The 518,652-nt window shown below is 33.2% G+C and overlaps 12 protein-coding genes and 2 long non-coding RNA genes across 14 annotated transcripts; 6 read left to right on the top strand and 8 right to left on the bottom strand.

Moving 5' to 3' along the window:
• Positions 1-17,275: 17,275 nt before the first annotated feature.
• On the bottom strand, positions 17,276-17,734 carry LOC115875710. The gene is made up of 2 exons (XR_004049045.1): positions 17,609-17,734; positions 17,276-17,553 (listed from the first exon to the last, which is right to left on the bottom strand). It is a non-coding gene; the product is annotated as an uncharacterized LOC115875710 (long non-coding RNA).
• A 24,627-nt stretch (positions 17,735-42,361) lies between these two features.
• Positions 42,362-91,990, bottom strand: LOC115875725 (teneurin-a-like). Its single transcript, XM_030891239.1, has 3 exons — positions 91,915-91,990; positions 91,079-91,130; positions 42,362-44,136 (listed from the first exon to the last, which is right to left on the bottom strand). Exons 1-3 carry the CDS (start codon positions 91,988-91,990, stop codon positions 43,788-43,790), a joined length of 477 nt encoding a protein of 158 aa, XP_030747099.1. The 3' UTR covers positions 42,362-43,787.
• A 695-nt stretch (positions 91,991-92,685) lies between these two features.
• On the bottom strand, positions 92,686-307,671 carry LOC115875724 (teneurin-a). The gene is made up of 31 exons (XM_030891237.1): positions 307,566-307,671; positions 290,490-290,717; positions 285,470-285,655; positions 271,383-271,529; positions 270,696-270,903; positions 250,644-250,670; positions 240,404-240,523; positions 237,300-237,464; positions 223,098-223,306; positions 215,716-215,954; positions 212,890-213,072; positions 211,988-212,199; positions 187,458-187,599; positions 172,556-172,807; positions 164,321-164,498; positions 141,355-141,693; positions 138,778-139,018; positions 138,341-138,503; positions 121,838-122,027; positions 121,153-121,600; positions 114,849-115,087; positions 113,964-114,112; positions 113,528-113,836; positions 110,906-111,057; positions 110,557-110,724; positions 110,280-110,480; positions 109,891-110,221; positions 109,610-109,787; positions 101,158-101,481; positions 92,881-92,969; positions 92,686-92,798 (listed from the first exon to the last, which is right to left on the bottom strand). Exons 1-31 carry the CDS (start codon positions 307,669-307,671, stop codon positions 92,763-92,765), a joined length of 6,159 nt encoding a protein of 2,052 aa, XP_030747097.1. The 3' UTR covers positions 92,686-92,762.
• LOC115875709 (piggyBac transposable element-derived protein 2-like) lies at positions 153,760-156,185 on the bottom strand. The gene is made up of 2 exons (XM_030891224.1): positions 155,974-156,185; positions 153,760-155,695 (listed from the first exon to the last, which is right to left on the bottom strand). Exons 1-2 carry the CDS (start codon positions 156,006-156,008, stop codon positions 153,931-153,933), a joined length of 1,800 nt encoding a protein of 599 aa, XP_030747084.1. The 5' UTR covers positions 156,009-156,185; the 3' UTR covers positions 153,760-153,930.
• A 10,626-nt stretch (positions 307,672-318,297) lies between the features above and the next one.
• LOC115875723 lies at positions 318,298-319,800 on the top strand. Its single transcript, XM_030891236.1, has one exon. The coding sequence runs from the start codon at positions 318,298-318,300 to the stop codon at positions 319,798-319,800; it is 1,503 nt and encodes a 500-aa protein (XP_030747096.1).
• Positions 319,801-340,598: 20,798 nt separating this feature from the next.
• LOC115875708 (endoglucanase-like) lies at positions 340,599-351,583 on the top strand. The gene is made up of 4 exons (XM_030891223.1): positions 340,599-340,709; positions 341,994-342,188; positions 345,723-345,956; positions 351,278-351,583. The coding sequence occupies exons 1-4, from the start codon at positions 340,670-340,672 to the stop codon at positions 351,514-351,516; spliced, it is 708 nt and encodes a 235-aa protein (XP_030747083.1). The 5' UTR covers positions 340,599-340,669; the 3' UTR covers positions 351,517-351,583.
• A 17,025-nt stretch (positions 351,584-368,608) lies between these two features.
• LOC115875721 (craniofacial development protein 2-like) lies at positions 368,609-369,670 on the top strand. Its single transcript, XM_030891235.1, has one exon. The coding sequence runs from the start codon at positions 368,609-368,611 to the stop codon at positions 369,668-369,670; it is 1,062 nt and encodes a 353-aa protein (XP_030747095.1).
• Positions 369,671-375,725: 6,055 nt separating this feature from the next.
• LOC115875720 lies at positions 375,726-376,250 on the top strand. The gene has a single exon (XM_030891234.1). The coding sequence runs from the start codon at positions 375,726-375,728 to the stop codon at positions 376,248-376,250; it is 525 nt and encodes a 174-aa protein (XP_030747094.1).
• A 37-nt stretch (positions 376,251-376,287) lies between these two features.
• Positions 376,288-376,821, top strand: LOC115875719. Its single transcript, XM_030891233.1, has one exon. The coding sequence runs from the start codon at positions 376,288-376,290 to the stop codon at positions 376,819-376,821; it is 534 nt and encodes a 177-aa protein (XP_030747093.1).
• A 4,278-nt stretch (positions 376,822-381,099) lies between these two features.
• Positions 381,100-387,935, bottom strand: LOC115875718. Its single transcript, XM_030891232.1, has 4 exons — positions 387,250-387,935; positions 387,106-387,157; positions 381,563-381,935; positions 381,100-381,498 (listed from the first exon to the last, which is right to left on the bottom strand). The coding sequence occupies exons 1-4, from the start codon at positions 387,395-387,397 to the stop codon at positions 381,100-381,102; spliced, it is 972 nt and encodes a 323-aa protein (XP_030747092.1). The 5' UTR covers positions 387,398-387,935.
• A 15,210-nt stretch (positions 387,936-403,145) lies between these two features.
• Positions 403,146-409,864, top strand: LOC115875707. Its single transcript, XR_004049044.1, has 3 exons — positions 403,146-404,753; positions 405,347-405,463; positions 409,608-409,864. It is a non-coding gene; the product is annotated as an uncharacterized LOC115875707 (long non-coding RNA).
• Positions 409,865-420,579: 10,715 nt separating this feature from the next.
• Positions 420,580-427,618, bottom strand: LOC115875706. Its single transcript, XM_030891222.1, has 2 exons — positions 427,250-427,618; positions 420,580-421,698 (listed from the first exon to the last, which is right to left on the bottom strand). Exons 1-2 carry the CDS (start codon positions 427,427-427,429, stop codon positions 420,580-420,582), a joined length of 1,299 nt encoding a protein of 432 aa, XP_030747082.1. The 5' UTR covers positions 427,430-427,618.
• A 7,457-nt stretch (positions 427,619-435,075) lies between these two features.
• Positions 435,076-437,976, bottom strand: LOC115875717 (uncharacterized protein K02A2.6-like). The gene has a single exon (XM_030891231.1). It carries the CDS (start codon positions 437,974-437,976, stop codon positions 435,076-435,078), a length of 2,901 nt encoding a protein of 966 aa, XP_030747091.1.
• A 42,937-nt stretch (positions 437,977-480,913) lies between these two features.
• Positions 480,914-481,705, bottom strand: LOC115875716 (craniofacial development protein 2-like). The gene has a single exon (XM_030891229.1). It carries the CDS (start codon positions 481,703-481,705, stop codon positions 480,914-480,916), a length of 792 nt encoding a protein of 263 aa, XP_030747089.1.
• Between the last annotated feature and the right edge of the window lie 36,947 nt (positions 481,706-518,652).

Below are 518,652 nucleotides of genomic sequence, written 5' to 3'. Positions count from 1 at the left end.
AATTTTCAAATGTAGTAAGCTCTAATTATATTATTATTTTCTTAAGATTTCCCCAAAGTATACGTATACAAAATTAAAAATAAACAAAGGCTTTGACAAATCTCCGGTAGACTTGGCAACATAACAAACAATAACAATAGGATGTTGGCATTCGCATAAAATGTAAACAGTTCCCCTGTGGTTCAAGCGTAAACGTATCTACGTGTATTATCTCGAATGGTCTAGACGCTGTGGGTGTTATATTCATTTTTATTTTTACAGGGTGTCTTTCGTATTTATTTTGTTGACATATATCGCATCTATTTATAAATGTTTGAATGGAATTACGTACGTTTGGCCAATAATATTTATCTTTTATTTTTAATAAGGTCTCTTCAATTCCGCGATGATTTGATTTACTAGTGTGGTAGTTTTCTATAATTTCGTCGATATCGTTTTTATCGGTTACATCGATCAATTTTTTCATGCAACGTTTAAATTTGATTGAGGGCCATCGAAAATATGTTTGTAAAGTTGTTGAAAACCGTTCATAGATATCGGGATTTTCAAATTAAACATAATATTGAACATCTGGTACAATATAGCTCTTAAGAAATGAAATTATATCTTGTTCAAAGTTATTATTTGAAATTTGGACTATAAGTCGTTTTTTCTTTCCGAATAAAATCTTTGTTTTTGTTTTTACAGGAGAATGTAAAACAGATGATATAAATATTTGATTTTGTCCGTAATTTACAGCATAATCCACTATTGGTATACCTACTACAGGGTGTTGCTCTGCGTTAGAATGAACAGTAGCGTCTTCGTCTTGGTTTTCTACATTATCTATGGTTTCGATTTGATTTTCGCGTTCGTCAAGCTGTACTTGCATTGATATATTATCAATATCACGATATTCGGGTTTATTTATTTCCTTTCTAATTAATTGATCTAAATCGATTGGGTCGTTAGGTATTTCTTCGATATTTGTGGGTTCAATAATTGATTGGTTTTCAGTTAAATCTTGATCTGTTTCTTTTACATGAATTTCGACACGAGATAGGGCGTCTGCGTTAGTGTTAAGCTTTCCTTTTTTATATACAATTTTATAGTCGTACTCTTCAAGTTTTATTATTTATATAGTCTGTTCAACGAGAAGATCCTTGACAGTGATAGATGTGTCTGTCATTTTAATTTCAAAGTAGTTTATTTTATTTTATAAATAAATAAGTTGATACAACTGGAACGCATAGCAGGAAATATTTAAAATTTGATTGACAAGATGACAAGTGATTACTTCAAAATATTGTGAATAAAACTATAAAACTGAAAAAATGTAATCGAGTTATTTTATTTAATAAAAACGGTATGTGTTAATACAAAACAAACAAGAACAAGACACTACATACCAAAAAAATATAAAAAAGAACTATTATTTACTTTCAAGCTTTATGAAACTACCCGCATTTATGATTATATTTATCAATATAACTTATGTATAAATACAAATTTGTAATATTCCACAGGAATAAATAAAACAACATAGGTAAATAAAACAAACTATTTTATTAATAATAACTCCTACCAAATTTTATACCTTAAAGGTTGATTAATTAACTTTAATCTTAATTTTTTTAAACCAGTACCTTATGACATTATTTTTCTGCAGTACTAAAATCCATTATTTACCTATCGTGTGATGTCGATATTTTACAGCTACTCCAGTTTTTAGTATGTGTTTAGTTTGATCCTTCTACCATATACGAGATGCACTTATCTACGACGAAATGGTATACAAACTTTATCGATGGCAACTTCATTGGTGTATAAGACTTTCTGCCTGGGCAGCAAGTATTAACCATAAACTGTGCTCTGGGTCTACAGTTAATTTTCACTCGATTTTTCCTCCACTTGACTTCAAAAGACACAAAACACACGTAATAATACGAATCAAAATGCATCATCTTCCAAAACGCAGGGTATTTAATAAAAGTTGACACAAAATTATAACCTATAATTTGGCAAGACTTTGACAAGCGTCAAAAATGACAAAAATCTAAAGGCGAGTTCATACGCATCGGCGTCCGTTTGTCGTTCATCGTTCCGTCAAACCAATAAAATTGAAATACAATCTGTCATTTTTTAAATAAACCAATAAAACTGGTTAAAAACAACAAGACACGACGTATGACGGATTTATATTTAAACCCATCCATAGATAACTTAAAAATTATTAGAAACTTTTTTTAGTAAAATAAATAGATTGGTATGGGACGTCATCTGCTTTTCTTCTGTCATCGTCTGTCGAAATCTTACCTGAGAAAAAAAAAACAGAGTATACGCCATCTGAGTAATTTAGAATTTGGATCTTTTAATGACATAAGCCACTACAAGGGTTTATGGTCAGTTATAATAGTAAATTGTCTACCGAAAAGGTATGGCCTAAAGTATTTGGTTGCCCATACGATAGCTAATAGTTCTTTTTCAATTAGAGAATAGTTTCTTTCGGAATCGTTTAATGTCCGAGATGCGTATGCTATTGGTAAATCTCGACCAATAGGGCCTTGAGATAAAATCGCGCCTATAGCTACATTACTCGCGTCTGTCGTGAGATTAAAGCTTTTAGAAAAGTCCGGGTATTGTAAAATGGGATCATTCATTAATAGATTTTTATATTGATCAAAACATGAAATAAATTCTTCATTATGTTCGATTCTGGCATCTTTATTTAAGCATTTGGTAAGAGGTTTAGTAATTTTGGTAAAGTTATTAATAAAACGTCTATACTATCCAAGGAGTCCAAGGAAACCTTTTATCTCTTTCGTAGTTTTTGGCAAAGGGACATTTTTAATGGCTTTAATTTTGTCTGGACTTGGTTTCACGCCGCTTGGGGTAACAATATGGCCTAAATATGCTACTTTCTTGCGTAAAAATTCCGATTTATCAAGTTGTATTTTAAAATTAGAATCTCGAAGTCTTTGAAATACTGTGCGTAACCTATCAATATGTTCTTGTAACGAAGTGGAAAAAACTATTATGTCGTCTAAGTATGTTAAGCATTTTTCATTCTGAATACCTCGTAGTATATTATCCATAATACGTTGAAAAGTTGCCGGAGCATTTTTTAGTCCGAATGGCATACGAAGATACTCATAATGACCGTTTTCTGTGTTAAACGCGGTTTTTTCTATATCTTTTTGGTCCATTTCAATTTGGTGGAATCCGCTAGCTAAGTCTAGTGTAGTGAAATACTGACACTTGCCTAATTTGTCTAAGAGATCGTTTATGTTAGGTAATGGATATTTGTGTCATTGTTAGTTTTTTCGTTCAATTTTCTATAATCTACAACAACACGCCACTTCTGTTTGCCTGAAGCGTCGCTCTTTTTTTTTGGGGGACTACCCAAATAGGGGATGACCATGGCGAATTGCTGGGTCGGATTATATTTTGATCTAACATTTTTTTTACTTGATTTGGAACTTCTTGACGGTGAACATAAGGATATTTATAGGATTTGGAATAGATAGGAATTTCATCATTAGTACGTATTTGGTGTTTGATTTTGCTAGTGAAAGTTAAAGGTAAATTTCGTCATAAAAAATATCGGAAAATTCGTTACATAATTTTAAAATACTATTTCTTTCTTCTTTATTTAAATGGTCAATACGAAATTTGGAGAAATTAAATTTTTGTTTTTGTTTTCTTTCGGCGTTAAAATTATTAAGATTAAATTGTTGTAGGTCATTAACATTAAATGTTTCGACATGTATCGACTGTGTAAGATCTAGAGTTACATTTTTCGTACTGCTATTAAGAATGGTAGTCATTGCTTCGCCGTTTTGCGCTGTTGCAAGACTTTCTGGTATTTCGCAGTTTTTAAGCTTTTGATACGGTATTATTATATCGCCGTTTTCGATATTAGTTTTTATTTTTATTATTTGTTCACGTATTGCTAAAATATTGCAGTGATCGTCAAATTCCGATGGTGTAAATTTTCTAAGCAAATTACGTAAGGCTATTTTTGTAAATATTTATATTGATATCTATTATGAATTCACGTACTTGTATGAATTATATTACTGATTAGGTAACTAGGTTACTACTATTTATATTTTATTATAATTTGTAAAACTGTGTACCACTCTAGAAATAAAGACTTTGAATATCTACTAGTGGGTAAATGAATTTGTAGATATAATACGACTTTTCTTGGAACTTTAGTTTCGGAGATATAAATTTAATCGGAACTATTTGAGAAAATTAATTTTATTTTTCAGAAACTATTTGAGACAGAGTTTAATAAAAATGCTTTTTATATCTACTAGTGGATAAATGAATTTGTAGATATATTACGACTTTTCTTGGAACTTTAGTTTCGGAGATATAAACTTAATCGAACCTTTTTAAAAAAAATATTTTATTTTTCAGAAACTATTTGAGACAGAGTTTAATAAAAATGCTTTTTATATCTACTAGTGGGTAAATGAATTTGTAGATATATTACGACTTTTCTTGGAACTTTAGTTTCGGAGATATACATTTAATCGGAACTATTTGAGACAGAGTTTACCAAAAATGCTTTTTATATCTACTAGTGGGTAAATGAATTTGTAGATATATTACGACTTTTCTTGGAACTTTAGTTTCGGAGATATAAACTTAATCGTACCTTTAAAAAAAAACATTTTTTTTCAGAAACTATTTGAGACAGAGTTTACCAAAAATATTTTTTTATACCTATTCCTGGGTAAATGTATTTGTAAATATAGTATGACTTTTTGAAACTTTTGTTTCGGTGATATAAATTTAATCGGACCTTATAATTTTTTTTTTTCAGAAACTATTTGAGACAAAGTTTACCACCGGTTCTGGAACCGGCTTTAAATATCTGTCGTGTTACGCGTGCGTAGTGAATATGCTGTCTTTCAAGTAAATATCTGGACTCCGTTATGTAGCCTGAAAGTCGACCGAAAGAATTTATCTCGTATATATTGAAGAGTACCTTAAAATCCTCCAGCCCATATCTTATGCCGTGCATATATTACATAGTGATAAAAACACATCACCACTTTTTAATAGACATGTATACGATGACATCTAAAATGTAATTGTAATAAGTACTACAAAACCGGTTTAATTTTATTAAAAAAACATATTTTTGTGCTAGTAGTTGTTCTGAAAATCAACCGTTTTATTTTATGTGGCTTTAGTCTCATATTTACCAACAATAAATTAATAGTATGATACTAGTAAGAAAATCGCCTAATTGGTAATGCAAGAAAATTAGTATTTACATTTATTTAAAAAAGGTACTTAAATTGGTTGTCTGACTTGAGGGTAATTATATTGATTTAAGTCATTTTACTAACTTAACTTGCAGATCATCATGAGTTAAGTTAAAAATATAGACTGAAGTCATAGAAACGACTTAAAAACTTTATATTGATTTAAGACTTTACAAAAATGACTTGACTTGAAATAAAATGATTAAGTCATAGAATTAAGACTTAAATAATTTGAACTTCATGTTGAATTTGACTTAAATCATTTTGATTTTAGAAATGACTTAAGACTTTGTAAAACTTGGAAAATAAGTTCGTCATAATAATGCTTTTATTTATTCACTATTCTAATAAACAATAGGCATTCCTGCGAAAACTCTCTATTTATTTATCTAGTAATGCTAAAACACCCTATTTTAAAGTCGATTAGAGAAAATAGTATGATTCATTGGCAAGCGATGTAAATATTTGCGATCAGGTAAAATTGTGATGTAAGAGGAGGCTTAGCTTGCCTGCGGCAGGTCAGTAGTAGACTGGCCAGCCGGCTGTTGTGTTGTGTTTTGTCATAGAGCTGAAATTTGGGGGTTGGGAGTCTTTTGACTATAAACGTTGCAAGTACTGTAAGGCAACGGGTCGTTTGACCAGAAGAAAACCTCTTGTGACGTCTTGCCTTCGAGGTTGGTCTTGAGAGTTTGAGGTATCCCTTGTCTTCTCGATTGACACGATGCGGCGTTGGGGTAGAGAGACTAGTGAGGTACCCCAATTAGCTTATTCGATTGGGATGCGAATCTGTTTAGCGGCAGAATTGCGTCCGGGGGAAGCCCCTATACTATTTTAGGTGACACTAGCTAGTTGTTGAAGATGATTAACCAATATATAACCGAATGATATTTGAATTAGATGGAAAATATGGAATGGGATATATTGAATAGAATATGTCAGTGGCTAGGGGGCGGAGTACCCCCGGGTGAGTCTTACTATTTAACTATCAATTTTATCCAGATCAGTAAATGTTTGTTCTGTTATTTTCATGTACAATGAGAGAGTGCTTGCCAATGACCAACTAAATGGATATTTGGGGTGAATTTGCATTGTGAGACCCGGTTGAGTAAGCCCCAGAAATAAGCGATTTTACATTCAGGTGTGGGGTCAAGCAATCGGTTCACTAAAAGTATCCTTCACATAAAAATATTATTTACTTACATTGAACATTATTATTGTTTTGTTGACTTTCATACATTTTTTAAATAATTTAGCATTACTAGAGTGTTCGTCAGATTAGTAGACGATTCATTAAATCCCCTGGTTCCGTCACTGATTAGCAGGTTTTACATTTATGCATTTTTTCAAATTTTGTTATCAAAATTATTTTTAGCACGTATATTCTAAAAGTGCTTTTCCGGTCTCGCAACAAGAGATCATCAAAATATAATTGCTAGGTTATTCTTAATTTCAAAAATTTGTCATTTCAATATTTTAATGTCCTGAGCAGTTTAAAAGGAGTGTTACTTATCACAATCCAAAATAACTCGCATGAATTTGTTTGTAACATTGTGTGTGTCTGTGTAATCTGTTACTCTATTACATCACATTTCTTAAAGTTTGTCCGTAATTTCAGTGTTCGAATATTTTGTTTTTTATGCCTAAATAAAACTCTGTGGCGATAATATTTATTCAAGGCAAAAGAAACGAAAACTTAACAATACAAAAACATAGGCGTTTTTGTCAACTTAAAGTAAACAAACCAGGGTCCGCAATAATCGATAAATTCTTAAAGAAAAGGTGGACACACACTAGGCCTATAAATACGTAGGTAGAATTTCTTTTTCAAAAAAAAAGGAAAAAAGCTTTCAGTTTATTCAAACGTCTATAGTATAAATTCTTATATAATTTTCACTGAGAACATCTACATTTTTTACGATTAAATCTTATTTATTCGGATTGACTTTCATAAATACTTTTATTTGTTTCAAAGATCAAGAAATTTTAATTCTGATTTCAATCAAAAAAAACACGTGGTGGCATATGAGAGTCTTTAATATTTTGTCAATATACAGGAAGAAATATATTGGTCTAAAGTCTTTGTATGGTCTTGCTTTCCAAGAAGTGGTATTAGTATACTAGTTTTCATTTTTTTTGAAATTTATCCGGTAGATAAAGGAGTGTCTATTAAATTCGATAGAGGATAGTCTACGTCAAACAAATTTCAAAAATTACGCAGGAAACTTTTTCAGATGTCGATTTATTTTTCAAGATAAACGCTAAGTAACTCTTTCAATTTTAGTAATTTAAACCTTTCTACTTTTAGCGTTGTGGTATGATTCCTATGACAAAATCAGCTCGTTTGAATTGATATACTCTTGGAAATATCTATAATGTTTTCAGCATAAGAAGTGTTAAAATTTTCTTGGATACTTGGACGTCAATTTTGGAAAGGGATTGTAAGGATATGACTTCATTACTGCCTACCAATTTTTTATTGTTTGCCTCATTTTCGTATGATTAGCACGATATCCATCGATGTTATTTTTCGTAGAACGCTTTTCTATCATTCTGATTTTATAGTATTCTGTTTATTTTTATAATCCTCCCAACTGAACATTTTTATACGTCTCTACTTTGAGTATCGTCTCCTAATTTAAAACTGTATTAAATAAAATAAAAAGCTGTTTAAACTAAAGTATTAATTTTGAATTAATTTTAAATTTTTCTTTAAAGTAAAATCTGATCAAAATGTTTTCTTTTGTATGAAAAACACTTATCACCGAGGACATAGGGTTAAGACATATGTAAATAAATTAATGTTTGGTTTGGAGGATTCTTGGTTGCGGAGGATTAAGGGCCTGATCCTCTTCGACTGGATTCTGATTGATGGTCTTTTTGAATCTGAACTTATAAAATTGACTGATCAATTGAACTCAACAAATTGAACAATAAAATTGGTAAAAAAAATGTGCTCTATTAATATTTATTCTTGTTAAGACAAATTAAAAGAATGATAGGCATTTTTAATTGATATTTCATGGCAATAAGGATTCATTTTTTTAATAATATCTATCCTTAAATAGATAAATAAACAGATAGTTTTAAGATCATAAAGAAACAAATTAGAGGAAAATAACACCGTAAATCAAAGACAAAACCAATTCTTACTCAGCTCGAAACATTCAGTTGTTTATATGTAACTATAGGCTGACTGAAAAATATCATTCGACATTATCGACACAAAAAAATATGCATTCACAGAGGTTGGCTATCAGACTGGTTGTTTTTATTTTATTTGTAGCTGTTTTAAATAATCCATCTCACGATATTGGGCACCACTCTCTGAAGTTCTTCGACCAGAATGTTCTTCTGCCTCGATTACGTCCTTCCTAGATTTTCCCCGCCACAGAATATTCTGCAGTAATTGAGACTTGGGATCTCTTAGGAATATATGCAAAATATTCTATTTTCCTTTTCTTAAGGGTTTTACATGTCTCTTCCTCTTTGTTCATACGGCGTAGCACCATGATATTTGTAAGTCTATCAGCCCAAGGAATTCGTAACATTCGTAACACCATCTTTTGGAAGCCAAAAATTTTGATTATTCTAATGGTTCATATTTCAGTGGCATATAATAGGTTAACATCATAAAGCATCGGAGCATTTTTGTTTTTAATTGGTTTAAGTTAATGTTTCTACTGCAAAGAAATTTCTTGAGTTTTAAGAAAGCTTCGGGCTATCTCGATCCTCCATATTACTTCTTATAACTGGTCGACAGTTTTATTTATTATTGTGTCCAAGTGCTTGTAGTATTGGACTTTTTCTATTGTCACATTGTCTATGGATATATTAAAAATTATATTTTGGTGTTTTGTCGTAACCACGAACTTTATTTAATGAAATTTGTATTCAGATCATATCGTTTGCAGGAGACATTGATTCTTCGAAATAGATTCTGCCGATCTTTGTTACTGTCTGTCATTACTACTGCATCATCAGCATATATAAGATTGTTGATTTGGCGACTATTCACTTTGATGTTCTATATGCCGCATCTCTCTGTTGTGAGGTTTTTGTGGTTTCGTAATCTATGTCGTTTTGGTGGTAACAATGTTTTTCAGTAGCTGTTGTAGGTAGTGCGTGTATGTGTTATTGATGTCTGAACAGGGTCCAGATATATTTTATTATTGCAGTTTGTTCTCAAACATTTATTGAAATATCCTGCAATTGTTGATTTGTGTGGTGTTATCAAGAGATAATTCATTATGTCCTCTCTAAGAATTGGTGGTGGTTCCACATTCCTATTTGGCGTTGTACGGCGCTGATAATGGTGTTTTTATTGTTGATTTTGCTGTGTAGCGATCGAGGACAGTGGTGTCCCATATTTTCTTTGTTTCTTAGTACAGTCACTGGGATTTAGCTCACCACCTGTATTGTTGCACCAACTGAGTGACGGTCATTCGATTGACAAACAGAATGCCTGTAACCAGCAACTGATATTTCACTATTTACAAAAGTATGTGCGTTTCTGTAAGAAATACAATAAGAGATTTTCTTGATTAAAATGGGTATCTTAACATTTACGGGTATTAAAACATTTTATTACTATACCAGCAGCATCTAAATACAAACATGGACCCTTCGTAAAACACAAAAAAAACTGCTATTCAATTCTCTGTTGTGTTTGTCATCTTTTATATATTTACAGTTCTTCAGTATGTATGTTGTAGTATATTTCATGTCAATATCTCTAATCTTCAACATCTCTTTTGTATATTCACAATTTGAACATGTTTGTGTAGGCTGTACAAACCTATGTATAATGCTCTCCGCTGCAGTTTGGACAAATTGGTCTGGAGCTACGGTAGTTGTTTGCTATATGGCTGTATCTGCACCATATACAGAAATAATACGTTTACATACTGGTAAACAGAGAAAGTGTCGCACTCAAGTGAAAATCTTTTAAGTTTTGTCTGACAATCGAAAGGCTTGAATGCACAGTGTCGATCCTAGATTTCATCTTAAAGGTAACAGATCCCTAAACAAAAGGTTGTTTAGAGCACTCCAATATAACATTAAAACAATTTTCGTACTTGTCTTGTACTCTTAGGGTTTTTTTCTTCTTGTCAAAGGCATTTTAATATCATAATATGTATCAGAGATTGTGTTTTTTACTGCTTGGTAAAGTTTTGCAGCGATTCTTCCGTATCGCCTTCTATTTGAACAAAATGGTGTGCAGCCGATTTACTTTTGTGTTAGTCGGCGGTTTGATATTTTCCACTATGCAGTTTTTAGTCAACTTACTAATTTTTTGTGTTAACTATAAATGACCGCTGTTTATTTTTAACCACATCACTAAAATAGGACATTTTATTGCCTATGTATTTGATTGAATCATTTCTAAACACTCTTTTGTTTTTAATAAGATTTCTTCATTTTTACTCTGGTATTTATGTAAAGATATAATAGGTTATAACCTAACCCAAACAGCAGATATTTTTGTCATTAACTACTGTTTTATACGCTGTGGTTTTTATTTAGTGGGTTGAATTAATTTTCTAGCTTTGTATGCATTCGCATGACATCTGTTCTAAGACTTGTGTGTCAGACAACAAGTGTGTAGGGCACTTTTATTTGAGGGTTTAATTTTGTGACGTTTGTGTAGTTGTCAATTGATGGTTTTATTTTATTTCACGGACTAGAGTTGTCAGAGACAAGATTTGGGTTGCTGGAGAGAGAAGACAGACACTGTCAGATTAGAGTTGCGTGGGCGCAACTAAGTTCAGGTTGGCCGAATGTAAAAAATAAGTTCGTCATAATAATGCTTTTCTTTATTCACTATTCTAATAAACAATATGCATTCCTTCGGAAACTCTCTATTTATTTATCTAGTAATGCTAAAATACTCTATTTTAAAGTCGATTAGAGAAAATAGTATGATTCATTGGCAAGCGATGTAAATATTTGTGATCAGGTAAAATTGTGATGTAAGAGGAGGCTTAGCTTGCCTGCGGCAGGTCAGTAGTAGACTGGCCAGCCGGCTGTTGTGTTGTGTTTTGTCATAGAGCTGATAATTGGGGGTTGAGAGTCTTTTGACTATAAACGTTGCAAGTACTGTAAGTAGTATATCTAACGGGGTTCTGGGCAGATTTGACCTTTTTCTGATATCCAGTTTGACCTTTGCTAAAAATAGTGATAGGATGATGTATATGAAGCGGCGCACTACTGCGCGTGTCTTAACTTGTTGAGCGAATAGGTGACGTAATTTTTCTTTTTGCCCTTTTTTGATAGAGTTTGACCTTTGCTAAAAATAGCGATAGGATGATGGATTTGAAGCGGCGGACTACTGCGCTTGTCTTAACTTGTTGAGTGAATAGGTGACGTAATTTTTCTTAATAGTTTTAATAGGTTGACATTGACGTAATTTACGTGTGGCTGTTGATGATGTGTTAAAAAAATGGTGATATGTAAATATTAGGTTAAATAAAGAAAAATTGTGACATTAATTTTTGTTTGTTCGTTAATGAGAGAAAGAGAGAGATAGATGAGCGTGGCGTAACTTAGGCCCAGCGTGGTGCCGTGCGGATCAATACGGAATAACTGATAATTATGTGTAGGTAGAAATAAAAATCAATTGTTAGTTAAAGTATAATGTATGTTTTTATTTAAATCTTTCTAGCATAAAGGTACCAATGGCCTATATTATATACATTTTTAACAGCACACTTCAAATTATTATCAAGATGTTTATTACAATGATATGATTTAAAAATAGCATCTACAATATAATCAGGAGGGTAATAGGTAAAGCCTGCTTCATCCTGGCTGATTCCAATTGGTTCATAAACATCAAGAATATCTGTGGTTTTTAAATATTTTTCCAAAAATTTTTTTGTTTGCCATCCTTTCACAACTACTGTTTGGTGTATATAACGACCAATGTGCTCTTCTAAAAAGGCAGGAATATCCTCTTGTTTTAAATCACCATATTGACACCACTCTATACCATGTACACGGTCTGTTTCCTCGGATATTGCTTTTGCTAGCCTTGCATTAAAGAAATTTGAAAATTCTAGAGCCATTGATACAAATGTATGTATTAGTTCTTGATTATGTCCTGGTTTGTAAATTGCAATTTCTTTACAATGGAATGGAAATGGAGCTAAAACATCATTATCACCTTCAAATCCTTGAACGTCAACAAATATGACCATGATTGTTATTTGTTACTTGTTTATCTGCTGGTATGAAAACTACTACTAATTTTAGCTAAGAGGATAACTCTCCTTTTATAAACATAGTTTGAAGTGGTGGTGGTGGTAATAAGAATTTAGGTTGGTTGTTATAATAATTATCTATACTTTAACAAAAATTTATTAATTTTCATATTTTTTCACAGTTTTCCTTGACTTTTTTCTTATTTTTTCTGCAAGTTGTTAATCTAACAACATATTTATCCTTTTGTTCTTGTAAGAGCTCCTCTCGCTCGAGACAAGCATTTAGATTGGTAAAGATTTTCTTATAGTTTTGTGTTTGTTTCTGTAACTCGTTTTTACATTGATTTAAATCATTGTCCACATTGTATAATTCATGTATTAAATCTGTCATGTTTTTTTGAAAATTCAATATTTCTTCTTTGTTGTCACTTACTAGTGCATAACAAATTTGAATTTTTTCCTCAAGGATTTCAACTTTTTTCTTGAATAACACTAGAGTAGATTCCAATTCAATATTATTTTTTATAAGTTTTACTTGATTAGTATAATTTGAGGATTGTGTTATATTTATCGTTTTACTTTCACACTCATTAAGTTTATCCATGCATATATCACTAACTTGCTGTTCGTTATCATACCACTCAATATAGTTATCAAGTCTGGAAGTGCATTCTCTATATAAATGTAGACTTGTGTTATATAAAACATCATAGTCGTCTTTCAAATAATTATAATTTTCATTACATGGTTCGCAAACATTACTGTTGGTACTATTGGAAGTCATTAGCATACCATCAACAAATATAAAAAGATAAGTTATTAATAGCAGCTTAATACCCATATTATTTGAAATGGAAAATTTAACTTTTAATGTTCAATTTGAACTATTAATTTTATTTTAATTTTAGACCTTTTATAGGACTTATTTTAATTAGGGAGGGGATTTTCTGAAAATGTAAATAAATTAATTTTTTTTTCATAAGTTAAGAATATTTTAAATCATGCATTCTAAAATCATAGACATTATAGTATTTTCAGTGTATATATAATTTATCAAACACGTTTTACAATATTTTTTTCCAAAACTGTTATGTAAAACTTGTGTAAATAGACAATGACATATTTTATACTGAAAAAGATTTTCCATTATAATTTTATCATCGATTAGATTTCTCTCGCTCGTTTCCTCTATCTTCGTTTCCATGGAAATAATGTGATGGCGTATGTTTTGCTTTGTTCTTGTCTTTGAAATACCTTTGAGCTACACAAGGTATACAATTTACGTGAGGCTGATCTGATTCTCCTTTGCACTTAGGACACTTAGATGTTGCTGGTACAGGCATTGTTTTATTACTAACTAAGGTTTACAGGATTTTGTGGTTTTATTGATAAAAAATAAAACAAAAAAAAACAATTATTTATATTTATTTATTTATTTATTTATTTATATACCAGTTATACAATAAGAGAGCATTTTCTCGAGAACATCTTTTAACAGCAAATAAATGTTTATTACAACGGAAATTAAAGTGTTTTTTATATAATCTTTTTAACTTGTCTATATTAGGACAATCTATAAAAAGAAATTCTTCAACATTATTTGATATAAGTTTTTTTAACCAAATTTTTTTATCAAAGCCTTTAACATAAATCGTTTCATTATTTACAATGTCTGAAATATATTTTGAAATCGTTTCATAAGAAATAAACTTAATATCATTTTCATCCCATTCAAGTCCGTGGATATTATGAGTCAACCATTTCATACGTTGTTGAATGTTGTCATTGAACCAGTTAAGTTCATAAGGATAATTCACTAAGGTATGATGTATTGTTCCATCGTTCAAGTTAATTATGGTTATTTCTTTACAAATAAAGTGACTGTTTTTGTACTGAAATCCCTGCACATCCAAGATAAACATTTTTAGGATACTGTTTTCACTAGGTTTGTTAAAGGATTATATTTTACCAAACGGTCGTGAATTATTAAACAATAAGCTGTAGTATTTGCAGGAATATTTTTTGTGGTTTCAAATTCCAATCTAATATCTATTGCTCCTGTTTTAAGCGTCTCGTTCTGATGTGAGCAATCAATTACAACGAAAGGACAAACTCCATGGAATTTAAGTGGTTCATAACACGGTTCGCCATGACGTCGATAATAATAGCTTTTTTGAAACTGCGCATACATTTCGTATAATACCGCCCATTGTTTGGTATCAAAATTAAGATTTAGGTTATCATATTCTCTTCTCTTCCTTCTCTTCTCAGCCATTACTCATCACTGCAGAATGTAGGCCTCTCAGTTTCTTCCACTCGTTTCGATTCTGTGCTCTCCTCATCCAGTTCTTACCGGCTACGGTTTGGATATTATCAGTCCATCTTTTAGGAGGTCGGCCGACTGGACGTTTTGCTAGGCGTGGCCTCAAGCAAAGAAGTCTTTTTGCCCATCTTTCCACGGACTATCTGGCCAAGTGTCCTGCTCAAGACCATTTAGAGTTAGCTATCCTCTCTACGATGTCTGTTATCCTCGTCTGTCGGCGAATGTCTTCATTTCTAATGTGGTCGCGAAGACTGATACCCATCATGGCTCTTTCCATAGCTCTTTGGCTCACTCGCAACCTGTTCACACTTTGTGCCGTCATAGTCATAGTCTCCAAACCATAGGTCATGACAGGCAAAACGCATTTGTTGTAAACGTCTCTTTTTAGGCTATTTGGGATTTTGCTTTTGAATATAAAGTTAAGTTTATCATTTTTATATTGAATATAAAGTTAAGTTTATATTTTTTTATATATTGCCCATCCGAGTTTGATCCTTCTAGAAATTTCGGTTGTTTGATTTTCCTTGCCGAGTTTTATGGCATGACCTATGTGAATTTATGTGTTTTTTATTACATTGGACATAATCAATCTCATTTCTTGTTGATCCATCGGGACTAGCCCAGGTCCATTTTCTGTTCGGGTTTTTGCATAGATGTTGTGTTGCTGAAGGAAGTTAATAAGTTTTTCGCCCCTTTCGTTTCTTTGTCCTAGGCCATATTTCCCTATATATGGGCCATCGTCTTTCTCCCATTTGCCTATCTTAGCATTATAGTCACCGATAAGGAGGGTAAAATATGTTTGAGGTGTATTTAAGGCTCTCCCTATATCATCATAAAAGTGATCCATTTCGTCCTCGTCAGAAGATGCAGTTGGTGCGTATACTTGAATTATTTTTAATGAATATTTTTTATTTAACTTCAAGACAGCGAAAATTACTCGATTTGATATGGATTTGAACTCTGCAATATTCTTCCGATGTTTAGTGAGATGAGTATAGCGACTCCACCCTGCGAGTCTATTTCAGAATTTCTTTGGAACAATGTGCAGCCGTTCCTTAGGAGAGTACACTTCTCGCCTTTCATCCTTGTCTCGCTGATGCCAAGTATATCCCATTTTATGTTCTCCAACTCTAGCTCCAGCTCTGAAAATTTCTCATCCGTTCTCAATGTCCGTGCATTGTACGTTGCTATGTTCAGTATATGTTGGCAGCCTGGTGATTCTTAGGGGACGCTCGGGAGAACCATAAACTCTCGAAAGCCCAAGTTATCGAAAACCCGAACGCAAGCGAACGGTAAACCGAATGGTCCCGATTAGAAGTTATCGAATCTCGGCTCCTCCCCTCGTTATTTGTATTTTAAATTGTAAACAAAAGTCAACGCAATTTGTTTTTGGTGGAAATATACACTTAAAATATTTTAAAATGTAAAGTTATCTTGCAAAATCAGAACCTGAAAGCCTAGAAATGCGGAATCGGTACAAACCAAAAATTTAACTCGTGAATAACATAGAAAATAGAAGCCCTTAGTTTTGATATTTATTTTAAATGCTAGCCCAGACTGCCCAGTGGAGTTTTCAAAGATATAAGAAACACGGAAATTATTAGTAGTGTTCACCATGAATTGTTACAAATTTCCAGAAATTAAAAGGAAATAGGAGGCGTGTGTTCAAATATTTTAAAGCAAGATTTTGTCAGTGATTATGGAAGCCTAAAGTTGCAGGCCATATCCTTATCAAAACAAAAAGTAAGGCTTATGATAAACACTTTTCCCCATAGTTTTTCTATATTTAGTGATTCTTTTAGGTCAAAAATCTACAGCGTATGAATAGTATGTAAACCTGAAGCCTGAAGCTGTGAGATTGTGTTAGAAAGGAATTCAACATCAAACTATACTGAACTCTAACCCTGAAAATGTTAATACAAATCCAAAGCAATTACCAGCATGGCAGGAAAATTAAAAGCAAAAGTTTCATTCAAATAATATTGTTTATAAATCAGGATCAAAATTACATTACTTCACTTTGAAAATAGGACCGGGTGAAGAATATTCATAATGCGGAGCTTAACCAGTTGATATAGTTAGTGTAGTTATTGTGATAGTAATGTGTTGAATTAAAATACTTATTTCTGCAGAAAAACGTGAGCCTAGCTTAAAGGATACTGTATAAATTTCTAATGTTTTTTTTATAACTGATGTTTACCTACTTTTTGTGTTACATCATGTGGCGTTAAAATATTTTTTTTGGAATACTTATATTAAATTCTTTTAAAAATCGGTTTTGCCTTTTATTTTTTCCCTCTAAGGTTTTGTTTTAATATTTTAAATACTTCTTAGCTGATTTCGTTGAAGGTGATACAATTCCTGCAATTCTATCATAAATCGACCAAATCAGATTATAAAATGGTCAGCGTGTGTTCGGCTAAAATTTAGATGTCTTTGTTATTACACTAGTGTAGGACCAGTATTTTGTTATTGAAATAAAACAGAAATGTAGAAAACAACGTTTATTTTAATAAATTCAGTACCACTTAAAGTAGACAACAAACACCAAGTCAAGATATTCACATGTTTATTTTGATGCCCAATGCCCAATTAAGTTATAACTTCTAACATAAAAAAATATCTACCTTTTTGGCAAAAAGAAAACGGTTACTAAGGTTCGAATTTTTTACTAAAGCCTTCCGCTGAAAACTAATTCATAAATATAAATTTCTTTTGACGGAAAACATTATGAAAACATCATAAATCTTAATCTGCCAAACCAGCACTAAATCAAAAATCAATGTTACATTCAAAATCATTCATTGTTAAAAAATATTTACATAAAAGGGTAATTACCCATAAAAGATATTAACTATTACATAATGCTATTAAAGATTAATTTAAATATTTGCATAAAATCTGCTCGTCACATGATAAATCTCTAGATCATATATAATTTATATACAAACACAGTATACAAATATCTTAAAAATGTATTTCTATATATATGATCTAGGGATTATATAATGATCTAGGATGATTTTTGTCTATTTGCCCAAAAATTTGAAAGAAGAACACGTTTTTATTCTGTTTCGGCCTAGACATATCCTAAACGAAGAAAGGAGGAGGAGCTTAGGCGGTTTACAATCGGCTCCGCACGACCGCCCCCGATACTACACGAAAGTTTCGAGAGTTTGAACTTTCGTCAGGATAAAGCCACCTCATTCTTAGCACTCGATTCCTTGTCCGTCCGCTGCCTTGATCGGGGATGTTCGAGCCGCCAGGGACTCGGGGCCTTTGTACTTTTTGTGAAGTCATGGAAGTATTGAAAGGGATATTAGGAGGGAAATATTTGGTTTGATTAGGAACTGAGGCTGGGACAGTGGTTTCCCCCTTTTTTTGGAAGTGGGAGATAAACCAAGGCTCACGTGGGCAGTGGCGCATCCCTGAAGTAGATCTGTCACCTATCGGGATCATAGGTGAGTATCTACCCGCTACCCCCGGGTGAGTCTTACTATTTAACTATCAATTTTATCCAGATCAGTAAATGTTGGTTTTGTTATTTTCATGTACAGTGAGAGAGTGCTTGTCTATGACCAACTAAATGGATATTTGAGGTGAATTTGCATTGTGACTCGGTTGAGTAAGCCCCAGAAATAAGCGATTTTACAACTTAAATCTTTTTAAAACTGACTTGTTGCAGCTCTGGTTTACTTTACTTCTCTGGTTAGGATGAAGGGTACTTTGGAGTAGCTTTTTGAGATATCTTTAGAGTGTAAAATAAAAAACTACAATTTTATAAAAAAACAATGTTTATTTGTAAACATTTATCATGACCAGGAGTAAATAAATATTACAAAATTGTTTTATTACTAAAAAGAGAAGTTTTTAAAGCAATATACAGGGTGTATAAGTAACATGTGCAACATATCGTGGGGAGAAAGCTCATGTAAAAATAAGGTTCATTATTTCATTCTTTTTCTGGTCTCATATGCAATCTTGCACGTTGGAGATCATTTGTACATTCTGTTCAATTAACGTAAGGGTATTGTCCTCTTCCCGAAGGTATACCGGGTGCATCTCAAAAGTGGCTAACCCCTATAACTTTTATATTTTTTTCAGATAAAAAAATGAGACTTGGTATGGTAGTATATGACCTAAATTACGATTGATTGACCTATTCAATTGTTTTTGGTCACTTCCTGTTTCACCGGAAAGGACTACAACTTTTGATTTTTAAATAGCACCTTCAGTATTTTTTTTTACTTTATTCGATAGAATGACATATCATATGTCAACTTTTGACATTCTCGCTTAATAAAAAATCGCATTTTAAATTTCAATTTAGGGTGCCATAGACAATGTTAAAAACACTAATATTTAATCAAGAGGCCTTGGAAAAATAGATTTGATCGTCTAATGTTTTTAGTGTCTTGTCCTGACCGATTAAAAGATGCTCAATTCTCAATTTTTTCAAATGAAACCAGGGTGGCTTATTAGCATATTTGGAACGAGCATTTTTTACGAATAATTTTATACCACACACTTGGTTTGATTAGGTTAGGTCAGTTAGGTTAATTTTCGTTCTGAACCGCATTATATAATTTCAAATAAACCATATGCGAAAATGTCAAAAGTTGACATATGATATGTCATTGTATTCAGAGTGACAATTTCTATTGAATAAAGTAAAAAAAATACCGAGGGTGCTATTTAAAAATCACAAGTTGTAGTCATTTCCGGTGAAACAGGAAGTCAACAAAAACAATTGAATACGTCCCCCCCCAATTAATATTTATTTATTTGATATACTAACGTACCAAATCTCGTTTTTGTATCAGAAAAAATAAAAAAGTTATAGGGGTGAGCCACTTTTCAGACGCACCCGGTATAGTTACCGCGTCCGGTATGCATATTTGTATGTTGTACACAGATTACGGTCGACGGTATTGTAAGTTGTATTCGCGGCAGCACTTTCTTTGATAAAGCGAGTGCAACATACAGAAACATTATTTATCGTGTATGCAACATTATATGTATCACATTGTAGCATGTGAAGGAAGTTATTTAAATATACTGTCGGCGATATTATGGGTCATTTTGTGTTCTATAATCTCGCAATCTTGGTAATCTTACAATTGTAACGGAAGAAGTTTCATCAACAATTCCAGTGACCTTCTCCAAAAGAGATAGGATGATTAGAAGTCATATTTAGGCAGATATCTTGAAAAATATCAACGATGATTCCAACGTTCTTGTTCCTACAATATCTCATTTCTTGGAAAACAAAAATAATTATGAAAATAACGTTAAACAGGCTACTTAATCATTTCCATACTGCCTTTAAGCCAAGGCATGCAGAACGGAAACCAAGCACGGGCACTTAAAAATTCAAAACAAAACGATGAGGACCAAATACCTATATCTCTACAGCTAACATTAATAGGCCGTAGTTATTTATAAGGTGATTTACGGCGATGACACGTTAGACGTTTATGAAGAACCGGTAATAGAATTTTTATGAAAATTTGGATTTATCCATGTTTCTAAAATATTTTCATCAGTACAGTGTTTCCGCATTATTTGAAAAGTGGTAGCAACTTTCTTATTTTAAATGGAACACCCAGTATATTATTACATTTTTAAAAACTACTTTCATATCTCACTTAATCTCTACTTAATCATTTCCATACTGCCTTTAAGCCAAGGCATGCAGAACGGAAACCAAGCACGGGCACTTAAAAATTCAAAACAAAACGATGAGGACCAAATACCTATATCTCTACAGCTAACATTAATAGGCCGTAGTTATTTATAAGGTGATTTACGGCGATGACACGTTAGACGTTTATGAAGAACCAGTAATAGAATTTTTATGAAAATTTGGATTTTTCCATGTTTCTAAAATATTTTCATCAGTACAGTGTTTCCGCATCATTTGAAAAGTGGTAGCAACTTTCTTATTTTAAATGGAACACCCAGTATATTATTACATTTTTAAAAACTACTTTCATATCTCATAATTTTTCTGTGATACTAACCTATACTTATCTCTAATAGTTTTTGAGATAAAAAATAAAACATGTGTAAAATTGACAAAAACATGATCGTGAATAATCATTTTTAGAATCATGAATTAAACATTTTTTAAGTTGAAATTTGGGGTATAAGTTATCGATAGTCGATATATTCGATCTGTTTAAATAAATAGATTGGATATTACACAGGGAGAGCAAATATATTAATTTATTTTTGTTTGTTATAAAATTGCTCAAATCTTTGTTATTTTAAATTCAACCCTATGTATATTATTTAAAAAATCAAAAGACTAATAAAATTGCTTTTCAACGATATATCATGTTACTATACCTAAACCTTCCCGTTTCTTAAGTAGAGCTATTTAAAAATTAATAATTCTGTGATTATATCAATAATTTAATTAGCTATATTAAATAACAATAATTTGAACGATTTTATAACAAACGGAAATAATTATTTTTTATGACCTCCCTGTTTGATATCCAATCAGCTGATTTAGGCAGATCGTGTATGTCGACTTTCCTTAACCTATAAACGAAATTTTAGCTTTCAATATGCCGAATTTATGATCAAAACCAATGTTAATTCAAGATCATGTTTTTTGTCAATGTTATACATGTTATACATGTCAATGTTATACATGTTATACTAAAAATTTGTGCGGAACAGCAATTTAATCTGGGAATCAACAGAAGACGTAGACATCGTACTTCCTTGCAAGGACAATTTTGAATCTGACGACAGGGAGGTTACAGATGCTCTTCGCAAATTTGGGGGGAAAAGCGGTCTCAAAAAGCAAGAGAAAGGTGTGGGTGGAGTAGCTCTAATGTTACACACATTAAGTTTTCCCGATAAAGAAGGTATTCTCTCAACTACAACGAGAAAACTTTGGTATCCTATAATTAAGGATAATAAATCGAGAGAGGTTGAAGAGACTACAATATTTAAGAGTGCGAGAGAACTGAAAGAATTAACCTTAAGAAATAAGACGCGTAAACTGGCATTACCAGAGATACAAAGTAGCGAAGGGGTATTATTCAATAGAATGGTTGACTATCTATTTGAGAAAACGGAAATACAAATAGTACGTTACAGTGTCCCAAACTATGCAAATGTGACACAAAAAGGAAATAGTGAAATTAAAAACAATGACAAAACTCTAATTGGGAAAAGCAGCATGAAAGGGAAACGTCAACAAGAAGCCATAGTCGTTAATATGGAAGAACGTTCTTAGGTAGATATGATAAGAACCCTAAAAGGAGCACTAAATCCCAATGAGCTCGGAGTTGAAATTAAAGAAATGAAAAAAACAAGGAAAGGAGGTCTGCTTCTGACGGTGAAAAATGGAACAGACAAGGCTGAAGTATTACTAAAAGAGATTAACGAAAGAATACCAGAAGCCAAAACATCTTTTATTAAAACGAAAAAGACTGTTTTCTTAAAAGGACTGGATGAGGCAACTACGGAAGATGAGGTACGCAAGTCCGTGGCCGAAACTCTAGCAGTTAAACCGGATAGTTTTGAAGTAAAATCGCTACGACCAGCATATGGAAATCAACAAAATGTTACTCTAGTGATGTATGAAGAGCAAGCCAACACTCTAATAACATTGGGAGAAATTAAAATAGGGTGGACCAAAAGTAAAATTAAGGAACGAGAGCCCAATCTGAAATGCTTCAGATGCTGGGAGCCAGCGCATACCAGGGACAAATGCGTAAATCCTAGTAGAGAGGCCCTTTGTTTAAAATGCGGCAAAACAGGACATAAGGCTGCCACTTGTAAAGAAAATCCGTTTTGCATATTTTGCAAAAAGGAAGGGCATCAGTCTGGAGGAACCAAATGTGTTTTTGCTAGGGAGAATAAGATGAGGAAGGATTCATATAGAGAACAAGATATGGAAGAGGCAGCTGTACAACATTAAGGTCTTACAAATAAACACAAACAGAAGCAGGCAAGCTCTCGATCTAGCTGTAGCCACAGCAAAACATATTAAAGCTGATATTTTAGCAGTAAGTGAGCCCAACAAATGTGCTATCTCTGGTAGGAATGATTGGGTGTACGACAAAGAGTTAAACTCCGCAGTTCTAGTGCTAGGACAGAGTACAAGTGTCATATTGCGAGGACAGGGTCCCGATTTCTGTTATATACGCACACCAGAATGTACACTGTACAGCTGCTACTCGTCCGGAAACAAAGATTTAAGACGTCTTGAAGATACTCTGCAAGAAATCCAACTTAGTATAAGGAGTAATAGAGAAAAAACAGTGATCGTTGGAGATTTCAATGCGAAGTCACCGCAATGGGGAATGCCAAATAATGATACCAGAGGAATGACTTTAACCGACTGGTTGGCGACAAACAACCTGAAGGTAGCGAACCACGGTAACGAACCAACTTTTCAATGTGGAAACTATGGGTCCATTCTAGATCTCTTTCATCGGAGGACGTAAATATAACACAATGGAAAGTCAGTAAAAAAGAAACTTTAAGCGACCACAAGTACATTATATTCGAAATACTAGAAACGCATCGGAAATTGCACAGGGATTCGAAGAGTAGAGGATGGCAAGTGGGTAAGCTAAACCTTCAAAAACTTGAAGAGGCCAGTAAAATGTGTAATTTGCGAGAGGAACATCCTACTGTGGTACACTTTGCAAAAGTACTCAATGACATTTGCGATTATTCAATGCCACGCAGAAGTTCTTCAAGAAGGTCTCCTGTGTACTGTTGGAACGAAGATATTGCTCGGCTGCGAAGAGAATGCTTTCAGAAAAGAAGGGCTTTTATTCGAGACCGACAGAGAAGTCTAATTATATCAAATCAATTAGAGAGTGAGTACAAAAATTCGAAAAAGAATTTGAGAGATACAATAAAAAAGTCAAAGAAAGACTGTTGGAAGCAAATCTGTGATAATATCGACTGTGATATTTTCGGAAAGGGCTATAAAATATTGATGAAAAAAATAAATGGATTTCCACCCAAACCTAATTTACCGATGGATGTTCTGCTAGAGATAGTAAAGCAGCTTTTTCCAAATCATGGGAGAACTGAAATATGCTCTACACTAAATAGTGATGAAAACATATGTGATATAAATGTTTGTGATATAAAAAGATGTGATATAAAGGTCTGTGATAAAAAAAGCTGTGATATAAATGTATGTGATGTTTTTCCGAATTTTACACCGTTTAGTTTAGAAGAACTAACCGATGCTTCCAAAAGGTTAAAAAACAAAAAGTCACCGGGACCAGGAAATATACCTCCGGAAGTGCTAAAACACTTAGTATTGATTAATCCAAAATATGTATTACGCGTATACAACCAATACGCCAGCAGAGGAATCTTTCAAAATGAATGGAAAACTGCTAAGCTTGTGTTACTCACAAAAAATACTAAAGCTCTAGGAGATCCTTCCTCATATCGTCCAGTAAGCCTGCTTGATGTGGAGGGAAAGCTTTATGAGCATCTAATATTGGGCAGATTAAACAGCGAGTTAGAAAAAAGCGGAGGCCTCTCTGAACGTCAATATGGTTTTAGGAAAGGAAGGCAAACAACTGACGCCATTAAAAATGTAATTCAGATTGCAAAAGATGCAGCGAATTTTGCACACCGGAATAGAAAATTTTGCGTTATGGTAACAGTCGATGTTAAAAACGCATTAAATTGCGCTTCCTGGGACAAAATTGTAGAAAAGTTACAAAGGCGAGGCATAAACACTCATTTACTAGCTACTATCCAATCTTACCTGAGTGGCAGGAACCTAATCCTAGAAGCAGACAGGCAGATACAAGAGTTTAGTATTAATGGAGGTGTCCCACAAGGATCGGTACTTGGACCAACCTTATTGAACGTTTTATATGACGATCTATTCCGGATTGATATGTCAATGGGCGTGACTTTAATTGGTTTCGCTGATGATGTCGCTATGGTTGTAACGGCACATAATGAGGAAACAATAATGAATTTGGGAAACGCCGCTCTAGCAAGAGTAAGACACTGGATGATGGAACATCAACTCCAGTTAGCACCACATAAAACAGAGGTGGTAATATTGACAACACGAAGGAAGATCACTCCCATATCTTTTCAAATTTTGGGGTCTGAAGTCGGCCCGAGTAAGCTATTGAAATATCTGGGGGTATGGCTAGACAGCAAGTTAACTTTTGAAGAGCATATAAGCAAAATTGCCGCTAAAGCAGAAAGAACGGTTACGGCGCTATCCTCGTTGATGCCAAATATCCAAGGTCCTAGGTCATCCAAAAGACGGATCCTGACAAGCGTTGTGCATTCACAAATTCTATATGCCGCACCGGTGTGGCACAAAATAGTTGAGAACCGCAAACGTTTGCAGAAGCTTGTTAGAGTGCAGAGAGCATTATGTATAAGGGTGAGTAGTGCATATAGAACCATATCAGGAGATGGAGTTGGCGTCATATCTGGAATTGCTCCTATAGATCTCCTAATCAAGGAGAGAGTAGAAGTGTACAGCGGTACAGCTAAGAGAATAGCCAAGGACTTACTGATAACCAGGTGGCAGGAAAAATGGACACAAGGAACCTATGAAAGATGGACGTTCAGACTGATTCCAAATGTGAAGAAGTGGTTGGATCGACCCTGTGGTGAGGTGGACTACTATCTCACCCAGGCATTATCGGGGCATGGTTTCTTTGGAAAGTATCTGTATATAAGAGGTAGAGCAAACACCCCTCTGTGCAACCAATGCCAGGAAGAAGAGGATGTGGAACATTCTTTGTTCAAGTGTCTCCGATGGAATGAAAGAAGAAGAGAATATTTTAGAACAACAGGCAGAATATTTGATATTGATGAGGTAGTAGAAAAACTGGTAGGAACTGAACAAGAATATCAGGATGTGACAAATATAATGAGGGACATAGTGAGAGAGAAAGAGACCAGCAACATGCTTTAACGAAATTTTTATACAGCCACTGTGATGAAGTAATGCGCGAGCGGTTCCGTTGCAGTTGGTGAAGTAAGAAGGAGGCGGTTTTTTAGTCGGTAAGAATCCGACACTACCTCGACAACTAAACACCAGTCGTGGTGTCTTATGCAAGATTTTTCCCCTCCAACAAAAAAAAAATATATATATATATATATATATATATATATATATATATATATATATATATATATATATATATATATATATATATATATATATATATATATATATATATATATATATATATATATATATATATATATATATATATATATATATATATATATATATATATATCTATATATATATATATATATATATATATATATATATATATCTATATATATATATATATATATATATATATATATATATATATATATATATATATATATATATATATATATATATATATATATATATATATATATATATATATATATATATATATATATATATATATATATTTTTAGATACGTATGTAGTTTCGAAAAATATAATAATATAACGGGTGTTCCATTTAAAATAACAAAGATGCTAACACTTTCAGAATGAAGCAAGCGGCAACACTGTAATACTAAAAATAATTTAGACAGATGGAGCAGGTGTTTGTATGCAAAAATCCAAATTTTAAAAAAAATCCTATCACTGGTTCTCCATAAACGTCTAACGTGCCATGGCCGTGAATCACCTTGTATATCGTGGAGCGTTAAATGACGTTGGAAGACCTTCGATGTAATTAAAAATAGTAAGAAGAAAGTACAACATAGTTTGAAGAAATGTGTTGAAATCAACATTGGTTTATGTGGCAATAAACAAAGAAAGTAAAAAAAATATTTTTCATGTTGAAGAAAAGAAAAGCAATGACTTCAGTCTATTGAGGTTACAGTGAGAAAAGACCACAGGATCTTTCGCCGAGCGACTTCTTCCTGTGGGGCACACTCAAAAACCGTCTTTATGGATATATTATATACATAAATAGATGAAATGAAAACGACATCTCTGAAAGAAGATTATCCCCTTAACATTTTTGTATTGTAAGGCGTGAATTTTACAATCATTTGTGGTATTGTTTGGCCATGAATGGCGGATTATGTAAACATTTTATTAAACAGTATAGTTTAATAATGTTTCATTAGTTACAAATATTTATTTTATTTGTTATATTGTGGATAGATGTGGTATGAGCGAATCCTCAAATGATCGAGTAATCCGCGAATACTATTCTCAGTTCAACTAATTCTTTAGTAGGTGATCATTCTAATTCAGAAAAAAATAACCATCCTTTCTAAACCACATAAATTCTTGTAAACAATAAAAATGTGATCGAGTTTGACAATGACAAAATCATATTTTTGCTGGTATTTTAATGTTAGCTTTCTCTGGGCCGTTTTATATAAAACGAAATTCTAGACGAAAGTACAACTTTAAACGCCTCTTCAGAAAAGTCTAATACAATTTTTGCATAAAATCATATGTGGAGATAATATTTTACCTTCTAAATTTACAAGGTCTACGTGTCTACTACGGTCTACTATGTCCCGTGTTCCGATGCACCACACTGTATATATATATTATACAGCGGGTTAAAATATTAATTTTTTGATTTATTATAATTTTGTTCCAAAATGAAGAGCATGCGAGAAAAATGATGGAAGTTCTTTTTTTTGCTAATTTGGCTTAATGCATATTACTTTCCATCTTAAAAGCTACACCTTTTGGTACCTAAATAAACGGAAACATCGATAGCGGTCACAAAGAAGTAGGCACATAAAAATAGGAAAAACGACAAAAGCAAATGCGTATTTTGAATTAAAATACGCTTTCTTGGACATTTATCGTTTCTGAACACTCTTCATTTTTCCCGTGTGCTCTTTAAATGCTTTTAGTGATTCGAATGAAATTTTGAAGGAAATATTTACTTTAACTGGTACATATTTTAAAGCTAAAAAGTGTCCACAGATCCAACAGGGATGTGCATATGGATTATCACTAGAATATTTTTCTAAAAATAAACATATACTTGTTGAGATGAACATAATTTTGTTAATTTTGCTTTTTTTTGTTAATTTTGCTTTAATTTAAATGCTGCCTTTAATTTAACTCATTGATTCCTCATCAAAAAATATGAACAAAAGTTCCTATAAACATATATACGGAAATGCAGCAGTTTTAAAGTTACAAGATGCTAAAATTTTAAAGAAATAGCTTTTTGTAGTAATTATCTTAAATACGATTTTTTTAATATACTAGAACAGGTAACATAAAATAGATTAGATAAATAATTTGCTTATTTTATTTTTATTTTAATTTTATTAATTGTGATTAATAAAATTACTTTTATCTCAAGAAGGAGATCGAAATCGACAAAACATTAAAATACAACATTTAATCGGGTTTAAACGTCTTACACAGTTTTAGAACTCTAACAAGATAAATACAAGTCAGAGGTATACAAGTTTTTTTAGAAAAATATTCCAGTTATAACCCATATGCACTTCCCTGATAAATCTGTCGACACTTTTTTAATGCTAAAATATGTTTCAATTATAGTAACTTTTCTCTAACTCAAAATTTAATTCCAGTAATTAAAAGCGTTTGAAAAAAAAATAATAAATCGAAAAAAAAATGAAAAATTTAACCTCCGGTAGCTACGAAACAAAGCAGAATCAGACCTATGTTATATAATAAAATAAATCTTATTCTTATGTGAGAAATGTCCCTACGAGAGATGGTACATATTTTTAGAAACACCTTGTGTATAATTCATAAATAAGATTTAAAAAACAGCAACACCAGTCAATAAACAGTTATCAGCAATTATTGGCTATTTAGAGCAGACTGTCGATATTCACTGAATTAAGACTTTCATATTCTCCGTATAGTTATGAATAAATTAGTGTTATATTGAAAACACGTGAGATGTATAGGGATAAAGTTTTTTTACACTAATACAGATATTTTTATCATTTAAATTTATATTTTCACAATTCTAAACTCTCTTGAAATTGTAAGTATTATATTATAAAATGATTAAAAGCTCAGTATAGTACTCGAAAAGAGCTAGCTACTTTTCAATCGTCAAACGACCTAGTTTTTGAACTAAGTTTAACAACAAGAATTTTAAACGTGAATTAAAAATTTGAATTAGCCCTGAACCGAGTATGGAGTACGACCGTGTTTAATATCTAGTAGACGTTAATTGATATTGGAAAAATTATCACTGATTCATATTACAAGTATACAGTAATTTAGCAGACGTATGAACCTCCAAATATTAGAGAAAGAAAAACCGTTGACGTTCTGTTAAAATGACATTATAAGTTAAACTTCAAAATTAACAATTACTTAACAATTAAAAATTACTTAATAAGGTAAAACCAAAAAGCCCCAAACTTTCTGTATGATTATTTTTAAATTTTACGTATGTTATGTTTATTTATGTTATGTTCTTTAAAATCAAAGAAGCGATTGCCATACATTAGTAACATCTACAGATGCATGAGTAATACATTTATTTTTATTAGATTGAATTAAAAAAGCCTCTTTTATTTTTATTTTAGAGGTTATCGCTGCTTTCATTATAATTTTGGCGTTATTAAAATCTATTCTGTGCCCTGTGTCCCATGAATGCTGACAAATCTTAGATTTGTAAAAATCTCCCTTTCTTAAATAATCCTTATGTTCTTTAATTCTAACATTTAAGGGTCTAGATGTTTCACCAATGTAAAATTTATCGCATTCACAGGGTATTTGGTATATTACATTTTTTGTTTGTTGTTCTGTATTCATTGGTTTAGTACTGTTTGACCAGCGGATCTGAAGCTACGGAAGGAATGCGAGAAAAAAAAATCGACATTGCCACGTTTATCTATAAAATTGCAAAATTGCTAGACATGAACTATAAATTTAATATATTTTTATTATATATAATGTGTTTAGCATATATTCTGACGTATATTACTAAGGAATTTTAACGTAGATCATATTGTTCGATATGTTTTATTTAATAACTTATTTCTTTCATTCTGTATAATCTGCTTATTATGAAAGTTGAAGATCTTTCAACGATATCTTTGGCAAACCGGCATCGCCGCGCATGGCCGCCTATTCATCGAACATGATTGGCGAGAGTACGTCACAGAATTTGTTACCACGCGGTGCCATGGCTTTTACGCCTTTCCTATTCGCTTGCTTTATCCCCAACTTCACGGTCTCTTCTGAAAAGAGTAGGAATATTGAATACTATTGAAATATCCAGTGGCGGTGTCATTTTTTTGATCATTATTACTTTATTTCATTATTTTATACCGGTTATCCTAAACTTTATTCCTATATTTTTAGTATATTTGATAGTTAAGTTGTGTTTTATTGTTTTGTTATCTTGTTATAATGTTTTTCGTTCGTAGTTTTTAATTATTAATATCAAGTTTGATCGTATATTTGTGTTTTAAAACGAATAAATTTGTTAAGGGTAAGACGCTACATAGTCAGACAAGAGAAATAATAGCTAATTTATATAGGTAAGTTAATAATAACGTGGATGAAATCTCATTTGGTGTATTTCCTTGTGTTCATAATAGGGTTTGCGATGAAGAAGCTACAGAGAGTTCGCTTGAGTTGCCGCTTAAACGTAAACTTGAGCGGATATTTCTTTATACCGGAGTTAGCGTATCGGCTATAAAAAAATTCACACAGAAGATAAAAAAAAGGCTGAAAACTAACCCCGATAAAATGATATCCTCTCTGGAAAGAAACGACCACGTGAGACTGCTGTCGAAAAGCTCAACGACTTTTTCGAAGTGGTCAGGAATTTGATAAATAGATTTTATCTCGAATTCAAACTCGTCCCCACAATTAGAAAGCTTTTGCAAAAATTGCAGGAAGAATCGAATTTTCCTTTTGCAGGGAAACGCTTAGGGGGTTATTAAAATCAAATGAATTTTTTTGGCGTAAATGTTAAAATAACAGATAAATATTAATGGAGCGGCCCATTATATTGCAGAGAGAGATATAAATATATATACGCGAAATTCGAAAATATAGCCAAGTATTATCTATTTGGATGTAACATATGGGTAGACAATGACCTAACCTTTAAAAACTGCTGGCGGAGCGATACCATATCTGGTGTAATAGGCAATATCAGATCTACTGATGAGTAAAATTATGTTTTGTTTGCGCTTCCAAAGTTAACTATTTTCAAGATTTTTTTTGCTGGAAATAGTTATATCTAAAATTATGTATTATAGAAAAAAATATAGTTAGTACAGGTATATAAATAAATATACCTCAAGACTCAGTCTTGATCATCTGCTGATGGCAGACATGGTTAGCGAAACGTGCGTCCAGTGTAAAATTAAAAGTGTTTTAGTGTATTGTACTGATTTAGTGTTTTATTTTGCTGTGTAACATCAAAGGTTCCAACCCCCAGCTGTAATTATTTCTTCTATTATATTAATAACACAATAATAAGATGATTCAAAATATTTAAGGGAGCTTTAATAAATGCTTTTAGTGTTTATCTGCTAACTCAACAGTAACGATTCAAACAGCATAAAGTTTTTTGAAAAAAATTATTAATCTGAGTATTATATTTATGATACACATTATTTTCATATAACACCGTACGCCCATGCCTATTTTATGAATGAAATTGGGCGTGTTTTGTTTACAACTGCGTTCCCCTGCCGATACCCCGTAGCTACAGATCCGTTGGTCACACTATATGTAATAAAATGGATCTAAGTGTATTTTGTGTTTTGACAGATGTTCGTATGTTATATTGTTTTCCTATCCTTCTTATTTTTCCGAAACGCCTCGTATGTATGGAATTGTAAGTTGTATATATTGTGTATTGTTAGCATTGTGTCTATGATTTGGTTGTATTTCGTTTAATGTTTTGTCAATAAAATATGGCGGATAGTGTTTTTTTATTAATGTATTATCATACATTCATCATCAATCTAATAAAAATAAATGTATTGCTCATGCATCTGTAGATGTTAGTAATGTATGGCAATCGCTTCTTTGATTTTAAAGAACATAACATACCTAAAATTTAAAAATAATCATACAGAAAGTTTGGGGCTATTTGGTTTTACCTTATTAAGTAATTGTTATCAGATAGTAATTGTTAATTTTGAAGTTTAACTTGATATAATGTCATTTTAACAGAACGTCAACGGTTTCTTGTAGACGTATCTGTTTAAAAAAAAAGTAAAGTGTTCTTGAATAGTTGAATTTAAATATTTTACATAGTTTTTTTCTTTATTCTTTGTATTTTTTTCTTTGTTAGGCAAATTTGTATTACTGTAAACATAACTTCTGACAAGCAGCGTCCGTTTAGGTTTAACGCAGAAGTGTTCACAAAAAATAACTATTTTATATATAATTAATTAATATGGATAGTGACGAAAAAACTGGTGGAGTTTATTGTATTTATAAAAACTGTAAGAATACTTTAATAATGTAATGTCAGGGCAGAGTGGAGTAAAAAATGTTCGAGTACCAAAGGACGAAGCAACGTAAGTACTTAACTACTTTTTTATGATTGGTAGACTTTGATTTTCTACAAATGTTCTGCCTGTTGACTACTATAAAAGGCAAAACATGTAAAGAATAATGAAAAAAGTTGGAAGTCTGTTTTTATTTGTAGTTTGCTAAGTTGTATGATGACATAGCTTACATTTATTTTGCTCCTATATCAGAAATTATTACTACAGGCTGATTAATTTACATTTTTTATCTCCTGTACTTTTCTCATAAAACTTCGGATTTAAATTAAAAAATAAAAATTTAAATCATATTGCGGTAAGGTCGACTGTACGGACAGTGGATTTTTAAGAAACAACATTCTAATATAGGTACTCAACTTTTTACAGTAAACATGTTATACTCATCTACTATTAAGACATAAAAACTCTGGCTTTTAATAATAAAAAGACTTATCTGATCAATTGATTGTTTTTTTAATATTCATAAAAAATCTTCATTCGTCAACCAATCTTACTTCTATAACTTTCAAACTAATACCTGTTTTGTCCCTTGATGTTTACGCTTTTACCAAGTGAAAATATAAGGAAATATTGCTCTCCAAATTGGTACTTCCTTGTAAGAACTTAAAATATGACAAAAATCTGAAAAAAAATGCATTATAAATTTCAATTAGGAATGCATATTTTACAAAAAGCAACAATGCATTCGAGAAAAAAAAAACGAAGTCTGACAACACCAATCCTCGTGTTAAAGGTCCGAGGCAGTCCGAGGTCACGGCGGCGTTTACGAGCAAGATGAAATAAACGCTACATCTGAAATACATAATCTGTATGCTTACCAGGATGGTATAACAAAGTATACTGTCCACAAAAAATATTTTATTTATATGTGTGGCTGAGAACAGTGAATGGGGAGAATCGTATACCTATTATAAAATAATATCTTTTGGCAAATCACACCAATGTCTTTTATTTCACTTCCTTTTTTAAATAGAACAAGAAATTGAAAAATTTAAGTTTGTTGTAGGCAAATAAAATAAAACTTAAAACAATAACTATAATAAAGTGTCTTAACGATTGCATTATAACTACAGGTTTAGAGTATGATTTTTAATATTAGTATTTAGAGGTATGGAAAAAGAAAATTTCTGTAGATCCAGTTTTTTTTTAGATTTCCGTTAGGTTCTTTCATTGCTAAAACTTAGTTATTCACAACCATTCAAAAGATTCAAAACTATTCAATCTGCTCTTAGCCTAATACCTTTTCAGATTTATAAATGACTGCATACTTATTAAATCTATATCTATATTTAAACCAAAAATCGACAGACTGCTCTGGAAATATCTTTGTGGCAACCATATATAACCACTTAAGTTAATCATTACATATACATCCTGGATAAATGTCCAGTATTATAATAAGGAGCACACTTATGTCCAATATACTATATGGCAGGCAGGGGTTTAGAGTGAAAAATATATATTTTTATAATTTTTTTTAAAGTCTCTAACAAAATAAAATTGTGAGGTTACAAAATCGCAAGGTACATAGCAGATAAAGACATTTTTATTTATTTCAGGTTAGTGGAATTTAAAATATTGAAATATAAGGAACCTTAAGTAACTCTACTATATGTTATTAAATTGACAGCAAATTTTAATGTTGTTTAATTGTATAAGTTAATAATTTCATAATAACTATACTGAGAACGACAGGTATAACATGGCAATATCCATATATATATATATGATATAATAAAATATTTTGATAATTTGTTTGCAGACGAATTAAGGTGCCGGCGTATGGAATGTCCGAGAGTGGCCGAGAGGCACACCAAGACATGCCGATGCGTATTTCGCCATCACAATCACACGACCGATCGGAAGACAGAGAAAAAAAATGCATTATATCACTTTTTTATATAGGCTACCGGTTCACACACATTAGAATAATATATCGAAGTCAAATTTTGGTTATTGTCTATTCCACCTTGTTTCTGTATGTGAAATTATGGTACAATTATGGTGCATTAAAAAAATCAATAACCCTGATTGAGTATTATCTAAAAATTGCCCAAGTTCTGTTTAGGTGCAATTTATTAAGATAACACGATGGAAAGCAAAATTATCTGGTTAAATTAAATTAAATAAGATAATAATATACTTTTAATCTAGGCTGATTTATGTTAAAAAGTAAGTAATGCGTTGTTGACCTTATTTATGAAAATAAGGCGTCCAACTAGCTTGGAAATGAACATCAGTGACATTACCCATATAATTTTACATATAAAATGACAGCATCTTCATTTCATAGGCATCGTTGACGCCGTTTCTTTTGCGACCATATTGTATTTTTGAAAAGCTTATAACAAGGCGAATAAAATTAAAAGGAAATACTGGGTGTTCCATTTAGAAAATATTAGTTTTAAGTGGATTTTAGCGTTGATTGAAAGAATTAGAAAAATACTGCAACCTAATGGGCAAATTCGTAATAAGGCTGATTTGATTTCACCATACGTCTCACGTGCTGTACGGTGGCGCCTCTACTCATTCTGCGGCCAACGCATAAAACACTCATTTTCACTAATTCGGCTAGCAAAGACATATCGAAGACGGTGTGGAACTCAAAGCGACAGTGTTGCCATATTAAAATATGTAATATCTGTAATACGTTTGACGAAAACATCTTTGGATGAAAAATCCGCGTTAATGTATTGAAAATATTCACCGTGTTGAACACAGAACAAACAACAAAAATAAAATGTCTTTTATAGATACTGAATATTCCGTATAATCGAAAAAGTCATTTAGTTGGCTTGGAAATGACGACTACGGACATTTACCATAATATTTTACATATAAAACAAGCCAACTCTGACGCCGTTCTTTTTTAATCATATAATATTATATTAAATTGTTTAATGATAGAAAATCCGTATTATTAAAGTGCTATACCTCAAATCCGTAAATCTACAGATTAATCTGTAGTTCTGGCAACACTGTCTCCGAAAACTGTCCACTCCGTCATCAGCGCATAGCTAAACTAAATTCTCTTACAGGTTGACTATCGACGACGCTGACTCTATCGCCAGCTACATCTCGGCCAAGTTTTGCCGCAAAATCGCCCATAAGTTTGCGCATCTTCTTATTTCTTCAATCAACGGTCTTAGTTAGGGTCTTAGGTTTTTTTCTTCTTCGAAATATGTCGTCGCCCGAGACTCGTCGCACCAACTCAATCGAATACCGTACCACAGTAGTGGGTTCAGATGTGACACTCCGCACCGGCGGCACCTTAAAAAATTATCAAAACAATAACATGTTTACTGCAAAAGGTAAACTTCTCTATTAATGTATACTTGTATTCATTTAAAACTTCCCAATATGGCGGACTTCAGTATGGGAGGCTGAAAAAACGAAAATCTCTAAACTGGAATCGACTGTACTTCAAATCGTTCAAATTGATAATCTGTGGTAAATCCAATTGAACTCTGACACTTGGCTGACATTGACGTTTACGGTTCCTTTTTCTAAATATTTTCATTATTTTTTGAGTTTTTATTCACAAATCTACTTGATTTTGTTCTTTTATTTAACCTGCAACCTGCAGTACTAATTATATAGTTATAAATAATCTTTTCACCGATCAAGAGTTGACGAATAGGCTGGAAGATATTCAAAATGTGTAAATCGCTTAAAAACGTATTAGAAAACATTGGCTCGTTCATAAATTCGTGAAAATAAATTAGTCCAGATGTTTGTAAAAGGTATTATTATAATTATTTTGAGAAGTTTCCTCGTATCAGTAATTTTCAGGTTTGTAATATCTACTATATGATAATAAATAGATTAAAACTTATATTTCAGGAAACAGCGCGGGCATTACAGATTGTTGTAAATCAGTTTTAAAATATAAAGAAGGTTTAAAACAGGTTTAAAAGTTGAGTTGGTAGAGAAGACCTAAATAAGGTAATGTTGGTAATGGGACCAAACATCAAATAACACTTGAAATATATAATTATGTACAATAATTGTAAGTAGTTTTTATGAATCTGTTTGATATCTATTGCATTGTTTTTATATTTCTTGAAATATTTTTTTACTTTACAGGATACACAAGGAATAATAAAAAATACAATTACTCACTAAAAGCACTTAAGGTTTGTAATAGATGTAGTTAGAATATCAAACACCAAACTAAACCAAAAATTATGTTTTATTTTACTGGTATTCCTCACATTTGAAGGGAAAGTCATTTCATAAATAAGCAGGACATTGTATAGTACACTCTATATTAATAATTGTTTTTTATCCTATACTTGTTAGTTAACGCATCACTTACTCGGTATAAAATTTAGTACAGATTAACCTATAGTTGTGGTTGTGATATATTCTGATGTGTTTCTGGCAATTTAAAATAAGTTAATATTTAAACAAACATTTCTGGATTTCCTGGCAGGAGTGTGGACACAAATTTAATAAAGGTATAATGTGGATAATGTTCTGATTATTACAGTTTGCATGGATGTTTTGGTATGTTGTTATTTTTAATAAAGTATATTTAATGAGTTTTTGAGTATTTCTTTTTCCTTCAGAGGATTGTGTTCTAATCTTTATATATTATAAATTTTCATAAATTATATATACAAAATTTATTACCTTATAATTTTTTGCTAAATACTTTGTAGTTGATACAGTTTAACAGTATATAAAAGAACTATTTAAATAAGATGTTTGAAAATATATAGCTGTTTTTGCACACATCAATTCAATTTGTGATTAACTGTACTGAAATAAAAACAAATTAAGAGAAATGGGGTGATCTATCAACTATAACATGAAAAGCATCATCCTATTTCCAAGTCTTCTATTAGTTTCACTTATTAAACAACTATAATTATTCAATAATCTTGATAATTCTAGGAACTCTCAGATATTGTCAAAACATGAAAACAAAAATTTACTTCCTATAGTTCTTACGTCCCTTTAACTAAAATATAAGAAACAGGGGAGTTAATATTCTCATTGAGAAAGTTTATAAAATACCTTTAAGTAAAATCTCTTCGGATCTGAGGTAAAATACCTTTATTCTTATTAAATAATTTCAATAATCTATGTTTTTATTTATGACAACCACCTAATAACCTAACTTTAACGAATTTCTGAATTCGCTAACGCCAACTTATTTTTCATTAAAAAAAATTACCAAGTTTCGTAACTAGGTCGGCCATATTGAGGAACTTTTAAAAGAATAGTACTATAGGCGCGTTTATATTATTTTCTATATATTTTATTCTCAATGTCGTTGGAAATTGGTGAAATCGACCCAGATGTAATATTAGTATGCAAGCAATACTCTGATAATTTAATGGAGCATACCACTTTGAAACAAAATATTGAAGCTGTTCCTATATGTGTTATCATGTTTTACCTCACTGTGTAATGAGAAACAAGTCTTATAATTTGAATTTTAGTTAAACGTTCTAGTGTAAATAAATACCTGGAAAGTATTCGTTCGCTAATTAATTCAGATACTAGTTTACGTATCTCGTCAGTAGTAGTGTGGAATGATAAATTCTATAAAAATAACTCATCTAAAAGAAAAATGGCCCTTATAAATTCCACTAACTCAGAAGGTTATTTGCTATTTATAAAAGTTTATTTGAAACGTACCGATCAGAATGATATTTATTTATAAATTAAAGCAATACAACATATTTTCATATATGATTAATACATTTTATTTTCTTCCTATCTAAGATAAATTCGTTCTTTAATTTTAAAATTATTAAAATGTTAATAACTGGACTATATTTACAATTTTTTTATAGCAATAAACACTGCATTTTAAAACTACTTAAAATATTTCTAAAACCATATAAATATATACACGTTTGATTTTTAATTAAAGATCATAGAGAAAAATATTATGAAGTTCGTTTAAAATTTTAGACACACAAGATCGGGATAAAAATAAAAATATCAAGTTCCGAACTTTTAAAATGATTACGTAAAAATCTAGTTCTAGAAATATTTTATACAAAAATCAATGCCGCGCTTGGCAGCTTATTAGATCCTCTTACTACCGTATATAATACAAATATTTTGATATAGTTTGTACGAATTTGTATATATGTTCAGTCAATTTATTAATATATAAAAATCTTACAACGATCGTACAACATATATCAAACAAAACCACATACATAGGTAACAAATTGTAAATAAATAATATACATTTTTGGCATCATGAAAATTACACAAATATACTTCTTTGGTATAAAAGACTTACGAAGATTAGAAAATATGGTGGCTACAAAAGTTTTAATAAAGAAGTGATTTATAGAAATACAAAAAATTAAAAAAAAAAATTGTTATTCTCTTTCAATAACAAATATGTCGATTGGATATAGGAAGTACCAAGTGTTTAATAACATAACAATAATTAATAACAAAAGTGTTACAAAGCCCCTATGTCATTTTGATTTAATTCAGTTAAAGCAAGCTACTCAATAGCACCCTTATATTTGATGAACTTAAAACGTGGCATTATAAAATAAAGATCGGTGTAACATTAACTTTGAATCAAAGTATTAAGGAAGGGTCCAAAAACTTTCAGCGTGAGGACGTCCTAGTATAGTCTTACATTAAAGCGGTTTTCGCTTTTTTAATGGATTTTTTTCTATACTCGAGATAGAATAGGTAAAATAGGTTATACCAAATTTGGTTTGGAGTGTTTTATAGAGACGAGCAAAAAGATATGTACAGATATTTCAGTAAGATGCTACAAGGGGTTCAAAATATATTTATGAATTTCTTCTATTCAAATTAAAAATTATTAATTTTTTTAAATAGCACACCCTATATATATATATATATATATATTATCATTTATTCTCATAGATTTTGCTAAATTCTTCAGCTATTATGAAGCAAACTATTTATAATAGTTTGTGACTTATTCTAAATTAATAGCAAAATAATAATTAAATGTTCGCTCTTTTTTTAATTCATTTATGCTAAATCATCATATTTGCCATGACAAAACAAAAATATTTATTATTAGCCATTAATAAGTAGAGGGAAATTAAAACAACTTTCGTTGCACGTCATCAATGACACCATGCGTCGTCTTATGGAGTTTGCTGGTGGTCGTATTATGATCATAGTTGTATGTGATTGTTTTAATATACAGGGCTGTTCACCACATACGACACGGAGTAGCTAAACGATTAGATTTTTACAAATTGTAAATTTTGGGTTCGTTGAAAGACTATTAGAGCTACAATTTGAAAATATTTTTACAAGATACAGAGTGTCCCAAATAAGTAAAAATTATTATGGTTGTATTTTTCTAAATAGATCACCCTGTATATTATTCAATTTTTGGATTCTATGATTGAAATAAAGGTAAATTTGATTAAGGTTTATCGCACTTAAACATTACCGTTTTTGAAATATTTTCAATTTTATGAAATTGCAGTAAAAATGTTAAGGCTTCATTTCTCCAAGGGTATCAAAGTTTTTATTCCTAAATATTTACTGAAGATTATTTATAGATTAGATATTGTGTTGCAATAATAAAAATTTTACTACCTTATACAGAGTGTCCAAAAATCTATATTAAATAATTACTAGCTTTAAACGGCAATAACTTGTTTAATTTAAATGGAACACCCTGTATATTTTACGTGAATCATATGCACAATTTAATTGTCTATCAAATTTTATTATACCATTTTTACCTATCTCTTCAAATTTTCATAAAAAATTCATTTTCTTATAATTTAGACCTCATTTATCACTATACCGATGGAATATTGACATTTCAGGTTTTTTTAAAACAACATATATGTACAAAATGTACAGGTGGTAAATATTGCAAGCCCATTGGTATACAAAAAAAAATATTTAAATCTTTGTAAAAGAGTATAACAATTAAATATCCCACCATTATTTCCGACCAAAAATTAGTTAATTACATACTTTTAAATTGTTTTAAATAATAAAGTATTCTAAATAAATGTGGATTTGACTCAGAAATCAATATAATAATAAGTTATGAAAATAAACGTCTCTGTTTTTATAAATAAGCATTCGTCAAAAAATTAAATAAAATTTATAAGGTGTTACTTTTTACCACACTGTCTAATACACACACAAAATTCAGTTTTTAGTATTTGGAGCAGTTATTATTAATCAACGTAAACAGTCAATTAATGTAGTTTAACTACTAATTTAACAAAAAATATTTAAACATTTTTTTTTTATTTTTTAATGAAATAAGCGAACTATATCGACAATATTAGTATCTGTACTCTTTGAAAATTTGTTACATCTTTAAAAATAATTTAAAATGTTAATATTCCATGGGTATAGTGATAAATTAGGTCTAAATTATAAGAAAATGAATTTTTTTGCGAAAACTTGAAGAGATCAGTAAAAAATGGTAAATACAATTTGATAGACAATGACATTGTGCATCTGATTCACGTAAAATATATAGGGTGTTCCATTTAAATTAAACACGTTATTGCCGTTTAAAGCTAGTAATTATTTAATATAAATTTTTAGACACTCTGTATAAGGTAGTAAAATGTTTATTATTATTAGCCACACAATATCTGATCAAGATAATCTTTAGTAAATATTTAGTATTAAAAACTTTTATACCCTTGGAGAAATGAAGCCTTAAAATTTTTACTGCAAATTCATAAAATTGAAAATATTTCAAAAATTGCAAGGTTTAAGTGTTATAAACCTTAATCAAATTTACCTTTATTTAAATCGTAGAATCTAAAAATAGAATAATATACAGGGAGTTCCATTTACACTACTATAATACTTTTTACTTATTTGAGACACTCTGCATCTTGTAAAAATAGTTTTAAATTGTAGCTCTAATAGTCCTTCAACGAACCCAAAACTTAGAATTTGTAAAAATCTAATCGTTTAGCTACAATACTCCGTGTCGTATGTGGTGAACAACCCTGTATAATTAGTAATTAGTTAAAAAGTGTTATTATTGGTCTATTTTATTAGCTTTACTCAAACTAAAAGCAAGCAGAGTCCTGAAGTTCTTGGTGTAGGTATTTCTATATTATAGGTTGACAGTTGGATTTCCGCTTTGTGCGAATAGACATAGATTAGGTAGACTAGATTACCTAGTTGACGACTATTGATAGGGAATTTTCTTCGACATGAAGTGAAATAATTGTTTTTTCACTTGTTGCAATCTGCCGCATTGCCCACTTATACGCACCTGAATCAACCAACTGAATTTTGTACGGGTGGAACTTGTGTTTTTTTAATATCCTTTTGACACTTGTACGATTCACGCCAGTCTCATTGGTTAAGTTTCTTGTACTCAGCGTACTATCCATGGCAACTTGGCCCAATGCGAATACCTCCATAGCTTCATTTACTACAGGATTTTTCCTCTGCCGCTTTTTATTCATAACGGAACCAATTTCGCGAAATTATACTATTAACTCGCGAACAATTTTGCCATAATGGTGTTTGTCAGGATAGCGTTCATTGAATATCTGCGCAACCCGATTGCCACATTCAATATTTTTAAAATAAAGTTCGATTATTTCCACTTTTTCTGTAAGTGAGTACACCATAATTGTTAAAAAGTTTAACGATATTGAGAAGAACTTCAACGCATAAGTCACAGAACAGCTATCTAGCAACTACCGCACCTGATGATTCAACCTTGTGGCAAGTGAAGAAATGCGTAAACATCTAGAAATAATAAGAAAAAATAGCAAATTGGTTGAAGGAATTTATCCTTATCATTTACTCTGATAAATGTTTAAATCAACTTTTTAAATTTCAATCTTTCATATTTTCTCAATGACTCGATCGATTTTCAAAAACGAAGCCGGAAGGTATAGAGAATAGAAAGCCCTTTTCATTGCGGTACCCCTTGACCCCCCTTCCCATTTAAAAAAAATTGGGGGATGACACCCCCGCTTAGAGTGTTGAAGATTTTGCAATCATTATTGGGACAAAAGTTGTCCCCCTCACAAACAAAATTGACGTGTTTTTGAATTTTCTGAAAAAAAAATTACCCTGGCCGTTATGCCTTGCGGAAAGTTTTCGATGGGCCACCCTGTATAGTATTATCATTTAGTTCCTCGTATCGTACTTATACCTATACTTAATATGTATAATATTGTATCGTAAATGTAATCAAAAATGAGAGTTCTATGAAAATATAATAGTAGATACGACTATAGTAAAGCCGTAAACTATTTCAAAAATCCGAAAGGCGCATATATTTGAGCTCACAAAACTGCAATTCTTTCCCCGTAACTCTCTAACTCCAGTAGACTCCAAAATACCCGTAGAAAACTCATCCTGAAAATTAATTTAAAGTGAATTTTATAAATTACCTTTTTTTTCGTTATTTTTCAGTGAAACGTTATTCCATTATTTCTCCCGATTTTTGACAGACCCCCCTACCGCCTCGCTTCACAACTATTTTACGGTAAATCGCAATAGTGTCACTATTAATTTACGTTCTGTTACCATTTCCATCTAGATTTACTACCTCTATACAAAACCGATTGTAGAATAAATAATAAATAATATAAAATATCCTCAGTAAAGAAAAATAAATACACAAAATATCAAATCAAATTTAAATGTTCCAATTGAAATGCTGAAACAGAACTGTAAGGGATAGGACCTATGATATCGATTCGGTCTACCATTCATGAATACATTAATAGCGCTATACTCCTTCCTTAATCTTTTTATTCAAAGATCATTGCCAAGGTGTTACTATTGTTATAATAACCTGTAATGTTAAAGATTAAAATCAAAAATACAGTAAAATTTATAATTATGATAATATAATACTGGTTTATACAAAAAAACAGAAACATTTCCGTCTTTTAGCATTCAAATTGATATGTTTCATGAACATTAATTATTGCTCGCTGTAAAAAAAACCTTTGTTGATGTATATGAATATATATAGCAGTTGAGATAATCATTTAGATGTACACTATTTCAAAAATGTTCAAGTTACTGCTCCTAATAGTGTGTATTCCGCAGTACATTTATTATATGTTACGGTTAAAGTCCGATATCCGGTTAACGTCGACATTAAAGTTAATGTTTGGCTTTGCTGTTGTATTTGTTTGTTTTGTTTTGTTATTCTCGAGATTAGCCCTGTAATATTGAGATTAACTTTATTTCGAACCTTAACCGTACATATACATAGACCAAAATAATTCGCATTATAACTATATTTCCTTATCTAAGTACCGCTACAGGACAATTTAAGGAAACTTTACTGTATATTTTGTAAGAATTAAATAGAATAGAAAATATCTTATATTTAAAATTTTTATTTCTTTAATCAATTTGTCAATTGACATAAACAGATTTATCGTTGGGTAGTTTCATTTATCAAAACTCTTTGCGCCACCAAGTAAGCTTTTTAATTCTTGGTACATCACACTTGGTAATTGAATACTTTTAATTCTCGTTAACTGTTTTTATATTATGGCACTAGCATTCGCTCCATGTAAGCCACCAACTATTTGGACAGGATTGTTGATTTGAGTCACGTTTTCGTCTACGTTTTTTCGTTGATTCTGTTTGTTTCTTTACAAATTTTATGTTATATGGGTCTTCGGCTAATTCAGGATACTCTTGGACATCGTGAACATACTGACCTTCGTAGTTTGCTACATAACCATTTTTTAAGAGTTCCTCAATTTCAGCAGCTGACCAGTCGAAGCTTCCGGTGAAACCGCTCTTGTACGTATCTTTTTCTCTGTGCCAGGCTTTTCTTATAGCAGAAATCTTGGCATGATGTAATAGTCTTTGTTTTTCTTTTTCTATTGTTGTACCGTATCTTAAATAAATCAAATTTATTATTATTGATAAAATAAATATTATTTAAATACTATTAGATGCCTTAGTTTATATATATATATATATATATATATATATATATATATATATATATATATATATATATATATATATATATATATATATATATATATATATATATATATATATATATATATATATATATATAAAAGTGCACTTAAAAACGTCAACATAGATTGTTTTTTTATTTATAAAATAATAAGTTTTATTTATCTTTTAATTCAAAGTAAATTTATCACCACATGAGTAGTCCGGCACGCGTCGGCGACGGTCGCGATGTCGGATGATCCGAAAGATCCTGATAAGTCTGACAAAATCAAGTGCAAAATTTGTCTAGAAAATGCTGATAAACGTAGTTTAAAGTGTAGTAATCAAAACTGTGCAGTTTACATTCATAAAAAATGTTTCGAAAATATCGCCAAGTGGTTTTCTATCGATTTAAAAAACTGGCGCTGCCGAGGCTGTTCTGAGGACGGAAAACGTTCCAGACTTGCATCTTCATCTGCTGATATACCGTGCGATAGTGTTGTGGTTTTGAAAAAGGAAATAGAGTGTTTAACGAGGGAAAGGAAGCTGATGAATAAATTGGGAAGTGAGAGAGAATACACTATCTCTATTCTACAAAAGGATTTGGCCGACGTGAATTCCAAGGTATGCAGAAACACGGCCGCTGATAATTTTTTATCTTGCGATGAGCAAAAAAGTGCTAATACGGCTACTTTATCTTATAGTGAAGCGACAAAAACGAAGAATATAGTCAAGTCAAAACCCTATTTACTAATAAAATCGACGGATAGAAATGTATTAAATTCATCTGTAGAAAAAATATTTAAATCTCGTTTTTCACCAGGCTCACTGAATGTCGAAATAAATAATACCAAGTGTACCAAAGACGGTTTCCAAATTTCTTGTAATAGTGAAACCGACATAACAAATCTGAAAGATCATCTAAAAGAAAAAATTGGAAATGAGTTTGAAGTGTGTGACCAAAAAAGATTGAATCCGAGAGTGGCAGTTTACGGAATTCCCGCAGATTTTAAAAAGGCCGGAACAAAACTTGAGCTCGTAGATGACTTTATCGAAAAAATAATATACGATAACAATCTCGATACGAATATCGGTGACATAAAACTTGTTTATGCGTTTCAAAAAAAATCTTTAATTAACGTAGTTTTAGAATTATCAAGTAGTTTTTATAAATTTCTTTCCAACAGGGGTTTTGTATATATAGGTTGGCAAAGATACAGGGTAAATGATTATTTTAATATTGTTCGTTGTTATAATTGCTGTAAATATGGACATTTAAGTAAAGATTGTAAAAATAATATAGTTTGTCAAAATTGCTCTGGTTCTCATAATGCTAAGGATTGCAGGGCAGATGTCAAATGTTGTCCTAACTGTGAATTTCACAACACTAAATTCAATACAAGTTGGTCTACCGAACACGATGCTGGAAATAGGTCTTGTAGCTTTTATATATCGAGACTAAATTATTTTAAAGCAAATATTAATTATGACTGACAATAGTTGCTACATATTTAAAGTAGGACATTTAAATGTAAGATCAATTTTCACAAATTTTAACAATTTCACAGATTTAATGGCCTCTGAGCGTTTTGACGTAATGTGTATTTCTGAGACATGGATTGCATCAAATTACGCAACCGATATGATACATCTTCCAAATTATTTGTTTTTTCATAAAGATAAGGTCGTGGAGGAGGAGTTGGAATGTATATCCATGAGGATATTTCTTGTAAGGTTGTGTTTTCTGATCTAGAGGAAATGGAGGGAGTGGATCAGCTCTTTCTTGAAGTTACAGTTCGTAATTTTAAAATTTTATTTTGTGTTTTATATAGAGCACCCTCTGGTAGTATCCCACATTTTGTGGAGCATGTAGATAATATTATGTCATTTGTTATACCGCAATATGACCATATATGTTTTACCGGAGATATAAATATAAATCACCTAACAGATAACAGTTTTCTGGACTGCATATCGCCTTTTGACATGATTTCTCTTATTAAAGAACCTACACGTACTGCAGTCTGTTCGCAATCTTGTATGGATGTTATTTGTTTAAGCTCGGTACTTTCAGATATGGTAACATCTTCTGGCCTTACTCCTGCAGATGACATTTCAGACCACAGTTTACTTTATTGTTCTTTGGATTTGAATTTGCCTAAAACTTTACCGCGTGAAATTGTGTTTAGAGACTTTAAGTATTTCTCTAGGGCAAGCTTTTTGAATGATTTACATGCTGTTAACTGGAATTCTATTTACTACATGAAAAACATCGACGAAAAAGTAAACTTTCTGTCAAATAAAATTATTGACCTATTTAATATGCATGCGCCTCTTTTGTCTAGGCGAGTGACGAAGCCATGTGCTCCGTGGTTGTCATGTAATACAAAATTGTTAATTAAGGAGAGAAATAACGCCTTGACAAAATACAAAAAATCTAAATCTACGTCAGATTTGGCCTATTATAAATCACTTCGTAATCTAGTTACCAACATAGTACGTCAGGAGAAAAGGGCTTTCTTAAATTTACATGACTCTAACACAAACAGCAAAATACTTTGGAAAGCTCTAAAAACTTTGAATATTAAATCTAAGCAAACAGAATCTATTATTTCATTCCATCAGTGAAATAAAACAAGAAATACTCAACCTATCATCCATTTTTATGGACTTTCAGGATGAGTCTGTTAGGGTCCAGGTTCATGACTCTTCAAAGGTAGATCTTTTGAAGGAAGTCAGTGAGCTGCGTAGGAGCGTAAATCAGATAACAACCACAATAGAAAAGTTTGCTGCCCAAGGCAAGCAAAATAATAGGAGTAGCCCACCAGCAATAAAAAAGTCAACTTCGACTCAGACAGATTGCCAAGCCTCAGTGGGTGTCACTTCTTCTAAAGTCAGTACTCCCCCACCTCACAAACCCTCCATTAGAAAAGCCTGGCATTATGTCGTTGTGTCCAATATCCCATCTCCCTTTACGGCAAACCAACTGGCTCACTATATCAAGGATAAACTTGGAACTTCGGACTTTATTCGTTGCTTTCCTATGCTTAATAGTGAGGACAGTTCACTCTCAAAATTCAAAGTTGGAGTGCAGAATATAAGGCACCTAGAGCGGCTGCTTGATATAAGTATGTGGCCCCCAGGAATTGAAGTAGTCAATAGCAATGTCCAACCATCTTTGACTCCCTCGGAGGTATCGCCGCAAAAATCAAGATCTTCTGCCATGGGATTTCAACAGCCTAAGATTTCCACTTTGGAGAAACGAAGCCTTCCACAATCTTCCAATTTACCTACAGATCTAGCCAAGGAGGTCAAATACGTTAAAATTGGTTCAGACAGGGAGGCTATAGCTGCGAGTAAGTCCTTTGGGCAGCAGGAGGCGAAAAATATTATCAATAAGCATCCAAGGGAAGGTGAGGTGCTGAGTTTGGACCCAATGACTCCACCTATTGTGCGGTTATCGCGTGAATCGGACACGGCCAATGGACGTTATTTGTTGGCGAGACTAAGGGACCCTTCGATATTGAAAGCTGTCAGGCTATTCCTTGCGTACCTCCATGACCAACCCCCCAGTGCGTGTTTTGAGGGACACACCAACACCAGCATCAAGTTGGCGCTAGCATCGGAAGGTCTCCCATGCGACATGGACTCCCTGCGCAAGTTGTTTTATCGCTTCCACGACGCGTATGGCATTGGCGTGGCTGAGGTTGAGGCAGATCTCTCCGCCTTCAGGACCTTTTTCTCATCAGAGAAGCTATTTCACCTTCAGAAGTCTAGGGAAAGCCACAGCAAGTATTTTTCCAGTGGCTCTCCATCTAAAAATAAAAATTTTTAATTCATTTGACGCGAACAGAGGATCAAGCACCCTCTGATAAATCGGACGATAGCAAGCTAGGTATTTTTCTTATCAATGTTCAGTCCTTAAGACACAAAACAGATGAATTATTTCTTTTATTGGAACAGCTCAAATTTCCTGAAATCATTGCCATAACGGAACATTGGTTAAATACCGATGAGCCCGTGTTTGTGAAAAATTACACAACAATAGCTAGATTTAATAGAAGTAATTTATCTCATGGAGGTACTATGATAATGTCTACCAACAAAAACCTTACGGCAATAACAAAATTTGATCACTTATTAGCCGAGAAAATGTTTGAATTTTCTATCATCTACCACATTGCTTATGACCTCTATATTGTTTGTATTTATAGAACACCTGACGCAGATATGCATATGTTCTTTCAGAAATTACTGAGTTTGCTAGAGTCCCTGCCTGTGAATAGCAGGTTGATCTTGTGTGGTGACCTAATATTGACTTCTCCAGTGTGTGTGATGCTCGGGTATCTCTCCAGTCTATCTTCGAGACTTTTGGTGTAGTAATGCATGTTAATGCACCAACAAGAATCACTAGAACTTGTTCTAGTACTATAGACTATGTCGTGTCATCCTTTGATCCAGAATTGGTTGACTGTACTGTGTTGAACTCAGGCTTCTCTGATCATGAAGGAGTATTAACAAAATTTTCCATAAAATCCGAGAGTAGAAACACTTTTCGTAAATTAGGACGTATTTTTTCGGAAAAAAACTTTATAAATTTTAAGCAGCTTTGTCTAACAACAGATTGGCATGTCATCTCTGGTGATGTAGACACTGAAGTTTCCAGATTTACACAAACATTATCTGGTCTGGCATCCAAAGCCTTTCCTCTCAGGCCTGTCAAAATTAAACATCATAAACCCTGGACTATTAAGGGCCTACGTACATCTGCAAAAAACATGCGCTCTTTATCTCACCTAAAAAAATTCTCGGATAGTGTCTTCTTTCACGAGTACGTGAAACTTTACAGGAAAATTTACCATAAGACTATAAAAGCCGCCAAGGACATCTATTACAATAGGAGGTTGACTGAGTCCGGTAATATTGCCAAAGAAACATGGTCGATTGTGAATGACTTGAGGAGTAAGGTTTCTTCGTCCAACATAACCTCAACTTCACCTGAGGACCTAAACAATTACTTTGTAAATGTGGCGAAAAATATAGTGAATACTATCTCACCCTCCCTTGATCCTCTATCATTTCTCTCTGACTATAATGTTAATTTGCACAGTTTCTTCCTTACGCCTGTGGGGTTGGCAGAGCTTCGCAATACATTAAATGATATTAAAAATAAATCTTCAGCAGGGACTGACGGACTTACTCTTAAAATGTTCTCTAGTATGCCGGAATGTACATTAAACCATCTTTCAGCCTTAATTAATATGTCATTTGAAGATGGTGCTTTTCCAAATTGCCTTAAGTCGGCGATAATTATTCCTTTGCATAAAGGAGGTGATAAAGAGCAAGCTTCCAACTATCGTCCAATTGCACTCCTTCCCACGTTATCGAAGATCATGGAAAGACTGGTTAAAAAGAGGCTTGTATCATTTCTTCTAAAATACAAAATACTCACCCCCTTTCAGTTTGGGTTCTTGAGTAACAAATGTACAAATGACGCTATGTTTTCGCTGTTTAATAATGTATACTCCAGTCTGAACAACCGTCTCGTTAGAGCAACAATCTTCTGTGATTTCTCGAAAGCTTTCGATTGTGTTAATCATAACATCCTAACTAACAAATTGCAGTACTATGGTATCAGGGGAACGCCTCTTGAATGGTTTAAGTCCTACCTTAACAACAGAAACCAGCGTGTGAGGGTTGATAAGACTGTGTCTTCTTGCAAGCCAATAGAATGCGGAGTACCTCAGGGCTCAGTGCTAGGTCCTATTTTGTTTCTGTTGTTTATCAACGATATTGCTAGTCTGGACATCAGTGGTAAAATCTGTCTCTTCGCGGATGATACTTGTTTCACATGGAGCAGCCCGGACACCACGGCACTTCATAGAACCATTTCCAGTGACTTAATCAACATAAAAACATGGTGCGATTCTAATTATCTGTGTCTCAACGTCTCTAAAACTAAAGTCTTATCATATAAAAGTACGTTGCTACCTTTTCAACTTGATAATACCACCATTGACGTCGTTGATTCTGTGAAATTTTTAGGCCTTGTTGTGGACAACTATTTAAAATGGGATTTGCAATCGATGCTTTAGCTAAAAAATTAAGTTCTGCCTGTTTCGCACTTAGATCAGTTGCTAATGTGCTTAATTTGTCAACATCTAGGACAGTCTATTATGCCCTTTATGAGTCGCATCTCCGATACGCACTTCCATTCTGGGGTGCGTGTTGTGCGACTCAATTTGAGCGTATCTTCAAATTACAAAAGAGAGCTGTGCGATATTCACTGAGGCTAACCAGTTGTGCTCACTGCCGGGACTTGTTTAGAAGATATAAAATATTAACTCTTCCTTCCCTATTCATACTCGAATCCGTCTGCCTAGTTCGCAAGCACGTATCGAGTATTTCTCTAGAGCCAGTTCATGGCTATCCAATTAGGAACGCAGAGCATAACATGTATCTGCCAACCCCTCACTCTGAGTTAGTAAAGAGTTCCCAATTGTACAATGCAAAAAAAAATGCACTATCATCTGCCATCTGAAATTAATTCCATTTCATCCTTTCCTGCATTTCGCAGAGCCTTGAGATCATACTTACTGGAGAAAGCCTTTTACGCGGTTAACGATTTTTTTATTAATATCTAGGGTTCTAAATTTAACACACATTCACTAAATTTAAGAAATGATTTTGTTTTCTATCCATTTAAATTTAGTATTGACATTATATACAGTTGTTTATTTACATGTATGTTTATATTTTATTTATATTTAATTAAATAAATTTGACAATGTACAATTTCTATAATTGTATAAAGTATTGTTTTAGTTTTGTATGTTTGCTGTTAGTTTTATATGTTTTTCTATTGTTAAGTGAAGTTTTGTATGTTTTTTATATTCTTTTTTTTAAGCTTTGTCAACAAAATTGTAAAATTTTTTATGACAATAAAGCAATTTCTTTCTATTCCCGATAAATTTAAAAATGTCAATAATCTTAATGATTACTTCGCTTCAGTCTACAGTCAATATAACAGCTGCAAACTAACTGCTGAATCTTTAAAATTAAAAAAATTTAATGACACTATTTGTTTTAAATTCAAATTGGCCGAGGAGTGGGAGATAATTAAAATTGTTACATCATTAAAATCCAATGCAGCTGGCTATGATGGTATCACTACTGTTATGTTACAATACTGTTTGCCCTGCGTTGCTTTACCTCTAACTCATATTGTTAATTTATGTCTTGAAACGGGATATTTTCCAACTGCTTGGAAACTTTCTTTGGTTAAACCACTCCCAAAATCAAATAAGCCGGCAGAACTTTCAGACTTCAGACCTATAGCTTTAATACCGGTCTTATCAAAAATACTTGAAATTTTTTTAAAACCTCTAATCTACCAGTATGCAGTTTTTAATAAAATAATACCAGCTCATCAATCTGGTTTCAAGCAAGGCCATAACACTGCAACTGTGCTATCGTATGTAATAGATAATATTTTGAATAGTATGGATGATGGCGAAGCTTTGGCTCTAATTTTACTGGATTTTTCTAAAGCGTTTGACACGCTGGACCACGAGTTATTGTGTAGCAAACTGGCGTTTTATGGATTTTCTGACATATCACTGAAGTTTTTTCGGTGCTATCTCTCGGATAGAAAACAAGTTGTTCAAATTGATGACAATTTTTCATCCTCAAATTGTGTTACTTCTGGAGTGCCTCAGGGCTCTGTCCTTGGTCCTATCTTATTTTAATTTACACGGCAGACTTACTTCAAAAGTCGTCTTATTGTAACATGATATCATATGCTGATGATACACATTTATTTATGTCATTTAATCCAAATGAAACAGAAACTGCTGTAACTAAGATTAATCATGATCTTCAACTGATATCTGAGTACTCTGCTGAAAATAACTTAAAGTTAAATATTAATAAACGTTCTTTGATGTGCTTTTGTTCTGCGCGTCGTTACGAATCTGTTTCATCACAGCTAAAGGTCAACTTGAATGGTACATCCCTAAATTGTGTTAAGCTATATAAAAATCTAGGCGTCGTCTTTGACGTGGACATGCTGTTTAAAAGTCATATAGCAAATATTCTGAAAAAATCTTATTGTGTCTTAAAATAGTTATATATGAATAAATATCTCCTAAATTTTAAAATCCCCAAAAAAAAATTATGTGAGTCTCTTATATTTCCTATAATTGCGTATTGCCTTATTTCATTTTATAACTGCTTAGATAAAAATTCCAAAAATCGACTGCAAAAACTACAAAATTCATGTTGTAGGTTTGTATTTGGCTTGCGGAAGTACGACCATATTTCTGAAAAAATAAATATACTACAATGGCTGAAAATAGATAACATGTATAAGTATGAGACAGAGTATTTGACAGATTTATATTTCGCAGTGATGTAAACAGAACCTTGCGATATCCAAATAAACTGGAGTTTTCTGTTTACAGCTCCTCTATCTTTCGCCGCTCCTATCTATATAATGCAATTTTATTGTTTAATAATATCGAAAATAATGTTAAGAAAATGTCTCTAAGCACTTTTCGGAAAAAGCTTAAAGATGTTTACATGAGCCAACAGATTTGACGTCTCCCTGATCCAGATCACTTTTTTTATCAGTTTTGTTTTTTTATTGTCATAATATATGATTTTTTTTTTGTTAAATTATTTTATTTTTTTATAAATATTTCTTTTTTTTTCTGGTTATTTTCTGTCTGATTCACTAATTGTTGTAGTGCAGGTGGTGCTAACTGTAATTGTATATTTAATTATTTTTTCTTTGAACAGGTTAAGTAGAGTAGCCATAGGCTAGACTTTGCCTGAAGGAGTATGATGTATTTTGTTACTTTTCCTTTAATAAAGCCATTTATTATTATTATTATTATTATCTGCACTTGTTTTATATCGAAATATTATTGCGATATATTATTGTAACACAAAAAACGTGTTTTGGCCAAAATTTCGAATTCCATAAATATGATATTTATGGTTCTATATGGCTTCAATAAGTTCCATTTGGCTTAAATTGCCAAATGGAACCATATGATTTTCATGGCGTATTTTGGCGCATAGGATAGGTAAATGCATTGAAGGGAATAATTATTTAAATCATTAAGTTCCAAAATATAATAACTCGGGTTTCATCGGATCTGCTGATACATTTTGTTAAAATTCAGGCTATCAGGACCTATATTTTTTATGATTATGTATTATTTTTTTAATTAAAAACTTAGGACAAAGAAAAAGCTTGCATGAAACCATGGTGGAAAACCGCCAACAGGCGTAAAAACAAATGAATCCAAGGCGTTGCCAAATATTTACTGGGATAAGTTTTTATCCTTTGAATATTGTTGTAAATAATAATTATCATTTAAGTAGTGTTAACTTATCAAAGTTCACAACATGACAAAATTTCAACACAATCGGTCAACGGATCTTTGAGATATTAATAAAAAAGGTCTATTAGAAAACACCTTGACACCCTGTATCTTTAAAATTATACATTTCCGGACACATGTTTGTATAAACTTTTTAACTTAAAACACTCAAAGAATCACCTCCTGAAGTTTAGCCAGATACTTAATTGACACCCAGTATTTAAAAATGGCTAGCTATTGATTTAGTAAGCTATGTTTATTTTAATGGGGAAAAATACATTTCATAAAAAATAAACAAACCCATAATACAAATAAACCTACACTAATTAATTCATTTAAAATGTGTCTAAATAGAGGCACTTTAATAATTGAAAAATGGACAGGAGCACTTAAAATCACTTCATAGAATATACCAAATATGTAAAAAAAATCCAATAAAAAAACCACAAATGGCACATTAAAATCTGCATTACCTGAAATTAAACTATACCTAAACGGCTAATAAAATAATAGTGACAAGACTAAATAAAAGTGACAAGACGCCGACATCGATAACGCGATGAGCAGTTTTAAATAATTATTCCGAGTTATTATTACATACGTGTTGTTATTAATTGTCGTTAATTATTGTAATACAGTAGCATTCCTTCAAATAAATTTTAATTTAAGTATGGTTAATATAGTCATATTAATGATTATAGCCCGTATGATTTCTAAAATAAAAAAATCAAGTGTCTTTTTATCAGAATTACTAAATTAAGTAGACATAGTTAATATTTATTAACTTCGTAAGTGTCATATTTTAATATAATTAGGGGATTATCTTAAGTTTAAATTATGGTAAACTTGTATGAGTTTCAATCATTTATATTTAAAATCTTAGGAAAGACAATATAGATTTGAGGCAAGAGAACTCAAGGAAAGGATTGTGTAACTAGTAATTAAGACTTAACAATTTTTTTTACTTGATATTTTTCTGGTCGTTCACTTTGCACTTTGACTCTTCGATGTGTCACACACAATCTAAATTTCGGATATGATGCAGAACTGATAAATTGGACCAAATATATTAATTGCAAGGTATGCAAAGAAATATTTTTGTTAACTTTGCAAATACTTAAGGCATGCAATAATTTTAAAACAATTTGACGTGAGATTACTTCATAATTCTTGGAAGTCTTGAATGATAAATATTTGAATTATTATGGGTCTGTTTTGTTTAAGAAGCTAACAAATACCTTCAAAAACTCAACTATCAAAATATATGGGTAGCAAATTTTTAAAAGTATGCATAGGTATAATGTTCTATATTAATTGGACATACTGAATATAAACTAGGTATAGTTGCTGCAATCGATAATATATTTTGCTGCTTATTTTCACCATAACAAAATCATCATAACAAGTTATGATGAAACCGTCAATACTGCTACTCATATTATGGGCATATATGTATTTTAAATCTCATAATGATGTTTAAAAATATATAGGTACATACTATGTGGTTGTGACGGTTTTTTATTAGGTATGATGAAAAGAAGCTGCAAACTAAATTATCGTTGGAGCCAATTATATTTTAATTTATTTTTATCTACAGTAACTATGCACGGTAGGGGTTCAAAATATGCCTATACTGTGAGGCAATTCAATTCGAGTATAAATTAACATTTACATTCCAAGTATCTTCTTGGTCTACCGGCATGGCACCTCGTTCGCCCTTATTCCACATTTCTATAAAAAAATATTATGATTTATAACTTTTACTTTTTATGGTAAAAATTGGTGAAAAGTAATTTTTTTTGTACGGTGAATTTAAATTTATGGGCAATCCATAAATTTACACCTTAAGTTCGAATATTGGTTAAACCTAGGAATACCAAGGTAATAGTCCGAAATATGCAAAAGAAGGAGTGAGTTTAAGTTAGAATTAGAATAGAATAAGTGGGAGGGGGGTTAATCTCTGCGACCTTAGAGATCTATTGTGTCCCCCTTTCTTGATTTATAACTCATCATACAGTCCCAGGACTTCCTACGGAGACCCGTGTCCCTCACAGTCGAGGAGCTACGACCCAGGCCGGGTAAGACGAAACGGTAGCTTGTGTCGCCTGTTGGGTTTAGAGGTAGGAGGTAGGCTCCCGACCCTTGGAGGAGGTGGTAGCTTGTATGCCACTTGCGGAGGATGGTCTCACGCAAGTGTCAGCCACCTCTCCTGTAGTTCTCTTTGGGTTTGGCTCCTTTGAAGTTTCATTGTTACTGTTCCCAGTGTCGCTAGGGGGTTTCCCCACAGCTTCATCGGTGATGATTTTATTACTATTATTATCAGATCTCATAGTGTTCCTATGAGTCGCTAGGGACAGTCGGTCCACTTCTACAGAGCCCCGCATGTAGAAGTAAGGGGTAAAATACAATGGGGCGCCCCCCGCTGCCCCAAGGTTGAGGCTGTCAGTAGCCCCGCCCGGTATCGTTATATGTCTTGGTGCAATTCCCTGGCCACGACACTACAGTCAGGGACAAGACGATGAGTGAGATGCTTTTTAGACCAAGCCAAGTGCTAGGGGGGATTCCCTCCAGCACCTGACCAGGAGCTTGCCCACCAACGACAAGGTCTTGCATCTCCTAGGGGAAGGAGTTTAGGTTAGATTAGAATTAGGTTTTAGCAAAGATATTTAAACTCAAGTTTTAGTTGGTTTTGCATTAATAAAAATATAGACCTAATCTAAACTTAAGCTAAACTGACCCCCTTTTTGCATATTTTAGGCTCCTATACGCGGGTAGGAGCCCGTCATAGTGTCGTGACAATTAACGAATCCGCACACGTTCATTTCCATCATTAATATTTGCTTCACTAAATTCTTCACTTTTACAAAAAGCCATCATGATAAAAATCAAATATCGAAATTATTTAACGTTGCGAACGTTAAACTTGTTCACTATACGTATCAGGAATATATTTGTGAATAGCGATCAGTGATACGTTTACGTTAGACTGCCGGAGTGCTGACGTCACAAATGTCAAATTTCTTTTCAACAAACAAGTTTTAGTTCTTTTATATTTCAATTGAGCTCTTCCAAATGACGCCACAAGTTAATATGAAATGTAAAAAAAACAGGTGATTGTCGACAACCTCCGACTTGTGTCTGGTATTTTCAATACGCCTATGATGGTTGCGCATGTTGCAAAATCTGTGAATTTTTTATTTTATTTGCCTTGTTATGATGTTTCTAAAATTTTAATATACTCTACTTATTTATTTAGGTACTGCTAAACTACTAAACGGCTCTTATTTTATTTTAACTTAATTTTACCAGATAATTTTGCTTTGCATCTTGATATTTTGATAAACTGTAGTTTATCAATTATACAATTATGTTATTATGTATAATAATGATGCTCTCAATCAGAGTTATATTATAACTATACATAAAAATTAGCGTGGAATAGGCAATAACCAACATTTTACGTCGAATACATTTGTTGATTGTTTTGATTACCTAATTTAAACCGGTCGACTATGTAATAAAGTTAGATAATGCATTTTTACCCCGTTTATGAAAATAAGTATTTTAGAAAGCCCGTAACAAGGAAAATAAAATAATATACAAAATATCGCATTTTAAAAAACATAAATTTTAGTCATATTTAAAAAAGACTGCTTCCAACGATGAATTAGTTACGTCACTGCATTCTACGTGAAAAACTGTACGGAACACCATTTTCACCTTTTCGATAAGTTATAAGATAACCGAGATACAAAGGGTATCGAAAAATGCAATAATTTCAGATTCGTCCTGTATTTTAGGAAGTAAGAGAGCTAGGACATATCTGTTTGTAGCATCTTTAGTTTCATAAAAAAGTAACATCGTAATGAATGTGAAAACCGCATCTTTGTATTTCGACGCATAAACGACAAACCCTGCAAAACACACGAAAATAGGACACCCTGTACAGACATACTGCCAAATCTACGAATGAAATCCAAGATCGATTTATATCTTTTAATATTTTATGTGTTCGTGATAATTCCTTTGATACTTCGTCCAAAAACCGACAGTACGGGGAAGGAGCGTTTTGAGGAAGTAAACGGACGAAGGAGCGTTTTGACGAAAGAACGAAGGAACACACAGTCGCATAAAATCGACAATTTCCCATAGTAAATATAGGATTTTTGGACGAAGGGACGCGACGAAGGAACGAAGTGAAGTAGCGAGGTATGAGTATGGGGCTTTACGCTGTTTCAGGTAGTAGAAAATAAGTGAAAAGGAATCCGAACTAGACGTCGCACAGTGCGGTGAATGGTAATTCTAGCGGGAAAAAACCTCAGGAGCGATATTTGGGACGAATTGAGTAAAACATTTTATTACATCATAATAAAATTATAATAATCCATATATGAACATAAATCTTCGGAAAATTATTAATACATTTTCCGATCATATATGAAAAAAACGTTTAAAAAGATCGAAAACCTAATTTACAAAGATCGATTGGTCAACCTTCAAGGCCGGTGTCACACGATCAGCTGACAAACAATTGAAACGTCAGTCTGTAAATCGTAATATAAACAAGATGAAATTTAGGGAAAAATCAACTATAATCAGGTAAAACCAATTGATTCCACACAGGAAAAATACATAATAAAATCCTTAACCCATTTGTATATTGCAGACCCAACATTCCCACTTGTTGCGTTGAAACAGACAAAAGATAATCACATCAAGTCTATGTTCAAGAATCCTTCGAAGAAATATGCCAAGAAAATATCCTAACACAAGCATAAGTCTAAATAAAGAATTAGTAACCACTGTAGAAAGAAAGGTAGGTTTTAAACAGACAAATTGATATTTTATTAATGAGGTTTTATATTACAGTTATCGGAGACAACTCCATCCCAAGAAATTGTTGTGGTGAAGAGACTTAATAGATAAGATATTATTAGAAGTTATATGTACAGTTAAGAAGTAAGCTAATTAAACGTTATTATTCAAGTTATTCAAGTAAGTTTTAGTTTTATTCCTAAAAATAAGCAAAATAAGTAAAATAAGTTACGGTGAAATTTTAAACCGTAACAAACCTCTTCATCAATAACTTGATTTTTTTAAAGAAAATTTTCTGAAGTAAAATAATCTGAGGTTTTTAAAAGCGTATGAAATATAATCTCCATGGATTTAATTCTCGATATCTTCCTAGTATGGTGATTTCTAAAAGAATTTACTTTTTTATGACGCGCCGATTCGACATCCTCCGATAGCTCACCAATTGCCAACAAAAAGTGCTCTATAACCTTACTCGAATGAATAAGAAGTTTATGTATTGAGGCATAGGAAACCATGGATAAAGTGTTTGGTTTGGTTTGGTTTAGACAAATAATTGAACTGTATCATGAGCGCAGGCCTTGAATTTCGCCAAATCCATTTGATAATCAGAATTTAGTGCTCTTAAGATCACACTAAATCTGTTTATTAAGTTTTTATCGACTCCTGTGATTTCACTTGACATTTAAGGGTCATAGAAAAATCTCCGTGCGGAACAAAACCCTTGTTTCGAAACATCTATTAGAAGTCCTGCTTGATTTCTGAACGCTGTAGTAATGGTCTGTTCTGTTCCACGAAAACTTAAAGGGGATTAACGTGCAGAATGAGTGGGAAGAAGCAGTTCACAATAGAACTCAATGGAGAAGAATTGTAAACTCAGTTAACAGCGACAAGCAAAAAGTAAAGAGGCAGCAAAGCAATGAAATTTTTGAATCTCCGGAGTGCGGTAGGCAAATAACATCACGTATCGGGCTTTTCAGTCACAGAAAATCTGATGAAGATTAGATTAGATTCTTAGAGGTGGCTGTCGGCCTGATCCACTGCGCCCTTCTCAGATCTATTGTGGTCCTCTTCTGACCCCTTAGATTACATTTTTCCAGTCCTATCCTTTTCACAAAGTTTAGCAACTTGCAGACTGAACCCTCCATGTAGTTCACTGGCAATGGCCTATCATTGCCTATTACCGAGAACGAACCTTTGCCAGGCTGTCACACCGACATTCTGTTCATTTTAATCAAGATTTAGACATAATGGAACAATGCAAGTTGTTAATATACATACTTCATACTCATAATTTTGCTTAAAAGAATTTTTACCACTACCACCATCAGCACCCCATTTAACATACTGGTTAATTTTGATAGGAGAATTATCGCGATGTGATGCAAAAGCAGATAAAATAACCTCATTTTATTGAATGAAGATTAGCCGCTGAAACCTTCTCTTAAATTGTCATGCCATTTTGATAACAATTTGTCTTAGCTACCAAAATAATATGCTTGTAACTGGGAAACACGACCTTTAATTTTAACGCATTTCTAAGAAGTTGGTTTTGGGCTTGTATTAATTTCAAATCCGTAGAGATTTTCAGTTAAGGTTTCAACGATTACAGCAGCATCCCTACTCCCACTAACTTTAAAACTCATAGTAGTTGCAAAACCCAGTTCCTCTTTTGAATGCTCCTCTAATAACCCTTTAACGAATCTTTGTTTCCTTTTTATGCCAGCCGACTGAAATGAAACTTGGGGCCCACCGGATAAGCTTGAGCTCCCCTGTGACTAATAAAATACCTTCTAGCCACGGTTTATTATATTTGTGAAACTTGTTTAAGGATAAGCAATTTTTTTTTTACTTTCGATATAAAACACCTTTCTTCTCATTGTCACTTAAACTCATTCAGAACATCACAATTAGTGGAATAAATTAGTGGTTTCAATTACACTTTATACTTTTTAGTTTACGATCATTCACAATGTTTAAAAACACAATTAAAATTAATAGAATATTCTAGCAACAGCTTGAGTCAGTTGTATCCATAGAAAAAGTCTAATATTTAGTGTAAGGTAGGCAACTTATTATATACTTATATTTCGAAGTTTCCGAAAGACGATATAAAAATGGCGTTTTTGGCCTCTATATATTAACCACCACGTTATTATTGTAATTAGTCTTTAGTTGAGAATCAATATACTTGATTAAGAAATAAGTAGTTTATTATTTCTATATAAGTATATTACATATTGGCGACGAGGAAAAACAGAGTTAAAAGGTTTTGAAGAAGAAATCTAAGTAAAAAGAATTAATCCAAGGTCGAAAGCTGAATAGACTAAAAGATGGCGACAATTGGAAATATTGCCGAATTCCAGCCCGAGGAGGATTGGAATATGTACCAAGAAAGGTTGAACAGTATTTTGATGCTAACTCTATAGAGCCGACTAAAAGGTTCCGGTTTTATTAACATTAATAGGGGTACAAGCATATAAAACCCTACGAGATTTGTGTGACCCTGAATTGACCAAAAACAAGTCGTATGAAGAGTTATGCAGGATTTTGTCTGTCCAATATTCGAAACGAATCTCTGTATTTAAAGAACGTTTAGATTTCTATAATTTACGACAACTAGAAAATGAATCAATTAGACAATGGTATGTAAAATTAAAAACAAATTTTTCTCAATGTGAATTTGGAACACATTTAGTAGAAATATTAAAGGATAGATTTATCTCTGGAATGAGAAGAGAACAGTATAAGAGATAGTATTTGTGAAATGGATAAAGTGTTTGGTTTGGTTTGGTTTAGACAAATAATTGAACTGTATCATGAGCGCAGGCCTGAATTTCTCCAAATCCATTTGATAATCAGAATTTAGTGCTCTTAAGATCAAACTAAATCTGTTTATTAAGTTTTTATCGACTCCTGTGATTTCACTTGACATTTAAGGGTCATAGAAAAATCTCCGTGCGGAACAAAACCCTTGTTTCGGAAACATCTATTAGAAGTCCTGCTTGATTTCTGAACGCTGTAGTAATGGTATGTTCTGTTCCACGAAAACTTAAAGGGGATTAACGTGCAGAATGAGTGGGAAGAAGCAGTTCAACAATAGAACTCAATGGAGAAGAATTGTAAACTCATTGACAGGTCATATGACCAAAGGCAATTAAGTGAACTCTATCGTCTATACTGAATGAAATTTGTTTTTATGGAAAGGAACCGCTACCTGTACTGAATGAAGTTTAACATCTAGCGAATAGATGGCGCCAGCAATATTAAAATTTGGAATTTTATAAAAAGAAAAATAAAACGCTACAGATTCTTAGAGGTGGCTGTCGGCCTGCTCCACTGCGCCCTTCTCAGATCTATTGTGGTCCTCTTCTGACCCTTAGATTACATTTTCCAGTCCTATCCTTTTCACAAAGTTTAGCAACTTGCAGACTGAACCCTCCATATAGTTCACTGGCAATGGCCTATCATTGCCTATTACCGAGAACCGAACCTTTGCCAGGCTGTCACACCGACATTCTGTTCATTTAACATACTGGTTAATTTTGATAGGAGAATCATTGCGATGTGATGCAAAAGCAGATAAAATACCTAATGAGGTATTTTATCTGCTTTTGCATCACATCGCGATGATTCTCCTATCAAAATTAATAAAATGTTATTGAATGAAGATTAGCCGCTGAAACCTTCTCTTAAATTGTCATGCCATTTTGTGACAATTGGCATGACAAATTGTCATGCCAATTTGTCTTAGCTACCAAAATAATATGCTTGTAACTGGGAAACACGACCTTTTAATTTTAACGCATTTCTAAGAAGTTGGTATTGGGCTTGTATTAATTTCAAATCCGTAGAGATTTTCAGTTAAGGTTTCAACGATTACAGCAGCATCCCTACTCCCACTAACTTTAAAACTCGTAGTAGTTGCAAAACCCAGTTCCTCTTTTGAATGCTCCTCTAATAACCCTTTAACGAATCTTTGTTTCCTTTTTATGCCAGCCGACTGAAATGAAACTTTTGGGGCCCACCGGATAAGCTTGAGCTCCCCTGTGACTAATAAAATACCTCCTAGCCACGGTTTATTATATTTGTGAAACTTGTTTAAGGATAAGCAACTTTTTTTTTACTTTCGATATAAAACACCTTTCTTCTCATTGTCACTAAAACTCATTCAGAACATCACAATTAGTGGAATAAATTAGTGGTTTCAATTACACTTTATACTTTTTAGTTTACGATCATTCACAATGTTTAAAAAACACAATTAAAATTAATAGAATATTCTCGCAACAGCTTGAGTCAGTTGTATCCATAGAAAAAGTCTAATATTTAGTGTAAGGTAGGCAACTTATTATATACTTATATTTCGGAGTTTCCGAAAGACGATATAAAAATGGCGTTTTTTGGTCTCTATCTATTAACCACCACGTTATTATTGTAATTAGTCTTTAGTTGAGAATCAATATACTTGATTAAGAAATAAGTAGTTTATTATTTCTATATAAATATATTACATATTGGCGACGAGGAAAAAGCAGAGTTAAAAGGTTTTGAAGAAGAAATCTAAGTAAAAAGAATTAATCCATCACAATTGGAAATATTGCCGAATTCCAGCCCGAGGAGGATTCCAATATGTACCGAGAAAGGTTGGAACAGTATTTTGATGCTAACTCTATAGAGCCGGCTATAAAGGTTCCGGTTTTATTAACATTAATAGGGGTATAAGCATATAAAACCCTACGAGATTTGTGTGACCCTGAATTGACCAAAAACAAGTCGTATGAAGAGTTATGCAGGATTTTGTCTGTCCAATATTCGAAACGAATCTCTGTATTTAAAGAACGTTTAGATTTCTATAATTTACGACAACTAGAAAATGAATCCATTAGACAATGGTATGAAAAAATTAAAAACAAATCTTCTCAATGTGAATTTGGAACACATTTAGTAGAAATATTAAAGGATAGATTTATCTCTGGGATGAGAAGAGGAACAGTATTAAGAGATAGAATTTGTGAAGAGGACCATAATAAAAGTTTAGACCAGATTCTGGAGATTGCCTTAAATAAGGAAGCAGCTTTAATGAATTCTGTCCAACAGCAGCAACAAATTAACCAAGTTATGGCTCGAAAGTCTCCGATGGATGGATATAATGGAAACAAAGGCAAAGTGTATTAGAAAAAAGAAGAAAGAACAAGAAAAGAAGAGACCGAGAAGAGAAGACCGAGCTAGTGAAGCAAAACGTAAATATTGTGATGGTGGTAACCATAATTTTGCAAGATGTAAATATAGAGACTATATATAATAATAATAATAATAATAGTAATCCGTGGGTGCTGCTGGATCTCCTATCGGACGCATCCCTGTGCGAATTGGAAAACGCTCGCCAGATATGGCTGGTACCGGGGAAATAAAATACACGGGGTGGACAAAAACCAGCACAACAGGACACGACGGGTTTCCGTGTCAGGAACGGTACTCCAACAGGGGGTATCCCCTGTTGGAGTACGACAGTTTTTTAGCGGTAATTTTTTATTGCATAGAGATCTGAGATATTTATGGGTATGACGACCCCACGGCCCCAGTCACGTGATAGGAAAGAAGTGGTTTCGAAGGCGGATGAGAGCAAAATTAGCTCCAACGGTAGTGAAGACACGATAATAACCTATCACACTAGAAAGTGTCTGTTCCTCATTGAGGCGACTTTCGAACAGCGTCTGTTCCTCATGTTAGAGGCGGCTGAACTAAAACCCGCCAGTAGGTAAAATGGAACCCCACCGTACGGGTCAAGTACGTAAAAATGGGAATGATAGGGAGAAAAAATTCTACTCAGGGTGGGCCGGATAATCCAGATCGGATCCCATCTCATCCAGGACTGATAAACCATGACGACCTTAGCAATGGAAACGGACATGAGATAGGGGAACATTGTAGAGTCGAGAATAACAACAAATCCCACGAAAATTTGCCAGAAGAGAACCTAAGGAGTGTAACTCAAGCAGGCCCTTCTGGATTACAAACTCAGTCATCTCAAGAAAAAGAAAAAAAGAATAGAGTGAAGTGGAGTATCGACGAATACACGGAAATAATGTGGTGCTCATATTATATTATTGAAAAAAACAGGAACGCACAGTATTAAGGAAACATTCAAAAAGTGGAGAGAACGTAATCCAAATATAGGATTAGGACTTAATCCAAATACACTAGCTATACAACGAAGATTTATCAACGATAAAAAAACTGAGCGACTACAACTAAACTCAATACATACAATAATAATAAAAATAACTACATCATCATACAAATACAACTACATCTGCAAACAGTCAATAACACTGAACACCAAGAAAACGACAATATATCCGCAATCATCAGACAAACAAACAAGGGAGATAACACAGTCAATAACACTGAATACCAAGAAAACGACAATATATCTGCAATCATCAGACAAACAAACACGGAAGATATGAATTTTACAGACCATGTGAACACGCACGAGGCACCAACAGTGAATGATAAATCAAATGAGGTTGATATAAGCGAAACTAACTCTACTATAGAAAATTTTAAAAAGAGAATTATCAACAAAATTGAAAGGACTTTAGCTAACTTTAAAACACTTCTATGCAGGACAAAACTTAAGAAAATCAACGAAAGGGGCTCAAAAACACATTACACATATAAACAAAGCAGTAGAAGAAATATTGGCAAGTAAACATCAAAACGAATTAAATTTAACTTATATAAATATGATAATATATTGTTACGGATTCCGTGGGTCCACTATTTAAACTCACGATAAAATACTTAACGAATTTATTTGTCTCACTCTGTACACACAACTTATACTATTTACAACACAATTTATGCAACTACTATTACTCTAACGGTATTTCGCGGTATAATCAAACTTCAGACTTCAGACTATCTTCAGACTGTCCAACTGTCGTAAGCGCTCCTTTTATATAGCTGTGGTGAGTGTTTCGCATACAATCCAAAATTATCGGGACGGGTCCGCCATCTACTAGTACATTCTATTGTCTGCTTCGCTTACTTGTCGACTTGATTAAGAGATGGCGCTACAACAAAAAAATGTCTTCAGATTTCTTGACACGTTGCGGTTTTAGTTGCTCGCTTCTCCGACAGATGGCGCCACATACACCTTGACATTGCCCCCTTCTCAAATTTGATCGTCCCGATCAAGGTTTCCTGTCTGGTATCTCTTCAATCGATCCAGATGAACTACTTTCATCTTAGTTCTAGGGCAGCGTTGAATCCGGTACACAACATCATTTATCCTCTTGATGACTGTATAAGGACCTTCCCATGCTGGAGTTAACTTTGGAAATCTTCCTTTCTTGCGCTGTGGGTATACCCTATCATTCTGTTGAAATCCCGTAGAATTAGTTCTGAGGTCGTAACGAGCTTTCATCCGGTCACTGGCTAGCACAATCTTACTTCTAACGTGCTTATGAACATCCAGTAATCTTCCCTTCCTAACGATTCTTTCGAACGACAGTCCAACGTTATCTTGTTTCATTTTTCCTCCAGATCGAGTACTTGGTCCTTGTCTAGCTGCGCAAATCTTACAACGTTGACACCATTTCTTAACATCTTCACAATAATCCACCCAGTAAAAACGGTCTCTTAGCCTGCTCAAGGTCTTGTTTACCCCAAGATGGGCTCCAGTTTTACCACCATGAATTTCTTCCAATACCTGGGTGACTTTCTTCCTTGGTACCAGTAACTGAGTTGTTACTGTCCTGCCATCCGCACTTTCCCACGTGCGCTTTAACAATCCATTCTCAATCACCAGTGAATTCCACTGAGCCCAGAGAGCTTTGAAAACGAGCCCTCTGTCCGCAATATCCTGCCACGGTGGTCTCTCGCCGTTACCTTCCTTGAGCCGTAGTATTGCGCCGATGTCTGGATCTTCCATTTGATCTTTCCTCAATTGTATCGTCGTCCATTGTTCATCAGTTCTCAGTTTAAAGTTCTTTACTCTGATAGTACTTTCGCGATGTTGCATTTTCTTGCCCAAGGTAGCTCGTCGTCGATCCGATTCGTTGTCGATAATTTGTACCCGTCCTACACGGCACTCAGAGGTTTTCTCCATTTTCCCGAACACAGTCTTCTTGGTATCACCAGGTATCATCACAATTTCCGCTGATCTTGCTTCCATATTTCCTGGTCTCTTCTCTTTAGATACAGCAAATTCCTCAGTTCCGATTTTCAGGATGTTTCTATGGTGATCGAACGAAAAACCATGTTAACTGATCACATCCATACCCATGATAAAATCATCTTCAATGTCTGCCACTAAAACGCTATGCCGAAACTTCAAATTCCCTAACTCCAGTTCCATGAAAGCCTCTCCCCGTACAACGGCAATTTCCCCCGTAACTGTACGTAAATACACTCTTTTTCTAAGAGGCATCATCTTCAATCCTTGCACTGAGTTAGTCCGTACCAACTATACCATAGCGCCTGTATCCACAGTCATTCGAATTCTTCTACCATTGACCTACCCGTTGATCACCAAATTGTCAGCGGTTTTTCCTAGACTCCTAATGGAAAACATCCTAGGGTCTCTGTTTTCTTCAGCCAATACTCGCCCGTTGGTATTAATTTCCTGGTGCCTATGTTCTCTGAAGGGTAAACGGAATCGCATTTCAACGCGGCAATCCCGTTTGATGTGGCCATTCCTGCCACATCTATAGCAACTTATTGTTACATTATTATATGTCCTGGGATCTTCCGATATGCCGATGTTCTCTTAATGATGAACGGAATGGCATTTGGATGCGACAATCCCGTTGGATATGGCCATTCCTGCCACATCTATAGCACCTAATATCCTTGGATCTTCTCTGGTTCTCTGTCTGGGTGTTGTTGACTCTCTTGCTCACTAGTAACTCACATAGTTTATTAAACATCTCCTCCAAACGTATGTGAGAACTCTTTGGCTATTCCTCAACCGTTACCGAGCCTATCTTCTTGCAGACCTCTGCAGGCGTGTCTTGATCTGGACCTGGTAAAGTTGACGTCGATATTGATCGCCATATCTTCTGTCCAATGCAGCAACCAAGGTTTAGTATTCCTGCTGTTGGGCTGCAGGAATAGTTTGCAGCAGTTCCAGGGCAGGGCCGCGCAGCGCGATGACAAGTGCCGCTGCTTTCTCCTGGTCGGTCCATCCGTTGGCAACGGCGGCTGTTTCAAACTGGCGCTGGTACATCGTCCAGGTCGTTTGTCCATCGTAGGTCGGTGCCTTGAGGTTCGCAGTTCCAGAAACGCCAGGTGTCCTTACTTGTACCTTGGTCTTCTGTAGGTCCATCTCTAATTTTTCCATTTTCTGCTGAAGGCGTTTTTCAAGATCTTCTACGGCTTCTTGAAGGTAGATGTCTTGCCTTTTTTTCAGTTCTTCAAAGTTCTTCTTAAAACAGTTTTGATCTTCTAATTTTTCTTTCTGGCGACGCACTTCTAAATTCACAACCGTTCTTGTCTAATTTTTTGATTTTCTAAAATTTTCTGAATATGGTCCTGTTCTTCTTGTCTTTCTTTTTGACGTCGCTCCTCCAAACGAATTTCCATATTTCCTAATATTTTCTCAAGCCGGTCCTGTTCTTCTTGACGGCGTAATTTTTCTTCTTCTTTCTCTTTTTCTAGTCGGGCTCGCTCTTCTTCTCGTTCTTTACGGAGACTTTCCTGCCTTCTCTCTTCTCATATTCTCCATAAAATAGCCCAATAATTTGCTTACTTCCTCCATTTTCTTCGCTTCTTCCCTTGTACCAACCACAAAAATACTCTAATCCGGTCTAAAAATCTTCCAATCCACTTAATTTCTTCTTAAAATCCTCTTGAATCCCACTTCTGACACCAATTGTTACGGATTCCGTGGGTGCACTATTTAAACTCACGATAAAATACTTAACGAATTTATTTGTCTCACTCTGTACACACAACTTATACTATTTACAACACAGTTTATGCAACTACTATTACTCTAACGGTATTTCACGGTATTATCAAACTTCAGACTTCAGACTATCTTCAGACTGTCCAACTGTCGTAAGCGCTCCTTTTATATAGCTGTGGTGAGTGTTTCGCGAACAATCCAAAATTATAGGGACGGGTCCGCCATCTACTAGTACATTCTATTGTCTGCTTCGCTTACTTGTCGACTTGATTAAGAGATGGCGCTACAACAAAAAAATGTCTTCAGATTTCTTAACACGTTGCGGTTTTATTTGCTCGCTTCTCCGACAGATGGCGCCACATACACCTTGACAATATGCTGCCGCAGAAGTAATCACTAAAGAGTTAGTTCCTGCCCGAAAACAAGTAAACCGAGGACAGTACAAAGGAGAAGACCCACCATGGAAAAAGAGATTGAATTCAACAATCGCTCTATTAAGAAAAGAAATATCACAGTTGACCGAAATTAGAAAAGGCATTAGTAATGACCGTATGGATATTATCAAAACATCTCTGTATCATAAATATAAAATTGGCATGGAAAACGATATATCAAAAACAATAGAAATTCTTAAGCAGAAACTACAGGCCAAATCATATAGAATACAACGATATCTGAAGAGGTCGAAAGGGTACCATCAAAACAACCTGTTTTTGCAAGATCCATCAAGATTATACAAAGGAATACAACAGAAAAGTAGGCAAATTCAGAAAGCACCACCAAAAGAAGAAATAGAAGCGTTTTGGAAAGGTATTTGGGAGGTTGAAAGTACGCATAACTCTAGAGCTGAATGGATTCAGGAAGAAATAAATAATCAAAGAGATACAACAGAGATGGATTGGAGAGACATAACAGATCTAGAAGTTAGAGGGTCGATTAATAAAACGTCAAACTGGAAGGCCCCCGGTCCTGACGGAATCCACAATTTTTGGATTAAGAGATTCACCTCCGTTCACAAGTATTTAGCAAAATGTTATAACGAAATCATGAACAACAATCAAAATATACCAAACTGGTTACTTAAAGGGACAACTCATTTACTTCCAAAAAGTGAAGACACAACTAAAGCTAAAAACTACCGGCCCATAACGTGTTTACCAACAATTTATAAAAACTTGACTAGTATAATTGCTAGTCGAATAAGTGTGCACCTATACAGAAACAAGTTATATCCAGAAGAACAGAAGGGAAATATCCAAAACACATACGGTACAAAAGAACACCTGTTGTTGAGTAACATCCTTAGTGAAGACTGCAAGCAAAATCGGAAAAATATGAGCATAGCTTGTATCGACTATTGTAAAGCTTTTGACAGCGTGCCTCACAGCTGGTTGTTGGACACATTGAAAATGTATAAAATGCCAAATGTAGTTATTCAGTTCTTGTCAAAAGCAATGAAAATATGGGCAGTAGATATAATACTAAACACAACAACAACTAAAGTAGAAATAAAAAATATAAACATAAAAAAAAGGATATTCCAGGGAGATTCCTTATCGCCACTACTCTTTTGCCTGTCACTCTTTCCCTTATCAAAACAACTTAATAATTCTAATACTGGATACCAACTCAGAAAATCTAAGGAAAAAATCAACCACATGTTATACATGGATGATCTTAAACTCATAGGGAAAAACGATGTCGAGCCGAGAAAACAACTAAACATTGTAAAACGATTCAGTGACGATATCTCCATGGAATTCGGATTAGAAAAATGTGCTAGAGTTAGCTTTGTCAAAGGTATGTTGCAATGTAAACAGAACATCGTACTAGATGGCAACACCTCAATACAAGAACTGGAACAGAACAACGTATACAAATACCTAGGAATAGACGAACAAGACGGAATACAACACGCAGAAATGAAAGACAAAATTAAAACAGAGTATTGCAGAAGGGTCAGAGCTATCTTAAAAACAGAACTAAGTTTGAGAAACAAATGCTTGGCAGTAACCAGTTTGGCAGTACCTATTATACAATATAGCATAGGGATAGTCAAATGGACAAAAGAGGAAGTGAGAAAATTAGATACTAAAACAAGAAAACTGATGACAATACATGGAATGTTACACCCCAGAGCGGACATAGACCGGATTTAGATCACTTATTTACCTAAAATCAGTGGGATTAGTGAACTACATATTGCTGAAGAAACAACAAAACGATAAATTCATGAAGATGGTATATCAGCATGAAGAACAAAGGATCGAAGAAATATTGAGAAAACTGCCAGAAGAAGAAAAAGTAGGGGCAACTGACCCACTAAAAACGGAAACTGAAAGAGTAAAAGACGCAAAAAAGAAAACGAAAAGCAGAATTGTTAGGGACACTTTAAACAAATGGCAAGATAAAAGAATGCATGGACAAATACTGAGGGAATCGAGAAAGGAACATGTCGACAAAGAAATGTCGTGGAACTGGCTGAAACGCGGAGATTTGAAACCCGAAACTGAAGCCATTATTACAGCTTGTCAAGATCAGGCATTAGCTACTAACTATTTTAAAACAAAAATAACTAAAACACTACAAGACCCTAAATGTAGGCTATGCAAAACTGAATTAGAAACCGTCCACCATATTGTTTCCTCATGTCTTATTCTTGCCAAGAAAGAATATCTCGAAAGGCATAATGCAGTAGCGAGTCACTTGCATTGGAATATTTGTAAATACTACAACCTCCCGACAGAGGAACAATGGTACCATCATAAGCCAAAACCAGTAGAGGACTCTCAAGATGTCACCGTGTTATGGGACATCCAAGTTCAGACGGATCAAACTATTCTAGCGAACAAACCAGATATTATTATAAAAGATAAGAAAACAAACGTGTGTTTCATCATAGATATAGCAATACCATCTGACTACAATCTCATTCAGAAAGAGGCAGAAAAAAGGATAAAGTACCGTGATCTTGAAATTCAGCGAAAATCATTCCTGTAATAATTGGAGCCACTGGATTGGTATCAAAGTCCATACAGAAGATCGTAGAAGAGTTACCTGGACAACACAATTTTTACCAACTACAGAAAACAGTATTGCTCAAAACAGCTCACATTGTAAGAAAGACCATCTATTAAAAAGACAAGTTTCGCCTTAGAAGTATGGTATACTTCCGGCGAAATTTAATTAGAATATAATTGGCCGTTTTTAAACGTGATATTGTAGATAATAATAATAATAATAATGTCTGGCCGGCAAGGGTACCGCAGCCAGCAGTATACTTACCGCTATCGTATGCGGAAAAGGTACAGCCAGTGCCGCCGGCTGTCCGCTGTCCCAAAAACCTATAGCCCTATAGCATTCCTATCCTTCCCATATCCTAGCCACCTTCAACCTTTCCCAATCCTACAAAATTAATTTTGTTTCCCACCCCTTCAAAATCATCAAGGTAAGTCCTGCCTGGTGCTAATACCACCAAAAAGGACACCACTTCGTTATGGAGAGAAAAACTAAAAATTGCCTCGGAAAAGAGCCGCTGCCTGGGGTGCGCCAGGGCATTTCCGGAGCCGGTGCTGGAAGAGACACAAGCGAAAACGCCGGTGGTGGGTTGCTGTGGATGCGGGAACCCATCTCACAAAAAGCCACAGCTTCCAGAAGTCAGCGAGCGCAATACGAAGAGAGCCGAAACAGCCAAACTGCAACGTCACCTGAGAGTTCGCGCCCAAATACGCGGGTTGCTACTACCAGGAACGTACTCTGTACGCGTATTAGATGGTCAAAAGAATTGAATTGTGACGTTATGCGTACCTTCTATTACGTAAATCAGTGCAGAGACGACGCGCTCCCAGGCTGGAGATATAAACTCCACAAAGAATTTCAGAAACTACATCCAGAAATGAATCTATCGGAGCAAAATATTGTAGACAGGAAAAACGTTATTGTTAAAAACGGATATCTGAATGACAGTGAACTAGCAAACCTCCGCCGTGAAGCTGGAAACCTACTTACAGAAAAAGATGTCAGCATCGAGATAATTGGTCAAGAAGTACACCAGGAAGTCAACGAGCGAAGTCAAGACACCAGGAAGTCAACGATCGAAGTCAACGACGGAAGTCAAGACACTACAAATGAAGACCAGAACATTATAGGGAATGAGGAAGCGTATAACAATTTTATTAGCTTTCTGAGATTATACGAAAATTTAGGTATATCGGAGCGTCCAAGACTCCCGCGAATCTTCAATAAGTTTAAAGCAAAAGTTATCATTAACAAAATAAACCCAGTACTGAAAACACATCTTGAAGCCGTTGAGAATATCGAGGAAATACAAGACGCAATTTATGCTGCAGCAATAACTGTTTTGGATTTTAATGGACAAAGGGTAATTTCTCCTGAAGCTTCCCAGACGAAACATTATCCTCCTGGGAAACCATCTTGGGCAATACGCCTACAACAACAGATAGACAATTTCCGCGCAGAAGCAGATATCATAGCAGAATATCTCAATAACAACACCTCCCCGAAAGTTAAGGCCAAAATTGAGAAGATTAGACACCACCTCAAAATTAGTCGCAACTCCCAAAGTATGCGTAGAAAATTAACGGAACACAGGGATACATTGAGACAAAAAACTAAAGCTAAGGGAGCACGTCTGCGTCGGTATAACGAGACAACAAAAAGAAAACAACAGAACCAAATGTTTATAAAAAATGAAAAGAAATTCTACAAAACCTTAACTTCAACCAACTCCCCTGAACAACCGAATTCTGTGCAGAAAAATATCTCGGACACTCATTTTCAAGAGTACTGGGAATCCATATGGGCTAGAAATGAAGATGCTGATTTTACTGCACCATGGCTGGCAAATGTTGAAAGAGCAGCGCAAAACTTAACAGATATGCCACAAACAACTTTTACTGAGATGGATGTTAGTCAGGCTCTAAAGAAAGCAAAAAATTGGAAGGCCCCCGGATACGATCAAATCCATAACTTCTGGCTCAAGAAATTCACAGCTTCTCATGAACCACTTGCACGTTGCTTTACAAAAGCGCTTAATGATCCCACTACGCTACCAAGACACATTTCTGAGGGTATTACCTACCTTATACATAAAAAAGGAGATCAGAATAATCCACATAACTATAGACCCATTACATGCCTCTCGGTATTCTACAAGCTACTAATAGCTATGGTAAATGATAAAATATACCAGCATTGTGAAAGCAACAACATTTTTGCATTCGAACAGAAAAGGCAATGGGGTGCAAAGAACAAGTGTTGATCGATTCTGTAATTATGAAAAAAGCGCAGGCTCAAAAGCGTAATCTACATACTTGCTACATTGACTTTGTCCAAAGCCTTTGACTCCATACCACATAACTGGCTCCTCAAAATACTTGACATCTACAAAATTTCCGACAATGTAAAAGTGATGCTTACATATATAAAGAAATCATGGAGAATCACCCTCAAACTTAATAACAAACACATTGGGAAAGCTGACATCAGCTGACTGGTGTGGAATATATCAAGGAGATTCGCTCAGTCCTACGTGGTTTTGTCTGGCATTGAACCCTCTGTCACAACTACTTAACAACGCTAATGCTGGTTTCAGGATAAAGATGAGAGACCGAACTAGATATAGTCACTTACTCTACGTGGATGACCTTAAACTATACGCCGAGTCTAAACAACAGCTTGAGTCTCTACTAACAGTGACACAACAATTTAGTGACGATATAAAAATGAATTTTGGTCTAGATAAATGTGCTACAATAGAAATAAAGAAAGGACACGTGGTCAAGACCGAGGAAAATTTTATGAATATACCTTGTCTCGAACCTGGGGATACCTACAAATACCTTGGCATACAACAAAATCTTGGAATCCCCCATACAAATCTTAAGAAAGAGGCCATGGAAAAGTATAAAAGCCGTCTCACTAAATTGCTAAACACAAAATTAAACTCCAAGAACCTGACAAGGGTCATTAATTGCTGGGCAATTCCAACACTCACATACTCCTTCAGAATTCTAAAATGGTCTGACACCGATCTAGACGAACTAGAGAGAACAACACGAAGAACGCTTACAAAATTCCGCTGCTTACATCCCAATTCATCCATCCAACGACTGTATGTACATACCACGCAGCGAGGGTGGACGTGGACTGCTCAACATTAAATCTCTTTGCAAATCACAAGAAGGTAAAATGAGAGAATACTTTTTACAACACACTCACCCAAATATCCAAACAGTAGTCGAACAACATGACCAAGCATATACACCTCTCAATCTAGCTTCCCCACAATTTGAATTTCAAATAGAATCACACTCAAATCGAATAAATAATTGGAAAGAGAAGATATTACATGAAAAATATCCCTTGCAACTAGCTGCAGCTCACATTGATAAGTGAATATCAATCTCTTTCTTAAAGTATGGTAATCTACACCCTGAGACAGAAGGTTTCATATTGGCAATCCAGGACAAGATCATGAGAACTAGAAATTATGAAAAGCACATCCTGAAGACGGACACCATTGATGTATGTCGAAAATGTGCTAAACCGGGTGAAACCATCGAACATATTACTGGTGCGTGCTCCGCCCTTGCAGACACCGATTACCTCTGTCGACATAACCAAGTGGCTAAGATTATATATTCGCGCTTAGCATTAAGGTGCAAACTAATAAAATTGTCGCTGCCATATTGTAAATATACACCTGATGCAGTTTTGGAATCCGACCAACATCTATTATACTGGGACCGACCAATCATAACTGATAAAACTGTGGATTACAAACGTCCGGACATTCTGTTTATCAATAAATCTGAAAAAGTAGCATGGATTATTGACATCGGAATTCCACTCACGCACAATATATTCAAAACAGAACAAGAGAAATGTAGAAAGTATACTAACCCAGCTATAGAGGTAAAACGCATTTGGAACCTAAACAAAGTCAGTATTGTGCCCCTCATAATCTCCACCGAAGGAGTTTGTACCACCAATCTTTCGCCTAACTTGGCTAAATTGGAACTACAAAAAGGTCTACGTTATCCTATGCAAAAGGCCGTAATTTTACAAACCTGCCATCTAGTTCGTAAGTTCCTATCAATATAGACAGGATGAAGTGAATTCTTCCTCTGCTTATATATCGCCCGACATGAAATGTTGAGATTAAATAGAAAAGAAAAGAAAATAAAAATAATATATTCAATAATATGTTCAGAAATAAAATCACACCTCTTCATCGAGCAATTCTAATAGCAGATAAGCAGTACACTCCGCTCAACGTAAGCAAATATAATACCGGTGATAATGCTGAGGAAAATAGATGCACAAATCCAAAACAAGAAAAGAAAGATACCTGGGCAGGTAAGGCACTTCACGGGACGCATTATGCCATAATGCAAAACTCACAAATATATGTAGGATTATCATACAAGTGGTTGTCGGTAGGGCAACTATTCCCTGAAACTGAAGGGTTTCTGTTAGCCATTCAGGACAGAGTCATAGCAACCAAAAATTATAAGAAATATATCCTGAAAGAGAGAATGGATACAGACAAATGTCGAAAATGTCAGCAGTATCCAGAAACAATCGAGCATATAACGGGGGGGTTGCAAAATACTAGCGGGGACAGATTATACTGATCGACATAACACGGTAGCAAAGAAATCCATCAAGAACTGGCACTCAAATACAGCTTAATGACAACAAGGTTGCAATATTATAAGTACACTCCCGAAAACGTAATGGAAAATGAAACACATAACTGTACTGGGACAGAACAATGCATACAGAGAAAACAATAATAAACAATAGGCCTGACATAACACTGACCAATAAAATAGATAAACAAACATTTATTATCGATATCGCTGTACCCAACGCCAGCAATGTAATACCACCACTTGCTATAGATATTCAGAAAATGTGGAAACAAAATAAAGTAACAATTATACCTATAGTTATATCAGTAACAGGTATAACTACAAAATCATTCTCTCAACATATACAATCAATAGATCTACCCCCATACATTCACACTAACATGCAGAAAGCTGTTATCCTAAAAACTACAACTATAGTAAGAAAATGTATTTTTTATGAATGCCTTGGTGTTAACCCGTCATATACACTAAAACCACAATAGTGAGTAACTAGAAACATAATATGTCTTTATTTTAATAATCCTCGGCGAAGTTCAGTAAATAACTGCTTAGTTAACCGAGTACCATTACAGTATAACAGTATATAAAATATCTACTACCTTATCTTAAATTAATATATCAAATGTATAAATATAATAACAAAAAAAAAACAATGAAAAATACAAAAAAATATAAAAAAATATAAAGTATTAACAAAACTATTAGTATAACACATAGAGCACACATAGAGACTAATTAATACTTATAAGTACATTACGCAATAACATAAGGCAACAGGCATGTATTGGTGTTGATGAAGAGAGAGCCAAGGAGAGGCATAGTTGGCTGGTTTCAAAAAGTATACTCAACTCACAGTATGGAACAATAAATCTCTGAACCCCGATCTAAATGAAAAGAGGGACTTAGCTATTAAAGCACTTGGCAGGGAATTATATAACGAGACCGCAAAATACGTAAATGATCGTCGATATAAAGAGGTTTTATATTGAGGTAGATATAACTGATTAATATTTCGACTGTCTCTGCTATGAACAGTTTGGCGCAGTTTTAATTTAGATTTTAAATATAATGGTGTCTGTAATTTAATTAGTTTTTGTACAAAGGTAGCCAAATGCAGTCTACGGCGTTCATACATATTAAGCCACTTCAATTCTTTAAGCCAAAGTGAGATATGCTCCCCTCTATCAAGAGAACAAATAAAACGTACACATGAATTTTGAATCTTCTGTATTCTGGAAGAGGAGTGCACGTCAAGACAAAATCCATAGACAATGTCAGCATAGAACCAAACTGTCACATAGGCTACGTTTCAATGCTTGACTCATAATATTTTTATTCCTATACAATCCCCTCAATGCTGTATAACTTTTCTGCACAATCGAATTGACATGATTTCGAAATCTCAAATCACAATCTAGAGCCAAACCCAAATTCTTGACAGTTTTTAATGGATGGATTATTTCGTTATTCAGTTTAACAGATAATCCCTTTGCTAAGGGTACCCTACCAAAACAAATCATTTGAGTTTTGCCAAGATTCAACTGAAGACCATGATTCAATGAGTATTTACTTATTTTCTCAAGAGCAGAATTAATATTATTGTAAACAGCTGCTGCATTTTCAGCAGTGTAAGTTGCATATATTTGCGTGTCATCGGCAAATTGATGCAGTTCGCAATCCACAACATTATTTTTCAAATCAGCGGTGTAAATAAGGAACAAGAGTGGTCCCAAAATGGAACCCTGAGGTACACCCCTAGAAAGCGGTAAAGCATCCGACTGAGCCTCATCGAGAACTACACACTGGCATCTATTAGACAAATAACTGCCAACCAATTCCACAACATTTTCCGAAAACCCGTAATAATGAAGCTTTGCCAGTAAAAGGTCATGCCCCAAGGTGTCAAATGCCTTAGTATAATCTAATAAAAGCAGACTTGCACCCTTACCTGTATCTAATTCTGTTAATATATCATCCAAAATTTTAGCTAAAACGGCAGAAGTACCATATTTACTGCTGAATCCTGACTGGCAATCAGGGATCAAATTATGTTTAGTTAAATGATTTAAAACTTGACTATATACCAACTTTTCCAATATCTTTGATAAAACTGGCAATTTACTTATAGGTCGAATGTCTTTTAAACTTGTAGGATTGGTAATTTTTGGCAAGGGCATGATCATTGCATTTCTCCAACTAATCGGAAAATAGCTATTATTTAAACAGCAATTGTAAATATGAGCAAGGTAGGGGGCAATATAAGGACAGCACAATTTAACCATTAATAGAGATATACCATCGCAGCCTGCTGCATTGGATTTAATGCTAGCAAGGGCATCAAGCAGGTCTGCTTCATTAGTGCTATTAAACTGAAATGTTTTTACGTGCACTAATGTGTTATTATTGTAAAAGTTAACAGTAACAGGATCAGTCACACATTTCAGAGCCTCTATAGAGTCTACAAAATGGTGATTTATTGTGTTCACATCTTTAAGATTGTCTGGAATTTTTTTAGTATTATTGCGCTTATGTACATTCAAGTTATTAAGTGCTTGCTATATTTCACGCTTACTGAAATTTTTTCGAGTATTTTAGAGATAATTTATATTTACTTCTTCGCACTTCTTGTGTAAACTTATTTTTAGCTCTCTTATAAACTGCATAATCCTCCAGACTTAATGTTTTATTATACCGACTAAAGGCACGGTTACGATCTTTTTTCAAAAGACGAAGTTCCATACTAAACCATGGTGCTCTTGGTTTTGTTAACCTTACTCGTCGAAAGGGAGCTTGTTTTTCAAAGAGACCCATCATATAATTAGTGAAAATATCAATTTTACTATCAATATCATTAGTATGAAATATTCTTTGCCAACTTAATCTACGTAAGTCATTATTAAACTCAGTCTCATCAAAATTCCGAAAATCCCTATAAGAATGAAATTTAATTTTTTCTTTTATGTTTATTCCTAGATTAAGGAATATCATTTGGTGATCTGTAATATCATGCATATTTACTTGGACAGGTGCGTCAGCAGACAAATTAATATTACTCATAGCTATTATATCAATAAGCGTACTACTTTTTTCGACTATTCTAGTTGGTGATACTATTAGATGTTTTAATTGAAACACATTGAGTATATCGTTAACCTGATTCTGGTATATACCTTCAGACAATATATCTTTCCTTTTTTTCGGATTTCGTTCGATGTATCTGAGCGAGTAGACGTGTCTTTTAGCACGCTCCCCATATTTTCTAAAATTTAGTTACTTTCAGTAAAAGGAAAACTGTGAAACAAGTGGTTTATAGTAAAAAATAAAACCTAAAAGACTCCGTTAATGAGTTTTTAGATTTAAAAACCAACGAGTTATAATATTTATTGGCTAATTAAAAATTGACCAATCAAAATTCTGTATACCATATTAGAAAAGTTCAGCAACATGGGACGGAATGAATCACCTCCTGTTCCTGCTCCCACCACCAGAAGTACAAGTAACTCACGAAAAAATGAGGACGATCTGGAAAAACTGATCAATAAGGTATGTGCTACTTTTATCAATCAACTAAAAGAAGAATTAAGTGATAAAACCAAGCAAATTGATGTTAAAATAACCCAGGTTTGTGAGATACTAAAGAACATTGAAACAAAAATTGATAGCAATAAAAAAGAAATTTCCGAACTGCAGCATCGTGTCGAAAATTTGGAACAAAGATCAAAGGCGAACTCTCTACGAATATGTGGAATTAAAAGAACTAAAGATGAAAACCTACCAGCCATCCTGACTGATATTCTTTCAGAAAAATTGAATATACAAGTGTCTTTAAAAGACATTGACTATGCTTTTCGATTAAAATCAAAAAATGATGAACGAGATGGACCGACGCCGATTATTGTAAACTTTGTAAGCAATATGACACGTAATAAGATTTACCAGGCGAAAAAAGAACTGAAGCATACCCCTATTTCGATATTTGAAGACTTAACTCGAGCCCGATACAATTTATTAATGAAACCCAAGGAAAAATTCGGAAAACACATGGCATGGACTGAAAATGGTAAAGTTTTCGCTTGGGATGCTCCAACAAAGAAGAAAATAGCTGTAAATATTAACAGCGACAACGCGGTATCTCTCTAATATTTTTTGTTTAAATATTTGGTTTTTGACAAAAAAAAGGAATAATGTATTTATTTTTGAGATAGCAAATACTTTTTTATTCTTAATCTTGGCAAATACCATGGAAAAGGGAATTTAAGTATTGTCCCGCAATAGTCTGATTTCATTTCGAATTTGTTTACTTTTTTAATACGAAATTTATAGCCTGTAATTTTTATTAAGTATATGAATATTGTGTAAATATTGTTTATCTCTCTATCGTTATTTTGGAACTGTCTAGTATATTTTGATTTCTTTACATTGAAGATCATCCTGGAAATTAAATTTATTTTTGTTATTATAATTTCTCAATATAATTAATTACTGCTATAATTATGAATTATGAATAATTTTCAATTGAGTTAACTATCAAATATATATTTTAATATTGTTATATTTTTGGAATTCATGTCCTATATTGGTGTTAGGTTGAAAGTATTATGCATTTGTTCTCATATTAAATTCCTTTTATTTAAGAGTAATGGGGAACTACAATTTTAATTTTAAGAGTGTTAATTGAACAATGTTTATTCCCAAAAGCATTTTTTTATTTGATAGTTTTTTGTTTTGTAATTTGAAGGGTATGAGCGGATATAAGAGGGGAGGCATTTTCTTTTGGATGGTTTATTTGTCTAGGGATGGCTAGCATCATGGACTCGGGCGGTCAGCAGAGCAATAGAACGAGTAATAAATTTTGTGTAGGACATTTAAATGTTCGTTCTCTTAATACCGGTTTTGACGAATTTGTACACTATTTGAATGATTACCGGTTGGATGTCTTGGGTCTATCTGAAACTTAGTTGTCATCTAACTATGGAAATGACACTTTCAATGTTACTGGATATTCTTTTGTTAGAAAGGATAGAGATGGTCAAGGAGGGGGTGTGGCAGTATATATAAAAAAACATTTATCATACGAAATTGCTCATTTGGGCATTGCTACTAATTCGTGTGAATTTATAGCCGTCCAATGTATATAGGCCTCCTTCGTCAAATATTGAAGATTTTATTAACTTCCTGGAAAACTTGTTGAGTTATACTGTGCCATTTTATGATAATGTGATATTTATGGGCGATTTTAATATTAACTTTTTAAAACAGTCTCCTGTGACATCGAAAATATCTAAAATTTTAGAGTCTTTTAATCTTGTACAAGTTATCAACGAACCTACTCGTGTTTCGGATGGTGCTTGCAGCCTAATTGATGTAATGATCACAAATAATAATTTTAATTATGATTTCAGTACTTCCGTCCCTGTATCTGAGTCAGTTTGTAATCATTGTTTGATATATGTTATATTTACTCTACAAATATCCCATAGCTCTACGAAATATATTAAATATGGAGATTATGATCATATTAACCAGGAAAATTTTAAAAAAGATGCAATTATGTTACCTTGGGAAAATATTTTTTATATAGCGGATATTAATATTAAAATAAAAACTCTATATAATTACATTTTTTATCTCCTCAATAAACATGCACCGTTGCAAAAGAAGAAAATCGCAGATAAACCATATTTACCCTGGATAACGGATAACATTAAATTATTAATCAAACTTAGAGACAAAGCACATCAAAAATATTTAAAACAACGATCTGAAGCCAAATTACAATATTATCGTCAACTCAGGAATTTTACAAAACATGCTATAGTTAGAGAAAAAATTAGTTATTTTAAGGGTTTATCGGAAAAGACTGGTAAAGACTTCTGGAAAGATGCTAAACGACTTAAGTTAACATTTAAATCAAGTCCGGAAGTTCCTGAAAACTTAGCGGATGTAGATAAGCTTAATATTTTTTTTTCGAACTGTCAGAATTGCATTAATAGTACATCAAATAAAAAAAATAGATTTTTATAGACAAAATAAGCATGAAAAAATAGGGAATAATGTTCTAACTTTCAAACTAATAGATGAGGTATCGTTACATCAAATATTAAATTCTATTCGATCTAATGCTGTCGGTGAAGATGATTTATTTTATCAATTAAAACACTAAAGCTGTTCATGCCTTACTGTGGTAATAAATATAATTAATACTTCTATTTTAGACAATGTCTATCCCGAAATATGGAAAAGAGCTATTATAACACCTCTCTGTAAAATTTCCAAACCTTTAAATAACAACGATCTAAGACCCGTGAGTATTTTGCCAGCAATTTCTTAAATTATAGAAAAACATTTACATAATCAAATTGTTCCATTTGTAGATTCAAATAAACTAATACCAGAATGCCAATCTGGTTTTCGTAAGAACTACAGCACTACCACTTGTTTACTGAAGCTGGTTAATGATATTAGAACAAATCAAGAAAATAAAAATATGACGTGTCTTAGCTTACTAGACTTTAGTAAAGCATTTGATATTCTAGACCATTCATTGCTCCTAGCAAAATTACAGTATTTTTGATTTTCAGACGGCTCTTTAGAATTGATAAAAAAACTTTTAAAAGATAAATCACATTGTGTTGTCATGAAACGGGGAAGTTTAAAACAAAAATCTAGTTATATTCCTATGGTATCTGGGGTTCCTCAGGGATCTATTCTGGGGCCACTTTTATTTTCGTTATATGTAGCTGATATGAATAAGGAATTACAGTTTTCTAAATTGCAGCAATATGCAGATGATTCTCAAATTTATTACAGAATAGATACTAATAATTTGGCACAATTTCAGTTAAATTTTAACAACGATCTTAATAAAATTAATAAATATGCTCTGGATCATAATTTGAAATTAAATGCCGGTAAATCTTGTGTTATAGTATTTGGTAGTGATATAAACAAAATTACAAATACGGCTGGTAACATGAATATCCAGCTATTATATAGATAATGTTGCGATATCAATTGTTACAGAGACTAAAAATCTAGAGTATAATAATATAGAGTCTATTTTGATGCGAAGCTTTCTTTTCAGGCACATATAACTACTAAATTAAAGGCTGCTTATATACGGTTGAAGAATTTTTCGTCTCTTAAGAAATATATACCATCAAAGACTAAGTATCAATTATGTGACACACTTATTTTATCTTTATTTGATTATGGCGATGTTGTTTATGGTACATCCATAAACGCTAGATTCTCTAGAAAAATCCAAATACTTCAAAACTCGTGTCTACGGTTTTCTTTTAACATTCCTTTTAGAGATCATATAACGCCACATCTTAAAAATTTATATATTTTATCCATGACTAACAGACGACAATTTTATTTAATGACATTCATTTATCGAATTTTAACTACAGAGCAGCCTCCCTATTTGTTCTCATTGTTTCACTACGTTGACCATGATCATTCGACTAGACAAGTGCATTATTTTAAAATTCCTCAACACCAAACAGCTAACTTCCAAAAATCTTTCAGTTTCATGGCGCCACATTTGTGGAATAATATTTCTAATAACTTTAAATTTCAATCATTTACAGATTATAAAAAACAAATTAAAAATGATTTACTAAATTCGTAAATATTATAATTTCTTCCACTGATTTGTGAGATCTTGTTCTTCTGATATGCCCGTCATTGGTTGCTGTTCCGGTTTTTACACTGTTTCATTGTGCCTCTCTGCTTATCTCCGCTCGTCCCTGATAAAATTATATTTTCACTTTTTTTATATAATTTTAATTTTGTTTATTTCTATAATTTAATTTATTTCTATTTTGTATTTGGGGTCGCACCACTCTGGCACTTTGTGCCATTGTATCGGTTTTTTAATCGCGGTGCGATCCCTTTAGACACACATTTATTAATACAAATATTATTCTATAAAACTTAATGGGGTCTAATAAAAAAATTTGAATTTGAATTTGAATTTGAATATCTATATTTATGTCGCCCATAAGCATCACTTCATCGCATTGAGGTAAAATGCTAAAAAGCGATGTTTCCAAATTATTAAGTGCATTAGAAACACTACCCTTAGGCGGCCGATAAATTATACCAACTATCATTTTAATTTTTGGTAATTGTAGCAAAACCCAGTACTGTTCTAAGTCAGCGTCACTATTACAATACTCTTGAACGATACGATGTTCCAAGCAATCCCTAATAAACACTCCAATACCACCTCCTCGCCGCCCAGAACCACGATCCTGCCTAAGAAATTTGTGAGTGGAAATATCTACCAGTTCACTATCCAATTTATGATTAAGCCAAGTTTCCGTTATTCCTAAAAAATTTATTTCATGTTCCATTAACAGTTTCTCAATATCATCTATACAAGGGTTCAGAGAACGAACATTTACGTGTCCAAATTTAATTTTTTGAGTGAATCCATTCTTAAATAAAAAGTACACAGCAAAAAACATAAATTGTTATATTAATTATTCATTAATTTATTAATGCACTCTAAATCCTTAATTTTAACTAAAGTTTCGCCCTCATCCCTTCTAGCAAATCTCCTTCCATTCTTACACCAAACATCACTCTCTGGCCTTTTTGATGGATTTCCGAAGTTCCAGTAGCTTCTTAGAGAGTTCTGGCTTAGTAAATTTCACAAGCTGAGTTTCAGTGCGAAGCGGCAAAATAGTATATTCTTCATCTTGAACAGCAAATCGAAGTTTATGGAACACTTTTCGTAAGTTATCAGTAGGGCTGTCTGGTAACCCAACAACGACCACATTACAACTTTTCTTCTGAAGTTCTTCATTATCTATTTTTTGTTGTAGCACATGAACCTGATCCTCGAGACCCTTAACTTTGCCTTTTAATACATTTTGCTCCTTCCTGAGTCGCTCGTTCTCCTGACCAACTGCCTTACTTGTTTTTTTTAAATCATCAAGTATATCGCTGGTAAACTGAATAGATTTCTCCAAGACAGAAAATTTTGCTGTCATAACATCTAATATATCTTTATTAGAGGGGTTCGCTTGATTTAATGATTCATGAATAGAATAACGCTGTTGTGAAGTGGAACTTGTCGTTTGGATTTCCTCATCCGATTCAGATTGTTCGTCTCCATCACCGTCTCCATCAGATGCTTCAACACATTTTGGACATTTCCATACATTCTTATAAGTTTTTGAACTGAATATTAAGTACTCCTCATTAGATAACTTCGTACACGCCTTATGAAACCATCCACTACACCCACCATGTCATCTCATAGATGCTTGCGATTTTGTAATGTTTGCTGAACAAGCATTGCACTTAATAACATTTTTCTTCTTATATTTCCCAACCATATCTACAACCGCAACTGTCTGGCAACCGCGCAACGTTAGTCGAAAGAGAAAAAAACTCGTCGATTTAGTTAGTTTTTACCGAAAAGATATCGTACGCTTTTTGCCATGGCGCCGAAATATTCAATTACGTTTTTATTTGAATTTTATTACTTTCAAATCTCAAAATTTGGTTTTCTTTTCTTAGTTTTTATCAAAAAACACTTGTGCTACGCGTGTATTTATTTACCAATATTTCTGTTATTCGGATCTATTCAATAAACTATATTAATTTACGGATATCAACACGTCCGGTACATCTGAATGTTCAACTTCTTATATATAATAAACTAATATGTAACGAATGCAAAAAGAAAGGACACTTAGCTAAGGTATGTAGGTTTAGGCAAGTGAAAGACAGTTCAACTAATTATGCTAAAAATGAACGTAATGAGAAAGAATTAGTTAAAATGTTTTTTATGAATAGTAAGAGTTAAGAACAACCAATTAAAGTAAAAGTTTTTATAAACAATATACCCGTTATTATGGAAGTAAATTCAGGTGCTGCAGTTTCAGTGTTGCCTGAGCAGCTTTATAGAGAAACATTTTCAGATTTAAAGTTAGGTGAAACAACAATTCGTTTAAAAACTTACAATGGTAATGTAATTATTCCAGAAGGTGAAATTTATGTAACTCTTAATTATAAAAATGTACAAAAAAAATAATAGTAGGTTAATTGTAGTTCGCAATGGCTCAACACCTTGATTAGGTAGAGATTTACTCATAGACTTAAACATTTGGTCAAATTTAAACGTAAATTTTGTAGATAAAGATAGTCAAATAAGTTCTTTGCTACATTTATGTTCAGATCTTTTTAAGGATGAGTTAGGGTGTTATAAACATGAGAAGGTGAGGCTTAAGGTGTGTTCCGATGTGAAACCAATATTTTGGAAACCAAGGCCGATACCATTTTCGTTTAAAGAAGCTGTAAACAAAGAATTAGACATGCTTGAGAAGAAAGGTGTAATAACTCTTGTACTAAATGCAGAGTGGGGAACTCCTCTATTACCTGTCATTAAAGAGAATGGGAAAATAAGGTTATGTGCAGACTACAAGATAACAGTAAATAAATCTATCGAAGATGTTAAACATCCATTACCTCCAATTGAATTATTTACAGCATTACAAGATGGAGAAACTTATACGAAACTAGATTTGTCATGTGCCTATAATTAGCTGGAAATTACGGAAGAACTTTTATGTTGGAGTACATACAGAGGTATTTATAAATTAAATCGTTTACCACTTGGAACTAAAGCAGCAAGTTCAATTTTTCAAAAAATATTAGAAAAAGTACTACTAGGTTGAATATATATATATATATATATATATATATATATATATATATATATATATATATATATATATATATATATATATATATATATATATATATATATATATAAAATGAACAAAATTCTTACAGCTATAGTGTATATTAATAAATAATATTTTCTTGCCTTTAGCTGTGTATTTTTTCTAATTTCGAAAAATCGAAAGTAGAGAAAAAATTAAAAAAAAAATAAAAAGTAAAAAGAAAATTGTTTTGCTTGTCGTAAAGGGGGGAACCAAGCTCCACTCCCACAACCCGTTTCTGGGCCTACCCTTCATCAGGTGGGCTGTCCAGGGGCTGGTTCTCACCGATACGGCAAGCAAAACTTCTTCTATATCTGCAGACGATGTCGTAAAGTGTCGGTGAGATATTAGTGCATCTCCCGTCAAAAGATGGTAAAGAGCGTTTTTCGGCCCGCTCAAATATATGAAATGAACAAAATTCTTACAGCTTTAGTGTATATTAATAAATAATATTTTCTTGCCTTTAGCTGTGTAGTTTTTCTAATTTCGAAAAATCGAAAGTAGAGAAAAAATTAAAAAAAATAAATAAGAAGTATAAAGAAAATTGTTTTGCTTGTCGTAAAGGTATATAGAAGAAGTTTGTTGATATAGAAGAAGTTTTGCTTGCCGTATCGGTGAGAACCAGCCCCTGGTCAGCCCACCTGATGAAGGGTAGGCCCAGAAACCGGTTGTGGGAGTGGAGCTTGGTTCCCCCCTTCATATAATTATTCCCCCCTTCTTATATATATATATATATATATATATATATATATATATATATATATATATATATATATATATATATATATATTCGTACAATCCTCTGTTCTATTCGTACAATCCTCTGTTGACAGGTTTCTTTCACTCATCGCTTTGTGTACGCTTTTTTGCCATTCCAGTTTCGGTCTTCCCTGTTTTCTTCTGCCCTTTGGTTGCCAATTGATTTTTTTCTTGGGCCATCTAGTGTCCTTCATTCGCTCTACATGTCTGTACCAGATCAGCTACTTTTTCTCTATATCCTGTGTTATCGTACCTTCTATACCCATTTGTTGTTTTATGGTATTATTTCTTATTCGTTGTTGTCTTGAAATTCCCATTATCTTCAAATGACATCCATTTCTACGGCCTCTATCCTCTTCTTGTATCTCTCAGTTATTCTCCATGATTAAAAACACTCATTAGATGCATATAAAAGCATCAGAATTAATAAATGTAAAGATGGTAAAGAACAGAGACAACGGTCCAATTCCATCAAGTTCTTTGTTCCTACTACTCTAGTGGCGGAAATCTAACTGTTACGCTCAGTGGGTTTTGACTCGGTTGGCTAGATTTTGCCACGCCCACTGGGTGCCCACTGGGGGTGCCCACTATATAGACGCTCAACTTGTAGATTGTACTTTAGTTTATAATCATCTGCTGATGATGCTAACATGGTTAGAGATAAGTTGAAGATAAAATGCCAGTCGGACGTGAACAGATAGTAAAAGAATTAAGAATTGATAACATTTTGAGTGAAGTTTTTAGATATATCAGAGATGAGTGGCTAAACAGTATTCCTGAGGAACTAAAACCATACAGTCGAAGAGCCACTGAAATATGTATTGACAATGGATTACTTATGTGGGGCTACAGAGTAATAATACCGAAGAAATTTAGACATCAGCTGTTAGAGGAAATACATGGAGCACATAATGGAATGGTTAAAATGAAATCATTAGCAAGACAATATTTTTGGTGGCCTAAACTAGACTCAGACATAGAAGAGTATGTAAAAAATTGTGAGGCATGCATGAAAAATTCAAGAAATCCAGAAAAGGCAGTTTTGCTGAAATATAGAGAGGGTAAACATGTATTTGATCGTATTCATTTGGATTTTTTAGGGCCATTTAAGGGGAAGACTTATCTTATTATCATTGACGCATTTTCAAAATGGCCAGAAATTTATGAAATGTCTAAAATTGACACAGAAACCACTTTAGAAAAATTACGAGACTGTTTTGCTAGATTCGGTTTACCAAATATGATAGTTACGGATAATGGAACTCAGTTTGTTTCACAAGAATTTGAACATTTTTGTAAGATGAATAATATAGAACATCACCACACCATACCATCAAGCTACCAATGGTGCCGCTGAAAATGGAGTTAAATCATTTAAAGCAGCTTTAAACAAGTTATTGATTGAAGAAAACAGGGGACTACGAAAATATCGACTCTGGTAAGCAGGTATTTGTTTTCATATCGAAATACACCACATTGCGTAACACAAGAGAAACCAGCAAAAATTATGTTTTCTCGCAATATTAAAACCAAATTAGATTGTTTAACAAAAAGTAAATCAGATATATACAGAAATAAGCAGATTGGATATCATAAGGGTAATAGAATAGTAGCTTTTGTTGAAGGGGAAGAAGTATATGTAAAAGATTATAGAAGAGATAGTTCTCATTGGGTAAAAGCTGTAATTTTAAAAAGGTTAGGATTAGAAAATTATGAATGTAAAATTATAGAAAATTCACAAATATGGCGCCGACATTTCAGATCAAATCAAATTTATTATTATGTTAATATACTCAGCAGCATTTACAATCGTCAATAAAATAATTAAAATACAAATAAGACAATCAAAGTTTACACGTGTACATAGACACACTTAAAACCTTAACTCTATACAATTAACATGATACAACAGTTTACACTTTAAAATTTCTTGTCTAAAATTATTTTCTATTGTCTAAAATCCATGTTTAATAAAATCATCATAACTACAGAAAGCATTTTCAATTAAAAGTTGTTTCACCCTATCCTTAAATTTACTTTCTGATAATTCTTTTATAGTCACAGGCAGTACATTAAAGAACCTAACACCTCAGTAATCCGGGCCACTCTGACACCTCCTCAGTCTGTAGTAAGCGGGTAAAATATTATTTTTGTTTCTCGTGTCATGGTCGTGGACTTCACTATGCACTTCGAAACTCTCTCTATGCTTTTTTATGCAGAGTAGGCTCTCGAGAATATACTGAGAGGGCAAAGTTATTATTTTAAGCTGTTTGAAAGCGTGCCGACAGTCCTCTCTGTAGCCCAACCCCGCCAACACCCTAACAGCCCTTCTCTGAATCCCAAAGATACGTGTGGTCTGAGGCGCATGTCCCCATGCCATTCCATTTCAATCAAATCATAAAGACTGGAAACTTTTATGAAGATAGTGTTAAAGAGTTAAATAACTCCAGTGACTATGCGTCTGATTGGAATGTCGTACGACCACAAAATGTTGAAATTAAAAAAGATAACTGTACAAATATGAAACTACCTGAGATTATAAGTGATAATGTTGTATTAGAAAATATAAATGACAGTGCTAATAGTGAAGTGATCAGTGACACTAGTGTTAAGACTATTGTTGGCGATAAACCTAAAATAGAATTAAGACAAGAAATTAGCAATGTCAATAGTAGGCCAAAGAGGCAAATTAAACCTCCAAATAGATTAAATTTGTAAAATTATTAATCTTAGGGGTGGAGAGATGTAAGGTAGGCAACTTATTATACCCTTATATTTCGGAGTTTCCGACAGACGATATAAAAATGGCGTTTTTTGGTCTCTATCTATTAACCACCACGTTATTATTGTAATTAGTGTTTAGTTGAGAATCAATATACTTGATTAAGAAATAAGTAGTTTATTATTTCTATATAAATATATTACATTTAGCTTATAAAACAATTAAATTTTGGTTTATAACCACAATTTCTCTTGACGGAAGATAATCAAATGCCAAAAGGACATTTCTGGCAAATTTTGAAGTATAATTAGTGGAAAAGTCAAAAGTTTAATAACTTTTTCTACTAATTGAAAATTTCTACCACTAATGTTGACGTTCTGAATGCTTACATTGAAATTAAAGGAACAAACTTTTACGCTAATTGAGACCACTAATTTATTCCACTAACTGCGAGGTTCTGAATGAAGCTTAAAGAGAGTTGGGATCCAAGAATTGCATCACAACATATTACAAAACGGTCAAACGGTCTTAGATGTTAGTTTTAAAACACCTTTTTTCTTGAGGGCTTCAAAAAATTGTTGGCGGCTGAACAGGTGCGAGACTATTCGCGAAAAATTATGTTTTTTCAACAGTCTGGTAGTAACGGCTGGTAAAAATAAATATGGGCATAGATACTACAAACATTCTGGCATCAAAATTGTTTATTACTTTTTGGTAACTATTGGTAAGTCACAAGATCTACATCATTCAATATATCGATATTTGAAAAAAAGTGAAAGTTTGATATCTGCACACTAAAGGCGCGAAGGATTTTAACGAACAATATTCGTACAGTATAAAAGCACATACCTTTGGTATTCTTCCACATAATTTGGTTTTGGAATAAAATGTATAAGCACTTGTAAATATTTTGTTTTCGTATGACCTCTACCTTGCTGACCAAAAAACGACTAAATTTGGTTGATAAAAATGTATCGAAATACAAAGAATATAGGTATACGACCATAAAATAATTGTTGCATTTTTAGATCAATTGGAATGTCTACTATTTATTCTTATCAGTACATATTTCTTGGCTTATTTCTAAAAAAATGGCTTTGTCTCGCTAGCATTACCATCCGCCGCACCGTGCGTCGTGTAACAATTTCAAATGTTAATAAAATAGCCGAAAAAAATGTCAACGCGTAAAGGAGAGCGTAATTAGGACGTTGTTGGGTGCAATAACATTCAGTAACTCAACTTTTCCGGATATTCAACTCTCCCGAAACAACATTTTCTAGCTTCATAGTTTCTCACACCGATTTAATCAAACTCAAAAATGGATTCAAGCAGTTCGGCGAAACAAGTGAGTAAACAAAGTTACATAATTAATTAAAAAATAAATTATGTACCTTCAAAAAATTTCGTTATAGCCGAAATAGCCCCAATTATTACTCCACTAGCAAAACCGGTGTAAAAACATACATTCTAGATTCAACGGGAAGGATAATGAAGGTAATCACTTCCATTACTCCCTCCCCCCCAAAAATAATTATTATAAATTTCTATAAGGTAAAATGCAGTACAAAATAAAGTTATAACAAAATAGATTATTAATAGCAATTAAAATTCAAAATTCAGAAAAATCCAAGAATACTTTTTGTTTCCGTAGTCATAAAACATTTCAACGCAAATTTAATTCAAACCTATAGGCTTGTTGCATTCTCCGTCGGTGCTTCCGCCATCGGAGAATATCCTAAACAATCGGTATAATCGGGTCATTTTAGAAATGTGGTCTGGATTTTAATGTGCAAGACAGTAATGTAGATAGCTTAATGGAAATCCAACGTTACTTGGAAATCCGGGTTACGTTGTGTTCTTTTTCACTTAATTTTCACTACCTGAATCAGCGTTACAGAAACCTAGCACACAAACCTAGTACCTGAATAAAAATACTAGAATACTTAAATATTATGACAAAGCCACGATTTCTATATTTTATTGCGATCATCATGAACTGTAACCGGGATCGTGTGAAATACATGGTAAAGACTTCGGATTTCTGCCGTATGCTGCGCTGCGGTCGAAATTTTTTGAAATCAACTGAAATGCACCAAGCCTATAGTATTTTATTTGAATATTGCCACAACATTTTCCAGACTCAATCTCTAGATGCCGCACTATCTTTTTGTTATTTTGCTACACTACTAAACCTTAAGAACATTTTGTCGGTTAGGCAAATTTCCTTTAGTAGGTAAAACCACCATAGTAAGATAGTTTCCGTTCGGATTCAATGTGCTGGAGTTTACTAAAAGTAACTTTTTTATTTAGTAGATTTCCTTCCAGTGGCGAAAAGCCAAGCATTTTATTTGAGAAATGAACCCGCCACAAAAATATAGACATTATTTGTTGGATAAAATCTTACATTATTTTTCTTACCTTAAATTAATTACAGCATTTGCACCATGAATTTTTACATCAAAATAATTATTTCCACTTCCATTTTCTTTAACATTCTCGTGGAAAGTCGTATTGACCTGACCTTGTAATCTTTTTAGTTGCGCTTTATCGTCGTTAATTTTCCATGTATCTTTTTTAACAAAGTAAAAAGCATCTTGTTGATTACTGTGAACTATAAAGGAGAATGGCAAAAAATATGAACGGTTGAATACCGATGTGTAGACATCGCTATAAATGGGATTAGCTGCTGGTACGCTCGATACTATAGCTTCACCGGAATCTGTTTTTGATACCAAAATTCCTGAAAAATATAGGATTTAGAACATTTTATAACATATATAATTACCACTAATTTTATTATCAATACAATAACTATTTTAGCTATTAGTAACATTCGAGTCATATAATTTGTAAAACTCTCAAATAATTACATTGAATATGAATAATAATTAATGTCAGAGATGACTATATTAGCTGAAAAATAATTCAATTTTATATACCGGGTGGTGCATTGTCGTTGGAAATATAGGAAACCCCACGCAAATTTTGAACTGTTCAAATATTGGCTCCCCTATTGATTTTATAGCGAGGTCGTAAATATATTTTATTAAGGTCTACGATTGGTAAACACATATGCCAAATTTAAGCCATTTTCGACAAGATGATTTTGAGTAATTTGAGAAAAACTGCATCTATTTTGAAATTAAAATTGAACAGGTAACCAGTCAAAAACCGACATACCTTAAGTTATCACCGTCATTTTCAAACAGATTAGTTTTAATATTCAGTACTAAAAAGTAGGCATGATAAAATGGCACTACGCGGGAAATAGCTTAGACAGTCTATCTGACATGACTTGGTTATTTTCCCCTGAATATTAAAATTTTATTAAAATTAAATTATTTTTGACAATGACAAAATCACCTAAGGTACGTCAGTTTTTGACTGGTGTTTGATTATTACCTGTTCGGTTTTAATATAAAAATATATGCAATATTTTTTAAATTACTCAAAATCGGCTGGTATAAAATTGTTCAAATTTAGCGTGTGGGTTTACCATACATAAACCTTTAAAAAATATATTTACGACTTTGCTGTAAAATCAACAGGGGAGCCAATATTTGAACCGTTCCAAATTTGCATGGGATTTCCTATGCTTCCAACGACGATGCACCACCCGGTATACAGGATCCGGCAATAGTGCGTCGGGAATTTGAAGCTCCTAGATAAAAAAAAAAACTTAGAATTCAGAGCAAACCTAAAGTATGTACGAGGATGTCAGGAAAATATTTAAACTTCTTTAAGATATCTCAAGAAAGTGTGAATGGATCGATATGATTTTTTTTAAATCATTGTATATTAACACACCTTGTATATTATTGCATTTTTGGGTTCCTTTCAGATCACTTTACATAATCCTAAGATATGAATAAATATATTTCGATAATTTCAGATATATTAATAAATAAATAAAAAAATATATATTTATCAACCTTGGAAAAAATTATTATACAAATATAAGAACTTCTGAAATCAAAATATTATTTTGGTATTTACTTTATATGGCCTGTACTTAACTTTGCTATAAATATCGTAGTCTTAAATCATACAGAGTGTTAAAAATTTTGCGCCAAGCTTTCTAAAATATAGAATAAATTTTCTTTGTTTTTTTTAATGGAACGCTCTGTATGTTATTTTTTTATAAGATGGAGAGTTAAAAAAATATTTTTTTTGCATTTAAAGTATTTCAAACTTTTTAATGGTTTGGTAATAATATTGCGTGTATATTTCTCTTTCAACTTTCAACGGTAAAATACGAGAGGAAAACCTGTGTGTGTGTCTGATTAAAATTTACTCTAAAAAATACCATATCAGATATAAAACGTTCATTTGTATTGTTTTTTGTATTTATGTGTATTGCTCTGTATATTATTTTCTCAGTAAATGGAGAATTAAAATGTTCATTTTTTTAATTCTCCATTTACTGAGAAAATAATATACAGAGCGTTCCATTAAAAAAACAAAGAAAAATTATTTTATATTTTTAGAAGCTTGGCGTAGAATTTTGAACACTGTATGATTTACGATTACCATGTTTACAATGTGAGGACAGTCTATCTAAAATAAATACCTAATATACCTTTAATTTCAGGACAGCTCTTGTATTTTTTATTATTTTTTTTAAGAAAGGCTAAAAAATATATATTTTTTATTTATTTATTAATATCTCTAAAAGTATCGAATTATACTTACTCATACCTTAGCAGTATGTAAAGTGATCTGAAAGGAAGCGAAAAATGCAATTTTATACAGGGTGTTCCATTTAAAAAATAATAATCCCGAGCCATTCACACTTTTTTGACCCACCCTATAGAAGTTAAAATATTTTCCTGAAATACATCATAAAACATACTTTAGGTACAACTTAAACAAAATTCCCAAATTTTTGTCCGTCGTTGCTCAAAAAGATGCCCGACGCACTATTACCGAATCCTGAATATCTATTTAATGACACATAAAACTTGATGATTGGATATGTGAACTAAATGCTAAACGTACAAACATGTGATACATTGTATCACGCTGGGCAAATGTTATTCGATCTCTGGTTATACGTATAGGAGCATTGATATTTGTTTGCAGTTTTGCGACTCAGTATTACTGGAAACCTACGATTAAATTTGTTATCGTTTATGAAAAATATTACCGAGGTTTGAAATGTGTAGACGACTCTCGTTTGCATCTTTGTTGATAAAAAAGTGGTTTTCTTACATGGATTCGATTTAAAGCATTGCAGTTTCGGTTTTATTTAGACAACCCATGCACCGTCGAGTCGTGGCAAATATTAAATAGGAAAATATAAAAGAAATCAGACGATAACTAATATACCGGGTGCGTCTTAAAAGTGGCTCACCCTTATAACTTTTTTATTTTTTCAAATAAAAATACCAGATTTGCACAATTAAAAATATCAGTATATGATACAAATTAGGATTTAGTGATGTATTCAATCCTTTTCGGCCACTTCCTGTTTCACCGGAAATGACTACAACTTTTGATTTTTAAAAGGTACCATCGGTAATATATTTTTTCGATAGAAAATGGTACTCTGAATAGAATGACATATCATATGTCAACTTTTGACATTTTCGCTTGAAACAAAATTGTATATTAAATTTCAATCTAGGGTACCATGGCTATGTTAAAAACACTAATTATTATTAATCAAGGAGCCTTGGAAAAATAGATTTGATCGTCTAATGTTTTAGTGTGATTTAATGGTGGGTTAAAAGATGCCCAAATCGCATTTTTAATCATATCTCAATTTTTTCAAATGGAACGAGGGTGGCTCATTAGCATATTTGGAAAAGGCATTTTTTTTACTAATAATTTGGTCCACACCCTTGGTATTTCCGAGTCAAATTGTCGTTATGAATCGTATGTTGCAATTTCAAATAAACCATATTCGAAAATGTCAAAAGTTGACATATGATATGTCATTCTATTCAGAGTGTTATTTTCAGTGAGCCACTTTTGAGACGCACCCGGTATATATAAAATACGTATAGCGTGGTGTGTTTAGTGTTATGGCAATTACCGATCTCCGATTTTGGATAACAACTGCCGTTGTAAACCAAAGTTGCCACCTAAGGCAGGGACTATTGCCGCCATCCTTTTATTGAGGATGTGTGCATTAATTTTCTAATTTAAAAGATGTGGTAATATGTATATAGTGTTGTGATGAGTGGGGTTACTACTCTGTGGAATTGGACAAGGACGCAACAGTGAGAGCGCGGGAAAGCAGTGGAGATTAGGTTAAGTTCACGTTAAGTTTAGTTTATGCTACCTGTACATTTACCTGTACATAAGTTAATAAATAAATATAAATAATAAATCAACGTGTAATTAATATCACAAATAATACATGGCGCAGTCGGAAAACCAATAAGAAAATAAATAATGGAATTGAAACCGCCAAATTTTGATGTTAGACAAGATAATGCGGCTCACCTGTGGCCTAAGTTCAAACAAAACTTCGAGATATTTGTAAACGCATCGGGGATTGCTGCAGACGAGAATAGAAAATACAATCTATTACTACACTGTATGGGAAGTGATGGAATAGAAATATATAATTCATTCGAGCTGAAGCAAAATGAGTTTACATACGACAATCTCATTACAAAGTTTAATGGATATTTTGTGCCTAAGACCAATCTAACGTTTGAAAGACATAAATTCTTTACAAGAAATCAAACAGCAGGTGAAAGTTTTGACGCATATGTAACTGATTTAAAAGCATTATCTGCAACTTGTGATTTTGGAAAACTAAGAAACTCCTTGATCAAAGACAGAATAGTATATGGTATTACAGACAATAAATTAAGAGAGAAGCTACTAGGAGAAGCTGATTTAAATTTAAATAAGTGTATTGATCTTTGCCACGCAGCATTAATTACTTTAAACCGAACCAAGGAAATTGAGTCCGATGCACCAGTACAAGTGGACAAGATACATAAGAAAGAAAAAGAGAGAGTAAAGAGAAATGATAAGAAGCCAAGCACTTCAAGCAAAAATGATGGAACAATCCACAAAAAAGACTTTATAAATCAGTGTACCAGATGTGGAAATTCGCACAAGATAAATGAATGTCCAGCGTATGGAAAAGTGTGCAACAAGTGTAACAAGAAGAATCATTATGCAAAAATGTGTAAAATGAAGAGAGTCAATGAAGTGAGGTCACAGAAACCAGAAAATAAAGATATGGATGAAGACGATTTGTACATTGGAACAGTGGGAAAAGCCAGTGAGAAGGAAGATTGGACAGAGGTGTTAGAGTTACAAAATAAAGACAAAAAGGTATTTATAAAGTTTAAACTAGACACAGGGGCGCAGGCAAATATTATTCCTAAGCGTAATTTAGATAAATTGTCTGATGTTAAATTAGAACCATCTAAAGTAAAATTATATAATTTTGATGGCCAAGAAATAAATAATCTAGGCAAAATTACGTTGTTAGGGAATGTAAAAAATAAATCAGGGAAAGTTAGTTTAGATTTTTACGTGGTAGATACGACAAAAGTATGTTCAGCTATTCTTGGTTTAGAAACATGTAAGACTTTAAAATTGATACAAAGAATTAATGAGGTTAAAGAAAATAATTTATTGAAAAAATATTCTGATATTTTTAGTGGAATAGGTTGTTTAAAAGATACACATAACATTAAAATTAATAAAGACGCAACACCAGTAGTATTTAATGCAAGAAAAATTCCAATGTCAATTAAAAATGAAGTTAAATCTGAATTAGATAGGTTAGTACGTCTTAAAATAATTGAACAAATAAATGATCCAACTGACTGGGTTCATCCCATGGTAGTTGTCAGGAAACCTAATGGCAAAATTCGTGTTTGTTTAGATCCGGTTAATTTAACAAAATAATTAAACGTGAGTTTTATCAAATACCAACAGTTGAAGAAATATTAACACAAGTAAATGACGCGAACGTTTTCAGTATTTTATATGCCAATAGTGGTTTCTATCAAATACCATTGGATGAGCCAAGCAAGAAATTATGCTGTTTTGCTACTCCATTTGGTAGATATATGTTCTCAAGGTTACCTTTTGGCATAGCATCAGCACCAGAGGTTTTTCATAAGAGATTTCATCAAATTTTTGAAGGTATTCCTGGTCAAATTTCATACATTGATGATATGCTTATATATGGAAAAGATCAAAAAGAGCATGACGAAAATTTAAGCAGGGTATTTAAAAGAGCACAAGAATCAAATATAAAATTTAGCAAAAATAAATGTAAGTTTAACTTAAAGGAGGTCAAGTTTTTAGGACATGTGATTGGTTCTTCAATAATCAGGCCAGATCCAGACAAGATTAAAAGCATAGTAGAAATGCCACCACCAAAATGTAAACAAGTTGTTGAACGTTTCCTGGGAATCAAAATTCATTCCACAGCTTTCAGAGTCAACAGCTGACTTAAGACAATTAATAAAGAAAGACACTGTTTTTGAATGGAACAAGATACATGCAAAAGCTTTTGAAAACTTAAAGAATATACTATCATCAGCACCTGTACTGCAAATTTATAATCCTAAATTACCGATTACTCTTTCAGCAGATGCTTCAAAGAATGGATTAGGAGCTGTATTACTGCAAAACAATTTACCAGTAATATATGCCTCCAGATCATTAACAAAATGTGAGAGTGGATATGCTCAGATCGAGAAAGAGATGGCAGCAATAGTATTTGTATGTTTAAGATTTCATCAATATATTTTTGGTAGAAAGATAAAGGTCGAAACAGATCACAAACCATTGGTTGGTTAGCATAGAGTTTTTAAGCATTGCTAAAAAACCTTTAATTAACTGTCTATTAAGACTTCAGAGAATGCTAATTAAGCTACAAAATTATGATCTGGATATTCAGTACAAACCAGGCAAAGAATTACTATTGGCTGATTGTTTATCTAGACAATTCATTAAAGGACAAATTAACGAAGATGGATTAAATTTGAAAGAAATTGAAGCACATATTAATTTAATTGATAAAATTTTGCCAATGTCTGATACAAAGTTCAAAAATTTTCAAGCTGAAACTAAAAAAGATTTGGTACTAAAAGAATTGCTAAAAACAGTCAAAGATGGATGGCCTGAGAAAAAAGAAAATTTAAAAGAGGAACTACAGGAATGGTGGAATTACAGAGATGAAATAATTGCAATAAATGATGTTCTGTTTAAAGGACAAAAAGTAATAGTACCAGAGAGTCTTAAACAAGAGATGTTAAAAATTATACATTATAATCATATGGGTATAACAAAATGTCAGTTAAGAGCAAGAACGTCTTTATATTGGCTTAATATCAATAGTGATATTGAGAAATATATTTTAAATTGTGATACATGTTTAAATTTTCGACATAGTAATGCAAAGGAACCTCTTATACCTTCAAATATTCCAGATAAGCCTTGGGTTACAGTAGGTACAGATATATTTAATTTTAAGGGAAAAAATTATATTATTGTAATTGATTTATTTTTCTAAATACATTGAAACATCACTTTTAGAAAAAATAGATAGTTTTCATACTATAAGATCGTTAAAGTAATTTTTCGCAAGACATGGAATTCCTAAAATCTTAAGATTAGATAATGGAACTAATTATAGTTCAGAACAATTTAAAGATTTTGTGAAAGCTTGGGGTATAAAACATATAACATCAAGCCCAACGCATGCACAGTCAAATGGTATGGTAGAGCGTTGCATACAGAGTTTTAAACATATGATGCAAAAAGCAGACTATGATAATAAAGATTTGTACTTATGTCTGTTATAGTACAGAACAACTCTTGTGGATAACGGACTACCATCACCATCAGAAATTTTATTTAATAGAGAAGTAACTAGTTTGATGCCAAAATTTTGTAATAATGTAAATTATAATAAGAATAATGTCATTAAACAAAATTTATTAAAGAGACAAAATAGACAAAAACAGAATTATGATAAACATGTTAAATTCAGAAATGTTTTATTTAAAAAGGGAGATAAGGTTAGAGTACAAAAGCAGGATAAATCAGAATGGGTGTCAGGGAAAATAATTAATAACCCGCATAAGCCTCGTACTTTTATTGTTAAGCTATGTAATGGTTCAGTTATAGAGCGCAACCAGATATATTTAATAAAAGACACTAATCAAAGAAAGCAACAAAAAATTAATAACAATCATAACTTTATAATTAATGATAAAAGATCTCATAGAATTAAGAAAACACCAATTAGGTTTAGTGACTATAATTGTACATTTGAATAGATTGTATTAACGTATTTGTTAACTAGTTTAAGAGGAGATATGTGGTAATATGTATATAGTGTTGTGATGAGTGCGGTTACTACTCTGTGGAATTGGACAAGGACGCAACAGTGAGAGCGCGGGAACGCAGTGGAGATTAGGTTAAGTTCACGTTAAGTTTAGTTTATGCTACCTGTACATTTACCTGTACAGAAGTTAATAAATAAATATAAATAATAAATCAACGTGTAATTAATATCACAAATAATACAAAAGACAACTTTAGCTCTTAAGAGTCGACCTGTACTCCTATATTATACAACAAATACATGAAACTACTCTTAGATTATCAAAAAGTGTGTTTAATTTTTCTTGTATTTCAAAGTACTCAATTTTTCGGGCCTTCGGGCCTGTCGAACGTGAGCACGAGAAACCGCAAACGCGACACCTGTGTGTGTTTATGTAAAATAATGCTGATTTACTACTATGTCATATGACATAATCGAGCTGATACACGATGTTGATACCGGAAAAGGTATCAATGTATCAACACGAAAATTTAGAGTGTTACCCATGACTAAATGTGAACCACAAATACAGTAATATGTTGGTTAATTAAATAGTAGTAGAAATATGAAAGTCAAAAAATCGATAACCATAAGTTGAACTAATTTTAATTACCTCTTCCAAATGGTGGATCAGAAGAAGCCCCAATCTTTTTCGGTTTTAGATTAATAGCATCGACTTTAAGCGCAGATTTTGAGAATACGCTTAGTTCATAAGCGTTCTGCATTCTTTTTGAGTTAATATGGGCCAAGAAACCAGATTCTGCTTCTGTAATTCTTCTGCTGCTGGTTAGTTGACTAGTAATAACGTTTTGAAGTTTCCATGATCTTTCTGTACTTATTTGGGGAGATAATTGTCCTCCAGAAAGTTTTTCCATAAACAACTGTGGTGATATGCTCTTTAGATCAACACCTATCTTTTGCAACCAGTCAATATGATCTGAAAGACACCAGAATAAGGATATACAGAGTGTTTAAATAAACATGTGTCATCTATGGTGGGGAGATTCCTCAGGTAAAAATAATATTCAATTTTCATATCAACATGGGTCCAATTCTGTTTTATTTCCTAGCCACAGGAGGTTGAAGTCAACTCCGCCTGTGGTGGATTGAGTAGCTCAGTGAGCCACTGCCGGTCCCAAGCCCGGATAAAGGAAGAGGGTTGATGGATGAGGCTAGCAACCTACTCATAGTAAAAACATCTCCTGCTCAGAGAACAGCTACATCAGTCTCGGAAATAGGACGGGACTTACGGACAATAGACACGGCGAGAAAAGGGAATAAACGATTTGGAAAAAAACACTAAGAATAGCATGTTGGAACATTGCTTCATGGAACAACAAAGACCAAGGGATTATCACAGAAATAAATACCCACAAAATAGACATATGTGCTTTAGCAGAAACAAAAAAGAAAGGCAAGTGCGACATAAGGTACAATAACTACAACCAGCGGTGTAGATAAAGACGAGAGAGCTCGTCTGTTATTCTGCTGAACCTGCCGAACAACAAATATAAATTGTATCCTGCTGAACAACAAAGATAAAGGTTGTATCGAAGATGTAAAACATACAGACTCGAGAATAATGTATATCACTAAATCTCAAGTATGACTCATTTCGTCAGTATCTACACACCTGACATGAATAAACCCAAAGTTAAAAGAGAAATGTTTTTCGAAAGACTCCAAGAAACACTAGATGAAATAGCACACGATCAAAAGGTATTTCTCATATGGGGTTTAACTCGAGAGTTGGCAACGACATAATAGGGGGTAGTGAACAAGTATAATGATGAAATAATAAATGAAAACGGAAACATGCTTATTGAATTCAGCGCACACAATGAACTACGCATAAACAGTACATTTTTTTGAACATAAATATGCGTATATAAAATACATTAACAATAGAACACAGGAAGAACATAAGCACTATAAGTTAGTAAGAAACAGAATGAACAACCAAATAAAACTACTGAAAGAAGGATACTGGGAAGACTTCTCAGTTGAAATGCAATATCATCTTTATGGAGGTCAAAGAAAAGTGTGGAAAAGTTGGGGAACAAAAAAACGCTTAACAAAGAAATAACTATTAAAGCTATCAAGTCGGGTGCATGGGTAAGCTACTTCCAGAACTTATACCATCCTGTACAGGAGAACATAATACAAAATGAAATACTACCCTATGAGGAAACAACATCAGTATCCGCTTTACTTTGTACTGTAATGCAGAAACAATTCAGATTTACTCGAAATTATCGTTAAGACATGGACACAGATAGAGCACTGTTACTAAGCACAATAAAATAGAGCCAACCACCTATTTGATCTATAAGATTTTTACGTTTATAAGAAGTTGTTCTCTAGTTCGAGGAAATAATAGACAGAAAAAGTTGCCTACAGATGCATACAACATCAACAGTTAACCTACCATTTTCGAATTGACCTTATTTATTTTCCTCAGTGAGGGACTCAGCCAGAGACTGAGGTCCAAAGTCGGCTCCTCCGGTACTGTGGTGGATTCGGGGAAATAAAGACATAATAGAGCAAGACGTTATACAGGGGATTAACAAATTAAAGAACAGAAAATCCGCTGGCATCGATGACATCTCTAATGAATTATCAAGTATGGAGGACCGGAAATTACGCGGCAGATCTAAATACTCTTCCAAAAGATCCTCATAGACAAAAAAGGAAAAAAAAATACAATTCTTCTAATTACATGGGAATAACACTGCTGTGCTCTGTGGCTAAGTTACTAACTAATATATTAACGCAAAAACTTAGTGAACACATAAACATAAACGAAGAACAACAAGACTTTATACCCAACAGACCAACGGTGACGGGATATTTATACTGAGTCAAATGGTGGAGAAATCCATAGAGTTCAGCAAGCCATTGTTTTTGCGCTTTGTTGGTCTGAAGCAGGCATTTGATAGAGTTCGTCTGACAGACGCCATAAGGATTCTAAGAGACAACATATACATCTGAAACTTACTGCTGATTAATAACGCAGCTAAACACTGGAAACTGTAACAAAATTAGAACAAAATACCCTTTAAAAGACTTTCAAGACGGCCTTTCTGAAAATGTACCAGTTTCTGTCGGCGTGAGGCAAGGGGACAGCCCAATCCTAGTTTCTTTAATATCATTATGGATCAGCTGATCAAAGATATTAAACTCTTGGACATTGGATACAGAATGGGTCAGAAATCCGTCGGAACGAGGGAAATCTACAGCGACTCCTCTACCGACTAACAAATAAAGCTGAATCTTTCAACATGCAGATATCCGTGGAAAAAACGCAATCAATGGTAATACCGAAAAAACCAGTCAGATGCAAACTCGTAATTAACAACCAAACAATTAACCAGGTGTTACAAAACAAAACAGCACGAATTTCTGGCTACTTAAGACATACCATGTGGAGAAATAAATTTATGTCAAGAGAAAGTAGAGTTATATACAAGACTTGTGTTAGACCAGTTAGAGAAACTTCAGCCGAAACATCAAAACAAAGACAATACTCAAAATAACAGAAATGAATGTATTAAGAAAAATACGCGGAGTCACTCTAAGAGATAGTCACTCTAAGAATGCAAAACCACGACATCAGAGAGGAATTGGGAGTGCAAGACATAGTGAGGTGGGGTAGATCAAGAAGGCGTCATTGGAAAGACCATATTGAAAGAATGGACCATGATAGAAAAGCAAAATAGGCACGAACACAAATACCTAACACACCCAGACTTGGCAGGCCACCAAAAAGATGGTACGAAAGTTGGACGGCCGGTTCACAAGAGGCCTAAATAGTTGTTTTATACATGGATAACCCTATTGCAAGAAGAAAAAGGTTTGGCTATCACTGGAATATTTTTTTTAAACTGATTTTTTCCGATTATTAGCAAAAGTGTGTAGGCCATTTAATGCCGACTAAAAGCTGTATCATGATATTTTGTATTTGTTTATGTATTTTGTGTTTTGTATATTATTCCTTGATTTTATCGAGGAGATAAACGCAATTTTATTAATCACAATTAATAAAATAAAAATAAAAAATTACATTAAAAAAATTAATTATTTTTTAATGTAATTTATTACTAAATTTTATTAAAATTTATATCACTGATGCACAGTGCTATCTACAGCAAATTTACCTAAAAAATGGTACCTAAGGGCGCAAACATAGTGAGGCATCTCGATGCGATGCTCGCCAAGATGCTGGCCGCGCTACTCGCCTGGATGGTAGCTGCGATGCATCCTACGCGCACTGTTTTAAAAAGGCGAATAGATGCGCGTAGGCATACTGAAGCATTTACCATCGCCGTTTTGTTAAACACCAGTTTATATAAAGTAGTTATTAATTAATTAATTAGTATAGGCCCTTGTTGCATTTCAGTTGATTTCAACAAATTCCGACCGCAGCGCTACAACGGCAAAAATCAGATATTATCCCTACCTATTTGACGTGGCCACGCCGCCGCCGTCATGTTGATCCCATACAATAATATTGAAATCATGGTTTTGTTATAATATTTAAGTATTTTAGTTTTTTGTTAGTGCAATTATTGAGACAAAAAAGAGATAAAACACTCAGGTACGAGGTTTGTGTGATGTAACGCTGTTTCGGGTAATAAAAAATAAATGAAAAAAATTCGAACTAGGCGTCGTGCTGTGTTGGGACAATTTCAAATGTTAATAAAATTGCCGAAAAAATGTCAACGTGTAAAGGAGAGCGTACTTAGGGCGTTCTTGGGTGCAATTACATACATTCAATAACTCAACTTTCCCGGATATTCAACTCTCCCGAAACAAAATTTTATCTTTATATATCTAGCTTCATAGATTTGATCAAAAGCAAAAATGGATTCAAGCATTTCGACGAAACAAGTGAGTAAACAAAGTGCTCGTTACATCATCAAAAAATTAAAAAGACATATACTATGAGAGGATAAAATATAATTTGCAATATTAATTGTATACTTTTTTTTTAATCAACTAGCGATTAAAGTACTTGCCATAAATAAATAAAGTCCATAAACTAATTTCGATTTTGAAAATAGCTACTGTCACTAGCAACTTGCCATGACGACATCAGCCCTCTTTGTTGCCATTTTATTGAAAAATTGCTCTTTATTCAAAATCTGAGCTAGATAGGTATAGGCTATCCTAATAATAGTTTGAAAGAGCATTTGAATCTGTTTAGATTTATTTTAAAAAATACAGGTTGTCGTAATGAAATAACAAGGTTTTTATGTAAAATAAATATTTAAAATAAATCATCAATTTTTGGTACCCCTGTATAAATTTAAGGGAGCAATACAATTTTTCAGTAAAGTTTATTTCTCTATCTTTAAACTCAGCACAATAATTAATTCTAAAAAGTAATGCACAGGGTGTTGATAATTTGTTCCTTTGTAGCATGCATATTTAAATATCTTTAAATATCTCAAAAACTAAAGCTTGTAAACATATTAATATATAATAACCCTTATAATAAAGGCCTTATTTTATATCCAAGGATCCAAATATGAAATAAAATACCGGGTGTTTCAGAAGAAAAAATATAACTTTGGTGTAAATCTTAGTTCTGACACACCCTGTACATTTCAAAATAATTTTAAATTATGCACATGGTCTTCCCACATATGCCCATAAAATATTTTGTTTCTACATATTTCCGTTTTCGTATAATCAACCAAGGCGAATGAGTTGCGCCACTCTGTATATAGGTGTTCCATTTAAAAAATATTCGCGATCCACTCACACTTTTTTGAGCCACAATTTAGAAGTTCAAATATTTTCCTCAAATACATCCTAATACATACTTTATGTCTGGACTACAAAATTCATAAGTTTTTTATTATAGGAGCTGCAGATGCCCGACGCACTATTGCCGGACCCTGTAGAATCAAGTTGATTACATTGTTGGTGATAAATTAAATACTAGTATTGTGAACATTTTATTCCACCCGACTCTAGTTCGACATATTTTCAACGAATTGTGATCCTAAACCGACCAATCAAATGTAAAGTTTCAGGCATCCGCGTCCGCTTCTCGAAAAAAAAAAAAAATTTTGTTTCCTAGGAAGCATCGCGCTGAACATGTAGGTGCGTGGCGAGGTGCGAGGCTCCAGTATGTTTTGACGCATAAATTTGTACATGTTTGATTCAGCATCGCCGGATGGCGAGGTGAATGGCGCGCATCGCGTCGAGGTGAAATGCCCCGCACTATGTTTGTACGATGCATCCTACGCGCACTTACTCGCCGTTTTAAAACAGTGCGCGTAGGATGCATCGCGGCTAGCATCCTGGCGAGCAGCGCGGCCAGCATCTTGGCGAGCATCGCATCGAGATGCCTCACTATGTTTGCGCCCTAAGATAATAGACATGTTCACTAATTTCTAATTTCAACGAATTTCGATAGCTGCATATGAGTAAAAAAATATGGCACTCAAAATTTTTCTTAAAAACTATAATTTTCTCACATAAACGCAAAACAGAATTGAGAAATACAGCAAGGCTAGAAAACGTACCCGGCTCGAGGCTACCTGTTTTTGACGTCACTGCTTTGATCGATCGATGGCGTCCGTACGATCGTGCACTTGTCGCATTGTTTTTGCAGACGTTCACGAAGGTGTATTGTTTATTTTCATTGTTTTGGTGTTTTGAAGAAGTAAAATGAGTTCAAATAAGTGGTGTTTTGTCCCTGGGCGTATTAATACTTCAAAAAATAATCCACAAAAGTTTAAATCGTTACTTTGCGCCCCTTGCTTTTAATTCTTATTTTCTACTTTTAAGTGCATTTAATTTTAAGCTTGTTTTAAGTTTTTTTTATCAATTTTTTCACTTGTAAATTTTTCGCTTAATATGGGTCCTATAGGGTGTCCAATTTAAAATGAGGTACATGGGGATCTCTCTCTTGGAAACCTTTGAAGATACAAAGTCGGTTAAATGGAAGCAAAGTTGCGTATTTGAGTGCCCAAAAATAATCTATGTCTATTTTATTTTAAATCCATACGTTACGTAGATACAAGGTGAAAAAGAAAAAATGAACATTTTCGAAAAACCACCATATTTTCTTTATTTTTGGAGCTAAGGTAATCAAAATTTCAATATATGGGCAAGACAACGTGGCAATTTTAAAAATGATATAAAAAAAAACCTAGACCTTCTATGTTGCGCACGGCCGAGGTCAGCTTTTATTTTTCTTATGAGCGCCATATTAAAATTTGGCATTTTAAAAATCCTTATTAAAAATGTTTTCAACCATATATATGGCGCCCATAGGAAAAGCAAAAGTACATTTCGGCCATGCGCAACGTAGTACGCCTAGAATTTTTTGGACATAATTTTTAAAATTTCCATATTGCCTTACCCCTATGTTAAAATGTTGATGACCTTAGTCCCAATAATAAAAAAATATGGTGGTGTTTAGAAAATGCAATTTTTTTTTCTCCCTGGATTTACGTAACGGTATATGAATATTAAATAAAATAGACCTAGATTAGTTTTGGACACACAAAAACGCAACTTTTCTTCTATTTAACCGATCTTGTAACTTTAACGGTCTTCAAGATCCCCATTATTCCCCATGTAGGTACCTCGTTTTAAACTGGACACCCTGTATACGTGTGTGAATTTTCAGGTCAATACAATTAAAATTTAACATTTGGCTCCTTCTCCTTAATACGGCCCTGTATCAGATCAACAATACGATAATTTTACATTGTCTTAGCTTCTGTATAGGCATGCAAATTTCAGTTTAATATGATAATTAAAATTTAAAATTTGGCCCCCTTCTCCTAAATACGGGCCTCTGACACTTCAAAAACTCAATAATTTTGTATTGTTAAAAACCAAGTGTTGTTTGTTATCGCTTTCAAGTAAACCCGTCCTCCATCTCACCAAGTAGCTTTGTTTTTAAACTACTAATAACCTCCAAATATTAATCACAATAAACCAAATTTAATATACAAACTACATCCGAGCACAACGCGATATGTCGTATTCTAGCTTGTTCTGTTAGAAATTCCACAGCGTGCAGACAGCACCGTTTACTCGCGCGAAAATACCGATCGAAGCAGTGACGTCAGGCCAATAGGTGAGCGTTTAGCGGATTCAAAGGATTACGAAAATTTCGCACGGATTTTTGAGGCATAAAGCTTGATTTTCATGCATCCGTTGTCCGACGATACGATGATACGATATTAATTTTATTGGTTGAATTTAAAGGCTTCGATTGGTAAACGGTTTCTAACCAATCAAAGTACCGTCGAATAACGGATGCATGAAAATTAAGCTTAAGCCTTTTACGGAATGTTATGAAACTTTGCATACTGAGTTTTAATGTCATAATGAATGATTTTATGAGAAGTAGGCACGTTTTCATTTTTTTTGTGAACATTTCTATTACACAAGGTTTTTTTTTAATTTTTGATATCCTGTAACTTTAAAACTAAGCATTTCCGCATACATGTTTATAGGAACTTTTTTTATACTTTTTTGATGAGGAATCAATGAGTACCTACTTATTTAACATTATGGCATGTTTATCAAGTTGTTTTTTTGTTGTTTATCAAGTTGTTTTCTATTAGAATTAAGGCAAATTAATTAAATTGCATTTATCTCATCAAGGAGACCGAAATCGACAAAATATATCAAGAGACCTTCTAATCAGCATTTAGCAATCTACACAACTTCGCTAACAAAAGGAATAAAAGCCAGAGGCGCACATATTTTTTTTAGAAAAATATTCCAGTGATAAGCCATATGCACGACCCTGGTCGACACTTTTTTATCATTAATATATGTCGCACTTAAAGTAATTCTTACCCTCAATATTACATTGGAATCGCTGTAGCAATTGGGAAGAAATTATAATAAATCGAAGAAAGATGACAATTTTAACCCCTTGTAGCTACGAAACAGACACTGAAACTGCAGCAAAACCGAACGGAGAGGAATCTCTTCACAAAAGATGGCACATGTTTTTTGAAAAACCCTGTTTTATATATAAAAAAATATATATATTTTTAAAACTTTGTAGTTTTTCGTGAATTTACCTTTTGGTTTCTCCCTGTCAACATCCATATTTATTGGATCATTACCGTTAAACCTATATAGATGCAGTTGTGTAGGTGTTGAAATACGATCCAAGACATCCTCCCATAGTGGTGACATCCATTGACCAATCAATGGATCATATACTTTACCATTTGGCATATGAACTAATGAAGTAACCTAAAAAGAATAAAAGAGCATGAAAGAAATGAATATGATTATATTACATTCTTTAATGCTTGGCTATAATAAGATTTATGACAAATATATATATTAAATTTACCTGATCTAAAATACCTCCACAAAAATCAATGGGGAGATACAGATATGGATTAGAGTCATATACGATATGCCCATACGGTGATCGCATAATTTCCCGAATACCTTCTCCATATTGGTTGAAAATCATCACAGGGGTTCCACACTGATCAGTGGCAACATAATATTTATGTCTATAAACTTGGGCAAAGATTAAGTGTCCCCTGTTATCATAAACCAACGACATTAATTTTCCATCTCTTGGAGAGTAGATTTGGCTAACTTCCCTAGGTTGTTTGTCATTATTATAGAAGAACTGGGTAACATTGCCAAAATTATCTTTACGAGCCAACAGTCTACAAAGCTTACCATTAGTCAAATATTTTTTAATTAGTAAATTTCCGTTTTGTATACCTATCCATGTGATCATAGAAATATCGAACATCAAATCTACCTCTTTTTGTAGCTCTCGTTAAAAGACCTTTAGCATTGTAATGAAATTTTTCTTCTCTAGCATTTTGTATTACTAAACCTCTGCTGTCATATTTATACTGACCTTCCCCAAACTTAATAATCCTATCCATACTATTGTATTCCATTGGTATAGTATTACCCCTATAGACAAATTGTTTTAAATTCTTTTAAATGATGTAAAAATGTGGGACGGATTGAACTGTGCAAGAAATATTACCTATATGTTAATGATAACATATTCCCATTATCATCATATCTGAATCCCCAAGGTTCTTGAGCTTCAACCCCCAAGAGTTGTCCATCACAATCCCATGTAAAATTTTTGACATTTGTATAAGTGTTTACACCAACATTTTTAGTATATGTCCGAGTTTGAGATATCCTCCTAGAATATTATTTTTAATAAATGTATGTGGATCACTTGTATGACGACTTTGAAAGTTCTTTGGGACGTATTATTTTTTTTATAAATATTAACATAGTATTTTTGCGATATTGTATGTTCACTGTTTATTGTATTGTTTCTACCTGTATGTTTTTAATATTAAGAAGAATAAATACTTTACCCATGCAAATCATGACTAAATTCCATTTTAAAAACTTCCATCCCGTGTATTGTAAGAGCAACTCTAGATTCCAAAAAGCGTGAGTTTTGCATGCTAGAGAATAGCGCTGTGCCATCATATACTTGAGTTTCATTGGCTTTAAGTTTAATAATCTGAAAATAAGTAGTACTTTTAAATCAATAAATAATAAGCATTTTTTTATATATTTTAAATTGTATATGTTGCAGGAAATATCCGATTTCAGGCTGTTTCAGTTTGGCCTAGAACATGACAAAAGTTCCTATCGTGATTAGAAACTTTGCAATTTTTCTAGGCCGTACTATTATAGCTTAATAGGTACTTTTAAAGACAAACTAGAATGGCTCGATATGTATTAGAAACTATCATATTTGACATACTTTATGAACTAAATTGTATGCAGAAGACCAAAAGTCAGTCTCTTTTGTAATTTAAATAATAAAAGTATGACGCCAGTGAATATTGAAAAATACGAGATTTAAACTTTCCAATTATTTTTATTATATTAGAAAGATTAATTTCTAAGCAGAGGAAATGAGATAGAAGATTATCGATACTCGATATATATATAATCTAAATTTCGATATTTTAATATTTTTACCTTAATAAAAGAACGCAGTATTATATTAACTGTAAATATGATTTAAATTATTAAACAAAAGATACACTTTTTCATTAAAGAGTAGTAAATAAACAACAAAAAGGTAACTAATTTGTGGCATTTTGAGTGGCAGAATACTCAAGTTCTCTTTTTACATAAACAGATATGTGTACCACCAGTGTCTTGTATATTGCCATCTTTTATTTTTTATCCCTGAATTTTGCTCGAAGAATTTGTTTTGTTTGCTGCAGACCCTAAAAAAATATTTTATCTTGAAGAACATCGTCTATTGAAAAACTTTTGTTTGCATAAGTCGAATTCTGATCGGGTATAAAGTGATTTCAAACAGCCATCCTTAGTATCCAGTTTGTATACATTATTATCAGTTATATCTATAACTATAGTCATATATTCGTACATTAATCGGTTTAAAACGTTCTACGTCTTCTGATGCCATCTCTCCATGCCTATCTGTCTCTCCAGGTTACCTCTCGGTCTACCCGGTTTTCTTCTTCCTGCAGGTTTCCAGTTTATGATTTGCTTTGGGATTCTTATTTCTGCCATTCTTTGGACATGCTTGTAATATATGAGTTGTCTGTTCTTTATTTCGTCCACTATTGTATGTATAACCTCCATAATCTCCCTTATGCGTTCATTAGTTATTCGCCCGAGTCTTGATTTGGCTGCTGCTCTCTTCCGAGAATCCATCTTTATAACTTCCAGCCTTCGTTTTGTTGTTTCTTTAATTGACCACACTTCACAGCTGTATGTGGTTATACTCTCGATGATGGTATTATATATTAATGTTTTGTTTCTGTTGTTTATGCTTCTGTCGCACAGTATCCCATTCAATACCGTGATAGCATTCCTTCCAAGTTGGTTTCGTTCTAATTGCTGTATCCAACAGTCCATCATTTGGGAAATTCATATTCAAATATTTGTATTTTGTGCAGCATTTATTTTTTTCCTACTAGTATTGGGTCTTGTTCTCCTCCGATACATACATATATACCTACATATCCTCCTCCTCCGATACACATATATTCTGTTTTGCTAGTGTTGATCTCGAGTCGCCATTTCTGATATTCTTCTATAAGCTTACGTATCTATAATTTATGTCGTTCGTAATCTTGTGCTATAAGCACCTGATCGTCCACGAAGCACAGTGTATAGAGTTTTGTCCCCTATGGGTACTCCCATATTTCGACGTTTTTGCTTCCCATCTTCGAGAACTTGTTCGAGATAGATCTTGAACAGTGTTGGTGAAATGCAGCACCCTTGTTTCAGACCTTTGGTTCAATTAAATCCTGTTATTAACTTTTTGCCGACTTTAATTCTAGTTTCTGTTTGTTTATATAATTTTTCCATAGCTTCCCAAAGTCTCTCAAGGGGAACGCTGTCGTATGCCTTCTACAGGTCCACGAACAGAAGATGTAGCTTTTAGTTTAGATTTTTTACTTACCAATGGTATTGCCGGTAGCTGTCGTGGAAATAGGCGACTAAAACACTATCATAATTTTTTTTGCAAATAGAATCTCAATTCTTTTATTTTACTAATAAAGAAGTTTTAAATTCGTTACTTTTTGGTGATATATATGTCCTTAAATCTAAAATAAATCGTTTTAGAGGTATTTAAAGGTTAGTTTTAAAGCGTATATTTTTCTTAATTTTATCTAGCTACCTTTGACATTAAGTGGCAAACAAAGTTTCACAACTCTAGAATATTATTAACCAGGTATAATATTTAAGGACTCTTTTGAAGGTGTACGAAAAGGATTGTTGCATAACACTGATTTCTAAGAGGTGAATTCTTCACGATACGTCAAATTATTGTGTAAAAAAATATTTTATCGTAAATACTATTTTATCTGAACTAGAGTATATCTAACACGATCCTGCACTTTGGAAATAAATTATTTTAAAACTTTTTAAGATCATAAAATCATAAAATGGTATTAACTTCATTTAGACGTTATCAAATTATAATTAATATATAAATTTACCTTAAATGGTCCTAATTGTTCCACGGTACCAGTCTTAAAGTTATATGCTATATTATACAGAGGTAAGTTTTGACCGCCGATTCTTCCTTGTAGATTAACTAGGCGATAATTATTGTCATAGTCGTAAGTAAACTTTGCATTGCTAAGACCTGTTTTGGCACCAAAATTTATGCGTTCTTCGGTTAAAAGCTCACCGACGAACTGATAGTCCCATTGATACTCTACATCCTTTTCTAAGTGGCTCACTTGACTTGGTAATCCTGAGGTCTCGGAGTAGGAATGGAGGGTCTTACCGTCACCATGAACAACCTTAAATAAAATAATAGGTATTATTTTTTTATGTCGTGGTATAAATTAAAATCTATAATATCGTAATTTTAAATCGCAGAGCTACGAATGGAATGTTTTTAGCTCTACGTCTTTTATAAAATCTTACCTCCTTGAGTTTACCACTATCGTAATATCGATATACGATTCGAGCCCCCTCTCCTGGAAATACAGTTTGCAACAACCTGCCGGAATTAGAGAAATGTTGTAGGTATGAGCGTGAACTTCCTGGCGATGTATACACCACCCTTATAATTCCTGGAATATCAGAGATAATAATTTAAAATAGGAGCTATTGGAAGCTACAGTACACAAAATAAAATGTTAATATTTCTAAAAAGCTCATTACACAGCAAATAAAAAAAATATACAGAGTATCCCATTAAAAAAAACATAAGTTTATGTCGTATCTCAAGAATAACAGCTACCAGCATAAATCTAGTTACGCAACTGAATTCTACGTGAAAAACCCTATGGGACTCCATATGAGGCTACCTATGCTCCAGCAGTAGTGTGTCGATCTGCTGTGCGAGATGTACTGTGATCAGTACCAAGCCAGTACGGTCGCTTTATTTATTTCAATAAAAATATTTATTTATTTAAATAGAGCGAGTAGCCACCTCAAAGAAAGTAGTGGCAAACAACCTTGAGTATATTTATCTAGTACAGCTTCTCAAATAGTGCCCTATCTACGGATTCGGCGATAAAAAAAATGTAGGTTCCTTGTACCTGTGAAACACATATCAAAGTACATGCGAGAGGCAGCCTATTCTGGCACTGTAAGAATAAGACAAGGGGAGTCGAAGGCTAGGGCAAAGCTATGTAGTATCTTTAATTTTATAAAAAAGTAGCACAATGATGTGAAAATCACCATCTTTGTATCTCTACTCATAAACGAGAAACCCTATAAAACTCAAAAATGGGACACCCTATACGTTAGAATTTATACATAAATAATTAATAAAAATAAGTAACCATGGGTTTTAATACTAACCTAGAGATGGCTGAAGGGCGAAGGAATGCCTTGTTCCGCTTGGTAAGGTAACGTGTCGCAGTCCTCCATTGTCGTCATACGTTAGCAAGAAGTTTCTTTGGCTGGCTAAAGTAATTTTTGTTAAAGTATTAGTTTCGTCATAGGTAAATATTTGAATTCCATCCTGTGGGCTCGTGATTTCCGACAATAAACCGTGTCGGTCGTAGCTGTATTTGAGTTGAGAGGCTCCCCATTTCCACCTGCAGACATATGGACTGTTAGTAAAAATTCTTTAGCATTTTGAAAGCCCCTGGTTTACACGTTATACAGGATATTAGTTGCAAAAAATCAACCAGTTTATAACAGATTTTGCTTTAAATGTAGGATTGCTGAGGTAACAAATCAGAGCAGAACTTTAAGTATCGAGTATCGATGTCCTTAAATACTTCTCGAAAGTATTAGAATAAATTAGTAGTTTCAAATACTTTATACCTAGTTATTATATAACGATCATTCACAATGGTTAAAAAATACAATTAAAATTAGAATATCCTGGCAAACAGCTTGCTGTAGTCAGTTGTATCATAGGTTATATACGTAGAAAAAGCCTAATAATTATAAAACAAACATTTTATTTTTCTAAACACAATTTCTCTTAATGCATGATAATCAAAGGCCAAAATGACATAACACGTAAATTTTTAAGCATACTTATTAAATGTTATAAATGTTTAGCATTAGTTGAAAAATATCATCGTTTGCTCTTTTTCGAAGGGTGAACACTTAGGGGATTTATGACATAAAGGATTTCCAAGGATTTATGACACATGAGAGGATTTCCAGGGGATGTACCGAGGATGTATTGGATGTACCGAGGATGTAGTGGATGTACCGAGGATGTACTAGAGGATGTAGGGGATGTACCGAGGATGTAGGGGATGTACCGAGGATGTACTAGAGGATGTAGGGGATGTACCGAGGATTTACCGGGGATGCATTTCGAATTATTTGGGGCGTAATTTGCCGAATGCGATGTTTCAAGTCATCCAAATTTGTCGGTTGTCTTTTGAATACATTTTCCATAAGGTATCCTCTTCGGTATCCTCTTAAAAAAGGTTTTTTTCTAATATTTTTTTTCACTTTTTAATTTTTAAATGAGAATAACTCCAAAAAGCTGGGATTTGGGTATAGCACTTACATGGAAAATATTCAGAATTTTAGGACAATTCAAAAATGCAGAAAAATAATAATTATGTTGCCACGAGGGTGGCCATTAAAAGAAATTGTTTTGGACAAAGCATTTTTGAGACACCCTGTATAATATTCATTTTTTGCATAATCTGACCCGGAAAAATTAAAATAATTGATGTGGCCGAGCGATTTCCAAAAAAATGTGGTTCTCGAGATGTTGATATTTATTCAATATTTTACAACCACCTTGTACGAAATCAAATAGGATCGAATATCGATATTGAGAATACAGATAGATATAGATATTTCCGATATGAAGTATTCATAAAGAGATATAGCGGTATCTGTTATATCGATAGCTATATCGATATTTGTGGACGAATATATCGTTACTTGGTTTTCACGTATGTGAATTAGCTTGTGCACATCCGTTTTTCTCAATGAATTTATTAAATAAAGTTTGCACAAGCAGATTTTCACAAGCCGATTTGCACAAATTTCATGGGAGTGAAAATGGACCTTTATTTTATATATCGATAAAAATATCGATACTCAAGGCCTTGTGGCTCACCCCTACTCATAACTTCAAAATATCTCGCAAAATGTATGTATAAGTCAGATATGTAGACTTTAATCCATATCTCTAGTATAAGTTTATGCAAAACTATGTTTGGCATGTGTGTTCATATCTTATTGCATAGTGCTGTAAGCGTTATGAATTAAAGGGAAGTGTGTGTAAATAATTATTATTGTACTCTCTATACGTCAAAAACGAAGTTCATAAATGCGAATGCCTTTAACGTTGCCTATTTTTAGGTCTGTTTTATAAAGTAGATCCTCGGTGCTACTAGATCTCATTTTATTTGGGGTTCAAAACACGAGATTGATAACTTTGCACATAATATAGGGTTTACGCATGACTAAGTTATTTTTCCGCCGACATAAACTGCATAAACCGAGGCATAAACTGCTGTTATACAGGGTAAGTCTTAAATAAGTGCAAATATTTTCAGGGGTGGTATATTTTGACCCCAGGAACACGTCTATGATGTTTTTTGCAAATAAAATATGTTGAAAATCGTGCATTTTCTTTTAAATTTTCCTGTATATTTTTCGAAAACTTTTTAGAACTGCCTGTTCACCGCTAATTTTCCCACGTTATAAATTCTTAATCTCTGATATTACCATAGTTACAGCTTTACTCTATGGTTACGGCACTAAAAGGTATGCAAATACAGAAAAAAATCAGGTGGCTATCAAAATTAAAAAAAAAATCATTTTTTTTTAAATTGTCAAACTTAAATAACTCGGTTATTTTGGATTTATTTGAAAAATGGTAAAGAAAAAATATGTTTCTTTTATCGAGATCTACCAGCCCTGAAAATATTTGCACTTATTTAAGACTCACTCTGTATAATAAAAGTAACGGCGAATTGTTGTAGGCACAATAATAGCCGAGATTGTTACAGCTCTGGCAAGATTTGATATGGGTTGGCGCGCCTTAGTTCGATTCTCGATGACCCCATATAATTTTTTTAAATGGTTTTCATTTTTTTTTATCCTTTTGAATTCAACAAAAATATTAGGTGTCAACTATATTACTAGCCAATAAATTGTAGAGGTTTGAGAAATTTTGTGTAGTTATACATATAATAAAGCTCGTAATAAATTGGGAGATCGCTCTAACATAAATAACAATTCCGGTTTCGTCGTAAGTAAAGTAACCTTAATTTTGTTATTTTAAATAAAAAAACACCCTGTAAATTTTTATATCCCTCTAGTAAATGTAAGTCGAAATGGTGCTTCATCTTTTTTTTTATATATTAATAGTTTCGGAGATAATAGCGTTCAAAATTTTAACTTTTTTTTACCATTCAAATAAAATTTAAAAAAATATATACAGTGTGTCCAAGATAAGTATATCTCGAAAAGTATTTTAGACACGTAAAACGGTTCATCACGAAAATTATTCTAAATGTATGGCGTACACATGAGAGAATTTCCAGGGGATGTACCGAGGATGTACTAGAGGATGTAGGGGATGTACCGGGGATGTACCGGGGATGTACCGAGGATGTAGTGGATGTACCGAGGATGTAGAGGATGTACTAGGGGATGTACGAGGATGTAGGGGATGTGATTGCCGAATGCGATGTTTCAAGTCATCCAAATTTGTGGGTTGTCTTTTGAATACATTTTCCATAAGGTATCCTCTTCGGTATCCTCTTAAAAAAGGTTTTTTTCTAATATTTTTTTTCACTTTTTAATTTTTAAATGAGAATAACTCCAAAAAGCTGGGATTTGGGTATAGCACTAACATGGAAAATATTCAGAATTTTAAGGGCAATTCAAAAATGCAGAAAAATAATAATTATGTTGCCACGAGGGTTGCCATTAAAAGAAATTGTTTTGGACAAAGCATTTTTGAGACACCCTGTATAATATTCATTTTTGGCATAATCTGCCCCGGAAAAATTAAAATAATTGATGTGGCCGAGCGATTTCCAAAAAATGTGGTTCTCGAGATGTTGATATTTATTCAATATTTTACAACCACCCTGTACGAAATCAAATAAGATCGAATATCGATATTGTGAATATAGATAGATATAGATATTTCCGATATGAAGTATTCATAAAGAGATATAGCGGTATCTGTTATATCGATAGCTATATCGATATTTATGGACCAATATATCGTTACTTGGTTTTCACGTATGTGAATTAGCTTGTGCACATCCGTTTTTCTCAATGAATTTATTAAATAAAGTTTGCACAAGCCGATTTTCACAAGCCGATTTGCACAAATTTCATGGGAGTGAAAATGGACCTTTATTTAATATATCGATAAAAATATCGATACTCAAGGCTTTGTGGCTCACCCCTACTCATAACCTCAAAATATCTCGCAAAATGTATGTATAAGTCAGATATATAGCCTTTAATCCATATCTCTGGTATAAGTTTATGCAAAAATGTGTTTGTGTGTGTTCATATCTTATTGCATAGTGCCGTAAGCGTTATGAATTAAAGGGAAGTGTGTGTAAATAATTATTATTGTACCCTCTATACGTCAAAAACGAAGTTCATAAATGCGAATGCCTTTAACGTTGCCTATTTTTAGGTCTGTTTTATAAAGTAGATCCCGGTAGCTACTAGATCTCATTTTATTTGGGGTTCAAAACACGAGATTGATAACTTTGCACATAATATAGGGTTTTACGCATGACTAAGTTATTTTTTCCGCCGACATAAACTGCATAAACCGAGGCATAAACTGCTGTTATACAGGGTAAGTCTTAAATAAGTGCAAATATTTTCAGGGGTGGTATATTTTGACCCCAAGAACACGTCTATGATGTTTTTTGCAAATAAAATATGTTGAAAATCGTGCATTTTCTTTTAAATTTTCCTGTATATTTTTCGAAAACTTTTTAGAACTGCCTGTTCACCGCTAATTTTCCCACGTTATTAATTCTTAATCTCTGATATTACCATAGTTACAGCTTTACTCTATGGTTACGGCACTAAAAGGGATGCAAATACAGAAAAAAATCAGGTGGCTATCAAAATTAAAAAAAAATCATTTTTTTTTAAATTGTCAAACTTAAATAACTCGGTTATTTTGGATTTATTTGAAAAATGGTAAAGAAAAAATATGTTTCTTTTATCGAGATCTACCAGCCCTGAAAATATTTGCACTTATTTAAGACACACTCTGTATAATGAAAGTAACGGCGAATTGTTGTAGGCACAATAATAGCCGAGATTGTTACAGCTCTGGCAAGATTTGATATGGGTTGGCGCGCCTTAGTTCGATTCTCGATGACCCCATATAATTTTTTTAAATGGTTTTCATTTTTTTTATCCTTTTGAATTCAACAAAATATTAGGTGTCAACTATATTACTAGCCAATAAATTGTAGAGGTTTGAGAAATTTTGTGTAGTTATACATATAATAAAGCTCGTAATAAATTGGGAGATCGCTCTAACATAAATAACAATTCCGGTTTCGTCGTAAGTAAAGTAACCTTAATTTTGTTATTTTAAATAAAAAAAACACCCTGTAAATTTTTATATCCCTCTAGTAAATGTAAGTCGAAATGGTGCTTCATCTTTTTTTTTATATATTAATAGTTTCGGAGATAATAGCGTTCAAAATTTTAACTTTTTTTTACCATTCAAATAAAATTTAAAAAAATATATACAGTGTGTCCAAGATAAGTATATCTCGAAAAGTATTTTAGACACGTAAAACGGTTCATCACGAAAATTATTCTAAATGTATGGCGTACACATGAGAGAATTTCCAGGGGATGTACCGAGGATGTACTAGAGGATGTAGGGGATGTACCGGGGATGTACCGGGGATGTACCGAGGATGTAGTGGATGTACCGAGGATGTAGGGGATGTACTAGGGGATGTACGAGGATGTAGGGGATGTACCGAGGATGTAGGGGATGTACCGAGGATATACTGGAGGATGTAGGGGATGTACTAAGGATAGAGGTTGTAGGTGTACACTTTTTGCCCTATGTGTTTACCCCTCGCTCTTTTTCTGTTAATTGCTAGTACTAATTTTGACTTTCTGAATGCTTACATTTATATTTGAGGTAAAAATATCTAGCTAATTGAAACTTCTAATTTATTCCACTAATTTTGATGTTCTGAATGAAGCTTAACTCTGTGTCTCTAAAAAAGTCATAGTCGAATTGCAATGATATTCCTTTAACATTGGCAGAAACATTGTTGTAGATTAAGGAAAATATATTACTATCAATAAAAAAAAGTAAAAGCTAACCAAGCTTAACCAGCTGTAAAATATATAAAATCTATGATTATTGCCCAAACCTTAAAAACAGAAATGCAATATTTACAAAAAAAATAAATTAGAGAAAATATTTGTAATTGCTGCTCTAATTTGATAAAGGTTGCTATTATAATTATTGTTTTTCCGCTAGTACTTACAAAAAAAAAACGGCAAAGGCCGGTAAACCGACAATGCAAATAAATTCGTTTTGAATCACCGTGAATTAATTCGGTAGATTTGCAATTCCTACGATAAAATTTCGACATGACATTTTTATTCAAAAAGTACTGTTGCTGACCACCTTTAAACAAATAAAACTCACCCGTCAATCCTGTTAAAACTGTCGTACGTTATATTTAGACTATCTGCGCCATTATATGGTATATACGATAGAGGAAGCCCCGCCGGATCATAAATAATTGTTAACAGAGGCAACTTGTCATAATCAAAGAAAGTCTCCTTGCTCGTGAATTGGTCGAATTCGATACCTAGCACTTTGGTGCCATTGACATATATCTCTCTGTAGAGAGTTTGCTGTAGATTGCGAACATCGCCGACTAAACTAAAAACTGTTGACATAGTGTTGGAAATTTCATTTCCAAATGTTGTTGTTTGATGGGACCACACAGGCAAGAGTTCTGCTTCCACAGGCAGAGAGGCTTCTAATAAGGGATGGCGCTCGATGGCGCATATTTCCAACTTGCTCTCAGATGGGCTCTTCACAACAACAGTAGAGTTTGTTAAGGTTACAGCCTTGGTTACTGCGGCACCTGAAATTTGTTATAATTCAAGAAATGTATAGTTCTAAATCATATTAGGTAAGTTGGAAATAACGGATTAATAACCGCAAACCATCAGTGCGATTGACATAATTTTGATGGATTTTGAATAATATAGTTCCACAAATATATAAATATACGAATATATATGTTCAAAATCGTTAATAATCCAACAAGATGTTGGAAGCAGCAGTATTTGTCGTGATTCAAAATATATAAAGAACTTACCGTCAATGAGAATGATTTGCTTGTTTGCTTTTCCATTAATGTTTAAAATTGTCGGCGGTTGACTGATGGATATTTCCAAACCCTCAGTATTGGACATTTTCGAATTTAATTGCAAAATTTCCCCGCTTGGCAGCGTTACACTAATTGCTCTACCCAACCAGTCGTATTGATAGATTACTGTATCACTTCCCTGTAATCAACAAATTACACCTCTAAAAAACAGTTGAATGAAAAAATATGGAATTGGTACATGATTTTACGAAAATAATTTCTTAGCCTTTCCTAATCTACAAGTTATAAAACCAGAACTTAATTATTCCACGGTATTATTATTGAAAATATTTGATTACATTTTGCTCTTTCGCAATATAAAGGAAACAGTGATATATTTTCTAAAAAGAAAACAAAAAAAATATAAGACAAGTATACTCTCATTTTTTTTTCATTAAAACTAATGACGTGTCCTTGTATATTCTTATATTTATTACAACTTATTGTACACTTTTTATATAAAATAAAATAAACACACTCAGGCTTTAAAAAAATAATAATGTTCATATGTGTGCTGTAGCACACATATATGAACATTATTAAAAAAATAATAATGTTCATATGTGTGCTGTAGCCCAAAAATGCTGTGTGCCCAAATTAACTTATACAGGGTCCAGCAATAGTGCGACGGGCTCATAGAATAAAAAACTTGGGGATTTTGTTTAAGTGTAAACATAAAGTATGTGGTACAAGGATGTATTTCAGGAAAATACTTTAGTTGTATTGTTAAGATCTGAAAAGAAGTCAAAAATTCAATAATATGCTGTTCCATTTAAAAATGCTATGCGCTCCATTTAAAAAACATCATCCCCATCCACTCACACTTTTTTGAGTCACCCAATAGAAGTTAAAATATTTTCCTGAAATACATACCTAGAACATACTTTAGATGCTTTAGATTTGCCAGCCAACATTTATCTAAAATAAAATCAACACTATTATAAAAATATCTCACTATTTTGGGCTCGATTTTGGGTACGATGAAGCTGTAAATTAGTCATGGCCGGAACAGCGATTTTTTAATAACAGGTAGAAGCTGTTCCAGTTGCTACAGATACCTCCAAAAAATCCAAGAAACCTGTTTCAGTTCCAAACTGTTCCAAAACGAAAATTAATACCGTACTTGCGTCATTCTGATTCGGTTGCTATTTTTTTTTTAAATTTATATAAAAGAATATTTTTTGTTGCTATATTGCCAAGATATAATGTTTTTTTTTAACTAAAAATTAAAAAAAAAACTATAAAATTTTCGAAAAATATAAACTTTTCAAAAACATGTTTTTCCGAAAAAAACTCATAAGAATCGAAATATACCACCCCTAAAAATATGTGCACTTATTTAAGACCCACCCTGTATAAGCACTAATGAATAAAATAAATATAGATTTATAATTTTGTTATATACTTAAAAAGTAAATTCTTGGAAGAGTTTATTTTTTTTAATATCTGCATCTATTTACATATAATACAAAACAATAACCGACTGTTCTTACACTGTAGTTTTCAAAAAAAACCTATGATGCGATAATTATATTGCATTTGGCAACATCGCCAGCATTTTTTTTATAGTAAAAAATGTTCCTTACCTATTCTGTTTCTGTTTACATTAAAAAAAATATTTAAAAACATTATTATAAATTTAAAATTAATAATAAAAATTTAGTTGAATTTTAATTAAATATTTTAAATACCGGCAACGGCCACACTTTTTTTACGCCCCTGTATCCCGATAACACCTGAACGGTCGCGTCCGCTAAACTTTGGCTAGACTAGCGAAACCGATATACGACCTCGATTATATCAACTCAAACCAGTTCTTTTTACTTAACTGTTTCAAACAGTTCCAAGTTCCTAACTGTTCCAAGCCCTAAACTGTTCCAAGTCCCAAACTGTTCCAAGTCTCAAACTGTTCCAAGTCCCACTGTTCCGGTTAGGACTTGAAACAGTTTAGGGCTTGGAACAGTTTAGCGCTTGGAACAGTTAGGGACTTGGAACTGTTTGGGACTTGGAACAGTTTCGGACTTGGAACAGTTTTGGACTTGGAACAGTTAAGTAAAAAGAACTAGTTTCAGGTTAAGAAACGAGGTAGTATATCGCTTTAGCGACGCGGTCGCTTGGCGTTATATTATCGAGAAGATTGAGTGCGAGTGCACTAATATAGTGCATAGACGTAAAAAAAACAAGGGTGACGGTTTTCGCAGCGTTGCCGATATTTGATATATTTAATGAAAATTCAAATACATTTTTGTTATAAATTTTAAATAGGAAATCAATATTTAAAAATAATATATATATATATATATATATATATATATATATATATATATATATATATATATATATATATATATATATATATATATATATATATATATATATATATATATATATATATATATATATATATATATATATATATATATATATATATATATATATATATATATATATATATATATATATATATATTTATTAAACCGCTTATACGAGCCCAAAAACTACGTTGCTTCATTGGCCTCAGACCCGATTTCGACATTTCAGGCCCGGACTCGGGTCTGAGTACGATTTCAGTGGTTATCCTCTAGAACGGTTTCCCCACTTCCCCTGACCAAATTTCAGCTGGGCCTGAAAAAATGGTTTTATGTTTTTTATATACGATTGGGGGTACACCGGTATTGTCACGAGCGGCGCCACCTTCGACATTAGTATAAGTGTATAAGCCGATTTACGTTGAATTGATGTATTCAGACCCAAGAACCGGCAACACAGTAAAGCAAACTATTAAAGGGAAACGAAGATATAGCCGTGTTATATTTGGTAAAAAACAAAATGCTCATACTCTAATTAGAATATTAAGAAATTCAGACGAAGAAAATGAAAATAAGTATTCTTTTAAAATTATTCCTACTAGTTTCATTTAAAAATATCAATAATTTACGGTCTAATCTTTTTTTTGAATTGCTGTCATCACCGGATTTGTAGAAGTAACTAAACTTTTATTGTCGAAACCGGTCGTTCGGCTAATAAATACTAGAAACAAAATTATTTCGATCGGCGGGTCAAAAATTGTACGAGTACCTACAAATTTACTTCGATGCTATGATTTCGTTGTAGAAGTACCTAATTTTTTTCATCTAAATCGGTCAGAATTCTAGGAGTAACTACAAAATTATTTCGATGCTGTGATTTCGCTGTAGAAGTACCTAAAATTTTTTCGTCTAAATCGATCGTCGTGTCAAAAAAATGTACGAGTACCTAGAAATTTATTTCGATACTATGACTTCGTTGTACAAGTATTTAAAAATAATTTTCATTTAAATCGATCGTCGTATACCGGGTGCGTCTCAAAAGTAGCTCACCCCTACAACTTTTTTTATTTTGTCAGATAAAAAATCGAATTTTGGTATGTTAGTATATAACATAAATTAGGATTGATTGACGTATTCAATTGTTTTTGGTCACTTCCTGTTTCACCGGAAATGACTACAACTTTTGATTGTTAAATGGCACGCCCGGTATATTTTTACATTATTCGATACAAAAACTCACACTGAATAGAATGGCATGTCATAAATATGTTAATTTTTGACATTTGACATATGATTTATTTGTAACATGCGGTTCATAATGAAAATTTGACTCGAGTACCAAATTGTGGTACCAAATTATTCGTAGAAAAATGCTTTTTCCAAATATGCTAACGAGCCACCTTTGTTCCGTTTGAAAAAATTGAGATATGAGTAAAAATTCGATTTTGATATCTTATAACGGGCCCGGACAAGACACGAAAATCATTAGACTATCAAATCTATTTTTCCAAAGCTCCTTGATTAAAAATTAGTGTTTGTAACACATCCATGGCACTCTATAATAGATAGAAATTTAAAATACTATTTTTTAAGCGAAAATGTCAAAAGTTGACATATGATATATTATTCTATTCAGAGTGTCATTTTCTATCGAATAATGTAAAAACATACCGGGGGTGTCATTTAATAATCAAAAGTTGTAGTAATTTCCGGTGAAACTGGAAGTGACCAAAAACAATTGAATACGTCAATCAATTCCAATTTATGTCATATACTAATATACCAAATCTCGTTTTTTTATCCAAAAAAAAAAATAAATAAAAAAGATATAGCGGTGGATCACTTTTGAGACGCATCCGCCACTAGAATTACTGGAAATCTATTCAAGGCCGTTACGCCGTTACGCCGATACGCCGTTTTTAGGATAGTGTGGATGCACCCTCAAGAGAATGTGGTTTATTTGAAATTGTAACATGCGGTTGATAATGACAATTTGACTCGAAATACCATGTGTGTGGTACCAAATTATTCGTAAAAAATGCTTTTTCCAAATATGCTAACGAGCCTCCCTTGTTCCGTTTGGAAAAATTGAGATATGATTAAAAATACGATTTGGGCATCTTATAAGAACGGGCCCGGACAAGACACGAAAATCATTAGATTATCAAATCTATTTTTCCAAGGCTCGGGGGGTGTCATTTAAAAATCAAAAGTTGTAGTCATTTCCGGTGAAACAGGAAGTGACCAAAAACAATTGAATACGTCAATAATTCCTAATTTATGTCATATACTTACATACCAAATCTCGTTTTTTTATCTAAAAAAAAATTAAAAAGTTATAGCGGTGAGCCACTTTTGAGACGCACCCGGTATAAAATGACAGCAATCTTCGTTTCATGCCACCGCTGACGCCGTTTTTTTTTCGATTATATGGTAGTTAATCAGTACAATAATTAATTTTGTTACATTACTACGTTCACTAAGATCTAAAATAGTAATTTTAGTGTAACAAAAATGTTGATTGCTACAGTAATACGTTGTATATTCAGTTTACGGTTGGATGCTATCTACCAACACCATATAAATATAACAAACACGTTCTATGGTTGCATGTTGCATCTCTATAATATGTTCTATCTTCTATCTATGTTTACTTACTATGTATTCGAAAACTTAATTTGAGTAATATATGGTAGTATAATATTATTAATATTAATATTCATTAATCGCAATATGAATGAGAATAGTGCTTTCCTTTAATCACAATTCTAATAAATTGAACTTGAAAGTATGTTTCCCAGAAAAGTAGGTGGTTCCCAGACTATATACAAATAGGGAATTCCCAAAAGATCATGCTTTTAAACCTACACTTTTTTTACTACTTTACTGCTATATGAATTTTATTTAAATTTAAATGATACATTACACTTTTAAACATTTTGTTTACAGTTTCATCCAAACTCAACTCGCCAGATTAGACTTTAAATTATTTATATTTTGTGACGGGGATTCGTTACAATTATTTTGTTGGATGTCGAACCATAAACTTTATGATAAAACTCGAAGAATTTCAACAAAACACTTTTATTAAACTTTAAGTTTCCGTGACAAATCAAATCATATGTTTTTTCTACCTACTGTCCCTCGATCTTTTTTATAATGGACTCGTCCAAGCGGTCCCAGAGGGGCCCTATAATAATAATAGTTCTCTGTTACAATTTGTAAATAAAACTTGTAGAAACAATCTTAACAAATACTTACTACCTATTTTGATTTTTTTCGTCTGAATCTCTTAATATTCTAAATGAAAACACTTTACTTATTAGATAAGTATACACATGGCATATATGTGATTCCAAAAAACGGCGTCAAATTACCTTTGAAATGACAATCGTCAGAATCGATCGTCGTGTCAAAAAATTGTACGAGTATCTAAAGTTTTTTTCATCTAAATCGATCGATGGGTCAAAAATTGTACGAGTACCTAGAAATTTACGTAGAAGTACCAAAAATGTTTTTCGCCTCAGAAAACAGATCGTCGTATCAAAGAATTGTACGAGTACCTAGAAATTTATTTCGGTACTATGATTTCGTTGTAGTAGTACCTAAACTTTTTTTCGTTTAAATCGGTCGTCGTATTTGTGTTTAGACATTATTCGATATAAAATTACACTCTGAGGGTGCATCCACACTATCCTAAAAACGGCGTAACGGCGTAACGACCTTGAATCGATTTCGAGTAATTCTATTGGCTGAAATTTTTGACAGATGTATTTGACAGATAAAATTTATGACAGATGAATTTTTCAGCCAACAGAATTACTGGAAATCTATTCAAGGTCGTTACGCCGTTACGCCGATACGCCGTTTTTAGGATAGTGTGGATGCACCCTCAATAGAATGACATATCATAATATGTCAATTTTTGATATTTTCGCATATGGTTATACATATACAGAAGTACCTAAAGTTTTTTTTCATCTAAATCGATCATCGTGTCGAAAAATTGTACGAGTACCTAAAAATTTATTTCGGTACTATGATTTCGTTGTAGTAGTACCTAAAGTTTTTTTTCGTCTAAATCGATCGTCGTGTCAAAGAATTGTACGAGTACCTAAAAATTTATTTCGTGCTATGATTACGTTATGGAAGTATCTAAATATTTTTTTTCGATGTTATGATTTCATCGCAGAAGTACCTAAAGTTTTTTTTTTCATCTAAATCGATCATCGTGTCGAAAAATTGTACGAGTAGGTACCCAGAAATTTATTTCGGTACTATTATAATACGTTACAGAAGTACCTAAAGTTTTTTTTCATCGAAATCGATCGATGGGTTAACAATTGTACGAGTACCTAGAAATTTACGTAGAAGTACCTAAAAATGTTTTTCGTCTCAGAAAACAGCCTTATTTTAAAACCTTATTTTAAAAGGAACATCCAGCATATTTTCCCGGTGTTCAGTTGGGAATTTGTATATCTTCAAAATATTATTAAGGTTGCCAACCCCTTAGACAAAGATTTTCTTAGATATTTTATTTTTTATGATTTTACGTCAGTAAATCTTTATTATTTGAAGAAATCTAGGGTGGCTGTGTGATGCTACCTTTTATTAATTTAACAAAAATTAAAGATTGTAGAGTAAAATACTCAACAGTAATAAAAAGATACACGTTTAAAACATATTTTAATTATGACAGAATTAAAACTAGACATAAACCTATAATTATGTGACAAAAATGAAATCAAATGCTCAAAATGCTTCCTTTCCTGTTTGCATACTACTAACTGCATAAAATAATTGTCTTTTCAAAGGATCTTTTCATTTAAAAAGGCATATGTGGAGTTCTGCCTAGAAGAGCAGCTACAATGATTTCTCTCATGTTGTCGACAATAGTTGGTCGAGTTTTGTAAACACTGTCTTTAACATATCCCCATAAAAAACCAGACTTGATAAAATCAGAAACATTTAAGTATTATATTAATTGGTGAATGCACACTGCAAATACAACCTAACTTAACAACACCAACTAATAGAATGATATCAATTCTCTCTGATGTAGGATAAGTTTGCATTTTCGGCAAATTTCTGAGAAATTTTTTTGTTTTAACTGACACAAAATGATAACTAGTTGTTAAAGTTTGATTAATTAGACAGCTATGTTGAAGTAATTGTAGACATATCAGAGCCACCTAGATTTTATCTAGGTGGCTATTTTACACCTAAATAATAAAGATCTTCTTAGATCAAATCATGTAAATGAAAATATCTAGGAAAATCTTTGTTTGAGGGGTAGGCAACCTTAATAGTCTTTTGAAGAGACATGAATTCTCCATTGAATATCTGAATAATACATTGGGTGTTCCATTTAAAATAAAAGAGTAACATTCTTTTAAAGGTGACCAGTGTTCAATATTAATTTTGTCTCACCCTGTATAACTTTTTGGATCAAGTTTTAATTTGATTTAAAGTACAATAGTTAATTTAACTATATATTAGGCTATACCAGGTAAATTCCAATTTAGGTAGCTTTTATTGTAATTTAAAAATTGTTCTTTATTTCTAGAAAATGTTAAATATGTCAAAAACCTTACATTTTAGTCATATACTCCTCTTATAAAACTCACCTTTATTTTTCTCCCAGAATCCGAAAATCGATTAATATATAGGGTACATACATATATAATACATTACAAAAAATACAACTTTGATATGTAACTTTTTTTGGGGACACCCTGTAGAAGTCTCTATATTTTTAAAAAGTGCTCTGAATTAAACTACATAAAATAAAATTTCATTTCAATACAAACTGTCGTTCTCCTTAGAGCCTCCGCGGCGTATGAGAGGCGCCACCCTGTACATTCCCAAATATTTCTTAAAAATTTGGAACGCAACAGAAAACATAAAAGAATAGAAATTAAATATGGTGTGTATTCTGAATCGGTACGTTTCGGGAATGTACGCATCTAAACGCCGGATTTACCACAAATATGAGTGTGTATAAAATGTAGATGGCGCTGCGATACAGCGAACTTTAGGTTACCACAATTCTGAAAGTGTGTGATACCAATAAATATTATGATTTGTGGAAACTTACACACGTAATTTTTCGGATCTAGCCGACCAGACTAATTTTGACCCGAGGATATCGAATTTGCTATCAGAAAATTGTGGTATACGCGTGTATGTATACCATAATTGAGACGTATGTCACAAATACTACTACTGCACACACAAGGTGTCACAAATATGGTCACACATACACAACCACACCTACACTAGTGCACACTGATGTAACTGCCTTCAGGCTTCATCAGTACGGTAAGGAATCAGGAAGCGAAGAAACCGATCCCAAAACACAAAAAAAACCAGGAAGCAAACGATGCAACGAGGCACCGTGTGCAACCCAGGAGATGGTAAAACAAAATTGATGAAGAAACGAAAATAAAAGATAGAAAATAAAAGGAGCAAACGGGAGCCTAAAGCCCCAATTTGCAGCCAAGAACCAGAGTCGCCCAGGATTGTGGGCTTCGTCCAGAACAGCCGCGGAGGTAGCCAACAGCAACCCGCCGCAATACCCTTAGCCGTGGTACCAATATGAAAAAGAAATAAATAGTGAGAGAAATGAACAAAAAAGGAGAAAAAAGATTAAACGGCTCAGCCCTCAACAACTCGTAACCGTATACACCGGTTACACTGGTGTATGTATATTTCTTCATCAATTTTGTTTTACCATCTCCTGGGTTGCACACGGTGCCTCGTTGCATCGTTTGCTTCCTGGTTTTTTTTGTGTTTTGGGATCGGTTTCTTCGCTTCCTGATTCCTTACCGTACTGATGAAGCCTGAAGGCAGTTACATCAGTGTGCACTAGTGTAGGTGTGGTTGTGTGAGTGTGAGTATGCATGTCTGCACTGGTGTACACTGGTGTATACGGTTACGAGTTGTTGAGGGCTGAGCCGTTTAATCTTTTTTCTCCTTTTTTGTTCATTTCTCTCACTATTTATTTCTTTTTCATATTGGTACCACGGCTAAGGGTATTGCGGCGGGTTGCTGTTGGCTAACTCCGTGGCTGTTCTGGACGAAGCCCACAATCCTGGGCGACTCTGGTTCTTGGCTGCAAATTGGGGCTTTAGGCTCCCGTTTGCTCCTTTTATTTTCTATCTTTTATTTTCGTTTCTTCATCAATTTTGTTTTACCATCTCCTGGGTTGCACACGGTGCCTAGTTGCATCGTTTGCTTCCTGGTTTTTTTTTGTGTTTTGGGATCGGTTTCTTCGCTTCCTGATTCCTTACCGTACTGATGAAGCCTGAAGGCAGTTACATCAGTGTGCACTAGTGTAGGTGTGGTTGTGTGAGTGTGAGTATGCATGTCTGCACTGGTGTACACTGGTGTATACGGTTACGAGTTGTTGAGGGCTGAGCCGTTTAATCTTTTTCTCCTATATATATATATATATATATATATATATATATATATATATATATATATATATATATATATATATATATATATATATATATATATATATATATATATATATATATATATATATATATATATATATATATATATATATATATATATATATATATATATATATATATATATATATATATATATATATATATATATATATATATATATATATATATATATAAAACCTCTATTTTTTATATAAATGGGACAAATTAAAGTCCAGCATCAGGGCCTGAAGGCATCGCTTGAACATTTTTCGTCCGATATACCCAGGGTTTGGTTTGGTTTGGTTTGGTTATTATATATATATATATATATATATATATATATATATATATATATATATATATATATATATATATATATATATATATATATATATATATATATATATATATTTAAAAATAATATATAATAAAAGAAAGAAAAGAATATCTAATATTTACTATTTTATATATGTAAAATAGTAAAATACATATTATATAAAATAAAAAGAACTTACATTCCTAGATATTAAACTTAAAGTCCTAGTCCTAGATAGTACACAAATCAAAATCTATTGTAATAATAAAAATTCAACAGACCTATAAATATTATACCCTAACTATACTAAACAAATAATAACAGAGATAGACTAAAATATTTTGGTTTGCTCAAAGAATACCGACAAGCAAAATAGTATTATAACGTCTAATTACAAATTAACACGAAGAATCTTGGAAGGAATTGTTAACGTTTATAAATAACAATTGTTTTAATTTGCTTGCACTAAGTCTTCTTCGACGATCGGTTAAAACAATTCCCGCTTAATTATGATGATTGTTGTGTATTGCACCAAGTAACTCTAGATCTAGTTAATAATTCGGTAGCACGAATTAGCCAAAACCAACAAATTTAAAGTGAATTCCGTATACCTATTACCTATTTCGAAAATTATCATGCCTATAAAAAAGGTCGTCGCCTTATCATAACAAGCGGTTCCTTTGTCGGTATGTATACATTTTTTACGCAGAGTTTATTTTAATGTAAACAGAATAGGTGAAGAGAATTTCTTGCCATCAAAAAAACGTACTGGCGATGTTGGCAAATGCAATATAATATATAATTATCTCATTTTGAAAAATACACTATTAAGAATCTAGTATCACAAATATAACAGATAACATAATTTAAACAATTCCAAGAATTTATTTTTTTAAGTATTTAAGTTGCAGTGTTTTGAAACAGCTGCAACAATTGGAACTCAAACTGGTATAGGATAGCAGATAAACCTGTTCCAAGCCAGTTCCAAAACAAACCTGTTTCGAAAATAACAGATCCTGTCCCAAAGCGTCATCACTACTGTAAATAAAGCTAATTTTTAAATATTAATTCATGTGTCCTTTTATATTAATACTACTAACACCGCAAGAACGAATGTGGTGATGGATATATCGTACATATAGATGAATTAATCGACTTGATAATTTCGCGTTATTGGAAATCAAATTGGGCCTAATGAAAAACTTTGTTAAAGTACTAGTAGAGAATATATAGTCAGCATCTGCGTCAGACATTACCAAGGCTAAGCGAAGAAAAAAATAAGGAAAGTATTTTTTTGGGCAACAAATCCGAAATATTATTACACTTTAACAGATATTGAAAAAAAATTAGGAATAATTTTCGGCCGGTCGGTGGTCATTAACTTCTTGGGAATTAAAAAAGTGATTACTACGATACTAAAAATGTGCTGTTATTGTATCAAAAATGAGTTGCATTATGTCTCTGAAGATTCATTTTCTACACTAACACCTGGACTTTTTCCTGATATCTGCGGAAATGTAAGCGATGAGCACGGCAAACGCTTTCATCAAGACATATTAACAATGGAGAAAAAGTACCGGGGAAAATGGATTACTTCTATGCTTCTGAATTACTGTTCTGGACTCTTATTAGAAATGCTCCAGAACAGACATCGCTCTCATATACCGCATTTAGTGACTCTAACAAGACTATCTATTTTTTTCTTATTTTTCAGAAAGTGAAATTAAAAAAAACTTGTTCTTGAAAACTACAATTATAATAGTTTTTTTAATTTGTTTTTTAATTGTATTGTTATTTTACGGGTGCAAGGGGTATTGAAGCGATACATATAGCTTAGCTTACAAAAAAGGCAACCTCACCTTCACGTGATGCACCCTGTTTACACAAACGAGGCTCTGACGTCCGAGTATAGGTGGTATAACCTTATACAACCCTCAGACCTACCAAGTTTCTAGGGAAGAGGAGTAGCAAACTACTCCTAGCCGGCCGAGAACGTAGCATAACGGACCTATTGTCGCGGTCCTCACTGTACCATAGCCATCCCATGCTACAGTTGCAGTCAAAACTATGCGGCAGCGTAACCGCCACAGTTAAACCTTTTCACGCAGCTAACACACATCAATGATGGAACATTCGAGAGGGACAAAATCATGATCCGGAAGTAAAATACCCCCTCAATCGGATCTCCGGGAGGAGATGCCTACTCGAGCGTATCTTCGGAGAAACAAAAAACATCAATGTTTCAGGTTTGAGGCGTGGAACGTTCGCACTCTACTGGACAAGGTAAATTCAAATCGACCAGAGAGAAGAACAACACTGGTCTCACAGGAACTCCACCGATTAAATTATAGATGTTGCCGCTCTTAGCAAAACCCGCTTTGCGGATGAAGGTAGTCTCACTGATGAGCATTACACCGTCTGTTGGAAGGGTCACCCCGCAATACTTCATTCATGGCGTAAGCATTGCAATCAAAAACGAAATCGCCACCAAATTAGCAGAAGTACCTATTGGTGTGTTCGAATGTCATATGACCCTAAGGTACCCCATATCAGACAAAACTTACGTCAACATCATTAGTGCCTCCGCTCCCACCCTAGACGCTAAAATTGAGAATAAGGATAAATTCTACCAACCTCTACAAAATGTTCTCCAACGAATTCCAAAGCACGAACGAATCATCTTCCTAGGTGACTTTAATGCCCGTGTCGGCAAACAACAGGAAATATGGCCTGACGTATTGGGAAAACATGGAATGGGAAACGTAAATAGCAATGGTGAACGCTTATTAACAGCATGCACAGAATACAATCTTTGCATCACCAATACGTGGTTTATGTTGAAAAACAAGTTTAAAGGTACCTGGAAACATCCCAGAAACATCCCAGGCCACTGGCATTAATTGGACTAAAAGATGTCAGACTCACAAAAGCCAGAATACATGCCGAATGCGGCACTAACCACCGACTTTTAATTTCAAAAATGAAAATTCAGTTAAAACCCAAGTATCCACACTGTAAAAAGCAAAACAACATGACCAGATTGAACGTACGGGGCCTAGAGAACCACAATACCGCCGACGCGATGCCCTCCGGGAAGTCATCAAAGAATCACTTCCATCGATAAATTCAATCTCAATCTTGGAAGCTGAACAAGGCTGGACACAATTAAGGGATGCGATTCGTAAAACTAGCAAAGCAGTACTGGGGAAGCAGTACTGGAGAAGTCCAACAAAAAGAAACAACCAGACTGGTTTAACGACATCAACCGCATATACAGGCTTTGTTGGAACAAAAGCATAGAGCAGATCAAGCAGTCACTGCAAATCCACACAATCCAAGGCTGGTAGACAACTTTAAAGCAGCCAATAACACGCTTCGAAGAGAACTGCGCCAACTAAAGGATAACTGGTGATCACAAAAAGCGAATCAGTTTCAAGAGTACCCTCGCATCACGATTATCGTAAATTCTTCGAGGCTGTAAAAGAAGTATACGGCCCAACTAAGAACGCAAGCTGCCCAAAAAGAGGAAGAGCAAATCAGAAATCTCTGGAAAGAGCATTACAGCCAAGCAAGACAATATCCCCAATATGCAAGCACTAAACACAATACCTCAGTATAACAGAATTGATGTATTAGATATCCCAATAACGGAACAGGAAATAAAGGCCTCCATAAAACAACTTAAAAACAACAAATCGGCTGGCTGTGACGCGATTCCAGCGGAAATCTACAAGTGTGCAAGCAAAGGACTTATTGGTCATCTTAAGGCTTTCTTCGATGTCATATGGGAAAGAGGAGATATACATCAGGACTTTCGCAACGCAAATATAGTAAATATATTTAAGAACAAAGGAAGTGCATCAGATTGTGGAAACTACCGAGGAATTTCACTACTGGTTATCGGAAGTAAAGTTCTCGCAAAAATTATGTCAAACTGCATTCACCCACATATAGAAAAAATCCTCCCAGAATCGCAAACGGGCTTTCGCACCAACCGCGATACCGTTGATTCCATATTCTCCGTCCGCCAACTACAGGAAAAAGTAAAGGAACAGCAGAGTAAACTTTATGTTGCATTCATCGACCTAACGAAAGCCTTAAACAGAGATGCACTTTGGGTAATTATACAAAAGTTCGGAGTGCCCAACAAATTTCTTAGTGTGTGTAAAAGCCTCCATAACAACAAAAAGTCGAGAGTGTCACATCATGGATTACTGAGCGATCCCTTCCTGACAAATACAGGAGTTAGGCAGGGATGTGTCCTAGCTCGCCTCCTATTCAACATATTCATGACGCGTGCTGATGGACGGCAAACTGCAGGAAAGAGGAATGGGTGTTAGATACAGGTATGACGGTGGTCTGTTCAACATAAAAAGACTCAGGGCAAAAATACGTATAAAATTCATCACAGAACTCCAATACGCTGGTGACTGCGCTCTAGTTGCTAATACGTTACAGCAATTACAGGAAATGCTGAACACATATACCTGGGCTTATGAGACTTTGGGCCTTAAACTGAACATCGATATAACAAAAATCATGTGCACTCCCTCAGAAAATCATAACAGCGCTATAAAAATCGAAGAAAAACTATTGGAATATGTATCGGAATTTAATTACCTCGGCAGTTTGATTCCGGAAAAGGCAAATATCGACTCTGACATTCAGCACAGAATCAGCAGCGCCTCAAGAGCATTCTGGAAATTAAAAGAGGGTTTTCTACAATCATGACTTGAGCACAAAAACGAAACTTGCAGTGTGTCGAGCAGCAATAATCCCCACCATGTTATATGGAAGCGAAACCTGGGTGCCGTAACGCCGGCATACGAGCGCATTAAACAAGTTGAAACAGAGACAACTTAGACAACTTTTAAGAATCAAATGGTACCACCATGTCTCAAACGTATCAGTCCTTAAAAAAGCAAGCTGCGAGAGCGCTGAAGTGATGATTACTAAATCTCGCTTAAGATGGGCTGGCCACGTATGCAGGATGCAAGAAAACCGCCTACCGAAATCTCTTCTTTACGGTGAACTTGTAGAGGGTAAGAGGAAACCGGGTGGACAACTCAAAAGATACAAGGATGTTGTTCATGAAAACTTAAAGAGGATAAGTATGCAGCATCAGTGGGAGGAAGCAGAGCACAATAGAACGCAATGGAGGAGAATTGTAAATTCAGTTAATAACGACAACCAAAAAGTAAAGAGGCAACAAAGTAATCAGATTTTTGAATGTCCGGAGTGCGGAAGAGAGATAACATCACGTATCGGGCCCTCCAGTCACAGAAGCTCATGACAGGAAACGCCTTGCGTAACCATCTTTTGATGCGTGTCAAATACTCGTCAGCGAGTAATGCATGGCATAGTAGTAGTAGTAGTAATCATTAAATTTGTCGTTTAGGCTATAGCAACTTTTTTGACAGGCAGATTTTTTCGTCCAAAAATTTTAATATTTTTTTTCTCAAAAAAGGTCAATGTTAGGTATAGAGTGTTTGATATCAAGTGTATCATAATTCATAAAATTTTGCAGAGAATTTAAGCATGTAATAAAAAATAGGGGTATCCATTTAAAATTAGAAAGTTGCTGTCAACTTCCGGTATTTCCGGAAGTGCCGCCATATTGAAAATATTTATAAACGATAGATCTCGTTGTGAAACAGTAATGTGCAAAATATCTCCGATCTAGATATTGTAGTTCTCTAGAAACTTCTAATGCACGCTGAGCCTGGGACTCTGTATACCTAAAGCACAGAGTACAGAATATAAAGAGGAGACAGCCAGACAAAGCAAGTAAATTAGACAAAGACAGAAAGAAACTCCGAGTTAAAGGGACACGATTTAATGCCATTTAAATAAGAAACACGAAATTGACAAGTTTATTCTAATGATATTGTTCTGATATTAAAACACCAAATATTTTGTAAAACAAATTTGAATCAACTGCTTAATTGTCGAATTTATTTCTTGAAATTACTGTTAAATGTTCCTTAAGTTATTTAAGAATAAAAATTAAATGGCTAATATATTTTCTATACTGCGAAATGACTAACAATGAATGTTAAACAAAGCTTTAATATATTCAATAATTGTTTTATTATGAATAAAATAGCCACAAACAGTAGTTAATAGTAAAGCGATTTATTAAGATATTGATGTTTTACGCATGAAATTTAAATATAATATTTTAAATTTTAAAAATGCGTTCTTAACATAAATTGTATTCCAGTGAAATTGGGTAACGTCTGGCAATGTCGGCAGCAATTCATAAGAAAGTTTTGTCGCCTGTCTTCTCTTTAAATTCTGTGCTCTGTGCTTAAAGGATAGAGATGAACTAGAATGAACGTCCTGCACTAAGTCGATCACTTACCCCGCTGCGACTAAGCAGAAGTCCCGTGTTCTGGTCGTAATCCAGTTCAATTTCCGACCTTCCTTTCTCACTTAGTTTCGACAAATACCCCATGCCCGACATCTTCAGTTCCGACTTATGGTCTTGGGTATTTTCGATCGAACTCACTGCGTTGCTGTAATCTCTAAAACAATTAATGTCGATAAATTTTGTATTCCGTCACAGAAAAATGCAATTTGGGGTTATGCACATTGGAATCATGGAAAAATGCGACTGTTTTCTTTTTGCTAGAAACTAAACGAAAGAAATTTTTTTTGGGAAAATCAAAGGTAGTAGATATTATTTATGAATGCGGAATAACGCAAAATCATTTAGTTCTACTTATTAAATCTACCTTTGACTTAAAAGTAAATGCTTTATTTTTATAAACATTATAATTTGAATGCCTAGGTACTTACCGTAAAAATTGGATTTTATTTCCTGAGCTATCCGTTACTGTCGATAGCTTTCCAAAACTAGTATTTTTAGAGTACAAGAAGGAATATCGAGTCTTGTCGCTAGACAAGTCTTTAGTTGCAACATGCTGTCCATATCTATTGAAAACGTAAACTTCGCCTGAAGATGGAAAAGGTATTCGAAATTCTCCGTTTTCATCATGGGTTGGCAAATAATGTTCTAAGGCAAGAATGTGCAATGAACCTGTAACAATTACGTCTTTTACTTCTTCCATTTATATTGCTTTCTATAAATGCGTATTGAAAATGTTTAAATTAATAATATTTACTTCATTTAATTCCATTTGTGATTAAATTACATTTTAATTAATCCACAAATTAAATATACAGTCTATTGCTTCGTAGATCTGAACAAAAAGAAATTAAAAATTATAAAAATCATAAATGGTTTTTTTATTTAACTCATCATTTTTATTATTCCTTGCAAATGCCTTTAGCGATTTTAATGACATTATGAGGGTTAAAGTGATTATAAGTGCTATATGTTCGAAATAGCAGATAATAAAAGATACAACGAATAAACAATGTGTCTTTATTATAAAATCGACTTAAATATATAATAATAATAATAATAATAGCTCCCGTATATAGCGCTTAACGCCTTGGGAGTAGCAAGGTACAGCTTGCTATACTAAAGCCGTTCGGTATACAAGGAAGGTAATGTGGCTAGCACTACGCTTCAACCGCCTATTATTACCTCAGGATTGTGAATCCCAAGTACTCATTTAAGGCTGAGTCGACCTAGATACCCAAACTATTTTTATTTTAATAAAAATAGTCGGCTGATGAAAGGCCGGGTGTGGGAATCGAACCCACACCTTGAGATTGGTAGACGAGAGCCTGTACCTCTACGCCACCGGGCACCTATGACTTAAATATTATAGAGAGAAATATTTCTGATCCACACTCTATGCTATAATCTTCCAGACTAACTTTTAAAACTTAAATCTATAGAGACCTATACAAGGGCTACACCACTTGACGGGAAAATATATCAAGCCGTTTCACATAAAGTGTCAAGTTTTCCGAAACGAACAAAAACTATAAATAATATTGAAACGCGCCATGTTGGGCGTGTCGAACGCAATGTCTGAGGAGCCTAAAGAGCCCGATAAAATGATAAGAATAAGGGTAAAATTTGTTTTGAAACTGTGGATAAACCTAGTTTAAAGTGTTGTGTATATATTCATAGAGGGTGCTTTAAAAACAGTGCTAAATGGTTTACGGTGGATTCAATTGAATTCTCGTATATGCTCTGAAAGGCATCGTAGAACAAAGACTAACGTCTAGTACTGTAGATATTAATTCTTAGTGTACCTTAGGGTGGGCCAAAAAGCTAACCTATGAAATTTATGGATTAAAATGAACGTAGTAACCGAGAAAAAATATCCCCGGAAGGGAGGATTTTTAGCTCAATTTAAAAAGGTGTCGATGAATATTCAAAGTTTTCCATTTAAATAAGACGTAAAAAAATCTTTTTCCATTAAAAGTACCATAACCTTGAAACGGTTTACGATAAAAAAATTTTACATAGCGGATTCTTGTAGAGCATAAAATTTCCTAAAAAATCTATCTAAGAGTAATTTTTTTCAAATCAATAATTCGTATATTTGAAAGCTTTGAAAAGTGAAAAAATGCAGTTTTAGTGTTTATTTGGTGATTTTTGTCACCTTTCAAAGCTTTCAAATATACGAATTATTGAATTGAAAAAAATTACTCTCAGATTTTTTTTTAGGAAATTTTCTACTCTACAAGAATCCGCGATGTAAATTTATACGTACGTAACCGTTTATCGTAGTATCGTAAACCGTTTCAAAAATATGGTATTTTTAATGGTAAAATATTTTTTACGTGTTATTTAAATGGAAAACTTTGAATGATCACCGACACCTTTTAAAATTGAGCTAAAAATCCTGCTTTCCGGGGATATTTTTTCTAGGTTATTAGGTTCATTTTAACCCATAAATTCGATAGGTTAATTTTTTTGCCTCACCCAAGTGTACCTACAATTTTACGAAAAGAAAGTGAATGCTTATCAAGAGAAAAAGAATTATTTAATACAATAGATAAAGGGAGAGAGTATACGACACAAGTGTTAAAGAAAAATATAGAAGATATAGAATCTAAGTACAGGAAGTGGATAAAAATTCGAACATTCCATCAGTTTCTTATAGTGATGTAGTAAAAACAAATAATTCACTCTATGTAATTATTAAACCTATAACACTCTACTGATAGTAATTCGTATAAATTATTCGAAATAAACAATTTCCTTTATTCTAAGAAGTTTTAAAAGAAAGTTTCAAATACATTTTTCTGTAAGTAAAATGGGGAAACTTTATTCATCATTTTTAAAATTTACATGAGATTTACTATGTTCAAGTCGACGATGCAACACACGCTCTACATTTTCAATTTGTGTAAGAAAACAAATGCCGGCTTTGATAGGTTAAATTGATAGAAATAATATTTGTGGTTAATGAGATGAGAAAAAGTTAAAATGACAACAGAACCACTCACCTTGATCTGCTATGTATACTGTTCCACCTGGCGAAACGCTAATGGCGGAAATGGTTTGGAAGCGAGCATTGGAGGACAGCAACGTTTCGGCATTGCTGGTGGTGTCGTCGCCAGACGAACATAAACAATCGGCAGGTAAATCTCGGCTGGTCCTAATGGGGCTTGTCGTTGTTACGTTCACGGGACATTGACACTTTTTGCTCTTCGATTGCAGTGTACCGGCAAAATACGTAATTTTGCCGGTGGTGTCTATGAGTCGGATGTAATACGTGTTGCGTGTGTCGGATTCGGCAATGTATAGATCGCCGGTGGGATTGAATGCTAGTGCAAGCACAGTTCCTGTAAATAAACAGGTCATATAAAGTGTTGAATTAGATGCAATAGTTTTAACTAGTATATTTACAATAACCTTATGTCCACTTTTTGAAAAAAATTGTTCTGTAGTTTCCGTCCTCAAATCGAAACGTATAACAACAGCTTACTCACAAGTCAGCTAGTCAACTCTACTAATTTTCGTGTACCCGCGATTGACATGCCGCGCCGGGCTCTCGGCAGCAGTTCAGATTGATCTTGAGCGAAGCCTCAATATTTCACATGGTCGGAATCAACCGGTACTACCGAAACTACAAAGCCATCCCGCTGTAACGTAAAATCTCGTGAAGTCATTTTCTGGAGATGTAACTTTCTTTAGCGGCGTTGATAATTAGCGGATAAAAGTTCAAATTGTGGATCTTTCTTCACTCAGTTGATATATTTCGGAGTTTTAAAATGCCTTTATCCCAATTTTTAAAAATACTCTAGTATAGAAAATTAGTTTTAATAGTATACGGAAAAAGTAAGCAGTCAATAAATGTTTATCTCTCAATTTTTATCAATCAAATTTAATAAAAGGATACTTTAAATTGACGATAGCGTATAATTGTGGTCCCGCCGCGCTGTTAATTGTGTCCCAACCGATGATGAAAATTTTAGGGAATTTTTTAAACTGAATTCACAATCAATTCGATTTTTTGTCGTCATTGATTGAAGGGGCACTGTCTATGAATTAAGGGACAGTGTTACCTTGAGGTCAATATTTATACTAAAATCTAATTAAGTAATTTAATTTTAATGAAAAATCAAATATCTGGCAACCGGCGAAACTCTTCGATTATTGGCTTTTGTCTTTCCCCATCACAGTTATATAAGTAGGGCTATAAAGAAGACCTTAGCAGTTTTAAAGAAGAAAATAATACCAATTTATATGCCAGACTAAAGTATGGAAAACATAGCCAAATTCGTTGTCCGCCAAATTGTCGGTATATTTCGGATTACTTAGTGAAAAACCGAATAGCTGGCGATGGCGTCTGCACTGCTGTCCAAGCACTAAGCAGTCAAGCTGCGGCTCAAATGGAGTCACAGGCAAGTGTCACCTGTTGGACATAAGGTACAAAAAAACACTATATTAACAGTGGAGCGACTAGCGACCGCGGCGGCTGTAGTCGCGCCTTGGACACTGTACCTTAAGCTATACGCACACTTGTGCGATCACGGCAGCGATCACGATCAACACGCGGGCGCGGCTGGAAGTTGCTGAAGAACACATATGAGCCGTTTCACATTGGTGCGATCAAGTTCTTGAGAAGATGCGGCCTGGCGGCGTACTATTCTGCTGTGGTGCCTTTCTTTTTATACATTTCACTTTTTAATATTTTAATAAATTGTTTAAATATTTTTAGTATTATTATTTGCAGTCTGGTCTCATAAGTTAAGTTAGAGTTACTAAAGTTAAAATAGTAGTTAGTAATATTTGAAGTTCATGGTAGTTGCACTCAACAGTTCGAGGTCAGTGTTGGAGTTTTGCTTAATATTTCTATCTTTGATTTGAGTGCATAGAGTAGTAATCTTGCGCGCCCTTTTATTAACATCTTCGAACGCTGATCACACGGCTGTAAAATTAAAAGCTAGTGGCCTCTGTATCTCATCCTGCCTTAAGTAAACTTTTGCGTTTAATTGAAATTTGAATTTAAAAAGACGCCGCACCATTCATTCCTATTATAAAGTAAAGTAAAGATTTCAGTTAACGTCTCCTTTTTGCTGCCAGGGCTAATCTGGACGGGACCTACTTTGTTTACGCGGAATCCGAACCGCGGTCCTTGGCCATATCATGGTCAATGGCCTACTGACTTGGCAAGTGTCTAAATCGACTCTTACTCACGAGATATCCGATCTCATCCGGCCTCAAACCGGCGTGAATGAGCAGTGTGTGTCAATAGATTTTACACTTTCGCCTTTTTTTTGGACAACAGCACGATACAGAGTTTTGAACCGGTCACCCGTCCATCCATATATATCGTCTTACGTCGCTTAACTTCGGTGTTCTAATCGGAACCGATGTTTCGACGTAGCTAGGCCGTTGCCTTCATGCCTATTATATTTATGGAAATATTACGAATTATGAAAATATGACGTGACTGAGGGTAAACAGGAACATCTATAGTCTGTACTAATGTCAAAGGTACAGCCTTGCCACAAAAAGTGTAATTTTTACTCCTAATAAGGCAATATACTATTATTCTACTACTACATACATATATACTGCCATTACTCGCTGACGATGGTCACGCAAGGCGTTTTCTTTCATGAGCTTTTCTGTGGCTGAAATGCCCGATACGTGATGTTATTTGCCTACCGCAATCCGGACATTCAAATGTCTCGTTGATTTGTTGCCTCTCTACTTTTTGGTTGTCGTTGTTAACTGAGTTTACAATTCTTCTCCATTGGGTTCTATTATGAACTGCTTTTTCCCATTCATTCTGCATGTTAATCCCCTTTAAGTTTTTGTGAAAAATGTCCTTGTACCTTTTGAGTTGTTCACCCGGCCTCCTCTTACCGTCTACAAGCTCACCGCAAAGAAGAGATTTTGGTATGCGGTTTTTTTTCATTCTGCACACGTGACCAGCCCATTTTAGGTGGGATTTTGTAACCATGACTTCACTACTCTCGCAGTTAGCTTTTTCAAGGATAGATACGTTTTAGACCTGATGGAACCACCGGATTCTCAAGAGTTGTCTAAGGTCTCTCTGTTACAACTTGTTTGAAGTGTTCATGTGTCGGCGGTACGGCATCGGCACTCAGGTTTCGCTCCCATATAACATGGTGGGGATTATAATTGCTCGGTACACTGCAAGTTTCGTGTTTGTACTCAAGTCATGATTGTAGAAAACCCTGTCATTTCCAATATGCTCTTGAGGCGCTGCTAGTCCTGTGCGGTATTTCAGAGTCGCTATTGGCCTTTTCCGAAATCAAACTGCCGAGATAATAATTGAATTCCGCTACATATTCCAATTGTTTTCCTCAGATTTCTATAGCATTGTTATGATCTTCCGGGGGAGTGCACATGATTTTAGTTTTGTCGATGTTTAACTTAAGGTAGTAAATCTAGAAAGAGAGTTTAGATACGAGATTCTGCTGTATATGGATTCGTTGAACATGGGTTTAATGTAAAACCTGCTATCAGAAATGCTCCACTAAAAACAGTAGCTCGGCGTTAGACTGTTCGTAAAATTTTGTCCCCCTTCCTGTATTCACAGGTTTCACCGGATGGTCGCCGAGTACCGACGATACCGAGGACCGGTTCAATTCAGTGCGCGTCGTTACATTTATTTCAATGCAAACTAAAAATTGTCGGTCGTTCGTAGTCAGTTCGACGGGCCAGTACCTATTCAGTGCGCGCTCAGCTTCACTCTACCTTGGTCATACGTAGCATACGTATGACGAAGGTTTTTAAACTTGCGTCGAGAACATTTTCGGAAACATCGCAAGGAAGAAGGGTATCCGATTTTAAGTATAAATCCGAATAGTTTCCTAGAGTTTTGCAATAGCCGCCAGACTTCTTGCGCTCTTTAGTATTCCACGTCGTTAATATGTTCATTGTTTAAATCATGGTAAAATTCGTTTTTGGTAGGATGTAAACAGGTATCCAATTTCTTCAAACTATCATAAAAGTAATCGGAAATACACCTTTTTGACGCATCAAGTCAATTTTTTTTTTGAAATTGTTTTTTGGTTTCCTTAAAATTTTCAAGAGGCAAACCATGTCCTAAATTTGCAAGAGATGTAGATACAAATTTAGAACTGTCCATAAATCTTAATTTTAAATATCTCTTTTTTACCTCGCCTCGAGCCTCGCCCTTACTACCTACATAATCTTGAACGTAGATTCTTTTGATAAACGAGACATATTTTTCTTTACTCTGGGCAATATATGATAATCGTAGCTACTTAAATTGTGAACTACAATAGGTTGATTAATTTATGTTACAGATTCCGTGAGCCGCTCCTCTGTATTTTCCGGTACGGTGGCAGTGGTCTCTAACTTCAAAGATCAAAATCTGTGATTTTATATATAAAACATGTTTTTGCATTAGTAAACTCAAGTTTTTGTTTTGCGCTTAATGGAATAAACCTTTCAAATATGCGTTATAAATATTTCTTAAATCATTTTCTATGCGGAAAACAATCGTTGTTAGTAAAAGAATCGATGAAAGAACATTTTATCGAATAAGCGAACGAATAGGGTTCGTACTTGACGCTTTTTAAAGTATAGGATTTAGTAGCAGTTGGTTCAACAGTTTTAATCGGTTTAAGGGTTGATTCAAAATCAGCACAATAAGTAAGGCCCATCCTAAAATTAAATCAAACATTATCCCACATAGCATATTTAATTTTAGTATCTTAACATACCTGAGTCTTTCTCTAGAAATTTAGATGCTGGTGTTATCAATTTATCAACAAACCAGTATTTCCAACAGTATTTCTCATCTAAGTCTGAAGACCCGATATTTAGATTAGCAGTATTAAATGATTTCATACTGCTATAATTTTCGGTAGTAGATAGTACTTCCACGTTTACTTTCATGCTGTTGTTATCCAAAATTATTTTTTTTTTCACTAGGTCTAACCCCTGACGATTTTATTTCATTAAAGAATATTTGGTAATCTATGTATATACAGGGTCCGGCAATAGTGCGCCGGGCATCTGTAGCTCCTAGATTCTAGGACCTAGAATAAAAAGCTTGGAAGTTTATAAGTGTAAACCTAAAGTACGTACGAAGATGTATGACAGAAAAATATTCTTCTATAGGATGGCTCAAAAAAGTGTGAGTGGATCGGGATGATTTTTTTAAATGGAACACCCTGTATATTATTGCATTTTTAGCTTCCTTTCAAATCACTTTACATAATCCTAAGATATGAGTAAATATTTGCTGATAGTTTCAGAAAAATGAATAAATAAATAAAAAATATACTTTTTTCTACCTTTCTTAAAAAAAATATTAAAAATACAAGAACTGTACTGAAATCAAAACTATATTAGGTATTTACTTTAGATGGTCTAAACTTACTTTCCTATAAATATCGCTATCCTAAATCATACAGGATGTTCAAAATTCTACGCCAAAATTTCTAAAACATAATATAATTTTTCTTTCTTCTTTTTTTCAAAAGAACGCCCTGTATAATATTTTTTTATTAGATTGAGGAATAAAAAAAATATTTGTTTTTTGTATTTAAAATATTTAAAAATCTTTAATCGTTTCGGACAACACGCAGTATTATTTCATATTGCTGTTCCAACGGTAAAATACGAGAGAAAAATTATTGGGTGGCTTTGATAAAAATTTTCTGTGGAAAATGCCATATGAAATATAAAACCGCAAATATCTGCAAAACCATTAAAAATTTTGAAATACTCTAAATGCAAAAAATGTTCATTTCTTAATTTTCCATCTATTGAAAAAATATATACAGGGTGTTCCATTAAAAAAAAACGAAGAAATAATATTTTGTATTTTAGACAGCTTGGCGTAGAATTTTGGACATACTATATTATTTACGATTACCATATTTATAGCAAAGTAAGTACAGACTATCTAAACTAAATACTTAATATAGTTTTGATTTCAGGACAGTTCTTGTATTTATTTTTTTAAGAAAGATTGAAAAATATATATCTTTATTTATTTATTAATATCTCCGAAACTTTTGAAACATGTTTTCTCATATCATAGGATTATGCAAAGTGGTCTGAAAAGAAGCCAAAAGTGCAATAATATACAGGGTGTTCCACTTAAAAAAATCATCCCGATTCACTTACACTTTTTTGAGCCACCCTATAGAAGTTAAAATATTTTCCTGAAATACATCCTAGAACATGTTTTAGATTTGCACTTAAACAAAATTCCCAAGTTTTTTAATCTACAGAGACCGACAGAGGAGCTACAGATTAAGCTACAGATGCCCGACGCACTATTGCCAGACCCCCTCCCTGTATTAGTTCCACATACTTGATAACTCATAATCCTACATTTAAATGCCTTTTGAATAATTTGCAACATTTTCTGAAAACTAAATTGCTGCATTATTTTTCTATGTTGTAATGTTTTCTCTACCGAGTTATCTGATTGTTAGGAATTGTGATGTTATATGAAGTACAAGTATGCGGAGTATTTAATGTTGAAGGATTCTGTAAACTTTGTATGAAGTCAACCTTGAGGTCGTTCATGGTCGCATAGTCATTTGAAGGTCAAACTAAAGATTCGTTAAGGTCATGTGAAGGTCATATCGCTGTGCTATAACCATTCTAGGACTTCTTAAAAAAAGAAATTTCGAGAAAATCGACTTTTAAGGTTTGAAATTGTTACTACCTTATTATTAAATATGTTAGGTTTTTGATACTTTGTAATTAGTTAGCTATTATGTAGAGAAACATGGTGTAATTATAATAATTGCGTCAAAATGTCATCAAAATATTATAAAAAAACATTTTGTAAGATGTCTTTGAATTGCGCTACAAAACACAATAATTTTCAAAATTGTTCTAATTTTATTTTAAGTAGTCTTAGTATTGAAATGTCTGATTACCTGTTTAATGATAGGTTATACTTATCTTTGTTGTACATGTCCGTGTATTGTTTTTTCTTTTTTTCGGGAAAAAGGAAAGTTTTCTTTTTTTGCAACCTTGCAAACTAACCTAGCATTTCACAGATATTAACATAGGCTGTTTCTGTTGTCTTTTTTGAAATTAAAGTTAAAGTTGTCATTTTAGTTAGAAAATAGTTATTTCTACAAACATGGTTTTTTATTATTTTTATTTTAAAACAAATAAAATAAACTGTGGATTTTACACATAAATAACACAAACGACCTTACTAAGAATTAAGATAATAAGATAAACATTAGTTATCACTATCCTCGGTTTCTTTTTCTTCCTTTTAGTTGCTTTTAATTTTTTTTATAAAATCATGGTAATCTAAAGGAATACGCTTAAGCAAACTTAAAAAGGTCTTCTTTTTTTTTAAAGCTAATTTTAGGCCTTTCAAGGTATGCTGAAGCAAGCCTGTTATTTTGATTTACTTTTTCAGTTACTTTAATTTCCTTGAAAGTTTCTGTGGCAAATGTATCTTTATAAAAAATTGTATCTGGATTGTCTTTGACAATTCGTAAAACTTTTATGTTGCTCCAATATACTTTCTCATCGTCGACATTGTTAATGAAATTGCCAAAATTATTACTGAATGATTTCCAGTCTATATCAGTATATTTTATGTTGTTTACGGTATAAGGTTTGCCTGCTTTTTTCTCTTATAATCGGACCGATCCATTTCTTAGCGATCAACAAAATTGAACTTGTCGTTGTTGCAATACACGGATATCTTTAATGAGCTTTTCATTTTTTTAAAAACAGTGAATGAAACCTTGGATCAATACAAAGTCAACTTAAAAAAAGAGATATTTTACAATATTTTTTCTATTTGTTGTGAAATACCAAGGTATGTCTACCATTGTAATACTAGGACAAGTTTAAAAAACAGGATATCTTTAAAATGATATTTCTATATGCGGTAAAAAAACTAGGACATCATTAAATATCTTACTATTTCACCCGCAAACAAGTTAAATAATGAGAATAATTCCAGTTCAGTATAAAGGACTTTTCATTATGTCCCACTATTTCCCTACAAATCATTTAAACTTTACATATTGTAATAGTGGTACATTGTATACTGGGCCCAAATTAAGAATTTCATAAATCTGACTATTGCAAGAGAAAGAGCTCGATTTTTACAATAAAATGACCAGGATAACTGAAAATCGACATTTTTAAAGTTATCCTAGTATTGTTCTAGGACAGCGATATAATAACTTTAATATTTCTACATAAAGTCCTATGGATATTTCACCACTGTAAGAAAATCTACAGAATAAAATAGTTATTATTTTTATAAACGCTGCTGCGTTAATCCAACGAAACACCCATAGGACTTTTATGGAGAGATGAATCCGACACATAGGTATAGACATTTTTTAACTACAAGGTTGTTCAAAGTCGACCGTCAATGTCATTTTGAGATCAAATTAAATAGTCGCCAAGGTCATTTAAGCTCATCCAATAATACCAAGGTCGTTCAAGGTTCAAAAGATCAAACTTAGAAGTAACTCAATGAAGTATAAAGGTCATGTGGGGTTCTCTAGGTCTCTTACATCTGGATTGGAGCGTAAACGGTGACCTTGGATAAGGGCAAGTGAATTGCGCATGTAGTGCAACTCGAACCGGGATAAGTCTTCCACTAAGGTATAACTTTAGAAAAGCAAATTATACTAAATTGTATAATTCTATTCTGGAAACAGATTGGATCTTTTTGGATATGTGTGAGGGCCTGGATGTGACTGTAGATCTATTTTATCAAAAAGTTTACAGTTCCAAAATCCATCTCCAACATCGTTATTTTTTCAATTGTATGGTACATATTTAATTGTATTGTTGAAACATTAAAGATGAGACATTAAATAAATTTCAAAATAAAACAATACAGGGTGTTTCATAAAACATGTGCCATTTCTCGTGGTGAGGTTCCTCTAAGATTTATCTTTCATATTAACAAAGGTTAGATTCTACTTTGCTTCGTTAATTCAGTTCAGTTTCAAGTTAACGTCTCCTTTTTGCTGCCATGGCTAAATCGGACCGGTATATTGGTACACTATTAAGTAACATCTTAAATTTTACCAATGCGATGTACATTTTTACGACATTCATGTACGTCACACTTTTTATCGGAATTTATTTGGGAACCGGTGCCGGGAGGTTCCGGTTTCTATTTAACACAGTGTATAACTAATACCATCAAAATCATAGAATGTAAAAAATATTAAGTTTCTCAACGCAATAATTCCACTACAAAAAGTTGTGAGATCTCATCGTGGCTTTCCACACAGTGTCGTAACTAGAGTATGTGAAAATTTTACAGTAGAAAAATTGAAAAAAAGCAACATTGTTGGACATTGATTTTTTTTGGATTTTTTAAGTATTTAAAATTTCATTTCCCATTAATTTTTATTTTATTTTTCAAAATATATGCTTTTTATAACTTTAAATAATCTTCCCTAAAAGGAACCGGAAACCATTTTTAAATTATGATTTTGAACTATATATAGTTCTAATTTCTTAATATCTGACAGTTACGGCACTAAAAGGGATGCAACATTGCCACTTCCTAAGTGTATTTTATATTTCTAATTACTCATCTGAGAAACTGCAATTAACAAGTAAAAATTGCTGAAAAGGGGTGAAAAATTCAGAAATGGAATAAACAAAATACCCTGTATTATAAAGTGCAGAAATACTAGTTGTGCTCTATTTCAGTATTCATATAATAAATAACTAACTAGAATAAAACACATCCCTTTAACCGGTTTTAAGCACACATAAACGTCTGTTGAGTGTAATTAATTGTTTTTAAGACTCTTACCTTGTCAGTACAAGCCAATCTCTATCCTATGTTTATTTCTCTGAGAGTTTACGTCTATTAAAACAATGTAGTTGGAAAATTTCCTACCTATATATCTCCTTGTGGTATTGTGTGTACTTCATGAGCAATGTATTGTAATTTTTCAGATAAGAAAATAATGAGCTTAACAAAATTAAAAACGATTTTTAATTTATTTTAAAATTAAAATAGACTTGACATTGTTTTGTCATTCTGTCAAGTGTTCACTGTTAAGTAAGGGCGTATTCCATTGCTTACCTTAGTTATGGTTTTATGTTCAGTTTCTCTCGGTTTCCTGAATGTTTTCTTATTATGGAACACGGTTCCTGAAAAAATCGGTTATAACCATAGATAAAAGAAAATAATCTTCTATTAAGTTATAACTGTCACCAAACTAACCAGCGAGAGAAGACTAGCTTTTCTGGTTTTGTTTGTCAATCAATGTCATTTATGTGACAGAAATCAAGCAAATATTGGAAGTTCGAGTGAAATTCTCATTTAAGTTCTAAAATTTGTAATAATATTTTGTATTTACATCCAAAAGCAATGGAGGTAGGCAGTAAAGGTAAATAAATTTCATTAACTAAAACTAAATAGAATTACTTTTTAGAACAATTTAAACTTATCATGCAGCCATTGTTTCTTAAAGTCAGGAACATTTTAATAAAAACACGAAAAACAAGACAACAAGTAATCGTGAATTTTTTGTAAGTTATAAAAATATAAATATTGTTTAGATTTGTTTATTTATTATTAATCTGTTTTAATATTGGACCTGCAAATCTTCATTTGAGCTGTCTAACGAGTTTAACAGTTTATTAATTAAGTACTTTTCAATATTAAACTCCATTGAACAGAAGAAGCAAACGTAATAGCAGAGAATAGGTACATTAAAAATGCATAAAAGATAAATTTTATAATAGAGTTATTGAAATTTAGAAAACGTCAACATTTGACGTTTCCAGTATTTTATCAAACCGTTCCGTATCAAACCGATGTTTTTCAGGAACCGCTCTTTATCGTAGTTTACCGGTCTGGTTCGTCTGGTTTTGCAACGGAATACAGCCGTCAGTTTTGACGTAAAATTATAAAGGGTTATCGACAAGAATTTTTAATTTAATAAATTCGGCCCGGCCCTACTGCCTACACCGCCCCTGCCGCAAAGCAAATAAAACAGCTGAAACCACAGAATGTTTTGAAATTGCTGTGTTTACTAGTTTCAAAGTATTTTTAAGTTGATACAATTAATATTTATTTATAGTTTAAAGAAAAAATCGCTTTAACCAAGATTGCCTTCCCATGTAGATATATCAGTCAAAAAAAACAATAAGCCAACATAAGCAAACTTTTACCGCATGTAAGGTTACAAAGATCAGTCTGACAAACGGATCTGAAACAACGGGGCAACGGTAAGGGGATCGCAATTTTGTGAAATCATGACCGATTTCATTCATAAAATATCCAGGAGCGTGCGGTGTTTCATAAAAATATATCAGGAATTTTTATAATATTTTCCAGTAAAGTTTATAATATTATTTTACTTTAAATGTACCTAGATTTTGTTTAGTCATTTGCCAAATATAGTAATATTTGTTAAAACGCGTGTACTAATTACAATAAGTAGAAATAAAGTTAAAGGCATAAAATACAATATAATACACCGCCAATGGATTTTTCAGTAATAGTGGCTGTTTCTACTATTCCTAGAGAATGGCATAAAGTTGGGGGTAATGGCGCCAAAACGTGCGAGAATCTCGACCAATCAGATTGGTTGAATCCGGGATTCCATGATAAATTTTGTCAGCGTTGCCAGCTTGCCCTAAGCGGACGTTATTTTTAAGAAATACTTTACCTTTTATAATAAGCAGAATGAGGGAGATCAGTTAATTAGATAAATATATATTAATACAATAAGAACAACGTCAAGATATATACCGATCGGGACAGGTCAACTCTGTGTATAGGATTTTAACGTGTAAGACAGTGATGTAGGCAGCTTAATGGCAAATCAAATGTATTAAAAAGAGAAAAAAGTTGGGTGGGTATGGGTGGGTACATTTCTTCTGAGCGGTATTGCCGGATTTTGCATCAAAATTTCAAACCGCAGAAGTAGACGTTTCAAAAAAATGTTGCATCAGGGTTGGATCTGGATTTTCGACAACTAGTTACTCATTTTACTACAACTGTAATATATTACATTTAGCTTAGATATATTATCTTCATTTCAGTAATATACATGAAAGTTTTTAACATAGTTTATTTTATTCTAATTTATTTAAGGCTAAGATAATAGATTTATACCGGATCGACAAGAGAAAGTCTTGGGCAGGGCCGCCTTAAGGTGATTTGGTACCCTAGGCACCATTTATTTTGCTGCCCCCTTCAACTAATAAAATTCAAGTAAATTTTGTTATTCGGCCTGCCGCCCTAGGCAGCTGCCTATCTTGCCTAATGGATAAAGCGGCACTGGTCAGCATTTACTGAGGGAGGGGTAAACCGCTGGTGTATTTTGGTGTACAAGATGTTGACATTACTTGGTATTAGTGGTATTAATCGTGGTATTAGTTGGCATTTTTTCCATTATAAGTGGTATTAGCCCATTAGTGTATGAAGTTTCCAACAAGGCATGGCGATGAAATTTTGGCTTGTATAAGGTGATAAGGAATAAAATAATTAAAAACTACCACTAAATTTACAAAAAAAACTTTTATTTGAAAAATATGAACCGTCCCCTAAAAGGGACATTGTACCTGCAGTGCAATAGGTTTTAACGAACATGGTAAACTTTAAAACATGTTTTGGGATGTAACCCAATATTACATTTTAAGCAAAGAAAATTTGATTTTTTCCCACACACTCTACATCTTCTATCTGTTACGCAATACTCTGGCCAATGATCCTTTCCATCGTATCTTACATCTTCTAAAGGAGTGGGAGCGATTTTTCCTCTGGATGAAGGTTTGCCATAATTTTGCAAAAAGCAATTCGCAAGATATCGTCGAAAATTTAATAAATTTACAGAATGTTCATTATTTGGGAAGATTTTTTTCATTAGAATCCATGAGTTAACAACAGTAACATCTAAAAAATATGAAAAAATAGGCCACCACCATTTTCGCTGACGCATCCTGGTTCTGTATACAGCGACCATTTGGTCCATCAGATCCACTCCGCCCATCGATTTGTTGTAGCTTGAAATGGCTTGGGGTTGTACTATACTTTCTTTTGCCTTTTTTGTTTTGTTCCAACGTGTGCATGTAGTTTCCCGTGCGCTATCAAAGTTTGTGGCAAGAGTAACCACTTGATTATCTTTCCAGCGTATCAAGAGAATATTTTTGTCATCGTTAGTACAAAAATCGTAATGCCCTCTCTTCGATTTTTGCATAATTTTTTTGTCTTTTAGTAACGCCTTTTCAGTCCTGCTTTCTCTTATTGTTCCCGTAGCACAGAATCCCTCTTGAGTAAGATGTAACATCAGCTGTACAGAGGTAAAATAATTGTCGAAGAATAATTTATGTCCTTGACTCGGTGGTAATTCGGCTTGCTTTATCAATCTGATGACAACATCACCACCCAATCCAAAGTCATACTCATTCACGGTGCCTTTACCTGTGTAAACGTCAAATGATATCATATAGCCAGAACTTGCACACAATGCCCAATTTTTGAATCCGAACCTGATTGGTTTACCCTTTATGTATTGCTTGGCATAATGTTTGCCATAATACGGAATCATACTTTCGTCTATGGACAAATTCTCTTCTAAGCTACCATGTGTTTTGAAAGATTCGTTCAAATGATTCAACAAGGGGCGAAGTTTATAAAGTCGATCGTTTTTATCAATAGCGTCATTATCGTTTAGATGAAAATTAGTTAGAATATTTTCAAATCGATGAAGTCTTATAGCATCGGATAAAATACGAGGAACATCGATTCTCTGCGACCAGTACATTCGTTTGTTTGGGTATTTTGCATACCCAGATAATAACATTCCACCAATAAAAACAAACATTTCGTCTTTTGTGACATTTAGAGTTTTGTTCTTTTGTAAAGCGTAACGATTTGTTTCTGTTACAAATAATTCAATCAGAGAATCGTTAAAAAAAAGTCTAAAAAAGTCTACAGGTGTTTTGCAGTCTTCTACTTCTTGGGACATGCTTACTTCCGATAAAAACGCGTTTTTTATACAATTAGTTGGAAGAGTTTTTTGCCAAGTCACTTTAGATTTTGTCTTTTTTGATTTGGTATGAGTTACATCTTGCAGCAATTTTTTTCGAAGCTCTGATAAACTCAAATCATCTTCGCTACTATATTCATCTTCGTCCATATCCTCTGATAATCTCTTTCTTACTTCACATGGCGCACTCAATAAATTTCGCGGAAGGTGGTCCAAATTAGCTTCATGTTCATCATCCGATAAGTCGCTATCTGCACCCGATTCTTTTCCATCATCAGGGGGTTGTACATATATATCCATTGGAACATTATCATCATCTTCCTCGAGACATTGCAATAGTTCATGCAGAGCTAACCTGAAAAACACATAAAAATACAATTATTAGCTACCAAGAAGACTTCTAAACGCCAACCTTTTTTTGCCGACGTATACCGCTTGTGTATTATATTTGAGCACTCTAGGTATAGTGTCCCTTTAAAGGGACGTCAACAAAAAACTGATGTAAACAATATACGTCGAATAAATCACTATGAAATATAGCATAGTCGCAAAAAGTAGTTCATAATTAAACTAAATTTGAGGTAGAAGCATTTTCATTAATATTATTTACTGAAATATGACACAAAAACTTACCCTCCGTTCCTAGATGAATATTGTGAGGCATCCATTACGAACAATATCACTCACTGCTTTGAAATAACGTAATATTAATAACTTCTTTCACTAAAATCGGTAATCCAAATAATATACCAACAACGTAAAATATTTAGGTTAGGTTTAAATCAGTTTGAATATTCATAACAGCTGATTTTCACGTGGTCCCTTTAAAGGGACGCTGTACACTAATGGGTTAATAAAAGATAAAATGATTTTCCATTAAATTTAACTTAATATCTTTGTGTCCTGAGCTCTAGGTAATTAAAATAGTATTGCTAAATACCTCAAAATGATAATGCCTCTTGTCACTCTTGCTTTCAAAACTCGAATTGGCACTAGAAGCGGATCCTGTGGTTAACAACAATCCACTATCGTCACTAAGAATGAATACTTGGGACCAGCTAGAGCTAGAAGGGGGAGAGTCCATTTCCACAAGCCAGAAACAAACCTACTGCATCCTAATTTCCTGTTTTCTAGAAATACTAAAAAAAAAGTTTTTGGTAGTTCTATGATGTTTTACCAAGCATTTAGCATATTTGCCAAGTTCAAAATAAACTTATGCTTTTGTTAATACATACCTAAAGAAAATAAATCATCTAAATCTATTTCAATTGAGTCATAAAGTTCAGAACTGTTCCGCGCCATATGGAGGCACGAGGCTATCGCGCACAGCTCCTTTCAGAACCGTTCTCGAGTAGCCTAGAGCGTAAAGCTCTGGAACTTGAAATTCGCGAATGGAGGACAGCCAATCGGCACCCAAAGCCGTGTGTACGTATAATTAAATAAACTAACCGTAAAACATGCTATTACTTAATCACGTACATCCGTAGTTACTTAATAAAATAGGTAATCAATTAATTACATAATGTATTAAATAGCGCAAATTCTATTATATTGTCGACCGATCCGAGTTAATAGTTAATAGCCGCATTCTTCTTCGCATTCAGCACTTCGCATTCTTCTCTCGTATTATAGAGTCTTTTCTTTCTCAGTATATCGTATTGTACTGAACATGTTGACTGTCCTCTTCATATACACGACAACTGGCACCCAAAGCCACGTATTATTAAATATAAACTAACCTTTTGGTTAGTTTATTTATTTGTTATTTTTTGCTTCTTTATTACGTTAGTGACGTACATCCGCAGATACCTAATATGGCAGATAATCAGTTAATTACATAACGTAGTAAATAGCGCAAATTCTATTAATTCTATTATTGACATGTCGACCATTGTAATCAGTATAATTACGTATCATTGTAATTATGTATTAAATAATTATAGAGGTGTATATGATACATTGATGACAGACAAATGATTGATTATATTGTTAAGTGCTATAAACTAGTACAAAATTAAAAAAGTAATTTTTAAATAAAGTTAAAGTAAGTTCTGAAAAATATATCCACATTACTATTATTAATGAGAACTCTTATCGATTTATAATTTGGGATAAACATTGACATGAGTCATATTTTTATTACTATAGTCAATTTTCTGCAGACGGCTTATAAAACACGGGCACATAAATTTATTATCAATTCAATTTGATAATTTGATTATAATATGTTCTTCAAATACCATTTCGGTATTATACAAAACGGCTTTTTATTACATATCTGCCGTACTTATCCATCAATAAATATTTCTTACATGTTAGAATAGAGCAGGCCCTAAAATTAATAAATTTAAATTTATTTATCTCTACTCATCCTTGACTCTGATGGACCCTGACATTATGGCCGCTGACTAGAAGGAGAAGGTGGGCGCTGCATTTCAGTCATAGGCGTACTTAAAACTAAAAGTTCTTATAGATATATTCAGAATTACTAATTACTCGTTGTCCATTATTATAGACATAGAGGGTTACAAACAGCATTAAAAAGGCTAAAGATAAGTAAAACTTTATACTGATAAGTTTTCTGTACCAATATTAGACAAAATAGGTAGTAGGTATATTTCATATTATAACATTATGATAATGTAATACCATACTCACAACCGTTGTAACACTAGTTACACCACCCCGCAGAAATTTAATATTATTATAAATAAATCATTTATTTTACACCCCTCAAAAGGTAGCACAACTAGAACCATAAATATATAAATGTATAGTTTTTATTTAAGTGTTACAGTAAACTATACAGCATTATAATAAAGACCAATACTTACCATGCACTGACACAGTTCGTAGATAGGTCGATTTGTTGCGCGAACTAGAGGTGGGACTTCTAGTTCCCTGGGAGGAACTAGTTCCTTAGTTCTAGTTCCTCCAGAGGAATAGTACCTTGAACTAGGTCTTTAGTTCACAATAGTTCCCGACTAACATTGACATCCCCCTTGCTTGCTAATGCGTTTAGTTGTCAGTCAAAACTATTCACAGTATGATCTGTATAATTTTTATAATGTACGGAGATATAACGAGACGTGTAATTGTGTATGTTAAAAACATATAGGTAAGTTTTATTGCAGATAAAAAAAAATAAAAAAGAAACTCAAATTAGAGTTTAAAAAACTATGTCACAAATCAATTGGAGCAAATATTACAAAAATTTTACGAAAATTGTCTAAAAATTCAGAATATCTACTTCGTTTTATAAGATATTTCTGAATTTTAGGGACCTGAAGTGAAACATTTCTATAAAATATTTAAAAGACAAGCTAAAAATCAAAAACAGTATTTACGACAATTTTCTGTGGTAATTACGCCGGCTGTGGCAATAGACAATGCCGAATCCATCGTCGTCGCCTTGTATTATATCTCGGATCTGCCGACTGAATAGATTCCCGTGAACTAGTCTTTTAATTAGTTCCTCTATGTCCGGATCCGATAACATACGGCTGGCACTCCCCACGCCTGCCTAGCATTAATCGTGCTGGCTGATCCATACGTAAACTAGTCTTTTATTTAGTTCCTCTAGTTCCTTTAGCTCCGGACCTAAAGGAACTATCGGATCCGGATCCGATAACATTATGCTGGCACTCCCCACTCCTGCCTAGCATCGATCGCGCTGGCCCGATCCGTACTTACGTAAACTAGTCTTTTATTTAGTTTTAGTTCCTCTAGGTCCGGATCCGATAACTTACAGCTGGCACTCCCCACTTCTGCCTAGCATCGGGCTACGCGCGCTGGCCGATCCCTCGCCGTCGCATATTATTATACATGTATATCGGTCACAGTCTCGATCCCGGAATAGGTCCTGAGGAACTAGTTCCTTTCATTCCGGGGTTGGAATAGTTCATTGGAACTAGTTCGTTCACGAACTACACACCTCTAGCGCGAACGGGTCCGTGCGATGGGTTGCGCGGCGATTTGACAGAATATCGATTTTTGGGTGAACCATTAAAAGAAATATAACGAACAAAATGGACAAATTTCCAGACGAACTAACGGATCGTATCCACGAACCGCATCGACGACGCCCCGCATCGATCATCTTCCGTCTTAAACTTTGTCAGCTATCATAAAACGATTCTTATAACAATTCTAGAAAATTAAATTTTACAGAATTCATAAGTAAAACTTTTAAACTATAATTGGCTGTAATACTAAATCTAAATGGAAATAAAATATTAGTACGCCTATGACTCAAGAGTTTCATGGGTGACACGTGGCGACAGAAATTCCAAATGGCTTCCAAATCTTCGAGTGGGGAGATGAGACCAATCAGGTATGACATATCAAGTGGTGGGGGAAAGAAGTAAGAAATCTCTTAACATGGAGACGGTCCTTTGACCGTCTTTGATTGTCTTGAATATTAGTCATAGTTGCCAGGTCTAGGAAATTTCCCTAAATCTAGTAAGAATTAAAATTTAAATCATAGAAGTAAATTTTCGGAAAACATATTTTTTAGACAAAATTTAATGTGTGTTTTAATTTTGTTCCCAAACTTGGCATTTCTAATAGTATCATCAGAAAATATATTTTAATAATTATACACTACTCAAAACAATTATCGCATATTTGAATAAAAGTAATTATTACATATTTCTAACTGAAGCATGCATTTTTCTGTCTTTCTCTTGTGAGTTTTTTAGGATAATTAGGGTATGCACTGACATGTCATTTTTAGTCGGCCGACTTTGGACTTGGTTGCAAAAGTGAAAACAATACATTCTTATGGAGCCGATCGGGCCAATATTTGATTACATTGCGTAGCCTTAGGTTATGCGCTGACAGGTAATTTTAATCGGCCGACTATTGAGTTGCATATTTGTAACCAAATTATTAATTTCAAAATGGGGGAATTCAAAATGTCTTGTTTTTCAAATTAATATTTTTTTAGAAAATACGCGATAATTGTTTTGAGTAGTTTATTTTTTTTTAATGTAATTTTTCTTTATTGAGATTTAAAACAAAAATTCTAACCAGAAAACGAAAACTATTCTAACTAATGATATTATTTGACAATATGCTATTAGTTATGCAGAGGTTATTAGAGGAAGTTTATCTGGCAACACTGAGTGCAGTCTCGAATTATCACCGGTATCGGAGTCGATTTGTGCTCCCACCATGCTCATTCTTAATCCCGCCTACACGTTTACGAACCGGCAATACTGTATCCCCCCTTTTATTTTGCGTCTCTCTCTGTCAACCGGTCAATTGTATTATTCTCTGTCGTATCCATTAAAATCCTATACACAGTAATTAAATGACCAGGACTGTATATAATTATGTATGCTGAAATGGACTAAAATATATTCAATTTATAGGTAATATTGAGCAACTTTGCTTTTCTATTATTAAACGTGACAACGTCGACTTTTTTTGCCCGCATTCCTCTTGCTGTTTTAGATCCGTTTGTCAGATAATAGATATATATATATATATATATATATATATATATATATATATATATATATATATATATATATATATATATATATATATATATATATATATATATATATATATATATATATATATATATATATATATAATATATATATATATATATATAGGAAATGGATATATATATATACATAACATTACAAAGATATATTTTGTTAGTAAATGCGTACGTTTCTGAGTGTTTAAGTGAAATGGAAAGATGTTGGTTGTTCTATTATTATATTATTGGTGAACCATTTTGTTGTCTACAAGTGTTGGTGGCTTAATGCAAGTGTACATAACATTACAAAGATATATTTTGTTAGTAAATGCGTACGTTTCTGAGTGTTTAAGGAAATGGAAAGATATTGGTTGTTCTATTATTATATTATTGGTGAACAAGTGTTTGTTGTCTACAAGTGTTAGTTGTGTACAAGTGTTTGTTGTTTCCAGTGTGTTGTGTACAGATAAGGCGGGACTTGCACATTAAGAATATAATAAATATTAACTTAATAGCATCTTATTTAAATATCATCCAAAGCAGAGCCAGGAGTATTGGACATACAGAATCATAAGAACTGACAAGCTTCGCTTACTACACGATGCCAGTATTAAATGGCTGTACCAATGAAGAATTCTATCAAAAATGAGTCTCAGACAGAACAGAGACTAACTGGGGTCATTACAAGCAAAAAAACAGAGAGGTACGAGCCGCTATTAAGGTAGGAAAAACGGATATGTGGGAAAGAAGATGTCAGCAAGTGGAAAGTCTACTAGGGGGCGCACGGAGTACTGATGTCTGGAGAACAATCCGACAAATAAAAACCAATCAAACGGACAAGCTCTTGAATAAAATTGATATAGAAAAATGGCGCAACTACTATGCAGAATTACTAATAGAAAACCGACCAGAATTCCAATCTGCAGAAGAGGAAGACAATATTGCAGGTACTTTAACGATCAGCGAAAGAGAAGTACATCGAAGTCTCAAAAAAATGAAAAATGGACGGTCACCAGGTCCTGGTAACATTGCAGTGGAATTGTTAAAGTGTGGGACCGAGAAATTGCGCTGGCGCTTGGCAGAGCTGTCCAACCAGTGCTGTGTGCAAAATAAACTACCCCAAGAATGGAGAGTGGCTCATATAGTGTCTATCTTTAAAAAGGAAAATCGCAACGACCCCGGTTGTTATAGAGGCCTGAGCATCAACAGTTTAGTTAGCAGGCTTTTTGGAAAAGTTCTGCAGGGTAAGCTCAGGGATAATATTGGTGACAGAATCTCATAAGATCAAAACGAATTCACACCGGGGAAATCTTGCACAGATAACCTCTTTGTCCTACAGCAGGTGATGGAAAAAAAGATAGCAGTAAATCTATCATCTACCATCTAGCGTTTATTGATTTGGAGAAAGCGTACGACTCTTATTCCTCGCAACAAGATATGGTAGCTATGAATATTTTAGAAGTAGATAGACCCCTACTTAAGATAATAAAAGAGCTCTATAAAGAAAATAAACCGTACGTTAAGATAGGACACAGGCTATCCAATCGAATAAATACCACAAAAGGGTTGCGACAAGGATGCAGCTTATCACATCTAATCTTCAATGCTTACGTTGAAGTAGCCCTTAAGGAATGGAAGAGGAAATGTCAAGGTATGCGAATACCCATTGGGGAAGATACACTGTTTACTCTGAGCTTTGCAGACGATCAGGTCGTGATTGCGCAGGACTCTTTCGATCTGGAGTTCATGACTAAGAGGCTTTGCCAAGAATATAACAAATGGGGACTTCAGGTTAGTCTAAAAAAGACAGAATACATAGCTGTCAATTTCAACGCTTGTTTTGAAGTCTTCATAGATGATAAGATCCAGATTCAACAAGTAGACAAATTTAAATACCTGGGTGCTACTAGCAACAACGAGGGTTTGGGCAAAAAAGAAATACAAACCCGAATTCAGAAGAGCAAACAAGTTATTGGTTGTCTTAATATCCTCTGGTGGGACCGAAACTTGTCTGCAACAACTAAAAAGAGACTTGGACGAACATTGGTGGAGTCAGTCCTTTGCTGTGGTTCAGAGCTATGGACTCTGAGTGCAGATACGAAGCGCAAAATTCAAGTTGTTGAAATCGACTTGGAATCTTAGAAGAAGCGCAGGTATATCTGGGATGGAAAAAAAAAGACAAACATCGAGGTCAGGCGTATCATGAATGCATCGGACGAAACAGTGCTAGATCGAATCGAAAAATCCAGCTTAAAGTGGTTTGGACATGTTCTGCGTATGCCGGAAAACAGGTGGCCAAGGAAAGTTTTCCAATGGACTTCCCAGGGTAGAAGAAAGAGAGGCTGACCTAGAAAATCCTGGAACGGAACGGTTAAGGAAGCAATGGAAGCTCGTACCCAGAAGCTGATGACGCACTATATCGAGACGTGTGGCGTAGGGTAACGGGAAGGCAGCAATAAGCTGTAGTTGGAAAAAAGTATCAAATACTTACACCAAATCCCGTTTATATATATTTAAATATCAGAGGTAAGCTTTTTCTATTTATTATGTGGAATAACAGTGCTACTGGCGAACACCATTAAACAAGAAACGCATTTTTCCAAAACCCTTTGGATGCCATGGCGTGTGATAAATACGATTAGAACTTAGGTAACTATTTTAAAATTTTCAGTTAAAAAATGTGGTATCTTAAAAGCGTGACAACATCGGTAGTAGATTAAAATTAGAGAAAAAAATTACAGAAAAAAATCCGGTGGCTCCCAAAATTTTTTCACAACAAAAAACAATTTTTTATTATGCTTGCTTCATCCACGTTACCGTAGATGGAGCTAAGAAGGCTTAGGTAGGGTATATATAATAAATTTTCAAACTTAAATAACTCAGTTATTTTGGACTTATTTGAAAAACGACAAAGAGAAAATATGTTTCTTTTATCGAGATCTACAGCCCTAAAAATATTTGCACTTATTTAAGACTTACCCTGTATAGTATTTAATAAACTAATAAAAGTAGAAAATTTATAAGTTTTAAATTTTGTATGATTTTGGAAAAAATCCTTTGTAAAGAAATCCTTACACGATAAAAAAAAGGTCAGACCAAAGGCCAACCAAATCGAAAGGAAAACCCCATTGTTCTGGAATAGACGAATATTATAACTAATATTCAGTTTTAACAGAGAATGGATTTTAAAGAATTTTCTTTGAGCCAAAATTTATTGCTTAAAGAACCTTTTTAATAACTGTTTGAGCAAATATTTTGATGTCATCCGGATGTAAAAATGTGTTTAGGGTCATGTAAATGATTACTCGATTGCTGCCATACTAATACTAATTTATTCTACCTTTGTATAATATAAATTTATAATGTTCGATTGATTATTCCTATGGTTGTAAAATATTAAAACTAGGGTACTTTAATACTAGATAAAAGTTTCTTCATAATCCCCCCCCCCCCCGTATTCTTTAAACACCTAATTTCAAATCTTACCTAAGACATTATCTTCGTTCACTGTTATATTTGCAGCCTTATGACAATGAAGTGGTGTTCCTGCTACAACTGACACTTTCATTTCTGCTGTGAGTTTCAATATCAGCCTGTCGTCTATAAAGTGAATAGCTCCATCCAAAGGACTTAAAGATAGACCGGTGGGCCATTGTAGTTGAGCCTGTAACATTATTGTAATATTTATTATTAACATTATTTTTAAAACATATATAATGTTGTAGAGTTATAGAAGATCAATTATAATGACATGATTTAAGTTGTAATCATACGCATTTAACCCTCCGGAGCTCACGCGCGGACTCACAGTCCGCAGGTACCTATTTTTCCCCATAATTCAAAAATCTGGAAACATCAGATGCTGCGCCGCTTTTATCTTCCTGTCTCTGCATATTTTATGAGAAGTGTACGTTTGCACATCGTTTCGGGTAGTTAGTATCTTTTTATACTCATTTGCGGAGTGTTAGTCCGCGCGCAACCGTTTGTGGTACTATTTTTACATCAATAATTTTATAATGGCGACCAGGTAAGTTATTTTACTGATTTGTTTTAATTGAAAATGAACAAATTCTGATTAAAAAAGTGAGTAATCGACTTTTTTATTAAAAATTATTATTTTTCAGATATACTCTGCAAGAAAGTGTGAAACAGTTCATACAAGTTTGTTTGAACGAATTTATAGAAACGTTTTTATAGAAAAGCAAGGGCCCAAAATAAATTCTGATACTGAAAAATAAATTTCAGATTCTGAAGCACTGAATACAGTATTACCAGAGTATCGGCACTACTGAATTGTGATAGGCGAAAAAACAGACCAACTCGTTACTCTTTGTACAGTATCACAATTTCGTATGTTTTGAGCACACACAAATATTCTGTAATCACTGTTATACGGATAGATTTTTTCATTTTTATTAATTATTTTTGTTTTTGATTTATATTTATTAATGTGTTTTTGCGTGTTTTATGTTTTATGTTTATGTCTGCTATTTGTAACGAAGTAAATCAATAAATAATTGTTATTTTGATTATCATATTATTTTATGTCTTTACACCACTAGCACCGCTTAAGGCCTTTTGAATTTAGCATGCGGAGAACAAATAACAATTTTAATAATTTGACCGTCTTTTAACCGTCTTTTAACCATCTTAGAAAAATCCTATGCAATATGCACCTGAATATTGCTATAAGAACACAGGTCCTAAAGTGCTACGTATTCTCCACGCTCCTATATGGAGTGGAAGCTTGGACCTTGACAGATGCTACATCTAAACGCTTGGAAGGCTTTGAAATATGGTGCTATCGCCGCATGCTCAGGATCTCATACACTTACCATGTCACAAACAACACCGTGATCCAGAGAATGCAAAAGGAACTTAAAGTCCGCGCGCGAACTTTCATGTAACAAATCAAGCGCGACCTACGAAAGGTTAACAAAAGAAAAAAAAACTGAATAGGAAACACTTCAGTGGTTTATTAACTCGAGTAGTCGGGTAACAGAGAATCTACTCAATTTAATAAAACTATTGGTTTATTTAAATAGATGCCTTGTAACGTTTTTAGTTCGTTACACATCTTTTTTATATATGATATATATGATGTCTGGCGTATCGTCATCGGATTCCGTATCGTTCAGGCCTGATAATTTATTTGGCACGCTTGGCGTAATTTTTACGTTCCCTAGTCGCCAACCCTGTTATCGTTTGACACAACCCTGTTATCGCTCTGAGGAGGCGCTGTCAACATCGCTTCTGTCAACTCTCTCCGTGCTTAACCTCACTTTGTTTTGCCGCTCTGTTGTATCCCGGCTTTTAGAAATGGTGCTATATTATTATCTATTGTTGGGACTTCCTTATACAGGGTGGTCAATACTTTTTTGTGATTTTGAAATTTTTTAAATTTCAAGGTGTTTGACATTTGATAAGGTTTGAAGCTTTGTATTTACAGACATTTTGGTTTGTATTTTCCCTATACAGGGAGGACAAGCATTAAATTTTCGACTTTGATTTTTTTTATATCTTGAGGTGTTTGAAATTTCATATAAATTTTGAACGTTATACTTAGTTGAGATTATTTTGATAATTTTCCTATACTGGGTGGTCACAACTTGACCATTTTGATTTTGTTTTTGTTGATTAATTGATTGCAATTAATTTTACAAGTCTTTGTGATTATCGATAACTGTTAGGGCGAGCTGCTAAACTGACATTTAGGGTTATTTTTTGCTTATAGAAGTACGTAAGAGTTAATCTCATCTCGTTTATTGTTTAGTTTACCTTCAGGTTTCTATGCCAATGTTTTTTATGCCAATTTTTTATTATTTAGTATCCAATTCACTATGTTTCATCATCTGAACCTTCAGTGTTGTCAGTTACTATCGACAGTTGTTAGACTGTCTTGTTTGGTACTGTAGGTACATTTTGAATTTTTTGATTGTTATGACAGTTACACTAGGATTGTTATGTTGATACAGGAATTGTATCCTTTGAGGTTTTTTGAGTGTATGACGAGGGTGACTTGTCATATTTGATACGTGAGGTATCGTTTTGTTTTCTTTTGACAGCTGTCTATGTACGTGTCAAAGGAATGTTTGGTACTTGTTCTGTTATGATAGTTGCCGAATAACTTTTCATAAACAGACATTTACCGTTTAGTGATTTAATGTCAGGAGAACATTAAATTTTTTGCAGTGTTGCAGACGACATATGCGGTGAGCATTTGTCGTATTTATGGTTTACAGTTAGCAGGATGCTAATGTGAACATTTTGGTTGTTAATGATTTTTTTTGGAGACGTCCAAGATCATTAACGTGTTGTCATCATTTGACATGATGATTGTTTTTGAGTTATTTGAGCGATTTAGCGCTCGTGACTCAAGTTTATGGAGGATTGACGTTTGATATTCCTGTTTTCGGATTCTGTTGCCTGGTATTAATAGTTTTACTAGATATGATAGCCAATGCAATGTTTCCGAAGAACTATATCTGTGTCAAAACGCGTCAGTAGGTTGAGTTTAGTTGGAGTTCTAGTTCTCTCTTTATTTGGAGAGATATTTTTTGATGACACTTGTGTCAGGTTTGAATCTTTTTGTATTGTCAGATATATTTGCCCTGGTGACATCTGTATCAAGTTTATTTTGTTTTTTTTGAGTGAATTTTGGCAGTGTCTGTATGGAATGTGCAGATGCATTGAGTTTCTTAGTGGCGTGCAAAGCGAGATGATGATGCTCTGTTTTATTAGTTTTTCTGGTTTTTTAGTCCAGGTGTATTGTTTCGCGAGCAATTACACCAATCTTTTGGTTTAGAATAGCTATCAGTGATATAGTTATCAGTTTGGTTTTGCCCGATGAGTTGTCATGGAGACAATTTCATTATTTTAGTCACTTATGTATAGTTTAGTTTAGCTCGTTAGTTTCATTTAGCCCTACAGTTTACTTGCGTTCAGCAATTGTATTTTTTTGAGTCTGGCTTTGAGCAATGCCGTGTATGACATTTTGTGATTTTTGACTTTACAGTTTGCTGTAAGTCTTTGAGTTTGTTTGATTGTCATTTTGTCATTCGTTTTTTTTACTTTGTTTCGATCTATGGCTATTACCTAGACTATGGTCGTGGTTTGTGACCTTGTGGCCTATATCCGCTCTACATGGTGGGCGAGTTGAGTGTGCTACTGGTCAGTTGCATGCTCAACAGTAAAGAATAGCCATGTACGGATTCCTCGTGACGGTAAGAGTCCGTCAAATGCCACCGTAGTATGTGATAAGTCTCAGAATATCGAGTGCCGGAAATTCTTTCCGTACACCTTATTCACATATTACGTATATAGTATTACTTTTATAGTAATATTTATATTCATTGATTTAATTATATTGATTTGATTGATTGATACCTGGTTGGGTTTCCGTCGCAATTTGCTCGACAGGGCGTTGACCTTCCGTCGACTACCCTAGGCGATGAGTAGGTTTTTTTTTACTTTCTGAGATAATGCTCAGAAGGTTTTTCATTGTATTTTTTTTGTATTTAGAGTCATTTTGGGGTATCTTTGTAGATATTCTCTATTTATCCCATTTTAGTTGATGTACACTACAGTGCATTCCCTCATGCTGACAGATGTAGGGTATGATTTTTCCACACTCATTTCTTTTTTAATCTTTCTTTACAGTTCTGTCTCTTGGTGATTATCTCTGGTTTTTGTTGTTGTTGGTTCCAGTCACTGCGTTGGAGAGAAGGGTTGAGCTAGTGTGAATTTTTTAGAGGTGTTTAGGTTCGGGTAATCATCTTCAGCCTCTGTTGCTCTAGTCTGTAATTCCTTGTCTGACGTTGTTAGTATGATACATTCCATCTGAGAGAAGGTTTGAGCTGGAACAGTATATTTGTCTGGTTGTTTTGGTCTTATAGTACCGACCGTCGTCAACCATTAACTGCTCTAGTTCCATATAATTCCTTGTCTGGCGTTGTTAGTGTTGTCCATTCCGTTTGAGAGAAGGTTTGTACTGGCACAGTAAATTTGTTTGGTTGTTTTGGTTTTAGGGTACCGGCCATCGTATACCTCTAGCTGCTCTAGTACTGTGGTGTTCCTTCTCTGGCGTAGTTGATCTGACATGAAGTAGAATGTTGGTTTTAAGAATTATCACCAAGATTATAAACCGAGACGTATCGATACCATGAATGGATCGACGTTCTCTTTAATTATTATAGAGTCGCGTTGTTTTAGAACATTGCGTAATTTTGAGTCTGCACTTGTCTAGCCTGAATTATCGATAATTTACACCTATATCGTTATAAAACACCTAACTATAGCAGTATTTATTAATCTTGCGTACCATATTAGCTGAGTTCCTCTAACTGTCCTAGTTCCTCTAACTCTCTAACTAGTTCCTCTGTATTATTTTATTTTAGCAGAACAATGGCTCGAGTATCTCTGTACTTTACGGCGTATCCAGTGACCAGTAACTTTAGTAATTTTACACCTTTAATTTTTTTTAAGATCTCCAGCGTCATAAATTCTGAAATTTACGAAGTAGTTTTCTTCTTTTGATTTTTTTTGCTATCCCCAGATTTGTGAAAAAGAAAGTGTACAGGGTGGGTCAAATTCGACGCTTTTAAATGGAAACACCCTTTTCTATAGGAGATAGACAAAAACTAATATCGGTGTCTGGAGCTCAATTTTTGTCAAAAGCATAAGACGAAAGTAATATTTGCTATGAGAGATGCAGAATTTTATAACAATTTAAAATATATTTAACCAACATCAACACATTTAAACTATATCTAATAACAATAAAAATAAATAGCAAACCAAGACATGAGATTTTGCTACAGGTGTTCGACATATCAACCGTCTTCTATTATGGACAGACGGGGCAGTTTTTGAACATTTCTCGCGGAATTCATTACCTCAGTGGGGGTGAAAGATACCCTCTCATAACTGCTAAGTATTTCTAATTATTGTCTAGATTATACGGAAGAATAAGGAACCTTTATTCTTCCGCAAATATATCCATAGGATTAGATCCATGGGCACTAAGTCAGGCGTTGGTTAAAAATGTTGTTGGTTAGCTATTCAATTATTCTTAAAATTGGCTGAAAAAATTTGCTGATAACTTCAGCGTTCAGAGGCGGTGTGTCGCGCGTCGTCTTGCTGGAAAAATATGTTTTCGAGTTCCATTAAGCAGCATATCATCAATAAGGCGTCCAAAGCCTACTAGTTAAAAGTGGCGAACTTTTCAAAATTCTTTATTTCGAAGGGGATTATAACAAAATATTAAGTGTGCTATGTTTTTGGAAAGGTAATTTTAAATTCTTTTCAGTTAATTAAAATATAGGGGGTGTCCCAAATAAAAAATCATTTTTTCTGTTGATAACTCTTAAATTATTAATTTTAAAAAAATTATACTTAAACCATTAAATTCTATGTAAAAAGGTGCTTTGGAAATGTTGTCATAGAAATACAAAATTTTCCATGGCAAAAAAGTTCCAGCGATTTGTTAAAAATGCACATTTTTGAAAAACACCCCGTAACTCCGAAACGGTAACAGATATTGAATTGCGGTTTTCACCATTATGTTTTTGATGAAAATTGAGCTCCAGACACCGATGTTAGTTTTCGTCTATCTCCTATAGAAATGGGTGTTTCCATTTAAAAGCGTCGAATTTGACCCACCCTGTACCTTACAGGTCCATTTCTTTTCTTTTCGGAGGAGGGCAGTGTAACGTTTTTAGTTCGTTACATGTCTTTTTTATATATGATGTCTGGCGTATCGTCATCGGATTCCGTATCGTTCAGGGGTGATAATTTATTTGGCACGCTTGGCGTAATTTTTACATTCCCTAGTCGCCAACCCTGTTATCGTTTGACACAACCCTGTTATCGCTCTGAGGAGGCGCTGTCAACATCGCTTCTGTCAACTCTCTCCGTGCTTAACCTCACTTTGTTTTGCCGCTCTGTTGTATCCCGGCTTTTAGAAATGGTGATTATTTAAATCTTGCTGTATAATTTGAATCAGCTGCTATTTCAAAGCAACAGGTAAAAATGAGATATTATCCTTTTAGATTCGATATTATTACTGCATATTTTTAGGGTAGAGTTTTGGATGTCCCAACTTAACTTGTATTTGTATTTTGCTGGCATGTTGGCGTCTCTTTTCTTTTGTCCTCCAGAATGTTACATGGAAGAAAGGACAGTTTCTTTGTTTATTATTGAGCCCTCGGAAGTAATTCGAGGGTCTTATGAACGTACCGTTATCTTATGGATGTACATTATCTTATGGACGTACATTATCTTATGGACGTACATTATCTTATGGACGTACATTGTCTTATGGACGGACTGTGTCCAAGGTACGGGTAGTGTTCCCCTGTACCGTTATCTTATGGACGGACTGTGTCCAAGGTTATGGTCCAAGTTACGGACATTATCCAAGGTCCTAGTAGTGTTCCAAGGTACGGGTAGTGTCCCCATATTGCCACAGTATGGGTACAGCGTAAGCCCCATGCTGCTTCGCTCCCATATCTAAGCCTAGCCAGTAGCTACGGCTGTATTGATTTGTGGTGTCCTCATTCTGGCCCCTTTTGTTGTTTTGGCCAACAGGATCGCAACCAAACCAAACTGTTACTGCTTGAAGCAAGATTACATAAAGAACAGCTAAGTGTAGATTTAAGTTCTAGTTTTACATTTAACATCTAAAACATTTTCAGTCTTAAACAATAACGTACATCTTAAGTAATATCGTACAGACTATGTTTAGTGGTTAGATTGTTAAGAACATTCATGTCGATTTAATATTTATAATATGATTTAGATCTTAGGTTTCATTACATTACGTCTTGTAAAGGTATTACTTTCATAGATATTTAGTACAACTCTTAACACCATTTTTTTTTGACATATAACCACTATATATTTATTAAAATTCTACAATGTCATGTACCAGCAAAGAACATCATGAAATATAATCATTAGTTTTAAGTAATATACAACTGTGTTTTCTTTCTCTGTACATGTCTGGCGCCCAATATCTGTATTTTTTTATTTATTGTTGTTGATTGGTTTTCTCTCTAGTGAAATACCTTATCCACGACAGCTCTCCGATGAAAAGCTGCCGTTCGCAGTAGTATTGTTTATAAAAAAACGTTACAGCCTTGCACTTAAAATCGAAAATCTATTTTATGGCGTTCAATTTTAATAGTCAATTTAAGTTTATATAGTGGGAAACGAATAGATTTCCTAGCTTTGTTGTACTTCCAATTTGAAACGTTTAATTTGGAAAACCATTCGTGATGGAGCCGCAGGTTTCGGTGACTGCAATATCAAGATTAGTGGCCTAATGGAAGTTACTGGTCTATAACATATTTTCGTTGGAATATATTGAAAATCTACTTAGACTATACTAACAGCAAAAGTTAAATTGCCTATTTCGTTCAGTGTCGCTGCTGTTATTAACTTCCTCCTGGTTATAAATTTGTCCTTTAATTCAATTAAAACGATCTAGTTTGAAGCAAAAAATTAATTAGGTTTCATTGTACGAGACGTCGCGTCGTTCTAGATAATAAAGAACATTTTAATAAATTTAAAATAAAAATTATTATTTGTATTACCTATTGTCGATCCAATTTCCGTTTCATTTTGAATTATATCTAATAATGGTTTACTCAATAGGGTTTACCATAAGTCCTATTATCTATAGAGAGGTTAAGTTAAGATAACTTATAATCTTACACATACCTGACTAGCAGAAATTGCTCCACTACAAGCAATAGGTATCCAGTGGTTATGATGCCCGTGATTACCAATTAATGTATGGATGATTCCTTTGTGATCGACAGCTCTAATATTGGTCCCGTCAGCGATGTACATAGTACCATCGACAGCAACTGCTATACCTTTAGGGTGAGCTAATCGTGCCTGTTTTGCTGGACCTTCATCTCCGCATGCAGTGTCATCTCCTGGAATGCAGCGCTCACCGTTACCAACCACCTGAAAACAAAAAAATCGTATTAAGATTATACAGGGTTGTTCACCTCATACGACACGGAGTATTGTAGCTAAACGATTAGACTTTTACAAATTGTAAGTTTTGGGTTCGTTGAAGGACTATTAGAGCTACCATTTAAAAATATTTTTACTAGATACAGAGTGTCCCAAATAAATAAAAAATATCAAAGTTGTATTTTTTTAAATGAAACACCCTGCATATTATTACATTTTTAGTTTCTATGATTAAAATAATGGTAAATTTGATTAAGGTTTATTACACTTAAACCTTACCGTTTTTGAAATATTACCAATTTTATGAATTTGCAGTAAAAATTTTAAGGCTTTATTTTTCCAAGAGTATCAAAGTTTTTTAATACGAAATATTTACTGAAGTTTACTTATTGATCAGTTATTGTGTTGCAATAATTAAAATAATATTACCTCATACAGGGTGTCTAAAAATTTATTTTAAATAATTTCTAGCTTTAAACGGCAATAACTTGTCAATAGGGTAGAACACCCTATATATTTTATGAGAATCAGATGCACAATTTAATTGTCTATCAAATTGTATTATACCATTTTTTACCTATCCCTTCAAGTTTTCGTAAAAAATGCATTCTCTTATAATTTAGACCGAATTTATCAATATACCCATGGAATATTGACATTTTAGATTATTTTTAAAGAACACACAAAATGTGCAAGTGCCAAAAACTATATTACTAGCCCATTTGTGTACAAAAAGAAAACTATTTAAATCTTTATAAAAGAGTAATACCATTAAAATTAAATATTCCACCATTATTTTCGCCCAAATATTAATTAATTACATACTTAATTGTGTTAGTTAATAAATTATTCTAAATAAATGTGCTTATGAATCAGAAATCAATTTAATAATAAGTTATGATAATGAACGTCTCTGGTGTTATAAATACGCCTTCGTCAAAAAATGAAATATCATTTTTAAGGTGTTACTTCTTACCATACTGTCTAATCACATACAAAATTCACTTTTTTAGTCTTTGGAGCAATTATTATTAATCAACACAAACAGTCAATTAAAGGTGTCTGAATACTGCAATCATATTCATTGATACTCTTTAACAAATATTTAAACAGTTTTTTTAATTGTTTAATGAAATAAACGAACTATATCGACAATATTAGTATCTGTACTCTTTAAAAATTTATTACATTTTTAAAAATAATAGATGTCAATATTTCATAGGTATATTGATAAATGAGGTCAAAATTATAAGAAAATGCATTTTCTACGAAAACTTGAGAGATAGGTAAAAAGTGGTTTAATCTGATTCTCCTAAATATACAGGGTGTTCCCGTTAATTTAAACAAGTTATTGCCATTTAAAACTAGTAATTATTTAAAATAATATTTTAGACACTCTGTATAAGGTAGTATAATTTTTACTATTGCAACACAAAATTTAGTAAATAGAAATACTTCAGTACAATATTTGTAATCCAGTAATATTACGATTTAAACACGACAAAATTCAGAAAGTTGTGAAAATTGGTAGGTATGTTGGGGATAGCATGAGGATTACTAAACCGAAAAGTTCCCACCCCTGAATAGTGTGCGTCATCCCACAGGATATCGTTTCTACCCCCATTTTGAGTTTTTTAGATAATCTCGGCAACGGTGCAATTCTTGACAAAAATACCTATATAGGAAATTGTTCTTCATAAAATTCTCTATCAAAAAGATAATCACACTTTTTTTCTAAAGTTAATAATAAAGTGGCAAATAGGACGCAAATATAAGGGTTGGTTATGAATAGCACTATCTGTAGTTCAATCTAATTTAAAGTTTAATGTTTAACGTTAACAAAAACCAGTAACCACTAAATTATACTTAGAATTTTAATATACGTTCCCCTACCCTTATAAAAAGGGTGATTTGTACTTATTTCCACATCACCCTAGAGGTAAAGTATAAAGGTATATATAATAAAGTTGCGGATTGTAAATCTTGAGAACTGTAAATCCTTTTGCAAGTATTACCCTGTTTTTCTTTTAAAAATATGATATCTTCGTGAGAGGGAGAAAGTGCAATAAGAAGAACTAGCAGGCCAATATCTTGCCCCACTATAACAGTTGTATCGCAATTATTAGATTTTTCTATAACAGTTTGAATTATTAATAAATCGGCGTCATCCGCAGCAACAAATACTTCTATACCTTCTTTCCTAAATTTGTTTACTAGTTCTGTGATTAAAGGTTAAGTTCTTTGTTAAACAAATTAATTAGGAAGTTCTGCTGAGTTTCAGAGACAAGAGTATTCTCGTCAAACATAATTTGAGGACAGCTTCTTTGAAGTAGCCGCCTCTGTCGTTCTAGACTCTTCATGCTGTTTGCGTTTTCCATATATCCATCGAACACAACAGTTACTCTATTTCCATAATGTTTTTTAATGTGACTAACGTAAGCGTTGTATACAATGTTAAATGTCCCTTTTTTCGCCATATTACGCGGCGAAGCAAATATCCTCCATCAATGACATACTCTCTGTTTTCAAAAATATGGTCTCGTTCTGGAACTTTATTGATAATGTAGCATTTTATTTAAAATACACATAATTTATATAAATGTACAGAATTATTTTATTTAAATAAATCAAGTTTAAGTCCTCGCATCGAGATGGCGTTCTAAGTACTGCTATTATCTTTTATTTTTTTCAAGTTTATTTCTGGCGAAATATTTCAGTCCGGTCGAAGTTTGTTGAGCACTTTATATCTGACGGTGTATAGTCACACTTCGTGCCTACCTTCCCTCGCCATATTGGTGGTAAAGGCTCAAACCGATAGAGCTATCGGAGTTTGTTGGCATTTTGCCAATTTGTTTGGGAAAACCCTCTGAGCAGAGGTAAGACTTTTATTTTAAACGTAACGTTTCCTAATATCTTTTTTTATTTGTACAGGGTTTTATTTTATGGTACGCATTTTGTTTTATGGTAGCATTTTCTGGTGCCATTTTGTTTTTGTACCTGACATTTGGGCCACGTTTTGTCCCTACATTTCACACCGGGAATAACGGAGGAATCTCCTGAATCCACACAAGTTTTCGATCCTGTCTGTGCAGAGACGTTTTTATCAGAATCCAGTTCCAGTAGCAGTTCACCACAACCAGCTTGTGACCAGAACGGATAAAAACAAGGCCAGATCATTTCATTTTATATCTATATAATTTAAGTTCATTTGAATGCATTAAGCCCTTCAGGCATATTATATATTTGATTGCTTTAGAGTCACTCTGAAATATTTTATTCATGTTATGCATATTTCTGATATCTACATAGTACGGTTTTTTTTATATAAAGAGTAATTATATTACTTATTATAATTATATATCCCTACATTTTGGTACCAAGATTGCCAGACTTTTTGCGGAATAATTAATAAAATATTAATATTCAGAAGCGTGCAGATTTAACTACTAGTGATCTATTTTAATACATACAATTTACCAACAAATATTTTCAAACATCAAATTTTTCATAGTGTTATTTTATTCTAATTAACATTTAATTATTAATTATACTTAGTTATTAGTTTGTCTCAGCGTTTCATTTGTGTAATTCCTAAAATAAGTAATACCTATATTCTGAGTTGATTTCTCAGTTCTCAACTTAGAAGTTTCCGAAAGTAAATGGAAAACTGAGTGGCGCCCAGTATATTATAAAGACTTAAGTATCACAATTTAATTTTCACTAGCTTACGACCCATTGCTCATCGGCGAACAGCTCCGTCGCATAGAATTAGTTGTTTTAACATTTTTTCCAAAAGAAAATTCTTATAAAAAAAACATTCCATCATTTTTTTATAACTTCTAATGCTACAACAATCTGGTATATAGCTGCTTTATTAGTTTTCCTCATTAGGCCTTTCGCATCAAAAAGAGAAAGAGGTACTGAAGCTAATTCGAAACTAAAGCACTTTTTAACTCCATGCTAGAATGAACGGTGCAAATAATTCTTTGAATTAGTAATGTTGAGTCAACTTGAACATTGCCATTAATTTTCATTGTATGGCTCAAACTAGATATCGGCTTTTCGCGATTTGCACGACGCACTTTTAAACTTTTAAATAAAATCCCATGTTTAACATTTGATAATTAATGGATTAGGCTACAGGGGATACCACTTTAAAAAAAAACGCATCAAATACTTTACCTCTAGGGTGATGTGGAAATAAGTACAAATCACCCATTTTATAGAAAGGAGTGTGAGAGAAAAACGTATATTAAAATTCTAAGTATAATTTAGTGGTTACTGCTTTTTGTTAGCATTAAACATTAAACTTTAAATTAGATTGAACTGCAGATAGTGCTAGTCATAACCAACCCTTATATTCGCGCCCTATTTGCCACTTTATTATTAACGTTAGAAAAAGGTGTAATTATCTTTTTGATAGAGAATTTTATGAAGAACAATTTTCTATGTAGGTATTTTTGTCGAGAATTGCACCGTTGCCGACATTATTTAAAAAACTCAAAATGGGGGTAGAAACGATGTCCTGGGGGATGACGCACTATTTAGGGGTGGGAACTTTACAGTTTATTAATATATATGATGTCTGGATTATTTCCACGAATTTTGAAAACTTTATGAATTTTGTCGGATATATCGCAATTTGAGCCATAATATTACTGAACTATTGGTTTTAAAAACTTAAATACTTCTAGAGAAATGAAGCATTAAAATTATTACTGTATTTTGACAAAAACCTAAATATTTCAAAAGCGGTAAGATAAAAATGCCGTAAATCTTAATCAAATTCATTCTCATTCATTTTAATCGTAAAAAATAAAAATGTAATAATATACAGTGTTTTCCATTTAAAAAAATACAACTTTTATATTTTTTATTTATTTAGGACACTCTGTATCGTGTAAAAATATTTTTAAATTGTAGCTTTATTAATCCTTCAACGAACCCAAAACTTACAATTTGTAAAAATCTGATCGTTTAGCTGCAATACTCCGTGTCGTATATGGTGAACAACCCTGTATTTATTATTATAAAGGTTTTTCTCTTTTTTTAAATAAATATTAGTATTTACATTTTCACAATCTGTCATTCAATTTCAAACATTTCAAATAAACTGTATATAGATGTAGGCTCGAGAGAAGATATCGCCGATATTCATTCCAAAAGCATTGTTAATAATGTAAAAAGCCTGGTATAACAAGTAGGTTACTAACACCTATTTGTATTTTGAAGGATTTTTAGATATCAAGAGAGAACTATAAATGACCCTTCTTGAGAGTGACTTCAGTAGGGTGTTAGAGAACGAGTATAACGCCTGCCGTTGCTTAAGGGAGTTCGTCGATTATCAGTTTAAATGTTGTAACGTTTTTAGTTCGTTACATGCATGTCTTTTATATATGATATATGATGTCTGACGTATCGTCACCCGATTCCGTATCGTTCAGGCCGGATAACTTACTTCAAACGCTTGGCGGAGTTCTAACGTTCTCAAGTCGACAATCCTGCTCTGCTCTGTAGGCATTTATCTTTTTGTTAAGGTTTTGCTCTCCGCGAGGTAACGTCACTTTTGGTTTGGCGGGTTTACCGCACCGTTGCCATCACCAACCCGGCTTTTAGAAATGGCTATTTAAAGGCATATTTTAGCGAGATCTCATCTTAAGACTTGTCTTTAAGCGCCTTAAAGAACTACGTCATTAATTTTCCAAACGCAAAAATGTACGTCTTTTAAGCGTGACGTTTTTATAAATCAGCTGTAAATATTCCCTCAATTTCCAAATTCATTTACAGATTTGACAGAATCTACCCCTCCACATTCCGCTTAAGACTTTATAAGCGCTCTCTTTAGAAGGCTGGTTACCGCTTAAAGACGTTTTAAGTGTGACGTCATTACTTATTCGCTCTAATGTGGAAATGTCACCAGCTTACAGCGTCTTATGCGCAAAAATTCGCCTTAAATCTTGCTGCATAATTTGAATCAGCTGCTATTTTGAAGCTACAGGTAAAGATGAGTTATTATCTTATATACATTCGATATTATTATTGAGTATTTTCAGGGTAGAGTTTTGGATTGGCCCCAACCTTAACTCGTATTTAGTGTTTGCTGGCACGTTAGATTTCTTTTGTCCTCCAGAATGTTAAATGGAAGAAAGGACAGTTTCTTTGTTTATTATTGAGCCCTCGGAAGTATTTCGAGTTATGTTGATTGTGTTTATTACACTTTGGTAGGTTTTAAACACGAGTTTCATATTTTTAGGGTCCAAGGTACGAGAATTATCCAAGGTCCTAGCAGTGTTCCAAGGTACGGGTAGTGTTCCAAGGTACAATAGTTCCATGCCCACTAAGGTACGGGTAGTAATCCTATGGCTGGATGCCCTATATAAGGGTAGTTTTCCTATGGACAGGTGTCCGATGGACGGATGTCCCATGTAGGGATAGTTTTGCCTATGTATAGAGTGCCCCAGTATGGATGTAGCGTAAGCCCCATGCTGCTTTGTTCCTGTTTTCAAGCCTAGTCAGTAGTTACGGCTATTTTGGTTCATGGTGTCCTCGTTCTGAGCCCTTTTATTGTATTGGTCAACAGTGACGTCGAGAGACAGTGCAGAGATACAAGCCCACCTCACGCTGATACTGTTTGAAGCAGGATTGCCTCAAGAACAAACAGCTAAGTTTAATTTTAAGTTCTGGTTTTATATTTACAACAACATTTTCAGTCTTAAAACAATAAAGTACATCTCGAATAATTAGCTGATAGTGGTTATTATAAGATCTATGTCAAATTATTGTTTACGAACTTGGTTATATCTTTAGGTTCATTACGAACATATTTTGTAATAGTATTACTTTCTATATATAAATAGCGTCATTTTGACAGATGAATAACCGAACAGATTCTGGAATCAACGGCTTGCAACATTTCTGATTTAACATTGTATAAAATATGGCAAATAAAGTAATGCTACTTTTTTATATTTTTAATAGCTTTATTTATATTGTATTTTTCCGTAGTCTTTTTCATAGAATATATTTAATACTATTTTTAACATAACTTTCATCGACATATAACCACTATAATAACTAGAGTTCAACAATGTCATCTACTATCAACAGAGTCCATGAATAAATATAGTCATTAGTTTTAAGTAATATACAACTGTGTTTTCTTTCTCTGTTCATGCCTGGCGCCCAATATCTATATTTTTGATTTGTTATTGTTAGTTAGTTTTTCTCCAGTGAAATACCTTATCCACGACTGCTCTACCAATGAAAAGCTGCCGTTCGCAGTGATAATGTTTAAAAAATACTATAATGGGCGTACTCCATTTGTCTCAGTTTAGGTCAAGCTGTATATATTTTAATTTATTATAAATATACATTCATACTATTGAAATTATATACAGAAAAGACCAGGCTACTAATAACATAGCAAGTTGCCGGACGAATTTACGTTTACCCGATTTGCGTTCGTACTCGAGATTCACTGCCGGCTAGTCGGTTAGTCAGGCAGTACGCAGTTGCAGTTGTGCTTGGACGCGTCGGTCGTGACACTAGGAATATGGCGAGGAGTGCCGAAGCCGAGTATTTATTATTTTCATTGTAAGTGTTTACCTTCACTTAAGGTAATATTTAAAATTAAAATACTTAAATATTTAACATTTGAGTGTGTTTACAAGCCAAAACTAAAAATAAATAAATTCTATAAACCCAAAATAATAAAATATTACTCTAAATAAAAAAAAAGTTATAACAGGTGTTCAAAAAGACCCCCTTCTTGTGCTAGACAGAAGGCTAGGCGGTCGTAAAATCCCCATCTGACATTGGCTAACATATTAGGGCTAATAGTTTGGAAAACCTCTCGTATTTTTACTTGAAGCTCATCCAGATTATTAGCCCTATTATGGCCATTTTTGATTTTACATAACCCGACAAAAAGAAATCATTGGGTGAAAGATCTGGTGATCTAGCGGGCCACAAAATAGTTCCATGCCCACTAATTAAACGGTTGGGAAAAGTATTGTTCAAATATTCTTGAACAATACAGGGCAACCATCTTGTTGAAACCAGACATTGTGGAATCTATCTCCCAATAACTCAAGAATTCTAGGGAAAATCTGCTGCTGTAACAAGTCCAAATACTTTGCAACTGTTAAATTATCCTCTATAAAAATTGGACCAATCATATGCTCCCCTACAAAACCACCCCAAACATTTAACTTTTGAGGATATTGCGTGTGTACCTCAAAATATCTGTGCAAATTCTCCCGAGACCAATATCGTACCTGTGTAGGGTTATGACGACTCAATAAAGGAAAACTTGATTCGCGGTGAAAACTATACGCCGAATAATGTTTTCATTTAAATTGGCCTTTTCCATTACAGATTTACAAAACGCTATACGCCGAAATTGATCTTCATGGAAAATTTCTTGACTTTTGCGCGCTTTATACGATAGGTATCCATTCTTTTTAAGGACTCTTTTAACCGTGCTAGGTGAAGAATCTGTTACTTCAGCAATTTGATTACTTGCAAAACGTGGGATTTTGATCCGCCGTAGAACAAATGAACACTTGCTTTAACTCCTGTTCTTCATTAATCAACACATCAGGCTTTTTGAGTTTTTGTGGGGACACGCACCCATGTGTTTCAAAATTATTAATAACTCTTGATATATTTAGTAGGTAAAGATAGAATTGGCTTGCCTGTTTACAAAAGTTTGTGGAAAAATTGTTTTTATATCCCGATAAGACCTATTTTGGAAATACCATTTTACAATTTGAATTTTCTCACGAACTTTGTAAACATCCTTTATTACCTAAAAAATTAATTTTACACGAGAACTGTCGCGAGAATCTATGTATTCGTTTTGGCTATTAAAACACGAATAAATACAAATTCTGAAATATTCTTATCACATATCTACCTATGTTTATTTTATCGCATTTTTTCGGCTGCTTTTTATCCGGCGGACGGGTATACGCTAATTCGTCCGGTTCTGCCTATGTTACTACTACGGTGGTCCTGTCTGTATACAGCTTTTAATATGTTCAAGCTGTATATATATATATATATATATATATATATATATATATATATATATATATATATATATATATATATATACAGCCGTAACCTATAAATATATATATATATATATATATATATATATATATATATATATATATATATATATATATATATATATATAATATATATATATATATATATATATATATATATATATATATATATATATATATATATATATATATATATATACATATATATATATATATATATATATATATATACATATAAATATAAATATATATATATATATATATATATATATATATATATATATATATATATATATATATATATATATATATATATAGATATATATATATATATATATATATATATATATATATATATATATATGATTATATATATATATATATATATATATATATGTCTTTATTTAAGCACCATGCTGTTTTGTTCCTGTTTCTCAAGCCTTTTCAGTAGTTACGGCTATTTTGGTTCATGGTGTCCTCAGTTCTGAGCCCTTTATTGTATTGGTCAACAGTGACGTCGAGAGACAGTGCAGAGATAAGCCCACCCCACGCTGATACTGTTTTATTTTTTATATATATATATATATATATATATATATATATATATATATATATATATATATATATATATATATATATAGTCGTAACTAAGTTTATAACAACTTGCCACCTCCAGCCCTTATGCAAGTTTTCATCCGCGCTGGCATGCTTCTTATTAAATTATCCACGTTATCTTGGGGTATGTTTTCCCATTCTGCTAATGCTGCATTAATAAGCTGTGCGAGATTTCCTGGATTGTTTCGACGAACTCTAACCCTTCTTTTGAGCTAGTCACACAAGTGTTCGAGTGTTTAGATCTGGTAAAATAGACAGGCCAGTCCAAAACTATGACACCTTCCGTTTCAAGACATTCTCTAGTCACTCTGCTGGTATGGAGAGGTGCACCATCGTGCATGAAGTTAAAATTATCTCCCTTGCAGCTCTCCAAAAGACTAACGATTGGTTCTAGCACCAAATCAACATATTTCCGACCCGTTAAAATTTGTTGAAGTTGTAACAATGGAGTTTTGCTCCCAGTATAATACCTCCTTACTCCTCCGAACACTACAGTTCCTCCTTTATATCTTGGTACATATGTGGCAGCCTGAAGTCTCGCTCGTCTTCCTAGAGCTCTGAGAACCCGAATTCGATGGTTATCTGATCTTAGGCCAATTCTGGTCTCATGCGAAAAAAGAACATTTTGCCAATTCTCAGTTGTCCAGTTTTGATGTTGAAGGCATCAATTTAGCCGGTCAATTTTATTTTGCAGAGAAATATATATATATATATATATATTTGAATGTGGTAGACAATGATTCAGTATAAAAGTTAAAAGAATTGCGCACTTTGAATGTCTTTATTTACACACAACCAAACTTATATGGTATCTTCTATTATTTCTCATAATTTTTCAGATGTACGAAAATGTTGTGTTTATGAATAAAACTCAGTCCTTACTAATGACTTTTAATAAAAAATAATCCATATAGCAATAAAAAAAATCATCAGTTCCCAAAATAAACAAAATGGTATTTTTTTGGTTTCTGAAACGAAATTAAGATTTAAATTTTTAATGGACAAAAAGTAGAAACAAAAAGAAAATTGATAATTTTAATATTCCTTGATGCCACCTCTAGCCCTTTAGCCCTTATGCAAGCTTCTATCCGCGCTGGCATGCTCCTTATTAAATTATCAACGTTGTCTTGTGGTATGTTTTCCCATTCAGCTAATGCTGCATCAATAAGCTGTGCAAGATTTCCTGGATTGTTTCGACGAGCTCTAACCCTTCTTTTGAGCTAGTTCCACAAGTGTTCGATTGGGTTTAGATCTGGTGAACAGGCAGGCCAGTCCAAAACTATGACATCTTCCGTTAAAAGACATTCTCTAGTCACTGTGCTGGTAGGGGGAGGTGCACCATCGTACAAGAAGTTAAAATTCTCCCCAATTGCAGCTCTCCAAAGACTAACGATTAGTTCTAGCACCAAATCAACATATCTCCGACCCGTTAAAGTTTATTGAAGTGATAACAATGGAGTTTTTGCTCTCAGTAAAATAACTCCCCAGAACATTACAGTTCCTCCTTTATATCTTGGTACAGATTTGACAGGCTGAAGTCTCGCTCGTCTTCCTGGAGCTCTGAGAACCCGAATTCGATGGTTATCTGATCTTAGGCCAATTCTGTTTACATCCGAAAAATGAACATTTTGCCAATTCTCAGTTGGCCAGTTTTGATAATGAAGGCATTAATTTAGCCGGTCAATTTTATTTTGCCCAGATAACTGTGGGATCCGTAACTCTCTCCTACTGTAAAACCCTCGAGCACAAAGCCTTTTTCTTATGGTTTCAACTAAAACGTTCACACTTGTAGCTGCTACAAGTTGTCTTTGTAGCTCTGGATGAGAAACATTGGGATTTATTCTAGCAATTTGGCACACAATGCGGTCTTACTGTTCAGTTGTGACTCTTTGACGTCTTTGTCTGGGCCCATCCTGTGTGTTCCTAATTCCAAGTACCTTGCATATGTATTCGGGTAAAGCCTACTATCAATGCTACGTCTCTTTTAGAGCAATAATTCGTTCGGTGAGAGCAATAATTCTTCCCCTCTATACAACTGTTAATCCAACATAAGGCATTTTTTAATTTTTTTGAATCGAATGAAAATTACCGGACCCAACCGTGATTTTACTGCTTAACACAAAATTCAAAAGAAAATAAAGCGCAGCAGTCGTTTATTCTTTATTATCATGCTTATTTAAAACAAAATGCCTTATCATAAAGTTGTATACCAATTTTTATCTTTGCAAGAAATTTAGTCAGAAATAAAGAGTGATTCCATATAAGTTTGGTTGTGTATACTTGCTGGTAGAAGTATTACTAACCGTTATCAAGTGTGAACTGATAAGGGTTATCAGTTCACATTAGATAACGGCCAGTCATACTTCTGACCGAAACGTTGTGTAAACAAAATCAATAAAAATTAATAATAAATTTGCTGTGAATTAAATCAAGGATAATAATACTCTCGCAACATGCGGCCTAGCATTGTCTTGCTGAAAGATGGGGTTTTGGATGGTGTGATGATATGGAATCACATGTTGCTGCTCCACCTTATGAATAAAGCTTACTGAATAAGTATAGTTAAAAAATATCATCTTTGGTTTGGTTGTACTTTGAATTTTAAACATTTAATTTGGGAAACCATGCGTGATGTCCTCGCAGGTTTCGGTGACTGCAAATTCAAGATTAGTGGCCTAATGAAAGTTACTGGTCTATAACATTTTCGTTGTAATACACACAACCAAACTTATATGGAATCAATACTTATTTCTGACTAAATTTCTTGCAAAGATAAAAATTGGTTTACAACTTCAAGCTAAGGCATTTTGTTTTAAATAAACATGATAATAAAGAACAAACGACTGCTGCGATTTATTTTCTTTTAATTTTGTGTTAAGCAGTAAAATCACGGTTGGGTCCGGTAATTTTCATTCGATTTAAAAAAATAAAAAAATGCCTTATGTTGGACTAACAGTTGTACAGAGGGGAAGAATTATTGCTCTCACCGAACAAGGAATGCTCCAGAGAGACGTAGCAGAGATAGTAGGCGTTACCCAGGGTGTTGTATCGAAAACATATGCAAGGTACTTGGAACTCACAAGGAACACACAAGGATAGGCCCAGACAAAGTCGTCAAAGAGTCACAACTGAACAACAAGACCGCCTTGTGTGCTAAATTGCTAGAATAAATCCCAATGTTTCTCATCCAGGGCTACAACGACAACTTCTGGCAGCTACAAGTGTGAACGTTTCAGTTAAAACTATAAGAAAAACGCTTCGTGCACGAAAGTTTTACAGTAGGAGAGAGTTACGGATCTCACAGTTATCTCTGCAAAATAAAATTGACCGGCTAAATTGATGCCTTCAACATCAAAACTGGACAACTGAGAATTGGCAAAATGTTCTTTTTTCGCATGAGACCAGAATTGGCCTAAGATCAGATAACCATCGAATTCGGGTTCTCAGAGCTCTAGGAAGACGAGCGAGACTTCAGGCTGCCACATATGTACCAAGATATAAAGGAGGAACTGTAGTGTTCGGAGGAGTAAGGAGGTATTATACTGGGAGCAAAAACTCCATTGTTACAACTTCAACAAATTTTAACGGGTCGGAAATATGTTGATTTGGTGCTAGAACCAATCGTTAGTCTTTGGAGAGCTGCAAGGGAGATAATTTTAACTTCATGCACGATAGTGCACCTCTCCATACCAGCAGAGTGACTAGAGAATGTCTTGAAACGGAAGGTGTCATAGTTTTGGACTGGCCTGTCTATTTACCAGATCTAAACACTATCGAACACTTGTGTGACTAGCTCAAAAGAAGGGTTAGAGTTCGTCGAAACAATCCAGGAAATCTCGCACAGCTTATTAATGCAGCATTAGCAGAATGGGAAAACATACCCCAAGATAACGTGGATAATTTAATAAGAAGCATGCCAGCGCGGATGAAAACTTGCATAAGGGCTGGAGGTGGCAACAAGGAATATTAAAATTATTAATTTTCTTTTTGTTTATGCTTTTTGGCCATTAAAAATTTAAATCTTAATTTCATTTCAGAAACTAGAGAAATACCATTATTTTGTTTATTTTGGGAACTGATGATTTTTTTATTGCTATATGGATTATTTTTCATTAAAAATCATTGGTAAGGACTGAGTTTTATTCATAAATACAACATTTTCATACATCTCAAAAATTATGAAAAATAATAGATGATTCCATATAAGTTTTATTGTGTGTATATTGAGAATCTACTTAGACTATACTAACAGCAAAAGTTAAGTAAATTGCCTATTTCGTTCAGTGTCGCTGCTGTTATTAGCTTGCTCCTAGTTATACATTTGTCCTTTAATTCAATTAAAACGATCTAGTTTGAAGCAAAAAATTAATTAGGTTTCATTGTACGAGGCGTTGCGCGTCGTCCTGGATAATATAGAACATTTTACAATCTCTAAATATCATATTGCATTTTAATAGGTTTAAAATAATTTTTTTTTATTGCCTATTGTCGATCCAATTTTGTGTCATTTTGAATTATATCTAATAGTGGTTTACCATACGAAGCCTATTGTCTATAGAGGGGTTAGAATATCATGTTTAAACATACTTTACCCGAAAAAGAAAATGCTTAACATTTTTAGAATAATTTGGTGTATAATATGTGCACTCGTTTCTGCCATAGAGGTCTCCCTACGATGTGTTACACACTAGATGTTCGAGAGATGAAAGAAAATATTTAATATTTATATACAGCTTGTCCTAATATTCCGTGGACATACATTTTTTTCAAGTGCTTATACAGAGACAAAAAATTTAGTAAATACTAGAGGGACCATTTTACGAAAGTAAAATCTCTAGCAAACAATTTGTAGATAAATTGTGTCCAATGAACTTATTTTGATTACAAAAATTCTATTTCCACGGAATATTGGGACACCCTGTAGTTATATTGAATGATGAGTTACTTACTGCTTCACTGTTAATACTAGGATCTTGTACCGGTTCTAAAGATAAGACTTTAAGAATCTGATGCTTTTCTGGATCCGAGACATAAAGATGTCCATCAGCTGGTGATATTGTAAGATAATATTGATATGCTACTTGAGTTGCTCTGTAACAAACACAAAGTTTTTTCACTGTTACTACACTATTCAAGTTAATATATTACCATATATTAACTTGAAGAGTGATTCATACTAAATTTAATTGTAGACGTAGAGGCAGAATATAACATTGCCAAATGCATATCATTTTGAAATGTCCAAATTTTCTAATACGTGTTTTTTTAGAAAAATATTCCAGTGATAACTCATATGGTGAATCTGCCTATACTTTTTTATCATTAAAATATATAGCACTTATAGTAATTTTATCGAATTGCTAAATATACTTGGAAGGAAATTATAATAAATCGAAAAAAAAAAGACTTTAAACCTCTATAGCTAGGAAACAAAGCAGAATCGGATTTATGTTGATATGAAAAATAAATCTTATTATGTGAGGAATCTCCCGGTGAAAGATGGCACATGTTTTTTAAACATCACGTATTTGCGTTATAACCGATATCGAATATAGGCTTGGTGCATTTTGCTCTATTTTTAAAATTTCGACAGCAGGGCTCGGTGCGGCAGAAATCAAAACTTTCCGGCTCTGTATTTCATGCAGTCCCGGTTGCATTTTTCCGTTTCCTAGTCGGCTAGCGCAATCGATTGCGTTAATCGCATAGGAAACGGACTCGAGACCTGCAACTCCGTTTACTAAGTGGTTAACGCAACCAATGCAAATGATATTATTATGAGTCATAATATTATTATTATGACAGGTGGACCTGCATAGGTGTTAAATTTAATAAATGTAAATTAATAATGAGGTATTTTTATTCTGGATTCCAAAAAAAGCAACATAATTGAGAGATAAATCTAATAGGTAACTTTTAACGTTTTATATGCTAATATTAGCAAGGCAGTTCGGCAATACAGCTTTAAGACGTGGTTGATATGTCAATCTGTTTTTCTTTTAATAAATAGTGCTGAGTCGGTGGTTGGTTCCTTGTGAAACATCGTTGAAATATAAGAATTTTAATAAAACACGGTTTTAGATATATAAAAAAAATTAAAAAGAGTAACTTAGTTAGGCATTTTTAAGAGTTCTTTAAAAACTAACCGTTTAACTACAATTTAAGGATATATAATATATTTGCTATGGTGGCGGATTTAAGGAGTTTACAATAGAGGTAATAAAAAATGTGTTTAGAAATCCTTGTCGTTTACATTATTGTAGTTTTTAGCTGATTTTAATATTTCTAACTGTTCTAGATAAGTTAAGCATCTGCCTTTTGTTTCTCTATCTAATAACTTAATTGAGTTTTCATTAACTGTGTGACTATTTAATATACAATGAGTTGCTAGACCGGAACTTTGCTGGAGATTATTAATATATTTTATATGTTCTTTAATACTTATATCTAAATGTCTACCTGTTTGACCTATACGTACATAACATTACAATTACCGCAATCCACCCTATATAAATCAATGAATGGAAATATTATGATTTTCGTTGCTGGAATAATATTTTTGTAACTTTATTTATTTGATTAATTGTCAAATTGAATTGTTTAAATCTTATTTCTTAGAGTTTTGTTATAGTGTAGTGGTTACAAGTAATATTGAGTATCCCATTTTCTGTGTCCTAAGTGACTATAAATAGAGCATACCTAGAAAGTTCATTGCAAGCGCTTCTTTGCATGGGTTGCGATGACCACTTAGTAAACGGAGTTGCAGGTATCAAGTCCGTTTCCTATGCGATTAACGCAATCGGTTGCGCTAGCCGTATAGGAAACGGAAAAATGCGTCCCGGTTGCCGTTCATGCTGATTGCATTGAAGTAATATTAAAATCGTGGTTTGTCATAATTATTTTTTGAGCTGCGACGAATGCAAAGCAAGTGTTTATATTAATATATATATATATATATATATATATATATATATATATATATATATATATATATATATATATATATATATATATATATATATATATATATATATATATATATATATATATATATATATATATATATATATATATATATATATATATATATATATATATATATTAGCAGTTATATAAACAAATTTCTTGCAGTAGGTATATAATAAAATTATATAAAAATTCTTGCCACTTAACTGCTAATATAGAAATTTAATTCTACGCTAGAAATTTAATTCTACGCTAGAAATTTAATTCTACGCAGGCCGCTATCTCCCGTTCGGGACTTAATATCTAACCGATACTTTCCGACAAGTCGGAATTAACTATCTCTGCCTGTGGTTTTCATTTTGTGGATCTCCCAAGCTCACTATATGTGTGTTAGATCATAAATGAGATTCACTTTTTAAAAAAATTTTATTTTCTTTAAACACATTTATAATATTTTATATTTTATTTTATTTATTAATTTAAATATATATATGTTAGATCACAAATGAGATTCACTTTTTAAAAAAAAATTATTTTCTTTAAACCCATTTATAATATTTTATATTTTATTTTATTTATTAATTTATTTTAATTTAATTATAAAAATTCAAACGGACATAGTCTCGTTTAGCAACTAAAACTACTCTTATTGATTTACAAAAATAATTGGATTTTATAATAAAAATAATGATTAGATTGACAATAATCGTGAGAACAATAGAATATTATTATGATACGTTCGCGATTTCGCAACGCGCGCCGGACGTGTCGCAATAGGATATGGCCTGCCGGGTGAACGTACTGGGTGGACCAATATAACAGCTCCCCCTTTAAGAGAAAAGTTGCTCTGTATAAATGCTCTGTATAACTCTTCTTCGGGATTCTGGATATCGTGTGGATGGATAGCGGTTCTTTGTCTAGGCAAGAAACTGATCAATCTTCTTCGGGTTGGTTTTGGATGTTCTAGCTTAGGTGGAGATGGTGGAACTTCATTGGACTGTCCCATGGTAAGGCAGAGAGGTCTTTTTCTACGACATTTGCAAAAGACATACAAAGTTATTAGTAAAATTATTATAATTATTGTTGATATGGTAAACCAGGATAGATGTTTCTCAATGAAGAGTTTGTTGATCATCTTGTCCAGTTCATCAGAATATTGATCTAGCTTGTGTTGGGCAATGTTCAGGTCATCTAAATCAATCTTGCTTAAGTTTAAAGGATTCAGATCAGGTAGATGAAACTTTTCTGGAATATGGTTACTGGTAAGAGATTTATAAGTCTTCAGGTCTTGAAGGGTAACGTATAACATTGAATCATCATCTCGTGCAATGTATGTTTTTATTGTTGGTATTATATGAAAAACCTTTGTTCGATTATCTAATATAGGAATTGGATATAACGATATACAATATAAGATTCTGGTTCAATTAAAGGTACTTTCAAAACAAATACTATTCTGAGGTCTGTCTGAAAAGCATCTAATTCAATTACGTCAATGTACTGAGAGACGTTTGAAGAATAAATTGGAAGAAGAATGTTCTAAGAAATAATTTTTTCTTAGTTATTGTGAGGCTTGTTGTAAAGCAGATATTAAATATTTAGATGTTACTATTGAGCTATGAAGTATATTTAATCGAGCAAAAGCAAGTGCGTTTAAAGCACCGTTTAGATAGTTTTCTACAAAAGCATAACTTTCCATAGAAATTCACATATTTCTAGTGTTTTGATTTGTGCTTGATAAAATGCGAGATCATCGGCAATGTTTGTTATTGATTGATTAATTTCAATTAAATCTCTATTAAAAGTTGTGACTGAAATTTAGTTCTTTAGTAATGTTTTATATGTCTTCCTTATAATTAAGTTTTACTTATAATTATTTTTTTTTATTAATTATTGCTAATTTCCTATAATTCATTATTATTATTTCCTATAATTAATTATTATTAATTTCCTATAATTATTATAAATTTCCTATAACTAAACTAAGCCTATTGTGAACGGCCTAAGAAGCTGTAAGAAATAATTCTTATTCAAAATACGGTTTTAGTCTGTCGAAATTTATTTTTGAATTTTGTTTAGTACGTGGGTTTAAAACTATAGCAGAGTTGTCAAAAACTTCGGTTATTTCAAAGGGACCATAGATTCTTTTACATAAACTTTGTCACCAATTTTATATTCAGGTTTTTCAGCTGATACTTTTAGATCGAATCGAACTTTAGACTTTTCCTTTTGTCTTTGAGTTTTTTCGCGTGCAATCTTATAATAATGTTCCATACGATTATTAAGGTCTCTTATGTACTTAGATATTAATTTTTCTTGGTTATAGAGAGTTTCTGGTGCTCTACTTCCTGTATGACCAAAAATAAGCTCATATGGAGTGAAACCGTGTGTTTTATTTCTAGTATTATTGTAACATATCACGGCATAAGGAAGGACTTTGAAAGGATGTTCATTGGGATTTTCTGCAGAGTTTGCACGTATCATTTCAGCTAAGGTCGCTATCGTTCACTATCGTTCTATAGATCCGTTGGACTGAGGGTGATTGACACTCGAAAAGGTTAATTTTATGTCGTACAATTCGCATAAATCCTTCATCAGAGTATTATCGAATTCACGGCCATAGTCGCAATGTATTCTGAGAGATGTTCCGTAATGCTGAAAAAATAATAAAAGTGTATTTACAACTGTTTCTGCCTTTTTGTCGCTTAAGGGATACGCTTGCGTAAATTTTGTTAATTCGTCTCTGATAGTAAAAGCGTAGTTTCTCGTAGGGTATTCAAATATGTCGATGTTAATTCTTTCGAATGGAGTTTTCGGTGTTTCTGTCACGACCAGTGGCGTACTAAGATTTTTCCTACATATTTTTACCTTTTGACATATCTCACAGCTTTTAATATATTTTTCTACATCTTTCGGTAAATTTGGCCAATTATATTTTGCTTTAAGTCGTCTGACTGTTTCATTTATGCCTCGGTGTAAATTGTTTTTTCCTGTGTGATACTGTTCCAATGTAATAGGTATCTCGTCTTCGCTTGGTGTCTTGACAGTGTTTTGGCATATTCTTAATTTTATGTCTTTGTCAGCAAAAATATAAGATAGTGTTTCTAAGATAGGCAAATCCAGATTATTTTCTACGCAGTAGATGTCGGTTGTGTTAAATTCCTCTTGTCCTTTTAAAAGTACGTAAAATAAGTGTGCTACTACAGTTCCTGGATCAAACGGTACTGGGATAATAAAATATTTTCGTCCTTTTACCTTTTTACTGGATACTATATTTAATTTTGATTGGCTAAAGTTGTAGTTTTCTTCAAAAATGTCGTCTATTATTTCTTCACGTAATTGTTCCAGTTTATTTTGGCGAAAGAATGTTATTATGTTTTTATTTGATTTATCCAGAAGCTGTGAATTGGAAAATTCCACTTTCGAGTAATCGATTATTGATCTTGTCTTCTATAATTCTACAAATTTATTGTATTGTCTAGTAGCTTCTTCATCGGTATCGCTATCATCTTCTTGGTGTTCCTCATCTTGATTTTCGGTGCCTTGGATCTCATCTTCATTGGATGCTAGAATATTTATTTTCTTTTGGAGCTTAGCACATTCTTGGAAATGGTTGATTTTAATTCTGGATATTGCATCGGCGTTCTTATTTATTTTTCCAGGCTTATATTCAATTTTGTAGTTATACTCTTCTAACTTTAATCTCCAGCGAGCTAGCCTACTTCCAGGGTCTTTGATTGAGAAGAGCCATGTTAAAGGTCGGTGGTCGGTAACTAAGATGAATTTTCTTCCAAACAGATATGGTCTGAAATGTTTTACAGCCCATACTATCGCTAAGAGTTCCCTCTCGATGGTAGAATATTTCGTCTCCGCAGGGCAAAGGGTTCGCGATGCGAAAGCTATAGGAAGATCTTTACCTACAGGGCCTTGTGATAATACGGCTCCAATGGCAAAAGCACTTGCGTCGGTGGTGAGTAGAAACGGTTCTTCAAAGTTAGGATATAAGAGTATTGGGCCTGAAATTAGCGTGTTTTTTAGTTCTTCGAACGCTAATTTACATTCAGTGTCAAAATTGAATGGTATATCTTTTTTTAACAGTTTAGTCAATAGTTTCGATATCTTCGCAAAATTCGAGATGAATCTGCGGTAGTAGCCTGCTAATCCGAGGAAGGATTTGATTTCCTTGGGATTCTTCGGTTCTGGAAACTTTTGGATGCATTCTATCTTAACTGAATCCAGTTCTGGTTTATCATCCATCATCATCATTCTATCTTAACTGAAACCAAATCTGGTTTGACTCCATCTTTCGTTACGATATGTCCAAGATAGGCAACTTCTTTTCTCAAGAATTCGCACTTATCGGGCTGGATCTTAAGATTCGCTTTCCTGAGTCGTTTAAAAACTTCTTTTAAGCGCTGCATATGTTCATGGATGGTCGGAGAATAGATGATAATATCGTCCATATATACTAGGCAACGTTCGTTTTGTATTCCTAGGAGAATGTTGTCCATAACCCTCTGGAATGTGGAGGGGGCATTTTTCAGGCCAAATGGCATACGAACAAATTCATAGTGGCCATTTTCCACGGAAAAAGCTGTCTTGTGTATATCTTCTGGCTTGATCTCGATTTGGTGGAAACCTGGCGCGAGGCCAAGTGTCGTGAAGTACTGACATCTTCCCAGCTGATCTAGTAAGTCAGAGATATTTGGTAGGGGATATCTGTCATCTACACTGACTTCATTTCGTTTCCTGTAGTCTATGACTACTCTCCATTTCTGCTTTCCAGAAGCATCAATCTTTTTGGGTACTACCCAAACAGGGGATGATCATGGGGATACAGATGGTCGAATTATTCCTTGGTCCAACATTCTTCCAATTTGGTGTTTTACTTCCTCCTTGTGAATTTGGGGATACCTATAGGAGTTTGTATAAATAGGTTTTGCGCCCTTTGTGTCTATGGTATGCTTGATTTCATTTGTGAAAGTTAAATTATCACCTTCGAGGTAAAATATGTCAGAGTATTCTAAACATAGATCTGTTATCATTTCGTGCTCTTCTTCGTTGAGATGTTCGGTTCTTAATTCATTTTTGATTGTTTGCGTTCGATCAATTATAGGTGGGTTTTGATTATCAAAGGTGTTTAAATTTAGGATTGGGTTAGGGTTATAAGGTTCTATAGAAATGTCTGAAAAATCTATTATTTTAGAAATACCATTAACATTAGCAACAGAAGTAAAAAATTCTCCGCTACTCTTAACATAAACAAGAGCATTTGGTAATCTGACCTTATCTTTTTCCTGTGAGTGTAAAATAGCATCAGTGTTAATTAAATTAGATTTTAATTTAACAATTTTCTCGGTACGACCGGCAATGGATATCTTATTACATTGTGTCTTATAGCTGTTATTTGTTTTATTAGAATTATTTTTTAAAATACGAGGGGTTTCCCGTAAGTTGTCATTTGCCTTAAATAAAGGAAGTGTTTTAAAATTAGTTATTAATTTTTTTGATTTAAGATCTATTATACATTGATAGTGTTCTAGAAAATCTGCGCCTAAAATACCATCAAATTCTATGTCTAAATTACAAATAAATACTTTATGTGGATCTTTACATGTAAATGGAATCATGGTTGATTCTGTTATCTGTATTTTTTGATCTGTAATGCCTTGTATAGTGAGGTTTTCGTAATTTCTGTTAAGATAATTTTTTACTGTGTGGTTTTTAAATATTGAAATACCTGCACCGGTATCTAGAAGTAATTTAAATTTATTAGTAGCGTCATTAATATAATATAGATTTTTCGAATTGACAGTATGGAGTGGAGTTAAAGATAATTGTGTTCTAGGACATCTAGGTTGGGATTCTACTGGTTTAAGTTGAGGGCTTGAATTTCTGTTTGTATTTTCGCTACTGGGTCCTCTATTTCTGTTGGTGGGTCGTTTTGGTGAGGCAGTGCTAGAAAATTTTCGTAATTTTCGGTTTCTTCGAAATAGTCTTCTTCTTGAGGAATATAATCTGTATTTTCATCTTAATAGTAATCGTCATAATATATAGGTTGGTCATAGAATTCCTGATCGTAGTTTACATGATGATTTCTTGGTTGATTAGGGTTCCTTTGGATAACAGATGGACGGAAGGGTTCATTTTGGTTTACGACAGGTCTTTGTAGGTTTTGAAAATAATTGGGTCTAGGTTGATATGAAGTAGAAAGTTGGTTATAAGCTGAAGGTTGAGCTTGAGAAGGGTTAGAATTATTTGGAGGGTGAGAAGCTTGGGGTGTTTGTCTGAAATGACATTGGCTAGACAAGTGTTCAAGTCGGCCACAAAAGTTATATTTCGTGCTTGTAGGTACAGGATTCCTACTAGGTTGGGGTTGTCTATGGATTGTTGATCTGATAGGGTTATTTTTATTGGATTCAAAATAGGATAATTGGAGTTCACGTTTAATTCTACTTTGTGCCTGTAATATATCTCGAGGATTTCCTGAACGAATTATTTGTCCTAAACGGGGTTCTAAACCAGTCAATAGGGTATTTAGGGACATGGTATCGATTAAACTACATTGAGCTAACTTTTGTTCGTTACTTAATTCTAAGGATTTATTAATATTAGCGATCATTTTTGCGTTAAGCGTTTGCAATCTACTAACAAAATTTAGAGGTGATTCATTAGGTAATTGTTTCATTCTTTGGAGATCTTGTATTAAAGATGACAAATCTCTAGAGTCGCCAAAATGCAAGTTTAATAAAGATTTAATCTCGTTGTAACTTAGAGGATTTCTAGAGTTTATTAATTGAGCGGCTTTTCCTCGTAACTTATTTTTTATATGAATTGATAGTAAAACCTTTTGTTCAATATTTGCCATACTGTTAGCACAATCACAAGCATAAAGAAAAGTATTTAAAAATATTTGATTCCCATCAAATTCGGGAATAATGGAAAATATTTCAGATAATTTATAAACTTCAGCGTCTTCATCTCTTTTGCTTTCCGCAGCTTGATTACGTGTTTCAGGCATTTTTATTTAGCTTAATAGACAAAATAAATGTATTTAAATAGTATTTATTTTTAGAAAATAAAGTAACTATGTAAGGTAGTTTATTCACCTTACGGAGAATTCACACTAGTACGGAAGATTTCTATTTAGAAATTTAGAGTTTTATTTTTAGTTTTATTTGAAACAAATAGTTTTAATTAATTCTTAATTAAAAAAAATGTTTTATACTAATACTTTTGTTTAGATAAAATTAAATATTCTTATATAGATTTTCTTTTTAGTTGCTTAGTTTTAAAAGATGTTGAGTGAAGAGTAGTAATTTTTATAATAATAAATAAAATATTTAATATTCCTTTTATAATAGAATATCGAACAATATGGTTCCAACACAAATAAAATAATACGTGATAATTCAATATTACTTACGTTTTTAGAAACATCGGTCTCGTCTGATTCTATCAATCAGGATGCTGCCAGGGGCGTCACTAGGTATTCCTTCCACGGTGTCGATAGTCAGGACTTAGGTTCTTTTTTCTTCTTAAGGGATTAGAATCCACCGTCAACAGTTGGTTTTTCCGCAGAAACGTGTTCTGTCGACGTTTCAGATCCTACCGACTGCGCCAATTGTTAGATCACAAATAATGAGATTCACTTTTTAAAAAAAAATTATTTTCTTTAAACACATTTATAATATTTTATATTTTATTTTATTTATTAATTTATTTTAATTTAATTATAAAAATTCAAACGGACATAGTCTCGTTTAGCAACTAAAACTACTCTTATTGATTTACAAAAATAATTGGGTTTTATAATAAAAATAATGATTAGATTGACAATAATCGTGAGAACAATAGAACATTATTATGATACGTTCGCGATTTCGCAACGCGCGCCGGACGTGTCGCAATAGGATGTGGCCTGCCGGGTGAACGTACTGGGTGGACCAATATAACATATATATATATATATATATATATATATATATATATATATATATATATATATATATATATATATATATATATATATATATATATATATATATATATATATATATATATATATATATATATATATATATATATATATATATGTATATATATATATATATATATATATATATATATATATATATATATATATATATATATATATATATATATATATATATATATATATATATATATATATATATATATATATATATATGCTATATATATATATTGTAATATATATATATATATATATAAGCAGAAAGTAGTCTCGACTGACTAGTGAAAGAAAATCTGGGATTTAGTGGGGGATTTGCAGTCGGAAGGGGTTTGACAAAATTAATACACTTTGTTAATTGTCAAGCTTTCGGAATTTATTTATTCCTTCCTCAGGACACAAAATGGAAATACAAGTTAGACAATTGCTGTTATAAAAGTTAAGAATAAGACTTACTTAACGTGGTACAGAAAATACCTTCATAAAAACTACATTAAACATGGTTTGTGTTGATAACTCCACCGTGAAAGCATCGCTGACCAGTCAACCACAAGGACTCTTATAAGGCGGTTAAGCCGCCAAATATAAGTTAGAACATTAGAATAATTAAGAGATGTTAGAAATTTTTAAATTAAAGAATTTTTTGCGTCTCAATCCGAAGCGTGGAGGCGCAAAACAATTGACAGGCGACAACCGCGACATCCAAACGTCAAAAGTCAATTGTCAGAAGTCAAGTTAGTAAAAGTGATCTATGGATGTCGAACAAGGCTGTGGCATGTCCATCATTGTATTCATGTAAAAAACCAATGGTGTGGGTGGTCATGTAGAAAAGTGGAGTGATCAAGGCACAACACTAAAAAAACACTAAAAAACATTAATAAAACACCCTTACTCGTGCAACGAGAGCAAAAAACAATTAGGTGGTAAAAATACAATTACATTTACAATTCAGAAAATGTCACCAAATATCTGCAACCAGAAAAACACCGAGCGCAATCAGAAAAAGAATTTTCTTATAAGCAATTGAATAAACATTAGGATGTGCTAAAAATTCTGAAAAAAGACAAGAGGTGCAATGCAAACACTTAGAAAAGGCCAAATGATTCAGTCATTTTTAATGGTATAGAAGAAGAAGCGATTTTGTTTGATTTTTGTACAGAAAATGATAAACTAGCTAATTTTCCTATAATTTCCTCTAATTCGGTCATGTATTTTTAAATAACTTTTTACCTACAACATTTACTAGTCCTCGTTTATTACGTATATGAGGATATAAATTTTTAATTTTATTTAAGGTGGTTTCTGTTAAAATTTCTGTTCTAGAAAGTATATTTTGTGAAAGTCCTTGATAGGATATCGGATTTTTAAATAACTTAATTTTAAAACTAAATATAAAGTAATTATTTATGTATTGATTATAAAAAATTTATTATATTGAATAATAATTTATTTTTTAAAATCGATAAATTATTTTTTCAATTATATTGATTTTTGATTTATTTTTTAAATCGATATATGATTTCTTAATTGATTAATTTTTTTAAATCGATAAATTAATGTTTTCTTTTTCGTTTTTCTTAAAATTACTGCTCCCAATGAGCTGCAAAATTGTGTGCGCTATGCACTGGCCCTAACTATCCCTACCGAAAAACCTTAACCAGAGGGTTCGGAGAGGCAAAAAAGAAAAGGCACTTACAGTTTTAATGCTGTCGTGTTTTCTTCTCCTTTCTCGATCCTTTTGCGACTCGTTGTGGGTGCTGCACTTTGCTGCCGTCGAGGTTCTTCTTCGATACGCGCTTAGGGGTTGAAACCACGAAACGACACAACTGGCCCGAAAAGATGCTCGAAAAACACAGAAATGCCGTCGCTCGTATCCTACCGACTGCGCCAATTATGTTGTTCGACGGAAGAAAAGTCTTTAAAACAATTATTTATTTAAAAGTATACAGCGTGAATGTTGTACGTACGAAATCAGACAAAAGAATGAATTTATAATGAACATTAACTTAAAAAGAAAACTTATCAATAAAAGCATGATCAGCAGGTCTCATGGGAACATCTTCGGTGCGGTTGCAGGTGTGGCGGAAATGGCCACATGTAACTCCTCCCTCCTTAAGACGAAAAGATAACAAAGTTTTCTTTTCATGGTGGGTCTTCGGGCATCTCTTCTTTGGATGGGCATATCTTCTTCCTTATGTAGCTCAGCATAGGGTAGAGCAACTTCTTTCTTGTTATGAAGAGTAGGCTCAGAGTGATGAGGATGAACAAAACCATGAATATGATGTCAGTGGAATTGTCCATGAAACTTCTCGTCGATGGCGTTAAGGGATGCAGTTGGTTAATCATTTGCCTTAGCTCGAACATTTTGTCAAAATTTAATTTTGTGATGTTGAAGGCCTCAAAAGATTTACTTCTTTTTACTTGATCAAAACTGATTGGTGGTAGTATTAAAGGCTTGCTGTCTTGTACTGAGACATCATTGGAATATATTTGATAATTTATATGAACCTCACAGCCCTTAGAAATTTTGATTAGGCTGAGCTCTTGAATTTCCAAATATCGATCAGTTTTACATTTTGAAAATATTCTTTGTGGGCTTGAAGGTAGTAAAAGTATTTCTCTTTGCGTTATTTGTTCGATGATAGGCTCGTGAACGTGGATGTCGATTATTTTACAGTCATCGGTAGATTGGTTTTCCATCAGCTGTAGCGTGCACTGGTCATCAGGGTGAAATTCTACGTGGCAATAGAAAGTTTCTTCTAAGAATGGGCAGATGGTTTCTTGAAACTTTATTTTGGAGTCTGCTCGTGCCATATATGGGTATTTGGGGATAATAACTTGGTGGTTTTGTGTTATAGGAAATAAATGATAAAAGGTAAAGGTATCAGGTTTTACGATCGGAATATGAATAGCGAAAATTAGTTTCGTATTCGAAAAAGTTATTTGTGTTCCTAAGAACTATTTGTAAGATAAAATGTTTTTAAATATAGGTATTTGATTTTTATCGTATAGAGTACCTAAATAGTTTATCATTTTTTGGAGCTCTGAGCTAGGAAGTATAGAATTATGTAGTGTATTTAATTTAGCAAACATAATCGCATCCTCTATATTATCTAGAAATGTAATGATATTCTGACAGTCTAAATTAATTTGAGAAAGTATTCCTTGTACGTTTAATGTATTCTTGAAGATTACCGATTTCTTTATTTACAGAGTGTTGGAAGGGTTTTAATCCGTTTTGAAGATTTTCTTGGTTTTTGCTTAGAGTAGTTATTGTTTTGTTATAGTTATCAATCAACCCTTTTGAAAAAGATTTTTGTAAATTGACTTCATTGATTAGTTTCTCTTGATCGTTATTTAATTGATTAATTATTGAATCGTATCTATTTCCACAAACCGGCATTTCATCAGCCGGCTATTTTTATTAAAATAAAAATAGTTTGGGTACCTAGGTCGACTCAGCCTTAAATGAGTACTTGGGATTTACAATCCTGAGATAATAATAGGCGGTTGAAGCGTAGTGCTAGCCACATTACCTTCCTTGTATACCGAACGGCTCTAGTATAGCAAGCTGTACCTTGCTACTCCCAAGGCGTTAAACGCTATATACGGGAGCTATTATTATATCTATTTCCATCGTCTGCGTCTAATGTTCCGAATAGCCATTTATTGACTTTACCTACAACATTTACTAGTCCTCGTTTATTACGTATATGAGGATATAAATTTTTAATTTTATTTTAGGTGGTTTCTGTTAAAATTTCTGTTCTAGAAAGTATATTTTGTGAAAGTCCTTGATAGGATATCGGATGCGTACTATTTTTATCGCGTACTATTTTTATCGCGTAAAAATCGCGTATAAATAATTTTTAATATTAAAAATTGATCTTCTATATTTCTAAATTCGTTAATTATAGTGCTTAAATCTAAATAGTGTATAAAAGTATGCTTAGTATACACTAGTTTGGAATTGCCTAAGTTTAAGGGTAAAATAAAATTATTTAAAGGGGTTATTTGGATATCATCGGCACTACATTTCATGAGAAGCAGGGTTGTCAACACTAGTGTTATCTTCATCCTTTTCCTGAAATGAGAGATTACGTTTAGTTTTTGGTTTCCTAGTGCAACTCTTATGATATGCACCCTTATTTGTTTCTAGTTTAATATCTGACTCTTTTATAATGGTAGTTTTCTGAAATTTCGCCAAGTCTTTAGAACGATTTTTTGTTTTTATGTAAGCGGTTTCTGTGTTAAGGAATTTTGGTGGGTCTTGTCGATTATCATTAAGTTTATTTATTATTGATTCCTTTTTATTTTTTATTGATTTCGTGACTTTTGTCATATCTACAACTTATTGATTCTTGATCTACCGTTAGAATAATTTGATTTTTATATGTATTTAAAGATTTTTCAATAAAAGGTAACTTAAATGTAAGGTCATTTAGTGACCTGTGAACTGTTTCCAAATCAGTATAGTCGTTAGATATTACGATTGGGGTTTTCATATTATCGAGGAGTCTTATTCTATCAGGTGGTCCTTTTTTATCGGGGGTCTTATACTATCAGGGGGTTTTATTCTCTCAGGGGGTCTTATTCTATCAAGGGGTCGCATTCGTATATCCGAAATTACTTTAATTGTCGGTTCTTTCAGAACGTCTAGCCCTAAGACTTCGGGTACTGTCGTATTGTCCAGTGGCGGGAGTTCGTCTATAGTTTCACGAAACTCTTCCATAGTATCATTAGTATCTCTTGTGTTGTTAACTAAGGATGTAGTTTCTAGAGCATTTAAATTGTTAATCATTCCTGGTTTAGATAAAATTTCAACTTCATAAACATTAACAGGCATATTTTTAATTAATTTTTCATTGGGGTTAACAAAACCAGAGAAATTTACATCTTTGGGTTGTCGATATTTAAAGGGAATTTCGATGTTATTTCCTGTCAACTTTTGCTGTACTAAATTAATATTAAAATTCATCTGAATAAGATCATTAAGGCCTATGACACCATCAAAAAAGTCATGAAAGTCAAAGAGAATAATGTCTATATTATTTTTAATGCCAAAATCTAAAAGAATAGGTACTGTAGCTTGATATTTAGTTAGTTTACTATCTATGGCAGTTTTAATTACATTAGATCTTTGATAGATAAAGTTTGGAAAATGTTGTTCTATTCTTGAAGGTTTAATAATTGATTTAATGCTGCCAGTATCGATTAGTAATTTTAGAGAAGGGTTTATTGTTTCAATATATGGTAAAGAATTGTTAGTAGCTATATTATTGATTTCGATCAAGTCAATTGATCGTCGAGGCTGGTGTCTCGAAAATTTTCATCCTGTTCGATATTTTTATTATTTATTGATTGTCGATAATATTGATCATAAATTGAATTATCGCACGTATAATTTTGAGTATTTTCGTCGTAATATACATTACTATTGTAGTTATCGTATGACGTTTCCTGTTCATATTCATTGGAGTATAATTCTTGGTAGTTAGAATTGGGATTCCTGTTAAATAGTTGTCCGTTAGAGATATTCTGTGAGAAACTTTTTCTACTATTTATACTAGGAATACGCGACGTCGTCGACATCGGCTCGGGTTTCGGTAGTTGACTCGGTGGTATAGGTCGTGGTTTAAATACATCCTGTGGCGGTCCAAATATTTCGCGATTTGTAGGAAATCGTCTAGGTGGTACATTTTGTGTTTGAATATTTATCGGTTGTGATGGCTACTCGAATTTTGATCGGAAGGGTTGTTGATTACCAAAATTGTTATTATGATTATTATTGTAAGGGTTACGAGTAGCAAAATTACTGGGTGGCTTAAATTTATTGAAATTATTTGAATGGTTAAAATGGTTATTTCTAGAATTAAATTGATTTTGTTGATTATTATTAAAAGAATTAGGTGGATTATTAAAATTTGGCTTTTGTGATTTATAAAAATCACTATTACATTTTCCATATAACCTTTCAAAATTTTCAAATTCGATCACATAGGCTATCGCGTCTTCTAAACTTGTTGGTTTTTTAATGTATATGTTATTCTTTAAGGTACCACTACAACCTGCGATAAACGTATTTAACGCGGTTTTGTCGATATAAGAAATATGGCAAAGTTTTTCTTGGCGTGTTAACGTATTAAACAGTCCAGATCTCTTCGATCTGAGAATGATTGAATCAAAGCGGTCTTAAGACTATTCCAATCGGTTAATTCGGCTCGATTACCGACCATATATCTCTGCCTTATCAATCAATTTTTCTTGAATTGATTCAAGAATGTGTTGATTAAGTTCGGCATCATTTAAATTTTTGTAACTATTAAAAATACTTTCACATCTGTTGATAAATTTATTGAGAGTACTACTGTCTCCATCGTACGGTTTAATATTATCCATTTTGGATTTAAATAATTCCCAGTTAAGCTTTGATTCAGTCATTTTTTTAGATGGTATAGAAGAAGAAGCGATTTTGTTTGATTTTTGTACAGAAAATGATAAACTAGCTAATTTTCCTATAATTTCCTCTAATTCGGTCATGTATTTTTAAATAACTTTTTACCTACAACATTTACTAGTCCTCGTTTATTACGTATATGAGGATATAAATTTTTAATTTTATTTAAGGTGGTTTCTGTTAAAATTTCTGTTCTAGAAAGTATATTTTGTGAAAGTCCTTGATAGGATATCGGATTTTTAAATAACTTAATTTTAAAACTAAATATAAAGTAATTATTTATGTATTGATTATAAAAAATTTATTATATTGAATAATAATTTATTTTTTAAAATCGATAAATTATTTTTTCAATTATATTGATTTTTGATTTATTTTTTAAATCGATATATGATTTCTTAATTGATTAATTTTTTTAAATCGATAAATTAATGTTTTCTTTTTCGTTTTTCTTAAAATTACTGCTCCCAATGAGCTGCAAAATTGTGTGCGCTATGCACTGGCCCTAACTATCCCTACCGAAAAACCTTAACCAGAGGGTTCGGAGAGGCAAAAAAGAAAAGGCACTTACAGTTTTAATGCTGTCGTGTTTTCTTCTCCTTTCTCGATCCTTTTGCGACTCGTTGTGGGTGCTGCACTTTGCTGCCGTCGAGGTTCTTCTTCGATACGCGCTTAGGGGTTGAAACCACGAAACGACACAACTGGCCCGAAAAGATGCTCGAAAAACACAGAAATGCCGTCGCTCGTATCCTACCGACTGCGCCATTATGTTGTTCGACGGAAGAAAAGTCTTTTTAAAAACAATTATTTATTTAAAAGTATACAGCGTGAATGTTGTACGTACGAAATCAGACAAAAGAATGAATTTATAATGAACATTAACTTAAAAAGAAAACTTATCAATAAAAGCATGATCAGCAGGTCTCATGGGAACATCTTCGGTGCGGTTGCAGGTGTGGCGGAAATGGCCACATGTAACTTGCTATTAAAGACCAAATAATATAATTACATTTTTTACAACCCATTTTTTATTTTTTACAGCCAATTTAATGTATACATAATTCAATTTTCTGAATTCAAAACATCACTTATATGTTTAGAAAACCACATTTAACAAAAATAATTTAAAAAAAATGTAGCAGTAAGTTGAGAAATAATTTTTTGCCACTTTTCGCGTTTTCGGCATCACTGTGCGTCGCGTCGCGTCGGTGTTTATGTGAAATCATATTTTTCTGCTCAAGCCTCTTCGGGTGTCAAGAAATACAGAGCCAGACCTTGAGCATATCTGGTTAAAAGTTGGCATACAAACTTTTAGTATGGTTATTATATCGACCACCTTCATAAGTTACTATAAATTAATATATAATTATTTAATAACAATAAATATTAATAATAATATTATTTAATAAAAGTAATATATTTTAATGCTAAAAAAGTGCCGATAAATTCATGAGGGACGTGCATATGGAATATTTTTCAATAAAAATATGTACGCCACTGACTTTTTTTTTGGATATTAAAATTGTGTAGTCCGTTTAATGCCAATTAAAAATTATCTCTTGATATTTGTCGAATACCATGTACCTCCTTGATGAGATGAACGCCATTTTCATCACAATTAATAAAATTAAAATAAAAAGAAAGTTAATAAATTATATATTTTACCTAATTTATTATTAAATATTATTACTATTGGTCCAACCTACAGCAATTTCAAATTAAAGAATAATGGTATTTAAGATAATTACAAATATTTAACATCCTGTAACTCTAAAACTATGCATTTTCATACCCATATTTATAGGGTATACTCTTTTTCATATTTTTTGATGAAGAATCAATGAGTACTTATTTAAAACTTTCGCAAAGTAATGATATTAAAATTTGTTAAAGGTTGCTATTCAAGGATATTAAAAGACGGATTTCATCACACATTGATTTCCGTAAATCAACGAGTGCGAGAGAGAATAGATAAAGAAGGAAATGGGTTATCTTCCCAATGACAACAATGAAAGTGTGTAAGGATGAGACGTTTAAGGTCATAAATTTCCAGTATATAATACTGTCGATTATAAGAATATTAAAAAAAACTTACATATTTGTCGCTTTGTAAAAAAATAAGTTGAGGGAGGATAGTGAAATAAATAAAAAACGGCATAAATTCCATTATGGCTTTTCACATCAGAGTAACAATAAAAAAAATCAATAAAAAATAAAAATCAAAGAATTTCAATATTTTAAAAACTAAAAAAATCATAAAATCTATGTAATGAGTACATTAATTTTTATAGAAAGATGTAACTATGTACTATGTATGTAAAAAAATGTCAATTTACATTATAGCAACCAAAATTGAAACAAAAAGTGTATAAAATTGTAACGGCAACAAAAAAAAGTAAGGCTGCAAAATTCCAATAAAATTTTCACAAAAGGTCGGTAATGGTTTGGCAAACCTAAGTAGGTACCTAGATTAGATTTATTCTTATAAGAAAGTACGTTTTTTTCGAAAATAGATGTTCGTAATTTTATAAATAACAGGCGGATTATAGAATTTAATTTTTAGCATGCAATAACCTTTCTTAAAAGTGAAACAGAAATTGTTATTATCTTATTGGTACTTAGTACGTACCATGTACCTTTTTCCTACAGTTAATTTAATTAAAAAATATATAATTTAAAAACAATATTATTAATAATTAATTATTATTAAAAGAAACACGATCATGATATTTTTATTCAATTATAACATTTTAAATAGTTAAACAGTTAAGCATTAAAGCATTAAATGAATAAATTCTAAGAACGGACGCCGGCTTTATCTCAGAAACTACTTATCGTATAACTTTGGGAGAAAAATTCTAATAAATAAATCGACCAAGAGAAATCGCTGGAAATTATTTTCAAGTTTGAAAAATGTCCGCTATGGGGCGTTTCTCTGATAACCAATCAGAAAACAGGGTTTTTCTCAAAAATATGCAGGTAAACAGGTATTTTAAATATTACTGTTGTAATCATCGAGAAATTTGTAATTTTTATGATATAGTAATAGATATAGTATATATAATAGTATATAATAAAATTGATATTGCTCTATCTCATAAAATAAAGTGGTGGGGGAAGGTTAAACTAGCTTTTATTAAAACAATGATAACTCTGGTTTGGGTTAACCGATTTAAACAAACTAGGGCTCGTTTACAAGAGCTTTTCTTCCTTAATGATATCGACGGCGCGGCGTCACGACAAAAGGGCGTAAGCGCCAAAATAACGAAATTGAGATTATTGTTCCAAAATGTAATACTAATAAATGCGCACCTATCTATGAAACGGCTTAACAGGCAAAAATTTTTAACGTGAAAAAAAAAGACAGTTTTAGTTTCAAACCGCCAATACCCCTCCAAACCAGTCTCGACGCGAAAATCAGTAACCGCCGTTCACACGTGTTGGAAGGTCGCTTACGTATGGGATGAAAAATACCATTTTCCATTCAAAGGTATGTAGTAAAAGTTATTAATAAGATAGGTCTTATTCATATTTTGTAGTCTAGATTCTTTTTTGTGCTTCAATCTAATTCAAATAGTTAACACCAACAATTATTTGTGATTGTCGGTTACGCTTGTTCGTATTAATTTATTTGTTTTGCCTAAGCGCCATCTGCCTATGTGATCATAATGGCATATTTTTTTGCTTTTAACAAAAGTACCGTTCAGCAGATTTCAAAAAATTGTCAAATATCTAAATTTTATACAATATTAATTTTCAAAAAAACCTTTGCTACAAGTCAAAAGACTTTTTCTTGATTTTAATAATTGTTTGAAATTTGGTTTTTTTGATGTCACTTAAGCCTTTTTTATATTTTTCCTTCAGAGTGTGATAATGAATTCCCGCGGGAAGAAAATCAGAGATTTGGCATTAAAATGTGGAAATCAAGAGGTTGAGGTTGAGAGCAATATCATCCATAATGGTCTTCTGGCATTGCAGCATGATGCGCTGTTGGAGTCAGAATTATTCATGTTAGAAGCACCACCTTTTGCCACCAACGAGGAATACGGATCAAATTTACCCGTGTTTTGCTCAGAATATTAGTTAAGTTTAATTTTCCAGTTATTATTTCAAGCCTAATGAGTTTGAAAATATTGAAAGTATCATTTGAGTATTTTGTACTGTGTTTCTATTAAAAAATTTAAAAATTCAAGCGACATTTTTAATTTCATTTGTAAAACTCAAAAGGCCTAAGTGCACCTAAACGACAAAAAATGACTAGAATAATAAGACACAAAAGTCTTAAACGCCTTTCAAAAAGAGGTAAACGCCAATCGAGTCTAGAAAGAAAGGCTTAAGCGCCAAATATTATAATAACTAATTAACAGTTTAATATTTTATAAGCAAAAAATTCTTGAGAAATGTGCCATATAATCTATAATACTGTACCAAAAAATAATTCCCAAAAAATAAAAAATATAGATTTTAGACGTTTTTTTCGTCTCCTGAAAAAATGACGAATGGCGCTTACTCCCTTTTGTCGTGACGCCGTCTATATCCAGTATAAATTTTGTTTCCATAATTTTTTTCGTGGTAGCTAGAGAGCGCAGTTTGACATCATAACAGATATTGCGCTTTTCCATAAGAAATTTAAATCGGAGACTATATTTCTCTTTGCACAGTTAAATAGAGCACAACATTTTCAAAATATCAGCGCAAACCGCAACTTTCTATCTTGTCTCTAACCGGAGATATTAAGAATCATGTTAGGCTGCCGCTTAGGATTATATGGTCTAAAAATTATAATAGTGGGCTAGGAAACAAAATGAGCCTAATAGGTAATGTCAAAATATCAAAACGTTTAAGTTCATTTTCATGCATTCGAATTTCGGACATTTTCTTAAAAAAAATGACGTCATAAATTTTAAAACGTGTTTATGTAACATTATCGTCCATCCACATAATTTTTACAAATTTCTTGGTTAATTATACGTAGGTAGTTCTCAGATTAAAATATCCAGACGTCGGACAATCAATAATTTTATTAAAATTTCTAGGAATTTTGTGCCGCCATATTGCTTTTAACAATAATAAATTTCGTATGGCCGAAAACTAGGGGTATATTTCATGTAACGTCATTTAGCTATTAATCCAAGTTCGTCATTGATTTCACTTGTTTTCGTGTTTTACCTGTTGTTTATGCTGTTTATTATTATATTATAAAGTTTATGTCGTTTGGGTCACTTTTCATATAAACCCGACGGTGCGAATCTTAATAATATGCACTACTGATACTGGTCCAATACTGATATGCAAGTAGTTCAGAACCAAGATCGTTGGTCGGTAAATGTTTAGGCAGGAATTCTAGGATGACGAACGATTGGACTTTTTTAATTACCGTAAAATGGGGTGAATAGAAACATAGTGGTGAATAGAAACAAAATTTCTGAAAAAAATCAAATCACGATTAAAAATATTCAAAGTAAAAAGAGTCGACATATCTAATTTTTCTATCATTGGTAATACACAATAAAATGTAAAAACTATATTTTTATCTGTGGCAGCACTGTTTCTGTCAATCAGCTGATCAATAAATGTGAGATCGATTTATCACCTATTTTGTATGGCGCGAAAACTTTATAAATAAAATATTTATTTTTAAAGTAATACATAAGCTGGTACATGTAAGTTGTCATATTATATGTATTGTTATTTATTGTTAAACCTACTTAAATATGTAATAATTTACTGTTTCTAATTACCTTGTTGGAAATAGAATAGATAAAAACCTAAACATCAATGTGTGTTTCTATTCTCCCCAATAGCAGGTGAATAGAAACACAAATGTTATTTTTATTTAATATTTATATGCATATTTTTCAAAAATCAAATTATATGTATACGCAAAGAACAAACAAAGACCCATGTTTTAAAATATTCGGGAAAATATTACCACATTTTTATCAACCGGTATATCGCTAATAGCCTACGAAACTGTTTCTATTCACCCCATTTTACGGTATCTGAATGAAATGAACTATTCATAATTTCTCAGAGATGAATTGCCAATTTTGTTAGGGGATTCATCATGATGAAATTGCATTTGTTGCAATTTCATCAGTATAAACGCAGTTGGTGTAGATGATGCAGTTGGTGCAGCTTGGTAGCTTTTTCTGCTATGAAGGTGTGGGGCTTCTTGGATACGACTTACTTTAGTAGATAGAGACGGTGGAGCGGCATATTTCCATGACCAGCTAGGTCATCGGATTCAATATGCCTGGCTTTTAATTTATGAGGTCGAATCAAGAACGAACATGGATAAAAACAATTAAATGGTATTAAAATGAAATTAATATATATGTTTTGATATTTTGACGTAACCAATTTAACTCTATTTGTTTCCTAGCCTACTACTCGAATTTTTGGATCATATAATCCTAAGCGGTAGCCTAACATGATTTTCTCTCTTAATATCTCCGGTTGGAGATAAGATAAGTTGCGTTTTGCGCTGATATTTTGGAAAGTTTGTGTGCTATTTAACTGTGCAAAGAGAAATATAGCCTCCTATTTAAATTTCTTATGGAAAAGCGCAATATCTGTTATGATGTCAAACACGAAAAAAATTATGGAACAAAATTTATACTGAGTATCATTAAGGAAGAAAAGCTCTTTTAAACGAGCCCTAGTTTATTTAAATCGGTTAACCCAAACCAGAGTTATCCTTATTTTAACAAAAGCTAGTTTAACCTTCCCCCACCACTTTATTTTATGAGATAGAGCAAAACACTCTATATCAAAAAAATTACAAATTTCTCGATGATTACAGTAGTAATATTTAAAATACCTGTTCACTTGCATATTTTTGAGAAAATCCTGTTTTCTGATTGGCTATCAGAGAAACGCCCCCTAGCGGACATTTTTCGAACTTAAAAATAATTTCCAGCGATTTCTCTTGGTCGATTTACTTTTTAATCGGCATTACACTATTTCGCTAACGAGATCAAAAAGTAAGTGGCGTACTTTCTTTTCTTAGAAAAATATTCTAGTGATAACCTATAAGCACGTCCCTGCTGAATATGTCGACACTTTTTTAGCTTTAAAATGTGTAGAATTTATAGTAACTTTTACCTTCAAAATTTAATTCGAAACGCAAAAGCACTTGAAAGAAAATTATAATAAATCGAAAAAATAGTAAAATTTAACTCCCTGTAGCTACAAAACAAAGCACAATCGGACATATGTTGATATGAAAAGTAAAAATCTTATTTTTACGTGAGGAATCTCCTTACGAGAGATGGCACATTTCTTTGGCACATTCATTAATATTGCAATGCTAGGTGACGTAAATGTGATCATAAGATAATCGAGATATTTTTTTTTATTTTTATGGCTTTGATGAGATGTAAAGCAGTGATCTAGAGTGACATAACTTCAACACTTATAGATCCAATCTTTACAAATAAATATAATCTTTTCCAGGATTATTTAACTCTAGATAATTTAAACATATCTGACCATAAATTAGTTTTGTGTGACATTAGGGTGACTTTTGATTAGTCAAAACAAATAATATCATCATCAATATACCTAATCATTTATCTCAAAATTGTTACTCGTTCATTTAGACAGTATATTTATTCTTAATGCAGTCAGTAAATCAGAAGGTCGATTATGTTACAGAAAATTTAATTAAACTATTTAATATGTATGCACCTATGAAGATGAAGACTGTCCGCATCAACAAACCAAAAGCGCCATGGTTATCCAATTAAATTAATAATTAAAGAAAAAAAAACGAGCTTTTATTCTAAATGCAAATGCATCTAAAATTTCAAAATATTTACATTTTTAATTTTTTTATATAATTTTCACAAATTGCTCTAATACTTTTGAAATAATACCATAACAATTCGTGTATTCGCTATATAAACTCGTGTATTTATTTAGTCGGCTGTTTACGTTATTCTCCGATGTTGGCAACATCGGCAGAGAATGCACCAAGCCTACAAATGTAACCCGTTATACAAGCACGTTGTGTTATGTCTGAATTATATTTAGTAAGGGGACGAATTAACACCAGACTCTACCTCAGCTGCAACACGGTGTAGACTTTTCCTTCGGGAGTGATTCTCCTGACCAGGTTGAAATCCCCAACGTAGATGCTGCCATCAGGGCCACTGGCTAATGACCCCGGTGTTAGAAGACGCGCGTCTTTGGCGGGGCCGTCACATTGGCCTGGACAGTCGACGCTGCGTTGCAGTCCCGTACCCATCACTACTTTAACCATTCTAGTATATTTCTAGAAGAAAAGGAAACTTTATTAATTACTATAGCTTTTTCCCGTGATACCATCCGCATTACAGAATATACGACTTGATGCGTTCAGTTCTCTTTTCAGTGGTATACTACTTTGTTGCTTTTTGTCCAGAGGTTTCCGAATAATCGAGTTTCAAAGTTGAAGCTAAACAATATAACATGCCAGCATTGAGATTTTGATTTTCAGGGTAGTGTTTACAAAAAAAAATATTGCAATGGATATCTAGTACAAATGATTAGTATAAATATTATGTTGTCGAAATAATGGTAGAAGCTCTATCAGTCTTGATGAAATGTCGAAGAAAACCGCGGAATGTTTTCCTACCTCCTACCATCAGCCGTTAATAGCCACCGGTTTTAAGTAGTTGTTAAAGCAAGTTTTTTAACACTTTTGTTGTATTTGTGAGTTAAGTGTTTAATTAAGTATTATGTGAAAAATTTTAAATAATATTTTGCCAGTGATAGATTTCTGACGTTCAGTTATTTGGGGTGTATATGTAATGGTATATGTTGGATAAAAATAATGATAAATTTTCATCAAAAGGATAAGCTCTAACTTAATATTTAAAGGTTATAATTGTTGATTGAAACGATTGAAAATGTTTCCTAATATGGTGAAAAAAGAAGCTTTGGAGAAGCTCTTGTTATAAAGTTGTCAATTTAAAATCCTTACCTTAAAGTGCAAGGTTGATCCGTCGCCTTTTTGAAGTATTCCCTCGTGAAAGTTATAATGATGGTGAATATCCAAGCCCCAGCCGCCTATATCTGAGATATCAACATCGAAACCTTTAATTTCCGAAGTTTGTGTAACCCAAACTAGGTCGGGACACGTTTCGTGCTGATAGCCAATAGATATCTGGAAATTACCAAATCCATATAATACAGCAAATTTTAAAATAGATACATAATTTCATTCATTCAGTTCATTTAGTTTGACCCCTAATCTGTTTTTCTATTTAATATTATAATTCTATTTATTATTTTTACTACTATTCTGTCTAAAAATACTTAGGTATTTTTTGTTTTGTTTTGAATATCGCCCTATTTATATTTTTTGTTTCAATTAATTTTGTTACACTGACATTCGGTATTTTCAGGTACAGTAGCAGGTTATAATCTGCCAGATATATTTTATTTGTCGGATAGCAGAAAAACGTGTATCTTCACCTATAGATAGCAATATCTATTAGATAAAATAATCTTATCCCACAGATATCCTATTTGGGATCTGAACTGCTAAATAGGGCTTTATTTTCGGATAAAAATTTGACGCATGAGGAGGTTTGCTTTATAACCTATATTATTTGACAAAAAAATAACAAAATTCATTAATATTATAACAGGAATCTAATAAAACATATCAATCAATTCACAATTACTTATATTTCTTTTGTGTTACACTTTTAGTTTAATTTCTTGTACTATGTACCTACTTTTAGATCTATTTCTAATCATCACTGCTGATATTGAATTATCTTTTCATGTTTTCCTTAAAGGTAAATTAAATAGCCTATATCATAATAGAACTGCTCGGAATTGAACACAAGATATTTTTTAATTGATTTTATTGTTTTTATATTCCTTTTTACGAACTTTTGACAAGTGAACAAAAACCTCACTTTATAATCTAACGATTTGAAATTCTTTTAATACAATAATTTTACTTAAGAAATTATTACACAAAGTATTTTAAAGTTAAGATATAATACAACCGTTCAATTAACCCTGTTTAATAAGAGATATATAGAAATGTTTATAGAAAACTGAATTTACGAATTAAAGTTGATATATTAATTAGTGATAGGATCACTCGAGTGAGAAATATTCGGTCACCCGAGTATTCATATCCTCGGTATATCTCGAGGATATTTCTTGATCCCCGAGGATTACTCGGCACGCAACTAACATCGGGTGTGGTGTACCGTCCTCGCTGCTCGAGGATACAGGCGATTTACGATTTATGCTGAAACCTTTTATATAAAGGATAGAGGACAACCGTTTAATCACTTGCTCGAGTAACATTAATAATCGGTTTTCAGAGTAGTAACCTGCATTTTTGAACAGAAATATATTATTTATTTTTGTTTTGTTTAGTTTGTTGAAGATGAAATGAATGAAGATTTTTTCTCCATACACTTTATATTAATATTTATAGATTTTTAAGTGATATGATATAATATAATGTTTTTTTCTGTACAATAATTCAAAATTAAAAATTCATAATACGTCAGTTTTCGACTTTCAAAATTCCATTTAACAAAACCACATTTGTTTATTTGTTGTTAAGGATTTGGAGTTTTTGCTTTGTTTATATTTTCAAGTTTCATTTTACTTTTTCTGTTGTAAAAAACCTTTGCTTGTAGTTGTACGTTGTGAGACTATATTCTAATGAAAGTAAAATCGAAATTTAGTGTGATGGAAAGTATAAAGTAAATGATTTGCGGAATTTGGCAACAAGAATAAAAACAATATTATTTTTAGATGTCCACATGTCTGTTATTGCTGTAACTTTATTTCATTTAAAACAGTTTTTAAAGCGACAGCTGACTCGTTGTAAGTTAGTTAATGTCATTACCTAATATTTTTTATTTCTATTAGCACTATATAGTGTATTCAAGGCTTTAGTATGCTCTAAAAATCTAGTACTTTTCACAATAGTAAGAGGTTAAAAATCCGAAACAATCATCATTAGCAATTTTTTCGATTATTAGTTAAACTGTCCCAAACAAGACTTTTTATTGCACATTATGTCGCACAAAAACTTAAAATATGCACAATAACACAATACTACCACAATTTATTAGGTACTATATTTTATTTTCGGTGAAAACACGCTACTAAAAAGTAAAACAAAATATATTTTTTATCTCAATGACCGACCGCCGACAGATAAATAATAAATAACGAGTCCCTTTAAAAAAGCCGCCCGTATTTCCTAGAATTATTTGCTTTCATTTGGCCTGAAAGGTTTCCAGATTAATTTCAAAGTCGCAGTCAATCGGAGTTAAAGAAACAAAACCAGCACAATTTAGAGCAAAATCTATGAAAATTTTATTTTCCATATGAAATTAGACACAAAAATATTAAAAATTATTAAAAAAGTGTTTAAAATAATTATTTACTTTTATTACAATATTATTCAAGTCATTCAGGTGCATTGTAACACCATATTAAAACAGAAAGCAAATAACACCCAGCGCCGAGCATTAATTCAGGTTTCGACCGAGATATTAAATAGACTAAATTTTATGACCGAGGATTCCTCGGGTGATCTTCCAATTATTTAAATCCTCGAGGATCACTACTCGAGGATTGAAGTCATTCGATTTTTCCCAACACTAATATTAATATACAGTTTGCTAAACAATTCATAAAAATGGAGTTCAAAATAAAAAAAAATATGACACTTTAAATTTGACGAAATATTTTTCGATATGTATTTTTTGCATCTAACTGTATAATAAAGATTATAATAGTTCAATTCTATTATAGTTCTAACCTTGGCCATGGCAATTCCGTAAACTTTTTGCTTGTAGATATTTCTCTTATTCCAGGCGAATGTGTGATAAATATTGGGATCGGCTTCGTACGTTCTCACATAGAGGCAGCCTTCAATTTCAACTCGAACATGGACATGGGTTAGGGTGCTTGGTATCTTGTCATTGGTTAGTTTCATGTGAATGGTACTCAAGTAACCTAAGGTTTGGGAGCTCTGGTAGAGAATATTTAATTCGGAACCTAAAAAGGGAATTAGTGGATGAAAATGATTGAAAATCTTTCTCTCAGAAATAACAACCGATCGTTAAATGGAGGGTCATTATGACGCCAATTTTTATTGATCGTAATATAGGTTCGTTTTAACGGATCATTATATAAGTTTAACAAGACAATGTACAAGAATACGTAAAATGACTTAAATCAAATCTCGTCATTGATTATTTTATTATCATAATATCATTTTAACAGAACGTCAACGGTGTTTATAGACGTATCTGTTGAAAAAAAAAAACTAAAGATTTCTTGAATAGTTGTATTTAGATATTTTAAATATATTTTTTTCTTTATTTCCGGGAAGAGATAGACTTCCCGAAGTGTTAAGCATTTTTGTTTCCACTAGGTAAATTTGTTTATTAGTAAATCACTGCTGACAAGCTGATTTCCGTTGGATTAATGCCAGCAGTGTTTATAAAAAATAACTATTTTATTTTGCAGATTTTCTTACAGTGGCGAAATACCCATTTGAAGAGATGAATCCACCAAAGAGGTAGAGACATTTTTAGGAAGTACTTCTTTGAAATAGTGCGTTATCCTGTATAATAAAGTTAAACTTTCAAGAAATATGATCGATTATTATTTCTTAATATAAGTAGATACGAGAGAGAGACAAAATCTCACCACTTTATCTTGTTACTAGAATAAATTATATCATTATAACTGTCAAATCTCTTAAAACTGTTATACATTTAATTCAAATATAAAAAAACTCTATAAATCTTAGGATATAATAGAAAATACGCCACACAGACTATGAATATATCTTATATATTTCTAGGACCTCTAGGGAGGAGCATTGTTTAAAATCGGTATTAGCTGGGTCCCAAAAGTACTTTACTAATTGACTTATAGCTGAGTAAAATTCAGCTTTTATGGTAATTCTGGGGATACTTCCAAGGATACCTAAAATTTTTAGTGGGCTACAAAACTGTCAGATATTAATAAATAGGTTTACTATCGCGGACCACTTCTGCAACTCCCAGTGGACGATATGCCAAGAACGTACAACTTTGACAAACATGTCAATGTAGTATTGAGCAATAAGAAGGATTGGAAGAGCGAAACGCTTGCCCAGCAGTTAAAAGACCATACAATAACTTGGTATACTGATGCTTCCAAAACCAATACGGGAACAGGGATCGGAGTGTTTGGGCCGAGAGCTAATTACTCCGATCCAATGGGCACTTACCCTAGTATCCTACAGGCAGAAATCTACGCTATCGAGAGATGCGTACAACTTATCTTAGATAGGAACTATCGGAAACAAGAAATAGCCATCTTATCTGATAGTCAAGCAGCATTAAAGGCGATCAACTCAGTATCAATCAATTCGAAATTGGTCAAAGAATGCATAGAGAAGCTGAATAAATTAGGCAAAGAAAACAAAGTCCTCCTACACTGGGTGCCTGCTCACCAAGGGATAGAAAGCAATGAAAAAGCAAATAATCTAGCTAGGAAAGGAGCGAACACTCCACTAACTGGACCAGAACCGTTCTGCTTTCCAAGTGGTAACCAACTCAAGGCGGAACTCAAGAACTTGGAAGATTCCATCCGCAACCTAGAATGGAAATCTTGCAATGGTCTAGGACACTCGAAGAAGTTTCTGAGGGCTTATGATCAAGAAAAATCACAGATCTTCCTGGGTCTGAGTAAGAACAATCTTCGGATTGTCACGAGGTTTAACAGGACACTGTCTCCTCAATGAACACCTCAGTAGATTGAAACTAAGAAGAAACGGCGAATGCAGATTCTGTGGGGGAAGATGGTGAAACACCAGTACACCTCATCACTGAGTGCGCCGAGACGACAACCATTCGTGCCATGAATTTTGGTACGACTGATATTGGAGATGGAGAACTACCCTCTATAAAACCGTCCCAGATACTGGCTTTTGTCAAAGCCCTGGGACTGTATGATGAGTTATGATTCAAGAAAGGGGGACACAATGGATCTGTAAGGTCGAAGTGATTAACCCCCCTCCCACTCATTCTAAATTCATTCTACTATCGCGGAAAAAGCGGATGTAGTAGGAGAAAAAAAACGAGAAAATAAATAAATTAAGTATATCAGACACAGATGTATGAAGTGTATTAAGAGTATTAAAATATGTAGTATTAAAATATGAATTACACAATAGCGACACTGCACAAAAAATTCTTTTAAATTTATTGTCCTCTGTTATGTAGTAGCGAAACTACCGCATCAAAATATCTGGTTTTGAGACAAACAATTTTATATATGTAAGGAGGCTTTTCTTGCTTAGCTTATAATCTATGTTACACGATTTTAGCCTCCGCAGCCGTTCTTCAACTATCTAGTATGGATGAATGAAACAAGTTTAGATTGGAAAGTGCTCTTTACTATGTAATGCTGATCTTGCAGCGGACGCGATCCTAAGTTTTTGATAATTTCGGAGCGGTTCGGCAGTTTCCGTAATTATATCGGAAAATAATTTTTATTCAAATTTATTATTACTTTTTTTTTGATAAAAATAAAATATCCAAACTATTATGATCCATATAAAAAACTTATTATTTTATACGATGTATTTCAAAAAATATGTGCCATCTTTCGTAGGATTCCTCTCGTAAAAATAAGATATATTTTTCATATTAACATAGATCCGATTCTGCTTTGTTCCGTAGCTACAGGAGGTTAAATTCTTCATCTTAGAGATTAGTTGTTCTTTCGATTTATTATAATTCTTTATCTTCCAAGTTCTTTTAGCAATTCGAATGAAATTCTGAAGGTAAAAATTAATATAGGTGCGACTTATTTTAATATTAAAATAGTATTGACATATTCACCAGGGACGTGCATATGGGTTATTCCTGGAATATCTTTCTGAAAAAAATATGTGCGCCACTGACTTTTTTGTTCTTGTTAGTTGTGTAGCCCATTAAATGCTGATTAAAAGTTGTTTCTTGAGATTTTGTCGATTTCGGTCCCCTTGATGACTTAGACGCAATTGATAGTACCCATTGATTACTCATCAAAAAATATAAAAAAATACCTATGAACATGGGTGAGGAAATGCATAATTTTAAAGTTACAGGATGTTAAAAATTTAAAAAATAGGCTTTTTATATAGACCATAGTATTTTTAGAGAATTTCCTATAGGTAGCACTGTAAGAGTGTTATAAATTTTAATAAAATTTAGTAATAAATTACATTAAATAAATTTATTAATTTTATTTGTATTTTAATTTTATTAATTGTGATTAATAAAATTATAATAAATTTTATTAATTGTCATTAAAATTAAATAATTTGGGAGGCTTCTTATCTTATGTTGGGACAGGGTTCATATTCCTTAACTTTAATATTAATAATTGCGTTTATCACATCGAGGAGATCGATATGGATACAACTTTTAATCAGCATTAAATGGCCTACACACATGGCTAATAAGAAGAAAGAAGTCAGTGGCGCACATGTTTTTTTTAGAAAAATATTCCGATGATAATCTATATGCATGTCCCTGGTGAATAGGTCGACACTTTTTTAGCATTAAAATATGTAGCACTCATTTACCCTCCAAATTTCATTCGAATCGCTAAAAGCACTGGAAGAAAATTACTAATGATAATAATAGCTTCCGCATATAGCGTTTAACGCCTTGGGAGTAGCAAGGTACAGCTTGCCATGCTAGAGCCATAGTATAATGAAACTAGTAGCTTTACTCCTTGTCAAATCCTTTGTTCTATTTCTGCCACTTTATATGACCTTTATATAACTTTATTAATACTTAGCTATGTTTTCTTAAACATCAAGGATACCAGAATAAATTCGTGTAGAAAAATGTACTTTATCGTATATCGTATATTTTTTATAGAGTCACCAAAATCGTAATATTTAAAATATTGTAGAGATACACGCCTTGGGAGTAGCAAGGTACAGCTTGCCATGCTAGAGCCATAGTATAATGAAACTAGTAGCTTTACTCCTTGTCAAATCCTTTGTTCTTTTTCTGCCACTTTATATGACCTTGTTCTCGTCTTCCGTGACCACTGACGTAGTTGTATAGTCGTGGTCTATTAACTAAGCAAAGTATAGTCGTGACACTCGGCATAGTTTCACAGATATGTATTTAGGAAAATATGAGTTCACAATAAAATAAAATAAAAAAAATTGATCATCGAGTAAAAACTTTCTTGAAAACAGAATATTTTCACATTTCGTGTAGGTAACAAAAAATGAGAATTTTTTTTAAAAGCAACACCTTTTATATTATTTTTCTTTCAGATGTAGAATTAAAAGGTGAACATTTCTTGTCTTTAAAGTGTTCTTAAATTTTTAGCCGTTTTGCAAATATTTTCTGTATTTCATTACATATGGGATTTTCAACGATAAAATATGAGACAAAGATCATATTAGGTGGCTTTCATAAAAAATTACTGTTGAAAAGCCATATTATGTAATATAATACTGCGAATATCTGCGAAACCGTTAAAATGTTCACTTTTTAATTGTGCATCTGACAGAAAAATAATATACAGAATGTTGCATTTAAGAAAAGTGAGATATACCATTTTAAATATTCCGATTTAAGTGACGCCATAAAAAATACCCTATATAGAATAATGTAAATTTTTCTACGCGGATTTGTTATTCTTGTTTAGGAAAATATAGCCTAACACTTGGCTATATTTTCTATTTTCTTTATTAATACTTGGCTATAATAAGGCCAAGTGTTAATAAAGTTATATTCACTCTAGTTTTTTACAAGTTTTTGGATATAATGTTTTTAACCAAAGTTTTAGTAAATAAGTCATAGAATGGCAACACTGTAGAAATGGACACCCCCCCATTTTTCTGTAGAGAATCGGAATCGGAAGTTGGTTAGGCAGTTAAAAAAATAAAACTAACTTTACCATACCTTATTTTGTGACCCCCTGTATATAACAAAATATTTTTGGATACACCTCTTTATAAACCTTCAAACATAGGAAAATAAAAACACTAAATCACCACATTACACCAAAACACTTTTACTTTTACGTATTATTAGCATCATCTATATGTTAGCATCATCAGCAGATGATTATAAACTGAAGTATTAAAAAACTATGAAGTAAGAAAAAACTATTAGTTTATAATCATCTGCTGATGATGCTAACATGGTTAGCGAAACGCGCGTCCAATGTAAAAGTAAAAGTGTTTTGGTGTATTGTGGTGATTTAGTGTTTTTATTTTGCTGTTTAACGCCAAAGGTTCCAACCCTCAACTGTAAACATAGGAATAAAACTTTTTTCACGTCTTCGACAACGACGACGATATTGGACTTCCCCGCACTAATGGGCCACCCTATATATTTACGGTGGTTTAAAGCTAGGTGTGGCACTTTTCTTCCCTCAAATATAAACTCAATATTTTGTTTATAATATTTTGTATATTATTATATTAGACCACTTACAATAAAAATAAATAAAATAAAAAAAAACATAAAAAATACAGTCCACTAAATTTATAAGAGATTATGCTATTATAAAATTCTTTTAATTAAAAAATATGAATAATTTGGTTTCAAAAACCAATCTATATAAATTATTTCGTAAATTATGATTGGAATAAAATTTTTATGACAAATACCCTGACCACAAAATATTTTCATGTGCATATTTGAGACAACCTGTATATCTAAAAACTATTTTTAAAATCTGCCCACATGCTAAAAAAGATAATAACATTTAATTAATTACATAATATCTCAGCTTCTAAAATAAACAAATATAATTAAATGTTTATTGATAATTACTATCAGCTTACCGATTTACATCCGATGGAAATCTAAAAAACGCAAAGAACAATTTTTTGAATTATTACTACAATTAATAGCAGCACACAGTAAGGCACTCATATTTTGACAATCCGTCTCTGTGCTGGGACGCAACGCTCGAACCTCGCAGCTCGACGGACGAAATTCAACTGAAACGCTTTGCAATCTGCCGATATTCGACAGATTGCATAAACTGGCAGAAAATATTTGCGAGAGTGAACTACTCTTTTCCTTAAACAATGCTAGAGTCGTTCGATATACAAGGAAGGTAATGTGGCTAGCACTACCCTTCAACCGCCTATTATTACCTCAGGATTGTGAATCTCAAGTACTCATTTAAGGCTGAGTCGACTTAGGTACCCAAACTATTTTTATTTAATAACAATAGTCGGCTGGTGAAATGCCGGGTGTTGGATTCAAACCCACTACCTTGAGATTGGTAGACGAGAGCCTGTACCTCTACGCCACCGGGCACTATTGTAGGATGAAAATTATAATAAATAAAAAAAATGAGGACTTTAACCTCCTGTAGCTACGAAACAGCAGAATCGGACCTATGTTGATATGAAAAGTAAATCTTAATTATTTGCTTATGCTTTTTGAAACACCCTGAATAAATACATGTATTAAATCCCCAAAAGATATTAAAAAACTGTAAAACAGCAGTGTGAAGCGTGAGACAAAAAAATTATGACCTTAATACCTATATTATTTATTATAATGTCAGATCACAGTTAAAAACTCATCTCCCAGGTTTAACAGTACTAATTTAATATTGAAAAATACTCGTGTGTGGATGTTTTATACTCGTGTGTGGACGTTTACCTACGTTGGTTTTAGCAGATCACACAGCAGTTTTTAAGTTTTTTAATGCCACTTTTCCACAAGAAGTGCTTTGCGTAAATACAGTTAAAATTACTCTCAAGATCACAATAACTTGAAAAGGAACATTTTATACACATTTTAATATTTTTTCAACAACAGCTTAAATATTTGAGATTTTTCTGGATTTTTTAATTTTTGAATATACTGACTTTGACAAAAGAAAATGTTTTCTGTCCTTGTTTACGGTTGTTCTTAGCAACTGCTCTAGCAGTGCCCTACAACGTACGCAATCCAAAACAATTGTTAAGCTTTGGGGGGAAGAATTCTAATCTAAATTTATTTCTTTTATCTATGCTGTATTGAGTAGAAAAATAAGAAGTATTTAACCTAGTGCTACAACTTTAGTAATATTCAGCTAATCATTTCGAATTTAATACGTTCGACCAGACCATGTCCGGAATACGATAAACCTTGCGACGTCATCTATACGATTTCAATTTACCTGGAATTGGAATAGATTCCTGGACAATTTGGGTCTCGGCGAATATGATGCTCTTTCCCTGCATTCCTCCAACGGCCTCCGGCATCCACGTGCCAGTTACGATCGGTCTGAGCAGTTCCGGATCGTGTTCCTCGCACACGTTGGGCAACGACCCGTCCGAATCGAAGAAGGATCTGGACACGCCAGGGAAGTAGAGGGCTGGATTCCGACTAAAGGATTGATTAATGAAAAATTAAATTATGTCTTAAAATTGAAATAATAAAAAAAATATTAGAACCGAAAAGCAACTTGTGTAAATGAAGCAGGGGCGTGCATATAATGTAGGCAAACAGGCGTTGACAAAATCATAAAATATTTTTTTCTAGATGATTACATTATAACTCATTACCAATCCAAAAAATATGCCCAATAAGCATTTTTATGTTATTTTTATTATAGAAATTACATAAGATACTTTAAATAATTCTCGACTACTGCGTCATCGGGTAATTCCCGATATATTTCCCCTAAAGACGCTTCCTGATTTGCGCGATGGTGGATTGATTTGCTTTAATTTGCTTTATGTATTCTCCAACTCCCAGTGGATAACATAACATGGATGTACAACTTTGAAAAACACCTCACTGTAGTATTGAGCAATAAAAAGAATTGGAAGAGAGAAACGTTTGCTCAGTAGGTAAAAGACCATACTATAACGTGTTAACAGGAACAGGGATATTTGGACTAGAAACTAAATACTGCAAACCAATGGGTACCTTCCTCAGCATCTTTCAGGCTGAAATCTACGCTATAGAGAAATGCGTACAACTAATCTTAGATAGGAGCTCGAACTTAGACGGACCGGGAACAAGAAATATCCATCTTATCGGATAGCGAAGCAGCATTAAAAGTGATCAACTCAGTAACCATCAATTCGAAGTTGGTCAAGGAATGCATAGAGGTGCAAGTCGACCAAGATGGTAGTGGAAAAGCAAACAATCTAGCTACAAAAATAGCGAAAACTCCACTAAAAGGACCAGAACCGTTCTGCTTCCCAAGTGGAATAAAACCAATTTAAAGCGGAACTCAAGAACCTGGGAGACTCCATCCGTAATCTGAAGTGGGAATCCTAGAATGGTCTAAGACACACGGATAAATTTCTCAGAACTTACGACTAAGAAAAATCAAAGATTTTCCTTGATTTAAGTAAGAACAATCTTCGGATTATCCATTAGGTTTTTAACAGGACACTGTCTGTTAATGAACACCTCAGTAGATTGGAGCTAAGAAACAACGGGAAGTGAATATTCTGTGTGGACAATATATTCAGTGGGGACAATCACTGAGTGCGCCGAGACGATAACAATTCGTGTCATAAACTCTGGTACGAGTGATATCGGAGATGGAGAACTAGTCTCTGTAAAACCCTCTCAGATACTGGCTTTTGTCAAAGCCCTGAGATTGTATGATGGGTTATAACTCAAGAAATTGTGTTTGGGACACAATAGATCTAGTTAAAATTTGGTCTAAAAGTATGCAAATTTTCACGGGGGCTGACGTAATTGAGTACTAAGGCGCGATCTTTGGAAATTCACATTTTAAAGGGGTGCATGAGGGGTGAATTTTGTATACAAAAAAAATAAAGTATGTGCTAGAAGTACGAAATTTTGCAAAGAGTACGTAGCGTAAATGAGCAGTTCGCAGCGAGATTCGTTCGGAAATTCTTGTCCAAACGGGGTTAGGTTAGGTTACAAATTGAAACTGAAAGTTCCCATCTGTCAATTTTACGCGGAGAAACAAAATGTTGATAGTTTGGTGAAAACACCCTGTTGAATATGTTAAGACAGCAAGGAATTTAAATATAATTTCTAAGCTTAAGGAAAACGCAAAAATAGTTGTAAGCATTCAAAATACAGCCACATGAGAAGATTTAAAAATTGTTTAAACCAGAAACTTCGCTGATCAGAGAGATCTCATCAAAGTCAGAGAGATCTCATCAATACTTTGGTTTCATCCTTATGTTTCTTTTTTCATTTTTGATGCCTAAATTACAGTATTCCGCCGTTGCACAACATTTATCTACCACGTTAAGCATACCGCCGCCGCCGTCAACGACAAATTAATTCAATTTTCCAACTGCATTTACAGATATAGAAATATCATGCCGCCGGATCACCATATGTTTTAGTCAATAAAAATACCACCGGCGCCGGCGGTTGTTTATCCAGTGTGATAAAAATAAGTTAAAAAATGCCTCTTGCTAATATTTGTTGGATTAGTAATAACTAGAGTTGGGCAAAAAATCACTGCCTGTGATTTTGTCGCCATGAAATAAAAGTCAGGGATCACAGATCACAGTCGCAAACTCAACCAGCGTGAGTCACGACTGTATCAAGATACGAAGTTGTTTGACCTGTTACTGCTACTGTAAGGTTGAAAATTGCAAATCACACCGCAAACACGCGTGATGTGCAGGGTGACCAGATTGGGCGTTTTCGCGCAAATTGGAAAGAATGTAGATAACATTTAGAAATACGAAATTTGGGACAGGTTTCTTGAGTGATGCAAATGGGCACTAAGAAGGGATTTTTGGAAATTCGACTTCCAATGGGTGAAATTAGGGATGAAATGTAGCATAAAAATTTGTTAAAATCTATTCTAGGAGTATGAAATTTTTCACATATGCTCCTGGGTTGACGTTATTGGGTACTAAGGGGCGATTTTTGAAAATTCGCTCTTGAAGGGGGTCTGAGGGGTGAAAGGGGGAACTGAGGGGTGAAATTTGTATACAAAAGAATTAAAACATGTCCCTGAAGTACGAAATTTTGCACAGAGGTGCCTTAAGTAGCGTAATTTAACAGTTAGAAGCGATTCTCGGAAATTCATCTCCTAAGGTTGGCTGGTAAAATGTATAATTTTTTTAAACGAGTCCTTGGAGTGTAAAATTTTGTACAGAGGTCTCTTACGTGATGAAAGTGAGTAATCAGAAGTGAATTTTGGACATTCATCCCATAAGAAATATGAAATTATGTGCAGACGTTCTTTATAGAATGTAATTTAGGACTATGAACCAATTTTTGGAAATTTATCCTCTGTGGACGTTCTGAAAAAAATATGTCATAGGATTATGAAAATTTGCACAGAGGTTCCTTGTGTAGCGTAATTAAATAGTTAGAGCGATTTTCGGAATTAATTTTAAGGGGGTGAAACTAGGAGTGGCTATTTTAGGTATGTTTTATGTAAAAACCGTTCTGGCAATATCTAATTTTACACGGAAGTGGTCCCTTGAGTATAAAAGTGGATACTCAGAAAAATTTTGTGGAAATTAATTTCCTAAGAGGGTGAAATTAGAGGTGAAAGTTTGTACAGAGAATTGTTCGAACGTTACTAGAAGTATGAAATTTTGCATTTTGCAGGGAGGCCTCTTAAGTAGCGAAACTGAACAGTTCGAAGCGATTTTTGGAAATTCATCTCCTATGGGGGAGAAACTGAGGGTGAAATGATGGCATAAAATTTTTTAAAATTCGTTAGGAGTTTGAAATTTTGTATCCAAAGATCGTTAGGCGCATAGAGAAGGTTTTCGAATGTTCTCGTATGTACGCGTCCATTCTAGTGGGTCTCGATTCTTCTCGAACGAATGAGTCATTGCGGTGTCTATGCGATGTTAAGGTCATCCGAGGGCGGGCCATATTGTGAGGTTAGGTCGAGTCCACACCGGCTCGCAACAGAAGCAATTTTTAGAAATTCGCCTCGTTCGAAGGAGTGAAATGTAGTATGAATGTACTGAAAAAAAAATGTTTCTTATTAATCGTATCTTATATATCGTATTTAACAATAAGTATTTTTTCAGAATATTCACCAACCAAATCCAACCCTCATTTCACCCCCTTAGAGGGCAACTTTTAAAAATTGCTTCTTAGTGCTAAATTACAATCAAGGACGTCTGCGCAGAATTTGATGCTTCTAAAATCGATTTTAACAAATTTTTATACCAACTTTTATTCCTTATTAAGAAATTATTTAAAAAACCTAAGAAGGGGATGAACGTCCAAAATTCGTTTCTGAGTACCTACTCACATTCGTCACTTAAAGATCCTCTACAAAATTCACACTCCTAGAACTAATTTGTGAACTTAAAAATTATACAGAATTTCACCCCCAGTTTCGGGTGAAATTTCTCTAAGGGGGTGAAATGGCCCGCTAAGGGGGTGAAATGAGGGTTGGATTTGGTTGGTGAATATTCTGAATTATGTAATAACTTACATAAAACATACCTAAAATTTTCACTCCTAGTTTCACCCCCTTAAAATTAATTCCGAAAATCGCTCTAACTATTTAATTACACTACACAAGGAACCTCTGTGCAAATTTTCATAATCCTATGACATATTTTTTTCAGAACGTCCACAGAGGATAGTAGTACCTTAGTACCCAATAACGTCAACCTAGGAGCATATGTGAAAAATTTTATACTCCTAGAATAGATTTTAACAAATTTTTATGCTACATTTCATCCCTAATTTCACCCATTAGAAGTCGAATTTCCAAAAATCCCTTCTTAGTGCCCATTTGCATCACTCAAGAAACCTGTCCCAAATTTCGTATTTCTAAATGTTACCTACTTTCTTTCCAATTTGCGCGAAAACGCCCAATCTGGTCACCCTGTACATCACGCGTTTGCGGTGTGATTTGCAATTTTCAACCTTACAGTAGCAGTAACAGGTCAAACAACCTCGTATCTTGATACAGTCGCGGCTCACGCTGGTTGCGTTTGCCGTAGCAGTCACCGTCACGTTTTAATTCCAATCACGTTTTATTTTTATCTTGGTAACGACTGTGATCCCTGACTTTTATTTCATGGCGACAAAATCACAGGTAGTAATTTTTTTCCCAACTCTAATTATTACTAATCCAACAAATATTAGCAAGAAGCATTTTTTAACTTATTTTTATCACACTGGATAAACAACCGCCGGCGTCGGTGGTATTTTTATTGTATACTAAAACATATGGTGACCCGGCGGCATGATATTTCTATATCTGTAAATGCAGTTGGAAAATTGAATTAATTTGTCGTCGACGGCGGCGGCGGTATGCTTAACGTGGTAGATAAATGTTGTGCAACGGCGGCATACTGTAATTTAGGCATCAAAAACGAAAAAAGAAACATAAGGATGAAACCAATGTAATCAAGCACTTTATGAGATCTCTCTGATCAGCGAAGTTTCTGGTTTAAACAATTTTTAAATCTTCTCATGTGGCTGTATTTTGAATGCTTACAACTATTTTTGCGTTTTCCTTAAGCTTAGAAATTATATTTAAATTCCTTGCTGTCTTAACACATTCAACAGGGTGTTTTCACCAAACTATCAACATTTTGTTTTCCCGCGTAAAATTGACAGATGGGAACTTTCCTGGAAATGGAAAATGTCATATTTTCTTGGGTTGAGGTTCGTTAATAAATAATAAATTTAGTTTTTTTAAAACATCTTCTTGACGTTTCGCCCTTAATTTCGGGGCATCTTCAAAAATTTTTTATTATCTAAAATTTTTTTTTTATAAATTACAATGTCAAATTAAACACTAAAAACATTCATACAACAAACTAAACTAATATACTATATAACTAAGTCAATTAGCTAACAAATACAATTAAAAAACAAGAAATGTAATTTAAAAAAGATATACACCTTGAGATTTTTATTTTTTCAGCACTTTCAATGTTCGTGCTATTCAAAAGGTCTTGCTTTAATAATTTACTGTATGTTAAGAATCTTATCAACAAATGGAATGCATTTTTTGGTGTTTTTTTTTTGTTGTTTTTTCTTTGGATAAATGCGTTTAGCTTTCTGCTGGTCACAAAATTAAGGGTCCTATATCGAATATTTACATTAAGAGTACCTACTATAATTCATTTATTTTTCTTATCAAGCCTTTATTTTTTTAGATCAAAATGTTATTGTATATATTGTAAAATTGGCCTATTTTGGGTCTTGTCATTAACGGTGTTCGAATGTTTTTTTTTATTTCTCTAAATTCTTTAATAGCCAACTTGTTATAATTTATGTCTCTATTAATTATTTCTGTATTATGGTAACCAAAAGAGTGGTTAGTACGAGGGGTAAACCGCAGGATAAAATGTGTACACTAATTCCTAAAATTTCTACTAATTCCCCACTAATTCTTCTAATTTCCAAATAATTGCTCTAATTTCCCAAACTAATTCCCCTAATTCCCAATTAATTCCTCTAATTGCCCAACTAATTCCTCTAATTCCCCAACCAATTCCCCTACTATTACTAATTTCCTCACCGAATAACTTGCCTAAACTGGGCCACACATGATGGTAAGCTATTTAACAAATGTCTATAGTGTTTGCTGTAGATATAACCTAGGATTTGAAATAAAAAACTCTAAACAATACACCATATTTTTTGTCAAAAAACACAAGAAAGTTAAAAAACTGAACATATTTTTTGTGGAATATTATGATATTATCGAACAAAAATAAACGGTTATTGTTTTTTAAATGCTTCATATCTTCTCTTGATATTTAGTTGATCTGTCCGCTTCAACAGGAATGGGCCAGCACCAATCAAATTTATAGGACCGTAAAGAATAAATTGTTCTTTCAGAAACTTGAATTTATAATTTGCATTTCCCCTATCTTCAATAATTCGACCAATAAACCACGACTGGTCATAGAAAACCGCGTAATAGATTTCTAAGTGTATATCAAGTCCATCGTGAACCCTGTAACTCTTAAAAGGTACCTATGAAAAAATGTATAACCTATGAAAAAATGTATTGAACAAGTTTTGTAGAGGATTCTGTCAGCTTTATTTTTATATAGTATAGAGCGTTTTTCGATAGATGTCATAGTTTCCGAGATATAAGCAAGAAAGTGGAAAAATTGACATTTAACTCCTGCCCACTCCTCGAGCTTATCGTTTATCTTCTGGGACTTTTAACACATATCAGCCCAAGTCTAGAGAAATCATTTAAAGCCATTTTCAAAACAGTGGTTTTTTTTCCACCGATTTTTCTAATTTGACTGGGCTAATTCGCGATTAGGGATCTCGTTAGAAATTAAGTCCGCAACCTTGTCCATAATTATACAATCTTCATTAATTCATTGACACAATTTGCTACGTCTTGGTCAATTTCATTTTGCTCGGAGTTTTCGTTAAGTTCAACATCATCTTCGTCAATATCTTCGTTGTCCTGTCCGTTTTTCTTCAGTCTTGTAAATAATGGTAACTGCATATATTTCCAGTCGATTTCCTTGGCATTGATTCCAAAACGATTCATATCTTTTACGACCATTTGGAGAGCTTCTTCAACTGTAGTTTTGATATCCAAATTGAGTTCTTCTTCCAGTGGAAATTTTTCCTCCTTCAGTCTGTTTTTAAATCCTGTGACTTCTCTTGGAAATGCAAAAGTTCCCCTTAGATCGTTTATGGTATCATTTATTGTGCTAATTCTTTCAATTCGGTTCAGCATATCCTTTATACTAAAATTGATTACTGATAATAAGCAGAGGTCATGGATCTTACAGAACGAAATATGGATTCACAGGCTTGGCTACCAAGAATGCCGATGCTTAACATTTCTGGTCTTAATTCGGAGTTTTTAATCTTCAGTATCAGTTTAATTAGAGCGTGGGCGTTCATTTCGATGCAAGGGTAACAATTACAGGTCAGAAAATTTACTGATGTTTTGTATTCTTTTTATTCTTTAATCCAAGCTCTCCAGATTCTAGTGAAGAATACTACATACCAAATGCGATATAGCCGAATACGCAAAACAGTGCTGGAATCGAGGAACGACGATTTAACGTAATTCATAAGTTTAAGATATGCCACACTACCTTCACTTTGTGGAATTTCCTTATTAAGTTGTTCAATTACCATCAGACTGCACATTTTTTCTGCGGAGGTAAAATTCATCTTGTCTTTATTTTTGAGATCAGAATCTGTAAGAAGGTGTTTATCTTTTGAAACCTTTAGGACTAATTCCCTGAGATGATCCGAGGTGGCAGTGTATTTTCCAATCGGTAGATTTATTTTCGGTTTTAGGAAACGCGTATGCATTTTTGTGAAAATATGAGTGGTGTCCTGTACAAAGCATTCTTCATTTTTGTCTATGCTACACTGATACCACTCCCAGTCTGGAAATGACGAAGAATGTAGGGGCTCTGCAGCTTGTGTGTGGAATATGTTTTTTTTCTGCTAAATGAGATACCAAATCACTATTTAAACGCATTGCTCTTAAAAGACGAGGGTCGCCATCTGAAGAAAATCCAACAATTGTGACTCCAAAATTTTTGGCTTCTTCCTTCATCCATTTCCATCTCAAAGTGACCTGTTCTGTAGTGAATGAATTATCAGTTCCGAATAAAGACAGGCAGTATGTCAATGCCCCAGCCTGTAACGGTTGAGCCATTATTACATAGGCATATGTGTGCTTTTATACCGGTTTTATATCAGTATGTGTGCTTTTATACCAGTTTCAAAAGATAGTTGAGGCAGGCCCTCCTTCAGTGGCAAAATAAATCCAATCATATTATTAGATCAGCTGTTTTTCAATTCAATTTTGCCTGTCACACGAGTGTCATCTTCGGATACCCATACCCTTTTTGGTAAGCCTCTATCAACTAGGAATTTTAGTAAGCCTTTGAAATCAAATTACCTTCTTGTAGGGAGTCGTTTTTAGCGTCCACGAATCTATTTAGAGTAGAAATTGAGGATACGCTATTTTTCAAATTTGATTGTAGTGTTTCGTAAAGTAACCTGCCTCCAGTATAAAAGAGATACACAGCGAATTTTGTAGCATCATCTTACCTATTTTGATTGTTTAAGCAAATATAATTTTTGGGTGGTACATCTTGCAATATTTTAAGAAGTCGCGGTATATCAGTCTTTTGGTCAGTTTCTAATTCAGTTATATTCTCTAAAAGTTCCTTCCTTAGTTCACTGTTTTTAATGACTATTTCGCTCACTTTTTCAGCGATGAAAATGTAATCCATGATTAAACTTTGATCATCTACCAATTTTTCTCTAGCTCGTCTCTCCCTCTCATACCTTTGATATTTTTTTCTATTCCATTTACATAGAACATTATCCTCATTCTGGATATCGATTTTGAGTAATTTTCTCAATGAGGTATTTGTATCGATGCAGTTACTATCATCTATAAGCGAACTAATTTCCCACTAAATTCCTCTAATTCCCCACTAAATTCCTCTAATTCCCCACTAATTCCCCACTAATTCCTCACTAATTCTTCACTAATTCCCCACTAATTCCTCTAATTCCCTGCTAATTCCCCACTAATTCCTCTAATTCCCTACTAATTCCTCTAATTCCCTACTAATTCCCCACTATTCCTAGAGGTTGTACACCAAAATTCCCCAGCGAAATACCCCTCGGGTTAGTATTTTCTTCGTGTAAGTGCAGTTTTTGCCGATTTTTGGTACTTATGACCATTTATTCTATTCTTGAGAAGTTGGGATGTCAATCCAATAAATATTTTAGGACAATCAGAACATAGAATTGAATATATAACGTTTGATCATTTCATAGTTGGTACTTTGCTTTTAAGTTTAGCAACAAAAAGTTGAGATTATTATACGTTTTATGACTTACAGTTATATTATATTTTTGTAGAGTATTTTTTATTTTCTCTGAAAGGTCGTGAACATATGGTAAGGCAACATAGGTGTTTTTTTCTGTATTACCACTTTCTTTTTTATTACTAATAGAAATTGAGTTATAAAACTTATAAGTCCTTTTTTTAAAAATTTGATTGATTTGCTTAATATTATAATTATTTCTAACTAAAGTCTATCAAATTTTTTTTCAATATGGTAGGTCTAAATTGCGGGGATGTTAGAGCAATTGCACGGTCCGTTAAACCTATGATGACACTAGTTTTAATATTGAAAATGTTTCTGTTATCCTATATAAGGGAGCCCAAATCGAATTAAAATGCTACATTTGCCACACCATGACGTCATATATACAAGGGTATAGGAAATCTCGGCGCAGCGGCGGCAGTCGGCCAGCGCGCGCAAAAACCATTACATTTCTAATTGTTTATTGATATATCTTTATTAGTTTAAAAGCAAAAAATATGGGGTTTGCTTTGATACCTTGTCAAAACATAAGCGAAACTTTTAAATTGTTTCTTTTTTTCATTTAGGCTTTCGTTTTTCGTTAAATGAAAGTTATATTAAAAAAATCTATTTTTAAACCAAATTTTCGCATGATTGAAATGATTATTCACGTTTAAAGTTTTTTTTGGTCATAAGCGCGAATGGAAATGTTTTTTCGTAAATAATTATAAAAAATTACTCCCTACGAAGACTTTATTGTGTACTGGATCAAAAAATAAGTATTTGTTGTCTCTATACGGTGGTATTAATATATCGATTTTTGATGATAGTGCTCTTTTACCCGGTCTAATTTTGTACTACTTTCGGAATAAGGATCTATCATATCATGTACTGTACTTCCATCCCTGAAAAATTCAGCTTGTGACACCGAAGTGAGAGGTAACGTCAAAATAAGCTTTTAATCTACCTACATCATAGGTAGGTGTAGGTACTCTAGGTATATTCTACCTAGACAGTAGCTGAACTAGCTGACAGTAGTAATTAATTTGTTATCCGATAAGTAGTTGTCATTATATAAGTTTAATCATCTTATACCTCCTATAACGGTAGGTTTTGGATTTTTCCTGATTGGTTTGTTAAACAAAAATATACTGGGCATATAAATGTCTGTTACAGGTTAATTCGTTAAAGAAATATGTTACACACATATTATTTTAATAATAATAGTATAATAGTAATGGCTATATTATGTTATAACACATACATATGTATTGAATGTACTTATTTTAACCAATGCATTGTTTTGTTTTTTTAATCTCACAAATAAGAAATGTTTTATAGTTTTTATTATAAAAAACAGTGATTATACAATTTATTTACACCCCTTACACTGTTTTCTGTAAGGGGTGTAACCAGGAGTATATTTCGTAACCTCTTACGATATAAGAGGGCACAAAGTGTTTTATTACTTAATGCTTAAAATTTAATAATATATTTGTACATAAAATAAAATAGACTAGAAAGTCAATTAATTAATATTGACGTAATTACTAAATAAGTACAAGATTTTTTTTCTAATTATTTTAGTGTATTTTTAGTCACCTAATTATAAAGGAGAGATATCCAACCATTGCATTATTTTACTCACAAATAAATGTTTTATGGTTTTTATTATAAAACAACGATTAATTTATTATACACCCCTTAACCCAAACACTCCAAGGAGGATATTTCGTGACCCCTTATTTAAAGTGGACAAGCTTTATTAGTCAATGTTTTAATTACCCAGCGTCTTTAATAAAAATCTAATGTAATTTTTCATAGAAATGATCTGACATAAAAAGCAAATTTTATCAAAAAACTTTTTGATTATCTACAAGGAGTAAACCGCTGACAAATGTCTGTATACTAATGCCAAAGTAATGCCAAAAATACAAATTAAATACCAAAATTTCTCATATAATGCCCCACTAATGCCAAGCTGATTCCAATATAATACCACTAATACCACGAATAATATGTAACACATTTGTTTCACGAATTAACCTGTAACAATACTGGTAGGTACGTGCACAGATTTTTTCCTAGGTAACTTAAAAGTCGTTAAAAAGTCTAATTATATTTAAAGAAGATATAATTCCAACAAATTACATTATAAGGCCAATAATGCACAAGTAATACCATTAAAATTTTAGCGTTTTTAACTTGTGTAACATATTTCTTTAACGAATTAACCTGTAACAATAGTGGTAGGTACGCGCACAGATTTTTTCGCTAGGTAACTTATTAAGTCGTTAAACAGGCCTATAAAAGCTATAACAACATAGGTAACTAATATTTATAATTTAATTCGAGTTTTAATCTCAAATAATAAATGTTTTTACTGGTGTATTTCTGAAGTGTTCATTATTAAAAGTAGATATTCTTCAAGTTATGCGAAGTAATAAGTAATGTTTCCGGTGAGACCGCGTATATGTCACCGGATTCTGGTTAGTATAAAGACTTTTTCTATAGAAAGAGTTTTTTCTATATTTTCCTTTCAAAATAAGACTAATTTCTTCTTATTCTTTTAAATATTACAGTGTTTCTTTTTCCTAAAATGTTATACTTAATTTTCGCTTAAAATTAAAAAATCACAAATGGAGGAAAATATACGTTATTGAATAAAGTTTATACAAATCACTTTACCATAACAAAAAAGTAAAAACATGTCATGGCGGAAGATTTTCAGGTGGCATTTCACACATTTATCTATTAAAATCGAGATTAAAATAATAAACTTGCGTAACATGTTATACACGAGATAGAATATATACGTTTGGCTAAACAGGCTGGACACGGTGGAGTACGATATTGGCGAGTCTGAATATTTATAAAAATTTGCAAAGTAAAATATGTTGGAAAAATAATTAATCCATACATATATAAAAGCTCAAAGGGTTTTTTTGTTGCATCCATCCCGCCGAAACCGCTTTACCAATCTTGATGATTCTTTTTTTAAATGAAAGGTATATATGTGTTATGAAGTATTTTTAATATTTATGAAGTATTTTTAATATTGTTATGAAGTATTTTTAATATCATTTTTTTAAGCGTTACGTTGACGATTGCTTAGTTGCCGGACCAGACGATAAAATAACTGATATCCAACAAGCGTTTAATAAGTTTCACAAAATTTTACAATTTACTTCAGAAATAGAAAAGAACAATGAAATAAACTTCCTTGATATGACTCTTATCCGAAAGGACAGCAAAATTTTAACTAAGTGGTACACAAAACCAATTTGATCAGGTAGATATCTCAACGGTTCCTCCAATCACTCCAAAACCCAAAAAACTAGTGTCATCATAGGTTTAGCGGACCGTGCAATTGCTCTAACATCCCCGCAATTTAGACCTACCATATTGAAAAAAATTAGGGAGACTTTAGTTAGGAATAATTACAATATTAAGCAAATCAATCAAATTTTTAAAAAAAGGACTTATAAGTTTTATAACTCAATTTCTATTTGTAATAAAAAAGAAAGTGGTAATACAGAAAAAAACACCTATGTCGCCTTACGATATGTTCACGACCTTTCAGGGAATATAAAAAATACTCTACAAAAACATAATATAACTGTCTGTCATAAAACTCTCAAGTATAATACTCTCAAGTTTTTGTTTACTAAACTTAAAAACAAAGTACCAACTATGAAAAGATCAAACGTTATATATTCAATTCCATGTTCTGATTGTCCTAAAATATATATTGGAATGACATCCCAACTTCTTAAGTATAGAATAAATGGTCATAAGTACCAAAATCGGCAAAAACTGCACTTCACAAACACGAAGAAAATACTAACCACTCTTTTGAATACCATAATACAGAAATAATTAATAGACATAAATTATAACAAGTTGGCTATTAAAGAAGTTATAGAAATAAAAAAAAAACATTCGAACGCCGTTAATGACAAGACCGAAATAGGCCAATTTTACAATATATACAACAACATTTTAATCTAAAAAAATAAACGCTTGATAAGAAAAATAAATGAATCATAGTAGGTACTCTTAATGTAAACCCTTAGTAGGTACTAAGGGTTTAATTTTTAACTAAAAGACCCTTAATTTTGTGACCAACAGAAAGATGCATTTATCCAAAGAAAAAACAACAAAAAAAACACCAAAAAATGCTTTCCATTTGTTGATAAGATTCTTAACATACAGTAAATTATTAAAGCAAGACCTTTTGAAAAGCACGAACATTGAAAGTGCTGAAAAAATAAAAATCTCAAGGTGTGTATCCTTTTTAAATTACATTTCTTGTTTTTTAATTGTATTTGTTAGCTAATTGACTTAATTATATAGTATATTAGTTTAATTTGTTGTATGAATGTTTTTGGTGTTTAATTTGACATTGTAATTTATATAAAAAAAAATTTTAGATAATAAAAACTTTTGAAGATGCCCCGATATTAAGGGCGAAACGTCAAGAAGATGTTTAAAAGAAAAAACTAAATTTATTATTTATTAACGAACCTCAACCCAAGAAAATATTACATTTTTATAGTTAAGAAATGGTTCAAGAAACTTACGCAAAAATATACATTTATACTCACTCGATTAAATGTTGACTATTTCCATCTTCTGTGAGTTGCATATGAATAGGTGGCAAAACAATAATCTGATTCCATGGAACATAAACTGTAATAGTTTTAGGTTTAAATGGCGATCTTTGAAACTGTAAGGTGACAGCTCCCCCGCCATTAACTAATACGTCAAACCTGAAAATGAAACAGGAGTTCTAGTAATTTGTTTAAAGATCAAAATTAATTATTTTTGATTTTAGCGGGTTGTTAAGAATCTTTTTTTGGATCCAAAGCAAAAGCTACAAACCCACTTCAATGAATTTGTCTTGTATGGGGTATGCCATTAAACGCCGAAACACAGTAAATGTGATGAGAGGTTTATGATCATTTATCATTTATAGTTAATTAATAAAGCATACCAGAACAGTACGATGGCACAGAAACTCTGTAATAAAAACTCGACAGTTTTCCCCTTCATAAAAAGATCAAAGAAGTCCCTATGTATAAAAATAAAATAACGAGCAAACTTATTGATGATAAAAATAAATTATTGAAAGATAAACAAAAAAATGGATATATGCAGAGCATGCATTACAGATTGTTTTAATAAGTATCTAGAGCCAAGAGGTCAATGGGATAATTTGATATTTATATAGACGGGGCAGGCATACTAAAGTAGGAACTACCTAGGCTACCTATTAGCCTTGAAAAAAACTAAAAATGGAAAAGCTGTCGGTCCTGACAGCATAAATAATGTTGATATCCCCAAACTATTGGAATTAACTCTAACTAGACTAACTCTAAAATACGCAATGAGTACTGTCTGATAAGCCTTATGTGTCATACGTCATACATTGAAGGTGGTTTTGCGTGTCCTGTACTTTAGAGTCCTTGGAGAAAGATTTACTAAATTATAAATGAAACCCAATTCGTCTCTAGAAGTGATCTGGGAATCAGAGATACTTTGTTGGCAACACAGGTGTTAATCCAAAAATGCTTCGATCACCAGACCGTGCTATATTATATATTATGAGAAGGCAAATGCCTTCTACATATACAATATACTATACAAATACACGACAAACTAATACATTTACTGAAACAGATTGGGTTAAATAACAAAAACATAAAAATTATCATCAGAAATTTATACTGGATTCAATCAATCAGCTCATATAAAAATTGGTAATATATCAAAATCGTCACAAGGCGTCAGGTAATATTATCACTACTTCTATTTAATTTATACTCTAAATTCCAGGAGGTGTTGGAAGACTTAGAAGTGGGAACAAATGTGAATGGTAAACTTATTAATAACGTCCGACACGCTGACGATACGGTGCTTCTACCTAGCAATGAGGAAGATTTACAATACCTGCTAAAAAGAACAATATTAGTCAAAATTAAAGTCTCAAAATTTATGATCATCAGCAAGTTAAATATTGAAAATGTCAGGATACAAGTAGAAGATCCGGACATAGAAAGGTAATAATATTTAAATAATTGGGATGTTGTCTAAATGATATAGGATTTTGATGAAGAAATTAAACATAGAATTGCAAACGTTTTTCAAATGAAAACATTACTCTGCAACCAGGGCCCGAATCTAAAAGAATAATTAACTTACTTTAAAACGGTATTTTTTTAAAATATTATACTGCAAAATAAAAAAAATAAGGAAAATAAAACGTTTTTCAGTTTTTAGCCTAAATTAACAAGTTTTTTAGCATTTTACTTTGAGTGTTCAGACAAGTTTTTTTTAAAATTAAAGAAAATATTTACTTTTAATTTGTAATTCTGTATAAAAAACCAAGATCATCACCGAGTATTTCAAAGGGCTTTCTACATGGTTTACATTTATTTTAATTAAGATTTTCCGTTGTTTCGTCAAATGAAACTGAATCTCTCGATGTTGGTGCGTCTCCACTTTGACATAACAAAGTAACCTCAGAACGTTTAGAGGAAAGATAAAGTACAGATTTTAATTATCATGAAATATTTATCTTAATATTTTACATTATCTATAGATCTGTAGAATATATATTTCTGTAAAATGCAAAAAGTGCCTCTGGTAGAGCTTGCATTAGAAGATTTTAATGAACTGCAATACCTAGATCGGAGCTATATTTCTACATCACAAACTTTTAATTTTGTTACCAAAAATGTTTTTCTATACGCTATTTCTCATATCATAATACCGATATGTATAATAACTCAATTTTACAGTTTATAATATACGTCTCTGCTAATATACCAGGTGCGTCTCAAAAACGAGAATTGGTATGTTAGTATATGACATAAATTAGGATTGATTGACGTATTCAATTGTTTTTGGTCACTTCCTGTTTCACCGGAAACGACTACAACTTTTGATTTTTAATTGGCACCCTTGGTATTTTTTTACTTTATTCGATAGAAAATGACATATGAATAGAGTGACATATGATATGTCAACTTTTGACATTCTCGCTTGATAAAAAATCGAATTTTAAAATTCAATCTAGAGTGCCCCATGGCTATGATAAAAACACTAATTCTTAATCAAGGAGCCTTGGAAAAATAGATTTGATCGTCTAACGTTTTTAGTGTCTTGTCCTGGCCAGTTAGAAAATGCTCAAATCGTATTTTTTAATCATTTCTCAATTTTTTCAAATAGAACGAGGGTGGCTCATTAGCATATTCGGAAAAAGTATTTTTTTTTAGGAATAATTTGATAGGTACTACACACTTGGTATTTCGAGTCAAATTTTCGTTACGAACCGCAAGTTATAATTTCAAATACCCCATATGCGAAAATATCAAAAGTGACATAAGATAAAATATGTCAATCTAGTCAGAGTGTTATTTTTAATCGAATAAAGTGACAAAATACCCAAGGTTTCATTTAAAAATCAAAAGTTGTAGTCATTTCCGGTGAAACAGGAAGTTTTTACCAGGAAGTAATACCAGGAAGCAAATAAATAAAATATATCAGATAATAATTAAAATCTTTTATGATTTAATTAATTTAGATTAAATTCGAACAGTATAATTAGAGGAGCATTGGCCTTCTGTTAAATCAGCAAGTCTATGAATATTTCATGCTGTTGCAATGGAGTGCGGCGCGCGGCGTCTTTAAATATAGATAAACTTACCAGCCTCCATTTCTCGTAAGCGTAAATCCAAACTTTGACTCCCTGTCCACGGAAACTCGTATGCCAACGATTCCCAAACCTTGAGGCGATACAACCTGTCCCCTCATCACTGCAACTCGACTATAGTAAATAAACAAATTATTAGTATATACATTGACAAGATCCAGTTCAGCACATATATGAATAGCCATAAAACTTAAAAGATTAATTAAATCAATTCTGAATAAAAACCCATTTCACTTTTATATTTACAAATTACTAAAATAAACATTGTTACAAAATTATGTGTATAATTATCAATATTTTTAACAAAAGTGAAAATAGATTTTTATGTGCGATTTAAGAAAATATACATTTTATTTGTACTTCAATGGATGATTTTCAAGAAAAAATTTTAGACCATGCAAATTCTGTAGCATTAAAGAAGCTATATAATTAAGTTGCACTTGTTTTTGCTACGATAACGTAAAAGCATAGTAAATTATTTTATTTTTAAATTATCGTAGCTAGGATATTGTGGTGGGCAGGCAATATTTTCTTATTGCTACAAAATAAAAGAATGTTTCTATACGAAAGGTTACACTGCGTATAAAAATACATTACTAGGACATTCATGATACCGCTTAATCACTATGATAATAAAAATATGTATAAGGTGAGTAATAAGTAGTAAGTTATATTAAATGCCGGACTAAAACTATTGCTACAATATAAAAGTGCTTACTTACCGTCCTGAGTTCTGTGACCATTATAAATGTTAAATAATATGCTATTCTGAGTCAATGCTGTTACTTTAAAAAGGAAATTTCTATTTTTCAGTATTGAGCAAAATTAAAACATCAAAATAACGGTCATTTCTCTATAGATATACTGAGTGTAAATTAATAAGTGCTAAAAATTAAGAGGTTATTGCGGTTCAAAAATTAATATGGGATTTTTAATTAATAAATTTTTGATTTAGTGTATGCCTACATGGTTATTTATTTATATGGCGTAAATAAAAAAATACAACATTTATCTCAACTGAACTACTGAAGTAGCTAGGCAAAGAGTGTAAAGGCATCCATACATTTCGGTTATTTTGTACGGGTTTAACGGAACGGGTAGAAGTGTACAATCGCGCAGTCTATTTAAGCCAGTGGCGAGAACAGTTCTTTATATATTTTTTCAGCGCATTGTACCATTTTTTTCTATAACTTTTTTGGATTTTCTTTTTGACCGCATTTACCATCGCCACTGTTAGCAAGTTGTTTCTTGAATACGTCGTTCCCAACTACGGCGCCGAGATAAAATAAACTGAACTGAGTGAGGCAGGGTGTGTAGGTTGTTTGGCCGTGCTTTCTATCCCTGTGGTGTATTTTAACGGTAGATACGGTTAAAACCGAGCAAATTATCCGAAGTGTATGGAGGTCTTAATATCTTATTACTAGGTTAATTTTAGACGAAAATATGGACAGATCACTACTAAATTTCTTTACGAATTTAATGTACAGTTCTAATAGGATTAATAGTACTAAATTAAATTTTATCCTTATTTATTTCTACATGGTATGTGGAATGTAGATAATAAAATGTTTACAGACAAAAACGTTTCAAAATTAATTATTATACACTAGAAAAAGTTTGCACTTATTTAGACATGTATAGTTCTACTCTATATAGCAAGCGATTTATTATTAGGACTCTATAGAGTACTTCCAAAGTTGGTAACATCTTTAGATCCGTCGATAATACGTACTTTAGAACTGAAAAAAATGCAGGATTTGCAGTAACGATCACATAAAGCAATCCACTCTTAATGCTAAACAAATGCAGCAGTAAACAGCGCACAATCATTAGACGGAACGATAGGACGTTATACACTTCCTAATTGCTTTTCACGTTTACGCCCTTATAAATACCCATTATCATAGTGACACAGCAGTTAAACTTAACAGTGTGTATGTGAATATTGAGCAAAATGCAACGATGCAGAATAAGGGTCTCTTTAGGAGATATAATTAATAAAGGTACGATAAAGGATACAGGGTCGTACAAAGGTTAAGGGTTTACTTATACGGGGATACTGAAGCATAGGTTAAATTAAATTAGAAACTCGGTTAAAACTTTTGATGGCAGTGGTAAAATTTATCTCTATACTCTTTTTATGAAGAAATTTAACCTTTGCTTTGCGTAAATGACCCCAGGATTGATAATGACACGTAGACAAAGGTAAGGGATCAGTTGAGCCGTCATTTTATAATTAATTTGTGTTTTGATGTTGTACTTGGTAATAATGATAGTTTTTAACAAAAATACTGTGTGATATAGGTAGAAGATGGTAGTTAGAACATCTAAAAAACTTGAATTAATTTTGTTGCACATAATTATATTGTTTTTTATATAAATACTCACAATTATTTTTAATTTTAGGCAGCATTTGTTAAATAATATTTTGTTGAGAGTCTGTTGATAGTTTTGAATGTCTACTTTAAATTGGAGGTGTAGAAATAAATGAAATACAATGCGTTTATTATTTGTTGGTAAAACACAGATATTTTCAAAATATAGAAAGGGTAGATTAATTAAAGTAGTAGAGTAATTCAGAGTAAAACTTGAGTAGATTATAATATTATAATTGTGACTGTAAACCTTCTGAGTGACCGATAATTAACGAAATAAAATATTGTTAATGTATACAGGGTGGTCTGAACTGTATTCCGGAAACTTCGGCAACATGTTCTTTAGATAAAAATAAGTAAAAAAGTTCGTATAAATGTATGTCTTAAACTGCTTACTTTCAGAGATACAGGCTGCAGAAATTTCACTTTTATTTCAATTTTTTCTAAATAATTTCTGAAGTAACATCAATATTTGGATGAAAATTGGTGTCAAAAATAGTTTTTTGACATGAGAAATTTGATTTTGGTGTCAACATGACTCCTACTAGTAGAGGGCGCCACCTACATGGGTTTTAACTGTTTTGAAGCGTAATAACTTTTTGTCCGTACCTGTATAAAACTACCGAGCGAAAAATATACATCTCTGTGACTTTTTACGTAAAAAATATCTCTTTGTAAATCGCTACGAGCAACCGTTCTTAAGATATTTAGAATGGAAATAGACAATACATGTCATTATTTACGGAAAATAAACCCGTGGATAGATAGTTTTATTTCACTGAAATAATAAATTTAGGAAATTTTTATTTTATTTAAATTAATTATACATTTTTCTGCAAAAAATGATGATAAAACAGTTTCTGTTGAACTTTTGGCACAAAAATATTTCAAATTTATGATTTCAGTCTAATATAACTTAGTTAACATGTTAATATATGTCAATGATGACCGGTATTTATAATTTCGATTCCAAATATCTCGAAAACCATGACTCGTAGCGATTTTTACCAAGAGACCTTTTTCACGTAAAAAATGTCGTGAATGTATATTTTTTACTTAGTAGTTTTATACAGGTACGGACGAAAAGTTATTACTCTTCAAACCAGTTAAAAAATATGTAGGTGGCGCCCTCTACTAGTAGGAGTCATATTGACATCAAAATCAAATTTCTCATGTCAAAAAAGTCCCAGATACCAATTTTCATCCAAATATTGACGTTACTTCAGAAATTATTTGGAAAAAATCGAATTAAAAATAAAATTTCCACACCCTGTATCTCCGAAACTAAGCGTTTTAGGACATACATTTATACAAACTTTTTTAATTATTTTTATCTGCAGAATATGCTGCCGAAGTTTCCGGAATACAGTTCGGACCACCCTGTATATTACACATTCTGTTTTTGGCAATGTCATAATTCCTATATATCGACTGTCCTAATGCCCTAAAATATCTGTAAGTTTTTAAATGCAACACTAAACATTCCTTTTGGAAACGTAAATTCGTCATGTTTTAGCTCCATCTTCAACCAAATTTAATGCTTTCCATTTTCTTACCTTCTTTCTATACTATGGAAAACATTTCACCTAAATGTATATATAGTATTATTTTTGTTGAGAAGACATCTAGGTAGATACAAATTTCTGCAATATCTGGAAGTACAATTCTCCCTTCCAAACATTACTGCTAAATTTTAATGTGTATCTTAATTTTATGTGTATCTTATACACCGATTATACACAGAACATCATATTTAAGGTGGTTAAGAACTAGTAATTAGGGTACATTTGTAATTTATATAATTTATAAAGTATAATACCATATTCAAAAAATCCTTTGATATTTTTCAAATATAACCCAATACTCAATTAAACTTCCATCTTAATAAACACCTTTCTTTAATACATAGCTTATGTATTTTTGTCTTCACTGTACAATAATAACTAATGATTAATGATGTATTTTACAGATGACGCAGCGACAGAGCATTCATGGCAACTGAACAAGAAGTATCTATTGCCGTTATTATCATTTTTTTAATTGGAAAAAAATAAATAAAGTTTTATTGATAAATTGATTCATTCTGATAAAATAAATTAAGTTGTTAATTATTTTATCTTTTGTTTTATTACTATTTAGAATAAAATCGAAATTCTAATGATACTGTGTTAGATTTTGGAAACATAAATGTTAATAATTTCTAAATGAATATATGAATTGTGATTTGTTAAATGGGCATCAGTCACTATTCAGCCAGTTTCGATCTTTTTCATTTTTTTTTCAATATTATATTCATCATACTGCAGTTTCTTAATAAAAGGGCCGCTGTCCTGAAATCCAGAATGTTACTATAGCGCGAAAAACATGTGTAGTTTCATAAAAGGCTTCAGTCAGTGACTGATACCAAGTAACTTTTCTGATAATAAATTACAATTATTTATATACGGAAATATTTGGCAAATTTTATTAAGGTCTTGGAAAGATTTTTTTAAGTATTTTCAATATCAATTTAAACTAGTTAAAAGAAACTAATAATTTTACATTATTTTATTAGAATTAAATTTTAATTCATAAATTTTGAAGTGTAATATTTTGTATATAATATATAACAGATATATTTCTTTAGAAAACAGGTATTAAAATATCATTTAATTATATGGTATATATTGCTTGTTTGCTATTTTATTTTCTTTCAAATACTGATTCACGGATTACTTACTTAAATTCAGCCACATATATTGTTTAAAAAATTAAGATATATTGTTTATTTTTGTGATATATGGTGATTTTAATGTATTAACAAAAATCTAAATTTGATAAGAACAGCAATAGATTTACAAAATGAAGGACATACTGTAAAAAGCACGAGAAACATATGTAATACACAGAGAACAAAACATGAAGTAGTGGATATACAAACAAACAAGGTAGGTATAGAATATACGGTTTCAGCTTTGCAGGCCACATGTTGAATGTCATTGCAAACGTGAGATAAAATATTTTTACGGATAATACAGACATATTCATACTAATTTTTATTGAATGCGTTAAATTAATAATTTTTTGATCAGATGTAGAAAAAAATATAGGATACTAGGTAGTATTGCAAATGTTTGTTATAATTCTGAAATTAATATATTTTATTTTGCAAAAGCTGATTTCTCCTTTTTATCATGATTTATTTTTATTTATATATTTTAACTGCTTACAGTTGGGTTAGAATTTTTGGTGTTACAACAGCAAAATAAAACATTAATTCGCCACAATACACCAAAATCTGTTTTTTAAACATTGGACGCGCGTTTCGGTCACCATAAGCATCTGCTGATGATTGTAATATGGTCATTCAATGTTTAAAAGAGTATTTTGGTGTATTGTAGTGAATTGTTGTTTAATTTTAACCGTCAAGTCTGACAGAAACATAAAAAATTCCATGTATGAATTTTAAAAAATAATCAACATTATAAAGTATTAGATTTGATTTTAAAAACCTGTTTCAAACTTTTTAAAATGAAGCGAATTGTCCATTTCGAACAGTTTTTTGCGAATTAATTATTTAGTTATGAAAAATAGAAGTCTACTATATGTAATTTTTTAATAATGACATGGTGTTACGGTGCGTTTTTTATAACTTTTTTTCAGATGCTTTTGGTATATTATATAGAAGAAGAAACAAATAATATGATACTTGTTATAATGTAATATGTGTGCATGTTTCACCAAGGCTTTTGTGGCACCAAGAATTGTTATTTTAATAATTCTTTAAAATGGGTCAAATAAGTTTCCTCTAAAATGAAATTTGGCCAAACATCTTTTTAATATTTACATGTGATCAAATGATCATGTCCGCCACGCAAGATAAGGCGAATTACAATTATATTATTCATTATTTTTTCACTGTTACCTCTTTATATTATTTCATAAATTAATATTTTTCTCTTGAAATTCATGATTTCTGATAACAAATATATATTAATTAAAAAATTATGTTTAATATAAATTACATTGTATTGCCATTTCTGATGATAAAGAGCTGTTAAGTACAATTTATTTTGTTTTGGACATTTGTGAATTTTCAGCTTGTATAACCAGCTGCACACTAATTTCAGATTATTATAAATAATATCAAATAGTTTTCTTTGTAACTTTTTGGCTGGTAATTAACAAATTGTTAATCTATTAATTTCTCCTATATTAAACAGACCTTAACTTTTTTTAATTTTTTGGAAACATTTATCGTAAAAAGATTGTAGAGTTTTAGTCAAGTTCTACTGCACGTATTACGTACCTGTAAATGCCAACTGCTCTGGAAGTTCACCGTTCTTGATACGAAATATATTTTTTTATATTGAACAGATAGCCACATTTTTCTAATTTCAAGAATGAATCCTTTCTTATTATTTGTTGCATATCAACTGGTTTAAAATATATAAAAACATTGTCCAATTAACTATAAGTCCAGCTACATGTCTATATTAAAACCAGTAAACCTATTAACATAAATATGTGTATACCGGGTGCGTCTCAAAAATTGCTCACCCCTATAACTTATTTATTTTTTTTTTCAGATAAAACAACGAGATTTGGTTTCTTAGTATACGACATAAATTAGGATTGAATGACATATTCAATTGTTTTCGGTCACTTCCGGTTTAACCGGAAATGACTACAACTTTTAATTTTTGAACGGCACAATGCCAAGTTGCGGTATCAAATTATTCGTAAAAAAATACTTTTTCCAAATATGCTAATGAGCCACCCTCGTTGTATTTGAAAAAATTGATATATGAATAAAAATACGATTTGGACATATTTTAGCCGGCCAGGGGCGCTATTCTGTACAATCGTCGGTATCGGTAAGTTACCGACAGCTATCGGTACGTATTTGTATATAGTAAACATGTGTTGATTGTTGTTGTCATAGTTACCGATCGGCCCTATGGCAGATATCGCAAATTTGTACCGACGAAAATCGGTATCTCTACCGTGCCCTTGTCAACCTCACGGTAGAGATACCGAGAGTCGTCGGTACAAATTTGAAATATCTGTCATAGGGCCGATCGGTAACTATGACAACAACAATCAACACGACGCTCATTGGCCGTACGTACTGATAGCTGTCGGTAACTTGCCGATACCGATGATTGTACAGAATAGCGCCCCAGGACAAGACACTAGAAACATTAGATGATCAAATCTATTTTCCAAGGCTCCTTGAATATACAGTGTGACCCACTCAAGACCGGGCACCCTCCATAAAATCTGTGTTTATAGTCCGATTTTGATGATTTTTTTTTCAAATATAAAGTTTCAAAAAATGTACTTTAGGGCTCAATGTCATGTTATTTCACAAAAAACAAGGCCTACTTAATAAAGTTTTTGTGGTGAAAAATTTGCAAAATCATATTAGCGATTTTTTTTCAAAAAATTTTAGTACACCCCTACATTCGGCATCCCCCAAAACAGTTCTGTACCAAATTTCGTTTAAAATTATTAATTATTAATAATTTTGCAGTTAAATTAAATAATTCCCTATTTTTGCCAATTTAACGATGAGTTATCAAGTAACCCTTGAAAAAACAATCCACGACAACGAGTTTTATTACAAACAATGATAAAAAATACTACAAGCAACATAATAACCGAATAATAAGTTAAACATATTCAAATAATTCTAGTTGCTTCTACCAGCCTCCATTCAGTTCAATACATTTGTCGCATCTTTTTCTTAGATTAACAGTTGCATTCCTAAGCTGCTGTGGTGTAATATTTGCAGAAGCCTCTGTAATTCTAATACGTAATTCATCTACAGATTGAGGTCTAGACTTGTAAACTTGTTGCTTTAAGAAACCCCAAAGAAAGAAATCAAGGGGTGTTAGGTCCGGGGATCTCGGTGCCCACTCAATTAGCGGGCTATTTCGACCTATCCACTTATTTTCAAAATTTTCATTTAACCATTCCCTGACAACTGCCATTAATCAGAAAATTCAAAAACGTTGGACTATTCAAATTTCTCTCAAAAAAATATGGACCAATGATTCTATCATCAAGTATGCCACACCACACATTTAATTTCTGAGAATACTGTCTTCTTGTATTGATCACCCATTCAGGGTTTTCGATTGCCCAGAATCGCGAATTTTGAGAGGATACTACTCCGTTTGTACTAAATGTTGCCTCATCACTAAATAAAATTTCTTTTAAGAAATTTCTACTATTTAAATACTCTGCTTGAGCCCATAAGCAGAATTCTAATCGTCTAACATCATCTCCGTTTTCCAAAGTGTGTAAAATCTTTGGTTTAAAGGGTTTAACTTTATTAGTTCGCAAACATCTCCTAATATTTTCCCTTGGTATATCCAAATCAACACTGGCGCCTCTAATGCTTGCACGAGGATTGTTACGAAAATATTCTAATATTTCCTCATTCCGCCTATTTATTCGATGTTCCGGCCTTCTGTTTTTTAGTAAGTATTTTGACACACAACCAGTTTCATTAAAAACTCTATTTATTCGTTGAACCGTGCTTCTACTTACTGCAGGTCTGTCGGGATGTCTGTTGTTAAATTCTCTGGCAGCTTCTCCTGCTTGAAGATAGTTATCACCCACTAAACGAATAATTTCAATTTTATCCCTAATATTTAATTGTTCCATAATGCAAATAATATTTCTTGATACAACACTTTTCTGCGTGCTATTAAATTAATATTCAATTCTACGCTGCAAGAATTGACAGCTAATAAAACCCATTGTTGTGGATTGTTTTTTTCAAGGGTTACGTGATAACTCATCGTTAAATTGGCAAAAATAGGGAATTATTTAATTTAACTGCAGAATTATTAATAATTAATATTTTTAAACGAAATTTGGTACAGAACTGTTTTGGGGATGCCGAATGTAGGGTGTACTCAAATTTTTGAAAAAAAAATCGCTAATATGATTTTGCAAATTTTTCACCACAAAAACTTTATTAAGTAGGCCTTGTTTTTTGTGAAATAACATGACATTGAGCCCTAAAGTACATTTTTTGAAACTTTATATTTGAAAAAAAAATCATCAAAATCGGACTATAAACACAGATTTTATGGAGGGTGCCCGGTCTTGAGTGGGTCACACTGTATGTGTGTGTGTGTGTGTGTACTATAAACCATATGTGAATATGTCAAAAGTTGACGTATGATATGTCATTCGATTCAGAGTGTCATTTTCTATCGAATAAAGTAAAAAAAATAACGAGTGTGCCATTTAAAAATCAAAAGTTGTAGTAATTTCCGGTAAGACCGGAAGTGATGGAAAACAATTATTGAATATGTCCATCAATCCTAATTTTTATCATATACTAACATACCAAATCTCATTGTATTATCTGAAAAAATAAAAAAGTTATAGGGGGTGAGCCACTTTTGAGACGCACCTGGTATTTTTATCAAATGTGTGATATATTTTAAAAATGACAAAAATTTGCTATACTATATACATACAATAATACAGTTAATTACCCAATATATAAGGTATATTTTTTTTAATAAACGTGTTAGTATAAAAATAAAAAGTCTGTTAATAGTGGGACAAAATAATATACCAGCATTGCAAGTATTTTGTATGAAAATTATTGATATATTATCATATACAAATATATTAACTACCACCTTATTATAGTAATTATATTATAAAAAAACAAATATCTGTATTCAATAATATTAAATTGAATATCTGTATTGTCCGTATAAATTGATCGAAGATTAATATGCGGTTATATTAACAAGCAAAACTGAAAAATGTATGTATTATGTAACAGGCGGTACATGGACGAACGGACAGACAGACAAAGAACGAACATGGGAGATGCTGCGACTTACCGCGGTGTAAAGGAGTTCCAGAACTCGCTACGGGTTGCAGCAGCGACACAGGGAACACAAGAGACAGGACAGTTACTAATCACTCAGTAATACCAAATGCATATTATGCACATTTTATTTTAATATAAGTAGTCAAATTTAGATTTTTATAGCTTTGACGAAGTTTACTTAAAATAAGTACTACACATCGCGTAAAAAATATTTGTACATATTGATTTATAACTCTGCAGAATATATAGCGTAATCCAGCAATAATATTTAAACAGGAATATTATTTCAACAGGAATAATACTAAATAATACTAATCTTAATGATTTAAAGGATTATATTATTATGCTAATTCTTTTTGTATTGATTTCATAACATTTGAATATCCGATACGCATATTCTTGTGTAAAAGTTTAATTTTGGATTTGACTTGTTTTTACCAAATTATGTAGTGACGTTTCACAGAGGCATATCTCTGATCGTCATCAAGCAAATAATATATTGCACTCATCTGTTATTTTAAAGTAAAACAGAGATTATATAATTAATAATCAACTAATAGTGTGAATTATTTCTTAATAAAAGCGGATAAGATAATAGAATAAAATAATACATGTACATATAAGAAAAATTTTGTAATTTATTACAATTTAAGTGATATAAAGAAAAAAAATAAGTAGTAATTTTTATATTTTTGTTATTCTTTATTTAAGACTCTACTTACTTTGTAGTTTAGTGAGAAACATTTTAGAGGAATAGATTCTATGCAAACTAACACTAAAATTTTCTAAATAACTTCCCTGAAATTTTTCTATTTTTAATATATCTTAGTATCTTCTAAATATATCTTCTTATATTGTAAACTTTTTGAAATATACTCTAAAATATATATCCTGCAGTGTCTTAGATATTTTACATTTGAGCAAACATGTTAAGTTTCTATATTTCTCCATGTGCATAAAACAAATGTACTACTTTATATTCAGAATATCAAGAGAACCATTATTTTTCAATAAGTTTTAAATGTAATTAGTATTAGGATATTGCTCCCCCTTGATAATCTAAGTAATTTACTATGTTCACATTCTCCAAATACGCCTTTCATTACAACCTTTCATTCAACCGATATGTGACGAGACAATATGACGGACACACAATTAAAATAAATATAAACAAAAATAAATAAAACTATTCACTACTGACAAATGACAGACACAAGTTAGGCAGATATAGGTATCATCTACTAGCAAATAAATCAATAAATTATATTAATCTTTAACTTTAATATATTAACAAAAATATAGAACTAGTAGTAATATGAAAAATATTAGGAATACTTACTTATATATACATAACCAGAAAAATGTAAAAGTAAACTCTTTCTTTTAGTACTTCATTAATTATTATAATAATTGATTTTATGTCTAATGAACATAAATCACAGTTTTATATTAAAAAATCAGTGAAACTATACATATTTAAAATTTGAACTAATAATATACGGACACTAAAAGTATTACTCCATATTTTCAGGTAAAAGAAACTTCTATTAATATGACAAATAATGAATAAACTTTTAGGAATCAAATTCCCATCTTACTATTAACAAACTTTTATAATGAATTGCTATTTTATTATTAGGTCTTCGGAAATATCGAATATTTATTTTTTTTTATTGTTCCAAATTTTATATTCCAAAAATTCAAAATAAATTTATAAACTTATTTGACAACTGCCCCGTTTCTTTTATTATATCTATTTTAAATATCTATTATATTGAATTTTGCATACATTACCAATATCGTATATGACCAAATACTAGGTTAATATAATTTTATAAACCTTTTTTTATTCACGAGTGTATAACAGACAATTTTAAATTTTAAAATAAAACTAATATCTGTGTTATTACTCGAATTCAAGGAAAAACAGAAAATTCATTTATAACAGAACTTTTTTTTCTTAAAACTCAATTCAATGAGATATTTAAACCTTGTATTTAAAAATTTATTAGAAGTTTATTGTTAATAAAAAAATATATATAAATTAAAAAAAGAAATATTAAATTAATAATAAATATTAAAGTTAATTTTATGTTATGTGTTAAAAATATTAAAATAAATATAAGAATCAAATGTAACTTGCTATTGATCGCGAGTTAAAATTAGTTAATAATAAGTTATACGCCGTATAATTTTACATACTATATTGCCATAGAGCAACATTACTAACATATCTCAAAAATCATTTTTCAGCGATACAGTACTTATATATTAGTAATTATTTAATAATTAATCTAATTAATTATTATCTGATGACTGATTGAAATTATTCTCTGCGTTAACTATTATATTTTTCTGTATTGTAAAACTATTATATTATTTATGTTTTTCTATGATGCTCAACTTTAGTAGAAAAAAAATCATTTCCTGAACCGTAAGATATCTTATTACCATAAACCTAACTATTTTTAATACCATTGGCTATATTATAGAATTGCAAAATCTTTAATCAAATATAGTTTAATGAACAGTTAAATCTTGTTCTATTTCGTAATATAGCCAAAAAAAGATTGAAAATAGATTTGAAAGATAAAACAAGTTTCAAAATTATAACTTGCCCATATACAACTACAATTTATTTTATACCTCATAAAAAACGATAAATATATCCTACGCCTATATGCGAGTCAGAAAGAGTATACAAATTTAAATAAAATTCTTATTATGTCCCTTATTATTTTTTTATCTAGACAGCAGAATTAAATCAAGGCTGACTTTTTAAATTAATTAAACAAGAAGCAAGGAAATACATTTTATCTGCTTCTAAAATATGTTCTGCTTAAATATTGAATTATAATTGGTTTATAAATTATAATTGGTTTATAAATTTGTGCCATTTAGTGATATATTGGGGTTTTGGACCTGGACCTCTCAGATTACTAAATATACTTTATAAAAAGATATAGAAATTATGCAGATAAATTCGTATAAAAATAAAATATATAATTATTGACATGCATGAAAGCAACAAACTATCAAAAGCAAATAAAGGTTAGACAAACAATTTCGACTAGATAGTTTACTTTGGATTTATAATGTATGAATAATAAAAGTAAATGTAACTTAGGAGGTAATTTAGGACGGTATTAACAGAATAATATATAGTATACAGGGTGTCCCAGGCTGAGCGTGCATTAGAAGTTTCTATAGAACTACAACATCTAGCTCGGAGATTTTTTGCACATCATAGTTTTACAACGAGATCTATCGATTAAAAATATTTTCAATATGGCAGCACTTCCGGAAATACCGGAAGTTGACAGCAATTTTCTTATATTAAATGGATGCCTCCATTTTTTATTATATACTTAAGTTCTCTGTAAAATTTTATGAATTTTGATAACACTCTGTATCTAATATTAACCGTTTTTGAGGAAAAAATTATTTAAAATTTTTGAACGAAAAAATCTGCCTATCAAAAACATGTGTCTAGCCTAAACGTCAAATTTAGAGATTACCACAGCCACTGTGCCATAAAGAGAAAACATGTGGCTATCTTTTTCAAATATTAAATTGTTCGAATGTCAATGGCCGCAGCTGTCATAGAATTGAGGGATTAAAAAATTATCATAAATCATTTTTTTCAAATGGAAACCCACTTTTTTTATTTCACTTGTTAAAAGGCCTTTCAATTTGTTACTTTTTAACTATACATGTTTCTATACCTAAAATAAATCGTTTTTGAGTTATTTAAGATTTAGTTTTAAGCGTATATTTTTATTGATTTTAACCAGTAGCCTATGATTTTAAACGTCAAGTGATGTAAAACAATACATTTGGCCATATCATATTGTGACGCTTTGTTCAAAAAGCAGCATCATTTTCGAGCCAACTTTGCGCTGTTTTTTTCGATCATACGGAATATTAATAATATCAGCTATCAGATATCACTAAAGAGCGAAAATACGAGATATATTTTTATAAATACACTTTTTAAACTCTTAAGGCAGACAGTATGATCGAATAAAAACGGCCTCAGCGATGGCCATGAAGTGACGATCGATGAGATTTCCCATATAATTTTACATATAAAATGACAGCGATCTTCATTTCATAGTCATCGCTAACGCCGTTATTATTCGATCATACGGTATTTGTACTACAGGAAATTCAAATAATTGGTTTTCTGACAGATCGAAATATATTGTCTCACCGTTTGACACTTAATGTCAAAGGAAGGTAGATAAAATCAAGAAAAATATACGTTTTCTAACTCAATCTTAAATAACTTAAAAACGATTTATTTTGGGTATAGGAACATGTATAGTTAAAAAGTAACAAATTGAAAAACAGTTTCAGTAATGGAATAAATAAACTGGGTTTCCATTTGAAAATAATGAATTATGATAATTTTTTAATCACTCAATTCCATGACAGCTACCGCCATTATTATATGACATTTGAACAAGTTAATTTTTGAAATAGATAGCTACATGTCTTCTCGTTATGTTACAGTGGTTGTGGTAATTACTAAATTTGACTTTTAGGCTATACAAATTTTCTTGACAGGTAGTTTTTTCGTCCAAAAATTTTAAATAATTTTTTTCTCATAAACGGTTAATGTTAGATATAGAGTGTTTAACATCAATATTCATAGAATTTTACAGAGAATTTAAGTACATAATAAAAAATAGGGGCACCCCTTTAAAATAAGAAAGTTGCTGTCAACTTCCGGTATTTCTGGAAGTGCCGCCATATTGAAAATATTTTTAATCGATAGATCTCGTTGTAAAACAATGATGTGCAAAAAATCTTCGATCTAAATATTGTGGTTCTCTAGAAACTTCTAATGCACGCTCAGCCTGGGACACCCTGTATATGCTACATATTTAGACCCTAAACTGTATATAGGTACATTTAAGTGTCCATATTCAGTTTCAAATATGCAAGCTCAAATAAAAACAAACATTACAACAATTATTCTAGATATTACGAGACATATTTTCATAAATAATTTGTAAATAGCTAAAATACTATAAATATTAGTACTTTATCAACTGGAGTTTTAATAAATAGGCTTACAATACAAAATATTCTGTATAGATGCAAATATTTTGCATTAGGCCCACATTACATTTGAGGGTCTTATATGCAAAAAACTGATTAGAATATTTATTATAGATAGTATATAGTTATATAAAATACAGGGTGTCCGAAAAATAAGTGCAAGTATTTTAACTGGTAGTATAGTAGTTCAACCCCAGAAACACGCCTATGAGGTTTTTTTCGCAAAAAAAATTGAAAATTCGAAATTTTTTGGATTTATTTTTAGTTTGTAGTTAAAAACATAATTTCTTGATAATATAGCAACATAAGTATTCGATTAAATTTACAAGAATGAAAATGCGGAAAAAATCCAGTGGATCTCAAAATTTTAGCAAGAACTTTTAAAAAGAAATTTTAGCTTTAACTTTTAAAAATATATTATTTAGTAAATCTAATAGATATTATAATAGAGGATTATGATTATTATTTGATTAATTTCTGGTAAATAAAATTTCTATTATTCAAATAGTCAGAATTGTATTCTGGCTATTTGAATAACAGAACAAAGTATTATATTAAAATAGCTATTATTTTTATGCAGTTACGGTAGCTTTGAGCTTAGTATTGATAGCAGTTATCAGCACGATCATAAAATACTTCTAATAAATTTTTGGATTAGATATCGTAAAAAAATATTTTGACTTATAATTTATGAAAATGTCATGTTATAAAACTATTTTTGTTAAGCTTGTTTGTTTTTTTAATATTTATAAGAAACATTATATTTTTCTATAATACCAATTGAGTATTATTGATAGTTTTGACCATTCTGGAATGCATCTTATAGATATTTTTTGTCCAAACTAAATATCCACACATATGGGCTGTTTTATAACCTAACCCATACAATGGACAATTAAATTATTTTATTTTCTTTGTCGTATTATTTTTACTTATTATTTATTAAAATCGATCTCAAATTAAAACAGCTCGTTTGAAAGAAGTATTAAAATATAATTCAAATTTAATCATTTACAACCATAAAGTTTACCTTTACACAATATAATTTATAATGTAAATAAAATGTCATTCGCCTTAGAAAGAGTTCCCTTTTAAACACCTTTCTTATGAATAGGAAGATTATTAGTATACAATAGCTATCATTTTTATTACTACTAGTTGTTAATTCATTAAATTTTATTTAGTAAAATATTGTTAAATACGAGATTTTTGCCAGAATTATATAAAATATACATAAGTTAATATTTTGTTTAAACTAGTATATTTTTTGTTGATTTTCGAAAAATAGATTAAAATTAATCTATTATTATTATAAATAGATTTAATATACATATATATATATATATATATATATATATATATATATATATATATATATAGATTATATTTATTTTTTTCTTTTTATTCTTGGCTTTAGGTAGTTGGGGTTGCAAAGATGTTACTAGATTTTGCTCATTATCTTATTTTTATGACAACGTTTCGACTGTATACATATGTCTTTTTCAACTCTCTTAAACGTAGATTTCTACAGAATTAAAATTGTTAAAAACTGAACAAAAGCACAATAACACAATATTAAAACTATTATTTTAATTGTTTAGGAGCATCACACTTTAGAGTAGTGTTTATGTAGTTATCACACCCTAAACAATTAAAATAATAGTTTTAATATGTGTTATTATGTTTTTGTCCAGTTTTTAACAATTTTAATTCTGTAGGTGATGGTTATTTTCATGTTCAAGAGACTTGAAAAAGACATAGGCTGTCGAAAAGTCGTCATAAAAATAAAATAATGAACAAAATCTAGTAACATTTTTGCAACCCCAACGACCTAAAGCAAAAAATAAAAAGAAAAAAATATATAGTATACCGGGTCAAAGAAATGAAACAAAAAAAAAGATTATAATTATTATATTATATTATAATATATATTGTAAAATTTGAGAATAAATAATCAAATACAGTAAATTCGGAAAAAAAAAACAATAAGATGGTGTAAATATCTGAACAACTGACGATTATTTTTTTTTTGTTGTATTATGATAAATGAGAGAAAACTGCATACTCTTAACATACATCTTAATCTGCTTACAAATTATAGATTGTTTTTGAAAAATTAAAATAAGATTTTTAAAGATGCATTTTATTATCTGCTGCTTAATAATAGTGATTATCTAAATAATAATAATTTGATTTTATTGGTTGAAAACTTTGAAGACTTATTGTTAGTTAATACAAAAGTATAATAAAGTTATATTTATGTATTTATTATAGTTGCCCTAATATAACACCATTACTATTAAAAATAAAGAAGCGCAAAATAAATGTACATTACAATGTGAATAAGCAAAATATCACATTTCTACCAAGCTAATAAATGTGACAATATGTGTCGTGCAAGCAATAAAAATTATACATTATGAGTGTTGAAATTCACAGCATCATTTAAGGTGTTTCCCTCTAAGGCGTTTACGTCCTAAACTTTGCATTTCATTACTTTTGTAAATTCGAAATATGCTTTCATTTTTCAAACTAATTTATTGATCAAACATTGAAACATTTACATATATGCAGAAACTATGCAATTGTAATAGTTAACCAATTATACATGCTCAACTTGTGTCCACCAATGTGTCATTTAGTACAAACCTAGAATGTTATTACAGGTTAATTTTTACATATTACTCCCTAGTACTAGTTATTCACGCTGGCATAACAAATAACACAGAATAAAGAATAAATTAGCTGTAATCATTATCCGAGTTCAGCTGTATTTTTCTGAGTACTAAATTTACTGACCTGAATTAACTATATACCATAGTTAAATATTAGGTTTTTAAAACGGCATTACATAGAATAATGAGATCCATTTGCCCTTCCTCTATGCCGAAAATATTTATTTAACGCACCATAAAGTGTATGAAGCATTTTTATTAAGTTATAATTTGAAACTTAGATATCTATTTAATTATATTTATAAATTTAAATACACCAAATCACTATAATGCGATCCTTTTCTTAGTTTATATAAAGTTGATGTTGCTGATTACACTTAAATCTACGGCTATTTATTACGTTTATGTGTCAAATTTATCATTTTTATATCTTAGAAAATTATAATACATTCTATATTATTATTATTACTATTGTCACTTCATTTCAAGTCCTTGCAAGGCTTTCCATTTTGTAAATATAAATATATTTGTAACTCATTAATTTGTTTTATTATTTAAGAGATTAAAAAGAGTAAAATAATGAAAATTATTTCTAATGAGTTTTATCATACATATTTTTTTGAAGGGTGATGGTTATTTTCATTTAAGAACTTTTTTATCGTAAGTTTTATTGTAAGTAAAACTCGTCCATCTTTTATAATGTCTAGGAATGTGATAGAATATCCGTCAAGGTAGCTTTGAAATGCATATCGATGGCACTCATCTTATAGTTTAAAAATATATAGAGGGTGTCCCAGGCTGAGCGTGCATTAGAAGTTTCTCAAGAATTACATCATTTTGCTCGGATATTTTTTGCACATCATATTTTCACAACGAGATCTATCGATTAAAAATATTCTCAATATGGCGACACTTCCGGAAATACCGGAAGTTGACAGCAACTTTCTTATTTTAAATGTGTGTCCCCATTTTTTATCACATACTTAAATTCTCTGTAAAATTTTATGAATTTTGATGTAAAACACTCTATATCTAGCATTGACCGTTTTTGAGAAAAAAATATTTAGAATTTTTGAACGAAAAAAACTGCCTGTCAAAAACATGTGTATAGACTAAACGTCAAATTTAGTGATTACCACAGCCACTGTGCCATAGAAACAAAACATGTAGCTCTCTATTTCAAACATTAGATTGTTCGAATGTCATATAATAATGGCCGCAGCTGTCATAGAATTGGCGATTAAAAATTATCATAAATCATTTTTTTTTCAAAGGAAAACCCACTTTTTGTATTTCACTAGTGAAAAGTCTTTTCAATTCGTTACTTTTTGACTATACATGTTCCTTCCTATACCTAAAATAAATCGTTTTTAAGTTATTTAAGATTTAGTTTTAAAGCGTATATTTTTCTTGATTTTAACCAGTAGCTTATGACTTTAAACGTCAAGTGATGTAAAACAATAGATTTGGCCATATCATATTGTGACGCTTTGTTCAAAAAGCAGCATTATTTCCGAGCCAACTGTTTGCACTTTTTTTTCGATCATACGGAATTTTATTAATATCAATTATTAGATATCACTAAAGAGCGAAAATATGAGATATATTTTTATAAATACACTTTTTAAACTCTTAAGGGGCAGGCAGTATTTATAATATAGGAAATTCAAATAATTCATTTTCTGACAGAAGGAAATAAATTGTCTGACCGTTTGACACTTAATGTCAAGGAAAGCTAGATACAATGAAGAAAAATATACGTTTTCAATTAAATCTTAAATACCTTAAAAACGATTTATTTTAGGTATAGGAACATGTATAGTTAAAAAGTAAAGAATTGAAAAACCTTTTCATTGGTGAAGTAAAAAAGTGGGTTTCCATTTGAAAAAAGTGATTTATGACATTTTTTTAATCACTCAATTCCATGACAGCTACCGCCACTATTATATAACATTTGAACAATTTAATTTTTGAAATAGATAGCTACATGTCTGCTCTTTATGTCACAGTGGCTGGGCTAATAACTAAATTTGACTTTTCGGCTATACAATTTTTTTTGACAGGTAACTTTTTTCGTCCAAAAATGTTCAATATTTTTTTTTCTCAAAAACGGTTAATGTTAGATATAGAGTATTTAACATCAATATTTATAGAATTTTACAGAGAATTTAAGTATGTAATAAAAAATGGGGACACCCATTTAAAATAAGAAAGTTGCTGTCAACTTCCGGTATTTCCGGAAGTGCCGTCATATTAAACTTTTTTTTAATCGATAGATCTCGATAGATCGATAGACATTGTGGTTCTCTATAAACTTCTAATGCACGCTCAGCCTGGGACACCCTGTATATAAAATGGTAGGGATCTTTAATTTCAAGCCAACTCTAACGAGGTTGTAATTCGATCGTATAGTACAATATGATCGAAAAAAAGCAGCCTCAGAGATGGCTGTAAAATGAAGATCGCTGTCATTTTATATTATGTAAAATTTTATATGATCATCTTGGGTGTCATTTCCCAGCCAACCCGACGCCGTTTTTTTTTTTCGATCATACAGTATCTCTACCATTCATTTTTATTTTCCTTCGCTTTTTAATTAGTATAATCAAAATTACATTTTTTAGCTAAATATGTGACTATATTTTTGTCAAATACAGATTTATTTTGATTTAAAATATAGATTAATAGGAATACTAATACATTATAACAGTGATATATTATCGGAAAGCGGTCTGTTCTAAATCAAACTCAATTTATTCTATAGCTCTATATTTCGACATGGTTTATGTCTTCCTCAGAAATGTAAACAATCAGAGTTATAAAGGTATAGACATCCACTACACGTCAAAAGATCCACAAAACAAACATGAGAAATCAATTTGACATCCGTACTGTAAACAGTAGATATCGATCAGTACGATATCTAATATTATGGAGGTACTAGATGAGGCTTAAGAACATATTATTTTACTTATTAGGTTATAAAGTAACGAAATATTTAATAATTTTTTAAAGGTTTTGTATTTAGTAATTATTTTATATTTATTTAAAAATGTATTAATTATATTCCGTTCATTTTACTTATGTATCTATCAATAACTGTAAAAAGTTACTACTAAGATTTTTTGAACAATATTTTATCTTCTCAAAAAAATCTGGTTTAAATAATTAGTTGCATATTTAATCATAGATTTGAAAGGATTAATACTATAGTAATAATATATTAGATCAGAGGGAAGGGCAAATGGTATTTCCTGCATAAACGCTTCACTTTAGATAAAAAAAAAACCCAAAAGGGTTCGTTCAGAGCGACAGCTCGGTAAGGTTGGACTGAAAAGGGTAAAAACGCACACAAAGGGATTCGAAGACGAAACACACGGGTATTGCCGAGGCGCCACTTTAAATTTTTTAAACGAATTATTAGGAAGCAGTGCGGACCCAGGCCGAGAGAAATTTTTATAGGGTTTTGTTCATCGCACCCGACAAAAATAAAAGATCGTGCATATCGCGCTTTTACATTTTGAACTATAGCAAATTCTAAATTTAAAAGTGAGTTTCTGTAACCTTATTTTTCTCCTCCACTTCTTTTAATTTATTGTAAATATAATGCATTAGGGTGTTAATATTGAATAAACAAATAAAATCTCTGAGTAAAAGGATTTGATATTTTTAATATAGAAAATTTTAACAGAAAATGTTTAAGAAATATTCAAAGAAATCTTACGATATAATCTTACAATATAAAAAATCCATAATAAAAAAAGTTATTATTTGAATTTATACAAAAACATTACGCTGATGTCGTGATGTCCTGATAAGCGTAATGTGCGTTCGGAATACGAGAACGTGTGATATACAGAAAAAATTTCGATATAGGAAAATAACATGTTAACGGCCATTGTTTTTCCTTTTTTTTTATTTTTTTTTTAGATTTTTTAGTTAATTTAAATATTTCATAGTATCTTGTTATTGTTAACCCAGTTGCGATCATTAACGTATCTATTATTACTTGACAAATCAAAGACTTTAAGAAAGTCAATAAAAATAGTTGATCGATCAATTGTGGATATTTAGAGATCATGCAATTTTTATTGTAGCTACTTTTGAAAACCAGTATTAAACTGTTTCTGATTTGTTTTAAATATTTATCTAGTCATCGCCTAGTGCCTTACCCCTGTATCATTATAATATAATCTCCATTACTGATTCAGTAACTAGCTATTATTTGAGATTTTACATGATCTACCAAGCAAATATATATTTGGCTAATAAATAATTATTTATTAATATCAAAGTTTTATATCTATACTAAATTTTGATATTAAAATAAAATAAATATATACACGAACAAATTTCCGAAAAAAATTAATAAATACATCTGTAGGATACAAATAAATTTCCGAAACAAAATATTTGTTTAGCCCATACCAAAGCAATATATATTTACGTGAATTCTATTTTTATTTAAGTAATTATTTCATTTTCCAGAGTATATATGAAATCAATTTGAACAAAAGAGAATTATAAACAACAAAAAAAATATATACGTACATTAATTTCAAAAATGATGTCTATAGTCAATAGACAATACAATACAACTTTACAAAAGTCAATAGTAAAAATTCATGTTTTGTCTACAATCATGATCGTAAATAGAGATGCAATTAATTGGAAGATGTGTAAAACGATAGTTTTACCACATCTTCCAAGTTTTTAACTAAGTTGCACCATGTTGGTATAATGCCACAAATGTATTAAAAATATATTAAGTTGAGATACTTAAAGCTACATAAGCTCACTTTACATTAGAAAAGTCAGAAAATAAAAGTAAATTACGTCTTTAATTTTTTCCTTCTGATTTGTATCCGATATCAAGAAAAACTCAACTTTATCTTTGTATCATTTCATAGTTTTATCCAGAATGCTTTTAAGTCGATCGAAATTTAAAACAAATAAAAAACGATTCTATCTATGAGTAATGGTTAATTTCGAGAAAAAAACCTACTTCCCTAATTACCTAAAACTTGTTACCGAATACAAGCTCTATGGCCTTCCCCCCACTTTTCGTATCCTACCACCCCACAGATTCTATACTCACAGTACAATTTACTTCCTATTTAATTAAAGCAGCGCCTCGGGAGGTTAGGGAGGTAAAAAGGGTCAGAGAGACGGAAAATACAGGCCAGTCAAGGACAATTTTTCACTCCACCGGCACCGCCGGGAGACCGTCCAGAAAGTTGAATTTTTCATGAACGTGGAATTGCCAAGTTCTCTCAATGTATAATACGTAATCATGCGGTCGATATAGTAAATTAATTCAATTAAAAGTACATCAATTTAACTAACCTGGTAATAGTACATATCTTAAAATAATTAAATATATTGTATTGAATTTTCTGTTAGTTACTGGTATGTTGTTGAAAAAAAAATATTAGTCGAATAATACATAATGTGCTTTTTAGAATTCTTGGATTTACATCGATTAAAACTATTTTTAAAATAATAATAATAATTTTCAAAGTGTGTTTTAAGTTTTAAGTTTAATCAGTTCACCTGTTTTAAAAATGTATAGGGTCATTAACTAACTAATAAATTTAGTAAATAGAAATATTTTTTTCAGAAATATATTCGAAAACCTCGATTAGTATTTTATATTAGGGATTTAATTGATGCCAGAAAATTTTATTCGGCGTATCGCCGACGCTCTTAAATATCACTTCTATCTCTTTATCGCCACAGAGTATGTCAAGTTAAACTTGTGTGCTAAATTTCAAATTTTTATACCATGTCATAAAACAATTTGATCAAACATTATAGTCCAGTAAATGAAGATTGACACCACGGCCTAATTCGTCGACCGGGACTTTTCAAGCGCATTGTGTACCTTTTGGAAGTAGTTTTAAAGAAAACATTGTTTTAAGGAAAACACCATGCTCGACCAGTTTTTGCCGAAAATGACCCAAATGGCCAAAAAATAAGTTTTTCGCAAATATCTGCCAAAATGTGCAATTTACAAAATTTTTCTGGGAATAAAAAATGAAGCATGGGTAACCTAACTTAACAACCTAACCTAGCCTAACAACCAACCTACAATAATGGTTCTTATCATTTTTTTTACGTCGAATTAGTAGTTTACGAGATATTCCGCCTCTAAGATCCCTAATTTTTTTCTTCAAGTCTTAAGGCTCTCGAGATAAATGTCATAAGCGTAAAATAGATTTATAGGACAAATTATTTAACAACTCGGTTAAAATTGTTGCATTGGATGCTATGTCGATATGTGGTGGTGTTAGTTGGTTTGCATGTTTTCCATGTACGGCTTTGGATTTCCATTTTTCAACTTTAGTATTTGTTGTTGTGATTGCATATTATTATTATTATTATTATTTTGATCGTTGTTTCTTTTATCGGTAAGTATCAAAAATTATTGAGGGATAATTCACTCCAACCGAACAATTCTACAGCGACAGAAACTTTCAAATTAGGAGGCATGTTTGTAAAATAATTTATAGATACAGGTATGATGGCGGTCTGTTCAACATAAAAAGATTCAGGGCAAAAACACTTATAAAATTGATCACAGAACTCCAATACGCTGATGACTGCGCTCTAGTTGCAAATACGTTACAGCAATTACAGGAAATGCTGAACACATATACCTGGGCATATGCTGAACACATACAGGGTGAATTTCTCACGATGTTCTCTATGGGTATCTCAGAAACTACTTGAGATAGAGAGTCGGTTAAATGGGGAAAGAATTGCAGTTTTGCGGGGTCATAAATATGCGCCTTTCAGATTTTTTAAAAAGTTCATGGCTTACTAGATATTTCGTAAAAAACAAATTTTGGCTATTTCAAAAATTGTCCCTAATTCCATTATAAGCTATTTTAGACAAAAAGTTTTCAGATAAAAGTTGTAGATAATCACGTCCTTAATGAGATCGTGTCATCCGTTTTTTTTCTAAAGCCTGTCATTTTTCACATATGACACAAACATATATTTTTTTAAATGGAAACCATAGTTGGCCATGACTTCATAAAAAGCGCCATTTTTAAGCTTTTTAGCGATATAAGCGATAATATGTTTTCTTCGAAAAATTACTGAGTTATAGCCAATTCTGATCATTTTTAAACAATTTCACTTAGTTAGCCATGGGAACAAGTTCAATCGCCGTTGCTCTCAGAAATGTGAAGCTGTCGCATCCAAACTTTGTAAATTAAAATAAACAAAAATTGTAAATATCAATTTTTCAAATGAAGAAAAGCGTGTAGATACTCGCGCATCAATAGAGTGTTTCCAACATGACTTTCATTATGACACCCCCCCCATAATGAAAGAAATGTTAAAAATTATTTACATCATAATAATATAAACTCAGGGATAGGAAGAGGTGGACTAATTGCATGGGCCTCCTCGATCACCTGACCTATCCATTTTAGACTTTTTTATGCGGTATGGTTAACAATAAGGTTTACAAAAGAACTTATGAATTAAGAGAGGCACTCGAAGTGGCGGTACGAGAGAAGTTTAATTAAGTCGACCGGTCCTTCTGTGAGAATAGGTAATAATTCAGTTTTAAAAAGATGTAACTGAAAACAATGCCGGATTTTTTGAACATTTTGTAAAATAACTTAAAGTGTATGCAGTGACTCAAGTGATATTATTTTTTTAAGTTTTAGTTTGTGTAATGTAAATTGTAAAGAACCGTTTACTAATATATTCTGACTTATTATAAGTTATAAATCACAACAGAATAAGAATGCCATGCAATCTAAGTGAAATTAGTCAAGAAAGATAAGAATTGGCTATAACTAAATTTAACTTTTCTAACAAGTCTTGAAAATCGTCCTCTAAAAAACATAACATTCACCAGTCAACGTATCCTCGAAAATGTATGGTCAAGAAAAGTTGAACCAATAATCTTACGCGCTTTTCATCATTTGGAAAGTACATATTTACAATTTTTGTTTATTTTAATTTACAAAGTTTGGATGTGGCAGCTTCACACTTATGAGAGCAAAGACGAGTAAACTTGTTTCCATGGCTAAGTAAGTGAAATTATTTAAAAATGATAAGAATTGGCTATAACTCGATAATTTTTCGAAGAAAACATATTATACCTTATATCGCTGAAAAGCTTAAAAAATGGCGCTTTTTATAAAGTCATGGCCAACTATGGTTTCCATTTAAAAAAAACATGTTTGTGTCATATGTCAAAAATGACAGGTTTTAGAAAAAAAAACGGAGGACACAATCTCATTAAGGATGTGATTATCTACAACTTCTATCTGAAAACTTTTTGTCTACAATAGCTTATAATGGAATTAGGGACAATTTTTAAAATAGCCGAAATTTGTTTTTTTTGGAAATATCTAGTAAGCCATGAACTTTTTCAAGAATCTGAAAGGCGCATATTTATGACCCCAAAAAACTGCAATTCTTTCGCCATTTAACCGACTCTCTATCTCCCGTAGTTTCCGAGATACCCATAGAGAACATCGTAGGAAACTCACCCTGTATACTTTGGGCCTGGAAATGTTGAACACATATACTTTGGGCCTGAAACTGGACATCGATAAAACTAAAATCATGTGCACTCTCCCGGAAAATCATTACAGCGCTATAAAACTAACTATTGGAATATGTATCGAAATTTAATTACCTCGGCAGTTTGATTTCGGAAAAGGCAAATATCGACTCTGAAATTCAGCACAGAATTAGCAGCGCCTTGATAGCATTCTGGAAATTAAAAGACAGGGTTTTCTACAATCATGACTTGAGCAGAAAAACGACTCTTGCAGTATATCGAGCAGTAATAATTCCCACCATGATATATGGAAGCGAAACCTGGGTGCCGTACGCATTAAACATGTTGCAACAGGGACACCTTAGACAACTGTTAAGAATCAAATGGTACCACCAGTCTCAAACGTATCAGTCCTAGGAAAAGCAAGCTGCGAGAGCGCTGAAGTCATGATTACTAAATATCGCTTAAGATGGGCTGGCTACTTATGCAGGATGCAACAAAACCGGCTACCGAAATCTCTTCTTTACGGTGAACTTGTAGAGGGTTAGAGGAAACCAGGTGGAGAACTGAAAAGATACAAGCATGTTTTCCATAAAAACTTAAAGGGGATAAGTATGCATCATCAGTGGGAGGAAGCAATGCACAATAGAATGCAATGGAGGAGAATTGTAAACTCAGTTAACAACGACAATCAAAAAGTACAGAGGCAATAAATTAATGAGATTTTTGAATGTCCGGAGTGCGAAAAGAGATAACATCACGTATCGGGCTTTTCAATCACAGAAAAACTCATGAAAGAAATCGCCTTGCCAAATACTCGTCAGCGAGTAATGGCAGTAAGTAAGTTTTGAATTAATATTCAGAGGCCTTTTAGAAAATATATCGCTTCTAAATTAGTTTTTAATATTTTCGTGGCAACACCTTCAACAGAAATTACTCCAGGCACAATCTTTGGAGAATTTAGATTCCATGTTTTATTATTCCAAGCGTTTTAGTTCGAAAGCAAGGTTTCGGTCTTTCAAAAATACCAAAACAGAGAAACAGATTTTTCCTGCTCTATTAATTTCAATTATAAACGCCATCTTATCGACTTTATCGATTAAGACTTTCTCTGGCCGATTATATTCCACCGTTCTGTCTGTAATTATTGGACGGTCGCAGTATAATACGGTGTCCGGTGATTCTAGAACTGCTGCATATGAGTATTTGTAATAGGGCTGCTCAGGATAATTAATAGGTCTATACTTTAGAGCCAACTGAATATGTAGAATTTGAATACCTGTTTATGTCTACTGAGATTTTTTATGTCTGCTTATGATGCTAACATAGTTAGCAAAACTCGTCCAGTGTAAATGTAAAAGTATTTTGGTGAACTAGTGTTTTATTTTGCTTTGCTGGGTGCCTAAATATTTATAAGTTTGGCCATCTTCAAGATGAGGGATGTTGGCAATGAGTTCATTGATGTGGATTAACACACCTTTGTTAATAGAAAATATGGCGCACTTTTCTAACTTAAAGTTCATTTTAATGACATGACTAAATATTTTGTTTTTCTCAAATAAGGATGTGATTTTATTATTTTATTTATTTTATTATTGATTATGGCTTTACCCTTATAAAGTGCAATTAAACCAAGGACTAAAGCATATGTAGTTTATAATAAAAATAAAAATTGATCACTATCATTCTCACAATTTGTTTTATTGCGTTTCAAAAATCGAGCGCTTCTAATGGAAAACCCTTATATCAAAAATGGGACACACTGTATAAAATTTCCTTACATCAAAAATATTGCGATATAAGAGAAGAAAATACTAATCGGCGTATCCAAGCATATCTCAGAAGAATATCTTTGATTTACTAAATTAAATTAGAAAATCCCCCTATCTGTATTGATAATTTTTGTTATAAACATTTAATTCTGTTTTGTTATGACTATTATGACTTATTTTTAAATAAGATTGGAAGTTAAAAGTTCATGTTTTATAAATAACTAATCCAATTAAATAAACTGGTCTAAAGGTTTATTAATAAAACCAGTTTGTAAATAAAACACGCTTTTTTTTCGGTCTATATGCGTTAATTCAATCTGACTGGACACAGGCGGAATTAAAAAGTGCACCTTGGCTGACCTAAACAGAGCTCCGCTAAGGTGGGTGCGATGCCCGAGCTAGGAGTAGCGATCACGGTTGTACTGGTGAGAGAAAAACACACACCCAAAATCTCCGCTCGAACGTGCAGAGCTGAAGTTGGACGACGACCGACCGAAAATATGTTGCAATTTTATTCTTTCTATTCTTGGATTTCGTTTATGTAAAATATGCTGAGCAAATACTAAATTGGCAACTATCGTTATAAATAAAATCTGAAAAACACTAAATAATTTTATGTTTTTATTATTTCTGGATGATCCAAAGACTGATTTACACGGTCAAAGTGTACTTGTTTCAAATATACTTAGACGCTATACGCGACTCACTTGGAACCCCCCTTGGATCGCATCAACCGATTTAAAATCAGTTGGTACGATCCAAACAGTGTCCAAGTGAGTGTCCAAGTGATATGGGCCTACATTTTGACAAAAGTAAATGTTTTTCGGAAGCTGACTTAAAAAAAGATTTTTGTGACGCATAAAATATAGTATTCGATAATAATATAGTTGGCAAAAATGTGGAATGCTATGTTATTATCACAAATGATTTTTGACAATAAGCTTCATAAATTTTGAATTAATTAACGTTTGGGATTATTTTTGATATCCTCTAACGGACAAACAAAGCACTTTCGTATAGAGGTTATGTGCAATTATTTTGATTCCAAAAATACGTAGTTGTTCGACGTCCATGGAATGGTGGGGCAGCCTGTATATTTTGCAGGTCCGCTTTGGGGAAAAATTCTGGAATTCTCGTTTTTTTTGCATGAGATAAAAAATGTAGTAAATACCAGAAGAACCATTTTACAAAAAAAAATCATTGGCGTTGGAAAATATTTCTACAAGAATTTATGTAGGGGTGGAGGTAGTTTTCACCCTTCACGTACCTCTTTTGGACTTTGATCTTATATAATATGTATATTTTTTAATGTTTGAGGCTCTCTAATGGACAAACGAAGAAATTTTGTAAAGAGGTAAATTGCGTTCAGTGCTCTTATTTTCATACCAAAAATACGTGGCAGTCCACGGAATATTGGTACACCCTATGTAATATAACTTATTTTTGGCTTAATTAAATAGTTACTAATTTAATAAGAACAACAATAATAAAAAGATATGGGTTAAAATCCATATATTCGTGTTTAAACAATAAATGTATTTAATTTTATAAAACAAGCTCTGTTATTTTTATGAAATAAACTATTATTTTCAAAGCATCGGCATTAACATTATGTTTTACAGAAATTAAATAATTTGTTTTTGCATACACATTTTACATAACCCATCTACCTGTTATTTAAACAATAAAACTGCAACATATTTTGGTCAAAAAATTTAATAATTTCTGTGAGCGGCATTATAACGCGTGTTTTTTGCCCTTTTAACTTTGTTAATTCTGACATAAATAAACTACATTTTTTATAAAAAAATGTAAACTATTTTAATATATAAATAATATAAATCAAATAATATATCTAAACCAACATTTTTAATATGACTGTTATTTTGTGCATTTCATAAAAAAAAAAATGTAGTATATTTAAAAGAAAGAATCGAATATTAAGGGCTATGCGTTTGTCGTAAAGATTTAAGCTATAGAAGTTATAGATTGGTAATCTTAAATCATAATAAACTTACCTCTCGGTATACTCGTCCATATGAGCGTACGACTGAACGGAATTTTCTTCGATTAAAAACTTTACTCGTTGATAGAAGGAAGCTGTAACTGAAGGTGGCTGTTTTCTTAAGAGAACTTCTACCGGATCGTTACTAGATATGCACATGATGTGATCTGAACAGCTTGGATGAGAGCAACATTCGCTGTCAGAGCAGTCCACCATACCATCTAGAAATAAATTAAAGTTAGTGCTTTAAATTAAAAAAAAAAGAAAACTGTCGTTAAGTACCTATAACCACAGCTTATTCCATACAGCAAGTTATCTCACGATAATTTACATGAAACACTGCGTACCTACCTCGATATTAAGCGCTTAAGGCAAGTTGACAGAGGCCAAGTGTACCTTGACTAAGTCCACTTGGATGCTGCCATATAACTGTACTATAATAAGTCTGTGCGTGTCTCACTTGCACGCTACTTGTATAGTATTAACTATTTTATCCAAGTTGACTTGGAAGGCTTTGTAATATTCAGGTAAGTCGGCTGGCTGCCAATTTATTTAGATGTTACAAAGCCTTCCAACTCCATTTGGATACTACAGTTGATACGATAGATGCAGCATACAAGTAGATGCTCACAGCATTCATGTACGTATACTTATATATGGATGTTGTGCGTGTCTTTCTTGTAAAGTGAAAGTATATTACCGTGATCATTATCTATGTCATCTTGGCATTCTGCTTCTAGGGCTATGCTGCAGTCGAAACCGGCCCAACCTTCAATGCAAACGCATTTATAATAACCTTCCTCCAGTGTACATTGACCATGTCCGGAACAGGCATTTTCACATCCAGCTAAAATAAAATAAATATCAAATATAGAAATTTAAATAAAATATTAAATTAATATTTCTACAATCAATGTAAGTATCGTCCCTTCTCTATGTTTTGTTAAATTGTAACCATATATTCGTTTGCTTGAAATTAAGATATGTCAAACTCTATATGTCAAAATTATTGATAAGGGAAAAGCAGAATGTCCACTGGAGAAACAGACAGGAGCGCAGGCAAGATCTTCATCCAAGAACCTAATTCTAAAACTACAAAGGGACTGCTAATGCCAAGCAGAAATAAAGTGCGGAATACAACCGGTCTCTGGATCATATATCATGACATATGTCTCTCAAGTGTTACCTGAACAGGCTCAACCCGTATTAAGGAATTTTTTGCTGCCGACTCGCGATGGAGATCCTAAAACGGCGGATAACAACATAATATGCTATTGCAAGGTTTTGAATCGCAAGCGACACTTTCTATTTGAGACAGCAAAGCTAGAACCGAGAGATTTATGCTCCCATTCTATCAAGGATCTGCGCAAGTTAGTGCAGGATACAGGGATAGGAGAGTGGGGAATATTGTTGCCGGCACAGAACGGCCCCTTAATAATGGGAAAATTTTCTACACTAGGGTGAAGAAGAAAAACGGAATTCATACTTCACCACTTACTTGAGTTTTTATTGTTGTATTTATTTTTTATTTTTCATCTTTTTTTTAGTTCTGTTAAACATATCTCAATTAACCTTAAAAACTACCTTCATTCCGTGGTACTTCTTCGGTGGGCTTGAAATAAGAAACTGATAAACCAACAACCGTCGTAACAAATATAAAGGTTTTATAACAGCTAAGTATAATCGGTAGAACAGACATTCCGCCAACTTGAAAACCGCTTATTCTAACTACTATCCCCTCGTTGTCTAATTACTAGCAAATTTCAAATGTATAAAAATCTAATAAGTACCTATATGAATACACAAAAATCGCTACATGAAATGTTCTTTATATATGTCAAAAAATAATATATACTTATTAAAATAGATTAATAATAAGGATATCCCATTATAATAGACGATAACATAATCCATAAGGTAATAATTGAGAATTTTATTATCGACGTTCTATCGAAAAGAAAGCTTGTCTAATTTTTTTTGACAATGACTTTTTGCCAAGTTGACTATTGTTTGCCATCAAAATAAGTTTTCCCATCTATTGTATAGCTAGCTTTCAAGATTCTGTTCATTCTTCGAGAAAGTTTTCCAAAATATTTAGCTCTACAGCTAATTAGTATTCTAATATCGTGTAAGGCATTATGAAATTCAGAACTTACTCCATCATAATTGGAAAGTTTTTAAGCTCGGAAAGAGCCTTTTTTCCAGAAATCTGATATAGCGTATGATATTTCATGCGCGTTGCCCGCGTTGGTGGAGATTGATTTTCTGAAACAAGTTTATTATGATATTGCTATGAGTAGTAATGAAAAATGCACTTGCCTGCTGGATTGCATTTCACTCTTAATCGATTTTTCTTCGCCAAGGTGTATCTTTACACTTTCAATTAGCGATTTTATTAATTGAAAACAATTAAAATATACATTTTTAGAATGATAAATTGATATAATTAAGAAGATATGTATAGTTAGTGAACTTTTTGTTCGGTTTAGAAGTTAACATTAACATGTTAAGATTGAGATGACTCGTCTATTTAAAAATAATCATATTTCTTTAAATCCAAAACATTCATAAATAATTATTGATTTTGAAAATATTATTTGCAAACTTGGGAGAGGGAGATCAGACAAGGTACAGATATGATAGGTTTTAGGTGATAGCTTTCGTTCAAGACGCATTAATGTTTTTTTGGTGGGCAAGTTTTGGTTATTGGGACAAATAATTGGAATAAAGATTGGTGGAGTTTCATTCCGTCCTATTGGCTTTACTACCAATTTTTCGATCTCTTCTGAAAAGAGTATGATTACTATTGATTACTATTGAAATATTTAGTGGCGGTGTCTTTTTTTGTATTTTATACCCGTTATCCAATTTTTTTTTATTCGTATATTTAATTGTTAAGTTGTGTTTTATTATTTTGTTATACTGTTTTTCGTTCGGAGTTCTTAATTCTTAATATTAAGTTAATATTTGTGTTTTCAAATGAACAAATTTGATATATTAACAAAAAAATATTTTTTGAACAAAGACGACAATTCTGCTAATTAGACTCGGTCGATAAGCGGTCTCATTCATAACCAACCAACGATATACTTTTCAATTTATATTAAAACTTCATTCAGAACCTCGAAATTAGTGGAATAAATTAGTGGTTTCAATTAAACTTTACACTTTTTAGTTTACGATCATTCACAATGTTTTAAAAACACAAATAAAATTAATAGAATATCCTATCAAGACTTGCGTTATTCAGTTGTGTCCATAGAAAAAGATTAATATTTAGCTTATAAAAAAATCAACTTTTTATTTCTAACCACAATTTCTCTTGGCGGAAGATAATCAAAGGCCAAAATGAAATTTGCAAATTTTGAAGTATGATTAGTAGAAAACTTAAAAGTTTTTCTACTAATTGAAAATGTCAACCACCAATTTTGACGTTCTGAATGCTTACACTGAAATTAAAGGAACAAACTTCTACACTAATTAAATCACTAATAATTTATTCCACTAATTGCGAGATTCCGAATAAAGCTTAATCATAAAATAATATTAGTAATTAATAATATTATTATATCGGTAATTGTAACTATTTAATTTTTAATAGCTAACTTAGAGATTCAAATGAACGTGAAATTTAATTTTATTTGTGCAAATATTTTAATTATTACACGTTTTCTAACAAATCTAACTATATTTGGCAAATCACTAATCAAAATGTGAATCCATTTAAAATAAATCCATATAATAAAGTTTTTTGGAAAAAAAATTAATCTTAATATTATTTATATTCATGATACACAATCATTTCATAAAACACCGTACGCCTCTTAATATTTTATAAACGAAATCGGGCTTGTTTTATGTTTTTACAACTGTGTGCCCCTTGCCGATGCCCCGCAGCTTTAGATCCGCCGGTCGAACTATACCCATTCGTACCGATGTTTTTGTTCCGTATGACTTAGTGAGACAATAAGAGCCTTGATGAGTGTTCTAATATTTTCCAACTGTGACTGGGCGAATATATTAGCAAACAAGTGAACAAACACGTCAACTTTAGCTCCGAGCCTAGCATCCACAGTACCTGCGGGTGGGAACCTACTTACTAACAGAAACCTCTTCAATTTTGAATGTAATAAATGTGGTCTGTTTTGAATGCATTAAATCTACAAACCTTAGTATAAGGACAGCATTCCTATTATTATTATTACTTTTTATAAGTTCAGAATAGCATAGTTGAATTTTTGGGAATAGTAACCAAAGTTTTCTCTGTCATGCTCTTTCCCCTTGCGAATTCCAGGCAAAATACGGGACTCTTCATTTTATTTAATAAAATAAGTAGGGCTATTTACAAATTTAGCGGTTGGTTTGCATAACCTATTCTCCCAAATTTCCATAATTTTGCTTAGTAGAGCGCATCGGAAGTAAGTCCGAATAAAAAACATATAATAACACAACCCAGGTTCTTCTATTTCCTTATTTTTGTTTAAGTTGTCTGTTATACAGTTGGTAAAAATCTTACCTCTTCAACTTTGTTGAACCACCCTGGGTATGTTATACTTATAAGGCATACTATAAAGAAAGCACTATATCTGAAGATATGGAAAAAATCTCGGAAAAAATATATTTTATGTAGGTACCATGATGGTACATGGCATAATAAATATATTGCATGATTGCAGCCAAAACTGTGCGGCAGCGTAACAGTTACAGTTAAACCTTTTCACGCAGCTAACACACATCAATGATGGAACATTGGAGTGGGACAAAATCATCATCCGGAGGTAAAATACCCCCTCAATCGGATCTCCGGGAGGGGGTGCCTATTCGAGCGTATTATCGGAGAAACAAAAAACATCAATGTTTCACGTTTGCGGCGTGGAATGTCCGCACTCTACTGGACAAGATAAATTCAAATCGATCAGAGAGAAGAACAGCACTGGTCTCTCAGGTCTCTCAACTCCACCGACTAAATATAGATGTTGCCGCTCTTAGCGAAACCCGCTTCGCGGATGAGGGTATCTCACTGGAGAGCATTACACCTTCTTTTGGAAAGGTCACCCCGCAACACACAGGAGAATTCATGGCGTAGGCATTGCAATCAAAAACGAAACCGCCACAAAATTAACATAAGTCCCTATTGGTGTCTCCGAACGTCTTATGACCCTAAGGTACCCCATATCAGACAAATCTTACGTCAACATCATTAGTGCATACGCTCCCATCCTAGACACTAAAATCGAGGATAAGAATAAATTTTACCAAGCCCTACAAAATGCTCTCCAACGAATTCCAAAGCACGAACGAATCATTTTGCTAGGTGACTTTAATGCTCGTGTCGGTAGACAACACGAAATATGGCCTGACGTATTGGGAAAACATGGAATGGGAAACGTAAATAGCAATGGCGAACGCTTATTAACAACATGCACAGAGTATAATCTATGCATCACCAATACGTGGTTCATGTTGAAGGACAAGTTTAAAGGTACCTTGAAATATCCCAGATCAGGTCACTGGCATCAATTGGACCACGTAATCGTTCGAAAAACGCATCTAAAAGATGTCAGACTCACAAAAGCCAGAATAGATTCAATTTCAAAAATGAAAATCCAGTTAAAACCCAAACATCGACACTGTAAAAAGCAAAACAATATGACCAGATTGAACGTACGCGGTCTAGAGACAAAAAATACCGCCGTCGCCCTCCGGGAAGCCATCAAAGAATCACTTCCACCGATAACTTCAATCTCAATCTTGGAAGCTAAACAAGGCTGGACACGATTAAGGGATGCCATTTATAAAACTAGCGAAGCAGTACTGGGAAAGTCCAACAAAAAGAGACAACCAGATTGGTTTAACGAAAATCAACCTCGTATACAGACCTCCTTGGAACAAAAGCACAAAGCACATCAAGCAGTCACTGCAAATCCACACAATCCAAGGCGGGTAGATAACTTTTAAGCAGCCAACAACACGCTTCGAAGAAATCTGCGCCAAGTAAAGAATGATTGGTGGTCACACAAGGCTAATCAGATTCAAGAGTACGCCACGCATCACGATTATGGTAAATTCTTTGAGGCTGTTAAAGAAGTATACGGCCCAGCCAAGAAGGTAAACTGCCCAATCATGGCACAAAATGGCGAACTTCTAAAAGAGGAAGAGCAAATTAGAAACCGCTGGAAAGAGTATCACAGCCATATCCTTAACCAAGAAAACAACCCCAATATAGAAGCACTAAACACAATACCTCAGTATAACAGCCTCGATGTATTAGATACCCCAATAACGGAACAGGAAATAATGGCATCCATAAAACAGCTTAAAAACAACAAATCAGCTAGCTGTGACGCGATCCCGGCGGAAATCTATAAGTGTGCAAGTAAAGAACTTATTGGTCATCTTAAGGCTCTCTTCGATGTCATATGGGAAAGCGGAGAGGTACCTCAGGATTTTTGCAACGCGAATATAGTGAATATATTTAAAAGTGCATCAGATTGCGGAAATTACCGGGGAATTTCACTATTGGCTATCGGAGGAAAAATTCTTACAAAAATTATATCAAATCGCCTTCACTCACATATAGAAAGAATCCTTCCAGAATCGCAAACGGGTTTTCGCACCAACCGTGGCACCGTCGATTCCATATTTTCCATCCGCCAACTACAGGAAAAAGTAAAAAAGCAGCAGTCTAAACTTTATGTTGCATTCATCGATCTAACAAAAGCCTTCGACTCTGTGAACAGAGATGCACTTTGGGCAATTATGAAAAAGTTCGGAGTACCCAACAAATTTCTTACAGTGTGTAAAAGCCTCCATAACAACAACCAGTCAAGAGTGTCACATCATGGATCACTGAGCGATCCCTTCCTGTCTAATACAGTAGTTAGGCAGGGATGTGTCTTAGCGCCTCTTCTATTCAACATATTCATGGCAGCGCTCTCCATTATAGTGGACAGCAAACTGCAGGAGAGAGGATTTGGCATTAGATACAGATATGACGGCGGTCTGTTCAACACAAAAAGACTGAGGGCAAAAACACGTACAAAATTCATCACAGAACGTCAATATGCTGATGACTGCGCTCTAGTTGCAAACACGTTACAACAATTACAAGAAATGTTGAAGACATATACCTGGGCATACGAGGCTTTGGGCCTTAAGCTAAACATCGACAAAACCAAAATCATGTGCACTCCCCCGGAAGATCATAACAATGCTATAAAAATAGGAGAGGAACTATTGAAATATGGAGCGGAATTTAATTACCTCGGCAGTTTGATTTAGAAAAAGGCCAATATCGACTCTTAAATTCAGCACATGATTATCAGCGCCTCAAGAGCATTCTGGAACTTAAAAGACAGGGTTTTCTACAATCATGACTTGAGTACAAAAACGAAACTGGCAGTGTACCGAGCAATTATAATCCCCAACATGTTATATGGGAGCGAAACCTGGGTGCCGTACCGCCCGCCAACACATGAAGGCATTAAACAAGTTGCAACAGAGACAGCTTAGACAACTCTTAAGAATCCGGTGGTTCCATCATGTCTCAAACGTATCGGTCCTAGAAAAAGCTAACTGCGAGATTATTGAAGTTATGGTTACAAAATCCCGCTTAAAATAGACTGGACACGTATGCAGAATGCAAGAAAACCGCATACCAAAATCTCTGCTTTACGGTGAGCTTGTAGACGGTAAGAGGAGGCCGGGTGGACAACTCAAAAGGTACAAGGACATTTTCCACGAAACTTAAAGGGGATTAACATGCAGAATCATTGGGAAGAAGCAGTTCACAATAGAACTCAATGGAGAAGAATTGTAAACTCAGTTAACAGCGACAACCAAAAAGTAAAGAGGCAGCAAAGCAATGAGATTTTTGAATGTCCGGAGTGCGGTAGGCAAATAACATCACGTATCGGGATTTTCAGTCACAGAAAACCTCATGAAAGAAAACGCCTTGCGTTACCATCTTTTGATGCGTATCGAATACTCGTCAGCGAGTAATGGCAGTATGTATGTATGTATATTGCATGATCCAAAAATTCTATATTTAATAGACATTACAATTTATTTTAAATAGTAAAATCTGTAACGAAAATATTTTCGTTACATTTCTTTTCTTTATATCGTTTATACGATTTTATATATTCATTATCGATTTTTTGCGGAACCTCGACAGTGGTACACATCACTAGCGATGGTTGTTAGTTTAAATTGTTTAAATATTTTATTTATTTTCTGGTTGCCTATCGGTAATCGATTATAATTTGTTTATTTGTAATGAAAACGAAGGTTTATTATTAATATTTTGTTTACTGTTGTATAATTAAGATGCCATTATTATACACATTTTTTTGAAGGTATGTAAGAAATTTTATCGTATGTATTATTTTTATTATTAAATATAGAATTTTTATATTGACATTTGGTACTTAACGCATGGCTAAATGAATGGGAGAATTCTATAAAAGGAACTGTTTTGCCGAAAATATCTCTCTCTCATCTCGATCTTCTTTGAATTAACATCTAGTTTTTTTTCCAGACACCGGCACGAGGTACGGCTTGGAATTTATTTATTGGTTTAATTTTAAAACATTTCTTATTATCTAATGTGATTATTTGATTTAATATTTTGATTTAATTATTTTATAACTTTAATTTCCTTTTTATATTCTATTTTTTTTATCTCTCAGTTCATTTTTTTTATCATCATTTCTTTGTCTTTTTATCTTGGTAGGACATGTATAGTAGTTTTATAAATTTTCTAATATCTTTAATTTATCTAGTATTAATTAGTTTTATCTTTTTTCCTTATGTACTGAGACGCAAGCTGTCGAACAGGAACCCGCAGAAGTGTTCGAGTTAGCAGTCTCAGGGGCCATGAATAGAACCAGCCACTGCAAGAGTATTCTCAGAGACGAACCTGGAGGGACTTTATTATACGACTATGTCACCTTTAACGAATCCTTGCTTCCCAGAATGCAACTCTTGTTTTACCTGGACCCTGTAGTGGTGGTGTCTATTGGCAGGCCTTTCGACAGATGGATTTTTTTTTGTTTTTGGGTCACTCTAGGGAACGTATCTTTATCTCGTATCTGCCAAATTTATCTTAACTTATCTTTATCTTTTCTTATCTTTATCTTATTTGGCGGATGCATTATCTTTGTTCCTGGAGTGAAATATCTTTTCTTTCAGTTTTTATCTGTCGAATTGTGGCACTTATCTTTTTCCGTATATCTTATCTCTATCTTTCTATTTACCTTTATCTTTCTATCTAGTTTTTTTATTTTATTTTATAATATCAAATTTTAGTATTAACATTTGTTCTAATTTAAATTTTCATATATTTCTAGTTTTATTATCTTATATATTTTTTTATTCTTTTTACACGTGTCTACAAATTAAATCAAATAATTTACTGTAACAAACAATTTTTTTTCAAGTCGTACCGAAGTGATTGTGGTGGTCTGGAGTTTAATTTTTAGAGAGAAAGAGAGAGAGCTATAGAGAGATATATATTATATATATTTTTTTTATCTTTACTTTTTTTTAAATAATTTGGATAACTGTTCAAGCATTTTTATCTAAACTGTCATTGCCTATTTTTTTAAAATTTTAATTTTATTTTTTATTATAATGAGTAGTTGGATTTAGATTGAATATTGTTTATTTCAATCACTATCTATACATGTCATTTAAATTTTAAGTATTGTAAGAATTATTTAAATATAGCGCCCAAAAATAGGTTGGCAGCTCTTGTAAGAATTATGGGTAGTTAGTTGTTATGGTGTTATCAGTTGTAATTATTGATAAATAAACAAAATTGGAGAAAAAAGAACGAAAATTATTTCAAGTCGTTTTTATTGAAAAGACAATAAAAATTGATGCTCCCCCTTTTATAGTATTATTATTGTACAAAACTGGATACTTATCAATTGTGCTGAGTAGAATCTACTAGGAAGATATGAGAATTTTCCCTCCCTATAAGTAGCTCACGCACTGAGACTGGTGGAGTCTCACAAGCTCTCCAACGTTAGCCGGACAATCACGCTGCCCACCAGCGGATGAGTGCAGCGAAGAGAGTGATGCCTTTCTCCCAACCAACCGAAGCGAAAAGTATTGCAGTTATTTGTTACTGATAAGACTGTCACAGCCATTTGTAGTAGAATTGTAAAATTTGTTAATAGAATATGAGTTATTAATGAAATTTTCTATTGTCTTATTTAATTCCAAAGCATACTTCCACAATCAAGTAACTTTTAGAATTTTGTGGGTTACAAATCAAAGCCTGCTTCATCATAACTATTCGTCTAACGAAACAATTAAAAACTTGCAGATAACCCCTTTTTATCAAAAGACTACTGATAAATAGTTATATTTCTAATTAGTGAAGGAGAATACGTCATACTATAGAAAACAGACTCGCCTACTTTATTTAGTGTGAAATTTGATATCGAGTGGGAGTCGGGTGACAGCAGCGGGCCTAAATTTATAAAATCGATATTTCTTATCGCTTGTCTGTAGGCGTGTGTCTAAGACTAGCGGCGTTAAAATTAAAAACAAGCTTATTAATTTCAAAGGAAATGAAGGGTTGGCTGGGGTAACGTTTTGATAGCAAAACGAACAATTGCAATGTAAACCAGGCCTCCATTTCCAGTTTGATAAACTTTTGTTCGTTTACATTGTGGAAATTATTAAAATTTAAATTATAAGTGTATTACATAAATTATATTTTGTGTCAACTTATTTGTTTTCTTGATTTCTACTGTAGTGGCTCGAAGTCGACGCTCATCATTGGGATTTCGGAAACCATAAGAGATACAGGATCGGTTAAAGGGAGGTAAAGCTGCGCAATTTGATGCTCAATAAAATGCCGTATTGCATTTTTATTTTTTATTTTTTTTTGCATAAAATATTTTGGTGATGGAATGTTCTCTCCGAAATGTCGGCAAATATCAATATATAGTGTTAATATTTAATTAAAAATGGATTGAAACAGTTAAAAACCTAAACTTCCAAATATCAAGTCGAAAAGCGTGGTCTCTACTGAGAAAACTTGGAGGTGGAAATTCTCTTCAAAAACTAAAAAATACGTAAGTTCAAATTTAGTGGCCTGTCACATTGTGGAGATATCCAAAGCACCTAGACTAGTTCACACATAAAGGGCAAAAGAACATCTAAAATCGTAAATTCCCAATCAGCAGAAAATGAACACTTCTTTCGCCATCGAGAATATAACAGTTGCCCTTAAGAATGTTACCCCTGGGAGAGCTCCAGGGTTTGACGAAATCCATCCTGAATTCCTTCTCAACTGCGAAAAATACACAAGAGTTTGGTTAGCACGTTTCTTTACAAATATAATGCAGACTGGTGAAATTTGTCGAAAATTAAAACGCTCAAATATAATAGCTGTCCAAAAACCTGATAAATTAGCTGATCAGCAAAGAAGTTATCGACCAATTGCGTTGCTGTCAATGATGTACAAATTACTAGAAAGAATAATCTATAATAGAATAAGCCCAGCTATACTCAAAGAGATTCCATTTGAACAAGCCGATTTCATATCAACAAGTAGCTGCACCGATCAAGTATTATCCCTCACTACATACACCGAAGCCGGTTTTTGAAGAAAAATAGAACACCCTGCAGTATTCATTGATCTGTCGGCAGATTATGATACTGTTCGGAGGGAGAGAATAATATACAAATTCCTATGTATAATATAAAATTCCTTGTAAACTCACAGCGAAATTAATAGAGAATATGCTTAAAGACAGAGTATTTCAGGTGATAATGGGATCAGAAATCAGTACCCCCAGAAAGCTTAAGAATTGTCTGCCGCAAGGATCGGTACTGGCGCCTAGTGTTTAGCCTAGATACTGCAGATATGCCAATATGGCCAAGAAGAAACTTAATGTCTACTTCGATAACACATTACTTAATCGTAATAAAAACCTATATTTAGACTTCACTCTCGACTGAACATTAACTTTTAAAGTGCACCTATAAAACTGCTAAAAAAGTTAAAAACCAGAAACAATATTATCAAGAAACTCTGTTGTTCGACATGGGGAGCATCAGTATCCACATTTAGATCGTCTGCTGCTGTAGAACTTGTTTACTCTGTAGCGAACTACTATGCTTCAGTATAGTTAGAACAGCTCTCATATAAAAAGATTGACGCACAGTTAAAAACCAGATTTCCCACCATGTCACCTCCGCCGAACCAAGAGGCTGATCAAAGAATATAGAAAGATACTTAAAAACAGAAAACTTCCACTAGATAATTGTATGGAAGATGCAAAAAAGAACCGACTACATTCCAGAATTCCAACTATAAAAACTAAAATACTAAACTACTATAGAAACTTAGTTTAATATTACACAGAGATGGGCTCACAACTGGTTGAAAGCTGAACAAAACAACATTATGACCCAGTGGCGGCTCGTCAGGTTAGGCAAGGTAGGCGGCGCCTACCCTAAAATTTTGGCAGAATTTAAGCGGTTTATTACATTACATTATTTACTATCCAATACATAAAAATATAGTTAATACACGGAAGTGTGTTTTAATAATCAATATTATTTTAATATTTGTGGTCTTGTATATTAAAATATTCACTATCGCTGGCGTACGCTGACTGTGCCGCTGCGTTAGAAAACAAAGTAATTTTGACCGTTGGACTGAGTTTGCTCGGTGATTTCTCCATCGCCTACTATCAAAGTCGATGCACGACGTACGGCAGTCTTTTGTCTCTGTTTAACTCATCGTGCGGTAGCGACGCGACGTAAGTCGGAGTTGTATCGTATTAAGGCGGGGCTTAGGCGAAATCACCGGTCGATTTTAATGTATCCGTTGTCCAACGATACGTTGATATGATATTAATTTTATTGGTAGAATTTAAAGACTTTCATTGGTTAGAAAATAACGCAGTTTTTAAATTTATTGCATTTTCATGCCTCCGTTTATCGGATATATGTTGGTGCCATTTTATATTTGCGTTTCCATAACGATTTTGCTATTTTACTTATATTTTTATTAAGGTTAGATTAAATTTGTCAAGAAAATGTCAAAACGTCCGTTATCGTATGAACGGGTCCGTTGATGGGCTGAAGTAAAATATTTACGGATGAAAAGTGGCACGAAAACACTATGACCAATCAGAGCACCGTCGGACCAACGTATCAACGTATAACGGATGTATGAAAATACGTTAAGGGGATATTCCCGATATTTCATAAGGGGATATATCACATTTCGTTAAGAAGATATTTCATATGATTCATTATACGTAGCATTTAAAGCTTTTATATGAAAATTCAAAAAACGTTTCAAGCAAATTGGGAACATTTTTCGGACTTGTCCGAGATTATTCAAAATGATATAACCGGTTGTATTTCAGAACACGCCACAGAAATAAAAGAATCCGAAATAAAAATGCGCGTTATTTTATTCGGTGCAAGAAGACGATACAGCAGATATTACAGAAATGTCTCAGTGTGCTATTTCAATTCGATATGTTAATAAAAGCGGCTAAGTCAAATATCTTTGCGAATTGTATTTTATGAAATATTAAATAACATTGTTATACATTTAGAAATAAGGTTTGCAGATAGGTACTCGTATGCCTCAATTATTTTTATTTATCCCTTGCGGATCCGAAAGTTAAAGAATCCTATAAAAAAATCCAACGCATTTAACATCTGATTGAACAAACTTGTTATTTTGATACATTTCCAACGCATTTAATAGTGATTTAACAAACAAAAAATTTTATTGACCAACGTAAATTAATGAATAAATTGCAGGCATTAATAATAGATTCGATAATACGATTATAAAATAATATAAGTAGAATAATCCTGGAAATATATTTCCAGAGGCTTTCAAATTGTTTCTTTTGTTTGTTACTACACCATTTACAAGTAATTGGGTTGAGAGACAATTTTCGTGTTTGAAATGCATTAAAATTTATAGTTGAGATTCCATGAAAAATAAACGTTTATCGTCACTTGCCTTACTTTCAATCTAAAAAGATCTTTTCACAGCTCTTCAACATCTGATGATTTTTTACTGATATAATATTATTATTAAAAAGAGTTATATAAATAACTCTTCTTTGTTAAGAGACAGACTCGTCAATTTATTATATAAAACATAATTATTTTTTCTCTCAATACTACCAATTTTTAAGTTTGCATAAATAAATAAAAATAAAATCAAATTCTATGATGTACTTTATAGCCACTCTATATAGTGACAATAGTAATAGATAAAAAAACATATACTTGTACATTATGTCATTACAATGAAAGCTGTGATTTTTGCTTTAGTTTTGTCCTATATATTCTTGAGTTATGTTTTTAACCTAGAGATAACATATATTTACAAACTGGGTTAGGGTATTATGTAAATGGGGGGGGCAAATAAACGCAACTAAGATTTTATCGCCTACACAGTCACAAGGGTCACGAGCCGACACTGCTATGACCTGCATAACTAACCCCCCACCCCTCCGGTTTTAACTTACCTCACAAACACTACTCGTTGCATACTAAATCATATCGGTTCCAACAAGGAAAATGTGAATATTTCTTAAACAAATGGGGAAAACTCTTATTTTCCTCATGTAAATGTGGGGGTCCAAATGATTAAACACATTTTAGAAGATTGCTACCAACGCCGGAAGCAATAGAATAGGTAAAATATTTATATGTTTGTTTTTCATATTTGTTTAAATACATTAGAAAAAGATATGACAGAAATTTGTTGCATACTACATTACTTACGTAATGTACAATGGCGACCATTCCATCCCTGTGAGCAAACACATGTTCCATTTTTACACTGCCCATGTTCCTGACATCGATTATCGCATGGCAATTGCTCGCATCTTGGGCCAGTCCAGCCTTGATCACAGTGACATTTTCCAAGCTCACAATGCCCATGATCTCCACAATCCAAGTTACAAAGTGCTGAAATAAGAAAATAAAATCTAGTGCATTTTAATTCTTAAAGTTCTTTAGATTAGAAGCTACAAAATAATTTATACATCAAAATAAATTAATATTTAGATACTACTCGTAGTCAATTAGACTATTAGTATTCAGATTGACAACACAATATTTTTTGTGTAACCTAACGAAAAACAGAAATGTAAACTAACGATCGAATAACAACGGCATGAAAGGTGGCTGGGGAATGACAATAAAATGATAATTTTGGCGAGGTGAATCTCTAGACGTAATTTACTAAAATTTGAAATAATGCTTGTCAAACACTAATTATAGAAAGATTGCAAAAGGAAAAGAACGTTTCTAGACATACAAATCTATTTTAAAAACAATATTTTTTCACGAATTTTAAATTATACCATTTAAAAATAATTTTTACTCAATATAGAAATAAATTACAACCTTCTTAAGGCCAACTAGCAGTAAGCGCCAATAAAACATAATGAAGAGTACGGGCGAAATAATGACGTCTAGAGCTTGACCTCGCCAATTATCATCGATTGTCATTCCCCAGCAGTCTTTAACATCGTTTTCTTGGCGATTGCATGGTTTATTGCATAATATAAAAATAATATTCAATTATTATTCAAACTAAATAGTATATGACATTATATAGAATGAAAAGGTAATAGTAATACGAAGTCCTAGTTCTAGAGTTCTGCTCGGATATAAAATTGACTTAAAAAAGTACATAAATTGTAATTTTAAAAACAATTTAACAATAATAATTTTTAAATATGCATAGCACCTATTAATACTTTTTAAAAATTGGCTATATGATCCATAGATATTTCAATTAACTGTTGTTGGGTTAGGTTAGGTACCAAGACAAATATACCCTTGACTGATTCAAATATCTAGGAATTTAGATTTTCGACTATAATATTATTCCATAAGATATAGTAGTTTGCATTGCTAAAGGAATTGTTTAGTTATGTACTATTAAATACTTTGGCCACCCGGTTTCCTCTTACCCTCTACAAGCTCACCGTAAAGAAGAGATTTCGGTAAGCGGCCTTCCTGAATCTTGCATACGTGACCAGCCCATCTTAAGCGGGATTTAGTCATTATGACTGCAGCGCTCTCGCAGCTAGCTTTTGCAAGGACTGATACGTTTGAGACATGGTGGTACCATTTGATTCTTAACAGTTCTCTAAGGTGTCTCTGTTGCAACTTGTTTAATGCGTTCGGGTGCCGGCAGTACGGCACCCATATTTCGCTTTCATATAACATGTTAGGGGTATTATTGCTCTGTACACTGCAAATTTCATTTTTGTGCTGAAGTATGATTATAGAAAACCCTGACTTTTAATTTCCATAATGCTCTTGAAGCGCTGCTATTTCTAGGCTGAATTTCAGGGTCGATATTTTCCTTTTCCGAAATCAAACTGTCGAGGTAATTGAACTCCGCTACATATTCCAGTAGTTCCAGTAGCAAGCTGAAAAAGAAATATGTACAGGGTGCTGCTTGTACATAGCTGTCATGGCTGGGACTTTGCGGTCACGCCATGGGCCTTGGATTGTATATGGCCAAAAGCTTGCTAACACACCTACTAACGGCTCTTAGCCCACACACGGCGCATAAACGTCGCATGTATCGTGGAGCCCCATTTGAGAACGCCATGGATGTAACTTGCCTTTAAAAGTTTTGTCAGCTCCAGATATTGAACAGTCCGCTCATTACACCGCGGCCAAATGCCGCGCACCCCGATCACAAGGGGACAGAAATGGAACTCCTTACCGGGCCATCTAGAGCGCGCCGCTTCGAGAAATTTCTCGTTAGCATATACGGCACGTTTGCGCTTCCACGACTCGATCAACCCACCCGTTCCTTCCCAAGACACCGTTACTTCACACATAACGACATTGCTGCCGTCTTTGTGAATCGCGATGTCCGGTTTGAACAAAGTTCCATCCTTGTGCCGAACATGCGGTTCCTCCTCTGTCTCCCACTTGGTCTTACAGTGGTTAACGATTTTACGTACCATGTCATTATGACGCGATGTTCTAGTATCGTGCACCCCATCGCACTTTTGCAAAATATGAGACATAGTCTCTACCGCGTTGCAGCCCGTGTGTCTGCAAACGCCGTTGTTCGGCCGGTACAGAGGGGAGTCCAGCACAAGGAAGAGCGTTCGCTCGGATCTGGATGGCTCTTACGAAATCACGCCCAGTCCAGCCCTTCGGCTTCCCGACAATCCAACTCCTGCTAGCCGCGTCCTCTGTGGCCGCTTCGACACCTCTACAAAGCTGGCCGTTCTTCATGGCCTCCCGCCATATCTGATCCACCACTACGCTGCCTGCCAAGGACTCCAGCCTCGTCATAATGCCCCCAACTCCAGTAGTTCTTCGATTTTTATAGCACTTTTAATTATTAGTTCCGCACATGATTTTATTTTTATCAATGTTCAGCTTAAGGCCCACAGCTTCGTATGCCCAGATATATGTATTCAGCATTTCTTGTAACTGCTGTAACATATTTGCGCAAGCGCAGCGTATTGAAAAAATCTGTGATTAAATTTATACGTGTTTTTGCCCTAAGTCATTTTATTTTGAATATACCTCTGTTATACCTGTATCTAACACCCATTCCTTTTCCTGCAACTTGCTGTCCACTATAATAGGGTGCGCTACTATGAAACTATTGAATAGGAGAGGAGCTAAGAGGCACCCCTGCCTAACTCCTGTATTTGTCAGGAAGGGATCACTCAGTGATCCATAATGTGACACTCTCGACTTGTTGTTATGGAGGCTTTTAAACACTGTAAGAAATTTGTTGGGTACTCCGAACTTGTTCATAATTGCCCAAAGTACAACTATGTTTACAGAGTCGAAGGCTTTTGTTAGGTCGATGAATGCAACATAAAGTTTACTCTGCTGCTCCTTTACTTTGTCTTGTAGTTGGCGGACGGAGAATATGGAATCAACGGTACCGCGGTTGGTGCGAAAGCCCGTTTGCGATTTTGGGAGGATATTTTTCTATTATATTATAATATAATACAATAACAATATATTATATAGCAATAAAACTATATAACAATATATTATATAGCAAATAACACATATATTATATATGTGGGTGCAGGCGGTTTGGCATAATTTTTATAAGAATTTTCTCCGCTTTCCATAACATCGAAGAGAGCCTTAAGGTGATCAATAAGTTCTTTACGTCTACACTTATAGATTTCCGCTGAAATCGTGTAGAGCTAGCCGATTTGTTGTCTTTAAGTTGTTTTATGGAGGCATTTATTTCCTCTTCCGTTATTGGAATGTCTAATACATACGCTGTTATACTGAGGGATTGTGTCTGGTGCTTCCATATTGGGGATGTTGTCTTGGTTAAGGATATGGCTGTAATGCACTTTCCAGCGATTTCTAATTTGCTCTTCCTCTTTTAGAAGTTCACCGATTTGTGCCTTGATTGGGCAGCTTACATTCTTAGTTGGGACGTATACTTCTTTTACAGGATCGAAAAGTTTACGATAGTCGTGCTGCGCGGCGTACTCTTGAATCTTATTGGCTTTTCTTATTTGGCAACAACCAGTTGTCCTTTATATGTCGAAGGTTTCTTCGAAGCGTGTTGTTGGCTACTGTAAAGTTGTCCACCAGCGTTTGATTGTGTGGATTTGCAGTGACTGCTTGATGTGCTCTATGTTTTTGTTCCAACAAAGCCTGTATATGCGGTCGATTTTCGTTAAACCAGTCTGGTTGTTTCTTTTTGTTGGATTTTCCCAGTACTGCTTCGCTGGTATTATAAATCACATTCCTCAATTGTGTCCAACCTTGTTTAGCTTCCGAGATTGAGGTTATGGGTGGAAATGCTTCTTTGATGGCCTCCCGGAGGGCGTTGGCGGTATCGCTGTTCTCTAGACTCCGTACGTTCAATCTGACCATGTTGTTTTGTTTCTGACAGTGTGGATGTTTGGGTCTTAATTGAATTTTCATTTCTGAAACAACAAGTCGATGTTTAGTACCACATTCGGCATCTACTCTGGATTTTGTAAGTCTGACATATTTTAGATGCGCACTTCGAACAATTACGTAGTCCAATTTATGCCAGTGGCCTGATCTGGGATGTTTCCAGGTTCCCTTAAACTTGTTGTTTAGCTTGAACCATATATTGGTGATGCAAAGATTGTGCTCTGTGCATGTTGTTAGTAAGCGTTCACCATTGTTGTTTGCGTTTTCCACTCCAAGTCCAAAACGTCAGGCCATATTTTTTGCTGATTGCCGGGCATTAAATTTACCTAGCCAGATGATTTGGTCCTGCTTTGGAATTCGTTGGAGAGCATTTTGTAGAGCTTGGTAAAATCTATCCTTATTATAAATCTTAGCGTCTAGGTTGAGAGCGTAGGCACTAATGTTGTTGACGTAAGTTTTGTCTAATATGGGGTACCTTAGGGTCATGAGGTGTCCGGAGACATCAATAGAGTACTTCTGTTAATCTGGTAGCGATTTCGTTTTTGACTGCAATGCCTACGCCATGAATTCTCCTATGTGTTGCGGGGTGACTCTTCCAAAAAAAGTTGTAGTGCTCCTCAGTTAGATTACCTTCATCTGCAAAGTGGGTTTCGCTAAAAGCGGCAACATTAAATACTATACTTTCTAATACAGACAATCTAACATACATTTTAGAAAGATAATATTACACGTATATATTTATTTTCATTATGTTATATATATTTTTTGTAAAAGAGTAAAATAACTAAGGGGTAAAAAAATATCGCTGTTTATTTAGGAAGTGGTTAATTTTCATTATCAAAATAGAAGCATAAAATGAGCTAAGTTTACTTACGCTGTGAACAATCTGGCCCAGTCCAGTGTCTGTTACAGATGCACTTAGCAGTTTCCAAATCATACATGCCATGTTCTGAGCAAGTGGGCAAACATTTGTGTACTTGCTCATCAATCACATCACAGTTTGGTCCTTTCCAACCTGCTTTACAATAACACTGGCCGTGTACACAAGCACCATGTTCTGAACAGTTAGGATCTTCACAATCTATTTCGTCACAAGCTTCACCTACAAAAACAAAATGACAAGTGATACTATATCAAGAACATTTTAAGTATAATAATTCCGCATTACATCAATAGCTGACTTTGAGATGCGCTTATTTTACATAAAAATCGTAAAATACATATTCATATAAATTACACTGGTCTGCATCAAAACCAATCCTGACAAAATCTTGCCGAGGTAAACCTTTCCGGGAGGAAACCCGTAGCTCTTCGATAGTTTGGTGGGATGTAAAGGATCATTTTCCCTTCTACATTATTATTTCTGGGACACTAGAAATGTTAAGCACATATTTTGAAAACGTGAACTTTTGTACGAAGACAGTAAGTTTTTCTTAGTGGTGTAGTCCCATTCAAATTTTAATAAAATGAGTTAACGCCGATTTTTCCGTTTTTTTTAATCGCAGTTTTTTTACTTATTTTTGAGATATTTCACCTTCCATCAGTTGGTATACAGGATGAGTCTTAAGTAAGTGCAATTTCGACAACAGAATGAGGTTCGACCCAATCTAATCGTCTGTGAGGTTCTTTTCGCGAAATTTTTTTTGAAAATTTGAAATTTTTTGAAAAAAATTTTGGATTTTTTTTTTAATTTTCTCAGAAAAAGGAAAATATCTCCATTATTTTGGACTTATTTGAAAAACGACAAAGAGAAAATATGTTTCTTTAATCGAGATCTACCAGCCCTGAAGGGATTTTGGGGATTTCGGATTTTGGACTCTACCAAGGAATTTAAAATAAATTTAGATTTGTAAATAAAGTTAGATCTTTACTAAAAGGCTAACTGTGACCCTCCATGGTCTTGAGTTGGTTGCTATAAAGTTAAAACAAAACTAAAATTAAATCGCTTAAATAATGCTATTGATATAGCCGCACTCCACTGCAAACACCTTAGCATTTAAGTCAGCAGCTTAGGAAAATAGTGTTAGTTTTAGCTTAATAACAATTGATTCGTGTATTGAACTTGTGACGAAATTTAAAAAATATAAAGTTTTAACAATATGTTTCATTGATATAGTTAGTATTCCAGTCCTTCCATTCCTACTCAACTTTCCTGAGTAGTTGAGTAGGAATGGAAGGACTGGAGAAACACCTCACTGTAGTATTGGGCAATAAAAATAATTGAAAGAGAGAACGTTTGCCGACACAGAACTTATCTTAGATAAGAACTACCAGAAACCGAAAATAGGTATCTTATTTGATAGTCAAGTAGCATTAAAAACAGTATCCATCAATTCGAAGTTTGTGAAGGTATGACTAAAGAAGCCGAACAAATTAGACAAAGAAAAAAAAGTTCTCCTACAATAGGTATCAGCCCACCAAAGGATAGAAGGTAATGGAAAAGCAAACGATCTAGATAGGAAAGAAGGGAAGACTCCACTAACAGGACCAGAACCGTTCTGCTTCCTAAGTGGACTCCAACATAAATCGGAACTCAAAAACCTGAAAGACTCAATGCCAAGAGCTGGTATATGGACCTTCCTACGGTCTAAGATACTCGAAGAAATTTCTCAAGACATTGACAACTAAAAATCAAAAATTTTCCTCAGAACTATATTCGGATTATCACGGGGTTTTTAACAGGACACTGCCTCCTCTATGAAAACTTGTACTAACCTCTGTAAAACCGTCTCAGATACTGGTTTTTATCAAAGCTCTGAGATTGTATGATGAGTTATAACTCAAGGAAGGTGGCACAATAGAAATATAAGGTCGCGGCGATTAATATCCCCCCTCCCATACAGCCCACACTCTAGGTTAGGTTAGGTTAGGTTACTGGGGTTTGGGATCATATTTGAGCACTCACTCGGAGCCCTTGGGCCCATTGCGATACCCCTGTATTGTTTTACCAAACCTTCCTCTCATTCTTTCTTTGCGTTAAAGCACTTCCAGCTCTTTGCAAAGTTCCCGATGTCGCTGATGTTCGCTTCTGCTGCTTCCTCTAGTCCCTCCAAAAATCTTGACCTAAAGTTTTAAAGTATGGGTATTCCAGTGCCGGACAGTTGCACAGCAGGTTCTCTATGGTTTCTTCTTCCTCTCTGCATTCTCTGCAGTAGTCGTCGTCGGAAACTTTCCATCTTACGAGGTTTACCCCCGTGGGACAGTTTCCAGTGACGACACCTACAATTATACGTACTAGGTCCTTTTTGTGCTCTAGTAGTTATTTTGTCTTTTTGCTATCTACCACTGGCCATAGTCTTCGTGCTGTAACGCAGTCCTCACGGTGTTGCCACGTCTCTTGCTGCTTGGTTTTGGCAGTTACTATAGCCTCCTTCAGTGTGTTGATCGTCACAAGTGGTGGGTCATTTGCCACGGCCGAGAGGCCAGGGGAGACTCTGGCAGGGGAGACCCTGGCCCCGTCTTTGCCCACCACATTGCTGTGGTCTGGCACCCAGCACAGAGTAGCCCCGCCCCAACGCAGCTAGGACAGTGTTACACTCTACTTCTTAAAAAATAATTAAATTGAATATTGTGTATAATAATATCAATATCAATAATCCAGAGAAAAAATTCACAGTCCTTTACAAAGATGCAACCGGGGGGGGCATTGAAAATGATGAATAAAAACGTAAAAATATGATTAGTGTTAATATGAGTGTATTACATATATATGTTTAAATAACGAACTTAACAAAAAACAAAGATTTAAAGATTCACTGAAAAAGTAGTAATGTTAACATTAAATAAAACATTATCAATAATAATTATGCGATCGCACCTATCCGTAAAACAAGCAAGCAAAAAAACAAAATAACATACAAAACATCAGGTTAACATGATGACAGATCATGATCGATGACAGATAAAGAATTCTTACGGAAAGTTACACTTTACGATATAATTTTTTAACTGTTAAAGGCAAACCCCATTTAAACACAAAACTTTTTAATACCTACTACTGTATCTAAAAGACATTTATTTTAAATTACTAAATTCTAAGCCACGCTTCTATTTTTCTTGGCTGTTGTGCGTCACGTCACAGATTAACAGGCCCACGTTTGCACCACAAGGCGATGCTGCAGACCACTAGGTAGACCGGTCTGCATTAGTCGTTTTACACAAAGAAATAGCCATTAAGCACTATAAAAATACTTCATAACAAATCTACACATATATACCTTTCATTTAAAAGAAGAATCATCAAGATTGGTGAAGCGGTTTCGGCAGCATGGATGCAACAAAAAAAACCTTTGAGGTTTTATATATGTATGGATTAATTATTTTTCCAACATATTTTACTTTGCAAATTTTTATAAGTATTCAGACTCGCCAATATCGTAGTCCACCGTGTCCAGCCTGTTTAGCCAAACGTAGGCCGATTACTCTTCGGCGGCGCGCTGCGTCGTGACCCTGGCCGTTGGAAGAGTCTTGAAGACGCTCATCCGCGCATAGGAATAAGTTGACTGCGTAGCGTGTTGCGTATTAATCGATTCTGAAACTTTCTATCTCATGTATAACATGTTACGCAAGTTTATTATTTTAATCTCGATTTTAATAGATAAATATGTAAAATGCCACATCTTCCGCCATGACATGTTTTTACTTTTTTGTTATGGTAAAGTGATTTGTATAAACTTTATTCAATAACGTATATTCTCCTCAATTTGTGATTTTTTAATTTTAAGCGAAAATTAAGTATAACATTTTAGGAAAAAGAAACACTGTAATATTTAAAAGAATAAGAAGAAATTAGTCCTATTTTGAAAGAAAAATATAGAAAAAACTCTTTCTATAGAAAAAAGCCTTTATACTAACCAGAATCCGGTGACATATACGCGGTCTCACCGGAAACATTACTTATTACTTCACATAACTTGAAGAATATCTACTTTTAATAATGAACACTTCAGAAATACACCAGTAAAAACATTTATTATTTCAGATTAAAACTCGAATAAAATTAAAAATATTAGTTACCTATGTTGTTATAGCTTTTATAGGCCTGTTTAACGACTTAATAAGTTACCTAGCGAAAAAATCTGTGCGCGTACCTACCACTATTGTTACATGTTAATTTTTTAAAGAAATATGTTACACAAATTAAAAACGCTAAAATTTTAATGGTATTGCAATTAGTTGGAATTCTTCCTTAAATATAATTAGACTTTTTAACGACTTTTAAGTTACCTAGGAAAAAATCTGTGCTCGTACCTACCACTATTGTTACAGGTTAATTCGTTAAACAAATGTGTTACATATTATTCGTGGTATTAGTGGTATTATATTGGAATCAGCTTGGCATTAGTGGGTCATTATATGAGAAATTTTGGTATTTAATTTGTATTTTTGGCATTACTTTGGTATTAGTATACAGACATTTGTCAGTAGTTTACTCCTTGTAGATAATCAAAAAGTTTTTAGATAAAATTTGCTTTTTATGTCAGATCATTTCTATGAAAAATTACATTAGATTTTTATTAAAGACGCTGGGTAATTAAAACATTGACTAATAAAGCTTGTCCACTTTAAATAAGGGGTCACGAAATATCCTCCTTGGAGCGTTTGGGTTAAGGGGTGTATAATAAATGAATCCTTGTTTTATAATAAAAACCATAAAACATTTATTTGTGAGTAAAATAATGCAATGGTTGGATATCTCTCCTTTATAATTAGGTGACTAAAAATACACTAAAATAATAAGAAAAAAATTCTGGTAGTTATTTAGTAATTACGTCAATATTAATTAATTGACTTTCTAGTCTATTTTATTTTATGTACAAATTTATTATTAAATCTTAATCTAAGCATTAAGTAATAAAACACTTTTTAGAATTTTAGATTATTTAGATTATCGTAAGAGGTTACGAAATATACTCCTGGTTACACCCCTTACAGAAAACAGTGTAAGGGGTGCAAATAAATTGTATAATCATTGTTTTTTATAATAAAAACTATAAAACATTTCTTACCTATTTGTGAGATTAAAAAAACAAAACAATGAATTGGTTAAAATAAGTACATTCAATACATGTATTGTGTTAGACCTTTATATGCCCAGTATATTTTTGTTTCACAAACCAATCAGGAAAAAATCCAAAACCTACCGTTATAGGAGGTATAAGATGATTAAACTTATATAATGACAATTACTTATCGGATAACAAATTAATTACTACTATCAGCTACTGTCTAGGTAGAATATACCTAAAGTACCTACACCACCTACACCTACCTATGATGTAGGTAGATTAAAGCTTATTTTGACTTTACGTCTCACTTCGGTGTCACAAGCTGAATTTTTCAGGGATGGAAGTACAGTACATGATATGGGGACCCTTATTCCGAAAGTAGTACAAAATTAGACCGGGTAAAAGGGCGCTATCATCAAAAATCGATATATTAATACCACCGTATAGAGAAAACAAATACTTATTTTTTGATCCAGTACACAATAAAGTCTTCGTAGGGAGTAATTTTTTATAATTATTTACAAAAAAACATTTCCATTAGCGCTTATGACCAAAAAAAACTTTAATCATGAATAACTCATTTCAATCATGCGAAAATTTGGTTTAAAAATTGTCTTTTTGTAATATAACTTTCATTTAACGAAAAACGAAGACCTAAATGAAAAAAAAGAAACAATTTAAAAGTTTCGCTTATGTCTTGACAAGGTACCAAAGCAAACCCCATATTTTTTGCTTTTAAACTAATAAAGATATATCAATAAACAATTAGCGATGTAATGGTTTTTGCGCGCGCTGGCCGACTGCCGCCGCTGCGCCGAGATTTCCTATACCCTGGTATAGGTATATGACGTCATGGTGTGGCAAATGTAGCATTTTAATTCGATTTGGGCTCCCTTATATAGGATAACAGAAACATTTTCAATGTTAAAAAAAATAGTGAATATCAGGAAGACTAATGTAAGAATAAGGGAACAATGTCAGAACTGGAGATATTCTAGGAGTAGTCTTGTATGACCTTAATTTGTTTAAATTTGTTTTTAGCACTTCTGTAATAATATTTCTATTAGCCTACTTACATACATACATACAGCTGTTACTTGCTGACGAGTATTCGACACACATAAAGAAGATGGTCACGCAAGGCGTTTTCTTTCATGAGCTTTTCTGTGACTGAAAAGCCCGATACGTAATGTTATCTGCCTACCGCACTCCGGACATTCAAAAATCTCATTGCTTTGTTGCCTCTTTACTTTTTGGTTACCGCTGTTAACTGAGTTTACAACCCTTCTCCATTGTGTTCTATCGTGAGCTGCTTTTTCCCACTCATTCTGCATGTAAATTCCCTTTAAATTTTCGTGGAAAATGTCCTTGTATCTTTTCAGTTGTCCACCCGGCCTCCTCTTACCGTCTACAAGCTCACCGTAAAGCAGAGATTTTGGTATGCGGTTTTCTTGCATTCTGCATACGTGACCAGCCAATCTTAAGCGGGACTTTGTGACCATGACTTCAATACTCTCGCAGTTAGCTTTTTCAAGGACCGATACGTTTGAGTCATGATGGAACCACCGGACTCTTAAGAGTTGTCTAAAGTGTCTCTGTTGCAACTTGTTTAATGCGTTCATGTGTCGGCGGTAAGGCACCCAGGTTTCGCTCCCATATAACATGGTGGGGATTATATTAGCCTACTTATGAGGACTATTAGCCTACTTAATAGCATTCTAATGGACCAAAATATATCCAAGAACAAACAAAATATATACATATACAGGGTGGTCCGAACTGTATTCCGGAAACTTCGGGAGCATATTCTGCAGATAAAAATAAGTAAAAAAGTTCTTATAAATGTATATCTGAAAATACTTTGTTTCGGAGATACAGGGTGTAGAAGATTCATTTTTATTTTGATTTTTTCTAAATAATTTCTGAAGTAACCTTAATATTTGGATAAAAATTGGTGTCTGGAACTTTTGTGACACGAGAAATTTGATTTTGATGTCAAAATGACTCCTAATTGTAGGGGGCGCCACCTACATGCGTTATGACTGATTTGAAGAGTAATAACTTTTCGTCCGTACCTGTATAAAACTAACGACTAAAAAAATATACATTTCCATAACTTTCTACGTAAAAAATGTCTCTTGGTAAAAATCGCTACGAGCAACCGTTTTCAAGATATTTAGAATGGAAATAGTCAATACATGTCATTATTGACAAAAAATAAGCACACGTTGAGTATAGTTATTTGACTGAAATATTTTTTTTTATTTTAACATTGAAAATGTTTCTGTTATCCTATATAAGGGAGCCCAAATCGAATTAAAATGCTACATTTGCCACACCATAACGTCATATATACAAGGGTATAGGAAATCTCGGCGCAGCGGCGGCAGTTGGCCAGTGCGCGCAAAAACCATTACATCGCTAATTGTTTATTGATATATCTTTATTAGTTTAAAAGCAAAAAATATGGGGTTTGCTTTGATATCTTGTCAAGACATAAGCGAAACTTTTAAATTGTTTCTTTTTTTCATTTACGCCTTCGTTTTTCGTTAAATGAAAGTTATATTAAAAAAAATCTATTTTTAAACCAAATTTTCGCGTGATTGAAATGATTATTCATGTTTAAAGTTTTTTTTGGTCATAAGGGCTAATGGAAATGTTTTTTCGTAAATAATTATAAAAAATTACTCCCTACGAAGACTTTATTGTGTACTGGATCAAAAAATAAGTATTTGTTTTCTCTATACGGTGGTATTAATATATCAATTTTGATGATAGTGCCCTTTTACCCGGTCTAATTTTGTACTACTTTCGGAATAAGGGTCCCCATATCATGTACTGTGATGTACTGTACTTCCATCCCTGAAAAATTCAGCTTGTGACACCGAAGTGAGAGGTAACGTCAAAATAAGCTTTAATCTACCTACATCATCATAGGTAGGTGTAGGTACTCTAGGTAAATTCTACCTAGACAGTAGCTGAACTAGCTGACAGTAGTAATTAATTTGTTATCCGATAAGTAGTTGTCATTATATAAGTTTAATCGTCTTATACCTCCTATAACGGTAGGTTTTGGATTTTTCCTGATTGGTTTGTTAAACAAAAATATACTGGGCATATAAATGTCTGTTACAGGTTAATTCGTTAAAGAAATATGTTACACACATATTATTTTAATAATAATAGTATAATAGTAATGGCTATATTATGTTATAACACATTATTGAATTAACAATTGAAAACAGTATTGAATGTACTTATTTTAACCAATGCATTGTTTTGTTTTTTTAATCTCACAAATAAGAAATATTTTATAGTTTTTATTATAAAAAACAGTGATTATACAATTTATTTACACCCCTTACACTGTTTTCTGTAAGGGGTGTAACCAGGAGTATATTTCGTAACCTTTTACGATATAAGAGGGCACAAAGTGTTTTATTACTTAATGCTTAAAATTTAATAATATATTTGTACATAAAATAAAATAGACTAGAAAGTCAATTAATTAATATTGACGTAATTACTAAATAAGTACAAGATTTTTTTTCTAATTATTTTAGTGTATTTTTAGTCACCGAATTATAAAGGAGAGATATCCAACCATTGCATTATTTTACTCACAAATAAATGTTTTATGGTTTTTATTATAAAACAACGATTAATTTATTATACACCCCTTAACCCAAACACTCCAAGGAGGATATTTCGTGACCCCGTATTTAAAGTGGACAAGGTTTATTAGTCAATGTTTTAATTACCCAGCGTCTTTAATAAAAATCTAATGTAATTTTTCATAGAAATGATCTGACATGAAAAGCAAATTTTATCAAAAAACTTTTTGATTATCTACAAGGAGTAAACCGCTGACAAATGTCTGTATACTAATGCCAAAGTAATGCCAAAAATACAAATTAAATACCAAATTTCTCATATAATGCCCCACTAATGCCAAGCTGATTCCAATATAATACCACTAATACCACGAATAATATGTAACACATTTGTTTCACGAATTAACCTGTAACAATACTGGTAGGTACGTGCACAGATTTTTTCCTAGGTAACTTAAAAGTCGTTAAAAAGTCTAATTATATTTAAAGAAGATATAATTCCAACAAATTACATTATAAGGCCAATAATGCACAAGTAATACCATTAAAATTTTAGCGTTTTTAACTTGTGTAACATATTTCTTTAACGAATTAACCTGTAACAATAGTGGTAGGTACGCGCACAGATTTTTTCGCTAGGTAACTTATTAAGTCGTTAAACAGGCCTATAAAAGCTATAACAACATAGGTAACTAATATTTATAATTTAATTCGAGTTTTAATCTCAAATAATAAATGTTTTTACTGGTGTATTTCTGAAGTGTTCATTATTAAAAGTAGATATTCTTCAAGTTATGCGAAGTAATAAGTAATGTTTCCGGTGAGACCGCGTATATGTCACCGGATTCTGGTTAGTATAAAGACTTTTTCTATAGAAAGAGTTTTTTCTATATTTTTCTTTCAAAATAAGACTAATTTCTTCTTATTCTTTTAAATATTACAGTGTTTCTTTTTCCTAAAATGTTATACTTAATTTTCGCTTAAAATTAAAAAATCACCAAATGGAGGAAAATATACTTTATTGAATAAAGTTTATAAAAATCATTTTACCATAACAAAAAAGTAAAAACATGTCATGGCGGAAGATACTCAGGTGGCATTTCACATATTTATCTATTAAAATCGAGATTAAGATAATAAACTTGCGTAATATGTTATAAATGAGATAAAAAGTTTCAGAATCGATTAATACGCAATACGCTACGCAGTCAACTTGCTCCTCTGCGCGGATGAGCGTCTTCAGACTCCTCCATCAGCCAGGGTCACGACGCGACGCCGCACGCCTCCGAAGAGGAATCGGCCTACGTTTGGCTAAACAGGCTGGACACTGTGGACTACGATATTGGCGAGTCTGAATATTTATAAAAATTTGCAAAGTAAAATATGTTGGAAAAATAATTAATCCATACATATATAAAACCTCAAAGGTTTTTTTTGTTGCATCCATCCCGCCGAAACCGCTTCACCAATCTTGATGATTCTTTTTTTGAATGAAATGTATATATGTGTAGATTTGTTATGAAGTATTTTTATAGTGCTTAATGGCTATTTCTTTGTGTAAAACGACTAAATACTAAAACATACCTGAAAACACCTACACACAATACCTCCAGAAATAAATTATTTGTCATTGTCAGTGGTGTGTCAGTTAGATTATATTTTAAGTTTTTAGATATTTTAGGAGTGAGTTCATACCGCCAGGTTTAGATACATAAATATTAGCACAAAGGTTCGTTTAAACGCCATTAGTGAATTAGCTACACAAAGCGATTTTAGGAAATTCATCCTCTTAGAGAGTAAAATTATGTCGGAACAGTTTGCTGTATGAAAATTCCTTACTATTTGGTCTAGAAAAATGAAATCCTACAAAAATAATTAGAAGAAATTTTTGAAATTCATCAACCAAATGGGTAAAGTTAGTAAAAATTTATATAAAACTTGGTGACCTCTGGATTATACACATAAAAATTGGCACAAAGATAAAGCAAATTTATGAAATTTATACCCTTAGGGAGTAGAATAGGGAATGAAAATTTGCTGTACGAAAATGCAATATTATAACATTATAAACCAGACAGTATAAAATTTTATACAAGGGTTTATTTAGTGACATCATAACGAAATATATCTTCCTCAATTATCCTTCAAAGAATAAAAAATAACCTATAAAGAGAGTACTAGTGCCCTTAATAAATAAAAAAAAAGATGAAAAATAAAAAACATCTATGCTCACTAGCTATAAAGAAGTAAAAAATCATTTAAATCAATGCATGAACGATTCGAGGTGTAACGCGAACGTAGTCGCGCGAAAAAGCTAGTAATTTATTAAATTATCTTATTTAACTCATTAATTTTCATTGAAAAGGAATTTTTGTAATTCGCCACTATATTAGTTAAAAACTAAGAAACTCATATCAAATTTAAGTTTTGCGATTTTGACTTATACTTTTTACAAAATCTGAACACGTTTTAAAAGAAAAAAAGTTTTTGATAATATTTGTGTAGATTGACTACAAGTTGTATAACATAAATTTCTACGACCGGTCTACCTAGTGGTCTGCAGCATCGCGTTGTGGTGCAAACGTTGGCCTGTTAATCTGTGACGTGACGCACAACAGCCAAGAAAAACAGAAGCGTGGCTAAGAATTTAATAATTTAAAAAAAAAGTCTTTTAGATACAGTAGTAGGTATTAAAAAGTTTTGTGTTTAAATGGGGTTTGCCTTTAACATTAAAACATTATATCGTAAAGTGTAACTTTCCGTAAGAATTCTTTTTTTTTTGCTTGCTTGTTTTACGGATAGGTGCAATCGCATAATTATTATGATAATGTTTTATTTAATTTTAACATTACTACTTTTTCAGTGAATCTTTAAATCTGTTGTTTTTTGTTAAGTTCGTTATTTAAACATATGTATGTAATACACTCATATTAACACTAATCATATTTTTACGTTTTTATTCATCATTTTCAATGCCCCCCCGGTTGCATCTTTGTAAAGGACTGTGAATTTTTTTAAATTAATCATAATTTTTTCTGCGAAAAAATGATGATTACAAATTTCTGTTCAACTTTTGGCACAAAAAAATTAAAATTTATGGTTTCAGTCTAATAACTATTTAGTCAACACATGTTTAATTATGTCAATGATGACACGTATTGATAATTTCAATTCCAAATATCTCGAGAACGATTTTTACCAAGAGACCTTTTTTATGTAAAAAAAAGTTGTAAATTTATATTTTTTTACTCAATAGTTTTATACAGGTATATACGAAAAGTTAAGTCTCCTTCAAACCAGTTAAAACATATGTAGGTGGCGTCCTCTACAAGTAGGAGTCATATTGACATGAAAATCCAAATTTCTCATGTCAAAAAACTCCCAGACACCAATTTTCATCCAAATATTGATGTTACTTCATAAATTATTTGGAAAAAATCGAAATAAAATGAAACTTCTACACCCTGTATCTCCGAAACTAAGAATTCTAGAACATACATTTATACGGACTTTCTTACTTATTTTAATCTGCAGAATATGCTGTCGAAGTTTCCGGAATACAGTTCGGACCACCCTGTATATAACAGTATTATAAAAAGCTTTATAACCTGTAGCAGTGGAGTATGGCAACTAAAGCAGAAAGCAGAAAAGATGCTGGAAGCAACAGAAATGGTCTTCGAGAAATCATCAGCCGGGAAATCAAGAAAAAAATTACAACCGAAAAGATCGCGGGAAATATGGGCGTCAATCATTCTATAGTGGAAGATAAAAAAGTAAATAAACTTAAATGGTACGGGCACGTCCAAAGAATGACCAACAATAGACTGCCAAAACAAATTCTGAATTGGACACCCACTGGTAGGTACAAAAAAGAAAGAACTCTTGGCAAAACAGGCCAGAATGGAGACTAGACATCGTAAAATATCGTAGAATAATAACCCCGATTCAAATGAATATATTTTATTATATTATTGTCTACTTCTTAATTTCCGTGACGTATTTTAAAGTCAATTTGTTGATATAAAGATTAATTTCAAAATGTACTTTCTGAATTGAATTTTATATAATGCGACAAACATTTCTCATTTGATTTTAATTTATTACCACCACTAATTACAAACGAATTCCTTAATATGTTGTAAACCAGATCGCTATAATCGATGACACAAATTCCAGAAAATGGGCTTTATAAAATAGTAATTTAATTCTAAAAACCTCTTCCTGTGCACTAATCAACGTGGTCAGTTAAACCGCAATTTCCAACTTGCTTAGTCCGCAATATTATAGTGCCTGACCTAACCAATTCTGCGGAATAAATTTACAGTAAACTTCTAATTCGCATTTGCAATCGCACCATATCATGTTCTAAAACTGAATTTGTAGAGCTTTATTCAATTTTAGGTACCGATTCATATTTAGGCTTACACGAAGATATAAAAATATACATATTATATAAAGCTTAAAACTACACTATAAGTAAAAATTCAAATCCAATTCATTTTGAATCATAAAGAGTTTTCTTAATAATGAATAGATATTTACTGATTTGTATACTGTACTATATTATTTGTATCCTACATTATTTTGTAGATGGTCAATACTACTGTCAGTCTACTGGTCAATACTAGTGTAGTCAGTCGATACTACTGTCTGCCTATATTATTTATGTACTGTATTTGATTAACCTGTTGTTGATTGACATTGTAATATTACGAAATATTTTTATATTTATTTCTTAATAAAAAATATATACATCAGCTGTCTTCGAAGAAAACATATACCACAAGACTGGAATAGCGCCAACATGAATAAATAAATAAATTTATAATTTATAAACATGTACAATTATTATAATGAACTATAAAACATATTTTCAAAATTATCCCATATAAGCTTGAGAACTTGTGCGTGGGAATAATAATAATTAAAAAAAAAGAAAATTTGTTGCGTAGACTAAACTCTAGCAGTTACATAATAAGTTCACTATGTATAATCAAAAATATAATAAAATAATATAATAAATAATAGGTGCCCGGTGGCGTAGAGGTACAGGCTCTCGTCTACCAATCTCAAGGTGTGGGTTCGATTCCCACACCCGGCATTTCATCAGCGGGCTATTTTTATTAAAATAAAAATAGTTTGGGTATCTAGGTCGACTCAGCCTTAAATGAGTACTTGGGATTCACAATCCTGAGATAATAATAGGCGGTTGAAGCGTAGTGCTAGCCACATTACCTTCCTTGTATACCGAACGGCTCTAGTATAGCAAGCTGTACCTTGCTACTCCCAAGGCGTTAAACGCTATATACGGGAGCTATTATTATTATATATAATCAAAAATAAGAAATAAAAAGAGTTACTTACATATTACAAGTCAAATAAATACTACCCATCTTTTCAGCACTACAAGGCACGGGTACCAGAGAGTCACTAATAGAATAGATATTTTGGTATTTAGATGATATTGCGATAGGAATGGTTTGATATTATCTATTTTTTTATTAAAGATTTAAACCGCATCATTATGGCATTTTATATCCACAGGTAAAAGTTTATATAGTTTGGACCAATATAAAGTAAACAATGTTGTGTTAATTTAAATTTCATAAACGGTATGCTTGAATCTTGTCTTGAATAGGCTCTAGTAAATATATTGTTACAATTATTATTACTTGTCGATTTTTTGTATTTATGCATGTATATTATTACACTTCTCACGTATAGTTGACGTATATCCAGTACTTGAAAACTTGCAAAGGTTTCCTTAGTGGAAAAGTGATATGGTTTAAATTGAGCTATTATTAAAATAATTTTTTGTGCTGTTTCGATTTTCTTTAGTAATGTTTTATAAGCAGAGCCCCACGCTGTAATGCCACACTGTCGTGAACTCTGGCCAAATGCAAAATATATCTTTTTTAAGGTTTCAAAATTCATATATAATCTTAATTGAGTGAATAAATAAAACAGAGAGCTTTCTGATATTGGAAGTTAAAATGTTAATATGATTATTCCATTTTAGATTGCCATCCAAATGTAAACCTAAATATTTTGTAGTATTCCGATATTGAACATAGCCACCCTCAATGTTTATATTATGTAAGTTAGAAAAAAAAAACTCTCCGGGACATTAAATGGAACTGCCACGGTTTTATTCGCATTCAGAGTCAGGCAATTCTCATCCAACCAACATTTAACTTCGTGCAGTCCTTGATTTGCCATTATTACTGTTTCTTGCCACGTTCTCCCTTCAAATAGGTTTACGGTATCGTCCGCATACGATATCATGTTTCCACTATTTAGCTTTATTTCCAAAAAATCATTTAAATATATTAAAAAGAGAACAGGGACCCAGAACAGTACCCTGAGGAATACCATAATTTACAAAATTTGAAGTACTAAGCACCCCGTTAACTTTTGTGATTTGCACTCTTTCTGTTAAAATACGATTGAAAAAGTGTGCTTGTATTCCCCAAAATTCCCACATTTTCCATTTTTTGTATAAGACGTTTGGTTTGACGTATCGCAAACAAAATTTAGATCTAAAAAAAGATCAAACGCTTTTTTTAGATCTAAAAACACTCCAATCGTCTTTTTGTTGTTATTAATATTATCATAAACATGCTATAGAAGCTTGTTGATGGAATCACTTGTACAAGTGTTTTTCAAAAAAACAAACTGTTTGGAAGATATTATTTTGTATTTTTCTAAATATGATACTAAACGCGTTTTAATCAGTTTTTCAAGTATTTTTGTGAAATGATTCAGTAATGTAATTGGCCGATAGTTCGAACATTCAGCTTTGTCTCCCGATTTATATATACTGGGACTACAAGAGATGCTTTTAATTTTGATGGGAATTTTCCGGATATAAAAACTTGATTGAAAATATGAGTTAGTGGGAGACATATGTATTCACTAGCAATTTTGATGTTTTTAACGTCTATATTATCAAATCCTGAAACAGTATTATTTTTTAGAGACTGTATAATGCTTTTTATCTCAGATGGATCAGTAGGATTTAAAAATAAAGTTTGTCCTTTCCGTACCGTATCAGCGTACTTGTTTGTTTTTACACTAATTTTTTTGTATAAACTCTCGCCCACATTAACAAAGTAATTATTAAAATGATTTGCCACTATCCAAGGTTCTGAGAGTAAAGTATTATTACTTTTGATAGAAATGTTTCTTTCATTATTATTACAATCCCTACCTTTAATTTCATTTATTATTTTCCATAAAGCCTTCATATCGTTACCCACTGATTCTACTTTATAAGTGTAATATTTTATTTTTTGCGCCTTAATTAACCCTGTCAATCGATTTCTATAGTTTTTGTATGATTCTTGGACAGTTACATTATTTGGATTTGAATGTGCGACCCTTGCTAATTTGTCTCTTTGTTTTATAGAATTCAATAAAGCTTGTGTCATCCATGATTTTAGTCTTTTATTTTTAGAGTTAATTTTTATTTTTGTTATCGTTGTTGAAGATGCTATTGCAATCTGAAATTCATTTAAGAAATTTTGGTAAGCAATTTCAGGATCATATTCCGCAATACCCAAATCCCAATTTTTATTTTTTAGTATTTCAAGAAACCGATCTGCATGGAACCTTTTATTTTCATAAAATTTAGAATAATTATAAATAGGCTGTCTTTGCTGTTTAAGACCTAAGCAAACAAATACACTATAATGATCGGTGACAGATGATTTTATTATACCAGCTGTTATATTTAAATAGCCCTCAATTTTACCAAAAATATGATCAATACAACTCCCACCTCTTTCATTCCATCTTGTGGGTTTGGTGATGAAATTCAAAAATCCTAGACTATTAAGCTTATTTAGATAGAGTTGTACTTCGTTACGGGTCTTAAGGATGTCTATGTTAACATCTCCTACCACAAATTGATTTTTGAAACTCTTATTTTGACATAGTATTTCGTAAAAATTATTGATAAACTGAACGCAATCTAACGAAGAAGACCTATAAATGGCCCATATGTTAATCAGATTTGAGTATTTGGCTAATCTAATTTGAGCTACGCAAGCCTGCTTAATATTTACTTGAAATATTTCAAATTCAACCGTATTTTTCACATATATAACTAAACCATCACTTCTGTTAGTCTGCGGGCCAATGACATTAATGGAATAATTAGGTAAATTAAACATTTCTGTACTTAAAGAATTCGAAAATAGCCATGATTCACTCAAAACAATTACGTCATATGAAATATTTAAACCCTGTAAAAAAGTGAAATATCATCGAAATTCTTTTTTATACTTCTTATGTTCATATGTAATATAGATATGTTTACATTCTCACCTCCATTAACAAAATCCATCTCAGCAGCATCCGTGACATCATAGTACTGACAAGGTCCAACATATTCAGTATCTTCAAGTAATTGCACAATATTAGGTTCATTCATCTTAATGCAACCGCATATAACTATTTATCGTGTTGAGAACAAGAAAATAAAATAAGCAAATATCTTGACTTTGAAAAAATGTGGTAAGATGACCACGATCTAAGCTATGAATTATAGTAAAAAGAAAAAGAAAACAAATATCAATTATCCCTACTACAATCAGAATATACGAACACACAATCGCGCACTCCCAAACACTAAATCTGTATTTAAATTAAGTTTCCAATAAAAAAAAACATGCACTAAACTAAAATTTTGATAGGTCCCGGCAGAAGCTTCACGGGGTCTCTTTTTTTTTGTTATCTCCTCTTCCACTATTTTCTTCGTTCGCCTTCCTTCTCAAATATTATTCGACGTCCGGTTAAGCAGTACCTTTTAGAATTTCATCTTCATTTCTTAGAACCATCTTTTGCCCATTATAATTTATAAAAAAATTTCCGTTGACTGACCAAGCCTTTTCTCTTCTAAGTTTATTCTTTGCTGCCATTAACAATGTATAATGATGTCGTGTGAGTTCTTCTACAATGACAAATTTGCTGTTTTTCAGATTTCTTTTATTTTCGAAAACTAATTTGCGTTGATTTAAAGACGCAAAATGAATAATGATGGGTCTTGGGTTAACTTTTTTACTGTTCATTAATTTTCCAATCCTGTAGCATTCCTCAATATTAATGTTTACAAGTCCCATTTGGTTTTCTAGAATATCCAAAACTCGATCCTTCCTTAATAGGGATAATATAATCCTTCATCCTCCTTAAGTCCATAAAGTCTTAGTTGGTTCATTTTTGATTTTTGCTCTAGGTCATCTAGTTTACTAAAAATTTCCTCCTTCTCACATTCTGCACTGCGTAGTCGTGTTTCCCACATGTTGACTTTATTTTCCAAATCCTTGAGATATGCTCACTAATTTTATCCACTACTATACCAGCCACTTTAGCAGCTAAACATTCCATAAAGTTTTTATCATTTAAGGTATCGGTCAACACTTTTTTTGATGCTTCCGTTGTTAATAACAATAATTCGTTTTTTTTTGTCGTTCAGTAAACACCATTTTAAATATTTTACTAAATACGATTACCAAGAATATAGCAAAAATAGTTAAAATTTAAATATTTAACTCTATTATTAATTTACACTGGACGGATCGAAACACGTCTATTCTCCTCGAGTGTACATAGTCTACTGAAATACCTTAATTGTCAAAAAAATTTTCAATTTGTAGACAAAGGTGAACTAAACAAACAAACAAAAGATAATACAAAACATTATACAAATAATATTGTCAGTCTTATTATTTAAAATAAACATTTATAAATGTTTACAATGTCAAAGAACAAAAAAATAAAAACAACATTCAAAAATATTTAGCTAGTTTATAGTAAATATCAATGACCTCTAAATAAATTTATTTCTAATAAATAAATTTCATGATTCTAATTCATAAGAAAGGCAGCAAACAAGACATCAGAAACTATAGACCAATAATCCTACTACCAGTAACATACAAGATATTTACAACAATAATAAACAACAGAATGAACACGCTAGAAACATTTTCGAGTGTCTTAGATCGTTGGAGGATTCCCATTCCAGGTTACGGATAGAGTCCTCCAGGTTCTTCAGTTCCGGTTTAAGCTGGTTTCCGCTTGGGAAGCAGAACTATTCTGGTCCAGTTAGTGGAGTGTTCGCTCCTATTCTAGCTAGATCGTTTGCATTTTCATTGCCTTCTATCCCTTGATGAACGGGCACCCAGAGTAGAAGGACTTTATTTCCTTTGCCTAGTTTGCTAAATCTTCTAAAAAACTGATTACTACTTATGAAACATTACACACATTGTGTTTCTGTGAAAATGCAACAATAATAAATATAAAAGTAAAGTAAAAAAGTAATAGAATTACATGTTGTAGTAATTCTTCCTTATGCAACCATATTACAATTTGAAACTTATATGGGTGCTACAATAGTATGTTTTTTTATAACCATCCTATAATTTCTTTTGTATTGTCACAAATCAATCTAGTTGACTGATGATCGTAGCACAAAAAGAAGAAGTGTGAGAGTAATCTAAACCTCTAGGGCCTCGAGAACAGCTGGCTTTCTCATTCGCACCCAGATTCCCGCCGTTCTAGCATTTTCTCGTCTCTCTCCACTCCCTCCTATATATACAAGGTGCTAAAAATTCGAGGTACGAGCATTAGTATCTCGGAAACCGTAAATACGAACGTGATAGAATTAGAGCAAATTTGCGCCTTTGGATATTCACCAAGATGCCATCAAAAAGTTTCAAGAATTATAGTATATAATATCCGATTATTTTTTGCGATTCTGAAGGTACTTGTTTTCTTAAAAGTGTTGGTTATTCCTTTCAATTTAATATGAAAATTGAGGATATCATGTTTTGCGTGCAAATTCTTCAGCCTCTGCACACTGTTCCGATATCCAAGCATTTTTCGCTTATCTAATTTTACGACAAATTCTCCTGTGAATTTCCTTGTAACTTTGTGTGTTTCTCTTTGCTATATTCGTCTTTCCCACATCATATCCAGGATCTCGTTGGTCATCCAACTTTCCTTAGCTTGTTTCTTTTTGTATCTCAGCACCTTTTCTGTATCCTGTTGTGGGTTCGTTGTGATATTGATCCAATGTTGTTCTATGTTTTCCTCTGCAGATGTGTTATTTTTCATCTTGTTTTTCGTCTTGTGTTGTTCTTCTAGTTCCTCTCTAAGCTTTACCCGTCGCACAGTACTACTGAGTGCATCAATGTTATACATGTTGATCTTGGGTCTGCAGGTAACCAGTTTCCCCCTAAACTTGCAAATGCCCATTAGGAGGCTATGGTTCGATCCAATGTCGGCTACAGGTTAAGCTGCCACTCTTTTGATGTTATTTTGGTATCTTTTATTAATCGATATTAAGATAATCTATTTGATTACGGATTATATGACGGTCGTTATCTCAAGGTGATTTCCATGTATAGAGTCTACATGGTGATAGGTTATAGAATATATTTTTGATAACAAATTCTTCTTCGGTAAAGAATTGTTGAGCATTTCTCATCTCTTATTTTGTTCTCCAAGATCCTACAGCACCATTACTTCATCAACGGAGCCATGTCCAATGTTTGCATTGAAGTCGCCTATTATTATGTTAATCTCATGCTTTTTGAGTGTTCTTATTATATCTCGCAGCTGTTTGAAGAAATGTGTGGCTTCATTATCAGACTTGTCCGCGATGGACGCGTAAACTTGTAAAACATTTATGTCTACTGGCTTTCCCGCTAGCTGCAATAAGATTATTCTCTGAGAGTATGGTGTGCAGTTTTTTACATGTTTTTTAAACGAGTCCTTTATTAAAATTCCTACCCCGTGTCAATGGTTACGGTCAGTTTCTTCGGTTCCTGAATAGTAAAACGTTATCCCGTTGTACTGGCACGACCCGTTGTTTGTCCACTTTGTTTCGCTGATTCCCAATATATCCATATCCAGTCTTTTCATCCTCTTATTTCAGATTTTTCTTATTCAATGTCAGTTGGCGCTCATCAATATTGTTATGATTGTACCCAAAACAAAAGAAATAATTAAGTGTGGCTTCTTCTATCTTTGTACTCGGGAGAGCAAATTATTTCGAAACTGAAAATAAAATATGCAGGTCCGTATTTAAAAGAAATAAGTTTACCTATAGTAATATACGAGTATCTCATAAATTTTTAGCTAATTTGAAAATTTAAAAATACGATCAGATAGCCATGATAACTTTCTTACTTACTTACTTACTTTACCTTAGCTAGTACTACTTAGTTAGCCTTACTTGGTGTTTTACTTAGTCTTACTTACTTAGCCCTAATAAAGTGGCTATGAGAATGTGCAATTAGTTTTTCGATTTTCTGAAAAATAATGACAGGAAAAAATATAATTGACTTTCCAAAAAATCCGTTTTTTTTGTCAAAAGACTCAGCAATCCTTGAAAATATTGAAAGTTTTTGATATTTATATTGGCGAACATCCCAAGGCGCAACATTGCCCCAATATAACCATGTTCCTATCTATTACATTCGTATCTATTTATTATTTTTATTCGTATCGAAATACATCGATTTCGGAGCGGAGAGTTGGAACCACAGCGAAAAAAAAATTGAGTTTAATCTCTATTTGTGATGCATTTTTTGACAGTCTATTAATTAGCGTCGTACAGTGTAGATGTGTGTTGAGTCATCAGTCTAGCAAGTACGTCAAACGCAGTGATCGATTTTTAAAAATTTATTTACGAAAAGTATAAATTATACAGAGTATCATATATTACATATACATTGATTTTATAATGGCATATGAAATACAGCAAGCATTGAAAGTCATTAAGCAAGAAATTGTGCAAAGCAAAATCGAAATTAAATCTACGATAGAAGCCCTAGAAACGAGGATATTGTTACAGATCGAAACGGCAAATAACAGAATTAAATATTTGGAAAAGGAAAATACAGGCCTGCAGAACCGAATAGAGATACTTGATCGTATTACGATGAAAAATAACATATTGGTTTTTGGATTGGAAAGCAGTGAAAAAAATACACCAGAAGAAACTTGCCAAAAACTTGGTGAGCTCTTAGATATAGATCTATAAGTCGCGGACCTAAGCAATTATTATAATTTAAATAATTCAAAGAGTGTAGTTAAAGTAGAATTTATATCTAATTTAAAAAAAGTTGAAGTTCTTAGGCAGTGTAGAAAATTAAAAAACACTGGTGTGTCAATCTCACAAGATCTTACTGTGATACAAAGAGAAGAAAACCAGATATTAAGAAGACATTTAAAAAAGGCAAGAGAGAACCCTATCAATAAATCCTACATTAAAGGGAATAAACTGTACATTGAAAATAGATCGTATACTGTTGAGGACTTGACACAAAATTCAGAGGAACTAAAAATAATAACTAAGAACAGTGCACCCTCAACTCCAGCTCCTATAAGTGAAAGAAAACTACTAGGGAAAGAATTATTAGGAGAAGAATACAAGAACGATAGGATCCAACAGCATAGTGAGGCACTCTCCAAGAAAACCAGCAACGAAAACAATAGTGTAATTCTTAGTGTCACCCCTATAAACAAATCTAAGACTACTCAAAAAGTTCCTGATCAGATAACAGCAAGACGTTTGAGATCAGGATCTCAGTCGGGTATTTATTAGAAGTTTTATTGGTTTGTAACTGGATTTGTATGATGAAATGATAATGTATATTCTTTTGGTATGTTGAACACATAATATGCTTTAAAAATAATTGATTAGTAACAAGACTCATTTATTATTAAGTATACATATCTTTATCAAATGGATGCGTACTTAAAAGATTTTGTAATATCGGAAAAAGAATGTATTGTAATCAATGACAGTGCCGAGTATTTCTATAATGTACAAGCTTTAAGTGTATTTTTTATTCTTATTTTTTTATGTTTTTTTCTATTATTCTAACACTTGTGCTATAGAAAATTTTTATTTATATTTTATGTATATCTGGTATAATATTAAGTTGATTATTTTGTGTTGAAAGATTATATTATTTATTACCTAATATCTCAAATTGTCATGTGACTTTGGTTGTATGCAATGCAATCGTTTTTTTTATTATTTTGACTTGTAAATTTATATGTAGTTTTTAATTTGACTTATTAACTAGTATTATATTTTTTATTTATAATTCAAGCACACATTTATTTAATTCGAACATTTAACTATTTCAAATAAAGCTACTTTGATAGACACCCCGTACAAGTTTTCGGACTTCTGGGGTCTTTTAATTTATTTCTTGAGTTGGAATTTGATTATTTTGTATTGATTTTAAATATAAATATTCTATATGATGAATATATTTATTATTTTTTAAATGATGTAAATTTAAAAAAAACTGTAAAAACAAATGAAAATATACACCGTTGCTTTTTTTATTATTAATTAACTACTTTATTTATGCTGTCCTAGAATTGAAAAAATGCAGTCACTGCAGAACTGAAACGGTGTACATTTATTAAACAAATTATGTCTGGCAGTTTGTAAATATTTGTATTAATTAGGTTACTATATTATTGTTATACATAAGGAATGTAAAATTTTTTGTATGACTTAGAGAAATAAAGATTATTATTATTATTATTATTATACTCTGTTATGTTTCTTCATTACCCACAAATATCTTTAATAAAAGGGCTACCAAAAGTAATTGTAGTAAAATAATATTTAATTAATAAATTTTGTAATTATTACAAAAAGGAAAGAATATAATTTATAAGTAATGTAATAAAATATACTAATCAGAGGACAATATGAATTTGGGAATGTTGCTTTCTTGCTTAAGACAGAATAATAACCCATCTTCGGCTTAAATTTTCATTTAAATTGTCTTTATATAGAAAAATATACAAATAATCTAAGCATATAATGTGAATTAAGCTCGTTTTGAAAGTTAAATCAGAAATATTCTACGCTACTATAAACTTCTCATCAAAACAACAGCGAAACGCCGATGGCTGCTTCTCAAAAGCTTATTTTTGGTTGCTCAGCGCTCAAGTAATTATTTCCCGTGGGGAGTTATTATTTTCTCTAAGGAAGCAATTTGCATTGGTTCCGTGAAACAGGTACAAGTTTTCGTTAAAGTATGGGTAATTATTATTCTCAAGAAACATCGCGGTCTCGAAAAAAAATAATATAAAGCTGATACATAAAATAAAGGCAGCCATGCATGCTTCCTTATAACGAGAATATATGAAAGTTTGTTTAAATCACCACACACAGTTTAGATAGCTACGGAACTAGTTCCACATAATTAATGTTTATGCTAATTTGTGTTGTCTTAGTTTTCGCAAATCTATTTGGAATATAGCATTGTGTAATTAATTTTTTCTTACTTTTTTTCTCACCGCATATTTACTTTTTCTTTGCGTTTTATATTAAATTAAAAAAAAACTATGGTTTAATTCAATATAAGATATTTTTTTGTAAATTTGTAAAATCATTTTTCTTTTCAAAAATGTATAGTGAGTGGCAAAAATGAGGAAACTTCTCTATTTATCAGAACTCCATATTTTTTTGTAGGCTGCCTTATTTGCCTTGAACGAAAAGTGATTAAATTTTCAGGCTTATCTCTTTAATATTTCAATACTTCATTAGTCGTTAACTGACACAGTACAATTCAGTTTTCGCGAATTTGCTATCACAATTTAACCATATAGTCCAAGAGCCGGGTGCAAAAACATGCAAGAGTTTTCTGAAGGTTCAAATCTTCAAATTCGATTGAATTTTAGTGTTAAAATGCAAAAGTACAGACAGCAGTTCCAGTTTCGGGTCACCTCGCCCTGAGAAGTGCGCAAAGGTGTAATTTTAATTAATCTTCAAACTGTTTTCGGAATGCTAAAAATTTGCAAATAACATTTGATAGCAATGTAAAATAAAAATATAACACTCAGACAGAGCAGTATGGGGACACAAAGCGTCACCGCTGCTATCTCAAAAGCGCTGTGAAAGAAATATTGTTACTTAAAGTGATTTCTGAAGAAACTTTGCAAGGTAATAGTGAAAACACTATATTTATTAATAAAAATAATCAGACTCGTCGATAATAGAACCCCGTCAGTCAGCAGCTGATGGAAGTGAGGATAGTGACAGGGCGCGTATATGCTAAAAGGAGGATTCAGTTGGAGTCCTATATTAAGATTATTTCAGAGATGAAACTATTTCACACATCACTGGAAACATTATTATTTAAAAGGAAAATAAACTTCCTCAGCAATCTACTGATTTTAAATTAAATACTCCCATAGAAATATCTTATAAAAATATACACGTACATATTTGGCATTCTATAAATTTTATAATACTTGGTCATTTAATATATTAAATAAAAGTTTAAATATACTAAGTTTAGTTTTAAAAATAATTGTTACATTTGGCTATCTTTTAAAATTGTTGCTTTATTATTCTTATATTTCTACAGTTTGTCGTTTAATCAGAAAAGTAAAGTGAGAAATAAAATAAGCACTAACTGTTTTTATAGAGCGGGTATACGGGATTGCTAGAATTTTAATCAGAGGGAGTAAAACAAGCTCTAGTTAGTAAACCGCTGTTTTTTATAGCATTATAAAGCACTAACTTGATTAAAAACACAAAGTTACATTGTAAGCATAAATTAACTAACTGATGGAAAGAAAATTGTGTAATTTTTTCTTTAATACTTTCATGTACTGACATTTTGAGTATCTGATTTTTTAGATTAATGTCCCTGATAGCCAATTCCTACCAGATCGACTATACAAGAAGTTATTGCTGTCTGAAGCGAAAGAACTCGTTATAAAGAACTGCTAAACACAGACAATCACGAGCGGACTGAAGAAAATTACGTTAATAATAATAATAATAGTAATAGTAATAATGGGGTGCATGTCGTCACCTCCTCGTGGTGCACCCTGGAAACGAGTAATACACGGCCAACGACGACGGCTTCGGCCACACCGGTTAGAAGGAATAGCATTCCTTATAGCTGAGATCAATTGCTTTCGACAAATCAAAAAAAGCCTCGGATGTCGCAGAAGTGAGGGCTTCTACTGCGACGGGTCACGATAGCCCTGCGCGAGTAATGGTGGAGCAAGCGGCACCATCTCGTTTAAGGATTCCGCAAGGCCCGCCTGGAACAAACCCAACGGAGTTAAGCTTGCAGATCGAACCAAGATCTGCCGCAGAACAACCCGGAACATCAACAGGGCGTATGCGATGGACAAAAGAAAAGAATATTCAACTAATGCGCGCATACTTCAAAGCAACTGATATGGAGAAGGACAAGACATTGTATCGTAAACGGCTATTCAGCATATGGAAAGAAATGGAACCAGATTCTAAAACGGAACAAAATTTGGCTAGCCAGGTGAATTCAATAATCAGAAGAAAAGCATTGTCCGAAGCAGAGATTGCGACTGTGAAGGAGAAAGTTCTACTTGAAACCACTACAGACATACACCATGATGAAGCTCATAGGGAATCAATAGCTGAACAGCAGCGAATCGAGGCTGAAACAGGACAAAGTGATCCAGCATCAATGATAGAAACGATAGAAACAGAAGAAAGGCAGAGTAACATTTCAGCATCAATGATAGAAACTAACGAGCAATATGAAAATACAAAGTTGGTATTCGAATCTATCCTCACACAATACGAGGGAATACCAATATATAACAGTCATTAATTCCCAAAATACAAATGTCAAAGAAAGTAAAAGAGCTAATAAAAATATCAAACGCCTTAATAAGAACCCATGAGGCAGAGTGCAATACCCTACAAGGATTATATGAATTAATATATGTAGCAGCAGCAACAGTAACAGAAATTAGTGGAAAAAAGTTAATTAGCAGATATACAGATCGCAGAGGCACACCTAGAAGACCGGACGCAAAACTACCACCATGGCGAAAGAGACTGGAAAGGAATATAAATTCTATACGAAGAAAGATAGGTATACTCACTTGTTACAGCAGCCCTCCCGGGACCAACAGACCCACCAATAGCGTCAAAAAGAAAGCTGAAAAAATTCTCTCTGAAATTAATCCTCCCATTAATAAAAATAACAGATCAGAATTATGACAGTATATTGACCTATTCAAACAAAAAGTTGCAGTACTTGGAGCCAGGATCAGAAGACACAATGAAAACAACAAAAGGAAACACCAACTGAAGCTCTTCCAAAATAGTCAGCATAAATTTTATAGCACTCTAGACAAAGAAACCATTCAATCTCATTGCCCACCTAATAAAGACGCAATGCATGCATTCTGGAACGAGTTGTGGGGCCGGGAAGTCACACACGAACTTGACTACTGGCTAGAGGAAGAAAAGAGCTTTTTAAACGAAATAATACCTATGAAAGAAATATCTGTTACCGTTAAAGATGTCAAAAATGCACCGAATTGGAAATCCCCCGGACCTGATGGTATTCAAAATTTCTGGCTCAAACACTTCAATGCTACTCACAGTATATTGGCAACAATTTTTAAAGAAATAATGGCAGAACCAGAATCACTACCCAATGAATTGTGTAAAGGAACCACGTTTATGTTACCAAAGAAAGCAAACTCGAAAGACCCTGAAGATTACAGACCCATTACCTGCCTCTCTAATGTATATAAACTAATGACAAAAATAATCTGTACAAAAATCACTGAACATCTGGATAGAAATCATATAATAGCAGTAGAACAGAACGGATGCCGGGAAAGGTCTAGAGGCAGTAAAGCATTACTAATCATAGATAGTGTTATAGGCAAGCAGGCGCAAGATAAACAAAGACACCTATCGATAGCTTGGATAGATTATAAGAAAGCGTACGATTCTGTCCCGCATTCTTGGCTTCTCGAGGTTCTGAAACTATACAAAGTTGATCAACAACTCATCAAACTGCTAAAAATAGCTATGACAAAGTGGAGTACCAAACTAATAGTAAAACATCAAACTGAAAGCTATGAAACAACTGAAATAAAAATAAGACGAGGTATATACCAGGGGGACAGCCTAAGCCCAATATGATTTTATCTAGCGATGAACCCACTCAATATTATGCTTAAGAACAATACATACGGATATAAAATTAATAGCCAAATGAACTACCGGATGTCACACTTGATGTACATGGACGACCTAAAACTATACGCTATTAACGAACATCAGTTACAAAGCATGCTTGAATTAGTCAGTAGATTTAGCGAGAAAATCAAAATGGAATTTGGACTGAACAAATGTGCTGCAGCTCATTACAAAAAAGGGAAATTAAAAGGCACACCGAATATAAAGCTAATGAACGAAGTAGAAATCAACACTCTCAAAGAACCAGCTTACAAATATCTAGGCATGTTGCAGACCGGCCAAATTAAAGACAGAACAATGAGAGATATTACTAAAGAAAAATATTTAAAACGTGTGAAAACAGTTGTCCGAACATACTTGCCTGGAAAAGAAAAAATTATAGCAATTAATAGCTGGGCAGTACCTTTAATTACCTACACATACGGTGTGCTGAAGTGGAGCGATACCGAAGTGAAGGAAATGGATAGAGCTACTCGTAAAATATTAACGAAGAACCGAATGCATCATCCTATTGCATCCACTGCAAGATTATACTTACCTCGAACAAATGGGGGCAGGGGACTTTCTAACCTAGAGGATATTTGCAGAAAACAAGTAATCAGTTTACAAAAATATTTTAACAACAAAGAAACCACTTTACATCGAGCAATAAGAACCGTTGATACAGGATATTCAGTCTTAAACCTAGCTAGAAATGAAATCACTGATAGATCACCACTGAGTGTAGGCGACATAGTGCAAGAATTAAAGGGCAAGGCGTTACACGGAAAATACTTTACTGAATTGGATGCAGATTGTGTAGACAAAAGTAAATCAGTAAAATACCTAACGGAAATTCCACTTACCGGCGAAACTGAAGGGTTTATATGCGCTATTCAAGATCAGGTGATAGCTACAAGATCACACAGAAAGTTTGTTCTGAAAGAAAACATAACGGACAGATGTAGAATGTGTAACCAATTTTCAGAATCCATACAACACATAAGTTCAGGTTGTCCCACGTTAGCACCAACTAGTTATACAGAAAGGCATAATAACATAGCAAAAATAATCCATTTAGAACTGTCACTAATTCTTGGTTTACAGTCTGTGCAGACGAAGTATTTTAATTACACCCCAGAACCTGTAATGGAAAATAGCAGCCATAAACTATATTGGGATACACTTATTTTACCAGATAAAACAGTATTACATAATAAACCCGATATACTCTGGATAAACAAATACAAGAAAGAATGCTTCATAATTGATATAGCCGTACCATTAGACCAGAATCTTCAAAAAACTGCAACAGAAAAAATACAGAAGTATCAAGATCTTGCATATGGATTAAAAAAAGTATACCAGCTCAATAAAGCCATTGTTTTACCTTTTGTAATCTCTGCCAATGGACTTATTCATAAAGATTTTACAAGGAACACGGAATTATTGAAATTAAACCCACAGCTTACCAACGAGTGCTTAAAAGCAGCCATATTGGGAACAGTGAGAATTGTCCGAAAAGTGCTTAATATTTAGAAGACCCTGAACTAGAGCAGTTCTGGTCAAGAAACCAAACCTACCGAGTTAATCGTGAACACAAAAAAAAAAAATAAATCTTTATTGCCCAACAGTAACAAACCAATTATAGGACAATTTTACAATATGTATATAGCTATAAATTAGTAGTAAATTAACCTCTAAATAAACAATAAATGAAAAAAAATAACATTCAATGTAAATTAAATCTTAAAAATTAACAGGAGTAAAAAAGCACTGAAAGGTGAATGATACAATCCATCAGATACCAAGTACAGATGAAAAAAAAGAAAAGAAAAAAACCCAAGCATAAACAAAATATAAGAACAAAACACTATATAAAGAAACAAAAACTCAAATCACATCGCTGAGCAGCATATTATTAGCTAAAGCAATTATGTGACTCTAATTATCAAAGAAAATATCACATTTATCAGATATTACGTTATAATTGCTACACATGACATAAACTGGAGATTTAAGCAACAAATTAGTTCTGGCTCGAGCACAATAAAATGTTCTATGCGATCTAGTTGACATAGAAGGAACCAAATAATCTATATGTGCAACAAGCTCAGAACTATCTATTCCATTATGCAACAGCTTATACAGAAAGACTATTGACTAGCACACCTATTCTCTCAAATCGAATTGCAACTTAAAAGTGTTATTAATTAATGTAGGGAATCCCTTTTCATGAACACCGCTACTTTTATGTAAACAAATTAAAATCCTTCTCTGTCACTCTTTCAATCAACGCTGGCCTGTAACCGCTTAATACAGGGTACTAATCAATCAAGCATATCCAGATTGTAGTTTCTAAATGTATGCTGAGTTACATATTAAAAATGCATTTGTCAGTAAACCGTACAGTTGCAACTAAAAGCGTAAAATTTAAGAGCCCACGACCTGGTTAATATGAACACTAACATGAAGGACAATCAAAATAACTCAAGGTCCTTAATCTACACAATCTTCAGATCGTACATTTAATAATAGAATACTATGTACAGGGGGGTCAAATTGGACGCTTCTTTATATTGACAGAACACCCTTTTTATAGGAGAAGACACCGAAGTGAGGAGGGCGAATCACTGTCAAAACATGATCAGTGAAAACCCTATGAAGATTGGAGACGTTCCGCGTTCGGAGTTATGGCGGGTGGATTTTTTCCAAAATGTGCAATTTTTAACGAAATCGCTGTAACTTTTTTGTTATGGAAAACTTTGTATTTGTTGTGAAAACATTTCCCAAAGCACCTTTTACGTAGAATTCAAGTCGTTTAAGTAATACTTTTTTTAACACGATCAATAATTTAAGAGTTATCAATAAATAAATGATTAACATTGAAACTGTTTCTGTTATCCTATATAAGGGAGCCCAAATCGAATTAGAATGCTACATACGTTTTCTTGTCTTAAATCTAATTCGCTTAAATTTAACTCGCTATTTTCGCTACTTTCCGCCAAGGAATTAGGTGATAACGAGGGAATTGACATGGACAGGAAGTACTTACATGAGTAGTCTTCTCACCATAGCTTCTTTTTTCTTTTTTTCTGACGTTGACCGGGAGATACAGCGAATAGAGCGACCCACTTCGTTGGTCCTAGAAGTGCCGTAGTCTGTCTCTATTTTCTCTCCAGCGGTTCCTCTTCTTGCACGATGCACAAAGTTCTTTTCTTGGAATTAATGCTTGATAGCAAAAGAGATGATTTTTCTCAAAAATTTCTCTTTTCCAATCCTACCGATGACTACGCCACTTTATGTTTTCCAATATTAAAAATTTATTTTTAAAAAATAATTTTAACTCAGAAAACCAAAGATTTATTTACTACTTTTTAGTTTACAATATTTTACTTTTAAATTATTTAATTAACAATAGAAAAAATTGATATGGTGACGGGCAGAGATTCATTCTGCACTGCTGTCGATAGATCAATCCGTTGTTTGAAGTCCGTCTTCGTTATTTATAATTAAAGGGTATCTTGCATCAGCATTATAGAACAATGAAGGCTGGATACATAACTCCCCGCTTAGAGGGTTGAAGATTTTGTAATAATTTTTGGGGCAAAAGTTGTCCCCCACATAAACAAAATTGACGTGTTTTTAGATTTTTTTGGAAAAAAAAGATACCCTGGCCGTTATGCCTTGCGGAACGTTTTCGATGGGCCACCCTGTATAGTTCCCTACACCGATAGGCTGATGAAAACCGTGGTTATCCGACTAGCAGGTGGGTAGCTGCTGAAGACTCCAAAGGTCTCAGAAGTCGTGAGCTACTGTCGAGCAGAGATGCAACAAGTCAGTTTCAAAAAGGCTTGAATATTAAGACATAAGTCATATGTAAAACCAAAAAGATTTAAATCTTAAGTCAATTTCAACATAAAGTTCAAATGAATTAAATCTTTAGTCTTTGGACTTAAATCCTTTTCTTTCAAGAAATTCAATCTCAAGTTATTTCCGTAAAGCATTAAATCAGTATAATACTGTTATACCTCACCGAATTGTCAAATAGAAGGTTTTGAAGTACTGATGAATGACATATCGGCATGTATTGCCAAATAAAATAGCTTTTGGCAGTGTAACTCATCTATAACAAATACTAGAGGCCAAATCCTTGAAGACTGGATAGCTGGAACAGATCAAGTCATACTTAATAAAGAAAGGCAGCCTCTCCTAGAATAAGCAAAAAAACATGAGTGAACTAGAAAACATGAGTGAACACAACACAATTTTGTTTGGAATACTATACCAAAGCAGGTACAACCATCAATAAAGAGTTCGCGGGCTAAAATACAACTACTGCTAAATGGGAACCTTTCTGCAAAAGTCATTTTGCGCTAAGACTAGAAAAAGACAGTGATATACTTATCCCAAAAGAAGTAATGATGATATTCCGAGATATATGTAATTAGAATTTTCCTCACAAAAAACAGCATTTCTGATACTCTCCAGTGCACTGATGGTGCAAGGATGTAGCTGACAAAAGAAAACAATGCAACAGAAACCGAAGAATATGGACAAAATCTAAAGCATCAAACACAGCTACCATAGGACAAAAAACCAAAGCACCGGAAGTGGTAAATTAAAAAAAACAAGAGGCCTGGAACAAACTTTTAAAAGAATCAGAAAAAGATGAGTGGGACCAGGCGTATAAAACTGCCATGTAAAAACTAAATTTCAGACCAAAAGTGTTTCTGACGGGGGAACACTGAACCAAAAGTCGACATAAATATAATGAAAAAGTTCATTAATATAATGAATTAAATCATTAATTTTGAGCCGATGAACGATTTCATTGGCACAATGAAAAGTAATTTATTAACTCTATGAACTTTAAGTTCATTAAATCAATGAACAGTGTTCATTAATTTGAAGAACACATTCATTGGTACAATGAACAGATTTCATTAATACAATGAATTTTATTTCATTGTATTAATGAACCGTTATCATTAATACAATGAAATAATTTCATAACCTATTTAGTTATACATTTAAAAGTCGACACTATTAGTAACTCTTGTTACACCGTATAATCGATGATCAAGATCGCTGTCATTGATATAAAATGTCATTGATAGTCATTTCCCAGCCAAGTACCTGAATAATTCTACTATAAATAGATTTCCATTTGAACAAGCCCTTACCAGCTAAGGTAACAAAATTACTAATAGTGCCGACTTACTTACGAGCACAGTAAATTTTTCCATTAGGGATTATTAATAAAAAACAAGTGCAATAAACTAATAATAATTTATTAAACTCGATGTAGCATATACAAATTAAAAATTAAAAAAATCGAATCGACGAAGAGAATAGTAATGTTATTATTAATTTTAGGGTAAATTATAATAAGAAAACTAATTTACCAGTCGATATCCTGAGGGATTTCTATAAAAAGACCATTTCTTCATTATATTAGCTGTATCCTTAGACTTGATAACGTCTAGACGAATTTGCAACAGGCTTTCCAAGACGCATCAAGTGGGTCCGATGTTAAATTGTCAAATTTGAGGGCTTGAAGCCCATCCAATCCTTCTTCCAGAATCCAACATCTTCTTCCGGTTCTAAAAGACGTATATCAAAATAATTAAAATGCCAAATATTAAAAGAACATTCGAATTTACCATAATCAGTTCCATGCCTCAACTTGTTACTATGTTTTTCTTCTTTTTGTTTTTTATCTTCTGAAACATATTTGGAAACCGCTGTTTTAATGAATACCCACACCAGAAATCTCACACAGCGGAATTTGATTTGACAACACAACAAATTAACCACAATACGATAGGACTTTTATTTAAAATATTTAAAATATTTAAAATATTGAAGAAAACACTTACCGCTCTAATGAAACTAAAGCCCCACTGAATAACTCAACCACACAGACGATATTAAAGTGACAAAGTAACCCATCAACATGACGGACATTTAAGCCCTAATATTTTATTCATGATATTAATAACTGCGTACATTAATATAATGTAGTGTGTTCGTTGTATTAATAACATTGTTCATTGTCACAATGTACAACTCATTAATGAATGATTTAATACATTAATATAATGAATATGTATTTATTAAAGTTTCAGCACTAAAATAAAGAACGCGTTCATTAGGACAATGAACGCGTTCATTATATTAATGAAAATCTTACATTAATTTAATAACAGATTTTCATTATATTGATGAAATTAGATTCATAGTATTAATAAATCAGACATCGATCTATGATTGACAAATCATTATATTGTTACGGATTCCGTGGGTCCACTATTTAAACTCGCAAGCGATCTCTCAGCTTGCTCAAGGTCTTGTTTACTCCAAGATGGGCTCCAGTTTTACCACCGTGAATTTCTTCCAATACCTGGGTAACTTTCTTCCTTGGTACCAGTAACTGAGTTGTTACTGTCCTGTCATCCGCACTTTCCCACGTGCGCTTTAACAATCCATTCTGAATCACCAGTGAATTTCACTGAGCCCAGAGAGCTTTGAAAACCAGCCCTCTGTCCGCAATATCCTGCCAAGGTGGTCTCTCGCCGTTACCTTCCTTGAGCCGTAGTATTGCTCCGATGTCTGGATCTTCCATTTGATCTTTCCTCAATTGTGTCGTCGTCCACTGTTCATCGGTTCCAAGTTTAAAACTCCTTATCATGACAGTGCCTTCACATTGTTCCGTTTTACAGCAGTGCTTACAATCGGTTTGACAGGGTCTTCTGGATAAACCGTCTGCGTTACCATGCATTTTTCCAGCACGATGTTGGATGGTAAAGTGATACTGTTGGAGCTTCTGGAGCCATCGTGCTATTTGACCTTCAGGTTGTTTCATCTCCATAAGCCACTTGAGAGCCGCATGATCTGTCCGAATTAAAAATTCTTGTCCATACAGATATTTATGAAAATGATCAACTGCCTTCACAATTGCTAGCAGCTCCTTCCGGGTAACGCAGTAATTCCTTTCTGGTTTGGATAGAACTCGACTGTAATATTCTATCACTCGTTCTTCGCCATCTTGCACTTGTGATAGCACTGCACCTATGCCTATGTTGCTGGCGTCTGTGTCCAGGATATATCTCCCTTGTTGTTGCGGGTAGGCTAAAATAGGAATTGAACATAAAGCCGCCTTAAGTCTTCCAAAGGCTACATCACAATCGGTGTTCCATTCGTAGCCGACTTCATCACCTGTAAGTTTATGTAAAGGTGCAGCTATGTTGGCAAATCCCTTGACAAATCTTCTGTAATAGGTGCATAAACCCGGAAAACTTCTAAGTTCATGTTTGTCGCGAGGCTTATGCCAATCCTTGATTGCAGCGATTTTCTTCTGGTCGGTGTAAATTCCGTCTGCTGAGACTACATGGCCCAAAAATTCCACTTGTCGCTGGAATAAGCTACACTTCTTCGGGTTCAAGTACAGGTGAGCATTCCGTATGCGGCCGAAAACTTCTTCTAAATTTCGCAAATGCTCCTCAAAAGTTCTTCCCATAACCAATACATCGTCGAGGTAAACCAAGCACGTTTTCCAAGTTAATCCTCTTAACACCACCTCCATGAGACGTTCGAAAGTGGCTGGAGCATTGCATAATCCAAACGGCATGACCTTGAATTTGTATAGTCCGTTTCCTGTAGAAAAAGCCGTCTTTCTTTGTCTTCCTCGTCCAGACCAACTTGCCAGTATCCACTCTTTAAGTCGAGAGTGGAGAACCAGCACGAACCTGCCAGTGTGGTTAACGTGTCGTCTATACGCGGCAGTGGGTAGCTATCCTTCTTAGTGACGTCATTGAGCTTCCTATAGTCCACGCAGAATCGTGTACTACCATCTTTCTTCGTCACCAAAACAACAGGAGATGACCATGGACTTGATGATTCTTCGATTACTCCATCTTCTAACATCTTATCTACCATTGTCTCCATTTCTTGTTGTTTGGAAAGGGGCACCCTTCTAGGACGTTGTCGAATCGGCTGAGCATGACCAGTATTAATCCGGTGCTTCACAAAATCCGTTCTTCCACGGTTATTTTTCTCAAAAATACCGCCATGCTTTCGCAGGAACTGCTTAGCCTTCTGTTTCTCCTCAGATGTTAGGTGATCCCATGGCTGTTCTAGATGTTTTAGTGTTTCTTTGGATGCCATTTGTGTAACAGCTGACACTTCATCACATCGGGTGACACTTCTTACAGGTTCGCAGATGGCTATCTTGTCACCTTTTTGGATCTTGACACAATTCGGGAAAACATTCGCAATTCTGATCGGTATATTCTTGTCGGTATTCACCAATGATTTTCCTACTAAGTACCTATCTGGTTTCTTGTCGACACTTTGTACTAGTCCAACACAGCACCCAGCGATTTTCTCCACTTTACCGAATATGATCCTCTCGGTATTACCAGGTATCACCACAGTTTCCGCTGATCTTACATCCATTCTTCCTGGTCCCTCGTCTGGAGATAACATAAACTCTTCATTTCCGATATTCAGGATATTTCTCTGGTGATCGAACGAAAATCCATGTTGACGAATCACATCCATGCCCAAGATGAAGTCATCTTCAATATCTGCCACTAAGACGCTATGCTGAAACTTCAAATTTCCTAACTTCAGTTCAACGATAGCCTCTCCCCGTACAACGGCCATTTCCCCCGTAACTGTACGTAAACACACTCTTCTTCCCAGAGGCATCAGCTTCAACGCTTGCACTGAGTTAGCTCGCACCAACGATACCATAGCGCCAGTGTCCACGGTCATTCGGATTCTCCTACCATTGACCTTCCCGTCGATCACTAAACTGTCAGCGGTTCTTCCCAGACTCCTAATGGAAAAAAAATCCTGGGGGCTCTAGTTCTCCCCAGTCAATACTGCCCCTTAGTATTGACTGATTTTAGTTTTCCTGGTGCCTACGTTCTCTGGATGGTGAACGGATCGCATTTGGACGCGGCATCCTGTTTGATGTGGCCATTCCTGCCACATCTATAGCACCTTATGTCCTGAATCTTCTCTGGTTCTCTGTCTGGGTGTTGTTGACTCCTTTGTTTATTAGTAGCTCACATAGTTTGTCGACTTTCTTACACATCTCCTCCAAACCTCTGTGAGAAGTTCCGGGCTGTTCCTCGACCGTTACAGATCTTATCTTCGGTCTAGTGATGGCGCTAAAAGCAGCTTCGATTTCCAGCGCTCTGACCAGTGCTTCGCTGCTGGTATAAAATCGGGATATTTGCAGCGCCCGTGCAATTCGTTGTCCCTCAGTCCGCTGATAAAGCACTGAACAGCGAGTTCCTCCCTAAATCCTTCCGGTGCTTCTGGATATGCCAGGTGTACCAGCCGACGTAAGTCTGCTTCGAATTCCTGCAGACTCTCTTCGGACCTCTGCAGGCGTGTCTTGATCTAGGCCTGGTAAAGTTGACGTCGATGTTGGTCGCCCTATCTTCTGTCCAGTGCAGCTACCAAAGTTTGGTATTCCTGCTGTTGGGCTGCAGGAATAGTTTGCAGCAGTTCCAGAGCAGGGCCACGCAGCGCGATGACAAGTGCCGCTGCTTTCTCCTGGTCGGTCCATCCGTTGGCAGCGGCGGCTGCTTCAAACTGGCGGTGGTACATCGTCCAGGTCGTTTGTCCATCGTAGGTCGGGGCCTTAAGGTTCGCAGTTCCAGGAACGCCAGGTGTCCTTACTTGTACCTTGGTCTTGTGTAGGTCCATCTCTAATTTTTCCATTTTCTGCTGAAGGCGTTCCTCCAGATCTTCTACGGCTTCTTAAAGGTGGATTTCTTGCCTTCTTTCTAGTTCTTCAAAGTTCTTCTTAAGACGGTTTTGATCTTCTTGTCTTTCTTTCTGGCTGTGCGTCTCTATATCTTCTAAAATTTCCCTCCATTCATTCTTCTGACGGATTTCTAAATTGCCTAAAATGTTCTCAAGCCGGTCCTGTTCTTCTTGTTTTTCTTGTTGTCGTTGAATTTTCAAATCTTCAAAAATTTTGTCAAGCCGGTCCTGTTCTTGTTGACGTCGTAGTCTTTCCTCTTCCTTTTCTCTTTCTAATCGGGCTCGCTCTTCTTCTCGTTCTTTACGGAGTCTTTCTTGTTCTTCTGCTTTCTCTTTCTCATGTTCTCCATAAAATCGCCCAATAATTTGCTTACTTCTTCCATTTTCTCGATTGCTCCCTTTGTACCAACCATAAAAATACTCTGATTCGGTCTAAAAATCTTCCAATCCACTTAATTTCTTCTTAAAATCCTCTTGAATCGCACTTCCGACACCAATTGTTACGGATTTCGTGGGTCCACTATTTAAACTCACGATAAAATACTTAACGAATTTATTTGTCTCACTCTGTACACACAACTTATTTTATTTACAACACAATTTATGCAACTACTATTACTTTAACGGTATTTCGCGGTATTATCAAACTTCAGATTTCAGACTATCTTCAGACTTGTCCAACTGTCAAAGCGCGGGTCTTATATACTCCCTGGCGATGGTTTCTGGAATTTTCTAAAGAATTCTGTAATTTTCTTTTACTTTCTGTCGAATTCGCCAGGTTCCTCAATGCACGTTGCGGTTATGCAACCAGTAATACACCTTGACCTTAACAATATTAATGAAAAAAATAATTGTCCCAATGAAACAACAGTTAATAATCAATGTTCATTAATATTATGAACAATATTTTTTTCAGTGAAGATATTGAAAAGCAGGTTAAAAAGTTGTTCCCCCAACATCCCAGAATCCATTGTCCAATGTCCAGCCATATAATGTAGGACTTGTATATCTTTAAAATAAGATCAATAGAGCGGTCTTGAAATGCTCTTTGAATGAAATAAAGAAGAGAATTTGCTTTTTTAGTAATCTTTGATATATGCACATACCATTTTAGGTTTCCAGTAACTGTAATCCCTAGATCTTCCTGTTGTTCTACATGTCTTAGACTTAATTCATTTAGGGTGTAGGTTTTGTGCGTACAATTCATTCCAATGCTAAGAACAGTGCATTTGTCCTCATTCAGCTTCATTCTCCATTGTTTGGCCCAGGATTCCACCAACTTTAGATCATGCTGAAGATTGACGTAGCTCGTTTCGGGATTTACTAAGTTATATGTAACATTAAAATAAATAAAGCACCAGGCCCAGATAAGATTTCTCCACAAATATTTAAAAAATTAATAGAGGGCCACATTAATCAAGGAAACTTCCCGCGCATGTGGAATCACTAGGCCATAGTGCTTATAGAAAAGAACTAAGTGCTACACATGCCGCTGCTGACACAATAACTACCTATAAAACCAGGCGTATCGAAACCCAGTCTTGTCTAGGGCATCTATCTTCAAAAAAATCAAAATTGTATTCGGATTTTTAATGAAAATATTTTCATTAAAAATCCATGCACATCTATACCGACCGAAAGCACTAGTGTCTTATTGAATTGGATAGGTATTAAAGAGAATCCCCTATAACATTCTCAAGACAGCCTTATCTTGGTGTATGACACGAAAACATGTGCATACCGCACAAAAAACGATTATGCCTACAAACCACGTCTGTACCCTGTGGAAAAACTTTTTCCGTAGCTGGACTAGTGCTAAGTGAAAAAAGATTGTCAGTAAAAAGCACCAAGTAAAAAAAATAGTAAAATTATTGTATTTCTTAAGATAAATTATCTTTACGCAATTATAATAAAATGAATGTGAAAACTGCTGCTCGTCGGCTAATTTCCAGACCTAAATAATTTAAGTGGAGATGAATGGTTAACGCTGGAGCAGCTGGTTCCACACCTTTTTAGAGACATAACGGAGGAGATCAGCACAATAAAAATCATAACCTCATCAAAAATATTAATTTTTGTAAAAACTATTTATTCTCATTTAATTGACCTGTAAAAAAATCCAACTTTTGAAGAAGATATGAAAAATGTTGTACAGGAAATGCTTAATTAGTTTTACAATCAGTTTGAAGATATCGAAAATAATCATCTTTTGACAGAAGCAATAATTTTGATCACAGATTAAAAAATACGGTTTTTGTTGATGGCATTAAAAATACATTTTTTAAATAACTAAAAATATTTTTTTAATAACGATATTAGTAATTCAATAATTTTCAACCCCGTTAATGAAAATGACTGTTGTCCATAAAAAAATATTTATGTGGCAAAGCAATGTTTGTCGGGTCAGTTACGTTGTTTATAAATATTTGTTGTTGTTTTATTGATATTGTTAGGATTTATGGTTTTATCTAATTGCCCTAATGCCCTCTAACGAACAAACGAAGCACTATTGTATAAATGTGCGCTTAACTTATTTTGATTCAAAAAAATGCGTACTTCTATGTCTACTTTGTACTACTACTATGTACTACTACTGTCTACTAATATTGGAATTCCGTGTATATTTTGTCGGTCTACTTTGGAAAAATAAATTTTCCAAAAAATTTTTTTCCCAAAATTTTATGGGATATGAGTTTTTTTTAAAGAGACAAAAAATGTAGTAAATACTAGAAGGTCAATTTTAAGAAAAAAAAAATCTGTCGTCGGTGGAGTTGGAAAATATCTATACTAAAACCCTTTTCACCCTTCCCGTACTTTTGCTTGATTTTTGTGAAAGTCAAATATTAAAGCACATAGCAACACATAGTCGCCCAAAATCTCATTCATAACGGAATAACTGTTCTTAAAATATCTTAAAAAAGTATTTTTTTAAATAATTATATATTGAAATATATAACTAATATTGGTATATTGAGACACCCCGTATTTACTCTAATCTTTGCTTTTGTATCTTTTTGCTTTCCTTTGTCATCCACTTTTTTGATGAGTTTTCTGGTTTTTCCTATTATTTCATTTTTATTTGATATTATTGTACAACTTTATTTTTAGCAATACTCTACGCTATCTAAGTTTTTTTATGATTGTAGTGAGATAATTTATCAAGTTTCCATTTAATATGAAAAATTCATAGAAAGCAACAAATAAAGTCCTCTGTCGATAAGTACCGGCTACTACAGCTGTCGAATATAATATATATCTTGATATTATTATTGTTTCATTGTTTTAATTTAAGAAATATCAGTGACGATCGGGTGGTGGTCAAAAAAATTACTGGCTCTTGAATATGTTTTATTGCGTTATGCTATTTTTAACTATTCTGTTGACCAGTATGTAATCACGTATAGTCTGCTATTTAATAGTTTATATGAGAGTTATTGCTATATACGCGATCTGATGCCACAAACTTTCTCTGTGAATAGAGAAAATTTAAATATCGCAACTAAATTGAAACAGACGAAGAATATACAAAAAGAGGGAGTATAATAAACGGGAAAACACCGTAAGATTGAAAACAATCGGCTTCAGGGATGGCTATGAAATGAAGATCGCTGTAGTTTTATATCTAAAATTATATGAGGAATGTCATCGATGTTGGTTTGACCAAAATTCTTCAAATTTGACATGTGTATTTACCAAACGCGGACAATAGATTTTACAAACATCGACTTCTAGAACAGAATCAACAGGGGAGTAAATATTTGGACAGTTCGAAATTTGCATGGAATTGCCTGTTTCCAATGACAATGCACCATCCAGTATAATATAAAAGTAACGTATAGAAAGGAAAGGACTGCAGAGAACCTTATAAAATATTTTTTAAAATAATAACTAATTCAGGCCGCAAAATCTGAAACAAAACATTGTTTAAAAAAATGAATAGTACTGTATAGGTATACATATAATAAAAATATATAAACTAATAATAATAAAACTCTACACATTATATTAATAGTACTATATATATAATAAAAAAAATATACTAATAATAGTAATAATGGCAAACCAGAATTACAAGAGAAATAGATGAATTCAGAGCTAAAGCCGACCTCATAAAAACCTACCTGGAAGGAATAAGAACAGCAAAAATTAATAAGAAAATTAAAGATGTCCTAAAAATTCTAAAGATTAATGAAGGTTGCACAGACTTAAATCAGAAACTAACAGAACACTACGACCTTATGAGGCAGAAAGCAAAAGCTAAAGGGGCAAGACTAAAGCGTTACAATGATACGTTAAAATTCTAAAGATTAATGAAGGTTGCACAGACTTAAATCAGAAACTACCAGAACACTACGACCTTATGAGGCAGAAAGCAAAAGCTAAAGGGGCAAGACTAAAGCGTTACAATGAGACAAACAAGCGTAAGTCACAGAACAGATTATTTGCTGAGAACCAAAAAAAGTTTCATAAGAACATTAATAATGACATCGAAGACGTCCCTAAGACAGCAGAAAAATTAGACAAACAGGCATTTGTAGACTACTGGAAATCGATATGGGACACACCAAAAACCGCGGATTTAAATGCACCTCGGTTGAATCAAATTGTACAACACTCCTCAGAAATTCAAGAAATGGAAAACGCAGAAATAAACCTAGAGGATATAAAACTAGCGTTAAAGAAAGTCCATAATTCGAAAGCTCCAGGACCGGACAATATCCAAAATTTTTGGCTCAAGTCCTTTGAATCTCTGAATCCTTTGAATCTCTCAAGTCCTTTGAATCTCTGAATCCAATACACCAGCCATTAACTAAATGCGTTCAACAAGTGCTTCAAAACCCAGAACAAATACCTAAATTTCTTACCATCGGGAACACATACTTGCTTTTCAAAAAAGGAGATCCTGCTGATCCGCGTAATTACAGACCCATTACTTGCCTGTTAGTACTGTATAAATTACTATCTGCTGTTATAAACAACTACATTTATAACCACTGCCAGTTGAATAACATAATAGCTCCGCTACAGAAAGGATGCGCTAGAGGCTCCAGAGGTTGTAAGGATCTACTTATCTGCGACTCTGTAATATCTGAGCCAGCTCGAACCAAGCAAAGAAATCTACATGTGGGATATATCGATTATTCCAAGGCATATGATTCGGTACCACATAATTGGTTGATGAAAGTACTGGAGATATACAGAATCCATCCAATTATACAAAACATCCTAAACACTCTATGTCTAATTGGAATGTAAACCTAATGTTAAAAAACTGCCCTTTGCAGACCATCCAAATAAACAATGGTATATTCCAGGGCGATTCGCTTAGCCCTACATGGTTCTGCTTGGCTCTAAACCCTCTCTTTACATTACTCGATAACACTCAAATGGGATACAGGTTAGATAGACGAAGTGGAGTTAGAATTAGCCACATGCTTTATATGGATGACATTAAGTTATTTGCTGAATCAAGAAAACACCTTACATTATTACTTGATAGTACAAAATCATTCAGTGACAGCATTGGAATGGCATTCGGCTTGGATAAGTGTGCGGTTGTAAGTGCCAACCGAGGTAAAATAGAGCGGATGGGTAACCCAATCATCGATATCGACGTGCTGCCTCAAGGAGAAATATACAAATATCTGGGTATAGAGCAACATCTGAGTATAAATCATACAGATATGAAGCTTAAGTGTAAGCAACAATATATTAAAAGAGTCACCAAACTGCTTAATACTAAATTGAATGGCAAAAATCTAATAACAGCCATAAATTCTTGGGCAATCCCTGCACTTACTTACTCCTTTGGAGTTATAAAATGGAGTCAAACGGACCTAGATGAATTGGATCGACGCACTCGCGTACTTCTAACTAAATTTAGATATCTGCACCCAAATTCAGCCATTGAACGCCTGTATTTACCACGAAATAAGGGAGGGAGAGGTTTACTAAATATCAAACGCATGTGCAACAATGAAGTGGACAATCTCAGACGCTATTTTTACAGACAGCCTGGTCAACTTACGACAGACATTATTAGGAATGATACTAATGCCACGCCACTGAAGCTTCATACAGACATGGAACAAAACGTTGAGCCGGTAATACAGTCAAACGAACAGCGATGGAGAGAAAAGGATATACATGGTCGATACGCCAATCAGATAGATAACGAAGCTATAGATTTTTTTCACCTTTCACTATCTTTTCTCCGAAATGGCAACCTACATCCAGAAACGGAAGGCTTTATCCTCGCCATCCAGGATAAAGTCATAAGAACGAGAAACTATGAGAGCACGTACTTAAAGTTAACAGCGTGGATAGATGTAGAATGTGCAATTCAGTGGGAGAATCAATAGAGCACATTACAGGCGGGTGTCCTATCTTAGCAAATGATGCCTACTTGGGTAGACACAACAGCATAGCAGCCATAATACACCAAACTATTGCGTCAGACTGTAAGCTTTTAGAAAATAAAACAGCGATGTATAAATATGAACCCATATCAGTATTGGAGAACCACCAGTATACGTTTTATTGGGACAGGCCCATTATAACCGACAGGCACATACAGAATCACCGTCCTGATATTGTTTTAATAGATAAAGAAAAAAAGTTGGACTCATCATAGACATAGCCGTCCCACTAACCCTAAATATTATAAAGACGGAGAGAGAAGGTCAATAAATACCAGGACCTTGTAATAAAAATGAAAAGAATGTGCAAATTGTCTAAAATGGATATAATACCAATAGTGATATCAGTTGAAGGAGTTGTATCTAAACAATTTAAGGAATTTTTGCATAAGGCCTCTCTACCCTCAGGCCTTTACGTACCAATGCAGAGAAGCGCAATTTTACACACATGCAGAATAGTACGTAAATTTCTGGCTACGGGATAAGGTGAATTCCTTCTCCAGAAGCCAGCCCAACCAGCATTTGCTGAGAAAAAAAATACATAAAGTAATAGTATACTAATGAATATGTTTAATTAGCACATTAGCATGGTTACGCATAATTAGCATAGATAGCCAGTTAGTCACATGGAGAAGTCTCCATGTGACTAACTAACTAATTTATAAGTATAAATTAGTTAGGTTTCCATGGTAACGCGACGTCAGCCTAGCGGCAGCATGTAAATTCCCCGCCCCGAAATTTTTTATCGGCGACCGATGTGAATGAGTTTTTGTGCAGTTCGCTTCGTCTTCCTTTATGCTAATATTCGGCTACTTCGGCGAGTAATTAACCGTGTAAAGACTGTAAAGTTTTTGATTATTTATTGTTGTTTGTTAATGGTTTTTATTGATTTAACTTTGAGTTAATTTTCTTCACAAAGAACTTTTAAATGAAATTATGAGTGAAAATCCGTTTTATCACGATATTACTGATAAGTTTGCATCAATAAAGAACAGAAGAATTGAGCTGATTTACAAAAATTAGTAAGGTTAGTAATATAAATAAGTCAAATTTATTTTGGTTAATACTGCTTAGTTAACAATATAATAATAATTAATGTAATAATCGAATAATAATTGAATGGCTCCTTAATTCAATGGCTGTAACCAACAATTTTTTCAATATCGAAATTTCAGTGAAAAAACCGAGGAAAAAACGTTATATGAAAATTACAGCCTTATTTCACTGAAATCTCCATTTTGAAACAAATGTCGCTTACAAGGTTTTTCGGGGAAACCATTCAATAATTACAGTGTCCGTCATAAAGTTGGATCCATACCTAAGGATGTTTTTTTTTGGTTTTAGAGATTAGAGTTTAAAAAAACTTTTTGTGGAAATCAATTCTGCTTTAAAAACAACTTAAAATGCACCAAAGTCAAAGTTGAAACATAATTTTGTTTGTCACCCTTTTTAAAATAATAATAATTTAACCAATTTTTAAAAATTTCTTTTAAATATTTTGTATTTTTTGACATCTGGGATGTTAGCTGTCAACTTTGACGTGCATTTTAAGTACTTTTCAAAGCAGAAGTGATTGCCACAAAAAGATTTTTTAAAACTCAAATATAAAAAAAACGTCCATATTGATCCAACTTTATGGTGGACACTGTATATAATGTTTATTATATTTAATTTAAATTTAATTATATTTTCACTGGAATGCAAAATAATGTGTTTATCGAAAACTGGTTGTATCTCTTTTTACTTAATGCGTTTTAGCCCAAACTAAAAGGAAAATATTATAGGTATATGAGTGTATAAATAATAACAAAAAAAAATGTTGACAAAATGGTGAATACACCACAAATTTTTCAAATAATACTTTAAAAAATGTTGACAAAATGGTGAATACGCCAAAAAAATATTACTATTGTGATAAATCATAATATTACTACCATTCTGAATAAAATCTTTTCTTACAAATTCTTTATGTTCTTCGCAAGAAAACCAATGAAACCAATTCAAATTATTTTTTTTTTCAAAATACAAACACATTTTTTTATATATAGCGGAGTGCCCGGAGACTTTTACCTCGGAATTCTATAACTGTGAATGTATTAATGTGAAACCTTTTGTATTGTGTTTTAGAGATAAAATACTAAAATGTTTACCCATTTTTTTTCGTTGCTTTTAATTTTTTGTTTTAGTAACTTTAGTAAATTCTTAATTATTTTCTTCTTAAATTATTTTTCTTTTAATTTTTTTTCTAATCATATTTATTGAAATAAATAAAACTAATGCATAAGCTATACCTATTCTGCTTATATTCTAATCATTGAAATTTTGATTCAAATAAAACTATACAGGGTGGCGCCTTATATACGAGGCGGTTTCTGCAAGGAGAACAACAGTTTATATTGAAGTAAAATTTTGTGAGCTTATGTAAGTTAATTTGAAGCATTTTCTAAAATTATATAGAGTTCTACAGGGTGTCCCCAAAAAAAGTTACACATCAAAGTTGTGTTTTTTGTAACGGAACATCCTATATATTAATTGATTTTCGAATTCTAGGAAAAAAATAAAGGTGAGTTTCATTAGAAAAGTATATGGCTAAAATGTAAGGTTTTTGAAATATTTAGCATTTTCTAAATAATATGAAGAATAAATTTTAAATTTTAATTCTTTATCCTTCAAAATTTCCTTAATATCAATAATTTGAGGTCTGGAAAACTACTGGCTACCGTGTCGGATAACGGATCCAACTTCGTGAAAGTTTTTAAAGAATTCGGAATACAACTGGGTATGAATGAAGAATATGAAGATGAAGAAAATGGGGATTTAGAATTTAAAAATATCTCTGAAAACCTGGAAGTAATGGAATCTAATATCACAATCCTATAAACACATCCCTATAAATCTATAACCTATAATCTATAAACATATCCCTATACACATTCGATGTAATTCACACACGTTGAATCTTATTACGACTACCAATATAAAAAATATAATCCAGAAAGATGTTACATTGATCATACAAATATTTTGGCAAAATGCAATGTTCTGTGGACAATGGCAATTTGACCCAAAAGCGCAGAAATTATTAAAGAACCCTTAGTCCACACATGAAATTATCCATGACCAACACGCTGGAATTCTCTGTATGATGCTCTAACATAAATTATTTAAGATAAAAGTCTATTTAATAGTATAAGTATAAATATAATAATAAATATTCGAAAGATGGGTATTAAAAATCAGATGCTCAGAGATGCTGAAATTGCTTCTTTAACTGACTAATGCCGAATCTCGAAACATTTAGCAAATTCAATTTACGAGGTGAAAAAATATCTTGGATATCTTCAGGATATCTTACGAATGTGTTTACAGAGAAGGTGAATTTAGCGATATCAACTCATATGTACGCATAAACTTAATTAATTAACTAAAATAATTAACATAATTATAATAGACACTACTGGTGAATTCTTCGAATTAGACTGTTCCGACTGTACAGAGACGTTTCAAAGTTACAATTAAAAGGAAATTTATACTTCAGATTTTGCAGTACGCAGAGTATCAAAGTATAGACTTGAAATCATTAGATCGGTTTCCTGTTATACCAGAACTATTTTTTAAGATATAGGTAATACCTTTCTACCGTTATCGGCACACGTTGAAAAGCTTTTCAATTTTGCCGAAATAGTAAACGCACCTCGAAGAAATGCGCTTGTCGGGACAACGTTGTGTCACGCGACCAAACGTCGGGGCGCAACGTCGGCACGACCTCGTGCCAACCCTAGTCTGCACTAGTTTGGAGAATAATTTTTGGGTCGAAACGACGTTGGATACCTACGTTGGCTAGCAGCCTAATTTAGCACAAACTGCAACGTTGTTTAAAATCCTAATTCACAGAAATACAAAACTATAATAATATGGCGTCTAAGTCGCGTTTTATCCTAAATTGGGAAAATTATAGTAGAAATATAATTTTTATGATTTTGTTAGAGACATATGCCAGATGGCAGTAAAGGAAAACAAAACAAAAGTATTTAAGTCTGGAGGATGTTTGAAGATCATAATTATTGAAACACTTTAACCAACTCTGTAACTCGTTACCCAAGGCAACAAAGTTAAACGCACACAACTTTATTGATAAATGTATTGTTTCTACTTTGAAAAATACTAATGGGCCTTAAAATTAAAGTTTTGAAAAATTTCTTGAAAATGTTTTTTTTAGTGAAATGAGAATCATTTATTTCCAGTCGAAAAAAAATTATTTCCGCTTTATTTAGGGTCAAATATTTCAAGTTGTATTCAAAAAGCAGGAATTGCTATTTGAGGAACGAAACATTTTCTTATTCAACAACATGGCGGCTTTTACTTTGTTGTTTTGGAGATTAAGGTGGAGTAGTTCGAGTAGTCGCATACTGGACTAATAAAGCCGCAGTTCAGCCTTAACAGGTAGTATACTAGTCGCAAGATTGACTAATTTAGTCATCCTAGAGTCTAGACATGGCCATCAATTGTCAAACGTCAAAGCAAAATTTGCTTGTCCCGCTCTCTATATTCTAAATAAACGAGGGAGTGGATAAAGTATCGGTAATATGTCGATGTATATTTAAATTTATTTTATATGTGTCTTTCTTACGTCCTATTTTAATTAAGTTTTTTTATAAAAACAAAAACAGAACTGAACTGTCTGACAACAGAACAATGAAGTGAAAACTTAAGATTTAAGGTTATGGTTCAGCGTTTAATACAGTTGCAAAAAGGTAGTGGAACGACGTCCTACCAACGTAAGAATAAGGATATCTAAACAACGTTGGAATTAGTAAAACAGACGACGTTTGCATAACATTGGAATAGGTCTTGAAAGTGACGTCGGAAAACTCTCTATTGCCCAAAATTGTAACTACGTTGTCCGAATCACCTAAAGATCACTTAAGCAAAAAAGGTTACAAGACAACGTTTATTCGACGTCGCAGAAACTTTTACTTTGCTGTAGTACTAGTTCAACGTCGGCACAACGTTATAAAAACGTTTAAATTTATTTTAATATCCAAGGTACGGAGCGAACTATTTTTTATAACTAATCCAACGTTGTGTTTAGTAAACATATGTGGTCGCAAGTCGTGAAAATGCTACTTGGGCTTATTTGTAACTACATTTAAGTTAATATACCTACTTGTTACAATTATTTTTATTGTTTTTCTGCAGTTCATATAATTTTTATTTTTACTTCGAATCCGTTAATTATTTTATAACTCCATGGAAATAAACATAAACATGTGATATTTGAAGTACTTTCCTTGAACAAAACCAAGTGTATTACTGAAGTATTTAAATCTTAAAATACTTTTTAAATTAAAATTACTTGGAAATTGGATTTGACTAATATAATTTCCGTAACTGATATTTGATACTTGAAATACTTTTTTCCAGTATTTGTGACGGCTCTGCCCTGTATCGTGAAATGGAGCATCCCAAAAAATATAATAAATGGAAGAAATCAGAACTATCCCAAAACTTTCCTCCAAAACGGGTTTTGAGTACAATGCTATACTATATGATGTGGTCCGGCGGCCGCGGCGGTCGGTAGCACTGCAGGCGATGTGGGGGGAAGAAGTCGCTCATCACTGAGTGACAAACTGGGTTTGACTAGTTGTAAATATTTTGAAAAATTTCAAGTCTGTATATTTTTAATACTTCTCACAAAGACGTATCAAATCAAATTCAGCGCTTTCCTCTTTGATTTTTTGATATATTTGATTTTTGTAGTTTGCCGGCCATTACTGTTGTTGCATGCCTTATGTAAAATTATTTTTTTTGTTATTGGGTAGCGCTAAAAAAATTCCGGTTAAACTTTTTTTTCAATTACTCAATAATAAAAAAATATTACACCCTGTCCAATTTGCAGATTCATAACAATAAATGTGTATAAACTGCAATTGTTATGGAATCTTAGTTATTGACCTATAAGCATAACTATTTTTGAGATCTGATTTAATTTAATTATCACTAACAATGATTCTTTTTCATGTGTTTTACAAGTGTTGGAGAATTTAAGCAGTGAAATAGTAAACAGTTTTTTTGGGTAATCCTTAAGAATTGTACAAGTGACTTTTGAGATAAAGTTTAGTATTTAAGGTGAAATTTTTAATGAGATATTTATTAAGTATTTTTATTATTATAGGTGATTTGGCACTAAACATATTCCAGATATGAAAGTTTTATGCGTGATTTTAGCTGTGGCTGCATTCGGTAAGTATTATAATGTTTTTTTTATTTAAATTTCAATTTATCCCTATATAGTTAAATATTTTATTAAATAATTAATGGCTTAAGAAAATAAATTATTTAAATGTTACTGTTATGCCGCGTCCAAGCTGGGCGCTCCGCGCCGAATAGAACACTTGCATATATATATATATATATATATATATATATATATATATATATATATATATATATATATATATATATATATATATATATATATTTTTGTTTTCACTCTTGGCTTTAGGTCGTTGGGGTTGCAAAGATGTTTCTAGATTTTGTTCATTATTTTTTTATTTTGTGACGACGTTTCGACAGTATATGTCTTTTTCAAGCCTCTTGAACGTAGATTCTTTCAGAGTTAAAATTTGTTAAACGTGTAATATGTGTTATTGTGTTGTCCAGTTTAGTCCAGTCTATATATATATATATATATATATATATATATATATATATATATATATATATATATATATATATAATAAAACGACATCCCCTCTATTCTTTTTTCTCTGAAATTCCTTTTTGGTCATGTATATTGTATATTTAATCACAACAATTCAATTTACAACAATTTGCATAGACTTGAACACTAAGTATTAAAGATTAAGTGTATATACTAGGCATTATAAATAAAATATTTAAAGTCCACTAACCCTACAATAAAAAAACTCAAAAAAGGTCAAAATTGTATTTTTTGTATTTCTAATAAAATGGCAACTGATAAGAGTTCCCGCATCTAAAGATGCTCCAACCACGTGATGATACCAAATATCTCTATAAATCCGCGTAGCCAATTTCGAACTAATTTTATTTGACAAAAAATCGAAAATGAAAACTTTTGAAGGAGGATCACTTTTGTCTCCAGTCAGCTTATGGAGAGAGTGAGTCCCCCCTATTCCCCGTACGTAAAAGTCCTTTACACCTCCAAAAAAATATTACGAAAACAATAAACACTATTTAAGTTTAAAAATCAAATCATGTGGGTACAAATTGCTTAAAAAATCACCAAATTCGACCCACTAGAAGAAAATATATTGCTTTTAAAATATATGAAGTTTTTTAGTAATCCGTTTTTCGTGCTGGTCAGTGTAGATGATACAAATATAGTTAAATATACAGAATTAGTTAAGGTTACAGAATATACTAAGAAAAATTAATAATACTGAAAAAATCAATACCGAATAAACATTTTTTTATTCGCAGTGTCTCTCACTTTGATCAATTTATAATATAAATATTAAAATCCTATTATATATTCTATTCCAGCACGCGCCACAGATATCCATTTGCAAAAAGTTGTCGGAGGAATCAGTGGAGAAGCTAACACCACGAGATACTGGGATTGTTGTAAACCGTCTTGTTCTTGGGCTGAAAATGTAAATGCTCAGTCTCCAGTTGCATCATGTGCTGTTGATGGAGTTACAGTTCTCGACCCTTCCTCGGGGTCCGGCTGTGCTGAAGGTAAGTAAAATTATCCATCATCAAAAGTAGCCCATCGAAAAATCACAAACGCTTTGTAAATTTAAATTGTCAAATATACCTCTTTTAAATACTTCTTCCCGGAATACTTTTAGTGTACAGTACTTTGTGAGCTGATATTGGGAACAAAAGTTCCCTGAAACAAACCTTTTCTCACAAATTCAATACACCTATTATAACTGTGTTTTGAGTCTTCGATTTCGACGCCATAGTTTGCAGGATATTTTACATTAGTTATACAGGGCGATTCTTTATGAGGACCGGGGATAGGATTTTTTTTAAATTGGATTTTTGCATAAAAACCTCCTATTTTCAGAATTACAGAAAAAAAAACAATTTCTTTGTTACTTTAAATGGAACACCCGGTATATTACTACATTTTTCGAAACTACTTTCATATCTCATAATTTTACTATTAAACTAACCTATAAAAATCTCTAATAGTTTTAGTGATAAAAAAAACATACTTATAATCGACAAAAATATTTTACTGAATAATCATTGGTTAAATCATAAATTCGGCTGTAAGCTGAAATTTGGTTTATAGTAAGTTAAGGAAAGTAGATTTGAATTTAAAATAATAAAAATTTGAACAATCTTACCAACGGAAATATTCTTTTTTGCCAAACCCATTTCCTCTCTTCCTACCACCTTTACTGGTCCCGTCCGTGGACATCTACGCGAGTAAGTGCTGGTATTACTTTCTTCATTTAATTTTTTTCCCTCGTTACTTTTGCTTCTCTTCTTTCTCATTCTTTTCTTTCTCCGACATTATACCTTTAATGTAGTCATTAATGTGATTCCAGTTCTCTTTGGTTTTAAGCATAAGGTTTACCATATTTCCCACAGTAATGCAATCACCTATTTCATCACAAAGTGCTTTTCTTTCCTCCTTCCAGTTATTGCAGAAAAAGATTGTGTGTTCTGCATCATCAACGGGATATTTGCAAAAAACACATGACGCAGATGTCCTTTTCCCTATCCAATGTAGGTACGCAGAGAAGCATCCATGTCCCGTCAAGGCCTGAGTCAGATAGTAGTTTGCTTCTCCCCATGCCCTGCCAAACCATTTGTCACATTTCGGGATTAGCCTCCTGATCCATTTACTTTCCATTCCTGGTGCAAGCCATTCCATTTGCCATTTTACTCTTCTTGTGTAATATTCGATCAGAATATTTAGACAGATTGAAGATACCGACTTTTATTAATTTATATTCCAAATTTCAACTTTTAGGAAGTTATATTCATGATTGTTGCCAATGTTTATTCAAGATCGTGTTTTAGTCAATTTTACACATGTTTTATTTTTTATCTCAAAAAATGTTAGAGATAGGTATGAGTAAATAAAATAGAAAAATTATGAAAGTAGTTTCCAAACATGTAATAATATACCGAGTATTTCATTTAAAATAAGAAAGATGCTACCAGTTTTCAAACGCGGCAACATCGTAATGCTGAAAATATTTTAAAGGGATGGGGCAGGTGCCTTTATGTAAAACCCCAAATTTTCAATAAAAATTCTGTCACCATAAATGTCTTAACGTACCATCACCATGAATCACCCTATATACCAAGGGCGTAGATATGGGGGGGGGGTAGAGGGGGTAATTACCCCCCCCCCAGAGCGACTTAAAAAATTAATAAAGTTTCTATTTTGTTGAGTAAACTATAAAATATTAAGATTCGTCCTTTCTGTGTTTTTTTAATAATGTTTATATTGGTATAAACAATTTAAATTTTATTAAATAATCACCATGTTATCTATTTGCTATAAATTATTTACCAAAATTTTAGCTACTCTGGATTTGTTGTAGTTTATATCTACAAAAAAAAATCAGGCTAGTTCGAATTGCTTCGAGTTTTACCAAAAAAAATGTTGCCTACTGAGTCACTCCTTTACAAAATCTCAAACACCGACGGCGACACCCATGTGTCCTATTTTTTTTTAAATTAAAATCTGACAACCCTTACTCTACCCCCCCCCCACCCCGAAAAATAAAGTATCTACGCCCTTGCTATATACTAATATTTACAAAAACACTGGTCTGCAAAAAACTTTTTTTTCCAGCCCTGTCACCATTCCGGCCGATTCTTGTGTAAAATGTAGGACGTCACCGATAGAAATATATTTCCCGTTTTCTTCTACCAGTAATCATTTTCGGAAAGCCTCCACCTATTTTTATCATTTTTCGATTATAATAATAATTTTATGGGCATGAATTTAATTTGGAGAGGTGAAATGGGGGGGATATTATTTTTGCTTGCCTACCATTTATACCCTGAGGTATAACTCAGTCGTCTCAAAAACCAGCAGTGCTCCCTCAACATGCTTGCGTGAAAATATTTTTTCTAGCTTAGCGATGTTTTGATGGAACCGTTTCACGTGTTCACCCGAGGCTGCTCCTAAGTTTTAAGGGAAGAAATTCGGGTATGCAAAGGAAATTCACAATTCACTTTAAGAGACATGTTACATTTCATGGCCTTGTACGCTAAGCAATTCCTCGACCCATCACTTTTGTGGTTTCAAAAAATTTCTTACACATCTTTTGGAACACAAATTAAGCTCGCTTTTATTTTCGATTTAGATGTTCAATAAAGTTCGAATTTTAGAAAAGCTGCATATTCTAGGGACCCACAAGAACCCCTTTCTTTTTTAGCCTGACTAAGGCGAGCAAACTTAGTATTCAAAAGTTCAAATGCGTCACCTGACTTGTCCGTTGCACCGTCAAGTTGCTGTTGAGTATTGTTAAATGGCAAATGTGACGGTATAATCCTAAAATAAACATATAAACAATAGTCTAAATGTAACGTTACCTTAATTATATAATCTAACATATTTAAATTATCTGTTAAGATCGCGTTAGGCGCGATTTTCTATTTCAACTATAACGTACCTGTTAGGTGTGCCTGTTAGGTGTGCACGAACTTATCCTCAGTATCCGACGGTACATCGACATTTGAAAAGCATTAAGTCGTTTGATGTCTTCTTGTTTTAGCATCAATGTTTCGCATCCATATTGATTCTTTTATTTATTATCATTTTAATGTTCTTAGCCTCGTTGTTATAGCTATTTTAGGATGGCACAACTTCCGCATGTTGAGGAAACCAGCCCTAGCTATTTCAATCCTTCCTCTGATTTCCTCAGAGTGGTGTAGCTGTTTAATTCCCCCTTAATCTGCCAACTCCCTTAAATGGCCAACAATGAACATATTCACACTACCCGTAATGTCGCCGTCGCATAGTGACAACGTCCATCTCCCATTTACTTCATGTTTTATGGGGAGACGGCGCGGCGGCTGAACGTGACGGTGACGGTACGAGATACGAGAATTGCGCCTTAAGATCGCATCTAATGATATTTGCTCTATGTAAATTTAGAAAGTATTTTCCTGAATTATTTTTAATAACCAACTTTAAAGTAAATATATTTATCTCAAAAAGTTATGATAAGACAGATATTTTGATATAACATAATACTTTCTTCGTTTTAATACATTATTCCTTTCAAAATACAGATGGATCAGGAATATCGTATGTATGCACTAACCAACAACCGTGGGCTGTTAACGACACCGTTGCCTTTGGATTTGCCGCGGCATCATTTAGCGGAGGTGCTGATAATAGCCAGTGTTGCGTCTGTCTGCAATTGTCATTTTTGAACGTTCTTCCCAATAAGAAATTGATCGTTCAAGTAACAAACACTGGAGGAGATTTAGAGAGCAATCACTTTGATATTCAGCTTCCGGGAGGTAAGTCATGTAACGTTCTACTACATATTGGGTATAAATAATATCAGTGTAAATGTATAATAATTGGTACAACCAATATACAGGGTGGTCCGACCTGTATTCCGGTAACTTCGGCAGCATATTCTGCAGATAAAAATAAGTAAAAAAGTTCGTATAAATGCGTAGATTCGGAGAATATATAAGCTAAAATGCTTAGTTTCGGAAATACAGGGTGTAGAAATTTTATTTTTATTCCAATTTTTTCCAAATAATTTCTGTAAGTAACGTCAATATTTGGATTAAAATTGGTGTCTGGGAGTTTTTTGACATGAGAAATTTCATTTTGATGTCAATGTGACTCCCATTTGTAGGGGACGCCACCTACATGTGTTTTAACTGTTTTGAAGAGTAATAACTTTTCGTCTGTACCGGTATAATAGCACAGAGTGAAAAAATATACATTTCCGTGACTTTTTACTTAAAAAATGTATCTTGGTAAAAATCGCTACGAGCAATGTTTCTCAAGATATTTGGAATCGAATTTATCAATACCTGTTATCACTGACATAAATTAAACATGTTGACTAAATAGTTATTAGTTAGTTTACTGAAATCATAAATTTGAAATGTTTTGTGGCAAAAGATCAACAGAGACTGTTTTATCATAATTTTTTCGATTAATTTAAAAAAAATAAAAAGTTCCCAAATTTATCATTTCATTTTTATATTATTTTATATTTTTACTAGCGTGTACCAGCGACTTCGTTCGCGTCGAATTAATCATTTGTAATGGCGATGATAAAGCAAAGCAAGAATTTCCATTAACATACAAACTGGATAAAATTTTCTCACAGTTATGTCAGCATGAGAAAACCAATATGGCAATATTATTATATAACTTGGTAATATTTGAGGGGTAGTTTCATCTCGTTGGAATTTGACTTTCGAAAAATCCGTTTGCCAAAAATAAGCTTTTTACGTCAAGCAGTTTAAGCAGAATCGTGGTTAAGAAATTACACAACTTTTTGGAACACCCTGTATGATTTTTTAAAAAATTTGAAAATATGTAAAAAAAAACAAATAAATTATGCTTGTCCAAGCGTTTTCCCGAAAGACTAACCATTTTTTAAATAACAAATATTGTAATATTTGAGGGGCGTTTTCACCCTCTTGGAATTTGAGATTCGAGAAACCCCTCCTTATCGAACCTCTACACCCCACGGTCAATCCGTTTGCCAAAAATCAGCTTTAAACGTCAAGCACTTTAAGCAGAATCGTGATTACTCAATGGTCATATTTTATGAAACACCCTGTATAAATTTATAAAAAATCTTAAAATATGTAAAACAACAAAATAAAATATACGTGTTTAAGGGTTTTTCCGAAAAACTCACCGGTTTTTAAATAAAAAATATTTTCATATTTGAGGGATAGTTTCACCCCCTTAGAAAACGAGTTTCGAAAAATCCCGCCTTATCGAACCTCTACACCCTAAAGCCAATCTGTTTTCCAAAAGTCAGCTTTTTACGTCAAGCGGTTAAGCAGGAGCGTGATTAATCAATGACCAGATTTTTCGAAACACCCTGTACACATTTTTTAAAAATCTTAAAATATGTAAAAAACAAAATAAAATATACGTGTTTAAGCGTTTTTCGGAAACTTGACCGTTTTTTAAATAAAAAATATTCTAATATTTGAGGGGTGGTTTCACCCTCTTGGAACTGGAATTTCGAAAAATCCCTTCTTATCGAACCTCTACACCCTAGAATCAACCTGTATGCCAAAATTGACCTTCTTACCTTGAGTGGTTTGAGCAGGATCGTGATTAATCAGTATGTCAGTTACTTAAGGATTTTATATATACAGGGTGGACCATCGAAAACATTCCGCAAGGCATAACGGCCAGGGTATTTTTTTTTTCAAAAAATCCAAAAACACGTCAATTTTGTTTGTGAGGGGAACTTTTGCCCCAAAAATGATAGCAAAATCGTCAACTCTCTAAGCGGGGGTGTCATCCCCCAACTTTTTTCAAATGAGAAGGGGGTCAAGTGGTGCCGCAATAAAAAGAGCTTTCTATTGTCTATATTTCCCCGCTTCGTTTTTGAAAATCGGTCGAGTCATTGAGAAAATATGAAGGATTGAAATTTGAAAAGTTTAGGAGGGAATCAATGTAGGAGTCATATTGATCTTCAAAACTTCCAGACACCAATTTTCATCCAAATATTGCCGATACTTCAAAAATTATTTGGAAAAAAATTTAAATAGAAATGAAACTACACCCTATATCTCCGAAACTAAGTATTTTAGGACATACATTTATACGAAGTTTCGGGAATAAAGTTCGGACCACCCTGTATTATGTGTTGTTTCTCTACAAGGAAAATATACAGCTGAATATAAATACCTAATTAATACTCTAGAGATAAAATTAACTACCTACATGAAGGTTAAGTGGTACTTCAAAATAATAGGCACTTATACATATTATACATAATATAATATTAAGGAATTGAAAATTGATATTTCAAAGTATATTTTTAGAATACACCCAAAGATTAAATTCTTAGTAAAATTTTTTATCAGAAGTATGATTGTGTCAAATCGGAACATTTCTTTTATCTTTTTTTATTTTTTACAGATTTTAAATTTGTATTTCAGTCAGCATTTTGTATTTCAGTTTTTGTTGTTACTTTGAATGTTGTAGAAAATGATTCAGCATTAAAACTAAAAGAGTTTCGGATTCCATTGTCTTTATTTATTTTGCTTACACAATGTTTCGGTTAAAAGAATCACTGACAGTTATCACGTGTGAATTAAACTAAATCCTAAAACTACTGAGCTCATATACTAGAGACGAGCATTCACTCACAATTTATTGGGTGCAGTCAAGAATGAGGTTTTCCATTAAGAACAGCTGCATTGGAGCGTTTTTATGAGTGGTTGAAATTGTTGAAATACTTAAAGATTGAATACGGCCTCTTTAAATTTGCGCTTTTTCCAAAAGGGGTCTTTGTGGACAACCAGGGCTTCCGACCATTTTATGTTGTGGTGCTTGGACCACACATGATCTGCAATGCCCAACTTCATGCCCATTCACCTTTTTGCGTATATTTTTTATGTTCGTTAATTCGTACCATTGCGATAAAAAAAAGTAGTACAAGAATTAGTAGTCCCAGATCGAATTCCTGGTCTATAAGGATATCTAGAAGTGGATATCGTCACAATCGTCGTCACTATGAAAACAATACAATTATGCCACCTAACTTTTTAGGCGTTACCATGAATTTGGTAATAATTGGTAGGTATACGTGGCGAAATAAAAGTATAAAAAATTTATCTACCTTTTAAAAATGGGCAATTTTTCAAGTTTTAAAAATATTTTATTATAGACCAGCAGATTAAATCATATTTTGTTGTACTACTTTTTTTATCGCAATGGTTCATGTAAAGGACGTTTTGTCTCTCCAATATACGACTCATCGCACTCGCAAGGTACCTGGTAGATGTTCACTCTTTCTCCTGGTTTGATGATACAGGTTTTGTTTTTGTTAGGATACTTCTTAGAGTTGTCCCAGATATAAAAACTGTTTTATATTGCCTAGCTATATAAAACAATAAACTATATAAAAAATTTTTATATTGCCTAGCTATTCGCCTGATATTCACCAATGTTCCTTTCACACATGGAATCGCCAGGAGAGAGCATCCTCCTCAGGCTGGCGCATCAATAAGTCGGACTTGCAATTGGATATAATATTGTCTATGGATTTTGCAGAGTAACCATTCTGAACCAAATCGATTTTAATATTACTTAGTTCAGAATTCAGAGATTCTTGGTCACTGCATATAGTGATTGCTCAATGACATAATATTTTAACTATACCTTTTTTGGTTGCTTTAGGATGTTTCGACTGAGAATTTAAATGTTTTGTCCCGTATGTGTGGGTTTTCTATATATAGGGCATATTCGGCAATAGTGCGTCAGGCATCTGTAGCTCCTAGAATAAAAAACTTAAGAATTTTGTTTAAATGCAGATCTAAAGTATGTTCTAGGATGTATTCCAGGAAAATATTTTAACTTCTATAGGGTGGTTCAAAAAAGTATGAGTGGATCGGAATGATTTTTTTTAAATGGAACACCCTGTATATTATTGAACTTTTAGCTTCCTTTCAGATCACTTTACATAATCCTAAAATATGAGTAAATATATTGCGATAGTTTCAGAGATATTAATAAGTAAATAAAAATATATATTTTGTAGCCTTTCTTAAAAAAAAATATTAAAAATACAAGAACTGCTCTGAAATCAAGACTATATTAGGTATTTACTTTAGATGGTCTGTACTTACTTTGCTATAAATATGGTAATAGTATATCATACAAGACGTTCAAAATTTTACACCAAACTTTCTAAAATTGAATCTTAATTTTTATGTATTGTATCTTAATTTTTCATTAGATGGAGTATTAAAAAATGAATATTTTTTTTTATTTAGAGTATTTTTAACGGTTTCGCAGATATTAGCGGTTTTATATTTCATATGGCATTTTCCATAGAAAATTTTTATCAAAGCCTCCCAATGATTTTTCTCCCGTATTTTACCGTTTAAAAAGCCATATAAAATAATACTGTGTGTATCTGCGAAACCATTAAAAATTTTGAAATACTTTAAATACAAAAAATGTTCATTTTTTAATTCTCCATCTAATAAAAAAATAATATACAGGGTGTTCCATTTAAAGAAAAAAAAGAAACATTATTTTATATTTTAGAAAGTTTGGCGTAGAATTTTGAACATCCTGTATGATATAAGATTACGATATTATTATTATTATAGGTAAGTTAAGGATAGACCATCTAAAGTAAATACCTGATATAGTTTTGATTTCAGGACAGGTTCTTGTATTTTTAATACTTTTTTTTAATGAAGGTTGAAAAATACATTTTTTTATTTATTTATTAATATCTCTGAAACTATCGAAATATATTTATTCATATATGAGGATTATGTAAAGCGATCTGAAAGGAAGCCAAAAATGTAATAATATACAGGTGTTTAATTTAAAAAAAATATCCCGATCCACTCACGCTTTTTTGGGCCACCCTGTAGAAGTTAAAATATTTCCCTGAAATACATTCTTTTATTCTAGGAGCTACAGATGCCCGACGCACTATTGCCGGACCCTGTACAACAGTCGATGATATGGATCCGTTAGCACCAAATCCGAAGCTCTTTTAGTTTTAATTCAATTTTTGTTGTTTCAGTTTTTCATTTTCTATTTAGAAACATTCATTTTCAATGTTCATGATAACTATAATTAAATTTGGAATACCTTGTAGGTGGTGTCGGCTACTTCACTCATGGATGTGTTAGCCAATGGAACTGTCCCGCGAATGGTTGGGGTGCTCAGTATGGTGGTATTACTTCAGAGTCTGAATGCAATGAATTGCCTGAAGTATTACAGCCAGGATGTCATTTCCGTTTCAACTGGTTCGAAAACGCCGACAATCCTAAAGTGACCTTTGAACAAGTCGTTTGCCCATCAGAATTGACTAGTATCACCGGATGCGTTGTATAAATTGTATGAATGCAATGTAATATAGAGGTTTGACTAAATATATGAATTTGACGTTCTCCACAAAATATCCAATTTTTTCGAATTAATTTACTTAGTAAACTTCAGGGGCACCGGCCTCCATATATTCTTTTACAACACCCATTCTCTGCAACACCCATAAACCTCGTGGGTAGGTTCTCATCCGATATGGGTAAATGTAACAAATTTCCAGATAGTTACATTTGTTGCATTTATTACATTTTTTTACATATGTAACATGCATGACAAAATTAGGAAAATAGTAAATACCATTTCAGTTTATGTCATTTGTGCATTTCTATTGAATTCTTTGAGTATTTCCTTATATTGAAAATTTAAGTCAAAATGTTGCAAACGGCTACTTTTATATCGGTGGCGCGGCGCGGCGGGGGGAATAAGCTTTCGCTTCTGTACTTGGCTAAAAATATGATACCCACATATACCTGATAATATATGATTTGGTAAGATATGAGTATCCTGTGAGGGTTCTGACAACTTTATAAAAAGATCCGCGTTCAAGAGAATATATGTTTTGATACAGATGAAGAAGTGGCATATGTGATCTAAGTTTATTAGTTCCCTCGAGGATGCCCCATTCATTTTGAAGTATACTGAAGAACACTTTTTTGTGGAAATTTCTGAAATCGACAACGGATGGAGTTCCTTCAATATTAAGTAAGAGCGTTGTCTCGTTAGCCAGTTTGTCTGCTCGGTCGTTACTAGCAATGTCAGAGTGTCCAGGAATCCACATAAAGTTAACATTTTAGTTTCTTTCAGTAAGTTTATATACTAGTTTATATACTAGATCTCGAATGCTGCAGGTTAGAGAGCTTTTGGAGTTTAAAGAAGCAATACTGTTAAGGGAACTAAGTGAATCAGATAGTATTAATGCTTCAATCGGTTTATGCTTCAAACTGAATTTGGATAAGAGCCTGATATGTAGCTGTGAGTTCGGCTGTTAAAATGCCAAAGAAATTAGGTAATCTGATTTTTTTATTAGCAACCGGGCTGTAAAAAGCACAGCCAACACCTTGGTCAGATTTCCCCTCCGAAATGCACCTTATGCAATAATTTAATGTCAATGAGACACATTCTCTTTATTCTGCTGCTTTTTGATTCTTTAATGCTGTTAGCTATGAGAATATTTTCGCGCCTTTTAACATTTCGAAGATTAATAAAGTTATGGAATTTTTAGACAGCATCAACATGACGAAAAAACTTTAATTTCTGATAATTTAAAATAACCTTATATTAACTAAAGCTTACTATTGAGCGCTAAAAAACCCTCGCTGTTGACGCGTCTATAAACCAATACCTCTCTCTCTCTCTCTCTCACACACACATATACCTTACACTGCATACCAAAGGGCGCCACTTATATCAAAAAGATGTTGATACTTTATAAAGGGTAGTACAAACTGAAATTAGAAAATTTGTTCAAGGATATTAATTGAATGGAAATTAAAATTAGTACAGCTATTAAATATTTTTAGAAACTGGATCAACCATAGACTTAAAATAAAATATAGACTACACTATTTACATCTCAACGCGGACAAACAACCTTTTTTGTACACATGTTTACTTCTGGGTACAGTCGACCGAGCCTTCCTCATCCAGCCTATGTGGTCACGTCTTTAATATTATCAATATTTTTTTTCTTGTTATACACATATATTGAGATATTAATACTACAGTTTAATAAAGTAGGTTTTAATATTCCATAGATGTATTAAATAGTCCTTATACTACTAAATTATAAGTCGGATACTGTTTAATAAGGATAAGTTCTTTACAATATGACAACACCGATTAGAGGCGAGGGAGCCTATTCATTCATTTATTACCATAGACTTAAAATAAAATATAGACTACACTATTTACATCTCAACGCGGACAAACAACCTTTTTTGTACACATGTTTACTTCTGGGTACAGTCGACCGAGCCTTCCTCATCCAGCCTATGTTGTCACGTCTTTAATATTATCAATATTTTTTTTCTTGTTATACACATATATTGAGATATTAATACTACAGTTTAATAAAGTAGGTTTTAATATTCCATAGATGTATTAAATAGTTCTTATACTACTAAATTATAAGTCGGATACTGTTTAATAAGGATAAGTTCTTTACAATATGACAACACCGATTAGAGGCGAGGGAGCCTATTCATTCATATATTACCTTGTAGTACGTGTCGCACGTGTGCGGTAAAGCTTTGTTGCCGCTATTTCCCCGGCTGTATTAACGCATTTTCTTAGCTTGTAGTCCTTAAGTGTTTATTTTATTGACTTTTTCTGTTAAAAAACTATAAAATATGGTTCGCCAGTGCCAAATTTGCAAGAAATTTGACTTAAATAATCCATTTAAGTCTTGAAACGACTTTTGACCGGTAGGCAACTCTCAATTTACCCATTGGAAGTCAGTGGCGTTGTTGTAGAAAGGCGCTTATTTAGATAATATTTTAGTAAAATGTAAAATTGAATTTTTTCTTTTACATTACATTATTTACTTACTTACATTGTAACAAATCATAATTATAACCCTGTTAATAATTAATAATGTTTTTATTAAAAATATATTCCGGTTTATTCTAAAATTATCTTCAGAATCTAAAATAACATACAAGAATTTTAAAATGATATTACATTATTAAACAATATTTTTTAATATACCGGGTCGTCTCAAAAGTGGCTCAACCCTATAACTTTTTTTATTTTTTCAGATAAAAAAAAAAGTTTGTATGTTAATAGGTATATGACATAAATTAGGATTTATTGACGTATTCAATTGTTTTTGGTCTCTTCCTGTTTCACCGAAATGATTACATCTTTTGATTTTTAAAGGCACCCTCGGTATATTGCTACTTTATTTGATAAAAAATGACACTCTGAATAGAATGACATATCATATGTCAACTTTTGACATTGTCGCTTAAAAACATATCCTATTTTAAATTTCAATCCAGTTTTTTTCAATCCACTAAGTTTTAATCAAGGAGCCTTGGAAAAATAGTTTTGATCGTCTAATAGGTTTCGTGTCTTGTCTAGGCCGGTTAAAAGATGTACAAATCGTATTTTTAATCATACATATGTCAATTTTTTCAAATGGAACAAGGGTGACTCATTAGCATATTTGAAAAAAGCATATTTTTATGAATATATTGATACCACACACTTGGTATTTCGAGTCAAATTGTCGTTATGAACCGCGTGTTACAATTACAATTAAACCATATGCGAAAATGTCAAAAGTTGACATATGATATGTCATTCTATTCAGAGTGTCATTTTCTATCGAATAAAGTAGAAATATACCGAGGGTGCCGTTTAAAAATTAAAAGTTATAGTCATTTCCGGTGAAACAGGAAGTGACCAAAACAATTGAATGCGTCAATCAATCCTAATTTATTTCATATACTAACATACTAAATCTTGTTTTTTTATTTGAAAATATAAAAAAATTATGGGGGATGAGCCACTTTTGAGACGCACCCGGTATAATAAAGACAGTACCGAGTTAAATAAATGTAGTTTTTATTTTATCCACTTCCTATCACCTTCCTTGCTTTAATGGAACAGATTTATGTTTTCTCTAATTTACATAATAAGACATCACTTAACCAGAAAAAAAATTACAACAATCATATTTTTTTTTCTCTCCCTGTCGCCGATTCTATTATATCTGTGGAATAGATCCTGTTTTGATTAATATTAGGGGTAGTAAATGTTTGACTAAAATTAATAATTTATTATTAATTTCAAAAATTACCTAATTTCGATTATAAAATTTCTTCTATAACGTGTATTTTATTATTTTTATCCTTTTTGGACTCTAAATTGTTTTTTCTAAACTTTTATTTAAAAAACCTGTCCTAAATCTCAATAAAATATAAAAAAGTTTAAATACGATATATTTTTAATTTAATTATTATAGCTTCATTAAAATAAAAAAAATACCCGGCTATGATACGGAGAGTTCAGGTTACTTGAGAAACGAAAGACAGTGTTGTGTTTTTTCGGCAGAGTCGTCAGGGAACGACCGTTATGACAGAGACAACCTATCTATCACTCGTGTCGCACTCGTTATAACCTAAAACAATAACACAACAATAACAAGACAGTGTCTGACCGCATGTTCCAGCTATTTGTGAATGAGATGCTCAGTCTATATTTTATTTTAAGTCTATGTTTATTACCTTGTAGTACGTGTCGCACGTGTGCGGTAAAGCTTTGTTGCCGCTATCTCCCCGGCTGTATTAACGCATTTTCTTAGCTTGTAGTCCTTAAGTGTTTATTTTATTGACTTTTTCTGTTCAAAAACTATAAAATATGGTTCGCCAGTGCCAAATTTGCAAGAAATTTGACTTAAATAATCCATTTAAGTCTTGAAACGACTTTTGACCGGTAAGCAACTCTCAATTTACCCATTGGCAGTCAGTGGCGTTGTTGTAGAAAGGCGCTTATTTAGATAATATTTTAATAAAATGTAAAATCTGAATTTTTTCTTTTACATTACATTATTTACTTACTTACATTGTAACAAAGTCATAATTATAACCCTGTTAATAATTAATAATGTTTTTATTAAAAATATATTCCGGTTTATTCTAAAATTATCTTCAGAATCTAAAATAACGCACAAGAATTTTAAAATGATATTACATTATGAAACAATATTTTTTAATATACCGGGTCGTCTCAAAAGTGGCTCAACCCTATAACTTTTTTTATTTTTTCAGATAAAAAAACAGATTTGTATGTTAGTAGGTATATGACATAAATTAGGATTTATTGACGTATTCAATTGTTTTTGGTCTCTTCTTGTTTCACCGAAATGATTACATCTTTTGATTTTTAAAGGCACCCTCGGTATATTTCTACTTTATTCGATAAAAAATGACACTCTGAATAGAATGACATATCATATGTCAACTTTTGACATTGTCGCTTAAAAACATATCCTATTTTAAATTTCAATCCAGTTTTTTTCAATCCACTAAGTTTTAATCAAGGAGCCTTGGAAAAATAGTTTTGATCGTCTAATAGGTTTCGTGTCTTGTCTAGGCCGGTTAAAAGATGTACAAATCGTATTTTTAATCATACATATGTTTTAATTTTTTCAAATGGAACAAGGGTGACTCATTAGCATATTTGGAAAAAGCATTTTTTTATGAATATATTGATACCACACACTTGGTATTTCGAGTCAAATTGTCGTTATGAACCGCCTGTTACAATTACAATTAAACCATATGCGAAAATGTCAAAAGTTGACATATGATATGTCATTCTATTCAGAGTGTCATTTTCTATCGAATAAAGTAGAAATATACCAAGGGTGCCGTTTAAAAATTAAAAGTTATAGTCATTTCCGGTGAAACAGGAAGTGACCAAAAACAATTGAATGCGTCAATCAATCCTAATTTATTTCATATACTAACATACTAAATCTTGTTTTTTTATTTGAAAATATAAAAAAATTATGGGGATGAGCCACTTTTGAGACGCACCCGGTATAATAAAGACAGTACCGAGTTAAAGAAATGTAGTTTTTATTTTATCCACTTCCTATCACCTTCCTTGCTTTAATGGAACAGATTTATGTTTTCTCTAATTTACATAATAAAACATCACTTAACCAGAAAAAAAATTACAACAATCATATTTTTTTTTCTCTCCCTGTCGCCGATTCTATTATATCTGTGGAATAGATCCTGTTTTGATTAATAATAGGGGTTGTAAATGTTTGACTAAAATTAATAATTTATTATTAATTTCAAAAATTACCTAATTTCGATTATAAAATTTCTTCTATAACGTGTATTTTATTATTTTTATCCTTTTTGGACTCTAAATTGTTTTTTCTAAACTTTTATTTAAAAAACCTGTCCTAAATCTTAATAAAATATAAAAAAGTTTAAATACGATATATTTTTAATTTAATTATAGCTTCATTAAAATAAAAAAATTACACGGCTATGATACGGAGAGTTCAGGTGTACATGAGAAACGAAAGACAGTGTTGTGTTTCTCGGCAGAGTCGTCAGGGAACGACCGTTACGACAGAGACAACCTATCTATCGCTCGTGTCGCACTCGTTATAACCTAAAACAATAACACAACAATAACAAGACAGTGTCTGACCGCATGTTCCAGCTACTTATGAATGAGATGCTCAGTCTATATTTTATTTTAAGTCTATGGGATCAACCAATGAAACAATTCAAATACCCAAAAAAATAAGATTTTTTTCTTGTTAGAAATTATTCGGTACCTATTAGGCACAGCAGTTATGTACATTAATAGACAAGAACTATGTTTAAGAAAATATATCTTAAAACTTGCTTAAAATCAAATTATGTTATTTTTAAATATTATTGAAACAATTTTAATATAAAAAGAATACCTACATTAGGAACAACCTTGGTTATATTTGAATAACAAATATTTAAATTTTATTTGACTTATTTCGAAGATTCATGAACCTTTTTGTTGTATATAGTTAAGAGAAAAAGTTTAAAATCTGTACCCAAGATTGCCTTTACAGGTCAAAGATTGTAACGTTATAAAAGGTTAACATAAATAGATGTTAAATCCGAATAATCAATTAATATAACATGATTATTTTAATAATCAATTACAAGTAAAATTTAAGTAATGCTGAAGGCAAATACTTAAAGTGTTAAAAAATATGGTAATTATTCGGAAAACTGGAAATCGTCCGATTTTCTAAACTGGAAATTTTCCGGTTTTCAGAAAAACGGAAAATAATTTCAACATTGAATTTTTCTTTATTTCAGCCCTATAAAGTAATAATTTCACTATATTTTCATTATATTATAGTTTATCTAAAAGTCACACTTAATTGAGGATCGAAAAATGTCCTAAATTTTACTGAAAACACTGTTCTTAACAAAATAACAAAGAAAATTGGGACCAGATGGAAGTTTGACATTTCATATACCTTTCTTTCTCTCCCCTATGTAATGAGAGACATAAATACAGGGTGGGCCATCGAAAACGTTCCGCAAGGCATAACGGCCAGGGTAATTTTTTTCAGAAAATTTGAAAACACGTTAATTTTGTTCGTGAGGGGGGCAACTTTTGCCCCAAAAATGATTGCAAAATCTTCAAACCTCTAAGCGGGGGTCTTATCCCCCAATTTTTTTCAAATGGGAAGGGGGGTCAAGTCGTACCGCAATGAAAAGGGCTATCTATTCTCTATACTTTACCGCTTCGTTTTTGAAAATCGGTCGAGTCATTGAGAAAATATGAAGGATTGAAGTTTGAAAAGTTTATTTAAATATTTATCAAAGTAAATGATAAGGATAAATTCCTTCGACCAATTTGCTGTTTTTTCTTATTATTTCTAGATGTTTACGCATTTTTTCACTTGGCACAAGGTTGAACGATCAGGTTAGGTAGAGTGTACTTTCTTTTTGAACGTTGTAGTTAATCGGCACAACTGTCGGTACTGGGCTGAGGACAACTATAGAGTTTTTCACGAGGTGCACACACAAAACCCTCAGAAATTGAAAGTGTGGGCTGGTATTTTTAGAAATTCTATTGTGAGTCCTTTTTTTCTTCCTGGAAATCTAACAGGTGATATGTACTTGGATTTAGTGGAAAATACCATCGACCCAGCCCTAACTGACATCATAGAGAACAATCCTGGATACGTTGAAGCAGAACTAATATTTCAACAAGACGGTGCACCTCCACATTACTCTCAAAATGTGCGTAATTATTTAAACAATAACTTTCCCGTTCGGTGGATAAGACGAAGGGGTGCAATTGAATGGCCTCCCCGGTCACCCGACTTGACTCCTTTAGACTTTTTTCTATGGGGACACATAAAAAGTAAAGTGTATTAACCCCACCCGACTCATTAGAAGACCTGCGAAGATGAAATATTGATGTTTGTGGCGAAATGACCCCGCAAGTTCTTCGGAATGTTCTAGAACGGATTGAAAATAATTTGTTTTACTGTATGGAGGTTGACGGGCAACATTTTCAGCATTTGTTTCATTAATAAGATAAGTTTATTTTTAATTAATTCAATTTATACGTTTTTTGCAAAAAGTACTTTTCAAATTTCAATCTTTTTTAAAAACGGAGTGGAGAAATATAGAGAATAGAGAGCCCTTTTCATTGAGACGCCACTTGACCCCCCTTCCCATTTGAAAAAAGTTGGGGGATGACACCCCCGCTTAGAAGGTTGAAGATTTTGCAATCATTTTTGGGGCAAAAGTTGTCCCCCTCACAAACAAAATTGACGTGTTTTTGGATTTTTTGAAAAAAAAATACCCTGGCTGTTATGCCTTGCGAACGTTTTCGATGGGCCTATATATATTCTAGATCTAATCTTGAAATTTGAAAATTTGCAACGTTGCCATATCCTGTATTTTTTCGGGTGATCAGGGATTTTAAATAAATTAACCTAACCCTGACAATAGTTAAATATTAAATATACCTATATCTTGCCTATATCCATAAAGTTGCGCGAAAGAGTTTTGATTGGATTGGTATCAACTATGCGGAGGGGGTTAATCTTTTTTCTTGTATTATATTAAAAAAAGATTAACCCCCTCCGCAAAGAAGTTATATAAAAACTATTTATAACCACGAAGTTGCACGAAATAGTTTTGATTGCATTGGTTAGGTTTGGTTTGGGTGTAACTTCTATGTGGAGAGGGATAATCTTTTTTTATTTTTTTTTAAGATTAAGGCTATGAAAGATATGCCGTCGCCAAAAAATAAAATATATTTCTTGGTATGATTACATATTTAGGCAAATTTTTAAAGAACAAGTCTAATTTAACAGCTCCTCTCAGAGACTTGCTCAAAAAAGACTCTATATTTCACTGGGATAAATAATTTAGAGGATGCCTTTACCAAAATAAAAGAGATTATGACCAAATCACCTATTTTAAGATTCTATGATATAAAAGAACATTCAGTTATCTCGGTAGACGCTATCCAAATCACCTATTTTAAGATTCTATGATATAAAAGAACATTCAGTAATCTCGGTAGACGCTTCTCAAGGAGGTTTAGGGGAGTGTCTCATGCAGGAAGGAAGACCATATACGTACGCCTCGCGTTGCTTGACAAAAACACAAAAAGATACTCTCAACTAGAAAAAGACCTTTTGGCAGGTTGGTTTGGAATCACTTATTTCTCTCAGTATGTTTTTGGCAAAAACTTTACAGTGGAAACTGACTATAAACCGCTCATAACAATCATTAAAAAACCTCTTTATTCCTACCACCTAAGGCTTCAGAGCATGCTGCTACAATTTAAAAAGTATGATTTTAATTTATTTTACAAACCAGGTAAAAAACTTATTCTTGCGGATTCCTTAAGCAGAGCATATCTTAAAAATAATTTCTAAGAAAACATAGATCTCGAAATCGAATCTCATATTTATTTAATTTCGTTAAACTTAAATATCAGTGAAGAACAAAAAATAGAAATTAGAAATATAACTGCTTCTGATTCTGAGCTTAAATTAGTTAAGAAGTATACCTATTCTTGAAGGTTGGCTTTCAAAAAGGATTGTACAGGTAATGTCAAATTTTATTACAAAATAAGATCAGAAAACTTCAATGGATAATATGCTATTTAAAGGGAGTAAATTAATAGTACCAAATGCTCTGCGCAAAGAAATTTTAAAGAAGCTTCCTTATAGTCATTTAGGTATCAAAAAGTGCATTGACAGGGCTAACTTGTCTTATTATTGGCCAGGTATGAGAAAAGAACGGTGGAACGAAGACACGGTGTAGGCTTGTTATATCTGTCAAAAACATCAGAAGTCTCAACCTTCTGAGCCTTTGGTGCCTCATAAGATTTGGAAGAGACCATGGTACTAAATAGCGGTAGATATAGATATATCATTTTCAGGGTCTATCTTTTCTTCTTGTGGTGATTACTACTCAAAATTTGTAGAGATCACTAATCTAAACAAAAATTTGTCAAATAAAAACGTAATCGAAAAATTAGATTATATTTTCTCGTTTTGGGATTCCTAATATTTTTATGTTAGATAATGGACCAGAATTTAAGAAAATTTTTAATTTACTATGTTTGCAAAAAATGGGATTTTAAACGCGTAACATCGTGTCCATTATTTGCGCAGTCCAATGGGAAAGTTGAAAGACCAATCCAAGATGCAAAAAATATTTTGTCCAAATCGATTTTGAGTGGTAACGATCCATATTTAGCTATATTAGAATAGAGTAACACTCCACTATATGGAGAGAATTCACCAGCAAATGTTTCATTTAATAGGGGAATACTGCCAACTTCGGAAAAAGGTTTAAAAATACTACTTTTATTAAACAAAAATTCAACAGTTTTATACATAAAAGTCAACAACAGCAAAAAAACCATTTTGATAGAAAAACAATAAACGCGCCTAGAAAGAGTCAATGGGAAGAAGGTATTATTTTTAAAAAAGTAGGTCTTCGTTCTTATTTGGTTAAATTTAACGGTAGTGACAGTATTCTACGCACAAATAGTAGATTTATAAGATATCGAGCTTCAGAAAGTTCATAAGAAATGCGAACTAGTTCTTCTAGATTTAATTTTTCATGTTTTTATTCTCAGGAAAACTACCAAAATTATCAGAAAGTATATTAAAGTTATAGATAATTCAGAAGAAAATAATTTTGATGGTCTAATTCGTCTAGGAGAGAATCTGTTAGCTCAGATAAAGATTTTTATAACTATGAAGAAGACACTATAAAAAATTTAAGCAAACTTGGAAATGTAGGTAGAGATTGTTGAGTTGGAGTGTAGTAATCCTAGTAGTTCTAACAAGGACTCTCAAAATTGTGAAGAATTGTTTTTATTCGGACAGCTCTGAAAACTCTACGGAAAGTCTCGACTCTCAACACTAACTACAAATGTTAATTTCCCAATGACAACAAGAAGGAGTAAGATCGTAATTCCACCTAAGTTATAATGAGTTTGAATAGAGAATGGTAGTAACTCTTCTGGTTGTTAAACAGAGTTTTTGAATAACAAACAGTCGTATTAGTAATAATTGTTATTGTTTATAATACCACACTACTTTAAAATATTTGTTTTCAATATTTATTATTTTTTCAATATTTATTTATGATGATGAACGACCACAATTGACAGATGTAAAACAGCAGTTCAATACGTTTAAGAAGTAAACTTGTAATATCATTTGTTCCCTAAAATAAAAAAATATATAAAAAGCATACATTACAGTGCTTAATACGAATCTAGTCAAAACTTGATTTATTTACACAAGCACAAATAACATAAACAAAAGTATATTATAATTACCAAATAACATTCAATGAGGGTAAACAGGGCCGGACTTAACGAAGTTGCCGCCCCAGGCCAAAAAAAATTGCCGCCCCCTTAACATTTTTTTTAATTAAAAAAATTAGGGATATAAAAAACATTTATTTGAATACAGGACCAACAACAGAATAGACCGACAGAAAGGATCAACACAGAACATAAAATAAATATTAAAATCTTCATATAAAATGACAACAAACGAATAACAAAACTATAAGGTTTGCTTATATGCCTATAAAGGTTTCCTACGTACTTTTTTGTTCGCAAAATTATCAATTACTTCATCGTAATTGATAGTTTTTAAAAGGTCGGACACAATATGTAAAACTGCCAAATGATTTAGACGTTCTGTTTCCATAGTGGACCGTAGATAAGTAGTAATACGTTTCAATGCAGAAAACGAGGGTTCAGAAGAACAATTAGTAATAAAACTACATGTGAAGATTCTTAATGCTATGAAAGTATTTGGAAACAGGTCTTGAGCGTTTTTTTCATAAATTACTTTAAGAAGCTCTCTAGCAGATGGTTTTGCTGACTTAATGCATTTTATAAATTTACGAAAATGTATTAATTCATCAGGCATTGACTCATCTAAATCATTTGGATAACAGGTTATTAAATGTCTGGACTTCGGTAATGTAGTCAATATTTAAAGTAGATAAATCACTAAAGAAACCAAATTTGGTTGAAAAGTCATTGTAGGCACTTTTCCTGTAGGAAATTTCAAGGATTAATTTATCAATAATAACATTAAATACATTTATCCTAAAATCGTCCCTAGTGTTAAATAGAGTTTCATTATCACTGGTTTCATCAAATTGTCGTTTCCGTTTCACTTTTCTGTTTTTATCTGCCGCATATTCTTTCTCACACAACAATTCTATGGCCCTTCTTTCATATTCCTAAAATGATTAGTATTATCTAGATTTCTAATTTCAGAAAAATATTTTTCCAATGAGCTATATAAATCTGCAGCAAGTTGTAGATCAATATCCACCATTTGTAGCTTTTTATTGAATGCACTTAATCTATTTAAAACATCTGTCCAAAATACCGCCATAAAACCCATTTCTAGGCTTTTGAATTGTTTAAGGAGACTAGAAGCATCTAATCGGGTTTTATGCTTTTCGGTACCGTCTTCAGAAATTGACTCCAACGTGGATTTTATTTCATTGGAAGACAAAGATAGTGATTGGCAAGCTTCATTTCGTGCAGACCAATGTGTTTTTGATAAATTTTTTAATGTTTTTGAATTTATTTTTTTATATTCGGAGGTATTTATGTATTTATTAACTGGATGCATGGCACAATGCAGTAAAAAATAACCCAAACGAATTATATATTTAAACAATAATAATAATTAAGTAAATAAATGTGTAATCGGCTAAAGCTATATTCAAAATATTTTATGAGCAAATAAAAGTTAAAAAAAAAAGATAAATATTTTGGTATGCTCAAAATCTGCCGCAACTAAAAATCTGCCGCCCCAGGCCCGGGCCTAGTTGGCCTAGGCCTAAGTCCGGCAATGAGGGTAAATCATTAGATATAACCAAAATAATAAGAAGCTAAATCGAAAAATGTGATAGAATAATATTAAGCAGAAGTATTCATTAAGCAGAAGTATTCACATTCAGAAAAGCATTCACTGAGTCAATCTCCGATAGTCCCATTGGTTTGAAAATAAATGGTATTCCAATTAATAATATCCGATATGCGGATGACCCAGTGATATTGGCAGACAATGCAAATGATCTCCAAATCCTTCTAAATAAGGTTAACAGTGAAAGTCAAAGACTGGGTTTAAACATAAATACTACAAAAACTAAATTTATGGCTGTTAGCAGAAACAACATTCCGAACACCAGAATTTACTTAAATGGAGAGGTCATCAAGCAGGTCACACAATTTAAATATTTGGGATGCATGGTTAACGAAACGTGGGATCCCGATCAGGAGATCAAATGCAGGATCGAACAAGCAAGATCTACTTTTCTGAGACTGCGAAGATTTCTCACAGATAGGAATTTGAACTTCGGCATTAGATACAGAATCTCTACAGAACTCTAGGGGGGATACCTGACAGTTCTGTTTGACGATTCATTTGACACATTTAAATTTGATTTGAATTTATACGAGTTTTTTACGTGTTTCTCAGTTTATTTTGTTATTTATTATTTGTTTTGTTTAATGTTCGTATATCTAGGATAAGAATACTGTGTTTAAACTTAACTTACATTTATTGTAAATTCATTTTTAAGTAAAAGTTACTATAAATGTAACATATTTTAAGACTAAAAAAGTATCGCCAAATTCACCAGGGACGTGCATATGGGTTATCACTGAAATATTTTTCTAAAAAAGCATGTACGCCACTGACTTTTTTCTCTTGTTAGCGAAATAGTGTAAGTAATTTAATGCTGATTAAAAAATAGCTCTTGATATTTTGTCGATTTCGGCCTCCTCGATGAGATAAACGCAATTTTATTAATTTGCCTTGATCCAAGTCTAGTAGCAATCTTTAAAAAATTAAATATTCATTAACTTGAGAAAGTTTTAAATATGTACTCATTGATTCCTCATCAAAAAATATGCAAAAAAGTTTCTATAAACATTGGTATGGAAATGCATAGTTTTAGAGTTACAGAATGTTAAAACTTTTTAAAATTAGTTTTTTTGTAATTATTTGAAATACCATAATTTTATTATGGTGTAGTAGTATGGTATACATATGGTCATAAAACATGAAATAGAATTTAAAACAGACAACAAAATTACGTTTCATACAAAATAATTTTAATTTGATTTAGAAAAATACATCCACATCAGTACCATAGCCTATTCATTAGACAGTAAGGGTGCATCCACATTATCCTAGAAAAACCGGATCGGCGTATCGGCGTAACGACCTTGAAACGAATTCCAGTAATTCTATTGGCTGAAAAATTCATCTGTCAAAAATTTCATTTGTCAAATTCATCTGTCAAAAATTTCAGCCAATAGAATTACTGGAAATCGTTTCAAGGTCGTTACGCCGATACGCCGATCCAAAGTTATTGCAAGACGCCGATCCACTTTTTCTAAGATAATGTGGATGCACCCTCAGTCATCTGCTGCGCCTGTTCTACACATGCAGGCACTCAGAGGACTAGTCTCGATAGTTTTTGACTGTTTAATGAATCGACTGTGTTAGTATCTACCTTAAGAACCGGTTAAAGTCGCGTTTACATTGTACTGTTAGAATAATTTCGCAACTAATCACAATCATAGTAATAATAATTATTATTTTAGGTTCGTTCAGTTTATCAAGAAGAAAGTATTAGTGAACCTTCTACCAGCCAAGCACTATAAGTACTAAAGCAAGACAAAACAAAGGTTCTGAGTCTTGTAATTTTGAAAATAAAACTGGCCAAAATGGCGTTTCAAGTCGAGCCTCAACCCCCACCACTTCTTTTCCATTAAACACTGATGATACACCTCGAAAAGTTTTTTTGAAAAGAAAGCTGAACGAAATGTATAAAATAGACAACATTAAATCTAAGAAAATAAAATCTCTTCAAAGAAAAAATTCAACTCAAAAGAAAAAGTTTGCTACCTTACGTGCAATAGTTACAGAACTTAAAAAAGATAAATCTATTATCTAAAAATTATAGTGAAACAATTCTACAAAAGTTTGGCAACAACAATGACCTTATTAAAAGATTGTTTCAAAAATCCACTAAAAAAACAGTAAATAGAACATATTCGCAATCCGAACGTTCCTTTGCTGTAACTTTGCATTTTTTTTCTCCAAAAGGCTACAATTTTGTTAGGAAAAAATTTATGAATAGTTACCACACTCTAAAACTTTGTCAAAGTTGTATGCCTCAATTAATGCCAAACCAGGATGTACATCATAAGCATTTGATGTGTTAAAACTTAAATCTGAGCATATGTTCACTCGTATTTGATGAAATGGCTATTCGTCAACATATATAATATGAAGGAAAAAATTATCATGGTTATGTTGATTTTGAGAAGTGGATTAGACCATGAGTATATGAATATCGCTAAAGAGGCTTTAGTATTCAAAGTGGTTGAGGTCAACGATGTTTGGAAGTTACCTGTTGGCTATGTTTTAGAAATGGCATAAATAGCGAACAAAAATCATTGCTAGTGACTCAATGTTTACTGAAGTTAAAAGACTACGGCATAATAGTATCTACCGTCACATTTGATGGCTGTCCTACCAATTTTACCAAGGTTGTCGTTTAAAACCTGATAATTTTAAAACAAAATTTGAAATTGATGGTCGAAATATTTATATCTTTCTAGATCCCTCGCACATGATAAAATTGGTAAGAAATACTTGGGGAGAAGAAAACATTATTGAGGGATTTAAATAAATTCAATCGATTTTAATTTTGTAAAAATAACTTAATTTACTACAAGAAAATGAAGGTCTTCATTTATGTAATAAATTAAGAAATCAAAATATATACTTTTTCAAGCAAAAAATGAAAGTAAAATTAGCTACTCAGCTACTGAGCTACTGATCTGCTCAGAAGCTCTTCTCTTTTGTAAAAATCAACTACAACTTGAAGAATTTCAAAATTGTGAAGCTACTGCAAAATTTATTAGTATAATGAATGATGCATTTGATATACGAGTATTAAACTCACGCAAATTAAATGAATGCGGTTTCAAACGGGCTTTTTGTGAAAAAAAATTAAAATTGTTGAAGAATGAGGATGGTATATGCATCCGTAACTCACAAAGAAAAATTGGGTTTTTAAGGCTTATTACTATATTTGGAATCATTAATGGGGATATACGATGACTTTATCAAAGGGGGTCTACTAAAATTTGTACCCGTATACAAATGCAGTCAGGACCACTTAGAGCTTTTTTTTGGCTCTGTGAGATCTCAAGGAGGATATAACAACAATCCCACTTGCAGGCAGTTTATGTCAGCTTATAAGAAATTAGTAATACATTATGAGATTCGGGAAGGTGGTATTGGCAACTGTATACCACTCGAACAGATAAGTATATTAAACGTCAATAATACACCAGAAAATCCGGAAGATATTATAAACGAAGAAAACATAATATATGGAGAAACAGATCTATATGAAGAGATAACATATTTTAACCTTGACCATCATGACTATGCTTTATACATAGAATATTTATCAGAATTTTCCAAAGAAGTGGTAGTATATCCCGGTATATAGCGGGATATGTTGTGTTTAAAAGCCCACCGAAGCCTGTCCCAAGCCAGGTTGTAAAATGGTGAGGGGGAGGAGTAACAACCTCGTTAAAAAACCAGGGCTCAGCTGACCCGGCTGACAGCACCCTGTTAGGGTCCCCTACCTAGGGTTACGGGTGAAGTCCTCAACAGTCGACCCGGCGGAGAAGGAGACCTTCAGAATAGTGGCGAGAGTGGAAGAGGCAACGCGCACCCTTTTGTCCATTAGTCTCAGACTAAAAAGGCGGACGAGTTGAACACTGACCAACGGCATAAGATCAGGAAAGTAATGGGAACCTGATTAGATTCCCATGAACACAACCGAAAATGCGCCGGTATAAGCAAATACCTTGATCTTCGGATTAAGTTAGGGCACTCTATTGTCCTGGGGATGAGAAATTGTTCTCGAAGGCGGATGAACCAAAACGTCTGGTCAACGGCATTGGAATCAGGAAGGCAACGGGAAACCACCTGATTATGTTTCCCAAGAGAGCAATGGAAATGGCAAATAGGAATGAGAGGTTGTCATGCGACCCGGATGACGACCGGCGCTGTCTCGCGTCTAGGGCGAGCAGTGTGAAATTGGCGACAGGGCACGTAGATGTGGATCTCTGGGCATCGCGTGTGAAATGTACTACCAGAAGTCATGGTCATGTTCGAGGAAGAGAAGTGATGCCAGCTAGAAATCAAATGCAGATTGCCACATGGAACATCCGAGGTGCAAAACAAGTAGGCAAGTTGAAAATCATCCTAAACGAAATTTCTAGGTGCACTGTTAATATTTGCGGGTTGTCCGAAACACATTGGAAAGGCAACGGTCATTATAAAAGTGAGAATTACACTATATACTACTCAGGACAAGAAGACGGGAGCAGCAATGGTGTTGCTTTTGCTGTGTCAGACAAAATAAACAAATATGTAGTCGGCTACGAGGCAGTAAGCTCACGAATTATAACAATGCGTTTAAGCTGCAAACCGTGCAATCTGAATCTTATACAAATACATGCTCCAACTACAGATGCAGATGATGGTGAGATAGAAGGGTTTTATACCTCATTAGAAACAGTTTTTTCTCGTTTTTCATCTAAAGAAGTTACAATAATTATGGGAGATTTTAATTCAAAAATCGGCGAAACAATACAGGACAATCATATACGCAGCACGGTTGGCAAGTACGGGTTGGGAATACGTAATGAAAGAGGAGAAAGGTTAATACAGTTCTGCCTGGATAATAATTTATCTATCTGTAACTCTCTTTTTCAACAACGCCGCCTCTATACATGGACATCTCCAAATGGTATACACAGAAATCAAATTGATTACATTCTTATTAAAAACCGTTGGAGGAGTTCAATTCTGTCAACCAAAACACTACCCGAAGCTGATTGTGGATCCGATCATCAACTTCTGCAATCAACATTTCGATTGAAACTAAAAGTACCCAATAGGAAAGTAACCCGTGTCGTGCCACCACTGATAAACAACGAGGCTTTTCGTGAAAGGCTAGAAAATGAACTAAATAATCAACAATCGGTTACTAGCAGCATACAAACCTCTACATAAATGTGGGACAATTTTAAAAACATAACGTTAGATATCATAAACGAAACCCAACCAAAGGCAACACGCAACAAACAACATTGGATCTCAGAAGGTACCTTACTACTTATCGAAGAAAGACGCAGACTGAAAACAAAAGGTCTAAAGAATTATGAGGACTCTGAATCATTTAACCTCCTTTCTAGATCTATTCAAAGAGAATGTCGCAGAGATAAAAATAATTTTTATAACAACATTTGTTCCGAAATACAAACACATGCAAACACCTTAGAGACAAGAGATTTGTTCTCCAAAATAAAGCAAATTACGCGTAAGTTTGCTCCAAGAACATGGGCAATTCACGATGCTGACACCCAGCTTTTGACAGAAATTGAAAAAGTAATCGAGAGATGGAGGAAATACTGCGAAGAGTTATATACTGACGCGACCTATATACCAGCCGTCCAAAACACGATTACAGAAGAACCAGAACCAGACATCCTACTTTCTGAAGTAGAAGCAGCTATTCGAAATCTCGGCCTACGAAAATCTCCAGGTATCGAGAAAATAACAGCAGAATATATAACCAGTATGGGTCCCACTGGTATAAGATTACTTCACGAACTTTGTCAAACTATTTGGCACACAGGACATTGGCCAAGTGACTGGTACACTTCCGTAATCATCCCGCTACACAAAAAGGCACCACAAAGATTGCAATAATTACAGACTGATTGCACTACTCTCCCATGGCAGCAAAATTATGCTATACATACTCAAGCAAAGGCTATCGAACTACATAACTTGGCAACTTGCACCCGAACAAGCCGGCTTTGTGAAGGAGAGAGGAACTCGAGAGCAAATACTAAACCTTCGCCAGCTAATAGAAAAATCTCGAGAATACTACACGCCTATGTATTTATGCTTTGTGGATTACGAAACGGCCTTCGATAACGTATGTTGGGGACAATTATGGAGTATAATGTCTGAAATGGGAGTACCACAACATCTTGTAGAGATAATAAAAGGTCTATACGATAGCAACCAAGCAGTCGTGAAGTTGGATGGAAGTATTTCCGATATCTGTTAAATAAGAAAAGGAGTACGTCAGGGGTGCGTGTTGTCCCCGATGCTGTTTAACATTTACAGCGAATACATTATGAGGATTGTGCTAGAAAAATGGACAAGGGGTGTATCATTGAATGGCTACAAGATATTAAACCTACGTTTTGCTGATGACACGGTATTGGTAACCGCCAACCAGCTGGAACTGAGGACAATTCTAACAAGATTGGAAACTACCAGTAGAGAGTTCGGGCTTTGCATCAATTACAGAAAGACTAAGGTGATGATCGTAGATCGCGAAAACAACAACTGCCCAGACATCACAAACATAGATCGCTGCGAAGTTTTGCAACAATTTATTTATTTAGGTGCACTTATATATAATACCGGTAGTTGCGAAATGGAAATACGCCGCAGAATTCAACTGGGCCGTAACGCTATGACGCAGCTCACGAAAGTTTGGTCGAATAGTCACATAACACAATCGACAAAAATCAATCTTGTAAATAGTCTTGTCTTTCCGGTTATGTTTTATGCTTCTGAGACATGGACACTGTTGGCAGCCGACAGACGACGCATTGACGCCTTCGAGATTTGGTGCTGGAGGAGGATGTTGCGAATACCATGGACAGCACATCGCACCAATGTATCGGTCCTTAATGCTATCCAATTATCACAAAGACTTTCCAGCACTGTCTATAAACGCATCCTTTCCTTTTTCGGTCACGTCAACAGGAGCGGGCATATGGAGAGACTCGTAGTGCAGGGAAGACCTGCAGGATCCCGCTGCCGAGGAAGATCGCCAACCAGGTGGGTGGACATGGTTGAAAAACTTATGAATACCAACCTGGAGGGTGCCGTTCGAAGAACTGAAAACAGAGAAAATTGGAGACGGGCGGTGCGTGCGGCCATCAGGTCCTTAGAGCCAGAACCAGAGCCACTACACGTCGTACGCGACGTACGGACTTAGACGACGACGTTGTGTTTAAATTAAAAAATAAAATTAGATGTGAACATTGCCTTGGTACCCTTTTCGGTTCAAAAGAAAATTTTCAAACTCCTTTTTGGATATCAAAAATAGAGGTGCTCTCAGCTCAAGGTCTCAGCTATCCCCATGATGATGTTATTAAGGTGTGTTTACAAACTGAAAAAATCATTCGAAGGGAACAATTACAAGCAACTAAAATTTATAAAGACTATATCTGCTTTAAAGTTTTGTACTGGTTAATGAATCATTCTCTGTTTGAATTTGTAAAACCCCACGATAATTCTTTCCTAAAAAATCACAGATTACTTTTAATCAAAAGCATTTTAAATTATTATATAAACCAGGATACATTTCACCTGCAAGAAATATAATCGGTGTGATGAGAGTTACGTTTCAGTCTCAGAAAAATGTATTGTTGCGGACCGGTGTGGACTCGACCTAATCGGAATGGAGTAGTACATACGAGAACAATCGAAACCTTCTCTATGCACCTAACGATCTCTGGACTATTCTAGAGACCTTTAGCTGTCGGTATAAAAGCCGGCGGCTATGGCCTAGAGAGGGCAGTTATAAATAGACAAGCACAGTTGACGCGTTAAATTCAAAATAAATTCTTAGTTATAAATCGTTTGTAAATAGTTCTTTAAGTCTTTTATCGTTATTGTTTTTGTTAATTAGTGTTAAATAAATAGTGTTTAAATAAATTGTGACTTTCTGTCCACACGGAACCGACGAAAAACGTAACAGTATTTTAAAAAAACACAAATTTTGGAATAAACTTAATTTATTTTACGGAACAGCAATCGAATGTTACAGGTACAATAGCTAGACTAAAACTAAAATCTACATTGATTTATGAAGAAACCTCTTCTTATGGCAAACTGCTGCATTGCAGGTTCCCAGGCAAAAGTGCAGGTGCATCCTGCCGGTGTCGTCCGTGAGAAGTCTATCTGTGTATTTCGACTGTCATAACTCCTCCCTCCTTAAGATAAAAAGATATTTCCAATATCTTTTTGGCAAGAGTCATTGATTGATTCTTCTTTGGGGGTTGGCGGTTTCTTAAACTTCTATAAAAACTCCTAATAAAATAAAAACAGACATTAAAATCAATGAGGAATTATTGATTAATTCGTGTTGTATTGGCAATATCGGCTGCAATTGACTGGCCATACTTCTTATTTCGTAAATATTTTCAAAATTTTATTTGCTAATATTGATAGATTCAAGTAATTTATTCTGTGTTATTTGTTCGAAATTTAAGGCTGGTAGTATTAAAGGTTTTCCTTTACGGATTTGTCGATTATTAAAATATTTTTTATTATTGATTTCTACTTAACAATTTTGGAAATTTGCAATAAAGTAGGTTTATTAATTTCGAGAAATTGATCTATCTTGCATCGGGAAAATATTTTTTCTTTCTTCATTGGAATAATTAAAACTTATCTGTTCTTTATGTTGACTAGGTCGCAGTTTTCGGATGATTGATTGGATATCATTTGAAGAGTACATTCATCTGGTGGGTGGAAATTTTCTGTGCAGTAGAATGTGTCTTCTAGGGATGGACAAACGTCTTCTTCGAATTGAGTGGTTGAATCTTCTTGAGCCAAATAAGGATATTTGGGAATAAAAGCTTGGTGATTTTGAATTATAGGGTATAAATGGTAAAAACTTAAGGTTTTAGTTTCGACTATTGGTACGTGTATTTCAAATATTACTTTCGAATCAGAAAAGGTAACTTGTGTCCCAAAAATTTGATAATGGGATATAATATTATTAAATTTTGGAATTTGTTTTACGTCATAGATCGTTTTTAAGTACCTTATCATTTTCTATAGCGCTGAACTTGGTAATATGGAATTGTGCAAAGTGTTTATGTTAGATGATAAGAATTTTTATAATTTATATCAAGATGTTAAAAATCACCGTTGTCATCTAAAAATGTTTATTTAAAAAAAAAATAGTTTTTAGTTTTTGATCTGTCAAAATATTATTTTGATTTGTAAAAATAGTATAAATATAATATTCCATTAACAAACGGACTCAAATCAAATTTGTATTATACAGTCCACTTAGATAGATTACATTTGGTCCATTCGCGCCGAATTAGATGTGATACCAGTTTTTCTTGGAAGTTTTCATTGTCGAAGAAAAACGTTCTATTGCCGACCTGCCGTATTTAGAAGTTGTACATCTACGTTGCTGTTTGAAGTCTTTAATGCAACGATGGATTGTTGATAATATGGTTTTGGTGGTTGTTGAAGGCTGAATATTTAGTCAAGTGAGTTCGTTCCGTTAAGGAGATAGGGGATATATATTTGTACTATTGCTTTGTGAGATTTTTTGGGTTTGTCTAGTGTTTTCTTTCAGTTTTTAGGAGAAAATGTCAGAAATTTGTAAATTAAAACGCCAGCGCGGTTTTATTAGAGGGCAATTAACCCGTCTCAAGAGCTATTTAGCATCAGTTGATTCCGAAAACCTCACGGATTTGGTGCTAAATCAGTTGCAAAGTAGTTTTTATAAGGCAGAACCTCTTTTGTGTCAATTTGATGAATATCAAAGAGAAATTGAAGCATTGCAGTATCAGGACGAATCAACTTCTGATCAGGAAAGTATAAAAAATATTTTAGATATAGAAAATAAAGAGTATGTCGAATTTGAAAACGAATATTTTCAAATTATAAGTCAGTTAAAATTATTGCTTTCCCGGAATGTTAATTCAAACGATATTAGTAATGATTCTAATAGTGAAAGGTTTTCTCCGCCTGCGTTTGTTCAGTCTCCTAGACAATCCAGATTAAAGTTACCAGAAATAAAAATTTCATCTTTTAAAGGTTCATTTGAAAAGTGGTTAGAATTTCGTGATGCATTTCAAGCAATTGTGCATGATAATTCTCAGTTAAGTAATGTTGAGAAGTTTTATTATTTAAAATCTTTTTTACAAGATGAGCCATTACAAGTTATAGCAAATTTACCAGTTACTAATGATAATTATTTGATTGCTTGGAATTTGCTTATAGAAAGATTTGAAAATAAACGATTGATTATATATAATTACATCAAAGCATTGTTTGATTGTCCGAATTTAATTAAAGAATCTCATGCCAATTTAAGAAATTTATACGATTTATTTAACAAAAATTTAAGGTCTTTAAAAAGTTTGGGCCAAGCGACAGAAAATTGGGATACTTTAATTGTTTATATGCTTGTTAATAAATTTGATGGGATTACTCGAAGAGAATGGGAGTCACATCCTATAACTGGCAATTTACCGACTTTCTCTGATGTAAATTTGTTTCTAAAACTAAAATGTGAATTATTAGAGAAATTAGATAATTCTATAAAGGAAAATAAAATAGTCAATAAATCAGATAATAGAATAAGAGCTCATGCATCTGTATCTAAAAATAAACTTTCTTGTTATTACTGTAATAAAAATCATTCGATATACAAATGTTTTGCTTTTAAAAAATTGGACATTTCTAATAGAATGAAGGCTGTTATAAGACTAAATATTTGCAAAAATTGTTTTAGTAATAATCATACAGAAAATTGTCCCAGTTCCTTTTCTTGTCGACATTGTGGTAAAAAACATAATTCTTTATTGCATGTTAATTCTGTAGAACAACCTAATCAAAATAATTTACTTAATACTCCTAGTAGTAGTACTACTACTAATAGTAGAACTGAAGATGAGTGTGAAATTTCTACAGCCAAAAATTCTTTACCGATGGTTACTTCTGGACATATTATGAATAGTCCAAATGCTGCTACATTATCATAACTCATAATTTACCTGTAATGTCATTTGATTCTCATAAAATAACTATTCCCAAAAATATAAAATTAGCAGATGAATCTTTTAATATTTCAGGTCCAATTGATATGCTGTTAGGCGTTGATACATTTTATCGGTGTCTGCTTATGAAACAGATAAAATATCCCTCTACACCCGTTATTCAAAAGACTAGGTTTGGTTGGATTGTTGGTGGGTATATTAGTTCTTGTTATTTTGATAATAATACGGTTATGTCGTGTCATTCATTAGAGTTGTCTATTAATGAAACTCTTGCTAAATTTTGGGAAATCGAAGAAGGTTCTACGTGTAATAAAATATATTCGAAGTCAGAAGAATTTTGTGAAAATCACTTTGCTGAAAATTATAAACGTGCTTCTGATGGTCGATTTATAGTAAAGTTTCCTTTTAAAGAAAATTTAAATGATTTGGGTTTGTCTCGAAATATGGCTTATAAACGTTTATGTTTTCTTCAGAAGCGTCTCAATAAAGACAAAGATTTGAAAGGTGGGTATGTTTCATTTCTTAGTGAATATCAAAAATTGGGTTACATGACTAAAGTTAAAGGTTTTTCTATGGATAATACTGATTTTAGACAATGCTATTATCTTCCCCATCATGCAGTAATTAAGGAATCTAGTTTAACAACAAGGTTGAGAGTTGTTTTTGATGCTTCAGTTAGAACTGACACTAATTTGTCATTAAATGATGTGCAGTTTGCTGGTCCTACAATACAGAACGATTCTTTTAAATTTTAGAATGTATCCGTATGTTATGAATGCAGATATTTCGAAAATGTATCGCCAAGTTTTGATAGATCCTGAGCAAAGATGTTTTCAGAGAATTTTATGGAAAGATTTAGATGATCCCAAAGCAATGGTTGAATGCTTTGAATTAAATACTGTTACTTATGGCTGTGCTTCATCGTCTTTTCTGGCAGTCAGATGCTTAAAACAATTAGCTTTAGAATTTCAACCTATTTATCCAGAAGCATGTCATGCTATTTTAAATTGCTTTTATTTAGACGATTTATTAGCTGGTGCTTTTTCCATTTCTGAATTGCTGAAACTCCAGAAGGAAGTATCATTTATTTTATCTTCCGGTGGATTTCAGTTGAGAAAATGGCTATGTAATAAATCAGAATTGTTGAAAAGTTTTCAAGTTGATAGTACATTATCATCAAATATATTGCAGTTAGGTAAAGATGAGCAGAATAAGACCTTAGGAATATTTTGGAATTCATTTAGCGATACAATCCATTATTCAATTAAGAAATTTAAATATGAAGGTTCTATTACTAAAAGAATGATTTTATTGAGAATGATATGATTGTTAAATGTAATGATATGATTGTTAAGAAGAATTATATGATTGTTAAATGTAACAATCCTGTTACATTTAATTATATTATGGGTGATTTACCTGAATGTCGTGTATCTTCTTTCCAGCCAGTGTTTTCTCATACTGGTATTGATTATATCAGCCAAATATTTGATCCATTAGGACTTTTAGGTCCAGTCGTTGTCAATGGTAAAATTATTTTACAACAACTTTGGCAAGAACAATTAGATTGGGATGAATCTATTCCTTCATATTTATTAGAATATTGGATGGAATTTTGTAATAATATTCAAGTTCTAAATTCTCCATTTTTAGATTTGTGTTATTGGATAATTTCCAAGTAACACATCTTCATGCGTTTGCTGATGCATCATAGAAAGCTTATGGCGGATGTGTGTATCTTGTTTGTTTCGCCAACGGCGAATATGTTTCTTCTACTTTGCTGGTTTCCAAATCGCGAATTGCTCCTATTAAAAAAATTAGTTTGCCTCGTTTAGAACTTTGTGCTGCAGAACTCGTAACAAAATTAGTTAGAAAGGCCAAAGAGTCTCTAAGCAGATTTAAAATTGAAAAAACTTTTTATTGGACTGATTCTTTAATTACCCTAAGTTGGATCAAAGGATGTCCCAGTAGATAGAAGACTTTTGTGGCAAATAGAGTTACAAAAATTCAAAATCTTTCTGATCAAATTGAATGGTTTTACATAAAATCAGAAGAAAATCCTGCTGATTGTTTATCAAGAGGAATTTCATCTGAAAAACTCTAGAATTATTCGTTATGGTGGAATGGTCCTATTAACATATTTTCTAATTTGTCTGACAATGTTCGCACTTTCTCAATGTCGACTGCTAATTGTCACCCTGTAACGAAGATTTTTTGTTACATTTTGGTTTACGTGCGCTTTGTTTATGATAAGTTCCTTTATCTGTCTGAATTTTAATATCAGTTTCATTGATGACGTTTGCTTTTTTATATTTGGGTAAGTCTTTATTTCTAGATTTGGTTTTAATATAAGCCGTATCTGTCTTAAGGAAATCAGTTGGGTCAGACCTGTTCTGATTGATCTCTTCTATGATTTTTTCTTTCTTTTCCCTATTAGTTATAGCTATTTGTTTCTAGAGTTGATCGATACTTTCTTTATGATTTTGTATATAATTTGAAATGATGGTATGATCGTTTAAATCAAACGGATTTAAGTTGTTTATGTGTCTTTTAATTACTTCAAGCGGGGTAAACTCTGTTACGGAATGTATTGAATTATTATAGCCTAGTGCTGTTTTCATAAGTTGTTCTGATGTAAAATTATTATTTTGTTCTTTTAAACATCGATAATGTTCGATAATTGTCGAATGAAATCTTTCGAGCGGGGAATTTGAGTTCGAATTCTTCACGGTGGTATAATGTAATTCGATTTTGTAGAGTTTGCAAAAGTTTTCAAGATCTTTATTCTTAAATTCAGTGCCGTTATCGGTAGTAATTTTTAGAGGTAACCCGTGATGACTAATAAAATTAAAGAGATTTTCTATTACAGCGGTTCCGGAGAGATGTGGCAACAAGTAGGCTTGTGCATATCTCGAAAAAGTGTCGATAATCGTTAGATAAATTTCATTTGAGATCTTAAATGTATCTATATGAATATGTTCGAATAGTTTTGAACTAGTTGGTGTAAAATTAAATTTAATTACTGGAGGGTGTCTGTCGTATTTGTTTTCTGACAAATCTCACAGTTATTAATATAATTTTCGATATCATCTCCCATTTCTTGCCAATAAAATTTTAAAGATAAAGATTGTTTCATTTCGGTTATACCGCGATGACATATTTTTGTTGCATGGTATAATTTTAATTTTTCTACTTGTTCCTCTTTTGTCTCAATATCTTCCAAAAATTTAGAACACTGAGTTAACCGATAAGACTAATTTTTGAATAAATTTTGAATCGTTACTGCAAGATGTTTTGCAAATTCTGGGTCACGGAAAAATATCGCGTAATGTTGTTTTGGGTCTACAAATTCTTTTAATAATTTGACTACATTTGGAGTAGCGTTTCTGTTTGATATTGTGACATATATACGAGTGTAGTCGAAAGGTTTAGTGAAATTACATTTAATGTTTTCAATAGCTCCGGTAGTTATTATCAATTGGTTTTTAAATGTGTTTATTCGTTTTTCTGATATCGGTATGCCCATCACTGGATTTTCGGCTGAAGTATGTACAGTTTCGAGATTTGTTGATGTTTTCTCTACGTTAATTTGACGATATGGGGACCTAATTTGGATATCTGAAACAATTTTGATTTTTGGTTGGTCTGAATCAATAGCCTTAAAGAGTAAGTTCTTCTCGTTTAAGTCTAAGTCTTGTAAAAAATCGTTAATATCATTTTCAATGTCTCCTGAGTTGTTTGTTACAGACATAGTTTCAAGTGCATTCATATCACAAACTGGATTCCGTGAAAGGGTGTCGGCTGCTTGATTGTTTTCCCTTTTTTTATATTCGATAGTATAATCGAATTCTTCAAGCTTCAATCCCCATCGGACCAGTCGTGAATTTGGCTCTTTTAGTGAGAACAACCACTGTAGCGGTTTATGATCGGTTCTTATGACAAACTTATACCAAAATAAATATGGTCTAAAATATTTACAACACCAAACTATTGCCAAAAGTTCTTTCTCAATAGTGGAGTAGTTGATCTCTGCAGGGTTTAAAGTTCTAGAGGCATAGCAGATAGGGTGATTATCCTGCGATAAAATACCTCCTATTGCATTGTTCGAAGCATCGGTTGTAAGTTCGAATTGTTCGAAAGTCTGGGTAAATTAGTACAGGTTCAGATGTTAATATATTTTTACACAATTGAAAACAATCTACATATTCTTTGGTATGTTGTACTTTTTCGTTCTTTTTCAGACATTGTGTCATCCGTTTAGTGATCTTCGCGAAATTCTTTATAAATTTCCTATAATATCCTAATAGTCCTAGGAACGACTTTATTTCACGTTGAGTTCTTGGTATCGGGAATTTCTGGACTGCTTCAATCTTCTTGTTGGGCTTGATTCCATCTGGTGTAATGACGTGCCCTAAAAATTCGACTTCAGTGTGGAGAAATTCCGATTTATCTAGCTGGATCTTCAGATGCGCTTCTCTTAATTTCTTAAAAACCAGTTTCAAATTTTGAATATGGTCTGTCAATCCCGTACTAAATATTATTATGTCGTCCATGTAGACCATGCACACCTTGTTCTGGATGTCTTTTAGAACTTCATCCATCACACGTTGGAACGTGGAGGGTGCATTCTTGAGCCCAAATGGCATTCGTAAAAACTCGTATTGTCCTCGATCTACTGAGAATGCCGTCTTTTCGATTGAATTTTCTTCCATTTCCACTTTATGGAAACCATTAGCGAGGTCAAGCGTTGTGAAGTAATTACACCTGCCTAGCTTGTCGAGAATGTCGTTGATGTTGGGAATAGGGTACCTATCCTCGATGGTCTTTTCACTGACCTTCCGATAGTCTATTACGACTCTGCATTTTTGTGTGCCTGAGGATCTTCTTCGGCTATATCCAGATCGGCGACGACCAAGGGCTCGACGAAGGTCTTATAATTCCTTTCTCTAACATCTCGCTGATTTGCCGTTGAATTTCTTGGGTGTGTATGTATGGATATCTATACGTTTTGGCGTGGACAGGTTTTTCGTCCGTGGTATTTATTTTATGTTTGACGTAAAAGTTAGTTTATCTCCAGTTTTATGAAAAATGTCAGCGAATTCTTTGCAAAGTTTTATTATTTCCGATTTTTCTTTTTGATTAAGGTGTTCCGTTCTAATTACCCCTATTAGAATTTAAACTTGGAATTCGCGATGTGGTAGACATCGGTTCCGGTTTAGGAAGTTGATTTGCAGGTATCGGTTTAGGCTTAAAAACATTTTGTGGAGGCCCGAATACCTCTCGATTTGTCGGAAACCTTTGTGGTGGCACTGGCTTTGTTTGTATATTTATAGGTTGAGAAGGCCATACATATTTTTGTTGTGAATTATTACCAAAATTATTTTCAAAATTGTTACCAAACTTATTATTATGATTTTTCCTTGGATTATTACCAAAATTATAATTATTTGGATTATTTTGTGGATTAAACTGTGAAAAATTATTCGGATTGTTAGTAAAATTTCTCTGATTTTGTTGAAATGTATTGACCTGCGGGGGAGGTTGTGATTTAAATGATGCATTTATTTTTTGTGGTGGTGGAAAATTAGTATTACCGTATAGATGTTAAAAATTTTCGAATTCATTAACATATGCTAGGGCATCTTCTAGCGTTTTAGGCTTTCTCAGATGCATGTTATTTCGTAAAAGATCTGAACATCCCGCAATAAATGTATTAAGGGCGGTTTTATCTAAATAGGTTATGTGACAGAGCTTCTGTTCATTTGTAATTGTAGTATCGTTGCTTATGCGCTGAACTACATTACTTCTTAATAATTGTAAACGGCTACCAAAATTTAAAAGTGATTCATTTTTATATGGATGTGTCCTAGTTAATTCTTGCACGAGACAATCTAAATCTCGTCGATCGGCAAAACTCTGAATTAGAGCTGTTTTAAAAGAGATCCAATATGTCAATTCTGCCCGATTTCCCACCATAATTTCGGCTTTTCCTATCAATTTTCCCTGAATACACTCAAATATATGGTCATTTAAACTTTTATCCCTTAATGATTTATAGCTGTCAAACAGTTTCCATAAATTTCAATCGCCGGAAACGGCCCTTTAGCAGAGCAAAAGCATTTTCGATGTGGACCCTAATTTGTGATAATTTTATATTAAAATTTTCTTGCCTGTTTGACAAGTTTATGTTACTTTTAAAACTAACCATCATGTAGTCTGACAAGTTATAGGCTAAGTCACCAAGCATATGACTATCATGAGGAAATGCAAATTGTCCTGTTTGAATTCCTTCAAAGGGGTCTGATTTCTCAAACAGACGGCTGTCGTGGATGGAACTAGGTTCTCCAGCATATACGTGGGTAAATAATTTTTTGTTATCACATAACCCTTGCAACGAAACCGAATGAAAAATTTTCCTGTTGCAATAGGAATTAGGATGGAATTATGTTGTTCGACGGAAGGAAAGTCTTTTTAAAAACAATTATTTATTTAAAAATATACAGCGTGAATGTTGTACGTACGAAATCAGACAAAAGAATGAATTTATAATGAACATTAACTTAAAAGGAAAACTTATCAATAAAAGCATGATCAGCAGGTCTCATGGGAAGATCTTCTGTGCGGTTGCAGGTGTGGCGGAAATGGCCACATGTAACTCCTCCCTCCTTAAGACGAAAAGATAACGGAGTTTTCTTTTCGTGGTGGGTCTTCGGGTATCTCTTCTTTGGATGGGCATATCTTCTTCCTTATGTAGCTCAGCATAGGGTAGAGTAACTTCTTCCTTGTGATGAAGAGTAGGCTCAGAGTGATCAGGATGAACAAAACCATGAATATGATGTCAGTGGAATTGTCTATGAAACTTCTCGTCGATGGGGTTAACGGATGCAGTTGGTTAACCATTTGCCTTAGCTCGAACATTTTGTCAAAATTTAATTTCGTGATGTTGAAGGCCTCGAAGGATTTACTTCTTTTTACTTGATCAAAACTGATTGGTGGTAGTATTAAAGACTTGCTGTCTTGTATTGAGACATCATTGGAATATATTTGATAATTTATGTGGACCTCACAGCCCTTAGAAATTTTGATTAGGCTGGGCTCTTGAATTTCCAAATATCGATCGGTTTTACATTTTGAAAATATTCTTTGTGGTCTTGAAGGTAGTATAAGTATTCTCTTGGCGTTATTTGTTCGATGATAGGCTCTTGAACGTGGATGTCGATTATTTTACAGTCATCGGTAGATTGGTTTTCGATCAGCTGTAGCGTGCACTGGTCATCAGGGTGAAATTTTACGTGGCAATAGAAAGTTTCTTCTAAGAATGGACAGATGGTTTCTTGAAACTGTACTTTGTAGTCTGCTCGCGCCATATAAGGGTATTTGGGGATAATAACTTGGTGGTTTTGTGTTATAGGAAATAAATGATAAAAGGTAAAGGTATCAGGTTTTACGATCGGAATATGAATAGCGAAAATTAGTTTCGTATTCGAAAAAGTTATTTGTGTTCCTAAGAACTGATAGATAGATAAAATGTTTTTAATATAGGTATTTGATTTTTATCGTATAGAGTACCTAAATAGTTTATCATTTTTTGGAGCTCTGAGCTAAGAAGTATAGAATTATGTAGTGTATTTAATTTAGCAAACATAATCGCATCTTCTATATTATCTAGAAATGTAATGATGTTCTGACAGTCTAAATTAATTTGAGAAAGTATTCCTTGTACACTAATATATTCTTGAAGATTACCGATTTCTTTGTTTACAGAGTATTGGAAGAGTTTTAACCATTTTGAAGATTTTCTTGGTTTTTGCTGAGAGTAGTTATTGTTTTGTTATAGTTATCAATCAACCCTTTTGAAAGAGAGATTTGTAAATTGACTTCATTGATTAGTTTCTTTTGATCGTTATTTAATTGATTAATTATTGAATCGTATCTATTTCCATCGTCTGCGTCTAATGTTCCGAATAGCCATTTATTAACTATACCTACAACAGTTACTAGTCCTCGTTTATTACGTATATGAGGATATAAATTTTTAATTTTATTTAAGGTGGTTTCTGTTAAAATTTTTGTTCTAGAAAGTATATTTTGTGAAAGTCCTTGATAGGATATCGGATTCGTACCATTTTTATCGCGTATAATTGTTTTAATAATAAAAATTGATCTTCTATATTTCTAAATTCATTAATTATAGTGCTTAAATCTAAATAGTGTATAAACGTATGCTTAGTATATACTAGTTTGAAATTGCCTAAGTTTAAGGGTAAAATAAAATTATTTAAAGGGGTTATTTGGATATCATCGGCACTACATTTCATGAGAAGCAGGGTTGTCAACACTAGTGTTATCTTCATCATTTCCCTGAAATGAGAGATTACGTTTAGTCTTTGGTTTCCTAGTGCAACTCTTATGATATGTACCCTTATTTGTCTCTAGTTTAATATCTGACTCTTTTATAATGGTAGTTTTCTTAAATTTCGGCAAGTCTTTAGAACGATTTTTTGTCTTTATGTAAGCGCTTTCTGTGTTAAGGAATTTTCGTGGGTCTTGTCGATCATCATTAAATTTATTTACTATTGATTCCTTTTTATTTTTATTGATTTCGTGAATTTTATTATATCTACAATTTGTTGGTTCTTGATGTCCTACTGTTAGAATAATTTGATTTTTATAAGTAGGTATTTAAAGATTTTTCAATAATAGGTAACTTAAATATAGGGTCTTCTAGTGACGTGTGAAGTGTGAAATCAGTAGAGTCGGCAGAGATTACGATAGGGGTTCCCATATTATCGGGATTTTTATTCTATCGGGAAGTCCCTTTTTATCGGGGGGTCTTATTCTATCAGGGGGGCGTTTTCGTATATTCGAGATTACTTTAATTGTCTGTCCTTTGAGGACGTCTAGCCTTAAAACTTCGGGTACTGTCTCATTGTCCAGTGGCGGGAGTTCGTCTATAGTTTCACGAAACTCTTTTATAGTATCGTTAGTATCTCCTGTGTTGTTAACTTTACAGAGGATGAGGATACTTTAAGGATGTAGTTTCTAGAGCATTTAAATCGTTAATTATTCCTGGTTTAGATAAAATTTGAAGTTCATAAACATTAACAGGCATGTTTTTAATTATTTTTTCATTGGGGTTAACAAAACCAGAGAAATTTACATCTTCAGGTTGTCGATATTTAAAAGGAATTTCGATGTTATTTCCTATCAACTATTGTTGTACTAAATTAATATTAAAATTCATCTGAATAAGATCAGTAAGACCTATGACTCCATCGAAAAAGTCATAAAAATCAAAGAGAAGATGTTATTTTTAATGCCAAAATCTAAAAGAATAGGTCTACAGTACCTATTTAGTTAGTTTACTACCTATGGCAGTTTTAATTATATTAGATCTTTGATAGATAAAGTTTGGAATATTGTTCTATTATTGAAGGTTTAATAATTGATTTAATGCTGCCTGTATCGATTAGTAATTTTAAAGAGGGGTTTATTGTTTCAATATATGGTAAAGAATTGTTAGTAGCTATATTATTGATTTCGATCAAGTCAATTGATCGTTGAAGCTGGTGTCTAGGAAACTTTCATCCTGTTCGATATTTTTATTATTTATTGATTGTCGATAATATTGATCATAAATTGAATTATCGCATGTATAATTTTGGGTATTTTCGTCGTAATATACATTACTATTGTAGTTATCGTATGGCGTTTCCTGTTCACATTCATTGGAGTATAATTCTTGGTAGTTAGAATTGGGATTCCTGTTAAATAGTTGTCCGTTAGAGATATTCTGTGAGAAACTTTTTCTACTATTCATACTAGGAATATGCGACGTAGTCGACATCGGCTCGGGTTTTGGTAGTTGACTCGGTGGTATAGGTCGTGGTTTAAATACATCCTGTGGCGATCAAAATACTTCGCGATTTGTAGGAAATCGTCTAGGTGGTACATTTTGTGTTTGAATATTTATCGGTTGTGATGGCCACTCAAATTTTGATTGGAAGGGTTGTTGATTACCAAAATTGTTATGATAGTTATTATTGTAAGGGTTATGAGTAGCAAAATTACTGGGTGGCTTAAAATTATTGAAATTATTTGAATGGTTATTTCTAGAATTAAATTGATTTTGTTGATTGTTATTAAAAGAATTAGGTGGGTTATTAAAAGTTGGCTTTTGGGATTTATTAAAATCACTATTACATTTTCCATATAACCTTTCAAAATTTTCAAATTCTCACATAAGCTATCGCGTCTTCTAAACGTGTTGGTTTTTTAATGTATATGTTATTCTTTAAGGTACCACTACAACCTGCGATAAACGTATTTAACGCGGTTTTGTCAATATAAGAAATATGGCAAAGTTTTTCTTGGCGTATTAAAGTTGTATCGTTACTGATACGTTGTACCACATTACTTCGTAAAAGTTGTAACCTATTGCCAAAAGCTATTATATTTTCGTGCTTATCAGGGTGAGTTCGGGTTAACTCTTGTATTAAACAGTCCAGATCTCTTCGATCTGAGAATGATTGAATCACAGCTGTCTTAAGAATATTCCAATCGGTTAATTCGGCTCGATTACCGACCATAATCTCTGCCTTGTCAATCAATTTTTCTTGAATTGATTCAAGAATATGTTGATTAAGTTCGGCATCGTTTAAATTTTTGTAACTATTAAAAATACTTTCACATCTGTTGATAAATTTATTGAGAGTATTACTGTCTCCATCATACGGTTTAATATTATCCATTTTGGATTTAAATAATTCCCAGTTAAGCTTTGATTCAGTCATTTTTTTTAGATGGTATAGAAGAAGAAGCGATTTTGTTTGATTGTTGTACAGAAAATGATAAACTATCTAATTTTCCTATAATTTTCTCTAATTCGGTCATGTATTTTTAAATAAACTTAATTTTAAAACTAAAGATAAAGTAATTATTTATGTATTGATTATAAAAATTTATTATATTGAATAATAATTTATTTTTTAAAATCGATAAATTATTTTTTCAATTATATTGATTATTGATTTATTTTTTAAAATCGATAAATTATTTTTTTCTTTTTTCGTTTTTCTTAAAATTACTGCTCCCAATGAGCTGCGAAATTGTGTGCGCTATGCACTGGCCCTAACTATCCCTACCGAAAAACCTTAACCAGAGGGTTCGGAGAGGCAAAAAGGAAAAAGCACTTACAGTTTTGATGCTGTCGTGTTTTCTTCTCCTTTCTCGATCCTTTTGCGACTCGTTGTGGGTGCTGCACTTTGCTGCCGTCGAGGTTCTTCTTCGATACGCGCTTAACGGTTGAAACCACGAAACGACACAACTGGCCCGAAAAGATGCTCGAAAAACACAGAATTGTCGTCGCACGTATCCTACCGACTGCGCCAATTATGTTGTTCGACGGAAGGAAAGTCTTTTAAAATACAATTATTTATTTAAAAAGATACAGCGTGCATGTTGTACGTACGAAATCAGACAAAAGAATGAATTTATAATGAACATTAACTTAAAAGGAAAACTTATCAATAAAAGCATGATCAGCAGGTCTCATGGGAAGATCTTCTGTGCGGTTGCATGTGTGGCGGAAATGGCCACATGTAACTATGGTCTCTTGGTGGTAGGATTCTAATATGGCTACCGTCTATGCAGCCAATTACTCCTAAAAAGCAAGATGTCAAAAATTATATAAGAGAAATATTTTTGAAATTAATGTTTAAAAAAAAGTTATTGTACTCAACAACATAAACTTACCTTCGAATCCATTAATTTCTTGAAAAGCTTCCATTATAGCATGAGCCCTGTCTCGTATTGGCCAAGAAATTATTTTAAATACAGAATTCATTTTCAAAAGAATTCTGCATGTTCGATATAAAACATCCCAGCATGTTGACTTAGACATTCCAAATCGATCAGCAACTGAACTAAAATAAAAATCATAATCAAGGAACAATTAATTTGGTTAAGTTTTGTGATTTTTACCGAAAACTTTCCATACTAGCTAAAAACCATATAGCTATCATGGCTTGCTTGTCCATCTGGATGTCCAACAGTGGCCAACCTATTTTCACCAACTGCATGTAATTTCACCAGTAAATCTTCGAAAGTTGTTGGAGACATTCTAAAGTGATGTCTAAACTGGTGATTGGCAAATTGGGGTACAGTTACTTCAGCGAAACCCGCTACTTTTTCCAAAACACTGGTTTCTTACTCTTCATCATCAAACATTTCATAGCCCCCTTCGATGAAGGCCAATATGGCAACAGGAACACTCATTATTATGTATAAACTAACTTATTATTGTTGCTTAATGCAAAACCACCTACAAAACTCAAAAAATAAATTACTAGTCCTTTTGTCTTTGAACATTGAAAGATTTCAATTGGCAATTCAAACTTGTCACTTTTCCCGCGACCCGAACATTCGAAACCGTTCGGTAATTTCAGGTTACTCCTGTCTGTGATCAAGTACATCCAATCTGTGATCACGTGACAAAAAATTCGTCGACATCTGGCTGTGATTACCGAACCTGACTCTTATTGCCGAAATGCCGAATATTACAATATTATTTGTTATTTGGTATGTACATCATTAGGTACATCAAAATTTTAAAATTTTCTATACAGAAGAAGAGGAACGCCAAAGCAATCAAAACTCGGTCTCGGTTACGGCGAACGCTTTTAGCATTGTGATCTCTTCTCAACCTTTAACACAGAACAAAATATACCTAATACCTATCTATTCTTATCAACTTAATATCGCTACCGCTATTTTTCAAAATTAATAAGAAAGTATAAATAAAACAAAATCCCGATTTTCAATATTTCATTGTTACCGCCAGCGATATGCGCAGACGCGAGCAAAAGACAAATAAACTAATTCTCTGTTTTCTTTCTTCTTTGTCACTCTTATTAAACTTACTAGAGAAAGCTATATTACTAATTTTCATATTATAGTTCAATATTCTTCATATATAATTCAATATTCTAACTTCTAACCTCAAATTTGGTCAAAAAATAAATAATTTTGTTGAAGTGATCCCAAACATTTAGCCGACGATCCGTACTTAGAGCGTTAAAACATTAATTGTAGAATATATTAATATCAAATTTACATCAATAACTTCAAGATTGGCTATATACCTAAAAGGTACCATCACCTATAATTCTACTAAATAATTAGAATTATTAATTCGATTGTGAAATATGAATTATTACTAATTATTCGATGGTGAAAATAATTCGATTATTCCCAACACTACATCTGACAAAGAGTAGAGAACTTTGCTTCTGATATGTAAGCATAGCACTCTCTATTATTCTATGCTTACATTTAGGTTCTAATAATACCTTTTTTAGATTTCCCAAGAATGTAAAAGGCGTGCTGTTTGGATTAAAAACATGCACATTGCAGATTGGGAGCCCACTATAAATGATAAAATTTGCTCAAAGCATTTTGAACAAAGTTTGTTCTATCATATTGGGGATAGAACAAGGGAGGGATAGTAGGTTTAATTACTGAGTTATTAAAAGACCATGTTTTAAATTGTAACAACAATAGGCAAAGATAGCCTGGATGTATTCAAGGAGTTTTTGCGTTACTAACTTTTGGTTAAAAAATTACCTATTTTATGTTAAATTTTACTGATGTTTGTAAGTTTAATTTAAACATAATAATAGCTTTAGTATTATTAGTGTTGTTTTATTGTTATTATTATTGTTGTTATTACTAGCTATATATCATTATATTAATAAGTAAGTAGTTTAGTTAGTAACTAAATAAGTAAGTTTTATTTTCTAACAGAATTGGTTATTTCAAAATATATACTTCAACAAAATCTATATGTTTTCGTAACAAAGATGAGCGGGGCCTGAAATAACATACTCAGCTATATCCTGTTCAAAACCCTCTAACAAAATCTATTTTTTTTATCTGTAAGGAACAGCTGCTGCTAATTTTAGTTTTTAAGTTTATTATTCGTTGTAAACATTTGAATATATTTTTAATATACAGGGTGTCCCAGAAATAAGTGCAAATATTTTAACTGGTAGTATAGTTCAACCCTAGAAACACGCCTATGAGGTTTTTTTTGCGAAAAAAAAATGTTGAAAATTTAAAATTTTTCTTGACATTTTCCGGGAAATTTGAAAAAACTTTTTAGTGCCACTTGTTTATTCACCTGAGATTTCCCTACGGTGTATCTAAACCTTGCAGTGTTGCAACCTCCTATGTTATCCACATTCTACATAGTTCGGCAGAACATAGTTCTACATTTATAAATTCTTAGACAAATTTCTACTCAAAAAATTAGGAATGTTAAATTTAATCTTTTATCAGGGCTCATTATTAATAATTATAGAAAAAAAAAACATTAATTATTTTTAGTACTTACCCTTTCAATGAAAACTTAACAAAAACCACCGAAAATTAACTAAAACATTACGTTTATGACGTTTACGAAAATCTTTGTTATGCTGCAAAATAACTTTATTTTGGAATAAATTTAATAAAATGATTCATGTTATTCACAATCAGGTCACAAAAAGAAATTCCTAAAATGTTTATCGTAATTTAGTAATCGTAATTCAATTCAAGAAATTTAAAAAACAGCCCAACGAATAATCGATTCATTTTTGTTTTGTCTGTTTTCTTTCATGTTTCTCTGTTTTATTTGAACCACTGTTTTACAAAACACCTTGAAAAGCGCACATTACTTTGAATACCTTTGTGAATGAATAAATGTTGAGAATTATTGTCTCTTATCGCCACTTTACGAACTACTTTCAATCTAAGAAAATACATGTTTCACTCAACAATTATTGACAACGTATTTTGGTTTTTCGCTATTTTTTCGATGTATTTCGACCATTCCATCGACAGCCTAACCGTCAGCCAAGAACTGCCGCGTGTGAACTGGTCCTTTGAGTCGCCGGTCGCCGCGCCGTCGTGGCGGGCTTGTGTCAGACGACGATGTTAAGCAACGTTGCCGTAGTTACAACAATTTCAAATTCAAGACATTCAAAGCAATCAAATTCGTATTAAATTTTAAAAATAAAACAGAGAAACATGAAAGGAAATAAACAAAACAAAAATGAATTGATTATTCGTCGGACTGTTTTCGATGTATTGAATTCTGAATTACTATAAACATTTTAGAAATTTCTTTTTTGTGACCTTATCAATAACCAATTCATTTGTGTTGTTTTCTTTCATATTTTTCTGTTTTATTTTTAAAATTTAATAAGAATTTGATTGCTTCGAGTGTCTTGAATTTGAAATTGTTGAAACTACGGCAACCTCACATTACGCAAGTTCGACACGGCGGCGCGACAAAGGAGCAGTTACCAGTGATGCGCCGGTCTCTTGGCTGACGGCCGACGCGACGGTTGGGCTGTCGATGAAATTGTTGAAATACATAGAAAAAATAGCGAAAAAACAAAATACGTATTTAAAATTGTTGAGTGAAACATGTATTTTTTAGATTGAAAATAGTTCGGAAAGTGGCGGTAAGAGACAATAATTCTCAACAATTATTTATTCAGAAAGGTATTCAAAGTAATGTGTGCTTTTGAAGGTGTTTTGTAAATCAGTGGGTCAAATTGTGATGAGGCCTATATGAAAATAATGTGTTAAAAATGGGGACTGTTATTTTAGTAGTTATTATAATAGCATGTACAAGTAAAGCAGCACAGTGAAGTGTATTTTAGTTAAGTATATATCGAAAAAGAGAACTGTCACAGTTACATCGATCTGTCATAAGCATCTTTTTTAATGTTGGGTAAGTTTTTTGATTTAACTTTTTTAATACAGTTTTAACACATTATTAAACATTTAACTTTTAATTTATTTTATGTAATAATATCACAATCTTAAAAATGTACTGCATCTCCGCAAACTCCTCAGGTGTTGTGATTTTATGACTTACTTTTAACATATACTTTCTTGTTCCTATGGCAACACAGTGCGTCGAATTAACTGAAATCCGGGCTTGATCCGGGTAATTGGATGTAGTTGGCGATATCTGCCGGCAGTTCTCAAAATGTTGCGATTATTTTTTTAAATTTTCAAAGTTAAATAACTCGGTTATTTTCAATTTATTTTAAAAATGGTAAAGAGAAATTATGTTTATTTTAACCAGATCTACCACCCCTTAAAATATCTGCACTCATTTCTGGGACACCTTGTATATCTCATTGTTTTCTTTGAGAAACTTATAAAAAGGTTAAAATGTACAGTAAGTCTAAAACTCGAAGTTAAAATAAATAAAACCAATAGTTTTTGCATTTTTTTCAATAACTATTGTATAATTAATTATAAAATTAAAATGCCATATACAGGGTGATTCCTGTAAGTCGGTCATGCTTTCGAGGAATGATAGGGGACGTCGAAATATTAATTTTGATATAGCATACTATGGGTCGGAAATGCCTCTTACGCAAGATACAGGGAGTTAAAGTTTTTGAAAAATTAAAGATATTCTTTAATAGTTTCTTAATAGTTGAAGGTATCGTTATAAAATTTAATTATTGGAATCTACCTAACAGAGACACTTTAAATGTAAAAAGAAGAGGTTTTAGTATCAACCAGTGGCGTAGATGTGATACACATCGGGTAATTTTTTCAAAAAAAAATAGAACGCCACTGATAAAAATAAAAATTTCGGAGTTTTTTTATTTACTCGGTTTATTTTTAAGAAAAAGGTCTCTTGCAGCTTTCTTCTATCTAACACGATTTTGTCACAATTTAAAAATAAATATTTTTTTAATGAAAACCTTAAATATGCGAATTATTATAACTACCTTAAAACTACGAATTTTATTATTAACAATAAAAAAAATTCTAGTTTAAATTTATAATTTTTTAATAATGTATTTAGAGCTAATAGGAAAAAGTACTAAAGTTACCCAAGATGAAGGGAGCTAACGATGCACATGTGTTTCTGCCCTCTAGTTATAATAATTCGCTGTATTTAAGATTCTCATTAAAAATTTATTTATTTTTAAATTGTGCCAAATGGTATTAGATAGGAGAAAGCTGCAAGAGACATTTTTTCTTGGAAATAAACCGAGTAAATAAAAAAAACTCCGAAATTTTTATTTTTATCAGTGGCGTACTATTTTTTTTTTGAAAAATTACCCGATGCGTATCACATCTACGCCACTGGTTGAAACTATAACCTCTTCTTTGCACATTTAAAGTATCTCTGTTAGGTAGATTCCTATAATGAAATTTTATAACGATACCTTCAACTGTTAAAAAACTATTAAAGAATATCTTTAATTTTTCAAAAACTTTAACACCCTGTATCTTGCGTAAGAGGCATTTCCGACCGATAGTGTGCTATGTCAAAATTAACATTTCGACGTCCCCTATCATTCCTCGAAAGCATGACCGACTTACAGAAATAACCCTGTATATCGATAAAATGATATTTTAAAATCTTTTGCGTCATTAAATTATTAAAGTATACTGCAGATGTTATTATTATTAATAATATTATAATAAATCTATAAAATTATTAATAAACATTGAAATAAAACTGTTTTGTTGGCACATCTTCAATAACGTATTATACCCTTAGGATACGCCTATGCGCCGAGTTGCGTAGTGGCAAACTGTCACAAAATTGTGTTTTTGTCAATGACTAAAGAATACAAGGACAAATAGCAACCGAGACCAAACTGTGACCATTTTTCCAAACAGTGCCGTGGAACATATTTTAGAGTCTGTGCCGTCGGCTTGACCCTTGTGAGATTACCCTTTTAACCCCGCCTCGGAATATTCATCCTAAACCTACCCTTTGCCCCTCCCTTGTCGTCTAGTACGGTTGGCCGCGCGCATCTCTCACTTCCCCCTCCACAGCTCCCCGGCATCTCCCGGCTTCCGGCCGCGCGCCAGCCGTTGTGTGACATCAGTGCGCTTTTAACTTGTGCTACGGATGTTCATCTTGTTTTGCATAATATAACGACGTAGTCGTTCGAGATTTGGAAAAAATCGAAAAGTGGTAGTGAAATACCCTCGATAAGTACCTCCGCAATTTTGTTTTTGTTTGTTTACAGCCTATATGTACTATGTCAAAACTGGCGCTTCTGCCCATTTTGATTTACATACTTATTATCGGGTCTTTACCGAGAAAAGTATTGTCAGAATAGTGATGCCTACGTCTTCAGACTAGCTATTTTGTACAATTTAGCTTGAATGGACATGTCGGTCTGCAGAGGACGTCTCACATATTGCCAACCGGCGCTTGGTTTCTATATGACGTCTCGTTTGTAGGAAAGCGACGTCTTGGTTGAAGAAGGCGGCGTCTGGTTTTTTTTGACGACGTCTGGGTTTCTTTAGCCGACGTCTCGGTTTCTTTTGCCGACGTCTTGATTTCCTTTACCGACGTCTCACTCTCCCAAGCCGACGCTTCGTTTTGGGCTTGAGTTTAAAGTGGTTTTCTGAGTCTTTTCTCAACTCTAAAACCATTTTTATTGTTTTCAGATGGCTTCGCAGCAAGCATCGCAAAGCCTTGGTGAATTACTCCTATTAGAGTGTCAAGATCCAGATGATAATGTTATTCTAAACAAAATTAAAACTCTGGCTTCGACTCATCTTCCGGATGGCTGGAAGGATTTTAAGGCCATCATATTTTCCAAGAAGGACATCTTAGGGGTAGAAATAGACCCGCAAACCCTCTCTAAGATAAGATTCGCTTTACCGACCAACGGTCTTGCACAAGCATTTTACCCAGGAAGCAAGGCTCTTTCCGAAAAGAAATATAAAGATCTAAAACTTCGAATGTTAGATTGGCCTTTTTGCGTGGGATTAATCATAGGGCAACCCTCAGTTTCCTCGCGAATTCGGGGTTCGGCGGTTCAAAATGAACTAATAAATGCAGTTATAACTGATCTTAGACCCTTATTAATATCAAGGAGGGAGGCGTGCCGTGAGTTGGCAGGAGAAGAAGAATCCGATGAGGAGAGCATCTCATCCACGCGGCTTAATAAAGGGAAATCGAGGAGAGAGCATAGGCTTGACAATTTAGAAAAAAGGAACGCCGAACTAAAGGCTCTAAAGCAATCCATCCTGGGCAGGTTGTCTGGCGGTTCGAATCCTATGGCTTCACCCTCTTGTCAATCGGAAATAGACGAGGACGAAGAATCGTCATATTGCTCTTCAGAAAATGGAGAACAACAGTCGCTATCTTCTTGGACCGCTCCAACATTCACACAAAGAGAGGATCTGGATTTTGATTTCGCTCCAACCACTCTCGAGTAAGAACCAAGTATTCCTGCTCCAAAGCCTTCCATAGAAGCACAAGGCATGCAGTGTCAACGCTTGGGTCTGCCAAGTTTTAACAGAATCCGTTATTCTGAGGTTCAAAAAAGGTTTCAAGCGACTCCCGTTTTCAGTTACCTACAAGTTAATCAACAAATTAAAAACTTCGCACCAGGGCAAGACGTTCTAGTAAAATCGGATTCGACCTTAGGGGCCATTTGCCACGGCCTCTTGCTGCAGAGAGAAGCTCTTCTGGGAGCATTAAAGGAAATAGGAGCCAAACATCCGGGTGCACTTGAGGACATTCAGCGATCTATAACTGATCCAAAATGCCTGTTCAGATCAGTCAGTGACGATCTCCTTCAGTATACCTGTGGCAGAAGGGCGGAAATCATCAAATGTCGGCGTAAAGCTTTTAAACCTCGTTCGGATTATCTTGTCACACTACTCCATGCAATCCCTCCATCCGGCACACATCTTTTTGATGACAAGTTACTTACTGAACTCATGCGTAATCAGCCCAATTTGTTTTTTTGGGGTTCCACTCGCCCGCAAGCGACCCGCTTCTCTCATGGCACAGGTACGGGACGGTCTCAAACAGGAAGCTCTTCATCAGCTAAACCCAAGTACACCCAGAAAACGTCTTCGGCTATGGGTTCAGGAAGATCATCCAGAGGCAAAACTTGCAGAGAAAGTAATTTTCCGCCCCGGGATGGTGTTAAGTCCGGAGGCATCAGGAAAAATAAATTTAAGAATCAATGACTCAGAAATCAAAGGTTTCGAGGGGGGCCAACTATCAAATTTCTTACAGAAATAGGAGAAGGCCGGTGCTCCCAAAAGTATTATCAATATCATTGTAGAAGGCTACTCGATACCTTTCACAGCTCAGCCCCCGTTAGTCAAGTTTACGGCTCCAATGTTAAAAAAATACGCCTTCCCGGGCCTACAAAAAGAAATAGAGTCAATGATACTACAAAAAGTCCTGGAAAAGTCAGAATGCCAATCAGGGTTCCTGTCAAAAATGTTCCCAAGGACGAAGAGCGACGGAAATATAAGGCCGATATTCAATTTGAAACAACTCAACCGCTGTGTAAAACCAAAGAAGTTCCGCCTGTTAAATCACCTAAGAGTACCGAAGTTTCTTCAACTAGGCGATTATCTGGTAAAGCTAGACTTAACACAAGCGTATTTTCACATCCCAGTGAAAAGATCTCACCGTCGCTTCCTCTCTTTGGTATACAATTCTCACATTTGGCAATGGACGTGTCTACCGTTCGGCCTAGCCAGTGCTCCGTTGGCGTTTTTCCGCATATCAAACTGGTTGGCAAGCCGATTAAGAGATATGGGAATCAGGGTGATCGTCTATTTGGACGACTTCTTACTGGCACATCAAAACGCTGCCACGCTAAAATCACAAGGGAAGCGGACTTGTACCTTTCTGGAAGACCTGGGTTGGGTAATAAATTTAGAGAAGTCAGTCTTAACACCCACAAGAGAATGCGAATTTCTGGGTTTAATCTGGAATACCCTGAAGAAATCGGTGTCTTTACCAAAAGGAAAAGCCCTAAATTTAAGGAAGGATTTAAAAGAAATTCTAAGATCAGGCGCATGGAGCTGGATAACCGCCAAGAAACTTCTGGGAAAGTTAAAATTCGCAGCTTTTGCCATTCCCTTAGGGCGCCTTCACTCAAGAGCAATGCAGAGAGCGTGCCGTCGTCTGCCGCAAGACGAGCCGGGAAAAAATTTTGTGCTTCCTCTGTCCGCTTTAGCAGAAATGAAATGGTGGCTGAGTCATCTCCACAATTCTTCCGGCATTTTTCCCCAGAATGCAAACTTCTTCATGAGTGCCGATGCTTCGAACCAAGGATGGGGAGCCCAAATAGGAAAGGAGTTCCTGAAAGGTCATTGGCGTCAAAAGGAATTGAGTTGGCATATAAACGTAAAAGAATTGATAACGATCTTTCGAGCCATTCAGATAAGTTCAGACAAATTGGTGGGCAAGACGCTCGTGATACAATCAGACAATCAAACAGTTGTCTCGTACGTAAGGAACCAGGGGGGTACCAGGTCAGTCAATCTGAACCAAAGAGTAACTCGTCTCTTAGAATACGCCAAGAGAAAAAACATAACACTCATTCCTCATTACCTATCGGGAATTCTCAATGGCATAGCCGACAGCCTATCTCGGGGGAATCCAATGGAAGACTGGACTCTATCAGAGACGGTGATTACGAGAATATTTCAGAAATGGGGAGTACCGCAGATAGATTTGTTCGCCTTCAAAACTTCAAAAGTTGTGGACCAATACGTGTCGAGAGACATCAAGGACGGTCAAGCGGCCTTCACAGATGCTTTCAGTCAGGATTGGAACTTCGACCTAGCCTGGTTGTTCCCTCCTCCTGCGTTAATTCCCAGGGTCCTCAGTCATCTGAATTCAGCCCGAGGAGTTTACATACTAATAGTGCCAAAGTGGGACAAAGTATTTTGGAGGTCTGACCTAAAATGTCGAGCGCTTGCAACCCCCTTCCAAATTCGCAATCTGCATCACCATCTATTAGAAGCTCAGTCACGCAAACCTCTGCCTCAGAGCCGCAAAATATCTTTGGAGGCTTGGAAAATACGGGGTGGGCAGTTGTCACCAAGGATTGGGAACAAGAAGACCGATCCCTACTTGAAGGCGCTTGGAGAAGTTCAACCTTAAAGACATATTCCGGTCCCTGGAAACAGTGGCTAAGCTGGTGCGCGAAACACCATCTTTCGCCAATAAAACCAGATGCTAATTTGGTTGCTCGCTATCTCTCCTATTTTTTCCAAAAAAGACGTCTTGCTCCAGCTACAATTAAAGTCCACAGGGCAGTAATAACTTTGTTTGCCGACCCCCTAGGTGCAAATGAATTGTCTTCTAATACATTAGTACAACACATGATTAAAGCCATTTATATATCTGCCCCACCTTCGACTAGAAAAGTTATATGGAACGTTGAAGACCTTTTAAATTGGATGAGAAAGGAGAATATAGTAGACTCTAGTTTGTTCCAGGTGTCTAGGTGGCTAGCTCTAATCCTACTCTTGGCATCCGGACGTCGAATACATGACCTAACGCTCCTGGAGATTGGCCCTGAAAGCATGTCACTAGATGATGATGAATCTGTTAGTTTCTGGCCCAGTTTTGGTTCCAAAACAGATAGTTCTTCGAATAGACAATCCGGATGGAAGCTGCTCAAGCATGAGAATGCGGCTTTAGATCCGGTTCACTGGACCAAAAAGCTGCTGCAAATTTCTACCGATCGTCGACAAGCTAAAGATGGTCTGAACAACTTGTTTATATCTTCCAGAGGTAAGGTGGGCCCTGCATCCAGGGCGATAATCGCGGGATGGGTTCAGTCGGCTTTGACATCCGCCGGTATAAATTTTTCACCCGGAAGCATTCGATCCGCAGTGGCATCAGCTAGGCGGGATAATAACTTGCCTCTAGATTCCATAATTAAGTGTGGCAATTGAAGACTCCGGTGCAAAAAGGGGGTAGCTCCATTTTAATGAATTTTTCAGGAGACAGTAAAAACTATTTTAATTGAAAAATTGTGATTTTTTTGTTTCTGTGCAAAAAGGAGGTTGTAGTTTAGCTGACAATGAATAAGTAATATGAATATCGAAAAATGAAAAGCCTTTCAGTAAGATACTAAAATTAGAAAAAAAATGGGGAGTTGTCCCCTTTTTGCACCGGATGGTAAGTTAAATTATATTTACGAAATCTAAAGCGTTAATTAATTTCAAAACAATGCTTTTTTAAGTATTTTTATTACAAAAAGTGTTCCAAAAGTAATACTTAGTAATAGTAAATACATACAACAATAATCAGTTATCTGTAAAACTGTCTTCTGACTGGTTAGGCTGCTCTTCCCCTTGGCATCTAAGTCCATTGTAAAACCACATGCAATCTGCTGGGACGTACTTCGCAGCTAGTTCTTTCACTTGCAGATACTTAGCCTGCTTGAGCGGTAAGGGACCAGAGTATAACCGAGATTCGGGACAGGGTAGTGTCGGAGTTACCCCAGGTTTCTGAAGAGTGAACTCATCTTTGTAGGAGACACTAGCAGAGCTGCTGCATTCAACACCCTTCTCTGAGTATTCGATAACGCGGTAAGAAGAGATTGAAAATTTTTGTTTCCGGTTGTTAATAACAGACTTTTTAAAAAGTTTATTGAAGTGATCACTGAAGTTTAAAATGGTTTCTTGGGTAACTGGAACTATTTCAAATTTTCGACACGTATTTTTTACCAGAGCAACCCATTCTTCTGGTAATACAATCCGTTCTCTCTTTCTCTTCTCTTTTTCTATTAATCCAAAACTGCGGTCGCAAGGAAGAAAACTATGACCTGGTTCTGGATATCGGTGTATTATTCTGGAAAACCTTTTATTTATGGCAATGGTAGAAAAATAGTGAGCCAAGGTTTGATTCTTGTTCTGCGAAGAACAGTTATCAGAGTACATGAATAATTTTGTTATAGTTGTTGGCACGTAATGATCAATAAAGTAATGGAGAAAGCTGACAACGTCGTTTTGTCCTTTTTTTGCGACTGTTTCATCGTACATGAAAAAGTAGGATTTTCCAGTGCTACCTAGAAAAACACAAAAATTATATTCCCAAAGCTGGCGTTTGAAAAATACGTCACCACTGGATACATGGGGAACAGGCATATTTTGTTGATAGTCAAATGCTAATAACTCGGTTTGGTTGTTACTCATCTTGACCTCGGCGATATCTTTTCTTAACTGTGTATAGAAGTAGTTAGCTTTTTTCTGATGCACCTCTTTCTCAACTTTCAGATTTTTCTTTACTTCCTCATTCTTTTCTGCTGAGATGAGATTGTCTAATCTATCACACGTTTGACATGTATCAGAACGTGGTTTTCCAAAAGAGTAGTTATAGTTTGTGACAAAGTGTCGACAAAAATAGTCATAGGTAACTTGAGGTTTTTCTTGTTGACCATTTTCGATTGCAGCATGGATATCGGGTTCATATTTTTTGAGGTACAGTGTGTGCATTTTCTTCATATTCAGTTCTGGATTCAAATAATATTTATTTTCATTTTTAGTGCGACTATAATGCGATGTTCTCTTTGGAAAAGACTGGATGTGTGAATCAATTTGATGTATTATGTTCTCAGGAATCCTATTAGGGCGATTGACATGCTTACCACGCATATCTCTAGGACAGGAATATTATCTTGTAAATGGCTAACAATCAGCTCTACTCGTTTTTTACTTATACCATAAAGCGAGCAAAAACCTTTTTTGCATACTCTTTGTTCAGCTGTGCCAATTTTTATAGTGTACACACAAGAACAAGATCGTTTTGGCCCCCCACCGGACTTTGGTCTCTGTCTTTCAACTTTTTTTACCCTTATTTGCCCTCCAATAAAAATATCCTGCTTTTCTTTAGTTCCAATTTCGTTAAATATTCTTAAAATTTCGAGCTTACCAGAATCGTCAAATTTTTGGAAGCATTTAAATTTGCAACTGCAGTCTCTACCAGTTTTTCTTTCTTCTTTGGCACATTTATTCTTGTTTTTCACACCCAAATATGGCTTTCCTTCCGCTCTCAGTTTCTTGGACACGTTTCTTTTCCATTTACTTTCATCTCTGACACGTTTTTTGCAAAGTTTTTGAGTTTTATTTTGAGTTTCTTGCTCAGTCATTGGAACTTTATCACTTTCCGAATCACTTTCGACCAACGCTGATACCTTAGCACTTGAATCAAACACAGAAAAACGCCTGACACTCGGTCCAGGGTCATCCGGATTAAAATCAGAATCCTGGTCTGAATCATCAAACTGTTCATTCGGACTGTCACTGCTTGACATGTTTTACAAACCGTTATACACTTCAAACAACACGAAAGTTATTTTAATATAGTAAAACTCTTTAAACACCAAACTGACTATTGGCTACTAGTAAAAAAAACTGGCAGACGTTCTATTACTGAGTATCTAGAACGCACAAGACGTCTTAATTTTACAGAATAATAACAACTAGGTAAACTAAGTGTCACTGTCTACCGGTTGCCGATCGCAATGTGAAATACTGGTCTGCATCGAAGCGGGAAAACAACAACTAATTCGATGCAAAAACGAGGTAGCTCTGGAGCTGCCTCCTTTTTGCACCGAACCTTTAAAGGGTATATAAGTTCATCCCATATAACATCTAAACGAATCAATGGAGCTGCCTCGTTCTTGTACCAGTCGATGGAGTGACTTCTTGTTCCTATTTTGCTATATAAAAGTGAAATTCGTAAAAAACGGAGCTACCCCCTTTTTGCACCGGAGTCTTCAATTGGAGAGGCCAGTCTAATGTTTTTAAACACTATTTTAAGGAAATTCAAAGAAATTCGAACAAGTCTGATTTATTATGTGATAAGTCATTCGTTCCTATATAACAGAGTTTGTTTATTCTTGTAGTAAATTCTAGAGTTTAAGTTACTTTATTCGGTGTTTATATTTAAGCAACGCCAAGGTTTTCGTTTCGTTTTATAAGAGTTTTGAGATTTGTTAACTTTGCTAATAAGTTTTATTACTGTTACTACATTAAGATTGCATTAAGGAGAAAATACAGACTTAAGTACAATTTACTGTCTCAACATATTTTTCTTTTGACCATTCACAATACGCTATTATAGTCAATCTGTCGTCAGAATCCAAACACTTCTCACAAGGGTCAAGCCGACGGCACAGACCCTAAAATAGAAACGTTTTTCCCCGAAGGGTTAAAAACGTATATTTTAGGTCATGCCTAGGCTTGACCCCATTAAGTGCTTGACGACATACCTTGTTGAAAGTGTACTGATGTCACACAACGGCTGGCGCGCGGCCGGAAGCCAGGAGATGCCGGGGAACTGTGGAGGGGGAAGTGAGAGATGCGCGCGGCCAACCGTATTAGACGACAAGGGAGGGGCAAAGGGTAGGTTTAGGATGAATATTCCGAGGCGGGGTTAAAAAGGTAATCTCACAAGGGTCAAGCCTAGGCAAGACCTAAAATATTCGTTTTTAACCCTTCGGGGGAAAAACGTTTCTATTTTTCTTAACATAGCCGCTTGAAGCGATATTTATATTTTTGGTAAATATTTTCACTACGCCTCTGGTGTGTCCTGTGGTATCATACTAATTAATTACAAAAAAATCGTATTAAAATGTTAACAATAGGTACAAAACTAGTATCGACGTATATCACATATCAAGTACATATAATATTAGAAAAATAATTATCGAATTCAATAAAAAAAAACGCTAAAAAGGTGTAGTGGACTGTTTATTTCCCTATAAAACGTAACTTCTGGATCTTTCTTATCATTGCACCTTTTACACTTGAAAGCTGAATAAATTATCATTGTAATAAAGTTTATACAAAGTTCACTACACACAACCAACTATTAAAAATCGCTAAAATTGTCGCTAATGAACAGCTGATGATTCATTCTACTAAATATGAATGTCCAAAAAAATGGCGTCTAAAGATCACAAATTTTGCTGCAGCCCGTATATGACCGTTACATGTCCTTGTATTCTTTAGTCATTGGTTTTTGTAGTTTTTGTACTCGTCCTTTATCTTTCCTTGTCTAAGGATATTATTCCCAATATAAGTATCAATCGTACGCCACTGGTCAAAGGGAAGTCGGCCATATTTGAGTCCCATCGCATCAAGTTTTTTGATAATTATGCTCCTTCCTTAATCTTTTTATTCAAAGTATGTATGTTTTTAAGATATGTTTTTACTTTGTGAACTTTATACCATTTGATTTTATAATTTGACTATTTCTCCGGGATTGTATCCGTAATGGAAATCCGGGATCCCGGACAACATACCTAAATTCGGGAATTTCCCGGAAATACCAAACATCAATTCTAGATGAGACAGATTTAACGAGAAATCGAATATGCTAGGCGATTCTAGGCCGTAGGTACTTTATAATTATATTATGATAATTACATGACTTAGTGATTTTTTTTTAAAAATCGTTGTTTAAATTTATGCAATATTTTTCAATTTTACATATTTATTACTCAAAAATTTAAACCGCCAAAAAAACAGTAGCCGCTAGAAATTTTTTCCCGCTAAACGAAAAAAAAAATACGCTAGATATAACGAGTATGGCCAGAAAACCGCTAAGTTGGCAACAGTGCCTATATGATATTACCCACAGAACAAATAACTTAAAAATTTTTACAATTATTTAACCACAGACGCTGAATTTAATATGCGACCACAGACACCGACAAGCTCATGTCTGCACTCTGCAGTTACTTTTATTCAAGGGATATTGTAATGTTGTTTTCTATTCTATGGGTAGTTTTCAGAGTTTGTCAGTTTGACGTTTTATTTTTATTGTTTTATTTTGTATTTTGTCGGGTCTATATTTTCAATAAGTTTTCAATATTCTGTCTTGAGTCTTGAAAGACGAATGGAAAGATGTTTTAATTTTAATAGTTTTGAAGTGTTTATTTTTGCAAACAATTATAAAAGCTATTCTGTAAAATAATTAAGTTTCTGGGCTTAGTCCTTAAAATGTTATTTTTATTTTATTCGTCTCAAAGTGAAAAAATACTAACGCGTCGTAATTATTTGAAAGTTTAACAAAGCTTGTGCGTGGCTAGGTGAATGGGTGACTGATTTCTGGCCTGGAGAAGAAGGGCAATTGATTTTAAGTATGGTGCTTTTTGCTTTTAACAGAAGAATCTCATTTTTCTTTTAGTGCCCATGTTTAAGATGTAGAAATTTGTGTTGAAAGAATGTTTGAAGATATAAGATAGGTACCTCAATAAGTTTGCAATTGTAAACCTCAATAAGTTTGCAATTGTAACCATGCACAGGCATTGTATTCTACATCCACAACCTAAGCAAGATTTGTGTTCCACATCTTTGTATCGGTAATTACAAGTAATAAATATAAATAATCTTAAAAGCAATGACATAAAAAAAGTATAGGTCAGGGATATTAATCATTTTTTAAAAAGATATCAATACCTTACTTTGAAAACCTGGTAAGTTCATTTTTTTGCAAAAATATTTATAGTCTATTTCGATAAGGACCTCAGCCTATTGTATACTATTGTATTTTATCTCAGGACAATTTTTTTTCATAATTAATAGAAATAGAGCTCACTGGAAGAAGATTTTTTTCCAAGGTTTTCAACTCATACTTAATATGTTGAAAAGGTGTTATTTAACTGCCATAACATTTTTTTCCTCTGCAATATTTTTCAAAAATTTGGTGAAATGTTTCAAGTTAAATAATACTCCTTTCTACAGTCTTTTGAAAGTGAAATAACGTGGATATTTAATAAAACTACTTTTGTTTTAGATGGGTTAGACTATTGTGTTTATTTCTAGAGAGATTTCTAGTTTCTCTAGTTATAGATACAGATTAGATGATTAGAGTACAAATGAGTTGAAAAGGATTTTAGATCTACAAAGAAGGTACATGTTATCGTAAGAAAAGAATTTCATAATTAATAATTGAGATTCAACCTATAAATTGTTAAACATTAATAGAAATACAAGATTATGATAAAAGGTACTACTAAATATGAATGAAGTTGGTTGGTTTTTCATCTTTCTACTGTATATTCTAATGGATTTGAAAGTGGTTAAAGTTCACTGTCTCTATTCTCAAAAAAAAATGTTTAGAAAAATTAAGTGTTATCAGACTTATCAGATAATATTAACTTTGATCATTTATTTTGTCCTATGTTTTAAAAAGCAATGATTTTTTTATTTTTGAAGATTTGAATGGAATGTCATTATAAAAATCGGTTTTAGTCACACACAGAAGTCTATTAATCTTTCACTCTTTGTATATCAGAAATTGAAAATCTATATATTTCTATAGGTCTGGTGGCAATTTTGAATATCGACCACTTGTTTTCTTTTCCATGTTTTAAGGTTTAAGAAGAACATTTTTCAGAGATCAAGATATAGGCACACCAGTTTGAAAACTTAGTGTATGCGAGAGGCTGCAATATGAGATCAGCAATTTCCTTAAGTGTTTGAGTTGGAATGTTATGCTGGATTCAGAGTTCCGTAGCCGTAAGACGTAAGCCGTATCGTTAAGACGTAAGGGATATCGACCTTCACAATCATATGATTGCGTTCATAGATCTCCGTATGCCGTAAGACGTAAGAAATGAACCAATTTTAATTCTTACGTTACGTCTTATCGAATCGGCTAGGTTCGGTGGTACTCGGTAGCCATTTCTACAACTTTTATAATATATTTCACAGATATTTCACTTCGGCAACGAAAATATAATTGTCCGTGTCCATTTTAGTTCAATTAAATTAATAATAAAATAAATAAGGAGTCACAACATTCACAACCCAAACAACAACATAACCTATTAAAAACGGTAATGCGCACGCTTACGATGAAGTTATCGTTACGTCTTACGGCAACTATGAATTGCTTTCCCTGCGTCTTAAGTCTTACGGCTAACGATACGGCTTACGTCTTACGGCTACGGAACTCTGAATCCAGCATTACTGTCTCTAACTGATTTTTTATCCTTTAATCATTTTATAATTTGATTTGTTTTAGATGGAACCATTCTTGAAACTGGAAATGTATACCTTCGGGAGTGTTTTTGGTATCTGCACAAGGACAAGAAATTACAAAATAACTGTTAAAGGAATTTACAATTTGCAATGGACATATGTATGTATTTACAATTTTTTAACAAAGTAAAATTTTTTATTCTTGTTATTTAGGTCCTTAAATACTGTATAGTAGGTATGGCGACACTTGTGCCAGACAGACAACCGATATAGGTCAATAGGAGTATGATGTAAAACAGATAAGAATGTTCAAAATATGCTACCACAAGAATAAACATGTTTAGACAAGAACAACAATTTAAAAACAGACAAACCACTCTAAAAAAAATAAATAAAACAGACTTGTTATTTTAAGCATTTTGGTGGTTGCTTTCTGTTTTTAAGTGGTTGTTTCTTGTTTAAACCTGTTTATTTTTGTTTGTTAGCGTAGGTATTTTGAATGTTCTTAACTGTTTTACGTCATAATCCTATTGATCTATATCGGTTGTCTGTCTGGCACAAGTACACTACTCTGTATGTCCCTGATTGTATTTACAAGAGAAAAAACTTTTGTGTTTTTAAATTTTTGAGAAAAATTCATTCTCCATAAAAGATTTGTTTGCTCAATTTTATTGTTAATCTCGTTTATACTTTTACAAATTTCCATAGTGTTTTAAAGAAAAATATGCAAATATAGTTTGGGCTACCAGACGTCCGGATTAATCTAAACCAAACCAAACCCCACTAATATTCAGTTTAAATTAGGTTTTTGATGATACTTTGATGATATTTTAAAAAAATTAAACGAGCCTTAATATAAATATTATTCCCGAAAAGTCCACTTGCTTGGATTTGGCGGCGGCGCCGGGCCAGAGGGTTGCAATTTTTATTATATTATTGTGCCACCAGCAAATCCTATAAGAAAACCTACTCTCGGTGTCATAGTTTTAACATGTCTGCAAAATTAAGTGAAACCATACCCATACCACAGTGCGTAACACATAAAACTTTATTCCATTTTAACATTATAAAAACATAAAAAAAAAACATTACCTACAGGGTCCGGTAATAGTGCGTCGGGCATCTGTAGCTCCTAGAATAAAAAACTTGGAAATTTTGTTTAAATGCAGACCTAAAGTATGAACTAGGATGTATTTCAGGAAAATATTTAACCTCTATAGGGTGGCTCAAAAAAGTGTGAGTGGATTGGGATGACTTTTTTTAAATGGAACACTCTGTATATTATTGCATTTTTGGTTTACTTTTATATCTCTTTGCATAATCCTAAGATATGAGTAAATATGTTTTGATAGTTTCAAAGATATTAATAAATAAATAAAAAATGTATTTTTTTTCAGCCTTTCTTAAAAAAAATATTAAAAATACAAGAACTGCCCTGAAATCAAAACTAGGTAATGGTGTGGATCCGGTGGCTGACCTTGAAACGAGTTTTTGCTGCATATAGTCACAGACACTACGCATGCGCACATCTTCGATGTTGCCAGATTGCAAGTTATTTTGGAATTATTTTCAGTAGAAAACAAATATGTGCTTTTCAGTGTTTTTTTGTCAATATATACAGTATGATCGAAAAAACGGCGTCCAGTTGGCTGGGAAATGACGATTGAGGACATTTCCCATATAAAATGGCAGCGATCTTCATCATAGTACGCGCGGTATATCATTTATATTATTATTTTAATATTTCGCACAACACGTGAAACATGAACGTTTATTATGTATTTTCATAGTCAATAAAATTAAATAGAAATAAAATTCTAGATTCCTATAATTAATCTAATTGCTCTAGAATTATTATGCTACGTTTAAAAAGTGCTTTATTAAAAATTCAGGATATGTGTCCAAGTTTTTTCTTTTTTTTTAATTTTTAAATGCTGTAGCTCCATGTCATGTTCATAATAGGTTTTTTTTAACATTCCATTAAAACTACGGAGGCCTTAAAAGGCCTTTTAGCCTCCGTAATTAAAATTGTAGAATCAGCTTCAGCAACATTAACAGTTACCTTGTTTAATTCTGCTTATACATATATTGCATTAATTTTTCTGCTACCTTAAGATTTCTCTATTCTTACACCAAATTTATGTGATTTTCTTAGCATAATATGATTTATAAACCATATTTTTCCTAATGGAAGGATGGAATAGGATATGCAGAATTAAGATATTTTAACATTTATTTTCCAGACAGAGCATAATATAGTATTAAGATTAAGACATAACAAATATTATAAGGAAGATCTTAATATAAATCACAAACTAATTACAAACTAATCTTAATTTGGTCTTGTATAAACACAGGTATAAAACTAATAAGATCAAAACTCAACCTTCACAATATTGTCAAGATTTGGCATTATAGGAAGCAAGAAATTACAGTAGGTAATATTAAATACTGTAATGTATTCTACGACACAAACCGTCTCCCTTCTAAAGAGAAAAAGATAAAACATAAAGCTTATTTTAGTCTTATCAACACACTCTTCGATAAAATATATGTCTAAAATTGCTATTAATCTACTAACTTGATATTTTTAAGAAATTATGATACAAACATTATAATCAAAGTATATTATATTAGTAACATTATAAGTAAGATGTTACCTCTATCTCCCATTGATGTGTATTGTTCTATAAGACTCGTCATGGTAGTATTTCAAAACATCAATACATATAATCAAAACTATCGTTGCCTGTAAATAACTAGAAATTAAATAACTTGAAAGAAATAAAATAATTCTAATAAGTTTAAAACCATTAAAAAAATCCGTACATGATAATTTTTAATTCTAATGTAAATATATAAATAAATGTTATTTATTATTACAATTTTATATATTCATAATACTTTCATTTCACAATCTTCATTATCCTTCTTACCTTAATTTTGGATATCAAGATAAATCTGAAATTATAAAATTAATTATAGAATTTCTATTATTATTGATTAACACTCCAAAAAAAATTTTCAACTGCAAATAATTCGAAAATAAACTGCAATTTGGCAACATCGACGATGTGCGCTTGCGTAGTATCGATGATCGAATGCAGCAAATATAGGCTTCAAGGTCAGCCACCGGATCCACACCTTTACCCAAAACTATATTAGGTATTTACTTTAGATGGTCTGTACTTACTTTGCTATAATTATGGTAATTCTAAATCATAGAGATTGTTCAAAATTCGATGGCAAACTTTTTTAAATATAAAATAATTTTTCTTTGTTTTTTTTTAAATGGAACACCCTGTATATTATTTTTTTTAATAGATGGAGAATTAAAAAATGAACATTTTTTGTATTTACAGTATTTCAAAAATTTTAACGGTTTCGTAGATATTCGCAATTTTATATTTCATCTAGCATTTTCCACAGTAAATTTTTATCAAAGCCACCCAATGATTTTTCTCTCGTTTTTAACCGTTGAAAGAGCCATATGAAATAATACTGCAAAACCATTAAAAATTTTGAAATACTTTAAATATAAAAAATGTTTATTTTTTAACTCTCCATCTAACAAAAAAAATAATACACCTACAGAGTGTTCCATGTAAAAAAAAATAAAAAAAAATTATTTTATATCTTAGAATGTTTGACGTAGAATTTTGAACACCCTGTATGATTTAAAATTATGATATTTATAGTAAAAGTAAGTATAGACCATCTAAAGTAAATACCTAATATAGTTTTGATTTCTGGACAGTTCTTGTATTTGTAATAACTTTTTTAAGGAAGGTTGAAAAATATATATTTTTTAATTATTTATTAATATCTCTGAAATTATCGAAATATATTTACTCATATCTTAGGATTATGTAAAGGATTATGAAACCATCCATACTACATTGCGTAAATACATAAAAGTGAAGTATTTATGTAACAATATAAAAAAATAAAATAATAATTAAAAAAAATAGGTATTAAAGATATTATAACTTTATTTCATTTTAATATTATAAAAACAGAAAAAATGAACATTATGAAATAGATATAAAGTAATATAAAAAATAACAAAAAAAATTACTAAAAATAATAACACATTATAAAGTATATAAAAAGATTTGAACTCTTATTCGTTTTTTGCCGGAACATGGTTGACTTTTGGAATTTCTAATTTCTGTGATCAAATTCCTCCCACTTGTTATTATGGCGAAAACAATAACAAATAAAATGTCCAACTCCTTTTGTTGGCCCTACATATCCAATTACTCCTCTCAAGATATTTTTTCTAATCGCCTTATCTCTTTTAGGGTAGCTGTGCAAAAATTGGAATTGGTTGTGCAAAATTGTACAGTGTGTCCCATTTTGGTTGAAATTATACGGTATCTCCGTTATTAGTGAAGATAGAAGGTGTCCCACTTTATTGTCAAACGAAATATGCTGTAAACAAAATTTTCATAGCCCTCTTTGTTTCTGAAGTTATTCTATATTCTCTTTGTTTCTGAGTTAATTTATTATCTGTTATTGTAGAACTTTTTACGGAGAATACAGTGGCGTAGTCTGTTATTCTACGAAAATAATATTTTCGAAGATATGAACTAAAGTAAGAATTTTTTAAACGGAACACCCTGTATATTTATAAATTATATTATTTAGCTTGCTATAAGCTTCTCAAAAATATATATCACTCTATATTTATTTTCACTATTTACTGCAATATATAAAAAATTTTATTAAAATATCATATTTATTAGTAGGCCATGGTTGATAACAAAAGAAAATAAAGAATTATTAAAAGTATACTGCTATCTGTCTCTTGTTTTATTTTAGGGGCTACTAATAATTTTTTTATATATTAGGAAAACTTGACTCTCTATCTCTATTTGTAAATCTTGGTTATCGTACCGGAACTTTTTGATATTCCTTTAGGTAATTTACGTGAAATGTACTTTTAGCAAGATGGGGCTTTTCATAACAACTTTGAAAATATTATAATTTTGTTAAATTATTATTTCTGATATCAATGAGTTGGAACCAATGCAATGGGCTCATATGATGGCCTCCTTGATTCCCGGATTTGTCCGGTCTCGATTTCTGATTTTGGGGATTTTTAAAATATGAAATATATCGTGGCAACTACAACAATGTCTAACACCTGGAAAATGTTTTAATAATGCAACTTTTAGATATTTGCAAACCCGTTATAATAAATTCCGTTATAAAGAAAAATATATTCAGAGATTCAGTGGTAACAGTTCAAAAGTAAAATATATCAATCCCAAATAAAATTTTAATGTGTGTATGACTATTTTAGTAAATACCATTTTAATTTTTATTTTATTTATCACGGCCTACTAATAAAAAAATAATATATTTTAAATATTGAAGTAAAGAGTGAAAATAAATATAGAGTGATATATATTTTTGAGAAGCTCATGGCAAGACGGATCATATGTTTTATAAATATACAGGGTGCTCCGTTTGAAAAAACATAACTTTACTTTATATTTTCAAAAATTATTTTTCTGTAGAAAAACAGACTACGCCACTGTATTCTACGTAAAACCACGGCATATAAATCACACGGCAGGCTAACTCTGCCCAGATCCCATTGTTTAAAACTTCTATAAAATTTGACCTTGAAATCACCATTATGGGTGCCGAGTCAGGGCCGGATTAAAACGTATTAAAAATTTCCCAGAAAATAAACTATTGATTAGACAGGGTCGTATTAAAAAAATACTGTAATTGACTGAAACTGAATTTTATTTACACAATACTTTTATCTAAACAAATGAATCGTTAACTGCGCATACTCCTCGAAAAGTAAAAATGAAAAAATCAATTAAACATTTAACTGTAGAGAATAGAAAATTAAAGTTAAAAAACATGCCAGGAGTTACAAACAAGAATTAAAGAAATACGCAATAAAATATCTATTGAACAACAGAGGCTATGTACAAATTATGTCCATCAATGGACATAGCAAATTTTGTTAATATTCAAATTGCACAAATTAACAAATCAGCTAAAGGAAGAAAAGTAACTGATGAATTTAAATATAAATGTTTGGCTATAGACTTTTCCGGGCCAAAAATATACAAGACGTTCTTGACAAATCTATTTTGCCTTCCACGTCCAGAGACCCAGAGACACTAAGATAATGAATATATGACATCGATATCAAACCTGGCTTAGAAATTCTTAGTGTATTTGAGACTCTGAAAAAGAAAAGTTGAAAGTTTCGATGAACCGGATGAACTTAATCGATATTGTGTTCTATGTATTGATGATATAATATGAATATCAAGTGCAATTTATTTTATAATAGTGGTTGTGATAATATTGTAGGTTTTGAGGACCAGAAGGGGAACAGAGAGTTTAAACCAGCTCGGGTGTCTAATGTTGTTATGGTAACAGGTATCTTTACCAATGGGAAGCAGTCCCTAGCTTATTTTACACGTTTTTATTTAACTTGCTTTGTATGTATGTTTGTTCGGGGCAAATATTGTAAGCTAAATTAGAAGAACTTCCTTTCATTGTAGGAAATTGAAATTTGGCATGTAGGTTCAGTCCCGATGACAATACATTTTCTTGCAAGGCTTGACCCGAATTTATGACAGCTGTCAAAAAAATTTCAAAGTTGTCCCATTTTTATAAAAATCTATATATAGGATGGCCATGGATTAAAATGAAAGAAAAAAATTGAGCTGTCAAATTTGACAGCTGTCAAAAAAATCTCAAAGTTGTCCGATTTTAATAAAAATCGATATATTGGATGCTCCCTACCCCATAGTCGGTATTCATTTTATTTGTCTCAAGCCCCGTTCTCAGAACTGCGACTGTCGCCAGCGACACGACAAAAGAACCAATCAGATTTGTACAAAATTCAAACAGCTGTCAATTTTAAATTTAGTACAGCTCCCATTGGTTGTTTGAAGTGTCAATCAGTGTCGCTGTCGACACGACGCAGTTCTGAGAACGGGGCTTCACATTTGAACTGTCAAATTTGACAGCTGCCGTTTTTTTTAAGTTCTTCTTTTTTAATGAAAATCGATATACATATTATTAGGATGCCCATAGGAAGTTATTTAAGAAAAAAAATTGAGTTTAAGTGTGTGGCACTGAGAAACCAGCATAACTAAAAAGTAAAAAATAAATTTAAGAAAAAATAAACTTTTTCTTTAAAACTTTTATTATGAACTTATAATGTCATTACACAATTTTAAGCTTGTCGCGAGATTTGAGTGTACAGTTGCACTCATAAAAATCTGGTACGACAACTTTATCTTGTAATTCCAATATCTTGTAAACCTATCATTATTCCCATCCAGGATAAATTCATCCAGTTTAGAAGAACATTTAAAAAACTTTGTATCCGAATATTACACACTGGTACTGAAAATTGCCAAAATGATCCGGCAAACATCTTATTAAAAACGGCAGACCTTATTATAAAAAACAACGAGACCTCTGTTCTTTTCTCTCTGAATTGTCATGAGCTATCCATAAAAATTAAAAATAGATACGAATAATCAGAAAAACAGTAATTTAGAAGTGAATCTTGTTTGTCATTTTGCAAGATACCTAATAATAAAAATTACTTTGAATGCCGTAGTAGAGTATTAAAACTAAAAGAATTTCTGACTTCCATTGTACTACTAAACTACAAAAATCAAATATATCATACAATAAACAAAATATATCACTCAAGAAAAGAATGAAATAAATTAAGCCGCACGCTACTGACTCAAAGCTGCCGTAACTGTATGTTGTCGATGACAAATACTACGACTGACTACGACACTGGTTAATTTCTGTTGCTGGCACCCATAATGGCGGCGTGCGCAAGGATATGCGCGTAGCGTTCCCGCCAAGGCGAGTTGGCCTGCCGTGTGATTTATATGCCGTGGTAAAACGTTCTACAAGAATCAGTTTTTACCTTCTCGATATCATCCACAATAACGAAGATACGGGGGCTGTCCCAAATTGCAAAATTTTCAAAAAGACCCTGTAGCTCAGAAACGAAGGGCTCTATGAAAATTTTGTTTACGGCATCATCCGTTTGACAAAAAAGTGGTACAGGTTTGTGCAAACCGCACCCTTCTAACTTCACTAATAACTGAGATACCCTATGATTTCAACTAAAATGGGACACCCTGTACAAAAATCACGCTTTCGATTGGCATATTAAAAGTTGCAAAAAGTTTAGTGGGGGGCTACCGACATTTTTTAAAATCGCCTTATCTCTTTTAGGGTAGCTGTGCAAAAATTTGAATTGCGTGTGCAAAATTGTGCACAAATCAAGCTTTCGATTGGCGTATTAAAAGTTAACTGAGAATTTAGTGGGGTAGTACCATTTTCTCTAAGCCCTATATCTTCTAAATGGGAGTTGTGCAAAAATCGGCATAGGCTGTGGAAAATTGTGCAAAAATCATGTTTCGAATTTACATAATGAAAGCTTTGAAAAAATTAGTGGGGGAAAGTTTACGTTAAGTTGGCCCCCACTAACACATGTTAATAAGCATATGCGACCCATGTGAAACTGTTCATATAAACTCATGTTACTTGCTCGTGGTCCGGTCCATCTGAGAGCGCTGTTAAGTTACCATATATAAATATACGGGGTTTCCCAATATTCCGTGAACATAGAACTACTACGTATTTTTGGGATTAAAATAAGTTCATTAGACACAATTTACCTCTATATAAAAGTGCTTCGTTTGTCCGTTAGAGGGCATCAAACTTAAAAATAAATAAATGCATTTTTTCAGATATTTTAAGAACCGTTATACCAAATTTGAATGAGATTTTGGGTGTCTATATGTTAAGTGCTCTAGCATTTGACTTTGACAAAAATCAATAAAAATATTTTATGTTCTCTTCGTAAAATAATCCCTCTAGTATTTACTACATTTTTTGTCTTTTGTAAAAAAACACCACGGTGCATAGTTTTTGAGGGAAAAAATATTTTTGGAGAAAAAAATATTTTATTCTATGGAGGCGCATAAAATGAACTATGCTCTAATAATCTAGTTGGCGAATTTTATGTTACTATTACAAATTATATTTGACAATAAGCTTTGGAACACTTTGTATATTATTACATTTTTGGCTTCCTTTCTGATCACTTTACATAATCATAAGATATTTTTAAATTAGTTTTCATAGTTTCAGAGATATTATTAAATAAATAAATAAAAAATTTCAGCCTTAAAAAAATTATTAAAAATACAAGAATTGTCCTGAAATCAAAACTATATTAGGTATTTACTTTAGATGGTCTGTACTTACTTTGCTATAAATATCGTAATCTTAAATCATACAGGGTGTTCAAAATTCTACGCCAAACTTTCTAAAATATAAAATATTTTTTCTTCGTTATTTAAATGGAACACCCTGTATATAATTCCTTTAATAGATGGAGAATTAAAAAATAAACCTTTTTGGTATTTAGAGTATTTCAACATTTAGAGTATTTCAACGGCTTCGCAGATACTCGTGGGATTATTTTATGCGGCTCTTTCAATGGTAAAATACGAGTGAATAATCATTGGGTGGCTTTGAAAAAAGTTTACTATCAAAATCAAATAAAAAAAATCAAATTTATTATGTAAATATACACAGCAGCATTTACAAACGTCAGTAAAATAAGTAAAATACAAATAATACAATCAAAGTTTACACATGTACAGGGTGGGTCAAATTCGACGCTTTTAAATGGAAACATCCTTTTTTATAGGAGATAAACGAAAACTAATATCGGTGTCTGGAGCTCAATTTTCATCAAAAACACGATGGTGAAAACCGCACATCAATATCCGTTACCGTTTCGGAGTTACGGGGTGTTTTTCGAAAATGTGCATTTTTAACAAATCGCTGTAACTTTTTTACTATGTTAAAGATACGTGTGGTCTGAGACGCATGTCCCCATACCAGCAAGGCTTAAGACATCGCAGAATGAAACAGAGCGCAATATGCAGTTCTCAGCACAGCAGGACTTACGCATTCGGCTAGACGCCGGAGAGCGTATACACCACAATTTAATCGTCTCGCCACCCGATCAATGTGTTCATTCCAACTCAGTTTAGGGACGATTTGCACCTCCAGGAATCTGACCGAATACAGTTCCCCATTGATATCGTTTAGGGCGCGAAGCGAGAAAACCACCCGCTCCGTCTTCGCGTCATTCCACAGCAGACGATTCGTATCAAACCAGAGTTCAGCGGCCGACTGCGCCACCCCCAGCCCCTCGACTGCACTCTCCACAGAGTCAGCAGACACTGAGAGAGTCGAGGGTCGTATCATCAGCAAAGAGGGTGTATTCAGCTTCATCGCTAAAATTGGGCAAGTCATTTATGTAAATTAGGAAAAGTATTGGCCCCAGGACCGAACCCTGAGGAACGTCCATTTTCACATCCTTCCTTGCCGAGGACACACCCCCCACCCTGACAGTCTGCACCCTATTGATTAGGTAGGATTTAATGAGGTCAATGCTACTGATATTGAAATTATAGTAATGGAGCTTGCCAACGAGAAGGCCAACACAATCGAACGCCTTGCTCAGGTCACAGAAAAGCAAGGCACTGTACTTTCTCTCTTCAAAGGAACTCTCTATCCTCCCAACCAGGTCCAAAATTCCCAAAGTCGTATTTCTACCCCCTCGGAAGCCAAACTGGGAGTAGGAGAAGCAATCATTAATCTCAAGGAAATTTACCAGTCTCTTAGCCATGCATTTTTCTATAATTTTAGATATTATGGGTAATAGGTCTGGTATAAAGCTGATAGATCTATAGTTATTTAAAATATATCACTCTTTTTGAAAACTGGTATGACAACTGCGTCTTTGAGAATGTCGGGAAAAATATTTTCCCTGAAACAATGATTGGTTAGTTTTGTAAGTGGAATGATAATTTGTATCTTCATTGATTTTAGCAATTTCACACTTAAACCAAATTTGTTAGGACTAGTTGTGTTTTTAAGCTATTTATTGTGTCTCTCATTTCAATGAAAGTTACCTCGTCAAAGAGGAAAGAATCTTGATAAAACAGTTTCTGTTGAATTTTTGGTATAAACCATTTCCAACCAATTTATTATTTCAGTCTAATAACTATTTGGTCAACATGTTTAAAATTTATGTCAATGATGACAGGTTTTGATAATTTAGATTACCAATATTTCGAGAACCATTATTCGTAGCGATTTTTACCAAGAAACCTTTTTTACGTAAAAAACGCCGTGAATGTATATTTTTTACTCAGTAGTTTGTAGTTTGATACAGGTACGGACGAAAAGTTATTACTCTTCAAACCAGTTAAAAAATATGTAGGTGGCGCCCTCTACTAGTAGGAGTCATATTGACATCAAAATCAAATTTCTCATGTCAAAAAACTCCCAGATATCACTTTTCATCCAAATATTGACGCTACTTCAGAAATTATTTAGAAAAAATCGAAATAAAAATGAAAATTCTACACCCTGTATCTCCTAAACTAAGCATTTTAGGATATAAATTTATACGAACTTTTTTACTTATTTTTATTTGCCGAACATGCTGCTGAAGTTTCCGGAATACAGTTCGGACCACCCTGTAGATTACCAGTAAATTTGCAAATAAAGCTTCTTTTGGCTATGTAGTTTTGGCCATGTAGAAACGAATAAAAAATGATAAATTTTGGACCTGTTGAATTATATTTAAATAAAGTTATACAGGGTTGTTCACCATATACGACATGTAGTATTGTAGCTAAACGATTAGATTTTTACGAATTGTAAGTTCTGGATTCGTTGAAGGACTATTAGAGCTACAATTTAAAAATATTTTTACAAGATACAGAGCGTCCCAAATAAGTAAAAAATATTTATAGTTGTATTTTTTTAAATGGAACACCCTGTATATAAGTCTATTTTTAGATTCTACGATTGAAATAAAGGTAAATTTGACTAAGGTTTATCACACTTAAACCTTACCGTTTTTGAGATATTTTCAATTCTGTGAAATTGCAGTAAAATATTTAAGGCTTTATTTCTCCAAGAGTATTAAAGGTTTTAATACTAAATATTTACTGAAGATTATGTATTGATCAGATATTGTGTTGCAATAATACAAATTTTACTACCATATACAGAGTGTCCAAAAATTTATATTATATTATTACTAACTTTAAACGACAATAACTTGTTTAATTTAAATGGAACACCCTGCATATTTTAGGTGAATAAGATGCAAAATTTATAAATTAATATATATATTATATAATAAATTTTCTATCAAATTTTAGTATACCATTTTTTAACTATCTCTTCAAGTTTTCGTAGAAAATCCATTTTCTTGTAATTTAGACCACATTTATCATTATACCCATGGAATATTGACATAGATTTTTTAAAGCTGATGCTTTAAAAAAATGTACAAAATGTACAGGTCGTAAAAATAATAATATTGCAGGCTCCATTTGTTTACAAAAAGAAAACTATTTAAATCTTTATAAAAGTGTATACCAATTAAATATACCACCATTATTTCCGCCCAAAATTTAGTTAATTACATTGGTACTGAATTGTTTTACTTCTAAAAAAAATATTCTAAATAAATGTGGATTTGACTCAGAAATGAATATAATAATAAGTTATGAAAATGAACGTCTCTGTTGTTATAAATAAGCATTCGTCAAAAAATGAAATATAATTTATAAGCTGTTACTTTTTACCACATTTTATAATACACATACAAAATTCAGTTTTTTAGCATTTGGGGCAATTATTATTAATCAACGAAACAGTCAATTAATGTAGTTTGAATACTGGGATCATATTAATTGATCCTCTTTAACAAAAAATATTTACAGTTATATTAACAGTTTTTTATTTTTTAATGAAATAAGCGAACTATATCGACAATATGGTACTTTTTAAAATTTGTTACATCTTTAAAAATAATCTAAAATGTCAATATTCCATGGGTATGATAAATGGGGTCTAAATTATAAGAAAAAGCATTTTCTACGAAAACTTGAAGAGATAGGTTAAAAAATGGTATAATAAAATTTGATAGACAATTAAATTGTGCATCTGATACTAGTAAAATATATAGGGTGTTCCATTTAAATTAAACAAGTTATTGCCGTTTTAAGCTAGTAACTATTTAATATAAATTTTTAGACACTCTGTATAAGGTAGTAAAATTTTGCAACACAATATCTGATCAATGCATAATCTTCAGTAAATATTTAGTAGGTATTAAAAACTTTGATACCCTTGAAGAAATGAAGCCTAAAAATTTTTACTGCAATTTCATAAAATTGATTTGAAAAAATGCATTTATGGTATAAATCAACTTAGAACCATCACATTGGTGACAACGGTGGTTCTCAGCATTGGTGGCAGCGGAGGTTTAACTTAGAACCATCACATTGGTGACGGCGATTCATCGCATTTGTGGTATAAATCAACTTGAAACCATCACATTGGTAACAACGGTGGTTCTCAACATTGGTGGCAGCAAAGGTTTAACTTAGAACCATCTCATTGGTGACAGCGGTTCATCACATTGATGACAACTGTGGTTCTCAACATTGATGGCAGCAAAGGTTTAACTTTGAACCATCACATTGGTGACATTGGCTCATCACATTGGTGACAACGGTGGTTTTCAATATTCGTGGCAGCGGAGGTTTAACTTAGAACCATCATATTGGTGACAACGGTGGTTCTCAATATTGGTGGCAGCAAAGATTTAACTTAGAACCATCACATTGGTGACAGCGGTTCATCACATTGGTGACAACTGTGATTCTCAACATTGATGGCGGCGGAGGTTTATCTTAGAACCATCACATTAGAGACAAAAGCGAGCGGGCGACGGGTGCGACAACAGAGAGCGACTCGCGCGACATATTTGAATCGCCTACGATGCCGCTTTAGTCTCCGCGCCCATCTCCTATACCTAGGACAGCTTCATAAGAAAACGTTGTTTGATAAATACGCGTCGCTTGCACCGCCCGAATCGCGCGCTTTTGTCTCCCACGTAGGATGAAGCGTAAGGCTGCCAACTTTTTATTTCTCCATTGCGAGGCGCTCCACAACATCAGTCTCCCTTCTCGTTTTCTCAAATAAAAAAATAAAAATTTCTATAATTCATAATTATACATTATATTTTAATAGGTGTTTTAACTGGTGTCCAACTTACTAGATTAAGTTATATTTTTTAACGCCATGAACTTTTTTCTTCAAGATATCTTTCTGTTTTCAAGCAGCTTCGAAAATTCAGTTCACTTGTCCAGATTGCCAACAAGTCCATATTGTCCAGCCTCAACAAGAAGTGTAGATTTCTTATGTCCAGGTAGAGTTTATAACAGAAATACTCTTTTTGTAGCTTCTAGAAAATGCAAGGAGTATTTAACGAAATAGAGTACATTTTGGAATGGAAGATCATTTATTTAAAGTGGTTAAACACTTCTAGCCACCTTTCAGATATCATGTATGTCTTCATTGCACTATTTTCTAAGTTTTCATCTGTATAGTTTGAAAGATAGTTTACCTTGGTTTACCTCTTTAAATAAACTGCTTTCGTCTAACTTGTATGTGTTGGCCATGTAAAAGTGAAGGTTGATTTGAACTTCGACCAGGTTACTATGCAGATGCAGTGGCGCATCTAGAGATTGAGTCTGGGAGGGGTAGAGGAAGTACTAAGTAAAGTACTAGGTTTAAGTTAAATGCGCTGAATGGTATCACTGTGGAAAAAATAAACTTGGATTGGTCTTGATTTTGTATTTTGATTAGCATTAAAAATTACTATTGTGACCTTTGATTGTGACATTTTTTTGACAATTAGGGGAATGAGGGGCATAACCTTATACCCAAGGAAAAATTAAAATTATGAAACTCGTAATATATTTTGTTTTACTTTTTTTATTGGAATATACTTTGCAATACCATATATTTCTAGGACATAACATAGAAAAATAAAAACTCAATATGTTTTGAACTATTAACAAGTAACAGAAAGAATACAACATCCGGTTGTGCCCCATGCCTTGGGGCAAAAGCGGATGCAATCAGGGGCAAAACCGCATATTCTACTAAGTAGACGTAAAACATATATTACACTCAAAACTGTCGAGTTCCTCTAAAAACCAACCTGTGCAACTTTCATGTGCCCAATTGTTACACTTTGTACACTTAATCCACTGATCCGGGTCTTGTCTCGAGTATTTTCCTTGACAATAAAAGCAAAGAATGCAACTTGATTTTTTGTTGTAATGTTTTCATTAGGTTTCTTGTTTACCACCTTGTGGCCCTTTTTGTAGGTGGATACTTGCCGTCAACTATATTTCTTTTTACGCTGATTCTTTTTACACTGTTGGGAGTTTTTGCTTGTGATAACGCTTCTGTCAATTCTCGTTGATAGAGTGATTCAGTTATAATCACCGTTTTGCCTCTGCGTCTGCTTTGACTCTCCTTTCTATTAGCATGTGGAATGGGCATTAAATCTTGAGGTGATATCAAGAATTTCATACCAGTCGAACTTTTAGTTGAAATCTTTTTTTCAGGTGTTTTCTCTAAACTGCAGCTTTCAGGAGTAGTCTCAATTTGATGTTGAGTCTTTACAGTTTCTTGCGATTTCGTATTGGAATGCACATTATTGAGTGGCTGCACATTTATTCCGGATGGTCCAGCAACTGCATCAGGCTGAAAAATTACAGATGAACCATCAATTTTTTCATGTTGCAAATTCAACTCAGACGGGCTAATAACTGGTGAGCTGCCTTCTACAGGTTGTGCAGAATATGTGGGCATATTGACTTCTGGGTTGTTTTGTATTTCAGGTCTGTCTGTTGTTTTTGATGGCGCAAAGTCTGCCTCTGTAAAAACAGGCCGGTTTGTCGGGTAAATCCCTATTTTTTCAAACCCGTGGACGGCAGTTTGCATTGTAGCTGCACGCTGATAGGCTCTGCCAAATAAACTTGCTACCTGAAATTGTGAAACAACTCGCCCAGGATTCATTCGGAGCCAAGCCTTAACCTCTTGAGTATAAAATTGGCTCAATGGCGAATTAAAGCTTACGTCTAGAGGTTGACATTTATGTGTGCAATGGGGTGGCAAACATAAAATTACTACTCCATTTTTTCTTGCAAGGTCAATTAGATTAAGGTTTTTCGTATTCGTCACCTGACCATCAAGTATCAGCAAGACTGGCTTATCCTTACTAGGTTTTACGTGAGCAATAAAATGTTGCAGCCATTGGACAAAAATGTCTGTTTGCATCCATTCATTTGGCTGGCATGCTGCGATTGTTCTATGTGGAGCTCCATTTAAAAGTTCGCCCTTCATTCTGACTCTTGGGAATACAAGAAGCGGGGGAATATAGTGCCCTGCAGCCGACATGCACAGCTCTACTGTTAGAATTTTAGAATTTAGAATGAGTGGGAGGGGGGTTAATCACTTCGACCTTACAGATCCATTGTGTCCCCCTTTCTTGAATCATAACTCATCATACAGTCCCAGGGCTTTGACAAAAGCCAGTATCTGGGACGGTTTTATAGAGGGTAGTTCTCCATCTCCAATATCAGTCGTACCAGAATTCATGGCACGAATGGTTGTCGTCTCGGCGCACTCAGTGATGAGGTGTACTGGTGTTACCCCATCTTCCCCACAGAATCTGCATTCGCCGTTTCTTCTTAGTTTCAATCTACTGAGGTGTTCATTGAGGAGACAGTGCCCTGTTAAAAACCCCGTGACAATCCGAAGATTGTTCTTACTCAGACCCAGGAAGGTCTGTGATTTTTCTTGATCATAAGCCCTCAGAAACTTCTTCGAGTGTCTTAGACCATTGCAAGATTTCCATTCCAGGTTGCGGATGGAATCTTCCAAGTTCTTTAGTTCCGCCTTGAGTTGGTTACCACTTGGAAAGCAGAACGGTTCTGGTCCACTTAGTGGAGTGTTCGCTCCTTTCCTAGCTAGATTATTTGCTTTTTCATTGCCTTCTATCCCTTGGTGAGCAGGCACCCAGTGTGGAGGACTTTGTTTTCTTTGCCTAATTTATTCAGCTTCTCTATGCATTCTTTGACCAATTTCAAATCGATTGATACTGAGTTGATCGCCTTTAACGCTGCTTGACTATCAGATAAGATGGCTATTTCTTGTTTCCGATAGTTCCTATCTAAGATAAGTTGTACGCATCTCTCGATAGCGTAGATTTCTGCCTGTAGGATACTAGGGTAAGTGCCCATTGGTTCGGAGTAATTAGCTCTCGGCGCAAACACTCCGATCCCTGTTCCCGTATTGGTTTTGGAAGCATCAGTATACCAAGTTATGGTATGGTCTTTTAACTGCTGGGCAAGCGTTTCGCTCTTCCAATCATTTTTATTGTTCAATACTACATTGAGATTTTCTCAAAGTTGTACGTTCTTGGCATATCGTCCACTGGGAGTTTCAGGAGTGGTATTTCCTTTTTGAGGGTGTTCCAAGCCCCTGATCTGACAATTCTCCCAGTTCTAATTCCGTTAGTGACCATTCTAATCATTGTCGCATGGGCATCTCTACCAATGACAATGTGCAGTGGTGTTAGATCTAGAATGACCTCCATTGCTGCTGTTGGACAGGTTTTCATGGCTCCTGTGATACAAACGCATGCTAGTCTCTGGACTTTGCACAAGTTTAGCCTTGCCGTCCGTTGCTCTAGTTTTGTGAACCAGGCAACTGCTCCATAAGTAATCATGGGTCTTACTATCATGGTATACATCCAGCGCAAAGTGTTAGGGGAGCAGCCCCATCTATTTCCGGCCAGTCTTCTGCATATCATGAGAGCCTTTATGGCTTTGCTGGTAGTGTTCTTAATATGCCTGTTCCACAGGAGTTTACTGTCCAGGGTTATTCCCAGATATTTAACTTCCTGTGTTGGCAGTATTACCTTTCCATCTAGTTGAATTCTTTTCAAGTTTTTCAGACTTCGCTTTCTGGTGAATGGCACTATCGCGGTTTTGTCTGAGTTGATACTCAGCACGACAGTCCTACACCATCTCTCAGTGATACGGAGTCGTCTTTGGATAATATTACACAGGGTGCCTTTTCCCCCGAGCGATGATGACTATGTCATCTGCATACCCAATGCAGTGTATTCCCGCTAGAGTTAATTCGTCTAGTAGTTCATCCACTACCAAGCTCCACAGCAAAGGGGAGGTTACTCCACCTTGTGGAGTTCCTTGCGTTGTTTTAACAGCTACAGTTTTGGTGCCCATCTGAGCCTCTGCTGTTCGTGTTACAGCATTTCCCAAAACCAGCGAATAATAGTTCTGTTCACCCCTCTTGTTTCTAGAGATCGCCTGACCACCTTATGTGGTATATTGTCAAACGCCCCCGCAATATCCAAGAAGGCACAAATTGCTGTTTCTTTGCTATCCAGACTTGTCTGTATTAGCTCCGTTAATTGGTACAGAGCAGTTTCTGTGGATCTGCCCGTTCTATATGCATGCTGACTATCATGCAGTGGTTTAACCTTTAGATGATTTTCTCCAATATGGTTGTCAACTACTTTCTCCAGCGTTTTTAGTATGAACGATGTGAGACAAATAGGCCTAAATGACTTGGGATTTGTCCAGTCAGTTTTGCCTATTTTGGGTATGAAGATTACTTTTGCTCTTCTCCATGTGGTTGGTATATATCCCATCGCTAGACTGCTTCTTGTAATGCTTAGTAGATGGTGAGTAGCTATTTGCTGACCCTCCTTTAGAAGGGCAGGAAAGATCCCATCCACTCCTGCTGCTTTATAGGGCTGAAAGGTGTCGATCGCCCATTTCAGCTTTTGTTCTGTTATTACTAGCTTGCCACTTCCCAATCTTCCCTACAAGGATTGTGAGGTTCAGTGGGAGCTACATAAGTATCAATAGGTATGCTACCTGGAAAGTGTGTGTATAAAGTAGGAGATTTGCTCTCTTCCTCTCCCTCCGTGTAGCTTCCGTCAGATTTCTTAAGTGCCATGATGGGGATAGATCCACTCTTGGCCATAGCTTTGTGTAATCTAGCTGCATCAGGAGTAGAGTGATGTTTTCGCAAAAGGATCTAAAGTCAGACCGCTTTGCCCTTCTTATCTCCTTCTTATACTCAGTTAATTTCTCGCTGTAGAGCTGCCATTCGCCACTGGATTTAGTTCTATTAAAGAGTCGTCGGACCTCCGATCTAAGTTTGGCCAACTTCTTGTTCCACCAGGGCTTCTTGTTACTTTTTGTGTGCCTTTACTTGCGGGGCAACTAGATTCATATGCATCCAATATTGCACCGCTGACTTCCCTTGCGTACAATTCGAGATGCAGATGGTTTCTGGCCCTACTTGCATCTATACGGTTTAGGTTGTCTACGAGATTGGTGTTATACATGTCCCAGTCTGTTTTTCTTGGATTCCTTCGAGTTTCTGTTTGGGGTGTGATTCCTCCTAATTTGAACTCGATGATTCTGTGATCTGATAGGGAGGGTTCCGTTGAGACCCTCCATTGTTTCACGTAACTGATTACACCAGCACTCCTGATTGTTAAATCTAACACTTCTGCCCGCGTTTTTGTCACAAACGTGGGGCTGTTCCCTACATTGAGAACTTCAAGATTGCATGCTAAGAGGAATTCAAGTAAACACTCACCTCTAGTGTTAGTGTTAGTGCTTCCCATACCATTGTGTGTATTGGAGTCGCATCCCATTAGCAGAGGTAGTCGCCGTTGGCTGCAGAATCGCACGAGCTCCCGTACCTCCGGAGGCGGTGCCTCCCCGTCACCCGGAAAGTAAGCAGAGGCAATCACGATGTTTTTACTGCAATCCTCGATATTAAGCCGAACCATGATAGGAACAAGATCTCGGGTTGTAAATTCTGAAACACATGTGTAGTTAATGTCCTTTCTTATAAGAATACAGGCTCGGGGAAATTCCTGCCTGTTATCATATATTACCTTTGAATTTTTTCCAGACAAACCTCTAATTTGTCCCTGATACACCCAGGGTTCCTGGGCTAGTACCATTGCATAATGATTTTTCTCAAAGAGTCTTGCTATTGTAGCGGAAGACCCTTTTGCATGGTGCAGGTTTATTTGGGATATCCCATGCATGGGGGAAGGAAGAAAGGATAAGTTTGGGGTGGGGAGAGGGGCTGGAGTAGGACTTTGGACCTGGTTTAGGTTACTGGGTGTGTGAGGATTCTCCCGTTGTAGAGGGGATAGGGTATTCCTCATCTTCCTCTGACAACGGAAGTTCCTCCTCCGAGAAGTGGCCATCAACCTTCTCCGAGGATATACACCCTTCCACGGTTGGGGTTTGGCCCTCCGTGCCCTTCACAGTCGAGGAGCTAGTCTTCGGCTGAGGTTCCTGTGAGGTAGAGGCTGGAGGATATGTCTCCATTTTCTCTACCTGTTTAGCTTGGTCTCTTCTTAGACCTGATACCGGTGTTGTCCCTGAATCTATAGTAAAGAGTGTATCCCTCTTTCTCTATTGCCTCCTTGGATTTGAGGTCAATTCCTATTGTGAGGACTTGGCCGTGGCCCTCCTCCCTCGAGTTGATGATTCGCCAACACGACGTCCTTACATCGGAGTTCTGACCCTGGATAAAGGTTCAGCAGGTAGGTGGTGTCTTTCCCTTTGCTCCTTGGCAAATAGACCGTGATGGTCGCCTCCTTAGGGATGTTTTCTCCCTTCAGATTAACCAGTCCCGGCCCCTGCCAATTCTTAAGTTTAGGTGCCGTTTCTATCAACCAATCCGCCGATTCTGGAGATACACAGTCTATGAGGAGCATGCCCACCCGAAAGTGAATCCCCGCAAATCGCATTTGACCCACATTTTGTCCGTCGTTGTGTTGCTCTCCAATCGCCACTACTTCGTCCAGTATCGCCTCTTCTAGAGCCGTTTGCTGGTCGGTGGTCAGTACAACCTCTGGGTAATCCTTTGGTAGCACTGCCATTTTCACTTGTCCAGCAATAGAGGCAAAGCTGGTGATATGTCCCTGCTTGCCTCTCGGTGTTGGACGTCTTTCCATCCTGGCTTTTTTCTCTTCTTGCCGGAGCAGAGGTGAAAGGTTTTCGTTCCCTCTTTTGCCCTTTGGTGAAGATGCGCCGGCCTGTTTCTTGGTTCCTTTGCCCTCCCCTCTATGGAGGAGTACTTTCTCTTTTGCTTCCTCTGGAGCAAGTCCTGCGTGGAGCAGTCGGAGGTATCTCCGTGCTTCTGCTCCGCTAAGACCCACTCTCAGCGGATCGTCCAACCCGCCTGGTTGACCCAGGCCAGGTAGACTAAACGGTAGTCTGTGTCGCCTGTTGGGTTTAGAGGTAAGCTCCCGACCCTTGCTAAAGGAGGTGGTAGCTTGAGTATCACTAGCGCAGGACGGTCCCGCGCAAGTGTCAGCCACCTCTCCTGTAGTTTTCTTTGGGGGGTTTGACCCCCTGGAACTTTCATTGTTCCTGTTCCCAGTGTCGCTAGGGGGTTTCCCCACAGCTTCTCCGGTGGTGTTGGTGTTTTTATTTTTATTACTGCTCATAGTGTTCCCACGAGTCGCTAGGGAAAGTCAGTCCACTTCTACAGAGCCCCGCATGTAGAAGTAAGGGGTAAATACAATGGGGTGCCCCCTGATGCCCCAAGGTTGAGACCAGTAATGGCTAGTCCCCTATCTAGCCACGCATCCCTTTGACCTGGTCCCGCCATCGTAGGATTTAGGTTTTTGGTGAGGTTGTCTCCTCTTGGTCCAGGCGGTTAAGCCAAGACCCCCCCACACCCTCTACCCGCGAGACATGACCACAGACAGTAGAAGGTGCCTGGTTTAAATGTCTTGGTGCAATTCCCTGGCCACTACAGCCAGAGACAAGACAATGAGTGAGATGCTTCTTGGACCGAGCCAAAGTGCTAGAGGAGATTCTGCCAGCACCTGACAAGGAGCTTCCCCACCAACGACAAGGTCTTGCATCTCCTAAGGGAAGAGCTCTACTGTCACTAACTGACCTCTTTCTGCCGAAGTTAGGGCGCCAACTTGTCTTCTGACTTTCTTCTCACAAGACTTCAACATATCATTTGGATACCCAAGGTCAGATACGTGTAGTATCTGTGACGAATACTTGGCAAATACTAGATCCCTAGAAGCCAAAATTAAGAACGTCTCAGGAAATGACATAGAGAAAAAACAACTAAATGACAAAATCAATACCCTCCGACAGGAAAATCTGCTGCACAAGCATAAAGCTGAACAGTTTTATTTAAGAAAAAGGGCTGCAAAACTATCTAGTCGGTCAAATGAGAACAAAGAAGCAATATGCATGGACTTTGCTAAAAATCTGTCAGTGCCCTACATCAGCACAAACTATATTTATTATAAAGGTGCGTATTCATTTTCCGAACGAACGAATGTTCGCTAGTGGTATGGACGGGGACCGTACGATAGAACCGCACGAGAAGACCGGACGCATTTCTTGGCGAACGCCTTTGATGTACCGACTCGAAACGCATGGTCGAGCGAACGAACGAACGAACGGCCGCATGCGTTCGGTCCCCGTCTAAATATACCGCACTTTCATTCGTTCGTTCGGATAATGAATACGCACCTTAAGAGACAGTTGTCTATATTCTCTTTTAATATTCATGTTTTATCGACTAGCCGAAGTATTTTTTATACTTATCCTGAAACAAACGGACGAAAAGGCTCTGACGAGGTTTGCTCGATGTTGCATCATTTCGTCTACAACTTTCTACCCAGCAGTGTTCAAGTCCTTGATATATTTTGCGACTCATGGGGGGATCAAAATAAGAACTATACGGTTATCCGTTACCTTCATCACTTAGTGCATGTGCAGAAAAGATTTGATGAAATCAAAATCAGCTTTCCTATCAGAGGACATTCGTTTATGGAATGCGACAAGGATTTTGGACTTGTGCAGCAAAAGTCGCGTGTGGAACTTCCAGTGAATGGGCTGAAGTTTTTAAAGCTGCAAGAGTTAAACCAAATCCTTTTGATGTTATTGAGATCGCCTTTGATTTTTTTAAATGCTGGACTACGCATTTTTCTACACGTTACAAAAAGATGTGTCCAATGAAGGTCCGGCCCATACGTGAACTGAAAGGCATCAAAGATCATCAAAGACTTGTCTATCATCACTCAACTTGGAATGACATGTGGGAATCCGCTGTTTTAATTGAGCCGAAGAAAAAACGTATCAATAATTTGCCAAACAATGAGTTCAAATTACCAGGCCAATTATACAAAGGTAACTATGCGCATAATCAAGCCAAATCCCTTTTGAATATTAAGCGGTGTAAAAGCCTGAGGAAAAGCTTTACCAACTAGTTCTGCTATATCATATGAAGGGTACAGGCTAAAAAGGGGGAATGTTAAAAACCGTTATTTTCTAAAAAATCAATTTTAAGGTTTGAAATCTTATTACTTTAATACTTTATTACGTTAAATTGATTGTCTTGATGTATTTTATTTGTTATAGTATTTAAGATTGGAATACAGGGATTTTTAATGAAATTTCATCTTATATTTTTTTTACGCAAAAATAAAAATGAAGACACTACAGATTGTAACGAACAAGAAGGGGGAGTGTCATGGATTTTTACTGAGTTTTTTTGGTTTTGGATGGCTCTACACAATGTGTATACAGCCACTACATTAACAGAACAGATTATGACTCATTCTAAGCAAAAAATAAACAATGAGGTTTTGTAGTACTTTTTTTATTCTATACACAAATGATTATTTCAAAAGTAAAACAGGTTATGAAATTAGACTTAGATTTAATAAAGAAAGATAGAGAATATACTCAAACAGTTTTTTTTGGGTTCCTTGTACGTCGAGGTTTTGGAAATGTAGCCTTGTCTTTGACATTTTCGGTATGTGGTAATGTAGAAAAATATCTTCTAGCGGTTGGGTTGAGGCAGAATTTCATTAAACACTGTAGGTCAGTGAATTTGTCCAGCGTTATAGGCAGCTGATCTGTAAATAGATAAACCATTCTTAACATGGAATCGCTAATTACCTAACAAGATCGGAAAATATATTTTTCCGTACGGCTGTAGAAAAAATAATATATATATATATATATATATAGTAGTAGTATTATATATATATATAGTAGTATATAGTAAGTTAAGTTTTCCATTTTTTTTATTAAACACCGCTAAATAGGCTTGATGCTGATGCGGCTTGAAAGTTAAATTTCTTCTTCTTCTTTTTTATTAAGAAATAGCTTTTTATTGTCAAAAAAAAAGAAAATGAAGAAAGAAAGAACACACAAACTGCGCCCCGCACTTCTCTTATCTTGTTTATTTACTATGCCGCGCAATGGAAACACGTATACGGGAGGAAAACTAAAAAAAAATCTTTTTCACACCGCGAACACGTTTTCCCCAAATCTCGGGCATAGGTTTGGGGATCCATATAATAATGCGCGGAAATAAACAAATAAAAATGTCCTCGTCCGGATACGCTTCTAGTTCATGATTGGACCAGCAGTATTCGCAGAATACTGCCGGTGAATCCAACGTAGCTTTTCACTATACATACATTTTCAAACTCGTATACAGGGTGAGTTTCCTACGATGTTCTCTATGGGTATCTCGGAAACTACTGGAGATAGAGTGCCGGTTAAATGAAAAAAGAATTGCAGTTTTGTTGGGTCATAAATATGCGCCTTTCAGATTTTTGAAAAAGTTCATGACTTACTAGATATTTAGAAAAAAACAAATTTCGGCTATTTTAAAAATTGTCCCTAATTCCATTATAAGCTATTTTAGACAAAAAGTTTTCAGATAAATGGAAACCATAGTTGGCCATGACTTTATAAAAAGTGCCATTTTTTAAGCTTTTCAGCGATATAAGCTATAATATGTTTTCTTCGAAAAATTATCGAGTTATAGCCAATTCTTATCATTTTTAAATAATTTCACTTAGTTAGCCATGGAAACAATCGTCTTTGCTCTTATAAATGTGAAGCTGCCACATCCAAACTTTGTAAATTAAAATAAACAAAAATTGTAAATATGAATTTTTCAAATGAAGAAAAGCGTGTAAGATTATTGGTTCAAGTTTTCTTGACCATATATTTTCGAGGATACGTTGACCGGTGAATGTTATGTTTTTTAGAGAACGATTTTCAAGACTTGTTAGAAAAGTTAAATTTAGTTATAGCCAATTCTTATCTTTCTTGACTAATTTCACTTAGATTGCATGGTATTCTTATTCTTTTCTGATTTATAACTTATAAAAAGTCAGAATATATTACTAAACGGTTCATTAGAATTTACATTACACAAACTAAAACTTAAAAAAATAATATCGCTGCAGTCACTGCATACACTTTAAGTTATTTTAGAAAATGTTCAAAAAATCTGCCATTGTTTTGAGTTACATCTTTTTTAAACTGAATTATTACCTATTCTCACAAAAGGACCGGTTGACTTAATTAAACTTCTCTCGTACCGCCACTTTGAGTGCCTCTCTTAATTCATAAGTTCTTTTGTAAACCTTATTTTTAACCATACCGCATAAACAAAAATCTAAAATGGATAGGTCGGGTGATCGAGGAGGCCCATGCAATTAGTCCACCCTCTTCCTATCCCTGAGTTTATATTATTATGATATCAATAATTTTTAACATTTCTTTCATTATGCGGGGGGGGGCATAATGAAAGTCATTTTGGAAACACTCTATTGATGCGCGAGTATCTACACGCTTTTCTTCATTTGAGAAATTCAGATTTACAATTTTTGTTTATTTTAATTTACAAAGTTTGAATGTGACAGCTTCACATTTCTGAGAGTAACGGCGATTAAACTTGTTTCCATGGCTAACTAAGTGAAATTGTTTAAAAATGCTAAGAATTGGCTATAACTCAGTAATTTTTCGAAGAAAATATGTTATAGCTTATATCGCTAAAAAGCTTAAAAAATGCCGCTTTTTATGAAGTCATGGCCAACTATGGTTTCCATTTAAAAAAACATATGTTTGTGTGATATGTCAAAAATGACAGGCTTTGAAAAAAACAGGGGACACGATCTCATTAAGGATGTGATTATCTACAACTTTTATCTGAAAACTTTTTGTCTAAAATACCTTATAATGGAATTAGGGACAATTTTTAAAATAGCCCAAATTTGTTTTTTTCAAAATATCTAGTAAGCTATGAACTTTTTCATAAATCTGACAGGCGCATATTTATGAACCCACAAAACTGTAATTCTTTTCCCATTTAACCGACTCTCTATCTCCAGTAGTTTCCAAGATATCCATAGAGAACATCGTAGGAAACTCACCCTGTATATGGGTTCATCTTGAACATCACTATAATCACTGTGATAGTCACTGTCACCACTATCACTCATTTTTTTTCGTCTAAAACAAAGAGAAAACGTCCAACATCGACAATGAAACGACTAAACGCTATTATACCACCATATATAATTCAAATCATGTTACAAAAAAAATATGGGTAAAAACAAAAAACCATATTCACAAACAAGGTATTTTTGTCTTAAATCATTATCTAGCATATTCCCTGGCTTAGATTTTTCTTAATTTAAAACAAAATTGATATGTGGTGTGGTTGAAAGCGATAAATGGGATGTTTTTACCACCCCTGTAATAATAACAAGATTAGAATAAAATAGTGGTTAAACTAAGAAATTACGTAATTAATAATAATTTACGAAAATGATGGAAATTCGAGGATGTCAAGAGGAAATAATTATACGTATTATAGGGGAGATTGACGAAGATTCAAAGAGAAAAAGCATTAATTTTTGTCAAGCAACACATTTTATACTTATAAAATCCCTGGATAAAACATAAGGTAAATGGGGGGAAGACTAATAATATTTTTTTTTAAAATCAAAAAAAAAATTAACTTTTTTCAAAACTTACAAAAACTGAATATTCTATTACTAAACAAATGAATAAAAACCGAAAAGTTTTTATTTTCTTAAAAATAAACGAAAAAGTTAGATGAACACTGACACTGTCATTTCGGCAACTTACCCTAACTACGGGGTAAGATGGCGACAGACTTGGGGTGAGATGACAGACAAACTCTGCAGGTTCCTCGTTTGCGCCGATTTCCAGGTTCTTCTGCAGAAGAAGTAAAAACATGTTTTTGTTCCTTCTTTTTGCCATGATTTTATCGTTCAAACTCTTGCTTCAAATATGCTGGGGAATATTTTGTGAGTAGGCCGTCAATCAAGCACTTCTAAGACATTTATATCCTTACCGTGAGCATGTGTATATAACCTTAGCATTTAGAAGCATACGCTGCATAACATGTAAACCAACTTTTTTAAGTCAGCAATTTTTTTTGTCACGTATGGTTCGATATCTTGATCGACTGCATCTACGCCTCCCATATTTTTATTATAGTGTTCTATGGTAGACGGTTTTTGAAGTACTACATTGGTAGATACTGATGACTGGTAATGACTCTTTTCAATAAATCCCGCTGTAAGTTTCGTAGACAACAGGTAAACATCTCTTTTATCTTTATATCTAAGAACTAAAATATAATTTTTTCGTACAAAACAAGTCTGAGATGTGTTGAGATTTATTTGAGTTAGTTCTTTAGGCACACCCCGATTAGCCCGTATAGTACCAGTTATGTAAGTTTGTTCTGCAAGCAAAAACTGCCAGTCTTAGGGATGTATACCAATTATCTATAATTGTGACTTAAACAAGAAAACTACGATTCTTTCAGATAATGATATTTGTTCTGCATCACGAATATCCCCAACATTATATATGTCTTTTCCAAAATACATGGCAAAATTATAAGTGTATCCCCGCAATTTTGGATCGCTTAGACATAAGCAAAACATTTGAATTTCAAAACGTGCTCGTTTAGTTTTGATAAATTGCTTGAAATGTAGTCGTCCTTTGTATAATAAAAGACTATAAGAATAAGACTAAGATCTATTGCTACAGTTTCCCCTGGATCAACAAGGTTCATACAATTCTCTTTGACCAAAGCAAAAAACATACCCAAACGAGTAATGGGTCTACATGGTACGAAAGCTTGGGGATTACTAAATCTTAAAAACTTTAAAATTATAAAAAACCTGTTTCTACTCATTATTTGTGAATGAAATATGTTAGGACGGGACAATAAAAAAGTCTTGTTCCAATAGTCCCATATAGTCGGATAACGAACTAGTCCCATATAAAAACAACGAAAAAAAAGTATACATCTCCGGAACTGTGACATCCTTCCAAATTAGACCATAGACTTTTTGTGTACCTTTTTCTACGAGATATCTTTCCGCACGTTCATTCGTCCAATCACATATAAGCTTGATTAGGTTTATAGGTATGAATTCCTCAAAACAGTTCGTAGAATTCTTCATACACTCTAGTTCGATAGCGGGATGTAAGTCTTCATAGTTCGAAAAAGGTACGAAAGTGCTTCTTCGCCGGACAGCTGCTTTGTGGAATTAGGTCTTTCCCGATAATTCTTATAAGCTTTATGACACTTGGCTGCTCATGTGGGTGACGATGTGATTTCTTTTAAAAGCTTCGAAGAGTCAAGTTTTCCTGACAATCTCAAACTCATCTGTGTCGCATATGTCAACTCAGCAGTCGAAAACTGCCTCCTAAGCTTTTCAGTTTTTTTGCCTTTTGCTTCTCTCCGAACTTACTTCAAAGGATACTTCTGGACGTTCTTTCTTCTGTTGAGGTGTAGCAGAATTTATTTTAAAACTAATTGAAGTTTCTAGCCAAGATTTATTTTGAGTTACAAATTTAGCGTTTGTTCGATTAGCTTGATTCCATTTTTTCTTAAACTGAGAAGAAAAGTGAGAAAAGTTTCCTGAGTAATTTCTTTTGGTGTTTTTTGGGGACAGTTTGTTTCGGTTTGTATGTATTTCTTTATAAAAACAAGCTGATCGTCATATTTATCCAGACTGACGCATTAAGTGATACAATTTGTTTCTTTTTGTGGTAAAATAATTTGTTCCCGAACCTGTAAAAGAATACAGATTTTAATTTCGAAAGAAGTAACAGTATATTTTTTAGTTAGTAATAGCAATAGTAAAAGCAACACTTTAACATCTTTTACGATGAATGGACTCAAAAATACCGAAGAAACCCCAAATAAGCAATTAAAGAAAAGGTATTGATTTATTGATAATTCAAGCAACTGTTATGTAATATGCGTGTACTGTGTGGAATTTATATATGGTTATAAATAAAACAACTATATTTAATATTCTCACTGGCCGGTGTCAGAAAATCGAATGTTGTTCCTTTTTACGGTCAACACAAAAATCCGATTTGTTTATATCTTTTTTCCTCGCTTATCGGACATCTGAATCATCTGACTCCGGCGTTTCTTTATTAATACAATCAATAATATGCATACACTACATCTCTCCTTTTTTTCAATAACTTATGCAATATACATAATAAACTAAATATTAATAATAATTATAATACTACCAGAAAAATATAATTTGATGTCTGAACACAGTGTAAATGATAATTTTAACATATACTAATAACTAATAACAATAGACAGTAACAATAATAACAACAATAGTAACTAACAATATTGTAACAATATGTAACACTACATGCAATGTAAATCTAATTAGTTTTTTCACAAACAAAATTATGATACAAAATAGTGATAGGTAAAAGTAAGGTACTAAATTTATTTATTTTATTTTATATAATAATTATCATATACATTATTATATTATATTTGTTATATTTATTTTTATGTATTTTATTTATTTATTTTATTATTTTTATTTATTTATTATTTTTTTATGTATATATTTTATTACGCAGCTATGGAAACATTATCATTCGCGTCATTATTTATAGATTGCCATTGTCCTTCCACTTTCTTTAAATGTAAAATATTACGTCTTACTTCTTCTCCAGTATTATCGTTCCTTAGCCTGACATCCCCTCCTCTTTTATCTAACACTGTGTGAGGTACTGAACTAAATGGAGGTGTTACTTTACTTTCTTTTACAAGATTCTTAACATAAACTTTAGTACCTCCTTCTAACTCAGTTTCCTTTGCTCTTCGTTTTCTATTAGCATAATCTCTTCCTTTCTCTTTTTCCATCTGATCCCTATCTCTAACGTCCTCGTTTATTATAGAATATTCAGTATCTTTGATATTTGGGATTTTGTCTCGAAAAGTCCTTTTGAAAAATAATTCTGATGGTGATTTTCCTGTAACAGTGTGCGGTGTGCTGTTATACATCGTTAAATAGTTCATAAGTTCTACCTTCCAATCTTTTTTTAGTGCTTGACTAATTTTCAAACGTTTTAAAATATCACGGTTTTGCCTCTCAACTTCCCCATTTTGTTGGGGCCAATAAGGAATACTATTGTACAAATTAATGCATCTTTCTTTACAAAATCCTTTAAATTCAGCACTTGTAAATTGCCTCCCGTTATCTGAGGTAATAGATACTGGATTTCCTAACCGAGAAAATATTTCTTGCAATGATTTTACAGTGAAGCTAGTTGATATGTCCCGTGTGATTTTAATTTCCTTGTATCTACTATAGTAATCTACGATAACAAATAAATACTCGCCACTTGGTAGCGGACCCATGTAATCAATTGCCACATCAATCCAAGCATCTTGTGGAAGCTCTCTTCTTTTAAGTGGATTTGGTAACAAGGGTGTCGAAACCAAGGTACAACCTTTACAAGACTTAATTACTTTTTCCACGTCTTTGTCTATATGTGGCCACCAAACTTTTGCGCGTATTCGATTCTTCATGGCTACTATGCCCGGATGGCCCTCATGAGCAGCTTCTAGTACTAACCTTCGTAGATCTCTAGGAATTACGATTCTCGTACCCCTAAGTAAAATATTATCTTGAAAACACAGTTCAGTGTCTAAAAGCTTGTATTGTCTGACGCTATCATCCCAGTTATTTGTGTTCAAACCCTCCCATACCTTACGGATTTCGCTATCCCTTTTGGAATGTGATCTAATCTCTTCCAATGGAACTGCCACTGGTCGAGCATATTCGATAATTTGTTGTACTTGCTCTTCATCGAATTCATGTGTTGATCTTTGTTGTATACAAAGTCTAGAGAGAGGGTCTGCAATATTACTTTTTCCAGGTTTATATATCACTTTAAAATTAAATGATTGCAACCTAAGTACCCATCTTTCAATTCTTGCACATGGTTTTGACTTAGGGTGAAAAATTGCTTCTAAAGGCTTATGGTCCGTGATTAATTCAAATGAATCCTTCCCGTATAAATACACCTTAAAATGCTCTACAGCCCAAACTAAAGCGAGTGCCTCCTTCTCCGTTTGACAGTACCTTCTCTCACATTCGGTCAAACTTTTGTTGCCAAAGGCAATAACACGTGGTCCTTGATCATTTATCTGTATCAGCACCGCTCCTAGTCCAACTGGACTAGCGTCAGCCATTACTTGTGTTTTTTCATTTGGATTGTAGTATCCTAATGTCCTTATATTGGCTAAACATTCTTTTAATTTATTAAATGAGCATTCTTGTTCTTTCGACCAATATTTTTGAATGCTCGCATGTTTGGATAATTTTAGTCTTAAAAACATTCTAAACGGCTCTGTCAGCGTAGCCAAATTAGGGATCCATTTCCCGACATAATTTATTAATCCCAGGAAACTTTGGGTTTCTTCAATGGTGTTTGGCTTCCGAAATGATAATATTCCTGCAATATACGACTCCAAAGGTGTAACTCCTTCTGCAGTTAGTGTATGACCAAGGAAATTTACTTTTTTTAATCTATATTGACATTTCTGGTCATTAAGGAGAACATTATTATTTTTTAGGGTTTCCAATGTCTTCTTTAACCGTTTATCATGCTCCTCGTCATTTTGTCCAAAAATAACGATATCGTCCACAAAATTCTTTGTGCCCTCACATTTTGCAAGAATTCGTTCCAAAGTTTTTTGAAATATTTCAGGAGCACATGTTATACCAAACATCAAACGTTTGTAACGGTATAAACCCTTGCTGGTTATAAAGGTTGTAATGTATCTACAATTTTCCGATAGTTCTAGCTGATGAAATGCATTTCGAATATCCAACCTGGAGAACACTTTAGCATTCTTAAAATTTGGTAGGAGTACATCCATAGTGGGCAATGGGTGATTTTCCCTCATAATGGCCTTGTTGGCTCTCCTCATGTCAATGCAGATTCTTATTTCGCCGTTTTCTTTTAGCACTGGCACGATGGGGGAAACCCACTTCGATGGTTCATTTACTGCTTCTATAATATCAGACTCTATTAGTTCTAAAAGCTTAGCTTCTACTTTGGCTTCCAACGGGACTGGTATTCGACGATAAGGCTGGACTACTGGGGTTACGGACTCGTCAATGGGAATGTCAACAATTACATTTTTAAATTTTGGAAAAGACTCTATTACATTAATGTGAAAACCAATTTTTAAAATACCCAACGCGGTTGCTGTATTTTTCCCAATTAGATTTTTTGTTCCCCCTTTTATAACATAAAATGTGTCTACTTTTATATTTTGACCAACTTGTATTTCTGCTTCAAATGAACCTATTATATTTAATGGTGTTTTACTACCATATGCTAAAAATACTTTATCTGGGTTCCTAACTTGGTTAAATATTTTAACTTTATTTTGCTTTAAATAAACCCACGATTTATCAGTAATCAGATTACTTTTACTTCCAGAATCGATAAGCATTTTTATTTCCACGGAGCCTAAAAGACAAGAAATTTGAGCATCGTCATCAATATGGAAAACATACTCTTGATCATCGTTACTGTCATGATCGTTAATATGATTAAATGTTTCACGCCTTTTATTGCTAGACTGAGAAAATGAACTTTTTCTTTTAAAACTACTTGGACTTGGCTTTGAACTAAAACTAACAACGCTATGACATTGTTTCATAAAATGCCCCACCTTCCCACATGTTAAACACTTTTTTCCTATTGCTGGGCAGTCTTGAGGTTTACTGTGAACGGAGATTCCACACCTACCACAAAGCTTTACACTAATATTTTTATTTCTAGCATTAAACTTTTGTTCTATTTTATTTATTTCGTGGGAAGGTTTGGCATTATTAAATTCTTGGAGCTCCCGATTTATGGATTCTAAAGCATTTGCTTCCGCGACTATTATATCTAAAGAAACGTTATCTCCTAAAGCTAAAATTTTCTTCTTAAATCCACAGAATTACACTTCTCTACAATCTGATCAATTAGATGTTCATTAATATTTTGAAATCTACATTTACTAGCTTGAATACGCAATCTAACTATGAATTTGTCAAATTTTTCATCTTGTTCTTGTTTGATTTTTCTAAATAAATAACGTTCATAAACTTTACTCTGTTTGGGCTGGAAGTACTCGTCCAGTTTTTTAAGGGCCACTTCGAAAACATCTAGTCCTTCTTGATCTTCGTCTGTGTGTGCCCCCGGAATATTATAATACAACTCCTGTAATGCTAGGCCACCAGCGTGTAGAAGTGTGGCTCGTTTTTTCCTTGGATTCTCTATATTAGCCGCTTCTAAATAAATAGTAAACCCTCGTCTCCATTTTTCCCATTTTAGACCAACTGAAGCAGGGTCTCCATCGCAGTCAAATGGCTCAAGAGTCGGCAATCCGCTCATTTTATCCTTTAACTGAAAATAAATTCAATTCGTAAAGATTTTGAATTTTATCCATCAGTATATGTATCATTTCACTACCCGGGTGATTATTAACCCATTGAATATCGTTTCTATAGTCTTTTTAAAGACTGAAACGACCGAAGTGATTTTTTAAACCATTGTTTCTAGTCTTTTTAAAGGCTGAAACGACCTAAGTGGTTTTTAAACCACTGTTTCTAGTCTTTTTAAAGGCTGAAACGACCTAAGTGATTTTTTAAACCACTGTTTCTAGTCTTTTTAAAGGCTGAAACGACCTAAATGATTTTTAAACTACTGTTTCTAGTCTTTTTAAAGGCTGAAACGACCTAAGTGATTTTTAAACCACTGTTTCTAGTCTTTTTAAAGGCTGAAACGACCTAAGTGATTTTTAAACCACTGTTTCTAGTCTTTTTAAAGGCTGAAACGACCTAAGTGATTTTTTAAACCACTGTTTCTAGTCTTTTTAAAGGCTGAAACGACCTAAGTGATTTTTTAAACTGAAAGATATATTTTCATGATAAATAAAACTTACGTTTTTTTTTCAACTTAACATCCGTTTGCACATATATATATATATATATATATATATAGCAGTTATATATATATATATATATATATATATATATATATATATATATATATATATATATATATATATATATATATATATATATATTATATCCATATTTAACTTTCAAATGACCTTATTTACTCTTTTTATACTTATTCCTTCAGATATTTCCAAACGGCTTTTTTCTGTAGAAAATGGTCATTACGAGTTTGTCAGAATGCCATTCGGACTTAAAATGCCCCTTCGACTTTTCAACGAGTCATGGACAATATTTTATTAGGAATTCTAAAATGAAAGATGTTTCTAGTTTATATGGATGATATAATAATTTATTCTCAACTATTCATGAACATTATTTCCAGACTTAAAGAAGTTTTTCAAAGATTACAAAAGGCAAAATCTAAAATACAACCAGATAAATGTGAATTTCTTAAAAAAGAAGTTGCATACTTAGGACATTTAATAACTCCAGAAGGTGTTAAACCCAATCCAGAAAAAGTTTCATGTATTCAAAATTTTCCACAACCCAAAAATCCGAAAGAAATAAAATCTTTCTTAGGCTTAGCCTAAGGATATTACCGTCGATTTATCTCAAACTTTGCAAAATTATCAAAGCCTTTAACAAGACTTTTGCAAAAAGATGTTCCATTTATTTTTAATCAGGATTGTTTAGATTCTTTTGAAGTATTAAAGAATTCTTTGACTTCAAATCCTATTCTGATATATCCAAATTTTGGTGAAGAACCTTTCCTATTAACAACAGATGCTAGTGCTTTTGCTATGTGAGCCGTTCTTTCACAAGGACACATAGGGAAAAGATTTACCTATTGCTTTTTGCTTCTAGAACCCTTTGCGGCGCTGAAACAAATATTCCACTATAGAGCGTGAACTTTTGGCAATCGTATGGGCAGTTAAACATTTTCGTCCATATCTTTTGGTCGTAAATTTACTTTGATAACAGATCATCGTCCTTTAACATGGTTATTTCTATTAAAAGACCCTGGCAGCAGATTAGCTCGTTGGCGTTTTAAAACTCGAAGAATATGATTACAAAATTATTCATAAATCTGAAAAGCAAATAAAAATGCAGATGCTTTTATCTAGAATTAAAATCAATCATTTCTTAAATGCACAATTTATTTCAAAAACAAATTTCCTATTTTTGCCTCGCTAAACGAAAATACACCTGATAGTGAACATGAAATGAAGAAAGAAGAAATTGAAAATGAAGATTCTGATAATGATATTGATATCGATGATAGAATTAAAAATGAATATAATAAATTTGTCACTTTATATGACTTTCAATCATTGATTGATTATTCAAAATAAATATTACCAATAATCAATTATTAGATAAACAACATAAAAAATATAATTACATTCTTTGGCAAAATAAAATACAAGAATTTCATCATAAAATAATTGACGACATATTAGAAGAAAATCCAGACTTTCATTTAAAAGAATAAATATTTTTAATAGTAAAACTGTTAAAAACAGGAAATACTATAATCCCTCTCGATTTTGATCCAACTACAGTAGTTTCTCTTTTATTTTATATTTTATATAAAGAACAAAATGAATTTAATTTAGCAGAAACCTACTACGTTGAAAATCAAATAGAACTTCCAATATTAGAAATATTTTCTTATATTTTCGCAGATAAAGAAATTAAATTAACAATTTGTCATAAAAAAAATTGTTAGAACTCCAGTAGATGATGAAAAACCTCAAATACTAGATCATTATCATAATGGCAAGAGTAATTTTCACCGAGGAATTAATGAAACTATTCGTCGTATTAAACAAAAATATAATTGGCAAGGATTATCTAAAGATGTTGAAAACTTTATTAAAAAATGTGAAACTTGTCAAAAGTTAAATATCTCGGAAAAATTTAACAGACCCTTAGTAATTACCGAAACACCAAAACTCCTTTTGAACGTATTAACATTGACATATTCGAATATCCCACTAGAAATTATGCCTTAACTATTAATGATGAACTTACAAAAAAATTTACACAAGCTTATCCTATAAGTGATAAACAAGTTTAGAACAATAGTAAATACTTTACTAGTTTTCTTCCAACATTATGGTACTCCTTAAGAATTCACTGTGATCAAGGCCGTGAATTTAATAACACACTTATTAAAGATCTTTGTGAATTATATGACATTAAATTAACATTTTCAAGTGTAGGACATCCTCAATCTAATGGCTCATAGAAAGATTTCATGCCACTCTAAGTGAAATGATTAGAGCTCATTTAACAGAGAATCCTCAAGAACATCCTTTTAATATTTTACCTTATACAGTTATATGTTATAATAATACTCAAAGTAAAACTCATGGATTTACTCCATATGAATTAATCTTCGGACATACATCTTCAAGACCACCTGAAACTTTATATAATGAAGAGAAATTAATATCTAAATATATTAGAGACTTAAATAATAGAATGCGGTTTTATTATCGAACAGCTAGAGAAAAAACTATATTAAATAAAGAGAAAGCAAAAATTCGCTTTGACAGAAATGTACCTGAAAGGTTACAAGAATTTAACATTGGAGATAAAGTCTATGTTAAAGAATCACAAATTACGAGTAAAAATCAAAATATCTTTAACGGACCTTTTGAAATTCAAGAAATTTTTCAAAATTCTGCTATTGTATTAAACCCTGAAACTCAACAAACATCTAAAATCAATTTTGATAGATTAAAACCATATCACGAATAATTTCTTTTCAGATTTATTGGATTACTACTATCCATAGTATACTCCCAGTATGTTATTACACCAATCAACAATACAGTCGGAGTGTACCTACATGAAGACGGACAAATAAAAGTATCCAATGATAAATGGACACTATTAGTTTATAAAGATTTAGAATTAATTAAAAATACTATTTTAAATAATGATAAAATATTAGATAATATTTTAAACACTTTAGAAGAAGATGCACCACGAATGATAGCTTTTAAATCAGAAGTTAAAACGCATATAAGTCTTTTATTACAAATATCAAGATCAATTAATACAAAATATAATGAAATAATACGCGATACGAATAAGTATATTTATAGAGAAAAGCGTGGTATATTTAATGGCATTGGGACAGTATGGAAATCAATAACCGGTAATTTAGATGCTTCTGATGGTGAATATTATAATGATTGTATAAATAAAATAACTAAAGATGAATATCAAATAGAAAACTTATTAAAAAATCAAATATCTGTAACGACATCTGTAATTAAAAGTTTTAATTCTACAATTCAAAAATTACAAATCGATGAAGAGACTTTTAATAATGATATAAAAGAAATAAGAAAATCAATAATGGACATTTCAGATCAATTAAATTATTTCCAATCACAAATTGATATTTTAAATATTTGTGAATCTCTTATGGAAAGCTATACCTTTTTAGAAAATCAAATTGATGATATTATAAATTCAATAACTTTTGCAAGATTAAAAATATTGCATAGTTCTATAATTACTCCAAATGACTTGGTTGACTCGCTAAAGCATATATCTCAATCATTAAAGAGAAATAATCTTCCATTACCAATTTCTGCCACATCGATACCTCAGTATCTAGATATTATTGAATTGAAAGCTTATCAGTTAGATTCTAAAGTAGTATTTGTTCTAAATATACCTTTAGTTGAACCTGAAGAGTATACTTTATATCGAATTTATCCAATTCCTTTGTTAGATCATCGTACTGCTTTACATCATATCTTAAGTACAACTTATAAATATATTGCGCGTAGCGATGATTCATTGTTGTACATAATAATTGAAGATCCAGAAGCTTGCAAATCAACAGGCAGAAAAACAAGAATTTGTTCCAACATATTTCCATATCCAATCGATAGTGATGCTATATGTGAAGCTCAACTATTGAAGCAACAAGATCACCTGCCAAGAACCTGTCAATCTTCTTTGATCATGGCAAAAGAATATAACATAAACAAATTAAATTTAAACTTTTGGTTAATAATTATCTCAGATCCTTTACCATTAACAATTAAATGTGGAAATAGAGACATTATTACAAAAATCTTAAATAATAATACTCTTTTAAAGTTACAAAGTGAATGTATTGCTTTTGTTGGCAGTACAAGAATTCAAGGTCAAAAAGACATTAATGTTTATGATAATGTAACATACAATACTTTTCCAATTCAAATACCATATAGTTGTTGCAGTAATATTCCTGAGAAGATCAAGATTCCAAATCTGAAACCACTGAAATTGAGCAAACTGAATCTAGAAGATTTGAGTGTTGCAAATCACAAGTTAAATGAATATTCCGAACAATTGAACAATTTGATCAATGAACCTTTTGTGAAGAAACACCATGGTTGGTTTACAATTTTAACCATAATTGTAATTGTCACCTTGGTCCTGATTTACATCTTCTGCAAATGCAAATCCCGTAGAAGATCACGAATTGGAATTGCAATTTCTCATGATGACTACCCACCATCACCTCCAAGAAATCAAGTTGAATCCACTTTCTCCAAATGGAAGAAAATACTGCCTCGTAGAAGACCCAGTATCCATTTAGAAGAACCTATTGAAGAAGAATCTTTTGAACTTAATCCTAACAAGAATTCAGTCTAAAAGTTATCTCCACGCGTTAACTTTTATCTAAAAGGGGGAGTTGTTATATCCATATTTAACCTTCAAATGACCTTATTTACTCTTTATACTTATTTATTGTTATTCATTGTTTATTCCAAAGTTAAACGTATAAGTTCGTTCTAATATAACTCATAAACAATCATATTATGTTTCTTGAGAATCTTTCCAACTACGATGTTCCCATGGTCTCTTCAGTAAACAAGTCGCAGTTCCATGATGGGAAGCGAAGACTCAGCAACTTTAAGAATATTTAAGCCGATCTCTTTCCCAGGAGGAACAACTCTCGAACGCAACTCGTATCCGTGTCGTATCGAAGTTCATATAATTCATTTATTTTACTTTGTTAAATTTTAAAAGTTAATAAAGTGTTTTAAGTATTTTAATGTTTTTTTAAAATAATAAAAGTGAAAGATAAAATCTAACATATATATATATATATATATATATATATATATATATATATATATATATATATATATATATATATATATATATATATAGAGATATATATATATATATATATATATACATATATATAACACTATTACAGGCACTGTTATTTCACTAATATTCACCTCGTCGCCAAAATGTACTGTGTGGAATTTATATATCGTTATAAATAAAACAACTATATTTAATATTCTCACTGGCCGCTGTCAGAAAATCGAATGTTGTTCCTTTTTACGGCCAACACAAAAACCCGATTTGTTTATATCTTTTTTCCTCGCTTATCGGACATCTGAATCATCTGACTCCGGCGTTTCTTTATTAATACAATCAACAATATGCATACACTACAATGCGTAACTATGGTAATGGTTTATTACGCAGCGGTTTACGTTTAACATTAATATGCGAAACTATGTAACTACTCATTACGTAACTATTTGCAATTAAAGATGTAGTATGCGTAAACTCTAACAGCCAAAGCGGACACCGGTGCGCGGTGTCTGCTTGACTATTTGCCGCCCGGGCCATGGCAGACATCCGTGTCCGCTACACTATCCAAATTTTATGGTGTCAGCAGCGCAAAGCAGACAGGCTTGTAATGAATTTGATATCGGAGGATGTCTGCCATGGCCCTGCATTACTACAGGCTTTTATCAGGCTAGTAACAGGTATTTTTATTTGAACAAAAATACTATATAAATCTGTAATATACATTTTTTTGACGGACAAAGAAAAACTCAAAGATTTGTAAGAGAAACAAGATATTTTATTGCTCAGATATCAACAGAACGAACATAAACAGAACACAACGTCCACAAAAAAAAATAATAGCAATAAACACTGAACAGCATAAAAAATACATATTTATTTGTTATGAAATATGTTAAAACATTCTAAACAAAATCGCGGATTTCCGTCGCAATCTGAACAAAAAGTAATAAGTTTTTTAACTTTAGTTTTATCAAGTAAACCCTGGCTGCTTTTTTTATAACACCCTTTACAATATTTTCTGTTATCCCTAGCTTTACAGTCCAATTTACTCAAAACATGTACACAAAGATTTCGGGTTCGTTGAGGAGAGTTTAGTTCTTCCAGGGGCCTGCCATATTGCAGCAGATCTTCTATAATGCGCAGCCGAAACGAAGTTATGGATACATCCTGATGTTCTATTTGTTTATAAAGAAAGTGGACGTTAACCATGGAAGTTCCGAGAAGGGCCTCAATGGCCAACTTTTTGTCTCACCTGTCGGTTGGCTCCCATGCTTGCACTCGTGACTTATTCGCAATATTTGAGTTGCCCGTAACAAACTGAGTTGCATATGATTGGTTTGTGCGACTATTGTATCAATTATATCAAAATCCACCAAAACTAGGAAGTATTGTAATGGCTGTTCTCCGCTGAGTGCAGCATGATATTCGAAATGTATGCCACCTTGAAATTTTTCTTCAAATTGTTGATGATTACCTTGTGGCTCCCAAACTGAAGATAACAACCCCAAACTGAAGATAACAAATCATATAGTTCAGCATCGGTATCATCATTTTACTCAACCTGGACTTCGTATTCTGTGTGAGAATTTTGGTCGTTAGATTCACCCTCAGCGGCATCAAAAACAGTCTCAGTGTCATTTGTCCCACTCTCAAATTCAGTATCTAACTGTTCCGCTTGGTCTCTGACAATATTTTCAAGATCCAGCGATTCCGTATTTGACTCGAAATACCAAATGTGTGGTATCAATATATTCGTTAAAAATGCTTTTTTCAAATATGCTAATGAGCCACCCTCGTTCTATTTAAAAAAATTGAGATATAGTTAAAAATACGGTTTGAGCATTTTCTAACTTGTCAGGACAAGACACTGAAAACATTAGACGATCAAATATATTTTTCCATGACTACTTGATTAACTGTTAATCGATTTGCCTCCTCCTTTCAATATTGCGCCATTCTCCCGTGTGTTTCCACCATGGAGTCTGCACCCACTCTCGCTTGACCTATCACTCAAAGTCCACAACAAAAAGGAATGCTCACATCTCACTATAAGAGCACAATTCAAAGATCTCATCAACTCGAAGTACAAGAGTCATCGACTGGTTTACACCGTTGATGGTTCGAAAACTGATAGGCACACTGGAGCGGCTTTTCATACGTTTGATAAAGAAATGTGTTTCTCACTAAGTCCGATAACGGAAATATTCTCTTTTTGCAATATTTAAGGCCATTCAACATATATTGACCTCCAGCTGTAAGAGATGGGTCGTGGCTACCAATTCATTGAGTTCCATTTCAAGTATCTCCTCTTTCTACTCCAACCATCCACTAGTTATGGCAATCAAAATGCTTTTACAGAAGGCCAATATCAACCACTACAGCGTCACTTTTCTTTGGCTTCCGAGCCACATAGGAATTCCTGACAATGATAAAGCTGATTACTTGGCTGCAAAAACTCCCAACCCTCATAAAACCAACCTCGTTTTCTCCGTGCAAGATCTAAAGAATTGTGGCAAACATATGATCGATAATATAATCCAACTAGAATGGGACTTAGATATGAATGATAAAAAGGACTTATGAATGATAATAGGGACTTTTTTGAAAATAATGTAGTTAACTTGCCTAGAAGAGATTTCGTTGTGCTCACTAGAATTCGTTTAGGACACACGAAACTTACCCATGAACACCTCCTTAACCCCTTACTGCATGATTTTTTTTATTTTTTGTCAAAAAAATATATGTGATAGTTTACAGTGTAAGATGACCTAAAAAAATATTGAAAAAAATATTTGACATGTCGTTTTTGAAAAAAAATGATTTTTTTGACTTGTGCCAGATTTAGCACAAATTGCAACCCTGGAAAGAACACTAAATAATTCACTTAAACCATATTTATTACAAATTGTTACCAATACAAGCGAAAGTATCTAAAATAAATGCAATGCAATGATTTTGAAGATATATTTAGTTACTCCAAGTGAAAACGACGAAAACAATTTCGGTCTTTGTTTAGACATAAGCTAACATTACATTTGTCACATGAAACTTGTGATTTTTCTTCGTGCCACTCAGGAAAATGTCCCACATTATCGCAACGAATTTCTTGGGCTGGTATTTCGGAAAAAGGATATTTCTTTTTTTTTTAAATCTAATTGTGGTTGTAGTGAGCAACTGGGTCTGCCGCGCTTTTTGGGTGTAGAATGTAGAATGTTTAGGAGGGGAGTTAATCACCGCGACCTTATAGATCTGTTGTGTGTTCCCCTTTCTTGAGTTATAACGAGTTATAACTCATCATACAGTCTCAGTGCTTTAAGAAAAGTCAGTATCTGAGACGGCTCCACAGAGGCCAGCTCTCCATCCTCGACATCAGACGTACCAAGGTTCATGGCACGAATGGTCGTCGTCTCGGCGCACTCAGTGATAAGGTGTTCTGGTGTTTCCCCATTTTCCCCACAAAATCTGCATTCGCCGTTGTTTCTCAGTTTCAGCCTACTGAGGTGTTCGTTGAGGAGACAGTGTCCTGTTAGAAACCCCGTGACAATCCGAAGATTCTTTTTACTTAAATCAAGGAAAAGCTTTGATTTTTTTCGGTCATAAGTTCTAAGGAACTTTTTCGAGTGTCTTAGACCGTTGGAGGACACCCATTCCAAGTTACGGATAGAGTCTTCCAGATTCTTCAGTTCCGCTTTCAGTTGGTTCCCGTTTGGAAAACAGAACGGTTCTGGTCCAATTAGTGGAGTGTTCGCTCCTTTTCTAGCTAGATCATTTGCTTTTTCATTGCCTTCTATCCCTTGGTGAGCAGGCACCCAGAGTAGGAGGACTTTATTTTCTTTGCCTAATTTGTTGAGCTTCTCTAGGCATTCTTTGACCAACTTCTAATTGATGGTTACTGAGTTGATCGCGTTAAGTGCTGCTTGACTATCGGATAGGATGGCAATTTCCTGTTTTCGATAGTTCCTATCTAAGATTTTTGGATGTTACGTGAGATCTTGTTAGAATTTCTGCTAAACCAAGTTTGAATTCAGACAGTGGTAAATAATCTTCAGAATTCTTTCAAATGAGCGTTCTTCTCCACAATATCCAACTATTACAGCATAACATATCTAGGAAATGGAAAAAAATTCTTAGGTAGAATTTTTTTGACCTTCTAAGTATCCTATGATACCCTAGCATAGAATCAAGAAGATCCACACCACCCATATAGTTATTGTATACTTCTATGCATTTTGGACGACAAATCATAATGTGCTTTTTCTCCTTTCTGCAAAACCTCTGTACTTCGGAAATGGAATTTGACTGCCTACGTAAGTTGATGTTGTGGTTACTATTTTGTTGTCATACCAGGAAACTACAGAAATATCTACACCATCGACTCTGGCAACTTTCTCAATAACTGAACCTCTACCCTTTTTCTTCATTATGGATTCGATGGGAAATTCGTAATTTGGCACACGATTTTTGCGAACAGTACCAAGAGGCAAAATGCCCTCTTTGGTAAGATAAACTAGTAATGGAAGGCTGGTAAACCAGTTATCAAAAAATACTTTGTGATTTAGATTCCTTTGAATAGACTCTGTAAGTTTTACTACCACATTGCTACTTGCCCCAAGATCTGGTTGATGAGGCTGCAAGTTGGTGGGGCCAGAAAAAAAGTCAAAATCGTAGCTAAAACCCGACACTCCAGTTAGTACGAACACCTTATAACCCCATTTATGGGGTTTCTTTGGGCTGTATTGTTTTAGAGTTGATCGAGCTTTTGTTGGTATAATTTGCTCGTCAACTGCAAGATGCTCTTATTTTGGGACAAGCCGGTACCTCTCTCGTACTTTTTTTAAAAACGGGCGGATTTTGAATAGCTTATCGTAACCAGGTTCGTTGCGCGATCTTTTTGGTTTTCATTATTGTTGAAATGCAGAAAACGTTTGATTTGTTCAAACAGGTTACATGTCATAGCTTGTATTATTGCAGGGATATTCAGTGTACTGCTCCAATAGCTTCTGGTGGATGGCAAGTGCACTACAGACATGTATATACAAATTCCTATAAAAATATTTATTTCTTCTTTTGTTATGTTTGCTGGCTTATCAGGCCTACATTGGACAGCATATAAATTCGTCTGTAGCGTTATATATTCAAGAATGACATCGGTAAATAAGAACTTGAAAAACTCGTAAATACCATCAAAATTCAATATATTGTTTCCTAAGGACTGAGATCCCTTGAACAAGGTATCTTCATCAGGGACTCTCAAATATTTGTCTTCCCAATCAATACGGTCTTTATTTTTTTCTTTTTGTTTTTTGCTGCAGCTAGAGCAGAGAGGGGAACATCATCTTCACTATCATAGCAATCACTTTCTTCAATTATGATATCCTCTACTTCGACCTCTTTATCAGACTGTTCCTCTTCGCTGCTATCTTCCACTAAAACTTCAGAAAATGTTGTTCTTTTTCGGTAATCATCATCATCGGACAAATACTCATCTTCACTGCCACATAAATTTGGAATCTCAACAGTTTTGACCCCATAAAATCGTCTTGGATCCATCTAGAAAGATAAGCGATATATTAGGAAGACTTTCATTTACTGCAAATTGTTCCGAATACGGCACAAGAAAACAAAATGACGTATAACAGACAGGTGTATATGTCAAGGGGCATCTTTTTACATAAATCACAGCTATAAACACTTATCGAAAAGCAGATAATTTTAGCTCCACTAAAATGTGATTTTTGAAGATCTTATAGGCACTACAACTTTGTAAATAATACGTAGTAACACGTGAATGCCGGCGGGTAAACGACAACTAACGCAGCTCAGAGAATAAGCGCCAGAGGGTGGCAATATCACTCGTACGCGGAGAAGCGAGCGTGCCGAATATGGAACAGATTGCGGTCGCGGCTTAAAACCAATAATTCTGTTTGAAAATAAGGTATATATGACATGTTCCAAATTTGGAACAGTATGCGGTAAGGGGTTAAAGGAGAGAACCAGCCCATTTGTGAAACATGTAATCTTCCAATATCCGTCAAACACATTATCTTTGAATGCCTAAAGTAGGGGAAACCGGTATCAATTGTAACAAAATTTATATTTTATTTTTTTGTGTTGATGATTAAAAAAATCTTGTCTACTTCTGTATGTCAATAATTAAAATGGTACTTTGCGAACACAGTTTTAACAAATATATGGATGAATATTGTTTCTCTCGTGAAGAAAATTAACAAATATGAAGAAAAGTCGAGTGTTAGTATTAACACCGGGAAGGTGTCAAATGTAACGCTCACCGTCTCAATAGTAACATGAAATATACTACAGTTTTAAAGTGAATCTGGTAAAGATCATAGGAATTTTTCAACACATTTATTGCAAAAACAAAAGTACATGGATAAAGAAAATATTGTTTAATTATTCATATTTGGATTACAAAACACTAGAAACTACTTTTCCTTGACAGTTAGTCTGAAAGGCAATGGTGACAAATAAACAAAGGGTCGTTTTTAGCACAAGAACTGTGCGCCCATAGATTGCATGTCCTACACTGAAGCCAATCTTCATTACTTTGTTTATAGCTACCAAGGCAAACCAAGCAAAAGGTTTCTTCCTCATTGTCATCACTAGAAGACATGTCTAAGTCTTCTTTCTTTACAGCCTTCTTTCTTTTGATCCCTATCTTCAGTTTTCCGGACAATTCAGCACTCTTTTTCGTTCTCTTTTCTTTTATAACTAACTTTTTAGCTACAGCTACCAATCTTTGGTTGTATCGCTGTTTCAGTATTACTTTTTCCGGGGTATCTGTGAGCACTGCCGTCTTTCCTTTTTCTCTGCTAGTTGTTTCACTTTTCATTTTTGTAAAATTTGCCTTTGGTAATGGGCGAATGCACTCTGGTGTCATCTTTGAAGGCGGCTGGGACACCGATTGTTTTAAAATGGGCAGTGGTGGCGTTGAACAACCTATTGTATGCTGTTTATTATTGACACTGCTTGCTGATGTGGAAGACGGTCCTTTGATTATTATATCTAAAACCAATTAAAAGATGTTAAAATTTGAGACTAAAGGGAATCAAAATTGATAATAAATAAGCGTAAAAGCTTATTTTAACTACTTAAAATATACCAATTAGATATTTTGCATTGCTTACCGTCAAGATTTGTTACCAGCTCTGATGATAAATTAGCTTTTGAAGTGCTGGGCTTGGCTTCAATTGCGTCTGAAACAAATTAAATATGGTTAAAACTTTATGAATTATTTTAGATTATTAACTAAGTTACCTAGTGTTAATAATTTATATTGCTCACCGTCCAGAATTGTATCCAGTTTTGATCGCAAACCAGCGTCGCAGACGCTAGGGTTGGTATTATTGCCACTTCTCTCTTCTTGGACAATGTCTGCCGTTATGCGGTCCTCCAGTGATCTGTCTGTAACACTACTAGGATCAAATTCAGCGTCAGAGAAAACATACTGTTGAAGGGCCAGATTCCAGCGTCAGGGCCAGACTCCAGCGTCTTTTGCTAGAGCAGGTATGTTATAGATCGTCATTCGTTTTCCTGGATTTGATCTTACCCACTGATCGCATTCATTATTAAAAAATCTCTTAAATTGTCCAAAAACTCCTCGGTCAAGCGGCTGAAGCTTGTGGGAAGTATGGGGAGGGAATGATAAGAGAGTGATGAAATTTTATTTACAAAAATCTATTACTTTAATAAATAGGTGAGAACTATGATTGTCTAGAATTAGTAAGACTCTATTTTCTTCACTGGGTTTTGCATATTTTGTAAAATGTTTGATGAACTGTAGAAAATTTTCCTCCTGCATCCAACCACTTTTGTTTCCTCCACCAATACTACCCTGAGAACCATCTCATACAAAATGTTCCTGGTATCGCTTTAACGGAAATATGAACATTGGTGGAATGCTCTGCCCAAGTGCATTTATGGCTATGCACATTGTTACCAAGGAACCTCTTTCCTGAGATACAATACCGCCAACTTGTTTTATACCTTTTTTTGAAATTACTTTACCAGGTTTTTGCACTGTAGTGCAGCCAGTTTCATCCACATTGTAGATATTGTTTGGAGTAAATCGATGCCTATCCATTACCATTGCTAAATTGTCGAAAAACTTCTTTACATTTGTCGCAAGACTAGTTGATTCTGGCGTACGTATTGACAGTTTATTATTTCGTTTTAAAAACGCCGTAAGCCAGTCTTCGGTGGCCATTTGTTTTAGTTCCCACCCAGTGGGAAATTTACAGTCAATCTGTTTGGCAAATTGATATGCCAATTTGCGTAACTCCTTTGGTGATAATCCAAAATAAAGCTTTCCAGAATATCCTCGCAATACTGAGATAACTGCTCCTCTTGTTCTCTTGTGAAGACTTTATTATGAGGTTTATAACCAATTGTCGGTATGGTATTATTTTTCAACGCTGCTACAAAACGATACAATGTCACATGACATATTCCATAATCTTTTGCGACTGATCTTATACACAAATTTTCATTTATTATTTTATGTGCGGCTCTTTCAAATAATTCTCGGGGAATTTCGCCTCTATTCGTTTTTCTTGGCCTCAGTTTGACCATTTTTTTCACAATATGTGAGTTATCCTATAGTAAGAGCAATATATTAGCGGATTGTTTATTAAAAATTAACAGTGGCTACCGAACTGGTGTCAGTTGTAACATGTTACAAACGACACCTATGCAAATGTTGTGACGACTTTTCTGTCGTTACCCAAATAGAATGAAAAAAAAAATACCCGCGCAAATTATTTATACATAACCTCAAATTCATAAACTTCAATATAGCTTGAAATGTTCGTGAAGAAACACTAATTTTAGCATACTAAACAATTAGGACCTGTACGTAATCATAAACGAACGATTTACATTTTGATAATAGGTAGAATACTTACAAATTAGTATTGAAAGCACAAATTCACGACCATACACGAACAGTGAAAATTAAATGACTGTTGCACTGTTGCCGATTCAGTCGGGTGTCTAAACGAACACGACGCGACGGTGCAATTAGTTGTTTCTTTCGATAACAGGTGGATCTGCAAATACGAGTGTTACAATTGACCCTTATTACAATTGATACCGGTCTCCCCTACGCGTTAAAACGAAGACAACACGGTATCGTGGATAACCCAGAGGTAGCCCTTTCCTTCCAAAATAACAAGGCTATGTTGGATTATATAAAGGACATCGACATATATAAATATTTACGGAGAACGTTTAGTTGAGACATAAATATATAAATAATGGGATAAAGTGACGCTAAAAGACTCTACAGTCGATGCGTCTTTAACACATATCTCTCTCTCTGAGACGTTTATTTCTAAAAACACAGGATGAGCTACGTCGCATAGCTATATAATTACGGAATGGCCCGGGGTCATTCTCGTTTTGTAAAAAGGTAAACTTTCTTTTATTTGTGGGAATTTTTTCAAATTTTTCCAAATCTGAGTCATCAGAGTAGCTGTCAGAACTGCCAGACGGCGTGTACCCAGGATCATCATCGGAATCGGCCAAAAAAGGCTCTCCTGAAGAATAATTTTCTGCAAGAAAGAATAATTTGCAAATAATACTGAATTACAGAAAATATCAGAATCTTGGCAACGTCGCATTTCATAATAATTTGGCTTCAATAGTTGGAAGACGGTATTCCTTAAAATAAAAAAACTTTTCTAACCTCAAATGCAGTTTAAGCGTCTGTATACTTATTCGTTTTAATTTTTAATGAAAATGTAAATCTGAAGATATTGTAAGAGAATGTTATGGAAAGGAAAAAAACCAAAAACGTGATATTTGCCCCATATAATATTTACTATATTTGCAAAATATAGTAAATATGATATGGTGCATTTTAAATAAAATTAAAATAAAGAAAAAACTAAAGTGAAACAGCATGGTAGTTGCCCTATATCCTATATCAGTACCCAGGTTTGTATTGTATAATAATACCTACCATTGTTTATAGGAAGTTTATGTAAAATGGAGCTTTTAAAAAGAAAAAAAGTGAGGTTTTCTGAAGTTATGGATAACATTTTTTTAAGAGAGGTGCTAGAACAAAATCCTTTTGATGATCCTATCCGATGGAATAATATTCAAGAAGCATTACATAATATATGTAATGTATTCATCTCGATAAGAACTATTAAGGATAGATTAACACTTCTCTTGAATACATGGTTTACAAGAAATAAAAAAAATGAGAAAAAGTTAGTATATTTTGGCAAGTTTTAGTTACTTTTTATATTTGTACCCCAGAAGCAAACTATGTTTAGTCACAAAACATAGTTTCGAGAAAAAAAAACGTTTTTTAAGTTTTCTTTAGCTCAGGGCTTTTAATTTGATTTTAGAGTATTTTATTTATTCCTACAGATAGTGCAAAACGAGAAAGAGCAAATGTTACAGCATAAAAAGATAAGTAACCAGATGTATAAAGACATTTCTATTTTAGATTTTGATGGCCTATATTTTAGAAAAATGTTAATTTTAATAGCTGTTTACGTTACACGACCGGAAAATAGTGTTTTGCAGGTCGAGCCAAGTAAGTTCGTGGGTGACTTTCTGACTAATTTTTTACAGAATATAACTAGCCTGAAAAATGCTACTTTCTATCAATAAGTAATAAAACTCAAATATGATAATTTTGGACTTTTGTTATCACTTAAGTTTGCTTCTCGGGTACAGATATTGTTATCCATATCTGTACTTGTATTGATACTAAGTATTTGCCTACTTAAAATTATTTTAATTTTTAGATCTGGAATAGAAGAACCCATGTCAGAAAAAGATTGTTTGTTGCAGTCAATTTTTGATTTGAAAAATGAATATTCGGCAAGAAAGCAATCAACTTCAAAAAAAATTGCCTTTGAAAAAGGGAAACATGACAGGGATGAAGCTGTTGAAAATATGCTTAGTGATTCAGGTGTATCTGAATGTACAGAAATTATATATATTGAAGCGGGTAAGCATATTTACTAAAGTGTATTAGAATAAAGCTCTATCTGATTTTCATGAGGTTTACCTTGATTCATATTATTTGCACAACATGATCAAAAAAACAGCATCAGAGATGGCTTGGGAGCTATCACTGTCATTTTATATTTAAAATTATATAGGGAATGTCACCGATTGTCATATCATAATGCATATTACAGTTTCATAAAAAACAAATAGCAAGTGTGGAATTATATTAAGGGCCTATAAATGAAAACAATCAAGCCCCAAAATATGTTTTTTGGGCTGACACAGTAGCTTTTGTGTAATTTGAAAAAACGGTAAAATTACACTTATATTTATTTTTCCTGTGTTAATATCACTGTAAACTATTTTAACTCAATTTTTTCTATGAACCTGCTATTAGTCTATGTTTTTGTACAGATGTTCCTGAAAAAGAACTGGAATCAGATTCTTCAGATCATAATACGAATGTCGTAGTACAACCCACCCCAGATGCACCACGTTTGCTAAAAGCAGTGGACTCTCCAGCTGCAACACCTTCCAAAAAACGGCCAACCCAATGTTCCCGTAGTATATTAGGTACAGAATAAAAGCTTTATAAAAAAACTCTAATAAATGTCTATTTTAAATATGTTATTCATGAATATGTTTTCTCTAGGGCCAAGCAAAAAGAGGCAAAGTAACCAATCTGCAGGGATTGAGTGCCTGAAACGGAAATCTGATTTTTTTTTGAAATCAATTTTTTTTTGAAAAACATAATAAATAAAATTTTGAAAATAAATGCTTTTCTAGTGTACTTTCATAGTATTGGGAAATAAACATACAATTTGATTTTTTTTAATGTCCACTGAATTATTGTACAGAAATTTTCCTACTCTCGAGCATGACTGGATACATATTGGAAAACTTTTTATTATACAGTTTACCAAGAAATCATCCACCTATATTAAAAAAAAAATGTGTGTTTTAAAAAGGGTTTTTATTGAGTATTATGTAAAAATTTAACAATTAATACTGTTATTGCATACAATAAACTGAACTGAATTTTCCTTATGCTAAATACTGCTCAAGTTCTGGAGGAACAGTAGCAAAGTACTGGGCAGTTTGACTGCTATATAAACACGTGTGACAGTTTGTCAGCAAAACTGCAACAAAAAACATTTCCCCTAGTTCCTGCTTCAACATCTTTAATTTTTTTTTAAAATCAACAAATGCAAATTGTTGTCAGACCTTTTGAAAACCCCACTCAACACAGTGCCGAAGTAGGGCCATTCTTCTATTAAATTCCTCTCGACCAGGGTTTGCTAACATTTCATATTGAGAGTATGGCTTAATAAGTAAGTCCTGTAGAGGGTATGCTTGATCCCCATATATCACAAAATGTTTGTCTGGAAATACTGTTTTTTCTTGCAGTTGTCTGTACAACTGAGACTCTCTATATATCCCAGCATCGTGACGACTACCAGGATAAGCACCTTTCATGTTAACAATGATACCATCGGGGCATATAACGGATTGAAATTTACAATGAACACGTTTATGCCCCGAGTAATAAGCCTCCTGATTTTCTGTGGGTCTGCAAATAGGTCTTATGGTCCCATCAATAAAGCCCCAACAATTCTCTAGGGGTGAACCTTTTTCTTGAGTAGCCTAAAAATAAAATTCAAGGTAAATATTGTTTATACTTAAGATATGAATAAAATACTTTCATGTGAGATGAACCGCCTATTTAAAAATATACATATTTCTTTAAATTCAAAACATTGAGTTTTAAGACACTCTGTATACATAAATAAAATTATTGATTTTTAAAATATTTACAAACTAGGGTATTTGAGTAGATACTATGTATATTTATATCAACTTGCTAGCAATTATTCACATCACTCATCACTTACTTCTGAATAATAATTAAGTTTTTCATATGTCAACCAATTTACTTCATTCAGGTAATTTAGTTTGTTTCCGTGCATTTCATAAATAATTTCATTGGTCTTCGTAAAAATTTCTGATAAACTTTGGGTTGCCGAACCAAATAAGGGTTCTAGATCTAACAATCTATTTGGATATGATAATCTTCGAAGTACAATACACAGAGCCTATATTCCTTAAAATTCAATATGTATACATTAAGATTCTGCACTATACATTAATGTACCTACTCACTAAGAGATACTTGGCAAGTACCTATGTTTTAATGCATGTTTTATGCCTAATCATGATACATATTACGCAGAACTAGCAAAGTAACGACAAGTATTTCCCAAATATCATATAGTAAGTAAACACCTATCACCATTATTATTTCAATATACTTTTAATACACCTACCTGTGACCCGCAGTCTTGTCTGTGTTATAATTTCTGGAGGGATTCTAAGCGCTCGAACCAGCCTAGGTATATGATTTTTTTCAAATCTAAATAAATGTCTGCATTCTGCTTCAGCTATATTGTCGAAGTTGAAACGTGGATTAATTTGTACTCTTCGTTGCCTATTGAGAATCTCTGTCTATTACATTTAATTTAAAATTCTATTTTCTTTTCCAACCTTTCGATTTAAATAATTTCTTAACGTATTACATTTTATATTTCATTTGTTTTTTTATATATATTTAACTTTTTAATATTTTAATAAATTGCTTAAATATTTTTAGTAGTAGTATTTACAGTCTAGTCTCATAGTTAAGTTAAAGTCACTTAAGTTTAACGAGTTATAGCATATTTGAAGTTCATGGTAGTTGCACTCAACAGTTCGAGGTTAGTGTTGAAGTCTACTTAATAGTTACATCTTTATTGCCGAGTTCATAGAGTATAATCTCGTGGCGCCCTTTTATTAATATCTTTGAACCCCGACCACCCGGCTGTTAAAATTAAAAGCTAGTGGCCTCTATGCAACTCATTACCGATTAAGTAAACTTGTGTTTTATTGAACTTCAAATTAGAAAAGGACGCGGCAAAGACCTTGGCAGAGTTTTAGTGCAGTATAACTTGGGTATTTTAACATTGTGTACCTTTATGGACACAGGACAAAAACAAAACATTTTGTGGCATGTACAGCAAAACTGCGTTCCATCGCATTTAAAATAATGGGGTTTTGAATTGATTTTAGTTGAATTCTTCGTCTGCTCTGTTGTTGTGAGACTTGACTGAAATCGCGATTGATCTTCCATTTTTTACGATTTTCAGTCTAAAGACAAAACAAAAAAAATAGCATTAGTATGAGTAATTAAAATATTGTTAATAAATTTACCTCTTTTGATCAGACCGTAAGTTAAAAGTGCCATTAAGTAGATTGCTCTTAAGAAATTAATCGTTATGGCCCAAGGGTGGTGTGTCGGTATGTTAAAAATCCTTTTATCGTCGTATGGGCTAAGAGCTGTTTTAGTTTGTGCAATGGTAAATACGTTATGTTATTCAGATCTGATATAATTTTGTGACACTTCAAATATCGAGGGCTGAAAGCTGAAAGGCAGGACCTCGTAACATGTGGAGGATAAATTTTACAGTAGAGTAAATAAACTCAATATTTTTTAAAAAACATGTAATAAGGAGTTTTTTTTGGTCCGATTTTCAAGTAGCATGTTTGGTTGATATAAAATTTAAAATTTGGATTGATTTTTATTCACATAGTTATTTACGTCGGATACAAGGTATTGCATGGTTGAAAGTAACCGTTTACGAGGAAATACACTAATAATTAAAACAACGTTTAAAGGAATAATACCTAACAATCTATTAAAAATATTTAGAAAAAACTGTTTTTGACATTCCGTTGCTACAAAATAGACTATAAGATAAAAAACACAAATAATAAATTTGATACAAAATAATTCAAATCTTTGGAGCGTATTAAAATGACAATAAATAACTCAACTCAAACAGACTTGAGGTAGTCACTTTTACTATTAAGACAGTAATATTATTTTATTAAAAAATATTACTAAACAACTTTATTTCTACAAAATAAACAAAACAAAAATGTGCAGTCTTTTCAGTCTTTCATTTTGCATGGAAAGGAAGATTATCATAAAATGCCCAACAATCTTGGGGTATGCATTTTTTTATCGTTTGTAGATGGTCATACTTCGTTTTTGTAATTTTGTTTCTTTGGGTGTACAAAGGGGGAAATTCAGTCAATTGGAAATTGATTTTGTTCGAACGATTGGGCAGCTCACTAAATAATTTATCGTTAAAGTCTAGTTTGTATTTAATCACACCTTGAAAATACTCTAAGGCGCGGAGCTCGGTAACGACTGCTGTTTTAGATGGTCTTGATCTGTACTTCATTAAATCCTTTTGACTAAAATCTCTGAAAAAATCAAAATCTTTCGTTTCTGCTTTATATGGTGATGACTGTCTGGCTTCGCTGGTTATTCGTAAATAGTCCTTATTTTTTAATCGCCTTTCCATCATCCGCAATCTGTGTGTAACCCTTTTCCAGAAAGTTTTGAGTTATTTTGATGTCGTGCTTTTCGGATAAGTACAATAGAGCATTAGATAAAATCGCGTTCCTGTTTTGTGCTGTACACACATCTGAATAAATTATAATAGGTTTTTTTCACCCCTATTAAGAAACTGGTGTTCAAGAAAATCAACTAAAAATGAAGCGTAGGTTGAGGCCTGCCCATCTGCCTGGGTCTCATTATACTAGTAGCATACTACTTCTTTGGTAGCAAGATCATAAAGTGTAAAATTATGGCAGCACAATTTAGTTTCATAATAAAGTGTACTTGCCGGAATCTGCGGTGACAGTTTAACAGCCTGGACATCCATTGTAATAACATGACATCTTTTCTCTAGAGCATCTGCTTTATCTCTTTCTTTCTCAGCTCTAGCTGTATTTTTTGCTTTGATGTGCGATTGTTGTCTGCGCACTGTTTTTGGTTAACTTAAACAGATCATTCCAGGACTGAAAAGTTTGCTTCAGATACAGTTGCTCTGTGTCTTTTCTACAATAATGGGATGGCAATTTATTTATTTTGGCTAGAAATGGCTCTAGGAATTCTCTATCTTTGAAAATATCTTTTCGTTTCGACCTCAAAAAAAAATCGACTTCATTACTTTTTACCATCCCATTATTTGCTGATAAAGCTCAAGATCTTGCAGTTCACTCTCCTAAGTTTAGTGTGTTGAGATACATCAACTTATATCAACTGGATACATCAACTGGAATGTGATCATCATATAAAATCAAATGATATTTCAATGTCACTGATCGTCTTGAATTATCTGCTTCGGGCCTTTTCCGGGGAAAAGTTGTTTCCACGACTCAGTGGTTTTTCTTGCTCATCTTTTGACGCTGAATTTCCCGTTTTAAAAATATCTGGAGTTAAATCGCTGCAAAAGCCATCTTCAAAAACGACTTCTGCCTCCTGGATCATTCCCTCTACATCTCCGGGGCTCAGAACTTTATCAAAAATATTACAATATTCAATCCTATCGCTTGAATTTGCTATAGCCTGAATGTTTTCTTGATTCTCTCTTTGGTTTTGAACAGCTAAAGCCAGATTTTTTTGTTCGCGTCGACAATTTTAATCGTGATCCCATAAAATTCGTCTGAAAGCAAGAATTATGTAAGCATTATAAAAATGAGGTAACTAATGCATTAAAAAATGGCAATTTATTGGTATTAAGTACAATAATTACCTCTGAATTGGGAAAACTCAAAAGCAAATCCTCGTAACCTCAAAGCTTCAAAATATGCGAATCGGCAGGACCTCGTAACTGTTACCTTTAATAAATATTAATGTTTTTAAGTGAAATACCTATTAAAATTATCACAATCATATAGAAACGAATCAACTGATCATAAAAGCACAAGAATACAAACACACACGTAAAATTAAAATAGTATTTCATCAAATTTAAAGATCACTCACCTTTCATTATCATAAGGGCTAATGGCGGACTGAGTCGTTACGAGGTAATACGCTGCCAGTCTGACAGGAAACATTTACGAGGTAATGTTTTATTCAGATTTCGGCGTAACGGATTTTTTGTTTACTTGGGAATTTACCCAATAGATGGCAATAGTAATTCTTAATTGAAATTTAAGAAAATATCAATTTCGATAATTTTGAGGGTTACGAGGTTCTGTCTTTCAGCCCTCGATATCGAGGGTCATAACGCAGGACCTCGTAACTAACAAATATGAAATTTTACAGTAGAGACTTAAAACTGTTTATCTGTAGTTTCAAAACTGATTTCAAAAATGTTTTTAGTAACTAAGTTTTTCAAAACAAGTAAATATAGGAAGGAATTTCAAAAATTACCATAATTGCTTTATTTTACAAAAAAAATATGTTATTTACGTAGTATTGCATTTACTTCATATGAAAATACGAGTAATAATTACTTGTATTTTCATTAAACCCTGCAATTACTCAGTAATAGCAGGGTTTAATATGAAACAAACCTACGCGAAAAAAACTTTATTTACGAAAAACTAGAAGAAATTAAGGTACATAGATGGCATTTTAGTCAACAGAATAAAATCCTTTATATAATCATACAACAAAAATAAATTTATGAAAATAAAAAATTCACAGATTTTGCAACATGCGCAACCATCATAGGCGTATTGAAAATACCAGACACAAAAGTCGGCGGTGGTCAGCAATCACCTGTTTTTTACATTTTATACTTGTGACGTCATTTGGAAGAGCTCGATAGAAATATAAAAGAACTAAAGCTTGTTTGGAAAGCAATTTGACATTCGTGACGTCAGCACTCCGGCAGTCTAACGTATCGCAAATTGCCATTCGCAAATATATTCCAGATACGTATAGTGATATTGTATTAGTATTTTGATATTTGATTTTTATCGTGATGGCTTTTTATAAAAGTGAAGAATTTAGTAAGAAAAATATTAATGATGGAGATGAACGTGTACGGATTCATGAATGGTCACGATCACGATCACGACACTATAGAAATGTGAGGTATAGACATACATAGAATTAATGGCATTAATTTGCAATAGTACCTCGAACCCACAGTTTCATTATGGAGCCAGATTAAACGAATCAGAATGAGTATTATGTTACCGTAAAAGCCCGAATATTGGTTAAACGTAGGGTTACCCACGTAGGAGCCCGAAATATGCAAAAAAGTCACTTTAGGTTAAACTAAAACCTAATTCTAATCTAACCTAAACTCACTCCCTCTTTTGCATATTTCGGGTTATTACCTGGGTATTTCTAGGTTTAACCAATATTCGAACTTACCATGTAAATTTATGGACGGTCCATAAATTTAAATTCGCCGTACAAAAAAATAAGTAATAGTTACTGTAGATAAAAATAAATTAAAATATAGTTCCACGATAACTTAGTTTGCAGCTTCTTTTCATCATACCTAGTAAAAACCCGTCACAACCACTACTCATTGTATGTATACCTATGTATTTTTAAACATCATTATGAGATTTAAGTCATAGGTGCCCATAATATGAGTAGCGGTATTGACGGTTTTTTGTTATGATGTAAATGTTGTGTGATATGAAAAAGCAACAAAACATATTATCGATTGCAGCAACTATACCTAGTTTAAATTCAGTATGTCCAATTAATATAGAACATTATAGCTATGCATGATTTTAAAAATTTGCTACCATTATATTTTGATAGTTGAGTTTTTGAAATTATTTGTTAGCTTCTTAAACAAAACAGACCCATAATAATTCAAATCTTTATCATCCAAGACTTCCAAGAATTATAAAGTAATCTCACGTCAAAATTTTTTAAAATTATTGTATGCCTTAAATGTTTGCAAAGTTAACAAAAATATGTCTTTGATTACCTGCAATTAATATATTTGGTCCAATTTATCAGTTCTGCTTCATATCCGAAATTCAGATTGTGTGTGACACAACGAAGAGTCAACGTGCAACGTGAACGACAAGAAAATGGCAAGTAAAAAAATTGCAGTCTTAATTACTAATTACACAGTCGTTCTCTTGAGTTCTCCTGCCTAAAATCTATATTGCCTTCCCTAAGATTTTAAATATAAATGATTGAAACTCATACAAGTTTACCACAATTTAAACTTAAGATAATTATTTAATTATTAAATCCATAATTATATTAAAATATAACACTTACGAAGTTACTAAATATTAACTATTTCTACTTAATCATTTAATAATTCTGATAAAAACACGATTGATTATTTATTTTAGAAATCATACGGGCTATAATCATTAAAATGACTATATTAACAATACTTAAATCAAAATTTATTTGAAGGAATGCTACTGTATTACAATAATTGTAAAACAAGTATGTAATAATAACTCGGAATAATTATTAAAAATTGCTCATCTTGTTATAGATGTCGGCGTCTTGTCTCTATTATTTTATTAGCCGTTTAGCTATACTTTGATTTCAGATAATGCAGATTTTAATGTGCCATTTGTGTTTTTTTATTATTTTTAGCATATTTGGTATACTCTATGAAGTTATTTTTAAGTGCTCCTGTCCATTTTTCAATTATTAAAGTGCCTTTAGATACAATTAAAATTAATTAATTGGTGTATAGTATTTGTATTATCGGTTTGTTTATTTTTTATGAAATGAATTTTTTCCTATTAAAATAAACATAGCTTACTAAATCACTAGCTAGCCATTTTTAAATACAGGATGTTAATTAAGTATCTGGCCAAACTTCAGGAGGTGATTCTTTGTTGCTGATAATTATTATTTACAACAATATTTAAATCGTTTAAAAACTTATCCCAATAAATATTTGGCACCGCCCTGAATTAATTTGTTTTACGTTGGCGGTGGAAACCATGCAAGCTTTTTCTGTGTCCTAAGTTGTTAATTAAAAAAATAATTATGATATAAAAAATATAGGTCCTAATAGCCTAAATTTTATCAAAATATATCAGCAGATCCGATGAGACCCGAATTATTATATGTTTTGGAACTTAATGATTTAATTAATTATTCCCTTTAATGCATCGATGGTGCGCATTATTCTACGCGCCAAGAAAAAATATTGCATTAGTCTAAATTTATTATTTATGTTATTCCGCTCTTTCACGTATAATTTGCCCCCTGCTTCTCATACGGAAAGAGTTAGATTAAAATAGCCCAACTGTACTTAAAACCCTATGCCTTGACGCATATTCTTTTTTATAATAATATCGGCTTTCAGAGACTAAACATCCATATCCATAAAACAGTTGGCCCACACTAATAAGACCTCATTTCGACCCTCGGACAGCCTTCAGCTATCGACTTACGTGTTGACAAGTTGATTAGGCAGGTTATTGAACTCCATGTCGCCTCTAGCATGTCGTTTTTTCAAAGATGGGTCCCATATAAACGCGGCCAGAAGTATTTTCAATACTAAAAAACATCAGCACTCTTAATGAGACTAAGTATAGGACTATAAGTATAAGACTTAATAACTAAGCATAACAACTCTAAAAACTACATTGGAAACGTAAGAGGCCCAATTTTCTTTCTCATCGACATTTTTAAACAAGGAACTTCTGGTAGAAACAATAAAAAATACACACAAAAAATAATCTATTCTATTAAACTTTAGTAGGTACCTAACAAAATAACACAATGACATGAATAAGGAACTATTTTTTGACCGGTAACTGGTCGTAAAAACCCCAGCAATCCTTTGGTATTGTAGTTTTAATACTTTGTAAATGTTCATATTTTCTTTTCGTAATTGGAACACGTGATTTAAATAAAGGCGGAAAAACTACATTACTTAAATCTAACTTCTTTGGTCGTGTAGGAACAACTTGAAATTCTTCATCAGAGAAGGACAACTTAAAAAAAATTTCATCATTATATTTTCTTTTCGTAATTGGAACACGTGATTTAAATAAAGGCGGAAAAACTACATTACTTAAATCTAACTTCTTTGGTCGTGTAGGAACAACTTGAAATTCTTCATCAGAGAAGGACAAATTAAAAAAAATTTGACCATCAAAATATTTTAATGCCCGAATATTTGTTACAACGGCATTGACATCGTTATTTAATTTTGATGATTTTATCGAATTGTATTTCATTAAGTCTTTGTGTCGAAAATAAAAAAAATTCAAAATCCATATTTTTTACTACATAAGGATTTTTGGAACGTGCTTCTTTAGTAATTTTGAAATAATCGCTGGGCAAATAGATCTCTTTGTGTTTGAGAGCTCTTTCAATGGTACTGTGGACCGAGTCACACTCCATTTGGGTGTGACCTTTTTCTAAAAACTTTTGAAAAATAGTAACGATGTACTTTTCTGAAACGTACAGTAAAGCGTTGGCAAGTATGCTATTTCTATTCTGCGCTGTGCAACCGTCTGAATAAATAACTATAGACTTTTTTATTTCTTGTCGTAAAAAATGTTCTTCCAAATAGTTAACAAGAAACGAAGCATAGGTTGCAACTTGCCCATTAGCTACAGTTTCATCAAACCAGTAGCAAGTTGCACAGTTGTTAACTAAGTTATATATCGTGAAATTATGACAGCATAATTTTTGCTTATAATACATAACTGCTGGCTGTTATATGCGGACACAATTTGAGAGCCTGCACATCAACTGTGATTACGTGACACTCACCTTTAATTCCCATGTTCTTATTTTCTTTTTCCTTTCTGGCCAAATATTTTCTCTGGATATGAGCATTATACTCCTCTTCCTCTAAATTTCCATTTTTGTATCTAAAGCAAGTGTCGCACTGATCCTTGCGTGGTCGGAATAATGAAATTTTCATGTTTTCTGCAAGCTTGGTCATAGTTACAACGGACATGTAAATTTGATTCTGATCGGCACATCTTTGTTTATAAGTCTCGTACAAAGCAGACGATGATTGAAAAGTTTGCTCCAAATATAGGCTTTTCGAATCTTTTCTTCAGTAATGCGAAGGGAGTTTATTCAAACTTTCGAGAAATTCTTTAAAGGATTTGTGCGTTTTTCTCGCAGGCTAACTTCTTTTGCGTCACTTGTACTCATACCATTCCCAGACTTTATTACCCATGGCCTTACTGACCATTCACCAAGACTTATAGTATTTAAATACATTTTCTTCTATACTGGAATAGACTGGCCGTCGACTAACAGCGAATTATCTACGGTCTTAGTACGTCTAGAGTTTTCTAAATTTTTATTAGGCCTTTTTTTTCTGTAATCTTTACAGTATTGCCTACAAACACTTTCCTCTGCTCACAAGTCATATCTGACCAGAATTTTTTAAAAGTTTTTCTCTATTTTCATTTGTAATTAGATAACACTTTTTTGTATGCTTTTTTTTCCCTGCAGTTACATTTTTCCTTAATTCTTCTTTCTTTCCGCATTGTATCATGAAACGTATTTTTCTGGTATCTTTGTTTTCTAAATCCTCTATACTCATTTCCCTCCATTCTTAATTTTTTGTTAATTTCCCTTTTATTAATCCCATTCTGCCTTCTTTTTCCCTTGTTTTCTTCAGTTTCTACTACCAGTATTTCGTTATTGCATCCATCATTATTTGGTATGGAATCGTGTTGTCTTTGATTTGATTCAGGGTCCTCTGCATTGCTTTCTTCAGGTGAATCTGTGACGACTTTTTCTGTCATCACTCAAACAGAAAGAAAAAGGTATCCGTTGCTCAGGGTTAGAGGAGAGCTGGGTTCGTAGGTAAGGCTTGTGACCTGTGGTGACTTAATAATGTTGTTAAATAATAAAATAAAAGTAATAATGTATAGGCTGCAAAGATTCTAAAATTGATGTTAAGTATTCAAATAGTAATGGTCAAAGACAGTAAAAGGGCGCCACTTACTTTGGGTATGAAAAGGTAAAGTAAGAAACCAGTAAGAAAATTTGATCATGAAATAGCTAAAATAAAATAATCAACAGCAATAAGGGTCTATTATGTTCATCAAGAATAAAAGTCAGATATAACTATCCTACGTTGAACATTTATTTAAAAACGAACACAATTATCAATCAGTTTAAACCCAGTTTCAATTATCCCAATGAAATCGTTAGTTGCTTTAAGTAAACTCAAATTTAGTTAAAGTTCTCTTCAGTATACTATACTACGTAATATATAAACAGGTGAAATTTATGTAAGTACCAATACGATGATGTTTCGAAACAAATCGTGTACAATAACCTTCAAAAATGAATCCGTGTTAGCGATTCTCACATAAAAGATCATACTGAAGTAAAACGTACCGTTAAGGACAAAGCATGACTTATAATGTTAACTAAAAGGTAAATTTTGACTATAATATATGGAATAAATGACAACAATTCACAGAGATATTCAAAATATTATCTCAAAGTAAAAAAAATTTAGGGAATACCTTGTGTGTTGAACTTAGAACTTATCTGTATTTTTTTTTTAATTTATGACGTAGTGAACAGATAGGCAGGCAGTCTCCAGACTAACGGAAGTGGATGTAGACTCTTCGATAGTAGCAGGAGTCTTCGATATCAGTAGAATAAATGTAGAGTCATAAATACTGTCTCAAAAGTGGTTACTCATATGCCAATTACTTATACGTCAATTTCTTATACGCCAGTTCTCTATAAAAAAACTCTCAGAACAGTCACCGAATACCAAAAAAATAACTTACGGTCTGAAAATCAGCTGTACACCTTCCAAAATATAGCCAAACTATATGCTGATCCAAACCAGTAATGCACAATCAAACATTATCAAAATAAATAAAAAACGGGAATAACTGAAATAAAATTTAGTTAGACATGGCGATACACAATGGTAGATACACTTACTGTGATCTTATTCCAGGAAAAGGCCAAAAAACACGACCTAGGCTCTGAACAGTATATTCTACAGGATTTCAAATCTCCACTTTTGGATACCCGTGCCTTTACTGTTAGGAAAAGTGTTTCAGAAAGCCCTTTTTCTCTGAGATTCGTCGGACGCTGAACCACGCGTCTTTTTCTGATCTCAATCTCTCGGAAAAAGCCTCCTTCCTCCTTTTCGCAAAACGGAAGTCTTCCAATTGACAGGTCATATGACCAAAGGCAATTAAGTGAACTCTATCGTCTATACTGAATGAAATTTGTTTTTATGGAAAGGAACCGCTACCTGTACTGAATGAAGTTTAACATCTAGCGAATAGATGGCGCCAGCAATATTAAAATTTGGAATTTTATAAAAAGAAAAATAAAACGCTACAAATCATCGGGTACAAAGTCTTCGTCGTCTCTGTCAGAATCATTTGAATTTCCAGGTTCTAAGTTATTAGGACGATCAAAGACGGTCATATTGATTTGTCTGTGAAGTATCGGCAACAGAATCACGAAGTTCTAAATTTGTTTCAATAGTAGCTAAGCTATTGAAACGAATAGGTTAGGAATCCATCTTCATTGCGTCAGCATCAGAACATTAGTAACCATCTTCGAAAATAACCTCTGCACTTTGAATAATTTCTGCCACATCTTCAGGGCTTAGAAGCTCATTCATGCTCGTATCCAATAGGCAGTTATCAATCTGGCTGATGTTGGAAACGTTAAGGTCATTTTCATCTTCTATAGTATCAATAATCGGTTGTTTTTGAACGAACATGACCAATTTTCTACTACGACTAGACATTTTTGTTGCTTTATTGTTGCAAAGTATACCTCGTATTTACATGCCTACACTAAACTTTTTGAAAAGCAGGACCTCGTAACTGTTAACCTAAAAATAAAATCATGTTTTGGACAATAAAGACGAATCCTAATGCACATAAATTAGTAACTAAGCAATATACGCCCTTTTATTTGATCCCAAAATGTTTAAAATTGTCTTCTGAAACATTTTTTTTTTGCACTTACCAGCAGGTAAACCTGTACTTATCAATATATAAACGTTGAAACATTTGATACGAGGTCCTGCTTTTAAAATAGGCATTGCTGTAGTTACGAGGTATCGTCTTCTGCATGTTTGTCCCAGATGGAATATTATATTGCCTTCACAACTTGAGTAATTTCAGCATACTATTAAATGCAAGACTAGGGGCCTGTATAAACTCTAAACTATCAAGTAGTAAACATACATAGTAATTTACATAGTAAACTATCAAGTTTATAAGTATCTGAAAATACTTTTCTAAAGTTTTCGAATACATATAATAACAGTAACACATACGTTTTTAGATATAATTCAGCGCATTTCCTGAGGTTTTGTATATTCAATATTTTCCACACGTTACATGCGTGTTCATCATCCTTTTGTGATATACCCGATTCATTGATTTTACTATACAAATTTTCTAGGGGTGGTAAATATTGTTCTTGTAATTTTCCCTAAAAGTCAATATAATCAGAGGGAAACACTACTTTCTGGTTAGGTTGTAGTATCACAACTTTTTGATCATTATCCAAATAAGAGGATAATTTTTCTAAGCTACTAGTCATAAATCTTTACTAATCCAGCAATCTAAAATTGATATTTGTGTCTTTTATGTATTTTGTAAATGATATACATTTTTACAAATGCACCTTTAAAATCAAAAGAGCCGTTCAGTTTTTTACGAATTATGTCATTAGCGATTTATGTTCTACACGCTACAACTTAACAATATCTTATAAACAAAAATAATTGTTGAAATCTGCAACATTTTTTACAAAAGAAAACACAACTAAAGTTAATCTACCGGGTTAACTCGGGCAACAACAAAATAATACATTTAGTCCAAATTTGCAACAGTATGATAAATTTTAAAGCATGGTACGACACAAAAAGGTACATTGGTTTTTGGTACGTTCATTTCATTTTTTAGCACAAGTCGAGTTGGATTTTGCTTTTTTTCTGTTGGAGGTATGAAGTCTGATGTACAATAATATCATATATATGATAAGTGGCGTTGGAATTGTTGATGGACGTCCACTTCTGGAAGTATTTGTAATTTTATACTTCTCAAACATGAGTTCTATAATTTTGAGGCAAATCAAGAGAATCCATCTGACCACCAGCTTTTTTGTAAAGAAAAAATGAGTTGCACAGTGCAAGGTTTAAAAGATAAAACAATATTTTCTTACTTCTTTCCTCTTCCTCTTGGTACAACATAGAAGGCAAGGTGTTGATCTACATGATCAACACCACCCATCTCTGTTTCTACCATCGAAATAATAGTAGAGACGAGGGCAATCTTTTTTATCTTTTCATTTCATCACAAAGTTTTCCCTCTCTGAAAAGCAACTATTTCTCCGTTTTACAACTTTGTATTTTTTTAGCTCTTTAGGTACCTCTTTCCTCGAAACCCGCTAAGTTCCATAGACATCAGATTTATTTCGTATAGTTTTTATGTCAAATCTGGCCCGTTTGAGAGGAATTACCATAAGCTGTTTGAGGAAATTCTTTAGGTTCCTTAAATTTAAAATTTACTATAACACCAGTCTTAATCTTTCTCCTAAATCACGAAGCACCATCCTGCCAAATAAGTTTTCGTTTCATTAAACTTTTATTATTTTTAACATTGAATTTAAATTTTCAAAGATAATATTTTAAAATAGACAGATTAGAGCTTCTACTTTATTAAAACTATTTACACAGACTCTCTTTTTGATAGCCGTCTTTAATTTTTTTAGTGTCGGAGATGAAGCCTTCCCATTACTATAAAACTTAATGAGACCGTATCCTGGCAAGACAGATGACAACATATCACGGAGAATATTTAATTATAGGCTATCAAGAGCCAGAAAAATTAGCGAAAATGGATTCGGAATATTAGTTGCGCGTTGGCGCATATTCCAACGTCCTATAATTGGTAAAGTAGACAATATTGAAAATCTTATCAAGGCGACAGTATGTTTACATAATTTTATTATAAAATATGACAAGAAGCTATATGTCACTCCTAACTTAACCTCTGCTAGCAGGAGCAGGCCATATTTAGAGAACATCATGGAAACTTATGTACTGTTTGTGAAAAAGTATAATAGTTTGCTTCTTCAAAACAATATATATTTTTATAAGCTCAAAAGTTCATTAAATGTTTAATTATTTATGTAGATGTTTGTGTAATGCACTTTTTATATTTTTTTTTTTGTTATTTAAGAACAGGCGTACATTTGACGATACTCTGTAGATTTAAAATAGTCCAGTATACTAGGGTTAACAAAATTAACAAAAAATAATTCTGGAAACACATATATAGGCACTTTGTGTAATACCGACAGTTTTTTAATTAAAATAAAACAAAATGTTAAGAAAGACCTGTTATAATGTTAAAGTTTTATTTTTTTGACATGCCATTTTAAAGTTTTATGAATTTGTAATTTTCTTTTTTAAATCTTTGTGGCATTATTTTTTTGCTTAGTTTTTATATATTTATAGTCGTATCAATTTTTAAATTCTGTCTCATATGTCTGAAACTGTTTCCCTTTTTCATGAGGAATTGCTTTTCTTTTTTCACACAAGTACATTTTATTAAAAAAATATATTAAATTAAAAATATCCTGTTAAATGTATGTCCTTATTCATTGGAGGAATTTTATGAAAGTTCTTCCAGTGATTGGGGACGTATATTATTATAGTGTATTATATTATATTATATTGCATTTACAGTAGACACTTCAATTTGTAAACAATAATAAACTTTTTGTTCTGTTGTGAACATTTCCTGTGACAATGCTAAACATTTAATGTAATTAAGCAGATAAAGGATTTATTATTATTATTTTTAACATATAAAAAAATACTTTCAGTATTTGTGTGGTATTTGAATGGTATAATAAAAACATTATTGCTGTATTGTTTTATTCTAGTTCCTGTCATAGTATTTTGAGGCTAGGTAGGTATTATGCAATACGGTGGTACAGGTATGGGATTGCTGTAATTGGGTATCTATAATGGTTTTATAACTCTAGAAATATTTAGAAATTGTTGCTACTACAAAAAAGTTAACTATGAAATTTTAATTTATAACTATATAGGAATAATATAACTATATAGGAAGTAAATAAAACTACATATTTTTATAATTAAAGGTATTTATTTTATTTCACTCTTGACAATATTCATTTTCTAAGTCAGTTAATCTTTTTAGAAATTCCACCTGCAATTCGTTCTTGATTCGAGGCGGAAGCCTATCCATCCCATCTGCTAATCTCAGGCAGAAATGTTAGGCTGGCGTTAGCTCAGTAGATGGTATTATATTAATTGCTTGCAAAAATTCTGCATCACTTGCAGATATTTCTTGTTTCGATGACGGTCTTGAAGACCGTCTTGATGAACCTGAGCCCCTTGAAGTAGAGGGTGTATCGATTAACGGTACATCCTACCACATCTAAATTTGAGGTTGTTCTATAAGAGAGAACTATATTATAATATATTGGTTATACAAAATAAAATAAAAACTTACTTTCTGTTTGATAATGAATCTTCCAAAAAATAACAGTTGTTGATAATGACGATGTAAATTTCTAATTTTATCAACCATTAATTTTTCCTCGGCTGAGGATTCAGAAAAAAATTTCCTATTAACATTCGCCCTTGTTCTTAAAAAGCTGTCTATTATATTTTTCCATTTTTTCGAAATATCCTCAATGGAAAGGTTTACTAAAAAAAATATTGGATATAAATCTTTTGTAATTTCCTTTTTGTAGGTATATACATATACTGTATGATATTCCCCATATAACTTTACATATCAACAATGTTATTAATTCATATTGTATACGGGGGTCTATTAATTGCCATACCACAGTGAATTAAACATTAAGTAAATAAGGTGCAAATTAGCTTACCATTAAGTTCATTAAGAACTTCCTGTCACAATGTTTTCAGTTTAATTTTGGTTCTCTCATTTAATGGTAAAGTAAAGTTATATAAGGCTGGTCTTTTCGATACCAGCCTTATTAACATTTCTTCATCATCAGCAGTCCACTCGCTCAGTCTTGCCTGTTTTGGTGGCTGTGGCTCTTGTGTGGGCTCTTCAGTCACTCCAGTATCACTACCTTCATTAATATTAGTTGTTACTGGTGTAATTAGGCCATTTTCATACATTTCATAATGTTTTTGCAACATTGAGGATGAAAAGGCACTATCTAAAATTATATTTTTTTAATTACTCTCATATTAAAAGCATAGCAATAAAATATACAACTTACTAATACTACTTAAAACAAAGATACTATTTTACAAATTCTCTATCAACATTATATGTTATTTTATAAGAAATAGTTATCAAGTATACTTGCCAGTATTAAACCTCTCAACCTCGTCAGCCGTTAAATATATATTAAATTCCAAGCCAGAAGGATGGGTAACAGAACACAACATTCTCTCTTCTGGCTCCATTTCAAAATACCTGGAACAATAAAATATTGTAACTCGCAGTGCAATTATTTCATACAGAATTTGTGTTATAGACCTTAAAGGTGTTATTTAATACTAAAAAAATAGCTTGATATTAAAGAAACACACAGTAAATTTACAAACTTATTAACTTCACTAGTAGTGTAAAATAATATACCTATTACTTACTTTTTTCAACAGATGTACAGGAAAATGGTACCGGAAAATGATTTGCATACTAATGATAACACTACTAACTAATAATATTAAAAAAAAACTACCAACTAATAATATAACACTAACTAATTCTACTAAATAAAATAAAATGAACAAAACGAAAAAACAGCAAATAAAAACTCCGAGATGGCTACCCTAAATGCGAACTAATAACTATAATACTAACTAATAAATATAACACTAGTAACTAATACTACTACTGACTAATAATATAATACTACTAACTAATACAACTAAAGAAAATAAATATGAACTTAACGAAAATACAACATGAAAACAGCAAAATAAAATCTAAAAGATGGCTACCGGCTACCGCTAGTGTGAAATCGATAATGAAATGAGGGGAAGCGACGAGTTTTGACTTTGACATTGACAGTCCTGGCGACACTAGAGTGGGAGACAACCGTTAAAAATTTCTCAATTCTGATTGGTTTTTTCGTTGTCGCCAGCGACACGACACAGTTCTGAGAACGGGGCTTTATGGTTTTTTGTCTATTTTAAAGGACAACAGTGTCATGTGTCCGTTATCGATAAACATTATTTTCATACAAAGCATTGCCTAGAAATGATATCTCCTCTTCCTGCCACACAAGGAAAAACTATTAAGCAAAAGTTAATTAACAATAGAAGGGAAATTAAAAAAAACTTAATGATATTGAAACATGGACAAGCAGTGCATGAGAATCTATTTCAACCAATAACTAAGCATCTACAACAAATTGAAAATAAATTGGAACATGGCAATCAAGCGGCTAGTGCATCATCAACAACAACTGCAACAGACTCCATTTGCACATGTAGATGTTAAACAGGGAAATGTGAAGAAAATTGATAGACAAGAAAATGAAGATTATTTCAGCGAAGTGTCTCTTATAGTCCCTGAACCAATTCCTAGTACATATATCTTCAACTTCCATACAAAATACCCCAAAAGGAGTAGGACCAGCAAATGCATCTATAAGTTTACCACGCATACAGAAGAGAAAACTAAATTTTTCAGAGAGGGTGCAACCGTACAACTTAATTGTCGATGGTGTGGAACAGGAAAATGGACGAAGATGAGATTATTAACCGATTATTATGATCAATTTCATTCTTTACCACTAAAATATATATAAAAAAAATTGTAAATGATTCAAACAGTAAAAGAATCGATTTTGATGTCCTTGATTTAGTTATCATTGGGAAAAAATCAAAGGCATTAAAGGACTATGGTTTACTTTTTAATTAAAATATACCAAAAGTTTACACTAGTGAAGATGCTAGAAATTATACCCAAATTCTATTTAAACCACATGCTCTTAAAAAATATTATAAACCAAATTTTCAACTGTTTAAAAGTAATAATAAGAAATTTAAGAAAATTATAGAACCTCTTATAACAGGCGAATATGAATATTATAATGATGATGATGAGGATGATATAAAAAAAGGAAGTGGAATGAGTAAAGTAGTTTCAAGTAATTCTATCGATTACGTTTACTGGAATGATTGAAATGAGCTGGTAGAAAGATTACAATTATTGTTACTTTCTTCTGATGGCTGGCAATACAGGTCACAGAAATGAAATTGTTTCACTTATTGAAAAACTAGGAGAAGTGGATATTATTGAATAAAATGTTTGCTGCTGAAGCAAAAAGACAAATTGTTAATGAAATTCATAAACCAACATGGGTTAATTTTATGCGGAGAAAAGTTTTTATAACATCTCTATTAGATTTAATGCAAGCTGATTTAACATGAAGGAATACGAAAAGAAAAATAGGGGATATAAATATATTTTAGTAATATAATATAACTGCTTCTCCAAGTATGTCCGGACATTTCCTTTAAAATAAAAAACGGCAAAAGAAGTAGCTGAAAATCTTGAAAATGTTTTCAAAATTCACCGATTCATCTGTGTACTGATTCAGGCAGTGAATTTACCTGTGTACCCTTAGTACTAAAGAGGCATAATCCCAAAAGTACAGTTTTCTTATAAATGACAAAAACTGTTGGTGTAATGGTGAAAGACTAACATAAACGTTATTTTTATGAAAAGCATTTGTGTGATATGTCGAAGCAATTCTTTTTATGATTGTTAATATAGTCGAGACAAGAGGTAGTTAAAGTTTATCGCAATGAAAGTGATATCGAGGATTTTGTGGCTTTGAGAATTAGATAAAATCAGATGCGCCCCTTTAGTTCTAAAACTTTTCAAAATAAACAAAAACGTTTTTAGAAATGTGCTTGTTTTCGTTGAATTTCAGACTTTTATTGCGATGTTTATTTTGAAATGATACTTTTTATTAGTAAAAACTATCATTTTGTTATTATAATATTTATGATTGTGCCTCTGTAGATTTAAATTCTAAAATGATTCTGGGTACTATTATACTAAAGTAATTTTAAGGTAAGCAACAGTATACACAAAAACAAAATTTTATAATTTCAGCAGTATAAAAATGATATTTTTATAAATCCGGTAAAGCCTCATGCTACTCGTTAACTATAAACGTTGAAAGAATAAAATTTATTTCTTATTCTACTCGTAAAACTTTGGTATAACAATAGGAACCCTTATAAATAAACCAGTCTTATTACAAGTTTAGTATGATTTAAAAAAAACACCGAATTTTACAAAATCGAGTTAAAAAAATCGGAACGAAAACTTGGTATTATATTTTTTGAAACGAGATCTCTTAAGTCTTTCTTCTTATTTTCACGAAGTTCAAGTTTTGTTGGATAAGCCAGTCCCAATTGTAAATTTTCGATGGCTTTCATTTTTCTCCTTTGAGATCTGAAAACTACTTCAGTGTAATCATCAGAATAAGATGTCCCATAAAAAAAGCTGCATGGCTTGTCTTTAATAAATTTAAGACTTTTTATTTTATTCCAAGATAAAACATTTCCTTGGACAACCTTCGCAACCAAATCTTCCCTAAAATTACATCCCAAATCCTATTGAAGTTTTTTAATATCAAGGAAACATTCGTGTGAGAGTTCATGAACATTGAAAGGCGGCTTGGATTTTTTGCGTTTTTTATTATAGTGACGTATTGATGGGGAGTGTATATGGGCCCGGATTTTAGGTTCCTTTTTACTTCTTTTTCTATTAAAGAATGAACAGCCAAGGAAAAGAAAGAAGAAAAAGAAGAACCCTAAAATATGATCTATTTTAGTGACATGTTCTGATTTGGACATAATAAAATACCTTTCCACCATGTGGACGTTCCAAAACAAAATGGCGTCGCCACACGTTACTCCATGGAAAAGGGTTCTTTAAAAGTCCTCGTACTCATCTCGTACGACCATCACACACAGTCCGTGTTGTAAAATCCTGTCCTCTAAAATAAATAGTTGTACAAAAGAACATTACACAACTGTACATGTCTCTTACCAACTGACGAATATATCCCTCTACAAGTGTTGCGAAATTGAACGAAAAGAGAATTGAAAAAACGAAAATATTGAGAAATAAATATACCAGGGCACTCAAATGACTTACCCTTTTTTGCCCACACTCTTCGGATGCACGTAACGTTGTTGCGAAAAAATAGTACCAGAAAAATAGAAACAGTGTCGGATCTCTGCACTAGTGTTTGCGACTTGTTCTCTACACACCGGCCGAATTGCGAATGTCTTCTGGTAGTACGCGCACTATGATCGCGCGCACTGGGCAATAGAGAAATCATCTGAGTTTGAATTTTGAAACGAAATTGAATTTAATTTAATGATTTATGTGATCATTCTCAACCAAACAATTAATAATCGAATAATGTAAAGAAAAATAAACAAAAAATTAAACTACTTATTTTTGCACATCACTCATATTGTACAAATGATTAAATATTGTAAACCCAAACACAATTAAAGAAAACAAAAAAAAAGAATAATGAGATGCGTGAACAACAAGGCTTCTCTGGAATTCTGAACCACACACAGGCCAAAATCGCCCACAACTAGTGCCAAAACTGCACAACCAGTCTTCTCGACCCACAATAGAATTCCAGACAACTCCAAAGAAAGAATCCCAATTCGGAACGGCAAGGCAAGGCCAAAAACTTCAATGGAGTTTTTATCAGTCAGTCAGGATCAGAAATGCTGCGTTTACCACGGCGGTTCGAAGTAGAAGAAAAACAGGACGCGTGTTTGCAAAATCCGCAAAAGACGCTGGACTCCAAGATACCAACCCAAAGTCTAACACAGGCAACCAGTAAAACAAAAGACCCAATATAAAATTTGACATAAAATTTTATTTAATGCATACGGATTGAGTGAAACATTTTATTACATCATAATAAAATTATAATAATCCCTATACGAACATAATATCTTCGGAAAATTATTAATACATTTTCCGATCATATATAAAAACCGTTTAAAAAGATCGAAAACCTAATTTACAAATATCCATCTGTCAAACTTCAACGCCGGTGTCACACGATCAGCTGACAAACAATTCAAACGTCAGTCTGTAAATCGTAATATAAACAAGATGAAATTTAGGGAAAATCAACTATAATCAGGTAAAATCAATGGATTACACACAGGAAAAATACATAATAAAATCCTTAACCCATATGTATATTGTAGACCCAACATTCCCACTTGATGCGTTGAAACAGACAAAAGATAATCATAATAAGAAATATGCCAAGAAAATATCCTAACACAAGCATAAGTCTAAATAAAGAATTAGTAACCACTGTAGAAAGAAAGGTACTTTTAAACAGACAAATTGATATTATATTAATGAGGTTTTATATTACAGTTATCGGAGACAACTCCATCCCAAGAAATTGTTGTGGTGAAGAGACTTAATAGATAAGATATTATTAGAAGTTATATGTACAGTTAAGAAGTAAGCTAATTAAACGTTATTATTCAAGTTATTCAAGTAAGTTTTAGTTTTATTCCTAAAAATAAGCAAAATAAGTAAAATAAGTTACGGTGAAATTTTGAACCGTAACACCCATTCTGTTTACATGCCCATACCAGATTAATTGTTTTTTTTTGGATTTCCTCTATGATGGTTATCTCTTTCTTCGTTATTCTTCTTATTTCTTCATTTCGCACTTTTTCCAATTTTGTTTTTCTTGCCGATCTTCTGAGGAACTCCATTTCAGTTGCTAAAAGCTTTCCTTCCATAGACTTGCTCATCTGCCATACTTCAGCGTCATAAGTAAGTGTGCTCTTAACTATAGTGTCATATATGCGGGTTTTTGTTGTGGTATTTATATTTTTTTGCCAAAGAATAGAATTTAGTGCCCCTGTAATGTTCTGGCTTTGTTGATTCTATTATTGATGGTATTGTCGCTTTTTTCATTATTATGTATGTTAGTACCTAGGTATGTGAATTCTGTACATGATTTTATTTTGTTTCCGTTTTCCATTTCTAGGTCTTGTCCTTTGTTGCCCACGCATAGATATTCTGTCTTTTTAAAATTTATTTGTAAACCCCATCTATCATACTCCTCATTTAATTTTCTAAACATGTACTCAATGTCATCTACATCTCGGGCCAGTATTACTTGATCGTCGGCGTAGTGAATGGTATATATTGTTTTATTTTCGAGTGGTATGCCCATTCCACTACATTTTCGTCTCCATTGTTCCAATGCTGCATCTAAGTAAATATTGAATAAAACTGGAGATAGACCACATCCTTGTCGGAGGCCCTTACTTATATTAAATGATGTTGTGAGTTCGGCTCCAATTTTAACTCGTGCTAGCGGGTTCTTGTAGATTTCTTTTATTGCTTTTATTAGGGTAATATTTATTGGTGACCGGTCGAGTACGTGAAAAAGTTGTTTTATTGGGATAGAATCATACGCTTTGGTTAGGTCTACAAAAATCATGTGTATCTCTCCACCTATAGCTAACACTTTCTCACTTAGTTGTGTTATGCAGAAAATATTATCTACCGTTGAGCGACCAGCTCTGAAACCCGACTGTTCTTCTGTCTGGTACAGATCATATTCATTTGTTATTAATGTGCTAAGTATTTTTCCATAGAGCCTATACAATGAACAGTTAACAGAAATACCTCTATAATTCTCACATATGTTAATTGCGCCTTTTTTATGTATTGGAGTTATCCATCTTTCGTTCCATTCCTGTGGTATATGTTGACCATTGATACAATTTTCAAAGTGTTTTAATAATATTGTGAAGTTTTGGTGTGCCACATTTTATTAATTCATTGGGGATTCCTCCTGGACCGGCTGATCTTTTATTTTTAAGTTGGGTAATTGCCGTTTTTAATTGATCTAATTCGATGTTAATTTTTTCACCTTCTAAATTAAATGGTAGTTCATCTGGTTGTAATTTATATTCATCTCTGTGTTCATTTAACATTTTTTTCGAAATATTCCTTCCAGCTATCTTTCGCAATTACATTAAGTTTTAGCTTGGTCTTCTTATTATTTCGAATGGAATTTATGAATTTCCACGATTCTGATGTTCTTCTTCCTCCTATGTGGCTTTCTAACTCTAGGCATCGTTTTTCCCATTGGTTATTCTTCTCTTCCAAAATTATCTTCTTAAATTTTGCTCTTTGGCGTTTATAAGCTAAGTAATCCGCATCTTGTTTAGTTTGTAGCCATTTGAAGTACAATTTTTGTTTTGGTTTTTCTGCTCCTGTAAGTTATTATTCCACCAAAAATTTTTGTTGTTGTTGCATGCTGTTTGTTCTCCCTATGCCTCCATAGCGGCTGCATTTATTGCCGATTTTATGTGTTCATATATCATTTCTGTCGTTTCATTTTCAAAATCATCTCTCAATTTTTGATCTAGTCTTTGTTGATATAATTTCTTAGTACTTTCATCGTATAGACGGTTCAGGTTATATTTATTATATTGTATTGGTCGAGCTAGTTTTTGTTGCTTCATTTATATTTTCTCTCCTATATGGCATTCTTATCTCCCCTTTTACTAAATAATGATCACTTCCACACTCAGGACCTCTGCAAGCTCTAACATCATTAATTTTAAGATTAGTTTTTTGTTTCACTATGAGGTAGTCAATAATTGATTTTAGGTGTCTTGTTTCTTGTCTCCAAGTAAACTTGTGAATGTCCCTGTGTGCAAAGTATCCGTTCATGATCTTTAATTCGTGTTGTTCGCATAGATTAATTAAGCGTCGTCCATTTTCATTCTCTGTTTCTTCACCATGTCTACCAACTGTATGATGGTTAAGTCTTCGTCCTACTCTGGCATTAAGATCTCCAATCAACACAATTTCTCTGGTACTTCCAATGTCTATGATTGTTTGATTTAGTAATTCCATATATTGATCTTTTAGAGCTACTTCTTCATCCTCGTTGGGTCCGTATGTTCCAATAATTGTCAGTTTATATCCAAAAAGGTTCAAGTTAGCCGTAAGAATTCTTTCGTTTACAGGTGTCCAGTTAGTTATAAACTTTTTATATTTCGAGTGGATCAGCAATGAAATTCCTTTACAGGCCCGTTTTTCTTTTGGTACTCCGCTGTAAACATGTATATAATCTCCGACCTGTTCAATACCTTGTCCTTTCTTTTTTGTTTCACTCAAAGACGCAATGTCAATATTTAGTTTTTTTAGTTCTTTCACTACTTCTTCCAATTTTCCTCTAATACTTTGTGTATTCCATATACCAATTTTCATAGTCCTATTTCGTTGCGGTGGTCGTTTTCCAGTTGATACGTTTGGGTTCCGAGGCGGTTTGCAAGGATTTTTAGCAGTTGATGTTTTTTAAGGATGCCGGGTAGCTAGCCCTGCGATCCAACCCCCTTCCAGGAGGACCGGGTAATTTTCTTTCAGGGTTTTCTTCCCTTATACTGCTTGTCTTACCAGACTATAGGGATCAGTTTTCCCTTTGGAGGATTCATCTGCTCTTTCTGTAGATTTCTCAGCGGATGTGCTTTCCGTCTAACTTCCAGACCATTGATCCTTTTTGCCTGTGTCCTAGGCAGGAGCCCTTACAGAGTACTATCATCCGGGCCAGATGAACTCTGGTTTTTTAACGAGGTTGTTACTCCTCCCCCTCCTCCTTTCTCATCTCTTGCTGATGAGTGTATTAAATTTAAACTAATTAAAATGGTAGTTCTGCAATTTTAAGTGAACTAAAATGCTTAACTAGGAATAAGTAGATGCTAAAAAGTACCTACTTAAGTATAAGAACAAATCCATCATAACAAAAATAGGAACTTAATCACAATAATTTTATCCCCGCCAAGGATTTGCCCTTAACATTTTTGCCGTGGGCGTGAATTCAACACATCCTCCTTGTCTTACAATTTCTTCTTTTGAAAACATTAAGGCTCTTATTATCTCGGTTTTAAGAGAGTTTCGATCATCAATTTTAATGTTTTTTAGTGTTCTAAACAATCTTTCCACTGATGCATTTGAAAACGGTAAAGGGCTCATTCACCGCATTAGTTAAACTAAAAACTTTTTGCCAGTATGCTTGCGGCTCTAAATTTTTATCAAGCTGAAGTGAATCAAAGACTAGCAATGAGTGTTGTCGCCACTCATTGTATAACGCAACGTAATAATAAAATATAATTTTATTAATACATTACGGCGACGGTGCTGTTCGCCTGGTGAGCATTATAGTGTGAGTAAGGTTTGTGCCCAAATGAGCGCCACTGAATCTATTCAGAAAACTGTTATTAGGTAAAGATATTTGCCATGATGGAACCTCATTCATGCAATAAAACAAGTCAGTTTCTAGTCTACTAAATCTAAATATATTAATTAAAATTAATGCTTGATTATAATATACGTTTGTTTTATAACAATAAAAAAAATGAAATAGGTTTAAATTTTGAAAATCAAGTGACGTTAAAATATTATTTAAATTTGTAATTAAAGTATATAATTAAATTAAGTGAAATATTACAGATATTGAAATTACTTTAAAAACCCAACTGTAACTAATAACTTATCCAGCTGCCATTAACAATTGACAAAAATTACTGGATCCATTCAAAATTGTTATCCAAATCTAATGAAAATTATTAAGAATCAGAATTAAAAAAGGCAAAAAAAACATGAATAAGTTAACTTACCCGATATTCTTGTGAAAATTTATAAAATTATTCAACAGCATCTAAAAATTACGCTGGTAATGCCCACAGGAACCAACAGGCAAGGGCTCCACCAAAAAAGACGATCTCCTCCCGATCGCCATGCCAAAATGGCGATCGGAGGGAAAAGAACAATCATCGACCAAAATGAACCTCCAAAGATTTGACAATCCAGAAATGACATCAGAAAACGGAATTTAGCGGCGTTGCCGTACTGACCAGGAAAAGAACAATCATCGACCAAAATGAACCTCCAAAGATTTGACAATCCAGAATGTCATTTCTCTTCATTCACGTTTTTTTTGCCTTTTTTAATTCTGATTCTTAATAATTTTCATTAGATTTAGAAAACGGAAGTTAGCGGCGTTGCCGTACTGACCAAATAAACATGTATTTTGGGGAAAAATATTAGAAAGATAAATTGAAAAGAAACTGTCAACACTGCGTAGCTCACCCGCTGCTGTTAAATAAATATAAAATAATTATAAAGGCATAGGGTCAACCGGGGTAATAGTAAACGGTTTTTGCAAGTTTAATATTTTTTTCAATTTTATCTGTAAATTATAGCTTTACTGTTCCAAAATTAACAACGAAATATTTTTCGGAGCATTGCTTAGACTGTAAACTCTATTAAAATGAAGATTAAAATTACAAAGAAAAATCTACGACTTCTTTCACAAATAAACAAATCTTCAGGTTCAAGAAAATACATTTTTAAAAGGGGTATTGGTAAACAATAATCTTATAAGCCAGTGTTTACATTTACCCCAAAATTATTGGAGGAATATGACATACCTATAAACATATGCTTAAAAAGACTCCATATTGGAATAGTTTATATCACGTTTATTTTATAAAAACATATGACTAAGTTATAACAAAATTTACAGTAACAATTAATACTGTTAAACATCACACAAAGAAAATAAATCAACATTACGTTAAATGCAAAAGTAAGCGTTTTTCAAACAATACGAACAAAATCTTAATTAAGGTAAGAGCATTTCACCAATGAATACAAGGAACTTTATTTTCAAAATGATAAAATATCCGTTCTTCTTTCATCTTAATTATGGGAACAGGTAGAACCCCTAATATTTGGTCTTGAGGGACAAAACTTACATCGCTTTGATTAATGGCAACATTTTGATATGTATCGTCAATAGATTTGAGAGCAACTACTGCAGTGTCACTTCCTTGAACATTCTCTACAGCACATACATATCTATGAATAGTGGTGTTTCTTTTACCCCCTGTGAATATAACAAGAAGAAAGTCGCCATTTTTCAGGTCTGATAACGGAGTATTCTTCAGGGTTACAATTTGCCATTGTGTCTTCGTAGGAACAGGTAATGCCAATCTTCTCCAGGCCTGCCATTAGGCCTGCCATTAACAAAAGGTGTTGTTAAATTATGAGATTGTACATACTCCTGAATAAGATTTAATAGCTCCTCCTTGTCACAAGGGTAGCCTGTTGTCGCTCTAGCAAGCAAACATTCCACAACCTGATCGTCAAGCTGGGCAGAAAGTGCTGTTTTGCGACCTGGACCGGTAGAGTCCATGGAAGTTTTGCGTCCATTTATTCTTTAGGAAATTACTGCTATAGGCACATTATAATATTCCTGTGTCTGCCTGTAAGTTTTGTTGTGGTTTTGGACATATGTGACTGCATTAATGAGGTCTTCTTTTGTATATGCTGGCCCATTTGTCTTGCGAACATATTTTCGCGGCATCTGAAATATTGAAAAAGTATTTAAAGTGTGTTTACATATACCCCAAAATGATGTTTACTTTTGCCCCATGTTGCAAAATATCTGGGGTAAATGTAAACACTCTTTAATTATCTTACTAACAGAAATGAAGCCGTTTGAATCAGTAAATATAGAAGAAATAATGCCTTAAATAACCTAAAACATTGCCAAAGTTCCACTTACCTTGGTAGTAAGTAAGTAGTAACTTGTTCACCTACACTTTTTAGCACTTCTGCTAAACGAAAAATCGAAATTTTTGCAGAGGTTCAGGAAGCACATGTATCAAGCCCAACCAACTCGTCAAAACAACGCGATCCCTTGAATACTAGTGGTAGGGGAAGCCTCCTTCTCAAAGATTCGCCGCGTCAAAGTTTAGCGGTAAATTTAAAATGGTTTTAGGCAGCGTTTACCCTATTTAAATATTATATTTAATTAAGAGAAATTTATAAACAATTAATAAAAAGAGAAAGGGCTATTATCAAAAAAGGTAGCAAGTTTAAAAAACATGCTACAATTGTCTAAAATTTGTGGGTTAATTATTCCATCAAGAAACGGAAATCTTCTAAAAACATTGGTTAAAGATTTCGGCTCAAGGTTTTGTGCATTTCTAGGTTCTACCACTTTTATAATCTCAAAGATTTTGTCTTCAAATTCAAACCGTTTTTTAATTTCGGTGCATATTTCAATATAAAATGTTAAACTTGATTTTAACAAATCATCTATGCCGGATCTCAATAATTGATCCGATTTTAATTCATTTAAGGAGCACTCAGATTCCTAAATACATTTTGTGCAGATGTACAAAATCTCTCGGATTTTTATGATTAAATTTTAAAATATTCGAGTTGCGAAAAGAGGATGGTTGTAAATAATTACTATAAACGGTTTTTAAAATGTTGCATATTTCCGGTTTCAGCTTAAATAAAAGTGGTACTTCACTTTGAAAAGCTTATTAAATTCGTTTAATATGCCAATGATGTTACTGAATTAGTGTTACTGATTTTTTAGAAAGCAGTGAAGGGTTATAGCGTGGTTCTAGGTTAAAACATTTACATTGTGTATGTATTGTTTTTTTGTGTACTTTAAATTACTGTTAGATAATTATTGTGCTTATTTTATAATTTTGCATTTTACAAAATATGACTTTGTGTAAGGATACTTGCATCTATTAACATGCAATAAATGATTTGATTTGATTTGATTTGATGTAGCTCATAAATTCCAGATATACTTTTGTAAACGGATTTTCTAAACTATGAAAGATGTCATCAAAAATCTTAAAAAGTTCTTCAAATACCAGCTCCCTAATATAAGCCCTTAAAGATTCAAATTGCTCCAGAATGCGATTCATACATTGCTCGAGAGACAGCCACCGTATATCTGATGGAGACAAAATCTCGTGCATGTCGGTTTTAAAAAAATCTGAAATTCCTTGAGCCTTTCTTGGCGGGAAGAACTCCAACCTAAAATGGGAACCAATGCTACGCAGCGTGTCTTCAATATAATTTGGAAGAGACAAGCAAAATTTTGAAGCTGTTAGATGCATCATGTGACAGGAGCACTTTATGTCTACAATATAAGGAAGATCTTTTTTTAAATTGCTAAATGATGAATTAAAGTTGCCTACCATGACATTGCAAATATCAGACGAGAAGCTAACCAAATTGGACAATGGAATCTGGCTGGATAGAGATTTCTTCAAGCAAGCATATAACCTGTAGCATCACTTTTTGATGCCTCGACCAAACCAAAAAAGCTAGTTTGTACCTTTTTACATTGATTGTCATAAAAAATAACAGAAAATGCACACTGTTTAATGGTACTGATGTATATTGTTTAGTCGATTATCATTGAGAAAAAAAACACCCTCTAGTTGTAATTTCTCATAAAAACTTTGTGAAATATATTTCCCTAAAATATTTTTTATAATTGCTCTTGATTTAGTTGTTTTAAGTGCAAGATCTCTTGCAATACCTGAGTCGGGAAATATATTGGCACAAAGTTTAGGCAGAATATCATTCAATGCGAAAGGCAGATTGTTGGCTGCTAATAATGCACTTAATTTTATTTCGGCATTTTTTATAGCCTCTGATTTGGAACTTGACAGCATAGACACTATATCTTGGTTACCAACAATTTGCCTAGCATTTGATTCGTGTTTTTCGCTTTTAACATGACTCATTAAATCATTTTTATGGTAAAATATGTATATTTGATTTACACAATTGGCAATAAGGATTCCCACTGCGCTTTATCAACCAGGGTAAAGCTTGAAAAGGGTATTTTCTAACCACGATTCTTGAAATCGGTTGTTAATTTGATTGTCTTCTTCCCTATTGTTCTTGATGTCTTTCGCTTTTTCTTGTCTGCTGAGCTCTTTTTCCTCCTGATGCTTCTCATACTTTTCTTTCTGTGCTATCTCTTCATCTTCGGTAAAATTGTGAAATGAGACACATTCATCGCACTGGTCTTTTTTTCGCATATAAAAACCAATATTAAACTGGGTATTAAAAATGCAGAAATAAGCATCATAATTAGCTGATGGTTTCTTATCCAACTTTTGCTGAGCTTCATAGTTTCGATGCATTTCCGCTATTGTTAATCCACCATCTATAAACTCGCGACTAGTTTGGGCTCTTAAATAGTGGCTCTCAATCCTTGGTATGGAATTTATGTGCATACGAACGGACTCTTCGATTTCTTCACTTAGTTTGGAGTGATTTTTATGTTTACCTCGCTTGTCTTGTAGAGTATTAAGACCTTATTTTATTCGTTGCTCATCATTATCCATTTTCATAGCAGTTGCAGGTCCACCCCCAGTTCCCATTTGATGGTTTTAATCTCTGTGCTTTTCTTTTTTGTTTTTGACTTCATATATTGCCAAGTCTGAAATTATGTACAAAAAAGAAATATAAAAATATATAAATAAACTGGACTAATCATTAACAAATAGTATACATCACCGTTTTCAAATGGATTTAAGTGTATCGGATCGGTTCGATCGCAATGAGTTTTACCATTATATACATATACATACTCTATGTTGATAACACAAAACCTATATTTTGTAATTCTGCCTTATATAAGTTATACTGTACTTAACGGCCAATGCACTAAATAGGATCCTTTCATAAAGTAAATACATACCTTACGCCACTGCTTCCAAACTTTATTTGCTCCAGGGAGTGCGTTTAGTTAGCTTTATCCATAATTCTTGAGCTTTTTTCATAGAAAAAATTTCTGTGAATTTTCCACATTTTAATTCTGGATATTCCTCCATAAATTGAATTAATTCTTTTCTTTGTTCGTTTGTTATATAGCCACAGAACTTTCTATTCGTTAACTGATCCATTCTTATTTATAAAATTTAAATGACACGAATACAACAAAATTCAAACAAAAATACAACAAAAGCAAAACTTTGTGGTTAGAAGTAGGTTTTAAATGTCAACAAATATTGCTCTTCTTCTTCTCTATCAGACTGTTTGTCTCTAATATACTTTAATAGTACGTGCAAAGTTTTATCTAGTCGCCTGCAAGTGGTGCCTAAAAAGCATAATAATGAGCCATATGAATACAAATTTATTTCTGCTTTTTATTGCTAGAATATGCTTAATTTTAACATAAGGAAATAATATAGCATTCTCAGCATTTGCTAATTAGAAAATTTTCTAGGAAAATCAAACAATTCTATGTTATTATTCATAAGGACTTTTCTCTTTAACACTAGTAAATTGCTACCTTTTAAATATATGTATTTCAGCACTTTGTGCATGGACTCCAGATACATGTTTGTGTTAATAGGTATGCCAGTCCGGGAACACACAGCCCAAGTCGAGAATCTTCTCGTATAATTGAGCTCGAAATATTCACCAAAAACTTTTATCTCTGGATCCGCTATTTCTGTTACCTATTTAAGCAAAAAAAATAGGGATAATCGGATATATAGGGGTACCTCCACTTGTTTGGATTTATCTTTGATTAATGATATTTTGGAACGCCAAGCTCGATCCACATGCTACATGCACAAAAGTTTCTTTGTTTCAGAAACATTCATTACTGACCTCCATGCAGCAAAATATTGTTCGGCATTATCACTCATAAATGCAGTTGCCCTTATATTTCCTATGCTATTTTTTAAAGCTAAAATAAAATATATTAATACTACATAATCCTCCCTATTAGCAAACAAAAACCCAACAGGAAAGCATTCACCATAATCATCAACCACCAAAACAGTAATTAAATTAAAATCATATGGATTAGTCCCATGCGTTGCATCCATACAAATAATACCCCATAACCAAATGTTTGTAACATCTGACCTTGGCATCTGTCAAATGCATAGAAAACACTTAATAAGTAGGTTTAGTTAACAGCTTACCTTGTATCAATGATGTGCTATCATATATTTGTCACTTATGGATAATGGAACAAAAGCCTTTTTTTTTGATGACCATAGTGAGTTTTAAAATAGGTTACTTTCACCTCTTGAGAAATGTGCTTAAGGATTAGGGCCGAGGTACAGGAAGCATTAATTTTGCATGAGCCTTGCCCTTTTATGGCACGTTTTATTTTTGATGTTGCCAAAATTTTACTTCTACCAGTTCGATTACAATAATAATAAATAGATGCACCTTGTCTTTTTTTTGATACCACATGCCTTTACCCACATTGCCACACACTTGCTTTCCTCCTGAGTTTTCCATTTTTTAAATTCTAAATCAAAATTTTTAAGGAAAATTTTAACAATTAATTTTTCCAATTAATATTATTCTTTTACAATACCAATACCTTCTATGTTTTCAAATTGCAATACTTCTACTTCTTGCAAAACAACATGCTTTAATTCTAAATGATGTCGAAGGCTTTGTAATTCCCCCCCCCCCTCCCCCCCACATTTCTTTTAAGCATTTCAAGTGATTTATGCTTTTTGTTACTTCTTGTTCAGTTTCTTGTTTGGTAGTCTGTCTGGAATAATAGAGTACAGGTTTTAGTGAATTATCTTTTTGTATCTGTAGTAGAATTCCGGCAACGCCTAATTTCGATGCGTCGGTGTGTACTTCCGTTCTTAGCTGTGGATCGTATATCGCTAGTAAGGGTCTTGATACGAGCTTCATTTTGAGGGTCTCGAAAGCTTCACGGTTGTTTCCGTACCCCAGTTGAATTTAACGTCTTTTTTCGTTAAAGGTCTCGCGATCGTAGCGAAATATTTTTTGTACCTTCGAAATAGCTCGCTAGTCCCTAAAACTGTCTTAGTGAATGAATATCAATGGGTGTTGGAAATAATCGTACGGCTTCAGTTTTCTTGACGCCTGGTTGAACTCCATTTCTACTAATTTCATGTCCCAAATACTCTTTTTCTTTACTTTTTCCATAAAAAAATTACATTTTGACAGACGCAAGGTCAAACCAGCATTTCGAAATGAAATTAAAACTTCTCTTAGATTATCAAGCCCTATTTTAAAATTCGACGATGGAAGTAATACGTCGTCCATATATGCCAATGCCTTCCCATATCGTAGATTTCCGAGAACTCTGTTAATCGTCCTCTGATAAATCGCATGCGCCTTGCAAAGCCCAAATGGTACTCTCGTATATTCGTAGTGCCCATCTGGTGTAAAGCAGTTTTTGGAATCGCGGATTCTTCCATAGGGATCTGATGGTATCCACTGGCTAAATCCAAACTTGTAAAATAGCGGCATTCTTTTAACTTTTCTAAAAATTCGTCAATGCGAGGAAGAGGAAATCTGTCTTTTATGGTCTTAGAATTTATTGAACGATAATTTACACACATGCGCAATTCACCGTTTTTCTTTTTTACTAGAAGAATTGGACTAGAATATGGTGAATAATAGCATTTTGTAGTAGATCATGGATCACGTCTCTTACAACTTTTCGTTCATTGTAAGACAAACGATATGGTCGATAAACTACAGGGCTATCGTCAGAAAGTATGTATTGACATTTTTGTTACATCAGTTCTCCCCAATTCTGAATTACTTTCGGCAAGACATGCTCTGAATTCATTAACTAAATTTAAAATACTTTTAATTTCATCTAAATTCAAATTAGGGTTCAAAGATAAATCTTCTTTAGTAAACAGTTTACGATTTTCTGTTTGTATAGATAAAAGATTCAAATAATTACTAGATTTATCTGCAAAACAAACTACACAATGAACTAAAATTTTGTTAGCACTTACCTCGATTTCGTTATGAGATAAATTTGCTACCATAACATATCCGTTCGTGCCATTGGTAATGCACTCATCGATGTAGTGCTCTCGTCCTGGAACTGGCCTCAATATGCCTCGTACATACACACCATCGTATGTGGCACCTCTTGTGGTAACTGCTACTAATGCAGAGGTTCTTGACGAGATAATGGTATCAGTTTTCGCCTACAATGGTATTTTCTTCTCGGGTAAATTTAATATTTCTCTTACGTCCATATCAGCAGGTAACACTCTAACACTTTTCCCAGAGACTATCGTAAGAACTCCATGTTGATTTAGAAAAGCCTGTCCCACCATTACTGGAACCGTCAGAACATGATCAGGTACGGTAAAGAAGAGCCTTAACACTGCCTTCAGCCAGATAGATTTTGACTGAGACGTCGACTTCTCCGCATCCGGAATCTATGTAAGGTTTTGTTGGTTTACCATTAATCTTGCAGTCAAAAAATTAATTTTTGTTACCGATACCCGTTGCGTTCACTACTGCGCATCGGAAGAAGATCCTATATTTTTTTATTAATTTAGTCCTATAAATTCTAGTATTGAATATAAATCGAATATGTCTCCATAGCGCAGTGCGTAGAGTTTCCGACCATGAACCGATGATTCAGAGTTCGAACCCTGGTCAGGTCAAAGACTTTTTAATTTTATTTTCGTTTATATTCTGATAGTAAAGTATTAAATAATTCTGGTAATTAAATAAAAACAAATATTTGATACTTTACTATCAGAATATAAACGAAAATAAAATAAAAAAGTCTTTGCCCCGACCCGGATTCGAACTCGATTTATATTCAATACTAGAATTTAAAGGACTAATAAAAATATAGGATCTTCTTTCAATGTGCAGTAGGAAACGCAACGTTTACCGGCAGCCAGACGGGCCGCATGCAGTTCTAGAGAGCATAGTAAAAGATATAACAAAGAGCCAGACGTCTTAAAATACTTGTTTTTCCGAGGTTGCTAGCTCTTGTACAACTCTTGTTGCTAGCTCTTGTAGATATATAAATGCAACAGAACAAACCTGCAAATAAAAAATCTAGATTTTGATTATCTGCCTATTCGTGCCTCTCGTCTGAGCCTTATTATTTGTTTTGTTTTGGTTTACATCAAAACCTTGTGTTAAGAAAATATTAAACAAGTGTGTTAGAAAAATATCAACCAAGTGTGTTTTGACCTCTTTTGTAAATTAGATCTTCAAAGACTCTTCCTCGGCGCAGGTATAAAAGATTTTCAACATCGTGCTGCAAATGGACTGTATCTGCAGTTGGTAACGCTGCAATTATGTTCGCTTGAGAGTTAGAGATGAAGGTTTCACTTATGGCATTTTCATTTTGGGATAGAATGACACAATTTGGTTCATCTGGATAAAATTGAAATAAAATGCAGTTATATTATATTATATTTCGATTAAAACGTCGCCGGGTTCCAGCTGTAATGGAACATCTTCCACTGATTTCTCACCATTGGTTTCACTTTCGAACCAAATCGAATCCAAGACTACATTATTAATATATTAAATACTTATATATCTCATTATTTTTGTTTGCTGATTGTAACAACGCATCAGGTGTTAATTTCATATCTTTGGAGTAGATTATTGTTTATATTATTAAAGCATTTTTGAAATTATATTTTGTCCGGAAATAGTCTCATTATTTTTCAGTGCAAAAACATGAGCTGTTTACTAGAAATAGAAACATTTTCATTATTCAAAATACTTTCATTATTCAAAATAATTTTTTTTTTAAATAATAATCTTATATTATAAAAATAAAACACTTTATTTTTTTTTAATTATTTCGGAAGTTATAAGATCTTTTAGAATGCCCAGACACATTTTATGAGCATCCCTCTCTTGTTTCCATAGTGTCATTTTTGGTCTTTTATTTTTCTGTTGGCGTCTCTTTGCTTTATTTTGATAGAATACTCCCCAAACTTGGTGATATTGTTGCGACCTAGCTGGGGGTTGTTTGCTAGGGTCGCTATACCAGGTTCTCTCTCTCAATCAAAACAACCATTGGATAAAATATGCATTTATATAATATAAGGTTTACAGTGTATACCAATTTTGGGGAATGCCAAGACTTAACGGTTTACTTAAAGAAGTACTTACAGGAACATCTTCACTCTACGCTGTCTTCTACTAACGGACTGATAACGCGAATTACTGACCGTAATAATGCGACTCACATCGACGGACTAACTTCCGACTCTCTTCAGCATACATTTTTATATTTTCCATCCCTCGTGGTCATCGCCGGTTATGTCGTTCAATCTGTTTTCATCTAATTACATTCACCCGGCTATGACCATGAGGAAATCGAACTTTGGTAGCCTGCGTTTGATTATCGACCCGAGATTGTTGTATTTAAATTGTTTAATTATCAATGTTATTTAAAAACATATCTGGGTCGATGTCATGCAGGTAACCGATCTCTTGAGTCTATATCAAATGGGTTTACTCGAATTATATTTTATTTACTAGAATTATATTATTTGCGTTTTTTTCCCAATTTGATCTAAACCCAAGTTGACATCTATTTAAGTCTTGACATATCCCTCGGGCTTGGAGAGCTGGTCCCCAGCGATAAAAAAAATATTCTATAAAGATTTAAATAGTAAACACACATAATAAATTCTTTACAAATACAAAATAAAAGTTAATTACAGTGCTACAGTGATCCTGAAAGTCATGAAAATAAAATAAAAATATATGTTTTTATCCTTCACTCTTTAGTCCTGTACAATAATAAGGGTCCTACTCGATACCACCCGTATTGAAGAAGTGCGTCGTTCTTGTACGTTGTGTCCTGTTGCGTCCATTTCAACCATAGACTTTAACCGTAGCTCATATCAGTTAAGTAATGCACACGCCAACACTGCCTTCGCCTTTGTTTGTCTGGTTGCCTTCTTATCCATCGCATACTTCTGTCCGTCCGCGCGCTTGGTTTCAATGTCAAACGGGCGACGGCCTTTTGAAATTGCTGGAATCAGCGGAATACTGGACAATTATTTTTTCTTTTCTTCATTAGTGTACTGTTTTCATTCGAGCCAAACAAAATTTACTTGTTAATATTTCTTGGTTTTCTGGCTTCTCTGCGGTATTATGGGTTCAGTGGCTTGTTACTTCAACCATCCAAATTAGTTTTTTCTCCAGGCTGGTTATTGCTTCCATATCCGTATCAAAAATTTCCATACATCTCCAATCCATCGGAATTCGAGGCAAAAAGGCGAGCGGCGTGTTTAACATTTACTCAACTGAACAGAGCTTGTGATGCTGGAAAGTTTCATCTCACTGGTGTGGTTGGTACGTGTTTCCAGACAGCAACTCATTTCTTCCTCCGATTTCTTAGTGTTGATTGTGGTATCGGCAGGTGTGATACAAAGATTCATGAAGGATTAAAGAGTAAGTACTATATTTTATTCATATCTCTAATATCTAGAACAGAATAACAATTACGTTAATGGAACCATTCTTCTTAATTACCTATGAAATATCTACAATTTATTTTTGTCTTAAATATTTTTGAATATGCATTTGCTTAAAAAAAATATATTAAACATTGATAATTTTAATTATTTGCTTAGATTCCTTATATTTATAAAAAAACAAAGATTTAAAATATGACTTTACTTAAGTTTCAGTAACAGTTTCTTACTCAGTAACAGTTTAGCAGTCGTACGAGAGAGTTGTGTTACCGATCGTGCGTTTTGTCTGCCGGTTATTGAACGTTTTGTTTTGTTTTGATTTGACTTGTTTTTGTTCCTGACCCGAAATCAACTCAAAGTTCACTGTTCGTTTAAACTTGACTTTGTTTACTTGTGGCAACATTAATTGATAATTTTTCGGCGTACTTGTTTCCGCTGTGCGTGAGTTTTAGCTTGTTTATACTTCCGAATTTTATTCAGCTGTCATCGACTTTTATTAATATTATTAATCATTTACATTATTATGGCTGAATTTAAGTGCGACTCTTGTCAAAAAATCCAAAAAGGACAGTTATAAGGTTCGCTGTAGTGGAGAGTGTCGAAGAAGTATTTGTATGACCTGTACAGGACTGGATAAGGCAACAACAAAGGTGCTATGTCAACAAAAGTACCACAACGTTAGATTTTTCTGCACTGTCTGCGATTCTCCTACATTAAAATATGTTCATGATAGAATTACACAGCTTCAAGAATGCCAGGTCCAACCAGAAATCATCGAAGCACTAGGATTCTGTTTAAAAAAAAATATTGACATTTTTCCAGTCATAACTGAAATGTATGACATGCTGAGTGACCACGATTCCAAGTGGAAAATTTTACTCAAGAAAATTGATGACATATCCAGGATATCAGATACCACACAAGAATCCTTATTTAAGTCTATAAATGAGATAAAGCAAGACACTTTCAATTTATCATCAATTTTAATGGACAACCATGATGGGTCTGTTAAAGTCCAAGTTCATGACCCATCTAAGGAAGAAATGGCGAAGGAAATGGCTGACCTTAGGAAGGCGTTAAACAAATGTCGCTCACATTGGAAAAGCTTGTTACAAGGGATAAGACCTGTACAGATCATAATATGCAGCGGAAAAAATCCATTTCAACGCAGACGGGCCCTATAGATCACCAAAATAGTACTTTAGATAGTACTTTAGCTTTTATAGATTCGCCAAAAAAAATAGTTTCACCCAAAATAGTGTCATCGCAACCTCCTAAGGCCGCCATAAGAGAAGACTGGAATTATGTGGTGGTGTCCAGAATTCCACCTCCTTACACAGCGAATCAACTTGCGCACTATGTTAAAGAAAAACTAGGAACCACCGACTTCATCAGATGCTTTCCAATGCTGAAAAATAAGGACAGTTCCCATTCCGATTTCAAAATTGGAGTGCAAAAGAGGTGTCACTTGGTGCAGCTTAAGGACATAAATATGTGGCCGCCGGGAACCATAATAGATTCAACCTCAACATCCTTAAGCCAAGCTTCGTTTACTTCTTCGGTTGAACCTGCTCAAAATCTCAAAATAAACATCATTGAGAACCGCAAGCTACCTCACCTACTTGACCCACCACTGGCAACTATGCCAAGGGAGGTAAGAACTATTAAGATTGGGTCTGACAGGGAGGCTATAGCTGCTTGCAAGTCCCTGGCGATGGAAAATCCAGAAATTATTGTGCAGGGAAGTGCGAAGAGAGATGGTTTGGCAGTTATGGACCCGATGACCCCACCTATAGTACGGCTGTCTCAGGACTCAGATGCGGTAAATGGACGTTACGTGTTGGCCAGGTTGAGGGACCCCTCCATTTTGAAATCTCTTAGGCTATTCCTTGCCTATCTTCACGACCAACCATCCAGTGTGTGTTTTGAAGGACACACTAGTACCAGCATCAAATTGATGCTTGCATCAGAAGGGCTACCTAGTGACCTGGAGTCCTTGCGTAAGTTGTACTACCGCTTCCACAACGCCTATGGTATTGGTTCAACTGAAGTTGATGCAGATCTTTCAGCTTTCAGGTCATTCTTTTCTGCGGAGAGCCTTCTACGACTTCAAAAAATTAGGGAAAGTCATGGCAAATATTATTCCAGTGGTTCCCCAAATAAGAGTAAAAATTTTTAGTTGAATTGACGCGAACAGAGGATCAAGCACCCTCTGAAGAATTAAGCGATAGCAAGCTTGGTCTATTCCTTATTAATATTCAGTCCTTAAGACATAAAACAGATGAATTATATCTTTTACTAGAAGAACTTGAATTTCCAGATATCATTGCCATAACTGAGCACTGGTTGAATTTTGATGAGCCTGTGTTTATTAAAAATTATACCACAGTAGCCAGATTTGATAGAACAAATTTTTCTCATGGAGGTACTATGATAATGTCTTTAAACAACGACTTTTCCGAGGTAACTAGGTACAATGATTTGTTATCTGAAAAAGTATTCGAATTTTCCATTGTCCACCATAATGCTTATGACCTTTACATTATTTGTATTTATAGAACACCTGACTCTGACGTGCAATTATTCTGTCATAATCTACTAAGCTTGCTTGATCCCTGCCCTTGAAAAGCAAATTAATTTTGTGTGGTGATCTTAATATTGACTTTCTTAGTGTATGTGCTGCTCAGGAGTTTCTTCAGTCCATTTTTGATTCTTTTGAATGGCCATGCATGTAGGCTCACCTACCAGAATATCCAATACCAGTTCTAGTACTATAGACTATGTTGTGTCATCTTTTGATCCTAACTCCATCGCCTGCAACGTCTTTAGCTCGGGTCTCTCTGATCATGAAGCAGTTTTAACTGAATTTTCGATAAAGTCCAAAATCAAAAATGCCCCTCGTAAATTATGCCGTATTTTTTCAGAAAAGAATGCTCAAAAGTTCAGCCACTTATGTAAAACAACCAACTGGGATACTAGCTCTTATGATGTCGACACCGAATTTTCTATTTTCGTAAAAACATTAACCAGTCTAGCGTTCAAATCCTTTCCTCTTAGGCCTATAAAAAAATAAGCATAATAAACCTTGGACCACTAAAGGTCTACGCATATCTTCTAAAAACATGCGTTCATTATCTCACTTAAAAAATTCTCAGACAGTCTCTTCTTCCACAATTACGTAAAACTATATAGAAAAAATTTATCATAAGACTATAAGAGCCGCTAAGGACCTTTATTATAATAGGAGAATAGTCAATTCTGGTAATGTTGCTAAGGAAACATGGTCTATTGTGAATGAGTTAAGAAACAAAGCTTCTTCGTCTAGCAATATCTCTACCTCGCCTGAGAACATTAACGATTACTTTAATGTAAATGTAGCGAAAAACCTAACTAATACCATATGTCCTCCTCATGATCCACTTTCTTATCTCTCTAATGATAATGTAAACTTACACAGTTTCTTTTTTACGCCCGTAGTTCTTGAAGAGCTTCGCAGTACAATTAATACCATCAAAAATAAATCCTCTTCTGGGACCGACGGGCTAACTTTAAAAATGTTTTCGAATCTGCCAGAAAGCACTCTGAATCACCTAACAACTTTAATAAACATATCGTTCCAAAATGGTATTTTTCCAAAATGTCTTAAGACGGCAATAATCATTCCACTGCACAAAGGAGGAGACAAAGATGAAGCTTCTAACTATCGCCCAATTGCACTCCTTCCAACGCTATCTAAGATCATAGAAAGGTTGGTTAAAAGCAGGCTGGTATCTTTTTCTGTTTAAGTACAAAATACTTACTGAATATCAATTTGGATTTCTAAGCAACAAGTCCACAAATGACGCTATGTTTTCCTCCTTAATAAAGTTTACTCCAGCCTAAACAACCATCATTCTACAGCAACAATTTTCTGTGATTTTTCTAAGGCGTTCGATTGTGTAAATCATAAGATCCTAATTAATAAACTGCAGCACTATGGGTTCAGGGATCATCTCTCGAATGGTTTAAGTCGTATCTGAGCAACAGAAGTCAACTTGTGAGGGTGGATACCACGTTGTCTTCTAGCAAGCCAATAGAATGTGGAGTACCACAAGGCTCAGTACTAGGCCCTATTTTGTTTCTTCTTTTTTATTAACGACATTGCTAACATAAACATCAGTGGCAAAATATGTCTTTTTGCGGACGACACTAGCTTCACTTGGAGCAACAAGGACATCGCGGCACTACATAGGATTATATCAAATGACTTAATCACCATTAAATCTTGGTGCGATTCGAACCTCCTGAGTCTCAACATTTCTAAAACTAAGGCTTTGTCGTATAAAAACTCGTTGCAGCATTTTGTACTTGACAACACCACCATTGACGTCGTAAAATCCGTAAAATTCTTAGGGCTTGTTGTGGACAATTCTCTGAAATAGGACATACATATCGAAGCTTTGTCGAAAAAATTGAGCTCTGCCTGTTTTGCATTAAGGTCTGTTTCTAAGGAGCTTAACTTGTCAGTGGCTAGAACTGTTTATTATGCACTTTTTGAGTCGCACCTCAGGTATGCCCTTCCATTCTGGGTACGTGTTGTGCGGCTCAATTTGACCGCATTTTCAAGCTCCAGAAGAGAGCTGTTCGATATTCACTGGGACTAAACAGCAGAACTCATTGCCGGGGCTTTTTTAGAGAATTCAAAATATTGACTTTTCCTTCCTTATTTATATTTGAATCCGTTTGCCTAATACGTAAACATGTATCAGCTTCTCAAGAAAGGCCATCTCACACTTATCCACTCAGGAACGCGGAGCAAGATCTTTATCTACCTACCCCACGCTCAGAGTTAGTTAAAAGTTCAATATTATACAACCCGAAAAAAATGCACAATCACCTGCCATTTGAAATCAAATCCATAACATCATTTTTTTCATTTCGCAAAGCATTGAACTCTTATTTGGGGGTGAGTGATTCTTTGATGGCTTCCCGGAGGGCGTCGGCGGTATTGTTGTTTTCTAGACCCCGTACGTTCAATCTGGTCATGTTGTTTTGCTTTTTACAGCGTGGATGTTTGGGTTTTAACTGGATTTTCATTTTTGAAATTAAAAGTCGGTGGTCAGTGCCGCATTCGGCATCTACTCTAGCTTTTGTGAGCCTAACATCTTTTAGATGCGTCCTTCGAACGATTATGTGGTCCAATTGATGCCAGTGGCCTGATCTAGGATGTTTCCAGGTACCTTTAAACTTGTCCTTCAACATGAACCACGTATTGGTGATGCAAAGATTATACTCTGCGCATGTTGTTAATAAGCGTTCACCATTGCTATTTGCGTTTCCCATTCCATGTTTTCCCAATACGTCAGGCCATATTTCCTGTTGTTTGCCTACACGGGCATTAAAGTCACCTAGCAAGATGATTCGTTCGTGCTTTGGAATTCGTTGAAGGGCATTTTGTAAAGCTTGGTAAAATTTATCCTTATCTTCAATTTTAGCGTCAAGGGTGGGAGCGTAGGCACTAATGATGTTGACGTAAGTTTTGTCTGATATGGGGTACCTTAGGGTCATAAGACGTTCGGAGACACCAATAGGTACTTCTGTTAACTTGGTGGCGATTTCGTTTTTGATCGCAATGCCTACACCATGAATTCTCCTGTGTGTTGCGGGATGACCTTTCCAAAAGAAGGTGTAATGCTCCTCAGTGAGACTACCTTCATCTGCAAGCGTGTTTCGCTTAGAGCGGCAACATCTATATTTAATCGGTGGAGTTCCTGTGAGACCAGTGCTGTTCTTCTCTCTGGTCGATTTGAATTTATCTTGTCCAGTAGAGTGCGGACGTTCCACGCCGCGAACGTGAAACATTGATGTTTTTGTTTCTCCGATGATACGCTCGAGTAGGCACCCCCTCCCGGAGATCCGATTGAGGGGGTATTTTACCTCCGGACGATAATTTTGTCCCACTCGAATGTTCCATCATTACTGTGTGTAAGCTGCGTGAAAAGGTTTAACTGTGGCGGTTACGCTGCCGCACAGTTTTGGCTGCAACTGTAGCACGGGATGGCTATGGCACAGTGAGGACTGCGACGATAGTTCCCTTGTGCTACGTTCTCGGCCGGCTAGGTGTATTTTATTACTCCTTTTCCCCAGAAGATGGTAGGTCTGAGGGTTGTATAAGGTTATACCGCCTATACTCGGACGTCAGAGCCTCGTTTGTGTAAACAGGGTGCACCACGTGAAGCGCTTTGGGCAATTATGGAAAAGTTCGGAGTACCCAACAAATTTCTTACAGTGTGTAAAAGCCTCCATAACAACAACAAGTCAAGAGTGTCACATCATGGATCACTGAGCGACCCATTCCTAACAAATACAGGAGTTAGGCAGGGATGTGTCTTAGCGCCTCTCCTATTCAACATATTCATGGCAGCGCTCTCCATTATAGTGGACAGCAAACTGCAGGAGAGAGGATTGGGCATTAGATACAGATATGACGGCGGTCTGTTCAACATAAAAAGACTCAGGGCAAAAACACGTACAAAATTTATCACAGAACTTCAATACGCTGACGACTGCGCTCTAGTTGCAAACACGGTACAACAATTACAAGAAATGTTGAACACATATACCTGGGCATACGAGGCTTTGGGCCTTAAGCTGAACATCGGCAAAACTAAAATCATGTGCACTCCCCCGGAAGATCACAACAATGCTATAAAAATCGGAGAAGAACTATTCGAATATGTGGCGGAATTCAATTACCTTGGCAGTTTGATTTCGGAAAAGGCCAATATTGACTCTGAAATTCAGCACAGGATTAGTAGCGCCTCAAGAGCATTCTGGAAATTAAAAGACAGGGTTTTCTACAATCATGACTTGAGTACAAAAACAAAACTTGCAGTATACCGAGCAATTATAATCCCCACCATGATATATGGGAGCGAAACCTGGGTGCCTTACCGCCGACACATGAACGCATTGAACAAGTTGCAACAGAGACACCTTAGACAACTCTTAAGAGTCCGGTGGTTCCATCATGTCTCAAACGTATCGGTCCTTGAAAAATCTAACTGCGAGAGTATTGAAGTCATGGTCACAAAATCCCGCTTAAGATGGGCTGGTCACGTATGCAGAATGCAAGAAAACCGCATACCAAAATCTCTGCTTTACGGTGAGCTTGTGGACGGTAAGAGGAGGCCGGGTGGACAACTGAAAAGATACAAGGACATTTTCCACGAAAATTTAAAGGGAATTAACATGCAGAATGAGTGGGAAAAAGCAGCTCACAATAGAACTCAATGGAGAAGGGTTGTAAACTCAGTTAACAGCGGCAACCAAAAAGTAGAGAGGCAACAAAGCAATGAGATTTTTGAATGTCCGGAGTGCGGTAGGCAGATAACATCACGTATCGGGCTTTTCAGTCACAGAAAAGCTCATGAAAGAAAACGCCTTGCGTGACCATTTTCTTTATGTGTGTCGAATACTCGTCAGCGAGTAACGGCTGTATGTATGTATATATGTATGAACTCTTATTTACTAGACAAGGCTTTCTACGCCGTAAATTAATTATATTTGAACTGAAAATCGAATTTGATCTTGAAAACACTGGTCTAATGTTTGCTATTGCTATATTTACTAATGACATCGAAATTAATTTATTTAGAGGTCATTGATATTTTGCTATAAACTGGCTAAATATTTTTGAATATTATTTTAATTTTTTTGTTCTTTGACATGGTAAACATTTATAAATGTTTATTTTAACAATAAGACTAACAATATTATTTATATAATGTTTTGTATTATCTTTTGTTTGTTTGTTTGTGTACCTTGTTTTTTTTTCTACTTTGTTTGTTAGTTTACCTTTGTTCACAAATTGAAAAATTTTTTGACAATAAAGGCATTTATTTATATTTATTTATTTATTTACTTATTACTATTTAATTAGTCGAGCTAAGCATTTTGTATTATTATTATATATGGCGAAATTCATCAGATTATTTCTTAAAAAAAATCATTACCTATTTGGCTTTTCTTTATTCCGTCTACTACATTACATGTCCTTTATCTCCTAAGTGGTGAAAGATTGTTTGGGAAAAGTCGCGTGGCTTCTAATAACATGTTTTGTCAACATGGAAATATATACAATAAACAGTCTATAAAACAGAACAACATACATACATATTGACAAAACTATCGCAGTTTATTTTTCTTTTTTATTACTAACATAAATTATAAATAATATTGTTTCTAACTCGGGAAAAAAATAATCAAATTCAACTAGTACCTCTAAAACAATCACGGCTTTTCTAAAAATAATGGGCATCCTAGGGCAAAAGTAGTCACGTGATGTTGGTACTAGGAATAAAAAATAACTACAACAAATCAACCAACAAAATATCATCCGAGCAGTGGTCTTTAAGACTAACGTAGCTATTTATTCTTTCCCCAGGAGATGTAAACGTAGTAGGTTTATTAATATACTTTACCTCACCTTACCTTGAAAGTCTTGTTCTTTTCTTCCTTTTGTTTTTTATCCTTATTATTTCTATTTGTTCGTGTTATGAAATAAATATGTCACCTAAAAATACTCAAAAATAAATTAGTTTCTATCAGTCTTTTATTGCATAATTCTTACAACTAAAAGTTAAAAAAATAAATACTAAGTTAATTAAATAGTCTTTATCAGGTCCTTTATACAATCATGCGTTTCTTGATTCTAATTTCAACTCTAAATATGACTCATAAGCATCGAGTCCAGGGGGTGACTAGGATGAATAATGATATCCTTCGCCATCTTGGCGTTTGGCCTTTTGGTCATCATATCCAGTGTCCTAGTTGTGCAAGAAATAGCTTGCTGGGGTCTAAATTCATCACGAGTTTCTTCTCTTGGAACGTTTGTTTCACGATCAAAATAGTCAAACTGTCGGTTCCAACAAGGGTTGTCCAATAGACGTATACTTTTGCTTCTTATATGTGTAACTTCCTGTGTCGGAGGTATATCTTTATCTTCCACATTGTTAAGACAAAACATTGGTACACTTGAGGAGTTGCATTTCTCTTCTTCGAGAAAGGAAGGATTCCAATAATCTTTTTCATCTTCCTCGGCATTGCCAGTGAGGGTATTCCACTCATCCTCAGCCTCCATAACTTCACATGCAACAGGGAGGGCATCATCTTCCTCTACCTGTGCGAACTCTATTGCTACAGGGAGGGTATCATTCACTTCCTCTGCCTGTGCGTATGCCATTGCCACGGGGAGGGCATCACAATCTTCCTCTATCCGTGCACTTTCTAAATTGAGGGAATCGATATCATCCTCTTTAAAATAACTCACAACATTATTTGCGCATTCCTCTGCAGCATGCTCCTCCGACACAATAAATATACCATCCAAATCAACTGTTTGTCTCTCAAACAGGGGTGGGGTCGAAATCTTGGTTTGATTGTCCTCAATTAGCTTTTCTTGTCTTCTTTCATAGTTAACATTAAAATTATATTCGTCTGTGTTATTATACTTATAGCTAGCATTAACTGCTTTATACTGATTACCATAGCTAATATTCATGCCATTTTTATTCTCATGCCCTGATTTGCCTCTGAGATTATCGATATCTTCAACCCTATGACCATTGTACGAATAGTCATGCTCTAGCTGTCTTTTATTTCTTTTATTTGAATTTAAATACTGCGAATGTTGTATATAATTATTATATTTACAATTATTTACACTAGCTAATTATCTATATTTGTTTTATCTTCATAGAAATAAGAAGAATGTGCCAACGTGTTGTAATTTGAAATTCTGTCTTTTAAGTCACTCAATTTGAAAACAATATTTTTAAACGCGGTAAAATCCATATCACGGCTTGACAACATATAATAATATTTGTCAATCATGGTGGAGGCGCCGTTGGTTCTTTTAAATATTTTTTTTTACACCACCACTCATGTGGTGGAGGCGCCGGTTCTTTTAAAACTATTTAATGTTCTTTATTAAAATTTTAAATTAATATAGCCTTTAATTTTTTTAGCAACAATCAATGTATTTTTAAAATTTTTATATTATCTTTTGACCAGTAAATTGAACGCTTACTTTGATGATGATTTATACCCTTATTTACGTATATTTTAATTTATTTACAAATTTTTCGACTTAAGCAGTATGTCCTATTACAATTATTTCTATTTTTTTTAACCTCTAATAACGATTAGATATTTTTCATCGTTGAACGAAATATTCCTTTTAATATTCATTCATACATAACTTTTCTCCGTGTATTTTTGACCAAAACGACAATGCTTGTATTTTTTATGTAATTGCTAAAATCACTATTTTTCTTTCGCTAAATCATAATAAATTTCGTAAAATATTTTAATTAAAAACTTAAAAAAAATTAATTTTATTTCCAAGTATTTACTGTTTTTATAAACAATTATGGACAATTATTATATTAAAATCAAAAACAGTAAAATGGAAAATCTATTAATTCAAACATTTTTATTATTTATTTTAGTTTATTGGAATAATTACTAAAATTTAAATAATTTTTTTTGAAATATCATACGCACAAATACATAATTGTCTTCTATTTTCAAATATAAGTTTTAGTTACTATTTTATTTACTGCAAGTGTGTTATAAAAATATCTAAACAGTGCTTACATAGACAAAATTCCTATTTGCTTGAATTTGAAAAATAATTTGTATTCTATTTCATGTTATATGTAGTGGGCGATAATTATTATTTATATCTTAATTATAAATTCTATATTTAATGTTAATATAAGTCAAAGATTAGTAAACCTATATTCATGATGTATTTTAATAAAACACCTGTTCTGCCTGAGTTTATACAGCCACCTAATTTTGACCCTAGATTCAACTGTCCGGTGTCTTTCATTCAAAAATACGACAGAATAACCGATAAAAATGGTTGGAGCCACGCTTTTAAAATAAAATATTTAAATTGTTACCTGGAAGATGCTGCATTAGTTTGGTTGTGTAAGAAATATGTTAACAACAAGGATAATTTTAATAATAATTGGTCGGATTTAAAAACCGATTTTATTAAGCAGTTTGGTGGTGAAAATCCATTCCGTAAACCAAAATCTAAATTTCGTACCCGTATACAAGGTGAAAATGAAGATATCAAATATTACTACTATGATTTATTGTCGATTGCATACGAAATTGATAATGAAGTAAATTTTGATTTTTTTTAGAGAACAATTTGAAAACGGTTTACATGAATCATATAATAAATATTATTATCTTTTAGTTACAGAAAATATGAATTTTGAAAGTTTAAAAAACATAGTTCACAAATTAAATGATTTAATAGAGAGTCTCAAATGTCAGCATATTCCCGGAATTATTATTATTGTCACAATTATATTCGAAATGAAAGACAGCCAAAAAATTATTATTAAAAACCTAAAACCATTAGATCTGCAAATACCTACATTACAAATAAGGGTTTTCTTGTTTTAAACACGTTTGGTTTAATATAGTTTTTTTTCGTTTAAACTATGATTGGCTTTTCGACAAGATTACCGAATACCCTGTATATATATTTTTCTACGACTGCTATGTAAAACGTTAATAAACGCACGCCAAAGTTAACCTGAAAGTGACGTTTTTCCTGGTGAAAGTCCTGTTAGTAATTGGTATCTAAAGTTGTTGCCGCGTAACCAGAGACAACAACATTGCCAACATTGTCTCTGGCGGCGGCGGCGTAACGTATTTGTCAGTGTCATATTGTTTGAAAAGTAATTCAACTTAAATATCAGATTTCCCTTAATTTTTTCCCTTAATCTTCGGGCAATGGAGCACACAATTGATTCCACCGATCCTTTCGAATTGACGCAGCAAGCCGCAAATATATAGTTGAGTCTATTACCTGAAAAATCTCTCTGAAAAAGTTTATGGTTTGTAGAGACAACAAAAATATCAAATCCCTTTCTAAAAATGTGGCGCTAGTCTATTTTGAAGAAATTTCGAAGAAATATAAGTCGTCCACTCTCTGGTCCGAATACTCAATGTTGAAAAGTACGCTGAAGATAAAACACAACGTCGATTTGGGTAATTATATGAAATTGGTTGCTTTCCTAAAGCGAAAATCAGAAAATTATATTCCAAAGAAATCCAACATTCTCACCGAAAAGGATTTTTATCGGTTCTTATCTACTGCTCCAGACAATAAATATTTGCTTGTTAAGGTACTTTACTCAGATAATAATATTAATAAATTAGAAAATAATATAGTATATCTTAACTTCTTAGATTGTCGTGGCAATTGGATTAACAGGAGCTTGCAGGCGGGACGAGCTCTGCAGATTAACAACTGAGGATATCAAAGACCTTGATTCAGCAATACTGGTGAAAATAATACACACAAAAACAAAAGCACCCAGCTCCTTTACCATTAGTACTTTTTATGAAATTTGCAAAAAATATCTTAGTCTTCGTCCCCAAAATATAGCAGAAAAAAGTTTTTTTCTTAATTATCGCAATGGTAAATGTGTGTAAAAACAGGTTGTTGGTATCAACAAAATAGGAAATATATGGCAAGAAAAATTGACGAATTTCTGAATCTTCCGAATCCAGAAAAATACACCGGGCATTGCTTTCGGCGATCATCAGCCACAATATTAGTCAATGCAGGGGGTGACTTACAACTTTGAAGCGCCAGCGGGGCTGGCATTCCAGTGCCGTTTCCGAAGGATATATTGGCGAGTCCATTGAAAACAAAATACAAGTATCTAATAGAATAATGAAGTCTGTGGAGCCATCATCGTCCAACATTCCCTCAAAAATCCATTTGCAGCCTTTGCCAAGGAATGACCCAGCGACCCAATCATATTCGTCCGAATATTGTCTAAATATTACAGAAAATTATGAAAATATAAGGGATATTCCAATAATTAATTTTAAAATCTGTTCCAAAGTTACCATTAATTATATAACTTTAATAAGTAATTCAATTTTATTATTTCAAAAATGTAAAAAATAGAAAACTTGTTCACCTGTTATTGTCATTAAATAACATTGTTGGAAATTTAAATAAATTTACAAAGAATATTTGTTATTTTGTGATATGCAGTCGTAGAAAATGTATAGTGTGCAACGCGTTCGAAAAAGGCTCTTTGCACAATCGTGTGACTTATGGCACTTGCCTACGGCTCGTGCCAATAAACTGTCACACCCGTGTGCAAAGAGCCTTTTTCAAAAATTATTACACAATATACTATTTAAATTACTTCCACCTTCCACTAAACATGAAAAAAATTGGAGTTAAAAATAAAAAAAATATATGTAATAATCAGTGACAAAATAATAAGGTAATCATTATCTACGTGCTTTAATAGTCGAAAGCGATATTAGAAAGATCCCGGCACATTATCGATGGACCGCGACCGGTAAAACTAAATTTACTAAATATACAATAAAACCTAAAAATCTTAGGTACTAGATATATTAAATACATTTTTCTTACCATTTTAGTTATCCTTAATAAGCCACTGTTACTTAAGTTTATTGTTTACTACTTTTTAACCATTAAATTACATATTTGGTCTAGCGTAATTACACGGACGTAACCTCATGTCGGATGATGTCGGCCATATTTTAAAAAGACGTTTGTGTATGGAAACAAAAAGACAGTTTCACAAAAAAATATAAAAATAAAACGTTTTGATGTCATATTGTTAAAATTATTACTTTGTAAGTTTTTATAATTAAATATCGAGTGTTTTCTAATAAAATACAACTGGATATATAATAAAAGTGGATATATAATAAACTAGTTAAAATGTTTCATTAGCATTTTGTCCTACATACATATATGTAAGTTGAAATTGTAGGATTTATTTTCGCTATAATAGTATGCATATCTTTTTCCTTTTACAATTTTTTTTAATAAAAAAAGTTGAATACCATTTACTAAAGTAATTTTTTATTTCAACAATTTGAATCATTTATATTGTTTATCAATAAATGTGTCTTGTCATTTTGAGAGCGTCTGCCATAGAAACGCTGTTAAATATTTCGTCTGCCATATGGTTTTTAGTTAACGTACTAATAGGAGAATTAACGTACTAATAGGAGGCTACCAAAATTAATGTGTAATACTTGTCGTTCCCTTTACCGTAAAATATGCCACTTTGACAGGCGTCTGCCAGGGTTAAGTTGTCAAATAAATCGTCTGCTCACGTGATTTCGACACATTCTTAAGTTGTTTCTTTAAATGAGTGAATGTGAATTTTGATCAATATTGTTCACCAAATATTTTTTAACTGCATCCCCCTAGTTAAAGCTGCCACTTTGAAACGGCAGACGGTCGATTTTAATTTGTCTATACCATGTATAATTAGACCATGTAGGTGAAAATTTTGAAAAATATCGTTCATCTCAATATTTGCCAGCTCCTATACTATTAGAAAAAAGTTTGTCGCAGAGCTTGTAACAGGCCGGTTTGGATGCTATGCCGAAATCCACTACACGTTGCAAGTTTGCTTGAATTTTCTTATAAAAATCTTTTTCATTCAATTGTAATTCAAATTTGTTAACATCTTCTGTACTTGTGAATGGAAATATCCGAATTCAGCCTCAAAGCTTTCAACAATATTTACTGGGTTTAAGTAATTTTGGGTTATATTATCAATTTTTAAATTAATTTTTGCCAGCTTCCTATTGCATTCTTCTTTAACTGAAAAGAATATTATTTAAGTACAAGTAAAGTGTAGTACGTATAACAACATTGCTAACATTGTCTCTGGCGGCGTAACGTATTTGTCAGTGTCATATTGTTTGAAAAGTAATTCAACTTAAATATCAGATTTCCCTTAATTTTTCCCTTAATCTTGGGCAATGGAGCACACAATTGAGTCCACCGATCCTTCCACCGATCCTTCCACCGATCGAATTGACGCAGCAAGCCGCAAATATATTGTTGAGTCTATTACCTGAAAAATCTCGGGAACGTTATGAAACTGCATATAACAAGTTTATGGTTTGTAGAGACAACAAAAATATTAAATCCCTTTCTGTGGCGCTAGTCTATTTTGAAGAAATTTCGAAGAAATATAAGTCGTCCACTCTCTGGTCCGAATACTCAAAGTAGTCATGGGGTCGCCTTAGACCATGGTCAACCCCCATTTTTCCCTAAATTTAGGGAAATTTTCCCGTCCACAGCGACCCACCCCATGTAAATCATATAACATGGGGTATATGTAAAGTAGGTATGGCGACACTTGCGGCAGACAGCCACATCCGGTCCAGACACCGAATTCCAAGAACCCAATCAGATAAGAACATGTAAAATACGTTACTAAATAAGAATAAACAGGTTTGAGCCGCGGTGAACCGCTTTAAAACAGAAATAAACAGGTCTAAACAAAAAATGAACAGGTCTGTTGTTTTAAACTAAAAGCTGTTCAAAGCAGTTCAAAAGCGGTTCACCGCGGCTCAAACCTGTTTATTCTTATTTATTAACGTATTTTACATGTTCTTATCTGATTGGGTTCTTGGAATTCGGTGTCTGGACCGGATGTGGCTGTCTGCCGCAAGTGTCGCCATACCTACTACTCAATGTTGAAAAGTACGCTGAAGATAAAACACAAAGTCGATATGGGTAATTATATGATATTGGTTGCTTTCCTAAAGCGAAAATCAGAAAATTATATTCCAAAGAAGTCATTCTCACCGAAAAGGATTTTTATCGGTTCTTATCTACTGCTCCTGACAATAAATATTTGCTTGTTAAGGTACTTTACTCAGATAATAATATTAATAAATTAGAAAATAATATAGTATATCTTAACTTTGCAAAAAATATCTTAGTCTTCGTCCCCAAAATATAGCAGAAAAAAGTTTTTTTCTTAATTATCGCAATGGTAAATGTGTGTAAAAACAGGTTGTTGGTATCAACAAAATAGGAAATATATGGCAAGAAAAATCGCCCAATTTCTGAATCTTTCGAATCCAGAAAAATACACCGGGCATTGCTTTCGGCGATCATCAGCCACAATATTAGTCAATGCAGAGGGTGACTTACTAACTTTGAAGCGCCATGGGGGCTGGCATTCCAGTGCCGTTGCCGAAGGATATATTGGCGAGTCCATTGAAAACAAAATACAAGTATCTAATAAAATAATGAAGTCTGTGGAGCCGTCATCGTCCAACATTCCCTCAAAAATCCATTTGCAGCTTTTGCCAAGGTATGACCCAGCGACCCAATCATATTCGTCCGAATATTGTCTAAATATTACAGAAAATTATGAAAATATAAGGGATATTCCAATAATTAATTTTAAAATCTGTTCCAAAGTTACCATTAATTATAACTTTAATAAGTAATTCAATTTTATTGTTATTTCAAAAATGTAAAAAATAGAAAACTTGTTCACCTGTTATTATCATTAAATAATATTGTTGGAAATTTTATTGCATTCTTCTTTAACTGAAAAGAATATTATTTAAGTACAAGTAAAGTGTAGTACGTACGTATGTGCAAAATAAAACATACATTCCAGTAACGCCTCATGCAATCATTGAAATTCTTTGGTAAATTGGTCATTAGGCACCATTTCAATAAATAGTGCACTTATGGTGTTCGGTGAGACAGTGCGTTCATTGGTTTCTAAAGCCCCAGCCTGATGACCAGCAATAACCATATTCTCAGTATTATGTTCGAAATTGTTTGAATTCTCCTGCGGTAACTTTTCAGGTTGTTTCGTAGGCTGTTGCTGCTGCTCCTCAATAAATGCATCATAATCTGTCAAAATTGCTGAGAATAATTATGGGCTTTCGGTTCTCTCTTGGTGCAGGCAAGACTGTTCACTTTTCATTCTGTCTACGTGTCTTTCATTTGCATCTTTCATCCTTCATCTACACACAAGGATGGTTGATTGTTGATTCATTTTTTTATGTTTAGAAGGTTATTCATTCGTGGTGAGGGATGCCGAATGAAAGACAGGAATTATTATTAAAAAGTGAACCGTCTAATTTTACCTGAACATCTTGCATCCCGTTCATCTTCAGTTGTGTCCAAGTCACAAAACTTATCTGCGAAAGACAGGAATTATTATTAAAAAGTGAACCGTCTAATTTTTTCTGAACATCCTGCATCCCGTTCATCTTTAGTTGTGTCCAAGTTACAAAACTTATCTGCCTCGGCATCAACCTGTTTGAATGTTGTACATTTTTTCTTAACCGTACAGGCAAACTTTTTCCATGTGGTTTTATCCGGGATGTTCATTTGATCCTGTTGAAATTTTCTTACTAGTTTATTTGAAGGCGGCTAGAATTATAGTCCGTTTCCACCCAGCTGGCACCGGTTCTATCTCCTTTAGGTGTTCTATATAAACTACTTTGAATGACATATTGAATCATGTGGAATGGAAAATGGGAGTAACAATGAGGAAAACTAAATTGACACAAGAAAATGGAACACCTAGCCTAACAAGAACACAAGAACTCAAAACTTGAGGTTTCTACAATCCCGCTATACGGGCAGGACAAAGATTTTGAAACTGTGTCAGACACATGTTAATTTTTAAGCATAATTTGAAGAGAATATTAGATTTTAATTTTCAAATGAGTGGTAAAATCAACAATACTTCCTGTACGGCTTTTTTAACAATAAATAAATAGAAATACTGATCTAATATCAGCATTCAATCTTTACAAAATGTGCATTAGAAGTACACTCAGATGCCAAAAAAACGCAACGGAGAAATTTTTGGTCAAATTTTAAGTGTTATATTTTTGTTATTTTAACATTGAAAATGTTTCTGTTATCCTATATATGGGAGCCCAAATCGAATTAAAATGCTACATTTGCCACACCATGACGTCATATATACAAGGGTATAGGAAATCTCGGCGCAGCGGCGGCAGTCGGCCAGCGCGCGCAAAAACCATTACATCGCTAATTGTTTATTGATATATCTTTATTAGTTTAAAAGCAAAAAATATGGGGTTTGCTTTGGTACCTTGTCAAGACATAAGCGAAACTTTTAAATTGTTTCTTTTTTTCATTTAGGCCTTCGTTTTTCGTTAAATGAAAGTTATATTAAAAAAAATCTATTTTTAAACCAAATTTTCGCATGATTGAAATGATTATTCATGTTTAAAGTTTTTTTTGGTCATAAGCGCCAATGGAAATGTTTTTTTGTAAATAATTATAAAAAATTACTCCCTACGAAGCTTTATTGTTTACAGGATCAAAAAATAAGTATTTGTTTTCTCTATACGGTGGTAGGGGAGATTGCCCCAGCGCCGGACAGTTCCCAGTACCGGACACTTTTGATTTTCTGGTTTCTATATGAATTGGCTGTAACTCCCTATTAAAATCAGTTAAAACGCTATATGTACGTTACACATTTCGCGCCATTTCCATTTAGTTCATGTCGTTGTGGAGATATTTGTGATTAAGTGTTTACGTGGGTGTTTTCAAGTGATTCCACTGAACTTTAGGCCCCTTTTATAATATGTAAAGGTAAGTTTAGTAGTTCACTAATAACTTATATAACAACTTACATTATTGGAGACTATAACCACATGCGCAAACGGACGAAATTATTTCTAGGTTATGTTCAATGCGTATTTTATTTTTCGCTTACATTTCCCCAGTATCGGACACCCGTACATTGCCCAGTACCGGACAAAAAATAATTGATCGTGATAGGCAGATTATAGCCGTCAGTACTACTATTATTTGTTGTTTCAGGCATATTAATCATGCCAAACAAACAAAACGGAAAGTGGGATGAAACGAGCATGAAAAAGGCTGTGGACCATGTACTGTCAGGGAAATATAGCATTAGGGAGGCAGCGTTCCACTTCTCTGTTCCTAAAAGTTCTTTAGGAGACAGGGTCACGACTCTCCGAAAAGGAAATGCCGTTAAAATGACACCTACATTAGGAAGATTTGAAAATATATTTAATGTTGACTTAGAAAATGAACTAGTGGGACACCTTAAGGATTTGGATAATCGTTTTTTACCAGTCAACAAAAAGGAATTTTTAAAGTTAGCATATGATCTCGCTGAGCATTTCAAATTACGGCATCAATTTAGTAAAACAAAAAAGACAGCAGGAAATAAATTTTATCGTGGGTTTATAAACCGGCATCCAGAATTTTCGTTGCGTTCTGCCCAATCAACTAGCCTTCAGAGAGCGCAAGGATTTAACAAGCAACAAGTGGAGGCCTTTTGAGAAGCTGGAGAACCTGATGAAGAAATATTCCTTTTCCCCAAGTAGGATTTTTAACTGCGATGAAACCGGCGTGTCTGTGGTACATTCTAACGCACTAAAAGTTTTGTCATTAAAGGGAAAAAAAACAGGTCAGCAAACTAACATCTGGTGAAAGAGGGAAAAATGTAACAGTAATGCTTTGTATAAATGCTGCAGGAGACCAATTTATACCACCTTTATTTGTTTTTCTAAGGGAAAGAATGGATGTTAAACTTACGAAAGATGCACCGATTGGAAGCATTTTTGTCGCTCATCCAAGTGGATGGATAACCGTCCAAAGATTTTTAAAATGGTTAAATGCATTCGTGGATCGAGTTAATCCGACTGAGGAAAACCCAATTTTTTTAATATTGGACGGCTATAGCACACATAAGGATCTGCAAGTTATTTTATATGCAAAAGCACACCACGTTCACATGCTAAGTTTGCCCACTCACACGACACACAAACTGCAGCCTTTTGGACAGAGCTATTATGAAACCGTTTAAAGGTGCATTTAATGCAGCATGTGAGGTCTGGATGAGCAAATACGGAAGACTAGGCTTAGAAATAACGGTTCAAGAAATCAGTGGTTTAGTTGGAAGCGCATTTTCAAAAATTTGTAGAATGGAATTGGCACAATCTGCATTTCAATGTACAGGGATATATCCCTTAAACAACAATATCTTTACAGAACTAGATTTTCTTCCTGCTTCGAACACTACGAAAATATTAGAAGCCGACAACCAAGAGAACCATGAACCTAAAAATCATTCACTAACCCCTTCTACTAGCTTAAACTCCGGATCTCTAAACCAGTCTTCATTTGACAAAATAGTTCCCTCCGTTTCTACAAGTAAATCAACGGAACTTCTAACTTCTTCTTCTGTTGGTTTTACCGTAAGTTTGACGCCCCGATCTCCTAATAAAGATACAAATATTTCATCTTCAATCATTGATGGGTTGATTCCCGCCATACCTGAAGTTAACAATGAAAAAAGTGGGAAAAAAGTAGAAATCTCCACATTTACCGACAAAACAATGAACTTCTTTCAGTCAGTCGACTATGAGGCAATTCCCTCCACATCAACAGCCTTCCAAAATGCCATCAGTCTGATTTTTCCAGTTACTGATGATCTACAGAGAAAAATAATTTTAAGGAAAAGGAAAGGAGAAAAAAGCGAAATATTAACTTCTACGCCATATAAAAAAATGCTTGAAGACAAAGCAGAAGAAAAACAGCAGGTTGAGTTAAAAAAACAGGAGAAAGCAAAGCAACAAAGTATAACAAAACAGAGTCGAAGAAATAATGAAAAACACAAAATCAATACCAAATCTGAAAAGTTTCTGTCTGTTAAACGAAAGCTAATAGACGAAGCTGAAGAAAAGAAAACAGACGAAAAGGCTTCTAACAAAACCGAGTGCATCATTTGCGGTGAAACTTTTGACGAGGACTGGGTCCAATGTTCAAGATGTGATGGGTGGGCTCATGTAGAGTGTGCTGATAATGATAATATTCTTTACTTTGTTTATGACCATTGCATACAATAACTTATTAAGAAGTATGAATTCGTAAGAGTAGTATTATTTCTTGTAATCTGTCCGTTTATCTGTTCTAATAAAAGCTTTGTAAATTTATTTATCTGGTTTAATATTCAAAATATATATTGTCCGGTACTGGGAACAGTTTTTTTTACAAAGTGATTAGCAATACTGCCGTAAATTTATAATTTCACTGTCTATATGAATTCATATCGGTTTAAATTTACTACCATATATTAATTAGGTTTTCTTCCATCAATGGCAGTCTAAATTTTTGTAATAGAATGTTTTATCAAAAAAATAGAAGGGAAAGAGCTTAGGTGTCCGGCACTGGGGCAATCTCCCCTATTAATATATCGATTTTTGATGATAGTGCCCTTTTACCCGGTCTAATTTTGTACTACTTTCAGAATAAGGGTCCCCATATCATGTACTGTACTTCCATCCCTGAAAAATTCAGCTTGTGACACCGAAGTGAGAGGTAACGTCAAAATAAGCTTTAATCTACCTACATCATAGGTAATTGTAGGTACTCTAGGTATATTCTACCTAGACAGTAGCTGAACTAGCTGACAGTAGTAATTAATTTGTTATTCGATAAGTAGTTGTCATTATATAAGTTTAATCATCTTATACCTCCTATAACGGTAGGTTTTGGATTTTTCCTGATTGGTTTGTTAAACAAAAATAAACTGGGCATATAAATGTCTGTTACAGGTTAATTCGTTAAAGAAATATGTTACACACATATTATTTTAATAATAATAGTATAATAGTAATGGCTATATTATGTTATAACACATACATATGTATTGAATGTACTTATTTTAACCAATGCATTGTTTTGTTTTTTTAATCTCACAAATAAGAAATGTTTTATAGTTTTTATTATAAAAAACAGTGATTATATTAATTTATTTACACCCTTACACTGTTTTCTGTAAGGGGTGTAACCAGGAATATATTTCGTAACCTCTTACGATATAAGAGGGCACAAAGTGTTTTATTACTTAATGCTTAAAATTTAATAATATATTTGTACATAAAATAAAATAGACTTGAAAGTCAATTAATTAATATTGACGTAATTACTAAATAAGTACAAGATTTTTTTTCTAATTATTTTAGTGTATTTTTAGTCACCTAATTATAAAGGAGAGATATCCAACCATTGCATTATTTTACTCACAAATAAATGTTTTATGGTTTTTATTATAAAACAACGATTAATTTATTATGCACCCCTTAACCCAAACACTGCAAGGAGGATATTTCGTGACCTCTTATTTAAAGTGGACAAGCTTTATTAGTCAATGTTTTAATTACCCAGCGTCTTTAATAAAAATCTAATGTAATTTTTCATAGAAATGATCTGACATAAAAAGCAAATTTTATCAAAAACTTTTGATTATCTACAAGGAGTAAACCGCTGACAAATGTCTGTATACTAATGCCAAAGTAATGCCAAAATACAAATTAAATACCAAAATTTCTCATATAATGCCCCACTAATGCCAAGCTGATTCCAATATAATACCACTAATACCACGAATAATATGTAACACATTTGTTTCACGAATTAACCTGTAACAATAATGGTAGGTACGTGCACAGATTTTTTCCTAGGTAACTTAAAAGTCGTTAAAAAGTCTAATAATATTTAAAGAAGATATAATTCCAACAAATTACATTATAAGGCCAATAATGCACAAGTAATACCATTAAAATTTTAGCGTTTCTAACTTGTGTAACATATTTCTTTAACGAATTAACCTGTAACAATAGTGGTAGGTACGCGCACAGATTTTTTCGCTGGGTAACTTATAAGTCGTTAAACAGGCCTATAAAAGCTATAACAACATAGGTAACTAATATTTATAATTTAATTCGAGTTTTAATCTCAAATAATAAATGTTTTTACTGGTGTATTTCTGAAGTGTTCATTATTAAAAGTAGATATTCTTCAAGTTATGCAAAGTAATAAGTAATGTTTCCGGTGAGACCGCGTATATGTCACCGGATTCTGGTTAGTATAAAGACTTTTTCTATAGAAAGAGTTTTTTCTATATTTTCCTTTCAAAATAAGACTAATTTCTTCTTATTTTTTTAAATATTACAGTGTTTCTTTTTCCTAAAATGTTAGACTAATTTTCGCTTAAAATTAAAAAATCACCAAATGGAGGAAAATATACGTTATTGAATAAAGTTTATACAAATCACTTTACCATAACAAAAAAGTAAAAACATGTCATGGCGGAAGATATTCAGGTGAAATATATCAGAAGATTCCTATACTTCAATAAGAAGAGAGACAGCCGTTCCCACCAAGACAATTAAGCTGACATATACTTTTTACTTTTTATTCTAATTCATTTTTAATTAAGCAGTTGATTGTCAACCATCATAGCATACACATGTACTAAAACCAATTTTTTGTAATAAATAAATTTTTAAAAAAGCATTTCTGGGTGTTCGAGAGTTATTTGGCGCAGTCGGTAGGATACACAGAATTCCCGTATCGAACGTGAATTTTCGTTTTAACGATTGACTGTGAACAGATCCTAGACAGTTGTTCGCGAAAAGTGGAAAGTGTACTGGCGGCTCTTCAAAAATCAAGAAACCGACCTCGTATTGGACCAATACACAATTCGCTCGAGCAGAACATTGAAGTTTGCTCTCATCTTACTGTAAGTACAATTTATGGAAGAACTTTCTGAAATTTTTGAAAAATTAAGTTTTAACAAACCTTCAACTGACTCTCAACCAATTAACGAAATTTTACAAAGAAATTTAAATTCGAATATAAACAAGATGACACAAACTTTCAAAGCTGAATATTTAAATTGTTTGCCTGAATTCGACGGCAATCCTAACGAATTAAATAGGTAATATCTATAAGTGAATCGTTAATAAATAATTTTTATGACCATAGTAATCCAAATAAATTTGAAAATACATATTTAATGAATTCTATAATTTCTAAGCTTAAGGGCAACGCCAAAATAGTTGTAAGCATTCAAAATACAGCCACATGGGAAGATTTAAAACTGTTTTAACCAGAAACTTTGCTGATCAAAGAGATGAGTGTTGTCTCAATAGAGATCTAGTAATGTTAAGACAATTGCCAAATGAAAAGCCACAGCAATTTTTCGATAAATGTTTAAATATTTTAAATCTTCTATGTAGTTATGTTGACATTCACGAATCAACTACTGAGGCAAAAACTTAAAGAAAAATTTATATCAGGATATAGCTCTAAAAACTTTCTTGTCTGGGTTACGAGAACCTTTGGGAACTACTATACGTTGCATGAAACCTAGTACTTTGGGAGAAGCTTTACAATACGTA

This window comes from Sitophilus oryzae, unplaced genomic scaffold (genome assembly GCF_002938485.1).
Source record: "Sitophilus oryzae breed Bouriz unplaced genomic scaffold, Soryzae_2.0 scaffold_1394_pilon_pilon, whole genome shotgun sequence".
NCBI lineage: Eukaryota > Metazoa > Arthropoda > Insecta > Coleoptera > Curculionidae > Sitophilus > Sitophilus oryzae.
This window is presented reverse-complemented; position numbering and strand designations above follow the sequence as displayed.

Coding starts and splice junctions, on each gene's coding strand:
- LOC115875725 (XM_030891239.1), bottom strand. CDS start 91,990: ATGACCCGATTATACCGATTGTTTAGGATATTCTCCGATGGCGGAAGC. Junction 91,131..91,914: donor AGAATGCAACAAGCCTATAG/GTTTGAATTAAA, acceptor CAAAATATTTAC/AAGTGCTTATACATTTTATT. Junction 44,137..91,078: donor TATGTGGAAGAATACCAAAG/GTATGTGCTTTT, acceptor GATTTATTTAAG/ATACGGTACAACAATAGAAA.
- LOC115875709 (XM_030891224.1), bottom strand. CDS start 156,008: ATGGATGCCTCACAATATTCATCTAGGAACGGAGG. Junction 155,696..155,973: donor TATTCATCTAGGAACGGAGG/GTAAGTTTTTGT, acceptor TGTGTTTTTCAG/GTTAGCTCTGCATGAACTAT.
- LOC115875724 (XM_030891237.1), bottom strand. CDS start 307,671: ATGAATGAACCTAATATTGTGCAATTACTTGAAGATACTGAATATGTT. Junction 115,088..121,152: donor AGTTTTAACAGGATTGACGG/GTGAGTTTTATT, acceptor ATATGTCTGCAG/GTGGAAATGGGGAGCCTCTC. Junction 109,788..109,890: donor GTGGAGGTATTTTAGATCAG/GTAAATTTAATA, acceptor TATTCTTTTTAG/GTTACTTCATTAGTTCATAT.
- LOC115875723 (XM_030891236.1), top strand. CDS start 318,298: ATGAACTACCGGATGTCACACTTGATGTACATGGACGACCTAAAACTA.
- LOC115875708 (XM_030891223.1), top strand. CDS start 340,670: ATGAAAGTTTTATGCGTGATTTTAGCTGTGGCTGCATTCG. Junction 340,710..341,993: donor TTTAGCTGTGGCTGCATTCG/GTAAGTATTATA, acceptor ATTCTATTCCAG/CACGCGCCACAGATATCCAT. Junction 342,189..345,722: donor GGGGTCCGGCTGTGCTGAAG/GTAAGTAAAATT, acceptor TTCAAAATACAG/ATGGATCAGGAATATCGTAT.
- LOC115875721 (XM_030891235.1), top strand. CDS start 368,609: ATGGCAAATAGGAATGAGAGGTTGTCATGCGACCCGGATGACGACCGG.
- LOC115875720 (XM_030891234.1), top strand. CDS start 375,726: ATGTCGTGTCATTCATTAGAGTTGTCTATTAATGAAACTCTTGCTAAA.
- LOC115875719 (XM_030891233.1), top strand. CDS start 376,288: ATGTATCGCCAAGTTTTGATAGATCCTGAGCAAAGATGTTTTCAGAGA.
- LOC115875718 (XM_030891232.1), bottom strand. CDS start 387,397: ATGTCTAAGTCAACATGCTGGGATGTTTTATATCGAACATGCAGAATT. Junction 381,936..387,105: donor AGAATCCTACCACCAAGAGA/CCATAGTTACAT, acceptor AACAACATAATT/CCATCCTAATTCCTATTGCA. Junction 381,499..381,562: donor GATTGAAATTTATGGAAACT/GTTTGACAGCTA, acceptor GAGTGTATTCAG/GGAAAATTGATAGGAAAAGC.
- LOC115875706 (XM_030891222.1), bottom strand. CDS start 427,429: ATGTCATTTCCTGAGACGTTCTTAATTTTGGCTTCTAGGGATCTAGTA. Junction 421,699..427,249: donor CAGAAAGAGGTCAGTTAGTG/ACAGTAGAGCTC, acceptor TCTAAAATTCTA/ACAGTAGAGCTGTGCATGTC.
- LOC115875717 (XM_030891231.1), bottom strand. CDS start 437,976: ATGCTTATCGATTCTGGAAGTAAAAGTAATCTGATTACTGATAAATCG.
- LOC115875716 (XM_030891229.1), bottom strand. CDS start 481,705: ATGAAAATTGGTATATGGAATACACAAAGTATTAGAGGAAAATTGGAA.